Source organism: Nasonia vitripennis (assembly GCF_009193385.2).
Source record: "Nasonia vitripennis strain AsymCx chromosome 2 unlocalized genomic scaffold, Nvit_psr_1.1 chr2_random0002, whole genome shotgun sequence".
In the NCBI taxonomy this organism is placed as follows: Eukaryota; Metazoa; Arthropoda; class Insecta; order Hymenoptera; family Pteromalidae; genus Nasonia; species Nasonia vitripennis.
Window position 1 is genome coordinate 3700605 of NW_022279608.1, and position 571878 is coordinate 4272482.

The 571878-nt window shown below is 38.0% G+C and overlaps 3 protein-coding genes and 2 long non-coding RNA genes across 10 annotated transcripts; 3 read left to right on the top strand and 2 right to left on the bottom strand.

Annotated features, from left to right (window-relative positions):
* Positions 1-4919: 4919 nt before the first annotated feature.
* On the bottom strand, positions 4920-9409 carry LOC116416245. Of its 2 annotated transcripts, none has more exons than XR_004226742.1 (9): positions 9143-9409; positions 8830-8973; positions 7342-7398; positions 7105-7251; positions 6789-6975; positions 6557-6697; positions 5984-6410; positions 5428-5899; positions 4920-5322 (listed from the first exon to the last, which is right to left on the bottom strand). It is a non-coding gene; the product is annotated as an uncharacterized LOC116416245 (long non-coding RNA). The 2 variants fall into 2 exon arrangements; XR_004226741.1 differs by having other exon boundaries at positions 6557-6649; positions 6724-6975.
* A 27419-nt stretch (positions 9410-36828) lies between these two features.
* On the top strand, positions 36829-40315 carry LOC116416230. The gene is made up of 3 exons (XM_031923911.1): positions 36829-37233; positions 38805-39948; positions 40159-40315. Exons 1-2 carry the CDS (start codon positions 36907-36909, stop codon positions 39030-39032), a joined length of 555 nt encoding a protein of 184 aa, XP_031779771.1. The 5' UTR covers positions 36829-36906; the 3' UTR covers positions 39033-39948; positions 40159-40315.
* An 8259-nt stretch (positions 40316-48574) lies between these two features.
* Positions 48575-484269, top strand: LOC103315959 (kinesin-like protein Klp10A). Of its 4 annotated transcripts, none has more exons than XM_031923908.2 (11): positions 48575-49136; positions 95738-95832; positions 126951-127055; positions 150207-150237; positions 199974-200349; positions 290597-291170; positions 302523-302772; positions 358700-358854; positions 403495-403701; positions 449024-449198; positions 484058-484269. In XM_031923908.2, exons 1-11 carry the CDS (start codon positions 49079-49081, stop codon positions 484207-484209), a joined length of 2178 nt encoding a protein of 725 aa, XP_031779768.1. In that variant the 5' UTR covers positions 48575-49078; the 3' UTR covers positions 484210-484269. The 4 variants fall into 4 exon arrangements, with proteins under 4 accessions (XP_031779768.1, XP_031779769.1, XP_032457371.1 ...); XM_032601479.1 differs by lacking the exon at positions 48575-49136 and adding an exon at positions 80744-81127 and having other exon boundaries at positions 484058-484268; XM_031923909.2 differs by lacking the exon at positions 126951-127055 and having other exon boundaries at positions 484058-484268.
* LOC116416231 lies at positions 418146-420309 on the bottom strand. The gene is made up of 4 exons (XR_004226739.1): positions 419825-420309; positions 419025-419414; positions 418524-418806; positions 418146-418434 (listed from the first exon to the last, which is right to left on the bottom strand). It is a non-coding gene; the product is annotated as an uncharacterized LOC116416231 (long non-coding RNA).
* An 18305-nt stretch (positions 484270-502574) lies between the features above and the next one.
* Positions 502575-505375, top strand: LOC116416249. 2 transcript variants are annotated; one of them, XM_031923944.1, is made up of 2 exons: positions 502575-504339; positions 504414-504838. In XM_031923944.1, the coding sequence occupies exon 1, from the start codon at positions 503735-503737 to the stop codon at positions 504329-504331; it is 597 nt and encodes a 198-aa protein (XP_031779804.1). In that variant the 5' UTR covers positions 502575-503734; the 3' UTR covers positions 504332-504339; positions 504414-504838. The 2 variants fall into 2 exon arrangements, with proteins under 2 accessions (XP_031779804.1, XP_032457365.1); XM_032601474.1 differs by having other exon boundaries at positions 502577-504339; positions 504414-505375.
* Positions 505376-571878: the final 66503 nt, after the last annotated feature.

Here is a 571878-nt window from a genome sequence, read left to right on the forward strand (position 1 = left end):
AGGCTATATGAAAAAACAAATCAATTATTTTGTCATCTATTGATCTATTATCAATAAGGTATTATAGAATATTATACTGTTTTAATCAAATTTTCGTTTTAATGAAGTTTTTTTGCTATTTTGATTTAATAAATATCCAATGTCATTGTTATCCACATCCATCAGTATGATTCTCTTAAAATGATGATTACAATTATTAGTTGTTTTATCAGCTAAACTTATTATTTTATTACCTATATTATTTTTTAAATTGATTTTTAGCAATTACTTTTTCTTTATGTTAGCTTCTAAAAGAATTAATGATTGCTGTTTATAGTTAATAATAATATAATATTATAATATTAATTATACCAAAATATAATTTAAATTCCCGTAAATTTTATTACGTGAGTAACGTTTCTTATAATTAAAATTTGAGCAATTGATTCAAAATAAATTTTATTTTTATGATATTTTAATATTTGAAAAAATGATAAATTTAATGTATCATACATTCTAATCAAATGCTCTCGCATACTAATATTAAATTGAACATTGCAATGGGCAAATATTAAATACAATAGCGACTGCAAATGCTATAGCAAAAACACCGCAATCATAATAATCAGCCTGATACTGTAATTGTTCAAAAGATATGCGAAAATTATCTTTATTTAGAAACAGCCTATCAATCAAAATTTTATGATTATTATCAAGACATTTTTTGTTAATACTATCAAAAATTCGTATTACGTAGTTTTGTACCACAAACAAATCCAGTGTCTGTTTGTACTTGAACAAGAAAAAAGTATTTGAATATATATTATTTGTCTACCAATAGGTAGAATATTAGACAATTGAAAATTAACTGCAGATTGCATATCAAAAATCGAGTAAAATTTTAAAATGGTGTTGAATTCAAGTATATGGTTATCATTTAATTGACTTACAGAATCAAAATAATTTCTAATTTCTTTTAAAATAAGTACATCCATACTATCATAAATGTATCATAAATTGTCGTACAACAGCAAATAATCTATTTTTCATTTTCATTTTCACCAGGTATTCGTGCACTAATTTATTGGTTTAAGTGATTTGCAGCATGAATTTTTGTACCTCTTTTTTAAACAAATGTCACATCGACAGTGACGAATTGCTGTAGACACTATAAAATTTTAATAAATAACAAAATCACGTCAATGTTCTCGCCAGTAATAAATAACTATATGCATAGATAACTTTTTTAATAATATAAAAATTTTATGTTGCTTACTAGATAATAATGAGACATCATATTTTTCTATTTGTTTGCTAAAATTTTAGCGTTTTTATTTTCATGATAATCAGCGATTAAATAATCAATTTAACTTGGCGGCAAAAATTAAAAAAAATTAAAGCATGAATGGCAAAAATTAAAAAACTGAAACTATGAAATTAAACAATTTCTAAAACGAAAATGTTGAATTGAAATATTAGGAAATATAAAATAAGAAGAGTTTAGAGTCTTTTTGTTTTAAATTTAGAATTAAAAATTGACTGTCATAGTTGTTTAATATTTTCAGTTTAAAAATTTTACCTTCTATTATAAATTAATCCGTAATTTTCGTGCTTCAAATCTTTATTATTTAAAATTTTTAATTTCACCCCTATTAGGAATTGACATTAGGAAAAAAGATCTTAACAAAACTTGAATTTTATTACTATTGCAATGTATAATATTTTAACCAAGCGACCTTAGGAGTGAGGTGAATCGCACTAGTTAATATAAGGAGTAATGGGTAAGATCCTTTTCGAACTAACTATTTAATCGTCTGTAAATAATTTTCAAAACTGATAACACTAAAAGAATCTAAAGGACCGAAACGCAAAACGTCTTCTGCAAGATGAAGAAGATTATGCACATTAAAAATAATGTGAGTTTCACCGAAATGCTGTTTCATTTCATTTACATACCACACTCCCACATCTTAACCTTGACCATTGTTCCTTTGTGTCCCCGTTCCATTTTTTAACTCCCCAATATTCCTCCTCTCCTAGCTTTTCCTTACATTCCTTGTAATTCCTACAGAAATTTGACTTTTCTATTTTACTCCAGTTCCTCTGTATTTCCATAAAATATTTATATTTATATTTAAATTTCCATTATCCTTCTTTACTCCCCTTAATATAATTTCTACCGGTAAATGGTCAGACTCTATTCTCTCTCTAACTATCACTTCTTCTATTACACTACCTTTCTCGTTTTCTCTTTCTACCACCAGGTCAAGCACTGAGTAACTTGTCCCTCCTATGAACGTTTGTTTCCCCTCCCAATCCCCCTTTATACAACCATTTTTTATTACGCATCCTACTTCTTCATAGAAGTTTACAAGCTTCTTCCCCTCCGCATTAACAACTTCATCGCTTGAGTTTCTACTTCTTTCTTTTTCCCCTTCTTTTCCTATCTGCCAGTCTCCTATTCTCGCATTAAAATCTCCTGTTATAATGATCTGTTCTCCTTTCTCTAACATTCCTTCTGTTATCTCTTTCAACTCTTTCAGAGCCGCATCTATTTCTCTATTTATGTACACTACTATCACATTTAGTTTTCGCTCTTCTTCTAAATCGATTCCTCTTATAATTATTCCATACACCCAATCCTCCATGCTATCCGTTTTTATATTACTCTTAACTCCTGCTGACACTCCCCCCATTCCTCTCCCTTTCTTGTTCAGTCTTATAGCTGCTTTGGCTTTCCACTTGTAGATTTTCCCTAATCTATTAATCCAATCCCTCTCTCTATTTTTTTCTAGCCACGTTTCTTGCAACGCTACTATTGTCTCAAATTTCTCTAGGTACTCTTTGGCCTCCCTCGCCTTACTAATTCCCACTACATTCCATGACACTATTTGTATCCCCTCCTCCTTCTCTCCCTTATTTCCGAAATTTCCGAAACCCCCCTTCCCCTGCTTCTTCTATCCTACCCTTCTTCTCGCTCCATTCATACCAACACCCATTTACTTTTATTTTCTGATATCCTACCGGCGTTTCTAGCCCTCTTCCCCTTTCCTCTTCTGCAATAATTTTTAGCCAATTTTGTATCTCCTTTTCTCTTTCCGTTAGGTCATCTTCTATCCACACATTCATCCCTTTTAACATGCCCCTCTTTCACATCACTTCTATTTTATTTTCCATAGACTCAAACTCTACTACTAATCCACCCCCTATCGCTCTCACTTTCTTTATATAAATAGCCTCATCTAGTTTTTCTTTTATAATTCCCTTAATTTCCTCTTTTATTCTAGCCCCTACCGTTCTTACTCCCCTAATAAATATATTTTTCTTTCTGTTTTTTCTCTCTGCCATTTCCCATTCTAATTCTCCTTCCCCTAACTTCTCTGGCATAACCTTCAAATAATCCCTTTTTATATTTCCTAGACCTCCTCCCTTATTATTATTATTATTATTCTCTTCCTCGCTGTTTTCAATATTTAACTTGCCCTCTTCCTTTTCGCCTGCTCCGTCCTCGCGCACCGACTCTTTTTCCTCATTATTATTATTGTTATTTTCGACATTCTGTTCTTTTCCCAATGTGTCCCTCCCTTTTTCTAACAATTCTTCTATCACTAATTCAAGCTCGTTCATTCTGTTTTTATCCACTATTCTTTCTTTTTTGTTGCTTTGAATCGATCAATGTGATCTAAAGTTCGCGTTTTTCTAACAAAATCAGAAGGAACTCTTTAAAAGCAACATATGCATTATTCAATGTTTGAAGCCTACGTTTTGCATCTGCACCACTTGTACCATAAAAGCTTATCAACAATTTAATATGTTTTTTTCCTACTCCCTCATCTAGTAAGTGCATTGGGTCGAGAGGAACTTGTTTTGTTAAACTTATTATTCCTTCTAAAGGAGAAAGTAAATTTTCATATTGAGGGGGCACATTTTTTCTAAAATTTTCATCTGTTCTCCTATCAGAATCATTTTCTAAAAAAACGCTCCTATGCTGTACAGTTTTTCCAACTTGTTCGCATTTTCCACATCGACTGTTGTGAGGAGGAAAACACATAACATAGTTGCGAGCAACAGTATCAGCAGCAACACATTTTAAAAGAACTTTATACACTTTGTTATTGTACTCAAATCCGTCATCAGATAATTGTATATATTCTAAAATTGTAGTTTCTAAAAACAATTTTACATTTGGTGGTTTTCCTTCTCCATGAAAAATCCCTGCTACAAAAGGATCACATGATCCTCCGGGATAATTAGCAAATTTAAACATAATTGGCCACACTTGACTCGATGAACTTTTAGAAAGGGGCAGTCCAGCAATGTTAAGTACAAGAGAAATCACTTTGGGGATCTTACTTTGGTCAAGCGTTCTAAATTGCTCTAATAAACCCTTTAGTAACCCATAGTGTGCATAGCTACCGGTACCCATACTAGAAAAAACATGTGTCTTTGGAGTACCTTTTAATGTTCTCGCATCTAGAGGTAATTCATGATGGCCAGACTTTTTTAAACCATGCAGGAGTCTAGTTAAAGCTCTATCTCTAATATTAAATGAAACTGACCAATTCCGTAAAAAATCTTTCAAATTAAACGATTCAAATTGATAACTTTCAGACGACTTAATAGACAACTTTTCTGGGAAACATTTACAGTGGAGGCTAAAATTAACCCGAATATCTAATTGATAACTTGTCGACAACTTTTGGATGACTTTGCAGCTAACTTCAAAGAGATAAAATTCGGAGATCTCTGAAGGTCGCCAGTGTTTATTGGGTTTTGTATAAAATAGTTTCATGAAATTAGAACATTATATTGAATTAAAGTTATATCTTTCTAAATATTGAATTAATAATTTTTAAAGATATAACTGTAATTCTATCTACTGTTGCAATTTCATGAAACTTTTTATACAATAATTGACATGATAAAAGTATACAATTATATAAATTGAACAATTGGTTTTATTTAGTACGTTTGTAATTAATCTTTACCAAACGGAACGCCTTACAAAAATAATACATTTTATAAAAAATAAAAAAATAATAATACAAACTTAATGAAAGTAACATTGGCCCACTGTTATCACAGAGGATCTCGGAATACATTGCATCAGGCAAATTCGGCTAGTGACTTTACGACAGCATAGACATTGCGCCCACGTTTTTTCACACGCGATGACTATTATAGTACGGCTTTACTTATTCATTCAGTAACTCCCTTTCTCGACGCTCGATTTCAGCTTGTCTCCTGGCTTGCTGTTCCTTAGCTCTCTTACGGTCCCCTGTTTTTGTAGCCATTTTTGTACACGTTCTTGAACAGCAACGTCGAATTTCTTTTTAATAAATTCTAAAAGCAAAGAAGTATAATTAATTTGTATTAATAGAAATAAAGAAAGAAAAATCAATTAAAATTATTTCTTCCATTAAAACAAAACGATAAAATATAATTAACTTATTGGCTATGAGTTTTGGAAAATTATAATGACTTATTTTGCTCTTGTTGGTTTTTAGGATTAACCAAGTACAATTTTCTGCCAAATCATCCGTCATTATATCTGCCAGAATGGTAGGGACTAACTTCTTGTAATCGTTTCCATCATATGAACTAATTTTCTGTTCCTAAAACATAAAATGTGTATTATAAATTGACATGTATGCATGTACAAAAAATGCTGTACAAAAATTAATTATTTGCATTGCAAATTGGGATCTCATTTGCCGATGGACTGGATCAGCCGAATGCTGATCAAATTCTAATAAAGAATGCCTGTCGTTGATTGGCAACATTTGCAATGTATCAAAAATTGGTTCCTCCACTACATTATTAGCACGTGGACGTCGGTCGACTCGAAGCAAATCGTCAAGTTTCATTTGCATTTCTTCGTAACCCTGTAGCATATACAGGAAAAGCGTACGGCAAGAAGCTACACATAAATATTGAATAATCATAAATATAAATTCAAATTCAATATAAAATTTTAAGAATCAAACGCTGTAATTATACGTACAACAACATATGTCTTCACGATGCTGCAGCTGTTCCAGTTGTAATAATTTATCCGCATTGTTTCCAATAGCCCTCCGTCTTCGATCATGATGCATTTCCCGTCTATGAATGTCATTAGCTTCTACAGTAGCTTGCTGTCTATCTTAGACCTGTACAATTTCTTCTTGTACTTGCACATCTTGCTTTCATCTGCCTTCTTGGCGGCCTTCTTCGTCTTCTCCAGATTTCTCGCCATCTTCGCCAGCTTCGTCGTCTTCGCCGTCTTCACTATATTCGCCGTCTTCTCCGTCTCCCTCTTCTACATTTTGCTCTGCAATTTCTTTTTGCTCGTATGAGTTATCAACCATAGGGACATCTTTATTTTTTTACTAAAATTGATTCTTCATTGTCCTTCAATGCACGGGGTGGTGAAAATACAATATCGGTATCTGCAAAACATCAAAGTGAATTAAATCATGCAAGACAGATAAGCACATCGTTACTCCCTACGAAGACTAGCACAACAGGGTGTCACGATATAATGAGAATTAGATTGTTATAAAATGTTGGTCTAAAAACAGTATTTATTTCTTACCCATTAGATCAGTAGATGAATGAAGAAGTTGTGGTGAAATCGCTGTTAGTTCTAATGACGCGACTTCTGTATCAGGTACAGTACTGCTTTAATCTACAAATTCATGAAAAATTGGCAAGCCGTTGATATTGAAAGGTTTATCTGAAATAGATTAAATATAGGGTTACAAATTATATTTTTTGCAGATGGAAGTAAACCGTTGGCAAGTGTTTCAGTTGATTTTGAATTTAACTGTTGTTGTCCAGGAAAAGAACGGTGTACTGGGTTGACATTTGCAGATAGTAAACCGTTGGCAAGTGTTTCAGTTGATTTTGGATTTAACTGTTGTTGTCGAGAAAAAGAACGGTTCGCTGGGCTGACATTTGCAGATAGAAGTAGTCCATTGGTTTCTAATTTATTTTCCAAACTATTTTTCAATGCTGTAACAATATTTGATTATTAGATATATATATTTTAAATAGTACTAAGTAATTAAAATAAGTAAGGATTAGAATGGTAAATAATAGTATTAACATGATAATAAAAACGAAAATAGATTGATGACTTACGATATCCCAATATTTTTTGCATTCGGCGACCAGATTGTTTTTCAAATAATTAAAATTTTTTCGATGCCTCATGTACACCCTGCAGGTTTTCTTTTTGAATCAATTTGAGAAGTCCGTTGTCATAGAGATCATCGCCTTCTTTTGTCACTGTTGAGGAAAGAATAAACAAAAGTACAATCCATATTCTTTGTCTCAGAAACTAAAAGAATTATAATTTTAAAGGATTAAAATTACAACCTTTCCGTTTGAGAATCGCTGGTTTATTTATTTATTTTTTTTTTTTGGAGCTGACATCTGAAAGATAATTTAAAGTGCAGATAAATATGACAATATGTATAAAATAATATTCAATTTTTTGTCATAATTTGACTATAGTTAGTCAAGTTTGAAACGATAACTAAAGTCTCAAAATTTTCAAGATAATGATGACTAAAGTATGTGCAAGTAATTTAAATAGTTAAATTTTTTATGATTAGGTTACAACAAATTAAACTTTTATATTCTTAATAAGAACAATACTTCCATCCCTAAGATAACAACAATTATTCGGTGTTGAATTCGTCAAAACAAGATTGGAGAATTGTATGCTCTTATGTGGTCGCGAATATCCAAGAGGCAACTTTTGGGCAATACTATTCTTCAAAGCTGAGAAACCTTCAGGAATTAAACATTTTACGGTACAAAGATGAGACCTTTCATTAATCCTATTCATAATTTTAGGTAAAACATTTTTCTAACTAATCTTTTAATAATCTGTAAATGATTTTCAAACTCTATGACGATAAATTTATCCAATGGTCCAAATCTCAATACGTCATCAGGAAGGTGAATTAAATTATGCACGTTGTATATTATATGATGTTCACCGTATACATTTTTCATAAAATCTACATAATAAATCAACAAATCTTTTGCATATGCATTATTTGTAATACATTGATCAGGATCATATAATATACGCAGTGCACAATTCAAAATATTAAAATGAAGCATCAGTTCATTTGGTACATAATTTTGAAATACAACTGGTCCAGTATAAAAAATTACTGTACGGAGTTCAGTAGCTTTGAATCTCTTTAATTCGTTGAAACTTCGTGATTTCGAATGTTACAACCCAATTTGCTAAAAAATCCCTGAAATTAAACTCTTCTTCTAAATTATCATTATTTATATTAAAATTTGATTCTTCGTTGACATAAGCTTCATAATCACTATCAAGATCATCTTCTGAACTATTAGAGTCATAAGAACACAAGGAAACGCTACTGAAATCATCAAAGTCTCCAAGATCTCTACTACTGTCTAAACGAAATGAAGAACTATGAGCCTCGGTATCTTCCAAATCATTATCTAAAACTTCTCTATCAGACTCAATATCATTGCCTCCCTTCTCTATCGACAAATGATTTGGAAACTCAACATTAACATTAGATGGAGTATCACTTATATCTGATTGACGACTACAATTCTTTGAGGCTGCTATATCAGAAGTATGATTTACACTAATAATACTATTATTATTGCTTATCAACTGTTGTAAATCAATTTCCAAAACTTTAGAGAGACGTCTTTTCTTTTGTCTATCTGACAATTCAAACAACGGTTTCCTATTTGACATTATGTCTAATCTAATCCTTATTTACTATATAATAAAAACCTAATATATATAATAATAATCCCTAATCTTATTAAGTGTCTAATATAAATATATTGCATTAGATTCACCTTTGTTCACATAAAAAGAAGAGAGCGAATACCCTTGAGCTGCGCCTGCTGACCCACTCTGCTACTCAATATACTGCTACTGATGATCCGATTCACTGCCAATATTGTTTAAAACGTAATTACAGCTACAGCAATCGATGTTAACTGAAACATGTATAAAAAAAAAACAATTAATTATTTTGACTGTAGTTAGAGATTTGAGTCTGTAGACAGAGTTGAGGTTAGAATAGGATGCTACATGTACTGTTAGAAAAATAATTGACTTATGCATATTACACTTTATTACAATAATATTTGGAGCACTATTACTTACCCAGAAAGTTAAAAATATAATTAAACAATCGAGTTTACTGCAAAATCGTTGTACAAAGTCAGTGCTCCAAAGCCTAACCGACACACTTGAGCAAAGGAAAAACTTCTAAATTAGCGCCTCGCAAAGAGCTCTTATAGTCTTCATTCTAAGATTTCTTGGAAAAATATACTACTCTTAGAACAGTTATAAAAAGTTGTCGCGAAGAAAACTAGGAGAAATCTCACAAGCTCACAAATAAACAGATCGATAAGGCGCTCCGTCTGGAGCTCTGTCTGGCGCTCTGAAAGTTATCTTTTTTTACCTTGACTTTAGTCCAAGAATACATCCATTGGAAAGCGGCGAAAAGACGTCTATAGGACAACTTAAAGATCACTTATATGCGCGCTTTCGAGTAATCTTTATGAGCTCATATAAACGATAAATTTAAGATGCCGAAAACTTTTTTTCGATAAGAGCCCTAAAATAAATTGCAAAAAGTGTTCTTAAAGTGATCTGTAATGGAGTTGATTTTGGACAAAAATATTTGTCTTTGAAAAAAACGACCAATTGATGGCTTTCAGAAATTCTTAAAGTAGTCGAACAAAAAATAAGTTCTAAGATTTTTAAACACTTTGTTAACTATCTTAAAGCTATCAATCAGCTTTTGGAAAATCTTAAAGCAGTCTTCCGAAAGACAGGTAATAAGATATTACAAATTCCATAGAGTTATCTAAAAGATATCTATTTGACGTCTTTTAGAAATTCTTAAAAAGCTCTTAAGAAAGATAAGTTTTAAGGTGTCCAAAAGTCTGCCAGTGTTTATTGGGTTTATTAGCCCAATAAACAATAATTAGTCAAAAAGTGCACTTTTAGATGACTTTTCTCGGATAAAAGTTAACTTTCAAGATATCCGAAAAGAGACCAAAAGGTGGCCGAAAAGTCTTCAAATGTCCATCTGTAAAGAGCTCTATAAGTCAACCAAAAGAGCACTTTAAAAGTGAAAAGCAGCATTAGTACCGCTTATGGAAGACGTCTATAAGAGCGCTTTAAGATAACTTAAAAGACATCTTTATGCTGTCATTTTTAGGTTAAGGTTCTTTTTATGGGTTTCCAAAATCTTGCGATAAATCAAATAAACCGCATAAAAAGAAACATCATTAAACACAGTTTTATGTATAGAATACTCAAACCTTTATTTAATGACGTTTCCTTTTATGCGGTTTATTCGATTTATCACATTTATTTAATGAAATAAATAAATATGATAAGAAAAAATTGGTGCAATCGATAATTTATTTATAAAAAAATAATTATAAACATATTTAACTCTGAGATATAACTCTGACTATTATGATAATTATATATAAATCAGAGATCAAATGATAAAAATTTATATCATTAATTTGAAACTGAACTCAAGCATAAATCGTATCACTGTCTTAACTTATCATTCGTATCATCGAATCACTGGTAACGTATTATTGTTAATCTTCAAATCATATCACTACAATATCTAATATGTAACGATGTAATATTAATTCAAGAATGAGATCATTTAATATAAGTCGTGTATCACAGTGTGATATAACTAACGCATAACATTATTAGTCTTTAATCTAATCAAGCTCATCTCTATTCCTTTCAGCTTTTCTTTGGTCTGCTCGGATTCGGTCTCCAGATTTTTGAAGCCAGAGCTTCATCCTTTTTTTCACCTCCTCTTCAGTGCAATTGTACTTGGCTGAAAAAATACCTTAAAAACAAAATTTATTTCGAATCATTATTATTTTCAACGCAATTAAAAAAAATGTGTACAATGTATAATACAAAATATATTTGAAATAAATACTTACTTGCTATAATTGCAGGAAAATTTTTGAATTGGTACTTTGCCTTCTGACTTGATCATCCACACCAGTTTAGTCCCTAATTGATTTGTAAGAATCTTAGGTAAGATCATGACAACGGCCTTTTTCATGTCGGACTCACCACAATTAGAAATTTTAGTTCTCTAAAACAATTTTGGTTGTTTATGATATAATATTAAAAAAAAAATCATTTGAAATCATAAAAATTGTCTTATCACGTCTGACTAAATTTTGATCAAATTCTTTTAATAACTCGATGTTATCTATAGGCAACATATCAAGCTTATCATAAGTAGGAACTGGATTTTCGATTCTTCGTTGATTCATGTTGACATTGCCGTTTTCGAAATATAACAATACATTGTCGACTTTTCGTATAAGCTGTAGTAAGATAATCCTGCATGAATCTGAAAAATGTTGAGAATTATCGTATAAAATTAACATGAACAGTACAATAATAACGCAAAGCAAAAATATCGATAGCTTACTGCAGCAAGTATCGCCATGAGCTTCTCTTTCTCTCTCTAAAAGTTGATTGAAGTTGTTATTATTATTATTGTTCTGCATTACTGGCTCGATTTCTTCGTTTCTTGCATTAATCCGTCCTAAATCCTCTTCCTCGTTTTCTGATTGTTCAGAATTAGATGCAGTGGTAGATCCACTATAGGAATTTTCATCAAAAGATTATCTTGGTAAATCCAAAATCGATTCTTCCTCATCATTGTCAGTTACATATAAAAGTTGGCTTAGAGGTACCATAGTATTTAAATTACTTGAGATAGCAGGAATCTGTTGCATTAATCCTGTTTGTTGCGCTACCAAACTTGCATCATTTGATGCTACTTCTGTAAAAGAAAATAATGTATTACTCATCTATAAATAAAAATAAAAATACAAAGCTAACTGTAGGAGAAAACGAATAATGAAAAGAAATTATAATCTAACCAATCACTGCTGGATGAGATGTTTTAGGTACATTCTGTCCACTAGTAAGAGTTGATGTGCAGATCTGATGTGCAGATTTATTAGCCGCTGGTTTTGACGTCTCAGCTACATATTGTCCAGTAGTAATTGTTGCTGGGCAAACTTGAAGTGCAGGTTTATTAGCTGCTGGTTTTGAAGTCTCAGCTACATATTGTAGACTAGAAACTGTTGCTTGGCGAACTTGATGTGCAGATACATCAGCTGCTTGTTTTGACATCTCAGCTACATATTGTCCCCTATATGCTGTAAATACAGATTGAATCATTGATGTAAGAAAGAGAGACAATAATTAATAAAATAAATAAAAATGTTACTCACTAGAATATGAATTAGGTGGCTGTTTGCCACTTGTAGAACTTGCGAAGCAAGCATTTTTTTAATGGTTTTAAAATAAGAGGAATGGTGCGGCTACATGCTGAATTCCTTGATAGTTTGTTTGCAGCGTTTTGGCAGTTTTCCTTTGGTGCATCTACAAAATAAATAAAAGAATAATATTTATTACAATATATGTGGTTTACTTAACATCAGTATAATTGTAAATAAACATACTGTTCGATACGTTATTAATACGTTATTACTTTTTGGGCCACAGAAAGAAAAAAGCTTACTTCCATCGAAGTGAACTCCAGTGGAAATTTTTTTCCCTGATTTGTCTACAACAAAACTCTCAGTTGTGCTTTCTTTGGGGTTCGGCTCGTTTTCCATGCGTCTCTTGCGTCCACGTTTTTTTGGTTTTTCCTGTGATGACATCCTGTCCTTAATCCTGAAATTAGTAATTAAAATTAAGTGTAGCAAAAAGTTTAAAAAATTTTTTAATGAGACAAAATCGATTTTCAATAGTTTGCATAAAATTTTGTTGTTATTAATTGTTACTATGAATTAGTGGGAAAATGTAATAAGATTCCCCCGAAAAGATTCTAAAAGCTTTTTTTTTTAATACAATTGATAGGCCATGTCTGTAAATCGGGAGATAAATGATTTGTTTTACAGATATTTAATAATGTAGAGTCAATGGGGTAATTTTCTATCGAAGTTAAATTTTCATATATTTAAAGCCAAGAATTACTGATAAGTTATTATTGAAATAGCAAATATGTTTAATGATAACAATGCTGTCATCCTTCAAATAGCAACAGTTATTAGGTTTTGTAATAGTTAAAGTAAAATTATGAAATTCAATTTTCTTATGTGGTCTACTGTATTCGTCAGGAATTTGAGTTACTATACTGTCTTTCAAAGCAAAGCATTCATACGGTATGGCTTGTTTTTGTTTTACATTTAAGACCTGCTACTTTTCATTTAGTCTATTTATGATTTGAGCTAAAGGATAAGATCCTTTTCGGACTAATTGTTTAATAGTTTGTAAGTAGTTTTCAAAAGAGATGACACTAAACAAATCCAAAGGTCCAAAACGCAAAACGTCATCAGTAAGGTGTACTAGATTGTGTACATTAAAAATAATTTGAATTTTTCCAAAATTTTCTTTCATAAGATCAACATAAACAGTGAGTAATTCTTTGGCTAGGGAGTTATTTCTTATGCATTGACTTGGATCATATAATATACGCAAAGCACAGTTCAGTAAATTGAAGTGATACATTAACTCATTGGGAATCCGGTTTTGAAATAAAACTGGCATTGTATATAAGACAGCTAATCGAAGCTCAGTTGCTTTGAATCGATCAATGTGATCTAAAGTTCGCGTTTTTCTAACAAAATCAGAAGGAACTCTTTAAAAGCAACATATGCATTATTCAATGTTTGAAGCCTACGTTTTGCATCTGCACCACTTGTACCATAAAAGCTTATCAACAATTTAATATGTTTTTTTCCTACTCCTTCATCTAACAAGTGCATTGGGTCTAGAGGAACCCGTCTAGTCAAACTTATGATACCTTCTAAAGGAGAAAGCAAATTAACATATTGAGGAGGAACATCTTTCCTAAAATTTTCATCGCACCTTAAGTTAAATTCATGATTTAAAAAAACTCTACGATGCTGTATAGTTTCTCCAATTTGATCACATTTTCCACATCGACTGTTATGAGGAGGAAAACACAGCACATAGTTCCGAGAAACCGTATCAGCAGCAAATAATTTTATAAAAACCTTGTATACTTTGTTGTTATACTCAAATCCTACGTCTGACAATTGAATGTACTCTAATATCGTAGGTTCCAAAAACAGATTCACATTTGATGGCTTTCCATCACCATGAAAAATGCCTACTACAAAGGGAGCACACGATCCTTCAGGATAATTTGCAATTTTAAAGAGGATTGGCCATACCTGACTTGACGAGCTTTTTGATAACGGTAATTGCTCTAATAACCCTCTTAATAAGCCATAATGAGCATAGTTACCTGAACCCATTTTAGAAAACACGTTTGTTTTTGGAGTACCTTTTAAAGTTCTTGCATCAGCAGGTAAGTCATTATGACCAGATCTCTTTAAAGCATGCAGAAGTTTTGTCAATGCTTGATCCCTAATATTATAAGAAATGGCCCAATCACGTAAAAAGTTTTTTAGATTAAATGGCTCGTCATTAATAGCACTGTTTACATTCATGTCTATTACTTCAATCAGTTGATCTACATTTTCGACAGAAATTAAATTATTTTCAAGACTATCTGACTCATCATTGCTATTAGAACTATAAACATCATTATTAATCACACTACTAGTCCCGTAATTCTCCTGTGGATATTGAACAACGATATCAACACCTGCATTTTCCAAACTAGATTCCCTTTCCTCTACTAAATTAGACGCTAAACTCACACTATCTGATTCATTTGTGATTAAATTATCTTTTAGGTTAGAAGAAACGCTAAACTGATTTGACACATCATCAGCATATTCATTTAAACTACTTGCATAAACGTCGTTAAGACGCCTAAGCTTCTGCTTTTTGCAAAGATTCGCATAGAGTTTTCTTTTAGACATTGTATAAAAAATCAAAATATAATTAACCTGATAATATAGTTGAAGAGTTGTGAAGTTATTGTAAAGCAAATCTGTCGAGAGAAGTCACATTATATGACAGTCGTAGGCTACTGGTTACAGTGGAAACTTCCTGATACAGTGGAAAATTCCCTAGTTAATTCTAAAACGAATAAAAAAATGTATGATACATAATATCCACAGCAGACATTTCACCTTATATTATAAGTATTCATTATTTACAATCTTCATTTGCATACATAAAAGTATCAAATATGTATGTTTTAACAAAATGCATAATAAAAGTTCATTAATCTATTTATGAAAAGTAGAATTATTATACTTACTCAATTATAAAATCCGTAAAAGCTCCGATACAAGCAGTAAAAAAACCCTGTTTTACTTGGTGTAGATCTGATCTTGGGAAACTCGCAGGAAACAATGGCAGTTCCGCGCGAAAAATCTGTGTGATTGTCTATACCAAGACATCTTAAGGAGCACTTTTTTCTTCATCAATTAATATACATTTTTCAAGCGCACTAGCTGAACACTTTTTGACCTCATTGCAACAAGATTACAAAGTCATCTTCCTCAGGCGGTCTTAAAGATTTCGCTTTCTAGTACTGCTGCAGTGACGTTATTAAAGTCATCTATTTGCCAGCTTTAGGAGGACTGAGCAGACATCTTTGAAAATGCCAAGTTATATTTTGAAAGTCAACTCTCATAGGAGCTCTTTAAGTCGTCATTTTTAGAGAGTGAATTCAGCGCTCTATTAAAGTTATCAAATTGACTACTTTTAGAGCGCTTGATAGACAATTTTTTATAGATGAGTTTACAGAGATGACTAAAATCAACCGAGACATCAAATCGATAACTTTGCGACAACTTTCAGACCACTTTGTAGATAACCTCAGGAAGATAGAATACAGAGATCTCTGAAAGCTGACCAGTGTTTATTGGGAGGCTTAAAACTGGATCAATTACATATTATGGCGCGTTTTTCAAAGTTACAACTATGTCAGATTTATCTATTTATTAGTTTATACTATATTTAATTGTAATATAAAAATTTGACTTAGTAACATTGAAATTTTTAATTTGAATTGAATGTAATTATAAGATCATTTTAAATTTATAAGTTAAAAAATGTTAAATGAACATTATATTAATGTATTATTATAAGTCATGCTTCGTGGAGTGCGTGGTAGCATGGCCAGGTAAATTGAGTACGTTATTATAATAATGATAATATTTATCATTTTATTATAATGGTTTAATGTTGTAACTATTGGATAAATATAAGTGTATTTATATTTTATTTGAAATATATCGTGTTTTAAAATATTATTTATTGTTTCATATTATTAAATATAATTATTTTTAATTAAAATAATATATTTTATACTTGAGACTAAAAAAATTATTAGAATTTTCACTTGTTCTGTTCTTTTAGATTGTTAAACAAAATAAATATAATTACTTAATATTAATTGAATGTATGTTTTAAATATAAGTTCTAATGAATTATTATTGACTTTATATATTGATCAAATTTTATTTTTAACTAATTCTAATATCTTATTTATTATACTACCCTAGTGGAAAAAAATTTTGTGCCAAACTGTGCCAAAACCGTGCCAAAAGTGTGCCAATATATGTCAAAATTGTGGCATAACTGTATCAAAACATGAACATTTTGGACATTTGACACACTTATGGCACAGTTTGGCACAGTTTGTCATACTGAAAATTAATAAAATTTGTGCAAATTTTATCACAGTGTCCGGTACAGTTTGTACAGTTTGTACAGGTCGGCATAATATTGGCACAGATTAACACAATATTGGAATAGTTTGGCACAGTTTTGACATAGTTTGGCACAGAATTTTTTTTTTCACTAGGGAAGTTGTTAAGAATTATTAAAATTCATAAAATTCACATAAGGAGGGCCTAAATAGGTGTTGCCATCCGGATGATAACAACAAAACTCTGGTTGTGAGCTCCAACATTTTTATTTTCCAATAATTTTATTTAAACAAAATTTTATATCGAATAATTAAATGTGTTGATTTGTACCAAACTGTGCCAAACTGTGCCGAAATCATGCTAAACTGTGCCAAACTGTACCTATGTCATGCCAAACTGTGCCAATATCGTGCCAAACTGGCCCAATATCGAGGAAAACTGTACCAATATCATGCCAAACTGTGCCATAATGCACGAAAATTGAGTAAATAATTGTAGTAAAACTGATTATGTCAAACTGATTATGCCAAACTGGGCCAAAACTGTGCCACAGCTGTGCCAAAACTTTGCTAAACTGTGCCATAAGTGTGTTAAATATCCAAAATGTTCACGTTTTGGCACAGATTGGCATATTTTTGATTTCCACTGGTGTAGGATTAGATCCGCTTGCTTTGCGCTTGATAACTTAGATTTTATCTGGTAATAATTTAATAATTTGTTAATCATTTTTTTTTAATACTTAGAAAAAAATTTAATTTATTATTCTTTAAAATCATATTTATAAAAAAATGTATATCTTCCACTCTTTGAAAATTTACAACATTATAAAATATATTGCAAAGAGTTTAAGTATAAAGTTTAAAATATACATAATCAATCAAAGTGATAACGCTAAATGTAAAACGTACTTTATTATTCGCCATCACTACGTCGACGATATATTGGGTAGAATAACCACATGGAATCCACATAAATCCATATGGAATCCACATGAATCCATATAGATTATCCATATGGAAAATCCACCTGGATATCCAGGTATATATTTTCAACAGGGATGACAGTTGAAACTCTTCGTATGATTTATTATGCTTTCTTTCATAGCATAATAAGTTATGGAATCATAGCTTGCGGAGGCGTATATAGAAATAACTTAGATTAAATACTAAAATAGTAAATAAAAACAATTTTATAGTTCAAGACAATCCACTAAATATTGAACTATTCTGTTTTGAAGCATTGAGACTACACTGTGATGACCTTAAAACACAATTTCTTACATCGGATAGCGTAACTAGGAACAAAAGTATTATTTCTCCACACCTGTACCGGAGGTACCACATTGAAATTACTATGGCTTTTTTAAAACTATTCTTATCGCTAATTCTTTTCTTGTTCTTGGGTATAATAGTATATTAGGTGCCTAGTGAGGAAAAAACTTGGACAGTCCATATCTCGTGTTTGCCAATTTACACGAGATATGGACTGTCCAAGTTTTTTCCTCACTAGGCACCTAATATACTATTATACCCAAGAACAAGAAAAGAATTAGCGATAAGAATAGTTTTAAAAAAGCCATAGTAATTTCAATGCTATACCAAATAATCTAAAAACTGTAAATATAGAGAAATATGTACAAATGAAAATGATTAAAGACTAGATAAAACTCAACTGTTAGTAGTTAGTTGAGGTGCTGTATATATAATATACATTATCAAAGTCACTGTTAACTCAAAGTGATCTCAACAATATATTATAGTTACATTGTTTTTTTTTATTTGTTGAAATTGATACAAATCAGTAACTTGTTTTTTAGTTTGTAAGAATTTAAATATGTATTCATTCTTATATTTTGTACATCCCAGTCCTGCGATCAGGTAAATGTGTTTACCTTAGCGGGGATTTCGGGTATTGATTGTAAGATTAATTACTCTGTAAATTTTACTGGTCTAATAAATAAAAAAAAATAAAATTATTAATAACATAACATAACATTTATTGAATCCTATGTGAGTCTTTTTGATTTTGGAGAAGACCGCTTTCATTGTTGTTGAATGAATAAGACCTTCCGATTGGAATTTGATCTAAAATAAAACTTAGTCTGTTAAATTTTGTTTGTAAATCTCGAATAAATAGTAAGACAATATCCACAATATGCATAAAAATATTTATTCTAAAGTAATTCATAATTCTGTATTTCATAATTATATTTTTCATACTGTGACGTGGTCAATCTCAGGGAAATTTGAAAGTCTCCCGCGTGGCCCGAAGGCGCGCACAACTAATTTTTATACGTTTTCTTTGCGTTTCTCGGAGGAGGTTCCGCCGAATACTCTTTCCCTCGCTCGGGTTTGCAAGGTGGTAATTGGAAATTACTATACTCAATTTCTCTTTTTACAGCACTTTATTCTCTCATCCGTCCTCCGATCTGATACAAAAATCTCTAATCATTCACTCTCTCTTTCCCGCATACACTCTCTTGCGCTCTCCTCTGTTACCGCGTGTCGCGTCGCGATCTCCAAACAAAGGCGCGCGCTCTCGCGAGCCACGTCATCGCGGCCGATGCCGAATTTCCTCGACGAAGCGGTTCGTGCACGTCGTTATCCTCGCGTCCGCGATCACGCTTCTCTCTCTCTCTCTCTCACTCTCTCTCTCTCTCTCTCTCTCTCTCTCTCATTTCGTTCTCTCTCTTTATTACTCTCACTCTCACAAGCACACTCTCAAACGCTCGCCCTCGCGCTCTTCTCACGATCACGACCGCGAATCTCCTAACTCGTGTCTGAGTACACCTAATTATTTTTGTCTCGATGCTTGGTCCGACGTTGGCAGCTCGGGATGGCGACTTCCTGACGATGACGTTGGCGCAGCTTCCTCTCTCGATCTCTCTTGCGGATAAAGTGGCCCAGGGAAATCCAGGTCGTCCTCTTAATCTGGCCGCTCGGCTTCTTCTCTACGTCCCAACGAAACTCTACACCCCACAATAAAATCTCTCAAAAAGGCTCTAACTCAAAAATCTCTCCAACTTGTGTGTTCGGCTCGGGTGTCACACAAAAAGTGCGCAAACGGGAGAAAACCGCGCTCTTCACCGCTCGCTCCCGCTACTCCCACCCCTCAGTTCTCCTCGCGCGTGGTCCCATTGGCCGAAACCCGACGCGTATCAGCCTCGCACAGCTCAGCTTCCCCGCTCCTCGTTGCCCCGACGCGACGGCGCGAAGCTCGACTCGGCGCCAATCGTCGCAGCCGCTCCGGATTTTGCGATGAAAATCTAGGGCGGCAATACAGTTTCCAGTTGAGCTGCGAGTACCGGGAATCTGGTGTAGCCTCGCAGTGACAACAAGGGCCCGGCGTGTAGCGAAGCGTCGCGCAGGCCGGCGTCACGGCAGCGTGGCGACCTTCTTCCGAGAAGACCGCCAGCTCAACGCCACCGGCTTCAGAGAAGAGTCCCGAGGAGCCGCGTCGAGGGGACGGCTGATCAGCCAATCCGCGTCTCGACCGCTGAGGAGTCCGTGCGGACTGATAAGCCAATCGGAGGCCTTCTTCCGCGTGACGTAGGGAGAGGCAGAGTGAATATTGAAAGAGTCTTTTACTGGATCTCGAGGGGCTCGCACGTATCTCGAGCTAAAGAAAAGAAGAGTAGCTGCTGTCAACTCAAGCAGGTTTATTCCCGGAGAGAGAAAGCAACGAGGAAGCCTCGAGGAATCGAAGCTGCTGAGAGCTGCCCTGGTCATCGGTGCGACGTCGGCAGGAGCCACGTTGCCACCTCAACCCAGACACCGAGAGTCGTCCCCGTTGGCCGAGACGCCGATGCCCGGACGAGCCATCGAGAGGAAGAGGAGAGAAGCCGAGAGAGAGAGAGAGAGAGAGAGAGAGAGAGAGAGAGAGAGAGAGCCACGACAGAGGACCTGCTGACCCGGACCCGAGCGCCGAGAGCAGCGGATCCCAGGCGGCCTTCTTCGCGACGCGTTCGAGGAACGGGAAGCGCAGGATTCGTCCCAGTCCCGCTGAGGTATAGTCTTAAGTTGGTTGTGAGTGTGTGCGTGAGAGAAAAAGTGCGAGAGCGTTGTGTGCGTGTAGATGGTGTGCTCTGACGTGGTGCGGCACGTCGGAGAAGAGTGTTAGTGTAAGATCGAGTGAGAGAGCGAGAGCGAAAATTCTGATCTGGGTTTGTATATGCTAATCTGTATGAATAATATTGAAGAGGGGTAAGACGTTTCTTTTTACGATAGTTAGTGTTTAAATTATCAATTTCACCTCTTTTTAATTTTATAGCATCACGATTTGTATGATAGTAACTTTTATCGGAATTATTTTATAATTAGCCCAATAATTTAAATTGTTATAGTGTTGTATAACACAATGTTTGTCTATGGGACCAAAAAAAATCAATTTAATTTATTTCCATTATAAGTACTAGATTCACGACCGTAATATATAGGATTTATAAAGTTTGTATACTAGAAACTGAAATACGAACAGAATATAGACGAACAATTGCTATGATTTCCACTTCACTGCCGTACGTACCATTGACATATGCATTTTATAAGTAATTCTGTCAGTAATTTTTAAATGGTACGATTCGTCGCCTACGATAAATGGCTCAAAATATTCCCAATTCTCATAAACAAGATTTACAATTTTGGCTCTATTTTTCATATGATTTTCTTCCGTGTTAAACAAAAAATACGAAGGATATTTTTCTATTTCACGTATTAAAAATACTTAACGTTCAATGTTGAGTATGGTTCTCTCTCTCTCTCTCTCTCTCTCTCTCTCTCTCTCTCTCTCTCTCTCTCTCTCTCTCTCTCTCTCTCTCTCTCTCTCTCCTCAATACCAGCTTATCTACTAGCCTATTTTGACTTCCACGTCGCACTCAGGCCTGTCAGGGGCGAGGTGACTCCACTGGACATCCCGTCCTTCAAGACGGAGACGCTGAGGAATTCATTTTTCATCAGCGCCTCCTACCTCTGGAACAGCCTTCCATCTCAACTTCGCGACACACTATCCATATCACACTTCAAACAAGCAGCTAAAAATTATTTCTTTAATTTGGAAAACACATAAACATCGCACAAACATACATACATTCTCTTTCATCTCATGTCATCTCTCAACATCACACACACCTTATACTATATACCCTTACACAAATTTTATTTATTCCTTTATCATAATACACTATATTTGTTATATGTACAACAAAATGTACAAAAATAAAGAGCAATTAATCTAATCTAATCTAATCTCCCCTACTGAAAAAAATCAGATGACAATCAACTGATAATCAGCTGATAATCAGCTGATAATCAGCTGACAATCAGCTGATTATCAGGTGATTTCGGTTCAGTATTTTTAATAAAGCTGATAGTTATAAATATGCGTTTATGTGAGATAAAATGTTGATGATAAGCAGGTGATAATCAGGTGATAATCATTCAAAATTTGTAACCTTTAATATATTTATTATAAGTTGTTTAAAATAAGTAAAATTTATAAATTTCAAATAATGAGGGCCAGTAATGGTGTTACCATGTATGTTTTTCAATAATTTAATTTAAACAAATTTTTTTTAATTGTTAAAAAATAAAAATATTGGAGCTCACAGCCAGAGTTTTCGTGTTATCATCCTGATGGTAAAACTGTATTGGCCCTCATTATGTAAATTTTATCTTTTATAAACGCATATTATCATATTATATATATCAGCTCAAACAAGAATATTAAGTTAATATCACCTGATAATTAGCTGACGTTTTAACACGATTATCAGCAGCGATTGTCATCTGCTTTTTTTCAGTAGGGTATTTGATAAAGATAATTTTTCTTATCATGAACGTAAGATTTTGTATGAAATCTTATGTAAGAACTTACGTAGGTTTGTGGTTAAAAATCGATGATAAGATGTATACGATCTTGGATAAGATCTTATGTACTATTTTCGCGCGATTTTTTTCAGTCGGGCGATCTATAGCATCATGTATACCTTTGCGTTTAGTTCTTAAGTTGAATTGTTACTTAGCAATTGAGTTTTTGTACTTAGTTCATTTGAAATTTTGTAATTTACTCAGGGGGGGGGGGAGTGTGTAGGGAATGCTCCCCCATCTCCGACCTCCAAGTGGTGGGGGTTCGGACATCTTGAAACAAGAAAGCAGTTAGTCTACCGGTGATGCGTTTAGGATTCGGTATAATTGCGAATAGGTTAAATTATAAAGTGTATGTAAATTAAATAAATAATTAACCTAATAAACAACAAGTATTCCAAAAGCGCACTTAAAGATAACTTTCTCTAGGTAAACAGATGCTTTCAAGAAATTCTGAAAAGAATCGTTTAAGATGGCTTATAGGTTGCGGAGTGTCTAGCTGAAAGGTATCTTTAGGGAGTCCCCTGCTAATATCCGAAGATCAAAAACGATTTCAAAAACCGTAATCGTTTTTGATGGTCGTTTGTGTAACGTAATTTTGGCTGTATTAGGTATTAGAATGTATTGTATCAGTTCAGCATACAAATATATTATAAACTATTATTACAATAACGATTAAAATGGTATAAAAAACGATTAATATATTATCATAAAATGTTTTAAAAATCCGTTATATATATATATATATATATATATATATATATATATATATATATATATATAAATCGTTTTTTATCGTTTTTGATGCTAATTACTGCATTTATAAATCTGATCGCTTTTAATCTCTTATAATCATATTTAATATTCATGTATCATTCTTCTTTTTTTTATATTTAGGACTTTTTCATTATATTTTACGGAACGCTTTATAAATACACACTCGTACTGCCTAATCTTACACACACTTTTACATTAATGCATGTATTACACGCATTTTATAATGAATTATTTATGTATCACAGATTCTTACCACCTGCGAGTAATAAAATCCGGACGCCACCTGGCGAGGAGTCATTCTTAATCGTTTCTTAGTATTCAATCGTTTTGCATAATCGCAATAGATCTTTATTTTTGGTATAAAATTTCATCGTATTTAAACTTTTTCAATCTGTTGCAATGCTCTTTATATTGTCTGAAATTCGCTGGATCATGATGTAGTGTTATCGTTTTTAATCTAGATTAATTTAATGGTACTTAACATATAATATTAGTAGAAGATTTTAATACTTTTTAATTGTTTATTGTTCAATACAATAAAAATGTTGTGGAAATGATAAATGTGAAAAACTTTGAGTAATTGTGTTGGAATGTAAAATAATATGGAAATTAAAAATTTTACACTTTAATTTGGAGCATCACTAACATGAAACCCGTCATAATTTTTACAAATTTTCATGATTTTTCAAAATGCTTTACATTTTTACAAATTAATATTGGCTCAGGAGCATTAACTCAGAAAAGCGTTCTTTTTATAGTAATATTTGTGCACAGTATTTCATGTTTTCTCACAATCGGGCATATAATATCTTTGCTCCATACGACGACTAGCACGTTTCGCGTCTTTGCCGCAAAGACTAGCACGTTTTGCGTCCTTGCCGCGAAGACTAGCACATTTCACGAGAACAATAGTGGTTCCAGGGCTTTATGCTTAAACAATAGATGATATTTAAGAACTCCAAAGTAGTACATAGTAATATTCACATGCAAAGAGTCAGCTAGTACAAAAATTATAAATTATCATAAGTATTTCTCATACTACAAAGAGCAATAATATGAGCCGTAAAACCTGCTATTTCGCGGCAAAAAGTGAAAAGTGCTAGTCTTCGCGGCGAATAACCAAATGTACTAGTCTTCGGTGCGAGATCTGAAATGTACTACTCTTCGTAGGAAGCAATGATGTATTATCTCACATTTACAAAATATTATTAAATTTAAAGACTAAGATGTACAGTTTGAATGCACTCAAATTTTTGAGAGTGGAGCACTGCAACTTCTATCTATGAGCTCCAGATCGCCAATCATTGAGTCTAGTAAGAACGCTCCGTTTTTGGCATTTAAGTATAAGAATGCTTTCAAATGGTGTTGGTGTTTCGGGTCAGCCATGCTGGGTCACAGGGAGTGCGCCATGCAGTATGAGAGAAGGAGAATCGAGCCGTAACCTCACTGGTTATAGCGCCATCCGACAGAAGCTTCCGTATTTTTCTGTTACCGACTGCCGCAATTCGCTGGGATAATAGTTTTGCATGTGCGGCTATTGCTAGGGATGTTAGAAACGATTAATATTAATAAATAATTGAATGTAAATTATAAATAGACAAATTATAAAGATTGTGTATGATGGCTATTTTATAAAGTGCATGGCTGTTAAAAAAACGACAAGGGGTTGTAGGTTTCATCAGTAAGAACTATATATTTTGTTTTGTAATGTCTATTCCAGGCTTACATTTAAATTATAATATTATTTAACAATTAAAAAAAAACTACTCAGTTGACAAGTCACTTTTTTGACGGTAATTTTTTTGTTCCTGATTTTCTTGTATTGGAATGAGTAATTTTATTATTATTATTGCGTTTATTCTTGGCTTTTTTTTATTTAATTCGCTCATCGTGATTTTTAAGCACAATTTCGTCTCCCTTCCGTTTTATTGATACGTTGACTAGCTTGGATAATTTACTATTCTTTTTTGATTTTTCTTTTTTAATATTGTCATTTTTGTTTGCTTGTTTCGTTATAAAAAACATGCGCGGGGTTAAAAAGAGGGAAACTATTTTATGAGTGAAACTCATTTGATGTTCTTCGCATGCAAGCAAGGGAATCAGTTGTCCTGGTTAAGTCTCGCTGTCTTCAATAATTCAAAATTACATTCACTAACGAGATAGTTGCGAATTTCGAAAGCACCTTTTAACGAAACTTTTAAGCCGTAGCACGTTTGTTCGGTAATGAATTCAAAATTATTTTTTTTATCGTTGGCTTCTGCTTCCCATTCTTTTAAATATTACAGGAAACTTTCCATGCTCTGTAAAATTGAAATGATGATATCAATGTCTATATGCCTGTATACGTTCGTGTCTATGTATGTATGTACAAAGCGTGTGTGACAATTATGGAAGTTCTACGTAAAACTTGTAAGCTAGCGAACTTACGAGCCGATGCTGCCAAAACTATCACAGGCGTGCGTATATACATAAAACACAAATTGTAAAGCTCACTATAGTCGTCAGCAGCATCGGTTCGTAAGCTCGCAAGCTTTTTACGAATTGGAGCTGGTTCTCATACTCAGAGATTACGATAAAAAATCGTACTATTTGAGCTCGCGCGCGTTCACGTCTTACGAGCGTATGATACAAAAATTAATACATATGAGCGATATAAAAAGCACATACCTTCCACATGGCGTTTCCGGACTTTAATGCATTTGCTGGTGTTCTACAATTCATCGCTGTAATCAAAGATATTACTCTACTGCAGAACTTTATAGTTCTGTCGCAATCACGTTAATTCGGATGTTCATCTCTTAAGATAGTCATTGCCTTAGCAACACCAAAAAAACTAAAAAAAGAATAAGATAGTTAAGAACTGTGAGTGGTTACAAACAATGCAAATTTTGTTTTATCACCTGAAAATCTAACTGTGGTTTGATGTGCTGTTCGGTTAACTTATAATTAATTGACATGCTATATGCTGATGGATCTTTAATATCGAGTAGAGCATACCAATGATTCAGTGACACGAATCCATATGGTGTCTACGAACATCCACAATAGAAGTCATAAATATACCTAGTCAGATATTAATATTATTGCATTTACACATTCATTTTTTATTTTTATTTATACTATACCCAAATGCAATCATATCTTTAATATTTCGAAAAAGCGTTTCGTAAACATTTAAGGTAGTTCTCAACCTACTGGGCTAGTCAAAATCGGCGTACTTTTTATTTTTTGTTTGTTCTCGAAATATACAATGTTAAATGAGCTGTATAGATAAACCAACAACAAATAACAATTATTCAAGTAAATTAAACACACATGTTTGCCCTGATTAACATTAAAAAGTTTCATGTAGATGCTGATTTGATGCATTTTTTGAGGTTAAATGTGCGTTTTCTGCTTTCAATGATTAGTATTTATGAGATAAAGGTATCCAATCATGTATTTCAAGTACTCTCAATCTTTATTAAATATTTATATTGTACTACAAGTTTCTTTCAACAAAATCTTACCGTTAAATGTTTAACAGTGCATAAATGATTACAACGAAATCTCGATTTCCCATAAGAGCCCGTGTTAAACCGCAGAAAATAAAAACATTAATATCTCGGCTTGTAGGTACCCTAGCCTCTTGAAAATTTACATGAGTTACTTTTAGCTGTATATGAACCGGTATGTAAATTTTCAGAATTTTCTGAGCGTTATTTATTTTACTTGAGAACTCCCTTAGTTAAATCCGGGAAATCCGAAAAAAAACCACAATCGTCGATTTGGATCTACAATGTGCTCGACACTAACGTTATTTTCGTTCACTCCAAACTTCTCCTACATATTCCTGTTCCACGATGCGCCGTCGTTTGCGATGCCGTCTACTCTCAATCCGGCTCTTTCAGCAAGAATGATTGCCTCCGTCATTATTTGATGTAGCACTGTGCCATTTGCGCTCCCTTTACTCAGGAAACATCCTAAGAGTTGCACCCATTTACCCTTGAAAGGTTGAAACATCACAACTAGAGCATGATCACCTTTAACATATTTTTGGTGCTCCGGTGTATATTTCCCAAGATCCGTAAAACCTTCAACTTTCAGGTTTTGACGATTAAATGCAACTGTTTTTAATAGCTTCATTTCATCGACAAGAAGTAAACCTATAAAAAAATTAAATGTGGATTAAGTAAATAAGTCAATCGACATATAATTCGGAAAAACTTCAATCATAGCTTACCGTGAACATCTTTCATACTGGATTTTTTGGCTTTTAGTAATTTAAATGTGCTTCTGTTAAATCCATAAGCTCCTTTAATATGTTTTAGATAGCGGTTTAACGTTTCGCAACTTGGCAAACATAATATGTTGTGTGTTCGAAGATGATTATATGTTTTACGACTCTTTATTCGAAGAAGAAGACATTCATAAATCCACTGTGTAGTGTATCTTATACCTCTTTGGTCTTCTATTTTCGATGCATTAAAACAAGCCCTGACAGCTAACTACTGATTTTCAAGCAGTTCCGCGTAAGCTCGTTCAAGACCTTCGACATTGGCCTTAGCACATTGCGTTTTAGCTTCTTTTAATTCTCTCTTCAAACGTTCCACCTGCAATATACGTACATACATTTATATATTTATACCGTGCGATGTTGCTTTATTATTTTATGACACGCCGTGACCTAAACCTTGATTTACTGCTCGCTCTCGTGCAAAAGTCGACTCGCTAAATCACGGTTTACGCACGTTGTTTCATAAAATATAGTAATATATTATATTGTTTAAAAGGCACAAATTACCTTTTGTTTCAATCTAGCCGCTTTTCGCTCTATATTTTTCACTCGAACTACAAACATTTTTCTCTTTTCTCGAGCTTCTCATAACTTCTGAATGTTGTCTTTTCTTTTTTTCAATCGTAATAGCATTGCTCTGCATTCAGGAAATCTCGCTGCTTTGGGACCTGGGGAACATTTGGAGTCGGTTGTAAAGCTTTTAGTTAATACAAATCCACGACAATTAGGTAACCTGTAAAAAACAAATAAATAATTCCGATTATTATAATTTTAATTAGATAGATCGAAGATCAATGTATCATTTATACTTGTTGGTTTCATCAATTTTCTGACAAGGAAGCACACATTTCGCTACGTACGAAACAATTATAAAAATATCGTCAACCGACTCAATGTTTTTTATGGTACATCTACCAAGATTTCCTCGACGTAAATCTGAAAAACATTTATCGTGAATTCCAATTATTATTATATTAACATGGTTTCTTTTTATACAGTGACTTAGAATATTCTTACATCCACACTCATGTTTGAGAAAATCGCAATATGTTTAGCAATGCTTGAGTAATTTTCTTTCCATTCGGCAAACACAATGCATTTTACTCCAGTACAAATAACTTGTGGAATCCAATTATCAGGTAATGTGACTGACTGAGCTTTGTGCATTAACGAATTACAGATTTCTACAAAATGAGTTTCTCGCAAAGAAATTATTGTCTATTCTGTCTCTCCATTTTCAGCATTCGCCAATGACTGGCTTTCTCGTGAAGGAACTGTTGCACATTGGATCTCTTCAATCTTACGACCATTCCGTGATGTACCTTTATCAGTTTCGAGTTGGTGAGCTTTCCTCTTACAGCTTACGAGCGAATTGACATCAGAGATACTTCGCCTTGCTTTTAACATCTTTCTATTCGTCTCATCGATACTCCGTACATTTTCTGACAAATACTCGCAAGGTGCTTTAAAATACATTTAATAACAGTAATATACTCATATCGTACTGGACTTATAAGTTATAACAGTGATCAAAATTATTTCGAAAAAACGAAGATTAAAGAAACGCGCGATTGTCAAGACAAAGCAGTCTGCGAAGCGAGAATCGAAATAGGATTTTCATGTCGTTCAATAAGTTGATTGGCGTATGCTTGATCTTTTTATAAATGTTGTATATATCTGACTATAAATACCGATTTGTTGTTGTGAATTACGCTGTACGTGATTTGCAACCTCCTCAAGTTGTAGCTTGTCAGGAAAAATGCAAGGCACAGCTCCTTTTCTCAGTGGCGCTCTTTTTCTCTAGAGAGTTTGTTTTGTGCTATCCGGAGAGATTTGCACGAATTTCTTAACGACATCTTCATTATTAAAGTGTTTTTCGCAAATGAGATATTCTCTTTCAGTTTCTCGCCTCCAGGAATCGCACCTTTCCATGAATCCAATACGCTCTGTTAAAAAATACCCTGTTGAAAAAAAAATATATATATATATCTGGATATCCAGGTGGATTTTCCATATGGATAATCTATATGGATTCATGTGGATTCCATATGGATTTATGTATATTCCATGTGGATATTCGATATGGATATCCACATGGACATCCATCTAGTTGTTTCAAAAGTCAAGACAGTTAAAAATTTTGTATGCCTAAATTTTGTAATTGTAGGGTGACTTGCGTAACAACAATCTCGACCGCCCTGTGTGCGCACAGTAGTGGCCAGGATAGTGTAACGGGATTTTGAGGGTATCCCTCGGATTTATGAAGTCGTGTGCGCACGGCTCCACAAATCTTCGTCGCTCGTCTCGTTCCTCTCTTTATCCTGTGTGCGCACAGAGGTAAAGCGAGTCGTGAGATGTCGGCGTAAGGCTGGCTTTGTTGGTTAGGATTTTTACGGTGGCACCGGGTATCGTCACGTGTGCTCACGAAACGACTTCGTCGGCGCAGATCTATCTCTCGCTGTTCCCTGTAGTAACGTGTGCGCACGATGCTACCTGGAGTGGAGCTCGAGCAGAACTGTCTGCCGTGTTGCGCTGTCCGCCTTATAAAGGCGCGCGGTGCGGATACGTCGTTGCTAAGCTGTTCGTCGGCTGTCGCGCTTCGCGCTCGTGCGGACTCGCCTTGTGAATGTTGCGCGCGCGCGCCCATTTCGCGTCGTGTGTATTCGGTCGTTGCGCATGTTTATGTTTATCACGGCCGTCCTCATGTATATTTATATGTGCGAGACTCGTGTCTCGTCACATCTCCCCCTACTTACGGAGCGCGAAATTACGCGTAGCAAAAATTTCGCGCTCTAAACAAAACAAACTTCGCATTTTTTTTTTTTTTTTACAACTATAATTTAGACTCACATCGATAGTTCTGGCCTCGCCCACATGTCTCACTTCTCCGGTTGACGGTACCAGGCGAAGCAGGCGCTTGACGCCATTGTATCGCACGACGTATTTTTTTACGCCGATTGGTACAAAGACGTCATGCCCAGACGGCAGTCTCACTGTGCGACGCGGGAGGCCGGCGGTAGAGTCACGTAGTGGTGGTGGTGGTTGTGGGGGCGTGGCGACTGGTGGTGTTGTAGGTGGCGGCGGATGGCGTTTCGTCGACGGTGGTGGTGATGTTAAGTCCACCGTCGCTATAACTTTGCCTTGTCGCGGGCCCCTACGGCTCTTCCGTGTCGTCGTGCGTCGCGTCAAACCCTTCGGTATCGGCGTCTTCGCTGCAGGTACTTGTTTCAGGTGCAGCAGGGGAGGCAGTACTATGTTGCTGACTATCCGTGGCTTTGCTCTTGTTGGCCGCGGATTGTCCCCCGCTGACACCTGCACTGGCTCCGGTGCCGGTGTTGATTGTAGACGCGGCGGTATCGGAGATGGAATATAGTCCGGCGCTGATACGGGCTCGCCCGGACTATACTCCAATGTATTTGCCGGGAGATCGGCCTCCAGGAGTGCCAGAATCTCGTCTAATGTTTCGATATCGTAGCTATCCATTGTACTACTGTTGCGCCCTTTTTGGTCTCTATTTATAATCTAGCTACTGTGTTTGTACTATTATAGTCTTTCGGATACTGCTGCTGGAATGGCTGGCGAAACGGAGCTCGACTGTTGATTCTGCTGTTAATGCTTCCGCCCCATGCTCTAAACAATACTCCGCGGCTTCTGAGCTTAGGGTGGAAATCCGGGCTCCGGTGTCGATGACGGCGATAAACTCTTGACCGTATACCGATATCTCCACTGACATCGGTGTTGCTCTCACGAGGGCGCTTCTTACTAGCTGGTTGTCCATCCTTCTCGGCGTTGGGCTGACGACTGATCGGGGTTTCTCGTTGTTGGCGCTTTTATAGCTCCTGTTCCGCGTCGGTGAAGGGCTTGAGGACTTTCACGTGTATATGCCGCACGTAGCGCCCTCTGTCGTCCTGTAGATCAAATATAACCGGCGACATCTGCCTCTTGACCGTAAGTGGCTTTGAGTATTTTGGGGCTAGCTTGGCATTTCGTGCGTCGGCCTTGCTCGACAAAGTTACCAACTTTCTGACTACCTTGTCACCGATACTCGGCTTCCATTCCCGTCGCCGAAGGTTATAATGCTTCTGTTGCTTTTCGAATTGACGGGCCATTTGCACCTTTGCTAATTCAATGGCGTCCTTTATGTGCTGAATTCTATTGGATAACGGTGTAGTATGCTGCGATCCCACTTTCTGGTGAAAACTACCTGGCGTTCTAAACTGTCTTCCCGTGTTTAAGTATGCCGGAGTGTAGCCGGTGGCTGTACTGCTTGCGGTATTGTAGGCAAATTCTAGTTCGTGTAAATTTTCATCCCATTTCTTCTGGTGTTTGCCTACATATTGGGCGATCATTGTTTTAACCACCCTGTTGGCCCGTTCTACCGGGTTGCATTGCGGACTGTACGGTGGGGTTTTCCGGTGATTTACCCCATTTTCTTTCAGAAATTGTTCAAATTCCCTGCTGACAAATTGCCGACCATTGTCGCTGACTAGCGTGCTTTCTTAAGTGCTACTAGCTCCACCCACTTGGTAAATCTGTCCTGCATTACTAGTAGCCATATGTTTCCCTTGTTGGATCGTGGCTGAGGTCCGACAAGATCGATCGAGACCATCTCCCAAGGGTGCTCGATGTTGGTTGCGTGCATGGTGCCCGCTTTTGTCTGCTGCTGAGCTTTGTAAGCTTGGCAATTTATGCAGCTATGTACATACTTAGCTCCTTCTTGAAGCATACCTGGCCAGTAGTATCTCCGGACCAGCCGCTGTAGTATTTTGGCCACTCCGAGATGCCCTGCGGTTAGATCGTCATGGCATTCTTTTAACACTTCGATTCTCTTTTCGGTGGGTATGCAGATGTTCCAGTCTTCGGTCGTGTCAGTGTCGTTAAAATCCAACGTATGTAGGATATGGCGGTGCAGTGCTCCATTTTTGATGCAGTATTCTGGATAACTTTTTGGATCCTGTCGGACGGCAGTCAATTTCTTTGTGTAGCATGTGCAGTTCGTTTTAATATCGATGTTGCATACAGCTACTGGATAGAGCATCTGCGACAGTGTTATCACTGCCTCTCCGGTATTTGACCTCATAATCCCACTGTGCTAATTCTATCGCCCATCTGGCTAACCTGCCGGACGGGTTGTCAATCTTTTCAAGCCACTTAAGAGACTGGTGATCTGTCAGGACGACAAAATGATAGCCCTCGAGATATTCTCGGAACTTCCAAATTCCCCATTTTATTGCGAGACACTCCTTTTCTGTTGCTGAATAGTTCCGTTCAGCCTGGTTTAACGATCGGCTGGCATAGGCAATCACCCGTTCTTTTCCTTCCTCTTCCTGAGTTAGGACTGCCCCCAACTCCTCTTTGCTGGCATCGGTTTCTAATACAAATGTCTTGGCGAAATCTGGGCATGCTAGGACCGGGGCTTGCACTAGGTCTTCCTTGAGCTTTTTGAACGCTTCTTGTTGGTCCGGACCCCACTCCCATTTTATTTTCTTCTTTAGTAGCTTGTTGAGGGGGGCCGTTTTCTTTGCTACCAGCGGAATGAACCTTCTGTACCATGATATTAACCCTGAAAACCGGCGTAATTCTTTGAGGTTCGTTGGTGGTTGAAGATCGGTGATTGCCCTCACCTTCTCTGGGTCTGTGTGTAGTCCTTCCTCATCGACGACATGACCTAGGTACTTCAGCTGTTTTCTGCAAAAGTGACTTTTCTCCCAATTCGGCTTCAGCTTGGCATCTCGTAATCGGCGGAGAGTTTCGCTAATCAGCTGTAAGTGCTGTTCAAAGTCCTCTGTAACAATAACTATGTCGTCGAGGTAACAGAACACATTTGGTTCTAAATCTGGTGTGATGACTGCGTTCATTAGCCGCATGAATGCTGCTGGTGCTGAGTGTAAACCGAATGGAACCACCTTGAATTGCATTAGACCTCTTCCGGGGACAGTGAAAGCGGTGTACTTCTTGCTTTCTTCTGACAGCGGGATTTGCCAGTATCCATTTTTCAGGTCGATCGTGGTTAGGTACTTCGCCCCCCGGAGTTTGTTTAGCGTCGCGTGAACTTGCGGTAGCGGGTGCGTATCTTTGATGCTGATTTTGTTGATGCCCTGGAAGTTGATGCAAAAGCGCCTCTTTCCATCCTTTTTCTTGGCAAGAACTATATTAGAGCTCCAAGCGCTGTCGGATGGCTCAATCACGTCTTCTTGTAACATCTCCTCGACCGCCTCGTCGATTATCTGTTGCATGGCGGGGTTGCGTGGCCAGTAGCGTTGCCTGATTGGATTTGTTCCGGTTACTTTTATGATGTATTCGATGAGCGGTGTGGGGCCCTGGATACTTCCGAAGAGTTCTTTCTCATATTGGATGAGTTCGTCCACTCGTGCCTGTTGATCTTGCGAGATTTCCTGAATGCCGACGCTGCTGATAGAGAGTACCGAGGCATTGGACCGGTTGGGTTGTAATTCCTTTCCGGCTATGATTACGCGGATGTTCAGTTTGCGTAACGCATCCATCCCCAATAGCATTTCATGACGTAGCCCTTCCATGACAATAAACTTGCTCCTGAAGGTGGCGCCGAGGGTCGTCGCTTTACCTTCCACGTAGTCTGTCAGTTCGATGGTTGAGCCGTCGGCCAGCGTGGCGATTGTGTCTTGCTTCCCATGCTGCCACCCATTGTTTCGTCCTATCATGGCGGTTTCTGGTGTCTCGAACGAACTCACTGCTCCTGGGTCGACTAATGCCCGCACCATTTCACGATTGATTTGTACGTTTACGAGGTATCGGCAGTCCTGGGGCGGTCTCCCCCTATTGCTGAGCCGCCCCTTGGTGCGTTTCCCGAACGATCCGGGAACCCGTGGCAATCTCTTGTGAGAACGCCGTCCTTTCCACATACGGAGCAGAACTTCCGAGCTATGTTCTTGCAGTCGGCGCGGGAATGGCCGCGTTGTTTACACCGCCAACAGCATTCGGCTCGGTTGTAATAATCGGTGGTGGGCTCGTGGAAGCGCAATTGATGGCGGTTTTTCGTTCTTGCTCGTGGAATTTGGCGACGATATCTTCGTATTCTTCTATGCGTTGTATGAGCTGAGGTACGTCGGTTATCTCCTCCCGACGCACCCGTAATTGTAACTCGGGTTTTATATTGTAATATATATTATCGAGTTGCTCTATCACCTTATACCCTCCCCTTCTTCTCATCAGGGTGGTCAATGCGTTGCAGTAAGCCCTTATATTCTCGTTCGGTTTCTGAATTCGTTCGGCGACCTGTCTGGTTAGATTCCGCCGCTCACCGCTCGATAAATAAAAATTTCTCAGCCTGCTTTCGAGCTCCTCCCAGGTTCGATAGTCGCTGGCGTAGTTGCGTCGCCATTGCCGGGCTTCCCCACGCAGCAGCTCCGATGCACCTTGCAGCAGCTGTTCACTGGTGAATCCATATGATGCCTGTAGTTCCCGGACACGTTCTAGGAAAGAGTAGACGTCTCTTCCCTCAAAATGACAGTTCCACTTGCGTATTTGGTCGAGAACTTTATTTTCTCCAGGTGATATTTCTGGTGGATCTCTGGTCGGGGTGGATGAGCGTCCGGCGTTGCGGGTTTCTTCAAGTATTCGTTGGATCAGTTCATAGCGTTCGAGCTCTAGGTCTTGCTTTAGGTCAGTTTCTTCGTCATACCCATTTGGATCATCTGTTTTCCCGATGAAATCTTGCGGGTTCTTTCGGGCATATCGCACTAGTCGCTGGCGAAGCTCTACCACGGTACCCTCATGGTTGAGGTTTCTCCCCTGCAGCTCGGCGATAAGCTGCTCCTTGTTGAGGCGGTAAATCCAGCTGACCCTCATCGTGAAAAAAAATTTCTGGCTTTACTTCGATGCGAATTCTCGTGTACAATTTATCGAAAGAAGAAAAAGAAAAATTTTTTTTTTCAGGCGAAATATTCTTACTCAGGTCCCTGTCCGAGCGCCATGTAACGGTTCAACTTTGCCCAGGATTTGGACAGTCAGTCGGTTCCAGGATCTGGATTGGGGAAAGGGGCAATAAAAGAGTCTGTTCTTATGTTTTTAATGTTAACAAAATATATTTCCTTAAGTAGATAATAGTAATTGGGTATCAGTTGTTAAATCCCGTCTGAAACAGAAATCAATTATGCGCTTGGTTAAGAATATTTCGCCTTTACAAATGGAATTGTTTAAACTAGCGCTGTTAACTATTTACGAAAAATATCTACGCGACTTCGCTACAACAATGCGTCAGTGGTTACGGCTACGGTGTTTCGGTACGGTGACGGTATGGCGGATCGGTGATGGGTTTGAAGGTTAGGATTTCATTCGGTACGGTGGAGTCGTGTGCGCACAGCTACACCAATCCGGGTGACTTGCGTAACAACAATCTCGACCGCCCTGTGGGCGCACAGTAGCGGCCAGGATAGTGTAACGGGATTTTGAGGTTATCCCTCGGATTTATGAAGTCGTGTGCGCACGGCTCCACAAATCTTCGTCGCTCGTCTCGTTCCTCTCTTTATCCTGTGTGCGCACAGAGGTAAAGCGAGTCGTGAGATGTCGGCGTAAGGATAGCTTTGTTGGTTAGGATTTTTACGGTGGCACCGGGTATCGTCACGTGTGCTCACGTAGACGAGGCTCGATATCGCTCGGGTGTTCCGGGTTGCCTCGTGTGCTCACGACGGCAATTCGTAGTTTCGGGGTTCGGAGATACGGGTTTCGGTTCGTCTACCAAGTCGTCACGTGCGCTCACGAGACGACTTCGTCGGCGCAGATCTATCTCTCGCTGTTCCCTGTAGTAACGTGTGCGCACGATGCTACCTGGAGTGGAGCTCGAGTAGAACTGTCTGCCGTGTTGCGCTGTCCGCCTTATAAAGGCGCGCGGTGCGGATACGTCTGAGCGTGTACGCCGCTCGCTCCGCCTGGCGCGTCGTTGCTAAGCTGTTCGTCGGCTGTCGCGCTTCGCGCTCGTGCGGACTCGCCTTGCGGTTATTGCGCGTGCGCGCTCGCTTCGCTTCGTGCGGACTCGCCTTGTGAATGTTGCGTGCGCGCGCCCATTTCGCGTCGTGTGTATTCGCTCATTGCGCATGTTTATGTTTATCACGGCCGTCCTCATGTATATTTATATGTGCGAGACTCGTGTCTCGTCGCAAAAGAAAGAAAGAAAGAAAAGATTGAAAGAATAGAATTATAAAGAAAATAATAAAGAAAATAGATACTTGATAAAAAGATAAACATTGTATACTAATTCTATTGTTGAACCAACAGGTGCAGACAATGAGGAGTTCCGCAACGTCATTCTGAGAGAATGGGAAGCCTCTGAAGAATTGGAATCTCCAGGCAACCCTTATGTTGGGGATTCCATTACTCTCTTTAGAAAATCTGCTTGGCGAGACTGTCTCTACACCTATTCAAGGGAAAGATCCTGGTCTGAGACGAGTAACCGAACTTGAAGACATGAATATTAATTTGTGTCCTTTTATAACAGAGAAGGAAAATTCATCCGAAAGACAACAATCTGAAGACGGCGAGTTATCTGACGAAACGTCGGAAGCTGGAGTCCCAAACATCTTCGGCGTCGTCGCTGAAACGCACGATGTTTCTAGAGGTAAACACAATACCTTGGGCTTCTTTGATGGTCAGAGTTGTCTTTCGTCAACGTTCAACAGTGATAAGGTAAGAAAGAACGTTATAAATAAAGATAGAATGAGATCAAACGATGATAATAGAATAGAAAGTGAAATTAAGACAAAGAGATCTCCCAATGTAAATCTAACTACTGGTTTGATCAATGAGTTAGTAGAAAGTAAAATCAAATTAATGATGAATGAAGAAGAATCAAGTACAAGGGTAGACTTGTTATTCGAGGTTTTAAGGACAGAAACAACTATGACTTGAGAGAAACATATGCTCCGGTGTCCAGAATATCGTTGATCAGAGCATTCTTTTCTATTGCAAACAAATACAAGTATGTCATTAGACAAATTGATGTCGAAACAGCGTTCCTCTACGGTGAACTATCTGAGGATATATATCTAGAAATCCCAGAAGGAGTTCAAGTAAACGATGACATTAGAAAACAATTCGTTTGGAAATTGAATAAGTCCTTGTATGGTTTAAAGATTAGTCCGAAAAAATGGAACGACAAATTTTCTAATGTAATGAACAGTTTAGGTTTTACTTCTCATGACCAAGATCCTTGTTTGTACACCTATAGAAGGAATACAGATTTTGTAATTGCGATCCTATACGTAGATGATATATTATTAGCTGGACGTAGTGATAGTTTACTGAATAAATTCAGCAAAGGCCTGAGTTTAGAATTTAAAATCAAGGACTTGGTATGTCCTAAGGAATTTCTGAATATAAATGTAAGCAGAGACTATGATAAGAATATTATAACATTGAGTCAGACTAAGTTTATCGATAAAATGCTGAAAAGGTTCGGATTCGATACATGTAAGCCAAGGAATACTCCTATGATACAGAGCGATGTAGCGAACTGTGCTAGGAAAGAGAGGGAGGAAAACGAGTATGTGGAAGAAAGATTTCCAAATCGACTGTACAGAGAGGCCGTTGGATCTATTTTGTATCTGGCAGGTACAACGAGACCTGATATATCTTATGCAGTAAATGTACTTAGTAGACATCAAGTCAATCCAACCACGAACGAGTGGAATATGGTAAAAACAGTTTTTCAATATCTAATTGGAACACGAAATCAAGGTTTGATATTTATGAATGCTTCTGAGAAGATGATTTCATATGCGGACGCGAGTCTATCTGACTGCAAGAACTCATTGACCACTAGTGGATACACGATTCAGCTGTTTGGTAATACTGTGGCATGGAAAACGCACAAGCAAGAAAGTGTTGCTCTGTCAACTTGTCAGGCAGAATATGTAGCTATGAGCGAGGCTTGTCAAGAGGCAATGTCCTTACACAATTCTGTATCAATCATGCTGGAAAAGAAATTGTATCGTATCACTTTGCGATGTGATAATACTGCTGCTATATCATGTGCTAAAATTAATGGCGGAAATAGGCTTAGACACATGGTAGAACGACGTGAACATTATATTAAAGAATGTGTAAACAGAGGCTATATTACAGTAGAATGGCTTAAATCCCGAGAGCAGCTTGCCGATATCTTTACTAAAGCTCTAGCAGAGCCCTTACATAGGAACTTATTTTATAAAATAACTAATATGATTCCTGATAATTAATGATTTATTTGTTTTGTTTAGAGTATTCCGATGAGGATAAGATCGAGGAAGAAAACGAAGAAGAGTCCTGGGACTAACGAGACAAAAGTGAGAGGGAGTGTTGGAATAAAGCAACACTTTCGCTCTCTAGTCAGGCCCGCAAGCCTTTGTGCATGCGCGCCGACTGCGCTCGCTTGGAGAGAGACTCTCGACGCTCCTCCGGCTAGAGTAACGTCAACCCTCACAGAGAGCGCACGTTCGGTCACGTAGAGTTAATATCGATATTATTTAATAAAGCCTTGGTACTTAAAAGATTATTCAAGTGTTCAGTGTACTTAATCCGTCCACCTCACTACTAGGTCTTATCGATTTCTGTAGGTGCCCCACGTTAGGTGGCAGCACCTCCCGACTGCAGAGAGAGAGAGAGAGAGAGAGAGAGAGAGAGAGAGAGAGAGAGCAGCCATGCTGCGAGCGAGGGCCGACGCCGAGCAGAGTTCCGCAGACCACGGTACAAGTCGGTTGAGCTGGAGAGAGAGAGGAGAGAATAAAGTGACTGTTCAAGAGAAGAGTGTTCCATCTCTGGCCTAGCCTAGACGTCCTCTTCCCACATTGGTGACCCCGACGCAGGCTTCTCGACGATGAGTAGACGAGCGCCGACGAGAAGAAGAAGAAACGCACATCTCGGCAAGTCTCTCCAGCCGCGGAGTCTTTGTCTCGCACGTCGCAGACAAAGACATTTTGTGATTGCGTCATTCTTCACGCACATCGCACACTCCCGTGTGCACGCTGGCACGCCGGTGCACACGCGGAGCATTATCGACAACCAAGTCGATCTCCTCGACACACGTCTTTTCGTGTCGAGAGCGGCAGCAACAAGTCCTAGCGACGCGCCGTCATTTTGAGCTATACGCGCGCAGGCACGCCGGCGCGTATAGTCTCCCCGCAACTATACGTTGCACAACGTGGAAGCCCTCGCCGATGGACTAAATCTTCTGCGCGAAGCCACCGTCACCGGCGCCTTCTCAGCGTCAAGGCCGTGACCTTTGGCGCTCTCCAACAAAGGATTTGCGTGAAGCCATCGACACCGGCGCCTTTTGTCCACCCAACCAACACCTCCTCATCGGCAGCAGTAGTGGCAGAATTGTAGCGTCGTGTGGGGCGAGACGTGCGAAATTCTCACACTCAGGTAATTTAGTGCGCGCGAGCGAAATTTCACCGCAAAGTCGCCATCTTGGTTACGAAGCGGCTCTGTTTCCGAGAACTGTGTGTGCGAATTGCAACAGTTCGTCGAAGTGTCACGCATACGTTGCGTCAACGAATAGATTCAGTAAATCTATATATATATATTTTTTTTTTTAGAGTGCGTAATTAACACAAGCGTGTGTTCTTCTTTTAGTTTCATAAGGCTTAGGGCACGTCAGGCCTCTCACGTGCAGACACGTTGCTTCCTTCTCCCGGACGTTGGTTCACGCAGAAGGAACAACAATCATCTCTAGTTGAGAGAGTCCTCTTACACACGCCGCAAGGTCAACTCAGCGCCGCGGCATATACAGGTTACAAACTTTAATTCCATAATTTTACGTTTCCTATCTAGGAACTTTGTGATTTCAATCATTTTCCTCTTTTATCAAATAAACAAACGACGATAATAAATAAATTCAAGCAAGAGGCTCCCTCGCAAACAGACGCTGTTGCTTCCTCCTCCCGGACGTTGGTTTACGCAGGAGGGACAACACGTCTTTTTCGAGAGCCACGTCGTTTGGCAACGCAGCGTAGCGTTAGCCTTTGCATTTGCACCTAGCAATAAGTTAATTTAGTTGGCGGTTGAACAAGTCTTTGCCTTGCTAATGTATGTACCTGCGAGTACACTTTAGTCTGTTAATAATTTTTTACGGCTTGTTTCAACGTAGAGTTAGGCTGGTCGTTGCACCCCACCGTTTATGAGCGATAACGAGTCTAGCTTACAATTAAGGTCGGGCAAGCTAGTCCCCAAGACTTTCCTTCCTATTTCGCGTAATTCAAGGTCACTCAGAAGACCCGGGAAAATGTCGTTATTCCACTCTCCAGTCAAGACAACGAATACAAGTACCAGCAACGAGAGCACTCAGGATGCCACCACGAGCGACAGCCAACCAAGTATCTCTCCATCGCTCACCACCCACGTTAATTCGGGTTCATTACCGAGCACTTCGTCAAACACGATTTTTGACTACGTAGAGGTAACGAATATGGCAACCGGCTTTGGCCTGCAACCTAACGGTACGGCAAACGCCTTTCAAGATGGCTTTCGCCAGCCACCTGGCACCATAGCGGGAGGCTTTGACTTCAGTGGAGTGAGCCAGCGATCAAATTTTCCAACTTCAACTTCGTACTTCTGGCCCTCAAGCACTACTAGCACCATTACCAACTACACTGGTGCCACCAACAAAAACAGGCCCTCAGACGGCCAGCGACGAGCGCCTAATGCCGACCAAATCCTGGAATCGATCGACCAGAAGATTGACAGCAAGATGGATGAATTTAAAAGGTGCATGGAGGAATGCTTCGCCTCGTGGTAGCAGAAGCAACCCACGGATCACGTCATTGAAAACAAGGCTGTAATGACAACGACCTTGACATTCGCAAGCTCGTCACTGACAACGACAACAACTGCTAGCACTACCTGCTATAGTTTTTCCAGCTGAACGCCCAACGTCTTCGGCAACATTCCCTCAACTGGTCACACCTTTCAGTCTGACCTGCCTTTTGCTTCACATAGCAATTCAGGAGCAGACTTCCAACAACGAAATCAGTTTCAAGGAAACTCCATGCTTGGACAGCCACACTGCCTTCCAACGGCACCAAGCATCTACAATTCTGGAACTTCCACAAACATGATCCTCAAGGATGGTTCAAGCAATTGGAAGATCTGTTCTTGACTCACAACGTCCATGACGACGAAGCCAAATTCAACCTCGTCGGCACACGCTTGAGTCAAGACATTCATCACGAGCTCCAGTACAAGATGAACACTCTTGTTAGAGGCTGCAAATATGAGGAACTAAAAAAAATTCTCACGGATAAATATGCTGAGACTCCGGAGCAACAATTAGACAGGCTTTTCAAAGGTCTGGAAATTGATTGTAAGCGACCATCAGACTTCCTCGCTGTACTGCTCAGCCTAGCGCAGGACCGAGTGCCCAGAGATACAGTAATTTCGCTCTGGAAAAGCCGTCTTCCAGCACAAATACGACTAATGGTTTGGAACTACAAAGAAGAAGCAGAACTTGTCAAAAGCGCAGATATGGCCTTCGACATCTTTCAACAGTCACACAACATCAGTGCTTTGAAGGACAATAACCAGCCTGCCGCCTACCCGGTCGACAAGTTCGAACAACTATTAGCTGCACTTCAGAAAACAATCAATTCTGAACAGCAAGGTCGTTCTAGGTCAAACAAGCGTCACAACAGGTCTCGTACTAATTCAAAGAATAGACGCGATTCGACCTCGGGCAGATCAAAATCCAAGCCGCGCTATTCCAACAACACAAACTTTTGCACCTTCCATTGGAAATTTGGCAAGGAAGCGCGTAATTGTCAGCTGCCGTGTGCTTGGAAACGTGGCCCCGGTCAGGAATACAAGATAAGGCAGCCAAAAGAAACGGACAAACAGGAAAACTAAAGAATCCTGCTGTCGAGGAGACTGACAGCCGGTCTAACCTCACCGCACGTCTCCACGTGAGAGACAATCTCTCAAATGAAGTCTTCCTGATAGACACCGGCGCGGACATTTCCGTAGTCCCCAAGCCAGACAATTGGCAAGGTAAGCCAGCTAACCTCAAGCTCTATGCGGTCAATGGCTCCACTATCAACATTTATGGCGTCAAACGTCGCGAGTTGGACGTTGGCCTACCATACAAAATCGCTTGGAACTTCACCATAGCGGATGTTCCGCATTCAATCATAGGAGCCGATCTCCTGAAGCATTACCATCTTCTGCCAGATCTCAAGCTCAAGAGACTGGTAGATGGAAATCAGTTTACGCACGCTCCCGCTTTCGTCAAGTCAGTGCAGCCAGTGCAAATTTCCAAACCATAAATACGCACACATCGTGAACAAATATCCCCAATTCTTTGGCCCTGACCAGTTCAGAACGGTCAAGAAAAGGGGAGTTTTTCACCACATTGTCACCAAGGGCCAGCCAGTCTCGCAGCGAGCCCGTCCTCTCGCTCCAGCGAAGCTCAAGGCAGTGAAGAAGGAATTTCGGAAATGGTGCGAGCTGGGCATCTGCCGGCCTTCCAACAGTGCATGGGCCAGTCCACTTCACATGGCGCCGAAGAAAAACAACCAATGGCGTCCTTGCGGCGACTTTCGCAAATTAAATCTAATCACAGTCCCGGATCGTTACCCGATTCCGCACATGCATGATTGCATGACCTTCTGCCACGGCAAGAAGATTTTCTCGGCCCTAGACCTACGCCAAGCCTACCATCAAATCCCGGTAGCACCAGAAGATGTGCCCAAGACGGCAATAATTACACCTTTTGGACTTTATGAATTCCTAGTTATGACTTTTGGCTTTCGAAATGCCTCACAAACCTTCCAGCGTTATATTCACTCGGCGTTGGGAGACCTAGACTTTGTCTTCGTCTACTTAGACGACATTCTTATCGCTTCCACGTCTGAAGAAGAGCACCAGAAGCACTTAGATATAGTGCTCAATCGCCTCAACGAGTACGAGCTGCAGGTAAACCTGGAGAAATGCAGTCTCGGGGTTTCTGGACTCGTTTTCCTGGGTCACCTCATCACGCCTAACGGTTTCAAACCTAACCCAGAGAAAGTGAAGGCGATTCAAGAATTTCCATTACCACGGACCATCGAAGAATTAAGAAGATTCTTAGGTCTTGTGAACAGCTATAGGCGTTTACTCGCGCACGCTGCCGAGACACAACGCCCTCTTAATGAATTCTTGAAAGGTACCAAGAAGAAAGACAAACGCCCAGTTCCCTGGACTCCGGAAGCTGAGGATGCTTTCCGCAAATGCAAAGAGGATCTCATCAACTTAGCTTTTACAGCTTTTCCCAGTGAAAACGCTGAACTGCGCCTCATCACAGATGCTTCCGATACCGCAATGGGAGCAGCCCTCGAGCAACGCTCGGATGATGCCTGGCAACCCTTGGCATTCTTCTCGCAGAAGTTCTCTCCTGCGCAAATGAAATACGCCACTTATGACAGGGAACTAACGGCAATTTATGAAGCAATTCGTTAATTCCATCACTACCTTGAAGGAGCAGAATTTAAAATTCATACGGATCACAAGCCTTTGATCTACGCTCTTCAGCAGAGCCACGACAAAATGCCAGCAATTCGCTCACGCAGATTGTCATATATCGCCCAGTATAACACGGAGATTCTGTATCTCCCAGGGGAGGAGAATGACGTTGCTGACGCACTGTCAAGAATCAACGCTTTCACATCTCCTGCATTTTTCAACTGGAGCGATCCTGAACTCTTGGCTGATCCACAAATCAGGGAAGTCCTCGCTAACATCAACGCTTTCAAGCTGCCAACACTGTTCGACGCCAAACAACTCAGCGAGGAACAGGGAAAGGACGAAGAGCTAAAAGAAATTCTGCAAACGCCGGACCACCCCTTAAAGCTGCGCAAACTCACGTGGGGATCCGCGCACGCAGCATTTTACTGCGACATCTACGAGGACGTCATTCGTCCATACCTTCCCAAGAAATTGAGAAAGGAAGTTTTTAACAACTTTCACTCACCCTCGCATCCTGGAGTCAAAGTCACAACCCGACTCATCCACCAGCAGTATGTGTGGCCGAACATGAGTCGCGACATCGCCTCTTGGTGCAAAGCGTGCACAGCATGTCAGCAATCTAAAGTGACCAAACACAATAAGTTTTTGCCCAGGCATTTCATTGCTCCAGATGCTAGATTCGATCACGTCCATTTGGATCTCGTAGGCCCCTTCGCCCACAGCAACGGCTACACGCATCTCCTCACCATCATCGATCGCTACACGAGATGGCCAGAGGCAATACCAATTACAGATACCACTGCGGCTACGGTAGCTCGTGCTTTTCATGACAACTGGATCTGTCGTTACGGTTCACCCACGATGATCACTTCAGATCAGGGTGCCCAGTTCGAATCCAAATTGTTTTCAGAATTATTATCGATCCTAGGAATCAACAGGATCAGAACCTCGTCGTATCATCCTGATTCCAACGGCATGGTGGAGCGTCTCCACCGAGACATCAACTCAGCTCTCATGTGCCACGGAGACAACCAAAACTGGGTTCGTTTACTGCCCACAGTCATGCTTGGACTACGCACGCGCATCCGTTTAGACACCGATGCTAGTCCAGCTGATTTAGTTTTCGGCAAGTCAATGAGGATTCCCGGTGATTTCTCTCCCTTCACCAACGAAGAGCCGAACGTTCGTGTCTTCTACAACGAATTTCGCGATTACATGAGACAACTGAGACCAGTTCCAGTTAATCACAAGACAGCTACCAAACCATTCACACATCAAGGTTTAGATACCTGTACACACGTCTGGTTACAGGAAAAACCTATTAAACCTGCATTGACGCGGCCCTATACTGGCCCTCACAAAATAATTTCGCGCAATCTAGCGAACCACACCTTTAACATAGATAAGGATGGCACTGTCAAAACAGTCAACATTGAACGGGTGAAGCCCGCGTTCATCCTGCAAGATGATCTCGACGGCACTAAGGAAAATACCACTCCTGAACCGATCAGGATTCCTTCACCGACGGATATTAACCGCGTTCAACCAGCAGACGACACACGTCCAGCACCCCTCACCACTGATCCGATGGATCACCCTATTCCTTCCCCACAACCTCATACACCCAAACGTACGAAGTTCGTGCCGAACATTTTAAAAAGGAATAGGCATTCGGACTCGATTCTGTTACAAAACGAGACTTCTAAGAAACGAATCTCTTTCGCTCGTAAACCTCAAGTCAGAACGTTCGTTTCAGAAACTCAACCAAAGAACAATTTAGATTTAGTATACATTGTTAACACGTTACGAGAAATTTTCTCACGTTAGTCAAGCTCATTTGCGCTGGGGTGTAGCGACTAAGTCCTCTCACGCTCCTTACTTATTTAATTTATCTAATAATCATTATTTAAACGTCTAGTCATGAACAAGGTTAGAGAAGCTCGAACACAGCTGCAGGCATACAGAAATGCCTCTTCCGATGAGCAGCTGCGTGCGGATTGCTTTCGAGTTGATTTAGAGCTCGAGCAATTCGAAGTCTTCCTTCAGCAAGCCCTCGAGCATCGCGAAACACGAGCACTCACCACCAGATACGCGAGTTCGTCAAATTTTCCGGTCATCCAAGATGCTCAAGTTCCTCAATTGTTCGTTAACAACAAACCTGTATTGCGACTTTTCCTGCGTGACATCCTGTATCGCGTTACTAGGAAAAAGCTCTACGAATGCTTGTCAGCACAAGGGTGCACCGATTTTTCCATAGATAGTCTTAAGAATACAAGAAAGGGCTCCGTCGCGGTCATTTCTTGCAAGTTGCTGTCATCCTCATGCGCTATTCAGATCAAATCTGGTAAAAAAGAACTGACTTTCACAGATCCTAGAGGCAGAGTCTCATACATCAAAACGAGACCCGATCAATTCACTCAGCAAGAACCTTTACCGAGCACTCAGCCCGCATTCAACAAATTAACGCTTCTTCCCACTCCTCTTGTAGACATTTTACAATGTGGAGATGTGATCAAACGCTTAGCTCACTATCTTACTTACAATAATTTCCTAAATCTTTACACAGCTTGCCATGATGACCCCCAATTTCATGGCACAGCACTTCCATTCGACTCTTGTTACGATCGGTACTCTCACCCCAGTGGTCTGAATAGAATGCTTGAGGATGTCAATAACTTCAAATTCACTAGTATTTCATTCAATACTTCAGTCAATATAATAGCAATTCCGTTTATTAACAAATTGTTATGGCGCTGCGTCAGCCACAGGCCCATTCCCGACAAGTATCTTCGTCTGCGCGAAATGGACCTATCAGCTGTCACTGTCTCTAAGAAAACTTTCGACTTACTCTCGGACAGTTTTGCAATAAACAAACTCACGTTGGGCAGCACTCCAGGTGGGTGCGACGAATTTCTAACAATAACCAACTTAGAATCACTGAACTTTGTAAATAACAAAAATTTATCGCTTAAGTTTTTAACCAGAAAAAAATGCAGTTCTCTGCGTTCTCTATCGTTTAACAATTGCCAAGAAGTGCCTATCGAACGTCTGTTCGACTTCGTAAAAAACAATACACACCTTGCAGAATTAAATTTCTCAGATTCTCAAGGTAGAAAGAGACACACAGTCGATCTTATTATGTCAATTTTCTCACCGTCCAATGTCACTGAAGCATTTAACTTGAATTATTCAGCTTGTAAAGTATTCCGTACTGAGATCATTCCTCGAGTAGTATTCTTGCGTACGAATGCTCTCAGGACACTCAATCTCGAAAACAACGACTATTTCAAAGGTTTTGTTACAGACATCATAGACAATGCGCCAAACCTAGTCGAGTTGAACTTATTAGGATTGGACTTCAATTATCCGTTACTTCTTTCAAATTTACCTCAATTACGGTCGATCCGGATAAATTACAACTACCATATTGTAAATGCACTCATCAGTGCTGGTCCTAAACAAACCTTTGAAGTACTCATAAACAATACGTGGGGAAAGAAAAGAACTCGAGTAATCAACCTAGCTAACTTAGCTGGAGTGATTCACGCCTGCGAACAAATAGATTTTAAGTTTGTTAACTGTCGAATCAACGTTCCGACGCACGTTCGCCAAGATCTCGCTACACACGGCGTTAGTCTACGAGCGTTAGACAATACTGTCTCTTTACTAAAGACTTTGTAAATACCTTAAGTTCATATTAATAAGTTCATACCGCGAGTTGTTATCATTAGAATTTACACAATCGTTATATTGTAATCTCAGATTCTAATATCTTTAGTTTTAATCATAACTTCTGTAAACGCTCTCCAGCTACTGACACTTCGCAATCACAAAAAAATGTTGTAATCTCTCTCCGTCATAATTTCATCGATCAAAATAATAAAAATACTTTTCAGTTTTTTTTTCCTTTTCGGGGGGGAGTACTGTAGGTGCCCCACGTTAGGTGGCAGCACCTCCCGACTGCAGAGAGAGAGAGAGAGAGAGAGAGAGAGAGCAGCCATGCTGCGAGCGAGCGCCGACGCCGAGCAGAGTTCCGCAGACCACGGTACAAGTCGGTTGAGCTGGAGAGAGAGAGAGAGGAGAGAATAAAGTGACTGTTCAAGAGAAGAGTGTTCCATCTCTGGCCTAGCCTAGACGTCCTCTTCCCACATTTCTATGGACTTTTTTAGCAGGGTATTTTAAATAGTCAGTCCCAAATCAGTACATATTTTTAATACGTATTACCAGGCAAATTACATGTTTTTAGTACGTACTAAAGATATATACAAAAAATATGTATTTATTTTTAACAGGGATGCGGTAATCCCTTTTGTTTCTTTGCGGATTTTTAAAAATATTTCTCTTCCTATCACGTATTATAATGTGATACCTTATTAAGCAATAAATAAATAAAAAAAAATTTCTAAATGAATTATGAAGGTGGCGATTTCACCTTGTCTAATTGCTAACTTCAGATTATGTAAAAGTTTCTAGTTACGTTGCGGAGTTTGTTGTTGATCGAATTCCATTATTCCATAATTCTAAAGCTCATCAACCACGAACCCTGCACGAACCACTTAGCGGCAGGCAGCAGCACTAGCATCATAACACCAGCACTCAGCGGTCTTAATTGTGTCGTATATTATTGTTTTTCATTTAGCATAGGTCGTTATAGCTTTTGAATGATATATTGACATGATTATAAATCTTATATTGTAGAACATCTACATAATGCAGTTTCCTTGAAGATATTTTATGTTCAGCTGTTTTTCTATATCTTCAGTATGAATGTAAATAAACAATTTCAAATGATCCAACATTTTTTCAGATTTAAAACATTAAATTTATTACAAAAATTATAGTTTTTTCCATTACTGTCTTGTATGAATGTGAAGTTAAAATCATTTCGTGCTACATATACATATATGTATGTATACATAAACATACATAAATTTATTGTGACTACAATTTTTTTTCATGTGAAGATACAAAAATTTTATAACCAATACACTGATTCTTAATGTTTCACTTTTCATTGAAATTAGAATATATTTGAGTTAAAATTAGATTTTCCATCTTAAAAATGGATTCTGTACATAAAATTGAAGCTGGTGCTAGTGTCAATATAAAAAGAACCGATGGTAAGTTTATTAAAATGCAGTTGTGCAGTTTATTTGTTCAATTTAAAAATGATTTTTCTTATTGATTAATTTGTCAACTTTAAAAACTATATCTATTTAGTTTGATAAATTTTGGCTTAGATTAATTGTCATTAAATTTATTAAATATACAGAAATTGTAAAACTAAGTGAAATTTAACATACAAGTTTTTATATAATTTTATACAAAATTTCACATTGTTTTCAATTTTATTGATTTTATTTATTTATTTACTGACCAGAAAAAAAATTTACAAAGTATAGTTCATACTTGGCCTGGTTTACAATAGTGAAAAATAAAACAATAATAGAAAAATCTTACAATTAACTTAATAATAAAAAATAATCATAAAAAAATCTTAAAATTAACTTGATAATCTTTTGAGAATGTTTGTCAAGATTTAACACTTTGAGTTTATTTGAAAGCACATTAGAAGTTGTAATAGCTTTTATGTAGCTATTTTTATTGCCAATTTTTTAATTTGTTTTTGGTATAATAATACTTCCATTTATAGTAACACTATCTGATGATAAATATTTCTCTTTGAGATAATTGTAATGTAGTTTCAGAGCTTCGGAAGTTAACAGTTATTCTATGTTTAATGTGTTTTCATGCATAACTTGATTTTGGTTAATCTTATATGCTTCTTCCCAAGCTATTATACCATGGCTTATAATACTTACTATGAAAGGAAGCATAATAAATCATTTTGAGCGTCTCTGTAGGCATGGATTTAGCAATTTTATAAAAAATATATACTAGGTATTTTGTTTTAGCAATTATATGCTGCATGTGGTTATCCCACTTTAGATTGCTGTCAAAAACTATTCCTAAATATTACAATTTTCTACCCTAGTTATGTTTTTATCAAGAATCTTAACATTTATTTCAGCTAGAACGCTTCCAATACTTGTATATAATGCTGCCAAATGTCATGCAAACAGTTTTATCAACATTTAATGACAAATTGTTTACTGACTATTTTTGCATGACCTTATTTTAGAATCCATAATCCAATTCTTCCTACTAGTGTATCTTTTTGTTATTTTTATCCATAACTTGATCTTGTTTAAAAATGTATCTACAGCTAAGTTTGGATCAGTTATTGACATAATTTTATGCCAGTTCCTAGATTTAGCAGTATTTATTAATTTTGTGTAATTCAAGATAACACAAGGTTTTTCATTTACTGTATTTAATTCATTTATGACACATCGTGGCATAAACCTCGATTTAAGTCATGCTCATGCAAAAATGCACTTGCTAAATCTCGGTTTATGCACCTTGTTTCATAAAATATTGTACGATACTAGGGCGGGAGGGTAAAGGGATTTCACCATCGTGGGAACATAGCACCCGCACTACTTTACCGCACTAGCATCATAATATACTATTATAGCAATGATAATCGGATAATGGTCAGATATATCAAGTTTAAGCTTATATGAAGTTGTGTTTGGGTTATTAGATTTTATATAAAAATTGTCGATACATGAAGCTTTAGCTCTCCTAATAAGATGCTTAGTAGTACCAATAAAACCAGGAATATATATCCATTACTAAAAAAATTGCATATAAAATCTTGGCTATTTGTTCCGTGCGTATTTTAATATTAACGCTGCCTGCAGGGTAAAGTTGGAAAAGTTGGTATGCAAGAATACATATCACTTAATGAGAGATTTGCAAAATTAAATATTTAAATAATCATTGGCAGCTTAAGCGGTAAGTATAGTATATTTCGATACAAGTGCGCAAAGTAAGCGCAATTCTTGCACGGTTTACAAGTTTGTCTCTCGAGCAAAGCGAGCCTTAAAATTTACTTAGATTGAGATTTGAACCCAGAACCTTGGCGTAAAAATCCATTGATCTACCATTTGAGCTATTTGCTTTCTTTGACAGTTAATGTATCAAAACTATTCACATATAGAATATTCGTTCGTCTCTATCGGTCTTCCCAAGGCAGGTTGTGTGGTGAGAAAGGAGAGAAAGAACTTTAAGACATTTTCTCTTTTCTTTATCCTTCTTGTCTTTGCCTTTTATGATGATGTTTTTCATTTAGCAAATTACACAACACAGACACAAAAATAGAAGAAACAATTTTTAAGAAAAAATTACAAGACACTAAAGATTTTATTAAAAATAACAAAAACATCATGTTCACTTTAGCCAACGAAGGAAATGTGACCGTAGCGATGCTAAGATCCGATTACATAAAAAAAAACTACAATTGTCAGATAGAAATACATACACCAAAATAGCGATAAATCCATTATTAAAAATCCAGAACAAAGTTAAAAAATTCATGAACAATTGGAACTAACGGCTTTTTCGGGAAAAAATACAGTAAATTCAAATTCACACAAACAGACACCACCTTGCCAAAATGTTATGGACTACCTAAAATTCACAAAAAAGATATCACTTTACGACCTATTATCTCTACAATCGGCTCACCTATGTATTGTTTATCGAAAAGCCTTCTTAAAATATTACGAAATAGCATCAAAAAACCTGACTCATACGTAGAAAACAGCTATGATTTCACAGAAAAAATTATAAATGTTGTAGTCCCACCGAACCACCGCTTAATCAGCCTCGATGTAAAATCACTTTATACCAACATTGACAAATCATTAGTCAAGAAGAGCATCGAAAAAAGATATATACAAATTGTACAAAAATCTGAAATACCTCTCAATGAAATCTTGTTGGCTTGTGAATTACTTATGGAGAATACGTTCTTTCAATTCAATGGCAAATTTTACAAACAGCTATTTGGCACACCAATGGACTCTCATTGTCATGGATGATCTCGAAACGGATTGCCTATCTAAACTATCGTTCAAACCAACATTCTTTTATCGATATGTCGACGACATTATTACATGTGTGCCGAATGACAAAGTCGACGAAATTTTAAAAACATTCAATTCTTACAACAATAGATTACAATTTATTCACGAGACTAAGATCCATAACTCCATAAGTTTTATAGATGTTCTATTGATTAAAGACAATGATAAAATAGTAACTGATTGGTACACCAAACCGACCTTCTCTGGCAGATTTTTAAATTACACATCACAACATCCTATGTCTCAAAAAATTGCCATGGTGTACAATCTTGTCGATAGAGCGATAAAATTATCCAACAAGAAATTTCACGATAAGAACATTCAAAACGTCAAAAAATTACTGCATAAAAATCATTATCCACCCGCCTTCGTTAACAAATATATACGAAAAAGAATGTTAACATCGAACACATTGTCAAGGCAACAGATAAGCAGTAATGAAAAACGCAATATTGTAAGCCTACCCTATATTCAAGGTTTTTACGAGCAGACCAGTCATACATTCAAGACTCAACATTGAAACTGTACCGAAAATAAATAGCCAAATGAAAAACATCATCATAAAAGGCAAAGACAAGAAAGATAAAGATCTAGAAAACAACGTTGTCTATAAACTTGAATGTAATGATTGCTCTGCCACGTATGTAGGCCAAACAAAAAGGAATGTGTGTATACGTATAAATGAACACAAAAAATCGAAAAATACTGTAATCTCCGATCACGTCAACAATCTGAATCACACTTTCAATTTTGAAAAATACCACATTAAAGACTGAGAGATCAATTTAAATAAAAGACTAGTTTCCGAAATGCTACATATACACCTACAAGAATACGGTATTAATAAGAAGGAAGACACACAAAATTTAAATACAGTATACACACACCTTATACACCAGCTGAAAACAAAACATACATAAGCCAGGCTCTAACGTCAATAGCGGAAGAAATTGTCAACACGACCGCTGATCGATTCTCTTCTCACTGATCCGCGCCAATTTCGACTTGCGCGAATTAGAATCGAGCAGCAAGTCGAGTCTGAGAGAGAAACACTGTTTACCTACTTTCCCCCCGCCGCACGGTGGGGAAGTGCCTTCTCGACAAAATTTTATACCGATCTTCTCCATAATTGTAAGTTTTATCTCACACTGTACATACATAATTATACACCAACAAGTTTTTAATAAATACAAATTTTTCACATCAGTCTCCTTTTTTTCGTTGAGAAGAAAAGAGAAAATGTTTTAAGGTTTTTTTCTCTCCTTTCTCACCACACAACCTGCCTCGGGAAGACCGATAGAGACAAATCAATATTCTTGGTCACCACTGAGGGACAAAATCAGATAGAGAAAAACCATTTTCTCTGAAAATATTGTTCTCCAAGATCACCGCCGGCCGCTCTGCCGGACCAGAAAACTTTGTGATGACCTTGATCCTTTGTTGGAATAGCCCCCCCCCCCTCCATTCCATTTTGAGCCTGGTACCCCAGGGTAAGTCTAGAGTAGCTATCTTGTTGGCCATACACTCCTTTGCCTCTGGATTGCTGGCTACGAGGATTAAAGCCCCCTCCTTACAGTAGGAGGCGTCGAATTTTGGCCATGTATCTGGTGGCTGGAGGTCCAACTCCTGTCTGACCGCACGCCGGAACTCCTGGAGCAATTCCAGGGTGATCAAACTATCGGGGTAGTCCTCCAGCACCAACACGATAGTGAGCGGGTTTGCTCTTTGGGTGTCCGTAAGAACGCCCCCTCCAGCTTGCCCCCTCACCTGTTTAGACCCGCCGTTGGGGTTTGCTCCCTCGGAATTTACGATTACAAAGTCCATATCGTCGGTCCCTACGAAGAGTAGTACGGTTCAGATTTGCTACGAAGACTAGTAAAAAAAAACAAATAGTTATTTTGGTTAAAACTAATAGAATTGCAAAATTTGTAAAGTTGCCAAACAAATTTTTAAAAATTTCGAAATCTAAAAAGTTATTATTCGATTTAATATTAATTTATTTCTTATAATTAAAGTTTTCAATAAAAATTTTTTTAATTCTGAAATTATTCAAAAATATTTTGGCAACTTTAAAAATATTGTAGTTTTATTAATTTTAACCAAAAAAACTATATGTTTATTGCCAAACTAATGGATTTTTTTCATGTGAGAAAGATCTGAAATGTACTAGTCTTCGCGGCAAATCTGAACCGTACTAGTCTTCATTGCAAATCTGAATGTAGTTGAAGTTCGCAACGTTTCTAGCAACGAAAAATTTTTTTCTAGTTGGTCACTTTTTAATAATGGGTAATGATTATTTTGCTTAAAAAATGGCTAAATCTCAGTTTTGGCGATGATCCCTGATGAGGAACTCGATTTAGAGGGCGCTGCCGAAGTCCGATCCCCAAAACGAGAAATTTCAAACTTTCTTGTCTAAGTGCTCGGCTGAAATACGTATTATCCCTTTTTTTAAGACGGATTATTGTTACTGGTAGTATAACAAATAATTACAGAAAGTTTGGTTAAAATCGAAGGTGAGAAACCTTATCTAGAGGGCGCTCGAAGAGGTGAAAATCGCGGATTTCGAACTTTGTCGACTAAGTGCTCAGGTTAGAAACCTATTATCCCTTTTTTTAAGACGGATTATTGTTATTGGTAGTATAACAAATAATTACAGCAAGTTTGGTTAAAATCGAAGGTGAGGAACCTTATCTAGAGGGCGCTCTAAGAGGTAAAAATCGCGGATTTCGAACTTTGTCGACTAAGTGCTCGGGTTAGAAACCTATTATCCCTTTTTTTAAGACGGATTATTGTTGCTGGAAGTACAACAAATAAATACCGTAAGTTTGGTTAAAATCGAAGGTGAGGAAGCTTATCTAGAGGGCGCTCGAAGAGGTGAAAATCGCGGATTTCGAACTTTGTCGACTAAGTGCTCGGCTTACACACCTATTATCCCTCTTTTTTAGACGGATTATTGTTACTGGTAGTATAACAAATAATTACAGCAAGTTTGGTTAAAATCGAAGGTTAGAAACCTTATCTAGAGGGCGCTCGAAGAGGTGACAATTGCGGATTTCGAACTTTGTCGACTAAGTGCTCTGCTTACACACCTATTATATCTTTTTTTTAGACAGATTGTTGTTACTGGTAGTATAACAAATAATTACAGCAAGTTTGGTTAAAATCGAAGTTGAGAAACCTTATCTAGAGGGCGCTCTAAGAGGTGAAAATCGCGGATTTCGAACTTTGTCGACTAAGTGCTCGGCTTACACACCTATTATATCTTTTTTTTTAGACAGATTGTTATTACTGGTAGTATAACAAATAATTACAGCAAGTTTGGTTAAAATCGAAGGTGAGAAACCTTATCTAGAGGGCGCTCGAAAAGATGAAAATCGCGGATTTTGTAATTTGTCGACTAAGTGCTCTGCTTACACACCTATTATCCCTCTTTTTTAGACGGATTATTGTTATTGGTAGTATAACAAATAATTCCAGCAAGTTTGGTTAAAATCGAAGGTGAGAAACCTTATCTAGAGGGCGCTCGAAGAGGTGACAATTGCGGATTTCGAACTTTGTCGACTAAGTGCTCGGCTTACACACCTATTATCCCTCTTTTTTAGACGGATTATTGTTATTGGTAGTATAACAAATAATTACAGCAAGTTTGGTTAAAAGCGAAGGTTAGAAACCTTATCTAGAGGGCGCTCGAAGAGGTGACAATTGCGGATTTCGAACTTTGTCGACTAAGTGCTCTGCTTACACACCTATTATATCTTTTTTTTAGACAGATTGTTGTTACTGGTAGTACAACAAATAATTACAACGAGTTTGGTTAAAATCGAAGGTTAGAAACCTTATCTAGAGGGCGCTCGAAGAGGTGACAATTGCGGATTTCGAACTTTGTCGACTAAGTGCTCGGCTTACACACCTATTATATCTTTTTTTTTAGACAGATTGTTATTACTGGTAGTATAACAAATAATTACAACGAGTTTGGTTAAAATCGAAGGTTAGAAACCTTATCTAGAGGGCGCTCGAAGAGGTGACAATTGCGGATTTCGAACTTTGTCGACTAAGTGCTCGGCTTACACACCTATTATATCTTTTTTTTTAGACAGATTGTTATTACTGGTAGTATAACAAATAATTACAGCAAGTTTGGTTAAAAGCGAAGGTTAGAAACCTTATCTAGAGGGCGCTCGAAGAGGTGACAATTGCGGATTTCGAACTTTGTCGACTAAGTGCTCTGCTTACACACCTATTATATCTTTTTTTCAGACAGATTGTTGTTACTGGTAGTATAACAAATAATTACAGCAAGTTTGGTTAAAATCGAAGGTGAGAAACCTTTTCTAGAGGGCGCTCTAAGAGGTGAAAATCGCGGATTTCGAACTTTGTCGACTAAGTGCTCGGCTTACACACCTATTATATCTTTTTTTTTAGACAGATTGTTATTACTGGTAGTATAACAAATAATTGCAGCTAGTTTGGTTAAAATCGAAGGTGAGAAACCTTATCTAGAGGGCGCTCTAAGAGGTGAAAATCGCGGATTTCGAACTTTGTCGACTAAGTGTTCCGGTTAGAAACCTATTATCCCTTTTTTTAAGACGGATTATTGTTGCTGGTAGTACAACAAATAATTACAGCAAGTTTGGTTAAAATCGAAGGTGAGAAACCTTATCTAGAGGGCGGTCGAAGAGGTGACAATTGCGGATTTCGAACTTTGTCGACTAAGTGCTCGGCTTACACACCTATTATCCCTCTTTTTTAGACGGATTATTGTTACTGGTAGTATAACAAATAATTACAGCAAGTTTGGTTAAAATCGAAGGTGAGAAACCTTATCTAGAGGGCGCTCTATGAGGTGAAAATCGCGGATTTCGAACTTTGTCGACTAAGTGCTCGGCTTACACACCTATTATATCTTTTTTTTTAGACAGATTGTTATTACTGGTAGTATAACAAATAATTACAGCAAGTTTGGTTAAAATCGAAGGTGAGAAACCTTATCTAGAGGGCGCTCTAAGAGGTGAAAATCGCGAATTTCGAACTTTGTCGACTAATTGTTCCGGTTAGAAACCTATTATCCCTCTTTTTTAGACGGATTATTGTTGCTGGTAGTACAACAGATAATTACAGCAAGTTTGGTTAAAATCGAAGGTGAGGAATCTTATCTAGAGGGCGCTCGAAGAGGTGAAAATCACGGATTTCGAACTTTGTCGACTAAGTGCTCGGGTTAGAAACCTATTATCCCTTTTTTTAAGACGGATTATTGTTGCTGGAAGTACAACAAATAATTACAGCAAGTTTGGTTAAAATCGAAGGTGAGGAATCTTATCTAGAGGGCGCTCGAAGAGGTGAAAATCGCGGATTACGAACTTTGTCGACTCATTGCTCGGCTTACACACCTATTATCCCTTTTTATTAGACAGATTATTGTTACTGGTAGTAAAACAAATAATTACAGCAAGTTTGATTAAAATTGAAGGTGAGGAACCTTATCTAGAGGGCGCTCGAAGAGGTGACAATCGCGAATTTCGAACTTTGTCGACTAAGTGCTCGGCTTACACACCTATAATATCTTTTTTTAAGACGGATTATTGTTGCTGGTAGTACAACAAATAATTACAGCAAGTTTGGTTAAAATCGAAGGTGAGGAACCTTATCTAGAGGGCGCTCTAAGAGGTGAAAATCGCGGATTTCGAACTTTGTCGACTAAGTGCTCGGCTTACACACCTATTATCCCTTTTTTTTAGACGGATTATTGTTGCTGGTAGTACAACAAATAATTACAGCAAGTTTGGTTAAAATCGAAGGTGAGGAACCTTATCTAGAGCGCGCTCGAAGAGGTGACAATTGCGGATTTCGAACTTTGTCGCCTAAGTGCTCGGCTTACACACCTATTATATCTTTTTTTTTAGACGGATTATTGTTACTGGTAGTATAACAAATAATTACAGCAAGTTTGGTTAAAATCGAAGGTGAGAAACCTTATCTAGAGGGCGCTCTAAGAGGTGAAAATCGCGGATTTCGAACTTTGTCGACTAAGTGTTCCGGTTAGAAACCTATTATCCCTTTTTTTAAGACGGATTATTGTTGCTGGTAGTACAACAAATAATTACAGCAAGTTTGGTCAAATTCGAAGCTGAGGAACCTTATCTAGAGGGCGCTCGAAGAGGTGACAATTGAGGAGTTCGAACTTTGTCGACTAAGTGCTCGGCTTACACACGTATTATATATTATTTTAGACAGATTATTGTTACTGGTAGTATAACAAATAATTACAGCAAGTTTAGTTAAAATCGAAGGTGAGAAACCTTATCTAGAGGGCGCTCTAAGAGGTGAAAATCGCGGATTTCGAACTTTGTCGACTAAGTGTTCCGGTTAGAAACCTATTATCCCTTTTTTTAAGACGGATTATTGTTGCTGGTAGTACAACAAATAATTACAACGAGTTTGGTTAAAATCGAAGGTGAGAAACCTTATCTAGAGGGCGCTCGAAAAGATGAAAATCGCGGATTTCGTAATTTGTCGACTAAGTGCTCTGCTTACACACCTATTATCCCTCTTTTTTAGGCGGATTATTGTTATTGGTAGTATAACAAATAATTCCAGCAAGTTTGGTTAAAATCGAAGGTGAGAAACCTTATCTACAGGGCGCTCGAAGAGGTGACAATTGCGGATTTCGAACTTTGTCGACTAAGTGCTCGGCTTACACACCTATTATCCCTCTATTTTAGACGGATTATTGTTATTGGTAGTATAACAAATAATTACAGCAAGTTTGGTTAAAAACGAAGGTTAGAAACCTTATCTAGAGGGCACTCGAAGAGGTGACAATTGCGGATTTCGAACTTTGTCGACTAAGTGCTCGGCTTACACACCTATTATCCCTCTATATTAGACGGATTATTGTTATTGGTAGTATAACAAATAATTACAGCAAGTTTGGTTAAATGCGAAGGTTAGAAACCTTATCTAGAGGGCGCTCTAAGAGGTGAAAATCGCGAATTTCGAACTTTGTCGACTAATTGTTCCGGTTAGAAACCTATTATCCCTCTTTTTTAGACGGATTATTGTTGCTGGTAGTACAACAGATAATTACAGCAAGTTTGGTTAAAATCGAAGGTGAGGAATCTTATCTAGAGGGCGCTCGAAGAGGTGAAAATCACGGATTTCGAACTTTGTCGACTAAGTGCTCGGGTTAGAAACCTATTATCCCTTCTTTTAAGACGGATTATTGTTGCTGGAAGTACAACAAATAATTACAGTAAGTTTGGTTAAAATCGAAGGTGAGGAACCTTATCTAGAGGTCGCCCGAAGAGGTGACAATTGCGGATTTCGAACTTTGTCGACTAAGTGCTCGGCTTACACACCTATTATCCCTCTTTTTTAGACGGATTATTGTTATTGGTAGTATAACAAATAATTACAGCAAGTTTGGTTAAAAGCGAAGGTTAGAAACCTTATCTAGAGGGCGCTCGAAGAGGTGACAATTGCGGATTTCGAACTTTGTCGACTAAGTGCTCTGCTTACACACCTATTATATCTTTTTTTTAGACAGATTGTTGTTACTGGTAGTACAACAAATAATTACAACGAGTTTGGTTAAAATCGAAGGTTAGAAACCTTATCTAGAGGGCGCTCGAAGAGGTGACAATTGCGGATTTCGAACTTTGTCGACTAAGTGCTCGGCTTACACACCTATTATCCCTCTTTTTTAGACGGATTATTGTTATTGGTAGTATAACAAATAATTACAGCAAGTTTGGTTAAAAGCGAAGGTTAGAAACCTTATCTAGAGGGCGCTCGAAGAGGTGACAATTGCGGATTTCGAACTTTGTCGACTAAGTGCTCTGCTTACACACCTATTATATCTTTTTTTTAGACAGATTGTTGTTACTGGTAGTACAACAAATAATTACAACGAGTTTGGTTAAAATCGAAGGTTAGAAACCTTATCTAGAGGGCGCTCGAAGAGGTGACAATTGCGGATTTCGAACTTTGTCGACTAAGTGCTCGGCTTACACACCTATTATATCTTTTTTTTTAGACAGATTGTTATTACTGGTAGTATAACAAATAATTACAACGAGTTTGGTTAAAATCGAAGGTTAGAAACCTTATCTAGAGGGCGCTCGAAGAGGTGACAATTGCGGATTTCGAACTTTGTCGACTAAGTGCTCGGCTTACACACCTATTATATCTTTTTTTTTAGACAGATTGTTATTACTGGTAGTATAACAAATAATTACAGCAAGTTTGGTTAAAAGCGAAGGTTAGAAACCTTATCTAGAGGGCGCTCGAAGAGGTGACAATTGCGGATTTCGAACTTTGTCGACTAAGTGCTCTGCTTACACACCTATTATATCTTTTTTTCAGACAGATTGTTGTTACTGGTAGTATAACAAATAATTACAGCAAGTTTGGTTAAAATCGAAGGTGAGAAACCTTTTCTAGAGGGCGCTCTAAGAGGTGACAATTGCGGATTTCGAACTTTGTCGACTAAGTGCTCGGCTTACACACCTATTATCCCTCTTTTTTAGACGGATTATTGTTACTGGTAGTATAACAAATAATTACAGCAAGTTTGGTTAAAATCGAAGGTGAGAAACCTTATCTAGAGGGCGCTCTATGAGGTGAAAATCGCGGATTTCGAACTTTGTCGACTAAGTGCTCGGCTTACACACCTATTATATCTTTTTTTTTAGACAGATTGTTATTACTGGTAGTATAACAAATAATTACAGCAAGTTTGGTTAAAATCGAAGGTGAGAAACCTTATCTAGAGGGCGCTCTAAGAGGTGAAAATCGCGAATTTCGAACTTTGTCGACTAATTGTTCCGGTTAGAAACCTATTATCCCTCTTTTTTAGACGGATTATTGTTGCTGGTAGTACAACAGATAATTACAGCAAGTTTGGTTAAAATCGAAGGTGAGGAATCTTATCTAGAGGGCGCTCGAAGAGGTGAAAATCACGGATTTCGAACTTTGTCGACTAAGTGCTCGGGTTAGAAACCTATTATCCCTTTTTTTAAGACGGATTATTGTTGCTGGAAGTACAACAAATAATTACAGCAAGTTTGGTTAAAATCGAAGGTGAGGAATCTTATCTAGAGGGCGCTCGAAGAGGTGAAAATCGCGGATTACGAACTTTGTCGACTCATTGCTCGGCTTACACACCTATTATCCCTTTTTATTAGACAGATTATTGTTACTGGTAGTAAAACAAATAATTACAGCAAGTTTGATTAAAATTGAAGGTGAGGAACCTTATCTAGAGGGCGCTCGAAGAGGTGACAATCGCGAATTTCGAACTTTGTCGACTAAGTGCTCGGCTTACACACCTATTATATCTTTTTTTAAGACGGATTATTGTTGCTGGTAGTACAACAAATAATTACAGCAAGTTTGGTTAAAATCGAAGGTGAGAAACCTTATCTAGAGGGCGCTCTAAGAGGTGAAAATCGCGGATTTCGAACTTTGTCGACTAAGTGCTCGGCTTACACACCTATTATCCCTTTTTTTTAGACGGATTATTGTTGCTGGTAGTACAACAAATAATTACAGCAAGTTTGGTTAAAATCGAAGGTGAGGAACCTTATCTAGAGCGCGCTCGAAGAGGTGACAATTGCGGATTTCGAACTTTGTCGCCTAAGTGCTCGGCTTACACACCTATTATATCTTTTTTTTTAGACGGATTATTGTTACTGGTAGTATAACAAATAATTACAGCAAGTTTGGTTAAAATCGAAGGTGAGAAACCTTATCTAGAGGGCGCTCTAAGAGGTGAAAATCGCGGATTTCGAACTTTGTCGACTAAGTGTTCCGGTTAGAAACCTATTATCCCTTTTTTTAAGACGGATTATTGTTGCTGGTAGTACAACAAATAATTACAGCAAGTTTGGTCAAATTCGAAGCTGAGGAACCTTATCTAGAGGGCGCTCGAAGAGGTGACAATTGAGGAGTTCGAACTTTGTCGACTAAGTGCTCGGCTTACACACGTATTATATATTATTTTAGACAGATTATTGTTACTGGTAGTATAACAAATAATTACAGCAAGTTTGGTTAAAATCGAAGGTGAGAAACCTTATCTAGAGGGCGCTCTAAGAGGTGAAAATCGCGGATTTCGAACTTTGTCGACTAAGTGTTCCGGTTAGAAACCTATTATCCCTTTTTTTAAGACGGATTATTGTTGCTGGTAGTACAACAAATAATTACAACGAGTTTGGTTAAAATCGAAGGTGAGAAACCTTATCTAGAGGGCGCTCGAAAAGATGAAAATCGCGGATTTCGTAATTTGTCGACTAAGTGCTCTGCTTACACACCTATTATCCCTCTTTTTTAGGCGGATTATTGTTATTGGTAGTATAACAAATAATTCCAGCAAGTTTGGTTAAAATCGAAGGTGAGAAACCTTATCTACAGGGCGCTCGAAGAGGTGACAATTGCGGATTTCGAACTTTGTCGACTAAGTGCTCGGCTTACACACCTATTATCCCTCTATTTTAGACGGATTATTGTTATTGGTAGTATAACAAATAATTACAGCAAGTTTGGTTAAAAACGAAGGTTAGAAACCTTATCTAGAGGTCGCCCGAAGAGGTGACAATTGCGGATTTCGAACTTTGTCGACTAAGTGCTCGGCTTACACACCTATTATCCCTCTATATTAGACGGATTATTGTTATTGGTAGTATAACAAATAATTACAGCAAGTTTGGTTAAATGCGAAGGTTAGAAACCTTATCTAGAGGGCGCTCTAAGAGGTGAAAATCGCGAATTTCGAACTTTGTCGACTAATTGTTCCGGTTAGAAACCTATTATCCCTCTTTTTTAGACGGATTATTGTTGCTGGTAGTACAACAGATAATTACAGCAAGTTTGGTTAAAATCGAAGGTGAGGAATCTTATCTAGAGGGCGCTCGAAGAGGTGAAAATCACGGATTTCGAACTTTGTCGACTAAGTGCTCGGGTTAGAAACCTATTATCCCTTCTTTTAAGACGGATTATTGTTGCTGGAAGTACAACAAATAATTACAGTAAGTTTGGTTAAAATCGAAGGTGAGGAACCTTATCTAGAGGTCGCCCGAAGAGGTGACAATTGCGGATTTCGAACTTTGTCGACTAAGTGCTCGGCTTACACACCTATTATCCCTCTTTTTTAGACGGATTATTGTTATTGGTAGTATAACAAATAATTACAGCAAGTTTGGTTAAAAGCGAAGGTTAGAAACCTTATCTAGAGGGCGCTCGAAGAGGTGACAATTGCGGATTTCGAACTTTGTCGACTAAGTGCTCTGCTTACACACCTATTATATCTTTTTTTTAGACAGATTGTTGTTACTGGTAGTACAACAAATAATTACAACGAGTTTGGTTAAAATCGAAGGTTAGAAACCTTATCTAGAGGGCGCTCGAAGAGGTGACAATTGCGGATTTCGAACTTTGTCGACTAAGTGCTCGGCTTACACACCTATTATATCTTTTTTTTTAGACAGATTGTTATTACTGGTAGTATAACAAATAATTACAACGAGTTTGGTTAAAATCGAAGGTTAGAAACCTTATCTAGAGGGCGCTCGAAGAGGTGAAAATCGCGGATTTCGTACTTTGTCGACTAAGTGCTCGGGTTAGAAACCCATAATCCCTTTTTTTTTAGACGGATTATTGTTACTGGTAGTATAACAAATAATTACAGCAAGTTTGGTTAAAATCGAAGGTGAGAAACCTTATCTAGAGGGCGCTCGAAGAGGTGAAAATCGCGGATTTCGAACTTTGTCGACTAAGTGCTCGGCTTACACACCTATTATCCCTCTTTTTTAGACGGATTATTGTTACTGGTAGTATAACAAATAATTACAGCAAGTTTGGTTAAAATCGAAGGTTAGAAACCTTATCTAGAGGGCGCTCGAAGAGGTGACAATTGCGGATTTCGAACTTTGTCGACTAAGTGCTCGGCTTACACACCTATTATATCTTTTTTTTTAGACAGATTGTTGTTACTGGTAGTATAACAAATAATTACAGCATGTTTGATTAAAATCGAAGGTGAGCAACCTTATCTAGAGGGCGTTCGAAGAGGTGAAAATCGCGGATTTCGAACTTTGTCGACTAAGTGCTCGGGTTAGAAACCTATTATCCCTCTTTTTTAGACGGATTATTGTTGCTGGTAGTACATCAAATAATTACAGCAAGTTTGGTTAAAATCGAAGGTGAGGAATCTTATCTAGAGGGCGCTCGAAGAGGTGAAAATCGCGGATTACGAACTTTGTCGACTCAGTGCTCGGCTTACACACCTATTATCCCTTTTTATTAGACAGATTATTGTTACTGGTAGTACAACAAATAATTACAGCAAGTTTGTTTAAAATTGAAGGTGAGGAACCTTATCTAGAGGGCGCTCGAAGAGGTGACAATCGCGAATTTCGAACTTTGTCGACTAAGTGCTCGGCTTACACACCTATTATATCTTTTTTTAAGACGGATCATTGTTGCTGGTAGTACAACAAATAATTACAGCAAGTTTGGTTAAAATCGAAGGTGAGGAACCTTATCTAGAGCGCGCTCGAAGAGGTGACAATTGCGGATTTCGAACTTTGTCGACTAAGTGCTCGGCTTACACACCTATTATATCTTTTTTTTTAGACGGATTATTGTTACTGGTAGTATAACAAATAATTACAGCAAGTTTGGTCATGATCGAAGGTGAGGAACCTTATCTAGAGGGCGCTTTTTTCCAATATTTCTTAAACTTTCATTCCAGCGTTTCAAAGTGTTGAAATGTTTTTAGAACCGTTTCATGTTAGGGCTACATTAAAACATTCACTAAACATATTTATTATATATTTTATCATTATTATTGCCAATAAGATATTATGTTTGCAGTATACTTAATACTATCATAATTTGGTAATAGTTTGATACTTGCTAATGAGAATTTTTATTGTAAAAAATATCAAAATATTTAATTATATTTTAATTTTAAATATTATGACATATAATAAAGTTAGTTTACTTTACTTCATTTTTTTTTCAAGAGATTATCATTTTTGTTAAAAAAACGAATACAAATTAACAGATAATTTCATAGCACCTGCACGTTCGATCTCGCTTCGTTTGCGGTAAACATATTTTTCTAATCAGAATTTTTATAATAAAAAATATAAAAATATTCCTAGTTATGTTACCTATTGTAGGGATTGCTTAACTATTATATTTAAAATATGTTTCGGATAAAACGCGTTTATCAAACTATGATAATATTTTGATACTTCGTTGTTATGTATGTTTATTTGGATATATAAGTTACAAAACCTTCTTATCGACACAACTCCATCTGCTGTCCAATGCAACCAACAAAGATTCTAAACTTTAAAAATTATTCTAAGTTTATAATTTTTTAATGATATTAATTGAGTTGTACTTGCTATTACTGTGTAAACGTTGCAGACGCTACTCTTGTCATTGATATATTTTCTGACGGTAAAGTTTTAGTAAAATATGTATCACACGTTGTTTTACCTAGAATTCTTTTAAAATATGTAAATCAAAGTTTAGATTATTATTAAATTTTGATTTCAAGTATATTTAAAATAATATTATTTTGTATACTGTTGTAGTCCAGAATCTTTCTCTATAGTTTAGTTTTGTTTCAAATTCTACAAAATTTATTAGCTGGTACTTTCCACATGGTATTTTTAATGACAGAAAAATTAGTTTGAAGCAGACACAATTAATTTAAGCTGATATAGCTTTTGTATACTTGTCCATGATTAATTGAAGCATCTAAAATATTTATAATGTCTGAGTCTACTGCAAAGCATTATTTTCCAACAGTTCATGTTGACAGATTTATTAATCCACCATCTTGTAGAAAGTCGTACTCTTCTGTAAATTTTAATTTATCGAATAACTCTCTAAATGAGCCGAGTGAGGAAGAAAATGAAAGACCACAAAATAAGAGAATTCGTCTGTCGAGAGAAGCTCAACTAGAACAAATGTTGGATGTCTGAAAAGTAAGTTATCTTCTTTACTTCCAAATGATCCATTGATAGTTTCTATTTTGACAATAGCACCTGAATGCTGGACATTACGCGATATTGAATCAGAGTTTAATGTCGCTTTAAGAATTGCAAAAAAGGCGAGAGATTTGAAAGATGAATTCGGTATCTTAGCGATTCCTGATCCGAAAAAAGGGAAAAGTTTACCTGAAATTACAATTAATGAGGTAAACAAATTTTATGAATCTGATATTAATAGTCGAGTTATGCCGAATAAGAAAGATGTAGTTAAAATTAACGAAAATGGTGAAACTCAGTATGTTCCAAAAAGATTGCTACTATGTGATATTAAAGTATTGTATCGAACTTTTAAAGAAAAATGTCCACAATTTCCTATCAGCTTTAGTAAATTAGCCGAACTACGTCCAAAATGGTGTGTTTTGGCTGGTGAAAGAGGCACGCATAGCGTGTGTGTATGTGTAATACACCAAAATTCAAGGCCATGCTTGAAGCATCCAAATTGATGATTCTCACGAAGGGATCTGGTGATCCAATTAATGGTTATATCGATTGTTTTTCGTTCATCTTATGCAGAAATCAGAATCCTGCTTGTTTTTTAGGAAGTTGTCAAAAATGTGGTAAATTTTTAAGATTTGAAGAACATGTATCTTCTGTATTATACGAAAATAAGATTGAAGAATTAATTTTTAGTGTCTAGCAGTCAACAAATAAATATACTTTAAAAAGAGAATGTCTTTCGTTGGATGATTTTACGTCTGAATTGTCTTTGAGTTTAAAAAAACTTATACCGCATCATTTCATCGCAAAAAATCAATCTAAATATATAAAAGATCAGAAGAACAATTTACAAGAGAACGAAGGGCTTCTGGAGATGGATCATTCTGAAAATTTTGCTTACGTCGTTCAGGATGCTGCTCAGCAATTTCATTTTAACAATGATCAGTGTACAATAAATGTTGCAGTACTATATTATAGAGAAAATAATGAAACAAGGCATTGTAGTTTTATAGCACTTTCTGAATATTCTACTCATGATACGGCCGCAGTTTATATTTTACAAGAAAAGATTATTTCTGAAATAAAGAAAAGATTCCCAAAAATGAATAAGATTATATACGTCACAGATGGTGCAAAGCAGCACTATGAAAATAGATATCTAATGATGAACTTGGTTTATCATGAGTCAGATTTCCAAATAATGGCGGATTGGCATTTCCATGCTACTGCTCATGGAAAGGGTTCATGTATCGATAAAAAATACCGTCGGATTCTTGTTCAGCAGCTTAAAATACATGAAAATAGTCGTTGCTTAGAATTTTTCTCAGCCCCTGTGATTTCTGACAGCTTGATCATTTCGTAAAGTAGTAATTTTTTAAGGTTAGGGAACGCGTAGCTCCGTCTGGGAACTAAATTTTAAAAAACGCCCCTCGCTAATTGAAAGTACATTAAAAATTTTTAGATCAAAAGGAATTTTGGGCAGAGCTTTGTTATGTTTGACGTGGAACGTCCCATATATATACAGACATGGATGAATAAAGATTATTTTAAAATTGGTTCAGATGAAAGGGATGCTGCGATTAAATATTTGTGCAGATATGCTGTTTTTTGCCATTTATTTGTGAATATGAGATGACGAATGCTTTATGTATTCATGCATATCATAAGATGTAATCAGTAAATTTGGTCCAGATAAAAGGGATGCTGCGATTAAATATTTGTGCAGATATAATTTTTTTTAAAGTTATTTATTTGTGAATATGAAATGTCGATTTATGTATTCATACATATCACAAAATGTTAACTGCAGATTCGATTTACATAAAAGGGATGCTACAAATAATGACTCGAGCAGATATAATCGTTTTTTTTTAAGTTTTGTGTTCGTGGCATATAATGACGAATGAAGTATTCATTCATATCACAAGATAAAATCCGCAGTTTTGGTTGAGATCAAAGGCATGCTGAAAATGGTTATTTGTGCAGATTACCTATTTTTAATTCTATGTGTTTGTGAATATGAAATGATGCACATGCGTATCACAAGATGAAATCTGCAATTTTGGTCGGGATAAATGAAGACGATAAATGGATATTCGAAGACGGTGTCTAGGTGTACGGGGTGGCAGTTCTTTTTTATCTGTTATTTCGTCGCGGAAAATATCAAACTCGTCTAACCTTTTACTTTTTTTATAGTTAATCTTCTTTTTTATGTTTACAAGAATTAACTACCATCGAGTGTACATCTAATATTCAACAGTATATTTAATAATGACACGTCAAATAATTAAGGGGATGTCGGCGCAAAAGCTTTGCAAATCCACCACGAAGTATTTTGTATTTTCAAACTTCTAGAAAGACAGAAAGTCCGATCGAATTTTTCTTTCGGTAGAACGTTTCATTAAACTTAAGGTAGTTTATTAAAAAAATTAATATTCTTATAGATTGCTGCAATTTTGTAAATATATCCTATTAAGTGCCCTCTATAACGTGGTAAAATTGTTTTGAGGATATTTGATGCTCTAAACACTTTCTATCAATATTTTGATATACAAAACTAAAAATTCTAGAGTTTTCACACTTGATAACACCCCTAGTGAAAATGTAATAAAGTGTAATAAAATATAAGAAAATGTAACAAATCGTACTGTGACGAGACACGAGTCTCGCACATATAGAGCGAAAGTTAAACCGTTACAGTACCATTTTGTACGTTTTTGTTGGATGTCGGACCTTTTTTACGTTTTATTACAGTTTGCTACATTTTATTACATTTTGTTACATTTTATCATAATTTATTACAAATCCATCGATTCAGGATTTCATGTGGAAATCTTCTTTGAAACGACAAATGTAACAATACGTAAAAAAGTATAACAAAATGTAAAAAATTGTCTGTCGCGTAATATTATATAAGGAAATGGCGACTTTTTTATTTTCTTACTTCTGCTTACATCCTTTTACTTTTTCCTACAATTTTTTATGCATTGTTACATTTTATTATAAAATTAATAATTAAAAAAATATATTGACTATATTGGGCGGTAAAATAACATATGTAATAAAATGTAAAAAAAAAAGTTAACAAATCTGAAAATGTAAGAAACTATACAAAAACGTATGAGAAAATGGTCTGAAATCCAACAAAAATGTATACTTTCTAACATTTTCTTACATTTTTTTATGTTTTATTACAATTTATTACAATTCATTACATTTTTTTTCCACTCGGGACTGCATAATATTTAAAAAACTTAATTTTGTAATTCAACCTCGATTTGAGCACCACTGGGCCAATTGAACTACCTTAACACTAGGGTGATACAGACTCGGTTTTTCATTAGCAAACTTTATTCAAAAAGTTTAATGTAATAGAAAATCAGTGTTTTTTGGGACGACATCCCATTTAATATCATCACAATTAATTTGTAAATTGCGAGCGAAGCGAGCGTTTTTTGCTAGTTATATTAATTATAGAACATTACTCAACCCTATTAAAAAATCTCACCTGAGATCTCACAAGAGATTTTTAAATAGAGAAATATAAATCATATACTGATCTGCTGAGTTATCTTCACCAATGGTTCAGTACTAAACTCTAAATTATATGTTGATTAGCTGCGTTATCTCTACTATTAGTAGATTACTAAAATATAAATTAGTAGATAAGCTAGGCCGGTTCTGGACCACGTACCTACTGTCGGTAAGGTAGATATCTAATCCAAGTTACCGACCGAGCAGCTGACCCAACTTATCGACCGAGTAGTCCGAGTTATCGACCGGGTTGTGACCCAAGCTACTGACCCCGGGGAATCCCCGAGGGGGTATAACTCAAGTTATCCATAGGACCCAAGACTGGGAATCCCAAAGGTGAAAATTAATTCAATACAAAAAAATTGAAAAAAAAAAATTTTATTTAACTTTTTTATAAATTGTTTTTTAATGATATTCTCAGAATCTCTTGTATCCTTCTCGTTCAGGTAGAGAGCGTGTTTTGCTGGAGTACTTCTCAGTCAGCTTACTTTTCTTCTAATCTGCTTCTTGTTGGTTCTGAGAAGTATCCGTCTTCATATACAAATCATCGGTGTAAAAAAAAGGACTGAAATAAAGAATTTTTTTTAACTTATAATAAGATAGTGTTATTTGTAATCCTAAATTTTTTAGAGATCGTGAGAGCCCTCACCTTTGCTCTCACCTAAGGTACTTCCAGTTCAATGTCACTAATGAGTCTCTTACCACGAGTGGTGAGAGGCGCACGCGCGTATACCTGTCCGTTTGTCTTTTTTTTTATTTTTACAAAACAATACATAACAGTTTATTTTGAACTTTTTTTTTAGTGGCATTGAGTGGTCTGTCTTTATCTATCACGAGAAATCCATACTTGTCATATGTCCAACACTTGGAGCACAGTTCATTGAATTGCGTATATATCATATCAGTATTCACGTGATCGTTGTAGATGTGTCTCAAATTCACATCGTCTTATCTGAATGCTGCCAACAAATTGTTGTTGTCTCTCACGAGATGTTTGGGAATATGCGCGTAAGACTGACAGAGATAGAAACAATCGACTTGCTTGTGTCTACCCATGCAGAAGAACTCTCTCACATTGTCCTGCTTCTCGCAGGCTATGTCATCGAATACGATGATGGAGTTGGGTAATGCGTTGTCGGGGGATATCACTTCGTCATGCTCTTTGAAAGCAAAATACTGCACTTCATCTATGGATTACAAGAGTTCTCTGAGCAGACGATATTTCGGCTGATCGAGTGATTTGGAATAGATGTAGATGTTTTCGAATCTCAGTCCGTTGGGATGTGTAATGAGTGACAGTAGACTGTTAGTTTTGTCGCAGTTGGATGGTCCACAGAATACAGCTCGTACGTTACTCGGAAGTAGTTCACCATGTCGCTTCTTAGGTCCAACATCCTGATGCGCTATATCGTCAAAATTCAATACCGGTAGCTTGACAGTTGGTTCCTTGAAATCCATGTTTGCAGCGGACTGTCTCGATCACGATTGTGCCTCAGCCTATAAATAGACCGCTTTTATAGTCGCGTCCTCAGTCGTGAGGCAACCTCTGAAGCGTAATGATCGTAAAGAAGCGACGACAACGAGGACGTGGCTTACTGAACAAACTCATCAACAATTTACCAGTGAAGCTTCATCTGCCTGGATACCAGTACTGTGGACCCGGCACCAAATTGAAAAAACCCCTTGCCCGAGGTGATCCGGGTATCAATCCTCTGGACGCAGCGTGCAAGGAGCACGATATTGCCTATTCGCAGAATCGTTGAGGCTAGGAACGCAGCAGACAGAGTTCTAGCTGACAAAGCCTGGCGAATAGTTCTAACCAAAGTATGGGGTTCAAGCGCAAAAAGAAGAACCCACCTGCCTCGTTGAACAAGGTGATCTGTGTCAAGAACTTTGACACCTTCGACTGCGGTCACCTCTGAATTTTTTGTGCAACGAGCTAGATAGGGGGAAGCTTATATAAAGACCAGCGAGAGTAGATTCACCTCATTATGAGTTCATCCATGGAGCAGTCATCACTGACTCTGACTCTGTCAGGCTACTCCTCCGTACTCGAAGCTGAGTATTTTCCACCTATCGAGCTCTCACCGAAAGAGACGTACGTTCTCGGTTTAGTTGAACTTCTCACCTTCAATACTATACCCAAAATCGATACATGTAAGAACAAGTTCTACGTGGGCGAAGAGGAAGTTACTGTAGCGACGGGTAGCTACGAGATCGAAGACATAGAGAAAGCTCTTCACGAGTTACTAGCTCCAAAAGGTATATCGATCAGTCTCAAACCAAATAACAATACGTTACGCAGTGACGTGAAGTGCAGTCACGCCATTGATTTCCGTCCAGCTGACTCCATAGCTTCGCTACTGGGCTTCAAAAGACGCATCCTCGAGGCAAACGTCACTCACAGCTCTGATCTACCTGTGCGTATCCTCAAAGTCAATGGCATACGCGTCGAGTGCAACATCACATCGGGTGCCTATATAAACAGTCAAAGAGTCCACACGATGCACGAGTTCTTCCCAGCAGTAATCTACTTGTGATTGGTCCAGTGAAAAGTGAGTGGTTGGAGCGCTTTAAATTCCGAGTTCAAGATATCGAAAAATTAGGCTTTCGCTGTGTGGACCAGCCAAAGTTAGTGACGATCTGCACCAATCACAACGGGGCGTAGAAAGCCACATGCGCACTCCACAACGTTAAGATGATGAAAAAATTCTACCTGGACAACGTTTACATGGATTGGACACCTATAAATAAATGCCTCCCCACACATTAGTTATTGGAACAAAATAACAAGTTTATAATTCTAAACTTTAACAGTTACATTTTATTCAAGCTTTAATAACTCTCTTTTAGAAGTATTTTTCCTTATTCAACGCTTTCAGATCACTTGGGAGCGCATTAATAATAGTGATTGCTTTTATGTAGCTATTTTTATTACTAATTCTTTTGTTTGTTTTAGGTATAACTAGCAAGATCAATGCGCGCTCTGCTTTATATTACACATTTTTATAGGTTAGAAATGAACTATCACGCGCGTTCCGCTATCTATCTCGTAATCATATTCGCCAATCAATGACCAATCAGAGAACGAATAGAATGATAATTCCTTTTTTTTTAGAGTAGGATAATACTTTTGTTTCTAGTAACACTATCTGATGCTAAACATTTGTTTTTAAGATAATGGTAATGTGATTTCAGAGATTCTAGGGAAAAAAGTTGTCCTATATTTAATGGATTTTCATTCACTAGGAAATTATTTTTATCGACAATTCTTAAAATTTTGTTCTGAAGTTTTTGTAATCTGTTTCAACAATTAACATAGGCTCCACCCGAAGCGATGATACTATAGCTCATAACGCTATGAAAGAATGCGTAATAGATCATTCTGAGTGTCTCTGTAGGCATGTATTTAGAAACTTTATAAAAAATATATACTAGGTATTTAGTTTTCTCAATTATATATTGAATGTGGCTGTTCCACTTTAGATCGCTGTCAAAGACAATTCCTAAATATTTAATATTTTCTACTCTAGTTGCATTTTTATCAAGAATTTTGACATTTATTTGAGCTGGTATACTTCCAATACTACTTCCAAATGTCATGCAAACATGCAATGTTTTTCCTACATTTAATGACAACTTATTTACAGTCAGCCACTCAGCTATCACAAATAAAAACGTGTTCATGCTAACTTGGGTTTCTAACCAATCATTACCAGAGGCTATGATAGCAGTATCATCTGCATACGAAATTATGGACTCAGGAGAGACCTCCTTTATTATATCGTTAATGTACAGAATGAAAAGCAGCGGTTCCAAGATCGTTCCTTGAGGGACACCAGTGGTAACTACTAAACTATCACTCTTAGTACCATCTATTTTGACTACTTGGTGTCTGTTACTTAGATAGCTGGAAATGAGATCCAACGCTTGACCCCTGATTCCAATACGATATAATTTTGCAAGTAGTACACTGTGATCTACAGTATCAAACGCTTTTGCCAAGTCTAGGAAAATTATTATCGCAGGCTTACTCTTATCAACATTTTTATACAGTACGTTAGTTATATAATTCAGAGCATCTTTTGTACCAATCCCTCTCATGAAACCAAAGTGTTGCTTTGAGATTATATTGCACTGTTCAACAAAATCATATATTCTATTGTAGATAATTCGCTCAAAAATTTTTGCAACATTGGATATGAAAGAGATAGGTCGATAGTTCGTGATTTTATTTTTTTCGCCTGATTTATAGACCGGCACTACTTCGTCCCTTTTTAGGGCATCCGGCCATATCGCTTTTTCAATACACTTGTTGAAAGTATGGGTCAGAGGACCTACTATATGGTTACATAGCAGTTTCAAAGTCTTTGCATTTATCTTATCAACTCCCCCATTTTTCAGTTTCAGTGTATTGATTAAGCTTATTATTTCTGCATTACTTATGCGGTGAATTTAGTCATAAGATCATAATGGGTGATCTGAATTCGGACCTATTGTCTGACTCGGACAACGCTACTACTATCAAGCGTCTGTCCGAAGAGTTATCTCTTCAGATCATCCGGCATGGTCCCACGCATCATACCTCATCGTCTCATACATGGATTGACCTTATCATCACCGACGATAACGACACTATTCTGGAATCTAAGAATGAGTGGCTGTCTAGTTTCGGCAAGCATTGTGTCATAGATGTCTCGCTAGACTCACGCCACTCCCGTGAGTGACACCTTCTCTTACCGAAATTACAAGTGCATAGACACTTCTAGTCTTGTCGACCTCTTGTCTTGTTGTAACTGGATAGCCATGAATTCCATCGAAACCGATCTGGAGGGCGCCTTATGCGTTCTTAATAACAATCTAAAATTAGCAATTGATGAATTGGCACCTTTGAAAACGGTTTGCCCACGTAGGAAATATGCTCCTTGATCTGGACCAGAGCTGAGGATCCTCATGGATAAACGCAATGCTACACTCAGGCGCTATGAGCGCACGGGGAGAGCGGAGCTTTTCGATGAGGTTCTTCGACTCACCAATGAGGTCGACATGCGTTCTGCTCAAAAGCGTGAATCCTTCCTTCGCCAACAACTAACGGACGCTCTTGATGATAACAGAAATATATGGAAGGTAATGCGTCATCTCGGCCTCTGGCCTGGGCGTAAGGAGGAGTTTTTTGGTTTCACGCCGGGGTAGCTAAATGAGCACGTCGCGGGAGTATCGGTGTCACCCATCGAAAATATAGACAATGCAATGGACACTATCTTACTTGCAAGCGAGGAGGGCTTTACTTTTAGCCCTGTTAGTATGAGCGACGTCGTCCTTGCTATATCACATTTTTCCTCGCAAGCGAGGGGTGTCGATGGTATTCCGTGCGGCGTGGTCGTCAAGGCCCTCCCAATTATTGGCGAATTTATTCTTAATCTATTTAACTGCTCCTTCGTGCTAAGAAAGACCAGCGCTCCTTCAAATGTTAAGGACTTTTGTCCAATTGCACTGCTCTGCTTCCTCTCGAAGGTACTCGAGAAGATTGCGCACACCCAGATCACGGAGTATCTTAAAATCATATACTCGACCCCTTCCAGGCCGGTTTCAGAAAACACCACTGTACAGAGACTGCGTTATTAAAAGTGATCGACGACGTACGCATGGCTATTGACAAAAAGAAGGTGACGATTATGTTGCTGTTTGACTTCAGCAAGGGCTTTGACGCCATCTTACCTTCTAAGTTACTATCTAAACTACGACAGTTGGGGTTCTCTAGGGCAGCTCTCATGTGGATTAAATCATATTTACAGGGGCGATCTCAGATGGTAATTTCGAATAAAAACGGAACCTCAGAGTGGCTTGAAACCAATCTGGGAGTTCCACAGGGTTCTGTGCTGGGACCCCTGCTGTTCAGTCTCTACGTCAATGAGCTTCAAACAATACATCTTTTTTACGCGGACGACCTCCAGATTTATCTACACACCAACAAAGATAATTTTCTGGACGGCGTGGCTCGACTAGCAGAAGCGGCACGGCTGGTTTCTGGCTGGGCGGGGGGATCCGGTCTGCGACTCAACTCCGGCAAAACTAAGTCCATATCTTTCGGTTCCATGAAAAACGTTAATGATATTAAATCATGGAACTTGCCTGGGGTTCCGTTGACGGGCGGAGTGGTCGGTCACGTTCAGTGATACGGTCGTGAGTCTTGGCGTTGTATTGGATAGCAAACTTACTTGGAAACCGCAGGTGGATGCTATCACGAAAAAAGTCAACAAAGCCCTGTATATCCTGCGATTTATCAGGGGCTGCACCACTGAGACTCTCTGCAGAAGGCGTGTTGAGACACTGATACATCCGCACATCGACTACTGTACGGTAACCATCCTGGACGCGCCAAATGAACAGAGAATACGGTTACAGAGACTGGGCAATTCATGTGTGAGATTCATCTTCGGGGTTAGAAGGGATGAACACATCAGTCCCTACCGGAGGCGTCTTGAATGGCTTCGCACCGATTCCAGAACACTCTACTTTGAGGCCATTCTACTCTACAAACTAATTCGGATTGGTGAACCCTCGTATCTGGTCTCATTTTTCAGCAAACACAAGCCGAGACCCTCCGGTAGGGGGGTTCCTCCGGAGCTGAGCATCCCTACCGTGAGCACTGAAACCGGAGCTAGGGCCTTCCAGGTCCAGGGAGCTCGGTTCTGGAACTCTCTCCCTTCTACTCTGCGGAGCCTACCTTCACTCGCCTCCTTCAAGAGGGCACTGCGGCGGCACTTGCTGGCCGCCGAATTGTGGCAACTCTGGGCCCTCTGGTGCTGCTTATTTTTGTTTTTGTTTTTGTTTTTTATTCTCGTCAGACTCGGTCTTTGGCCGTAACCTAGTTTAGTATTACAGCAATGACGTAGCCAAAAATCTTGTGCAATATTTTTCTTTTTTGTAACGGAGGTGTTATTACTCTTTTAGGCTTTTAAATATTTTAATTGAACTGTGATATTAAATTGATATACTTGTGATAACTACCTGGCTACTGTGATAAGGCATTGTGATATCTGCGTGCATTTTTCTGTGTTTTTTATTTATTAGTGTATTCTATGTGTATTTGTTATATTATGTAATAATTGTATGTATCTTACCATTTTGCCGTGAAGGCGAATAACGCCCTCTCTCTCTCTCTCTCTCTCTCTCTCTTAATTGATGAGCAGGATCGCCTGCTCTCACACTGGAAGACAGACACTCCTTTCATAAACGGACATGACCTTATCACGGCCACTCTCGACGTACGGATTCCACGCCATGTACCTAAAATATACTCTTACAGACACTACAAGGGAATCTGTGCTGAGAGGCTAAGGGACTTTCTTGGTGCATGTGGCTGGTCATCGCTCGCTACTTCATCACTTGACGAATGCGTTGCCATCCTAAACGCTAACTTAACTAACGCCATTAACCACCTCGCTCCATTAAGTACTGTGACTCATGGACCGAAACGTCACCCGTGGTTCACCACGGCTCTTCGTGACCTCTTGAAAGAACGAAACTGACTCTACACAGGGTTTCGCAGATCACGTCTCCCTCTAGACCTATATTTCTATAGATTAGCGAGGGATGATACTCATAGACAGGTCGAGGATGCCAGGCTGAATTATTACCACTCACGCCTGCCAACCCTGACTGATGTCGGCGAGATCTGGAGAGAGCTTGAGAAGCTTGGAATCACCACTCCCAAAGAGAACATCTCGTTTCTCCATTGAAGACCTCAACATGCATTTCAGTGGAATTTCCAACGATCCGCTCGCTCCTGCTGTTGAGGACTATCTGCGTGCCCTAGAGAGTATGGATACCCCAGATCACTTTAATTTCAGGGAGATAACGGAATCGGACGTCCTGGCTGCAGTAACGCACTTTGACACTTAGGCTAGAGACAGCGATGGCATCCCACAGGTTGTCATTCACAAGGCATTGCCAGTACTCGCTCCTCTACTCCGTCATATTTTCAACCTGTCATTGAGTTAGTCATGCTTCCCTTCTGACTAGAAGATGTCACTAGTGCGTCCGCTGAACAAAGTCAGCTCACCAACAGCTCTAACTGACTATCGTCTGATCTCCCTCCTCTGTTTTCTGTCCAAGCTGGAGTGGCTAGTGCATAGGCAGATTTAGAGTATCTTGAGTCAAGACTCTTCATTGACGATTTTTAGACGGGTTTCCGCACTGGACACAGTACACAGTCTGGCTTAATAAAGCTGACTGATGATGTCAGGCTTGGAATATACAAAAAGAAGGTCACACTTCTTCTTCTTTTTGATTTTAGCAAGGCGTTTGACACTGTGTGTCACGCCAAGCTCCTTAGAAAGCTAACCTCTTTCGGCTTTTCTAAGCAGGTCATCCGATGGATTGCATCTTATCTCACGGGCAGACAGCAGGCCGTCATTGGTGACGACAATCAACTATCCTCATACCTTCCGCTCAATACGGGAATCTCTCAAGGATCCCTACTGGGCCCTCTACTTTTTGTACTGTACGTCAATGACATAAGCCTCTGTCTGAACGTGGATATTGCACATCTGATCTATGCGGATGACCTGCAAATCTACACCCAGTGCCACCTCGAGGAGCTTGACTCCTGTTCCGACAGAATAAGAGCTAATGCCGAGAGGATAAGGTGCTGGCTGAGCAAAACAATCTAAAACTCAATGTCCTCAAAACTAAGGCGATCGTCCTGGGCTCGCCCTACTATATCAATGCTCTACCTACAATGGCTAACATCAATATAGGGAGAGCCCGGGTCGATTTTGAATCTTCTGTGCGCAGCCTGGGGGTCGTGCTTGACTCCAAACTAACCTGGAAAGAGCACGTAACACAAGTTTGTAAGCGTGCTCACTCTCTTATGTATAGGCTATACTTTTTTTAGCAAACCAAGCACTTATCTCTCATACAGTCTCATACATCACCATCATTAAACAAAACTACAAACACACATACACACACACCCACCTTCAAGCACACCTACACACATATCCTCAATCCAATTAAACTTTAAATTATGTATTTGTATATACAAGTACTGTACAACACATTGTACAGCAAATAAATAATCTAATCCAATCTCTCACTCTGGTGAGTACTGTTGACAGCTCTGCTGATTAGGCTTTCTTTTTCTGCCGCTTCTTGCCTCCGGGCTCCTTACTGTTATAGATAATTGCATGCTCCATTTTGCAACCTTCACGGAGATATATAAACCACCGGAAGCTGCAATTTTTCTCTGTCACCTTTTCTATTTTAAACTTTCTGCACGGCTGCTAACCTGCAAATCTGCTTGGCATGGTTTTTTACTTGCACGGCGTCTCTTTCTCTTCACAATCAACATCGTGGCGACATCTGCTGCATCGTGGGAGAACCATTAAGGCGATGTCACACCGTTCGAGGTCGGTACTTTCACGTTCTCTCTACTAACACCCCATCTAGCCGTTAGAGTCATAACAACTATTCTTTCACTCCGTCGATATCTTATCATCCTTCCACAAATATCTTATCGACTGTTAGTAAGTTATCGACGAAAAATGAGTGCAAACGGCGAGAAGAACGTGAAAGTACTTTTTCAACAAAGCAACAGCTGCACGGAAAATAGTTCGCAGGCTCCGTGGCACTGTTAACAGCGTCGAGAGAGCTATGTTGTACAGTCCCCTCCCCACTGCTGCGCATCGCGCGCCCGTCTGTGCGCAGCTTCCCCTCTTCTACGCTACAGCCTGACTGACACTGTGACGCACGTGTTTTTCTGTGCGACGTTTGCGAAGTCGGGTGAGCTTGATCAGTAGGCCAGTCAAATTAGGTGTTTTCGCTGCAAAAATTCCTCAAAGCGATTGTGCCGTCACCAGCAACAGGCATAACGGTCCGGTCGATATAGTAGCGACCCAGGGTCTCTGCTGGACCGCATTGGCGCTATCGTTGCGGGTAATACTCTTCCTGTCAGCACCGGGGAGCCACCTCTAGCTCCGGGCGCTGACAGGTGAATTTAGGAGCACCAGGCGTACATGCTAGCAGAAGACGCCGTATAATATTGTTGATTCTCTAATGCATTTATCTTTAATGCATCCGAGAATCAACTACTCAATAATTTGTGTTGTAAGCGCGTGTCGGGGTTCTAACGACACGTCGCAATTTCTAAATTTTCACCACTAATACATACTTGTAATTCGTTATTATATTCTTCATCATTGTAATTATTTTCGATACTGATTATGTAATTCATTCAATCTCAATACATTCAATAATAAAACACTTTCTATGTTTTTAAAGCTCTTGGTTCTGTTTAGATTTTTGGTAATTTTTGGTGACTTAAAGCGACATTTGTATTTATTGTATAATTCTAACGAATTAATAGGTCTTTGAAATACAAGAATGTATATGCAAATAATTCAGAAATGGATTTTGGAAACTTGAATACTGCAGCTTTTGCCAAACCTTTATTCAATTCTTCATCAGTACTAATAATACCTCTTGATAAGCTAGCATTTTCATATTTATCTAAAATAATTCCATCCACAGTACGGATATCTGCAAATGATTGTGCACCACGTACATGTAATAATGAAAGTCGTAGGAAAAGTCCGATGGAAAGATGTTGTTATTTAAATTCTATCACTTTAGATAAATACCAGAGATATATTATTTTAACATATTGAAACAAATCACCATATAAAATTTTATCTATCTAAGTATGATTGTTTTCAAATGAAAGCAAATACAAAATTTCCAAACAAGTAACCGTATCATTTAAAATTTTGTTTGCACTTTTATTCGAAAACTATTATATTCAAAGAGCTAAAATGTTGCATTTTGATTTGTTTCAATATGTTTTAAACTATTTATTTAGTTAGCTTGATCTTGAGAGTTACAATTTTGATTTTGATATTTTGGCTTTAGCATCAAAATCTTTAAAGCATATAAATATCCAAATCAAAATTATAACTTTTAAAATAAAGACAACTTAATATAACCCTACTGAAAAAATTCATCTCGTAATATCACGCAATTTTTTTAACCAAATTATCATGTGATTATCATGGGATAATTACGCGATTATCACGTGATATACAATAAATATTAATAAATATTATTTAAAATACTGAAAACAATATTCATAGGTAAAAAATGATCATTTAACAATAAATAAAGAGAAAATAAAAAAAAACTTTCTTAGATCGGGATTTGAACCCAGAACTTTGGCGTGACAGCCCATTGCTCTATCAACTAAGCTGTTTGCTTTCTTTGACGCCTAACGCTGTAACGAGCGCTGAGATTTCGAATCTCGCGCGATAAGGACTAGACTCTAGTAGACGACTTCAGTGGCGCCGCTGACAAGGGATTTTTCTTGCGAGGAGCGGGAGCGCTCTCAGACTGGATTTCGCTTTGACCGTGGATACATCCACGCAACAATCCGTGAGCCAATAACTGCACCCGGCGCACAAGTGTGTTTATCAAGCTTCGAGTGCCTGAAGGGACGCCTCCAGAATCACCGCAGCCCGCACCTATTTCTGGAAGCCGTCATCGGTTGGGAGGACGAGTAGGCAGCGTTCGGCCAGCGACCGAGTAAGTACGATTCTTTTCGATACCCGGGGCAAAGCCGTTGAAGGCCGAGATTCGTTGCCACTGAATCATCGGCCCAGCTTCGCCTGTAAAACCGCGCTCTTTCCTCTCGCATTCGCGCGCGCTCGAGCGTCATTGTTGTAACCTTTTGTATCACGACTATACTTTGACAATAAATATACGTCATTTTTTTTCAATTACATGCGAGTTTTCATTCTTTGTCTGATTCCCGATTATTTTGATTGACTGTTTACCCACGGATACACGGAGGAAAGCGTCGTGCTCCCGGCGCACCACGCATTTGCATCGAGCATCGGTAGGCCAAAGCACTGGTGATAGTGCTGCACGCAGCGGCTAACGTCTACTTACTATCACCCAAAGAACCTTCTCGAGGTGACGTGCGGCATCTTCACAGCCGCACGAATTGTCTGTCGAATGCCTCTTACAGCGCGTAAAAGCAATTGATATATGCAGATAATTGTTGTCTTTGAACTTTTTTAGCAATTTTCTATTCCGAATAAAAATAATTTAACTATTTATTTTATTTTTGTTTATTTATATACGTTTCAAATAGAATATTACTGAAAAAGTTCAATGATAAAAATAAATATCTGCATACAGAAATTTTTTTTATGGGTTATGCGTTAAAGAAAGCAAACAGTTCAGTTGACAGAGCAATAGATTGTCACGCTGAAGTTCTGAGTTTAAATCTCGATAAGAGAATTTCTTTTTTGCTTCTTATTTTTGGTTGATCATCTATTTTTTATTTATAAATGCTGTTTTTAGCCTTTCTATTAATTTTTAACGACATTTATTATAAATCATGCGATAATCGCTTGATTATAACGCGATCATAACATGATTATCATACAATTATCACGTGATTATCTCGTGTTTTTTTCAGTAAGGATAGTTCAAACATGCCGAAACAAATCTCCATGGTAAATTTTAATCCTCTAAATGCATAAGTTTATAATTGTATTGCTTTCTCCAAGAGAAAGCTTTGTGATGGTGAAAATTTCGATATCAAAGATTTTGATAAGTTTCGATGTTTTCGAGGTTCCTGAGTCAGGAAAAGTGGTTTTTGGAAAAATGTATGTCTTTATGTATGCAAGTATATATGTTCGTGTATGATGAACCGATTTTTTTTTTTACATGGCATTTGGAACTCGAAAGTTCATCGCCTCATCTACGCAAGCCTTCCACGCTGCCATATCTTGTGTCAACCCCACCCAAGATGCACATCTCCGATCGACACCCACCCGTCCTATTTCTACTAGATCCGCTTTTACGTTGTCCTCCCATCTACGTCTAGGTCTACCTAGAGGTCGCGTTACCATCGGCCTGCCCTTCATGACACGCGCTGCCGTACGGTCGTCTCCCATTCTCGCTACGTGCCCTGCCCATCCCAATCTGCGCGATTTTATTATTCTGTTAATATTTGGTGACGCGTACAGATTGTGTAACTCATCATTGTGTAGTCTCCTCCATTCCCCGGTTTCCTCATCTTTCTTCGGCCCGTATATTTTTCGCAAGACTTTATTTTCATATACCCTAAAACGGTTGTCCGCCTGCTTAGTGAGAGCCCACGTTTCGCACCCGTACAGAACCACCGGCAGTATTATTGTCCTGTATATTCTTATTTTAACGTTTTTAGACAACAGCCTCGACTTAAGTAAATTACTCACGGCGTAGAAGCAAGCATTACCCGAATGGAGTCTCTTATTTATTTCGACATTAATCTCGTTTCTATCATTTATGGTCGTACCCAGATACCTGAATTCGCTAACCTTTTCAAAAGTAAAATTCCCAACTCTGAGATCTTCCTCCCCTCTGCAGATGCCTAGCTTATCCACAATCATGTACTTTGTTTTTGATTCACTCACTTCTAACCCTGTATACTCCACCGCTTTTATGAGGATTTCCGCGTTTCTTGCTACCGTTTCCCTACAATCCCCCAGTATATCCAAATCATCTGCGTAGCCTAGTATCTGCGTTGTTCCATTAAGCGTTGCGCCCATCTGGCTAACCTGCATTTTTCTAACGGCATACTCTAACGTTAAGTTGAACAGCATCCCCTTGTTTTAAACCATCGCGTATCATGAAGGGTTCTGATACATTACCGCCTACTCGGACCTTTCCCGTGCTTCCGTTCAGACAAATTTGAATTAATCTCACGAGTTTTTTCGGTACACCGAGAAGTACTAGAATTTGATACATTTTGCTTCGCTTAATAGAGTCGTACGCTTTTTTAAAATCTATAAATAGTTGGTGTATGGTTTCGCAAAATTCCCACTTTTTCTCTAACAACTGTCTTATGGTAAACATTTGATCGCTCGTCGATCTGTTGCGCCGAAATCCGCACTGATAATCTCCTACTATATCTTCCGCGAATGGAGTGAGTCTTGCTTGTATTACATTTGACAGAACTTTGTAGCACGTTGCTAAAAGTGAAATACCCCTATAGTTATTGCAGTTTGTCTTATCCCCCTTTTTAAAAATCGGTATAATGATAGATTCCTTCCAATTTTCGGGTATTGTTTCATTTTTCCAGATGGCACATACTAGTTTATAGATTTTGAAAGTGAGCTCGACGCCCCCATATTTGAGTAACTCAGCTGGTATAGAGTCATTTCCCGCGGCTTTATTGTTTTTTAGTTTTTTAATCGCGGCCTCTACTTCTTGGTAGCTCGGTTCCTCCACGTGGGGTTCAGCAGTGTGAATTTCGTCCCCTAATTCTTCGCTATTTTCGTGCACGTTTAATAATTTATCGAAATAATTTTTCCACAGCGACAGTAATTCGTTGTCATTTGTTACGAGGTCCCCGTTTTCGTCCTTCATCAATTGCGCTCTACTCCTAAAACCCTTTCTGATGGCGTTAATCCCTCTGTACATTTCGCGGGGGTTATTTTCCTTACTGTTAGTTTCTATTCTCCTAGTAAGATTCTTTTGATACTCACGCTTCTTATTTCTGTAGATCGCGCTCGTCCGCTTCCTTACGTTAGAATACTCTTCTACGGTCCTATCGCTTCTATTTTGTAAGCTATCTAATTTAGCCTTTTTGCGCCTTTCAAACCAGAGTTCGCACTCTTCGTCAAACCATGGTTTGCTCTTTGGCTTTTTCTTTTTACCCAGTACTTTGTTCGCGGCCTCTTACCGTTTTTTCGATGTCCCCCCATAAGCTATTCGGTTTGTCATTCCCCTCCGGCGATGTGTTTGCTTCTTCAAGTGCCTGAAACCCGTTATTAATTTCTATCTGGTACCTAATTCGCTCTGTTCTATCTTGTAGTTTCTCAATATCGAAGCTTTCTACCTTGTTTGCTCGCTTACTATTTTGATTCGCTACTAGTCTAGCTCTTAATTTGGCTACTACTAGGAAGTGGTCCGAGTCGCTATCTGCCCCTCTGTAAGCCCTTACGTCAAGAACATTAGTATGACGCCTTTTTTCAATGAGGAAATGATCAATTTGGTTCTGTGTGGCCCCGTCCGGCGATGTCCACGTTGCCTTGTGTATGTTCTTGTGCTTAAAACACGTAGTTTTGATTATAAGATCTTTTGCCGCCGCGAAATTTATGACCCTAATACCGTTATCATTGCTGGCTTCGTGCAGGCTTTTCTTACCTATAGTAGGCCTAAACATTTCCTCCCTACCTATTTTAGCATTGAAATCGCCTAATACTATTCTTGTGTCGTAAGACGCGAACTGGTCAATTACCTGCTCTAAAGTTTCGTAATAGAGATCCTTAGCTTCTTCTTCTTTGTCCTCTGTAGGACAGTGTACATTAATAAATACATATCTATACCATTTCCCTTCGATAATGATGTGCGAGAGCCTATCATTGACGGATTTGAAACTTTTAACCGAATGTATGATGCTTTTGCTTACGAGAAATCCGGTGCCTAGAGATCCCCCACTCCCGGCCCCATACAGGTACGTGAAGTTACCCGATGCTAGTACTCCGCCATCTGGCCACCGCGATTCCTGTATTGCTACCAAATCTAGATTGTACCTATCAGCTTCCTTTACGAGTTCTTTAAACGCACCTGCTCTGTATAGACTGCGAACATTCCAAGTTCCGACCCTTAAGTCCCTTTTGGTTCGGATTTGATTTTTTTGAGCCATGATGTTATGTTAAACCCGCGCGCTTCGGATCCTGTTCCGATCGCAGGTGAGTCCACCGTTCTAGAGGTGATAACCCCCATACCTCTCTAGAACTAAGTATGAGAGCTTTCCGACTTTGACGAGGACAGTGTCAATTCGTCGTCAGACACACTACGGTTTCATTCTCGCATCCTAACGCCCCCCTGCAAGGCAGCGCGCCTTCGCTGGCATCGTTACCGCGTAAGACCAGGTGACGAATCATTCTACACATCCCCTTTGGGGGCAGTTGTCATCGCTCCCGCATCCTCCTTGGCAGCAGGATTTTTGCCCATTTTTGTAATGTGTGAGGAAAGAGATAGATTGAGAGATAAGAGATAATGTGAAGTGTTTTTGTTGTTGTGGTGCTTGCGTAGCGTTTCTAGATGAATGCGTTCGACAGTGTGGGCTCATCACACCCACGCCTGTTCCTATCGGCTGTCCGCGGCTGCTTATTCAATTTATTCGCAGCTAACCTCTTTCTCAGGGGCTGTTCCTCTATCCGCAACCTAAGGACGCGCTGTGTAGTGGTGATAGGCACCCACCCGTCCGATCTGGACGACAACGCCCAAGACCCGCTTAGGGTAGCGGCATTGTAACAGCATTTACGAAATACAGTTTCATTTTATCACAATTATTATCAGAATATTTCTAAGTGTGTATCCTACGTTTTAAGTGAAATCAATACATATTTTAAGTGTATCTAGACGATATATTACCAGTACAGTTATTTGTCGCTGAAAATACCTATCCACGCTAATCTATTATATTTAATATTGAAGCAGTATACTCCTAAAGGTAACCCATTTGATTATTATATAATATAACGATTTTTTCATACACCTGTATAGGTGTCTGACCAAGAATCCGCTACCCTTACCTCCTTCTCCCGCCACGCTCAATCGAGTCACTAGTGCAAGCCGCACGGTACTACGTGACCTTAGAAGGCGGTCGTGGGGGTCAAGCCGATTCGCGAGCGCTGATTGGCTGGGACGTGGCGGAGAGAGCGCGCGTCGCCGCGGCGGCCGACGCGGTGCGACACTTCTTGCTTGACTGTTACCCGAGACGCACGTATTGAGTGAAGTCGTGAGTGTCGGGATAGCGCGTACGCGTGTGCAAGGAGTCGAGAGAGAGAGAGAGAGAGAGAGAGAGAGAGAGAGAGAGAGAGAGAGAGAGAGAGAGAGAGAGAGAGAGAGAGAGAGAGAGAGAGAGAGAGAGAGAGAGAGAGAGAGAGAGAGAGAGAGAGAGAGAGAGAGAGAGAGAGAGAGAGAGAGAGAGAGATTAGATTAGATTAGATTAGATTTATTTGACGTACAATATGTTGTACGATAAATTGTATACAGCAGCAATAGTAGTACAGCAAAAGTGTGTATTGTGAAAGTATGATAATGTGAAGATGGGTCAAGCGAGAGTGTGTGAGTGTGTGCGTTTGCGTGAGTGTGTACAGGCGTGTGTGTGTGTGCGTTTGAGTGAATGTGTACAAGCGAATTCAAGTGTTTGTGTTTTCAAGCTCAAGAAAGTGCTCTTTAGCTAGTCTCTTGAAACCTGAGACAGATGTAGTGTTACGAATGTGAGATGGCAGGTTGTTCCATAGGTATGAGGCGCTGATATGAAACGAGTTCCTCAGCGTCTCCATCGCGAATGTCGAAATATCCAGAGATATCACCTCCCCCCTAACAGGCCGAAATGTCACGCGGAAGTCAAAGTATGCCAGTACGTATGATGGTACGGCTGTGTTAAACATTTTTCTTAGGAAACAAACAGTGAAATACTTCCTGCGTCCGGCAGTGGTTAGCCACTGCAACTCCCGCCTGTATGGGGCAATGTGCTCATCTCTTCTTACACCATAGATGTACCGAATTCCTGTATTCACGAGCCTCTGAAGTTTTAGGTCGAGTTCCTGCGTCAGGTCACAGTATACGAGGGAACAGTAGTCTATAAGAGGAAACAGGAGGGCCTGCACTAAGTGCTTGCGCAACCTGAGATTGGTGCTTTTCCTGAAAAAGTAAAGCCTGTACATTAGTGTGTGAGCACGCTTACACACTTGTGTAATATGCTCCCTCCACGTAAGCTTAGAGTCGAGCACCAATCCCAGATTACGCACGGAAGATTCAAAGCTGACCTGGGCACCCCCTATGTTAATGAAAGTGTTAGCTGTTGAGGGTAATGCGTTTATGTAGTAGGGAGAGCCCAGGACAATTGCTTTAGTTTTAGCAACATTAAGTTTTAGCTTATTCTGTTCAGCCCAACCAGTAATCCTCTCAGCATTGGCACTCATCTTGTTTGATAAAGAATTGAGCTCTTCGAGGTGGCATTGACTGTAAATTTGCAAGTCATCCGCGTAGATGAGATGGAAAACATCGGTATCAAGGCAGAAACCGATGTCATTGATGTACAATGCAAACAGCAGTGGACCCAGAACGGACCCCTGCGGAACGCCGATGTTGAGACGCCGAGGAGAAGAACGTTCGTTATTGTCACCAACGACGGCCTGCTCTCTACCAGAGAGGTAGGAGGCAAACCAGCGGATGACTTGCTTTGAGAAGCCGAAGGTGGATAGCTTTCTCAGGAGCCTGACGTGACACACAGTGTCAAACGCCTTGCTAAAGTCAAAGAGAAGGAGTAGTGTTACTTTCTTTTTGTTTATCCCAGCTCTGGCATCACCAGTTAGCTTAATTAGGCCAGACTGAGTGCTGTGACCAGTGCGGAAGCCTGTTTGAAGGTTATCTAGTAATAGCCTTGATTCAAGGTATTCTGAGACTGGCCTATGCACTAGCCACTCCAGAGCCTTGGAGAGAAAGCAGAGAAGTGAAATCGGACGATAATCAGTCAGGGCTGTTGGTGAGCTGACTTTGTTGAGTGCGCGCACAAGTGACATTTTCCAGGCAGATGGGAAGCAGGGTTCGCTAAGGGACAGGTTGAAAATATGACTTAGTAAGGGAGCAAGAACCGGCAAAGCTTTTGAGATGACAACCTGTGGGATGCCGTCGCTTCCCCTGGCCTGAGTGTCAAAGTGCGATACCGCAGCCAACACGTCCGATTCCGTTATAGGTTTGAATTCGAAATATTCCGGGAGGTCAAGACTTTCCAGGGTAACAAGATAATCCTCAACAGCAGGAGCCAGCGGATCATTTGAGATCGCGCTGAAATGCGTGTTGAGTTCATCTGTGGTGAATCTAGATGGTAAGGGGGCCTTGGTGGCAGAAATTCCAAGTTTCTCCAGCTCTTTCCAGATCTCAGCAATATCAGTCAAGGTGGACAGGCGTGAATAGTAATAATTCAGCCTGGCCTCCTCGACTTGTTTGTGAGCATAGTCTCTAGCTAATCTGTAAACGCGTCGATCTGATTCGAGCCTGGAGTCCCTGAAACGCCTGTAAAGTCTATTACTCTTGGATACAAGGCCACGAAGAGCCGCAGTGTACCACGGGTGACGTTGTCGTCCTGGAGTCACAGTCCGCAATGGAGCGAGGTGGTTGATGGCGTTAGTGAGGTTAGCGTTGAGTAAAGATATGCAGTCGTCAAGTGATGAGGTGGTGAGAGATGACCAGTCACAGTCGCTAAGAAAGTCTCTCAGCTTCTCAGGGCTGATTCCTTTAAAGTTTCTGTATGAGTATGTATTTGGTACGTAGCGTGGAATCTGTACGTCGAGAGTGGCCGTGATAAGGTCGTGTCCGTTGATGAAAGGTGCGTCTGTCTTCCAGTATGACTGCAGGCGATCCTGCTCGTCGATTAGGCACAGATCAAGCCAGGTGTCAGAACCCTGTTTATGGTGTGTGGCACCATAGGGAACGGACGAAAGGGAGTTCTCATCAATGAAGGCCCTGAGGAAATTGGCATCTTCAGATGAGGATAGTTGGTCAGAGTTAAAGTCCCCCATTATAACCTTCGTGGAGTAGTTGTGCATGTGAGTTGTTAGTTCGTTAATAAAGTTAGAGCCTTGGAAAAAAGGAGCATGAGGTGGACGATACACAACCCCCACGAAGATGGGAGAAACTCCCTTGGCCGATATCTCACAAAAGAGGTATTCAGGCTTGCCTGGCTTGCCGGAAATAACACTAACCGTCAGAGATTTGTGTATATAGAGGGCCACACCTCCACCGTTTCTGCTTCTGTCTCGTCTGTAGAGCAGGTAATCATCCAGCGAAGGGATGGATGTCACCTTCTCGCTTAGCCAGGTCTCAGTAACAGCTATTACGTGGAATAAAGAGCGAGTGGATAAAAAGAGCCTGATCATCTCAATGTGACCCGTGAGAGAGTTCGCATTAAAATGACAGACCCTTAGACCTTCAGACAGAGACACCTCAGAACCCGATGAAGACACGGCGGATGAGCTTGATGGCGGACGTGGTGGGATGAAATGTATGTGTGGCAGCTTCATTGTGGAGTGATGTTTACGGCGAGCGGGATCCGAGCTAAAAAATTATCCAGCTCGGCGTCGGTGGTAATGACGGTGGCACGCTCGTTGTCATCGTTGCAGCGGACGAACAGTCTCCCGTCCCTGACGAACGTTCGGCAGCCCTGCCTCCTCTTGGCTTCCAGCCTAGCCCGTGAACGCAGCTTGTGGACGTCGGTGGGGAGTAGCTCATTGATGTTTATGAGCCCTTGGTGGTCAGGGCTCAGAGCTTTGGCTTCCTCCATCACGGTTGCGTCCAGCTCGTTGGTGTGGAGCTTGCGTTTACGAGCTTTGGCAACGACGATTGCTCGTGCTAGTGCACTCGACGAGAGGGTGACGGCCAGTGGTGGCAATCTGCCGTCAGAGAGATTAGATTAGATTAGATTAGATTAGATTTATTTGACGTACAGTATGTTGTACGATAAAAAGTATACAGCAGCAATAGTAGTACAGTAAAAATGTGTATTGTGAAAGTATGATAGTGTGAAGATGGGTCAAGCGAGAGTGTGTGAGTGTGTGCGTTTGCGTGAGTGTGTACAGGCGTGTGTGTGTGCGCATGAGTGAATGTGTACAAGCGAATTCAAGTGTTTGTGTTTTCAAGCTCAAGAAAGTGCTCTTTAGCTAGTCTCTTGAAACCTGAGACAGATGTAGTGTTACGAATGTGAGATGGCAGGTTGTTCCATAGGTATGAGGCGCTGATATGAAACGAGTTCCTCAGCGTCTCCGTCGCGAATGTCGGAATATCCAGAGGTATCACCTCCCCCCTAACAGGCCGAAGTGTGACGCGGAAGTCAAAGTATGCCAGTACGTATGATGGTACGGCTGTGTTAAACATTTTTCTTAGGAAACAAACAGTGAAATACTTCCTGCGTCCGGCAGTGGTTAGCCACTGCAACTCCCGCCTGTATGGGGAAATGTGCTCATCTCTTCTTACACCATAGATGTACCGAATTCCTGTATTCACGAGCCTCTGAAGTTTTAGGTCGAGTTCCTGCGTCAGGTCACAGTATACGAGGGAACAGTAGTCTATAAGAGGAAACAGGAGGGCCTGCACTAAGTGCTTGCGCAACCTGAGATTGGTGCTTTTCCTGAAAAAGTAAAGCCTGAAGACTCAGAGAGACAGAGAGAGAGAGAGAGAGAGAGAGAGAGAGAGAGAGAGAGAGAGAGAGAGAGAGAGAGAGAGAGAGAGAGAACAGGTGTGAGAGAGCGTTGTGGAGAGTAAGGCGAGGCGAGAAGAAGACGTCCAATCCGAATCCTGACGAAGCCAAGGCGACGAGGATCGTGGGGAGACGATCTAGCGTCGTCAAGCCAGTCCGGACTGAGAAGGCTAGGGAGAAGAGGTGCAGAAGAAGAAGACGAGGCGAGGAAGAAGACGGCCAGAGCCGGAAGCAGCCGGAGAACAGCGACATTCACCCGAATTGTAAGTCGAAACTTACTCAGGCTGAGCCCTGACCTTTGTCCGGTGTGCCGCTGCGGTAAGTCGAGTGTGAGTGAGAGAGAGAGAGTGTGTGAGCAGCATAGCCGAGAAGAAGTAATTCGAGAGAGAGAGAGAGAGAGAGAGAGAGAGAGAGAGAGGGAGAGAGAGAGAGAGAGAGAGAGAGAGAGAGAGAGAGAGAGAGAGAGAGAAAAAGAGAAGGAGCGCAAGCGGGCCAAGACGACCGAGCGGCGTGAGGAGGCAGCGAGACTCAAAAGAGTGTAAGTGCGAGCGTGCGTGTGTGTGTGTGTGTGTGAGCGGCAAGGTCGAGTCGGCTGTGAAGCCAACGGCCGAAGTGTGGAAGTCGAAGTCGAGTAAATAAAGATTTGACTAGAATCGAACGAGTTATTGTGATTTCCTTCCCCTTAAACACCGGTGTTAAACCCGAACAGCGGAATCCCCGCGGAACTCCCTCCGAGATCCCCCTTAATAAAATAATAGTGTCGAGGCTTCGGGGCGAGGTTGAGACGCGAATTTTCACCCCTAGATTGGCCACGTCACACGAACTGCTGCAGGCACTAGAACATCTGCTGTATGATGTCACACGGATGTCGTCGATGTACGCGTAGCAAAAATCTAGGCCACATAGCATCTCGCCGACGAAGCGTTAGAACGTCTACGCGGCGTTGCGCAATCAGAAACTAATGAACGAGAATTCGATTAGTCCGAATGGCTTTATGATGGTGGTCTTAGCGATGTCTTCCTCGGTGACCAAGATTTGGTTGTACAGGGTGTTTCATTTTAATCCGACCACGACAAAAAACCATGGAAAAACTAATTTTAACGAAAAATGACCTTAACAAAAGTTGAAGGGGGTAAAGGGGGCCATCAAATGACACCAACACCTTTGACCTTGAACTCGATTTTCAAGGTCATTTGGGGGTCATTGTATTTTTTTAACGGGAACCCCTATTTTTGTCCTCGGAATACGGAGCAGCGGAAAAAATTACGTCGGAAATGGCATTTCAAGTTTGCCTTAGTGACCTTGAGAAGGTCAATTCAAGGTCAAATAAGAAGCATCAGCCTAAGATTGTTTTCCTTTCAATTTTTTCGTCGAATTATCATTTTGTTATTGTAATAAACATTAAGAGAATAATTGACTTAAAATGTGATTATGCTTTGCTGACTTACCCAGAAGCCGCAGAGGTTCGCAACCTGATCCCTAATGCTTGTAGAGACGCAGATGATATGGAAATTGAGGTTAATGCAGACAGAAATAAGATCGCTGTTTGCGTAACGCAAAGTAATGTGCACTTGGACCGCCTTGGCAGCAGAATCGAAGAATTGATGGACTATGTCAAGGACAGGAACAATTTGCTTAACCAAATTAAAGATCTTGCACCAATTTTTAGAGCAAGATATCGGAATCTCTGCATGGCAGATGATAAACGAATACTCAAGGAAAAAATTCGAGAAAATAAACGACAATGTCTTAAAAAGTTACAGCACGAGGTTGAGCAGTATCTTTGGGGGGCGACCATACCAAGTAGTAATGAAGAACATGAAGGGAGGTTATATTCCCCCTCCTAAAAGCCCGTGATTGCTGGACCGTATTGTGACTACGCTGTTTCCTCTTCAACTGGCAGTAACAGCTATCCCCGAAGCGGAGACAAATGACGAAATCATTCGAACAATCACCACAGAAGAATTACTGGCTATATGCAAAAGAGTTGGGAATAGCAAGGCTTCAGGCCTGGATGGCATACCCGATATTGCATTGAAACAAGCTATACAGGTACGCCCCGATATCTTTGTGTGCCTGTACAATTTATGTCTCGAAGAAGGGACGTTTCCTTATAACTAGAAGAAGCAACGCCTGGTACTACTACCAAAAGGATGTAACGTTTCTACTTTTCCCGGTGTTGGGCAATCAGTCGGATCCAGGATTTCGTTAGGGAAAAAGGTTAAGTACAGACTCTGTTTGTATGATTTAACAAAAACAAATATGCATTCGGTGTCTAAATTAACAATGTGAGTGAGTGATGTTAAAGCCCACCTGTAACAGAAATCATATATCGCGATTGTTAGGAAGATTTTGTCTGTACAATTTAAGTAATTTCAATCAGCGCGGTTACAATATTTTCGATGTTACTATAAAGCTACGGTGCGATTACAATTATGCGGATGCGGCATCGGTGATTCAGTACGGTATCTTGTTTACGGGGCGGTGACGGGGATTTGAGGTTAGGTTTGTGTTTGGTTGCGATGGAATCGTGTGCGCACGGCTACGTCGATCCTAATGCGCCGTGTGATTACGATTTCGGTCGCCCTCTGTACGCACAGTGGCAGTCGAATCGATATCACGGTGTTTTGAGGTTAGCCTCGGACTTGCAGAGACGTGTGCGCACGATTTTGCGGATCCTTGTCGCTGGCCTGTCGTTCTGATTTCCTGGATATCTCGTGTGCTCACGACGATAATCAGGAGGATTGGGGTACGGAAAAGACCCGCAACCGTGTACGTGTACGTTATTGTGCGTATATGTCGGGTGGGTGTGTTCGCGGTGCCCAGTGTGCTTTGCTCCCGCCGCCTGGCGCGTTACGACTAAATTGCTTGTCAGGCTGCCGCGGCCGGCGCTCATGCGGACTCGCCTTCCGATCGTTGCGCGCACGCGTTCACTTCGTGTCGTGCGGACTCGCCTTTATGTCGCGCAGCTTACTTCGCGCCGAGCCTGTTGTGGCCGCCCTTGCGTATGTTGAAGACATGAAGAAGCTGCCTCATACAGACAACCCTGCATGCTGGACACCCCGGGCAAAATTTTAGAGCGCATAATCGGCGTTAGAATAGACCAAGTCATTACAAAGCCGTGTCGGAGGGCCACATATACACGCGTGTGTGTGTGTGTTTTTATGTGGCGTAGGCAGAGCAGAGGGAGAGCAGTAGGATCCCCACAGGTACTATCGTTGAACAATACTTTTGTGGGGCTGGTTAACTAGCCTATTTGGCTTCTCTTTTGAAGTTTGACATTTCCATCCATTTCCCATCCACCAAGTTGATCAGGGGTTCAGAATCATACTCGTCTTCTTCATTCTGCATCGTCCAGCCATCTGCTTCCTGCAGCATCGTTTGGTCGTTTACTTCAAGCAGCATCGATCAGCCATCCTCTGAACATACTCAACACCGACACCTACGTTTCTCTGCATGGAATGAGGCAGTCTGGGCTCAACTAAGTTACCTACGTTCCTCAGCATCGGTCTAAGGAGCACTTAGAGGTATTCTACCCGAGCTCCTTTAATCTTTTTCATTGCCATTTTATACGATCGACCCCAAGCGTCGTGTTTGACCTCGTCCCGTAATTCCCTAAAGCATTGTCGCTTGTTTTTGCGTTTTTATTTTTAGGTTTCTTTAAGCGTCCTTCATTTCTTTTTCGCAGGTATCTACTGTTTTCCAGCCTCTTCCAGTTTTATAGTACTTTTTCCTCGCCTGTTGTTCCCGTCGTCTAGTCCTGTGGCACTCCCTACGTGCACTTTCAACCACGTTGTCCCACCAGTATACTAGTGGTCGTCTACAGTTGTGCACTCTCCTTTGCATAGCCGCGTCACAGGCTTGGGTTATATTCTCTATCACCTGTTTAGCCTTGCTGTTTGCCGATCCTAGCAGTTGCATTTCTTTCAATGCAAACAAACATCTCTTTATCATTATCCTTCGTTTTTCAACTCCTTTGGTCCTTGTATTCGCGCTTATTCTCTGCTCTAATTTTTTCACCCCCTTATTATGGCCCAGTGATTGCTATTTGTGTAGTGTTCACTCACGATCCACGTGTCAATTGTGCTAAGTAGACAGCTACTAACAAAGGTCAGGTCTACAATAGATCCTGTGTGTCCTTTTATGAAGGTGTAAGTGCTACCCTGGTTAACCAACACTAAATCTAGGAGACCAAATGCTTCCAAGAGTACCTGTCCTCTTTCGTTAGTCCTTTGACTGCCCCATTCTATGGCCTATGTGTCAAAATCGCCTGCGATAATTACTGGAATTCTTCTGGCAGAATCCTGCACGAGTCGATCTAGCTTTTGCTTAAAACTGTTTGATCGGTACATTAGGCGAGGCATAGAAGCTGTGTACGTGTATACCTGCTATTTATGCGCGGACAAAACCTCTATTACGAGTTTTCACTTTTTCCTGGACTAGCGTTCTCACATGCCCAGATCGCCGCTCTGCCAGTGTTGTCCATTTCCAATGATGGCTCATCCAAGCCTCTGTACTGCTCACATATAATGCCTATGTCTACCTCTGTCTCACAGACGTACTAAATAAGTAAGTCCTGTGCTGTCTCACAGTGATTTAGATTCAGCTGCAGTATCTTCATTGCCTTTGTCTCTTTAACTTTTTCACTGCAGTTCTGTAGACTGGGCATTGTAGCTACCAGCTGCATGGACGAGTTTCCCTTCTGCGCCTCTTTCCTGACAGAGTACGCAGTCCGGTTGTCCATTCAGTCCTTACTATTACTTTGCTACAAAACAGTAACTCAGTAAATTTTATGAATTAATTTATTAAGAAATCATTATTATTTGAAACAGATTGATCATTCCTCTTAGGACATTTAAACACATGCATTTGTATAAAAGATATCTTAGATTTTATATATTAACAATAATGTTCTATTATTTTAGGACGTGTACACTCAGCTATTGTATCAGGAGTTAATTGGGATCAACACAGCGTAACCGTAGAATGGTTCGAAAAGGGAGAGACGAAAGGAAAAGAGGTATTTTCAATATCAATTTTAATTTATCAACCATATAAAAAAGTACAGAGTATTTTTAAGAAAATACCCATACCTGTAAAGGCGAACAGTGTTACCTGTGTGCAGCTGATATTACAATATATATGGGGCATTCCACGTCAACTGAGATAGAGCTGTACCCAAAAATCCTTCTGACTTGAAAATTTTTTAAAAATCATAAAATTTGGCCTTTTTTATCTACTTTCGATTACCGAGTGGCACGTTTTTGAATTTTGATCCTAGGAAGAGCAGCACGTTCCTTAATCTCAAAGAAAATACTGTATTGCGATTGAAATGCTTATAACTTTTCACAGGAGCGGTCATTTTCAACCAGCCAGGGCTTAAATTAAAGCTCTTTTATTCTACTTTTAATTTAAATTGAGTGCCTGTTTGTTAGTTAGCGATATATATATATATATATATATATATATATATATATATTCTTATCAATTAAGACTGTTTCTTTTCCTTCTTGATTCCTATATATATATATATATATATATATATATATATATATATATATATCTAACCAACAAACAGGGACTTAGTATAAACTTTTCAAATGAAAGTGGAATAAAAGAGCTTTAATTTAAGCACTTATTGGTTAAAAATGACCGCCTGGGTCGACAGTTATGAGGATTTTAAAAAAGCCAAAACGGCACAGGCTTTTCTTTTACCCAGTTATTTGAGATTAGTTGTAGGTTTGTTCATAAGTGAAAATGCTCATAACTTTTGACCTAGGTAGTCATTTCTAACTATCCAGGGCATCAATTAAAGCTCTTTTATTCTACTTTCGTTTAAAAAGTGTATACTAAGTCCCTGTTTGTTGGTTAGCTATATATATGAGAATCAAGAAGGGGAAGCAACAGTCAGAATTGATAGATAACTAACAAACAGAGACTCAATATAAAATTTTAAATTAAAAGTAAAATAAGAGAGCTTTAATTTAAACCCTGGCTGGTTAAAAATGACTGCTTCTGTGAAAAGTTATGAGCATTTCAATGGTAATACAGTATTTTCTTTCAGGTTAGGAGAAGTACAGCTCTTTCTAGAGTCGAAATTTAAAAGAGTGCTACACGGTAATCGAAAGTAGATAAAAAACGCTAACTTTTATGATTTCTGTAAAATTTACAGGTCAGAAGGATTTTTGGGTACAACTCTGTCTCAGTTGTCGCAGAATGCCCCATACAGTAAATATAATATAATATAATAATATAAAGATACTTAAAAACTAAAAAAGAAATATACATAATCTTGGATCAGCTTATACAATATTCAACAAAAAAACAGAAAGTGGCAGTAATTAACAGTTTAATCTAATCCGATTTTTAATTAGATTTAATACTGACCGTCTACTTATATCTATTACCTTAAGATTATTTGGAAGCGCATTGTAAGTCAGTATAGCTTTGTTAAAGCTATTTTTATCACTAATTCTTTTTTCGTTTTTGGGTATGATTAAACTCTTATTTCTCGTGACACTCTTAAAAGCTAGAAATTGCGTTTTAAGATAAAAAAGTGATGTTTAAGGCTTTAAAAGCAAAAAGTTGTTTAAGGTTTAAATGGTTCTCATGTACTTTGAAACTATTCTTATTAATAATGTTTAAAATTTTCTTTTAAATATTTTGCACTAGATCTCGATTGCTCTTATACGCAACACCACATGCTAAGATTCTATAGCTGATAATACTACAAAAAAAACATAGTATATCATTTTTAAAGTTTTCGTAGACATAATGTTAGCAAGCTTATAAAAATCATATACCAGGTACTTCGTTTTTTTTTTTTTTTTAATATGTGTAGTATATGTTTGTCCCACTTTAAGTTATAATCTATGACAATTCCTAAATATTCGTAATGCTCTACTCTAGATATTAATCTTTCTTGAATTTCAATTTTAATTTGTGTCAGTACACTATTGCAATAACTACCTAATCCACATTTAGTTATAATTTATTCACTGCCAGAAAGCTATTAAAATTTTCTAAATATCAAAAATTTTCATTAAAAATTTCTAAATACTTATATAAATAAACCAAATTTTTTTACTATTCTTAGACATGGTTACCTTTATTTTGATGGTTTTAAACCTATATACCTCTATAATACCTACGTATAGTAGAGAGTCCATAACTCACTGTCCGTAAGATTCCAAAGGAACGAATGGCCCAAATAAGCTTAAACTTCAGGATATTGTTTAAAAGTACATTAGTTATGGTATGAATGAAGGTAATTATGTGTTGTGCCCCCTTAATCACTGACAAGTATCTATTCATATTATTTTTTGCTTCAGACCAAGTAACGCCCGTGGCTATAATAGCGGTATCATCTGCGTAAGACAAGATGGAGTCCAAAAGGATCTCTTTCAAAACGTCGTTTATATACAGTACAAGAAGCAGTGGACCCAGGATAGTACCCTGAGGGACACCAGTATTTATCAACAAATTAACACTTTCGCTATCTTCAATTTTAACTGTTTGATATCTCATGTCGAGGTAACTTGCAAGTAAATCCAGAGTCTGTCCCCTTATTTCTATACAATAAAGCTATTTAAGTAATAATTAGTGGTCGACAGTATCAAAAGCCTTTGCCAAATTGTTCACGCCACATGCTCGATTGCGCTCATAGCAGAAAGTATCATACGCGAATTCACTCTCCCGCCCCTCTTGGTGTGCGAAGACGCTCATGTGATCACCGATGCTCGGACCTCGCGACAGTTTTCCAGTCAGAACTGATTAAGCTATGGCAGACTACGGTACGAATTGTCTCCGAGCTAGAGTAATCGTCTCTAAGCCAATTTATTTCGGATCAACACATTTTTCCACAATCGGCGATCTACGAATATTCAGAATTCAAGAATTGTTAAATAGTTTCAGTGTCAACATTAGTGATAATATATAACGCGTTCAAAGGTTAATTCAGAGTTTTTCTTTTCCCGACAATTCCTTACGCACTCACGACGCCTACTATCCACTGCAGCTGTTCTAGGAAGCGAACCCAGTCGCACCTACAGACATTATTATATAAAACTTTGGTAATATAGTTAAACGCATCCTTGGTACTAACATTCTTCCTGAATCTAAAGTGATGTTTCGATATAATATTATACTTATGAACAAATTCATATAATCTGTTAAAGATGATTCTTTCAAAGATCTTTGCAATATTTGATATGAGTGAGATCGGCCTGTAATTGTTGATGTTATGTTTCTCACCTGCTTTATACACCGGGACGATTTGAGCCTTTTTTAGTGCGTCTGGCCAAATCGCTTTTTTAATACAGAGGTTAAAGATATGCGTCAGAGGAACCACAATATGAATACTAATAACCTTCAAGGTTTGGCTTTTTTTTGTCAACTCCTCCGCTTTTTAGCTTCATATTGTGTATTATATCTTTAACCTCACTGTTATTTGTTGGCTTAAGAAATATTGAATTTGCATTAATATCAGACAATTTAATTTCAGTATTTTTAGGTTCACAATACCATCACTTTAATTACGGCCAATATCGCAGAAGAATTTGTTCATTATTTTAACAATCTTTACTTTGTCGTTGTAGTCACTTAGTGTTTCGTCGTATTTAAATTTGACATCTTTAATAACTTTATTTAAAATTTTTAAATAATGTTTGTATTCGTAATTAAGCTGTTCATTGTTTATATCCGGTTGCCATAACTTATATAAAAGCTCCTTTGTTTTGCATGATTTGATAATAGCTTTCGTAATCCAGCTTTTTCTACCATTGGGTTCGCGTTTATTTTGCTTTAATTTTGATAATTCAACATATTGAATGATTTCAGACAGTATCGTGTCAGTTGCCAAATTAAGATTCTGCATCAGTGTAATATTATTCCAGTTTCTGGATTGAGCAATCATATTTTTTCTTGTATTTCAGTAACTAACTACTTTAGTAGAAGGTTTTCCATTTTTATTAGTTTGTATTTTTCCTCAATGTCGATATCAAGTTCGTCTTGGGCTGTAACTGATACTTCACTTAAGGGGACAGAACACCTTTAAATCCTGAAAAAAAGAATATGATCAAAAATGACAAAATTAAAGTAAATCATTTGAAATTTCTTTTAGTGATATTTAGTATAAATACCTTTAACTTTACCGTGATAAAACTTTAATTATCCCTGCTGGCCCATTGTGGTACTCGGTACAATGTTTTGTGAATTTTTCCACTGTCTGTAGGAATTCAAGTGTACAAATGGTTCTTTTGGGCTAAATTTCCAGGCGGATACTTTGTACACCTGTAGTTTTAGTATGAATGCAGGGATTTTGATTTGAATGCTTAGAAATAGTTGGCGATGAAAATACTGATTTTTTTCGTTGATTATGCCACCTTTTTGGGTATAAAACATTTTCTAAACATTCAAATCACAATTTTCAACTAGACAATTATAATGATATGCAGCATCACAAATGATAAATATCACAGTATTTAATACTTTCCGGTTATGACAAGTAAATTACTGACGCACTTGTCAGGGGGCAACCGCTCTCCCGCAATGTCGGAACTCGTTATTTAAAAAGTACTTACAACTATACTAAATAAAATAATAAAACATTATATCAGTCTAACGAGGAAGTGTTAGACTGATATCCTAACCTCAAAATCGAGTCGACAGATGCTCGTTTTTCGGAAAAATACGGTTTTGGAATGCCGCAAAGTCGAAACATATTTTTTTTTAATCCCTCAAACACTATATTTTGTGTATTTTTTACCGCTGAATCCGAATTCACCACCAAAATTGACTAAATTAATCAAGCTCAATCAAGATGTGTGTGTATGTGTGGATAATATAAAAGGTTCAACGCTAATATCAAAAAGTGGTTAGTAAATAAATAATATACACATATATACCATTAGATATATTTTGATCCTGATATTTGTTATAAATATCACAAGGTGAGCATCTTTTTGGCGACAAAGAAATTTACAAATTTTACCTTTTAATTCGGTTTTTGTAATAATTAATTACTAGCAAAAAATGCTCGCTTCGCTCGCTATTTACAAATTAATTGTGATGATATTTAATTATTTGACGTGTCATTATTAAATATACTATTAAATATTAGATGTACCCACGATAGTAGTTAATTCTTGTGGAACATTTTTGAAATGCTCCAATCAGATTGCTAGATTGATAAATTCTAACCAATCAAACGCATAAGAATTAATTACCGTCAAGTATAAATGAATATATTTAATACAGCCAACATTCTATAAAAGTAGTTATAGCTACAAGTACACAGGACCGGCTTTAAAATTATAGAATATAATAGAAATAAATTTTTAAAAAATCTAACAATAAAATAAAATTAATTAAACGTTTTTTTTATTCACACTAGGGGGTACTCCCCTACTCGCCCCGTTCGCTAACCCCCATGTTCGTTGCAAATTGGTGTGCCAGTGTCTTCAAGGATAACGCGTCTTTTTTATAATAAAAAAAAATTTACTGGTTCAGAAATTTAAAAAGTAAAGCGAAGGTAAAAGAGAAAAGCAAGTTATGCTATAAAACTTTTAGTTTTTATTTGGCTTACTTTAATAACAGAAAAACATTACAATTTTCATGCCATGCAAATCAATTCAAGTTACTACAAAGTCTTCACAAAAAAATTCTTGTATTTTTTGCAAACAGTTCGTACTAATGGTAATTTTGTGAAACCAAGCAAAAAACAAACGCAATTGCTCTGGTAACATAATTGTACATGCCTTATCAAATATATAAAAAATTTCTTCATTTTCTATAATCCCATGGCTATTGCTGTTTCAGTAAAAGTTGAATACGTTTTATTTTCAAAGTTCTTTAAATCATCAAATTAGGTTACCCCTTTAACTCTGTGTAATATTAATTTTAAGTGAAATAATTCTTATTCGTTAGGAATCACACAGATTAATCTTCCTAAAGTATTAGTAGTACATTATACAACAAGGGGCGAAAATGGGCTTTTCCAAGCGAGGATGATTCAGGATGACTCATCCGAGTCTGGAAAAGCACATTCGCCCCTCGTTGTTCACCGTGCTTTTTATAACAAGTATATAAGGAAGGCCATTTTTGTCGCCTATGAAATAGATCGAGAATAGAGTTTTTCGAGTCGTCCACTACGGTGTGCGTGTATAGATGCATATATCTATATATAAATCAAAATTTTGAAAATTTATTAAAATTTAAAGAATTTTGAAAAATTATTAAAATTTAAATAATTTTGAAAATTTATTAAAATTTAAAGAATTTTAAAAATTTTTGAAAATTTTGAAAATTTTGGAAATTGTTTCAAAAGTTTTTAACGATTTAAAGCTTTAGTAAGGAGATGGAAAAAAATTAATCGAATTCCGATTCTCAAATTATTTTAGGCTTGTTCTACCTTATAGGGAGCGAAAATGGATTAATTTATACATGTATTATGACCAGGGACTCTTGCTCTACATTTTGTCTGACGCTCGGAAAACCCTATTTTCGGTCCAATTTATAGGCGCCGAAAATGGACTTTTTTATGCACGTGTTATAAAATAGTACATTATGATACGTGTGACTTAAATGGTTCTTTTTTACACGGCGCAGTTAGCACCCGAGCGTAGCGAGTACATAAAAAAGCTGATATTTCTTAAAAGTGTTTTTAAATTAATCTAAGTAGTGTTTGTAGTGTTTTTGGGGTTATAGCTTATAGCTTATAACCCTAAAAAGAAAAAAAAAGAGAAGTGATAGTGTAAATGCAGAGCAGTGAAGTTATTTAAAAAAGTGTGAATTTTAGTGATTTTAAAAAATATGTGTTAATCGAGATGCCAAGGGAAGGTTTGCGAGTACCCATCCTGACAAGAAGTACTCTCGAGGAAGAGGCAAGAAGAGGCCAAGAAGGTTTCAAGGAGCAACATGCGAGGATGAACCTGCCAACAAGACAAGACCTTCAAGTTCAGCAAGAAATATACAAACTCCAGCAGCGGAAAGAACCTCTGTGGTCAGGAATAGATTGATTGATATTAACATTCTATTTTCTGATCTCGAGGAACTTTTGATTTGCAAACAATGCCATGGTCAAGTTAAACTTAACGAATCTGAAGTTCAAGGATTAGGATTCAAGATTGAACTAGTATGCATTGAGTGTGGTCAGCTGGCAGCTATCGACTTATGCACAAAAGTTGGCGTCTAGAACCATGCTTGGGAGAACAACAGAAGAGCAGTGGTTACTTTTCGTGCTCTTGGACTTGGGCACGCTGGTCTATCAACATTTTGTAGGTTGATGAACTGCTTGAAACCCATGGCTCAGCCTGCATATGATACAATCAACGAACAATTTAGTGAAGTGTGTGAGAAAGTTGCCAAGGACTCTATGAAAACTGCAGTGATAGAAGAAAAAGACGCTACAGAGACTGGGGCACCCGGATCAAACATTTGGAGGTTAGACTAGTAATTTTCTATCCGTTTCAACTTGAAGGTTCAACACAGTAACCAAAAGAAAAGATAGGTATAAAATGTTATCATTATCAAGGATAAAAAAACCCTTTCATCACATTTTTATAAAAATCCATGAAATGCCTTTTTTGGTTGCAGGTAATAAAAGCCGTATAGAACCCAGAGGTATTAGTGAATATACCTCATAATTGCTGAGAGTCAAGGTCTATGTGTGTGGAATATAGAAAACTTGGTCTTAAAGAATTTGGTAAGCACTAATTTAAGTTACACTTTCAACAATAATCATAAACTTTAAAGTTGATTTTCTCTAAATGTTGTTTTTACTGATTTCAGCTCACTGTCTGTAGGATTCCAAGTGAACGTATGGTTCTTTTGGGCTCAAACTCAAGGAGGATACTTTGTACATCTGCAGTTCTGGTATGAAGGCAGGGATTTTGATTCGAATGTTTAGGAAATGTTTTATGCACAAAAAGGGGCCAGAATAAGAAAAAAATAGTTTTTTTTATCGCCAAATCATTTTTAAACATTCAAATTAAAATCCCTGCATTCATACCAAAACTACAAGTGTACAAATTATCCTCCTTGAGTTTGAGCCCCAAAAAACCATTCATTTACTTGGAATCCGACGGACAGTGAAAAAGAAAAGAAAAATTCTTGAACCAGTTCATTCAAGTGCCACAATGGGCCAGCAGGAATAATGAAGGTTTTAGGATGATAAAATTAAAGGTATTTACGCTAAATATATCTATAAAAAATTTTAAATGATTTACTTAAAATCTATGAATTTTTCTCAGAGTTTTTTTCAGGGTTTAAAGGTGTTGTGTCATCTTAAAATTGTCTCGTAATTGAGAGAATGTATATCAATGTTGTGTTCATCAAAAATTGGTAATTTTTGAATACGCCATGCAGCTTCCATTCACCCTACGTATCTACAATCCATGTATTCTGTTATAGATAGATATATAGATTAGCCTTTATTTTGCACAAGTCAAAAATACATATGTATCACATATTGTCATTAATTTATCACAGATTCGTATTACGCATTATGTACATTTTTTCTTCTTATTTACTACTCTATCACGTCACTTAAATTGTTATTTCATCGTATATTGCTTTATTTTCATCATTTTTACTCACTTGACTAAAAGCACAATCATGTCCTTTGTGTAAATATTTGTATAAATATTTGAAGCTCATAATAGATGCACAATATTTAACATTTATATCGCGGTTATATTTTCTAACAAGAGTTAAATTATAGGGATCAACTATTCTATTATCAACCTTACCAGGTTTACCATAAAGCCTTTTGTTGTAGACATAGTTTTTATTTTCATTTTTACGACGACGATATCTAGAAAAACCACTCTTTTCAAAGTGGGTTGCATCATAAAAAGCTTTTGGAAATTTTGTTGAACAAGTTTTTTTAACTACATCATAACATAGTGTTTTTTTTTAATGAGCTGGTCCATGTAATATATATTTAAATACAAATTCTTGTAATTCCACATCATTCACATCAGGAATTTCAGCTGAAATATGTTCATCAATCTTATCAGGATTTGTTAATTTTGACTAATGTTCCAATACTAACAATAAATGTGCGTGCAAAAGACCTCTTCTTTAAAATTCAATTACGTATACATAAGCAATGATTTTTTTAAAAATTGTTCCACTAAGAATATCAGCTAGGATTGCTCGAAATTTACTATAAAATAATCTAACAGTAATTGTTGCAATATCATTGCATGAAGTTCCTAAATTTTTCAGTACTGTTTTCAACTCAGGCCATTTTGGATTAGTTGTTATCATAACAAATATATTCAGTGGCTGCCTGTTTTTTGCATTTAGCCATTGAATCAAGAAAACTTTGGTGCATGTATTTAGGACTTCCTATATAAGTTGATGGCAAAACAAACAAGTTACCTAATCTTTCGTTATTTTCAAAATTTTTATTATTTTTAAGGGGCTTTCGGAGGAGCAGCCGAACGGTGCTGCCGCAACGTCCAAGTAGCACTGCGGTCAGGTGGCAAAATCCCAATTGAACAACAAATACAACAGAACCGCGTACTTGAGAAAAAAATCGCTCTTTACCGCCCTTCCTTTTATCTTTAAGTAATAGTAACTTGTGCAAAACATCGCATTAAGTAAATCTTTTCGACGTAGTATGTACGTCGAAAAGATTCCGTGCTCACTCACTAATCTACAGGCTTTACTTTTTCAGAAAGAGTATCAATTTCAGGTTGCGCAAGCACTTAGCAACTTCGTTACATCTACGGTGTAAGGAGAGATGAGCGCATCTCCCCGTACAGGCGGGAGCTGCAGTGGCTAACCACTGCAGGACGCAGGAGGCATTTCACTGCTTGTTTCTTACGAAAGATGTTTAACACAGCCGTACCATCATATTTACTGGCATACTTCGACTTCCGCGTGACACTCCGGCCTGTTAGGGGGGAGGTGACACCTCTGGATATTCGTACCTTCGCGACGGAGACGCTGAGGAACTCGTTTCATATCAGCGCCTCATACCTATGGAACAACCTACCATCACACATTCGTAATACTGCTTCTATCTCAGGTTTCAAGAAACTAGCTAAAGAGCACTTCTTCGAACTCGTAAACACATGAACATCATGTTCACATTCACGCACACGCACACACTCACACACTCTCGCTTAACTCATTCTCACCTTATAATCACACTACACATCTACCATAACAGACATCTTTTACTATTATTATGCCTGTACTCTTACTACTCCTGCTGTACATAATTGATCGTACAACACATTGTACGTAAAAAAAACCAATTAATCTAATCTAATCTAATCTCTCTCTCTCTCTCTCTCTCTCTCTCTCTCTCTCTCTCTCTCTCGACGATCTCTCTTCTCTGTCGACTCACACTCTCGCCTCTCTCTCTCTCTCTCTCTCTCTCTCTCTCTCTCTCTCTCTCTCTCTCTCTTACTCTCTTTACTCGAGGCTCCTGGTGGACGTCCGTCGGTGCTCCCGTCGTCGCCTCCTGGACACCTCCCGGACCTGGTGGCAGCTGGCTTCTTCGGCTCTTCTACGCCGATGTTGCTGGCTCGCTTCCTTCCTCTTGTGCTGATCAGAATGGTTGCTGGCTCGTCCGGGCGTTGGCATTTCCTAGTGCCAACGCGTTGCACTTGAAACACACTCTCACTCTCGCGCACTCTCGCACACTCGGGAGACTCTCTTAATTCTCCTCTAATCGTCGACCTGGTGTCGACGAAAAAAGGAGAACACGTAACTCTCGCAAACGTCGACGTGCTCTGTCGACAGTCGAGAGAGAACTGGCGGATTTTCCGCTCGTTCTTGCGCTCACTCTCCTCTCGCACTCGTCGGGCCCGCGCTTCTTGCTTGCGCCTGATTGGCTTTCAGTCCGCGCGGATAACGTGCCACGCATCGGCGCCTGCTGATTGGCTTGCGACATGCGGAGGGCCAATCAGCGCGTGCGCCGACGAGGCTCGCTCTCGCGCCAACGATGCTCACTCTCGCGCCGACGTTAACAGTTAGCTAGCACGTTCTTCGAACTCAAGGACAGGCTGGCACCGACAACAACAAGCCGACTTGCTTGTTTCTTCCGCGCACTCAGGGCTTGGCCGCATCGACCAAGATTCTTGGTATCGACGTGGCTGCGACGTTTGCAACGTCGCAACGAGCTCAGATGCGCGTATTAACATTGACGGTATTGGATTCGCAAATTGATGGGGTATGGAAGACAGGCATTGTGTTTAGATAAAATAATGAATTATTTAATGATTACAGGAATATCAGAGAACATACCTTGTAACAATGAGATTTGTATCTTAAATAATAAAAATTCGGCAAATCTTTTTGAGCAATTAATCTGTAAATTTCTTTTGTTCTAAAATGAAAGCATGTAAATGATCATCAAAAGTAACTTCGCGGTACACTTGAATGTGGAAATAGACTTGTCCTTCAAAATTTATAATTTCTGCAATTTTTCCTATTTTATACATCGATTACGATAAATGTGTTCGAAGTATACAGTGTGCCGTATATAGTAACGTTATTGTGATATGTATGCTTTTTTGAGGCTTGTAATCTCTCACAATTAGTAGATCGTTTTATTATATCTGTTGGCGATAATGAACCCAAAGAAATTTTATTCGCTGGTTTTATATCGAGCATCATTTTGCACAGTGCAAAAGCTTGTTTATTTGCAATCGTTAATAATAAATTGTTGTTAGAGCAAGTACCTTGAGCGTTCAATCGTATTTTTCTACGATATGTTTCCAAGCGCATCCCCCAAAAATTGACACATGGTCAATTGAAAAGTAACACTTTCGTATAATGATTTAACAAGTGCAATTTGTAAGGGAATTCAGATTAAAATTTTTTAAAATATTTATTATGTTTATCCACGATTTCAATCAAATCATTTATTAAAGATTCGGTGATTCGCGGAGATGTAAGAATATCAATGATTCCACGTAACTAGTGCTCGTCATTTTTTTCGATTAGGTCACCAATTATAACACCCAAATATCTTGCTAAACAGAGAGTTTCTATTGCAGACATTTTCAAGTCTTGCTTGTATTTTAATCGATCATGTTTTATAACTGGTGGTTTATTAGACATTTCTAAATGTCCGAAATCAAAGCTTCTAATCCTAGCATTTAACAGTGGTAATAAAAAATAGTTTTTCTCGAATATGAATGCATATAAAATCATGCTCAAGTTGAACATACACAGACCTTCTATCACATCATGCATTAAATCTAATGTAATGTTTTCACAGATATGAAAATTATTAACCTTATTAAACGCGCAAGGCTCTTCAATAGCTTTATTGCTAAGCGTATACTCTTTACATTGGTCGTATTTATCTTTCGTCCGAAAATCCGATTTGTTTTCAATAGTTCGAGTAGCTATCGCTTTTTTATTGGCTTCGCATACACGACAGCAAAAATCCGTTTTAAAGGACGTAACGAAACCGTAAATCTCGTTAAAGGCTCCTCACCACCTTAAATTAAAAAAAAATGAGATATTGATTTTTTGTGTAAAAGTACCTTAAATTGTTTAAATGATCAACTAAACAATTATATTAACTCAGGAATACTGTAAAAATTATCAAACAATGTTTATAAATACCATATGTTAGGTACAATAGGTCTTCGAAGGCCAAAAATCACAATTTTCATTATTTCAGCTACCGCAGACTTACTTTAGTTTTGGGCTTCAAAGGGCTTTTTTCTTATTGAATCTACTTCAAACACATATGTTTATGGAATGAGTGTGGGAATTTAAAAAAGTTTTCTACAAGTTAAGCATAATTTTTGTCATTTTCTAAATATTTAAACTAATTTTTTTATCAAACTGTAGACAACTTTTTTAAATTAAAATTTTTTTTAAATTTAAATAAGGCCAAGATTATGCCAGAGGATAAGTAATAACTGAAACTTGATTTTATAGGCGCCCACTCACGGTTATAAGAATACCAGTTTCCTGCAGGAAATTGGGTTCTTTTATTAAATTGCTAAAACAAAAATGAGTAAATCCAATAACTTCTAATGCGATAAAATGCTATAGTATTTCGCTAAAATACGCGGATGAACGTAAAGCAATGTGTAGGTGAAAACATTCTTCAACTGCCTTAATTGGATCAGGATAGTATAAATCTTCATTTTGGAAAATATTGTATATGTATAGAGTAAACTTAGAGAAAGTGCAAAGATGTTTACTCAAAGATAGGTTTATTTTGAATGACAGTTATTATTTACAATCAATAATATGAAGTTGCATGAAAAACAATAGAACTTAAAAAGAACGTTAATTGAAATATACTACATGGTAGCGCCACGAAGGCGAGTTTGAGAATTATTTACTTCTATATTGGTAACCGAGATTTTACTTTTAAGAAAAACTATACTTTCCATAATTGTTTCTAAGTGATTTTTATATATCATCACATTCGTGTGCTAATCAGTGATTTTTAATATAAGTTGTCAAAAAAACGCTGTCATTTATATAATATAAACAATATTGTATATGATTTGCTCAAATTATTATCTTTTTCTCCAATGTGAAAGGACGGTGTAGTTAGCTGCACATAAAAAATGATAGGGAATTGCTTTTCCACCTTTTTTTACATATCCTCACATTCTTCATATAATAATATATTAAGATGTTTAGAATTAAAAGGTTGCCGGTGCATACTCTGCGTTCCGGAGTAGTTACAGTAACTAGCTTGCCAAGGTAGCAGATGACAAAGTTCAGGTTGTTTTTGGTGTCTAGGTGTAAAAATCATTTAAGAACAGTGTCTAGGTGTACAGGGTGGCCGATGATGACGTCTAGGTGGTGCGTTCCATGGTTTTTGGTGTCTAGGTGTAATAATCATTTGAACGCGGTGTCCAGGTGTACAGGGTGGCTGATGACGAGGTCTAGGTGGAGCACTTCGTGGTTTTTGGTGTCTGACTGTAAAAATCATTCGAGGAAGGTGTCTAGGTGTACAGGGTGGCCGATGACGAGGTCTAGGTAGTTCGCCCTGTCGTTTTTGGTGTCTAGGTGTAAAAATATTTCGAGGGTGGTGTATCAGAACAATCAGTGATTTCATGTTAGTGATAAAAATGTTACAAAAAACCATGGTCAAAAGGTGCTAAAGATGCTTATATTTTATTTTTAGGAGAAATATGAAATGCTTAAGAAAAATTACTAAAAAGGACTGAAATCTCTAAAAATTAACTTTTAAAAAAGTAAAAGGTTAGGCGAGTTTGATATGTTCCTCAACGAAACAACAGATAAAAAAGAATTGATATCAATCAACCAAAATCCAGTTTATTATATTTAATCATAATGAAGCAACAACATTTTTTTTGGTCAATAAAGGGTTTATTTAACTCAAAGTTAAATTATATACTGATCAATTAGGAACAACTCTCAAGCTACTTACTCTGTAACTTGCCATGACCGTTTCATTGTACTTATAGTGTTTTTATGGCGTTCTAATACATAAAAAGAAAATTTTAGTTGTTCACCAATAAACGAAATCAAATATAATGAACTTGACTTTAGTTAATTGATATCTGTTCTTTTTTATATGTTATTTCGTTGCGGAACATATCAAACTCGCCTAACCTTTTACTTTTTTAAAAGTTAATTTTTTTAGAGATTGCACTATACATCAAATCAAGACAATTTTTATATTATATAGTACTGATCAAAGAAAAAAATCCTCTAAATTTAAACATGATTACTTCTGTTAATTCTAGTGGTAAATACGGATTCAGCGGTAAAAATACACAAAATATAGTGTTTAAAAACCCTACCAGGAGACTTGCACGCTGGGAGTTTAAGTTACAGGGACACAAGTACACGATCGAGCATCGGAAGGGCACAGACCACCATGTGCCAAATGCCCTTTCTTGGATGTATGAAGAGCCAGAACTTAAAATAGCGGCGATAAGCTAGGATCCACCGTTGCAAGACCAGTATTATAATGCTAAGTTTAAAGAGGTCATTGACAATCTTACAAATTTTCCGGATTGGATAATTGTGTGTGTGGGGGGGGGGGGGGCTAAATCACCTCCCAGTACTTTATGGGCTGGTTTCTAATATTTTCTATCTGCTAGCAAACCCGCGGAACGGTCGCTCTGTCCTTTTCCGACACATTGATTCTAACCTTCCTGCAGGTAGCGCGCGGGTGCGCAATATTTGAATTTAAGTTAATGTCACTACATTTTGATCGGAGCTATACATGAAAAGCGAGATTAAAAATTATCTCCAAAAAATGCAAAATTCTAATCAATGTGCTGTAACACCCCGTGTAAGCTCCGCAATCTACGTATAAAATATCCAAAAAAACTAAAAATCATTCGAATATAATTTTAGGAAATACTCGGGTATTTTCAAGCGTATCTATTTCATACTTATTGTAAAAATCAAAACAAATTTACTTATTCATTTTGATAATAAGAATATGTGCACAATTTACGCAATATTCACATTCATAAGAATATATTGAATATATTTATTTTGATCATTAAAACATAAAACACAATCTTAATATTGTGATAATACCCCACTACCTGGTATCCTGAATCTCATACATTGTCGTATAAATTAACTTGAAATCATCAATTCAACTTACTCTACTCGATCTGTCGCCAAAATTATGACGTTGATCAGAAAACGTGCACTGTTTTTCTTCAACAAATACAACTAATTGCACCCAAGACCAAGGAGAGTGGTTCCCGTTTTAGCGCACAAATTTATTTACTGAAATATATACACAATGTATTATATATGTATATACAATGGTAAAAAAATAAGGTAAAAGCACCAGTAGTGGGACAAAACAAAATTCGGGACGTATAGTGGGACACGGGTGAAAGATTAACGTTCATTTCAAAGTACAGCCATGAATCTTTAGAGGAAGAAATTTTATTTATTTTTTAGCGTATCATCTATTCGAATAAACCTTCCAGTGCACAAAATTTAGAGCCAAAATTAATTACGACGCTTTTATGAAAAATGTATTTCGAGGGTGACGGCAGACGATCCCAAATCAGGCAGATTTCACTGATTCAGGAGGATGAAATTTTGCGTGCAAAAAGTGAGGTTACGCGTTTCTGATTACCACTTTTTGGAATTTTTAATTTATCGACTCAAATTGACTCTAAAAGTAATTAGATCGATTAGTATTGCCAAATAAAACGAAAAATGGAGCTTTTATGTGTTTGTTTATAAAAAAGTAAGGAATAATAACTCCTAATAGTTGTCCTAGTACTGGGTCCCAGTGCCTGTCCCGCTACTACGGCCAACTCGAAAATCGTGTCCCGCTACTGCAGTCATCGCCTCTTTTATTAAAATTATTATTTATCAGCATAGAAAAGGCTTAAAAGGCTAACTTTTTTTCATTCGATAGGACATTTCCCTGGCTGCACGATAGTACTATGATTTTTTTTTTTTCAATTTTGAGACTGAATCTCATAATTTACATTTATTCCGAAGGGGTATATTAAAAATGTCCCGGTACTGGTGCTTTTACCTTAGTACTTTTCAAATTTACAATAAAAATTTTGAACTGATTGAATTTATAAAACTAAAAGTTAAAATTACAAGTCGGAAAAATGGTAAAACTTTAGTTTTAGTATTTGCTCATAACTTAGTGGAAACATTTTTTTTTTTTGATCGACGGCTTTCAGAAGCATGTTCTCCGGAAAATAACCTATCAAAAAACGTAACAAAAAATAGATTTTTTCAAAGTTTAAAAGTGTTGCGTCCTCTTAATTGTTTTTGGCTATTTTTCACACACACACACACACACGTGTGTGTGTGTGCGCATTTGTGTGTGAGTGCGTGTGTGTGATTTTTTTTCTTGTATGTGGCCTAGGCAGAGCAAGCTCTGTATAAGTGGCCCTCCGACACCGGATCCCCACAGGTACTATCGTTGAACAATACTTCCGTAGGGCCCGTTAATTAACCTTTATATAGGGTCGTCGAGACAACCCCATCTCCAATGTCAGCCGTGTGTCGGATTCACACCGACTAAACCTATCCCTCTTACGGCCAGGTGCACCCAGCCGTAAAAAGGAACGCCCTCTTTGCCTTTATCGTGCCTCGGTAAAGCTCCCTAGCTTCATCTTCTATGCCCCTGAACCCCGCGGTACCACCGTCAAGCAATGCTTCCCAGGGGGAGGGGCGAAAGGCTTTTGCCCGCTTCAGGTTGATTTCGTCGTCATCAGTATAGTCATCCTTAATTTTCTGCGTAGCATATACACACGTACATACTCAGCCTCTTCGCCTTCTTCTGTCTTTTTCGTCCCTTCTGACTTTCTTGAGAATGTCTGCTGCATAATTGCTGACTGCGCACCATCCATCCTCTGAAGTCAGCATGGCCGACATAATCGACTCCGGAGTCACTCTGGTTCGAAGATAACTCTTAAGTTTTTCTAGCTCCTAATAATATCTTGAGCACTCGCAAAAGACGTGCTCGACATCCTCTGTTGCATCCGAACATATTGGGCAGTTCGGACGGTTGTCTAGTTTGAACCAATGCAGGAAACATCCGTGCCCGGTCGAAAACTGCGTGAGTTGGTAGTTAACTTCCCCATGCCTTCTTCCAATCCAGTCTTCTATCCTTGGTATAAAGCGAAAAATCCATCGCCCCTTGACACTAACGTCCCATCTTGTTTGCCATTCAGCCATCGTCTTCTTTCTTGCAGCATCCCAGATCTCTTTTTGGCTTTTGTCAATCGATCGTCTCCTATTTTCGAATACGTCCTTTCTTTCCAACGCTAAAAGGTCAATGGGTGGTATGCCTGCTATAATGCATACCTAATTTTTTTTTAATTTTATGCAGTGTTATTAAGTGTGAAAACGAGAATTTTTAATTGTGTGTATCAAAATATCGATAGAAAGTGTTTAGAGCATCAAATATCCTCAAAACTTGCACACGCACACACATATATATATATGTGTATATATATATATATATATATATATATATATATATATATATATATATATATATATATATATATATATATATATATATATATATAATATATATATATATATATATATATATATATATATATATATATATATATATATATATATATATATATATATATAATATATATATATATATATATATATATATATATATATATATATATATATATATATATATATATATATATATATATATATACTGATAGCATAGAATTAAAACTTTCGATTGCTCCAACTTTTCAAAAAGCACCGCTTGTTCTATCAAATTTTTATTCTCTTGATTTGGATTATCATTTTACATCATGACTTAGTTTTTGAAAAAGATGTAGTATTTATTTTCTTCATAATTAAACAAAATATACACTAAATTTAGACTAGCCTATGCTTTTCATGTTAAAATACACAATTTCAAGACCCGATATCTAAAAAAATCACACCGCTTGTGAGGTAAAAATTTTTACCACGTTATAGAGGACACTTAATAGGATATATTTACAAAATTGCAGCAATCTGTAAGAATATTAATTTTTTGAGTGAACTACCTTAAGTTTAATGAATCATTCTACCGAAAGAAAATTTTCATCAGACTTTTTGTTTTTCTAAAAGTTTGAAAATACAAAATACTCCGTAGTGGATTTGCGAAGCTTTTGCGCCGACATCCCCTTAATTATTTGACGTGTCATTATTAAATATACTGTTAAATATTAGATGTACACTTGATGGTAGTTAATTCTTGTGGAACGTTTTTGAAATGCTCCAATAAGATTGCCAGATTTATAAATTCTAACCAATTAAAACTTTGGAAACGTTTCATAAGAATTAATTACCGTCGAGTGTAAATGAATATATTCAATACAACCAACATTCTATAAAAGTAGTTATAGCTACTAATACACAGGACCGACTTTAAAGTTATAGAATGAAATAGAAATAAATTTTGAATATTAAAAAATGTTTTCAAACTCTTTGTAATTATTTGATGACAGTATTAATTATATTAACAATATCTAACAAAAAAAAAATAATATCAATTTATAAAATAATTTAAATTGTGAGATTATAACATTCATAACATTTATATTATGTACTATAATTTAATACATAATACAATATTTACTTTTATAATAAATGATAACGATATCTTCAATCCCTAACGAAAAAGAAAAATAAAAACAATTGAAAAAAAAACGTTATGAACTGCAGATGATAGCAGAAAAATGTCGGAATTGAGACACAGATAACAGTAATCTTCTGACGTCTTCAGTTTTATGTATTTTGCTAGATACTTCAGTTAAATTTCTTTTCTTTCAGGTGTAAAATTTTACAATTTAGAAAATAATTTAAAAAATTAATGCAACAGACAATAACTATTAATAAGTGAAGACAACAGTTTTTTTATAGTTCAAAGCAGTTTTCTTCATTTTATAATTGCTGTCTTCTACGTTCACTAGTTTGTTCCCAATCAAAACAGCTATCTTCGGATTTCTACACAATTTTCTTAACTTTTTTAATAACACACCTTTAATCACATAAAAAAGAAAATTAACTTTTAAGAAAGTTAAAGGTTAGGCGAGTTTGATATAATCCGCAACGAAATAACAGATAAAAAAGAACTGAGATCAATGAACCAAAGTCAAGTTTATTATATTTAATCATATGAAGAAACAACATTTTTTTTTGGTCAACAAAGGGCTTAGTTGACTTAAAGTTAAATTATATACTAATCAATTTCTTCTGAATTCTTAAGATACTTACTACGTAACTTGAAATGACCATTTCATTGTACTTATGGTGTTTTTATGACGTTATAATAAAATACGTAAAGAGAAAATTTTAGTTGTTCACCAATAAACAAAATGAAACGGTCATGGCAGGTTACGTAGTAAGTATCTTGAGAGTTTTGAAGTGAATACTTCTATAGGCTTGCCGGGTACATATTTTACTGGGGAATGAATCGGCGGCGCGACAGACGGATCGGCACGAAAGCAGCGGCAGCTCTTTCCCCCCACTACGCACTCTTCGCCGCGCATGGTAGCATGCTCGCACAGCTCAGCTCTTCCCTTACATATCAGATGCACTTATTTACACACGCTGCAAGCGGCTATCGGATTTTCTCGGATTTTGGACGCGCTAATATAGCGGTACCTTTTTATGGTACTTGAATTTTTTCGCGTCAACTAGACGACGTGACTTTTTTAATATGCACTCTTTAAATCTCGGATTACGCACGTTGTGTTATATCGTCAATATCGTACAAATCTATTATTCTTATTATATTTCCTTTATTCGTGTTATATTTTGCCTATCCTAAATTTACTAGTTGATCGATGGTTACTTCACCTACGATTTTTTAACTCTCTGTCAAAGTTGCGATTAGGTTGGAAAAATAAGAAAATGGCGTTGATTTACGCATCAAAATTACTAAATAAAAGAATTATAAAAATTTATCAAAAAAGTCTCAATTAAATGTATTCTTGTAGATTAGTACTTTGCAATCAACGAAGACGCATTTGAATTTGCGTCGAAGACGAATTCATTTCAGTTCTGCCGCGAAGATTTTCAACTCTTGCGTCGAAGACTATAAAGTACCCCATTAAAGCCCATGCTAAGACTGGTTGATATAGCGACAAACAAACTGTGCTATCCTTTGCATAAGTGAAAAATAAAATATACGTATTTTTTCTTATGTCATTTGCAATTGTTTATAACAAATTATTTAAACAAATTACAAAAAAATTCATAATTTTCAAAATCTGAATGCGGAAATCGATTCTGAGGGTAAAATTGAGACGAAAACCCATATAACACTTTTCTGTCAGATGCCAATTAGTTATTGTAATGTAGGAAGAAACATTCGGCCTCCTGAGAGTGTTTAAAAAAATCGTATAGAATGAAGCTAATTATTGTATTTATCCATCAATATTCACATGAATTATTGTAAATATGTTCGGTGGGATTGAATTATTGTTCATTGCCGTGTCCTACTTTATGACTTTTGCAAACAGGTATAGAACATTTCTCACAATACCATTCCGTTCTTGTCCGACATGTTGAAATTCCACATTTCCTAAGACTTCCATGTTTCATCACGTGTTCTTGGGATGAAGGTTCACTCTGTTTCTGTCGTTTGGGGGGACGTTTGGAAGATAACTTGTCAATATAATATTCACAAACATCTTGAACAATATCTTTGGAACCTTTTTTTTCGTCTGGATGTAACTTATTGTAAATCACTGTAGCGTTTGCTAAGGATGCTTGGATGAGTCGTAATACAAGGCACCATGTCCATTTCTTACTTCGAATTGTAGGCATCAAAGGATTACAGTGTTGATCATGTAGATCGACGCCACCTATGTGTTGATTATACATAGAGAAACAATGAGGAAAAAGAATAGATTTTTTCGATGATTCCTGCCATCTCTGCATTTCAACTTTTGGTTCATTCCCATATTTCGAAGAGAGAATCGATACTGGCTTTGAGTCCATAACTGTAATATAATTCAATTTTGAATTCACTTCATGCATTGAAATAGTGTATCCTCTTTCAGCTTTTTTTGTCATTTCGACTTTCACTTTCACACGATTATGCCGAACAGTTCCTGTCGCCGATAAACCATTTTTTTTCAAATGTATCATAAGATCTGGGTTCGTGAAAAAATTGCCAAAATAAATATATTTTTTCAGTTCTTCTCTTTGTGTTTTTTCTAATAAAGTCGAAAGTAACTTTATCACCACTCTAGACCCTAAACCAACGGCAACTAAAGGATTTCGTTCATCGATTCCTGATTTACCAGTGTAAATATCAAGATCATATATATACCCATCAGAAGAACAGAGTGCCCATTCTTTTATTCCAAATCTGATGGGTTTATTCCTTATACATTGCTTGATACCAAACCTACCAAAGTATTTTAAAGTGAAATATCATTCAAAGCATCATTTTTCCAACTGTACTTATGATTCGGTTCCAACAATTTTTGAGTACTTGTGTATGTACTTTTAACATGTTCGTAAGAACCTGATGGTAATTCATTTGATAATGTATCTTCATTTGGATCACCGTCCGAATCTCCATCTGAACTTTCATATTCATTAGGAATGAATGCTACAGCAATATGTTGACCTTCATCACTATCAGAATCTTCAACTAAATCTGGTAGATCTCTAATTCTCCGTCTCGGCATTATCAGTGACGTTACCAATGTAGAACAAAATAAAATCTAAAAGTTTTCCGAAATTATTATTTCAAAGAATAGATCCAATGTATGAATGTTTTCAACCGTTAGCCCGCCACTCAAACGTGATCTCTAACACGGAAGGATTTGCGAAATGAAATAAACTTATCCAATTAAAGTATAAGATCTCAAAATTTATCAGTAAAAAATATTGATATGATTCCACATACCATGCAAGAGAATGAAAACACTTATTTGTCGATAGTTTATTTCTACATAAAGATAACAAATTGAACTCTGACAAAAAAGTGTTATATAGGTTTTCGACTCGATTTTACCTCCAGAATCGATTCCCGCAATCAGATTTTGAAAATTATGAATTTTTTTGTAATTTGTTTAAATAATTTGTTATAAACAATTGCAAATGACATAAGAAAAAATACGTATATTTTATTTTTCACTTATGCAAAGGATAGCACAGTTTGTTTGTCGCTATCTCAACCAGTCTTAGCATGGGCTTTAATGGGGTACATTTGCAGTCCCTCTGCGAAGACTAGTACATTTCTCACTTTGTATACGTTTGATTCTCTGGCAACGAAACTGTTCAAAATTTTCCAAAATTCTACACCATCTATTTAAGTATTCACTTCTATTGATTGTTCTCGAGACAGCCACATTTTTCTAATTGATCAGTATATAACTTAACTTAACTTAAGTTAAGTAAGCTCTTTATTGATCAAAAAAATGTTGTTACTTCACTATGATTAAATATAATAAACTGGAGTTTATCTGTTATTTTGTTGCGGAATATATCAAACTTGCCTAACCTTTTACTTTTTTAAAAGTAAATTTTTTGAGATTTTAGTCCATATTAGTAAATTTTTTTAGATATTTCATATTTCTCCTAAAAATAAACTATAAGCATCTTTAGCACCTTTTGACCATGGTTTTATTGTAACATTTTTATCACTATCATGAAATCACTGATTGTTCTGATACACTACCTTTGAATGATTTCTACACATAGACACCAAAACGAAGTGCGAACTACCTAGACCTCGTCATTGGCCACCCTGTTCACCAAGACGCCGTCCACGTATGGTGTATGAACCTAGAAATAAAAAACAACGGAGCGCACCACCTAGACTTTTCCATCGTCTACCCTGTACACCTGGACGCCGTTCCCGTATGATTCATTTACCTAGACACCAAATACCACGAAGCGCACAACCTAGACCTCGTCATCGGTCACACTCTACACCTAGACACCGCTCTCGAATTATTTCTACACCTAGATACAAAAAACCACGAAGCGCACCACCTAGACCTCGTCATCGGCCACCCTGTATACCGAGACACCGCCCTCGAATGATGTATTTACCTAGACATGAAACATTACGGAGCGCACCACCTAGACCTCGTCATCGGCCACCCCGTACACCTAGACACTGTTTTCGAGTATCCATTTATCGTCTCGATTTATCTCGTCCAAAATTGCACCAATTGGTTTCATCTTCTGATTTGCATGTGCGTCATTTCATATTCACAAACATATAGAATCAAAAAAAGATCATACCTGCACAAATAACTATTTGCAGTCTCCTTTTGATCTCGACCAAAACTGCCGATTTTATCTTGTGATATGAATGAATATTTACAGCATTCGTCATTATATGTCACGAACACTAAACTAAACTTTAAAAAAACGATTATATCTGCACGAGTAATTATTTGTAGCATTTCTTTTTATGTAAATCGAATCTGCAGACAACATTTTGTGATATGCATGAATACATAAATCGTCATTTCACATTCACAAACAAATAACTTGAATAAAAATTATATCTGCACAAATATTTAATCGCAGCATCTCTTTTATCTAAACCAGATTTACTGATTACGTCTTATGATATGCACGAATACATAAAGCATTCGTCATCTTATATTCACAAATAGATGGCTAAAAAAAAAACAGCATATCTGCACAAATATTTAATCGCAGCATCCTTTTTATCTGGACCAATTTTAAAATAATCTTTATTCATTCATATATATGTCATAATATATGTCAAAAATATAAAAAAAAATTAATTAATTGCGTCTATTTTTTCTTAATTATTTTTACAGCTTCCAATCTACCTGGACCAAATCTTGAAAATGTTTTTTCGTAGAAATGTATATTTCTATCATATGTACCTGTCTATACCAATTAATAGTTGTTTCTTTATAAAATACATAAAGTTTTGTGGAATAAATGCAAAAAAAATCCGGACGGACGGACGGACATTTTTTAAGTTCTCTCACTGCTAAAAACTAATTGAAATTTTATATTTTTTTTCAGTAACTTGAATGATTCAAGTTCAAAGAACATTTCTACCGTAAAATAGATCTAATTTTTTCTATTTACGATTTTTGGAGGATTATTATTTACAAAATTGATGGGAACACAAAAAGGATTTTTATGAATCTGATATTAACAGTCGAGTTATGCCGAATAAGAAAGATGTAGTTAAAATTAACGAAAATGGTGAAACTCAGTATGTTCCAAAAAAATTGCTACTATGTGATATTAAAGTATTGTATCGAACTTTTAAAGAAGAATGTCCACAATTTCCTATCAGCTTTAGTAAATTCGCCGAACCACGTCCTAAATGGTGTGTTTTGGCTGGTGAAAGAGGCACGCATAGCGTGTGTGTATGTGTAATACACCAAAGTTCAAGGCCATGCTTGAAGCATCCAAATTGATGATTCTCACGAAGGAATCTGGTGGTCCAATAAATTGTTATATCGATTGATTTTCGTTCATCTTATGCAGAAATCAGAATCCTGACTGATTTTTAGGAAGTTGTCAAAAATGTGGTAATTTTTTAAGATTTGAAGAACATGTATCTTCTGTATTATACGAAAATAAGATTGAAGAATTAATTTTTAGTCTCTGGCAGTCAACAAATAAATGTACTTTAAAAAGAGAATGTCTTTCGGTGGATGATTTTACGTCTGAATTGTCTATGAGTTTAAAAAAAACTTATACCACATCATTTCATCGCAAAAAATCAATCTAAATATATAAAAGATCAGAAGAACAATTTACAAGAGAACGAAGGGCTTCTGGAGATGGATTATTCTGAAAATTTTGCTTACGTCGTTCAGGATGCTGCTCAGCAATTCCATTTTAACAATGATCAGTGTACAACAAATGTTGCAGTACTATATTACTGAGAAGATAATGAAACAAGGCATTGTAGTTTTATATAGCACTTTCTGAATGTACTACTCATGATACGGCCGCAGTTAATATTTTACACGAAAAGATTATTTCTGAAATAAAGAAAAGATTCCCAAAAATGAATACGATTATATACGTCACAGATGGTGCAAAGCAGTACTATAAAAATAGATATCAAATGATGAACTTGGTTAATCATGAGTCAGATTTCCAAATAATGGCGGATTGGCATTTTCATGCTACTGCTCATAGAAAGGGTTCATGTGACGGAGTAGGAGCCGTGTTAAAAAGAGAAGCTACTCGTACCAGCTTGCAGGCCAAAGCTACGGAAGCGATTTTAAATTCAAAACAACTTTATGACACATTGCACTGGGCGAGACAAAAGTTCCAAACAATAACATTCTTTCACTATTCCTAAAAGGTTACGAAAAAACTTCAAGATCACTGAAGAAAAGATTCTCGGCTGCACCGTCTGTTACAAAAATTTCAGAAGGACATGCGTTTTTAGTTTCTCCCGACAAAAAATTACTGTGTTTAGATACTCTAATGCACCAAGTCCATTATCAATAGTACAATATTAATAATTGAATTTAAAATATGTTCAACAAAATAATACAAATATACAAAAATAAAAGTAATAATTAAAAAACTTAAAAAAATAAAAAAAGAAAGTAATGCGGGCTTTGTAATGAAGACAGTCTCAACCCTGTAAAGCGCAGAAAGCTTTCATAGGAATCAATAAAAAAATTGCACAGTATAAACCATATTATCAGTAATCAGTTACATTATTTAAGTGCACTGAAGTAAAAGTAAAAAAATAAAATTTAGCTTCGTGATCAAACTCAGCAGACCAAAATTCATAAAAATAGCCTTCGTCAATGATTCTCCTCTAGTTGTAAATGTCTTAACCGCGTAAAATAGTACATTACGATACGTGTGACTTAAATGGTTCTTCCTCGCTACGCTCGGGTGCTAACTGCGCCGTGTGAAACTGAACTATTTAAGTCAAGAGTATCGTATAAAATTTTATAGCACAAACTGCTAAAATCCGCAAGTCTCGCCTATTCGTGACTAAAGTAGTCCTTATTTGCACCGTGAGGTTAGCGCACGAGCGTAGCGAGTGATAGGCGTGACTTATTAGCGGATTTTAGCTACAGTGTGCTATAAAAGACATTTTGGATGTTTTTTTGAGATTAGGGACGAGCGCTTAAGGTATCGGTAAAAATGACGTCCGGTTTCGTGTTCAGCAGCATATAATACATAAAAATACTCTGTCAATAATTTTCCTCCCGTCGATCACAGGATAAACCTCTCAACTGCGTGAAAAAGCAATTTTGGGGGGTGTTTTTTGAGGTTAGGGACGAACGCTTGAGATATCGGTAAAAAATACCGTCGGATTCTTGTTCAGCAGCTCAAAATACATGAAAATAGTCGTTGCTTAGAATTTTTTGAGCCCCTGTGTTTTCTGACAGCTTAATTATTTCGTAAAGTAGTATTTTTTTAAGGTTAGGGAACGCGTAGCTCCGTCTGGGAACAAAATTTTAAAAAACGCCGGTCACTATTTGAAAGTACATAAAAAATGCTAAATTTTCCATATTTTAAAAATTTTTTAGATATATATATATATATATATATATATATATATACATATATGTATGTATATACCTATATTATATATCCGTTTTGAGCCGAGGTAAGAATCAGCACCTTCTCGCCCCCCCCCCCCCTCAGCCCCTCCTCAGCCCCCCTCAAAATAACGTTAAAATGTTTCAAAAAAAGTGTTATTTTTTCTTTAATTTTATGAAACTGTTGTAATGTAATGTGAATACATTACAATTATATGTGAAGGAATGGCTCTCACGCTCAAAATGAGAACTTTGTCATTCACTTTAGATGCATGAGTACGGGTCTTTCTCATGCACGAGGAAGATAAATTTTGTCCATCAAACAGAAAAATACAAAAACTGTATAGAATTATGGATGGAGTAAAAACATTTTGATATTAAAACAATATTTAATGTTGTGGAAGCTGCGTGCCAAAGAATTAGCAGCGTATTTTTTTTTAATTATTTATTGTTTATAGATATAAAAGAAAAACATCGCTAGAAGCGAAACGCTTTAAAAAACAAGTAAAATGTATTCGAAAACATTTAAAAAGCATAAATATACTCTATATTAAAACAATATTTTATTTATAAATTGAGTTTGACCTATAAATTAAGTTGGAGGAAGCTACGTGCCGATGAATTGGCAGCGATTTTTAATTTCGAAAAATTTTCACTATAGGGAACTATGTAATACCCCACACCAGCTCCAATATACATTAATTTAATTTTAAAAACTAAAGTCTTTCGGCATTATTCTAACAAATACACACGTTTTTTTCGCTCCTCCACTTTTCCCGCCGATACTCCGGGCCACAGCTGAGCAGCTAGCAGCAGCACAACAACAGCAGCGCCGCTAGCCACCGGCAACAAGAGCTACGGCGGAGCAAGTGTGTATATATCGCGAGGCGAGCGTCGCGGCGTGCAAATTTATATGAATGTGCAAGAGTAGGAGCGATGGCGCACCGGCGCACAGTGGGAGAAAATGGACAAAATTCGAGCCACGCGTCATTTTAATCTTAGAGCCATGATTTTTAAGAAACCACCCCTACCAAACCACAAGTAGTCTAACTCATCTATCCCAGGGAACAGCGAGTTAAATCGCTTTATTTTTTCTTAAAATAATTAAACCATACACCATGAGCCAGCTAACAACCTAAATACCTCCCCCTAACCCGCTTAACCCCTAGAAACCACCACTACCAAACCACAAGCAGGCTAACTAGCCTAACCCTGGGAATAGCGATTTAAATCGCTTTATTTTTTCTCAAAATAATTAAGCCACACACCAGAAGCCAGCTAATCACCTAAATACCTACCCCCTAACCTGCTTAACCCCTAGAAATCACCCCTACCAAACCACAAGAAATAAAACATGGGTTTAAAAAAAATCTTTATTCATGTCGATTTTTCACATTGAAATCATTTAAGATTTAATGTTTAGAGCAAAGAAATCGTGTCCTCGAGACTTAAACTTCAGTGTCACAGTTTAAATTTTGAAAAGAAAGGTAAAAGTACATAAAATGGCGGCTAACACGGGCAAATCGTGAAAAACTTTCAGAATTTTGTACTTGAGAATGATAGACTTTAGAAAAAATTTTACTGAAGAAAAATTTCTTAGATTAAATAAATAATACGTTGAAATTCTATCAGAATTTTTTGAAAATTTCTCTAATTTATTATATTATAGTATAATTTAATATAATTAAATCTATTGATCATACGAGTGTTTGATCGTTAAATGTTTATTTTTGAATTTATTAGATTATAGTATAATACATACAAATATTGATCATACGATTTTTCGATGGCTAAATGGCAACTTTGACGTGGTAAAGGGGCTTAAATCTGTTTCAACGCAGATCACTAATAGCAGTTCATTCAACAATTACAGCTAACAAATAATGTGACAAATTTACTTGTAATAATGTCTTGAATTACGTGGTTATACGATTCTGCGTGTTTCCGGTCTGGCCTGTGGAGTGGGTTTTTATTATTTTTAGAAAAAATAAAGCGTTTTAACTTTCTGTTCCCAGTGTTATGTTAGTTAGCCTGCTTGTGGTTTGGTAGAGGTGGTTTCTAGGGGTAGGGGGTGAGTGGTTAGGTGGTTAGCTGGCTTATGGTGTGTGACTTTATTATTTTAAGAAAAAATTAAGCGATTTAACTCGCTGTTCCCAGGGTTAGGCTAGTTAGCCTGCTTGTGATTTGGTAGGGATGGTTTCTAGGGATTAAGCGGGTTAGGGGTAGGTATTTAGGTTATTAGCTGGCTTATGGTGTGTGGCTTAATTTTTATAAGAAAAAATAAAGCGATTTAACTCGCTGTTCCCTGGGATAGATGAGTTAGGCTGCTTGTGGTTTGGTAGGGGTGGCTTCTAGGGGTCGCATGGGTTTAGGGGAAGGTGATACAATAATTTCCGCACCTGTAGCTTAAACTTGATGCTTTTTTAAAGAGTTTAAAAAAAATCATGACTACGATTAAAAATGATGCGTGGCTCGAATTTTGTCCATTTTCTCCCACTGTGCGGCGGCGTGGCGCGCGCATCACTGTACGCATGTATGAATTGATTTTGTAAATAGGTGTGTATGTAAGTGTACATGTATGACTGTGATAGTTTCTAAGGCTGCTTGATTTCCGCTCTCTCCCGAGCCTTCATAGGGCTATACGCGGCCTATGGCCAGTCACTAGCTTTAGCGCAACTAAAGCGCCTAGTCTCTACTCAAAAGCACGTCTTGTGTAGATATGAATTTTACACACACACACACACTAACTGCTCGAAGTTGTCAACCGGACGATGCTGCAGGTAGCAGACGGCTGGACGATGCAGAATAAAGAAGACGATTTTGATCCTAAACCCCTAATCACCTTGTTGAATGGGGGATGTATGGAAATGTCAAACGTTAAAGAAGAAGCCAAAAAAGGCTAGTTAAAAGCCTTACGGAAGTATTTAAAGGTGTTGTTTCCCCTTAAATGTTAGCATAACAGAGTATATAACGTATGGTAGCTATTGTGATAGCGTTCTCGGAACTTTAGATAGGTAATAATACAGTAAAAAGAAAAGAAAGCTATAAATATATAGGTGTAATATTTGACTGTCATATCAAATGGGACAATCACATGAATTATATAATTTTTATTTTTGCAAAAATCAGAAGTAGAATGGACGGAAAAACATTGATGATGATATACTATGCATTCTTCTAAAGTTTAGTAAACTATGGTATAATTTAATGCAAAGAATACAAAATAAATTACTGAAAATTGTAAACGAAAATCAGTTCTAAATACAATGTACAAACTGGAATAAAATTATATCAATGCAGGATCCTAATTTAGTAACTGGTAATATGATATCTGAAATTTAACATTGTATTGAGTTATCCAAAACAAAACCAAGAAAATATAAACAAAGCGGCAGAAAAAGTTGGATCACGAATGTTATTGTAAAATCATGCAAAACCAAAGAATATTTATATAAATTATGGCAAATGGATGTTAATAATGAAAAACTTAAATATGAATATAAAACGTACACTGAAACTTTAGACAAGGTCATTAAAGATGTTAAAATTAGATATGATAAAAGCCTAATTAAAAAAACTAACAATCCTAAAAAGCTATGGAAATCATAAACAAAAGAATAGGTAAAAAAATCCAATAATATTGCCATAAATTATATAAAGATCAATGATAACAAAATTACAGACAAAATAGAAATAGCTGAAAATATGAACAAATTTTTCTATTTATCTTGAGAGAGATGTCTCGTGAGGCAATTATGGCATACGCTGACGATACGGCAATAGTAGCGACAGGGAAAAATTGGGAAGATGCCCAAAATAATATGAACAAGTATTTAGGAGTAATATCTAATTGATATCTAACACTCAATAAATTATCATTAAATATAGATAAAACAGTCTGTATGACTTTCGGCAGCTATGTTGATAGTGTGCAAGCACAAACAAATATTAAAATAAGAGACAAAGCTGTTTCCCGAGTTAAAAGAGTTAAATATTTAGGGATTGTCATAGATTACAATTTAAAATGAAACAGACACATCCAATACTTTACAATTAAAATTTTACATCTAGCTGTGATATTTAACTGTTATAACTTTGCAATTAGTATTCTTGAGAATGTGGGTATTTAAACATTCGCATTTTAACTTTTTAGGTGGAGATAGATGCTATCCTTGCATTAAATCCAGAGTTAATCCTTAAAAATACACCACCGGCATCTGAGACGAGTAATCAAATACTAGCTTCAACAAAGCCAAGAGTACGTACACATTTTATATATTTATTTAATATACTATGACGAGGAACGTTGTTAACTCGTCACAACCTCTCCAGCATACAATAATCCCAATATAAAAAAATCATGACCGGATGAAGTGAAGCCAATATGATTGGCTCATGTAGTGTGCATGCGTTAAAAGTATCGTTAGAAGTTTTTGATTTGTTTTTGATTTCTAAAATTGATTCTAATATTAAAAATGTAATATAATACAATAATACATATCAAATTATAATATGTGTATTTATAATATTCTATATTGTAAATATTATTATTGTTACAAAAATAAACATGATGTGAACGTTGTCACAAACTGAGTTGAGACATAACCTTAAAATTTTAAAAGGAAGTTGGCAACGAAACCGCGGCAATTCTGAAATGTATATGAGTGCGAAATGAATCATATATTGTAAAGTTTGATATATTTTCGTGATAGAAAACAAATATTAAAAATATCAATCAAGCATTTATATTTCATTTAATAAGTTAATGAGTCAATAATCTACTACAGCGCACTGCGCCAAGTCTAGTTATGTTATATTAATGTACAATAGTTACATGTTACAGGTAAGCAGCGGCAGAGCAGCGAGATAGAGCACACTTAGACGGTGTGTGTGTGGGGGGGGGGGGGGGGGAGAGCTTCGCTCGCGAGACTTTGTACACACGCGACAGATCCGTTCTAGATAGTCTACCGGATAGACGCTTGTTTTCGTTGCTAGACCGTGTTAATTACCTCGATTCGTTTGAATTACAACCGTGTGTGCTGTTCCCGAGATTACGGCTCAACTGAGAGGGTCATCGTGCGTCTTCGCCTTGAGCCTGTCTATCGTGCGACTACGCTACCTCGCCTTCGCAGGAGACGTCCTGGGGCTCGAGCTGGTTCCCGAGAGCGAGTGGAATCTTCTATTTGTAAGTGTCAGCTCTCTACTTCTCTCTCTCTCTCTCTCTCTCTCTCTCTCTCTCTCTCTCTCTCTCTCTCTCTCTCTCTCTCTCTCTTTCTCTCACTAGCTCTTCCGATCCCTGACCACGCCGTTCGTCTGCGTCTCGCACACCCGCGTGTCTGCTCGTGCACCAAATACTTTGATTTATGACAATATAAATTCGCTTTATACTATCTAAGCCTTGTGTTCGGTGTCGGTTATTTCCGCGAACCCGCTTCCTGTTTCCTCCTAGACAAAGTTCCCTGCCGCCTCCGTGGGCACGCGTATCGGTTCACGATACACGTGCATAGAAACTGCAGCTAGTCATTACACGACCTTGGCCGGTCCACTACGAGCTTCAAAACAACACAAGAAAACGAGGCCTTGTCGCGATTATTGCAAAGTGATCATCCCGACAGCAGTTGCATTGCACGCAGCTAACGTCTGCGCGACTATCTAAATTAAAATTAATTCAATCTTAAGGGGACAAATACACCGTAAATTGTAAAGAAAATCAAACATTCAAATTTATGTTATTATTCTTTTTAAATTGTTTAAAAAAAGGATTTAATGATGAAACGTAAAAAGTTGTTTAAATTATTGAAATAATGACAAATACTTTGTTAATCTGAGGACAACTTTTTTATATTTTAATTATTTACAAATATCCTCATTTATAATCGAATTAAATGTGTTTCAAGCGGGTCTACTAGTATAAAAGTGTTCTTTGATGCCTAAAACCTAATTTGTCATATTAAGTGTGAGCAGCACCCCCGGTGGATTTGTAGGCAAAGCTTCCTTGATCCCCCAAGAGACTGTTTGAATAATAGACAAAATTATTTATTCCATTATTTACTTTTTTTATAATAAGTAATGATTACAAAATGAAACTTTTATAAGGGTCAAGTGCCCAATTGTGATATGAGAAAAAAGTGAATCTAAAGCTGTAACCTAACCCAAAGCAGTTACCAGAAAATATTTATCTGCAATGATCACTATAAAAAAGTTATTATTTAACAAGTCAGTTACATTATCAGTGTAATTTTTAATATATCATTGTACATTAGTACACTTTTCATAAACTGAATTTTCTCATAAAAGTAACAGTATAAATGTGCACATCGAGTTACATAAAATAATAAGATTTCCAGTAATAATTTTAACATGCTAGATTAGACTTAACCCTAAAATGATTTGATGAATAAAAAGGATAGGTGTTTAAAAATACAAGACGAATGTACATTTAACTGAATTGTTCTATAATTCCATAGTTTGACTTTTCATGCAATTTTTTTTAATGGTGGTATACTATTAGAATTATAATCATGTTTTCTACAACGTAAGCCCAGTGATACATCAAGATGCTTTTGCACTTCTTCTGTCAGTTTATCACATGCTTATTCGATGGCATTCGCTGCAAACTTTGTTAAAAATCTATTCGTAGCTGGTCGATATTAGTTAAGTTCATAAATAAAGGATGTTCCGTTTTGAAAAAAATTTTTAAAGATTGCTCTAATCCGTTGTATTATAATTTTTAATTAAAAAAAAAATCGATGAGCATAATTCGTTTTAGGGCTAAAAGTGTGAAGAAGACATGATGTTTTTAGCATATTTAATTATAATCTTTGCAGTTTCGGAAATAACATTAGTGGTAGCTACTCACTTTCAGCCACTAAGTCGCCGAAAGCGTAGACAGCGTATATATGAGTGTATGTGCAGTGTGTGTATATGTTGCACGAACGCCCCACTCTAACGACTTAAGGGGGCACAACACTTTTAAATCCTGAAAAAAAGAATCATAAGTACAAATGACAAAATTAAAGTAAATTATTTAAAATTTTTTTATATGATATTTAGTATAAATACCTTTAACTTTACCGCGCTGAAACCTTGAATACTGAATATCACTGAAACAAATTTCAAATGATTTACTTTAATTTCGCATTATTACTCGTAATTCTTTTTTTCAGGTTTTAAAGGTGTTGTGTCCCCTTAAGGCAAGTTAGTGAACGTGTCAACCACTGTCAGCATATAATATTTGCGCGTGTGTGTGCGATTGTGTGTACGTTTTCTTTTTTTTTTTATGTGGCGTAGGCAGAGCAAGCTCTGCACAAGTGGCCCTCCGAAACCAGATCTCCACAGGTACTATTGTTGAATAATACTTCCGTGTGGCCCGTTAACTAGCCTAGTTGGCTTCTCCTTTGAAGTTTGACATTTCCATACATCCCCCATCCACTGAGATTATTAGAGGTTCAGGATCAAACTCGTCTTCTTCATTCTGCATCGTCCAGCCGTCTGCTTCCTGCATACTGAAAAAAATAAAATGTTAATGTCACTTGACTCATAAAGCAATATTAGCCGGAGTAGTATCCGGTAGTGACAAACGAACTTTCCAGTAGCCTGTTCTGTACCTTCCCCCAGTAATAGCGACATTGGTCGGTACAGTAGGTATTTACCCACGCAAAATAAATAAATACCTCAAGTGTGCGTCCATCTAGTGCGCTACATAGTTTTTGCTGTCTAGGCGTGAGAATCGCTTGTAGCTGGTGTCTAGATGTTCGGGGTCGCCGATAACGGACTCTAGGAAGTGCGCTTTGTAGATTTTTGTAAAAGGCTCACTTGTAGACGTCATTTCATAGCTTTATAGATTGGTAGAAAGGGCGCATCGTTTCCAAAAAGAAAAACAGATTCCTAACTTCAAAATAAACAAATTCTACCTACTGTTCGAGTTTTATGTATCGGGTGAGAATTTCGTCCGTTACTATCAAAAAACCTCCCTTTACGAGATATCGACGAAAAATGTATTTCTAGATGCGGACCCTGAACCCCGTCATCGGCTACACTAAAGACCTAGACATCATCTATTTGCGATTCGTAATCTTACTTTTTACCAAACATTTTTACTCCTTGTCGTATTTTCACCTAGAATGGCATACAAAATTCATGTCGTACCGGGTTTCTTGCGAGATCAGTTCGCCGGAATCTACCAATATTGGAAAATTTTAACCTGTTTCTACTCGGAAACCCGGCAATGATTTTACCAGGGATGCTGTATTTTCAAATTTATTTTCCTAAAAATACGGAGCGCATATTCTAAATCTCCAAACTCGTAAAGAAAAAAAGTGATTGCTGTCTGATGCCCGGATATATCGACTGAATATATGTCCGATTGGCATTACCGGACTGACTCAGGTACGAGCTACTGAACGCGCAAAGTACAGCCAACAAGAACACTCTCTACTGGAATACTCCGGTAATGACTAACGATTTCTTTTTATAGTCTCTCGAATTTGATAGAGACTTGTGGATCAAAACAATTAATGTGAAAATAATAACACGCTCTTTAAATTTGAGATGAAAAGGTATACTATGTATACCGTCAAACTATTGATGTTTATTGAACAGAAAATAGTGTAATTACAAATGTGGACTATGGAAAATTGAAGAGTATTAGAGCACCGACGCGTTAACAAACGATATTGATTAACGGTCGACACTGTGAGGCGAGTCCTCACAGCGCTTCGGCAATACGAAAACTAAACAACACAAATCAGCGAAAGCGGCAGAAGACACTCGCGAAACAGGCGGAGAGAGACAGAGTAGGAGCGAGCGAGCGCGTGTTGCCATGGCAACCTCATTGGTGCCGTGTGGGCTAGTGAAAACCGTCGAATTTGAAATTAAGATGACAAGCTTCTCGAACCTTCTCGCTCTCTCTCTCCGCATATCAAACTAATTTTCGAACATACCGCCCCTCTTGCTGCCTCGCAGCAATAAAGAGACAGGCAATAACAATGAATTAAATTTAAAGATAGGAAAGCCTACTTCGAAAGAAACTAATCCCTACCATGACTCTACCGATCGAACTGTTCTCACTAAAATTTCTTTGGAATCAATTAACGAACAGTCGATCAACAACAAGTTTACAATGCTTTAAGTTTAACAACATTACAATAAAATTTGATACAAGGTTAAATTCGCCTATATTCTTGAAAAATCTAATGCAAATTTTCTAGCAAAGCTAATACTAATGAATAAAATAAAAACTTGACTCTAATGAATCTACATTTAAACATTCGACTAGGATGCTATCTATTCACGAGCTAAGTGAGTTTACAGTGTAGGTGTTGTGTGTAAAATCTCTTCGGTTGATGACATCTGGGCAAATCTTCATTCTTGACTAGACTCTGGTTGAAGGCAGGAAGCAGCTCTCTGCGCACTCTCGTCCATGGGCAGAAAGATGATCTTCACGACAGGTCGCTGGAACTCGGAAGTAGCGGTACGGATGGTTACAACTCGAACAAGACCATCTTTCCCTGGATGTACCGCTGTAATTCGACCCAGTGGCCACTTGGACGGAGGACAGAGGTCATCCTTCAGAAGCACCAAGTCGCCGACGACCAACTGTCGTCCAGGAGTCAGCCATTTGTTTCTCTACTGTAAATGATGCAATACCTCCAGTCGCCATCGCTCCCAGAAATGGTTTCTCATAATCGATAGATGCTTCCACCTGCAAGTGCGAGATTTTAGATTTACATCGACAAAGAGTTCTGGTAATACATTCAGTGGAGCGTTAACGAGAAAGTGACCAGGCGTAAGGGCCACAGAATCGGTGGGCTCAGAGCTCAATGGGCAGAGCGGCCGAGAGTTTAAGCAAGCTTCGATCTGAGCAGCAATTGTAGACATCTCCTCGAATGTTACCGGCGTGTCCCCAATGACACGTTTGAAGTGATGCTTAAAACTCCTCACTGCCGACTCCCATAATCCTCCGAAATGAGGAGCTCTAGGAGGTATGAACGACCATACTATACCGTCCTTCGCCAATGCAGCTGCCACTTCTTGTGAGACTGACGAAGCCCGTTGGAATAACTTGTCAATGTCTGTGGCAGCGCCCTTGAAGTTGGTGCCGTTATCACTGAATACCATCTTACAAAGTCCACGCCGAGCGGTGAATCTGCGAAACGCTGCTAGAAACGCAGCAGTGGACAAATCTAACACAATTTCAATATGAACGGCTCGAACAACCATACATACAAAGATTGCTATATATCCCTTTGTAGACTTGGCACCTCTGCCTTTGGAGAACAATATTGGAAACGGTCCAGCATAGTCCAGACCGGTGTATGCGAAAACCCGCTGAGGAGTGACTCGATATGATGGAAGCGGTGCCGTTTGCTGCTGTACACTCTCAGCAGCGTATCGAATACATCTATGGCAGTTTCGATAGACTCCCTGTACAACTCTTAACCCACGTGAAATCCAATACGTCCTGTTGAGGGAACTGAGCATCAGCTGAACGCCTCCATGAAGAGTCTGACGATGTACCTCCTCAATCAACCTCTTGACTATGATACTGGACGCTGGCAGAATAATCGAGTGCTTCTCATCGTACTGCAGAAACGAATGCTGTAATCGGCCTCCAACTCGGAGCAAACCCTGTGGACATATAAATGATACAAGTCGCAGCAAGTGACTGAGAGATGACAACCGTTGTTTACTTCACACCGCAATTCCTCCTCGTAGTGCTGACTTTGCACATAACGAATCAGACCGACTCGAGCAGCCTCCATCTCCTCAGCAGTAAAATGACCAATGCAGCGACTCCCTCTGGGCTTGACCGCATTCGAACGCCATCTGTAAGCACAAGCCAAAATCCGCAACATCTTTGGAAAACTCGAAAACTTCTCCAAATAAGACAGCGATTGTGATTCCTGATTCTCGTCAACCTTCTTGTCAACAGCAACCTGTGTATTTACTACATCTAGCAAAACATCCACGGGCAATCTATCAATTACCTTCCTCTAATCATTCCTGATCCACGCAGGTCCCTCCCACCACAGGGAAGACTGCTGAAGCTGCTCCGACGAAAACCCTCGAGTTGCGCAATCGGCTGGATTGTCTTCGGACTTAACATGACGCCATTGCACCCCAGACAGAGTAGTGATCACCTCATTCACTCTGTTTGCCACGAAAGTCTGCCATCTCGATGCGTGGCCCTTCAACCAATCTAAAACTACCTTGGAGTCTGTCCAGCAGTGCACTGAAACAGGCTTCAATAAAAGTCCATCTAAAAGGTGCTTCAACAATCTAACTAACAACACCGAGCCACACAGCTCCAATCTAGGCAGACTTTCAGTTTTAATAGGAGCAACTTTCGTTTTGGACATAATCAACGCCGATCTTTGCCCTGGAATTACCATATACGCTGCAGCAACGAAAGCTCTCTGCGATGCGTCAGAAAATCCATGCAACTCCCATGATGTTTGCGAGGAAGAGCCAAACCAACAAGGAATTCGCAATTGAGCCAAGTCAGGAAGATCAGACCTCAACATCTGCCACTGCTCTAGAAGTTCCCCCGTGAGAAGAGAATCCCAATCAACACCGTTAATCCACAAATCTTATAACATGAGTTTGGCCCTGACTAATACAGGTGATAGCCAACCAAGTATATCAAACAACTTCGAAATCTCCGATAGAATCGATCTCTTTGACACAATTTTCGGAGCAACTGGAACCTTAACCTCGAAACAAAACGAGTCGCCTGAAGGCGTCCATTTTAGGCCCAATACAGAAATAGCCTCATCCCATTTGACAGCGAACTCTTTCTGCTTTTCTGCTCTGATATCTTCGAGAATAGCCGAACAGTTTGACGCCCATTTACCCAACTCCATACCTGCTGATGACAGAAGCTTGATCAGCTGATTCCGAATCTCAATGACCTCAGACTCATTGTCAGCGCCTACAAACGCATTATCTACATACATGTTGTGTCTGAGCACCTGCGCTGCCAAGGGAAACTCTGAACTTCCCTCACTCGCCAACTGAAGAAGAGATCTAATTGAGAGGTATGGAGCGGAGCGCGTACCATACGTAACAGTCAACAACCTATAATCCTCAATAGGCTTCGAAACATCAAAACGCCAGACTATTCTTTGCCAATCAACGTCATCTGGGTGAATGAGGATCTGCCTAAACTCCTTGACGATATCAGCCGTAAATACAATCTTCGAAAATTTCCACATCGAGATAATAATCGTGACATCCGACTGTAATTTGCGACCAGTCAAGAGAACGTCGTACAGCGATATTTTTCCAAAAGAGCCATTAAAAACGATACGAAATTTGCCTTGCGGCCCCACCTCAGCCGAGTAAACTGGGTGATGAGTAAAATAGAACGTATTGTCCTTTGGATGCGAACTATTTACAGGCTCCATATGACCTAAAGTCAGATACTCCTCCATGAATTTCCTATAGGCACTATCTACCCTAGAATCCTGCGCTCGACGCTTCTCTGAGCGGAGCAAACATGCCACAGCAATCTGCCTCGTGTGTGCAAAAGAAACCTCTGACAACTTCTCAGACAACAGCAAGCGAACGATAAATCTGCCTTTGGAATCCCGATAAACAGTATCTGCGAAATAATCTTCGCAATACTGATCCTCCTCGGACAAAACTTTAGAGGTGGAAATCTCCTCCATTTCCCAAAACCTCTCTAATAACGTCGAAATTGATGGCTCTACTTCCACATGACAGGCCTGAGCAGTCTGAGCTCTATCAGACTCAGGAGCAGAAGACGCTCTACCCGTCAAAATCCACCCAAATACGGTCTCCTGTGCAACAGGAGTATCAGCTTCTCCAAATCTGAGCCCCGGCCGAATAATAGCAGCATACACGTCTGCGCTGATCACGCAGGTATACGCCTTGAACGAGCAAAATCTGGATCGGCAAGTTGCAATCCCTTGATGTGATCCCAATTGGACACCTCGACTTCCTCTCGTGGCAGTAATCCCGTAACCTCTTTCAACACCAACGCCGAAAACTCCAAACAAAAATATGAGTTCAATCTGGATTTAAGTTGGAGAAAAACCTCACCCTTCGACACCGCAGAGGAACCTGCACCAACACCAACTATTGACACAGAAACAGGCTTGACTTTTGCAGACAGACACTGCACTACTCTTTGAGTGACAAACGAAACTTCTGCGCACGGATCAATCAAGCATCTGGCATACATCCAATTACCATTAACGGATTGAAGTAAGACCCTGGCTGTGGCCATCAACCGGGTCCTACCCAACACTATTGTACTTGCTGAAACATCCAGCATACTTGATTTGCCAGGCGCACTAGATGAACCATTCTGACCTGTCGACTGTATAGATTCCGCAGCGTCTCCTCCCTGACGTCGATCTATGTGAAGCTTCGTGTGATGTTTGCCATTACAATTGAAACAACGACTCTGCGAGGGACAATCAGCCAAAAAATGACCTGATATCAAACAATTGAGGCACAATCTCTGCCTTTTGCAATATACAAAGCGAGCAGAACTGGACATACCATTGAATTTTGGACAGGCTTGAAACTGATGAGGACCCCTACATAAACTACATTTTTCAGCGGAACCGCGATTACTCGTACTCGTCGAGGTGCTAGCAGCGTTAGCTGAAACTGACTCACGGCGAGACGAACGATTAAAAGTATTTCCTTTCTGACTAGCTTGTTTGCCGGTAGGCGACTCCGCACCAACATCTGCATCCTGATCAAGCGAAGATGCACGAGTTTCAAGAAATGTTGTAAGCGCTGCAAATGTCGAAAAATCTGTCACCGACTCTTGCGAAATACGCCACCCTTCGCACGTCTCCCTATCCAATTTGCGCTCGACCATGTGACTAAGCCAACTGTCCCAATGTTCGTACAGACAGCCTACGTCCTTGAAAGTTTTAAGCGCGGCTTCCGCCTTATCTAGTAACTCGATCAACTCTCCCGATGATTTCCGCTTAACCGGTTTCATATCGATCAACAATTCCATGTATGTATGCATGCGTCTCTTAGGGTTATCGTACCTGCGCATCAACTTTTGCCTAGCCAACTCAAAACTAGCAGGCCTTGTTTCTCACCAACGACGAAAATTGCTCCTTAAAAGTCTCCCATTCTTCGGCTTTCCCGGAAAATTTAGGGATATGGCACTTTGGCATACTCGCAAATTCCGACGAGCCCTGAAAGGGCGATGCGGGTCCGACCTGACTATTCTGCGCGCCTGCAATTACCGGTGGATTCGCGGCGACTTCTAACTCCTCGATAGTCTGTAACAAATCCGCTTTAGCCTCAAAAAAACCCGTCTCAACCTCAAGATACTCATCTTTTTCAAAATACGCTCGCCTTTGAAAGCCGCCTTGTTCGCCTGCAAAATCAGGTCTCTCCGAGAATACTCAGATCAATATGCATTTAACAAACTCAATCGCGTGCGCATATGTGGCAGGGTTCGAGCAGTTGCCGCTAATTTTGCAGTATTGCGCTTAAAGTTGAGTATAAACTCGTACGTTTTTGCTTGGCTGATTCACCAGCCGAATCTGCCATTATTGCAAAATAAAAAAAAAACTAACGAGAGCGAGAGAGAGGGAGAGAGAGAGAGAGAGAAACTAGAGCAAACACCGTACTGTCGCTGCCTCAACGTGGCTTGACGACGCCAAGTGAGCGAAAGCGAGACAGAGCTTGAGCGAAAGAGCGAGAGAGAGAGAAAAAACCAAACCTCTGCACTGTCTGCGCCGTCGACTCCCGTGCTGATTTCCCGGACTGCGCGCGTCGTCCGAAGTTGGCGGGAGCTAACCGTCACTGAAGCCGGTATGCGGGAAAAACGTTCTCCAAGATGGCCGTCTTCTTCTGTTTTCCACTTGATGTGCCCCAAACGGCGATCTCGTGGCTTCTCTCCAAGTCCAATGCTAAACCGGTGACCTCTAGCCTCTAATCTTCTAAAATAATCTAAAACAATCTAAACCACTAAACAAAAAAAAACTTCTAAGCGTCTAAACATCTAAAAACTACACGACAACAACAAGCAGTTAGCCCAAGCGGCAAACTGCGAGAGCGAACTCCAGGAAGTATCTGGATGCTCTGACCGTTGCGATTTTGAATAGTCGAACGGCTGCTGAAGTAACTCTAACACTGCTTGCACAACGCAAGGACACTTCTTTCCACACACAATCTCACGATTCTTCACCACAATGCTGCACGCTCTGCTACTAATTTTTATAGTCTCTCAAATTTGATAGAGACTTGTGGATCAAAACAATTAATGTGAAAATAATAACACGCTCTTTAAATTTGAGATGAAAAGGTATACTATGTATACCGTCAAACTATTGATGTTTATTGAAAAGAAAAGAGTGTAATTACAAATGTATTGACTATGGAAAAGTGAAGAGTATTAGAAGAGTGTTAGAGCACCGACGCGTTAACAAACGATATTGTTTAACGGTCGACACTGTGAGGCGAGTCCTCACAGCGCTTCGGCAATACGAAAACTAAACAACACAAATCAGCGAAAGCGGCAGAAGACCGCTCGCGAAACAGGCGGAGAGAGACAGAGTAGGAGCGAGCGAGCGCGCGTTGCTATGGCAAACTCATTGGTGCCGTGCGGGCTAGCGAAAACCGTCGAATTTACAATTAAGATGACAAGTTTCTCGAACCTTCTCGCTCTCTCTCTCTCCGCATATCAAACTAATTTTCGAATAATTTCTCTTTTCTTTCAGTGCAGCATCATTCGGTCGTCTACTTCAAGGGCATCGGACGGTCCTCCTCTGGACGGATTTAACCCAGATACTTACGTCCCTCAGTATCGGTCTGAGGAACACTCAGAGGTACTCAACCGTAGCTCCTACGTTCCTCTGCATCTGTCCAAGGAGCGTTTTGTATCTACAACTTAGTGGCCTTCGTCTAGAAACAGTTCTAGTACTCAGCTGTTTAGCCTTGTCCTTTCCTTCTATTCTCTTCTACTGGGCAATTTAAGTTGCCCTCTATCTTGAAGCAGTGTAGGTAGGCTTGAAAGCACCTATGTCTGCTTAAAAACTGCGTAAGGTAGTAAGTTACTTCCCGGTGTCGTCTTTTGATTTAGTCACAGGCGGTATACCTTAGATAACGCACATTGCATCTTCAGATACTGTTCGGTAGGTAGAAGCGACCCGCAATGCACTTCTCCTGAAAACTATTGACAGCTTTCGTGCGTAAGACTCCACTAACATAGCGTCCACCCATGTTAAGGCATCGTATAACATAATCGATGTAATTACACTGGCTAGGAGTAACCTTCGACCCAGCGTTGGGCCACACACATTTGGCATTAGTGGCGATAGTGCAGCACCGACTTTTGCTGGTCCATGGTAATTCCCAGGTACTTAATGTCCGTCCACTGTCAGCGTTATTGTCTCCATTTTCTTCCTACTAGATATAAAAATAGCCTCCGTTTTATGGCTAGCAAGCTCAAGTCCAGTCTGTTTTAGCCAATCGTGGATTATAAATACTGCATTGTTAGCTATTCCCGTCACCTCTTCGTTTTGCGTCGCTACTACTACTACTACAATGTCATTTGCAAATCCTACAACCGTTGTCCCTTCGGGTATCTGTAACCTAAGTACTCTATCGTACATGATGTTCCACAATAATGGGCTAAGCACTGACCCTCGTGAGATCCCTCCGGTTACTTTATAGGTTTTTGTGCCGTTCTCTGTGTACAAAAGGGTTCTGTCTTCTAGGTAGTCAGACAATCCTTATATATGCGGGTACCTCTATTTTCTGTAGTGCCTCTTGTATCTTGTCCCAGCTGACTGAGTTACATGTATTTTTAACATCCAGTGTAACAATAGCACAGTACTTCTTGGCTTTTCCTTTCCATCTCTCCCCTTCTATTGCAGTTAGGGCGTCGAGAGTAGAGCGTCCATATTGATAATTACTAGTCCACCTGGTTGTTTAATGACATAGTTCATTCTAACGCTGATTATGCGCTCTAAAATCTTGCCCGGGATGTTCAGCATGCAGAGTATTCTGTATGAAGCAGCTTTTTTGGGTTGTTGTCCTTTTGGTAGTAGTACCAGGCGTTCTTTCTTCCAGTTCTTAGTACTTATACCAGTATACTGGCGGTCGTCTGTTATCAGGAGCCCTCCTCGGCATCGTAGCGTCGCAGGCTCGGGTAATATTTCCTATAACCTGCTTGACCTTATAATTCGCAGATCCAAACAGTTATATTTCTTCTAGAGCCAGCAAAAATGTCTCCTTATCATAATTCTTTGTTTTCCAACCGACTCTTTTCGTAGTTGCACTTTTGTTGGATAACTAAGCCAATCAGGTATCTGCTAACAAACGTGAGATCTTTAATAGACCCAGCATTTTCACTTTGAAATGTGTAAGAACATCCCTGGTTAACTAAGACCAAGTCAAGGAGGGCGAATGCTTCTAATAGCCCTTGTTCTCTTTTGTTTGTCCTTCGGCTGCCCCACTGTACTACCCAGGCGTTGAAATCGCCTGCTATAAGTACTGGTTTTTTTCCTACAGCATCGTGTACTAGCCGGTCCAACAGTTGTCTGAATTGCTTTATTGGCGCGTTAGGAAAAGCATAGCAGCTGTAAATGTGTACGCCTGCTACCCTAGCGCGTACAAATCCTTGATTACGTCTTGTCATTTTTCCTGGAAAGCGGCGTCTCCAAATGCCCATATCGCCGCTTTACCAGTACTGTCCATACCCCACGACGGTTCGTCCAGGTCTCTGTATTGTTCAGAGACGATGGCTATGTCGATTTCTGTCTCGCGGACAATTTGGCTCAGTAGGTCCTGTGCAATAGCGCAGTGGTTTATATTAAACTGCACTTTTTTCATTTCCTTCGTCTGTCAGTGGCTTCTACTGCAGCTTGTTAAGCAGGGCATGCGTAGCTACCAGCTGCGTGATCGCTCTTTCCTTCCGTGCCTTAGGTCCATCCTTGCTGGTCCTATTCTGGTTTGTAACGCCAGGAACACTTTTTTCCTCTTTGCTTGCCTTTTTCTCCTTTTTCTTTGACTTTCTTGTAATGACTTACTGCCACGCTACCTTTTGAGGTAGATTATTAAGGGGTCTAGCCTGGGTTAAATTCCAACAATAAACAATAAAACATTCGTCCAATAAAATTTTTTTCTTTTCACGTAAATTAAAAAACAAAATATATTTTCGGAAAATATTCACACTATACACTATTTCTACTAAGAAATATCATATATATATACTATACAAAATCACTGACCCAAATTCATAACATTTTACTATATAAATAAGTGTTTTTAGTCACTTGGCATGGCTTTGTGTGACTAAAAACACTTATTCACATAGTAAAATGTCATGAATTTTAGTCAGGAATAGTATATATTGTAATTATTTTTAGTTTTTCAATTTACGTAAAAAGAAAAAAAAATTTTTAGACGAATATTTTGTTGGTTTTTTGCAGGCATTAACCTAGACTGGACCCCTTAACGGCGGGATTGGGCTCTGTGGCTTGACTCGCTTAGGGAAGAAATGTTATTAACTCTATACGTGTTTGATTTATTTTTGGGGTTTCTTCCCTGTTTTGTCTGCGGAGCATATGTTATTTCTGCTCTACCCTTCGGCCGGTTGAGGACACCTCAACACGCCGATAAGCATTCCCCTATCCGCCAGCCAGAGGTCGCGCTACATACGGGATATCGGCATCCCCGCTCAGTGTGTGTGGATGTGTGTGTGTGCGCGCGCGCGTGTGTGTGTGCGTATAATAGAGGATGTTAAGTAAGTGGAAAAATATAGGAGAGGCTTCACGGCACACGGATATGTTAAGATCTTTAATATAATAGGGGATTGTTTTTGAAAACACAGTATGGCTCATTTACTTTCTATATTTAAGAAAGTTTTTTACAAATGTAGTTTTTCCAGAACCGGAAGGTCCGCAGCACAGAGCTTTAAATGCTTGTTTCCACTTTCTGTGCATTTAAAACAATGATGATTATAAGATTTGTATCCTTATAATAGACTCTTGGCTATACCAGCATAATTTGAAAGCTTATGATCGCGGGGTGAAAGCTTATAAGCGTTTTATTTTAAGCTCATGATCGTGTGTTAAAAGCAATATAAATAAACAAATTTTTTAAATAAATACTCACATAGTTTTATTAAGTATTTTTTATTTTCATTCATAATCATTATTATTATAAATGTATATTTATTTACATACAATATTTATACATTGATATAATTATTTATCATTATAACCAAAAGGTTAAGAAATCGTGTCACTTTTAACCTAGTGCTTTCCATACACAGGTTTACACGAATTAATCTCTTTACGTGTAATAACATCATGGAAGTCTGTACGTCGAATACTATCAAATTCAATCGATAATGGATTTTTTTTCTGTTAGATACGATCGTATCCATTTACGATTTATTAATTTTCTCGTACGATAGTTGAGGGTTATACCTTTTACCTTGCTTCCGTCAGGTTTTTTTAACATTGTACGCATAAAATTTAGGTCCTCCTGAAACAAAGTCTTGTATACGCATGAATCAGTATCGTAATAGAGTACTCGCTTTTCTAATTTTTTAAAATAAGTATATAATTTAAGATGTGCTTGTTCTGTAGTATATGCAGCTATTAAAACATTAATTATATCACCTAGATCATAAGAATCATCGCTATAAGCTCATGAAACGTAAATACTAGAATCTTTTACTGGTAATAATCTAACTACATTGATTTCAGGACTAGTCATCAATTGCATAAAGCGTGATTGAGTCTTTACAACCTCAGTTTTTGTGAGATTTCCTCGTTGAGCGAATTTACCTCAGAAGCTATTTAACATTAATTAAGCTACAGACCGCAAGCCGGGATTACTTTCAATTCTTTTTATATTCTAATTATATGTTTTCTGATTTATGATATTTGGCTATGTACTCCTCGATTCTTTACTCTTACAATCTACGGGCCATCCGCTAGCTTTTGTTTAAGTTTTAAAAAAGTATCTATAAAACTGGTAAACAGCCCTCCTGTATTTGATTCAGGATTATATTCTGTAATTGTGTATTGCCAAATTTTATAAATTTCTAAGATTTTATAGCTTTTCTCCACGGCTTTCTGCAATGCATCGGATATCCAAGTTCCTTCAAACGATCGCCCTTCAGGCGTCCAATGTATACACATAGTATTTAGACTGTTTATACAGCAAGATCTATACAGCGGAAATAGCAAGCGTCCATACATTTTAACAGGTAGCACTGGATGATATAATTTTTTTTTGGAGGTAAAACTACATTTAATGACACCGTTCACCAGTGAGATATCGTTATCGTGACTTGTTATTTCGACACATTCTCGCCCTATGTAAATTTTAGGATGATCTACTGAAAATTTACCATACTTGCATACATAGAGAATAACGAAACTATCAAAATCATAACTTGATTTCCACGTTTTTTATAAGCCACCTAGTATATATCAAGTCTGCTATCGTCTTCAAGATTATGTATTGCTAATTCATAATAATGAGGTCTATTTTTGGTAGTGAATGTCTCATAAAAACACCACGTGAATAGAGAATTCAAAAAATTTCAACATATTTTAACAAATCTACACCAGTAAGAGCTCTTTTTGGCAAATTTATTTCAAAGTTTTGTTTTCTGCTGTTTTTTTCTGTTCATATGACATTTCTTTTTTACAATTTTATTTACGATTTTTGCTTGAATTTTATCCAAATATTGACCTTTGTGAGATTTAAGAAAATGACTAACCTTTTTTAGATGGTTTTAGATAAAGATCTTTACCTTATAATAGCCTTGACCCAGCAAAAAACGGAATTAGAAATGGAAGAAACCCTCCAGTTATTTGGTATTGGTAACACACGTGGAACATGAACATTCGTCATTTCACCGGATTTTTTACAGTTTCACGTGCTTTCTTCAAAGCATTACGAATCGTAACAGATGAATATTCGCCCCCTGGAGCTAATGATTTGGTAGTTGTTTTGACTACATGAGCTAGTGTAATAGAAGCTAATTCATTTTTTCCCCTACTCTCTCTTATTTCCATGCGAAATTTAGATTTTATTTTTGTTGTATTTGTTATAAGCATCAGTCTTTTCACGTAACTTGCATTCTTTGCAAAAACTCGGTGCCAGGCGTGTCTTATTAGCTAAAAAATGTTCAGCCGCATTTCTAGCTTCAACACTCTTGATTTTTCGAATAATCAATGTCATGCTGTTTACAGGCTGTATCAAGTTGACTGATTCCAAGATCACCTCGAGCAAGGCGCTTCTTCAATTTTGTACCAGGACGGCAGTACTGATATTCCGATAAATGTAGTTCAAAAGATAGCTTATTAATTTACTTGTTTACTAATTCCCGTTCTTTGCGTTTTTCTGTCTTTTTTTTTTCTCGTTCTCGTCGTCGTCATCGATGTTATTATTGTTGTTGTTGTTATTTTTTATTACTACTACGACTACTAGTATTACTATGAAGAATCACATTGAATACATCGTCTTTGACTATTTTTTCATACTAATTTTTAAACTATAAATTCAGGTTATTTATAGCATTTTGTTGATTTAAAATTGTTGTCATAATATCATAATATACAGAAGAAACATAAAACATAAATAAGCTATTTGTTAAACGCTTTGAATATTATGAGCTTTCAATTTGTTTATATTTTGTTTTCTAATTATTAACTTTTTTTGTAACACTACAATAAATATAGGTATATGTATTATATATAGAACTAAATGCTTTGAGGCACCGTATCAAAGAAATTCACCTTAGTTTCGCCTATAGGCACAAAAAACGCGGAAATCAATACATGCGTTACAAAAACTATTGTGTGTACCGAGGACGTAAAGTAGGCTTTTTGAACTCATGTGGATATTGCTGATTCTTAATTTCAAAAACAAACCATTTTGCAGGATTGCTATCTCTATAACTGCAATAAAATCATAGCGAATCATTTCAACTTCTATTTTGCTAGATGTTGTAACCCAGTAAAATTTAAACATTTTTCATATTTTGTGCTAGTTACATCTAATATAACTAGGGTGCAGTACTCCTTTTATCCTCCTTTCCATTTTTTCTTCTTTATAGCTGTTTGCGCAGTGTCAATCACTAGGCGAACTGCGTCCAGGCTTAAACGATTCTTCATAATGCCATATTATTATCTCGATAAAACAGTCCATTTTGATGGAGATTATGCGTTCCAGGATCTTACCCGAGATATACAACCTGCAAAGCGGTCTGTATAATGTGTGCTCCTGGGGTGGCTTATTTCCTCTTGGCAGGAGCATGAGTCGCTGTTTCTTCCAGTTTGTGGGAAACATTCCCTCTTCTAGACATAAATTGTAATCAGCTAATAATGTGCTGGTAATCGTGCCAAAACGTCAGCTGATTATCAGATGATATCAGTTCTTAAGCTAATAGTTACAAATATGTGTTTATATGAGATAAAATGCTAATGATAATCAGGTGATAATCATCAAAAATTTTTAACCTTTAGTATATTTTTCGAGTTGTTTTAAATTAATAAAATTTATAAAGTTCACATAATGAGGGCCAATACCGTTTTACCATTTAGATAATAACACCAAAACACTGGCTGTGATCTGCAAAATTTTTATTTATTATTATTTAAAATTTTTATTTAAATCAAATTATTAAAAAATAAAAATTCTACAGCTCACAGCCAGTGTTTTGGCGTTATCATCTGGATGGTAAAAACGTATTGGCCGAATTATTATTATTAAACGAAATCGTACTGATTAATTTTTTTTATTTATTAAATAACAATATTAAAATTAACAATTAAATTTATAGTTTTGACAGTTTTTTTATATTACATATACATAGCATTCAATTTACACTTATATTACTTATACATTAAATTTACACTTATTTATAAATATGAAATATAAAATAAATATAATTTTTCACACAACCCAGGAGGTACTGCCATATGCGCGTTGCTTTTTGATTTATATAAATTATCCTATTTATTAATATTTAATTTTTGTATTTTATTGCAAACAGGTAAACGACATGGTAAACTGTTTACAATATTTAAAAAAATATATTTACAAATGGAAGTATTTATAAACGTGGAAGCGTCGTCAATAGCCATACTTTACCACGTAAGGAGCTCAGCCTTCCTCCACGTTCCTACATACTCACCTCCAATCTTAAACGTAAAAAGTCTCAATAACGTACATGTTTTTTTAACAATATTCTAATAACCAAAGCTTTATTACTTTCATAAAACTTTAATGCTTAGAATATTGATAAAAAATAGCACAGTAAACGAGCATTTTTGCGCAGAGTCCACCACGGAAGGCGAGAAAGACTCTTAATGATCTCCTGCTAAAATTCGTCGACAGAAAAAATGTAGACAATAACAGCAAGAGATAAAAAAGAGTCTTTCACCCTGGTGTAAATTCGACTGAAGAACATTGTATAAGTTCATTGGTCTAAACTATAAATAATACTAAATGCAAAAAAAAAGTAATTTATTAATTTTACAAAAATAACTTATAGAATGTTGTTCAATCCAAATTACATTAAATAGTTATACAAATACTACTTCCAAATATAATTTATTATCGCATCATGCCATACGATAATCTAAAACAAATGAAAAATGTATGTATATAACTATTTAATAATTTTAAACTAACTAGGAGCGAAGACTTACAAAGTTTTTCTTACCTTCATTATTAAGACCTAATTAGACAACTAACAAAGGTCATGTGTACAACAGATCCTGTGTCTCCTCTTCTAAAGGTGTAAGTGCTACCCTGGTTAACTAACACCAGATCTGGAAAAGCAAATGCTTCCAAGAGCACCCGTTCTCTCTAGTTAATCTTTTGACTGACCGATTGTATGGCCCATGCGTTATAATCGCCTGTGACAATTAGTGGCTCTCTTCCAGCAGCATTCTGCAAAAACGGAAACAAAAAAATTGTCCGATCGATGCATTAGGCGAGGCATGGCAGCTGTATACGTGTATACCTGCTACCTCTGCGCAAACAAAGTATTTCTCACAAGTCCTCATTTTTTCCTGAAGAGCAACGCTCTTACATGTTATATTACATTATAAAATAAACATGTAAGTGTCGAAATGGTGAAGTCATTTATCTATTAATCAAAAGGTCTAGACTTCGAGCCCAGGTCTTATCGATCTTTTTTTTTACCATTATTTATTTCAACTCTACAAGATTTGGTCCAGATGACAGGGATGCTGCAAATAGTTTTTTGAGCCGCTATGCTCTTTATTATAAAGCTATGTGTTTGTGAATATGAAATGAAGAATGCTGTATGTATTTAGGCATATCACAAGATGTAATCTGCAGATTAGTTGCTACAGGACTGCATTATTTGAATTATCCATTATCACCTTCTAATTGCCGCATCGACCCTCACACTATCCCTGAAATACGATAAAGTCAGAAAGAGGTCGTGAGAAATTATAAACTATGGCGCTTTTAGTTGCTAATTAGGTACTGCAATATAGCACTGTTAATAATATTTGACTAACAACCCTTTGTTTTCAAGCATCCTTGATCTCTTCCACAGACTATGACAATATCAGAATGTTCTGGTAGGTTGAAAGAAAATGCCGATATTTAGTTGCTTCCCAGAATCGTAGTAAATACTATCTAACAATCATCCTGTAACCTCAGATCATCCCCTTCTGCTCACTTGAATATTAGAGATGGTTAGAATACACACATAGGTGTACAATTTAATCACAGTATATTTTGTTGTTAATTACTTGATCGCGAATTTTATATTTAAAAATATTCTTTAATTATTCTTTCACTTATGATCGATCTCTACTTCTCTCTGTACGATAGAAAACAGCCAGTATACGCACGTTGGTATATATAATCGCAGGATATTTTTTTGCGTATTAGTTACTTGCAGATGTCATACTTAAGAATAGGAAACCTCTATCGGTTGACCTCAGATAAATGTAAAATGTTTTAAACCATGACACATGCAAGCGACTAATAAGTAACAAAATATCTTGCGATTCTATACACCTACAGAATTATTTTGTCCATTTTCAATTTTTAAGTAAGTAGAAGGGAATGATCTGAGGTTACGAGATTATTATAAGATAGTTTACGTCCATTTTGGAGACCAACTTAATATCTCGCAATTTTTTTTCACCCACTAGAACTTTCTGATATTGTCATATTCTGGGGGTAGTAACAGGGATGTTCAGGACGTAATGGTTGCTAGTGGAATATTATAAACAGTGCTATATTGCAGCGACTAATTAGCAAATAAAAGTGCCATAGTTTATATTTTCTCATGACCTCTTTCTGACTTTATCGTATTTTGGTGATAGTATGAGGGTTAATGCGGCAGTTAGGGGATGATAGGGGATAATTTAAATAATAAAGTCCTGTAGCAACTAATTAGCGACTAAATATGCCGTTTGCAGAGCTTCAATATCTTAACGAGAACTAAAGATATAGTATCGTGGTCTGCTAGGTTAAGACTTAATCTAGCAGATCGCTCGTTCCTTTTGCAGATATCGAGCAACTAAATCGGGAATAGTGTAACCAATTAGCAACTAATTAGAAACTAAATACCCAGTAGTTTAGATGTGTGTGTCGTAACTATGATCTTTTAGTTTAATATACGCGGTAGAATAGAAATAAGCGCAGAGGAGGTGTAGCCCTGTTTTTCAGAAATAGTTACAAAGCGAATATACTGTACTCGACATAGTCAGAGGTCGAGGAAAACCCAGGCATCCCGGAGAATCTGATAAGTAGCGTACAACAGGACAAAAAGCCACCAATCTTTGTTGCGGTAATCTATTGTCCAGCAGGTGTCCTATTCTCTGACAATTCCGCCCAACTAGCGCCCAACTTACAAAAATACTTGGTGGATCATGATTAAAAGCTAGTAATGTGTGACCTAAATGCTTACATGTTATCGTCCTTGCAAGACGAGGATTTTGTTAGAGATCTGGCCTGCGAATTAAATCTAAAATTAGCAGATGAGCCTACCCTGCAAAATTTCAAACGCTTAAATGTATCTAAAAATACAACACAATATGTTGTGAGACCAAGAACTTTCTTCTCGAGTTCAGAAAATCGATCTATTTATAATCCTAATTTTTTTATAATAAACATTCTAATTAATTGGTGTACATATTATTTTCAGAAAATTTTTCGCTGAAAAAAAAAATATTTGTAGTAATATTTGGAACATACAACAAAGAAGTAGCTTAAAGTATATTCAAAAATTATGATTGATACGTGTTGGTTTTACACAAAACTTATAAAAATCAACAGCTTTTTTAAATCAGTTCTTAATATCTACGTACTCTGATGAAGGTTTCTTTGAGAAATCATATTGCTAATTTAGTTAGCAGCGTTTTTTATTGAGTATATTAAATAAAACAAAAATTCTCTTTAAACATTACAATATTTATAAGTTTTTACTGTTCAAGGATGTTCTATGCCTTCAGCCGGCGGGGAGAGGAACGGGGCGTCCCCCCGCACAGCGCGCTGGCTTCCCTCTCACCGCGCACCTCCTCGCGCAGCCTACAAGCTTAGCGTTTTATTTACGTTACACTTGATTTCTTAAAGATTCGTGCGACAACGCAAACTGAAATTTCGCGTAGATCTTCTTAAGATTATGCCGAGTATGAACTTGAATATTATGGAAATATGTTCGGTAACGAATATCGGGAAAAAATGGATCGTTTCGTATACACTAGACAAATACATCTACAAAGTTTCAGTTCATTCTCTTAACTTTTGTGTAACCATTGAACATCCTTAAAACGTCAAAAAAGTTTTACCCAAAATCATATTTTAATTATTCAAGGCTTAAATCATAGCTGCATTTCCGTACTTCATATGCAATCAAATAATCATTAGTTTTTTTTTAAATCCATTTTGCGTTAATTATAAAAATAAATAAATAAAATAAAACTTTCTGGCAAAAAATATGTATTCTAAATTTTCTTAGGAATCTTATCACAAAGGTTTAGTAAGTGTATCTTGAAAGAAATTGTCTTCTGAAGACCCAAAGAATTTTTTGTGTTTACAATCAGTATGTACAAATCGCGCTTTAGATAACTTCCGATGATAAAAATAAAATGCTTTTCCGAACGGCCTTCCTGTATAAGAACAAAATGCATTCACATATTTTGTATTTAAACGAGATATCACTTACTGATACAAAAATTTTATCGATAAGAAGTCAAGAGCTAACAAGTTAGTAGAAGATTTTTTCAGATTAAAGAATAAACAATAACAATTTTTTAATATTCTAACAAATATGTTACAATACAATTTTTGAAATTTTAGAACTATGTTTTAAATTTATACAGCTAGTAATTAATACAATATTTGTTTAATTCATTTAATATATTTTTTTTTTCATTTTTTTCAGCCTTTGGTGAAACCTTCAATTCCCTGCAAATGTAAGTGCTAATCCTTTATTTTTCTTGTTACAATTTCGTCCATTACTACTTTACAAAAGAAGCTATGTAATAATAAAAATATGTTTTGCTGAAGCCTTACGAAAAATGTGTTTTTATATCCAAGGAAAAAAGTCTGTTTTTTTGAAACAAAAGAAAAAAGCCAGGCTCGACGTTTAAAAGAAAAATACGTGGTCCTTTTTGGTACTATTATACTACAAAGGAATGAGTATTTATTTAAAAACATGCTTTGATATCGAAATTATTCGTACATTATGCATCAAGACCGTAAAGTACGCTTTTGAAGACCGTAGAGTCTGCAGTTGTAAATATACATTGGCTTTTTTGAGGCCCTCTCCGTCTAATCTTAAATTTGGCTAAATATTTCGCCAATCAGAAGCTTTGACCTTGACATTCTTCTTACGGAGTTTGAATTTTGGAGCAGTCTAACAAAGCAGGATTTCATTACTGACTGATACTATTGGTACGGTACTGTGCTCTACTATCTAATTTATTAGGACCTTTACGACCTGCACTGTGACTCGGTCCTTATATCCCATGTGGTGTAGGTTGCATAGGATGATGACAGATTTTGAATTCAGATACAGCGTGTAAACCCACCGGTAATTTATACGTGCCATAACACCGCCATCGCTATCCCGTTGTTGTGAGGTCTCGTATATTTGAGTCATTCTACGAGAAATTGGATACTTGACTGTCGAAAAATCGAGCTCTTTCAATTTTGAGGGCAAAAGCACTAGACCAGGTTTTTACACGCATTTGGACCTACAATATGTAAAAAACAATTTAAATTGCTTTTGATAGGGGCGATCATTTTCGACATTTTTTTTTAAATTCAATATCTCGGGCTCCACTGTCCATTAATGACAGAAAAATAATGTTCGATTGGCCAGGTAATAAATTACCCAAAGCGCAGTAAAGGCTATATTTGGTAATTAGTAGTTGGCCCGTAACTTTTTGTTGGCATATGGTATGAAGGTGGCACCCATGTTTTTTACATATTGTATGTCCAAACGAATGTGAAAAAGCTTGGTCTGCTGCTACGTTAATTTGGAGACAAGCACCATCCCTAGGCTGCATCACAGTGTCAAATGCCTTGCTAAAGTTAAATAGGAGAAGAAGTGTTGCCTTCTTCTTGTTTATAATAAGCCAGACATCATCAGTCAGCTTTATTAAGCCAGACTGAGTTCTGTGACCAGTACGGAAGTCTGTCTGTAAGTCGCCAAAAAAGAGCCTCGACTCAAGGTAGTAAGAGAGCTGCCTGTGTACCAGCCATCCCAGCGTCTTGGATAAGAAACATAAGAGTGAGATCGGACGGTAGTCAGTAAGAGTTTTTGGAGAACTGACTTTGATGAGTGCGGGCACAAGCGACCTTTTCCAGTCCGAGCGAAAGCGTGACTTGCTCAAGGACAGGATAAAAACACAACATGGTAGAGGAGCGAGCACTGGCATAGTTTTAGAAATGACAACCTGTGGGATGCCATCGCTTTCCCTGGCCTGGGAGTTAAAGTGTAAAGACCGTACTAGATAGTAGGATGGGCTATGCGAGTCTTACGAATAATTATTTATTTGCGAGAATTAGCCTTCGACTCGAGAGCCTGTTCTGTTACTAAAGTTACACGCGAACTGTGGAATTGAGGATGTCCCGCGCTGCTAGTCTGCGCGGACGCGTAATTGCGTGCGTACGGTATTCTGTCCTAGACTGCGTTTGGCGGACGTGTGAGTCTCCGCTGTACTTACGGTCGTTGCAGGCAAGTCACTTGTGACACTTCTGTGTCCTGCGAACTCCGCGTTATGTCCGCTTAACTCGCCTCGTGTGTGAATGCTGATGGTTCGTCCACAAGTAAAGTACTCTTACCTGCACGTCATGACTGCGAAGCTGATTTGAATTTATTTGTTCTGATTGAGGTTTAGGTATTATCATCAATTTGGTACACAAGGGTTTTATTTATATTGATTGTTATGTTTTTATTGGCCCAGATCACTTCACAGACGTTCAGTTTACAGAGTTGACGGAGTTTCGATATATTTAGCTTAAGATGTTGTCGTTTTACAGTAGTATTTAGTAAGTTTAGTCTTATTTATTTATTAATTGTAATGTACCTATGATTTATCTTAACAACTTACTATTATTATAATCCTGCGAACTTTAGATGGTTCTAATCACCCTTTGTGGCAGATGCTGACTGTACGATCTACACGCGTTCACGTAGCAATTTAAAATGAGGATGGTCAACTGCTCTTGCTAACGCCGAAGATTCCACTCGGGGTCCTTAGTTTGTACTTCTCTCTGTGGCACTGATCTGTATTCAAAGGGCTTTCCGGTTTATACTATGCCAAGGGACGGATTAAGCACGCTCCCAAGGTGTTGGTCGGATTTAGTACGCTCCAAACACTAACACTAGCAAACACCGCCGTTTCACCTTAGAATCAGTTGTAGCCGCCAGTGAGTAAGTCTCTACGTAAAAAGGCACTGCGTGGATCGGCTCCGGGGTTTTTAAAGCCTCAGTACCGATTCACGCAGTTATGAAATTTAGATGAAGAAGATCGCGGTAGTCCAATCAGCATTTGCCACAAAGGATCGACGCGTACGTCTCGCAGTAGTCGTTCACGCGCAAGGAGTGTTGACACAGAGGTCAGAGCACTCGCTCCAATTTTCGGCGCTTTACATGTTTTGCAATCCAGTTGCTTCGTCACGATCGCTTGTACATTGTTTGTGTATGTGTATGGTTGCAGTCACACAGGTGTCATTTGTATAACAAAATTATGAAATTAGATAATGATCAACTAAAACTTCTAGATAGAAATAACAAATCAATTTTTATATACCGAGTTTAATTGCATCCTTGATGTGCTTGATCTGGTAGCCAGCAGTGTGGTAACTTGTTAGCCTACATTCTGATGTAGGCTGCCAGGCGTCCTGAATTATCAACTTGGTTGCACTGCGGACTGTACAGAAAGGTATTTCGGTGATTGACTTCATTATCCTTCGGGAATTCCTCGAAGTCTTTACTAACAAATGGTCGGCCATAATCGCTTTCAAGAGTATTTCGGCAACCGTGGCAGAGAAAAACTTGTACCTTTATATGCCAGATTATAACTTTGCTATCGGCCTTCCTTGGAGCTGCTAATTCGACCCACTTAGTAAACCTATCCTGCATTACCAGTAGCTATATATTATCTTTTGCGGAGCGTAGTTGCGGTCCAACCAGATCGATTGAGATTATTTCCCATGGCTGTTCGACGTTCAGGTTTGTAAAAGCCTGTATTTCAGTGATCGCTCTCACTTTTTCTGGGTCTCTGTGTAGATCTTTCTTGTCGACCACATGGCCTAGGTATTTTAATAGTTTTCGACAAAAATGATTTTTTTTTTGTAACAAGCACGATTTTCGCGTTTTTCGGACCTATTAAGCGGGACTAAAGTAACTTTCTTCGGACTGGCGGACAAAAATAAATTTTAGCGGGCGTTTTTAGGCACTTGCCCCGTATAAAGAGTTTCGAAGAAACTTCTTATATCTAGAGTGAACGCCTATTCGATTTGACCAAAAAGTTGTTTTTTTTTCCAATTCTTTCTGTGCCATTTTTTACAAAAAGGATATTTCATAAAAGTAGTCTAGCTATTTTGTAGAGAATTAAATTTTGAACAAATTCACCGTATTTAAAAATTTTGAATACCCAATTAAAAAAAGTTTTGGCGATGATCCAAGTGACACAATTTATTTCTATAAGCAAACATGATTTAAATAATTTATAACTAAGCTTTGAATTTTTGGTCAATGGTGGACATTAAGGAACAATTTTCTCCTATGGTGACTTACTTTATTTTGATATTTGCTACCTCTGATTTTTTTAGGAATGCTCTAAGAAATTCATAAACTTTGCCACAGGCATTAAATATGATTTTTAATCATTTTAGCACAAATTTATGGATATCATCATTTTTAGCCAAAGATACAGGGTCTCTGACATTCTGGGACCCATACGGAACTTTTGCACTATAAAAAGATATATATATGCTTTAAGGGTATTTTTATTAAAAAGGTGAGAAAATTTTACAAAAAATAGTATATTTATGTTTATAGTGAAAAATGTTTCCCTGAGGAGCTATGAATTAATTAATTTGTGCTAAAAACCGAAAAATTGCCAAAATTGACATCTTTGGCTCCCTGCCATTTTGGTAAAAAGTAATTTAAAAATCTAAAAAAATTCAGGTACATTGGAAACTGTTTTTAGAACATAAATCCTCCGTTTCTATATACATACATATAGCTCTTTATTCCCGACTCGCCGGGAATAAAATACTAACTTTATGCTGGGTGTGTGTTATAAAATTCTATTTTTTATAATATTGGATCTGATCTATTTTTTATAATAATGAACTGACAACACAAAAAAAAAAATGTTACCAATTGATATTATTAATTTTAATTATTTTGCTGAAGGAGCAATTTTCTTAACAACTATGGTACGTACCAGAACAAGGGGTATAAAAGAAGTTTATCGTACATAAGCGGGTTGGTGGGAAGAAATTCGCAAAATTCGCAAGGGAGGGACTTTAACGACGTGCAACGACACCGCTCTAAGAAGAAGCAAAAGTTTTAAGAAAAATGGTTTTGACATTTTAGCTCTTTACTTGAGAACCGCTCGACGAAATCGTTTAAAATTTTAGCAGCAGACAGCTTTTTTATGATAAATCACCAAATAAAATTTTAAAGCATTTGACTACATTGTTTTAGAGATATAGGGAATCAAAAAATTTCAAAAAAAAATTGAAACCTTGATATCTTAAGAACCAAAGAGGTTTAAAAGCTGTGCAATCAACTTAGCTAAAACACATGAAATATCTGCTTTTTTCCAAGATCTCAAGTGCAATAAGAACTTTTTACGTCTGTAATCGAGGCACAAAAAAACTCATTTTTTTCAGTTTTCGATTTATTACTGAAAAAATAAGTTGTCAAATCACTTCAAATTATAGTGGGATATAGTTTGACACGCGACTCATCGGTATGATTTTTTTCGTAAGGTTATGATGTTTAGATTCAGAAATTTAAATTAAAAAAAATCACCTTCATTTTATCAAATACATTATTAGCTGAATTGTTTGCAACAATGAGAAGATTGAAAAAAAACGCAAAATAGTGTTTTTCGAAAATCAAATAAATGGCCTTAAAAAAAAAGTAGTTTAGAAAATGAAAAATAACTATTTTTGCCGTATCTAGAATCCAAAAATATATATGCATGCCAAATTTTATTGACATTGACGGAGTAGTTGACCAGAAATATTACGGTATACACACACACAACAGTTGCAGGCGATCTTCTGAGAGAGGTTAAACGCACAAAAGAAGTCAAAACCTCGGACTTTCAAGAAGCAGTTCAAACAGTACTAGTGGAAGGCGCCACAAAAAGCACTCCAGGAACAAGAAACCATTGAACTAAGAGATCTGGACATGCTTACCTCGAAAGAGGAGGTACTAGAAGCACTACAAAAGGAAATTGGCGAGGAGAACATTATAGAAGTCTCTACGATAAGATCTCTGCGAAAGACGTATAGTGACACGCAGATTGCAGTGATACGGGTACCAGCTCAGATAGTGGCTAAGATCAATAAGCTACAGAAGATCAGAATACGATGGGTTAACTGTAGAATCCGGGTAGCTAACCACAAAAACGAACTGCTTAGGTGTTATAAATGTCAAGGTTTTGGCCATATCAGTAGAAAGTACACAGTAACTAAAGACAGAAGTAAGCTTTGCTTCAAATGTGGAAAAGATGGGCACAAAGCAATGGAGTGTAAGAACAAACCCAACTTTGTACTCTGCAAAGGAGGCACAGGGGGGAAGAGTGACCACGCAGCCGGTAGCTATGCATGTCCAGTTTACCGAGCTGCAGTAGAAGCCACTGACAGACAAAGAAAATGAAAATAGTGCAGTTGAATATGAATCACTGCGCGACTGCACAGGAGCTACTGAGCCAGTATGTCCGCGAGACAGGAATTGACATAGCCATCTGCTAACAATACAGAGACCTGGACAAACCATCGTGGGATATGGACAGTACTGGTTAAGCGGCGATATGGGCATGCGGAGACGCCACTTTCCAGAAAAAAACGACAAGACGTAATAAAAAATTCGTACGCGCTAAGGTCGCAGGCGTACACATTCACAGCTGATATGCTCCATCCAACACGTCTATAGAACAATTTAGACAACTGTTGGGCCGAATAGTACAGGATGCTGTAGGAAAAAAAACAGTACTTATAGTATGCGATTTTAACGCCTGGGCAGTAGAGTAAGGCAGCCAAAGGACGAACGAAAGAGGAGAAGCGCTATTGGAAGCATTCGACCTCCTTGACTTGATCTTAGTTAACCAGGGATGTTCATTACACAAACAGTTACCACCAAGCCATAATAATAAATAACAAAAAGAGTCGGCTGGAAAACGAAGGATTATGATAAGGAGACATTCCTGCTGGCTCTAGAAGAAATACAGCTGTATGTATCGGCGAAGTATTACCCGAGCCTGCGACGTAACGATGCTAAGGAGAACTCCCAACAATAGACGACGGCCAGTATACTGGTGGGATAAAGAAATCGACGCGGCCCGCAAAGAGTGTCATCGAACCAGAAGACGGGAACAGCGAAATAGGAAGAAATACTACAAGACTGGTCGTGGTAAAGAAATAGTAGACGTTTTGAATAAAGAAATGAAGAATGCTAAACGGATACTCAAGAGAAAAATCAAAGAGAATAAATGACAGTGCCTGAAAGAGTTACTGGATGAGGTTGAGCTGGATCCCTGAGGTTGATCTTACCAAGTGGTAATGAAGAAGATAACGGGAGGGTATATTCCCCCACCTAAAAGCCCGGAATTGCTGGATCTTATTGTGCGACGTTGTACGTCGCAGCCGAGCAAATCGCGCGTTGCTGTTTGCGCGGCAACCTCACTCGATGCAAGGAAGAAAAGGCGATCGGTTCCAGCGAGGCCCGCGTTTTCTCGGACGCGAGCTACGTCCCGGGAATTCGTGGAATTCGCTGGCCGACGTACCCAAGGGGGGAGCTCGCCGGTTCGAGCTGGCGCGAAACGAGCAGCCAATTAGCACGTCTCGCGCCTCGCGCAGCCAATCAGGCTACGTTATCAGCCGGGCCCGACGGACGACGGCGAGACGCCGAGCGCGCGCGGCAGAGCGGCTCGGCAGTTCCTTTCCGAGCCTTGTCGATAACACTTCGAGAGCGCGCGAGAGGGAATCACGAAAAGAGTGAGAGTGAGAGATAGAGAGCAGCAGCGCCACGACCTGGACCATCGCCCCGAGGAAGAGATCCCTCCCCGGAGACGACTATCCAGCCGTTCAGCCAGAGGAAGGAAGCCGGAACGGGAGCCAGGCCTTCATTCCCCTGTCTGCAGAGAGAGAGAGAGAGAGAGAGAGAGAGAGAGAGAGAGAGAGAGAGAGAGAGAGAGAGAGAGAGAGAGAGAGAGAGAGAGAGAGAGAGAGAGAGAGAGAGAGAGAGAGAGAGAGAGAGAGAGAGAGGAAGAGCGAGAGAGAAAGAGTACGGGAAGCCAGCACCTCCTGGGCTAGCGAGGCTTCCACTGAGGGACGAGAGACTGGTGTTCGTCTCTCCTACACCAGGTAAGAATTCTTGGGTTGCTCGGGATACTCTCGGTGCGAGCCATTAGGCCGCCGAGAGAAGCGAGAGAGAGAGAGAGAAAGTCGCGAGTGTGTACGAGAAAGAGTGAGCGAGACGAGAGAGCGGTGTACGGTGCGGGCGTACACCTCGACGTCGTCTACGCGGGGCATCGGGCCAGTGTACACGAGAGCGGGAAAAGAAGAGAACAGCGTAGCGTAGAAGGATCGCGGGAGAGTGTGTGTGTGCGAGAGCGAGAGAGAGAGAGAAGCATCGGGGCGTCCGAGAAATCCTCGCTGCTCGGTAGCAGCAGGTCGGGCTTGCTGCCAACGCGCGGCAAAGTCGGTGCGCGCGAGCATCGAGAAGAGCGGGAGAGAGTAGAGAAGGGAGAGAGTAGAGAAGGGAGGGGAAAACAGATAGCTACGCCGGCGTCGGTTCAGGCATCGCCAGGCCGGGACCGCTGGCGCGAGCTGTTAGTGAGCGCGCCGATACGTGTGTGCGTGCTCGAGAGTAGAGAGGGGGGGCCTCGTTGGTTCGGCCGACAACGCTGCCGTGAGCGCGCGCTGTGCTCGCGAGTATCCGTGCGGGAGAGAGAGAGAGAGAGCGAGAGAGAGCGAGCGCGCCGGCCGTATCGCTACTCGAGCGGGTCGCGCCGAGCCGAAATTCGGGTGTGTGAGAGAGAGAGCGCAGACGGGTCAGACTGCGCGACGTCAGAGGCGAGAGACTCGAGGCGTGCGCGTGTATATGAGAGTAGAGGTGTGACGGCGAGCCCTGCGTGGCTATTGTGTGTGGGCGGCTACGGCCACCACGTTGTAAGGAAGGGCTGGGATAAATATACGTGCAATACAAGTTAATAAATTGTGTGATTACTTTCTCCTTCTTTCCTCCACGTTCTCCCAAACGTCGGCGATTACATTAAATCCCGAGATTAACGAAAAATCTTGGCGCGTACGAGGCGTCAAGTGTTGCGCACCTGTGTTGGGAGGCACAGCGTCGCAATTGTGACCACGCTGCTTTCTCTTTAACTGGAAGTAACAGCTATTCCTGAAGCGGAGGCGACATCGCTAGAACTGTAATAGAAAAAAAGAGATGAAAAGGAGGAGCCAAGTACTGTTTTATTCTTACACTGAATGTTGAAAATGTGTTTAAGTCAGCCAGCAGAGGCAAGATACACGAGGCACTACGAACAAAAGTTGTACCCGCATATATAAGATGGATTATGTCTGACTACCTGAAAGACAGAACCCTTTTGTATGACACAGAGAGCGACACGAAAACCTATTAAGTAACCGGAGGGGTCCCACAAGGGTCAGTGCTTGGCCCATTATTGTGGAACATCATGTACGATGGAGTACTTAGGCTAGAGCTACCCGAAGGGGCAACGGTTATAGCGTTTGCAGATGACATTACAGTAGTGGTAGTAGTAAAGCAAAAGAAGGAGGTGACAGAAATCGCTAACGAGGCAGTAGGTATAATCCACGATTGGCTAAAGCAGACTGGACTTGAGCTTGCTAGCCATAAAACGGAGGCTATTCTTATATCCAGTAGAAAGAAAATAGAGACAATAACGCTGTCAGTGGACACGAAATAAACTCTTAGCCGACCATTAAGTACCTGGGAATCACCATAGACGCCAGACTAACGTTTAAGCAGCATCTTGAGAGGGCGAGAAATAAGGCAGCAAAAGTCGGTGCTGCACTATCGCGACTAATGCTAAATGTAGGTGGGCCAACGCAGGGTCGAAGATTACTCCTAGCCAGTGTAACTACATCAATTATGTTATACGGTGCCCCAATATAGGTGGACGCTATGTTTGTGAAGTCCTGTGCACGAAAGCTGTCAACAGTTTATAGGAGAAGTGCATTGCGTGTCGCTTCTGCCTACCGATCAGTATCAGAAGATGCAGTGTGCGTTATTTGAAGTATGCCGCCTATTGACCTTCTAGCAACAGAACGAAAGAATATATACGAAGAAAATCGGCATGGTGACAATACTTAAAAGGAAGTTTGGAAATCCGCAAAGGAACAAACTCTAGCTGAGTGGCAAAGACGATAGGACTCCAGTGGAAATGGGCGATGGACGCACCGCCGTATACCATGTATTGTTGGCTGGACCAATAGACGATATTGGGATGTGAATTACTACCTTACGCAGTTTTTGAGTGGACTTCGGTGCTTCCGAACCTATCTACAAACAACTGTTTGCGATACGAAATGGAACGAGAGAAACTCAAGCGGTACCTTCAGGCTAGGGTGACCCCTGAGTCAATGATGACAGCTATGCTAGCGTCAAAAGATTGCTGGTGCGCAGTAAACAACTACGTAAGGACTATTATCAAGAAGGTTAGAAATGAAGAGAATAGAAGGGAAGGACATGGCGAAACAGCTGAGTAAAACTGTTGCTAGACGAATGCCACTAGGTAATAGATACAAAACGCTCTTCGGACTGATGCAGAGGAACGTAGGTCATAGAGTTGAGCTCTCACTTCCCTGCCCGATATAGAGGAACGTTGGGGCTTGGGTTGAGTATCTTTAAGTGCTCCTAAGATCGATGTTAAGGAACGTAGGTAACTCCTCACACACCAAAAAGTATTTTCTAGAAGTTTTGACAAAACTCTAAATTTTACTATTACAAGGCTTCCTCTAGGAGGAAGCAAAATTTTTGATCTTCGATTTGACAGAGAAATATATATATATATATATATATATATATATATATATATATATATACATATATATTAAATATACTATATTCTACATGTTCTCCATGTATATGCATCTTTAGACATACTTTTGTAGACTAATAATAGTAGAAACTGACATTTCTTCACTACACCTAGACTAAATTTTTCAAAAAATAAACTTTTTATACTTGCTTTCATTAAATACTTGTACAATGACTATATATATATATATATATATATATATTTATATTTTATTACCTCTGCATAACCTGGAATATTAACATAATATGAATTGTTTTCACTCTTACTACATTTAACACTGGCACTGTAACTGTATATTATTGTACTCGTCGCCATGTATATTTACGTATACTTTTTATAGCACTGCCTGATCTAAGTCTGCATTTATGCCACGCCTATATGTGATCTAAGTAGTCCTTTATTGCACCGTGCTTTATCGTCCTTGCTACGCTCGGATGCTAACCTCACGGTGTAGTACAGGACTGCTTATGTCAGGGATAGTTGTGACATTGCGGACTTAGTGCAGGCAGATGTTACTGCATTCTACTTTCACCTCATAATGCTGAATCTTACTATTGTACAACATAATGTACGCAAATAAAAACTATCTAATCTAATCTAATCTAATCTCTCTCTCATACACTCTCTCATACACTCTCTCGCGGTCACCTCCGATCCCGCGTGCGCGTCGCAATCTCTGAACAAAGGCGCGCTCTCGCGCGTTCCACGCTGTCGCGGCCGAAGCCGAATTGCCTCGACGCCTAGACTGACGCTGGCAGCTCGACTCGGGATGGCAACTTCCTGGAGATGACCTTGGCACAGCTTCCTCTCTCGTTCCCTCGGTTGAAGTGGCCTTGGAAGTCCAGGTCGTCCTCTCGATCTGGCTGGTCGCTTCGTCTTCTTCTAGACGTCCTCACGATAACCCTCGAACTCTAAACCCCACAATAAATCTCACGGAATCTAACTCAAATTTCTCCGGCGCGTGTGTTCCGCTCGGGCGTCACACAAAAAAGTCCGTGAACGGGAGAAAACCGCGCTCTTCACCGCTCGCTCCCGCTTCTCCCACCTGTCGATTCTCCTCGCGCGCGGTCCCATCGGCCGAAAACTGACGCGTATTAGCCTTGCACGGCTCATCTTCCCCACTCCTCGTTGCCCCGACGGCCCGAAGCTCGGCTCGGCTCGGCGATTGGCACACATGCTCTCCTCTCACACTCTCTCTCTCTCTCTCTCTCTCTCTCTCTCTCTCTGGTGAGTCGCTTTGACAGCTTTTCATTTTGCTCCTACTTTCGCACTACTTTTCTGCCGCTTCTTGCCTTCGGGCCCTCTTTTGTTGTAGATTGTTGCACGCTCTTTTTTGCAACCTTTACGACGACATATAAATCGCTGAAGGTTGCAATTTATTTTCAACATCTTTTCTGCACAAACTTTCTGCACGGCTTCTAACCTCAAAATCTACTCGGCTCGGCTTGGCTTGGTTTCCCGCTCGCACGGCGTCTCTCTCCGCTCCTAATCAACATCGAGGAGACATCTACCGCATCGAGGGAGAACTTCTAAGGCGTCTGCACATTGTTTGAGGTCGGTGCTTTCTCGCTCTTTACACTAACGCTCCATCTAGCCGTAAGAGTTTTAACAACGACTCTACCACTCCGTCGATAACTCAACATCACATCACGAATTTCTGCTTTACCGACTGCCAGTAAGTTATCGACGAAAATGAGTGAAAACGGCGAAAAGAGAGGGGAAGTGCCTTTTCGGCAATGCGGCAGCTGTAAGCAGCCTATTCAGCACAAGGAGCCGAAAAGGTGTGCTTTTTGCAAGCTCCATTACCACGTCAAATGTCTGAACACCATCAACATCAAGACAGTCGTGGTAAACGATAGGCAGTTTATAGCCTGTCCTCCCTGTGCGGACGCCAAGGGTGCCAAAGCGGGGCCCAGGTCAACATCGGCGGCGGGGATGACTGCGACAACAGCGGCTAAGACCACCCCAAAACAACCGGGGATGAAGAAGACAAGATCGGCACCACCATCAGCCAGCACTTCACGAAGTACTTCACCAACTCGCCCACCACCAACCATCGAAGCTACATTGAAGGACATTCGTGAAGCTCTCGATGACATCCGCAATGCTCATGCGGAAGCCATCCAGACACAAAACATCGTGTCGGAGAGGATCTCGAGAATTGAGCAACGTCTTAGCCCGCTGGAGAAGCGCCTACAGGCCCTCGATGAGCTGCCTGCACTCAAGACTCGCATACTTAATGCTGAGTCCACCATCACCGAGTTGCAGGCGCAAGTCCAAGATCTCTCGTCGAGGAGCTCTGCATTGCAGCAGGTCAACAACAACAACAGCAACAACAGCAGCAGCACTGCGGAAATTAGCAGCCTCCGCAGTGAGCTGGCTGAGGTCAAACGACGGCAGGAGCAGACCTCAAATAGTGTTGTTGTTATCACGGGCTTGCACTACACCCGTGAGACCTCGCTGCATCTTCTCGCGTTTGCAGTCATAAACGCACTTGACCCTACGGTCCTGCGGAGAGATATCGCATCCGTCAGGGTCATGGGTAGGCTCGATGCACCCCGGAACACCGCCAGGAGTGACGGCAGATTGCCACCACTGGCCGTCACCCTCTCGTCGAGTGCACTAGCACGAGCTATAGTCGTTGCCAAAGCTCGTAAACGCAAGCTCCACACCAACGAGCTGGACGCAACCGTGATGGAGGAGGCCAAAGCTCTGAGCCCTGACCACCAAGGGCTCATAAACATCAATGAGCTACTCCCCACCGACGTCCACAAGCTGCGTTCACGGGCTAGGTTGGAAGCCAAGAGGAGGCAGGGCTGCCGAACGTTCGTCAGGGACGGGAGACTGTTCGTCCGCTGCAACGATGACAACGAGCGTGCCACCGTCATTACCACCGACGCCGAGCTGGATAATTTTTTAGCTCGGATCCCGCTCGCCGTAAACATCACTCCACAATGAAGCTGCCACGCTTACATTTCATCCCACCACGTCCGCCATCAAGCTCATCCGCCGTCTCTTCATCGGGTTCTGAGGTATCTCTGTCTGAAGGTCTAAGGGTCTGTCATTTTAATGCGAACTCTCTCACGGGTCACATTGAGATGATCAGGCTCTTTTTATCCACTCGCTCTTTATTCCACATAATAGCTGTTACTGAGACCTGGCTAAGCGAGAAGGTGACATCCATCCCCTCGCTGGATGATTACCTGCTCTACAGACGAGACAGAAACAGAAACGGTGGAGGTGTGGCCCTCTATATACACAAATCTCTGACGGTTAGTGTTATTTCAACATCCGACGGTGAATGGTCCGGCAAGCCAGGCAAGCCTGAATACCTCTTTTGTGAGATATCGGCCAAGGGAGTTTCTCCCATCTTCGTGGGGGTTGTGTATCGTCCACCCCATGCTCCTTTTTTCCAAGGCTCTAACTTTATTAACGAACTAACAACTCACATGCACAACTACTCCACGAAGGTTATAATGGGGGACTTTAACTCTGACCAACTATCCTCATCTGAAGATGCCAATTTCATCAGGGCCTTCATTGATGAGAACTCCCTTTCGTCCGTTCCCTATGGTGCCACACACCATAAACAGGGTTCTGACACCTGGCTTGATCTGTGCCTAATCGACGAGCAGGATCGCCTGCAGTCATACTGGAAGACAGACGCACCTTTCATCAACGGACACGACCTTATCACGGCCACTCTCGACGTACAGATTCCACGCTACGTACCAAATACTTACTCATACAGAAACTTTAAAGGAATCAGCGCTGAGAAGCTGAGAGACTTTCTTAGCGACTGTGACTGGTCATCTCTCACCACCTCATCACTTGACGACTGCATATCTTTACTCAACGCTAACCTCACTAACGCCATCAACCACCTCGCTCCATTGCGGACTGTGACTCCAGGACGACAACGTCACCCGTGGTACACTGCGGCTCTTCGTGGCCTTGTATACGAGAGCAATAGACTTTACAGGCGTTTCAGGGACTCCAGGCTCGAATCAGATCGACGCGTTTACAGACTAGCTAGAGACTATGCTCACAAACAAGTCGAGGAGGCCAGGCTGAATTATTACTATTCACGCCTGTCCACCTTGACTGATATTGCTGAGATCTGGAAAGAGCTGGAGAAACTTGGAATTTCTGCCACCAAGGCCCCCTTACCATCTAGATACACCACAGATGAACTCAACACGCATTTCAGCGCGATCTCAAATGATCCGCTGGCTCCTGCTGTTGAGGATTATCTTGCTACCCTGGAAAGTCTTGACCTCCCGGAACATTTCGAATTCAAACCTATAACGGAATCGGACGTGTTGGCTGCGGTATCGCACTTTGACACTCAGGCCAGGGGGAGCGACGGCATCCCACAGGTTGTCATCTCAAAAGCTTTGCCGGTTCTTGCTCCCTTACTAAGTCATATTTTCAACCTGTCCCTTAGCGAACCCTGCTTCCCATCTGCCTGGAAAATGTCACTTGTGCGCGCACTCAACAAAGTCAGCTCACCAACAGCCCTGACTGATTACCGTCCGATTTCACTTCTCTGCTTTCTCTCCAAGGCTCTGGAGTGGCTAGTGCATAGGCAAGTCTCAGAATACCTTGAATCAAGGCTATTACTAGATAATCTTCAAACAGGCTTCCGCACTGGTCACAGCACTCAGTCTGGCCTAATTAAGCTAACTGATGATGCCAGAGCTGGGATAAACAAAAAGAAAGTAACACTACTCCTTCTTTTTGACTTTAGCAAGGCGTTTGACACTGTGTGTCACGTCAGGCTCCTGAGAAAGCTATCCACCTTCTGCTTCTCAAAGCAAGTCATCCGCTGGTTTGCCTCCTACCTCTCTGGTAGAGAGCAGGCCGTCGTTGGTGACAATAACGAACGTTCTTCTCCTCGGCGTCTTAACATCGGCGTTCCGCAGGGGTCCGTTCTGGGTCCACTGCTGTTCGCATTGTACATCAATGACATCGGTTTCTGCCTTGATACCGATGTTTTCCATCTCATCTACGCGGATGACTTGCAAATTTACAGTCAATGCCACCTCGAAGAGCTCAATTCTTTATCAAACAAGATGAGTGCCAATGCTGAGAGGATTACTGGTTGGGCTGAACAGAATAAGCTAAAACTTAATGTTGCTAAAACTAAAGCAATTGTCCTGGGCTCTCCCTACTACATAAACGCATTACCCTCAACAGCTAACACTTTCATTAACATAGGGGGTGCCCAGGTCAGCTTTGAATCTTCCGTGCGTAATCTGGGATTGGTGCTCGACTCTAAGCTCACGTGGAGGGAGCATATTACACAAGTGTGTAAGCGTGCTCACACACTAATGTACAGGCTTTACTTTTTCAGGAAAAGCACCAATCTCAGGTTGCGCAAGCACTTAGTGCAGGCCCTCCTGTTTCCTCTTATAGACTACTGTTCCCTCGTATACTGTGACCTGACGCAGGAACTCGACCTAAAACTTCAGAGGCTCGTGAATACAGGAATTCGGTACATCTATGGTGTAAGAAGAGATGAGCACATTTCCCCATACAGGCGGGAGTTGCAGTGGCTAACCACTGCCGGACGCAGGAAGTATTTCACTGTTTGTTTCCTAAGAAAAATGTTTAACACAGCCGTACCATCATAAGTACTGGCATACTTTGACTTCCGCGTCACACTTCGGCCTGTTAGGGGGGAGGTGATTGAAGAAATTGCAAAATAATTTCAACATCAAAAAAAGAAGTTATTTCGCGAAGTCTTTGTTTGCCTTGAGAGCAGACAAGACCGAATTAAGTTTTTAGCTATATTGAGATTCGAATGATTTTATTATTACTGATTTTACGATTTTTGAGGGAAGTTAAATAAAATAACACTTTTTATGGGAAAAAGTCCGCAGACATAAAAAACCCAATTTATTAAGAAGAACACAAGAAAAAAAAACGTTGATTAAGAATACAAAACTGCGAGTGAAGTCGACACAAAGAAAAACGCCGTTGAGCGCGCACGCAACACGCGGTACACGCAAATCACACATTCACATGCACACACGATTGTTCAATTTTATTGTTGCTGTCACAGTTTGACAAAAGAAAAGAAAACCGAACGTGGGTCGGTTGATGAACGCAACACGCGACTCGTGGGGTCCCGTATATACGTCGCTAGGCCACAACAAAGGCAAACCGCTCGTGGGTCGGTTATGAATAAAATGCAATTTAATTGAATATTAAACTCGCGATATTAGTTTGAACTTTATAATCGTAATCGCGTAAAGCAAAGTCAACAACGAGGAAGACTTTCGCTCGTTGGAATGGCTGTCGACTGACTGACTGGCATGCACCCGCACGGGAAGATGTCAAAAAACGTGGCGCGAATGCGCGCGCAAGAACGAAGCGCCCGGCAGGTGCTGCCACCACCTCGTGAGCCGTGTTGCGACGCAACATACTCCCGGGGAAGATTGCAGAATCGGAGTTATAATTTTACGAGATGACGCAAATAGAGTTCAAAAAAGATACAAGCAACGCTTAATTAATCGCAACATGAAGTTTATAACTAATTATATCGACGAACAATAACATATTTACAAACGTTAAACTTACATTTTAACGCTAATCTTGATTTTACTTGACAAGGAACAGACTAGACAAGTAAAAGATCAGTTTCCTTTGGAGTGACTGATCTGTTGATCACAGATGATTATCCTAATGAACAATATTTACAAGAGATAGCTTAAACCTATGAAGATAAAATACTACTTAATAACTAGAGGGAACCTCAACCATCTTGAAACCTAATACCCGAATTTTCCGTATTAAGCATCGCGTCGCAAAAGCCAAGCTTCGCGCTTGACTCCTGAGCTTCTGGCAGTAGAAATTCCGGATCTACTTCTCGCGGGCCAGGTATATAAGGTGCTACACAGAATACGACGTGGCTCAACTCGTTTATGGCAAGCCAAATCGCGCACATCTGTGGCAAAAATCGGCATTACAAAACGACGATAATGGTGAGGTTCCGATGCGGTCGCTAACGGTCATAATAATTTGCTAATCTAAGTCGTGGGAAGAATACACAAACGGGTGATGTTACGCTTGTAGATGCCGGTTGAAGTCTTGACAGAAGCTACTCGAGCGATGCCGTCACTCCCAGGATGTACCTCGACGATCACACCCAGTGGCCATCTTGAACAATAGGTGATATCGTCCATTAGAATCACCACCGATCCAACGATGAGTTCCGCAGTAGAGTCATGCCATTTTTGGCGGGTTTGCAATTCATGCAGGTACTCCTTATGCCATTTATTCCAGAAGTCCTGGCGCATTTTGGTAAGGAATTTGTACGTCGAGAGTCGATTGCCTGGAACTGAAAAGACAGATTTTTCTGGTAAGACATTGAATGGACGTCCTACTAATAGATGAGCAGGAGTAATGGACACAGGATCGTTGGGGTCAGTAGAAAGCGAACAGAGAGGACGAGAATTGAGGATTGCCTCAATTTGGATGAGAAGAGTGTTAATCTGTTCGTAAGTGAGTTTCTGATCCTTGAGAACACGCTTAAGATGGTGTTTGAAGCTTTTGACAGCTGCTTCCCAAATACCTCCGAAATGAGGAGACAGAGGTGGATTGAAATGCCACTCTATCCGTTTGGCAATGGCATAAGTGCCTATTGTCTTTCGAAATTCTGGAGTTTCAAAAAGATCATAAACTTCACGAAGTTCGTTACTAGCCCCAACGAAATTAGTGCCATTGTCCGAATAAACATGTTCGGGGACTCCTCTGCGGCTGATGAACCGATCAAAGGCAGCCATGAAACCTTCAGAGGAAAGATCGGTCGCCAGTTCGATATGTACGGCCTTACAAGCTAGACACACAAAAACGCAGCCATAGGTTTTGATGAACGACCTATTTCGATCCTTTTTTTCTTTGATTAAGATTGGACCAAAGAAATCTACTCCTACATGGGAGAAAGCTGGCGATTCATTTATTCGAGTCTTGGGTAGATCGGCCATTTGAGCATGAACGATTGTTGGCCGTTGACGAATACACTCCACACAATGTCTAACAACATTCCGCACTTGGTTTTTTCCATTGAGAATCCAATACTTCGATCTGATGGAAGAAAGAGTGGATTGAATTCCAGCGTGGAGATTGACACGATGAACCTGGCGGATAATCATATCTGTAACCGGATGTTTACTAGGAAGTAAAACTGGATGTTTTTGATTGTATGGAAGATCCGACAATTTCAAACGACCCCCTACCCGAAGTAACTTGTCGTCTTTGATAAAAGGATGTAAACTGCCTAACCAAGTTTTGAGATTGGGAAATTTTTTCAATTGACGAATTTCAATTGAAAAATTTTCGGATTGAACCATGAATATGATTTGATCTTCTGAATTTAATAATTCAGAGACCTCCAATGGTCGGATCAACTGGAGAATCTTGGAAATCCTATCCTTCGATTCGGAGATCTCTGGGAACAACCGTTCTGGTTTCTTTTGAGATCTGATTCGTTTCCAACGCAGAATAAAAGCAACAACCCTCACAAATCGTTCAAAACTCGAGAAACGCAAATAGATTTCGCTGTATGCAGGCTTGGTAAGAAAACAACCAGCCCTTTTGAGACCTAGAGTTACCGATGAGCAAGGAGTGGATGATTCAGGCCATTCTCCTTCGGGAAGACGTAACCAATCAGGACCAGAATTCCACAAAGAATTAGCTAGAAATTCAGATGGTAATTGGCCTCTGGAAAGTGAGTCAGCTGGATTGTCTTCAGACTTAACATGTCGCCAATGCACGATGTCTGGTAACGATTGGATGTACGATACCCGATTAGCCTCGAAAGTTTGCAATACGTGAGGAGATTTCTTTAACCAAAAGAGAACGATGGTTGAATCGGACCAAAGGTAGATCTGATCAATGGAAAAATGGAGTTGAGATTTAGACTCAGAAAGGAGCTTTCGAAGAACTACAGCCGCGCTGAGTTCTAGCTTAGGAATGGTAAGTCCCTTCAGAGAAGCCACTCTAGATTTACTGCAAAGCAATCGAATAGAGACATGTCCAAGAGCGTCAGATGATTTGACAAATAGACATGCTCCGTATCCAGAAATACAAGCATCGCAAAATCCATGAAGCTCGCTCCTAATGGGATTTGCAATCAAAATCGTGCGAGGAATTGAGAATTCCGTAAGAAGAGGCAACTGAATAGAAAACGAATGCCATTTGGTATAGACATCCTGAGAAAGAGATTCATCCCAATTTACCTTAGATTTCCAACAGTCTTGCATCAACACCTTAGCATACAAGATAATTGGTCCTAACAATCCAAGAGGATCAAAGATCTTGGATATCTCTGATAGGAGCCTTCGCTTGGTCACAGTAGTCTCGTTATCCATTTTTACAACTGTATATTTTAATTGGTCATTCTCGGAATCCCAAATGATTCCCAGCGTTTTCTGGATTGGAGTCTCTTTGACCATGTGATCCAACTCGAAAACTCCTGAATCTATTTTGTCCAAAATAGATCGATGGTTCGATGCCCATTTTCGAATCAGAAAACCGCCTCGACGCAGCAACGCAATCATTTCGTCACGAATGGCTAGAATCTCCTCGAACGAATCCGCTCCGGATACAAAGTCGTCGACGTAAAAGTCGCGAATAAGCAATTTGCTAGCTCGAGGAAAATCCTTCGCTTCATCGTGAGCGAGTTGATGAATTGTGCGTATTGCTAAGAAAGGAGCAGCAGCCATGCCAAAAGTGACGGTATTTAATGCCCAAGTTCTCAATTTTCCTGTTTTTGGATCAGGCCAAAGTACCTTTTGGAATTTTCGATCTTCTGGATGGACAAGAATTTGACGGTACATCTTTTCGATGTCCGCTGTTACAACGAATAGATGGCTACGAAAACGTAAAACTTGCTCGAAGATGGTGTTTTGAATAGTGGGACCCACAAGGAGAATATCATTAAGCGAAATGCCTGTCGAAGTTTTAGAGGAAGCATCGAAAACAACCCTATACTGCGTGGTTTCGCTGGACTCCTTGACCACAACGTGATGAGGCAGATAACAGCCGTCTTCGGTGTCGTCATTAGGAGTCATATGACCTAAAGTGATGTATTCTTCCATAACTTTGTAATAGTCAGCCTTTAACTTAGGACCTTTCTCGAACCTTCGTTCAAGAGAATAATAACGACGAAGGGCCTGTGATCGAGAACTACCTAACTCAAACTTGTTGTCCTTAAAGGGTAAGCGAACCGTGTATCGACCGGAGACAGGGTCACGAGTGGTGTGAGCGACGTAATGCTCTTCGCAAGCTATTTCTTCCCGAGATCTTACGGGTTCATTAGGAAATTCTTCGATTTGCCAAAAACGTTCGAGAAGTTTGTCCACTTTAACGATGTTACATGAAGCTTGTTTTGAAGAAGTAAGCGGGTCTACACCTCCAGCTACTAACCATCCTAACCTAGTTTTTTGTAGGATGATCTCCGATCGAGTTTCCTCGTTACGCAATTTAATCTGTCCTACCGCAAAGGTGGACAAAGTGGTTTTAGAAGCAAGGAGCAGATCGATGGGTTTAGGCAAATGAAACTGAGGATCGGCGAGTTGAATATGTTTCGGGATGTCAAAACGATCGCGAGGAAAAGCTTCGTTAGGCACGGCTTCTGCGATATTCGGAACTAGCAAAAGGTGTAAATTAGCTTGAAATTTGTTATAACTCGATTGCAAAGTAGTTGAAATTTGACTCTTTGAAACAATGCACAGTTGGTCAACTGCTCCTATGTTAACGAGGCAAGAATGTTCTATTAAATTTAATTTTTTAGCAAATTTTTCTGAAACTAGATTTACGTTGGAACAGGTATCAAGCAGAGCACGTGCCACGATAAAATTTCCTCGAAAATCTTGAATCTTGACAACAGCAGTTGTCATCAATTGAGAGTCCATGGGAAAAGCAACAGAAGTATATGTGTATCCATGGAGTCATGATTGAGGATTCGAAGAATTAGGAACCTCTTTAGTTGAAGATTCAGAAGTCTTTGACGCCTCTGGCGCCTTCGACGACTGCGATCCAGAACCCTTATCATTGTGGAGTTTTGTGTGATGAGCCTTCGAACACTTCTTGCAACGGTGTTCACTCTTGCATGGAAAAGGATGTTTTCCGAGACAATTGCGGCACACCTTATTGCTGTTTACGAATTTCCATCGTTCTGAAACGGACAGCTTCTCAAAATCAACACATCTGAATAAATTGTGTTCGCCCTTGCATTTTGGACAAGTGATTTGAGAAGCTTGAGAAGTTGAAGACACTCCAGAAGTGACCAGAGAACGAGCGTTCTGTTTCGGGTTCTTAGAATGCGATTGCGGAACGGCTTCCCCAGAACGTTTTCTGTTATTGGGAGCAGTCGAAGAAGTGCCATGCAGAGATTGCAGTTTGAACACTGTATTGTCAATAAACTTGAGAAGATCGTCCAACTTAGGGAAAGCATTGGGTTCTAGTCTATCTTGCCATCTACTAGAAACTGCAGGAGGTAGACACCTCTCTATTATCCTAACAACTAAATCTTCGCTAGGCGCTCTTCCCAAGCGCTCAAGAATATTGAGACGTTGGCGAACGTTGTCCACCAGAGATGACAAATCCTCATCGCACGCCTTCTGCAAGCGAGGAAGATCTAACAGAGCATCTAAATGTTGATTAGCGACGATACGCTTTTGATCGTAAAAACTGAGAAGACTGGTCCAAGCCTTCTGATAATCGGCTTCACACGGATCGTAATGGGACACCTTTGCTAAAGCCGCTCCTGTGAGCAGAGAAAACAACTGACCGGCCTTCACGGCATCCGATATGTCCGTACGAGTATGGACGAGCGTGGTGAATTTGCTCTTGAAATGGGACCAAGTTTCACGATCACCGTCAAACATAGGCAGTGATACCTGAGGAATTTTGGGAAGAGCCTGATGCTCCGCGAGAACGATTGTACTCGCATTCAGAGTGGAATTCGCAATTGGGATTGGCGGATCAACACTCCGTTGAAGTTTCTCAACAGCAGCGCCAACCTCAAAATAACGATCAGAGAGATCGGGAAACGAACCTATCGAAGGATTGTCGGGATCTAACTGGGAAAGTTCATCATTGTACTTCATGTACTCCTTGTGTAATGAAGACAAAATATCCAACCTTAACTTCGCATTGGTTGCCTCTGGGTTGGCACCCTTGACATAAGTTTCGACTCTCGCTATTTGAGATTCGAGTGACTTATATTTTTGTTGAATGTATGCAACACGCTTGCTTTGGTCAGCAGTGAGAGACATTGTTGAAAAATATGAATGTAACCAAAAAAGGAAAATAAACTTTTAAATAACGTAAAAAGCTAGTTATACGAAAAAATTGCTTGGCCTTTAGATTACACAAAATGATTTTAATTTACTGAAGTTACTCTAGTCCAAGCAAAGGAATAAATTCAAGAACTTGATTAATTATTATAAAAAATTTAAATTATAACGAAGTGAAAGGATGATACAAGGCAATAAAAAATAAAAAAAAAAACTTTATAAAATTCAATTAAATTGACCAAGAAAAGATAACTAATTGCGAATCGTTATTTTCGAATAACGAAGCAACGCAATGTCCTAATAAATTTCCGAAACCGTGGAGAAAACGATTCCGGAAAACAAAATATAATAATCGGATAACTATTCGAAAAAACGCTTGCGGAAAACTCAAACGAATGCAAGTATATGATTAATAGAGGCGAGAGAATTGAAACAAAAACTTATCTTAATCACAATCCTGGACATCCTTCACGACGAGATGGCCAGCTGGGTGGAGAGGTGACCTGGTCGTGGAGTGACGACGGCAAGACAATGATGATGTTGATAGAGTTGGATGACGTCACGCTCGACGAAACTTTCGGCCCTTTATGACGCGAGAGTTTTTCGCAGAATCGCCACCGATACACCGGTTGCCACGCGCACAACGGGTCGGCACTTGTTTGTGTGACGTCACTCGCGAACGATAGTGAGGAAAGACCTCACAGGAGGCACCATGAAGAAATTGCAAAATAATTTCAACATCAAAAAAAGAAGTTATTTCGCGAAGTCTTTGTTTGCCTTGAGAGCAGACAAGACCGAATTAAGTTTTTAGCTATATTGAGATTCGAATGATTTTATTATTACTGATTTTACGATTTTCACTGATTTTAATATTTTTGAGGGAAGTTAAATAAAATAACACTTTTTATGGGAAAAAGTCCGCAGACATAAAAAACCCAATTTATTAAGAAGAACACAAGAAAAAAAACGTTGATTAAGAATACAAAACTGCGAGTGAAGTCGACACAAAGAAAAACGCCGTTGAGCGCGCACGCAACACGCGGTACACGCAAATCACACATTCACATGCACACACGATTGTTCAATTTTATTGTTGCTGTCACAGTTTGACAAAAGAAAAGAAAACCGAACGTGGGTCGGTTGATGAACGCAACACGCGACTCGTGGGGTCCCGTATATACGTCGCTAGGCCACAACAAAGGCAAACCGCTCGTGGGTCGGTTATGAATAAAATGCGATTTAATTGAATATTAAACTCGCGATATTAGTTTGAACTTTATAATCGTAATCGCGTAAAGCAAAGTCAACAACGAGGAAGACTTTCGCTCGTTGGAATGGCTGTCGACTGACTGACTGGCATGCACCCGCACGGGAAGATGTCAAAAAACGTGGCGCGAATGCGCGCGCAAGAACGAAGCGCCCGGCAGGTGCTGCCACCACCTCGTGAGCCGTGTTGCGACGCAACAGTGATACCTCTGGATATTCCGACATTCGCGATGGAGACGCTGAGGAACTCGTTTCATATCAGCGCCTCATACCTATGGAACAACCTGCCATCTCACATTCGTAACACTACATCTGTCTCAGGTTTCAAGAGACTAGCTAAAGAGCACTTTCTTGAGCTTGAAAACACAAACACTTGAATTCGCTTGTACACATTCACTCATGCGCACACACACACGCCTGTACACACTCACGCAAACGCACACACTCACACACTCTCGCTTGACCCATCTTCACACTATCATACTTTCACAATACACATTTTTACTGTACTACTATTGCTGCTGTATACATTTTATCGTACAACATACTGTACGTCAAATAAATCTAATCTAATCTAATCTCTCTCTCTCTCTCAGGCGCACTCATACTATCCCTGTCTCCGCACTGGCGCAGCAGTGCCACTCTCTACACTTTTCTCTGTTTCTCTTCTCTCTTCCTCGGCGCCGTCCTTCCTCCGCTCCGGTGACAGTTCATATTCACGTGCACTACGCGCACTCGCAACGTACCTCGGAAAAAAAGCACAAAAGTTAGAAGAGCCCTAGCAACTTAGCTGTCGCCAGTGGTTCTTCGCGTTCGGCTAACTTGCCTTCACGCGACCTGCAAAAGGCACCGTCGCAGTTGAATCTGCCTTAGCACTACCGCTGTTTTTACCTGGCAGTAAGCATAAGTATAAAAATTGAATATTTAAAAGGTGATTCATTGTTTTGGCACGAAAATTGGTTTACAAGTCCTCAGAGTACAGTTTATCGAATTTGTAAATTTTCATGATCCTAAAGCAGAAGGTTTGCTTAACTCTGACGAGCTTACGGCAACATCGGGTTTTAAGGGCAATGCAGGTTCTTTCAGATAAGGCAAGAGACTTTACAGGTATGTCACATTATACTCTGAGGGTTTGTAAACCGATATTCATGGCTGAACAGTTCATTGCTTTATAATTATTTAAATTTTGTGCTTCAGCATAAGTTTACAAATTTTGAGGTTAAGAGGTTAGGCTGTACATATTGCAATACTTATACTCAAACCTTTCGTAAAACTTTTACAAATTCCACGAAACCAATAGGTTCGATATGAATTTGTCACTCATTGTAATATGATATGCTAAAAAACATAAACATATAAGTAAAACCTCTCGTGTTCGACGCCGCTGATATAGCGCGGGGAGGAGCCAAGCTTGGACTACTGCAAACTCCGGTAGAATCTGCCTGAGTCCACCGCTAAATCAGCTGTGGTCGTCCAAGGTTAATACCACAGAAAAATGTACGGCTATTCTAACTCTACATTTCTCTCAGTGTAGCTAACCGTCAACGTCGGCGCGAGAGTGAGCATCGTTGGCGCGAAAGCAAGCCTCGTCGGTACGCGCGCTGATTAGTCCTCCGCCTGTCGCGAGCCAATCAGCCGGCGCCGATGCGTGGCTCGTTATCCGCGCGGACTGAGAGACAATCGGGCACGACGGAGAGAGAGTGAGCGCGAGAACGAGCGGGAAATCCGCCAGTTCTCTCCCGACTGTCGACGGAGCACGTCGACGTTTGCTAGAATTTCGTGTCCTCCTCTGTTTGTCGACCCGAGGCCGACAATTAGAGGAGATTGGTAGAGTCTCTCGAGTATCGAGAGTGTGAGTGAGTTACAGGTGCAGCGCGTTGGCACTAGGAAGTGCCAACAATGCCTGGACGAGCCAGCGACCATCCCTATCAGCACAAGAGGACGAAAGCGAGCCAGCCCGCCATCATTGTCGTGAGGACCAGAGCAGCCAGCAACATCGGCGTGGGAGAGCCGAGGAAGCCTGCCGCCACCAGGTCCACGAGGAGTCAGGGAGGCGTCGACGGGAGGACCGGCAGCCGTCCACCAAGATCATTGAGGAGAGAAAATAGAGAGATAGATAGATAGATAGATAGATAGGTCTTTATTTGCTAAAAGCAAAAAATAATACAAATTAGATCACAAAGACTGTCGCATACAGTCTAACAAAAAGAGATAATAAAATATGTAAAAATACCGTCACATAAAATCACATAAAATCACATTTCGTCATATTTAATTATCACATTAAACTTTTCTAATATTACGCTGTACATTTAAGGTTTGGTCATAGACCTATCTGTATTGCATGTTTGAAATCTAAAATACGTAATACTGAAAGAGTTTTTACGGCCTACGGGTCGAGTCTGACTAGATTAAAAACTAGATTAGGATTAAGAATGCAGCGCCAGAGGGCTCAGAATCGTCACGATGCAGTGGCCAGCAGGTGCCGCCGTAGTGCCCCCTTGAAGGAGGCGAGAGATGGCAGGTTTCGCAGAGTAGAAGGGAGAGAGTTCCGGCTGGTTTCTGGCTGCTCTCCGCCCAACCAGAAACCAGCCGTGCCGCTTCTGCCAGTCAAGCCACGCCGTCCAGGAAATGATCTTTGTTGGTGTGTAGATAGATCTGGAGGTCATCCGCATAAAAAGATGTTTAATTGTGTTGCCGTCAAGTATATTTTGCAGGTCGTTGACATAGAGGCTAAACAGCAAGGGTCCCAGGACAGAACTCTGTGGAACTCCCAGATTGGTTTCAAGCCACTCTGAAGTTTCGTTGTTATTTGAAATTACCATCAGAGATCGTCCCTGTAAATATGATTTAATCCATAGGACAGCCGTCCTAGAGAACCCCAGCTGTCTCAGCTTATATAGTAATTTGGAAGGTGAGATGGTGTCAAAGGCCTGGCTGAAGTCAAACAGCAACATAAGCGTCACCTTCTTTTTGTCAATTGCCATGCGTACGTCGTCGGTCAATTTTAATAACGCTGTTTGTGTACTGTGGTGTTTTCGGAAACCGGCCTGGAAGGGGTCGATTATATTATTTGTATTGAGATACTCCGTGATCTGGGTGTGCCAGCCATGTCTCCGCAAAACCAAAGATGTCAAACGAGGGGCGCCCTGCCCAAAAATTACGGACGATCTCAATGCGAGCCCTGACCGAGTTCACATTGAGAGCCCACCCTCAAGCCACTCCCAGTACCCGGCGCATTGTTAGGGGGCCCCGCGAGTCACATAGATGGCGCGGATGATGATGATGACGATGATGACGACTGTATGGAAGGTGATGCAGATGATACAGTCGTCAATGATGTAATCGATGCTGGCAAAGTTGCAGCCGATTTGCTTGTCAGGTCCGACTCAGGTCTGTTACTTGAAGTAGCGTCAGAGTTTTTGTCCTTTTCAGTGACAGTCATGCGTGTGTTTTGTCGTCAAAGTTGTTTCGAGCCGGCCTGACACGCCGTGAGAATAGCCTGAAAATCGGCAGCAGATGCAAACACGTGCGCGCGTTCGCCCCCCCCCCTCCGCCTAGCCAGCAACCTGCCACCCGCATGCCAGACATATTTGAACCCGCATGCCAGACATATTTATTAACACAAATCGACTAGGGACGCGAGGTCCGTTATAGTTGTAGCCGAGACATTACATGCATAAACAGAAAGAAGGCCGAAACAGGCTTACGCAGAGCCCTTACAAATCTGGCATATAGTGTATAAATAGTACAAAATAATTTAAACACTAAAATATCAACATATAAAATAGATACCGCGATACTTACGGACATGTACAACAAATAAAACGTAGAATTTGCAAAGCACAAAAACATGCTCGAACGTGAGTCGTGACGAGAAAAAATAAAATATAAATATATACACTCGGTGAGCAAGCGATTAACAGACTAACAAATACATAAATATATATACGAAAACATGAGCGTGATCAGAGAAAAAGACGCAAGGCTCGTTGCATACGAGACACAGGTCATTGAAGACGAGGGTCAGTCGCTGCGATAATTTCGCTAAGACTACATTTAAAAGCCGATGCTGGATATTGCTCTTTATAAAGTTCGAGTATTTCAACAGGAAACTCGTTCCAGAGTTGAACCGCACCTACACGGAACGAGTTAGCGTAATACTTAGTTCGGTAAGATTTTACAACAAGGTCAAGCTCGCTGACCCTTTTCGACCCTGGTCTATCAGTGTTGCGGAAAACTAGATGATTGCACAGATAAGAAGGAGTATCTGACCTGAGCACGGCAGCAAGAAGACCTAGAGTTAATGCTTTCAGTCGGCATTTGTAAGAGGCGATGTAGTACTTCTTGTATGTCGGCGAAATATGTTGGAACCGGTTGAATCCTTCTACAAATCGCAGAGCAGCGTTTTTGCATCTATCAAGCTTCGTAGCGAGCTCGTCCGTTAGACCGAGAAACAGCGAGGGGCAGAATTCCAAGTATGGTAAAACGAGGGCTTTAACAAGCATAAGTTTAGTATGTCGCGGAAGAAAGTACGCACTCCTTCTAAGCCGAGCAAGGGCAGCAAAGCATTTTTTTGCAATGGAGTTACACTGGTCCCTCATAGACAGACAACTATCAAAAGTGAAACCCAGCTACTTGACCACCTGGGTACGATCGGAGAGGAACGAACGCACCCATTTGCATGCCATGTCTGAGAAGCCGAAAGAGCGCAGCTTCTCAGCAAGAAGTTGGATGTTTACCAGGTAGAATGCCTGGGTCTGATCGATCGATACAAGAAGGGTAATTTCGCCATCATTAATAGCGTGGCGAATGTCATCGCTGATGGAAATAAGTGCGGTGTGAACACTGTGTCCGAAATCCCGATTGAAAGGGGTTCAGCAAGTTCTTCCTGGCAATGTAATCATTAATCTGGTTGAGCACTACACTTTCGAAAACCTTTGAGACAGGCGAGGTGATGCTTACTTTAGGTATTGGCCTGACCGTAGCTCTCTTTCAAGTATCCCGGAAACAACCCGATTGAAGGGAAGCATCGAAAATGTTTGCCAAGATTGGTAGAATTGCATCAGAACAGTCCTTGAGCATTCTCAACTGCATACCATCCGGGCCAACAGCGTTTGAACTAGCTGTACTGAGGGCTTTTAAAATTTCATCAACAGTGACATGTTTGAAAAAGAGGTACTCGTCAGGAGACTCTGACGGTGGGCCGAAGGTCATGTAGGGGCTCAGGCGAATTATTGCCCACGAAGAACCTATTTAGTTCGTCAACCGATACCGGGAGCTGATTATCTTCTCTTTCTTTGCCACGTAAGCCTAGCTCGCTTAAAATTTCTCAGAGCTCTCTGCCGTTACGACTATCACTGATTCTCTTATTATAATAATTAATAGAGGCTGCGCGAAATTCAGACTACACTCGGTTTCGGAGTTGTACGTAAAGGTCCTTGTTGGGTCGACACTTGCTTACCTTAAATCTATGCCAGGCCTTGTTACGCTCATTTCGAAGTGCATTTAATGCGGGTGTTAACCAGGGCGAGGGCTGGTTCCTGGGAGTGAATGTACGCAAAGGGGCGTGTTTGTTATAGAGGTTGAGAATAGTCGCGGTTAGAAGACAGACTCGCTCGTTGAGGTCCTGATGAGAGGTGATTGTAGCCCAGTCAACCTCTCGAAGATCCTGCCAAAGGGCGTTAATATTAAAATTCTTGTAATTGCGACGCGTTAGAGTTTTCGGTCTAAGGTCGCAGTTAATAGCTATCGGTAGTGAGACGAACAATGCATCGTGTGCAGAAATCCATGGCTGTTGGAGTTGCCAGTGCGCATAGCCGTAGCAAGTGATAGGGACGCAGATATAATCTATAGTCGGTTGCGAGTGATCGAGGTGGTGAGTTGGCCCAAACGGCGCTGGGGTGAGCCCCAGAGTGGTCAACGACTGCGCGAGAAAGTTATGATTTGTGGCACAAGAATGCCACTCAATATTTAGATCACCCATTAAAATAAGGTGATCGAACGGCGTATTACAATTAAGGATAGCTTTCTCGATACAGCTCCAATATCCCGCCTTAGGGGGTTATAGACAAGGACACAAAGCAGTTTGAAACGTTTAATAGATATATGCGCTAAGACGAACTCAGTTTTTTTAATATATATTTCTGGACGTGCTGAGGAACCAACAATTTTACATTTAGCTGCGTTGTGCACATATAGAGCAATTCCACCGCAAGCCTTTCCGAGCCTGTCATGCCTGAAGAACGCATAGCCCGGAATTTGTTCTCGCGCCGAAGAGTCCCGAGGTTTCAGAAAGGATTCACTAATACCAAAAACCAACGGCTGGGTCTGCTGGATTTAGGCTTGAATGTCGTGGCGGTAAGCAGGAAGAGAGTGCGCGTTTATATGGCCAAAAACTAAATTGCTTATTCCAGGTGAAGAGGATTTATCCGCCATAATTAATACAATTTGCTTTACGCTCTATTTTAGTACGAAGGCTCGCGCATTTGGCCTTATCAAACGCTGAGTGAGAATCGCTAAGATTACTAAGCTTACAGTTAGCGCAGCAAAGTTTCTTCCTATTTTTACACTTAGTTGTTTGGTGCACTTCAGCGCAATTGCCGCAAGTAGGATCATTAATGCAATCGGATGCCTTATGGCCGAATTGCTGGCAGTTAAAGCACTGCAAGATGGAGATGTGATCGGCGAAGCGGCATCGTTGCCAGCTAATGCTCAGTTTATCGATCTTAAAGTGACTTTCACGACACGAGGGATCCCTTTGGACAATGCAAGACCTAAACCTTTTCTGACCCGCCGGGTAAATGTACACAACCTTAAAGCTGTTAGGCAAAAGCTTTGGCAGATTCTGACTTACGAGAAAATGAACGATTTCATTTGCCTCATACTCTACTGGAATGCCATGGATTATTACACGTAGATCCAATTTTGTGTCACGAGTTGCCACAAGACCCACAGGCTTAAGTGCCGGACAGTTCAAAAGAGGCTTAACAGAATCGCCGTCAATTATAAGAGATGGTGTTTCACGAGACAACGTAACGCGTTTGACCTTTAACTGCAGCGCAACAGGATCTACAGCCTTAAACAGAGCGGCCTTTGTCGCTTGTGAATCCGGAAACTTATCTTTCTCTCCCTCGCCTGGAGCAACCAACACCCGCTTTTTACGAACAATTGTAATAGGTTTGCCTTGGTCGAGCAAAATTTTACTCGCTGCAGAAGTGTAGCTACGAAAAGCGCGAACAACGTTAGCATATGAGTCAGTCGGAGCATACGACCGTACGGCATTGAGAGACTGTTTAACGGACTCATATCCTGTCCAAGTTTGTACAAAAAAGAATTATACATCATTAAATAGGCTTCGAAAAAGCCATTAATAGCCGTGCGCAAATTATCTTTTGCTTCGCCTTTCGCGTTACCTACAGACACGAGCAGCTGATCACAAAGAAATCCCATCGTACTGGTCTGCTTCATGACGTCCTCGGCAGTAACGAGCAGCGGTGCGGGATCGGCGTCAAGCTCCGCTTCGTCTCGGGAACGCTTATTAGTGGCGCCAGCCATCGCTGGGCCAGCGAGGTGCGCTGATATAGTGGGAAACTGATCCAAGAGATGCAGCTGATTGACAAAGTCCGGAAAAACGAAGATGATCCATCAAGAAACAGAATTTGAGGTTAGGAAAACTCCCACTCACAAACCCAAGAAATGCGTTGACGAGAGCTCAATCCGATGCAAGCCATTATCTCAAAAGGTAATGGCAAAAAAGCGCTTGCCGAAGCTGCAAAAAAATTCCCGTAGGCACCACAAGGCAGAAACAAGATTAAAAACAAGTGAGATCGAAAATCCAAGCTGTTGTAGAACGTACCAGGGAGAGAGAGAGAGAGAGAGAGAGAGAGAGAGAGAGAGAGAGAGAGAGAGAGAGACTCAGCTAGGGTTTGTTCCTTCGCGAATTTCCAAACTTCCTTTTGAGTATTGTTACCACGCCGGCTTTCTTCGTATATATTCTTTTGTTCTGTTGCTAGGTCAATAGGCGGCATACTTGAAATAATGCACACTGCATCTTCTGATACTGCTCGGTAGGCAGACGTGACCCGCTATGCACTCCTATAAATTGTTGACAGCTTCCGTGCGTAGGACTCCACCAAGATGGCGTCCTTCCATATTGGGGCACCGTACAACATAATTAATATGGTTACACTGTACACGTACATTTTGCATTAGCTGTGATAGTGAAGCACTGACTTTTGCTGCCTTATTACTGACCCTTTCGAGATGCTGTTTTAACGTTAGTCTGGCGTCCATGGTGATTATCAGGTACTCAATGTTTAACTGGGAGTCTACTTCGTGTCTGTCCACTGTCAGTGTTATTGTCTCCATTTTTTTTCTACTAGATATAAAGATAGCGTCCGTTTTATGGCTAGCAAGCTCAAGTCCTGTCTGCTTTAGCCAACTTTTGGTAGTACGACCAGATGTTGCTTCTTTCAGTTCTTAGGAAACGTCCCTTCTTCGAGACATGAATTGTCCAGGTCCACAAAGACATCGAGGCGTACCGGAATAGCTTGTTTTAATGCAATATTGGGTATGATATTCAAGCCTAGAGCCTTGTTCCTAACCCTTTTGCATGAGGCCAGCAGTTTTTATGTGTTGATTGTTGGAATGATTTTGTCAACTGCCTATGCTTCAGGGATAGCTGTTACATTTAGTTGACAGGGAAACAGCGTAGTCACAATACGGTATAGTAATTCCGGGCTTTTAGGAGAGGGAATACAACCTTCTTTTATGTCCTTCATTACTAATTAGTATGGTCGCCCCTAAGGATCCAGCTCAACCTTGTCCTGTAACTTTTTAAGGCACCGTTGTTTATTTTCTTGGATTTTTTTTGAGTATCCATTGAGCATCTTTTATTTCTTTGTTTCGTCCTTCGCTGATCAATGCTGCTTCGTCGTCGGGAGGATGCTTCACTGCTGGCAGGGACGGCTTCCTGAATGCAGCGAAGCCGCTCGGTGATGAGCGTGCTGGACGACGGCGATCGGCTACTGGCGATGGCTGCATGATCCGGAGCGGTGAGCTCGTCGGCAATCGTCGGTGTCGTCGTTAGCGAATCGTTAGCCCAGCGATGTGCTGGACTGCGCGGCGTCTGTCGCTGCTAGCGAGGCGTGTGGCTGCTCGCTGTGTCGTGCGAGACACGAAGAGGCGCGAGATTGGGGCGCGCGCGCAGCATGATGCAGCTCAGCGCGGTGAAGCGTGAGAGTGGGGCTCGCGCGACATGCCGTAGCCTCGGCGCGAGGCGGCACGATGCTGGAACGGCTGAAAATGGCCAGTGTCAGCGTGAAGCGACAGCGTATGTTGGCGATGCTGGCGTCCGTGGCTGCAAGGCTGCTGATGATGCTGCGTTTGGTGCTGTTGAGCCTCGAGGAGCCTGTCCGTGATGACGGTGGACGTGGCATCGGTGCGCTGGCGATGTTGTTGCCGATGATGTTCGTTGCTAAAACGTAAGCTACGAAATTACAGCCTGTCTACTCGCACACATACACTCGTCGACGTGTCGATGTGGCGTAACTGAATCCTAAAATTTTGTTAAAAAGAAACAAGACTTTCTCACGCGAAAGTAACACAAACTTTCGTTAATTCCGATCAACAAAACACAAACCGAATCAACGTGAGAAAAACGTTAGAGAAACTCGTCTTACTCTTGAGGCGCGCACACTCTGCACTTAAATGCTCAAACCCTCTGCACTTTAGTGCTACAGGCATATACACACTCACTCAACTTACTTTCGCGAAAACCCGAGAAAAATAAAATTTTTCGACGCAAAAGTTGCAAAGTTCCCCGTGAGTCGTGGTCGAATCCGTACACGAGTACGATTCTTGCGCGTGTTGTATCGCGGTTGTCGCGTCTTACTCACACACACACGCTCGCCTGCGCAGCTGTGCGCTCTTTTATCTTAATCTTCATTTTCGAGTCTTTGGCGCAAGTTCGGATCCTGGACTCGCGTTCGATTCTTGGTCTCGCGTTCGATTCCTGGACTCGCGTTCGTGCTCAGTTTCTTCGCACGGTTTTTATGCATACTCACTGGTACGATGCTGCCATTAAAAAGAAAAAAATCGCACGTATACTGGAATTTTACCAAAAAATCAACGCAACTCATCCTAACTAAAGCGCATCGAACAAATTCATCCGTCAAAAAAAAAAAAAAAAAATCCAAATCGGAGAGCACTTGACAAACTGGTGTCAGCTCCAACTGCCGCCACTCCGATTCGTCAACTTTAATTTTTTGTGATAGTGTCAGCTAGGGCCTACCCTTCGGCCTGGAGATATGCACTGCTGGCTTTTCACAAAAATTCCAATATACTTGCGTGTGTTTAAACTCTCGGTTCAAGTATACAAGCGCGCGTATAATATACTTTTGGTTCGAGTATAGCATACGCCGTCGAACTCGCACAGCTCGACTGCGACGTAAACACAGAGTTGCGCTTGTTTACGTCGTTTGCCTTGGCCTTCTCATATCTATACGATCTACCGCGGTTGTGTACTGTGTACACGCTATAGCGACGCTATCGAAATCTAACTGTTCTCTCTCGCGAATATTATATGGCGTTCCCGCGCGCGTTTTCTTCTACGATTTTTCGCGCGTTCGTCACCGAATCCACACGTTTTTAGCTTGAAAACTAGTCATCAAAATAGTTTAAAATTTGTACAGCAAATAGATAAAATTGTTTTTTATTGTCATACATTTTTTTAAAACGTTTAACGATTTAATTTTAGATATATTGAATTTTTTTTTTAAAATCACCTTTTTTATTATAAAAATTGAACGAAACTGTCCATGAAGTAACTGAGCCAATAAGGCTGCAGCTAACAAAGGTCAGGTGGACAATAGACCCTGCGTCTCCTCTTCTAAATGTGTAGGTGCATCCTTGGTTAACTAGGACCAAATCCAGGAGAGCGATTGCTTCTAGGAGTATTCGACCTCTGTAATTAGTCCTTATGCTGCCCCACTCTACAGCCCACGCATTGAAGTCGCCTGCAATCAGTACTATTTTCCTCCCTACTGCGTCTTGTATGAGCCGATCTAGCAGTTGTTCGAACTGCTCGATTGGAGCGTTAGGTGAAACGTAGCAGCTGTAAACAGTAACACCTGCTACCTTTGCGCATATAAATCCTTCTTCACGGGTCTTCATTTTTCCTCAGAAAGCAACGTTTCCACATGCCCAGCGATCTTTACGGACGTCTCCTCTACTACTTCTTTCTCTTTTGAAAACTCTCTAGTCAGGGCTTCTAGAATATCCTGTTGAGATGTAAGCATGTCAAGGTCTTTTATTTCAAAGACCACTTAATGCTGAAACCTCTTGATTGTGGCTTCTTCTGCCAGCACCGCTTTAACCGCTTCTTAAAGTTCCTGCGTTTTCACGTCTTTGGTGCGTCGTTGCTACAAAAGAAGATCTCCTGCCACCGTTTTGCGTATCTTATTTACGCTGTTACCAAGCACTGTCAGATTGGGGTCCGCTTTTATTTTCCTCAAAACATCAGCGTACGAATTCCCCTCAGCAGCTTTTATAACAAGTGCATCAGGCCTTGTGGGTCTCTCTCGGTGTTTTCTAGTGTCATTTTTGTTCTTGGCACCAGTGCCTTCATGTATCTCCTTTTTCTCTTCTTTTCTATCTTTTTCTCCTTTCTAGTGATAACTTCTTGCCAGGGTGGGTCTGCCTTTTCTCCCGAAGACACCTGTGATTGGCTTTTCGATGTGACTACCACAGGGGCTACCTCTTTATCTTTCTTCGTTTTTTAGCGTAGTTTTCTTGTCACTCTTCTACCTGGCTTAGTTACATTACCTTACGCTTATTTAGCGTTTTTGTCGTCACCGCGTTTGATACATCTATCGGCTGTGATGCCTTGTCCTCCTTCTGGATATGCTGCTGGTTCGGTAACATTTCCGCTTTACTAAGCATCAATCCAAAGCTCTCCTTCCCCTTTTCCAGCGCCACTTGTTCTCTTTCAAGCCGCTTAACCTGTGACATAATCGCCGATAGATCGCTTTTAACAGACTTATGAATGTTGGATGCGTTTGACACAACATTATCCATAGAGTCCAGCCTGTCTCGGATCTTCTCCCATATGCTTTCTCGTTCTCGCTCAGCATCCCGGATTTTATTACAGATCTCGAGAGCTCCTATTTCTGCTTTCTCTCCTTGCTCGGTTAAATTATCCATTCTCGATAATAGTCTTCATCCTGGTATGTGTCCGACCACCCTCGATCCCCCCGTCTATGGAGGCAGCTGACATGGTCCCAACACATGACTGTAAGCGGTGCCAGACTGGAAGCATCATACCAGGGTATAGCACGCGATACTGCCCTAGCCCACCTCTGCTCTCTCAAACCTCCCACCCCGAACAAAGTGCTTGGCTCTCTGGAGAGTTTCTGGCAGACATCAAGCAGCATCACGCACTTACCTTAGCCGATTGACCGGTACTGGCTATGTGACCGGCCTCCCGTCTTGCCGTCAGCGGGAGCCAAAGGTGGTTCAGGTCACTGTAGCTCGCGACCTCAGATGGCCTCCCCACTCAGAATCTCCTTTTGGCAGCTTACGGATCGCACCGCACGGCAAACGCGGCGGCCTTATTTGGTCCACGGAGCATATTTTATTTTTGCTCTACCCTCTGAGGTATATACCACAGCGAGCTCTCCCCCATCCGCCACCCGTGGGACGCGCCACATACGGGTGTCAGGCTTTCCCGCGTGGATCTATCTATCTATCTATCTATTTTTTTTTTATGTGGAGTAGGCAGAGCAAGCTCTGCACGAGTGGCCCTCCGACACCGGATCCCTACAGGTACTATCGTCAAACAAAACTTTCGTGGGGCCCGTTAATTAGCTTAGTTGGCTTCTTCTTTAGGGTTTGACATTTCCATACATCCCCCATCCACCAAAGTGATTAGGGGTGCAGGGTCAAACTCGTCTTCTTCTTTCTGTATCGTCCAGTCGTCTGCTTCTTGCAGCATCGTCCGGTCGTATACTTCTTGTAGCATCGTTCGGTCATCCTCTGGACAGACTCAACCCCGACACCTACGTTCCTCTGCATCGGGTGAGGGAGTCTGGGCTCCAACTCAGTTATCTACGTTTCTCAGCATCGGTCTGAAGAGCACTTACAGGTACTCAACCCTAGCTCCTACGTTCCTCTGCATCGGGTAGGGGAGTGAGAGCTTGACTCTAGGACCTACGTTCCTCTGCATCAGTCCAAGGAGCGTTTCGTAGCTACTACTTAGTGGCTTTCGTTTAGCAACAGTTTTACTCAGCTGTTTCGCCTTGTCTTTCCCTTCTATTTTCTTCATCATTTCTAACTGCGCACGTTTACTGCGCACCAACCATCCTTCGACGTCAGCATAGCTGTCATCATTGACGAAGGTGTCACCCTACTCTGAAGGTAACACTCGAGCTCTTCTGTTCTGTTCCTTCTGTTCCGAGCTCTTCTTCTGTTTCCTTTCGTATCGCGAACAGTCACAGAAGACATGCTCCGCATCTTCATTTGCTTCCAAACATGCTGGGCAATTTGGGTTGTCCTTTATTTTGAAGCGCGTAGGTAGGCTCGAAAACATCCATGTCCGCTTAAAAACTGCGTAAGGTAGTAATTCACTTCCCCGTGTCGTCTTTTGGTACAGTCAATAATACGTGGTATGAGGCTGTGGGTCCATCGCCCCTTTCCACTGGAGTCCCATCGTCTTTGCCACTCATCTAGAGTTTGTTCCTTAGCGGATTTCTAAACTTCCTTTTGAGTATCGTCACTACACCGGTTTTCTTCGTATATATTCTTTCGTTCTGTTGCTAGAAGGTCAATAGGCGGCATACTTAAAATAACGCACACTGCATCTTCTGATACTGTTCGGTAGGCAGAAGCGACCCGCAATGCACTTCTCCTATAAACTGTTGACAGCTTACGTGCGTAGGACTTCACTAACATAGCGTCCGCCCATATTGGGGCACCGTATAACATAATTGATGTAGTTACACTGGCTAGGAGTAATCTTCGACCCTGCGTTGGTCCACCTACATTTGGTATTAGTCGCGATAGTGCAGCACTGACTTTTGCTGCCTTATTGCTCGCCCTCTCGAGATGCTGCTTAAACTTTAGTCTGGCGTCCATCGTAATTCCCAGGTATTTAATGGTCGGCTGAGAGTCTATTTAGTGGCCATCCACTGTCAGTGTTATTGTCTCCATTTTTTTTTTCTACTAGATATGTTTTTTCTACTAGATAGCCTCCGTTTTATGGCTAGCAAGCTCAAGTCCAGCTTTCTTTAGCCAATCGTGAATTATATCTACTGCCTCGTTAGCGATTTCCGTCACTTCTTCCTTTTGCTTTGCTACTATCACTACCGCAATGCCGTCTGCAAATCCTACAACCGTAGCCCCTTCAGGTAGCCTGAGTACTCCATCGTACATGATGTTCCACAATGATGGGCCAAGCACTGACCCTTGTGGGACCCCTCCGGTTACTTTATAGGTTTTTGTGCCGTTCACTGTGTCATACAAAAGGGTTCTTTCAGGTAGTCAGACATAATCCTTCTTATATATGCGGGTACCTCTTTTTCCCGTAGTGCCTCGTGTATCTTGCTCCAGCTGGCTGAGTTAAACGCATTTTTAACATCCAGTGTAACCATAGCATAGTACTTCTTGGCTCCTCCTTTCCATCTCTTGCCTTCTATTGCAGTTCTAGCGGTGTCGACTACTAAGCTTACGGCGTCAAGTGTGGAGCGTTTTTTCCTGAAGCCAAGCTTGATTCTTCGATGAATTGATCCATTCTAACGTCGATTATGCGCTCTAGAATCTTGTCTGGAGTGTCCAGCATGCAAAGTGGTCTGCATGAGACAGCTTCTCCAGGTCGTTTATCTCCTTTTGGGAGTAGGACCAGGCGTTACTTTTTCCCGTTTATAGGAAATGTCCCTTCTTCGAGACATGTATTGTACAGGTCCACAAAGACATCGGGGCGTGCCTGGATAGCATGTTTCAATGCAATATTGGGGATGCTGTCCAGGCCTGGAGCCTTGTTGTTCCCAACCCTTTTGCATGCAGTCAGTAGTTCCTCTGTGGCAATTGGTGGAACGCTTTCGTCATTTGTGTCTGCTCCCGTGGTAGCTGTTACTTCCAGTTGAGTGGGAAACAGCGTAGTTACGATACGGTCCAGTAGTTCCGGGCTTTCAGGAGAGAGAATACAACCTTCTTTTATGTCCTTCATTACTAATTAGTATGGTCGCCCCTAAGGATCCAGCTCAACCTTGTCCTGTAACTTTTTAAGGCACCGTTGTTTATTTTCTTGGATTTTTTCTTAAGTATCCATTGAGTATCTTTTATTTCTTTGTTTCGTCCTTCGCGGAGCAATGCTGCTTCGTCGTCGGGAGTACGCTTTACTGCTGGCAGGGACGGCTTCCTGAATGCAGCGAAGCCGCTCGGTGATGAGCGTGCTGGACGACGGCGAACTAAAGCCTCCCTTTATCTTCTTCATTACTACTTGGTATGGCCGCCCCCAGGGATCCAGCTCAACCTCATCCTGTAATTATTTAAGGTACTGTCGTTTATTTTCTCGGATTTTTCTCTTGAGTATCCGTTTAGCATCCTTCATTTCTTTGTTTCGGGCGTCTACTACTTCTTTACCTCGACCAGTCTTGTAGTATTTCTTCCGGGCTCGCTGTACCTGTCTTTTGGGACACTCGCTGCGAGCAGCGTCAATTTCTTTATCCCACCAGTATACTGGCGGTCGTCTATTATTTGGAGCCCTCCTGGGCATCGTTGCGTCGCAGGCACGGGTAAGGTTTCCTATCACCTGTTCGATCTTATCATTCGCATTCTCGTCTAACTGTATATCTTCCAGAGCCAGCAGAAATGTCTCCTTGTCGTAATCCTTCGTTTTCCAACCGACTCTTACCGTCCTTGTACTCTCGCTGGGTCTCCGTTTTGGTTTTCCGATCTCCATTATTATCGCTTGGTGGTCGCTATTTGTGTGATGATCGCTCACCGTCCACGATCTAACCAAGCTAATCAAGTTGCTGCTAACAAATGTGAGGTCTATGATGGACCCTGCGTTTCCTCTTTCCATCCGTGGGCTTTATAATAAGGGCATCCGACCGCGTTGGTCTTGTCCGTGGTCGCTTACTCTTTCTAGTGACTTTTTGGCTTACGTCCTCAGTGTCACCTTTGCAGTCTGTGATTTCCTTCTTTTTTCTTGCCTTCCTCGTTTCCACCTTTTGCCAATGTATTCTCGGCGACCTTTGAAGGTGAGATGTACTGGGACTCGCTGTAGCCGTCCTCTCGAGATGCTTGTGCATCTTCGCCTCTTCTTTCTTCTTCTTAGACAACCTATCCCGTGAAGGCGATCGCTGCTTTCTCTTCCTTAACGACTTTTTCGCTCCTACCGGGTTTTGTGGAGCGTTCAGCAGCATCAGCTCAAAAGTTGACCTTGATCGCCGATTCTCTGAGGCTGGCGAGCCGCTTCCAGAACTTATTTACGGTGATCTGCTGAGATGTTTCGGCTTCCATGGCCACCTGGCTTAGTCCTTCTTTATGGCCAGCGGCGGCCATCCCCCCTGCATTTAGCAGGCTTACCAGACTGTTGTTGTTGTCTGTTTTTTGGGTTGGTAACCCAGTTTCGTTGACACTTTTCGGGGTATCCGAAGTCCCCGAGTTATTTCTCGTAGGTGTACGTATCATCATTTACTCTTTATTCCTTCCTTTCTTCTCTCTCACCTACTTTCCACTCGGCTTTCTCCCCAAAAAGCCTAGCTTCACAGACGTGTATTCTGGCCTTATGCCACAGCGCAAGTCGTCCTCAAATATATCCGGAGGAGGGTAGTGAGGCCCCTCACCCGGTACCGCCATGGTCATCAGGATTTTCGCCGGTTGATAGGGCAGCCAGTGCATGTCGGCTAGACCGCGCCGGGCCCCTGTACTTACCGGCAGCCTGGGAGTGTCAGAACCCAGTTTATCTCACTTCCTCCTACTTCAAACGTCGAAGTTAAGTCGCACTGCGGCAACCGGCGAGCGTCTGCTCAGCGATGTTTTTAAGATCCAACCTCGTTTCTTGCAGTGAGTCTTAACGGACCTTCGTTAGGCTTTGGTATGTAGCACTATGTGTTCACAGCGAGCACCCTCTATCAGCCACCTGAGGACGCGCCACATGGAAGTACAGCCTCCCCCTCGTGGATCTATCTATCTATCTATCTATCTATCTATCTATGTATCTCTCTCTCTCTCTCTCTCTCTCTCTCTCTCTCTCTCTCTCTCTCTCTCTCTCTCTCTCTCTCTCTCACGTGAGTACAACAGTCTGCTTTGCTCTGCTTACTTTTCTAAGATCTATTACTGCCGCACGCTGCCTTCGGGCCTATTGTTTTGTAGTTTGTTGCATGCGCCTTTCTGCAACCTTCATCGTGAGACAATAATCACTGGAGGCTGCAACTTCTTTCAACGCTAATTTCTTGCTCCAACATCACCTTGCCTTGCTGCACGGCGTCTATTTATCCTCAAAGCGATCCACGTGGAGCCACCTTTCGGGTACACGGAACACCAGCAGCAGCATCATCAATCACAGGTCGGTCAATTCTCACCTCTCTCGATTAGCACCCCATCTGGCTTTTGAGAGTATTAAGTCTCTAGCTTACCTATCGGTCGATATTATCAGTCGATAACCTACCACCTGCTACTACTTTACAACACGCTCTACATTATCGACTGCCAGTAAGTTATCGACGGAGACTTCATAATAACATCAAAAATGAGTGGAATTGGAATTGGTGTGAAGAATGCCGAGTCGCTCCTCGCGTGTGCTCAATGTAATAAAGCTGCCAAGGGGAAAATGAAGATCTGCGAGCTGTGTAATCGGCAGTTCCACTCCATTTGTGTCAACATCAGGTCTATAATGGTTAGTGCAACGCTCGCTTGCGCAGTCTGTGCGGAGGAGTATGCCACCGTCATACCAAAAACCACGCAGACGAGAGCTCAAACAGCAGCAGCGGCAGCAGCAGCAGCGGCAGCAGCAGCAAATAGGTCAGCCAGGGGCCTGCCTGGAACGGGCGCGCACAAAAAGAACATCTCGGCACCTCCTTCTCTTGCGGGCTCCAGAATCCAGTCGCCTGCATGAACACAGGTTTCGTTCATCGAAACGTCCCTTAAGGACATATTCGCGGCGCTGGATGACATTAGGAAGATCCAGAATGAGGCCCTTCAGGCACAAAAGACCATGTCTGAAAGGGTCTCAAGAATCGAGAGTAGGCTTGCCCCTCTTGAAAGCCGCCTCAAAGCCCTTGACGGCTTGCCTGCGCTCAAGACCCGACTAACCAATGTCGAGTCCTCCATCTCCGAGCTGCAGGCTCAATATCAAGAGCTGTCGTCAAGGAGCCCCGCAGAGCAGCACAACATCAGCAGTGCTCCTACCTCCGAGGAGATCAACAACCTCCACAGTGAACTGGCTGAGGTTAAGAGGAAGCAGGAGCGCTCTGCGAATAATGTGGTGGTGATCTCCGGCCTAGCCTACACCCAGGAGACGTCACTGCATCTCCTGGCCTTTACCGTCTTGGCTGCACTGGACCCCACGGTCCTAAGGCGGGATGTTGCAACCGTCAGAACCATGGGGAGACTCGACGCTAACACCATCAACGCCCAAGGTGACAGCAGATTTCCACGAGCTGTCACTCTCTCCTCCAGTGCGCTGGCCCGCTCCATCATAGTGGCCAAAGCCAGGAAGCGTAAACTTCATACCAGCGAACTCGATGATGCACTACTGGAGGAAGCGAAAGCTCTCTACCCAGATCACCAGGGACTTGTCAACATTAACGAGCTGCTTCCTCCAGACATCCATAAGTTGCGCATCAAGACCAGGCTTGAGGCGAAGAGGAGAAAAGGTTGCCGTTCCTTCGTGAGGGATGGGAGGATTTACATCCGTTCTGGCGAGGACAGTGAGCGGGCCACTATCATCTCCACCGATGCTGATCTTGAGGCTTTTTTGGCCCGAACGCCGCCAACAGCCAGCATGGACATCACACATTAAGACACACACCTATCATCCCGCCAAAACCACCATCTAAATCATTGATCTCATCGACTGCCTCCAAGGTGTCTCTGTCTGAGGGTCTTAGGGTCTATCATTTTAATGCGAACTCCCTTACGGGTCACATTGAGATGATCAGGTTCTTCTTGTCCACTCGTCCCCCCTTTCACGTAGTGGCTGTAACTGAGACCTGGCTGAGTGACAAGATACTATCCATCCCTTCACTGGATGATTACACTTTGTACAGACGGGACAGAAACAGGAACGTTGGAGGTGTGGCCCTCTACATTCATCATTCACTGACTGCTAGCGTTATCTCGTTATCTGACGGCGAATGGTCGGGCAAGCCGGGTAAGCAAGAGTATCTTTTTTGTGAAATCACATCTAAGGGAATATCGCCCATCTTCGTGAGAGTTGTGTATCGCCCTCCTCACTCACCCTTTATCCAGGGATCTAACTTCATCGAACAACTAACAATGCATATGCACAACTACTCCACGAAGGTCATCATAGGAGATTTCAATGCTGATCAGCTTTCCTCATCTGAAGACGCAAATTTCATCAGGGCTTTCATTGATGAGAACTCCCTTATTTCTGTACCATATGGTGCAACCCATCACAGACAGGACTCTGACACCTGGCTTGACCTATGCTTGATTGATGAGCAGGATCGCCTGCTCTCACACTGGAAGACTGACACTCCTTTCATCAACGGACATGACCTGATTACGGCCACACTCGACGTACAGATTCCACGCCACGTACCTACTACATACTCTTACAGAAACTACAAAGGAATCTGTGCTGAGAAGCTAAGGGACTTCCTTAGCGCATGTGACTGGTCATCCTTCGCCACGCCATCACTTGACGAATGCATCACCACTCTTAACACCAACATCTGGAACGCCATAAATCATCTCGCTCCATTAAAGACTGTGACACCTGGACGTAAACGTCACCCGTGGTTTACCGCGGCTCTTCGTGACCTTTTAACTGAAAGCAACAGACTCTACAGACGTTTTCGCAGAAGTCGTTTACCGTGGGACCTATACTTTTATAGAATCGCGCGGGACGACGAATTGAATTACTACTATTCATACGCCTGTCCTCCTTGACCGACGTTGCAGAGATCTGGAAAGAGCTTGGGAATCTTGCTACTCTTACTACTTCTAAAACTGGAGAGAGCTTGGGAATCTTTCTACTCTTACTACTTCTAAAACTCTTTCACCTGCTCGGTTCTCTCCGGATGCTCTCAAGGAACACTTTAGCTCCATCTCAAATGACCCTCAAGCTCCATCTGTTGAGGAGTATCTGCGAACCCTGGAGAGTCTGGACCTCCCCGAACACTTCATCTTCAGGGAAATCACAGAATCGGACGTGTCGGCTGCAGTAACACACATTAACACCAAGGTCAGAGGAAGTGATGGCATCCCACAGGTTGTAGTTTCTAAAGCACTGCCAATACTCGCTCCCTTACTCTGTCAAATTTTCAACCTGTCTGAGCGAGGCACGCTTTCCCTCCGCCTGGAAATCATCGCTCGTAAGAGCACTAAATAAAGTCAACTCTCCAACAGCTGTAACTGACTACCGTCCGATCTCTCTACTCTGTTTCCTGTCCAAGGCGCTGGAGTGGCTGGTGCACAAGCAAATTTCTGAATATCTTGAAACAAGGCTTTACCTTGACAACTTCCAAACTGGCTTTCGCACTGGCCACAGCACGCAGTCTGGCTTGAGTAAGCTGACTGATGATGTTAGGCTTGGGATGGACAGGAAGAAAGTCACTCTGCTACTTCTATTTGACTTCAGCAAGGCGTTTGATACAGTGTGTCACGTCAGGCTGCTCGGAAAGCTATCCTCTTTCGGCTTCTCCAAGCAGGTCATCCGCTGGCTTGCATCTTACCTTTCCGGACGAGAACAGGCCGTCATTGGTGACAACAACGAACTCTCAACATTCCTATCACTAAACACCGGTGTCCCACGGGGGTCAGTTTTGGGCCCCTTGTTGTTCACGTTGTACATCAATGACATTGGCTTCTGCCTTGATTCAGATGTATCCCATCTAATCTACGCGGATGACTTGCAAATCTACTGCCAATGCCCCCTTGAGGAGCTCGACTCCTGTTCTGTCAGGATGAGTGCTAACGCCGAGAGGATAATGGGCTGGGCAGCACTAAATAGGCTTAGGCTGAATGTCAGTAAGACTAAGGCAATCGTCCTGGGTTCCCCCTACTCTACCAATGCTCTTCCCTCTACTACCAACACCTATATAAATATAGGGGGAGCCCAGGTCGACTACGAATCATCTGTACGCAATATGGGGTTGGTGCTCGATTCCAAACTATCATGGAAAGAGCACGTCACACAAATTTGCAAACGTGCTCACTCATTAATGTATCGTCTCTACTTTTTTCGGAAGAGCACTAACTTCAGATTGCACCAACATTTAGTGCAAGCACTCCTGTTTCCCATCATCGACTACTGTTCACTGGCTTACTGTGACCTGACGCAAGAACTCGACCTGAAGCTTTAGAGGCTTGTCAACACGGGGATCCGTTATATCTACGGTGTAAGGAGGGACGAGCACATCTCCCCTTATAGGCGTGAGTTGCAATGTCTTATCACCGCCGGACGTAGGAAATACGTTATGGCATGTTTTCTTAGAAAAATCTTTAACACCACAGTACCCTCTTACTTATTAAGCTATTTTGATTTCCACGTCGCGCTCAGGCCTGTGAGGGGTGAGGTGACCCCCCTGGACATTCGGCCCTTCAAGACGGAGACGCTGAAGAACTCATTTTTCATCAGCGCTTCCTACCTCTGGAACTGCCTTCCATCTCACCTACGTAACACCCTGTCCATATCACACTTTAAACAGGCGGCTAAAAATCACTTCTTCAATTTGGAAAATACACAAACATGACGCAAACATTTCATCTCATTAACACACTTTTATCTCATCTCACTTAATTCTATTACTCACTTTCACACTTACACCCTGACACAACAATCATTATCTTTATTTCACCAAACTACTATAATGTATATGTACAACATAATGTACAAAAATAAAACCAATCTAAATCTAAAATCTAAATCTCTCTCGCTCTCCCGCTGTTACTCTTTCTCTTACTCGTTCTCTTCTCGAAGATCTTGGTGAACTGTCAGTGGTCCAATTGGCGCCACGCGGACTCCTCCTAGACCTGGTGGCAGCTGGCTTTCTTGGCTCTCCCACGTCGATTTTGCTGGCAGCTCTAGTCCTCTCGATGATGATGGCAGACTGGCGGGCGTCCTACCTTGGCAGGTCGGGATGTGAAATCTGTTGGTATCTATTTAAAATATAATAACCTAATTTTTCATCTTTAAAAAGATTTATCAATGGATCAATGTCTAAAGCAATAGTAGCTTGTTGTCTATCTGATTTATAATAGATCCAGATTTCAAGCAAAATATGCTTTGTAAAAGATGTGAAATCTCCCAAAAAGAACTTTTTTCGAAAGTAAAAACCTTCTCAAGAAATAGTAGTAAAAAGTGTGAATATAAAAATGTCAAGTAAATGTTTGTTTTTTTGCTATACGCATTTAGATATTTTTTGGGAAAGCTGATTCAATTTAATTTTATCTTAGCGCGTATAACAAAAAAAAAAAACATTTACTTGATATTTTTATATTCATACATTTTACTACTATTTCATGCTAATGTTTTTACTTTTGAAAAAAGTTTTTTTAGGGAGTTGTATTTGTTTTTATTTTTTTATGAATGAATATAATTGTAAAATGTATACAGGGTGAGTCATTTTAATCTTTAATCTCAATTATCTCGTTGGCAAAGCATGCCAGCGAAAAAAGTATCGGATAAAAGTTTTAGGATTTTTCCCTGGCTGTTTGATGATGACCTTGACAATGTCATTCAGCGTGACCTTCAAGGTCATTTGAAGGTCAAGCCGATTTTTTCAAATAGAAACCCCTACTTTTGGCACCAGAAATGGAAAGAGCGGGAAATTTTACGTTCGAACATGTGATTTTGGAAACAAATCATCTTTTGTGCGGAAATTACCTTTGACATCAGCCGAACCCAGGATGCACCATCGAGGAGGTTGTCAAAAGGATTTAGCATCCCATTTTTTGTTTTATTTTTTTATTTGTTTTTTTTATTTGTTTTTTTTTTTTTGTTTTTTCCCTTTTTGTTATTTTTTTGGTATTTTTATGGAATGTTAACTGGAGTTAACCATTGATTAATTGTTCGAAATTACCGCCGTTTTGTTGGATGCAAAGATCAAGGCGAGCTCTGAATTGTCTTATGGTTCTAAGTAGAACATCTCGAGGGATTGCTGCACAAGCTGTACGAATGCGTTCGATCATATTATCTCGCGTTGTTGGCCGTTGAGCATAAACAACATTCTTAAGATATCCCCATAAGTAAAAATCGGGAGGGGTTAAATCAGGTGAACGAGGGGGCCAGGCAACTGGGCCACCTCGCCCAATCCACCTGCCATTGTAGCGGGTGTTTAAATAATCACGAACAATGCGTGCATAATGTGGTGGTGCTCCATCTAATTGGATCCACATTCTTAGCCTTGTGGCTAGGTCTACATTTTCTAGTAATTCAGGTAAGATGTCTCGAAGTAATCTCAAAAAGTTTACCCCATTCACGTTCTCTTCAAAGAAATAAGGACCAATCTAATAGCCATTGATGATTCCACACCAGACCATAACACTCCAGCGGTGTTGATTGTCTATGGGCCTGAACAAATGAGGATTTTCATCTGACCAATAATGGCAATTATGTCTATTTCTCCAGTGTTTCTGAATGTTGATTCATCTGAAAAAAGAACGTGCCTGAAAAAGTATTGATCTTGTTGAATCATTCGTATTGCCCATCGACAAAAACGTACTCGCAAAATCATATCATTTGGAGTTAACTGTTGTGTTAATGTTATGTGATAAGGATGATATCTTCTCGCTCTCAATATTCGGGATGCTGTTGATTGAGGTATACCTATTTCTCTTTCTATTTGTCGAGTACTAATGTGAGGATCAAGATGAATAATCGCTAGAATGGTAAAAACACGAGAATCGTTTTCGTCGTATTCATGATGACGGCGTTGACGAACAAAAGCTCCATTTCGAGCTATCTCAATAGGAGACACCCAAGTAATGTTACTATTCAAACCTTAACTCAGAAAGACAATTCAGAGCTCGACTTGATCTTTGCATCCAACAAAATGGCGGTAATTTCGAACAATTAATCAATGGTTAACTCCAGTTAACATTCCATAAAAATATCAAAAAAATAACAAAAAGGGAAAAAACAAAAAAAAAACAAATAAAAAAAATAAAACAAAAAATGGGATGCTAAATTCTTTTGACAACCTCCTCGATGGTGCATCCTGGGTTCGGCTGATGTCAAAGGTAATTTCCGCACAAAAGATGATTTGTTTCCAAAATCACATGTTCGAACGTAAAATTTCCCGCTCTTTCCATTTCTGGTGCCAAAAGTAGGGGTTTCTATTTGAAAAAATCGACTTGACCTTCAAATGACCTTGAAGGTCACGCTCAATGACATTGTCAAGGTCATCATCAGACAGCCAGGGAAAAATCCTAAAACTTTTATCCGAAACTTTTTTCGCTGGCTTGCTTTGCCAACGAGATAATTGAGATTAAAGATTAAAATGACTCACCCTGTATATACTTCTACTTACTTGCCGTGTTATCCAACGCTGCCTATCCAGTAATCCTTTACATTGATTTTTAATTAATAGATACTTTTTAATTTTAACATACACGCACGCACATACACTGATGTACTGTTAATACTCACGAACCCAACATGTAAGGTTAGATTTTACAGTTTAGTCGCGGCTCAGCTGTAGCATGCCTGTCTCGTAGACCGAGAAATACAGGTTCAAGCCCGAGTCTAGCTACGTTTTTTTACCCAAAATAATCTCTTAAATTCAAGATACTTTAGGTAGCATCGAGTTAAGGAGAGGGGGGCTCGTTCCGCAATGGAAGGGTAATTATGCGTTCGTGGATCGTCGGGGTGCTAACACCTTCAGAAGTAAGTTGCTCCATCGTTATCCAAAGTGCCTTAATAAGCCTTATGTTCTTTAGATAGAAAAGAGGGGGAGTAAAGGACTATCTCCAAAGTGTCTTTAAAACTCAGAGGCACTTTCGATAGAAAAAGGGTAAGTAGGGGGCTCTCTACAAAGTATAAATGGCACCATGAAGAGTAAACAGTTTCGATTTTGACCTCCTATTGGCTCGCATGGGGGGTAAAGGTCAGTTTTGTTTACATTCTCTATGAAGCCATTATACTACTGTAGTGCACACGATTAAACTAAAAATGCAATATTACATTATAAGTATATAGATTCTAAGTTTCTATATTAATTAAAAAGATTCAATAGATTCAGAAGCAAAAACACGTTGAGACTTTAAAAATATCAGTTGGAATAACAAATTGAATTAACTTTTCGGCAAAAACTCAACAAACAAAAACTTGCAAAAGACCTCGAAGCTTTAATATCACTGTTACAAAAGAAGTAAAAAACAATATTATTTGTTAGATATATGTAAGAACTCGGTAATCGTGGTGTTTAAGTAGACATGAATGACATATTATTATAGTTAAAATGATATCCAATTTAATTGAAATGTAAGTGTTGATACTAATAGCTTAAGAAAGAACTCTGCGCGATATTATCTTAAGTTATACAGTAACTTTTAAATTATTATATTCTTTTTTAACTAAAGTATATCATTTATAAATATTTTCAGCTTCTTTAAATAAACATATACCTCGACAAGTGAATCGTCCTACGAATATAATGCCATCAACATTAAATGGCACCAACGATTCGGTACTTAATCTCACAGGACGGCGAGAAGTCGAAAACATCCCTCCTACGCCTACAACTCCAGCATTTCCAGTGCCTAATCCAATTTTAAATAAACAAAAGCAGCATACAGCTCCAGTTCAACAAGTACAAGATAATGGAAGGAGTCGTCGTTCAAACGTTGTCAAAGAAGTCGAAAGGTTAAAAAAGAATAGAGAAGAAAGAAGACAAAGACAAGCAGAATTAAAAGAAGAAAAAGAAGCACTCATGAATATGGATCCAGGAAATCCAAACTGGGAATTTCTAGCAATGATCCGGTTAGTATTATACATTAATATAAAGTCTTATTAATTTAGTATGTACGCTTTTGCTTTTCTTGGCGAAAATATTGACGTGATTATGTGATGTATTAAAATGATGTATTCCTTCATGTAATTTTTATATGTGATTTGTGACGTCAGTTTTTATGCATTGGTTTCGAACGTTTCATCACGTAATTTTATGATTGATAAAAATTGGAATATTTCAGCTTCATGAAACTTGTTTTGAATATTAAATTTGTTAAAATGAGTTGCCATGCAGATGGTAGTGCGAAAAACGAGGGCTTACGACTAATAAATATTATTTTTTTATATTCTTTAATTTAGTAAAAGTATTAGAAATAATTAATTTCTGAGGCATTATCCTCCACTTTTCGCATTACCATCCGCATGGAAGCATCTATATGGCCACTCATTCCAACATATTCAAAGTATTTTAGAGGTCCATTATTTACAACTAAATATTCATGTGATTAATTTACATACTAAAATCACATAAAAAAGATTCATGAAGTTAAAGTGTTTCAATTTTTTAAATAAGTCATAAAATTACGTAATGAAGCGTTCGAAATCAATACGTAGTAAAGCGAGAGAGAGAGAGAGAGAGAGAGAGAGAGAGAGAGAGAGAGAGAGAGAGAGAGAGAGAGAGAGAGAGAGTAGAAATACAAAAATAGATATTATAAATTCAGTCATTCAGTCAGTATAGTATAACAACTTCGCAATACGGTCTGTGATTGACACGGAGGATATGCAAACTCCTCCTACAGATGATATGAGCGCATTTTACATTGGATTTCGATTCATACTTGCTTAAAGCTATTTATTTTCTCGGGCTCAAAGGCGACTATGTTTAGCGAGTTTAGCAATATGGCTGCTTGATTCTTAAATGATTGTCTAAGCGCTTCTGTCCTTGGGGCAGAGTAGACTAGTGCCTTGGGGGGGGGGGGGGGGATTACGCTCGGATCGTCTCGCTAGTACGTCGACGTCTAGTCGCGAAAAATTGTTTGCAAGATAATTCGGGTTATCGAGGGCTATTACTGAGTAGGCAAGGGACTTTAGTAGGTATTCTCGTCTACGTACTACTGACAGCCATCGCAGCGCAAGCCGATGGGGTGTTACGTGCGCCACATAAGGGATATATCTGCAGACAAAATGTACGCAAGCATTTTGCGCACGCTGAAGCTCTAGATTTTGTGTAGCATCGAGATCATGGTAAACTGCACAGGCGTAGTCGAACCTGGGGAAAACAAGGCTTTCAATGAGGGTTTGTCTCAGGTCTCTAAAAAGCGAGTGCCTGTAAAATTTGAGTCCGTAGAGTGAGCGTGCTTTTTTCCAGGCTGAAGGAAATGCTGTGTTAATCAGACGGGTGTGGCATAGGTCAGCGAGGGGTCTGGTGAGCTCTGGCAGAGTTAATTTTAGCATTGCAGCTGTACTATTGTCCACGCTGGATGATTTCGAGGGGGCATCAAGGCCAGCTTCCTGTACTTCTGCTTCTGTTACTGGCAGGAAGTTGAAGATGCTGCGCGAGGCATGCTTCAAGGGCTGGTCGCGAACATGCTGGAAATCATCCTCTGTTAGGGGTGGGGAGCGATTCACCATGGCTGCGTAATGCACATTGAGCCCGTCGGCACTGAAATATCAAGCGGTGAGAGTAACCCACGGTTTTCTCTTGGAGGTTAGTGAGACAGCTCGGAGAGGTGCCCCTGAGTCACATGCGCTAGTTCCTTCACCCCATGAGTTCCTTCGCACTACTCTGCAGTACCTTGTATTTCTGGCACTCCTCGCACTCTTGCACAAAACGGTCTCTCTCTCTCTCTCTCTCTCTCTCACTCTCTCACTCGTCCTTTGTCTCTCACTCGCGAGAGACGCGGCCCAATTCCTCAGCGCCGTACGGCTCTGGGTTTCGACGCCACGGACTCCCAGTTCGATGGGCCGGCGTAGGCCTTCTCGGTTGCACTTTCTATCTCTTTCCGCGGCGTACGCCCCGCACTGCGTATGGCAAGCGTTCTCGATGCCGCGTTCTAGCCTACTCCTCACTGGCGTTCCTCTTTCCCACAACCACTTACCGGGTCGTCGCCGCTGGTGGAATACCTCCCCTACTCCTCAGGCCGCAGCAAAGCCGCGCTCTGATTGGCAGCCCGGGCCGCGCTATCTCTCCCTGATTGGCTAAGCCTCTCTCTCGCGACGTCGCTTGTCTCGCCGCTTCGTGGAACGGTGCCGCGAGCTCACCAGGCCCGGGAATTCTCTGGACGCGCGACGGCTCTGACAACAAAGCCGCATGGCTCGTCGCCGACCGTTCGCGCGCCATTTTCCATGCAGGGATTTTTTGGCGCAGTTACGACGCACCACGTCGCAACGTCACCCGTGGTTCACCGCGGCTCTTTGTTACCTTTTAACTGAAAGGAACAGACTCTACAGGTGTTTTCGCAGAAGTCGTTTACCTTGGGATCTATACGTCTATAGAATCGCAAGGACGACGCTCATAAACAGGTTGTGGAAGTCAGGCTGAATTACTACTATTCACGCCTGTCTACCTTGACCGGCGTTGCAGAGATCTGTAAAGAGCTTGAAAATCTTGATATTACTACCTCTAAATCTCCTTCACCTTAGCAAGGCGTTTGATACTGTGTGTCACGTCATTGGTGACAACAACAAACTCTCAACTTTTCTACCATTAAACACCGGTGTTCCACAGAGGTCAGTTTTAGGCCCCTTGTTGTTCGCGTTGTACATCAATGATATTGGCTTTTGCCTAGATTCAGATGTGTCCCATCTAATCTACGCGGATGACCTGCAGATCTACAGCCAATGCCACCTCGAGGAGCTTGATTCCTGCTCTGTCAGGATGAGTGCTAACGCCGAGAGGATAATGGGCTGAGCTGCATCAAATAGTCTTAAACTTAATGTCCTTAAGACTAAGGCAATCGTCCTGGGCCCCCCCTACTATATAAATTCTCTACCTACTACTGCTAACACCTATATAAATATAGGGGGAGCCCGGGTCGACTACGAATCATCGGTGCGCAATCTGGGTTTGGTGCTAGACTCCAAACTCACGTGGAAAGAGTACGTTACACAAATTTGTAAACGTGCTCACTCTTCAATGTCCCGTCTATATTTTTTTAGGAAGAGCACTAACCTCAGGTTGCGCCAACACTTAGAGCAAACACTCCTATTTCCCATCATCGATACTGTTCACTGGCTCACTGTGACCTGACACAGAAACTTGACTTGAGGCTGCAGAGGCTTGTGAACACGGGGATCCGTTATTATATCTACGGTTTAAGGAGGGACGAGCACATCTCACCTTATAGGCGTGAGTTGCATTGGCTTACCACCGCCGGACGTAGGAAATACTTCATGGCCTGTTTTTTAAGGAAAATGTTCAATACCTCCGTACCTATCTACCTATTGGCCTATTTTGATTTCTACGTCGCGCTCAGGCCTGTAAGGGGTGAGGTGACCCCCCTGGACATCCCGTCCTTCAAGACGGAGACGCTGAGGAACTCATTTTTCATCAGTGCTTCCTGCCTCTGGAATAGCCTACCATCTCACTTTCGCAACACACTATCCATATCATACTTTAAACAAACAGCTAAATCATACTTCTTTAAATTGGAAAACACGCAAACATGATACAAACATACACACCCATCCATCTCATTTCACCTCATTCCATTTACTCTTCACACTATCACTTCTTACACAACAATTCTTTATTTTATCTGTATTTATTATATTTAAATATGTACAACATAATGTACAACAATAAAAACATATAAATCTCTCTCTCTCTCTCTCTCTCTGTCTCTCTCTCTCTCTCTCTCTCTCTCTCTCTCTCTCTCTCTCTACACTCTTCACACTCACTTCTCCTACACCACCTCTGCGAAAATCCCGCGCGCGATCCCCTCGTTCACACTCGATGATGTTCCACGACGCATCCCCGCAATCTCCGCAATGCACACACGAACACTTGTGAACACGTCTTCTCTCGTCGACGGCTCGAGAGTCTGTGGCGGGCCGTGCGCCGCGACTCACGCGCTCGGACCCGCTCGATTTATCTCCCAACTAATCACCGCGCTTCTCCCTATCCGCGACGGAACCGACGAGCCTCGCGAGTCTGCTGCGAGTCTGAAAACAGACTATTTCGCAGCCGACTTTTCTATCTCTTTAAGTTCCTCGTTTCGCGTTCTCTCGATTGGCCCCGCTGTTGCCGCGCACGTCTCCATGCTCTTTCTCTCACTCACACTCACGTACATCATACGCTTTCTTTGTCGCAGCAGAGATACGAATTTGCGCCCGCGATCACGCATTCCTGGAAAACTCTCCCCTCGACTTCTTTCTTGGAAATGGCCGCGGATCCTCGTAGTTCTGCTGTTCTCTCGAAACTCTTGTCCTCTTCCCTCGATGCTCTCCATTTCTCCGACACTCATGAAAACAAACAAAATTCACTCGCGTTAATAATTGCGAAACGTAATTATTATTCGTTCAGAAAAGGCGGCCTTGCGACGGACAACGTACCGTCGCAAGCTTATCTGGCTAGCCATACCAATGGCTGCAAGAATACGCTCGACAGCTTGACGAAGGTCGCAATCTAGGGATGTTGGTACCCCGGAGACAGCAATCTCTGCTATGTCCTCCAGCGCAGCTCTGTTGTCCGCTTCCTAGACGTGGGCTGATAGATCTCTACGCAGCTCTACAATCTCCTTGGATGTTTCAGTAGCATCGCGCTCAACCCTGACTCGCGTGAATTAGAATCGAACAGCTGAGAGAGAAACACTGTTCACCTACGTTCCCCCCGCCGCGCGGCGGGGAAGCGCCTTCTTGACAAAACTTTGTACCGATCTTCTCCATAACTGTAAGTTCTATTCTTCATACTATACATATATTGTTATACAAGTTTTTTAATAAAATTTGTTCACATCAGTCTCCTGATGAGGGCGGCATTGTCCGTCGAAACGTTGAGAAGAAAAGAGAAAATGACTTCAAGTTTTTTCTCAACTTTTTCACCACACAACCTACCTCGGGAAGACCGATAGAGACGAACCAATATTCTAAATCCATTAAACACGGTGTAATAATGGGCTTCTTAGCTTACGGATAAGCGTGACTTAAGTGCGGGGTTGGATCACGCAGTGCTATAAAATATATAAGTATATGGACATTAATTGTCTTAATAAAATTAATAACATACCTTGATTTTAAAAAATTGACGCAAAAGAAGATTGTTAAGAACTAGTATCAAAAGTTAACAGACAGAGCAAATTAAGATTTACGTCAACTTGCGGTGCGTAGTTGCACGGGTTGTGAGATCTTATTAAAACATGTATATATAAATATATATGTATTCATAAACAATTATGTCAGCATAATTTTGTAATGATTGCTTTGGCGAAAAGGGACTTATGCCGATGAAGAAATCTCTTTCCTATATATGTAGCTGTACTACATAAATACGGATACACACCCACACGCACACGCACACACACACATATATATATATATATATATATATATATATGTGTGTGTGTGTGCGTGTGTGTGTGTGTGCATGTATCCGTATCTATAACGATTTATTTAATGATTTGATTATAGACATTTTCGGACATAAAATTAATCCAAATGATTTATCGTTGAAAAATAAAGTGATTTGAAAACCATTAAATTCTTATATATTAAAAAATAATTAAAATATAGTTTGAAAAAATTGATGTTAAGAGTTTTGTATTTTATAGTAATGATAGAATTGAAAGTGAAAATGATGGCAATTTGATAAACTCAATACTAACTAAATTTTTAAATTCGTTGACACGACAATTAGTTAGTTGTTTAAGATATTTAGATTTCAATGGTGGCTTTTATAATGGAACAAGAATGAATATTAAGGATATAAAAAAACTTATATTAGCTGGACAAATCATTTCTAATAAAAATTCTGGTAAAATCGTCTTAATGCCACGACTTGACCTAAAACCATCGTTAGATAAGTTTTGCTATGACTGTGAACAGATTTGAATGACATCTTTTAACAAAGTTGGAATATATTTGCGCACTACAGTATTCAGTCATGGTCAATTATATGTATTATAGCCACTTGTAACAAAAAAAAATAAGAATAAACAATTACCTAGGAAAAAATGGATAACTAAAGCAATATTATTATCGTGTAAAAATAAAGAAAATCTATATAATATATGGAAAAAAATCCCACAAATATAACTCTAATGCATGAATATAAAAATTATGAAAACATTTTGAATAAAACAATAAAAGATGCTAAATACAAATTCGAAAACAATGAGATAAGAAAAAGTGGCGATAATCCAAGACAGCTATGGAGCATCATAAACAGTAAAATGGGCAAAAGCAACAAACTAATGAAATCGCCTGACTGTATAGTGGTAAATAACCAAAAATAGTAAACAAGACAAATATAGCGAATGAAATGAATGATTATTTTAGTAAAGTTGGAATAAACTTAAGTAACTAAATAAATAATAAGTGCGATTATCAAATAAGATTGCCAGCAAGGAATAGCGAATCCATACAGTAATAAGCGAAATGAAGAAAAAAACTGGTAGGGTAGACAACATCAATGCAAGTATAATCAAGTGCATTGCTATGTTTCTGGCAAAACCCTTGAAACATATTATTAACATAAGTATATAGCAATCGATTTGGCCGAATGCTCTAAAACGAGCTGATATAGTACCATTTCACAAGTCTGGAGATAGTACATATATTGCAAACTATCGCTCAATATCACTTATTTCTGATATATCTAATATATTTGAAAAAATTATATACAACAGACTTTACAATTTTATAATGAAGCATAATATTATATCAAAGAGACAGTTTGGTTTCGTCAGAGCAGAGGAGCAACATATGCGCTTGATTGTCTTGCGGATATTATATACAAAAGTCTAGACAAAGGTAAACCAATAATAACGACATTTCTAGATCTAGCCAAAGCTTTTGATACTATTGATCACAGAATATTATGAGATAAGCTGAAAAAATATGGAATAAGAGGATGTGCCTTAAAACTCTTAACTAGCTATCTATCAGGTAGGAAACAATACATTCAGATAAATAATTTCAAAAGTGAATACAAAGATATTTTATAGGTGTTCCCAGGCAGAGTAGTGATCACCTCACTCACTCTGTTTGCCACGAAAGTCTGCCATCTCGGTGGGTCGCCATTCAACCAATCTAAAACTACCTTGGAGTCTGTCCAGTAGTGCACTAATACAGGCTTCAATAAAAGTCCACCTAAAAGGTGCTTCAACAATCTAACTAACAACACCGAGCCACACAACTCCAATCGAGGCAAACTCTCCGTTTTAATAGGGGCTACTTTAGTCTTGGACTTAATCAACGCCGATCTCTGCCCTGGTATTACCATATAAGCTGCAGCGACGAATGCTCTCTGAGATGCGTCAGAAAACGCATGCAACTCCCATGATGTTTGCGAGGAAGAGCCAAACCAACGAGAAATTCGCAATTGAGCCAAGTCAGGAAGATCAGACCTCAACGCTTGCCACTGATCTAGAAGTTCTCCTGTGAGAGATGAGTCCCAGTCGATACCATTAATCCACAAATCCTGGATCATGAGTTTGGCCCTGACTAATACAGGTCACAGCCAACCAAGTGTATCAAACAACCTCGAAATCTCTGACAGAATCGATCTCTTTGACACAACCTTTGGCGATATTGGAATCTTAACCTCGAAACGAAACGAATCGCGAAATCGTGTCCATTTTAGGCCCAAAGAAGAAACTGCCTCATCCCATTCGACAGCGAACTCTTTCTGCTTTTACGCCTGGATATCCTCCACGATAGCCGAACTGTTTGACACCCATTTACCCAACTCCATACCTGCTGATGACAGAAGCTTGCTCAGCTGATTCCGAATCTCAATGGCCTCAGACTCATTGTCAGCGCCTACAAACGCATCATCTACATACATATTATGTCTGAGCACCTGCGCTGCTAAGGGAAACTCTACACTTCCCTCACTCGCTAGCTGAAGAAGAGTTCGAATTGAGAGGTATGGAGCGGAGCGCGTACCATACGTAACCGTCAATAACCTATAATCTTCGATAGGCTTCGAAACGTCAGTTCGCCAGACTATTCTTTGCCAATCAACGTCATCTGGGCGAATGATGATCTGCCTAAACTCCTGGACGATATCAGCCGTAAATACAATCTTCGAAAATCTCCACATCGAAATAATAATCGTGACATCCGACTGCAATTTGCGACCCGTTAAAAGAACGTCGTTCAGCGATATTTTCCCAAAAGAGCCATTAAAAACGACACGAAATTTGCCTTCCGGCCCCACCTCAGCCGAGTAAACTGGGTGATGAGTAAAATAGAACGTATTGTCCTTTCTATGCGAACTATTTACAGGCTCCATATGACCTAAAGTCAGATACTCCTCCATGAATTTCCTATAGGCACTATCTACCCTATAATCCTGCGATCGATGCTTCTCTGAGCGGAGCAAACATGCCACAACAATCTGCCTCGTGTGTGCAAAAGAAACCTCTGACAACTTCTCAGAGAATGGCAAGCGAACGACAAATCTGCCCTTGGAATCCCTATAAACAGTATCTGCGGAATAATCTCCGCAATACTGATCCTCCTCGGACAAAACTTTAGAGGTGGAAATCTCCTCCATTTCCCAAAACCTCTCTTCGTCGAAATTAATGGCTCTACTTCCACATGACAGGCCTGAGCGCTCTGAGCTCTATCAGACTCAGGAGCAGAAGACGCTCTACCCGTCAAAGTCCACCCAAAAACGGTCTCCTGAACAACAGGAGTATCAGTTACACCATCCCTGAGCCCCGGCCGAATTATAGCAGCGTACACCTCTGTGTTGAGCACGCAGTCTATCCGCCTTGAGCAAGCAGAATTTGGATCAGCAAGCTGCAAGCCCCTGATGTGATCCCAATTGGACACTACGACCTCCTCTCGCGGCAAAAATCCCGTTACCTCTCTCAACACCAACGCCGAAAACTCCAAACAAAATTCTGTGTTCAACCTGGACCTTAATTGAAGAATAACTTCACCCTTTGACACCGCAAATGGACCTGCACCGACACCAACCACAGACACAGAAACAGGCTTAATTTTTGCGGACAAACATTGCACAACTCTTTGTGTGACAAAAGAGACCTCTGCACACGGATCAATCAACAATCTAGCGTACATCGAATTACCATCTAAGGATTGAAGTAAGACCTTGGCTGTGGTCATCAACCGGGTCCTACCCACGGCTGTTGTACTTGCTGATACCTCATGCATACTTGACTTGCCAGGCGCGCTAGAAGAGCCCTTCTGACCTGTTGAATTTGAAGAATCCGCAGCCTCTCCTCCTTGTCGTCTATCCGAGTGAATCTTCGTGTGGTGTCTGCCCTTACAATTGGCGCAACGATTCTGAGAGGTGCAATCAGCTAAAAAATGTCCAGATCTCAAACAATTGAGACACAATCTCTCCTTTTTACAATGTTCAAAACGAGCGGAAGTCGACATACCATTGAACCTTGGACACGCTTGAGGCTGATGAGGACCCCTACATAAGCTGCATTTTACAGCGGCATTGCGATTGCCTTTAGCAAACGACGTGCTAGTTGCGTTGGCTGAGACTGACTCACGCCGAGACGAACGATTCGAACCATTACCCTTCTGACTAGATTGTTTGGTAGGCGACTCCACATCACCATCGCATCCTGATCAAGCGAGGACGAACGAGTTTCGAGAAAATGTGTGAGACCTGAAAATGTCGAAAAACCTACCACCGACTCTTGCGAAATACGTCACCCTTCTCGCGTCTCATTATCCAACTTGCGCTCGACCATATGGATAAGCCAACTGTCCCAATATTCGCACGGGCAACCTACATCCTTGAAGGTTTTAAGCGCGGCTTCCGCCTTATCCAGTAACTCGATCAACTCTCCCGAAGATTTCCGCTTAACCGGTTTCATATCTATCAGCAATTCCATATACGTATGCATGCGTATCCTAGGGTTATCGTACCTGCGCATCAATTTTTGCCAAGCCAACCAAGTAAAAAATACGAAAACTACTAGAAAAAAGAGTATATCATTGCCAAAAATTAATAAATCTGTGAAAATTTTCAATTTAGTCTCTAACGATTTCAAAGAGTTAACAGTTAGAAAAGTAACTATACATAATAAATTAAAGGATTTCATAAGAAATCTAACAGTATGAGATAAATTAGAGAAGTTAGAATAAAGACCACTAGTTTAACTTCTGTTATAAGTACAAGAAAGATCAGTATGAAAAGATTAATTTTAGTTTTTAAGTTATCTGTATAATTATTGTGCCATACCTATGTACAGACAACTTGTTTGCCTCTATTGAAAGCCTTTAAAAGGCTTATGTATATGGTCATAAATAAATAAATAGTATAGGATACATCACATTTATTCGACGATAAATAATAAGTTGCTTCAATAAGTAAATAATTTTAAATAATTTTAATAATTAATAAATTAAAACATAACAATAGCAACAACTAATTTTATTTTTTGGTAGCGCTAATATAACATCTACAATAGATAATATATTATTAAAATTAATAAATCAAAATATCAATAACTAAAATAATTACAATTTAATTTTGATACAAATATGTGCCTTGCGACGTTACAAACGTCGCAGCCGCGTCGATACAAGGAATTTTGTTCGATGCGGCCAAGCCCTGAGTGCGCGGAAGAAACAAGCGAGTCGGCGCGCACTGATTGGTCCTCCATATGTCGCGAGCCAATCAGCGGGCGCCGATGCGTAGCTCGTTATCCGCGCGGACTGAGAGCCAATCGGGCGCCAGCAAGAAACGCGGGCCCGACGGGTGCGAGAGGAGAGTGAGCACGAGAACAAGCGTGAAATCCGCCAGTTCTCTCCTGACTGTCGACGGAGCACGTCGACGTTTCTTAAGAGTTCCGTGTCCTCCTCTGTTTGTCGACCCGAGGTCGACGATTATAGGAGATTGGGAGTCTTCCGAGTGTGCGAGAGTATGAGTGAGTTACAGCCGAAGCAGCCAGCCGCCACCAGGTCTAGGAGGAGTCCAGGAGGCGACCATGGGAACACCGATGGACGTCTACCAGGAGCCTTGAGAGAAGAGAGCGAGTAAGAAAGTGAGAGAGAGAGAGAGAGAGAGATGGCAGAAAGAGAGGAGGGAGGAAGCGGTTATTTGTATATGTAGGAATAAAAAAAATGGCCATAACTTAGCAAAACAATAAATATTGTATATTTAAATTTTATACTGCGATAACTCAACTAAACCATTATTATTTATAATTAGGCTATCTATGTGTATACTTAGAACTAATGATGGCAATTACTAACAAGGAAAGGTACCCAACCCGAACTCACCGATTTTGATGATTTTCATATATGTTGTAGAACATAAAAAAAATAAGAGACACGTATTTTTTTTTATCGGCTAATTTTCACTTTTAAGGGGTAAAAACCTCCCCTAAAGTTAACCCCCAAAAAGCGTTTTTTTTAAATATCTCGGCTTAAAATTAATATTTTTCAATGAAACAAATTGGAGGTTATTTCTTACAAAAAGAGCAAGTATTTCATGGTGATTTGAAGAGTAAGGGTAGCATCCCCTATTTTTTAGGGGTTGAAAACATATATTTTTTGGCATAATTTTATAATAAAAATGTTTAAACCGACTAAAAAAAATTGGAAAAAATGTTTAAACATCCTTAATAACAAAATTTAGTTGACGTCTTTCGGTGTTTTCATAAATATTACCCCTAAGGGGGTAAACCACCCCTAACACAAAATAACTGTAAATATGTAATTCAATACATAATATTTCGTAGAAAGTTTGTATATAGAGGTTTTCGAGGTCGCTGATTACAAATCTGTTATCAGATTTTGAAAATTCAAAATGGCGGATCCAATATGGCGGACGGAAATATCGAAAAAAAATTTTATATAATAAAAAAGTTTTAAACGACTAAAAAATTTGGAAAAAATTTGTAAACATCTATAATAAACAAATTAAGTTTTTCGGTTTTTTCATAGATACTTTCCCTTAGGGGGGTAAACCACCCCTAACACAAAATAACTATAAGTATACTTCAATCCATAATATTTTGTAGAAGGTTTGTATATAGAGGTTTTCGAGGTCGCTGATTACAAATCTGTTATCAGATTTTGAAAATTCAAAATGGCGGATCCAATATGGCGGACGGAAATATCGAAAAAAAATTTTATATAATAAAAAAGTTTTAAACGACTAAAAAATTTGGAAAAAATTTGTAAACATCTATAATAAACGAATTAAGTTTTTCGGTTTTTTCATAGATACTTCCCCTTAGGGGGGTAAACCACCCCTAACACAAAATAACTATAAGTATACTTCAATCCATAATATTTTGTAGAAGGTTTGTATATAGAGGTTTTCGAGGTCGCTGATTACAAATCTGTTATCAGATTTTGAAAATTCAAAATGGCGGATCCAGTATGGTGGACGGAAATATCGAAAAAAAATTTTAACTTTCAAAAAAACTTGTTTACAAATGTGTGATCTTTGTAGCCTGTACATGTGAACTAAAGAGCCTTAAACCCTAAACCCCTAAAGAACAAATAGGCTAAATGGTTGTGCATTTTAACCAAACGACTCCAAACCCCTAACCTCCAGACAAGCCGAAGGCCTATGCTTTACCGTAGACACGAGTATAGACATATTACCGATATTTTATTCTATCATTTTGTATGTAACAAATAACGTCTCGTTTTATGTTTCAATCAAAGATTATTTATTTTTCTGCTTTTATAAATTAGCATAATTTCAAAAGTAATTTCATAAATTATAAAGTATTTCATAAATTGCATAATTATATAATTTTATAAATTCAAAAAGTCCACACTTTTTTGCAAATGAAAAAACATAGGTTAATAAAATTAGTTTATCAAACTCTTTTGCGTTTTGTAATAAAATTTAATGTTGTCAAACTTGGGAGTTTTTCATTGTTACAATTATTTCGTAAGCCGAAAGTTTTTTAGATGAATTCTGGAAGTAATGATTATTGTATCTATAGTAAAATATTTACAGTCTGGAATTCCATAATAATACTATTTGCTACGATTTAATGAATTTATCAAAAAATCTAAATTTAATAATAAATATTATTCTAATTATTATTATTATTTTTCATTATCTTTGCTATTATCAGTATTACTGTTATTATTGCTCTTGCAATTATGCTTATTCTTCTTCTTATTATTATTATTATATTACTATGATAATTTTTGTTATTGGTAAAAATACATAAAAGAATATTAATACTCGAACTTCATTTGCAATTAAAGAACACGTTGTTATTGAAAGGGAATTTAATATGCATTCATTAGTTTAATGAATGTTATCGTACATTCAATGATAATTCCACAGATAAATGTCTTTCACTCATAAAACTTGTTGACAATATGTGCGAATCAGTATGTTTTTTTTTTAGATTGTTTTCATCGAGTGTTTACCTCAGCTGCCTGTGTTATTTTTTAGGCAGTGAGTGAGTTTTGTGGGTATTCTAGTTCAATGCTGGAAAGTACGAATAGTACGTCTTTTTGTTTGTCAGTGGTATCATACAGTTGTAGAAAATTTTCTTTAGTGATTTTATATAGATTTACATTATTCAATTTCAAAGTGAATAAAAGTTGAATAAAACCAAAAATAGAGTTTTCCGAACATCACAAAGTGGAACGAGAATTCTTCTCCAATGCATAAATTAATGATTTGATTCAATTTACATTCACTCGTTTTATTCTGGTAGAAATGTAGCAGTCGTGCCTTACATGCAAAAACACAGCTTGTATAAATTTTACCGCTTATTTTCATTTTAGATTGAAAAATGAAAATTAATCCGTTAAACGTTCTAAACTTATTATTATCATACTTTCAAGCGTTAAACATACCAGATAGTGTCACGAATTATCACGAAACAGAGTTGGCCGAAAAAATAAAAGAAATTTTAATAGATGCAACACATGATTTCAACGATGTAGAAATGATTACTGATGACACTTTGGATTTTCAAGAAGAGTATAAAGACCATAATGTGGAAATAATTGAAGATGAAGTGCAACATCATTTTCCTGATCCGGATATAGCACCAACAAATCAATGTACAGCAGATAATGAAGAACTAGATTTTGAATACAAAAAAAGAGCTGTAGAATTTTGGAGAAGTAGCAAAACGAAGCAAAATTTAAGTCTCAAAACAGTGCAAAACAGATTCAAAAAAGTATCATCTATTAGTCAGCTACGTCGTTGGGCTCATTCAATTAATAAAGGTGGCACGTATAGAGAAAAAGTAGCACAAATTTGTCAGTATACCCTGGATAATTTTCAAGCAGCTCTCGACAGTCGTTCAATTATCCATGATGAAGATATAATTCGATGGGCCTTACAAGCTAAAAAAGAAATTGGTTTTGATGATATTAGATTCAAAGCTTCTAAACATTGGTTACTCAAATTTAAGCAAGCACACCGAATAGTTTCTAGGAAAATAAATAAGTTCATAACAAGAAAAACACTAGAAAGTAGTGCAGAACTTACGGCTAAAGCTGAAGCATTTATCGATGACGTTAAATCGTGTATACCAAGGATTGGACTCGAAAATTTGTATAATACAGATCAGAGCGGATTTCAGCTAGAAATGCATTCTGGAAGAACATTAGCAGTAGAAGGAGAAAAGCAAGTGCAATGTCTGGTACAGTCAATTTCAGCAACAACGCATAGTTATACTATACAGCCACTAATATCAGCTACTGGACAACTGTTGTCACCGCTATTTCTTGTTTTAAAGGAACCAAGTGGCAAGTTTGGCCCTATTGTAGAACAAAACATATTTAGACCAGAAAACGTGTACGTGGAAGCATCCAAATCTGGAAAATTAACAACAAGTAAGGGAACTAATAACTATTTTTACATTGTAATATCGTTGATCAGTTAATTAGTAAGTCGTTTAATTGCAGATCACTTCAAAATCTGGTTGGAAAAAATATTTTATCCCTATGTAGGCCATCACTCAATACTATTACTTCATTCTTGGAGTGGTCATTGTGACAAAGTTATAGAAGAAACAATGCCACAAAATAAAATTATTAACATAAAAAAATTCCAACTGGAACCACAGGAAAAATACAACCACTTGATGTCTATGGATTCCGTATTTGGAAAAACTTTGTCCGAACATTTTCTGATAATGTAATGTTAATGGATCATGATATGAATTTACATGTGAGAAATAATATAATTAAACTTCAATCATTGGTTCACAACCAACTGTCTTCACCGAGATATATAGATTTGTTTAAATATTCCTGGTATAAAAGCGGTTACGTCAATGAAAAACCAGATAAATTTGATAATCCTATAGATTTCAGTTTTGGAAAGTCTTGTGCAACACATTGTGAAATAGAAGGGTGCACAAACATTGCAATTGTACGATGTGGTTGGTGCAAAAAAGCATTGTGCTTTAAACACTTTTATGAGGACTACCATTATTGTAAAAACATCGTAAAATAATATATTTTATGCTCAATACAAAAAATGCACTATGGCAAAAGATAAAAGATTGTAGATTATTATTATACTCTAATATTATAAACAAAAATACATTATAAGTTGAATTTACAATAAAGGAATTTCAATAACATTCTGATAACAATTTCTACGGAAATTATAAAACTGCTTCACACACAGAATTTTCTTGTTTACAAATTTAGGAATTTGAGGTGGTTTGGTTAAAAAGCACAACCATTTAGCCTATTTGTTCTTTAGGGGTTTAGGGTTTAAGGCTCTTTAGTTCACATGTACAGGCTACAAAGATCACACATTTGTAAATAAGTTTTTTTGAAAGTTAAAATTTTTTTTCGATATTTCCGTCCACCATACTGGATCCGCCATTTTGAATTTTCAAAATCTGATAACAGATTTGTAATCAGCGACCTCGAAAACCTCTATATACAAACCTTCTACAAAATATTATGGATTGAAGTATACTTATAGTTATTTTGTGTTAGGGGTGGTTTACCCCCCTAAGGGGAAGTATCTATGAAAAAACCGAAAAACTTAATTCGTTTATTATAGATGTTTACAAATTTTTTCCAAATTTTTTAGTCGTTTAAAACTTTTTTATTATATAAAATTTTTTTTCGATATTTCCGTCCGCCATATTGGATCCGCCATTTTGAATTTTCAAAATCTGATAACAGATTTGTAATCAGCGACCTCGAAAACCTCTATATACAAACCTTCTACAAAATATTATGGATTGAAGTATACTTATAGTTATTTTGTGTTAGGGGTGGTTTACCCCCCTAAGGGGAAGTATCTATGAAAAAACCGAAAAACTTAATTTGTTTATTATAGATGTTTACAAATTTTTTCCAAATTTTTTAGTCGTTTAAAACTTTTTTATTATATAAAATTTTTTTTCGATATTTCCGTCCGCCATATTGGATCCGCCATTTTGAATTTTCAAAATCTGATAACAGATTTGTAATCAGCGACCTCGAAAACCTCTATATACAAACTTTCTACGAAATATTATGTATTGAATTACATATTTACAGTTATTTTGTGTTAGGGGTGGTTTACCCCCTTAGGGGTAATATTTATGAAAACACCGAAAGACGTCAACTAAATTTTGTTATTAAGGATGTTTAAACATTTTTTCCAATTTTTTTTAGTCGGTTTAAACATTTTTATTATAAAATTATGCCAAAAAATATATGTTTTCAACCCCTAAAAAATAGGGGATGCTACTCTTACTCTTCAAATCACCATGAAATACTTGCTCTTTTTGTAAGAAATAACCTCCAATTTGTTTCATTGAAAAATATTAATTTTAAGCCGAGATATTTAAAAAACACGCTTTTTGGGGGTTAACTTTAGGGGAGGTTTTTACCCCTTAAAAGTGAAAATTAGCCGATAAAAAAAAATACGTGTCTCTTATTTTTTTATGTTCTACAACATATATGAAAATCATCAATATCGGTGAGTTCGGGTTGGGTACCTTTCCTTGTAAGTCAAAAAATGACCAGTATATATAAGAATTTATTTATTCAATTATTTTTTATTTTTATTATTTTTCATCAAAATATTTGTAGACTGGCGATAACTGGACCAGTTAATCGTGTTTATTATTATAATATTTTAAATATTGATTATAATTATATTTTTATATTTATTGTATTACAAAGTATGAATAAATCGAATATAATTTATCATACAAAGAATTAAATCAATCTGAATTCAAATCATATTTTTGAATTAGTGTTCGATTTTCTTTGTTTCTTTTTATCTTTGAATAAATCCTTATCTTGCTCGCAAATAGACTACTTACTTAAAAATAACTTTAAGTTATTTCTCGATGTTTCTTGACAAAGCAAAATATAATTGACCATGACTGAATGCTGTAGTGCGCAAATATATTCCAACTTTGTCAAAAGATTGTCATTCAGATCTGTTCACAGTCATAGCAAAACTTATCTAACGATGGTTTTAGGTCAAGTCGTGGCATTAAGACGATTTTACCAGAATTTTTATTAGAAATGATTTGTCCAGCTAATATAAGTTTTTTTATATCCTTAATATTCATTCTTGTTCCATTATAAAAGCCACCATTGAAATCTAAATATCTTAAACAACTAACTAATTGTCGTGTCAACGAATTTAAAAATTTAATTAGTATTGAGTCTATCAAATTGCCATCATTTTCACTTTCAATTCTATCATTACTATAAAATACAAAACTCTTAACATCAATTTTTTCAAACTATATTTTAATTATTTTTTGATATATAAGAATTTAATGGTTTTCAAATCACTTTATTTTTCAACGATAAATCATTTGGATTAATTTTATGTCCGAAAATTTCTATAATCAAATCATTAAATAAATCGTTATAGATACGGATACATAATTGTTGTAACTGACATAATTGTTTATGAATACATATATATTTATATATACATGTTTTAATAAGATCTCACAAGCCGTGCAACTACGCACCGCAAGTTGACGTAAATCTTAGTTTGCTCTGTCTGTTAACTTTTGATACTAGTTCTTAACAATCTTCTTTTTCGTCAATTTTTTAAAATCAAGGTATGTTATTAATTTTATTAAGACAATTAATGTCCATATACTTATATATTTTATAGCACTGCGTGATCCAACCCTGCACTTAAGTCACGCTTATCCGTAAGCTAAGAAGCCCATTATTACACCGTGTTTAATGGATATAGAATATTGGTTCGTCTCTATCGGTCTTCCCGAGGTAGGTTGTGTGGTGAAAAAGTTGAGAAAGAACTTTAAGTCATTTTCTCTTTTCTTCTCAACGTTTCGACGGACAATGCCGCCCTCATCAGGAGACTGATGTGAACAAATTTTATTAAAAAACTTGTTGTATAACAATATATGTACAGTATGAAGAATAGAACTTACAGTTATGGAGAAGATCGGTACAAAGTTTTGTCGAGAAGGCGCTTCCCCGCCGCGCGGGGGGGGGGTACGTAGGTGAACAGTGTTTCTCTCTCAGCTGTTCGATTCTAATTCACACGAGTCAAGATTTTCGTCGTGTTTATACAGCGCGGAGCAGTGAGAAGAGAGTCGAGCAGCCGTGTCGACAATTTCTTCCGCTATTGACGTCAGAGCCTGGCTTATGTTCGTTTTTTTTCAGCTGGTGTATAAGGTGTGTGTGTATACAAAATTTAAATACAGTACTTTTGCACTATAAAAAGGTATCTCCATGAATTTTTTGGTGGTCGTAGTCCGGATCGAACTCTTACTTTCACCAATATTAAGGTTTAAATGGCTTATAACATAGGTATTATATATATATATCTTCCTATATTATATAGTCATTTTGGCAAGACTCCCCCCACCACCCCCCACTACCCCCCCCCACCCACCCCCTCCACCACCCCCCCACCTTGGCCCCCCCCACCAAAACACGTAAAATTCTTTCATTTTTCTGTTATTTTCGAAAATCTCAAAAACCACCCCCCACCGCCCCCCCCCCATCGCCCCCCCATCGCCCCCCCCCCCCCCCCCATCGCCCCCCACCAAATAACATGACTGCTCTCTGCGTTATCGGGCTTGAGACCGTCATACTTTCACAACGCTATTGCGTAGTAAAATAAGGCCGCATTAACAGTCCAATTAAATACAAATTTATAACATATTATGATTAAATAGATTTAAATTGGATAATATTAAATAGAATTAAGGTTTAGGTTAAGGTAAGAAGTATCAGTTCCAAGAGAACCAGATATTGAAGATCTCTAATTTTATTTAAGTTATAAGATTAAAGTTAATTATTAATAACGTGTAAATAAGTTAGGGAATAATTGAGTTCAAAGAACTCAAAGAACCATCAGAAAGTATAATCATTATAGATGATTCACTGATTGAATAAACAACAAAATGGACAAGATAAGCGAGATCAAAGACCTCGATGAATTTTCAGGTAATATGAGTAGTCAGACAGAACTAGAGAGACAGAATAAAGAGACAGTTTTCCAAATAATTTAATTTTCAGGATCACCTCACGTCTCCCAATGGCGCGCAACTCGAAAAGTCTATCATTTTATAGATGCCTTTTGCGGCACAAAGATTTAAACATTAAGAACATTAAAAAAAATTAAAATTAATTTAAAAAAATATATATATATAAATTCAAATGATGAATTTCAAGCGTCAGAAAACTTCAAAAACTAGCTAAAACTATTTTAAATGCCATTAATAGTAGAAGTTCAATGTTAAACAATACTTTTACTTCCAGTAACAGGTTTTCTTATACAATAAGATCGATCATTTTCAACCATCCAGAACATAATTATCAGTTCATGAAAATAAAATTTTGAAGATAAAATCACACAGAAACTACAATAGGGGGTTGGCGAGCGAAGCGAGCAGGGGGGCGGAGCCCCACTAGTATATATATATATATATATATATATATATATATATATATATATATATATATATATATATATATATATATATATATATATATATATATATATATATATATATATATATATATATATATATATATATATATTATATATATATATATATATATATATATATATATATATATATATATATATATATATATATATATATATATATATATATACACACACACCCACACACACACACACAACACGCACACACACACATGACTTTAAGGGTATTTTTATTAAAAGGTAAGAAAATTTTACAAAAAAATGTATTCATGTCTATAGTGAAAAATGCTTCCCTGAGGAGCTATGAATTAATTAATTTGTGCTGAAAACCCTGCCTGAGCGAGTAGATTTTTCCCCTGCAAATTTTGGGCTCACGCTGATACGGAACAGAGCAGCTAAGAGAGAGGGTGAGAGAGAGAGAAAGACACCTTCTTCTAATCCCCAGCCTTCTTGGCGCGGAAATGCGGTTTTTTTGAAATTTATGTGTTGACGAAAACTCCGTAACTGTAAATTATGACTACATCATTATATTTATTTTGTAAATAATATATATTTATTGTACGAAATAAACGATACTTTGACAGTTTCCTTATAAAAGCGGCATTGTTTCACCAAAACGTCGAAGGATAAAGGAAAAATACTGTAATTTTTTTCTACATTTTTACCTTCATCTTGCCTCGGGAAAATCGATAAACGCTCTCCAACGTTTATTGTACACTCATCGAGGGGTATGGTCAAATAAAAAATAATAATTTAGCCTGGCTTCCTCGATCTGTTTTGAGCATCGTCGCTAGCTAGTCTATAAATACAAAGATTCGAGTAGAGCTGAACATCCCTGAAACGCATGGAAAGTCTATCTTTCTCCGATACGAGGTCACGAAGAGAAGTGCTGAACCACGGGTGACGCTTTCGTCTTAGTGTAACGGTCCGTAATGGGGCGAGATGATTAAGGGCTTTCGTCAGGATAGCGTTAAGCGTTGTGATGCATTCGTCAAATGATGACGTAGAGAGAGATGAATAGTCACATGCGCTAAGATTGTCCCTTAACTTTTCGGCACTGATTCCTTTAGTTTCTGTATGAATGTGTATTAGAATGGAATCTGTACAACGAGAGTAAAAGAAAGTAATTACAGAAATTTATAAACATTGTATTTATTTTAAAATCAGAAATATGTATAAAAAATTAGATTTTAAATAGTGTTTCTCAAATTATGCATACTAAAAACTACTTGTTAAATAATACAAAATACTAATAATCAGTTGTTATGAAAAAAAATTTTAGTTGTTCACCTACGAATAAAATGAAACAGGCATGGCAAGTTACTTGGTAAGTATCTTGAGAGTTGTTAGTAATTGATGAATCTATTTTAAGTTTAAACTGGCAATCATGCAACTCAGCGCGTAATTAAACACAATGATTTTTTGATGCTTTATTATGAATAAAAAGTATGTTTATAAACTTGCCTTTGTTTGATTTATCTCAGTTGTTTTTTAATCTATAATTTTGTTGTAAACAAAGTTATGTCCATATGTTACATTATGGTATTGACATGCATAATGTAACATGTTTTTAAAGCTAGGAGGAAGGGAACATAAGAATAATTAGTTGAAATGTAGCGGGAATAAAAGGTGTAGATGAGAGGACCTTTGGATATATAAAAGGGTTTGATGTAATCTGTCTGCAGGAAACGTGGCTGGAAGATAAAGAAGGAAAATACTGGGATAAGAAACTAGGAGGTTATGAAGTTAGAGTCAGAAATGCGAAGAAAGGGGGAGAAAGAGGTAGAGTGAAAGGGGGAATAGTGATGGCGGTAAAACAGCGAACATAAACAGAGAGAGTAGAGTGGATGGAAGAAAGGACAAACGAATTTATAAGAGCGAGAATATTAGGGAAAAGACATATATGGTGGATAGGTACCACATACATGAGAGAGGAAAAACAAGAAAACATTAAAGAGATAGAGGGGATGACGAAAAACGCCAGGGGCGAGAAATTGATTTGGTGTGGAGATATGAATACAAGAACGGGTCAGGAAGGAGGCGGACTCGACGAAGAAGGTAACGAAGAGAACAGGGAATCGAAAGATGAAAAGAAAAACAGAGAAGAGGAAGAACTTCTAGAAAAAACAAGAGAGATGGGGCTCAGTATATTAAATGGTAATACCGAAGGAGACGAAACGGGAGAATACACATACATAGGAGGAGCAGGATGCTCAGTGATAGATTATGTGATAACAAATGAGGAAGGAAAAAGAGGGGTAAAATCAACATCGTTTATAGGCTAGAATCGGACCACAACGCAATAGAGATAGAGTTGGGAAAATTACCCGGGAAAAAAGAAGAAGAGAAAGATAGAATCGTAGAAAGAGCAATATGGAATGAAAAAGCCATAGGTCAGTTCAGAGAAGAATTAGACAAAGGCAAGAAAGAAACAGAATGGTTGGAATTGAAAAGAAAATTGGAAAACGCCGTCAGAAAGAGAAAGGTAGGCGGTAAGAAAAGAAAGAAAAACAGCTGGTGGGATGAAGAATGCAGACTTAAGAAAGCAGAGGTAAAGAAGTTGGGTAAAGCGATTAAGTTGGGAAAGGGAAGGAAAGAGTATATCAAAGCAAAAAGAGAGTGGGGAGTATTAGTAGAAAGAAAAAAGGAGGTAGAAATGAAGAAAAGAATAAAAGAGGCAGGAGATGATAAAACCGGGAGAAAATTCTGGGAGGTGGTAAAAAGCAGGAGAAGAAAAAAGAGGACAAGATGCAGCAGCAAAATACAGAAAGAAGAGTGGCTAACTCACTTTAAAGGGCAACTAGGAAAAGAGACAGAGGACGAGTAGGGAGCAAGTTCACAAGGAGAAGATGAAGAAGGAGATGGAGAGGAGAACGAAGAAAGAATATCCGAAGACGAGGTGAGGAAGGCAATCGGCAAGGTGAAAAAGGGTAAAGCACCAGGAGCAGATGGACTACAAAATAAGGTATGGATACACAGAGAAGAACAGGTAATAGGGGAGATAACCAATATACTAAATACAATATGGAAAGGGGGAAAAATACCAGATGAATGGAAAACAGGAGTAATTACGCCGCTTTTCAAGAAAGGGAAGAAAGAGGAGGCAATGAACTACAGAGGGATAACACTTATGGACACGTGTTATAAACTATATGCGGAAATAATAAGAGAAAAGCTGGAAAACGAATTAGAGAGAAGGGAATTACTGGACGATACACAAATGGGTTTCAGGAAAGGAAGAGGGACAGCAGATGCTATTTTTATTCTGAGCAAGGCAATAGGAAAGGAATTAGAGAAGAAAGGAGGTAAGGTATATGCGTTTTTCGCAGATATGGGAGCAGTCTTCGACATAGTAAATAGGAGAGAGATCTGGGAAATGATGAGAAAGCTAGGAATAGGTGGCAGAATAAGGAAGAGGGTAAAGGAATTGTAGAAAGGGACCAAGAGCGAAATCAGAATAGGAGAGGAAAAGATAGGAGGTTTCGAGATACATAAAGGAGTGAGACAAGGGTGCCTATTAAGCCCGACGCTATTTAACGTAGCAATGACGGACACAAAGAAGGAACTAAGCAAAATACAGGAAGGGGGGATAGTATTAGAAAAAAAGAAATTCTGGTCGATCTCATATGCGGATAATGTAGTGATGGTGGCGAACAACGCGACAGGGCTAAAGCAGATGCTAACGAAATTCAAAAGGATAATAGAGAGGAAAGGTCTAGAACTAAACACAGAAAAGTCGAAGATAATGGTATTCAAAAATGGGGGAAGGAGAAAAAAGGAGGAAAGCTTTTTATCGGAAGAGAAGGAAATAGAGGTAGTGAAAAACTTTGATTACTTAGGATATATATTAAAAGAAAACGGGAAGGAAGAGGCACAAATTAAGAAATTGAAGGAAAAGGCAAGCACGGTAATGAGTTCGATGTGGGGACTAGGGGAAGAATTATTCAGAGACAACTGGGAACTAAGAATGAGGCTATTTGATACAATGGTGAAAAGTGTAATGGAATACGGGGCTGTGGTGTGGGGATGGAAGGGGAAAGATGAACTGGAGAAGATACACAGAAGATATTTGAAATGGATAATGAAATTGGACAGCACGACGCCGGAGCACGTACTACACCTAGAGACTAAGAGATGCAAGCTAGAAACAAGGACAAGGAGAAGAGCAATAAAATACGAGGCGAAATTGAGTAAGGCAAAAGAAGGTTCGCTTTGGAGAGAAAGCTGGAGACTACTAGAAAAAGAAGAGGACAATAAGAGAGGAAAAAGAAAAAAGCGAGGGGAGAAGAGGAGCTAAACAAAAGAGGATGTGCACTATCTGAATACCACAGAAAAATGAGAGCAGGAGAGCAGATTTGGTTGGAGCTGGGAAAGCAAAATGAATGCGTCCAGACAAGCGAGAGATATAAAAGAATTAATAAAAACAGAGGGAGAGACACCAGAATATCTGAGGAGAATAGGTAACATAGGGAAAAAGGGGCTAGCGATAACGGCAAGATTTAGAATGGGAAATGAAGCAAGAGGTTACAAATACTGGCTGAAAGAGGACGAAATAATATGCAGGTTATGTAAAGAAGAGGACGAAACTTATGGGCACGTATTCTCGAGATGTAAAAAATCAGGTAACAGGCAGGACAACTGGAAAAATATTTTAAATGGGGAAAGAAAAAATCTGGCGAAGCTATATAGAATAATATAACTAAGAAAAGAAAAGGAGAAAACTGAAGAAATATAAAAGAAAATCTGATGCAAAGAGAGAAAAGAACAAACGAAAGAACACAAAGCGCAATCGAATAGTAATGGTAGCAATAGAGAAGAGGAGAAGATAAAACAAATAGGGAAAAACTGAAAGAACCAGACATAGTAACCAAATAGAACGCAGGGACATTTAGTGAGCAGGGGGATACGAACAGAACGGGAGGAACAGTGGAAAATTCAAAAGCACCAGGCTCGGACTAGAATACGGCACAGGCGGAGATAGGAACGTGGACGGGGAAGGAGAAACAGAGCAACAAAGAAAAGAAAACACATGGTGAGCCACAGATAGAAAAGAGAGCAAAGATAAGACAAGTAGAAAAAGGAGAAGATAAAAAAGTGAAAAGGAGAAGATGGATGGAGACAAGAAGAAAGACAGAGAGATGAAGGAATTGAGAGAGGAGGTGGAAGGTTGAAAAATTAAGGCGAGGTTCGAGAGAGAGAGAGAGAGAGAGAGAGAGAGAGAGAGAGAGAGAGAGAGAGAGAGCGAGAGAGAGAGAGAGAGAGAGGGAGAGAGAGAGAGAGAGAGAGAGAGAGAAGCCCAGGAGAAGAAAATGCAGGATGTGGAGATTTTAAAGGGCAAGATGAGAAACTTGCAGAAGGAGATAGATGAGATGCGGGACGGCCGTGAAGGTAAGAAAAGTAGAGTGGAGGCGATAAAGAAAAGGCGGGTGGTGAGAAGAGTGATACGAGGGTATAAGAAAGGAGAAGACATAATTCTGAGAGGGAGTAGGGCTGACGCGGCCAGTTACAGTCATAGGAGAGGCGACAGCAAGTGCAAAGTATGGGAAAGAGGTTTAATAATACACCTAAACAATTGGACGGAAGAAGATTCTATAAAATACTGGTTAGACGATATCATGGAAGGAGTAGAGTGGGAAATGGAAGGCACAAGATCGGGAGACACAAAGAAAATCATTTTTAAGAGGAAAGAGGACATGGAAGCGATATGGGAGAGGAGAGCGGAAATCAAAGAAGGAGGCAAAATACGGCTGGAACAGTGGCTATCAGTGGATGAAAGAAGGGCCAGAGCATTAATTATGAGAGAGAAAAGGAGAAGAGAAGAGGATGAAGATGAGGAAGGCGAGGTAACGCACGAAAAAGAGTGGGTAGACGAAATTGAAGGAGAAATGTACAAGTGGGACGATAAGAAGGATAGAATAGTTAAGAAAGGAAAATGGATAGAAAGAAGAGATGCGGGACGATACAAGATCTGGAGGTCAGGAGAGTCAGATGAGGAAGACGAAGAGTAGCAGATGAGGGTGGAGAGAAAGAAAAGAAAAAGAAGAGAAGAGAAAGAAGAGAGAAGAAAGATTGACTAATGTTATCAACATACACACAAAGGCAGGGTAGGGGAAAAGCACTCACAAACAAACACAAACACTCACACACACATACGCCTACAGTCTTGTACACACGCATACACATACACGCACACGCAGACACGAAAGCGGAAGCAGCAGGAGAAATCAAACACACTCACACACATTCAAACAGGAACATTACCTACAGAGACACACATGACACATTAGGATAGGATAGAGTAGGAGCATAGCAATATGTAAATAAATGAAAGTACAAAGATTGTAAACACGAAAAGTGAAACAAACAATCAAGATTATTATTATTACTATTACTTATATTTTGTTATTTAAATAATTTGTTAAATATATAAATAATAATGTACAAGCGCTACCAACGGCAATGAAATTGGTTGCTAATATTTTATTTGTTTGATGCTTACTATATAAAATTTTTATAATCAAATACTTATATTTTGTTATTTAAATAATTTGTTGATTACATAAATGATAATATACAAGCGCTACCAATGGCAATGAAATTGGTTGCTCCTATTTTTATTTATTTGATGCTTATTGTTTAATTGTTAGGCAGAACATACCTATACATTGTAACGAGGAACAACGTCCCTCGCCACGCCGGTAATCGAGGCAGGATAGAGAGTAACGAAATGGGAGCGGCGTTATAATGTAACGGGGTGTAAATCGGATAGACGAATAATGCGCTAAACGAATGGATCGCGCTCCCTCAATGCGGTGGAGGACTTCTCTACGCCCACGAAACACCTCCATTGCATGCAGCTGTCTCAGCTGCTTTTGTTTTGCTGGGTCTACGGAATTGGAAGTAAACAAGCGAGTTTTAGAAATGACGAAAAAGCACGTAAAATAATAAGACTAGGTTATATTTTAATAGCGCGTCAAAACTGTGAATTTACAAATATAAAAATAATAATAATATGCAAGTTGCCAACAACTTTGCGACTCGCCGCGACGTTACAATAATCGCGCTCGCACGGGTATATCTCCGTGAAGGTCGCGTGCCCCCGGATTACCCTCGCGCGGGTGATACACACTTTCATGCACACAATCACATTCACTGCGCATCACATAAACCTTCTCGATCTCGTTGTTGACGCTCTTGATCCCGGACAGACTGCAGAACTCGAACATTGCCGGACCACTCAGCAGGGAGATCAGGATACCCGGATTCCGCGTCGCTCTCACACACAGGATATAATTCGCTGGACACAGCACAGCACACCGGGTTATCGAACGATTTCCTAGATCACAAGCAAAGTCGCGTGTTTACTTTCCGAAGGCCGAGAGCTATCTGAGCGCGCACCTGAAGGATTAGCCTGCGCGCTCGCTCTCTCTATCTCTCTCGCACTTATTCCCGAATTCGCACGTGTTTTTCTTCGCGCGCGCGAGTCTATCCTGTTTCGTCGCGGGGCAGCGGTACTCACCGCTACGAGTTAGCCGCGGTGCTCAACTCCTTACAACATAACCATATTAAAAATTTTAATGTATCGAAAAATCAAATTTATCTAATATTTCGTCGTTTATTGTTAAAACATCAATATTAGTCGGTGCTAATATTACTTTTTGATATAATGCTTTATCATTGGAATCAATCTTACTTCCGAAAATTTCATATATTAAATTTCCTCTAGATAACATATCATTGGATATTAAAGTTACGTGGTTTTGTTTTTCAAATTTAAGTGTGCAATTTTGTTCGCTTACGTTTAATAACCAAGATTTAAACGATTGATCATTATTTGTGACTCTAATATTATTAATTAATTTCATAATTTTAAATTTATTCCATATTGAACTTTTTTGAACACATTATTCTAGAATTTGAGCTTGACTTCCACGTCGTACAACAGGTAATATTTGACGAAAATCTCCTGATAATACGACTACTATTCCTCTAAAAGGTTTTACTGAATTATGCAAATCTTTAAATAATTGATCAATAGCATCAAACGCAGATTTTAATACTTTAATTGTTTTTAGAAATTTTCCATAATCTGAATTAGGACCAACATTACTATTGTACTTATAGTGTTTGTATGACGTTCTAATACATAAAAAGAAAATTTTAGTTGTCCACCAATAAACAAAATGAAACAGGCATGGCAAGTAAATAGTAATTATTTTGAGAGTTGTTTTCTATCGGTAATTTCGTTGCGGAATATATCAAACTCGCCTAACCTTTTACTTTTTTAAAAGTTAATTTTTTTTAGAGATTTCAATCCTCCTTTTTAGTAAATTTTTTTGAGTATTTCATATTCGTCGTCGTAAAAATAAAATACAAGCATCCTTAGCACCTTTCGACCACAGCTATTTTGTAACATTTTTATCACTAACATGAAATCACTAATTGTTCTGATATACACCACTCTCGAATTATTTCTACACCTAGACACCAAAAACTACGGGGCGAACTACCTAGACGTTGTCATCAGCCACCCTGTACACCTAGACACCGCTCTTGAATGATTTTTAACACCTATACACCAAAAACCACGGAGCGCTCTAGACCTAGTCATCGGCCACCCTGTACACCTAGACACTGTCCTTGAATGTTTTTTATACCTAGACACCAAAAACCACGGAGCACACCACCTAGACATCGTCATCGGCCACCTTTTACACCTAGACACCACGTTCAAATGATTTTTACACCTAGACACCAAAAACCACGGGTCGAACTACCTAGACGTCGTCATCGGCCACCCTGTACATCTAGACACCTTGCTCGAATGATTTTTACAGCTAGACACGAAAAACCACCGGCGACACCTAGACCTCGTCACCGGCAAATTTGTACACCTAGACACCGTCTTTGAATGATTTTTACACACAGAGACCAAAAACCACGAGGCGCTCCACCTAGACCTCATCATCGGCCTCCCTATACACCTAGATACTGACCTTGAATGATTTTTATGCCTGTAATATAAACTTTTAATATAATAGGACGCCGCAGTAATATTTTTTTGTATGTAACCCCGCAGTGATATGAGGAATGTGAGGATATGTAACAAAATGTAAAAAGGTGGAAAAGCAATTTCCTATGCGCAGCTAACTTCACCATCCCTTTACACTGGAGAAAATGATAATGATTTGAGCAAATCATATAAAAGATTGTTTATATTACATAAATGACAGCGGTTTTTTTTTTTGGCAACTTCTATTAAAAATCACTGATTAGCACACGAATGTGATAATATATAAAAATCACTTAGAAACAATTATGAAAAGTATCGTTTTTGGTAAAAGTAAAATCTCGGATCCCAATATAGAAGTAAATAGTTTCGCGGGCGCCAAAGTTTCGTCTGCTTCTCAAATTTGCCTTCATGGCGCTACCGCGCTACTTGATGTTGTATGAACTGTTTTACCTCCATGTAACAAATTTACGGCCATACCAGTCCAAGCTACAGATATAACTTAAATTTGATGATAATTAAGATATGAAATTAATATATTGTGTAAATAACTTTTTTTCTGATCCTTTGGGCCCATCCACAAAAATTAATTTTTAAGTTTTTTCATTAGAATGTATTGCTTTTATAACCTTGTTAAAAATATCACCTTGTCTCTTATTAAGTGAGTGAATAACGTTCGAATCATATGAAGGTGCTAATGGAGTAGTTTCGCAATCATTAGAGTAATCGAAAATTTGAATAGTTTCGTTAGTTAAAGGTAAATGATAATCACGTAACGTTATATTGTATTAATTAAGTATAAGAATAATTAAGTATTTTAGGATAAGAGCTTATTTTAATTTTTGTAGATCTACTGTGGATGCGAATCGCCTACATAACGGGCACTCCAACTTTTCCTTTACTCATTTATTAATACAATCGAAGCAAAATATGTGAGTTCATTTAAGTATTGCTGGATTTTGTAGCGCATCTTGACATATAGCACATTTTTCCATAACCTATAGAAGAAAATCTCGATTATTCTTGGTCGTTGAGCAAGAAATCAATAATAAATTCTTTATCATCGCTATCACTTGCCAGAAACTCGTTGTCATCTGGACTGGAGCATCTGGATCAGGAACATTTGACTGTCTCGTTCATTGTTGCTGAATTTGTTGTTCCGGGGTTCCCCAAGGCTTTCATAAACTGTTCAGAGATTATTTTTGGCAAATTTTCTAAAATGGCTTCATTATTTTCTCTTAGTTTTTCTTGCATAAGAACATTTTGTTCCTCGAATGAACTTTTTAGCAAATTTGCTAATCTATCAACAAATCTGTCCAAAGAGCCTTCTAAAGTATTAAAAAATTTGCTCGATTTCACAGCTGAAAAAAGAACATTTATTAGTATAGCTAAATAATATTTAGCATCCTGACAAAATGTAATAAAATTACTCTCACCACTTGATGTAGTCGTAGCTGCACTCGAACCTGTACTCGAAGCTATTGAGGGAGTGGCTGGAGGAAAAAATTGCTAGACACGGATGGCTTTGGTGTTTCCAAATTACAGCCTCCACCTGTTGGCCCTCCTGTTGATGTCGATGGCTGATCAAGCTTGATTCTTTTTGATGATGATACAATGGCTCGAGGAAATTGAATCATTGCTTGGTTTTTTGTTGGGGTACTGGGAGAGAGCTCATCTTCATATCCAACTACTTTTAAAACTCTAACATGGAGTTCCGACAGTGGGGCTAATCGTGATCCTTCAGATAGGAACATTAAATTTTGTCTGGACGCATTGACCAGATCAGCCCAAGTCTGTAAAAATTCACAAAAAGTACATATATCAATATATTTAACATGTGGTTTCAAACAAAATAATAATTTAAAGAATAATAATCAAACATACCCTTTACCGCCCTTTTGTGGGCTTGCAGGTGCCTCTGGGGGTGCTGTTTAATATTTAGACTAATACTTTCCACAAAGTATCTGCGTTGATGTCAGTGCCCATAGCCAATTTTTGATGTCTTTCCATATAGTCAATTAATTTCTCCATTTGTGTGTTGTTAGGCTTTGAAAGAGCCTTTCCTTTTTCCTTCCTGCATAAAAAAATAAAAACATATTCATGTTAAAAAATTAAAAAACTACATACAAGTAATATACGACTAAATTTTCAGTATCTGATGGACACGTGCTACAGAGGTTGGAAAGACGGGAAATGCTACTTTGCGGTCGCTGGCACGTAAATTAAAATTTTTATTTTTTGTCTACTGTCGGCACAGTGACAATAACAATAAACTTACTTGGTTAAGTCTACCATGATGTCAGTAGCGCGTGCAGTTAAATAAAAAAAGAAAGTTCAAAAACACGACCTTTCACCGCAAGTGGCAACTGCAAAGTGACAGTTGTGTACGCGAATCAAACACGTATGCAGAACTTCCTCCCGCCAAATATATATATTTATGTTTTTTTATTAGAATAAGGTTTATTTGATAAAAATGATATAATATATAATAAACTTATCCATTTTTACATAATTATTGTAAACTTATTATGTAATGAATTATTATTTGTCAATTAAGCATTATTAATTATTCAAATAGCGCAATTTCCAGTTGACAAAATGTCGGGCAAAAGGCTCATTTTCATTATCAACGAAGAATAACTTTTATATTAATAAATGGAATACTTATAGCTACAAATGTTAACCAAATTATAATTTAATACATGAAATTATTATTATTACGATTTTATTGTTAGCTTTGCGTTCCATTTATTTTTATAAAATTGAGTATTTGAAATAAAAATGCGCCTTTATTCGCATTTAAATTAGGAAGTTTATTATTACCAGGAAGGATTACAATGAAAGAGGAAGGATTATTACAATAATGTAAGAATGGATTCTTAGTAAATATTGTCACGGGGCAACTGGGCTTTAGCACGACAGCCGCGAAGATGCTGCCGCGTCAACGAGGGGGATTACTCACTCTTTTTATCTCCGCACGGCTATCCCTCGATGATGCTGAAGTCTGCGACGGACGTTAGCCGTCGGTGCAATGCTGACCCCGTACTATGCAGCCGGGTTGCCTCGGTGTACAACTGCGCGGCGTGCGAAGCTTTCTTCGCATATAGAGTCTCCGGTCAGGCGCGCGCTCTGTAGCCGCGCCGCGATGTAACAGGCTTTACTCTACCGGGTTCGACGGAAGGACGCAACGGGAATACAGAATAAATACTCATCCATTCGTGTACAATTGAAAGATGGCTATATTCTTCAAGATGTTGGTACAATAGATCGCGCGTCGCGAGAGGACGAGTTCGCACTCGTGGCTCGTACTGGAGACGAGCCGATGACTCGGTGGCAGCGAGCCTCGGCTTTGGCGTCTGCAGCCGACTCGATAATATATAAATCGCGCAATAGCTAAGGTGACGAACTTATAGTTTCGACGCGCGCGTTGAATGCTCGGTCGCCGCGTATCTGTTGCTGCCGACCGGGAAAAGTCCTAGGTGGCGGGGAGGCGTCCCTCCTGGCTGAGCGATGCTGTGCTGGGGTATCTCGGGTGCTCGAGATGATGATGGCTCGGGTATGCTTTTCCAGCGGATCTCGGGTTGTTGCTGCTCTCTCTCTCTCTCTCTCTCTCTCTCTCTCTCTCTCTCTCTCTCTCTCTCTCTCTCTCTCGTCTCGTGCTCGTAGATAATCGCGGGTGATGTACCGGTCAAAGGTCTCACACATCTTGGTTGTACTCTCGCCTTTGCCTATATGTCTCACGCGCTGAGGGCAACGTCGCCCTCACGCATGAAATGGTCGCGCGACGCGACGAGCGCGCGAAATACGAATTCGCGTTCGCTCGTTACAATATGTGCACGCATAGTTACTTTTATACATGTATATTTGAATGTTGTACTAATATGGAATTAATGTTATTTTTAGAAAGAAATTTTACATTTAGCGTTATCACTTAGTCTGATTGATTATGTATATTTTAAACGTTATACTTAAACTCTATGAAATATGTTTTATAATGTTGTAAATTTTCAAATAGTGGAAGATATAAATTTTTTTATAAATACGATTCTAAAGAATAATGGATTTAATTTTTTTCTAATTATTAAAAAAAAATGATTTAATTATTACTAGATAAAATCTAAGTTTTGAAGCGCAAAGCACGCTGATCTAATCCTAGTATAATAAATAAGAGATTAGAATTAGTTTGTATTAAAAATAAAATTTGATCAATATATAAACTTAATAATAATTCATTGGAACTTATATCTTAAAACATACATTTAATCAATATTTAGTAATTATATTTATTTCGTTTAATAATCTTAAAAAACAAGTGAAAATTCTATTAATTTTTTAGTCTCAAGTATAAAAAATATAATTTTAATTAAAAATAATTATATTTAATAATGTAAAACAATTAATAATATTTTAAAACACGATATATTTAAAATAAAATATAATAATAATAATATTTATCATTTTATTATAATTGTTTAATGTTGTAACTATTGAATAAATATAAGTATATTTATATTTTATTTTAATATTTTAATAACGTACTCAATTTACCCGGCCATGCTACCACGCACTCCGCGAAGTATGACTTAAATGAATCATTCTACCAAAAGAAAATGTCAATACAGCTTTTAGTTTTTTTTTGGCATTTGAAATACTAAATATCCCGTGGCGGGTTTGCGAAGCTATATATACATATATATATATATATATATATATATCCCACCTTCCCTTAACCCATTAAAGCCCATGCTAAGACTGGTTGAGATAGCGACAAACAAACTGTGCTATCCTTTGCATAGCTGAAAAATAAAATATACGTATTTTTTCTTATGTCATTTGCAATTGTTTATAACAAATTATTTAAACAAATTACAAAAAATTTATAATTTTCAAAATCTGAATGCGGAAATCGATTCTGGGGGTAAAATTGAGACGAAAACCCATATAACACTTTTCTGTCAGAGGCCAATTAGTTATTGTAATGTAGGAAGAAACATTCGGCCTCCTGAGAGTGTTTCAAAAAATCGTATAGAATGAAGCTACTGATTCCACATACCATGCAAGAGAATGAAAACACTTATTTGTCAATAGTTTATTTCTACATAAAGATAACAAATTGAACTCTGACAAAAAAGTGTTATATAGGTTTTCGTCTCGATTTTACCTCCAGAATCGATTCCCGCATTCAGATTTTGAAAATTATAAATTTTTTGTAATTTGTTTAAATAATTTGTTATAAACAATTGCAAATGACATAAGAAAAAATACGTATATTTTATTTTTCACTTATGCAAAGGATAGCACAGTTTGTTTGTCGCTATCTCAACCAGTCTTAGCATGGGCTTTAATGGGTTAAGGCAAAAGTGGCACACCTCGAGGATATATTCGGAAGCTTCAAAATTTACTAACTGTGTCTTCCACGTTTTCTCCCCCTTTTATAATTTTTGCTACCTTATGCTTGAACGTTTGTATAAAATTTTCCGCAGCTCCATTCGTAGCTGGATGATACGGAGGTGAAAAGGTATACTCAATGTTATTTGCCTTGAGAAAGTTGCAAAATTCTGCGCTTCTAAACTGTAGACCTCCGTCTGTTACGCAATGAATAGGAATTCCAAATCTTGTGAATAATAGTTTAAATTCTTTTATGACCCTTTTCGCATTCGTATTTTTTTTTACAATTTATTATTTCTGGCCATTTACTGTGCACGTCGATTACAATTAAATGCATATCACCTTCGAATTTCGCATAATCACAGTGTATGCGGCCCCATACTTTACTTGGAAATGGCCACGTCGTTAGCGGTGTTTTATTAGGCGCTTTTCTATCTATTAAACACGTTTTACATGTATTTGCGATTTCTGCTATTGCTGACCCGGCCAATACACATAAGAACGCGCGAACATTTTCATTTATACAACTCCGCAGTTCGTTGCATGTAATTCGTTCAATATTGCGTGTCGCATTTTTTCTGGGATGCGTGCGCGAATCCCCCAGAAGAGGCAGTCTTTTTCTACGCTTAATTCGAATCTAATCTTATAGAATATTTTTTGTTCCTCTGTGAGTTCGTTGTAATTTGGCCAGTCGCCTGTTACATAACGTATCACCTTGCTAAGGACTTTATCTTTCTTGCATTCTGCCGCAAGCATTTTACTATTGAAAGCAATCGTTTGCTCTTCGAAAAAATAAATTGACGGAATTTTACTGTACACGTATGAAATATCCATATCGTCCTCTATTGGCAGTCGCGACAATGCATCCGCGTTCGCATTCTTCTCAGATTTCACATGTTCTATTTTATAGATAGATAGATAGATAGATTAGCCTTTATTTTGCACAAGTCAAAAATACATATGTATCACATATTGTCATTAATTTATCACAGATTCGTATTACGCATTATGTACATTTTTTCTTCTTATTTACTACTCTATCACGTCACTTAAATAAAAACCTTTGATCATAGATGTTAAAATACATTAATAATATAAATAAATTAATAGAATAAATATTTGGACGGTACAATATCTAACGGAGTCACGAAACAGTCGCAGAATCAGTGTTCTGATCGACAGTACACTCAATCTCGCGTACGTATATGCGCCTCCGCATCACAGCCTTAAAAGATTTAAGCGACGGGAGATCTCTCACGTCGCGCGGGAGAGAATTCCAGAGGCGCGCGCCCTGGGCTTTAAAGGAATATAGCCCCGCATCGGTACGCGCGCTAGGTACCACTAGTTCTTGCGGATCCCTAGCTGAGGTTCTAGACTGGTTCCTATCAAAAAGAGCAGCAAGATACGGCGGCTGTCCCATTACAATTGCTTTATAAAGCATCACCGCCGCGAATAACTCCCTTCTTGCCTTCACTGGAACCCAGCTTATCTTCCTCCTATAGGGGGAGATGTGCTCGTCCCTTCTAGCACCACATATGTATCTCACACATGAGTTCTGCAATCGTTGAAGTCGTGTGCTTTGTTGACCTGATACGTCAAGGTAGACAAGAGAGCAGTAATCCAAGTGCGGGGTGGCAAGAGCGCCCGCCAGCTGCTTACGCAGTTCCTCGGTGGTGCAGGATCTAAAGGATCTAAGTCCATAAAGGACTCTATTAACCTTTCGGCTAATCGCATCCACCTGCGGTTTCCATGTCATCTTCGAATCCATTACAACACCAAGGTTGGTTACAGTGTCGGCAAAGGGTACGAAGACGCCATCCTCGATCTGAATGCCAGGCAGCTTTAGACTTTGCACCTTGTTAATATTACTGTCCGACCCAAAAATAATAGCTTTAGTCTTCCCGACATTGAGGCGAAGCGCGTTCTCGGACGCCCATACCGCCACTGCACACGCCACAGCCGACAGACGGTCCACACCCCCGCTCAAGTCGTCCCTCGCCACCTGCGTATAGGTTTGAAGGTCATCAGCATATAGCAAATGCTCGACACTATCCGATAATTCGCCCTTAGAGCCCTTAAAAGAAGCCAAAGTGTCTCTGAGATCGTTGATGTAAAGACTAAAGAGAAGAGGACCCAGGGCCGAGCCCTGTGGAACGCCAAGATTGGTAGTGAGCCAATCAGAATTGCCAACTGTTTTCGTAACCACTTGATGGTTACGCCCTGTAATGTATGACTTGATCCACAGAACTACAGACCTAGAGAAACCCACTCCTATTAGCTTTCGAAGAAGTTTAGAGGGTGAGATCGCCTTACTGAAATCAAACATCAGGAGGATAGTAAGCAGTTGTTTTTTAATATTAATACCCGCCCTAATGTCCTCTGACAGACTCAGTAGTGCTGTTTGCGTGCTGTGATAACGCCGAAAACCAGTCTGACGTGTATCAAGAAGCTTCTCCGACTCTAAGTACTCGGATATCTGGTCGTGAACAATCTTCTCTAGAACCTTGGCAAGAAAACATAACAGAGCGATCGGACGAAAGTCTGAAGCGGCTGATGGAATTGCCGTTTTCTTGAGGGGCACTAGACAGGCCTTTTTCCAGGCTCCAGGGAAGACGCCACTAGACAGAAAGGAGTTAAAAATAGATGCAAGGTGGTGGCCCAGGACCGGAAGGGATTTAGCAATGACATCCTGAGGAATGCCATCCTCTCCTTTTGCCTGTGATGAGAAATGCGCAACGGCCAGGACCACGTCCGAAAAAGTGATTTCACGGAAAGTGAAACCAGCTTCACTGGCCGTCACCACAATCTCATCCAAGTTCACCTCGCTCTCTGATTCTGATACGGAGACCCCGGCAAAGTGGGCATTGAGCTCGCCTGGGGAGAAACCGTGCAGTTCCTCCTTAGTCGTGGACAATAATCCAAGATTACGAAGCTCAATCCAGATATTTTTGTTGTTGTTCAGGGCCTCCGAAATTCTGGCCGGAATAAAAGCCTCTCGCGCCTCGATTGTGCGCTGTTCTGCTTGAGCCGCAAGAGACTGGAATTCCGACCAGAACCTCGAGTCATGGGTCCTTTTGAATCTTCGTTCGACCGCATCACGCTCATCATAAAGGTCTTGAAGTTCTGCGTTGACCCACGGTGAAGATTTTTTATTTTTGGGTTTAAATTTTTTTAAAGGGGCTAGTTTTTCAATGACAGTCATGATGTTGCCACTAAGCGCTTCTAATTTACTGTCTGTGGTCATGCCCGGGCATCTGATGGTCGACCAATCGCAGGTTTCGAGAAGGGAAAGAAGCTCCTCGCACCTGATGGATTTAAAATCTCTATAAAAGAATGGAGTTAGAGTAGGAGATTCCGACTTTGGAGTCCGAAACGTAAAATCAATGATGTTATGCCTACTCGGAAAGGTCGCCATCATGTTGTTCGCATTCAGCACTACTTCATTGTCGTCAGCATAGATTACGTCAATCCATGTATGAGACTCCCCGACGTGGTGCGTCGCGCCATGTTCAACTAATTTGAGATTCAACTCACAGGCCAAATCCCTGACAAAATTCGCATCCTGAGACGTCGACAACATATTTGTGTTCAGGTCCCCCATGACTATACGATGATTATAGTCATCCGCATATAGTTTTAATTTATCCACCAGGTCAGAGTTGGTCATGAAAGAAATACCTGGTGGTCTGTATATAACGGCGACAAAAATGGGGGGCATGCGGCCCTTTTGAATTCTACACATAAGGTACTCTGGAATCCCGGGCTTTCTACCATCCGTCGTTGTTGGAGATGAGCACAGTATGGTCGCTTTGTAACTATTGTGGATGTATAGTGCCACACCTCCTCCCTGGGTATTCCTGTCCTGCCGAAGGACAGAGTAGCCCTTAACCTGAGCAAATACATCGTCGACGCTTGGCCCGAAACGCGACTCAGCCACGCCAAAGAGATGGTAGAAGGGACGAGCAGTCGCCAGGAATTGACGAAACATCTCCATGTGCCTGTTCAGCGAGGTAGCGTTGACAAAACCCGCCCTCAACCCATCACACTCTGCTCCTCTCACCTTCACTCTGCCTAGTCAGTTTTTCGTACTGTCTTTATCTAGCGATCCTGAGCATGACGCAGTCTCAGTGATCGCGTTACCGTTATGTACCGCTGTCGCATTATTTACAATATTGTCGTTTCCCGTCATACAAGAATATGATGCAGCGATAGCTTGCAAGTCAGCTGCCGTTTGAAAATGATGTGACATCTCCCCGTCCCGCATTTTTGCCAAGAAACGACCGCCTCTATGCCAGACGTACTTGAAACCATACCGCTAGCTACACTTTTAAGACTTTTAAACTACAAAAACGATTCTTTACTTAATAACTCATTTATAAAGATTTTACTTTGAACCAGGCTATTACTCGTTTCCTGGGATAAGTGCGAGACGTTGATATGGCGCGTGTTTAAGCCGGTTATCTTTTGTTTTGCTCGCATAATATTTTTTACGATCAAGTGGCTCGATAGACGGACAACCCATGGCGATGCCATGCCCGCGCCACCACTCGCGTCAACAGATTCACAATCCCTGAGCGAGACGAAGACTCGAGACGCCTCCGCGATACATATATCCGCGCTGCTACTGTCTCCGTCATTATCATATTTGTTATTACTATTACTAAGACTAAGACTAAGATTACGACTAAGGTTACGACTAGTACAAGAACCGCCATCATCAGCATTTATGCGAGTCTCTACTCTATGCATCACTCGCATAGCGTCATCAAGACTCTCCCGAAGGGCTTTATTTTCTTGAGAGAGCAGAAGGCGATCATTTTGCAGGTCTTCCAGCTTAGACACCTGCTTTTCAATTGTCTCCTCGAGTGATGAAACCCTCCCCACCAGCCTGTCAATCATCTCCAGTGCTGCTGGGGCAGGATCTGATCTCTGGCTGATGGGATCAAGCCTCCTCACAAGCAGAGTTTTGAGATCATCAACTGATCTCTCAATGAGCTCGAACTGGTTACTAAAGAGAGTAAGCATGAATGATGGCAGTGTGCAATAGCGAAGCGCACCCATATCCACCGGAGAGTTGATCTGGGCGCGCTTCCCATCAATGGCTTTACTAGTAGAGACGGCCGGCGTCGAGGCAGAAAATTCTTCCCTCAGGGAAACATTGTTGTTTGTGTTATTCGTAATCGAGATGTCAGTCTTGTTCACATTAGAATTATTAGCATTTTCGCCAGTATTATTTACATCAGTAATATTTACATCAGTCTTTTTATTTTTAATGTTATAATCTCCTTTATCTTTATCCTTTTCTAATTCTAGTCTAGGCGCAGATTTTCTTTGCGTTTTTATCGTGATGTCTTTCTTTTTAATTTTACAAGCTTGACATATATAGTTGCCTTTGTCCGTGACATGCCAAGTCATGCAAACATTGTGAAATGTTGCAGAACAGATTTTGCAGTGACGAATTATAGCGCCTGCGCGTGTGACATTCCTACACTTTTCACACGAGGTGCGAGGCATTTTTAATAAATATTTACAATAGTAAATAAATAAATAAGTGTCAGAGAGTAAAACAAAATAGGCAACAGAGTTTCGTCAATAAATAAATAAATAAATAAATAATTATATAAATGAATGGTGACTAGAGATAACTAGGTACTGGTTATGAATGAACAATTGAATTTCCCGTTCTACAAAAATTCAAATTCAAATCTGGCGCGTAGAGAGCTACCAGATTGCACATGCGCGTGGGCCGAGTCAGTGCTGCCAACTGTTGCTCGAGTAATATGAGTTGCGATAGTGTTGAAATCTTGCGGCAGAATATCGATCCTCGATCGCGGCGATGATTTCGCACTTATTGAGCGAGATATATATATATATATATATATATATATATGTGTGTGTGTGTGTGTGTGTGTGTGTGTGTGTGTATATATATATGCAGATCTGACCTCAGAAGATGCAGCGAAAATACGCAAGACGCGCATAGAAGCAAGATGTTGCTACGCTGAGAACGCCGCTGGCCAGAAATCCCCTCAGAGCGACGAGAGTAGATCGCTGCAGTTGTCCCAGACTCGGTGACAGAGGCGGCAGAAATTGTAGGTTATGTCGTCGACAGTTAGCGGAAAATTCCCTCCAGGCTCATAAAAAGCACAGAGATTGTGATTTTTTAGCGAGAGCATAAGAGCCGTTTGGGGGGTCCTTTCCGCTGTAAGAAAACACTCCGAGGAGTGAAGAAAATATTAGGAAAAGTACAAAGATAGCAGAGCAACTCACTACTGCTTCTTGACTTACCAATAGCAGACGACACTCCCTTTTATAACGGTATCCGGAGAGGTAATATGCATATCTTTGCAGTCTATTATCCGCTGTTTGCGGTATCCCTTTTCTAGGTCCTAGTATCAATTCTAATGGTTTATTATCCGTACGTAACGTAATTTCTTTGCCGAATATAAATTGATAAAATCGTTTAAACCCGAAAACTATTGCCATCGCTTCTTTATCAATAATTGCACGTTTTAATTCCGTCTTGGGTATTTTCTTTGACGCGTATGCGATTGGTCTTTCTGATCCATCTTTATAACGATGAGATAAAATCGCGGATAATCCGTAATCTGATGCGTCACACGCGAGTAGTATTTCTTCGTTTGGATCGTAATGAGCTAAAAAATTCGGACTTATCAGTTCGTTTTTTACCCATTTAAATGCGCTTTTGCATTCATCGTCCCATTTTTCTTTTTCTTTATTTAATAAATCGTAAAGCGGCTTTAGCTTTACCGATCTATTTTTCAAAAATCTGGCATACAAATTTATAAGCCCTAATAACGACGCAAGTTCCTTTTCGCTTGTTGGTTGCGGTGCGTTTACCATTGTGTTGATTTTTGATTTTGATTTATGCAGTCCGTCTTTGTCTATTACAAATCCCAATACATCAATACGCTGTTTCATAAAATTGCATTTCTTTAGATTTAACCGTAAGTTACAATCTTGTAATCTTTGACATACTTTTTTTAGATTTTCTAAATGCTCTTCCTCAGTCTTTCCTGATACATATATATTGTCTAAATACGCAATAACGCCGTCAATCCCGCTCAAGCACTCGTCCATTTTACGCTGTATGTCAGCCGGTGCTGATGAGATTCCTTCTAGTATTCTTGTGTATCTAAACAAGCCCTTATGCGTAATTATCGTTAACAGTACCGCACTTTCGTCGCGTCGTAAAGGCCACGCGCCGAACTGTGTAAGCCAATCTCGACCCATTAGCGCTGGTCCTGTTCCCGGTAAGACAAAGCATTTCAATGTTTTCGTCATATTATTGAATGTGATCTTTAAGTCCGTTATTTCGCCTAGTGGTATCAATGCGTGTCCTCCGTACGCTCTTAAGTCTTTTTTTATTTCCGTGATTTTACTTTTACTAAAATGTTTATCATACATTTTTTGGAAATTACAGTTGCAAATGTACCCGTGTCAATTTCAAAATCGAGATTTTTTCCATTTACTTTTAGTTCTACATAAGCTATTATTGCTTGTGTGATTAAATATCTCTTTCGTATAATTGTTATGACTTTTTTGTTTGATCGAAAAAAAATCTGTTTCATGATCTGTCATTTCATCGCTATCTCCGTCAGCGGGCAATTTTTTTATTTCGTTTGAACTTTGTTCTACCTTTTTACCGCTTTTACACACTCTTGCTAAATGCCCTTTTCTATTGCATTTACTACATACATAATCCCGAAAACGACATTCGTTACTCGGATGATTTACCCTTCCGCAGCAATTACAAACCGCTCTTGATGATTCCGTGGAATGTCGACTCGGCTGCTGCTGTTTATTGTTGTTGTCGCTGGCCGCCTTGCTCTGCATACCTCTGCCTCGCTGGCCTCTGCGTTGCCATCCTCTCTGCTCGTCTCCTTGTATAGCGTGTATCTCGTTTCTAACGCTTTTATTTTCTAGCGTAATATTTGAATTAGTTGCATTTTTCACTGCCGCTTCTCGCGCTATCGCTATTTCTTGCGCTTTTTGTAATGTCAATATTTTTTCTTCAAATAGTTTTATTCTTATATCTTTATCACTCACTCCACACACTAATTGGTCTCTAATTGCATTGTCTAATTCTGTAAAGTTGCAATGAGTTGCCAATTTTTTTAGTCTCGCTATGAAGTCCATAATTGATTCGTGAGATTCTTGTTTCGATGTGTGGAAGGTGCATCGCTCCATGAGTTCCGATGGCTTCGGTTTTAAATGTTCCGATAACTCCTTTGTCAAATCTTCGTACTTGCTATCTATGATTTTTGTTGGTGCGATTAGCTGCTTGAGGAGTGCATGTGGCTCTGGCCCTAATTTTGTCACTAGAGTGGCCACTTTTACTTTGTTATCTGGTATGTTCTTGGCAATAAACAGGCAGTCAAGCTTTTCTTCAAAGAGTTCCCAGTCATCGTTTTGTTGAAATTTAAATTTAGGATCGGCCATGTTCTTTGTCCGACTCCGATTCTAACTCTGAATTTTCCGGCGTCTTGTGCTCTTGGTTTTCTTTTTTAATTGATTCTCTCAATTGTTCTCTTAAATTTTCATAGATATCTGTTTGTTCGAAGGTTTCTCCTCTCTTCTCTAACTCTTCGATGATTCCTTCTTTTTTTAGATTTTGAATCCACGCTGTACATTTCTGTTTTCCACTCATTAGTGAATTTTCCTGTGTGCGTGATCACGTCCCGGAGCTTGGCTCTACACGCGTGTCTTGACGTTACTGTATGATCGCACTCGCGCACATAGGTTCTGAAAATCCTCGTCGCCAAGTTGTCATGTCTGGGGAGCAGGATGGCTTCTGGGATAGATTACATGCAGCTGTAGTTTAATCTAAGTTTATTGTTAATACAAAGGAAACGCTGAACTGTTACGGCATTGCCGGAGCGCTTGTGTGCTGGCCTGGGGTCTGCACGAACTCACTATACATATGAGCGCTGACCGAGTAGCCCGTGCCCTACTCGCCATTTCGCATACATTCACCTATTCATGTAAATATTAGCCTAGGTGAATACATCACATAAAAGAAACGTAAGTTTATTTACGAATTTAATTTTGTCATGAGCTCAGAATTATGATTTCATCCTCAATCTATTTTATAGGGATATTATGAAAGAAGAAGAGTGGGCAGAAGAAAACCAGAACACAAGTGATGATGAAAGTAATATGACTTATGATAATTCTGATGAAGAATCTATAATGTAATTATTATGAAATAATAGAAGGTTATCATATTAATTGGAAATGGAATACTTACATTACAGAGTTATTATTTCGTTGCTAATTGTTACTATATAACGTGTAAATACTGTAGCGTTAACATGTAATGTAATAGTCTAGGTTACATAATTATATATATATATATATATATATATATATAATATATATAATATATATATATATATATATATATATATATATATATATATATATATATATATATATATTATATATATATATATATATATATATATATATATATATATATATATATATATAATATATATATAATATATATATATATATATATAATATATATATATATATATATATATATATATATATATTATATATATATATATACAGGGTGTCCCATTTTAATTTACCACCACCTAAAACAGGTTAATAATTTGCTCTGAGAAAAAAATGTTTCAAATAAAATTTGTTGGGTTCGAAGGGGGGCATCTTTTGGCTATTTTAGCTGCGACCTTGAACATGACCTTCAAGGTCATTTGAAAGTCAAGACCAAATTTTCATATGAAATGTGCATATTTTTATGGCGGATTCGGATTCTACTAAAAAAGAGAAACACTTTTTGTCTGAATCATTTTTTTAAAAATCCCCAAATTTTTGTTGTAAATGGCTTTAAAAAAGTTGAAAAAATCACTAATATCTCTTATTGCCCACCCTTTAAAAGAAGTTAAAAATTTGCTCTGAGAAAAAAATGTTTCAAATAAAATTTGTTGGGTTAGAAGGGGGGCATCTTTTGGCTATTCCAGCTGTGACCTTGAACATGACCTTCAAGGTCATTTGAATAAGATTTATCACAGATTCGGGTTCTACCAAAAAAGTAACACTTTTTGTCTTAACCATTTTTTGATCATCAATAGGTAGCTCTCCCTTTAACTGAAAAGAGAATTTGTCCTAGAAATAAGCTGTTTTAGATGAATGTTATTAGCTTCAAACAAAGACAGAGGTATCCTTTTGATCACTTAAGGCAAGACCTTCACGTCCAGCCACTTAAGGCAAGACCCCGTCCAACCACTTAAGGCAAGACCCTATCCAGCCACTTAAGGCAAGACCTTCACGTCCAACCACTTAAGGCAAGACCTTCACGTCCAGCCACTTGAGGCAAGACCCCTTCGTTCAGCTAGTCACGGAAATTTCAACGCCTCAAGTGCTCTATCAATTGCCCATTTTGTTGAATGCACATTTGTATTCTCTGCCGAAAACTTCTTTGGACTTCTATTAATGTTTGTGGGGTGAACGCCTGGAATGCTGCAACAATTCCCTCCATCATATTTTGTGCCGTCGTCGGGGCTTCCGCGTAAACTCTCTGCTTCACGGCCCCCCACAGAAAGAAGTCCAATGGGGTCAAATCTGGCGATCGCGCAGGGAATTCACAGATTGGACTACCAATTCCAATCCAACTATTTGGGTATGTCGCGTTCAGAAATCTCCTGACAAGTAGTCTACGATGAGCGGGAGCACCATCTTGCTGGAACCACATGTCTCGCCTTATTTCTAGCGGAATGTTTTCTAGAAGAGGTGGAATTTGGTTCTCGAGAATATCTAAATAAAGCTCGCCGTTTAAATTACGGTCATAAAAAATTGGACCCACAACGTATTCCCCAAATATGCCCGCCCAAACATTAATTGACCACCGTCTTTGTGTACGGTGATCTCGCTGCCAATGTGGATTTTCTTCTGCATAATAATGCGCGTTATGAAGATTAACTCCTCCCATATTGTCGAACTTTGCCTCGTCTGTAAAGAGAGTCCGATCAAAGAAAAATGGATCTATGCGCATTCGTGTTTCCGCCCATTGACAGAATCTAAGTCGCCTGGCAGGATCACCAGGCTCAATGGCATGTGTAAGGTGCAAGTGATATGGATGAAATCTAAAATGACGCAATAAACGGGAAACTGTTGATCTGGGTACTCCATGCATTCGCTGAATTTGTCGCGTCGAAATATGAGGATCCTCGGCAATTACAGCACGAACCCCAAGTGCAATATGCTCTCTTGGGCCCGTCCGTCGCCTCTTCCTTCTTAAGTTACCTCCTTGAGCTCTTATCGTTAGAAGTTTAATATTCCTCCTAGTAGGATGACGAGCGTCCGGATACCTTTCAGCGTACAGCCTCGCTGCAGCCTTGTAATTGTCGTGACATTCTCCCAGAATCTTGATCATGTTGACTATCTCTACTGGCGTGTAGTCAGCCATTATCTGTTGTAGGTAGATTTTTTAGGGAATATTTAATCTTACTAGAAATAATTTATTATAAGTATTTTTCTGCTCTGAAATTCAGAAAGTCAATGAAAACCTAATGATGAGAAGCTTTGAGGAGCTGTAAGAATTTACAAGCTTTACCAATAGAACGATAACGAAGCAAAAAAATGTCTTTTAGCGAGAAATAAAGCATTTACGAGAAAAATATTTCTTAAAAAGATGCGTACTTTATCAGAGAATCTGAATATGATTTAAAATATGTACAATTTTCATTAAAAAAACTAAGCTTGATTTTGATTCTCAGTTGAAAACATGCCCCTTACTGCTCAAACTTGCCCCAGATGATGTCAAACTTGTCCCAGTTGTGACCGTAAACTTGCCCCAGATGATGTCAAATTTTCCGCAGATGACGTAAAACTTGCCCCAGAGAATGTCAAACATACCCCGAAGATTGCAAACTTGCCCCAGAGAATGTCAAACACACCCCGAAGATTGCAAACTTCCCCCATGTGATAAAAAATGAATCAGATTAGCGTTCTAATGAACTTTGGTTCTGTTAATAATTTTTTTGGTAATTTCATTTCTTTGAAAAAGAGAGTATTTTCCATTAAAGTGATGGTTCTTTCTTAAAATGAATTTAAGGTTCGAGGTCAAGGTCATAGCCAAGCTTCAATTGCCGGAATAAAAATCGAGGATTACCGTTAAATAAATTGACTGACCTTCGAATGACCTTGTTGGTTAAGGACAAGTTCATGGCTAAGGTCATACTTGGACTTAAATTTGTAAAATTGTGTACGTTTCTAATTCCTCGGATAAAATGTAAAATTTTTAACTTCTTTTAAAGGGTGGGGCAATAAGAGATATCTAGTGATTTTTTCAACTTTTTTAAAGCCGTTTACAACAAAAATTTGGGATTTTTTCAAAAAATGATTCGGACAAAAAGTGTTTCTCTTTTTTAGTAGAATCCGAATCCGCCATAAAAATATGCACATTTCATATGAAAATTTGGTCTTGACTTTCAAATGACCTTGAAGGTCATGTTCAAGGTCACAGCTAAAATAGCCAAAAGATGTCCCCCTTCGAACCCAACAAATTTTATTTGAAACATTTTTTTCTCAGAGCAAATTATTAACCAGTTCTAGGGGGTGGTAAATTAAAATGGGACACCCTGTATATATATATATATATATATATATATATATATATATATATATATATATATATATATATATATATATATATATATATATGGGTGTGTGTGTGTATATATATATATAACAATTTATGTACGTTATATGTGGTGAGAATAATAATATTTTATTTTATCAACAATTTTATGTGTGTTAACATTGAAATCTTTCATGCTACAGAATGAAACTTCTTAGATTTAAAATTCCTGTATACTTTAAAATAACATGTTTTTTTGTTTATATAGTTTCGTATTATTAGAATATAATATTCGAAGCTAATCAAATTAGAGGTCCGTGATTTATGATAATTTTAAGTCCCGGATTCACGTTTCTTAGTACAATAGGTCGAAATAGATGAATTTTTAGGTTACGTAGGTAAAAAAATCATTCATTAATTAAAAAAATAGTATATGATTGTCTAAAAAATTCCCAATTATTTTAAAATGCATTTTTATGGCATATTAATGCATTAATAAGTATCTAAAATATCGTTTTCTTAAATTTCGTACTTTTCATAGGTGCCCCGGCTCGACATTATAAGAAAACAATATTCTGATATTTTTCCCTATATCTGAGAAGTACAACCTTCATTAAAAAAAAAATTAGGTCCCTAGCACTTTCCTGAGAGGCGCAATTTGATTTTGACAATACTTTTCCTGAAATCGCCCATAATGCGCCGAGTGAGAGGTTTCACAAGGGCGCGACGGAAAAAGCGACTCGGCCCTTGCGAGAGTGGTGAAGCTGCGAGGCGCCGGAGACGGTGAAGATGGCCGTGTAGTGCGAGGCTAGCTGCGCCGCTGGTGTTGTTGCTGCTGTTGCTGGCTGACGCGGCGTCCGGCGTCCGTGCGTTGGTGCTCGCTGATATTGTTGGCTCCGCTGCTCGCTGGTCTCGCGACCGATGTTGCGGTGTTTTTTGGGTCTCACCGGCTGTAGACGAGCCGGTGAGAATCGTCCTCTGCGGCTGTGCGTGGGCCGCAGTGTGATGTGTCGGCGCGGGCTGAAAATGGCCGACGCGCGACGTGAAATCGTCAGAATAATAAAAGCGTCGTCACGCGGCTGTAAAGGGGCCGTCGCGAGACGTGATGTCCGAGATGATAAAAGCGTCATCGTACGGCTGTAAAGGGCCGCGAGAAAAGACGTGGTTTTGTCGGTGTAAAAACCGAGAGAGCTGGAGAAAAGCTCGAAATGAGCGAAGGCTGCTGGCCGCCGGGAGCGAAAGCCGAGGCGAGCTATGAAGAGAGCGAGCTCGCGGTCGAGGCTTCGCGAAATGGCGCGGCGTCGAAAATGGCGCCACGCGCTGACTCGCGAATTGCGAATATTAAAAGTCGGGGTCACCACTTTAGAGAGTTAAGGATGACTAGGTCTGTTCGACCCGGCGGCCAGGCCGTAACTGATTCACGAAAGTGACAAAGCTTCTAAGCTCCCCTCGCACTCGCCACGTCGTGGTGCTCCGCTAGGCGGCGCTTCGGGCCGCTTGTGGTGGTAGGAGGGGACCGCCACATATTTAGCGTGATTTCTCACGAAAGAAATAACATTAAAAATTACGTCAAACATCACTCATAAAATTGAAGTATTTGTTCTAATTAGAATAAATTATTTTGTTTATACTAAATAATTATGAAAAATATATTTGTTGATACTAATCCAAATAAATTGACAGCAAAAAAAAATCTTTACCTTAATCTAGGATTGAACCCTGATCCTCAACAATCCATTGTCTTACTCCTAATAATAACTAGTGCGATTCACCGCACGTCAAACGTTCAAACGTCGCTCGATTAAAATACATATTGCAATAGTAATAAAATTCAAGTTTTGTTAAGATCTTTTTTCCTTATGTCAGTTCCTAATAGAGGTGAAAGTAAACATTTTAAATAATAAAGTAAAATTTAAAACTGAAAATATTAAAAAATCGTGACAGTCAAAAACATAAATTTTTAATTCTAAACTCTTGTTATTTTATATTTCCTAATATTTCAATTCAACATTTTCGTTTTAGAAATCGTTTGATTTCAGTTTTTTAATTTTTGCCATTCATGCTTTAGTTTTTTCAAATTTTAATTTTTCTAAATTGTTGCCGCTAAGTTAAATTGATTATTTAATCACTGATTATCATGAAAATAAAGACGCTATAATTTTAGTAAACAAATAGAAAAATATGATATCTCATTATTATCTAGTAATCAACATAAAATTTTTATATTATCAAAAAAGTTATTCATGCATATAGTTATTTATCACTGGTGAGAACATTGGCATGGTTTTGTTATGTATTAAAATTTTATAGTTGTCTACGTCAGTTCGTTACTGCCGATGTGACATTTGTTTAAAAAGGCAGTGAAAAAATTAATGCTGCAAATCACTTAGACCAATTAATTAGTGTAGGAATACCCGATGAAAATGAAGATGAAAAATAGATTATTTGCTGTTGTACGACAATTTATGGTACATTTATGATACTATGGATGTACTTTTTTTTAAAGGAATTGGAAATTATTCTAATTCTAAAAGTCAATTAAATGATAACCATATACTTGAATTCAACACCATTTTCAAATTTTACTCGATTTTTGATAAGCAATCTGCAGTTAATTTTTAATTGTCTAATATTCAACCTACTGATAGACCTAAAGAATATATTTAAATATTTTTTTCTGGTTCAAGTACAAACAGATACTGGATTTGTTTGTGGTACAAAGACAATGTGATACGAATTTTTGATAGCATTAACAAAAAATGTCTAGATGATGATCATAAAATTTGTATTGATAGGCTGAATAAAGATAATTTACGCATATCTTTCGAACAAGTACAGTATCAGACTAATTATTATGATTGCGGTGTTTTTGCTATAGCAGTTGCAGTCGCTATTGTATTTAATATTTGCCCATGCAATGTTCAAATTAATATTAGTAAAATGCGAGAGCATTTAAATAGAATGTATGATACATTAAATTTATCTTTTTTTCAAATATCAAAAGATTATAAATATAAAATTTATTTTAAAACAATTGCTTAAATTTCAATTATAAGAAACGTTACTTGCGCAATAAAATTTGCTGAATTTAAATTATATTTTGATATAATTAATATTATATTATTAATTATAAACAGCAATCATTAACTCTTTTAGAAGCCAACACAAAGAAATAGTAAATGTTAAAAATCAATCAAAAAATAATATAGATAATAAACAATAAGTTTAGCTGTTAAAACATCTAATAATTGTAATCATCATTTGGAAAGAAGCATACTGATCATGTGGATAACAATGACATTGTATATTTATCAAATCAAAATAGCAAAAAAACTTCATCAAAACAAAAATTTGATTAAAACAGTATAATATTTTATAATACCTTATTGATAATAGATCAATAGATGGGATATCAAGGGGCGCGGTAGCGCCTCGATGGCAAGTATAAGTTTTATACACCGTGCCGTCGGGAGGGCGCCGCGACCTATTATACTTTAAATTTGCTAAATAACCTATTTACGTTTTAAGAATTCTGTATAAATTTTATTCGATCTCCTGTTGATGTTTATTTATGAGTATATACTATTTCAAAGATTTTCATAAGATCTTTTTAATTACCATATTATTTTGTTAAAGAAATTGTTCGTTTGTAAAATAATTAAGTTTGAAAATAAAATTTGCGAAAAAAAATGAATTTCTCACCTCTCCGATTCTCTTTGTTTTTTCTTTCAGTCAGTCATAGCTATAGATATACTACGATTCTTTAATTATTACAAAGGCTACTTGATAGATATTACAAATATAATAGAATTTAAATCATATGTCCTGTTGACTCGTCTGTTGTATTATTGACGTAAAGAAGCTTGATTGTTGTACACCCAACGGTAATAATTTTGGATGTAAAAACGGCCGTGCCATATTTTATCAGGTTAGGTTAATTTATCAGCTAATGCGAGTAAACACTCTGCGCGGAGCGTGAGTGCTCGAGTTTTTTTCTTATATTACGGCTTGCAGCCGTTTCTTTATCGCTGCAAGGGTCGAATATACATATGCTATGCAGTTGCATGCAATTTTTGGATCCCATGCTTAGTAGCCGACACTGACACAAAACCGCCTATTGTTCCAAATTATACTTATTCTAGGAAGATAATCATTAAGTGCAAGCACAGCTGAGCTGATCAAGCAGCAGAACAGTCAATATGCCAGTCAGAATTCAGCAAATATAGATAGGGAAGTCTTAATTATATACTAATTCAGAAGCCAGCTACCTTTCTGTGTTTTTATAATTGTCCCCTGGATTTTTTAACTTGATTTGGTTCTCTTTATAGCGCTTATTGAAAATAACTTGGTTTACCTCCAAGCAAATACTTTCTCTGTTTGTTATTAACAATAATAACGAAAATTTCATTTTTTTTTTTTTTAATATCTCAAAAACTACTGCACCTACAAAAAAATCATCATAATTTCTCCTCTAAAAAGTTATGCATTCCTTAAAGAAATTGTCTAATGTTTATAGATTACAGAAGTTTTTCTGTATTTTTATCAATATTCGCTAATGAATGTAGTAAAATCAGTTTTAAAAATGTGAAGTGTTAAAAATCAGCACACTGACAAAAAGCATTACTACAAGAAGAATCAATCTTACTATAACTTAAAGGTAAAAATCTGCTTTGTGTTTCATGATTCTCTCACATCTAATCTGAATGTGCTAAAACTGTAATCCAAATCATCTTGTGCAAAACAATGAGCAGAATCATAAATACAAAAAAATGAAGTGAATTCCTCCTAAGTATATAAAAGAATCATTAAAACACAAAGCGGATTTTCATAAAATACACAGATAAATAGATCAATAAATAATTGATTTGTTTTTTCATATAGCCCATACTTATTATTTAAATTTAACTGTCACATTAACATTGAAGTGTATTTAACGGTATTCTGTGTTAAATATTTAAATGTACATTTTTTTTAAATTAATTATATTGATGTAATTTTTAGTATTAGATACATTTAGAATTGTGCATAATTTAAAATATTTTGATATTTCAACACTAAAATATGTATATATATGTTACAGTTTATGAATAATACTTTTCAAACTTACTTTACAAGATTACTTTAGAAAATATGCATCATTCCGGTTTTTTTTATCATTAGGGAGTAGTTTTTTCTTCACTCTGCAGTCAATTCGATGGATGTGTCTGTATAAGTATTTTCAAAATTTTCGAAATTTTTGAGTTTTTCAATATACTATTATTTTACTTTGAAAAATCGAATTTTCCATTCCTTTCATATGCATGGTAAGTGGCCTATTCGTGCACTTATCATAAAAAGTACGGTGTGCAACAAGGGGGGAGTGGCTTTTTAGAGTCGGGTGATGTTTTGAGCACTCGTTTCTGTCTCGGGCGCTTACGGCGCCCTTGACTCCCACTCGTGCTCATAATATCACCCTCGCTAGGAAAAGCCAATTTTCCCCCTCCTAGTTGCACAATATACTATTAATATTATGTAGATTATTTGATGTGTCATTATTAAATATACTATTAAATATTAGATGTACACTCGATGGTAGTTAATTCTTGTGAAACGTTTTTGAAATGCTTCAATCGAATTCCGGATTGGTCATCCACCGATAGAACATGATATTGTTATATATTCAAGGCATGATAAACCGATTAGTATACTTTTAATAAGTAAACACACTGACCAAACGACATATCCACTTATATATCTAAATGGTGGTTATGGATGAATACCTAATATGAAGTGTAAATTTGGTAAAAATAACATTTCTAATTTGCAGTTTTATAGTTATAGACTTAGTGTAAGAAATAGATTTAATCCGTATCTTAATTTAGGCAAGGTATCTGAACAGGCAATAATAGATGCGTTTGTTAAAGTAGAAAGCTTCAGATTATATTTTATAAGAAAAAATCAAAATATTTTACGAAGCGATTGCTATAAAGGTATGATAGATTATTTGCACAAAAAAAGGCTGCTAATTCATTGGCACGTAGCTTCCTCTAACTAAATTTATAGGTCCAATAAATAAAATATTGTTAAGAGGAAGCAAAAATTTTGAGAAAAATTGGTCTTTACATTTTAGCTCTTAATTCGAGAACTGCTTGACGAAGTCGTTTAAATTTTTAGTAGCAGGTGGCTTTTTTATGGTGAATCACCAAATAAAATTTTGAAGCAATGAACTTAGCCAAAACACATAAAATATCTACTTTTTTCCAAAATCTCAAGTGCAATAAGGCCATCGATATAAATTTTTTGTGAGGTTATGATGTTTAATTTCAAAGATATGAATTAAAAAGAAATAATCACCTTTTTTATTTTATCTGTCAAACAAAGCAGTCGATCCTGAGGACTAAACAAGGAAAAGTAGATAATTTTATTCTCTTTCAAATGCATTATAGCTGAATTGTTTGTAACAATGGGATGATTGAAAAAACGCAAAATAGTGTTTTTCAAAAGTCAAAAAATGACTAAAAAAATTGTTGAGAAAATAAATAACTGTTATTCCCAAATTTAGAATCCAAAAATAGATATGCATGTCAAATTTTATTGATATTAACGGAGTAGTTCCAGAAATATTACGGTATACATACACACACAAATACACACACACACGCATCCATAGGATATTTTCTAAAAACACTTAATTTGATTTGAACCAACACACCAAAAAGTATTTTTTAGAAGTTTTGACGGAACTCAGAATTTTACTATTACAAAGCTTCCCCTAGGAGGAAGTAAAAAAGATTCTAAAAATATAAAAATCTGGAAAATGTTCATTTTACTGTTACTGCATGAATTTATTTATAAACTGAAAATATGATCATCTTGAAAATTTAAACGTCGAAATTCAATCTCTCAAAGGAAAAAATGCATTGCGTGTGCATGTCAGTGTGGATTCAGCGAAATGCTCAATAAGCAATTCGTGACGTTGTGAGCGAGCGCTACTTTTAATGTATACATTTTCAGTAACTTTATGTTCTTAAACACTAGTAAACGCACGCGCGCTTTGCGCGCCTTTAATCTATGTAAATATTTATTTATAATTAATATCTGAAATAACTCAAAATTTGTAATTTTCATTTTGAATAGAAATAATTGTATAATTTTAATGATATAAATTATAAAAAATTTTAAATTAATTATAAGTATAACTCTTTATATACATTATTTTTAATTGTTACACCTTGTATTTTGTTTCCAAGATAGATTTTAAGAGAATCCCAAGACCGAACTCTAGACATTGCTACATATAACTGGCCGTGATTAAAGATGTCTGTTCGCAAATCAATAATAATATTATTAAATGTTTGGCCTTGCGATTTATTAATAGTCATTGAAAAGTCAATTTAATTGGAAATTGTCTCCTTTTAAATTATATATTTATAAAAACAATACAATCAGCGTTATCACCAGTTAAAATTTTATATTTGACAAATCAAGTATTCTGAATCTTGTACCGTTGCACAAACTTTCATTGATACTTATATTTCTAATAAGCATCACAATACAATTTTTTCTTGAACGCAATTGATATAGAGGCAGACTAACTGGATTTAAGGAATTTAAGTATTCTGGTAAAAGTATTTCGTATAATTCGCCGTTATTGCAATTATCAGTACTATCGATACCAGTATATAGGCGTTCACTTGTTGTATCTAATAGATTTGTAATTCGTTTATTGATTTCATCAACATCAATATTTTGAGCTGATAATATAGCACAGTTACTTATACTTTCGAATAGTTTTTTTTCAAATAATTTACCGAATAAATGGTAAGCTATATCAGTATTTCCATAAGAATGCAGTGTTCAGGAACATTAATGTTTTCATTGACTTTATTTAATGTTCTGTCACCTACTTCTAATAAAAGTTTTGCAAAATTTATTTCATTAGGCAGTACTCTAAAATTTGTGGTAAGTGTAAATTTTCAAAATATTCCCAGAATTCGTTATATTTAATGCTAAGATTTAGGGTTTCACTTCAAGTTCCTTTATTTTTTATTGGCAGTAGTTGTCGAAAATCTCCTCTCAGTACAAAAACTTTACCTCCGAATGGCAAATTATAATTCATAAGATATTGCAATGTTCGATTTGCTATTTCTAAAGCATATCTTAGAGCCATTGGAGCTTTATCCCAAATAAATACATCAGCTTCTTGAAGTAATTGACCATCTTTAGATTGCGCCTTAATACTTGATGAAGAATCATGATACATTGGAACTGGCAAGCCAAACGTTTTGTGTACAGTCTTTCCACGCGGAAGTAATGTTGCAGCAATTCCAGTAAATGCCATCGAATACACTTTGATTTCTTTTAAGGATAATATATTGTACAATGTAGTATAGATAAAAGTCTTTCCAGACCCACCTGGGACATCTACGTATATACAATTATTTCTGACATGATTATTAATATCAGCTGCATAAAGAACTGTATCAAAAATTTCCTTCTGTTCATTATTTAATTTTACATATCGCTATTGACCAAGTTGTGCCATTTCAGGCAAAGTTGCGTTATCAGTGTTATCATCTGGTGCATGTTGTTCCACTCTGTTCCATAGTAGGAAAACCAGCTAAAGCTCTACCTTCTAAATTTAGTAAGGTATCAATATGAACATAAGCTTTATGATAACTTAATGTTATTTTATTTGTACATCAAAAATCTTCAGACATTGCATCTTTGAATTTGTCTCATAATTCTTCAGGATGAACAGGTTGACAATGAATAAAAATACGAATGAGCAATCGACGAAGTTGTACAGGCATCATCCATACGGTTGCTTCTTCCATAGCTCTAATCCATTCTGCATCGTCTTCAATGAGTCCTAAAGCTAGACATGTCGCTATAAATGTAGGTTGTATAATACCATTTACATTTTTTAAATCATCAAAACTTGTAGCACCTTTTACATGCAATAATAATAGTCTTAAATGAAAGAGTTCTATTTGCGTTGGACTAATTGAATACATGCGACCATATATGCGTCTAGGTGTAGAGTAGACTATAGTATATATATATATATATATATATATATATATATATATATATATATATATATATATATATATATATATATATATATACTATAGTCTACTCTACACCTAGACTAAATTTTTGTAATAATAAACTGATTCACACTTTTTGTATTAATCTTAAATCTGAACTTAACTTAGTAAACATTAACTCTTACGTAAACCAAACACTTGAACTCATAGTATAATGATTGCGCGTTGCAGATTGCGCACCGATGATTCGTAGTCGACCCGGGCTCCCCCTATAATTATATAGGTGTTAGCAGTAGTAGATAGAGCATTTATATAGTAGGGGGCGCCCAGGACGATTGCCTTAGTCTTAAGGACATTAAGTTTAAGACTATTTGATGCAGCCCAGCCCATTTTCCTCTCGGCGTTAGCACTCATCCTGACAGAGCAGGAATCAAGCTCCTCGAGGTGGCATTGGCTGTAGATCTGCAGGTCATCCGCGTAGATTAGATGGGACACATCTGAATCTAGGCAAAAGCCAATATCATTGATGTACAACGCGAACAACAGGGAGCCTAAAACTGACCCCTGTGGAACACCGGTGTTAAATGGTAGAAAAGTTGAGAGCTCGTTGTTGTCACCAATGACGGCCTGTTCTCTTCCCGTGAGGTAAGGTGCAAGCCAGCAGATAACCTGCTTGGAAAAGCCGAAAGAGGATAGCTTTCCGAGTAGCTTGACGTAGTATCAAACGCCTTGCTAAAATCAAATAGAAGTAGCAGAGTGACCTTCTTCCTGTCTATCCCAAGCCTGACATCATCAGTCAGCTTAATTAAGCCAGACTGCGTACTGTGGCCAGTGCGAAAGCCAGTTTGGAAATTGTCAAGGTTAAGTCTTGTTTCAAGATATTCAGAGATTTGCTTGTGCACCAGCCACTCTAGCGCCTTGTACAGGAAACAGAGTAGAGAGATCGGACGGTAGTCAGTTACAGCTGTTGGAGAGTTAACTTTGTTTAGTGCTCTTACGATCGATGATTTCCAGACTGAAGGAAAGCGTGCCTCGCTCAGAGACAGGTTAAAAATTTGACAAAGTAAAGGAGCGAGTATTGGCAGTGCTTTGGAGATTACAACCTTTGAGATGCCATCGCTTCCCTTGGCCTGGGTGTTAAAGTGTGATACTGCAGCCGACACATCCGACTCCGTGATAGCCCTGAAGATGAAGTGTTCAGGGAGGTTCAGACTCTCCAGGGTTCGCAGATACTCCTCAACAGATGGAGCTTGAGGGTCGTTTGAGATGGAGCTAAAGTGTTTGTTGAGAGCATCTGAAGAGAACCGAGCAGGTGAAGGAAATTTAGAGGTAGTAATACCAAGATTTTCAAGCTCTTTCCAGATCTCTGCAACGTCGGTCAAGGTAGACAAGCGTGAATAGTAGTAATTCAGCCTGGCTTCCTCAACCTGTTTATGAGCGTTGTCCCTTGCAATTCTATAGAAGTATAGATCCCAAGGTAAACGACTTCTGCGAAAGCGCCTGTAGAGTCTGTTCCTTTCAGTTAAAAGGTCACGAAGAGCCGCGGTAAACCACGAGTGACGTTTACGTCCAGGTGTCACAGTCTTTAATGGGGCAAGATGATTTATGGCGTTCGTGTTGTGAGCGTTAAGAATGGCAATGCATTCGTCAAGTGATGGCGTGGTGAAGGATGACCAGTCACATGCGCTAAGGAAGTCCCTTAGCTTCTCAGCACAGATTCCTTTGTAGTTTCTGTAAGAGTATGTAGCAGGTACGTGGCGTGGAATCTGTACGTCGAGTGTAGCCGTGATAAGGTCATGTCCGTTGATGAAAGGAGTGTCTGTCTTCCAGTATGAGAGCAGGCGAAGTGAGGGACTTCTCATCGATGAAGGCCCTGATGAAATTGGCGTCTTCAGATGAAGAAAGCTGATCGGCATTAAAGTCATCCATGATGACCTTCGTGGAGTAGTTGTGCATAAGTGTTGTTAGTTGTTCAATGAAATTAGATCCCTGGATAAAGCGTGAGTGAGGAGGGCGATACACAACCCCCACGAAGATGGGCGATACTCCCTTAGCTGTGATTTCACAAAAAAGATACTCCAGCTTACCTGGCTTGCCTGACCATTCGCCGTCAGATGACGAGATAACGCTGGCCGTCAATGAAAGATGAATGTAGAGGGCCACACCTCCACCGTTCCTGTTTGTGTCCCGTCTGTGCAAAGTGTAACCATCCAGTGTAGGGATGGATGATATCTTGTCACTTAGCCAGGTCTCAGTTACAGCTGAAAAAATAGAGAGAGGGAGAGAGAGAGAGAGAGAGTGAGAGAGAGAGAGAGAGAGAGAGAGAGAGAGAGAATAGCGATCAAGCGGGTACTTACATTCGCCCTCGTGCAGGTTCGCAAGGATGCATCGTGGCTAGACTGGAGTGGCGTAAAGCGGATGACCGGCAGCAACGAAGATGCCTCGTGGCCTTGAGTGTGTGGCTGGGCGCAGCGGGAAGACGAGCGGCAATCACTGCACAGCTCGTGACCGACACGCGGAGTTGACTCGCACTAGGAGTGGTACTACCCGGCGACACATCAAGAACAGGCTTCCGTTGCAGTTACAATCTTCCGGTATTCGCGCACGCAAAGTACAAGGTTTAGCGGTTTTATAAAAGCTCAACTATTCAGTTCGTCGGTTGGTAGCTAAGTTGCGTAGCGCGGAACGCGGCAGCATGGGCGGCGTGGACTTTCTCCCACTCTCTCTCGCACTCACTCTTGGCGACACACTCACACACACGCGGCTCTATCTGTGTGTGTTCGCTAGCTGGGCTTTCTGCTCTCTCACTTACCTTGCAGCTGAAATAATGTATGAAACAATACATGGATATATTTATATATTTATATATTTATAATGTATTGAGGGAGAGAGACATAACGAGTTTACGGTAGTCAACTCGTTATAATATAAATATAAATTTAATATTTATTACTTAAAATCTTGAATTCTTGAACTTTTTATTATACTCTTGCGTCTACTAAACACTTATATATGTATATATATGTATAACATACATATACAACTACTGCATAGAAACACAAAGTCTAAAATGATAAAACTTTAATCTTGCTTGCATTGAACGTAACACTATGCCTCATAATTATAAAAAATACAAATGTAAATCATTAACTCAATAATATATGATTACTGCATCACAGAATCGACTTCTCAAACAAATATTGAACAAGGTACTTTTATTAAATTATAATTTATGCATTGTATACATTGATTAAATTATAAATAGATTATACGTAGCGGATTATAACAATTATTGCATCCAAAATTAATGATAATAATAATAATTAGAATAAAAATAATATTATAATCATAATTTTAACCGTAAACAAATTTTTACACAATTTTTATTTTATTGAAATATCAATGACATTAAAATTTGCAATAAAATGCAACAAAATCATTTATATACAAGATAAATGATAATTTCAATAAATTAAAAATAATATACTTTACTAGTCAAGAGGCTGATAGAAAAATTCATTGAAGAACCTGCAACAATAAAATAAATTTCACAAAGTAAATACTTAATAGAAAAAGTTTTAAACAATAATTTTTGTTATTAGTTTAGTTTTTAGTTTTTACCGTAATATTTCTGGAACTACTCCGTCAATATCATTAAAATTTGACGTGCATGTATATTTTTGGATTCTGAATTCGGGAAAAACATTTATTTTTTATTTTTCTAACTATTTTTTTTATTGCCAATTTTTGATTTTGGAAAAACACTATTTTGCGTTTTTTCAATCATTCCATCGTTACAAACAATTCAGCTAATATGCATTTGAAAGAGAATAAAATTACCTACTTTTCCCCGTTTGGTCCTCGGGATCGACCGCTTTGTTCGGCAGATAAAATGAAAAAGGTATTTTTTTTTAATTCATATCTCTGAAGCTAAACATCATAACCTCACGAAAAAATCATGTCGATGTATCACGTGTCAAACTATACCCCATTAAAATTTCAAGTTATTTGACTATTTATTTTTTCAGTAAAAAATCGAAAACTGGAAAAATGAGTTTTTTTTTTTGTGCCTTGATTACGGAAGTAAAAAGGTTTTATTGCACTTGAGATTTTGGGAAAAAGTAGATATTTTCTGTGTCTTGGCTAAGTTCATTGCGCAGCATTCAAACCCCTATGGTTCTTAAGATATCAAAGTTTCAATTTTTTTTTGAAAATTTTTTGATTCCTTATATCTCTAAAACAATGCAGTCAAATGCTTCAAAATGTTATTTGCTGATTCACCATAAAAAAGCTATTTGCTGCTAAAATTTTAAACGATTTCGTGGAGCGGTTCTCAAGTAAAGAGGTAAAATGTAAAAACTGATTTTACTCAAAACTTTTTCTTCCTCTTATAGGAGTGTCGTTGCACGCCGTTAAAGTCCCTCCCTATGAATTGTCCCTATGCAACATGTTTTGAGAGTAGAAGTATACGGCACATTATATATTTGATTTTTTATAGTAAAATTATACGTAAGTTTTTTTAGATTACAATCTTATTCTCTTAATTCGATAACTTTATTTTTATAGATTTATCCTTTCATCAATCTTTTCTTTTTCGCGATTTTGAGAGATTTTGATCGGATTTTACTGATTATTATATATCTTTTGCTATAAGAAAATTGCTCCTACAGCAAAATAATTAAGCTTTGAAATATTTAAAATAGCATTCACATACTGTATTTTAAAACAATATTTTATTTATTGGAAGAATAAATTTCGTTGGAGGAAGCCATGTGCCAATGAATTGGCAGCGGTTTTTTATTCTTAATTATTTTCTTCCTTCCTTTTTTCGAAATATACATATTGTTGATTTTTGTCGTGAATAGCTAATCTTTTTATAACATGCGAAATTTCGTGTAAACAATATTCTAATAATCTGTGCATAGCATCCGGAGGAGTTAAAAATGTTGTATGAAGATATTGATTGATTTCATCATATTTAAATTCGTCTTTTTCCATACTAGAAGTTTGATTTAGATTGTTATTATCTTCTTCAAAATTAATATCTGCTATACAAATTTCAAGAAAAGAACAATTATGACCTTTATAACAATATTTTATTATTAAATACATTATTATTTAATAAATGATTAGTTAATACATTGGACAGTTGGACATACTTCTTTATTAATATTAAAGTTAAACTTTAATAATAAAAGAGGATTATAAGGTACAACAAATCAATTATCGGCTGTTTTTTAAAAATTTCTTATTAAATTATCTACTTTTTCAGGAGTATCAAATTTATAATTTTTGTCTGAGTATAATATAATATGCATATTAGGTAGACCGTGTTTTTGAAATTTGATAACGTAAGTATAGGCAATACAATACTTTAGCTACAATATCTGGTCAATCAATTAAATTTTAATAAATGTGTAAATTTTTTGTAATTTCTATATAATTCAACATGTCATCGTCAAAAATAGAGCAGGTTTTCCATAACGATTAATCTCTGACATGGAATCAATATAATTTTAATATTAATGCCTAGGACTTTCAGTGAAATTTGATGCTAAAATAAACATTTTCTGATTTTTATATATTTAGCATCTTCTTTTTTGTGCAAATAATTCATCACACCTTTACAGCAATCGCTTCGTAAACTATTTTGATTTTTTCTCATAAAATATAATCTGGAGCTTTCTATTTTAACAAACGCATCTATTATTGCCTCTTAGGATACCTTGCTTAAATTAAGATATGGATCAAATCCATTTCTTACACTAAGTCTATAATTATAAAACTGCATATTAGAAATATTATTTTTACAAAATTTACATTTTTTAAAAGACATATATCTATAACTACCATTTGGATATATGAGTGGATATGTCATTGGATTCAATTACCTTGGCATTTTTTTTATTTTTTAGTTTGGCCTTGCAAATTTTGGGCCTTGAAAATTTTATAGTTTTTTCATATTTTATTATTGGATCTTACAAGGTTTTGGTCGTAAAAATTTGGGCGTTAGAAATTCATAGTTCTTTCATATTTTTTATTTCATATTTAAATTTTTGGTCGTATGATAATGTGTTCTTAACAGACTCTCTATATTTCTTAATTTTATTAGAATTAAAGTAACCTTTTTGTTTTTTTTATCTCATTTAAACCTCTTTTACAGCGTGTTTACTTGTGTAACAATATCGACTTAAGGATAACGAATTAAGACCCGTCTCACAGATCGTCGAAGCGAACTGCGCCCCTCCACTGAAACCCATAAAGTAGTCAAAGTAACAACAAGTTTGTAGCACAAGTGTTTATATATATATTGGTAATGTTTTGAAATAAATATAAGAATAATATAGCAATAATTTACTTGCACTGCACGATCATCAGCATGACCGCTGATATATTTTGACAAATGTTATTGTGTCCAATCAATATGCCTGATATTTGACAACATTAAAAGTTATTTCTTTTTAAAACAATCATTTTGAGGGACGTCCAGCGCGCGCTCTGCGGCGTGGCTCAGCAGTTCTCGACTGAATCCCGTTGGTGCAAGACGTCAGCGAAAGAGAGAGAGAAGCACGCGCGTAAGAGTTCTAGTGAACACGAGTGAGAAAGAGAGAGTGAGAAGCAACAGCAGCAAGACGATCTGGACAGCCGCCCTAAGGAAGAAGTCCATCCTCGAAGACAGCCATCCAGTCATCCGCAACTGCAGCCTAGTAAGGTCTTCTCTTGTCCAGCCGCCCTCCTTCGTCGAGCTAGCACGCGAGAAAGAAAACCAGCCCGAGAGGAAAGCTGCCAGTTTGGACAACCGGGAGAAAGAGCAAGAGTAAGAGAGAGAGAGAGAGAGAGAGAGAGAGAGAGAGAGAGAGAGAGAGAGAGAGAGAGAGAGAGAGAGAGAGAGAGAGAGAGAGAGAGAGAGAGAGAGAGAGAGAGAGAGAGAGAGAGAGAGAGAGAGAGAGAGAGAGAGAGAGATTAGATTAATTGGTTTTATTTTGCGTATAATGTGTTGTCCGATCAATTATGTACAGCAAGAGTAGTAAGAGTACAGGCATAATAATAGTATAAGATGTCTGTTGTAGTAGATGTGTAGTGTGATGATAAGGTGAGAGTGAGTTAAGCGAGAGTGTGTGAGTGTGTGCGTGTGCGTGAGTGTGAACATGATGTTCATGTGTTTTCGAGTTCGAAGAAGCGAAGTTCGAAGTGCTCTTTAGCTAGTTTCTTGAAACCTGAGATAGAAGCAGTATTACGAATGTGTGATGGTAGGTTGTTCCATAGGTATGAGGTGCTGATATGAAACGAGTTCCTCAGCGTCTCCGTCGCGAAGGTAGGAATATCCAGAGGTGTCACCTCCCCCCTAACAGGCCGGAGTGTTACGCGGAATTCGAAGTATGCCAGTATATATGATGGTACGGCTGTGTTAAACATCTTTCGTAAGAAACAAGCATTGAAATACTTCCCGCGTCCTGCAGTGGTTAGCCACTGCAGCTCCCGCCTGTACGGGGAGATGCGCTCATCTCTCCTTATACCGTAGATGTAACGAATTCCTGTATTCACGAGCCTCTGTAGTTTTAAGTCGAGTTCCTGCGTCAGGTCACAGTATACAAGAGAGCAATAGTCAATAAGGGGAAACAGGAGCGCTTGCACTAACAAGGAAAGGTACCCAACCCGAACTCACCGATTTTGATGATTTTCATATATGTTGTAGAACATAAAAAAATAAGAGACACGTATTTTTTTTTATCGGCTAATTTTCACTTTTAAGGGGTAAAAACCTCCCCTAAAGTTAACCCCTAAAAAGCGTTTTTTTTAAATATCTCGGCTTAAAATTAATATTTTTCAATGAAACAAATTGGAGGTTATTTCTTACAAAAAGAGCAAGTATTTCATGGTGATTTGAAGAGTAAGCGTAGCATCCCCTATTTTTTAGGGGTTGAAAACATATATTTTTTGGCATAATTTTATAATAAAAATGTTTAAACCGACTAAAAAAAATTGGAAAAAATGTTTAAACATCCTTAATAACAAAATTTAGTTGACGTCTTTCGGTGTTTTCATAAATATTACCCCTAAGGGGGTAAACCACCCCTAACACAAAATAACTGTAAATATGTAATTCAATACATAATATTTCGTAGAAAGTTTGTATATAGAGGTTTTCGAGGTCGCTGATTACAAATCTGTTATCAGATTTTGAAAATTCAAAATGGCGGATCCAATATGGCGGACGGAAATATCGAAAAAAAATTTTATATAATAAAAAAGTTTTAAACGACTAAAAAATTTGGAAAAAATTTGTAAACATCTATAATAAACAAATTAAGTTTTTCGGTTTTTTCATAGATACTTCCCCTTAGGGGGGTAAACCACCCCTAACACAAAATAGCTATAAGTATACTTCAATCCATAATATTTTGTAGAAGGTTTGTATATAGGGGTTTTCGAGATCGCTCTTTACAAATCTGATATCAGATTTTAAAAATACAAAATGGCAAAACCAATGTGGTGGACGAAAATGTCGAAAAAAAATTTTAACTTTCAAAAAAACTTGTTTACAAATGTGTGATCTTTGTAGCCTGTACATGTGAACTAAAGAGCCTTAAACCCTAAACCCCTAAAGAACAAATAGGCTAAATGGTTGTGCTTTTTAACCAAACCACCTCAAATTCCTAAATTTGTAAACAAGAAAATTCTGTGTGTGAAGCAGTTTTATAATTTCCGTAGAAATTGTTATCAGAATGTTATTGAAATTCATTTATTGTACATTCAACTTATAATGTATTTTTGTTTATAATATTAGAGTTTAATAATAATCTACAATCTTTTATCTTTTGCCATAGTGCATTTTTTGTATTGAGCATAAAATATATTATTTTACGATGTTTTTACAATAATGGTAGTCCTCATAAAAGTGTTTAAAGCACAATGCTTTTTTGCACCAACCACATCGTACAATTGCAATGTTTGTGCACCCTTCTATTTCACAATGTGTTGCACAAGACTTTCCAAAACTGAAATCTATAGGATTATCAAATTTATCTGGTTTTTCATTGACGTAACCGCTTTTATACCAGGAATATTTAAACAAATCTATATATCTCGGTGAAGACAGTTGGTTGTGAACCAATGATTGAAGTTTAATTATATTATTTCTCACATGTAAATTCATATCATGATCCATTAACATTACATTATCAGAAAATGTTCGGACAAAGTTTTTCCAAATACGGAATCCATAGACATCAAGTGGTTGTATTTTTCCTGTGGTTCCAGTTGGAATTTTTTTATGTTAATAATTTTATTTTGTGGCATTGTTTCTTCTATAACTTTGTCACAATGACCACTCCAAGAATCAAGTAATAGTATTGAGTGATGGCCTACATAGGGATAAAATATTTTTTCCAACCAGATTTTGAAGTGATCTGCAATTAAACGACTTACTAATTAACTGATCAACGATATTACAATGTAAAAATTGTTATTAGTTCCCTTACTTGTTGTTAATTTTCCAGATTTGGATGCTTCTACGTACACGTTTTCTGGTCTAAATATATTTTGTTCTACAATAGGGCCAAACTTGCCACTTGGTTCCTTTAAAACAAGAAATAGCGGTGACAACAGTTGTCCAGTAGCTGATATTAGTGGCTGTATAGTATAACTATGCGTTGTTGCTGAAATTGACTGTACCAGACATTGCACTTGCTTTTCTCCTTCTACTGCTAATGTTCTTCCAGAATGCATTTCTAGCTGAAATCCGCTCTGATCTGTATTATACAAATTTTCGAGTCCAATCCTTGGTATACACGATTTAACGTCATCGATAAATGCTTCAGCTTTAGCCGTAAGTTCTGCACTACTTTCTAGTGTTTTTCTTGTTATGAACTTATATATTTTCCTAGAAACTATTCGGTGTGCTTGCTTAAATTTGAGTAACCAATGTTTAGAAGCTTTGAATCTAATATCATCAAAACCAATTTCTTTTTTAGCTTGTAAGGCCCATCGAATTATATCTTCATCATGGATAATTGAACCACTGTCGAGAGCTGCTTGAAAATTATCCAGGGTATACTGACAAATTTGTGCTACTTTTTCTCTATACGTGCCACCTTTATTAATTGAATGAGCCCAACGACGTAGCTGACTAATAGATGATACTTTTTTGAATCTGTTTTGCACTGTTTTGAGACTTAAATTTTGCTTCGTTTTGCTACTTCTCCAAAATTCTACAGCTCTTTTTTTGTATTCAAAATCTAGTTCTTCATTATCTGCTGTACATTGATTTGTTGGTGCTATATCCGGATCAGGAAAATGATGTTGCACTTCATCTTCAATTATTTCCACATTATGGTCTTTATACTCTTCTTGAAAATCCAAAGAGTCATCAGTAATCATTTCTACATCGTTGAAATCATGTGTTGCATCTATTAAAATTTCTTTTATTTTTTCGGCCAACTCTGTTTCGTGATAATTCGTGACACTATCTGGTATGTTTAACGCTTGAAAGTATGCTAATAATAAGTTTAGAACGTTTAACGGATTAATTTTCATTTTTCAATCTAAAATGAAAACAAGCGGTAAAATTTATACAAGCTGTGTTTTTGCATGTAAGGCACGACTGCTACATTTCTACCAGAATAAAACGAGTGAATGTAAATTGAATCAAATCATTAATTTATGCATTGGAGAAGAATTCTCGTTCAACTTTGTGATGTTTGGAAAACTCTATTTTTGGTTTTATTCAACTTTTATTCACTTTGAAATTGAATAATGTAAATCTATATAAAATCACTAAAGAAAATTTTCTACAACTGTATGATACCACTGACAAACAAAAAGACGTACTATTCGTACTTTCCAGCATTGAACTAGAATACCCACAAAACTCACTCACTGCCTAAAAAATAACACAGGCAGCTGAGGTAAACACTCGATGAAAACAATCTAAAAAAAGAACATACTGATTCGCACATATTGTCAACAAGTTTTATGAGTGAAAGACATTTATCTGTGGAATTATCATTGAATGTACGATAACATTCATTAAACTAATGAATGCATATTAAATTCCCTTTCAATAACAACGTGTTCTTTAATTGCAAATGAAGTTCGAGTATTAATATTCTTTTATGTATTTTTACCAATAACAAAAATTATCATAGCAATATAATAATAATAATAAGAAGAAGAAGAATAAGCATAATTGCAAGAGCAATAATAACAGTAATACTGATAATAGCAAAGATAATGAAAAATAATAATAATAATTAGAATAATATTTATTATTAAATTTAGATTTTTTGATAAATTCATTAAATCGTAGCAAATAGTATTATTATGGAATTCCAGACTGTAAATATTTTACTGTAGATACAATAATCATTACTTCGAGAATTCATCTAAAAAACTTTCGGCTTACGAAATAATTGTAACAATGAAAAACTCCCAAGTTTGACAACATTAAATTTTATTACAAAACGCAAAAGAGTTTGATAAACTAATTTTATTAACCTATGTTTTTTCATTTGCAAAAAAGTGTGGACTTTTTGAATTTATAAAGTTATATAATTATGCAATTTATGAAATACTTGATAATTTATGAAATTACTTTTGAAATTATGCTAATTTATAAAAGCAGAAAAATAAATAATCTTTGATTGAAACATAAAACGAGACGTTATTTGTTACATACAAAATGATAGAATAAAATATCGGTAATATGTCTATACTCGTGTCTACGGTAAAGCATAGGCCTTCGGCTTGTCTGGAGGTTAGGGGTTTGGAGTCGTTTGGTTAAAATGCACAACCATTTAGCCTATTTGTTCTTTAGGGGTTTAGGGTTTAAGGCTCTTTAGTTCACATGTACAGGCTACAAAGATCACACATTTGTAAACAAGTTTTTTTGAAAGTTAAAATTTTTGTTCGATATTTCCGTCCACCATATTGGATCCGCCATTTTGAATTTTCAAAATCTGATAACAGATTTGTAATCAGCGACCTCGAAAACCTCTATATACAAACCTTCTACAAAATATTATGGATTGAAGTATACTTATAGTTATTTTGTGTTAGGGGTGGTTTACCCCCCTAAGGGGAATTATCTATGAAAAAACCGAAAAACTTAATTTGTTTATTATAGATGTTTACAAATTTTTTCCAAATTTTTTAGTCGTTTAAAACTTTTTTATTATATAAAATTTTTTTTCGATATTTCCGTCCGCCATATTGGATCCGCCATTTTGAATTTTCAAAATCTGATAACAGATTTGTAATCAGCGACCTCGAAAACCTCTATATACAAACTTTCTACGAAATATTATGTATTGAATTACATATTTACAGTTATTTTGTGTTAGGGGTGGTTTACCCCCTTAGGGGTAATATTTATGAAAACACCGAAAGACGTCAACTAAATTTTGTTATTAAGGATGTTTAAACATTTTTTCCAATTTTTTTTAGTCGGTTTAAACATTTTTATTATAAAATTATGCCAAAAAATATATGTTTTCAACCCCTAAAAAATAGGGGATGCTACCCTTACTCTTCAAATCACCATGAAATACTTGCTCTTTTTGTAAGAAATAACCTCCAATTTGTTTCATTGAAAAATATTAATTTTAAGCCGAGATATTTAAAAAAAACGCTTTTTGGGGGTTAACTTTAGGGGAGGTTTTTACCCCTTAAAAGTGAAAATTAGCCGATAAAAAAAAATACGTGTCTCTTATTTTTTTATGTTCTACAACATATATGAAAATCATCAAAATCGGTGAGTTCGGGTTGGGTACCTTTCCTTATAAGTGCTTGCGCAACCTGAGATTGGTACTCTTTCTGAAAAAGTAAAGCCTGTACATTAGTGAGTGAGCACGCCAATCCCAGATTACGCACGGAAGATTCAAAGCTGACCTGGACACCCCCAATGATAATATAGGTGTTAGCTGTTGAGGGTAAGGCGTTTATGTAGTAGGGAGAGCCCAGGACAATTGCTTTGGTTTTAGCAACATTAAGTTTTAGCTTGTTCTGTGCAGCCCAGCCCATTATCCTCTCGGCATTAGCACTCATCTTGTTTGATAAAGAATCGAGCTCCTCAAGGTGGCATTGACTGTAAATTTGCAAGTCGTGCGCATAGATGAGATGGGAAACATCGATATCAAGGCAGAAACCGATGTCGTTGATATACAATGCGAACAGCAAGGGACCCAGAACGGATCCCTGCGGGACGCCGAGGAGAAGAACGCTCATTATTGTCACCAACGACGGCCTGCTCTCTCCCAGAGAGGTAGGAGGCAAACCAGCGAATGACTTGCTTTGAGAAGCCGAAAGTGGATAGCTTTCTCAGGAGCCTGACGTGACACACAGTGTCAAACGCCTGGCTAAAGTCGAAGAGAAGGAGTAGTGTTACTTTCTTTTTGTTTAACCCGATCCTGGCATCATCAGTTAGCTTAATTAGGCCAGACTGAGTGCTGTGACCAATGCGGAAGCCTGTTTGAAGGTTGTCTAGCAATAGCCTTGATTCAAGTTATTCTGAGACTTGCTTGTGCACCAGCCACTCCAGGGCCTTGGAGAGAAAGCAGAGAAGTAAAATCGGACGGTAGTCAGTCAGGGCTGTTGGTGAACTGATTTTGTTGAGTGCGCGCACAAGTGACAATTTCTAGGCAGATGGGAAGCAGGGTACGCTCAGAAACAGGTTGAAAATGTGACTTAGTAAAGGAGCGAGAACCGGCAATGCTTTTGAGATGACAACCTGTGGGATGCCGTCACTTCCCCTGGCCTGGGTGTCAAAGTGCGATACCGCAGCCAACACGTCCGATTCCGTTATAGGGCTGAACTCGAAATGTTCCGGGAGGTCAAGACTTTCCAGGGTGAGAAGATAATCCTCAACAGCAGGAGCCAACGGATCGTTGGAGATCGCGCTGAAATGCCTATTGAGTTCATCTGTTGTAAATCGAGATGGTAAGGGGGCCTTGGTGGCAGAAATTCCAAGTTTCTCCAGCTCTTTCCAGATCTCGGCAATGTCGGTCAAGGTAGACAGGCGTGAATAGTAATAATTCAGCCAGGCTTCCTCGACTTGTTTATGGGCATAGTCTCTAGCTAATCTGTAAATGCGGAGATCTTGATCGAGCCTAGAGTCCCTGAAACGCCTGTAAAGTCTATCCCTCTCGGATACAAGGTCACGAAGAGCCGCAGTGTACCACGGGTGACGTTGTCGTCTTGGTGTTACAGTCCGCAATGGGGCGAAATGGTTAATGGCGTTAGTAAGATTAGTATTAAGTAAGGATATGCATTCGTCGAGTGATGAAGTGTTGAGAGATGACCAGTCACATTCGCTAAGAAAGTCCCTTAGCTTCTCGGCGCTGATTCCTTTAAGGTTTCTGTAGGTGTAAGTGTTAGGTACGTAGCGTGGAATCTGTACGTCGAGTGTGGCCGTGATCAGGTCATGTCCGTTGATGAAAGGAGTGTCAGTCATCCAGTGTGAGAGCAGGCGATCCTGCTCATCAATCAAGCATAGGTCAAGCCAGGTGTCAGAGTCCTGTCTGTGATGGGTTGCACCATATGGTACAGAAATAAGGGAGTTCTGATCAATGAAAGCCCTGATGAAATTTGCGTCTTCAGATGAGGAAAGCTGATCAGCATTGAAATCTCCCATGATGACCTACGTGGAGTAGTTGTGCATATGCATTGTTAGTTGTTCGATGAAGTTAGATCCCTGGATAAAGGGTGAGTGAGGAGGGCGATACACAACTCCCACGAAGATGGGCGATATTCCCTTAGATGTGATTTCACAAAAAAGATACTCTGGCTTACCCGGCTTGCCCGACAAGCCTACTCTCGATTCTTGAGACCCTTTCAGACATGGTATTTTGTGCCTGAAGGGCCTCATTCTGGATCTTCCTAATGTCATCCAGCGCCGTGAATATGTCCTTAAGGAACGTTTCGATGAACGAAACCTGTGTTCTTGCAGGCGACTGGGTTCTGGAGCCCGCAAGAGAAGGAGGTGCCGAGTTGTTCTTTTTGTGAACGCCCGTTCCAGGCGTGCCCTTGGCTGACCTATTTACTGCTGCTGCCGCTGCTGCTGTTTGAGCTCTCGTCTGCGTGGTTTTTGGTGTGACGGTGGCATATTCCTCCGCACAGACTGCGCAAGCGAGCGTTACAGTATCACTAACCATTATAGATCTGATGTTGATACAAATGGAGTGGAACTGCCGATTACACAGCTCGCAGATCTTCATTTTCCCTTTGGCAGCTTTATTACATTGAGTACACGTGAGGAGCGACTCTGCATTCTTCACACCAATTCCTCTCATTTTTTATGTTATTATTAAGTCTCTGTCGACAACTTACTGGCAGTCGATAATGTAGAGCGTGTTGTAAAGTAGTAGTAGGTGGTAGGTTATCGACTGATAATATCGACTGATAGGTAGGCTAGAGACTTAATACTCTCGAAAGCCAGATGGGGTACCAATCGAGAGAGGTGAGAATTTACCGACCTGTGATTGATGATGTTGCTGGTGGTGTTCCGTGTACCCGACAGGTGGCTCCACGTGGATCGCTCCATCGAAAAGCCGTGCGAATTTGCAGGTTAGGTTACAGCAGGTGATGTTGGAGAAAGAAATTAGCGTTGAAAGAAGTTGCAGTCTCCAGTGATTATTGTCTCACGATGAAGGTTGCAGAAAGGCGCATGCAACAAACTACTAAACAATAGGCCCGAAGGCAGCGTGCGGCAGTAATAGATCTTAGAAAAGTAAGCAGAGCAAAGCAGACTGTCGTACTCACGTGAGAGAGAGAGAGAGAGAGAGAGAGAGAGAGAGAGAGAGAGCCAGCCGTCAGCGGACTGCACCTGGGCCTGTGGCCCGCCGTCTGCTGCACGAGCGTGGCTCGTATTTGAGCGTCGCAGCGTAAGCCCTGCGTGGCTAAACTGTGCGCAGGAGGCACTACAGCCACCGTGTTGTAGGGAAGGGCTGGGCGAAATACATGTGCAATAAAACTTAACCATTGTGTGTGATCATTTTCCCCTCTCCCTAGCGTTCTCCCAAACGTGATGATCACAGTCAAATCCTACGTTTAGAAAAATCCTAGTGCATGCGAGGCTCTAGGTGTTGCGCACCTGTGTTGAGAGGCACAGCGTCGCATTGAATATATTTTGTTATTGAAAAGAAATAACTTATTATTATTATTGAAATGACTTTCCACTACCTGGTATCTCGGACCTCTCATACTATAAGAATACATCAATATATAAAATCATATCTTTATTTGTGATCTGCTGTCAACATTCAGACAGATCAGAAAATGATCATTACTCTTTTCTTTATTACTCTTTTTTTATTACTATTAATATTTATTATAACTCTTCTTAAAAACTAAAATCTTCTACGCGCACAAAACTAAGAAGAGTCGTGACCGTTTCAAGAGAACGGGCGTAAGTAAGAGAGAGAGAGAGAGAGAGAGAGAGAGAGAGAGAGAGAGAGAAAGAGAGAGAGAGATGGGCTGTTCGCTGACACTAATGCCGACGTAATAGCTGTAACTGAAACCTGGCTTGACGATAAGATGATATTCATCCTTTCTCTGGATATTTATACATTATACAGACGTTACAGAAACAGAAACTGTGAAGGTGTGGCCCTTTACATTCATCACTCATAGATTACTAGGGTAATATCGTCCTCTGACGGCGTCTGGTTGGGCAAACCGGAGTATCTCTTCTGTGAGATATCTGCAAAGAGAATGTCTCCCATTACTGTGGGTGTTGTGTATGGTCCTCCACACTCTCCTTTTATCCGAGGGAGCTTATCCATGAAACAGCCATCCACGCACATGATCAACTACTACACGGTGGTCATCGTAGGAGATTCTAACTGAACTGACCAACTTTCCTTGTCTGAAGATTCCAAATTCATTAAGGCATTCATCGAGAAAAACTCTTTTCTGTCGGTTCCTTATAGCTCGACACACCATAAATAGGACTCTGACACCTGGCTTGACCTCTTTCTAATAGATGAGTAAGAATCGCCTGCGATCGCGTTAGAAAACTGATATCCCCCCACAATGCATCCAGAACATACTCTTACAGAAATGACAAAGGGATCTGTGCTGAGTAGCTGAGGAACTTTCTGAGCACATGTGACTGGTCATCTTTCGCTGCCTCATCACTTAAAGGTTGCATTCCCATTCTAAACGCTAATCTTACGAACGTCATAAATTATCTCACTCCATTACGTACCGTGACCCCATGGACTAAAGCGTCACCCTTGATTCACCACGGCTCTTTGTGATCTTGCGACTGAACGGAACAGACTATACAGGTGGTTCCGCAGAACTCGTCTACCCTGAGATCTATATTTTTATAGACTTGCTAGAACAATGCTTATAGACAGTTTGAGGAGGCTAGGCTGAATTATTATAATTCACGACTGTCAACCCTTGAAGATGTCGGTGAGATCTGGAGAGAGCTAGAGAATCTCGGAAATACCACCAAAAGAGAAAACATCCTATCTTGCTTCTCCTTGGAGGATATAAACATCTATTTCAGTGGAATTTCCAACCATCCGCAGGTTCCTCCTGTTGACCATTTTCTGCGGACCCTTAAAAGTTTTGAATACTTCAAACATTGCAATTTTAGGGAGATAACGGAATCGGAGGTGTCGGATGCAGTATCTCACTTCGACTCCCAGGCCAAGGGCAGTGATGGCATCCTACCGGTTGTCATTACCAAAGCATTGCCAGTACTCTATTCCTTACTTTGTCGCATCTTTTAACCTCTCTTCGAACGAGTCACGCTTCACGAGTCCTTTCAGCCTGAAAAAAGTTGCTTGTGCGTGCAGTTAACAAAGTCAGCTCTACAACATCTTTGACGGATTACTGTACGATTTCCCTTCTCTGTTTCTTGTCCAAGGCGCTGAAGTGGCTGGTGCACAGACAGCTCTCTAGATATTTCGAGTCAAGACTTCTGCTCGATGATCTGCAGACTGGTTTTCACACCGGCCACAGCACTCAGTCGGGCTTAATTAAGTTAACTGATGGTGCCAGGCTTAGCATTAACCAAAAGAAGGTTACTTTTCTTTTTTCTCTTTGACTCCAGCGAAGCGTTCGATACAGTATATCATGCCAAGCTCCTAAGGAAGCTATCTTTCTTCGGCTTTTTTAAGCTAGTTATCCGCTGGCTTCCTCTTACCTTACGTGCGACGTTGTAAACGTTGCAGCCGCGTCGATACGAGAAATCTCGATCGATGCGACAAAGCCCCAACTTGAGACGGTGGCCCCACCTGGTAGGTAAGAAAACAGGAACGGATAACTTGCCGATATCGGCAAGTTACCGACCATGTGGCGCTAGCGTCGACTCTGTAATGATCTACCTGAGCGCAGGTAGATGGCGTGCATGTATAAAGCATTGGAGAGAGGGATAGCCCCGGGCATATAAAGAGCTCCGCTGCGCTGACGGAGTCATTCGCACTCTGATGCATCAACCAGGCCGATAGAATGAACTGCTGATCTCATCTACCGAGCAATCGTCCGGATACTTAGTATGCAACGAGCACAGCGCTCTCGAAAGGTTATCTGGGGGATTATCCCTCTCTCCAAATAGAATATCAGTTTGCAATCTTCTGTACATTATGCACAAATACATATATTATTCTCTTTTCTAATTAAAGTCTTTTCAACCTTATTTCATCCACTTCCCACCCCTTTGTCGTACTCTTTCATGGATATGATGTGCGGATTGCGAACGAATCAGGCGCCAGTTAGAAGCGCGGGCCCGACGGGCTCGAGGAAAGAGTGAGCACGAGAATGAGCGGGAAATGCGCCAGTTCTCTTCCGACTGTCAACGGAGCTTGTCGACGTGCGAAAGAGATAACGTGTTCTCCTTTGTTTGAATGTGCGCGATTGTGTCGCGTGTGTTACAGGTTCGGTGTTGGCTCTTGAAAGTGCCGACGCCTAGAATGAACCAGCGGACCATCCTGATATACGACAATCCGCCGAAGAAAGAAGCCGGCAAGTTGAACTAATGAAACATGTAAAATTTTTGACGTGGATACTCGATATATTATGTAAAAATAGACAAGTGTAAAAGTTTTTACTTATGTCTTTCATATAGTTGTTCGATGATGAACTCTACAGTTTTGTCGGCCAAATTTGCAGATAGGTATTTCTATGAGAATATGAACTACAATACTTGAGATATAGACAACTCGGTATATTGTTTTGACATGTTGAAAGAAATAACCATGTGAAATTTCAGCTCTCTAGGTATGATATTTTTTAATTGAGAGCAAAACCAAATTCTCAATGATTATATGATTACCTGTTTTACAATTTTCTTTTTGCTCTCATTTAAAAACTATTATACCTAGAGGACTGAACTTTTGCATTTTAATTTGTATTTGTATGTTGAAACAATATATTGAGTTAAATTCATTCTAGCTGATATGAATTTAATTTTCATGTATAGACCTATCTGTATATTTTAAGGCCAAAACCATAGGGTTAAAGATCGAAAGCCGAACTAAGACAGTTAAGTAAGAATTGACATGGCAGTTTGTTTTTAAATAATTTAACAAGTCTCTACGCGGAAAAACAGACATTGAACTTCAATATCGTCGATTTAGTATGGTAATGACAGATTTGAACGTTGACAGTAACTAGCTCACGTACTGATGAGATGAAAATATCTGTGCAATTCACTTTTCAGACCTCATTATTGGTAACTCTGGGGATATTGATGATACTTTTTTATAATTAACACTTAATTAACAATAATTGAGTCAGTGTATCTTATATTATTTTTAACATTGACTGAAAATGTGAGAACTGTGTGTGGTGTATCTACTATTCTGCTGTATAGCATAGCAGATAACATATCGATGCCTGAGAGAAACAACCCTGTATTCTTCGAGTCGCTTCATATATACATAATATAAATTTATCACTGATACACCTTTGAATAATATTATAACAAATATAATAAGCTACGATTCCAAATAGTTACCAAAAAATAGCCTTTATTGCGCTCCGGGTAATTTATTACCTGGTCGAACAAGCATTATTCTTTCCGGCAACACTGAACAGCATAGCCCGAGATCTTGAATTAAAAAAAAATTGTCAAAAATGACCGTCCCTTTAAAAAATGCGAGCTATTTAAAATAGGATGAAATTCTTCAAAAATGACGAGAAATGAGAATTTTTAATTTTTCGTCGGATTTTCTCAATTTAGACGATTGTTACTTTATTTTAAATTGTTCGTAGTCGTCGTACCCTATTTTAAATTGTCTTTGAAGAATTTCATCCTATATCAAATAGCTCGCATTTTTTATAGGGACGGTAATTGTCATTGTGGCTTATTATATTTGTTATAATATTATTCAAAGGTGTATCAGTGATACATGTATATTATGTATCCTCGCGAATTAAAAGTAGGTCGCACATCCAAATCCTACAAACCATAAAAAAAGCAAAAAAGCAAGGTTATGTTATGTATCCGCAACACTTGCAGACGACTTCTAGCAGATCTGGCTTTTAGAATTCATGTCATTATAGATGGGATTATTACCGATATGTTGAGACTGGAATCTACCCAGTTCATACAAATCTTGCATATTTCTGGAAATATTATCGTCAACATCTCTACCAGGGATTCTTTATTTAATTAACCGAACCGATATCCTTAAACTTATATTTAGGACTCCGAATTTTTTCAGAGTTTTCCACCGCGTGAATTGCGAGAAATTGTGATTTATGAAATGCTGCAGGCTTGTCACTACAAAATTTAAGAAAAGAAATACTCGGCCCAGATTCGTTGGTCTCGGATCGGATCCCAAGATTCGTCGTGCTCGAAGCGGCTTGCAAGATTCGTCGTATTCGAAGCGGCTTGCCAGATTCGTCGTACTCGAAGCGGCTTGTCAGATTCGTCGTACTCGAAGCGACTCCCAGAATACGCGGTTGTAAGGAAGCCATGTAGGTAATAGTAATTTTTAGAGTTTGTGTAAACACATTTAGAAAGTGTGTTTTTATTCAAGTCGAAAAGGAGTGTTTTTGTAATATGTCCGTACGGACAGATGTATGTGTGTGACAATGTGTGCGTGTTCGTTTGTAGACGCCTATATCTCAGCTTTTACTCATCAGTGGATTTTAATCCACCAAGTCTTATTTTCTGTGTTTTTACTGTAGCATAATGGAAAAATAGTTCGTTTTGCTTTCTCAAAAAGAATGCTTCGTAACAGTGCAAATTATCGAATCAAAGATTTTGATAAATTTTGATATTTTTGAGGTTCCTGAGTCGGAAAAATACGTTTTAAGAAAATGTACGTATCTGTTTACTAATTTTTGTCCTCATTAAAACTCTAGAACGAATTGATATAATAAGCTAAAATTTTGCATGCTATTTGCTATGTCTCAACTTAAAACTGATTAAATTTTGGACTTAAATGACTGACTTGTTTTGATTTTTTATAATTAACTTTTTGCTAATTCAGTTAGCAACGGTTTTTACATTTTGTTAACGCGTTTACGTGTATAAAAATACATTTTTTATTTTACAGATATGAGTTTTTTCTAATAAAGTTATTAAAAAAGTTGATTGAAGTAAATTATCTGATATATTCCGTCTGATAATAATCGCGCGATTAATCGTGTTAATTTATCTAACTTTTTACGACGCGATTAGTCGCACGATTGCGCGATGCATCAAAATAAATTTTTTAATAAAATAAAATTGTTTTAAATGCAAAATTTTCAAGCGGGGTGGCCAGTATAAGTGTTATCATCTAGATTTAAACACCTAAATTGGCCACCCCGCTTAATAATTTCGTATTTCAAACAATTTTATTTTACTAAATAATTTATTTTAGATGAATCGTGCGATTCGTCACGCAATTAATCGTGCGACTAATCGCGTCAAAAAAAGTTCGATAAATCAACGTGATTAATCCCGCGGTTAATCGCGCAAATAATCGCACGACTAATTGCACGATTTTTTTCAGTAGGGGGAGAATTCGTATTATTGTTTATTTTGGGAAAAAATCGTTTATTTTAGGTTTATACGTAAAAATTTTAGGACAATAGGACAGTAAAACAAAGTTTCTCAAATTGACAGGCTCAATAAATATAGCATTAAATATCACAAAATATTTTTTTAACACTCCTTGCGCGATACGCGGTTTTTCGGGCTCGTATTCTGTACGCGAAACACAATTTTTTATCTAGTGCGTAAAATAAATAATATGCACGAGACATTTCGTTGCTATATATTGAAGTGTTGTTTTAATACTGTCCTCAATTAATCTTTTCTTAAAATATATTAGAAATATTTTGGTTATACATTTTGATTAAGTTAGAATGAAATATATCGATAAAATATTACGAAACATTTTTATAATCTTTTTAAGTTAACTTTTACTTAGTCTTGCATATTACAACTTTTTTTTACATACTCCTTAAAAATTTAAACCGATAATCTAAATTTTTTTAAATATACTGACCCCTTCAAAAGAAAATGATCTTGGCTCTATCGGTCTTCCTGAGGCAATTTGTACGTAAGGAAGAAAAGAAAAAAACAGTTTTTCTTTATTCTTTCTTCGATGTTTCGGTGGACAATGCCACCCTCATCAGGAAACTGTTTATTTCATATTAATATTATGTACATTAAATCACGGTATTAAAAACAATAGTGAGTAATTAAGAATACACTTACAGAGTTAGTGGTCGATCGTCGGTATTTACATCTATATCTCCTCTCCAAAGAGAGGAGATAGAGATGTAACTCTCTTAGCTGTTCAGTCCCGAATTTCATGACTACCGATACCAAAATGTGTAAAACCACTTATTAGCCATAATATCATATTTATTTTCTACATAACTTCTAGTAGAAGGTTAGTCCCATTCTAAAACTTTACAGCTACTTTTTTACTATAAAAAGGTATCTTTTTACTCTATTGAGGTTGTCGAAGTCCGGATCAAACATTCAGATTTTTATATTTTAAGGTTTTAAATGCTAATAAGGTAGCCTTAACATACATATGGGGCTTTAAAAGTATTTTTATTAAAAAATTCAGAAAATTTCACAAAATAAATATCTGGATAGTTTTAGTTAAAAATGCATTCCTTGTAAGCTACAAATCATTGAAAATAGGCAAAAAATGCAAAAATTGCAAAAATTGCTTAAAACCTTAACTTTGACCAGCTAGAACTCGAAGCCAAATAAAGGAATCGAGCTGAAAATTTTTTTAGGAGTTAGGTACAACATAGAGAACACACATACGCGACGTTACGCTTGGTAAGTCTAGCAGCATCATCAAGTCGCTTTGCTTATTTAACATTATTTTAATGTGTTTTCTCACTCAAATGAGTGATTTTTCACAGCGGGAAGGATCCTCTATCTGGCTCGCACGCTAGCGCTGGAAAACCACGACTTTTTCGTGCGTTTTAATGAGCCTAGAGGAGTTCTTTTCGCAAGCTGGAGACAACATAACCTCATCTGTCAACCACTATACAATTGCTGCTGGCGAACATCTTCATAGCTGTTTCATCATGAGGACATAGCATCGGCTCTCAACATCGCTAAAGAGGAAAAGAAAAATCTGGTTTTTAGGAACATCAGCCCAAATTCAACCGAATGGAGGGAATGGAGGTCTTCTACAGAGATTTTTAGAGGTTAGATACAAATAGCTCTATCTTTCTCTAAAGAGCGCGAGATCAGTCGTCACCGTTGCTGCGCGTCTGATTCCAATATTCGCCATTAGGGTGCAACACCAGTGACACTGGATAAACGTTGGCACCTCTGACTGATTAGCCATGGCGTTTTTGGCGTGTTATTCAAAAATCTGCTAGAGCGGGAGTTTTAAAATTTTTTTTTCTTTTTATCAAAAATTTTGATAACTTTTCTGAGCCAAAATTAGTACAATTCCTCACATGCCAAGATGGCGCCGGGACGGAACAAGCTTCCGGACAGGTGTCGCAGTAATTTTGCATGTTGTAAGCATAAATAGCAACAACAGCAGTGTGCGTTATTTGCGATGAGGCTTATCACCATATAAATTCGTTGGCAATAATCTCATAGTTTGCTCCGAACATAGCTATCAAAACGTAACCTCAAAAATTGATGAGGAAGTTTTAAGCGAATCTGCCTCACTTTTAATAGCGCAGATTAAGCTAAAAAATCTGAAGATGTGAGAAATGACCTGTTTGCTGAAACTAGTGACAAAACTCAAGACTTACAAGAGTCTGAATCCATCAAAGAAAATGATATTGAACTTTTAAGAATTGAAAATATGCTGTTGAAAAGGTTACTTCTTAAAGAAAAATTGGAAAATATCAAGAGTGGGACTGACGTTAAGTTATGCACGTACTCAGATACTATTAAGTACTCAAAGCAACTCAGAAAATAGTTTTTAAAATATCTGTCAAGAAAAGCAATAACAGCAACATCGATGTCATGAAGCGGTAATTGAATGTCTCACGGCCGAAAAAAACATTCAAACAAAAAACATATACGTTAACAAAAATGATGAAGTTATTATAAGCTGCCTTAATGATAACAGTGCTGAATTAACGGAGACAGTACTGAGAGAAAAACTAGATGACGAATGTAACATAACAAAGAATGAATTAAATAATCCGAAGATCAAAATAGTAGGTATCGACAATTATATGAACATGCAAACCAAAGAAATTGAGAAGGATATTAATGAAAGAAATTTCAGTAACTTTGAAAAGAATGGAGAAGTCCAGCATATTTACAAGAACAAGCACAACAACTTAGGCACTGTTTTGATGGAAGTCCCAGCTGAGATCTACAAGCACATAAGAGAAAATAGCAACAAAATTTTCGTGGGTATCAACATTGTAAAGTCTACGACTTAGTAAACATCTGCCCATGCTTCAAGTGCGGGAGATTCGGACACAATGCTCAGAAATGCAGAAATGATACCTTGTGTTTAAAATGTTCTGAAACCCATAAAACGAGTGATTGTGATAAGGACAGTGCAAAGTGCATAAACTGTTACTATAGTAATACGAGATATAAATCAAAGCTAAACACAAAACATTTCACCTATGACTCCAGCCAGTGCAGTATCTTGAAAAAAAAATTGAAAGATATATCAACTCCGTCGATTATCCCATCAAACCCATCTTACCGGCAACTGAATCAATCTATCGCAACATGGAACAGGCTCGAAGTACCTGTAGATGTTAATAATGCTACGGATAAGAAAATTCAGCAACATTAAAATAATACTACACGCAATAAATCAAAAAAAGAACCTCAGCATAACTCAAGACCACATATAAGACGTGATCAACAAGTACTATCAAGCCAACCGAAGCTGCATTCCACTGCATCAATACCAGTCAACAAAAGCGATAAAAACAATATCAAAAAATAGGTAATATGGATACTTTTGATAATTTAGATAAGTTTTAAAATGAATCAATGCAAAAAGAAAGGACATGGAGTAATATTGAAAATTTTAATAAAGTTATAAACAACAAAAAGGATACTATCCTGCATGTAAATATTCGAAGTATAAATGCAAATTTTAATAAACTAAAAATTTTAATAGAGAGTTGAGCTATCAAACCAGCGATTGTGGTATGTTCCGAAGTTTTTGAGCAAGTTAATTATAATTTATACCAACTGAATGGCTCAGATTATGATTATATAATTTACTATAACGACAGTAGGATAAATAGGAATGATGGCGTCATTGTATTTGTCAATAACAATCTAGTCCAACATACCGAAGTTATTGAAGCAGGTAGAATTAAAATAATAAATACCAGGATAACCTTAAATGATAAAAGTAGGCTTGAAATATCGGCTATCTACAGATCGCATGTGATACCAAAGACTGAGTTTATACTAGACCTTAATAAGTACTTAACTAAAAAGAGAAATGTAAAAAATCACTTAGTGATAGGTGATTTTAATATTGACTTGCTATACTGTAATCACTATAGTCAAGATTTCTTGTGCAATTTTCTTGATAAGTGATATATTCCTGGTTTTGCAGGTATTACAAAGTTGCCTATTGGGTAGATCATGTATTGACAATATTTTCATTAAGTCTCATAACATTAACACAGCCACACATAAGATTAGGCATAATATAACGGACCATTACCCGATCATAATTGCTGTAAATAAACTGAAGGAAGTAACTACAAAACCATATGTTTTCTTAAATGACAATAAATTAACAAATTATGCAATTACTAGAAACTGGAATGAAATTATTTTGATGGATGATGCAAAAAAAATACTGATAAATTTCAAATAGCGCAAAATATGAATAATTTCTTTTGTGATATAGGTAGAAATCTAAGTGCTAATATCGTTAAACCAGTAAGTACTGGACTTAAGGTGCTTGTTTTGAATCATATCTTTATTTTGTTAAAGCCAACAAGTACAGCAGAAATAATAAGTATAATCAATGCACTGAAATTGAAAAATGGTGGAGTTGATAAAATAAATGCAAAGACCTTGAAACTGCTATGTAAACACATTGGACATCTTTTTGTGCAATTAGTTTTGACCTTGAACTCAAATTTCAAGGTCATTTGAAGGTAAAAAATTTTTTTTTTTAGTAGGAACCCCTATTTTTGATAGCAGATTCGGAAATAACAGGAAATTTTACGTCCGAAACGGTATTTCAAAATTTTTTTCATGACCTTCACAAGGTCATTTCAAGGTCAAATGTTAAGAAATACTGTAATTGCTATTTAATCGCATTTTCTGATAGAATAATCGTAGTTAATGTACTTTTATGATGAATATTCAAACCCAATGTGACAATGACCATGAAAATATTTACCTTGAAAACAAAATAATCCCCTAATTTCAGCGCTACCCAGGAACAACGACGTGGACGTATTAGGATTATGTTCCCTTTGGGGTGCTTTTTTAACGTGAGTCCCCTTGCCTCTCACTGGGGTGCTTGTTTACTGTGAGTCTCCTTGCCTCTCACTAGGATGCTTGTTTAACATTCGTTAACAAATTTTTAGTGGTCAAAAGTAAATTTTGAAGTAAACATGATAATTTTAAATATCTGAGTGAATAATCTCCACTATCACGATTACCACATAAGATTAGTTCATGAGCTGAGTCCACGCCATTTTCTAATGCGTATTAACTTTTGCCAGTGGGCTTTAGGAGTTTTACAAAATGATCCAGATTTTTTCAGATTTGTTATGTTTTCTGACGAGGCTATATTTCGCAGTGATGGTCAATTAAATAGGCACAATAGTCACTACTGGTCACCTGTAAATCCCCACTGGTACAGGGCTATTGACCATAAAAACCGATGGAGTTTAACGGTGTGGTGTGGGATCATTAATGGTTACCTGATTGGGCCATATTTTTTCGGTCAAAATGTTAACCAGAATAGCTATTTGGCATTGCTCAGAGATCGACTGCCAGAGCTTGTAGAGGATGTTGACTTTTGGACGTTTCGGACGTAAAATTTCCTGTTCTTTCCGAATCTGCTATCAAAAATAGGGGTTCCTATTTAAAAAAAAAATTTGACCTTCAAATGACCTTGAAATTTGAGTTCAAGGTCAAAACTAATTGCACAAAAAGATGTCCCCGTTGATCCTGGACAACTTTCATCAGAATAATTTTTCTGTTCATGGCTTAATTTAGGAGTTATTAGACTGGTTTGATTAAAATGGCCCACTCTGTATATATATATATATATATATATATATATATATATATATATATCCGCAATTTCGAATAATATTCATTATTGCCAAATTACTATATTAGAAAATGCATATATTTCAACGTATGTTGTATAACCATACTTATGTAATTATAATAATTCTGATAGTACATATCAAGATCTAACAGAATTTGTATCTATATATATATATATATATATATATATATATATATATATATATATACACACATATATATATATATATATATATATATATATATATATATAGACACATATATATATATATATATATATAGACACACACACACACACACACACACACAAATTCTGTTAGATCTTGATATGTACTATCAGAATTATTATAATTACATAAGTATGGTTATACAACATACGTTGAAATATATGCATTTTCTAATATAGTAATTTGGCAATAATGAATATTATTCGAAATTGCGGACAATGCTATCTATTTTACGTAAGTATGTGTATAAATATGCACACACACACACACATACCCGTGTAGCGACTCAGTCGCGACGCGCCAGGCGGCGGAAGCGGCGCACGCGAAGCGCTGTGAACACACCTATACACATACGCGCCGTGCGGCGCAACGGGCAGTTCTACTCGAGCTCCACTCTAGGCAGTACCTTGAGCACACGATACTGCAGGGAAAGCAAGAGATAGACCCACGCCGACGAAATCGTCTCCTGAGCTCACGTGACGACAAGTTAGCGACACTGAAACCCGAAACTCCGGATAGCCGATACTCAGCGTCGCCGAAACTCTTTTAGCCTACGTCCCGATGCATTGCTGCTACCTCTGCCATTGTGAGCACACAGGGTTGCGGAAGTAACAATATTTTCACCAACGATTTACCAGGTCGTGCGCTCACGTCCTGGTTAATTGGAGGTTAACATCAAACCTCCGGAACCATCTTTACGCTGACATCTCACGACTCCCTTTGTCACTGTGTGCACATAGGGCAAAGGGAAAAGCGAGACGAGCGACAAGGATCCGTACAGCCGTGCGCTCACGACTCTACGAGTCCGAGGAATAACCTCAAAACACCGTAAAAACCGTTCCGACTGCAACTGAGCGCACACAGGGCGATCGAAACGCATTTGGATCGACGTAGCCGTACGCACACGACTGCGCAGTACCCGAATGAAATCCTAACCTCAAACTCTGTCACCTTTCCGTAATACCCATACCGACCCGATACACCGATACTGCAACCGTAGAATCATTATTGTACCGTAATTGTGTAGCCTTGCTAGTATATTGTTAACCGCGCTTGTTTAAACAATTCTTATTGTAACGGCGAAATATCCTTAACAATTCGCATACTTGATTTCTGTTTCAGACGGGATTTAACATCTGAACCCTCTAACTATTGTTTGTTACGAAATATACAGTACTATTATTAGTAAACTATACAAACAGACTCATTATTATCCCTTTTCCCTATCCGAATCCTGGATCCGACTGATTACCCAACATCCAGGGGAAAGTCCTATCGTTACAGAGAAAATAAAAATAAAAAAGATAGTTAAAGGGTCACGGTAACCGGAAATCAAAAAGGACAGAGCCAACTACCAAGGCCTCATGCGGATTCGCCTTTCGGTTGGTGGGCGCGCGCGCTTATTTTGCGTCATGCGGACTCCCCTTTTGCTTGTTGCGCGCGCGCGCGCTCGCCTCGCGTGTACAGTCTATTGCGGCCGTGCTCACGTTTGTTTATGTGCGAGACTCGTGTCTTGTCACTTCTCTCTTCTTTTTCTTCTTTTTCGTTTCTACCTCCTCCCATGGTTGTTCCATGAGATGAGTGGCAGAATTGCTCTGAGGACTTCCCAGGTCAACTACGATCGGTCAACCCGCAGACTTGGGGTAGTCGGTGTCTCCTTTCTTGCCATTCCTGGTCGATTGCACTGTTGCAAACCGACATCCGCCGAGCAGAGAGCTCTAAAGCAGGCTCTTGAATTGATTAGTTCATCACGGTGATCCAGTCGTGCGTTTCTGCGTTCACAACAGGTACTTCCTTCTTCGTTACAGTTAAACTCTTCTACTGCCCTATTACTATGTTTCAATCAGAGTCCAAGTGAAAAACCTATATATTCGGCTTATAAGTTTGCCCCCCGGGGGCTTCGCCACCCCAAATTCCATGGAGCCAGCGTCGATCACCGGGACTTACACCGGTTTGTAACTTGCAGCGGGACTTGACTTTGTCGCCTTACCCGCTTGGGGTAGTGTGATTGCAAACTCACTATCCATATTTGGATTATTTTCGGGGTTCCTTCCTCTAGCCTGTTTGGTCTTTAGAGCATATTGTACTTTTGCTCTATCCTCCGACACGTTAAAGAGACCTCTACGTGACGATGAGCATACTGCTATCCAGGGAACGTGCCACATATTGAGTATCAGCATCCCCGCGCGCAGGAATGTGTGTGTGTGCATATTTATACACATACTTACGTAAAATAGATAACATTGTCCGCTATTTTGAATAATATTCATTATTGCCAGTTTTACTATATTAGAAAATGCGTGTATTTCAACGTATGTTCTATAACCATATAATTATAATAATTCTGATAGATAATACATACATATATATATATATATATATAGATTCTGTTAGAATATATGTGTGTTTTTTTTCATGTGGCGTAGGCAGAGCAAGCTCTGCACAAGTGGCCCTCCGACACCCGATCCCCACAGGTACTATCATTGAAGAATACTTCTGTGGGGCCCGTTTACTAGCCTTTTTTTTTGGCTTCTCCTTTGAAGTTTGACATTTCCGTACATCCCCCGTCCACTAAGGTGATTAGGGGTTCAGGATCAAACTCGTCTTCTTCATTCTGCATCGTCCTGCCGTCTTGTTCCTTCTGCATCGTTTAGCCGTCTGCTTTCTGCCGCATCGTCTGGTCGTCTACTTCAAGCAGCATCGACCAGCCGTCCCCTAACAGACTCAACCCCGACACCTACGTTCCTCTGCATCGGGTGAGGGAATCTGGGCTCGACTCAGCTACCTATGTTCCTCAGCATCGGTCTGAGGAGCACTTAGAGGTACTTAACCCTAGCTCCTACGTTCCTCTGCATTGGGCAGGGGAGTGAGAGCTTAACTTTGTGACCTACGTTCCTCTGCATCAGTCCGAGGAGCGTTTTGTAACTATTACCTAGTGGCCTTCGTCTAGCAACAGTTTTACTTAGCTGTTTCGCCTTGTCCTTCCCTTCTATTCTCTTCATCATTTCTAATCTTCTTGAGAATGGTTCTTACGTAGTTGTTTACTGCGCACTAGCCATCCTTCGACGCTAGCATAGCTGTCATCATTGACTCAGGGGTCAGCCTAGTCTGAAAGTAACGCTTGAGTTCTTCTCGTTCCATTTTATATCGCAAACAGTTACAGAAGACATGCTCCGCATCTTCGTTTGCTTCTAAACATACTAAGCAATTTGGATTATCCTCTATTTTGAAGCGGTGTAGGTAGGTTCGGAAGCACCCATGTCCGCTCAAAAACTGCGTAAGGTAGTAATTCATTTTCCCGTGTCGTGGTATGAGGCGGTGCGTCCGTCGCCCTTTGCTACTGGAGTCCCATCGTTTTCGCCACTCAGCTAGGGTTTGTTCCTTTGCGGATTTTCAAACTTTCTTTTGAGTATTGTTACTACGTCGGCTTTCTTCGTATATATTCTTTCGTTCTGTTGCTAGTAGGTCAATAGGCGGCATACTTGAGATAACGCGCACTACATCTTCTGATACTGTTCGGTAGGCAGAAGCAACCCGCAATGTACTTTTTCTATAAACTGTTCACAGCTTTTGTGCATAGGACTTCACCAACATAGCGTCCACCCATATTGGGGCAACGTATAATATAATTGATGTAGTTACACTGGCCAGGAGTAACCTTCGACCCTGTGTTGGCCCACCTACGTTTGGCATTAGAGTCTATTTCGTGTCTGTCTACTGACAGCGTTATTCCTGCAACTGTTCTGCGTATTTTATTTACGCTATTCCCCAGTGTGTTAAGTGACGGAACCGCTTTCATTTTTGACAAAATGTCTGCATATCTCTTTCCTTCTGCAGTTTTGATGATTATAGCATCTGGTCTAGGAGGTCTTGCATGCCTCGGTCCATCATTGCTAGTCCTATTCTGGTTTGTAACGCCAGGGACACCTTTATCCTCTTTGCTTGCCCTTTTCTCCTTTTCCTTTGACTTTCTACCTCCACTAATAACTGAATATTATATATGCTCATTACGTGACAATACATAGATAAAGTGTTTAAGATTATGGACCAAAAATAGTAGCCGATCATGGAAACTTTCAATTTTTTCAACTTCATGTAACATTTTTGAGTGATTCTCGTATGTTATTTAATGATATAAATTTTTAGTTTTAAATGCATTTTTGATTTGAGAATATGTCATTAAATATGCCGGACATATGACGGACATATGACCGACAGCAAAATCCTGTGGTTCAAATGACGGACATACAAAATAAGAGAATATGCCATGTCCGACAATAAATAAATAGGCGTACATTCACTAAATAGTGACGAAATGTCCGACATGTTGATTTGGAACATGTGACAATAAACAAAAGCTGAAAAAATTTAAATATAATTTATTGCAAAGTTTTTATATAGACATTAACATCGCAAATTTGAATTTTTATTAATAAATAAATTAATAAATAAATTCCTTTTTTACCATATTGTGCAAAAATGTCTGTTACGAGATTTTTGGATATATGTCCAATAGCACAATATCGTGGGACAATGTCTGTCATATTTTTTTTGCATATAACCATATATCCAATTTTTTTAAAAATTTAATGATAAATTCAGTACAAAATTTTTATTAAAAAATTATTCAAAATATAAATGCGATTCCACGTGCTAGCATGCTTACGGAATTCTTGGAAGGACCGACATGCATGTGTTGTTATTTTTCGTTGGACATGTGACCGACTTGTGACGGACATTTTACTGACATTTTTCTTACTTTGATCACGCTACAAGACTCGGTGCTACCATGCGGATAGTAGTGCGGAGAATAGGGGTTCATGACTTATAATATTGTTTTTTTATTCTTTAATTTAGTTAAAGTTTTAATAACGATTAATTGTTGAGACATTAGCCTTCATTTTCCGCACTACTATCCGCAAAGTAGTACCTATATGGCCACTCATTTTAACAAATTTAAACTATTTAAGAGTATTATTGCTTAGAACTAAAAATAGATAACATTTATGTGATTAAATGGCATACTAAAATCACGTAAAAAAGTTTCATTAATCAATTTTTTAATAAGTCATAACATTACGTGATAAAACGTTCAAAATCATTTCATAAGAAACTGACGTCCCAAATCACATATAAAAATTACATGAAGAATTACGTAATTTCAATACATCACGAAATCACATCAACATTTTTACCAGCGTAGTTTCTCACGATTTCACGAACACGATAAACTGGTGATCGCTGGTTGTGTAGTTATCAAACAACCAAAGGCAAATTCATATAGCAGTGATGACAATAGAATCGTTATACTAGCTTGCTCCTTTTTTGCCCTGATACTGTCCGCTGACAAGTACTATGTCCGCATTTTTTTATAGGCTGATCTAGGCAATTTGATCTTTATTTTTCAGAAATTTGCTTTAATCAGTTTTTTCAATCCCGTGATTTCTATTCATAGCTTCTTATAAATTCCTGCAATCACCTGATCCAGCATTGTGTTTGATCGCGTTTCTGGATGCTTCCGCCCTGGCACAGAGGAAGCACTTAGCTTCGGCTATGAAATCAGCGGTTTTGCGCTATCTTCCCTTGGACCAGTAGCAATTTGTACTGTGGTCTGGGCCTCTGCCATTCGCGTTTAGATTTCCGCAACCCAGGCACCTATAGCACCAAACGACAAAGCGCGTCGCACCCTGCAGTAGACCGAGCCTATCTTAATACAGGCCGGTCAGCCTGACGTTATCGATTCCTTTCTGGTTTTCCCTGGCCACCTTAATGTCCACCTCGCCTTCCTGCGTTGTGCCACAATAGTATTCCTGATCTCCAGCTTAGCTTTGGGAACCAGTATGCACAAGCTTGCCGCTGTTCTTACCGCGCTTTTCAGCCCTTCGGCAGGTCAATTCTTGCCTTCATTGATGCCTCTCAGTGCGATGACAACGTCCCTGGTTCCGGTGCTGCGAATGTCCTTGATATCCGCATTCTGGTTGTCTTGTTTGACCCGCACTTTGATCTCTTTTATGGCCACGGTCGTCCGTTCTTTATTCGTAATTTTTGTGTTGCCCTTCTCTTTCGAGATGATTTTCTTTCTTCTTTTCTTTTTACAATCATAAAATTATATCAATAATAATAATAACAGCAATAATTATGGTGATGATGATAATGATGATGATGATGATAATGATAATAATGATAATAATGATAATAATAATAATGATATATAATAATAATAATACATAAAATATCACTTCCAACTACCTTTACAGAGACTATCAAAATAGTATCGAGTTTCGACCTTTGCGAGAAATAGATACAGTCGAAGACCATCAAATAACAGTCTGTGTTCGAAAGCGTCCATTAAATAAAAAAGAAATTGTTCGAAAAGAAGTTGACGTTATAAGTGTACCTAGAAAAGATCAAATAGTAGTACATGAACCTAAGGCAAAAGTTGATCTAACAAAATATTTAGAAAACCAATTATTTAGATTTGACTATGCTTTTGATGAATCGTGTACTAATGAAATCGTATATAAGTATACGGCAAAACCTCTTGTAGCTACTATTTTTGATGGTGGTATGGCAACGTGTTTTGCATACGGGCAAACTGGAAGTGGAAAAACACATACGATGGGAGGCGATTTTAATGGTAAAACGCAAGATTGTAAAAAAGGAATTTATGCTATGGTAGCAAAAGACGTATTTAAGTGCCTAAAAATGACAAAGTATCGTCCATTGAATTTAGTAATATCCGCTAGTTTTTTTGAAATATATTCTGGAAAAGTATTTGATCTTTTAGCAGACAAGGAGAAATTGCGCGTGCTAGAAGATGGTAAACAGCAGGTAAGACTATAAATTTCAAAATTTTCAATCTTATATTATCGATAAAATTAAACCTTTCTATTTATTTTAGTAAGAAATACGTACTCCGTTATTATAATATTTACTGCTTAGCAATAATCTATTTAATATAACAAAAAAAAATTGGCACGAGTAACAAACTCATAAGTTTTCAAATCGTCGTTAAATATTAGTAATAAAATGTTAATAAAATAAAAATCATTTTTATTTAAAAGTTATAGTACATTACAGAACTAGGGGCGGAAGTTGGCTTTTTTAAGCAAGATTGATGATTGAGCACGAGTGGAAGTCGAGGGCGCTGTAGGCGTAGAGAGTACACCATTGTATGCTCTTAGAGTATAGATATGCGCAGTATGCTGCAGGAAATCGTCGCTAACCAAAAGATGGCTCGATGTGTACCATTTAAGAGTCTTATCACGAGTATCAAATTTACATAATACAACACTCTCTTTGAAATTTATTATCGTGATCATTACTTTTTCTTTTTAATATTTATAATACATTAATTTTGCATTTTGTTAATTTAGTTGCAAGTCAACTTTTATGATTTTTAATACATCATTTTCACAACTTTTATTAACATAATGATACTGCACTTTATTGTGCTTTGAGTTTGGAGTAGAGTTTCCGAATTTACCGATCGCGATTGCGCTAGAATCGTCTTCGTACATAGATGTCGGTTTAATGAAATTAATATCTAAAGATTGGCTTAACAAATTTCAAATAAATAATATTTCCGAGACGATTTTAGATAGAGCGACATCTATTTTCACTGCGGCCGATAAACACCAATTGACTAATTTTGCCCAAATCTTCTATTCCAAACTTTGCTTCCTCCTATTGGAAGCTTTGTAATAGTAAAATTTTCAGTTTTGCTAAAACTTTATAGAAATGCATTTGGAGGTGTTTAGAGTTCGAATTATGCGTTTTTAGAAAATGTCCGTGCGGATAGCTGTGTGTGAACAAATCCTTCCTCGCTGGTCAACGTTTTCCTGAAATGCCACGTTCCTACATGCCCAGATCTCTGCTCTGCCAGTGTCGTCTGTTTCCGACGATGTCTGATCCAGAGCCCTGTATGGTTCACATATAATGGCTACGTCGACCTCCGTCTCATGAACGTACTGGTTAAGTAAATCCTATGCTGTCTCACAGTGATTCAAGTTCAACTGCACTATCTTCATTATCTTCGTTTCTTTAACTTCTCTACTGCCGCTCGGTATACTGGGCATGTGTAGCTACCAGCAGCATGGTCACTTTTCTCTGTTGCTCCTCTTTCTTAGCAGAGAACGCAGCTCGGTTTATTTTTACAATCTCTTGCATTATGTCCTTCGACTCCACATTTGTAACAGTGGTTACTTCGATCCTGTGTTACTGTGCAGTTTTTGCCGATATGTCCAAATCCTAGACATTTATAGCAGCGAAGTGGACGTGCATATCGCTTTATCTCTCGTATTCTGCATACTACCTAGTCTATCCTGATTTTCTGCTTTTTGATCATCTGCTAAGACATTTTTGCTGGCATTCGAATGACCGCCGTCTGCGTATCGCCATATGCCTTGCGCACAGACTTTACTGTCGTTTTCTCCACAGCATTTGAGCTGCTATCTTGAAACTTCCTCCGTAGCGCTTCCACGATGTCCTCCTTAGTGGTTAGAACATCAAGATCCTATACTTCAAAGACATCTACATCTTGTCTACCTACCTCTCCGTCGGGAGTGGACTGTAAAGCTTGACCCGCTTGGTGCAGTGTTTTAATTAACTCGCTGTCCATGATTGATTTATATTTGGGGTTTCTTCCCCTATTCTGTATCCTAGGAAGGAGCCCTTTAACAAGGTGCTATCATCCGGGCCAGATGAGCCTTGGTTATTTTAACGAGGTTGCTACTCCTTACCCTCCTCCTTCCCCAACTCTTGTGTGGTGGGGCCCCGGGCTTGGGACCGGCGTAGCGGAGTTTTTTTGTGTGTGTGTGCGTGCGTATACCGTTATGATTCTGGAACCACGGAACTAATCGTAATACAATTTTACATGCATATATGTTTTCTGATTCTGAATTCAGGAACATTTTTTCTTTAATCATTCTGACCATTTCATGATCATATTAATAGCCATTTTTCGATTTTTGAAAAAAATATTTTTGCTTTTTTTATGATATTATTTATACAATATATTCGACAATAGCGTATCTAAAAAAGCATTTACTGTTCCGTTCAATTGTTATAATAAAGCGTTTTGAAGAAGTTTATAACAATAAACAACGATAATATCTATTTGCTGTTACAATTTTAAGCCATTTTGGCGACTAGTTTTTGAGCTAAAAATCAGAAACCAAAAAAAAATGGTTTTTCGATGTCGTACGATTACGGGAGTAAAAAGACTTAAATTAAGTTAAAATTTTGAGAAAATATAGATCTTTTACCTACTTCGGCTAAGTTCTTTTTGCAGCTTATGAAACCGATTAGTTTAAAAGGTATAAGGATTCAAATTCGTTGTCTCACACCTCCTGTATAACTGAAAATTACTATTTTTGTTAAACCTTATAACTTGCTAACTAGAGTTCAGAATGTTTTGAGAAAATTCATGATTTATGAGGTTATGAGGGCCCAATGGTATTTAAAATATTGAGGTTTAAATTAACCTTTTTTGATATTGTGATGGGTGCTGCTTTAGTAAAATAATTAATATTGAAAGTATTTTAAAAATCATTAATTTACTGAATATTTTAACAATATTTAATCTATTTTAATTATAAAACCGCTGCCAATTCTTTGGCACGTAGTTTTCTCCAACAAAATGTATAGTCCAAATAGATAAAATATTGTTCAAATATACAGTATATTAATGATTTTTAAAATACTTTTAATCTTAATTATTTTACTGAAGGAGCACCCGTCAGAATATCAAATCATATAATTTTCATGAAAAAATTTAAACCTTAATATTTGAAATATCATAGGGTTTTCATAACTCGTAAAATCATGAATTTTCTTAAAACATTTTAACTTTAGTTAGCGAGTTATAAGGTTCAACAAAAATAGTAATTTTCAGTTATACAGGGTATACAGGGTGAGAGACAAAGAATTTGAATCCTAATATCATTATACTAAACGGTTTTATGAGCTGCAAAAGAACCTAGTTAAGGTGATCAAAATATCGATAATTTCCCAAAATTTCAACTTCATTAATGGGTCCAGCCTGCCCCCCCAGACCTAAAGACATTTCTGAAAAATATTAATTAAATGTTGTTAGCAACAAGTACAGTGTGAAAAATATTAATTAAATTTATTAGCTACGTATACAACGTATCAATAATAATATTTCATTAATATTTTTCCGTCCCCACGGACATTTTCTAAAAATACATGATCCCAACTCTAAATACCTCCAAATGCGTTTCTACGAAGTTTTAACGAAAGTGAAAATTTTACTAATACAAAGCTTCCTGTAGAAAGAAGCAATTTGTCGGAGAAAGCTATGTACCAAAGAATTGGCGTCGGTTTCCTAATTAGACTAGCTTTTCTTGGTTTTATTTTGATTTTACCTTTGCAACAAATTAGAAAATCATCTAAAAATACTAGTCTTTACATATGGAAGCGGTTCTCTGTCAAATCAATCATAAAAATTTTTTGTGTTTAAACGTTTAATATATTTTCTACATAATGCTTCTAATTCTCTTTTCAATAATTTTGTGAGTTACAGGTGCTAAAGTTGAAATCTTAAGTAATTTTTAAATGTTTCGACTATTTTCAATTATTTCTAAAGCCTTAGGGGAGCAGTTTTAACAAAAAACATAGATACTTTTTACTAAAAACTTTTTACTAAAACTAATTTTAGAGTCATGTATATCTGTGTGTGTGTTTTTTTTTAAGTGGCGTAGGCAGATTGAGCTCTGCACAACTGGCCCTCCGACACAGGATCTCCACATCTTTATTTTCGGGATTTTTTTCCCTAGCTTAGCGTGTGTGCGTGCGTGTGTGTGTTTGTGTGAGTTATAACTTACTTATCTGCCATATAAACCTTAAAATGTGGAAAAAAAGAATAATGTTTGCTCTCGGGCTTCTCGAGGCAAGTTGTGTTTGAGAAAGGAGTAAAAAAAACTGCGATAGTTTTTCTATTTTCTTCCTCCGACGTTTCGGTGGTCAATGCTACCTTCATCAAGAAACTGTTTATTTATATTAATATTATGTACATGAGATCTCATTTGATATTTAACAACAACGAATAGCCAATAAAAAACTTACTTAATGGAAAACCTACATTCCTTTCAAAATAATAGATTATATCAATGAAATCATATGAGTAATGTATAACTACTTGCTACATATACCAAAATAGGCATTTGAAAAATTGCCCTGACTTACCTTAATTTGATATTTTTTTGTATACTTTTATATATTTCGTCACAGGGCAACTGGATTTTAGCGCGATAGCCGCGAAGATGCTGTCGCGGTTAACGGTTTTTGCGGAATTTTTTTGCGGAAAGTGGTAACACTGAACTAATACAAAAAATTGGGGCATAGATCTTGACCCGTACTTAAGGGGAAACAACACCTTTAAACTTCGAAAACATCGATTTTTTTTTTGCTTATTTTGACAGAAAATTTTCCGTAGAACACACCCCTGAAACCCGTTTATCAGAAAAAAAAATTCCCGCAAAGTTGTAAACAAAATTTTTACCATTTTTTCGTAAAATTGTTTATTTTTCATTTTATGTTTAATACGACTTTTAATTTTAATTCTTAGTTTTATAAATTTTTATCGTAAATGCGAAAAATACTAGTTTTTTACCGTAGTTTATGCGTATATAATACTTGACGTATGTATTACTAAATAAATTTTAGCGTATTTAATTGATTTTTTTGCGTTTTTTGAGATAATTTGTCATTCCGCATCTTATATAAGGCTCCGATCAAAACGCAGGGACATTTATTTGAACTCAAATATTGCGCACCTGCGCGCCACCTGTAGAACGGTTAGAATCAATGTGTCGGAGAAGAATAGAGCGACTGTTCTGTTCCGCTAGCAGACAGCAAATATTTCAAAACACAGCTGGTATAATCATGGCATGTGTTTTTTTACACTGAGTAAACGCAGCTGATGTCTAATTACATAAAAACAGATGATATTTTTTGCATGCCAACAAGTCAAGACTTTCAAGTTAAGCAAGAAAGATGCAAACTCCAGCAGCGGAAAGAACCTCTGAGGTCAGGAATAGAATGATTGATATCATCATTCTATTTTCTGCGCTCGAAGAACTTTGATTTGCAACCAATACTATGGCAAAGTTCTACTTGGCGAGTCCGAAGCTCAAGAATTAGGATTCAAGATTAAAATAGTGTATATTGAGTGTGGTCAGATGGCAGCTGCTCATGCAGAAAAGTTAGAATCAAGAACCATGCTTGGGAAAACAACAGAAGATCAGAGGTTACATTTCGTGCTCTTGGACTTGGACACGCTGGTCTATCAACATTATGTGAGTGTATGGACTGCTTAAAACCCATGGCTCAGTCTGCATTTGATGCAATTGACGAACAATTTAGTGAAGTGTATGAAAAAGTGGCCAAGAACTCCATGAAGACTGCAGTGATAGAAGAAAAAGCTGCTACAGAGACTGGAGCAACCGGATTAATATTTCTGGAGATAATTTGGCTGAAGTATTCTACTCTGTAACATTTGAAGGTTAGGCTGGTAATTTTTTACAGTTTCAATTTGAAGATTTAACACAGTGACCAAAAAAAAAAGATAAGTATAAAGTGTTATCATTAAAAAGAATAAAATAACCTTTTTTTTTACATTTCTATGAAAATTCATGAAATGCCTATTTTTGTTTGCAGGTTTTACTTATAATTCTTTTTTTCAGGGTTTAAAGGTGTTGTGTCCCCGTAACAAAAGTTAGTAATTTTTATTATGACAACTCTCACTGTTAATCTGTAATAAATCTATCTGTAATGAATTCATTGAACAATAAAAATTTTCAAAATACCCTGTAATTTAATAATACTTATAATCACATAAATTTTTCTAGAACACCTTTACCAAAAATTCAGATTTTTTTCGAAATGTTCTAAAAAAATACGTGTAAACTTTTTGAAAAAGATTATTCAAAATGCCTTGCGCAAGAAACTTTTTAAAATCAATTAACTACGTTACGAGGAAAATGCATTCAAAGTTTTACTGCTGTATCCATTCTAATTTAAAATGTGTTATGACATGCTGTGGCGTAAACCTTGATTTACTGCACGGTCGTGCATAAATGCACTCGCTTAATCGCGGTTTACACACGCTGTGTCATAAAAACTTTAAGTTTTTACATCTAGTCGGTCTCGCAATATTTATAAAACTATATGCAATTAAAATATAAAATGAAAAAAATTTCGAGTTTTTGACAAAAAATCAATGGAGTTCCCCCTTAATTACTAATTGTCCTAAATTACTTAAAGATGTAGCTAACGTTGACTTTAAATAGTCAGAATTAGCTTCTTAAGGTTTTCATGAATGAAAATAAATACATAATTTTTACATTTTGGTACGTATTATGTACTTTAGTGTGTAATAATTTAGGATTTTTTATTTAAATGTATTAAATATTACTGTTTCTATTATTTATTGTCATTGCTTAAAGTACTATGTAGATTACTTAAAGTAATATGCAGATAATAACACTTAAAACAGGTTATATGTTGACTGTTGAGGTTAACTGTAATATTTCTTTTTAAGTTTATATTATCTTGAAAGTAAAATAACAGATAACATAGCCATTTAACTTAGTTTAGGCGTTAGTGGTTGCACGATACTTTTGATAGAGGGCAATGGTTTAAATTCTTTATCTGAAATCATTATTTATTTTAAACTAACTTTTTATAAGTCTTAAATAAATTATATCTCCTGTACCAAAATTAAATTAAGTAAGTAAGTAATCAGTATTTCAAAGAAGTTCAGTTATTTCGATCAGCGGCGTACCAGATGAACCTCCTTAAGACATTTAAAGTAACAAGTTTGTAATGCTTCTACTGAGCCCTCAAACATATTTTTTGGTCCGGGACGTCGTGGTATTTGAATCTCAACTATTTGTGAAATTTCTTTAAGTCCAATGGATTTATTCGGAATTGTTTCGAAGTATTTTGACCTTTACTGACGTATAGTAGTCAAGGATAATACACCTGAATAAGAGCTTATATTTTTATTTTATAGTTTTATGAGATTTCCTTATACAGAAGTAATACTGTTCGAAATACTCCTCTTAACCAAGACCTTTTCTAAAGACGTATTGCCTTGAAGATGCCCAATTTTGAAAATATTTGAAAAAATGTGTATAGTTGACCTTAAGAGGACTTGATGCATCTGATGCCGTACTATACGAAAGCTGAAAATGAAAATACAAAAATATTTTTCTATGTTATATAGTTATTTTGGCAATACTTTTGGCTCTCCACCAAATAACATAAAATTTGTTTATTTTTACGATATTTTTCAAAATCTCGAAAACCCCCTATCATCCCACCATAGCCCCCCCCCCCCACCATTATAACGTAAAAATCGTTCATTTTTATGTGATTTTTTAAAATCTCAAAGCTCCTTTTACCACTTTTCCACTAGTCTTCCACCACCTGGTCAGGACGTCCATTGTGGATGATTTTCCAAATTTCGAGATTTTTCAGGTTTCCGTTCGTATATAAATTACGCACATAAATACTTTAAGAAATACTTTTAATTAAAGTAGAAAGGTTAGACAAATTTGATGTATTGTGTATTATAATGCATGTCTATAATTTTGTTTACAATAAAACTACAAATTAGAACATCACTAAAAGCGAAACGCTTTGCTTTTCACATAAGGCACTCGCTAATACTTAAAGGTTCGCTTATAAACATACATACACGCACACACGTGGGTACACACATAAGCAAACACACACACACACACACCCGAATCAAGCCACAGAGCCTAGTCCCGCCGCCGAATTCGATGAGTTAAAAGCCCCGGTGGCCGGCGCTGACCCCATGGAGATTGAGGGAGGGGGGTCAAACTCACTTAGATGCCGCAGAGGTTAGTCACCTGACCCCTGCTGCACGTATTGACGCAGGTGATACAGAATTGGAGGTGGATGCAGACAGCGATAAAAGAGCTGTTTGCTGTTAAGGACAGGCACAATGTGTACAAACAAATTAAGGATCATACCCGAAGCATAAGGGCAAGCTATAGGAGTCTCTGCACGGCAGATGATAACTTACAGCAATGCCAACGCCCGGGAACTCAGAAGAAGGAAACCCAGATTACCCCGAGTCTTAGATCTCGGAAGGCGGGTACAACGAAGAAAGTGCCAACTACTCTGCAGGATAGAAATAGAAGGAATAAAGAAGAGGACAATCAACCTAAAAAGGCAGCGTGGCAGAAAGTCGTCACAAGAAAGTAAAAGAAAAAGGAGAAAAAGGCAAGCAAATAAGATAAAAGTGTCCCTGTCGTTACGAACCAGAATATGACCAGTAAGGACGAACCGAAGTGAACAAGACCCCTCAGACCGAATGCTCTAATCATCAAGGCTGCAAAAGAAAAGAGCTATGCAGACCTTTCGTCAAAAATGCGTAAAGAAAATACGCAGAACAGTTGCAGGAGATCTTCTGAAAACCTCGGACTTCCGAAAAGCAGTTAAAGCGGTACTAGTGGAAGGCGCCAAAATAAAAGCACTTCAGGAAGAAGAAACCATTAAAGTATGAGATCTGGACATGCTTACCTTAGAAGAGGAGGTACTAGAAGCTTATAGAAGGAAATTCGCGAAGAGAACATCATAGAAGTCTCTACGATAAGATCTCTGCGAAAGACGTATGGTGACATGCAGATTTCAGTGATACGTGTACCAGCTCAGATAGCGGCTAAGATCACTAAGCTACAGAAGATCAGAATAGGATGGGTCAACTGTAGGATCCAGGTAGCTAACCGCAAAAATGAGTCGTTTAGGTGTTATAAAAGTCTAGGTTTTGGCCATATCAGTAGAAACTGCACAGTAACTAAAGACAGAAGTTAGCTTTGATTTAAATGTGGAAAAGATGGGCACAAAACAAAGGAGTGTAAGAATCAACTGTGTACTCTGCAAAGGAGGCACAGGTAGGAAAAGTGACAACGCAGCTGGTAGCTATGCATGCCCAGTTTACCGAGCTGCAGTAGAAGCCACTGACAGACGAAGAAAATGAAAATAGTGCAGTTGAATATGAATCACTGCGCGACTGCACAGGACCTTCTGAGGCAGTATGTCCGTGAGACAAAAATCGACATAGCCATCTTCTGTGAACAATAGAGAGACCTGGACAAACCATTGTGGGATATGGACAGTACTGGTAAAGCGGCGATATATGCATGCGAAAATTTCAATATTTTTTAAATTTTCAAAATACTATTCTTTTTTGAAAAGTCCTCGAATTTCCCATTCCTTTCATATGAATGATAAGTGGCCTGTTCGTGCACTTATCATAAAAAGTACGGTGTGCAACAAGGGGGAAGTTTAAATTAATTAAAAAATTAAAAAATTGTATTTCCTATAAAAATCTTTAGAATGTTAAAATTTAAAAAAAAATTTTGGCAACTCAATTAATCTTGCCATTTTATTAGTTTTGCCTTAATAATATTTTTTTTATTTCAAAAATAACGAATCTTTTCTTATAAAAAGAATCTGAATTGTGCTAGTCTTCGCGGTAAATCTGAAATGTGCTACTTTTCGCTGAAAAATTCGTTGGAATACTCTTTGTTGGAAGCGACGATGTGACAACGAAGTTTTTTTTTCATGTTTTATTATCGGTATGACATGTTGGTTTTTTATTAGTTTAAATTGCTTTGTTCTAAGACTAGTAATTAGTGTACAATTTTGTAATTTCTAGATGCCCTGAAGAGGAAAGATTTAATTTTTTGAAACATCGGCACCATATAGTAATTAATAAAAATTGCCCGTAGATATCATTCAATGTCGTAAATTAAACAAAAAAAAAAAGTATACAACTTTATGATATGCATGAAAAGGTCCTTTATATCCTATTTCTTTCCCATGCATTAAAATCCTCTGCCAACTTAATTGACAGTATGCTTTCTACAAGAGAGGTTATGATTAAAAAAATCGTTAACAAAAATTTGTAAAATGCGTAAAAAAACAACTTTACGCACAATTGTATATTTCGATACAAATGCAAAAAAAGTTGATTCTACATGAGCGTGACGTTTCTAAGCCGAGTGAGCAATCGTGACAATCACACGAGTGTGAAATCCATTTTCACACTCGTGTGATTGTCACGCGAAGCGTGCGTAAAATCGACTTTTACGCACACTGTATTGAAAAATAATACACTGTGCAACTGAAGGAGAGGGGAGGAAATCGGCACTTTATAGTGATGTGACTGAAACTAAGAATGCACAAAACATTTTTTTAAATCTCATATCTTTACAATTTTGACCAGCTCCAAACAGCTAATAAAAAGTTCTATTTGGTTAACAAATAACATCAAAGTATATATTGTAACGGGGTTTATGGGAACTAAATTACACAAAAGTAAAGCGACGAGGATGATTTGACCCAACATTTCCGAGATCTCAAAGCACGTGCTCTACCACTGAGCCAACGACGCACTCATGTACACTTGGTGGAAGGTATTTTTGCGGAATGTTTTTGAAATGACGCAACCTAATTGATTCGTTTTTGTAAATCAAGAGCTCTGATTGGAGCAATTCGAAAAACTATGGATAGTTCATAGTTCTGCAAAACTAACAATAATTAACGAAAACAATTGTTTTTCAATTTTTAATGTTTAAAAGAAATTTAGAATAATCTGGTCAGTTCTTTGTGAGAATTTACTTGATGAACCTGTACAGTTCATCAAAAAGTACTAACACGTTCGGGAGTTATAATAAAGAAATCTATCAAAATCTTTGATATCTAAATTTTCACCATCACAAAGCTTTCTCTTGGAGAAAGCAGAAGGGTCTTTTTATGCCCTTATCAATAAAAGTACGATGTGTAACAAGGAGGGGGGGGGGGGGTGTGGCTTTTTCAGGCTCAGATCAGATCTTTTGAATATCTTAATCTAATTGATTTAAAATAATTTTATCCATCAAACGAAAAAGTACAAAAACTTAATAGAATACTATATGAAGTAAAAGCAATTCTGATATCAAAGCAATACATAATGTTGAAGGAAGCTGCGTGCCAAAGAATTGGCAACGGTTTTTTAAACAGCATTTCAATTGAGGGACACTTTTCTGAAAGTTTAACGACTGGTACCTTTGCCTCATTTTCTTTTATAAAAATGTATTATTTATCAAAAATTAATAATATTTTTTATGTATTGAATAATAGGTACAAATTGTCGGATTAACTGAAAAAGTTGTGGAAAATTGTGAGGAAGTGTTAAAGCTGATACAGCATGGTAATACTGTGCGAACAAGTGGCCAGACAAGTGCTAACACAAATTCATCTAGATCACACGCAGTATTTCAAATAATTGCTCGCACTCCTGGTACACATAAAATTCATGGAAAGTTCTCACTGATAGATCTGGCAGGAAATGAACGTGGTGCTGATACTTCGTCTGCAAACAGACAAACACGTGAGTATTTTATAAATAATTGAGAATAGTCATAGTTATAGTAGTTGTATAGGAGGTGATTGGCGGCCTTTGCACGGGTAGTGCTGGTCGATCACTTACGTGAATATCATTGAGCTGTACTTTCTGAACATATAACATTAAACCTTACAGCTTCTTGTCAGAGGCTGTGGTAACTAGACATATTGATGTCAAGTTAGCAGCCCTTAATGTCTCCATCTATTTAAAGAATACTCCCCGCACCCTCTGCCTTAAACCTACTAAAGCAGGACATCTACTCAGAAGGTGTGAGGTTGTCGCCTCTCGTTCTTTGCACCACTTGCAGTTGACGGAGTCTACAAGTTCAATATTGGGAGGTGGTACCTCACCTTTCAGTGCCTGGTTTACGGCTACGGCTGCCCTTAGTCCATTTCTGCTTAGTCCTCGAATATTCATGAGCCATTTTCCGTTCAATTATGGGTTGAACCAACCCTTTATAGCCCTGTTTATTTCACAGGTAGGTACGGCAGCTGTCCGCTTTTTTGTTGCCCACCACGCCGGAGTGCCCTGACACCCACAACAGTCTTACAACGTTGCGATTTGCCAAGGATTCCAGCGTCTGTCTACAACTTAGATTCTTTTTTGAAGTAACTCTGACGCTGTCTAGCGCCACTAAAGCCACTCTGCCGTCAGAATGAAATGTTACTGTTGTGTTCTATGCCTCTTTCCAGTAGGCAGGTTTCTGCCTCGCCTGTAGAAGCAGCGCTCGTACACAGCATGATATTGACCTTCTTAAGGTTCACCCCCAGTTTCATTGTTTTGTGTCAGTTCTTGACTAGCCCCAATGCATACTGCATTACGCCTTCTAAAGCGTTCTCATAATCTCCTCTTATCAAGATGACGATGTTGTCTGCATATGCCTGCTTATTTATTCCCTCCTCGTTCAGGACGAGGATCAAGCTGCCAACCACAAGGCACCATACTGTTGTTGACAGCATTTCTCAATGTGGGCAGCCCTTTATAATTCTGCTTTTGTTTGAGACCAACCTCCAGTTGGCAACTATCATCCTGAAGTTTAGCATACAGTGACGGTTGCTGGGATTGCGTGCTCTTCTGTTCTCGCCTTGATCGCTTAGCCGGTTGTATGATTGAAAGCCCCCTCGACGTCAAGGAAAGCCACCAACATCAGACACCTGCCCTTAGTGCTCTTCTGTACCAAGCCGACTGTATTCACAAGCACTGTGTCTATCGACTTTCGGGTGTGGTATGCATTCTGCTTGCTGTGCAGTGGAGCTTCGACCAGTGATGTTTTGCAACGTTGCACATGCTTTCAAGTAGCAAGCATGTGCCCTGCGCACACACATGCATGATCACACAGCCATACATACGAACACACATCGACATGGCAGTTGAAGCGACAAGAGCCGCTCACTACGTATTGAGAACAGGAGAAATTAGAGTAGTCGCGAGTGGAAGACAGAGAAAAGATGACGTGCCTTGAAAGAGCGCGCAGAGAGAACGAAATGGCAAGAGAATTGAGCACAAGTGAGCCAAAAAGAAGGTGTTACAGGGTAGGTACACCGAGAGATCAAATGATGCTCTCTTTGTCAGCCAACCTTCAACAATAAGGAGGACTAACTGGAGTAAGTTCTACGTTAGATATTTGGTTGCCCTAAAAAGGGCAGATTGGAATCGTGGTAGTCGGAGTGCGTGAAGGATAAGCGCTGCTTGTCAGAAGCGTAGCTGTAAAAAGCTTACGTTAAAGGAGACGGGGCGGGGGGGGGGGGCGTTATTAAACGTTGCGTAGCCAGGACTTCCTATTGTTCGCGTTTGAGAGCAACTGAGAGAACTTAAAGCCCCTTAGTACGACTTCCTAGGACGAAGTCAACCAGGTAGTCGGTTCGGAGGACCTGCGAGGTCATTGGCCGTCGCGCACTAGGCCTGCTGGCTCGCAAGCCTCGATCGTTTCGACGCAGTGCGAGTAGTGTCGGGTCCGAGAGCCGAAAGCTCTGCCGGTCGACCGTATTGCCGACTGCGCGAGACGAACTGGCGAGTGCTAAGGAGGAGTCAGAGTTATGAAGCGCGATACTATTGAGGGTCAGCTTCCCCGTGACCATGTCCTGGCTACGCTTATCTACATCTATGGAGGTAGGAAGCACCGGTTGCAGAAACTACTGGTTGCAGGAAACACCAGTTGCAGCCAGAGCGCATAACCAGCAAGTATGTCAAGGTGTAACATCGAGAGGACAAGTAGAGCACCGGTAAGCAGCTACGAAGAGGAGCTCATCAGAGAAGTGCACGAGGCCAATGGTGCAGCGACGACATAACAAAGCAAAGTAAGTCCCTACTGGAATACGTTAGCGGAGACTGCGCCTGCCTAACTTCCTGGGGCAGAACCGTTATTAAAAATGTGCACGCTATATCCAGTCCTGGCTCTTTATCGTTTTTTAAAAACAAAGTTGCGGCAACAATTTCGCCCCCTGTGCAAAGAGGTATCTTGTATGCCTGTACTTTCGTTGCTACTGTCTGGGATCTGATGGGGTGTGCAGAAAATGTTTTATACACAAAAAGGTGGCATAATAAGCAGAGAAAAAAGAAAAAATGTAGTATTTTCATCGCCAAACACGTTCACTTGGAATCCTTCAAGCAGTAAAAAAAATTTACAACACGTTGCACCGACTGCCACGCTGGGTAAGAAGGGTAATTCATGTTTTAGCACGGCAAATTTGAGGGTTTTATTGACAAGCATCACTAAAAAAAATATTGAATTATTTACTTTAATTTTGTAATTTTTCCTCGTTAATCTTGTTTTCACGGTTTAAAAGTGTTATGTCTCCTTAAGAGAAACTGTTGAGTACCGCACAAGATAGTCTGACTCTACGGAGAATGAGTATGCAGAGTATAGACGTAAACCATGCACACTACATTCGCTTTCGCAAGGTCTCGCCTTACGAAATCGTCGCGTACCAAGAGGCGGCGCGACCTGTACCATTTTGTATTTTAATGAAGATTATAACATTCACTTTATCTTAAACAATTATTATTATCATAATTATTACTATAATTGTTATTATTATTATTTCTATTATTATTGATCATGCATAATAATTAATTTCATTGAGTCCATACTAAATCCATACTGCCTTTTGATGCATGTTTCAATAATTGATGTACGATTTCACCGATTTATAACAGATAAAATTTCACGAAAATCCTGCAATAAAAATATTATTATTCTGCCAAAAGATTATGTAGAATCCTGCAATATAAAAAGATAAAAATTATACTTAAATTGAAGACAAATTTTTAAAATCAAATTTTTTTTCCAAAATCCCAGACTCAAAGCATGAATATATATGTATCTAAAATAGATCTATTTAAAAAAGAGCTCTTTGAAGCCACAATCTGAAGTATGCGGTGAGTGCGATGATGAAGTTTTTGAATTTTGGCCTCCGAAGACATATCGTACCTGTAGGAACTCTTCTTTCGCTGACTAGCTCTACGACCATGTTTTTAACCTTGTACATCCCGACACCTCTGCACTCTTTTTCTGACTGCATATCTCCTTCGTCTTCATGGGACTTCTTAAGAACCTCGAAATCTACTTAATCCACTCGCTGTGGATTGCAAACTTAGCCGCTTTCTAAAAGCCTCACATGCACTACGCAGAATTGCCACGTCTATGCAACACTCGTCGATGATCGCCTTGCCAGAATCAAATATTGCGTTCGTTTTACACATCTCACTTTGTCACATTAAGAACTGCTCGCTTCAATCGTCGACATAGTGCCGGGCAAAAATTAGTATGCACTAGGTAAGTTACAGTGGTAGTTAGCGTTTCCTACCCTGTTAAGAAGCTGAAGAAAACAGCATTTTTTCATAGTCTCATCTATACAAAATGTAGCAGACTATCCAACTAGCTTTATTTGAAAAAAGCTGAGACCATTTATAAACTCAGTGCGTCCCTACCAGATGTACACTATTTTCTTGTCATTTAGTATGATGTTGCGACGGTGTGCCTCCCAACACAGGTGCGCAACACCTAGAGCCTCGCATGCACTAGGATTTTTCTAAACGTAGGATTTGATCGCGATCATCATGTTTGGGAGAACGCTAGGGAGAGGGGAAAATGATCACACACAATGGTTAAGTTTTATTGCACATGTATTTCGCCCAGCCCTTCCCTACAACACGGTGGCTGTAGTGCCTCCCGCGCACAGTTTAGCCACGCAGGGCTTACGCTGGGACGCTCAAACACGAGCCACGCTCGTGCAGCAGACGGCGGGCCACAGACCCAGGTCCAGTCCGGTGACGGCTGACTCTCTCTCTCTCTCTCTCTCCCTCACTCTCTCTCTCTCTCTCTCTCTCTCTCTCTCTCTCTCTCTCTCTCTCTCGCGTGCGCTGGCCAGACGCCTCGCGCAGAAGACGTATTGGTGTGCGCCCGCACTGCACACCAACACCCTGGTCTCTCGAGTTCTCCCTCTCTAGTGTGCCCGCACCACACTCGTCTCACTCTCGGATCTCTCTCTCTCTCTCTCTCTCTCTCTCTCTCTCTCTCTCTCTCTCTCTCTCTCTCTCTCTCTCTCTCTCTCTCTCTCTCTCTCTCTCTCTCTCTCTATCTCTCTCTCTCTATCTCTATCTCTATCTCTTTCTCTCTCTCTATCTCTCTCTCTCTATCTCTATCTCTCTCTCTCTCTCTCTCTCTCTCTCTCTCTCTCTCTCTATCTCTATCTCTCTCTCTCTCTCTCTCTCTCTCTCTCTCTCTCTCTCTCTCTCTAATACTTTCTTACTCGCTCTCTCCCTGGTGGACGTCCGTCGGTGCTCCCGCCGGCGCCTCCCTGACTCTCGTGGACCTGGTGACGGCTAGCTTCCTCGGCTCTCCCACGCCAAGGCTGCTGGTTGCTCTGGTCCTCCGGACAATGATGGCGGACTGGCTAGCTTCCTTCCTCTCGTGCGGATGGTTGCTGGCTCGTCCGGGCGTCGGCACTTGCTCGTGCCAACGCGCTGCACCTATGACTCTCTCACACTCTCGCACACTCGCACAACCTCGGGAGACTCTCCCAATTCTCCTCGTAACAGAGGAGGCCACGTATCTCTCTCGCACGTCCACGTACTCCGTCGACAGTCGTGAGAGAACTCTCCGATTTCCCGCTCGTTCTCGCGCTCACTCTCCACTCGCGCTCGTCGGGCCCGCGCATCTTCCTCGCGCCTGATTGGCTGGCAGTCCGCGCGGATAGCGAGTCGCACATCGGCGCCCGCTGATTGGCTCGCGACATGCGGAGGACCAATCAGCGCGCGCGCCGTCGAGGCTCACTCTCGTGCCAACGATGCTGACTCTCGCGCTAACGTGGACGGTTAGCCGGGCCGTTCCTCGAACTCGAGGTCAGGCTGGCACCGACAACAACAATCCAACTCGCTTGTTTCTTCCGCGCACTCAGAGCTTGGTCGCATCGAACGAGATTTCTCGTATCGACGCGGCTGCGACGTTAGCAACGTCGCAATGTTTAGTGCGCAATTTGTTTTACGTTCGGCAAGCTGATGTAAAACAGATTGCGCTTCGTATCCTCGTGCGTTGTGTATGGTGTATATCATATTTTCGAAGTCAGCAAAAGTATAACAGAAAAAGTAAAATTTAAATAACAGACATCGAACTTAAAATCTTTTGTTACTATTTAAAGTAAAAATTCTCATCAATCTACTGATATAAAAAATAAATTCACAATTATTTCCTGTATATAAGAATGCACAATAACAAACCAAAAAAATTATGGGGTAGAGTTAGTAGTTATACATTGCAACAACACTTATGAGAAATCATACACGACATTTATTGTTTCATTTCTACTCAGGCAAAGGCATGTATTATATTATATTAAAATATACTCACTGTCATGATTTTTTTTCGGAATTTTGATTATGTTTAGTATGTTGTTTAATTTTTGTATTCTTTGATTGTGTACCTTTGTGTGAAGATGCATCTTTGTTATTAATGGCACGTTTATTAAATTCAAGTTCTAAAACAAATTATAGATTATATAAATGTTATTTAACATATATATTGAGTCGGCAGGCCCAGCCCGGGGGATAAGAGAACAGCAACAGATAACTTGCCTGGCGTAGGCAAGTTACCGACCGAGTGGTGCTAGTAGCTACATGTAAATAGTCTACCTAAGCGCTGGTAGATGGCGTGCGCGCGGATAACACAGGAGAGAGGGAGTATCCCGGGTATATAAGGAGCCCCGGAGCCAGCAGCGAGCACTCATGATCTGGCTCTCAACTGAGCAATGTGCGAATGGTAGTACTCGCTGCTTGCTCCGGACTCCACCATACCCAGTAGTCTATGAGCCCCAGGCTCTCGAAGAGTATGCGTGCAGTCCACTCCCTCTCCTTGTAGACTGAGATCCAGCATCGCTTATAATTGAATATTGAATGATTAAATAAATAAATGAAAGACATTTAAAACATATAAACTATTTCAACCCTTATCTAGCATTACCCACTCCCATCCCCCCATCAGTTGTGTCACCGGTGTAGGATGGTAGTACCCTGCATTTAGGTGGCGCATCTGGTTCTAGACTCATGGTGAGATGGTAGTACCTCACACATCAGTCTAATAGCTGCGTGGTTTACCTAAGTGTGCGGGATATGCGTAGTGGGAATACCCTACTCATCTCCCTCTACACACGAGCAGCTCTCCTCTGGTGGCTCGGCCATTACAGAGGATAGGGATGTCTTTTGTCCACTCAGCAGATATTACCGGGTGGATCAAAGACTGCTGTCAATCTTCGAATGTGCTTCTATCCCGCTTTACTAACCTCGGGTCTCGAATCCTTCGCGTTTGCGTATTAACCCTTCGTGGGCCATTTCAATATCATTTATAAGCACATATACACACATAGCACACAAGTGCAAACGCTCAAACACAATCACAATGAAATGTACAATGTAATTGATATTTAAAAAATATTTATCTAAAAAGATAAAAATATAATAATTGTGTTGTCAAAAAATAACATTTTTTTATAAATGTATATACAATTTTTTTTTCATTTTTGACATATATGTGCATACTGATATTGTTTGTGTACAACACTATGATAGTGTTTTTTACTCCAGTAAACTTGTTTTATTTTGCAGTTGAAGGGTAAGTAATATTTCAATCATGATTATGTATTAACTATCTGAATAAATTATCAAATAAATTTAATTACCTTCAGTAAACGACGTTGATGCTCTAGTTTTTGTAGTTGAATCAATAAAACATTTTTTATCATTTCTGAAGGAGCCGTTGTAGTAGTGTGTACTTATTTGCTAAAATAAATTTATTAATGCATTGAAATATCTATAAGTAAGCATGATTAAGAGTAGTAATAATTTAAGAAGAAGATAATAACAATAAGAATCAAACTTTAAGTACGGAAGAAGACGAATAGAAATATGATGAAATGAATTAATATTTTAATACAAGATATTTAGGTCCTCCTGAAGCATATTTAATACATAATTTTATAATGGTCTTTAATTGAAGGAGGCAAAACAATCGATTGAACTGTAATAATATAATATTTTTCAAGTACGACTTGAATATATATTAGAATTTGAGAGATTAAAAGAAGTAAATTAGAGTCATCTTTCATGAAATTCTCATTAAATGAGAATTTGAGATTACAAAATAAAGAATATGAATTGAATAATTGGCTTCTTGATGTAGGAGAAAATAAAAATGCAACAAGATTTGAATTAGAAAATAATGTTAAAAGAATCTCACATGAATTGATCTGTAATAATGATCTGACCACAGAAATTCTTGGTCATAAAATTGATACAAATGATTCATCTTTAAGAAATAAAGTAATTTTATCACCTTTAAATTCCAATATATTGAAAATTGATGAAAATATAGTTATAAAAATTGATGGAAAAAGCTTTGTCTTTTATAGTGATGATAAAATTAAAAGTGAAAATGATGACAATCTTATAAACTCAATACCAACTAAATTTCTGAATTCGTTGTCACCAAATGGTTTACCACCACATAAATTAATCTTGAAAAAAGGGGCAATAGTTAGTTGTTTAAGAATATTTAGATATCGATGGCGATCTTTGTAATAGAACATTGTTATTAAAAATATTAAAAATTATTTATTAGTTGGATAAATCATAAATGGTAAGTATTCTGGTAAAATCGTCTTACTGCCAGAAATCGATCTAAGCCCATCATTAAATGAAATACCGTTTCGTATGATAACAGGACAATTTACGATAAGATTAAGTTTTGCTATGACTTTAAATAAAACTAAAGGTTAATCTTTTGACAAAGTTGGAATCTATTTATGAACTCCAGTATTCAGTCGTGGTCAATTATATGTTGCTTTATGAAGAGCGACATCAAGAAATAACTTTAAATTATTTCTATGTAAAAGGTTTATTAATAAACACAATGACGATTTATTAGACGATATAAAAAAGAACAAAATTAGATATTGTAACGAGCAACAACGTCCCTCGCCACGCCGGTAATCGAGGCAGGGTAGAGAGTGACGAAATAGGGCGGCGTTGGCTCAAGCGGTAGCACGCGCGCCTAGAGATCTCGGGAGCGCCGGATCGATTCTTGGTCCCGGCGTCTCCTTTTGTGATTTTCTCCACTCACGTCAAGTCTCACCCCGTTACAATATTAATACAAAATATATACAAAAAACATAGAATATTTAGACATTTTTTCAAAACAATTAAAAACTTCAAAAATAAAAAGAATTAAATAAATTTTATAGCATATAAAAACATATTCATATTGTTTAATATATATATTTCATTATTTTAAAACGTGGTTCACATTAAAATTTAGTGAACAAAACAGATAATTTATCATCAGTATTATTTATCAGTAAAACTATCGTTTTTTAGTCAATTGTTTATTTAAAATACGGTACATGGAATAATGAATCAATTAATAAGTATAATAAAAAAATTAAAACAAGGGTGTTCTTAATAGAACATCTATATCTAATAATTACGACAGTCTTAACCCTGTCATACGCAGAGAGCAAGTTTTATTTATGCTACAATCTAAAATTTATCATGAATTATTATAGTTTGAAATAAAATATATACTTTCGGTCCAAAAAGACCCTCACGATGACGGGATGTCAGCTACAAATGAGTACATCAGATATTGATCGAAATTACCGTCAAATATCTGTCACATCTCGTAGACGATGCCCGGGTGCCAGGATTACTCCCTGAACGACGGGACGTCGTCTACAAGGAGGAACATCTCATATAAATCAAATATACCGAAAAAAATCATAACTTCTTGTAGACGATGTCTAGGTGCCAGGATTACTCCCTGAACGACAAGATATCGTCTACTAGAAGGAACATCGCATATACATCAAATATACCGAAAAAAATCATAACTTCTTGTAGACGATGTCTAGGTGCCAGGATTACTCCCTGAACGACAAGATATCGTCTACTAGAAGGAACATCGTATATACATCAAATACACCGAAAAAAAAATCATAACTTCTTGTAGACGATATCCAGGTGCCAGTTTGCTCTCCTGACCTACAAGACATTATACACGAGAAAAAGTATCGCATATAAATCAAATTTGCCGATAAAAAATCATTCTTTTTTTTTAGATGATGTCCAGGCGCCAGGATAACTTCTTGATCGACGAGATATCGTCTACAAGAAAGAGCATTAGATATAACCCTAAATATACCAAAATACTTGTACATATATCATATCGTTTGAATAGTCCTTATATTGATTATCCTCACCATCATTTGATCTGGACCACATTCGGAAATTTTCATTTAGCATTTTTATACATCTTAACTTGTACTATTAGTCTATAAAAAAAATTACGATTTTTTTTTTAAATAAGAGATAAGTATGTTTGTACGTACGTACTTTACTTTGCTACCTACGTACTTACGCGCGTGCGTACGCTACTTTGATAATGTTTATTGTTAATGTTTGCAAAAACGAATTATTTAATAATTTCATTTTCTGAGATGAATTTAGGCGTTTATATGCAAAGATTACAATCGATGTTGAAAAATTAATTTTTGCAGAATATTTTTACGAAATATAGGGATGTTTACAGTAAACATCGTTTTCCAAAATAAAGAATTTTAATATTATGTAGATCAAGTGGCGCAGTAGCGCCGCGAAGGCGAGTTTGAGAAGCAGACGATCCGTAGCGCCCGTAAGACTATTTACTTCTATATTGGTGTTCGGATTTTTTATGATACAGAAAAAAAAGCTTATTGTTACTGTTCGTGAGTTTTTTTTGTCTTATCAGTATGTTTTCTGAGCTAAACTATGGTTTCCAATGAAAATATTTGTTTAAAAGATGTTTCGTTTAATAATAAACGAGTTTATATATCACGAATGCTCAAAACAGTATCTCTCTATCTTCTTTTTTCTCCAGTGTGGTAGGACCGTGAAGTTGGATTTCTAGCCTAAAAGCGGTAGGACTGTGAAGTTGGCCGCACAAGCTATTATGTGTAATACAGTTGGGTATCGCTTTCCCACAGATTTTTATAAGTAAAACAGTTGTGTATCGCTTTCTCACAGATTTCTATAAGTTGCGCAGAGTAAATATGTTTACATTGTCTGCTTAAATTTAAGGTTATCTTTTTGAACAGCTGCTGCACTGTCGCTGCACAAACTTTCTGAGTGTTCGGAATCACTGATGACGGGGAAGTGGATTTCGTGACTTTTTGTGCATACATGCGAATATCGTTTCGCGGTAGTCGATCACGCTCGGTGTCTAGGTGCCAAGGGTCTTCGATGACGAGGCTGTCGATATACATTGCGCTCTGTAGAATTTTGTATCCACGTGTCAATATCGGCCATGCATGCGGTCTAGGGTGACCGACAACAGAGTCAGTGCGCAAAGTGTTTAAAGTGCAAAAATGTTCAAATCAGTTATGTTTACTGTTATAGAGGCATTTCAGAGACTGCGTTGCAATTAATTGTAACTTTGTGAGTGATTATTTTCCTTTTTCCTTAGCGTTCCTTCAAACGTGGCAATCGTGCCAAATTCTACAGTTAAATAAGTATGTGAATTTCTCTCCATATTGTGAAAAATTAATCGGAAAAAATCAAAGGTGGGGGAACAAATTAAATTGCTTTCCAACAATAAAAAACTCTCCAATATTACATGAAAACTGGTGACGTTTCGTTCCTGGTGGGGACCCCTTCAAGCCATAATTATTATGAAATTAATATCACAGTAAGCGACACGGTTAAAGAAAAATCCTAGTGCATGCGAGTCGCTAGATGTTGCGCACCTGTGTTGGGAGGCACAGCGTCGCATTAATTAAACCTCGCCTGGTTGTCTGGGGCGAATTCACGCTCCAAGAGTCTAGATGTGATTTAATGTAATACACAGATACGTACCCTTCATCTATGTGGCAATCTCAATCAACATAATTTGACCAAACATATTAGTCAATTAGTCAAGATGGAGTCATCGAGCGCGGGCTCGGTGACTTCACAGTCAGCAATTTTCTATAAATGTCATCCTAAAGAGGAAGTAAAAACGGTTATTTGTATAATATGTGAGGAAGCTTTTCATATTAGTGATTTTGCTAAAATAGATGGGGCAGTAAAAATCAGTGGAGTTCTAGGATTACGTCCGGAACATACCCAAGTAGACCTAACCTCGAAATTGAATACAAATGTGCTGAGTAATGAAGCCAAAATAATCATTGCTCAGATTAAATTGAGAAAAAGTGATAAAATAAGTGTGTCAGAAGCTGAAAGTGAGGATGATGATGAGAATAGTGTATCAATAGACAGTAATTTGAAGCGTGAAAATGCACTATTAAAAGAACTAAATAAAGAACTGAAAGAAAAAAATAAGTTATTGAGAGAATTACTTGATAAGCAGAAAAGTGAAATAAATACCTCAAAAAACAAAACATATGCTCAAGTAATTTCGAGTGCCATGACTAACAACAAGCCAAAACGAATCCCAAAAATTATAGTTAAAAACAAAGATACTAAAGAATATCCTATTGGCAAAATAAATGATGCTGTTGCACACTATCTCATTAAAGATAAGAGCATACAAGCAAAAAAACTAATTAAGAAAAAGAGTGAAATAATAGTAGATTGTTTAACAGAAGAAAGTGCAAACAAAGCATATAATGTTTTGAAGAAAAAGCTTGATGAAAGTTCTGATGTTACAAAAGAAACAATAGAGAATCCCAAAGTTAAAGTATTTGGAATAGATAATTTTGAAACTTTAGACAATAAAAAAATTAAAGATGACATGTTTAAATGCGAATTACGAAAAATTAGAATCATTTATTGAAAGCTTGGTAGTAAAACCAATTATTATAATATGTACTGAAACATGGATCTTACAACATCCTCAATACTATCAATTACAAGGCTATAAAAGCTATTACAATAACAGTAAAATAAATAAGGCTGATGGAGTCATGTTATATATAAAAAAGAATATACTGGAAAAAACTAAAATAGAAGTAATTGATAGATTGAGTATTGTAAGTTCTGATACCTTTCTAGAGTCAGGTGATGCAATCAGGATCTCTGCTATGTACAGGTGCCACGATGTATCGAAATCTGAGTTTACTAATTCAGTAAGAAAATTCCTGGCTAAACAGGTTAATATAAAAAATCAATGTATATTTGGAGATTTTAATATTGATATAAGGGAAACTAATCATGACAAAATTGGTTTAGTTGAAAAGACAATCGCTCAAGAATTTCTGAATAATCTTTTTGAAAATGAATATACTCCATTTTTTAGAGGAATCACAAGACCATCTCAGAACAGTGAGAACGGTATGTGTATAGACAATTGTTTCGCAAAAGTAAGAAATATTGAGTTGGAGTCTTTTAAGTTAAACATACCGTTTAATGATCATTATCCACTCTTCATAAGTATTAATAAATTCAAAATACAAAATGATTACAATCAATCAGCCTGCATTAACTATGGCAAGTTAATAAATATTGCAAAAAGAGTTGAGTGGGACTCATTGTCACAAATAAATGATCCTAACCAAGCTATAAATGAATTAATAAGTATGATCCAAAGCTGTGTTGAAAAAGCAACTGATAGAAAATATTCTAATAAAAACAAAAAAGATTCAGTTCCTAAGAAAAAATGGATTACGAAAGCAATATTAATATCCTGTAAAACTAAAGAGTTGTTATATAATATATGGAAAAAGAATCCAACAAATATGAAACTGAAAATGGATTATAAAAATTATGAAAAAATTTTGAGTAAGGTAATTAAAGATGCTAAGTATAAATACGAAAATAATGCCATTAGAAAATGCAGTGGTAATTCAAAGCAGCTTTGGAGCATAATAAATGATAAGTTAGGAAAAAAGAAGCAAGGAGGATCACTTGATAGTATAATAGTTAATGATCAGAAAATTGATGACAATACTACTATTGCGAACACTATGAATGAATATTATTGTAATGTAGGATTAAATTTAAGCAATCAAATTAAAAAAAATTGACTTAGAACAATTGAAACTGCCAGTTCGAAACAACTACTCAATTTTTATTAATCCAACTACTAATATGTATGAAATTCAAAATATAATTATTGCAATGAAAAGAAGGCTGGTGGAGTAGATAATATTAGTGCAATAACTATCAAATCTTTATCGAAACATATATCAAAACCGTTAGAGTATATATTTAATCTATGCATACAGAAATCAATCTGACCTAATGCACTGAAAAAAGCAGATATTGTACCTATATATAAATCGGGAGACAATAGTTGTATTAGCAACTATAGACCAATATCGCTAATTTCTAACATTGCCAAAATACTTGAAAAAATCATATACAATAGACTTTATAATTTTATCATGAAGCACAAAATAATATCTGATAGACAATTCGGCTTTCTAAGACAGAGAGGAACAAAGGATGCTCTCAATTGTCTATCAAATATTATATATAGAAACCTAGATAAAAGCAAACCGATTATAACTGCGTTCTTAGATCTGGCTAAAGCCTTCGATACGGTAGATCACAGTATACTGCTGGACAAATTAGAAAGATACGGTGTAAGAGGAGAAGCATGAAAATTACTCAGCAGCTATCTATCTGATAGGAAACAATGTGTAAAGATAAGTAACGGCAATAGTGAGTACAAAAGAATCATGATAGGGGTTCCACAAGGAACAATACTTGGCCCTCTATTCTTCATATTATACGTGAATGACCTACTAATAGATATGCAAAATGAAACAATATTATCTTACGCTGATGACACAGTTATCATCTCATGTGATAACTCGTGGACAGCTGCGCAAGAAAAATTAAATGAATCTCTTCGTAAGGTGGCAATATGGCTAAACCTAAATAAATTATCGCTCAATGTAAATAAAACCGTATATATTGCATATGGCAATTACTGTGATAGTGTGCCTAGCACCTTAAACATCAGAATTGGTGATAATGTAATAAATAGAGTAGACAGTTGTAAATATTTAGGTTTAATAATAGACTATAACATGAAGTGGGATAAATACATAAATAATATTATAAAAACAACAAGATATTTGATCTTTATTTTTGCGAAGCTAAAGAAATTTATGGATAGTAAAACGCTAATGTTACTATATTATGCCTTCTTTATAAGTATTACAAACTATGGCATCATTGCATGGGGTGGGGCTTATAACAATTACTTAAATTTAATTCAAGGAATACAAAAGAAAATACTTCGAATTATAAATAAAAACTGTTATATAGCAGAGAACCAACCTCTGAGTATAAGGCAAATGTTCGAACTAGAGTGTATAGTATACAATTATAATGAATTAAGAGACATATACATAAGAAGTACAAATAAGACACGAAACAAGAATCTACCATTGCCTAAAATTGATAAAACAGTAAGCAAGAAAAGCAGTTATTTCGTGGCTGTGAGTGTATTTAACACGCTACCGAATGATCTCAAAGACTTAGCAATAAGTAAAATCTCTATGAAAAGAAAATTAAAGAGGTTTATAGAAAAGAATTAACTTTTGGGTGTTATATTTTTTTTTAAATATTTTAATATTGTTAACTTGCTATGAAAAGGAAAAAGAGCATGATAGCGTTAAATGCGTTAGCTTGGCTCTATATGGTAGTTTTAAGTATATTAGTATTAGTGATTATGCCATCCCTATGTACAGGCAACTGTGTTTGCCTCTATATGATGCCTTTTAAAGGGCATATGTATATGGTGTTGAAATAAATAAATAAAATAAATATTGGATCTTATAACAAATTTTTAACTCTTCTCAATACAGACTATTGGCCTTTCTTTAGCTTTATCTGCGGCATAATAGATACTATTTTAATATGGCAGAAGCCACAGGGAGAACCCACAACAGACACTCTATAGCTATACTGGAGGAAATTCAGAAATTACAAGACGAACATAACCCAGACAATGCGGGGAAAAAGCTAGAATGGAAAAATAATACTAGATAACAAACAAAGCACACTCGAAGAACGACTAGAATAATTAAAAACCAACTAGGAATTAGATTCTCTGAGAGAGCCACAATTACAAACGAATTTTTTTAACAGAAGTAAAGAACACAAGCAGTTTGACGCCATCGAGTGCATAGACTCTTGCCTTAAGGGAATATTTAGTATTTCAAATGCCAAAATAAAACTAACCGTATTGACATTTTCTTTCAGTAGAATGATTCACTTATCTCAAACCTATGGTGCTCTGCTCATTATATTAATGAAATTTCAAATTAAAAAAAGTTAATAAGTAAAATTGGTGTTTGAGGTTAGCGCTGTAATCGCATAAACACCCACTCGTATTTCACAACTCTTACAAAAACCAAAAGTCCGATTGGTATTTTTTTTTTTGGTAGAATGATTCACTAAACTCAACACTATGGCGATCTGGTCTTGGTTTTTCATTGCAAGCTTTATTCAAAAAGTTAAAAATATGGAACAGAAAAACAGTGATTTCAGCTCCCGCATCCTTTTAACGATAGAAAACCGCTGCCAAATCTTTAGCACGTAGCTTCCTTCAGCATTATGTATTGCTTAATATCAGAATTGTTTTTACTTCATATATAATTCTATCTAAGTTTTTTTTTTGTTTGATGGATAAAATTATTTCGAATCAATTACATACATATAATTAAATCGCTCTCTCTCTCTCTCTCTCTCTCTCTCTCTCTCTCTCTCTCTCTCTCTCTCTCTCTCTCTCTCTCTCTCTCTCTCTCTCTCTCTCTCTCTCTCTCTCTCTCTCTCTCTCTCTCCCTAACTTTCTTTCGCATAGCTCGCATAGCTAATTGAATGTAGGTGCACGTGCTGTCATGAAGATAGCCCAAAATACTCTTAGGTACCCTTGGGTATCTTCGGTATATCCTCGAGTATCTTCAGTATACCATCGGGTACTTCCGGTATACCCCTGGTATACCTTTGTTATACCTCCGGTATACCCCCGGTATATGCTCGGTATATTCGAGGTTCATACCTTCGATGGCTTCAAGTACCGGATGGCAGCCGTATACGCACCGCACCGCCGGCGTTGCTGCCGCCGCTTGAGAATACTGACGCAAGATGGCAGTATGTCTGAGGTAGCCGTAAACGCAAATTGCCATGTACCCGCACGTTGAAGTTAAAATTACTTAACCCAACCGCCACTGTGAGGACGCTAGAGATATAAGCAATGCAGTTTTCAATTATGCAAAGTATACTGGGTGAGAAACAAAATTTTGAAGCTTAATATCTTTGAAACTAACTGGTATTATAAACAACCCAAAGAAAGGGATCAAGATGCTATATAATACTAACTAAATCCAAAATTTTAAATTGGTTATTGCCTTTCTACACCAGTTATCGCGTCACGTGCGACGTGGTGCGTCGCAGCCGCGCCGAAAAATCTCTTTTCGGCACGGCAGATCCCCTGCATGGAAAATAGCGCGCGAACGGTCGGCGACAAGCCATGCGGCTTTGTTGTCAGAGCCGGCGCGCGTCTCAAGAATTTCCGGGCCTGGTGAGCTCGCGGCACCGTTCCACGAAGCAGCGAGATGAGCAACGTCGCGAGAGAGAGGCTTAGCCAATCAGGGAAAGATAGCGCGGCCCGGGCCGCCAATCAGAGTGCGGCTTCTCTGCGGCCTGAGGAGAAGGGGAGGTAGCGAGCGCGACTGGCGCGCGCCGGACCGGCAGTATTTCGTGAGCCCTCGTTAAGAATTGAGTAACGCAGAGGTTCGCGAGCGCGAGAGAAGTGTGAGAGTAGTACAGAGAGTTTGGAGAAGTCTTACGGTTTTCCGAGGTGCGTCTCGGCGACCAGGGGAGCAGTGAAGAAGACGGGACGGGAGGACTGCCACGGTCCAGTCACAGGTGATCGAAGGGGATAGGGAAGGCGCTGAAGAAGACGGGACCGGAAGGGCGCCAACGGGCGAGCCAACGGCCTACCTTGGCCTAGAGCAGAGGAGAGAGATCGGCCGCGGGAAGCCAGCCTGCTGTGAGGCACGCGAGGTTTCCGAGCGTCGCGGAGGAGAGATTCACCAGCGACGGCGACCCGGTAAGTGGTTTTGAGAAAAAGGAACTCGAGTGAGGAGTGGGTTAGAACGCGGCATCGAGTACGCTTGAGTGAGAGAGATAGAGAGAAAGAGGGCGGGGCGACGACCGAGAAGGCCTACGCAGGTCCGTCGAACTGGGAGTCCGTAGCGTCGAAACCCAGAGCCGTACGGCGCTGAGGAATTGGTCTGCGTCTCTCGCGAGTGAGGGACAAAGAAAGAGCGCGCGCGCGAGAGAGAGAGAGAGAGAGAGACCGGCATCGGGGCAACCAGCACGATGTGCGAGGTTGGCCACGCCGGACGCCTCAGACAAAGAAACGCCGCGGCGTAGTGAGAACCGAGCGGGAGAAGCGGCACGTGCGCTCGAGCTCGAAAACAAAGGAGAGAGAGGAGTGGGGGGAAGGGAGCGGGTCTCCGCCGGTGCGGTCCGACTAGGCCGAGCGCTGGGTCGACTGCCCGCGAGACGTGAGTAGTGAAGCGCAGTTTAGGTGCGAGAGCACCGGGACGGCGCGAGGGAAAGTATCGCTTACGCCCTGCGTGGCTAAATCGCGTGGGAGGCAGAAGCCACCGCGTTGTAGGGAGGGGTTGGGTGAAATATAGCGGATTTATTAAAGAGAATAAAGAGATTATTTATTTCCTATCCTTTCTCGCCACGTGCTCCCAAACGTACGGCGACTACGGCGAATCCGTCGCTTAAACAAAACAAATTCTGGCGCATCGGAGTGTAAGGAGTTGCGCACCTGTGCTGGGAGGTACAGCGTCGCACACGTAAAAAAACGATTCATAGTATACAGTGTGAGAAAAAAAAAATGTTGAAGCTTAATATCTTTGAAACTAACTGGTTTCGTAAACAACCCAAACATAAGGATCGAAGTGCTATATAATGCAAACTAAATCCAAAATTTGAATTTGATTAATGCCTGACTGCAGTTACTGCGTCACGTAGAAAAACGACTTTTTTCAGTTATTGATGTTTTTCTCAGGACCTGCCCTATGAAATGACCTAAAATTAATGTGAAGTATAGTCCTAATAATTTTCAATAATCAGGATTTTGTTAGAAAGATTCAAAATTTAGTTTTCGAGTTAAAACAATTTTAAAAATTAGCGCTTTATGGTGTTTAAGAAAAAAACGACGAACGATAATATAAATTTTCTGCGGTAAAAAGATCGGTAATAGAATTCTCTTTCAGTTACATACTAAGCAATTTACTTTCATCAACTTTTCAATAACTTCATTAAAAAAAACTGAAATCTCAAAACTAAAAAATGGATATAAAAAAAAGACGGGTTTAGTAAATGTAAAAACGGACTGTTATCTCGCTATGTACTAGTAAAAACAAAAAAAAAAAATAAGACGGTGGATTAAAATCCACTGAGTAGAAGCTGAGCTAGAGAAGATAGCTACGCCGAAATTCAAAGGTCTGGCAAGCGAAAGACCTATAAAATGCCTGTCAGAACTAGAGAATTATATTAAGTTGATTAAACCAGAAGACAAGGAATTAAAATAATAGTAATTTCTCAAGCCTTGGAAGGCGACGCGCACAACCGGTGATATCTGCTCCAAGCAGAGGTGTATAGTTTCGAGAAGTTTTCGACGCGCTTCAGGGAACGTTGCTGGAACAATCAAATCCAGAGAACGAATGGCCGAAAAGTAGAATTTAGACAATACAGCCCTGGGCCGTGAAGCCGTGTCAGCTATGCCACTTATATGTTCGGTCTATTAAATCTAGAAAAGCACGAGTTCGTGAAAAAGATCGCGGAGCACTTCGACCGAGACATACGGCGGGCAGTAACCGGGCACGAGATAAAATCAGTAAACAAATTTCTCGAAATACTTGCTGATTATGATAACGACGATACAAATCAAAACCTAACCAACGCGCAAAGTAATCAGAACGCATCAAATAAACAAAATAATCAAAGTCAGAAACAACCCCCCCCCCCCTCCGCGGGTAGTAACAAGTCAAAGAACGGTCAGTTTAACAAGCCAACAGGCAACAATCGCGGTCAGAAAAAGACGTGGACGGGGCACAATATGAACGTTGGATCGTCAAAAAAATTAAAACGCTTTTTGATGATAACATAATTTTAAAATATGCGGATCCAAAAAAGCCGTATATACTGAGGACAGATGTGTCAGACTTCGCGCTTGCGCGGTCCTCTCCTGATTAAATGATGAGAGAGAGAAAGAAGTAGAATGTTTTGTGAGCAAAATAATCAAGGGTAGCGAGTGATCATACTTCACTACAGAAAAATAAATGCTCGCCCTTGTGTGGTCGCTCAACAAGCTCGATACATACTTGAGGGGGGTAATCGAAATTAAAGTCCGTACAGATCATGAGGCTCTAACATTCCTCAGAACTTGCAAGTTCAACTAACAGCGATTACAAAGATGGAACCTCGCGATCCAGGACTTTAATTTAAATCCAACACATATTCCGAGGAAACAAAACGCAGTAGCGGAGTGAGTACCTCAGCCGCATGAACAAAAGTGAAAAAAGTAAGGCAGAAAACCAATCTGAAATCATAATTTCCGCTATCTTCCAGCAGAAAATAAGCCGCAAACTCATAAATATATATAAAAACACATTTCATTTTTTTACTAGATCGATTCACCTTACTCCTAACGTCGCTCGGTTAAAATATATATTGCAATAGTGATAAGATTCAAGTTTTGTTAAGATCTTTTTTTCTAACGTCAATTCCTAACAGGAGGGAAGTAAAAATTTTAAATAATTAAGATTTAAAACACGAAAATGGCGCATTGATTTATAATGAAAGGTAAAACTTTGAAACTGAAAATATTAAAAAACTATGACAGTCAAAAAAAAAATTTAATTTAAAACAGAAATACTCTAAACTCTTGTTATTTTATATTTCCAGATATTTGAATTCAGAATTTTCGTTTTAGAAATTGTTTGATTTCATTTGCCATTCATGCTTTAATTTTTTCGAATTTCAATTTTTATAAATTTTTGCCGCCAAGTTAAATATATTATTCAATCACTGATTATCATGAATATGAAGACGCTCAAATTTAAGTAAACAAATAGAAAAATATGATGTATCATTATTATCTAGTAAGCAACGTGAAATTTTTATATTATCAAACTCGCTTCGCGCGAGCGTCAGGCAATCAATTGAAGCTTTTGGGCCAGATAGGGCGTGTCACACCGAAATTGTTATCCAATTATATGTACCAAAAATCGTTTCTAGGGTTGTTGTTTATATATAAGCATTTTGAAAAAATATTTGTCACAATAATAAGTTATGTTTTCAAAATATATCTTTTACATTTAAGGTTTTTATGTAAAATGTATAGCCTATATGATAAATACTGGTTTATTGCTTGTTAACTCGAATTAAAAGAATTTTCACGCTTAAGTGTTAATAGGAAAAAGTTGTATTTCTTCGAGATCTACAACTTTTATTCTTAACTTTTTTTCGTTGAATCCATAGGATTCGAGTTAGAGTCAAAAAACTGTTTTTAGCGATTTTTGGATGTGACCGCATTCTGCGTATACATGCAGGATCAAGCCCAAAATTTGGCAACTTACTCTTACGAGGGGAGTTCGCACACAAATTTTCAGTCCAATTGATAAAAGTCTCTCAGAGATAATCGTGTAACCCCAAAATTTTTATTCAAAAAACACGCAAAAATCGAACAAATTCTGCCCGCATTTTATAAAAACCTAGACGATCGGGATGAAAAAAAACCAGTTTTTAGGTTTTTGCGATATCAAATCTCACACATTTTTTGATGACAAAACTATAAGGCACTTGTCGCGGTCGTGCCAAAAAAGTTATCAATGCATGTAGTTATTCATCCATCAGAACATTGAAGTGATTTTGTTATGTATTAAAATTTTATAGTTTTCTACGTCAATTCGTCACTGTCAATGTGACATTCATTTAAAAAAGAGGTGACAAAAATTTATGCTGACATTCACTTAAACCAATTAATTAGTGCAGAAATACCTGATGAAAATGAAATTAAAAAATAAATTATTTGCTGTTGTACGACAATTTATGATACATTTATGATACTGTAGATGTACTTATTTTTAAAGAAATTGGAAATTATTTTTAATTCTGAAAGTCAATTAAATGATAACCATATACTTGAATTCAAAAACATTCTACAATTTTACTCAATTTTTGATATGCAATCTACAGTTAATTTTCAGAGGTTGCCTAATATTCAACCTATTGATAGACATAAAGAATATATTCAAATACTTTTTTCTTGTTCAAGTATGAACAAACATTGAATTTGTTTCTGTCACAAAAACAATGTAATACGAATTTTCGATAGTATTAATAAAAAATGTCTTGATTATGATCATAAAATTTTTATTGATAGGCTGTTTTCAAATAAAGATAATTTACGCATATCTTTTGAACAAGTACAGTATCAGACTAATTATTATGATTGCGGTATTTTTGTTACAGCCTTTGCAGTCCTTATTGTATTTAATATTTGCGTATGCAATGTTCAATTTAATATTAGTAAAATGTGCGTACAATTGATTAGAATGTATGATACTTTAACTTTATAATTTTTTTTCAATATCAAAAGATTATAAAAATAAAATTCATTTTGAAACAATTGCTGAAATTCTAATTATAAAATACGTTACTCACGCAATAACAATTGCTGAATTTAAATTAAATTTTGATACAATGAATGTTGAGGAACTTGAGGTGTTATATACAGCAATCATTAATTAACTCTTTTAGAAGCCAGCACAAAAAAAGTGCTAAAAATCAATCCAAAAATAATATAGATAATAAAAAAATTAATTTAGCTGATGTAACAACTAATAATTGTATTCATTCCCTGGTAGAAATTGGCCGAATCAAATAGTGAAAAATCTAAGAACTTGGTTGTTTTCTTTGTCAGTTCTTGTTACAGGATGTAACGCTGTTCATCCTAGTTCTTTGACTGCTCTTAGATCAAGCTGTTTTTGAAAAGTAACTGCCGAAGATAGTTGGACAAATGACAACGTCTGCGTAGCTCATTTAGCTAAGGCGCGCGGCTATGCTTGTGCAGGGCTCAGGCTGAAGTCCCCGGTCGTTCAAAAATTTTCGGATGATTTTTCGCATGTAAATCATTATTCTATATACTTTAAAAAAAAAAACTCGAATACAAGCCTGCTAGTAATGATCTTCTAATTCTAACCTTAAATCGCCATTAACCACGTGCACCTGTGTCATGTTATTAGACCAAATATCTTCGGAAGTAAATAGTTGAGAATACTTGATCTAAAAACTGCCAAAGAACTAGGATAAAAAGCGTTAGTCATAGTCATATTGGGCGGAGGTGAATTGCGGCGGCCCGTGCACGGGGACGTACCGGTCGAGCACTCAGGTGAAGCCCATAGTGATTTGCCTCTTGTACTATAAGAAATTACTTTATAAACCTTTGTTTATAACTTCGGCAACTCGGCAAATTGATGCCAAGCTTTTTAACCTTAGCTCCTATAACCTTAACATGGGAACCCCCCACACTCTTTGTCTTGTCCCTGCAGCTCCCGGAGTCCCTTAGTCTCAGGTTCCACAGCTGGTATGTGTCCTCCAATGTCCCGTCAGCCAGCCAACGGCCCGCCTCAACCTATTCCTGCTTAGGCCCCTAATGGTCCGCAGCCACTCCTCAGGTGCCAACATGTGTGATGTGCGTTTGCGTCACAATCCATTATAAGCTTGGTGCCTTCGGCTTCGAATTCTCTAATTAATGCGATTATTTCCTTTGGTGGGCACGCATTCTCATAAGGAAAGTATGCTGCGGCAATCATAATGACTTTTCGCTCACCTTTGGTACCCTTGTAGCCTACCCTAGCCGTACATAGATCCCTTGAGCAGTACTTAGCCACCATTTCTACCTGAAGCCCCTTAGCAATAAGGCACGTTCTAGTCGAGACGGGACTGCCGCTGATCAGTCTACCTATTCCGTTTAAGCCTGCAATTTAACTGTTGTGAATCTAAGGTTCTTGGATTAGTCAAATACCTGTACGCACCCCCGCCATACGTCTAGCTAGAGCGGCCGAGGCGCTCTTGCAATGGTGCAGATTGATCTGCGTAAACTCTGTGGTGGTATCCGGTACAGATCCGGCCCCATTCATATTTTTTACGCTGTTGCGTTGCCCCCGATTAGCTATCTTGTTCGAGAGCACCGCTACCCGCATCTACCTCTATGTTTACCTTATTAAGGCCGGGATCGACCTCCATAACCGTCTGTCCCGGCTCTTCCTCTGTCTTTTCCTTAAACGGGACGACAAGGCGCTCTTTCGGGACTTGGCCGGAACGATGGCCACCTTAAAGTCAGTAGCCACCGCTCGGCTGTAGCTCTCTTTCACTTTGATTTGTGTGTTTTACGGGTGTGTTAGTGTGCGTGGACCAAGCCCCGCCCCCCCATCCCTGACCAGTACGCCCCCCAGAAGCCACCCATCGCGGAGAAACTAACCCGGATCCAACATGGCCCTATCCGGTCACCAACCGACACTGTTAGGTCAGGCGGGATTTTTCGTCGGCTGATAGGGCAGCCAGGCCATGCTGGTTAGGCTAACCCGGGCCCCTGTACTATATGATGGCCTAGGAGCACCAGACAACCTAGTTTTCCTAGGGTACCCTCAGATCGACGCAGTCAGCTCTCCCTGAGTGACCTTGGTGGACATACGTGCTCGGGGGCAGCTTTGGGATCGGCAGTGTGTGAGTGTTGAGGTGTAACATGTATGTTCATGAGTTTTGTTTCCCAACCGGCACTACCGCCTTCGCCTGGTTGGGGACTTGCTCCTAGCCTCTAGTCAGTCCGCCAGGCAGTTTTCGCTCTCCTCCCTCTGAGACGAGGAGAGTTAAGTGAGTCCCGCCCCCAGGCCGTTGAGAGTCCGAAGCAAGGAAGAGCCATTTTTACGGGGATCCACATACATTTGAGAGCCCGTTTCACAGGGAATCAGACACAGCCAAAACATTCTCTCTCTCTCTCTCTCTCTCTCTCTCTCTCTCTCTCTCTCTCTCTCTCTCTCTCTCTCTCTCTCTCTCTCTCTCTCTCTCTCTCTCTCTCTGGAATTCATTTTTCATCAGCGCCTCCTACCTCTGGAACAGCCTTCCATCTCAACTTCGCGACACACTATCCATATCACACTTCAAACAAGCAGCTAAAAATTATTTCTTTAATTTGGAAAACACATAAACATCGCACAAACATACATACATTCTCTTTCATCTCATGTCATCTCTCAACATCACACACACCTTATACTATATACCCTTACACAAATTTTATTTATTCCTTTATCATACTACACTATATTTGTTATATGTACAACAAAATGTACAAAAATAAAGAGCAATTAATCTAATCTAATCTAATCTCTCTCTCTCTCTCTCTCACCGAGTCCGGGTCCGAGATCCGCCGCACAATCGACCAGAGAAGCCCCCTCACCGGCCGGTCGGGCACATGGCAAGGTGGCAATCCTTTGAGGGGGATAAAAAGCATTACATTTTGTAACAAAAACTTACAAAGAAAACTACTAAGTTCTTAGATTGACAAACTCAGAACTTACAAATAACTTGGATTCCGTTTCTACCAGGGTCATTCTAAAAGACTCATACGCATGGATGTAGATAACAATGGCATTGTATATTTATCAAATTAAAATAGCAAAAAAATCTTCATTAAAAAGAAAATTCGAATAAAACGGTATAATATTTAATAATACCTTATTGATAATAGATTAATAGATCAGATATCAAGTGGCACGGTAGCGCCACTAAGGCGAGTTTGAAGAGCCTGCGGCGACCACGACACTATTTACTTCTATATTGGGTTTTCAAATTTTCAATTCAATAAATACAAATATTTGCATTATTGTATCTAAATTTTTTTAATGTACAATCATATTTGTATGCTTAACTATGATTTCCAATCGATATATTGACAAGAAAGCAGCTTTTTTACAATAAACAAGCATGTCTCAACAAAAATGCTAAAATCCGTTCGGGATTCTTCAGCCCAACATCTTCAGACCATGAAGATGGCCGCACACGGCTAGTGTTAAGTCCGTGAATCTAGCCGCACATTTTATTGCTTTCCCACATACTTATACAGACCAGCGGGATTACTAATATGATCACTCATATACCGACCAGCGGGACTACGGGTGTGATTTAATTTTTTTTTTTTATTTAATATCAAGTGGCGCGATAGCGGTAGCCAGGGTAGCCGATGACGACGACTGGGTGGAGTGTACCGTGATTTTTTTGTGTCTAGGTGTAAAAATCATTTGAGGACGGTGTCTAGGTGTACAGGGTGGCCGATGACGAGGTCGAGGCATTTCGCAACGTGGTTTTTGGTGTCTAGGTGAATAAATCATATGAGGACGGCGTCTAGGTGTACAGGTTGGCCGATGCCGAAGTTTAGGTGGTGCGCTTCGTAGTTTTTGATGTCTTAGTGTAATAATAATATTCGTGGACAGCGAAAATTTACACCTATCCAACTTTTTTTAACATACATTATCAATCATAGCCATCATACTAAAATTTTGCGACAGAACAATCAGTGTTTTCATGTTAATGATAAAAATGTTACAAAAAAACCATGGTCGAAAGGTGCTAAAGATGCTTGTATTTTATTTTTAGGACCAATATGAAATACGCAAAAAAATTTACTAAGAAGGATTGAAATCTCTAAAAAAAATTAACTTTTAAAAAAGTAAAGCGTTAGGCGAGTTTGATATATTCCGTAACGAAATAACAGATAAAAAAGAAGTGAAATCAATCAAACAAAGTCAAGTTTATTATATTTAATCATAATAAAGCAAAAAAATTGTTTTGTTTAATTAAGAGCTTACTTAAAGTTAAGTTATATGTTGATCCATTAGAAACAACTCTCGAGATACTTACTGCGTAACTTGTCATGCCCCTTTTATTGTACTTATGGTGTTAGTATTACGTTCTATTTGGGAGTGCCATATTGGATTGATTTGTGAGAAGGAGTGTGTAGAGTGGTGTGAGAAATAAGGGAGTGTAGGGAACGAAGTAAAGGGGAAGGAAGGAAGTAAAAGGCGGGAGCAGGTAGAGAAATGGATCAAAAGAGCAAGGGATAGAATATTCTAGGAGAAGTAAGTCAGAGTAAAGGGATAGAAGGGTGGAAAAGTAAGCGTCAGAGAATAGAGGTTAGGAAATAGAGTGAGAAGAATAGAGATGGGAGGAAAGGAACGATGGAACTGACGAACACGGAGGTACAAGAAATAATTCATGGAACGGAATAGGAGAGCGGAATAGGAGAACAGGGATGCAGAACGCCGTAACCAAGTATAGTGAAATCGATAGAAGAGGAGGAAAATTCAAAAAGTGCGGGTACACTGAGAGCAGGAAAAAGAGGAGGAGGTAGAATAAGGAATACTCCGGAACAGAGAAAACTAGAGGACAGTCTGAAGTCGAAAGAAGATACAGGGTTAAAAAGAAAGGATAGGAGCCCAGAGGATTTTTTTGAGAAAAATAAGAAAAAAAGAGCAGAGGGAACAGGAGCAAACGTAGAGGTAAGGGCCGCGTTTGCGAAAGGAGGGAACGTGAAAAGCTCACCTCAAAAAAAAAAGAGAAAATGAGAGGAGATATAGCCAGGACTCTGAAAAATACAATAGACATCATCTTACAAAAGGTAGAGGAGATGAACACAAAAATGGATAAGGAGAAGAAAAAAGAGAAGAGAGGGAGAAAATGATAGAGGGAAAAATAAAGGAAGAAGTAGAAGAAAGGAAAAGCAACAGAAAAAAATTGGAAGGAGGCGTGGGAAAGGGAGGCAGAAGACTGGGAAACATGTGAAAAAGAATGAGAGGTTGAAATTCGAGAAGGAAAGAAAAGAGAGGAAAGAGGAAATCCAAGAGATTTTAGGGAAGATTGAAAAAATTGAAAGAAGGTATGGTATAACAAAAGTAGGGAAACACAAGCAGAGGAGAACGAGGAAAACGGAACGGGAGTCGAGAAGGGAAGCGGTAGAAAACAGATGGAAGAACTAGAATGGATGATTGAAGGAGAACAATATATTGATATTAGGTTGGAAGGAAGAACAGTGGGATAAGAAGACGGTAGAGATAAAGATAACGTTAAGGAGGACGTGGACACAGAATGGGAGAATCCGCAGAATGCAGAAACTGGGAAGAAAAAGGATTAATTATGAGAGGAAAGGCAAGTTTACAAGGGTCAGACATATTCATAGACTATGATTTAACATGGGAAGAGAGACGAAATAAAGAGAAACTAAAAGAATACGCGGCAAGGGAAAGGAGAGAGGGAAAAGAGGTTAAGATAGGGTACAACAAATTATGGATTGATGGGGTAGAATACATATGGGAGAAAAGGGAACAGAAGTTTTTCTGGAAAAGAAAAAGGTCAGGAGAGGGAGAGAAAAAGAGAGCAGAAGGGCTTAAGGATAACTAGTTGAAATGTGGCGGGAATAAAGGGAGCGGATAATAGTACCTGAGGTTATCTAAGAGGGTTTGATGTAATCTGTCTACAGAAAGCATGGCTGGAAGATAAAGAAGGAAATTTCTGGGAAAATAAATTAGGAGGTTATGAAGTTAGGACTAGAAACGCAAAGAAAGGGGGAGAAAGAGGGAAAGTGAAAGTGAAAGAGGGAATGGTGATAGCGGTAAGATTAGGAGAGAAAACGGAGAGAATAGAGTGGATAAAAGAAAAGACAAATAAATGTATAGGAGCAAGAATAAAAAGAAGGGGAGATACATGGTGGAAAGGTACGGCATACATGAGAGAGAAGAAGCAAGAAAACTTTAAGGAGATACAAGGGATGACGGAGAACGCCAGAGGTGAGAAGTTGATATGGTTCGGAGACATGAACGCGAGAACGGGATATGAAAGAGGAGGAATAGACGAAGAAGGAAATGAAGAGAAGAGAGAGTCGAAAGGTAAAAAGAAAAACAGAGAAGGGGAAGGACTACTTGAAAAAATAAGAGAGACGGGCGTAAGTATAATGAATGGAAATACTGAAGGGGGCGAAACAGGAGAATACACGTACATAGGAGGGACAGGATGCTCAGTGATAGATTATGTAATTGCCAACGAGGAAGAAAAAAAGAGGGGTGAGTAAAATAAATATTAATTACAGGCTACAATCAGATCATAATGCAGTGGAGAAAGAGGCGGGTAAAACGGACTGTGTAAACGAAGAAGAAGAGGAAAAGAATACAGAAAGGGCAATAAGTCAATTCCGAGAAGAACCGAATAAAGGGGAAGAGAAAACAGAATGGACAGACTTGAAAAAAATACACGAAAAAAGCAATCAGAAAAAAAGTGAAGCGACAGGAAAAAAAAAGAAAAACCCATGGTGAGATGAGGAATGCAAAATCAAGAAAGCAGAGGTGAGGAAGCTAGGCAAGTCGATTAAGAAAGGAGCAGGAAGGAAATAATACGTCAAAGCGAAAAGAGAATGAGGAATCTTAGTAGAGAAGAAAAAGGAAGCGGAAATGGAAAAGATAATAAAAAAGCGGGAGAAGACGCAACAGAGATACAATTCTGGGAAGTGGTAAAAAGTAGGAAAAAAAGAGGAGAACAAGATGCAGCAGTATGATAAAGAATGAGGAATGGCTAACACACTTCAAAGAGCAACTGGGAGAAGAGGTAGAGAAGGAGGTGGGAGCAGGTATCTAAGGGAAGGAGGAGGAAAAAGAGAGCTCGGGAGAAAAAGAAAACATTACCGAAAACGAGGTGAGGAAGGCAATAAGAAAAATGAAGAGAGGAAAAGAGCCAGGAGCGGACGGGTTACAAAATAAGGTATGGATACACGGGGAGGAACAGGTAAAAGAAGAAATAACTAAAATATTAAATTGCATATGGAAAGGGGGGAAAAGTACCAGAAGAGTGGAAAACGGGAAAAATAACACCGCTTTTCAAGAAAGGGAAGAAGGAGGAAGCAAAGAACTACAGGGGGATAACTCTCATGGACACGGGGTATAAATTATACGCAGAAATAATAAGGGAAAAGATGGAAAGGGAGTTAGAGGGAAAAAAGTTGCTTGACGATACACAAATGAGTTTCAGAAAGGGGAGAGGTACCGCGGACGCAATTTATATTCTGAGTAAAGCAATAGAAACTGAACTGAATATGAGAGCGGTGTTTGACAAGGTGAACAGAAGAGAGGTGTGGGAAATGATAGACAAACTAGGGCTAGGAGTCAGAATAAAGAATAGAGTCAAAGAATTATACAGAGAGACAAGGAGTGAAATCACGATAGGGGAGGAAAAGATAGGTGGGTTCGAGTTATACGAAGGGGTCAAGCAAGGGTGCCCGCTAAGACCGACACTTCAATGTAGCAATGGCAGACTAAGAGCGAACACTTCTCTGCCGCTGCCTCAACGTGGCCTAACAACGCCAAGTAAGCGAGAGCGAGACAGTGCAAGCGAGAGAAAGAGCGAGAATGAAATTCAAACCTCGTTTACGCCGGTGCCGTCGACTCCCGTGATGACTTTGCGTACTGGTCGTGTCGTCCGAAGTTGGCGGGAATGCGGTACCAATATGGCCGTCTTCTTCTTAATTCCCCTCGTTGTGCCCCAATTGGCGTCCCTCGAAGTTCAAATCTTGATCGATGACGTCTAGCCTCTAAACCTCTAACCTCTAATCCTCTAAACTTCTAATACGTCTAACCTCTAAACAAATAAGTACTTCTAATCGTCTGAACGTCTAAATTGTTACAACAACAACAGGCAGCTAGGTCCCATACGGCCAACTGCGCGAGCGAATTCCAGGAAGATTCTGGACGCTCTCCGACCGTTGCGACTTCGAATAGTCGAACGGCTGCCGAAGTGCTGTAACACACCTTCACTTTGCAAACAAAACTTTTCCGTACACAAAACACTTATTGCCACGCTCTGCTACCAATATTTATAGTCTCTCAAAATGATGTTAGAGACTTGTGGATCTCGAAGGACTAGTTGGCAATAAACAAAAACACTCTCAACCGTTAACTTGAATTAATATTCCGTAAGAAAAGGCTTTGATATTTATTGTAAGATAGAGTGTATTTACAAGTGTTTAAACTACGGAAAATAAATGAAGGCTACAGTATTAAAGTACCGACGCGTGAACAACGTTATTGTCACAGTGTTTCGGCAATACGTACTAAACTACACAAATCAGCGAAAGCGGCAGAAGACCGCTCGCGAAACAGGCGGAGAGAGACAGAGTAGAAGCGAGCGAGCGCGCGTTGCCATGGCAACCCATTAGTGCCGTGCGGGCTAGCGAAAACTGTCGAATTTGAAATTAATATGACAAGCTTCTCGAACCTTCTCGCTCTCTCTCCGCATATCAAACTAATTTTCGAACAAGGTACAAGTTCGAAACAAGGACGAGGAAAAAAGCAATAAAATATGAGGTAAAACTAAGCAAGGGAAATAAAGGTACCCTGTGGAGGAAATGCTAGAGAACACTAGAAAAAGAAGAGGAAAAAGAAAGGGGAAGGGGAAGGAGGCGCAGTACTAGAGAAGAGGAACTGAACAAAAGAGGTTGGGCTCTAGCAGAATATCACAGAAGACTGATAGCAGGGGAGCAGGTGTGGGCAGAGTTAAAAAGAGTAGAGAAAGACATTCAGTGGCAGAAATAGGAAAGTAAAATTAAAGATTTCAGGCAACCGAGAGACGTAAAAGGGCTAATAAAACCTCAGGGCGAGACTCCAGCATATTTGAGAAGGATAGAAAAAACAGGGATAAAAGGGCTGGCTATAACAGCAAGATTCAGAATGGGAAACGGAGCAAGAGGCTACAAATATTGGATTGAAGAAGAAGAAAGATTATACAGGAAGAACCTGGCGATGCTATACAGAGTAATATGAGTAAGGGAGGAAAAGGTGCGACGCTGTGCCTCCCAACACTGGTGCGCAACACCTAGAGCCTCGCATGCACTAGGATTTTTCTAAACGTAGGATTTGACCGCGATCATCACGTTTGGGAGAACGCTAGGGAGAGGGGAAAATGATCACACACAATGGTTAAGTTTTATTGCACATGTATTTCGCCCAGCCCTTCCCTACAACACGGTGGCTGTAGTGCCTCCCGCGCACAGTTTAGCCACGCAGGGCTTACGCTGGGACGCTCAAACACGAGCCACACTCGTGCAGCAGACGGCGGGCCATAGGCCCAGGTCCAGTCCGCTGACGGCTGTCTCTCTCCCTCACTCTCTCTGTCTCTCTCTCTCTCTCTCTCTCTCTCTCTCTCTCTCTCTCTCTCTGTCTGTCTCTGTCTGTCTCTCTCTCTCTCTCTCTCTCTCTCTCTCTCTCTCTCTCTCTCTCTCTCTCTCTCTCTCTCTCTCTCTCGCGTCTGCACGTTAGCCCCCAAGCCGTAACCTGTAGTGTCATGTGGTACGTGCTCGTGGCCTCGCTCGCACACGTACGCGCTAGACTCGGCTCTCGCCGGTCGCCGCGCGGCCAGTGTGATCTCTCTCTCTCTCGCGCGCGCGCGCGCGCGCGGGCTATGCCTCCCGCTTGTGGCAAGCCCGACCTGCTGCAGCCGCGCAGCTATAGGGTTTTCTCTCGCGCTGTCTCTATCTCACGCACACGCGTCTCCTCGCACTGCTCTCTCTCTCTCTCTCTCTCTCTCTCTCTCGCGTGCGCTGGCCAGACGCCTTGCGCAGAAGACTCTCTCTCTCTCTCTCTCTATTTCTTTCTCTCTCTCTCTCTCTCTCTCTCTCTCTCTCTCTCTCTCTCTAATACTTTCTTACTCGCTCTCTCCCTGGTGGACGTCCGTCGGTGCTCCCGCCGGCGCCTCCCTGACTCTCGTGGACCTGGTGACGGCTAGCTTCCTCGGCTCTCCCACGCCAAGGCTGCTGGTTGCTCTGGTCCTCCGGACGATGATGGCGGACTGGCTAGCTTCCTCGGCTCTCCCACGCCAAGGCTGCTGGTTGCTCTGGTCCTCCGGACGATGATGGCGGACTGGCTAGCTTCCTTCCTCTCGTGCGGATGGTTGCTGGCTCGTCCGGGCGTCGGCACTTGCTCGTGCCAACGCGCTGCACCTATGACTCTCTCACACTCTCGCACACTCGCACAACTTCGGGAGACTCTCCCAATTCTCCTCGTAACAGAGGAGGCCACGTATCTCTCTCGCACGTCGTCGTACTCCGTCGACAGTTGTGAGAGAACTCCCCGATTTCCCGCTCGTTCTCGCGCTCACTCTCCACTCGCGCTCGTCGGGCCCGCGCATCTTTCTCGCGCCTGATTGGCTGGCAGTCCGCGCGGATAGCGAGTCGCACATCGGCGCCCACTGATTGGCTCGCGACATGCGGAGGACCAATCAGCGCGCGCGCCGTCGAGGCTCACTCTCGCGCCAACGATGCTCACTCTCGCGCTAACGTGGACGGTTAGCCGGCCCGTTCCTCGAACTCGAGGTCAGGCTGGCACCGACAATAACAATCCAACTCGCTTGTTTCTTCCGCGCACTCAGAGCTTGGCCGCATCGAACGAGATTCCTCGTATCGACGCGGCTGCGACGTTTGCAACGTCGCAAAGGATAAAGAAGAAGAAATTCAAAAGAAAAAAATAGCTGAATAGTGGAAGAACAATCAAAAGGAAAAAAACAACCAAGGAGAGAAAGAAAGAAACCGGACGAAGGAACGAGACAAGTACAGGGACTTTTCGAAAGCAGGGTAGACGAGTGGAACAGTCGAGAAATCAAAAGTCACAAGGGCAGGACAAGAAAATGATATATGTGGAAAGAGGAACGTGGACAAGTAAAAGGGAAGCGAAACCGAGCAGATAATAAAAACACGTGGAGAGGCACAGAAGAAAAGAGGGTAGTTAAGATAAAAACAAGTATTGAAAGGAGAAGATAAATAGAAAAGGGGAAGATGTAGGGAGAAAAGAGAGTTGAGAGTACTAAAAAAGTGGTAGAAGGATGGAAGATAAAAACAAGATTTGAGAGAGAAAGAAAAGAAGCTCTAGAAAAGAAGATGTAGGAAGTGAGAGAGGACATGGAGTTGATGAAATGGAAAATAAAAAAACATGTAGAAAGAGATGGATGAGATAAGAGAAGGGTTTGCAGGAAAGAAGAATAGAGTGGAGACAATAAAGAAAAGGCAGAAGATAAGAAGAGGAAGACGAATAATGGAAAGAGAAGAAGGGAGAGTTTTGGGAGAGAAGAGGGCTGATCCTGCAGGAAGTAGGAACTTGATTTTATTGTTACAAATATTTCTACCGTAATCGAGATATCGTAAATATATTATATCTCTTACAAAAATTAACTTAATTATCCACTGACTTTGAAAAATTATGATGGAGTGCATGATTTATGTTATAATTTTTTGCAAGAGACATAATATATTTAATTTTTGCACAAATTTATAAATATCTTCGTTTTTAGCCAAAGATACAGGGTCTCTGCCATTCTGGGACCCAAACAGGAACTTTTAACTTTTTGGTGAAATCTTACTTTCACCAATATTATGGTTTAAATGGCTTTATATATAATATATTATATATTTATATATATAATATACCTATCTTATATTATATATATATATATATATATATATATATATATATATATATATATAAAACTTTAAGGGTATTTAAATTCAAAAGATGAGAAAATTTTACAAAAAAAAAAGTATTTGCGAGGAAAAACACGTGCGAATTCGGGAATAAGAGCGAGCGCCGTAGAGCACCCCCAGGCGAACCCAGTAGAGATGGTAAACCGCACCATTAATGACATGGTGCGCGCGCTGATCGAGGAGAACCATAATACATGGGACGAGCGACTGAGCGACATCACATTCGGGTATAATATAATACCGTACCTCATTCCTTGACGGGCGTGAGTCCAGCCATATTGATGTATGGGACTCAGCAGGAAACCTTCTGCAGCAAGGCGCGAGCAGGACGCCGCCGCAGAAGAAAAGTTCCAGCGACGCGCGATCGATGCATGGCATGATTGCATGTGGGATTTATCCCAGCTGCGCGAGCAAGCGTCGCAGAGAACGCAGAACGCGCAAGATCGCCAGAAGCGTTACTATGACGCCAAGCGTAAACCGGCGTCATACAAAGTCGGAGACTTAGTGATGAGGCGAAATCACGTGTAGTCTTCTGGAGCGGAGCATCTCTCCGCGAAGTTAGCGCCACCATACATTGGGCCGTATAAAATAGTAGAAATACACGGCACCAATACTTATCGACTTGTCGATGAGATGGGCGAGCAAATAGATCTTGCACCAGCCGCGCAGCCGAAGCCCTTCTATTCGTCAGCGACGGACGAAGAGTCGCAGAAGAGCGAAGAAGATGGCGACGCTCAACCTCCGAGGGATGCGAGCGCAGACGCGGGTGCTAGCGAAGTACTAGCGCAAAGCGAGCGAGAATTTGTCTGCGAACAGAGTGATATTGCGTCCGAAGCGAGCGAAGTCGCCGACCGTCCGAAGCGAGCGAAAAAGACGAGCGTGGTCGTTATAAACCCTACGACCAAGAAGAGAGGCCAGCCAAGGAAAAAGGTGTACACGGCTAGACGTGTGAGACCTACGCCAGAGACTCCTAGAGTGGAGGTCAACACCGAGATGAGGAGGCGTGGTCGTCCCAAGGGTTTGCGCAACTGCGGGCATGTTACGACACCTACTAACCCGTCAACGTCACCGCGTAAAATGCGCGCAAATAAAGTCCAGCAACGGTAGTCACCGTAATAATGTGCTTTTTTTATCGCCCCAGCATCCCCAGATTCCTGGTCGCGGACGCGATGTAAGAAGCTTCGGTTCATCGCGGACGGAATGGATAGAATCGCCATCTGGTCGTTCGATCGATTCTAGGGGGGGTTGCAACCGCTGCGCCGCGACGTAACAGGGTAGATTCGCACGCGCGAGGAAAAACAAGTGCGAATTCGGGAATAAGCGCGCGGGCTAATCCTTGAGGTGCGCGCTTAGATAGCTCTCGGCCTTCAAAAGATCAACACGCGACTTCGTTCGTACAATTCGTAAACTTTGGCGATTCCGAGTGTTGTGTTGTGTCAAGTAATTTGAAGTGTGTGAGTGCGACGTGGAATACGGAGATCCTGATCCTCCTGCCTAGCGGTCCAACGCAGTGGTCAAGTCTCGCAGCCTGTCCGGGATCAGGAGCGTCGTCGACGAGAGAGAGAAGGTTTGTGTGACGCGCAGTGCATGGGAGAGAGTATATGTGCGAGTGTGATCCGGCGAGCGCGACCTTCACCACGATACACGTGTGCGAGCGTTATTATTCTGGCGTCGCGGCGAGTCACAAAGTTGTTGGCGACTCGCATATTATTATTTTATGATCGTAAATTTACGTTTATTTCGCGACTAGCAAATATAACCCTAGTTTTATTATTTTACGTGATTTGTTGTCATTTCTAAACCTCGCTCGTGTACTTCCGATTCCTGTTCCTTCCTGCGAATACCGCCGCCTGCGCGGGCGTTATCTATTAGTGCTTATATAACGCAATTGAGTAGCCGAGCACGCGCCAGGCGGCGCGTAGACCTAGCAAAACAGAAGCAACAGAGACAGCTGCATGCAACGGAGGTGTTTCGTTAGGGCGTAGAGGAGTCCTCCGCCGCATCGAGGGAACGCGATCCAGTCGTTTACCGCATCATTCGTTGATCGAATTTACACGCCGTTACTATATATATATATATATATATATATATATCAATGAGTCATTGAAGAATCAGTTAGTTCGTATTGCTCACTTTTAGTTCCCAAGAAGAAGAAGGATGGAAAAATTCGTTTTTGTATCAACTTCCAAAAAATTAATGCAATTACGGTTAAAGATTCGCACCCTTTACCAAGAGTTGATGATACTCTTGCAGGATATTCGTGGTTTTGTACATTGGACTTAAAGAGTGGATACTGGCAAATCAAGATTCGGGAAGAGGATATGAAAATCACGGCTTTCTGAATTGGAAAAGGTTTATGGCAATTTAAGGTTATGCCATTCGGATTATGCAATGCACCGGCGACTTTTCAACGTTTGATGGAAAAGTTACTCAGAGATTATCTCTCAAAATTCTGTTTAGTTTATTTAGATGATGTCATGGTATTAGGAAAGACATTTAATGGGATGATCCAATTTAAAAAAGGTATTTCCTTCTCTTTCTACTGAATTTATTTTAGATACTGATGCTTCTGATCATGGAATTGGGTCGGTTCTTTCTCAGAAGCAAGATGGAATCGGACGTGTCATAGGTTACTATAGTAGAGTCCTTTCTAAACCGGAGAGAAATTATTGCGTCACTCGGCGTGAACTCCTCGCTATTATAGAATCGTTAAAACATTTTCATCATTACCTTATCATTTAACCTAAACCTTAATCATTAGGATAATCATTAGGTAAACCTTTCATCATTAGGACTGATCATTCCTCTTTGACTTGGTTATTATCGTTTAAAGAACTAGATGGACAATTAGCTCGTTGGTTAGGGAAATTTGATCATTATGACTATAAAATTGTTCACAGGAAAGGTAATTTACATGGAAATGCTGATGGACTTTCAAGACGCCCTTGTGAAGATTTTTATGTAAATATTGTTCCAGAGTAGAAGAAAAATTCAATGAAGAGACTATTTGCCGTATTATTTTTTAAGAAAATACATCGGAGGATTGGAAGAAGAGTCAAGCAGAAGATGAGGCAAATTCTTTTATTTGTCAAACGAAGGAATTACAGAAAAAACAGCATGGCAAGAAATTTCTTCGATGGATGAATTCACTAAAATTATTGTTCACAATGGGATTCGTTAGTGTAGATTAATGGAATTTTGTATAGAGAATGGGTTTCAACAAATTTAGAGCATATAATTCGTCAATTGGTTGTTCCTATAGATAAAATCAAAGATATTTTAGAAGAAGCACATGATTCACCATCTGGAGGACATTTCGGAGTAAACAAAACTTTATATAAAATTAGAAAAAGATTTTATTGCGCTACTTGCAAGAGAAATGTAGAAAATTGGTGTAAATCCTGTGAAGTTTGTATTGCAAAGAAAGGTCCCCCAGATAAAGGCCATGGTGTGATGAAGATTTACAATTCAGGAGTTCCATTCGAACGACTTAAAATGGATATTTTAGGTCCCTTTCCACTTTCTTCTTTAGGCAATAAATACCTCTTAGTTATGACAGACTGTTTCTCGGAGTGGGTTGAAGCTTTTCCTCTCTTTAGTATGAGAACAAAAACCATTGCTGAGATTTTCGTTGATCAGATTGTCTGTAGGTATGGGGTACCTTTAGAAGTAAATACTGATCAAGGAACAAATTTCGATTCGAAATTGATTAAAAATTTGTCTGAGTTGTTAGGAATTAAAAAGACAAGAACATCACCATTACACCCACAATCAAACGGACAAGTAGAAAGACAACACCAAACACTACTTCACTATCTCACAAAATACATACACGACAATCAGAAAGACTGGGATCGTTGGGTTTCACTATTTCTGTTAGCTTACAGGTCCTCCAAACATGCGACGACAGGAGCTACTCCAGCTGAGATGTACATCCGTTTTGATCTGAGGCTTCCTTTGGACTTAATTCGAGGATGTCTACCACAGGAGGTCGAAATTAAAGGAGACGGAGACTACGTACACAGCCTTCGGAGGAAACTCAGCGAGATCCATAAAATATATGTTGCTCATATATATTTAAAATAGGAGATATTTTATTTCTTTATTATTAATTTATGTATATCCACTTTTACTATTATATTCAAGTATACTTAAGGTATCTGTGTGCTGTGAATTTATTCATATCTTTTCTCAATAACTGACACATTTTATTAGTTTATTATTAATTTAATATTTCATGATATACGATATTTTTCGTATCTTATTCGAATCATCATTATTTTACTTTTATCTTCGAAACTTAAATTTTTTAAAGGTAAAATTGTTTAATTTTCAGGCACGACCGCGACACGGAAGTGCCTTATAGTTTTGTCATCAAAAAATGTATGAGATGCGATATCTCACGCAATTTTTTACCAATCGGGCTAAAATTTTGGAAGTAGTCTGCTCTCGCACAAACATAAGAATTAATTTTTTTTGTATCAAGATCGTATGCGTTTTTTTAAAATGCGGGCACATTTTGTTTAATTTTTGCGTGTTTTTTGAATAAAAATTCTGGTGTTACACGATTATCTCTGAGAGACTTCTATCAATCGGGCTCAAAATTTGTGTGCGAACTCCCCTCATAATAGTAAGGTGCCAAATTTATTTTGGGCTTGATCCTGCATGTATACGCAGAATGCGGTCACATCCAAAATCGCTAAAAACGGTTTTTTGGCTCTAACTCGAATTAAATGCATTCTACAAAAAAAGTTAAATATAAAAGTTGTAGATCTCGAGGAAATACAACTTTTTCCTATTGACACTTAAGCGTGAAAATGCTTTTAATTTGAGTTAACAGGCCAAAACCGATTTTTTTATTGCAATAGACCAGTATTTATTATAAAACTTTGAGGCTATACATTTTACATAAAAACCTTAAATGTAAAAGTTGTAGATTTTTTGACTTAACACAACTTATAACTATGACAAACATTTTTTCAAAACGCTTATACATAAACAACAACCCTAGAAACGATTTTTGGTACATATAATTGAATAGCGATTTTGGTGTCACGCGCCCTATCTGGCCCAAAAGCTTTGATTAATTGCCGGACGTTCGCTCGAAGCCCGAGCATCAGGCAATATCGAGGCGAGCGCACAGCGCGAGCGTCAGCGGTCGCGCCTTACACGCAAAACGCGAAGCATTTTGCGCGCTAGTTTTTTAACGTTACCCTGGATAATGCTACTTATAATTGACCATGACTGAACACTAGATTTAGTAAATGGCACTAACTTTGTTAAATGTTTGGCCTTGTGATTTGTTGAGTGTCATTACATATTCTAATCGTACTGGAAACTGTCGTCTTGCCATTTCAAAAAGAATTTCTTCTTTTAAAGAAGTCAAATCAATCCGTGGTTGTATGGGACAAGAGTACATCAAGGTTCAAAATAAACTATGAAATCTTTATTATTTAGAAATTAAGCTTGATTGAAATTTTTTAACGAACAGGTCCTGGTGTGACCTTCTCTCACAAGTTGTCGCCGAGAACTGACGCTCTACTCATTAAACGCCGCTGAAAATTCAGGCATGCTCAAACAAAAGTGCTTTCCCGAGGACTACCGAAGGGACTTAAAGCAGTACGCGCGCTCCTCTATATCTGTAGCTATACGCACGCAGTTATGTGCCCGCGCGAACACCTCCCACCACTTGACTCTCTGGCCTGGCATTTACAGATCGGCCCTTTAGCCACTCTGCACTGAAAGTGACCTTTAAAATCCGTGGAGTAAACTTCCTACTGAGGTCGTGGCAGTCTAGGAATGATTATAAAACCACACCTAACCGTATTGGCCTGAAGCCACGAATCGCCTTGTAGATTCGCGCATATGAGAGCTAAATAGCGGAGAAACGTTTGTTAAAACTACTAATAGGTAGAATATATTATTAATAAAAAACAAATACGTCGCACTTGCTCTTATCCCTAGAAGCCCTCGGTTACGTCCGGAATAGTAGTATTAAAACAAGGGAACGTCGACCGGGAAAACAACCTTCTCGAGGTGAAATGCGGCATCTTCGCAGCCGCACGGAAATCTATTGAATCGCCCAGTTACAACATGTAATAATAATCTTTAAAAAATCAACTCTCCTTCTGATCCTTCCTTAAAGAATACGAACTGTTCATTTTTCAAATGTACAGCTAATCGGTAAATCACGTGTGATAAAACGCACATTGCATATTATAGAAGACGATACATTGCTTCTAAAGGGCTTGCATATCTTGTATTTATATTATGTTTTATTTCATGGTAGTTCAGATTTTCTTCTTCACATTCGTTTTTATTATTACCTTGACTCATTTTTATAAATGCACAATCATGCCCCTTATAACAATATTTAAATCAATATTTGACACATTGAATAGTTGAACATACTCCAATATTAATATGACAATTAAATTTCAACAATAAATACGGATTGTATGGGACTACAAATTGATTATCAGCTATATTGTTTTTATTGGAACGAATTTGTTTTCCATTGTTACTTTGTCGATTAAGGGGATATCCAGTATGGGGATATTAAAAGTAGTATGCTCAATAAACTATTTTGGAAAGTTGTTGGTACATTTTATCAACATTATCTGCATTGTTCAGTTTATGATATTTATGAAAAAATGCCAACAAGTGCATATGTGGTAAACCTCTATTCTGAAACTTAATTATATAAGTATATGCAATACATTTTCCAAAAATGTTTTTTGTTAAGAATTTTATTTGATAATTGAATCATTTTTCCATTAAAAACTTTTGCTACTATATCAGGTCTATCAATAGCTCATTCATTCTCAAATTTTGTTTAATTTCCTTCCATTTTGGGTTACATGTCATAGTAATAAATAGATCTAGTTTACCATACTTTTGTCATTGAATCTAAAAAGTTTTGTTGTAACGATCATGGACTTCCTGAAAATATTGAAGGTAATGTAACCATTTTTCCATAACACCTTTGTATAAATCTGTCCTTAATTGGTATTGATTTTTATTTGAAATATTAATTGTGAACCTTCAACTTTTACCCAAGCATCAACAATGTATTGTTAAGTTAATTTTTCTAAATTTAAGTAAGGATCAAAATCGTTTCTAATGCTGAATTTATGACAATAAAATTGTAGCATTAAAATATTGTTTTTGTTATTTTTATTTTATCATTTTGGGCATCCATTCAAAACCTCCATTAAGATACATAAGTGGATATGACATAGGATCTACATGTTTCATAATGCACGGTATATTATTAGGTGCTCTATGTTTTGAATATATACATATATCTCGATCTTCTGGTGGTTGACCATTTTCACCTACAAATACCACAGCTTGCGACGTGGTGCGTCGCAGCCGCGCCGAAAAATCTGTTTTCGGTACGGCAGATTCCCTGCATGGAAAATGGCGCGCGAACGGTCGGCGACGAGCCATGCGGGTTTGTTGTCAGAGCCGTCGCGCGTCCCGAGAATTCCCGGGCCTGGTGAGCTCGCGGCACCGTTCCACGAAGCGTCGAGACGAGCGACGTCGCGAGAGAGAGAGGCTCAGCCAATCAGGGAGAGATAGCGAGGCCCGGGTCGCCAATCAGAGCGCGGCTTCGCTGCGGCCTGAGGAGTAGCGGAGGTAGCGAGCGCGACTGGCGCGCGCCGGACCGGCAGTATCTCGTGAGCCCTTGTTAAGGATTGAGCAACGCAGAGGTTCGCGAGCGCGAGAAACAAGCGTGAGAATAGTGTCGAGAGCTTGGGGAAGCCTTACGGCTTTCCCGAGGTACATCCCGGCGACCAGGGTGAGCAGTGAGGAAGCGCTGGCAGGAGGACCGCCACGGCCCAGTCACCGGCGATCGAAGGGGATAAAGAAGGCGCTGAAGAAGACGGGACGGGAAGGACGCCAACGGCCTACCTTCCGCGGGAGAGCACGGGAGAGAGATCGGTCGCGGGAAGCCAGCTTGCCGTGAGACACGCGAGGTTTCCGAGCTTCGCGGAGGAGAGATTCCACCAACGGTGATGACCCGGTAAATGGTTGTGGGAAAGCGGAACGCGAGTGAGGAGTAGGCTAGAACGCGGCATCGAGAACGCTTGCGTGAGAGAGATAGAGAGAAGGAGACGAGTGTGTGCGCGTGCAGTGTGGGTACTCGAGGAGTTCGCCATACGCAGTGCGGGGTGTACGCCGCGGAAAGAGATAGAAAATGCAACCGAGAAGGCCTACGCCGGTCAATCGAACTGGGGGTCCATGGCGTCGAAACCCAGAGCCGTACGGCGCTGAAGAATTGATTGTTAATGTTGAATATTGTGCATCTATTCTGTATAAATATTTATACAAATATTTATATAAAGGACATGATCGTGCTTTTATTAAAGTGAGTAAAAAAGGTGAAGATAAAGCAATATACGATGAAATAACAAAATACATGGAATGTAGATACGTAGGGCCAATGGAAGCTGCAAGGCGTATTGAAAAATTACCAATTTGTGCTCGTTCTTATAGTGTAGTTAAATTAGCAATTCATTTACAGAATTAACAAAATAGTACATTGACAGCAACAAGGGGAGAAAATAAGCTATGTCAAGCGTGGGTGAGGTGTTTAGTACGAGTCGGTATAGAGGGCGCTGAAGGCGCCCGAGACCTAGACAAGTGCTAAAAACCTCACCCGAGTCTGACATAGCTTTTATTCCCGTGTTACACACCGTGTTTTTTCCAACAAGGGCATGAAAGGGACTTTTTTATGCTTGAAAGTTATATGAGATTGTGCATTTCAAGTCGTGCACAAAAAATTTTGAAAGTTCGAGAAATTTGAAAAAATTAAAAAATTTCAGCAATTAGAAAAAAATGAAGAATTGGAAAAAATTGAAAATTTAAAAATTTGAGAAAGGCTATAGCCGGGTTACTATGGTGAAATGGCCCCCTTGGAAAATGTATATATGTTATATACCATTCGATGAGGGATAAAAAAAAACTCCCATAGCCAAATTTTTAGCTCTCTGCCTAGTGCGCATGCGCAGTAACGTCGATAAACGTGTTTTTTTGATTTTATTTTTTTCTGAAGTCCCTATAGGATAAAAATTTTTTTAAAAATTCACATTGGTGTATTTTTATGTCATGAATAACTGCAATTTTTTTGGGATTACATAACCTCAAATATTGGATCTAAAAAAATTATTAAAGTTTTCAATCGATATTTTGACCCCCTTGTTTTTGAGGTGCAACTTTTTAAGTAGACTTTTTTTGTGTACTTTTTCCCGTTCTTTACGATGGCACTAACGTTTTTCCTTAAAAATGGTGGCACAACTCGATTTGAGCCAAAAACTGATTTTTTTTGCCATTTTTTCACGTTTTTAGCTGGTTATGTTACAATTTAGTTACTAAAGTGACTCCTTTTGAGTAGTTTTGCATATCTTCCCATGAAAACATAATCAAATGAAATATTTTGTTCGCTCCAAGCCGTATTTTTTATATTATCTTACGTTTTCAATGATGGTCTTATCAGAATTTGAGGTAATAAAGGGTTTCTCTCTATATATAAAAAGAATATCGCCGCTGTCAGTGTCTGCTTTTCTCTTTAACCTAAAAATGCCCTCATTTGAGTGATTTAACGCCGAAAAAGGCCATTTTTGGTACCATGTAACCCAAAACTAACCTAAAAATGTCATAATGCAAGGGTTTTCACGCAAAAAAGCCTGTTTTTAGCTAAACATAGCCTTGAAATCGATCGTTTGAGGGTACTTTTGGCGTCTTGTGGTCTTAAAAAGGCCATATTTGGCTTATCTGCCTCTACTTAATTGATTATTCAAAATCTATTGACAGTAATAATTATCAGGTAAAAAGGAATTGAAGTTAAGTATGTTCAATTCGTACAAAGTATAATTTATTATCTTCATAGGCTATTTAAAATAAATTATGGAACGTATACAAGTAGCTTTTTAAAAATAACGAATGTTCACAATAGAAAAAATGATTCACTCATCATTGTCACTATCTTCATCAATACACACTTCAATTTGATCATTAAGAAACATTTTAGACAGAATTTCAGCTGGTCGTATGATTTTTGATAAATATCTTCCATGTGAAAGATAATAGATTATGGCAGCAATATGCGCACAACATCCTATAGTACGGTTACCGTTAGCACAATCACAACAGTGTCTTAAGATGCTAGAATAACCAATACCATTTGGTTTATACTCAACGAAACATTTGTATTGTTTTCTGTTAATATGCCTGGATTGAACTTCAAGTTTGAGAATATTGTTAGTCTCTTTTGAATATCCAATCTTCAAATTATTATCTGCGTCAAGCATTTCCGCTAAGTAAGATATTGTCTGTTTAAGCTGATATGTTCCTGTAAACAGAATTTTCAAATCTTTTATTGTTAATTCAGGAAAGTCTGGTAAATCATCCGAAGTTATTATTTTAAATGGTAGTTTCCGACGACTCCATCTTTTGTCTGCTACTAAAACTGCTAATGTATTTTCAACATTTTTTCTAGATTGCATAGCACTAAATATTTCATCTTGCATGTCTTCATCAGAATCTAGGCGTTTGCCAAACAAGTTATTTAAGTAGCAAGAAATTTTACAATAAGATCCAGTATTTTTCACCATTTTATTATCAAGTTTGTGATCTAATAACCTATATTTTTTCTTTTGAACTCCGTGCACTGCTTCAACAACCCATCGCAGTTTTGTCGTGAATCTTGTTTCATTTGATTCTTGCGTAGAAAGTTGAGATTTTGAACCTTTGAGTGCAAGCATCAAAACAATATAACCCATATTTTCTAATTTTTGTTTAATGTCCCTGAAACCTCTATCCAGTATAAAAATGTCCCCTTGGCGAAGAAGTTTCTGTAAACTATTCTGCTTCTCTTCCAATATTTCAATCAGTATTGTAGCATCATTTTTATTTGCAAGATATGGACCTAACTGGTCAACAACATAACCATTAGTAGTACATATAGTAAATGGTTTAGTCAGAGGAACTTTTTTTTGGCCTGAATAAGATTTTCTTTGGTACTCGTTATTAGAGCTTTTTTCATGCCTTATATAAGTACCATCAGCAATCAAAATAAGTTGTTTACCAGGATGTAATTTCTTTGCCATATTAGAAGTTTGATTTTCAATCAATTCATTTCTGTCTACATTTTCTAATCCAAAGTGTTTTGGTAGTAAATCTTTTTCGAAAGATAATAATACTGATTGACAAAAACGAGATACTTGTTGTTCGCTTTCAATGTCAAATATTAATTTTATTTAGTTAATCTTCATAAAATCTTTTTTTAATTAAATGTGTGCAACAGCATCTATTGCCATGTGGAATAAAAACATTCATTTTACTATAAACTTGAATTCGGGCCTCTAAAGGAACTAATATATTATTAGTCTGTTTTTGGTACCCACAAACAAAGCAATATTTATGTGTCGCAATCGTCCTTTGAATAAGTAATTCCGTGGTTGCTCGTACTTTTTGTTCCTTTATTGTGTATACAGATGATTGTGTACTTTCCTGAGATGATGAAGTGACAGTTAGCTGAGAAAATGATTCAGAAACATTTGAATCTTGAGACGAAGCAGTTGCTGGAACATTAACCTTTTTAGGTTTAGAGCTTGATATGTATTTGGCTAATCGCTTTCTACATGAATCACAAATTACATCATGGATGTAAATATCTTTATTTGATAATTGTTTAGCATATTCGATTTCAACTTCAGATTCGATTTCCTTTTCTCGACCAATTGATTTTCTAATATAAATATTACACATGGCACATCTTCGATCATCGCGTTTCCTGATGTTATCTGACTCTTCATTACTATTAGATGCCATATTTATTTAACCATTAGACAAGAAGATCACTTCTGAAATAATAAAATATAAATATTTTACAATACATTTAAAAATGCTGTTAGTTAGTTTTTAAAAATCTAAAAAAATTGTTTGCCTTTTTTTAAATTAAAAACTAGAATGAATAATAAATATTACAAAAATATTATAATCTAAGTTCTTGTATAATCCAGTTTTCTCAGTAGCTTTACATGAAAAGTAAAAAAATAATATTGCCTAGTAAAAGTGAAATAAGTTGTATTTCATTTATAAGTTTTTTAAGCAAATAATTTTTTTTTGTCATAAAAACTGTATTGAAGTGCTTGCACCTAGTGATTTTATAAAATCAACAAACCTATGAAATTATTATATTCAATTTGTTTTTTTGTAAAAATATGTTCTTGTATCTAGACATGAATAATAGTGTATTTTAAAATAAATAAATAATGTTGTTTTTAATGATGTTTCATATACGTATGTGTTTAAAGCATAGGTTAGCTTGTGTTTACTTTATTCATTTTACATTTTTTTAGCTTAAAAGTTAATTGACAATTAATAAGTTCGCATCCTATTAGTTCTATTTTTCATTTTTATTATTTCTCATGTATTGTTTTTATGTAAAACCAAATATTTTTTCTCATCTCATAATAATTAACTATAGTAAAAATCACATCATATATAGTCATATGCAGATATTTATGTGCATTTTTTATTAATTTGACAGTATTTTATACATAAACAAATTAATTATTGTTCAAGACTTTCTATATTTTATCAATTTAATCATACTTGTATAATTAATATACCGCATTACATCAAAACATGCAACTCTTGATTTTATGCAAGAATTTAATAACGTACACAACATGTTTTTCTTATTTAGCGTATAAAAAGGTCTAATAATTATCTGTTATTATTATTACATTATTATATTATATTATATTATTATATTATTATATCATATTATTATATTATTATATCATATTATTATATTACTATATTATCTGTCATTATTTTTGATACAATTACTCTTAATACTACAGAATTTATAATAAAAATTTTATTTTTCTACCCATTAATAAGTCTTACTCTGCATATACCGGTAAAATACAAGTGTATTTATTATAAATACATGGGAGATTTTTTATTTATCAGTAGGTTGGTTACAGTATTTTTTTCAAAACTCAAAGTGTCGGCATAAAAATAACATTTTAGATATTAATAATAGGTTTTGATTTTAAAGAAGTTATTTAACAAAATATTAATTTATTGTGTAATATGTATTAGAAATACATATAACCCTAATATCAAAGCATATAATCTGTGATGTCAAAACTTTTGAAAAACTTTGTTAAATCTTCATTTTTTTAAAAGATATGTAAAATATATAGTACTCACTTTAAATATACAAGATTGTTAGTTTTGAAGTAAACAGCAGAAAGATTTAAAGTAGCCGCGTCAGCCTTCGGTTCCAACTAACTCCAATGTATTTGAAAATAAATACTTAACTACTTTATTATTTTTTCTAGTATTGCTATCAATTATCAGTCAAAAGCCGAAATAGTAAAAAGAAAAATCGAAACAATTTTTATTTGCTAGATTTTAATTTACTTTAAAAGTTATAAACTTATACTAACAGCGTTTTCACCATTCACTTGTATTAGTATATTATGGAGAAAGTACAATTGAGTCCGTCGTCCCGTACCGACCTCGGGACATACCGTCTGAAATAAGCTGTTTTTACGGGATTGGCTAATTCTGTACCGTCGATTGGGTTATCGAACAGAATTAGCCAATAATATAAAAGTGACTTATTTCAGACGGTATGTCCCGGGGTCGGTACGGGACGGGACGGGACGTATTGTACTTTCTCCCTTATATAGACAATTGTAAGAAAAAAAACTTAGTTTTGAAAAAAACAATGTTGGCCATTGGTTTGCGCATCGTTTAATTAATTAAGAAATCAAAATACTTTATTTGTTTATGCTCCTGATAATTCTTAATTTTATGATTGACCATTCACTACGCAGATCGTCTGCATTGCAGCCGCCGCGTCAACCGCGCGGCCAAGCATAACCTTTTATTATAAATAAAAATAAACAATAAACAAAAAAGTGCGACAGAGACAATACTTTCGACCAATCACAGAACGTTTAAAAAGAACATAACATTAGCCATCAGTTTTATAATAAGGTGATATCACAATTCTGATAAGACCATCATTGAAAACGTAAGATAATATAAAAAATACGGCTTGGAGCGAACAAAATATTTCATTTGATTATGTTTTCATGGGAAGATATGCAAAACTACTCAAAAGGAGTCACTTTAGTAACTAAATTGTAACATAACCAGCTAAAAACGTGAAAAAATGGCAAAAAAAATCAGTTTTTGGCTCAAATCGAGTTGTGCCACCATTTTTAAGGAAAAAACGTTAGTGCCATCGTAAAGAACGGGAAAAAGTACACAAAAAAAGTCTACTTAAAAAGTTGCACCTCAAAAACAAGGGGGTCAAAATATCGATTGAAAACTTTAATAATTTTTTTAGATCCAATATTTGAGGTTATGTAATCCCAAAAAAATTGCAGTTATTCATGACATAAAAATACACCAATGTGAATTTTTAAAAAAATTTTTATCCTATAGGGACTTCAGAAAAAAATAAAATCAAAAAAACACGTTTATCGACGTTACTGCGCATGCGCACTAGGCAGAGAGCTAAAAATTTGGCTATGGGAGTTTTTTTTTATCCCCCATCGAATGGTATATAACATATATACATTTTCCAAGGGGGCCATTTCACCATAGTAACCCGGCTATAGCCTTTAGAAATATTTAAAAAATTTGAGATATTTGAAAAACGGGTATTAACCGAGAGGAGAGAATAATTTTCTCCCCGCTACTCCTCAAGCGGGGAAATAAGTATTTTTCATAACACGTGCATCGAAAACGCGCTTTTCGCCAACGAAAAAGTGAATCGAAAGTCGAGTTTTTTAAACCTGGGCGAAAGGCCTTTTTAGTGTTTTTGTGTGTATATGTATATATAAGCATACCCAAACACACATATATACATATATCTTGAGGCGAGTGTGTTTTTTACCGAGGGGCGAAAGTAAATTACTAAGCGAGTAAGGGGGGGGGGCGGTGGTATTCCCCTAGTATTATTTAAAAAGTGTTAACTTTCGTCAGTATTTCCTGAATATAATTCTTTTAAACGTTGAGGACAAGTGATATTGTCAGATAATACGTTACCTCTATTGCAACAATTAGAAAACTTTTAACATAATATTTCAAATTTGAAATGTTTGGCATTACAGAATTCACATATTAGTTTTGACTGTTTTTTTTTTTTTTTTTTTTTTTTACGAGGGCAATGACGCCTATTTTTTGTTCCGTTTGTGATATTTTTTTTATTGTAACATGTACTTTGTTCTCTGTTGCTGCCCTCTTGCATACCTTCCTTTTTTCCTTCTGCTCATCACAGCACCGTCTAAAAAATTTTTTATTGAGGGACATTGAAACAGCAGGCTCCACCTGGGAGATAGGAGAGCAGGAACAGATAATTTGCCGGCGAAGGCAAGTTACCGACTGTAACGAGGTAGATTTTACGTTAATTAATTAATAATGACTCACGTCCGACCGTATTTATACGAAGGAAAAAGGGGCGCCAGGTCGGACTACTTTACCTTCTCAACCGCTTTGCCGCGGCTACTAGAGCACTCTTGTACTCTGAGGAGATTCGGTCGTGGGAAAAATAAGGAAAAATAAGTACAAATCCCTCGTTTTGATAACACTTTACGACTTTTAATGAAATAACTCCGGCGGTAATCTCGACTGTCAATATTATTCGGGAACGTAACTCAATGGCAATAATTAAGCACTACTCGCTAAGCTTGCTTTTCTCATAACACTCTCATAATTCCGGTAATGTTAATCTCGGCTGATCAGCTAACTACAACGGGCAGAAACTCCGACTTTCACGACTTCCGACTTTATTTCTTAAGTAGACAAAATATCACAAGGATTGTGGTAATTTAGTACAAAGTACTACCTTCCGGCTTGCAGGCTGAACCACACTTTCTTTCGTCCTTCTCTCTCGTACTCACAACGCAAAAACTAAACTTATATCACGACCTTTCAAATTACTACGAAAATCCCGGAGGACTGCTTGTTGGGCTACTGCGGAAATACAAGTCTCTATCATACCGCATACAACTCTACCTTTTTGTGAGCCCCAAAGCTAGCGTGCTTTTTGGGCTGAGTCCGCAATCCAAGTGCGCGAGTCTTCTCGCCGACTCGCGACGTGAAGCCTCGCATAGTTTCTCGCACATGCGCACTACATAGTCAATGGCTCAGTGCTATTATTTTGACATTTTACATACACTTTCTCGTGCGATCGTTGAGTTTTCACTCTATAGCATACCAACTCTCATGCCATAAGTTACAATAATTAATTCGTTAAGTTACATTGGTGAATATTCTTTCCACACACTCTCAATGCTTCACACATACAAGTAACAGTATAGTATGTGCTGCCTCGGCCTGGCGCGAGGTTTTCCCCCTCCCGGCGGCGACTACGGCTGGTATCTCTCTCTCTCTCTCTCCCGTGCGGGCTTACGGCTACTCGGCTGTTTCTCGGCTCTTTTCTATCTAAAATGCATACCAATAATTATGAGTATCAACTCATGGGCAGTTCGGATAGAGAGCAACATGGGGAAAAGAGAGAGAGGACTTTTCTACACAGACGGTTACCCCGTCGCACGACTGAGTGGCGGTAGTAGTCATAATGTAAATAGTCTACCTAAGCGCTAGTAGATTACTTGCGAGCATATAGCACAGGAGACAGACAGCTCCGGTCTCCTCCATACCCAGTAGTCTATGAGCTCCAGGCTCTCAAAAAGTATGTGTGCAGTCTACTTTCTCCTCCTATAGCTTCAGAGATCCAGCATCGTATGTGAATACAAATTAAGAGAAAAAACGATTATCATTCATGAATATAATATGGCTATAGCTTAACCCATTTATTGAATATTATCATCCACTCTTTCTGCTCTTAGGTGGATCTATCTGGTGTATATCCCCTACTTAGCTCCTGCATCACACGAGCAATTCTCCTTTAGTGGCTCTTCCACTTTAGATGATAGGAAAGGCTTATGTATACTTAACTGACATATGCTGAGTAGATCTTGTTGATAAGCGTGGATAAATTGAGAATACTGAGGTTGATATTAATGAATAATACTGCGACGTTGCAAACGTCGCAGCCGCGTCGATACGAGGAATCTCGTTCGATGCGGCCAAGCTCTGAGTGCGCGGAAGAAACAAGCGAGTTGGATTGTTGTTGTCAGTGCCAGCCTGACCTCGAGTTCGAGGAACGGGCCGGCTAACCGTCCACGTTAGCGCAAGAGTGAGCATCGTTGGTGCGAGAGTGAGCCTCGACGGCGCGCGCGCTGATTGGTCCTCCGCATGTCGCGCGCCAATCAGTGGGCGCCGATGTGCGACTCGCTATCCGCGCGGACTGCCAGCCAATCAGGCGCGAGGAAGATGCGCGGGCCCGACGAGCGCGAGTGGAGAGTGAGCGCGAGAACGAGCGGGAACTCGGGGAGTTCTCTCACGACTGTCGACGGAGTACGTCGACGTGCGAGAGAGATACGTGGCCTCCTCTGTTACGAGGAGAATCGGGAGAGTCTCCCGAGGTTGTGCGAGTGTGAGAGAGTCATAGGTGCAGCGCGTTGGCACGAGCAAGTGTCGACGGAGTACGTCGACGTGCGAGAGAGATACGTGGCCTCCTCTGTTACGAGGAGAATCGGGAGAGTCTCCCGAGGTTGTGCGAGTGTGCGAGAGTGTGAGAGAGTCATAGGTGCAGCGCGTTGGCACGAGCAAGTGCCGACACCCGGACGAGCCAGCAACCATCCGCACGAGAGGAAGGAAGCTAGCCAGTCCGCCATCATTGTCCGGAGGACCAGAGCAACCAGCAGCCTTGGCGTGGGAGAGCCGAGGAAGCTAGCCGTCACCAGGTCCACGAGAGTCAGGGAGGCGCCGGCGGGAGCACCGACGGACGTCCACCAGGGAGAGAGCGAGTAAGAAAGTATTAGAGAGAGAGAGAGAGAGAGAGAGAGAGAGAGAGAAAGAGAGAGAGAGAGAAAGAGATAGAGAGAGAGAGATCCGAGAGTGAGACGAGTGTGGTGCGGGCACACTAGAGAGAGAGAGAGAGAGAGAGAACTCGAGAGACCAGGGTGTTGATGTGCAGTGCGGGCGCACCCCAAGACGTCTTCTGCGCGAGGCGTCTGGCCAGCGCACGCGAGAGAGAGAGAGAGAGAGAGAGAGAGAGAGAGAGAGAGAGAGAGAGAGAGAGAGAGAACAGTGCGAGGAGACGCGTGTGCGTGAGATAGAGACAGCGCAAGAGAAAACCCTATAGCTGCGCGGCTGCAGCAGGTCGGGCTTGCCACAAGCGGGAGGCATAGCCCGCGCGCGAGAGAGAAAGAGAGAGAGAGAGAGAGAGAGAGAGAGAGAGAGAGAGAGAGTCAGCCGTCAGCGGACTGGACCTGGGCCTGTGGCCCGCCGTCTGCTGCACGAGCGTGGCTCGTGTTTAAGCGTCCCAGTGTAAGCCCTGCGTGGCTAAACTGTGCGCGGGAGGCACTACAGCCACCGTATTGTAGGGAAGGGCTGGGCGAAATACATGTGCAATAAAACTTAACCATTGTGTGTGATCATTTTCCCCTCTCCCTAGCGTTCTCCCAAACGTGATGATCGCGGTCAAATCCTACGTTTAGAAAAATCCTAGTGCATGCGAGGCTCTAGGTGTTGCGCACCTGTGTTGGGAGGCACAGCGTCGCAATACTAAGTTTGTTGATGCATGGCAACAGCCATAGTCGGCAGTATGTCCGCTCTACTCGGAGTCTAACAGGCAAGAGAGAGAGAATAGAGTATACAGCATCGTCAGTGTTTAGAGTATAGTCGTGAGGCATGCGCGGTACGCTTGCTCTCGCGTGAGCTCGTACGTACGAAATCATTGACAGCCAATAGATGGCGCGACGAGTACCGTTTTGGTATATTAATCAAGATTATAATACTTAGTATATTACAACAGATCTAAGTCAATCATCTTTCTTCGAGTGTGTTTGCCTCCTAATTACTAACCTTGGGTCGCGTACTAACCCTTCGCGGACCGTTTCAAGCATTTGATTATTTTTTATAGTTATTTTGGTATACCTTGCATGAAAAGCGTAAAGATATGAATAATTAGTTACTTAATTTCATACATAATCTGCATGCCCATAACAAAATAATAAGACAGTTTCCATAGCTTATCAGTTAATCTTATATAGTATTAGTGCAAGGATTGCGTGTAATTGTCACTACATTATGATTTATATACTCGAATCAGAATAATTCTAAAAATAAATAATTTGCCTGCGTATAATAGTATACAAATAAAATTTAAACTGAAGTCCTGTATAAGCGAAAGTAGCTTAGATAGTAGGATGGACGACTGCTACGCTGATGATCCAGGTTCAAGACCAGGGAAAAATTTTGATATATTTTTTTGTTTAATATTCTTTAGATTTTCAGTAAATAAACGTTTAATAACAATAATTTCTGTTAATTACGTTAAATACAGAAATTTGATGAGTGATTTATCGAGTGATTTATCTAGTGATAAATAGCGCCAAACGTGATATATCGCTGGATAAATTACTTGAAAAATCACTCGCAATATCACTTGATAAATCTTGTGATAAATCCGGATAGCAGGGCAGCTCTCATGGCTCTAGACAGTATCAGTATTACCTCAAAAGAGGTACTAAGGTGCAGACAGGCGCTGGAATCACTGACGGAACACAACGCAGTTAGACTGGTGTGGGTACTGGGACACTCCGGAGTGGTGGGTAACAAAAAGGCGGACAGGTTAGCGGGTAGGGGCGTGGACGGCATTCGAGCAAGAAGGTGCGCAGTTGCAGTCCCAACCTGCAAGGTTAATAGAGCAATTAAAGACTGGCTCAACTCGCACCTGAGCGACAAATAGACCAATGCCAATGGGCAAAGACAGGCTAGGGCTCTGATGGGCAGCAGCCTACCTACCGGACCATTAGGGGTCTAAGCAGGAATAGGTTGAGGCTGGCCGTTGGCTGGCTGACGGGACATTGGAGGATAGGATACCACCTGTGGAACCTGAGACTGAAGGACTCCGGGAGCTGCAGGTGGTGCAAGCATGAAACAGAGACCACCTCCCACCTGCTGTGTGAATGCACCAGTTTTCGCAGGGACAAGACAGGGTATGGGGGGTTCCCATGTTGGGGTTAGAGGAGCTAAGGTTAAAAAGCTTGACATCAATTTACCGAGTTGCCGAAGCTATAAACAAGGGTTTATAAAGTAATTCCTTATGGTATAGGAGGCACAGCATAATGGGCTTCTCCTGAGTGATTGACCGGCACGTCCCCGTGCAGGGGCTGCCGCAGTTCACCTCCGTACAGTATGACTATGACTATGACTAATATACCATTTAGGAAAAGAAACTTTGTTAATGCAGATTATATAATTATTAATAAATCTATATACAATACACATGGTAGTAACTATTCTAAGTTTTTACCTAGGCTCGTTGATCCGGAGCTTGTTCGAAGAGTTGTCGTGGGGTTGACGAATAATACTAACGCTAATCCGGAAACTCTGTCTCCTTAGTTCTTAAAACGTTGTTGGAGTCGACTAGAAACTCTTATATTACATTAATTAAACAGCTTGCTCGTTTAGGGTCATTTTCCAGAGCCTTGGCGTTTCTCGCATGTTTTACTTATATTCAAAAAAGGCGACAGACATGATGTACGTAATCATCGGCCTATATCAGTATTAAGCACTTTGTTAAAGCTCTTTAATGCCATTGTGACTAACGTCTTGAGTGATTTTCTGCTGGCCGGCTTAGCCAAAGAGCAGCATGGTTTTTTAACTGGTCGTTCCATACTTACCAACTTATTAATCTTCAACGATTATCTGTCGGTAGCATTGGAGTCTTCAAATCTGGTGGACGCTATCTACACCAATTTCTTCAAGGCTTTTGATACTATGAGACACAACCTGCTACTCTCTAAACTCTCTCGCATGGGAGTGCAAGATTGTATGCTATGCTGGCTGGCATAATATCTCACTGAACGCTGCTTTCTGGTTAGGGTTAGTGACAGTTTGTCTGATCCTATCTATGTTAATTCTAAATCTTAAATTCGTGAAAATTCTTATGTATGTGGATGGAAACCTTTTGAAGTGCTTCATCATCTCTATCAGTAGATGTCGGAGTTCGTTGTTGATTATGCCATGGAAGGGGACGCTGTGCAGAGAATTTCCGTAATTCATGATGTTAATGTGTGGTTCAATTCCAGCCTTTCTTTTGAACGCCACATTGATCATCTCTGTTCAAAGACGTCAAGCCTAATCGGATTTTTAAAGCGTGCTACTGCTAATTTCTGGGATATTGACTTAATAATTTACTTGTATAATTCTCTCGTTTAACCTCACATTATATAAAGTTCGCAAATTTAGGCCCCGTATAAACCGTGTCAAAGAGAGAGGCTGGAATTGATCCAGCATTAGTGTCTGCATTATGCAGCGTTGAAATTATTGCGCCTAATGCATTACTATAATCATGATACCGGAAATTGGAGTTGGACCTAAACAATTGCTTTTGTGTTTTTCGTTTTATGTTTTATGTTTTAATGGCTATTTATAGCATAAAGAAAGAAGGAAGAAAGTCTTGGGTCTCGTTTAAACTAGATACCTGACTAGATACCTGATATAGATAGGTACAAAAAAAATTAGTGAACAGAAATTATGTCACTTAAATCTTATTATAAGCCTTATTGCAGAGCTAATTTATAGCCTTATCCATGGAGCAAACACTAAATCAAATCCTTTAAAAATGTAAAACAAAAACTTTTATAATACAATATTAACAGTTTATATATATCATATAAAAAGCTATTTATTACTTTTAAAACTTATTTCATAAAATTATAGGTATGGAAGGCGCTGAAATCAATAAATCTCTTTTAGCACTTAAAGAATGCATAAGAGCTCTTGGTCGAAAAGGCACGCATTTACCTTTTCGGGCAAGTAAATTGACACAAGTACTGAGGGACAGTTTTATTGGAGAAAAATCGAAGACTTGTATGGTAACTATAATCTATATAAATATTGTTTATGAAGTATTTTTTTCAAGTTCTTATTCGACATTTAACTGCTCTGACCCAAATAAATTCATTTTTCCAAATATAGGTGAAAGCCAGTAAATTTTAGTAAGTTACACAGGCACAAACACACACACATTAACACACATCTCGATCATCGACATACACACACATACATAAATCGTCCTCTATGTGTCAGAAGCAGTGAATAGTCCAGTGTAGATTTCGGAAGCCAGCAAGTTTACAAAATGCTTTTAAAAACCAGCTACTTCGTTAATCGTTTGAAAAATAAGAATCAATTTTAAGGCGCGAAAACCAAATATCTCGAACGCTAGCTTAAAAAGCAGTCGTTTCTGCGCACGAGTTGATAACCAGCCATTCAAGACGACTTATAAGTATTCAATTTTGCAGGATTTAATAGTGTTCTAGCTGGAATGGGTGCTAGCACGCATCGTTAGAGGTGGGGCTCTTTTACGTGCTTTTTTTTAACGTACGGTTTTATTGTTTTTGCAAAGTGATTCTAACTTAATTCAGGACGTGCATGACGAACAGTCCTGCAAAATCCTGAAAAAAAAATACAAAATATTCGTCCAAAACAAATTTTTCTTTTCACGTAAATTAAAAAACAAAAAATATATACTAAAAATATTTACAATATACACTGTTTCTACCAAAAAATATCATACATATATTATACAAAATTACTGACCAAAATTAATGACATTTTACTATATAAATAAGTGTTTTTAGTCACTTGCCACGGCTTCGTAAAAGATCTGGATCGTCTTTTTTACTCTACCCGGGCTTAAAATGTACCTTAAACATGCCCCCTCAGACCTAATGAAAGAAATTTCTGAAAAATAAAAAGATATACTGATATCATGGGATGAAAACTTTGAATTGTTGTATCTTAAAAAAAAGCCTCGTTTGCTTTATCCAACTTTTTTTCCATGATTTGTATTGCTATTTTACACCATAAGCTAGTTTTTTTTAAATATTCTAAGAAAACTCGCTTCGCAATTCAACTAAACATCCTCAAAATTTGGACTCGGTATAGACTTCCCATGTTAAAATACAAAATTTCAAGGTTCAATATCTCTAAAAATAATGTCGCTTAAGGGGTAAAAAATACCACGTCGTAGAGGACACTTAATTGAACATGTGACCAAAGTATGAGCGATATCCTTAAAAAATATATATTCCGGTGAACTACCTGAAAGGATAAAATTAAAATATATGGTTACAAAAATTTAAAACCACTGAAAAAATATTCGCAGTTTTCGTTTTTTTTAATGCTAATTTAATAGACATTAAGAATGAAACGATGATATTTAACATTTCTAATAGATGTTTAGATCAAAAAGTAAATGATTACTCAGAACGCGTTAAAGAAATAAGATAAATATTATTCATTATTCTTAATGAGTAAGCACAAATAAGAACAGAAATTTATTGGATGAATACATTTTTTCGTGAAAAAAATAGATTGTATCCGTGTTATAAAATTTCAGAAGCAAGATTTTTTGTGTGCTTATGTACACTCGTATTCAAATTTTATAATATCATTAGTGCTAATATACAAAATGAAAGTAATTATTTTCAATTGTATGATTTTGTTTATCAACGAATCACCTTATATCTCAACACTGATTACAAAAATAATAAAGTAGTTACTCTTATTAGTATTCTCATTATAAAATTCTAAAGTAACCTTATTATTTCTAGTTATATCACATTTTAATTTTGTTATCTTATACAACTGTAGAGCTACAAAATATTTGTTATTTTAATAACAACGAACAGATTAAATATTCATATATATATATATATATATATATATATATATATATATATATATATATATATATATATATATATATATATATATATATATATACATATATATATATATATATATATATAGATATACAGGGTGACCCAATTTAAACGGGCACCGCTCATAACTCGTCAGGGACAGCCACAATCGAAAAAATGGTAGAGACCAAAGTTGTAGGATATCGAAGGGGCAACCCGATGGTGACCTTGGATTTGACTTTGAACGCGTTTTTCAAGGTCATTTGAAGGTCAACTTTGGTTTTTTAAATAGGAACCCCATTCTTTTATTGCGGGAATGGAAAGAGCGGTAAATTTTACGTTCAGAATGGTATGTTCGGTTGCGGCACTGAAGGTCATCGCAAGGTCATGCAGCCAGAATGAAACCCCGCCTACGTAATTCCTCTAGCAACGCCAAATTAAAAAAATTGGTAGAGACCAAAGTTGTAGGATATCGAGGGGACAACCCGATGGTGACCTCGGATTTGACCTTGAACGCGTTTTTCAAGGTCATTTGAAGGTCAACTTTGGATTTTTAAATAGGAACCCCATTCTTTTATTGCGGGAATGGAAAGAGCGGTAAATTTTACGTTCAGAATGGTATGTTCGGTTGCGGCACTGAAGGTCATCTCAATGTCCTGCAGCCAGAATGAAACCCCGCCTACGTAATTCCTCTAGCAACGCCAAATTAAAAAAAAGTGGTAGAGACAAAAGTTGTTGTATAGGGGGGGGGGGGGGAGAATTGTGACCTCGAATTTGAGCCAGTCCTACAAGGTCATTTCAAGGTCAAATTATTTTTTTTTCAAACTTTACTTTTACTTTGTATCCGAGATGAAATCCCTTCTTAGATGTTCTCTGTCCAGCGGCCAAGACGCAAATGAGCCCTCGCTAGCGTCCAAACATAAGTCTCGCTATTCCCCGAATGATCCCTTCCGACGGTTAACTTGCGAATGACTCCTCTAGGTGGTCGCCACCTACCTACCCGAACTCCTGATGTGCGAAAAATAAAAATGGCTCCCGAAATAAGCCTTTTAAAATAAGTCCCGCGCTCAGTCTTGCCACCGCGACTCCGTCGAACCTTCCCCTACGACGCTTAACTCACGAATGATTTTCAAGCAGGCGCCCCGGCCCCGCGCCGTACCTGCCGCCCGAACTTTCGATTTGCAAAAATAAAAATAGCCTCCGAAAATTGTCGAAAGAGTCTCACACTCGGCCTTCCGCCAAAAATATTAACGAAAATTTTTATTAAAAAGCCAATCATCGATACAGAAAAAGATTAAGTAAAACATCGAAGTATTGTAGAAAAACGTCAAAGTTTGATAAAAACGTAAAAAAAATATTAAATGTTTTATTTTTAAAAAATCATAAATTGATAAACCGTAATGCCAAAATATGAATAGAATTTTACAATAAAAAGCCATCGATACAGAAAAAGAAAAAGTAAAACATCGAAGTATAAAGTAAAAAAGTTTTTATATTTATTTTACACACATTTATTATTTGAATCAGAAATAAATTGCATTATGTTTTTTTAAATAACGTTGTTGTTTTTCCATTTAATTTATTCATAAATTATTATTGTTTTAAGTATACATAGCTATACATACATACGTATGTTTGTATACATATGCTATACACACATACATGTAAACACGCATGTTGAAAATACATATGTATAAGCAGAATTATAAAGTTTGTAATACATACCATGTCGTCACACAGATTATACATACAATTACTGGCAACAGTTAATATAATTATTTAGTGATAATTCCACTGTATAAATATTTTAATTCTATTAGAAATATTTTTGCAGCAGAAATTGGTAGGTACTTAAATTTTTTGCACTTTTCTATTAGATAAGTAATAATAAACAACCAACAACACTAAAAAATGTATGTTCATTATTTAAACTTGTACAATATGTAAGCTGTAAAATATTGTATTTAACACGATAATAATTAATTAATAACATACATATTAATATAAAATATTGCATCTAAAGTTATGTTAATGTAAAAAAATTTTTATCTAACGTAACAGAATATTTATTATTGTTAACAAATGAAGATTGTACTTTTTACATCATTTCATTTAATATTAAAAATAATACGAATATACATTTTCTATTAAAATTTTTGTATTAATGTCTTGTATAAAAAAAGTTCTGCAATACGTAATGAAGGTATTTCTTGAAGAATCAATTTACTTAAAATTAAAAAATGTTTGATATAATTTCAAGTCATAGCGATTATTCTAGAAAATATTGTTTAAGAGCTAAATATTCCGATTAATTACCCATATTTTAAATGTATGTATAAGTTTGATTTCACTTCATAAAATTTAATAAGTTAAAATAAATCTTTTACTAAAATACAATTTTAACTATTTTATAAGTTATCTATTAAAATTTACTTTTAACACTTTTGGAATTACAAAATATTTATTTATTATCTATTTCATAAAAGCTTCCTAATCAATAAATTATTTTATAATAAAAAATTAATAATTACTATTTGCAATTAAATAATTGTTTAAGTAGTTTTTTATTTATTATTTTTTGCAGAAAACAGTCTAAGTTCTAGTAATGCAGTAGAATTTTTAAATTTACTTAGATATTTATCGACTTGAAATACTAATTTAATAATTGAAAATATGTGATTTGAGTCATTTTTTTTATTTTTGTAATATTTATAATCTAAGTAAATATGCCGGACTATAGTCGAAGCGAAATTGTTGATATTTTATTGATTTTGGGAGAGTGTCGAAGAAATTATAATGCAGCAGCACAATTATATCGGAGGCGTTTCCCAAACAGAAATCATCATCCATCTCGAAGTACGATCCAGAGAATTGAACAGCGAGAGAGGCGAGGACCTCAAAGATGGTACGCTAAATGATTAAAATCTTTTCTTCTATTTTAAATTTACTACTTCGTTTAAAGTGCAACATTTTACACGCTTTCAGGATCCGGAGTCGAAAAAGTGGGTGCTGTTTGAAAAAAAATAATTTGACCTTGAAATGACCTTGTAGGACTGGCTCAAATTCGAGGTCACAATTCTCCCCCCCCCCCCCCCTATCCTACAACTTTGGTCTCTACCAATTTTTTTAATTTGGCGTTGCTAGAGGAATTACGTAGGCGGGGTTTCATTCTGGCTGCATGACCTTGCGATGACCTTCAGTGCCGCAACCGAACATACCATTCTGAACGTAAAATTTACCGCTCTTTCCATTCCCGCAATAAAAGAATGGGGTTCCTATTTAAAAATCCAAAGTTGACCTTCAAATGACCTTGAAAAACGCGTTCAAGGTCAAATCCAAGGTCACCATCGGGTTGCCCCTTCGATATCCTACAACTTTGGTCTCTACCATTTTTTCGATTGTGGCTGTCCCTGACGAGTTATGAGCGGTGCCCGTTTAAATTGGGTCACCCTGTATATAGATATATATATAGATATAGATATAAATTCATATAATTAATTTTTCAATCACACGTTTTTTGATAGAGTTGAAAAAATTAAATAAACAATATGAACTCTTATAATCCAATTATTGTCAATATTAACAATAGCCAAATACCAAAATGGAAAAAAAAAATTCCAGATGGTAACTGCTTATTTAGAAGTTTTTCATTTGCATTATTTAATACTCAGGACCAACAAATTAGAAATACAATTGTCGATTATGTATTTAACAATTGGGAAGAAGTACAATATACTCTGGCAGCAACCGATATTTTTTATAGATACAAAAATAAATATGATTATCGTCAGAGAATGAGTAGATTTGGTACGATGGGAACAGATTTTGAAATAGGAATTTATTTGTGTTTGTGAGAATTTACAACAGAAATGTGTTTTTATATGAACTTGAAAATGACCAAATAAATTTAATATTTAGAATCAATAACAATGAAAACAGTGACATAGATACTGTACAATTACTATTTTCAGGAGATAGAACTGCAGGACACTTCAATTGTATAATAAATAATGTACCTATTAACACAACATCTTCAACTACAAATATTCGGCATACAAAACTTGAACAAATGATAGAAAAATCACAATTAATATCTGCAAATGAATTGAATATAAAATGCAAAAAAATTAAATCAAAAAATATCGTTGTTAAATCATTAAATGATGAAAAAGAACAAGCAAAAATTAAAGAAATAAATCTTACAAAAAATGATACAAATAACTGCTTTAATAAAAAAGGACAATCATAAGCTTGAAAAAAAAACAATTTTCCTATAACAACCAACCATATCACAACTATTGATTTAATAAGTATAACAGATGACATGAGTTATATAGATACAAAATAAAAAAAAGAAGTGAATTTCAACAGCTAAAAAAACTTCAACTAGATAAATGTTATGACAAAAAATTTAGAACTCAGAAAAAAGATACGCAAAATGATATATTACAGATAACAAATGATATTGATAACTTAAAAATAAATGAAAAAACATTCACGGGCAATAATTTTAATGATGTTAATATGAAAAATAAATTAGAACCTTGCGTATTGTTAACTAAAATAAATGATAACGTTTCTGCAATTACGATGAATAAGAAATTACTTTCGAATAAAAATACTCATTCAAAACATAACAATTTACTAAATAGCAATACTCGGAACACTTCAAAAATTAAGAATGTTTCCGAAACTTTAATGCCTTGTTTTATAGTATTACCTTAAATTGAAAAAGACGTTAATATAAAAACAAAATTTCGAAATAAAAAACAACAAAATGATGAAATAAATAGACGACATACTTTAAAACCATGTTCTGTAGTATTATCAAGAATCAATATGATTCCCCATAACAAAATTAAACGTAACATCAATAACAGAACAAAAACATGATCACACAAAAAGTATTAACAAAGAACATGTAATATCGACTGATTTAGAAGAACAAAACTATATTATAAATAACAAAACTAATAAATCACATCATGAAATTTTGAGCCTAAATTCAATTTTGAATGAGCAAACAAATTTAATTGATAATGCCGATAAAATGTCATCAAATCCAAAAACAATTGAAAACATGCCAGAATTTCTTAATTCAAAACAATATTTAATACAACCTAAAATTATAACAATCATGCAAACAAATTTCAATATAAAAATATAATTAAAGATGGAAAAATTGTATATAATATTAAAACTAATAAAAATTGCAACACGACAGAAAATTTAATAAAAATTAAAAATTGCTCAATCTCCTTAACACCTATAGAACTTCGTAAAAATTCCTTAGATATTAAATTGAAACTAAAAAGATTAAAGAATAAAAATAGAATGAGATTATTACGTCTTGACAACAAATTTAGAAATATCGAACGTTCAAAGGATGTAATAAGAAAAAAAGAATTAAGAAAAGATATTGATTTTAGAACCAAAGAAAAAGATCATGATAAAATAAGAAAAAATAAAAACTATACAAATCAAACAAAGAATATAAATTCCTTGGAAACCCAAGAAGAAATAATCAATACTGAATATATATCAATCAATAATAATAAAATAATTGATGATTTTTATAAATCCATAGCTGAAGGACCAACGCACATATGTTCAAGTTGTGGTGGACTTTTTTTTAATAGATCTGTAACTAAATTAAAGCTAGACGATGAAAACATATGTACTGATAAAATTAATATCTCTGAGATTTGTAAAATAAGATCAGAACAAAACAAAATACTTGTATGTTTAACTTGTAAAAGATACATAAAAAAAATATGATACCAAAACTAGCGTTAGTAAATGGTTTTGAATTTGACAAAATTGACGATACTTTATTAGATTTAACTACAATGGATGAACGATTTATCTCACCTCGACTGCCATTTCTACAAATTCGAACCTTAGGAGTAGATAAACAATACGACCTTAAAGGAAATTGCGTCAATGTTTCTGTTGATGTAAATTCGTTTATATCTAAATTACCACGAGATCCAGATAATATTCAATTAATACACATAAAACTATGTAGAAGAATCTTTAGTTGAAAAATTTATTGATCAATATATTACATGTGATTCTAAAAATTAACTAGTTAAAGATTTTATAAAACATCAAGGCCATAAACATGCAAAAAATTGTAAAAAAATTATTAATGATATACGCATATGCCGATATAACATGACTGGATATCCAATGAGAAAAACTACCATCCTAGAACCACTTGAAAATTCTCAAAATAATAATAATAAAAAACAATTACAAGAACAATATGTAAATATCAGAAAATACTTAGATGGTCTAAGTAAAAAGGTTACGCAATTCGATAACATGAGATTTGATGAATTTTTAAACAATTTGTCCATTTCAGAAGAGGAATACTTGAAAACTATACAATATCACATAAAACAACCAATACTTTTACTTAAACAAATGTTTGTGACATAAGTACTAATGCTTATAACCCTACAATATTAAAATTACATCAGGCAAATATGGATTTACAAAGCATATTAACTCCATATGGTTGTGTATCTTACGTTGCCAACTACATTAATAAATGTATAAATAAATCCCAGCGAGGTATGGCAAGCACACTAAAACAATGCGCTGATTTAATTACAAAAGGAGATATGACAACTAAGCAGCAATTACGTATAATAGCTAATTGTTTTATAAATAAAAGTGAAATTTCAGCACAAGAAGTAATCTATCATTTATTTTCCATGACATTATCAAATTGTACAAGAAATTCAATTTACGTAAATACATCTCCCGTAGAAGAATGTACAAAAGTCATACATCCTATCTAAAAGAATGGATAGCGCCATCTTGAAGGACAGTGAAGAGTCGTTTTGATTGACTGTTCGTTTTCGCAGGCGATCTGTGCAGATGTATGAATTCCTAACATCAAAAAGTATGTATTGAGAAAATATATGATACGATAAAAAAACGCGCGGAGCGCGTCTAAACTTGCTAGTTACATGAACTTCCTATTGCCAGTCCACGAGTACTAGCAATACCGTTAAAACTTTGAGAATGCATTCGCAGTACATTTACTTTTTGATTTGCAGAAACGTTGCAGAACAGAAGAAATCACTTTCGCAACTCACTCGATCCGTTAAACGCGTTTTGCGTATAAGGCTCGGCAGCTAACGCACGCGCTTCGCGTTCGCTATCTAATGCCTGTGTTGGTTATTTACTTAAAAACCGTTTTTAAGGATTTCTCCTTCGTTGAAGCGTTTAAAAAAACACTTGTCACGGTAAAAAATTGTGTTTTATAAATATCAATTAAACAAATTATTTAATTTGTGGGGATGAATTCATTCAACCCTCCTTGTAATTGACTACGAATGATAAATTCTACTAAATTTTTGAATACATCTACAACTTTTTCATTTATCATGTTTATGTAAAACATACAGCCGCAAAGTTTTACGGTAAATAATTGATTTTTTGGTGTAGAAAAACGGCTTTAGGCTTTTGACTCGAGTTAAAGCATTTTCATGATCTAATATTAACAGAAAAAAGTTGTATTTTTCCAATAACCACAACTTTCCCACTTAACTTTTTTTTGTATTAGAGAAAAAAACGTTTTTAGCAATTTTTGAACTGCATTTTGCGTGCATGTGCGGGATTAAGCTCGAAATAGATCCATAAGGTTTTAGTGATGAGGGGTGATTGAATTGATTGAAATCTCTTAGAGATAATGATGTAACGCCAAAATTTTTCAAACAAATTGTGCCCGCTTTAAAAAAAACAGAAGATCGGAATAAAAAAAATAATTCTAGTCTATGCAAGAAAAGCTCCTAAAATTTCAGCCCGATTGGTCAAAAATAGCCTGAGATATCGAGATATCGCATCTCACACTTTTTTCCACTTACAAAACTAGAAGGAACTTCCGTACCGCAGTCGTACCTAAAAACTAAATCCTCTATTATATTAAGGAGCATCATTGCAGTCAGTTTCCTTTGTTTACCAGTAGTTAAATTCAGACATTTTCCAGTCATTTTCCTTAGAAGTTAAAATAAGAGTTAAGCATACTCGTGTAAAATGTTGCAATCATGCTAACATTGAGTTTAGGGTAACAATTTTGTATCCGTCTCACAGATCGCTAAAGCGAACAGGCACCTCCATTGAAACAGCCAATATAAGGCGTAACAACAAATTTTATGAGTACAAATCAGAAACAGATAAATATCCGTAAATAATGCCTTAAAAACAATTTTTTAATGTTGTTCTTATTAAGATGAAGGTCCGTGTGCATAAAATGGAGGTCCGTATGCAGAAGATAAAGGTCCGTGTTTCTCTCATGTGAAGTCCCTCGCTCGGATGTTGATCCACCCAGTTTGGACTATGGGAGTCGACTGAACTATTGCGCCGCTCTCCGGGTTATTTAGACCAATTTTGACGCATGCGATCAAAGTTAAAAACGTTTTTTTGGCTATAACTCGAATTCTAAGCATTCTACAAAAAAACTTTAAATGGAAAAGTTATAGATATTTAAAAAATACAACTTTTTTCTGTTGACATCAAATCAAGAAAATGCTTTAAACCTGAGTTACCAGCACAAAATCAGATTTTTACAGCAATAACAACGCTTATTGGACTGTAACTTGAAATCTAAGCATTCTACAAATAAAAGTTATTTGGTAAATTTTTGAAAAATCTAACTTTTTTCGTTTGACACTTAAACGTAAAAAATGCTTTTCACTCAAGTTAACAGCATATGCGTTTCTGCTGCATGTTCCAACAGGCGTCTGTAGCTGTTGACTAGGCCTAAAAGCTGCGAAGCTCTTCAATGGTCTTCGGTGAAGGAAAATCTACAATCGCCTTGACTTTTTCTGGGTTTGGTTTAAAACCATTTGGAGTGATGAGATGACCCAGGAAGGTGAGTTCTGAGACGCCGAGACTGCATTTCTGGAGATTAAATTTGCAGATTGACTTGAAGATTGCAGATTGCTCGTACTCGTTGAGGCGATGTAGCACTATCTCAAGGTGTTTCTCATGTTCTTCCTATGATGTGGAGGCGATGAATATGTCATCGATGTAAACAAAGACGAAATCGAGGTCTCCGAGCACCGGGTTGATGTAGCGCTGGAATGTCTGCGAAGCATTGCGAAGGCCGAAAGTCATGACTGGAAACTCGAAAAATTCAAAAGGAGTTATGACTGCAGTCTTGGGAATGTCCTCAGGAGCCACAGGAAGGTAACGATCAGGTACCGTCACGAAGTTCATTTTTCGGTAGTCTCCGCAAAGGCGTATCATCTGGTCTTTTTTGGGCACCATGTGTAGGGCGCTTCGCTTGCCCAGTTACTGTCTGGAGGACGACAGATTCCCTGTTCGCACATCCTTCGAAATTCCTCTTTGGCTATTTTTAGCCTGGCGGGTGCGAGAGGACGTGCTTTTTCTGCGACTGGAGGTCCTGTTGTTACTACCTGGTGATAAATTCCATTTGTCATGGTTGATCTAAAATGATCAGGACCAAAGACTTTTGAAAATTTGTTCACGATGAGTGATTTTGTGATCGGGTGCCAAGAATGAGATTCGTGTTGCGCCCACTGATTTCACGAAAGCTGGAGCGTGAGAGAGTTAGTCACCATCTACCAACCTTTTAAGTTTGAGGTCTGGTAAAAGATGGTACTCTGATAGAAGATCGGCCCCTATGATCGAATGAGAGATGTCAGCAATAGTGAAGTTCCAATTGATTTTGTATGACAGGCCTAAATCTAGTTTTTGTTGAATCACCCCGAAAATGTCGATCAATGAACCGTTCACCGCGTAGAGTTTAATTTCTGCCGGTTTGCCTTTCCAGTGTTTGGGTTTTGGCATGACGGAGATGTCGGCTCCTGTGTCAATCAGAAAGATTTCGGCTGAGAGTTTGTCTTTCAAGTGGAGACGCGCTGTGTTAAGTTGCCGGTTGTCAGTCTCCATGACACCCGGATCTTCTAGTTTTCCAGGTTATCAGATTGACCAGGTTTTTTTATTTTGTAGGAGTGCCCGGGTTCACGCTTCCAATTGCAGGGCAAAATGCAGTTTTCCGCGTCTGCACCGTATTTCCAATGATACCAGCAGCGTGGAAATTTGTTGCTGTTTCGAGCCCTGGATGATGATCTATCGGGAGTCGCTGATCGTCCGTTTTCCGAGCTTGAACGGGATTTGTTGTTTTTCGGTGTTTCTATAGTGTGACTACCGTGTCTCTAGGTACTCGATTCTGTGCTAGTTTGATCATCTCCGCAAGGAAGTCTGAAGGTTTTTTTAGCTCTATTTCTATACCCTTGAAGAGTCGATCAAGCTGTTGTTCAGAAGTCTCCGCGTATCGTTCAGTGAGAATTTTCTTCAATGTCTCGTACTTTTGGCCTTTAACAAGAATGCTCAACTTGTACTAAAGATCGTAGTGAATGTCTTGACTAAGGTGTCTGCCGACAAAGTTGAATTTGACTTTGTCTGCGCCGATATTGTACTTATACAAACCAAGCTTGGGGGTCGTGTTTGTAGAATGGCCAGAATTGCACATTTTCAGTACTCGGGCAAACTGGTGGCAAACTGCTGACGTGAATCTGTGGTGCGTTGTTGAGAATTTTGCAACGAAGGTCGTGTGAGTGGAAAAGACCCTGCGCGTGTAGAGATGTTGGACAGAGTGAACTGATGATTTTCGGAACCAAAGAAAGATGGTCCAAAGTTGGTCGTGCTAGTATTGAGCGGTTGTTGTTGCTCTGTGTTTCCATTTGAATTTGCAGCTGCTCTTGAAGCTGGTTCTGTAGTTGGTATTGTTGTCTATTCTCTTGTCTAAGTTTAACGTTAGCAAGTCTTGGTCCTCGTCTGTGAGATGGGTGGAGCGTGTCGGCTGCTATACGCTTGGACGAAGGTTTTGGATTCCTGTGAAGCCTGTGGCACCCTCGCCTAGCCATTAGAAGCTTGACCATTTATTCAATGTGGAGCTTGTCCCCAATGTCCACTGCGATGTGGAGAAATTAGTGACCTGCGGCTGTTGGTTGTTCCCAGGAGGAAAAGTCCTGGCCATGGTGTCGATGCTGCTTGTAGGTGCTTACAAGGTGCTGGTTGAAGTGGTGGTTGTGGCAGGTGTTAGTATCGTCCAGCTTCCGGAGGTACCGAAAGTGAAAGTGTTGTTGTATGCCGTTCCCGAGGCGGAGTCGACCGTTGTCGAGAGTGTATCATTTTGACTTGTACGTGGCTGCCATCTGCGCTTGAGTTCGGTGTCTTGATTGGAGTGTGAATCATTTTTCTTGATTTTAGAATCTTTCTCTGTTTGGGGTTAGGATTACTAGTTCGTTTGGAAATCTCTTTACCCGATCTTAGCTTTAGATTATCGACAATCTCGCTCATGCGCAGTAAGGTGATATTTGGTCTGAAAATTGTTGCAACAAGACGTATAAGGTTATTATTAGTTTAAAAGGTACTTACATTAGCGAAACGAAGTCTTGTGCTACTCGCAAGTCCCTAAGCTATAGGTTGTGCCAAAGAACTCTTGAAGTCCAAATGAAACCTGTCAAGCTCAAGCGAAGCTTGAAACTTGCCAGGTTGAAAGTGTGAGATGACGAGCTCGAGCTCGAGCCGCTCGCGAAATAGTACGTCGAGTAAAGATGCGCGCTTCTTTGCTAGCCTGAGCCTCGATGCGAGCTCGAGCCTTGATGCGAGCTTGGGCCTCAATGCGAGCTCGAGCTTTGGTGCGAGCTCGAGCTTTTTGAGAGCTCGCTACGGCTGAGACTCAAGGTGTCTCAATCAGATCCCGACCGCCGTTTGCGAGGCTACAGAAGTAGAGTCAATTACAAATGTCGAGCGTTTCTGATGTAGAATACGCGAAGTCGGAAACGTGACGCTCGTGTGAGAATTCCACGAATTGTTCTTTCCCTATACGCTCGCGTGGTCTATTCCGGAAGACCAAGACGCCGAAACAAGAAGGCGGCGTGGCGGTTGGCACGTGCGCTTTTCCGAGTAAACGCTTGTTGGCAAGAACAAGCAACTGCTCGCTGTCGAAACACTCGCGATTTCACTGTTACCTAAAATTTTTCGTGGGTCGCCCGCACGACGCTTCGACGCATCCGTTGACTCTGCCGCTGAGGAGGTTCCGGATATGTGTCGAAAAGGCGCCGGTGTCGAAAGCTTCACGCAAAATCTTTGTGTTGATGCGCCGTCGACCGCTACGATGCTTAAAAAAGGCGCCGGTGTCGGTGGCTCCACGCAAAATCCAGAATCCACCGGCAAAGGCTTCCGCGTTGCGCAACAAAACGTTGCTCCTCAGAGGAGAAGACGCTCACGTCTTCTCGAGAGATAGACGTGGGACGTCAAAAGTGTTTCTCTTTGTGTGCGCCGGCGTGCCTGCAAGCACACAAAGGTAAGATGGCGCCGAGACGCGCTGAGAGGCGTCGTTTTTCCGCTGCTGGAGAGACTCGCTCTGTGATGTTCGCTGCTCCTGGTGATGCTCCAGTCGGGTCACCAATGTCGGGATGACGTGGTCGGGAGGCGGAGAGAAGGCAGGAGGATCTTGTTATACTCTTTATTGGTGAATCGGTCTCTCCAGACGTGTGTTCGTGTAAGCGTTCAGAGCGGAACCAAACGGCGGCGCTTGCTCGTGTTGCGGCGCTACTCTCTCGCGTCCTCGGTGGGACAGTACCGCCACCTATCGGTGGGGTACCTACATATATACCTTCATAGGATGTTATAGGTAACGAAGAGTTATGCGGACAAGAGTTTTCGTTTTGCACTGTAGCATTATGCCATTCCTTGCGCGGTACCTCTATTTTTTTTCTCTCCCGATACTCTCGTTGTGCTCTTTTTCTTTTTTCGACTTTTTCTTGTTTATGACGATCTTCTGTAAAAATTGAAATAAATAAATAAGAGATCTTTGCTTAATGTGCATATGAGAGAGAACTGGCCGTAATTTCACGATTATAGAAACTTATTCGATCCTATGTAGCTATAACCGATATACACATGTGTAACCCTCTATTCCTGGCCAGAGCGAAAGTAAACGACGAAAAATTCTGTTATGTTTGAGTTTAGGTTAATCTTACCTTCGACTGATTGTAACGAATGCTGTGTACAATCTTGCGATGTTTCACTTGGTCTTTCCATTATTGGTATGGTAACTAACACATTATTTAACTTTTAAAATTACAAAAACACAGTATGAATAATTTTGAAATGCGCATTTGAAGAGGACGTTATGATAATGCACGCAACCATTGAACCTTTGTATTAGCAGCTATAAAGTGCCTCGAGTAGCCGAATAGAACTGTCATCTGCTCTGTCTGCGCGCGCCGTCTTTGGCGTTTGCATAAGAAAGAAATACGAGAGAGTCCGAGAGTCGTCGTGATCGTGAGCGTGTGCTATACGTGTGCGTGCAAATATGCAAGAGAGAGAGAGAGAGAGAGAGAGAGAGAGAGAGAGAGAGAGAGAGAGAGAGAGAGAGAGTGGCGTCGTGCGCGCGCGCATGAAGGAGACGGAGAGCAGCCGAGCTACAAGCAAGCTGTAAGTGGTGGGATCCGCCCTCCGCTAGTCTTCCGTTTCCCCTCTAGCGCTCTTCCCTTCATCAGCTGTTCGAAATGCGTACAAATTATATTTTTTCAGATATCGCGTGCGTGAACGTCCTAAAAGATGTTATTCACATAAAAAAAGATTCAAACCCTTTGGTATATGATGAAATTACAAATCATTTAGACTATGAATACTTAAGCCCTATAAAAGCTCCATGGAGAATACATGAATTAGCTATATAAACTAAATAAAACAGATGATTATTTAGAAATCTTTTGTACGCTGATATACCACAAAACTATACTTTTTCTAAAAAGAAATGGAGAAGACGTAAAAATTATAGCAATACTCTAGGTAGATTAATTTGCGTCGTACCCAAAGAACAAAAATTATTTCATATGAAATTAATTTTACACCGAGTAAAGGGAGCTACTTCTTTTGATGATTTAAAAACTTCTAAGGGCAACTTTTATCCAACTTTTATAGATACTGCAATAGCTATGGGATTGCTGGGAATTAAAGAAATTTTTAATATATTTGACGAAGCATGTTATATTATCTTACTAATTCAATTACGTACATTTTTGCTTGGTTTTTAATTGCTAATAAATTAACATTGACAAAACAAATTTTGGAAAAAAATATTGTTTATTTTTGCGAAGACTTTAATAATAATGCTGAAATAAAGCATTGACATTTATAAATGATATTTTGATTTCTGAAAATTTTAGTTGCTCCGATTTTGGTTTGCCAGAACCTTAACTTAACCAAAATTTTTCCCAGACTGAACATAAATCAAACATTACCATCGAATTGCATATTTGGTAAATTTAATAGTTAATTAAAAATTGGGTATTGGCGAGCTAAGCGAAAAAGGGGAAAATGTATATCATGGGCCTCCCAAATAAGGGGAAGTTATAATGAGGGCAAGCCAAAATGAGGAGAAGTAAAAACAGTAAAAGTACTTCAAAATTTTTCATTATTAACCCAATAAAGAACGTTGGGTTAAAAAAAACGTGGAAAGATGCAGAATTTTAATCGAAATTGAGAAGGAGCTAATAACCCGAAATGAGGGGAAGCCAAAAATAGTAAAGTTACGTAAAAATCGTTCATTATTAATCCGATAACGAAAGTTGAGTTAAAAATAACGTTAAAAAAGGCAGAATTTTTACCCGATACTCCAAATTGAGGAGAAGCTGATTTTTGAAACGGCGGCGGCGGCCAAGATTTTTTATTTATATAGAGAGATACAGAATAAACAATTAGTTTTTGTCTTAAAAAAGTATATATAATAGATATTGATTCATGAAATTTATTGATAAAAAAGAAACTAAAAGACTAACATCTAAATTTTCTTGAGACTGTCTTGTGACGGGCAGAGTTTCTTCATTTCATATCCTACATTCTTATATGCATATAGTCCCAGTTGTATAGTCTGCTGCGCAGGTATAGTTACTGAACAGCTGATACATGTGCACAAATACAATTATTATTGGTAGTTAGTATATGTCGGTTTTTTTGCTCGTTGTTAATAAATTAACTAATGCCATCAAGTGCGGGCAGTAATTTCGCATTTGCGAGTGAATCAGCGAGTGATAAGTGTCTTTATATATTAGTTAAATTTTTTTAAAAAGTGCACCTTAGTAAAACTTAACATGCATGCGAATGTTACTGTACAAATGCTAATTAATTAATTTAAATAGTGTGTGTACTAATTGTTAGTATGATGGTTAAAAAGGCAAGGACGCTAGAGGAAGTTTTATCAGTGCTCATCCAGACAAACATCCCAATTTCCCAAAATAGTGCTTTTGGGAAAAAATAAGAAGAGGCCAAGAGTATTTTACGGAGCCAAAAGTAACGAGAATACTTGTTCTACGAAGAATAGAATCATTGATGTCAGCATTTTATATCCGAAACACCAAAAAGTTCTGTGTTGCAGTGTCTGTTACGACAATGCATATTTTAGTGAATCAAGCATACAAGGGCTTACTTGTAAAATTGATGTTGTGTATTAACAGTGTAGTAAATTAATTGCGATAAACTCCAGCGGAAAAGTAGGTCCAAAAGGTAATGCATATAAAGTGAACTAGAGATATCTTATCGCTATGCGTGCACTTGGCCATAAGCATGCTGGATTGTCTACTTTTTGTGGCATCACGGATCTTGATAAGATAGCAGCACAAAGTATTTTTGATGCTGTAATTAATCAAATGATTAAAGTTTGTAAGCAAGCAAGGCGCAGGATTCTATGATGGCTGCAGTTCAAGAGGAAAAAGAAGCTGCAGCAAGTTCTTAATTAGATGTTTCTGACAATCGCTTCTGGAGAAAGAAAGTCTTTTTATCTTTACAAAGCCTTGTTAGCATCATTGGGAATAAAACTGGAAAGGTTTTGGTTGTTGCCATTACAAACAGCTTCTGCAAAAAGTGTGAAAACTGGACAGGCAAAGAAGAAACAATTCCATATCAAGAGTAGTAATAATTGTAGTGCTAATCATCAAGACAGTGCAGGGAAAATGAAAGTGGACGGAATTGTTAAGATTAAAATTGTTAAGAAAAAAAAAACAAGAATTTCAAGCAATCTTTCATCACCTATTGTGTTGGAGTTTTCACACAGAATTCTAATAAAAGTTCCAAGAATTATGTGTGAAAGGTGGTTCCAAACAAGGTCAGATGCCTGTGCTCTAACTCAGCTAGCTCCGTGGTTAGATCACAGGCCTCTGGCTGTTAAGTTAGCAAGTTCGAGTCTCGTCGTCTACTTCTTTGCTTTTCGACTTTATCTCCTTTCTGTCGTTACAGGGGTTGGCAAGCAAAGTAAGCAGGGAGGAACCACCACTAGTACACACACACACACACACAAGCGCGCGCACGAACGTACGCACCCACGCACGTACGCACACACACGTAGAGACGCAGGTGATATGAAAATGGAGGTTGATGCAGACGGAAATAAGAGAGCTGTTTGCGTAACGCAAAGGAATGCGCATTTAGACAGACTTGGCAGCAGAATCAAGGAATTGATGGACTATGTCAAGGATCGGCACAATGTGCACAACCAAATTAAAGATCTTGCCTCTGCATAACAGATGATAACTTACAGCAATGCCAACGCCCAGGAACTCAGAAGAGGGAAACCCAGACAACCCCAAGTCTTAAATCTCGGAAGGCGGGTACAACAAAGGAAGCCTCAACTACTCAGCAGGATAAAAATACAAGAAAAAAAGAGAAGATAACCAAGCTAAAAAGACAGCGTGGCAGAAAGTCGTCACAAGAAAGTCAAAGAAAAAAGGCAAGCAAAGAGGATAAAAGTGTCCATAGCGTTACAAACTAGAATAGGACCAGTAAGAATGTACCTAAGCGCGCAAGACCTCCCAGACCGGATGCTTTAATTATCAAAGCTGCAGAAGGAAAGAGCTATGCAGACATTTTGTCAAAAATAAAAGCGGCTCCGTCACTTAACGAGCTGGAAAAAGGGTAAATAATCTACGCAGAACAGTAGCAGGAGCTCATCTAGTGGAGCATAAACGCACAAAAAAAAATCAAAACCTCGGACTTTCAAAAAGCAGTTAAAGCGGTACTAGTGTAATGCACCACAATCAAAGCACTCCAGCCAAAGAAAACCATTAAAGAAAGAGATCTGGACATGTTTACCTCAGGAAAGAAGGTACTAGAAGCACTACAGAAGGAAATTGGCAAAGAGAACATCATAAAAAACTCTACGGTAAGATCTCTGCGAAAGACGGACGGTGACACGCTGATTGCAGTGATACGGGTACCAGCCCAGATAGCGGCTAAGATCACTAAACTACAGATGATCAGAATAGGATGGGTTAACTGTAGGATCCGGGTAGCTAACCGCAAAAACGAGCCGCTTAGGTGTTATAAATGCCTAGGTTTTGACCATATCGGCAGAAACTGCACAGTAACTCAAGATTAAAGTAAGCTTTGCTCTAAATGTGGAAAAGATGGGCACAAAGCAAGGAAGTGTGAGAACCAACCCAACTGTGTACTCTATAAAGGAGGCACAGGTGGGAAGAGTTACCAAGCAGCTGGAAGCTATGCATGCCCAGTTTACCGAGCTGCAGTAAAAGCCACTGACAGACAGGAAAAAATAAAATAGTGCAGTTGAATATAAATCACTGCGCGACTGCACAGAACCTACATAGCAAGTATGTCCGTGAGACAAAGATCAACATAGCCATCGTCTGTGAACAATACAGAGACCTAGACAAACCATCGTGGAGTATGGACAGTACTAGTAATGCAGCGATATGGGCATGCGGAGACGCCACTTTCTAGGAAAAAATAGACAAGAAGTAATGAAGGATTCGTACGCGCTAAGATCGCAGGCGTACACATTTACAGCTGCTATGCTTCTACTAACGCGCCGATAGAACAATTCAGACAACTGATAGACCAGCTAGTACAAGATGCTGTAAGAAGAAAACCGGTACTGATAGCGAACGATTTCAACGCCTGGGAAGTAGAGTGGGGCAGCGAAAGGACGAACGGAAGAGGACGAGCGCTATTGGAAGCATTCGCCCTCCTTAACTTAGTCTTAGTTAACCAGAGATGTTCTTACACATTTAAAAGAGGAGACGCAAAGTCCATTATAGATCTCACGTTTGTTAGCAGCTGCCTAATTAGATCGTAGAGGGTAAGCGATCATTACACAAATAGTGACTACCAAGCGATAATAAAAAGTCAGGTAGACTAGCAGAATATCAATACGGCTTTAGGAAAAAACAGTTTACTCTTGACGCAGTGAGCTTAGTTTTCGACATCGCTAGAACTGTAATAGAAAAAAAAAAATGAAAAGGAGGAGCCAAGTACTGTTTTATTCTTACACTGAATGTTGAAAATGTGTTTAACTCAGCCAGCAGAGGCAAGATACACGAGGCACTACGAACAAAAGTTGTACCCGCATATATGAAAAGGATTATGTCTGACTACCTGAAAGACAGAACCTATTTGTATGACACAGAGATCGGCACGAAAACCTATCAAGTAACCGGAGGGATCCTACAAGGATCAGTGCTTGGCCCATTATTGTAGAACACTATGTATGATGAAGTACTTAGGCTAGAGCTACCCGAAGGGGCAACGGTTGTAGGATTTGCAGATGGCATTGCAGTAGTGGTAGTAGCAAAGCAAAAGGAAGAAGTGACGGAAATCGCTAACGGAGCAGCAGGTATAATCCACGATTGGCTAAAGCAGACTGGACTTGAGCTTGCTAGCCATAAAACGGAGGCTATCCTTATATCCAGTAAGAAGAAAATAGAGACAATATCACTGGCAGTGGACGGACACGAAATAGATTCTCAGCCGACCATTAAGTACTTGAGAATCACCATGGACGCCAGATTAACGTTTAAGAAGCATCTCGAGAGGGTGAGAAATAAGACAGCAAAAGTCGGTGCTGCACTATCGCGACTAATGCCAAATGTGGGTAAACTAATTCAGGGTCGATGGTTACTCCTAGCCAGTGTAACTACATCAATTATATTATACAGTGCTCCAATATGAGCTGACGCTATGTTGATGAATTCCTGCGCAGGAAAGCTGTCAACAGTTTATATGAGAAGTGTATTGCGCATGGTTTCTGCTTACCAAACAGTATCAGAAGATGCAGTGTGCGTTATCTCAGGTATGCCGCCGATTGACCTTCTAGCAACAGAATAAAGGAATATATACGAAGAAAGCCGGCGTAGTGACAATACTAAAAAGGAAGTTTGAAAACCCGCCAAGGAACAAACCCTAGTTGAGTGGCAAAGACGATGGGACTCCAGTGGAAAGGGGCGATGGACGCACCGCCTTATACCACGTAATGTTGGCTGGACCAATAGACGACACGGGGAAGTAAATTATTACCTTACGCAGTTTTTGAGCGGACATGGGTGCTTTCGAGCCTACCTACACCGCTTTAAAATAGAGGATAATCCAAATTACCCAGTATGTTTAGAAGCAAACGAAGATGCGGAGCATGTCTTCTGTGACTGTTCGCGATACGAAATGGAACGAGAAGAACTCTAGTGTTATCTTCAAACTAGGCTGACCCCTGAGTCAATGATGACAGCTATGCTAGCGTCGAAGGATGGCTAGTGCGCAGTAAACAACTACTTAAGGACCATTTTCAAGAAGGTTAGAAATCACGATGAGAATAGAAGAGAAAGACAAGGCGAAACAGCTGAGTAAAACTGTTGCTAGACGAAGACCACTAGGTAGTAGATACAAAACGCTTCTCGGACTGATGGAGAGGAACGTAGGCCACTGAGTTGAGCTCTCACTTCCCTGCCCGATGCAGAGAAACGTAGAAGCTACGGTTAAGTACCTCTAAGTGCTCCTCAGACCCATGCTGATAAACGTACATAACTAAGTTGAGTCCAGACTTCCTCACTAGATGCAGAGGAGCGTAGGTGTCGAGGTTGAGTCTGTCTAGAGAATGAATGGTCAGTCCTGCTCGAAGTAAACTACCGGACGATACTGCAGCAAGCAGACGGATGGACGATGCAGAATGAAGAAGACGGCAGAACGATACAGAATGAAGAAGACGAGTTTGATCCACAACCCCTTATCACCTTGGTGGATGGAAGATTTATGGAAATGCCAAACTCCGAAGAAGAAGCCAAATTGGCTAGTTAAGAGGCTCCACGGAAGTATTGTTCAACGATAGTACCTGTGGGGATTCGGTGTCGAAGGGCCACTTGTACAGAGCTTGCTCCAACTACTATATATATATATATATATATATATATATACAAAAATATTTCAGCAACTGGGTTGCAACAAAAAATAAATACAATTAAGAAAATTAAATTATTTCACGCTTGCAAAAATGAAATAGGTACGACATAAATAAGTGGGTGTTATAAATATAATATATATACCACAGTGTTGAGAGATGATACGTCTTACATATGATTACATTTCCACCGTTTAAACATAGACCTATCTATTTGCACAGTTCGTAAAGCAGAGTTCGTATCACAGACAAAAATAAAGAAAAATACATCCAGAATGCTAAGTCAAACTAGACTAGAAATAATCTTTAAGTTAAAAAGCAACCCCGGTGGAGTCGTAAAATAAATGTTGAATTTTGGTGCTGTCGAGTACGTCCTGTAGGTTCTTGACACACTGACTGAACATCAGGGGTCCTAGAACAGCACCCAAGTTTTTAACCAATCTGAGTTTCCATTTTTATTTGAAATTACCATTTGAGTGTGTCCTTGTTAATATGATTTTATGATATTGACAATTTCTCATTTTATGAGAGAGAGAGGCGTTATACATACACAAGGAAAGCGGAGATTAGAGGATGGAGTGTTGGAGCGGAGAAAGAGAGAGAGAGATTAGATTAGATTAGATTAGATTTATTTGCTGTACAATACTTGTATATATCGATACATAATTTAAAGTTTAATTGGATTGAGGATATGTGTGTAGGTGTGCTTGAAGGCGTGTGTGTGTGTGTGTTTGTAGTTTTGTTTAATGATGGTGATGTATGAGACTGTATGAGACTGTATGAGAGGTAAGTGCTTGGTTTGCTATGAGGATGATTACGAATTACGAATTTTCAAGGCTAAAAAAGTATTTTTTAGCCTCGCTTTTGAAATGATTGATGCACTGAGCGACTTTTGGAGCACCCCATACTCCTGAAGTGCATAGGGAACTCTGAACTGGTGTAGCACGGGCTACTCTTGCCGTCGGAGCATGGCATACTCCGATCGGAGTATGCCATGCTCCGAATCAGTGTCCCAGAAGCGCCACGAGTCGGTGTAACTCACGAACCTTACCTCAAGAGCATCTGTGATACTGTTGAAGCGTTCGATAAGCATGTCGATTCTCGGGCGGCTGATGCACGTGGAGAAATTTGTTGGAGTTTACTTTAAATGTTTTATAGTCATTAGTGTATATGAACCAGATATTCAATTTGGAAAAATAATTAAAATTGAAAAACTTTCATTGACTGATCAAAGTAGAGATCAAATTGAATCACTGGTACAATTCACTGTTCTTATTTACGAAGAGGTTTACTTCGATGACCACTTTATGGTCTACGTCATTGCTAGTACCGAAAAAATTGTAACGCTTAAATATAGTAACATACCGAGTATGCCAACTGTCGCTGCCTTAGAAAAAGGAGAACATTATTGGATTATACCACGTTATATTATAATTATAATATTTTGTATATTCAACTTTTATAAGCAAAATAAATATTTTTATACAGTATTTATTTATATCGTGATTTTATCGAGTTTTGACTAATTATGTTAATAATTCCCGTAAATCTCTAGTAGACGACGTTCATATACCGTCCACCCTGGGCACCAGGTACCTCGGAGACCGTTGCCGTCGCGATATTTGTGTTCAGCGACCCCAAAAACCCCCGAGTAACGAGTTTCGACTCACTGTGTTACGATTTCCCGTAAAACTCTCGTAGACGACATTCATATTCTCTACCCTGGGCGTCAGGTACCTCAAAGGCCGTTGCCGTGGCTATATTTGTGTTCAGCGACCTCCAAAACCCCCGAGTAACGAGTTTCGACTCACTGTGTTACAATTTTCCGTAAAACTATAGGAGACGACATTCATATACCGTCCACCCTGGGCACCAGGTACCTCGGAGACCGTTTCCGTCGCGATATTCGTGTTCAGCTACCCCAAAAACCCCCGAGAAGCAAAACTGGACTCATTTCCATCAATATTTACCGAGTTGTCAATTTTTTATTTAGTGTCTCTTACAAATGCATTATTAAAATGCATATTGTTCTGCATACTGTTGCAATAATGCATTTTCAAAAAAGTAATTAATCACACTAGGGCACAAAATTTGTAGACGCTCTCACGAATCGAATGCAAAAGACCGCATTGAGATCCGACTTACTACTCAAAAAATCGATAGTCCATTGCTTTATTTCTTCGACTACTTTGTTACAACATTCGAACATTGTTTAAAAAAGTAAGTACAAAAATAAACTATATAATTATAGTAATACAATAAAACATGTAATGCTAATGATCACTATCATCCTAAAAAGTACGCGCTGTAGTGATGTACGCGCGCTTCCGCACTATCTTCCAAGTTTGCTCCAACAATCGGAGTACCCCATACTCCGATCACTCAGAGCATGCAGTGCTCGCGTTATACGAGTAGGGGAAGTTCCGTTTCGGGACACCGCATGCGCTGGACCCATGGCGCTTCGGGCGCTCCTACACAAGTGTATGAGATGCGCGGAAAGTCGCTCAGTGTGGGTATGATGTCTCGTAATCGTGAGGGTAATGAATTCCAAAGGTATGCGGCGATTATGTGAAATGAATTCCTCAGCGCCTCTGACGAGAAAGGAGGTATGTCTAGCGGTATCGCTTCACCCCTCACAGGACGGAGTGCGACGTGGATGTCAAAGTAGGCAATTAAATAAGATGGTTTAGTATTGTTAAAGAGCTTTCTCAAGAAGCAGGCCGCAAAGTACTTCCTACGTCCGGCAGTGGTGAGCCATTGCAGCTCGCGCCTGTAAGGCGTGATGTGCTCGTCCCTCTTAAGCCCATAGATGTAACGTATACCTGTGTTAACCAGTCTTAGTAGTTTAATGTCGAGTTCTTGTGTCAAGTTGCAGTAAACCAGTGAGCAGTAGTCTATGATCGGGAACAGTAGGGCCTGGACGAGATGTTTGCGCAGACCGAGGTTCGTGCTTTTCCTGAAAAAGTATAGCCTATACATAAGAGAGTGAGCACGCTTACACATTTGTGTTACGTGCTCTTTCCAGTTTAGTTTGGAGTCAAGCACGACTCCCAGGCTGCGCACAGAAGATTCAAAATCGACCCGGGCTCCCCCTATATTGATGTAAGTGTTAGCCATTGTAGGTAGAGCATTGATATAGTAGGGCGAGCCCAGGACGATCGCCTTAGTTTTGAGGACATTGAGTTTTAGATTGTTATGCTCAGTCCAGCACCTTATCCTCTCGGCATTAGCTCTCATTCTGTCGGAACAGGAGTCAAGCTCCTCAAGGTGGCACTGGGTGTAGATCTGCAGGTCATCCGCATAGATCAGATGTGCAATATCCACGTCCAGACAGAGGCTTATGTCATTGACGTACAGTGCAAAAAGTAGAGGGCCCAGTACGGATCCTTGTGGAACTCCCGTATTGAGCGGAAGGTATGAGGATAGTTGATTGTCGTCACCAATGACGGCCTGCCGTCTGCCCGTGAGATAAGATGCAATCCATCGTATGACCTGCTTAGAAAAGCCGAAAGAGGTTAGCTTTCTAAGGAGCTTGGCGTGACACACAGTGTCAAACGCCTTGCTAAAATCAGAAAGAAGAAGAAGTGTGACCTTCTTTTTGTCTATTCCAAGCCTGACATCATCAGTCAGCTTTATTAAGCCGGACTGTGTGCTGTGACCGATACGAAAACCTGTCTGTAGGTCATCAAGGAAGAGCCTAGTTTCCAGGTAATCAGAAAGCTGCCTATGTACCAGCCACTCCAGCGCCTTGCATAGAAAACATAAGAGTGAGATCGGACGATAGTCAGTAGTGGATTTTGGAGAACTGACTTTGTTGAGTGCACGCACCAGTGACCTTTTCCAGTCCGAGGGGAAGCATGACTCGCTCAAAGACAGGTTGAAGATACAACATAATATGGGCGCGAGTACTGTCATGGCCTTGGAGACAACAACCTGTGGGATGCCATCAGTTCCCCTGGCCTGAGAGGTGAAATGCTGAACTGCGGCCAACACGTCCGATTCCGTAATCTCACTGAAGCTGAAGTGGACAGGATATTCCAGACTATCAAGTGATTGCAGTTGTTCGTCGACAGAAGGGGCGAGTGGATCATTGGATATCCCGCTGAAGTATCTGTTAAGATCATCTGTTGAGAAGCGAGATGGAGTGGTTTCCTTGGAGGTGGTAATTCCAAGTTTCTCGAGTTCTCTCCAGATTTCCCCTACGTCTGTTATGGTTGATAGTCGTGAGTGATAGTAGTTCAGTTTGGCTTTCTCGACCTGCTTATGTGCGTTATTTACTGCTTGTGTATAAAGAAGTTGATCTCGAGGATGACGTGTCCTGCGAAATATCATGTATAGTCTGTCCCGCTCAGTCACAAGGTCTCGAAGAGCCGAGGTGAACCACGGGTGTCGTGTGGGTCCTGGCGTTACAGTCCGTAATGATTTTACTGTCATCAAGGATAGTACTTGTTTTTACCTCCGTAGATGCGTAATATGCTATTATAGAAATTTAAATAAAAAAGGTTTTCATAATAAATAATAACACGTGTTTCATGATATTTTATACAAAAATTATCATTTATTTTTAATTCAAATTATAAAGGAATCAAACTTTTGTAAATAACAATATAAATTGTTGAGCAATTCGCTTTAAACTTATTTCTTATCCTTTGTCAAGTCTATACAATAAATATATCAATATTAATGTAATTTAATAATAATGTATAAGGTTTTTAAAGCTCTTAAACTTTATAATAAACTTTTTTCATTGCGGCTGGGAATACAATAAATTTACAAATACTATTATGAGCTAAGGTATCCATATTTCTTTTTATTTAATAACATAACTATTCATAATTACATTTTTAAAACGTTTCATCATCAATTTTATTAAAAGGAAATAAAATAATTCAATTATTCTTTCTTTTCCGCCTGTAGTCGAGTCCATTTTCATAATTGGCGCGCGATGTGACCGTCATGACTGTCACGGGTCGCGTTCCGTCTATCGTCCACCACGAAACATGTGATCGACAAAGATCCACACCAACAAGTTATGTCTTCCATAACCAAAAAGTTATAGTCCACATATAAGCTAGAGGATACGTAAAAAAAGGAGTACTTTTAAAAAAAAAGGAGTGATAAGAAAGTAACAGGATTACAAAATTCAGGAAGATTGAAGAAAGAGAAGGTTTAGTCAGAAAAAAGGTAAAAGGAAGTAGAGTTAAAACATTTTGAAAATTTAGTTTAGGCGTTGTGCAAAATATTGTATATTCAGTATACATAGTGAGTGTAAGTGCAAAAAGTTCGTTCAAAAAAGTATGAAATGTAATATAAGGATTTTTAATAAATTTAGGCTAGGCGTAGTGTAGAATATAATATATTCAATATATATAGTGAATTTGAGCGCAAAAAGTTCGTTTAAAAAAATATGAACTGTAATATAAGGTTTTTTAAGAAATATAGGCTAGCCGTAGTGTAGAATATAGTATATTCAATATATATAGTGAATTTGAGCGCAAAAAGTTCGTTTAGAAAAGTATGAACTGTAATATAAGGCTTTTTAATAAATTTAGGCTAGCCGTAGTGTAGAATATAGTATATTCAATATATATAGTGAATTTGAGCGCAAAAAGTTCGTTTAGAAAAGTATGAACTGTAATATAAGGCTTTTTAATAAATTTAGGCTAGGCGTAATGTAGAATATAGTATATTCAATATATATAGTGAGTTTAAGCGCAAAAAGTTCGTTTAGAAAAGTATGAAGTGTAATATAAGGTCACTTCGTATAAAAATTAATAATAGTGTATATATATATATATATATATATATATATATATATATATATATATATATATATATATATATATATACATGGTGATGAGTATGATAATATACAGTTACAGTGCAAGTGTTTATTATAGTTAGAGTGAAAACAATTCATATTTCCTTAAGATTTAAGGTTATACAGAGGGATAAAGTATCAAATATACGTATATATAGATATACATATGCTCAATGATGGCTTAGAATATAGTATATTGAACATGTATAGTCATTGTACAAGTATTTCATAGAAGCAAGTGTGAAAAGTTTAGTTTTTCAAGAATTTAGTATGGGTATAGTGAAGAAATGTCAGTTTCTATCTTTATTGTTCTACAAAAGTATGTCTAAAAAGATTGAAATTGTGAATTTGTTCAGAATTTAATTTTCTACAAAATAGACATAATACTTTTATGAAAAAACCTTTTTGTAAAAAATGACTGAAAGAATTGAAAACAAAATCATATTTTTGGTCAAATCTAATAGGCGTTCGCCCTGGGTATAAGACGTTTCTTCGAAACTCTTTATACGGGGCGAGTACCTAAAATGCAAAAATATCTTTTCAAAAATCGAAAAATGGCTATAATGCGGCGGTCATACTGGTCAGAATTATAAAAAAAAAATGTTCCCGTATTCGGAATCAGAAAACATGTATGCATATTAAATTTTATTACGATAGGTCGCGTGGTTCTAGAATCATAACGGTATACGTACATACACACACGCATCCATCCGGACGGACATTTTCTAAAAATGCATTATTCGAACTCTTAACACCTCTAAATGCGTTTCTACGGAGTTTTAGCGAAACTGAAAATTTGACTATTACAAAGCTTCCTCTGGGAGGAAGCAAAATTTCTATTTTTGAGCCAAAAAAGATGTACTACAGTTAGCTGCATTTCAAGATGCTTTTGCAATTGGCAATCCATCGGGTGCTGCTAAAATTAAATTTAAACTGATAGAAATATTATTAAAATGCATATTGTTCTGAAATATACTTTATTTTGATAAATTTATCATTATTTGTGCAATTTAAAGTTCATATAAAATTAATACTTCTTTGCAAAGGAAAAGATCCCTACATAAAGAAGTCATGACCGGATGTTGTGAAACCAAGATAGACGTTTTGTAATTGGCTCATGTAGTGCGCATGCGTCTAAGTCAGGAAGTCTAAACGTCTCTTAGGTTAGAGCGCGCGAAGCGCGCTGTTTAAGCTCTAGTACATCACAATTTGCATGGGAAGAGATTATAAAATATTTTATGGATGATATTAAAGTTTTCGCGTTTAAAGGAATCACGCTTGATGTACCAATCAAAATAATGTTTTACGGTAGTACTGTGGTAATGGTAGGTAATAATCTAGGAAGTCACAAATAGGTGGTTTTACGCAAAGTTTTCTGACGGATGAAAAATTTTGCCGCTATTGCGACATAACTAAAGAAGTATTTTAAACTAATTCATTTTAAAACAAATAATTAAAAAGCATAGATACTTTTAAACAAAACGCTAGGCAAGCCGCGAGAAATTTGTAGTCTTGCATGTGCACCGGCATTATCTAACAATCAAATAGCTTGTTTACATGATAAAATGAATAACTACTATACAGTTGAGAATAAAGTATTTTTCAAACATAAAACTGAGACAAAAACATCATTCTATTATGCATTATCCGGAACTGATACAAATACTTGGCCCTCTAAAATATTTGTGGACTCCCAGGTTTTAGAATAAGCACAAATATTTCAAAAATGTTTCACAGCCAATTGTCAAAAATAATAAATTGTTACAAAGTTTAGGTAAAAATGATTTTCGATTAGTTGATATCAAGAATGTTTTCAAATATAATTCAGTCAGTTGCAATGCAAAAATTGTGTTATCTACTGAAACATAAGTAAAACTGCAGTTCCATAAAACATATTTGTTCCAATATTACTCATCTTACTATAAATTATCGTAATATTATGCCAATGACATGACAATTTGCATTGGTTGGAGTGAATACAGAGTCTTATAAGTTTGTAAAATGCAAGTAATTATAGTCGACAGAAGTTTTGATATTTATTTCGTTAGGGATACTAACGAAGTCCTATATTCACCAGAATTTGGTATTTATGAAACTGCGAATTATAAAAACCGCATAAATTTACATAAGGATTATTTAGTTTTTTCTTTATCATCCTTGATTTCTCCTCATCTACTTTTAGAATCTAAAATCAAATCCATTATGATTTTTCTTAATAAATATGCACCTTTCGGGGATGAAATATAATATATCTGTGAGTATTAACAAAAATAAAATATAAAAAATTAACATTTTTATATAATTTTTTGCTATTGTAAATATATCTAACGTTTGCTTTAAATACTTTTTTTAAAACGGTTAAGTTAAAAAAACTATTCTTATAATTCATTTGCACGTCTTTTGAAAATATATTATATTATAATTCGTAAAAAAGTAGACAACATTTTTTTTAAGATACAAAAATTCAATTATGTTGCATACGAATTTACAATCGGCAATTAAACGAGACTAAAGTAGTTAGAGATTAAATTTTAAAAACAAGATGTAAAGGAAAGTGTTCTTGGAAAACTACTTACATTAGGTAATAGACTGTTTAAAACAAATGGCACATCGGTAGTTGTAGAGTCAAATGGTACGTCTATCGACGATAACGAGACATGGTTTGCTATTAGTCTGAAAGATGAGGTTTTTATAATTCTCGACGAAAGTTATCAATGAAAAGTCAAAGAGCTGAAAACAACTAGAACAGTATTAACGAGAATAAAGTTGATCCTATTCCAGCTAACAAATTTAAAACGTCTGATTCTGAAGTGGAAGAGGTTGGAAGTAAAAGTTGATGAAGAAAAAAATTACCTTAGTATAATAATTTTAAAGCCTTACACAGAGTTAAAAAATTTTAAGATACTATGAACTAAACTTACTGCAAATGAATTATAATTTACTGCAAAAATTAAAGAATGGATGTAATGAAAAATCAACTTAAAAATTCGTCTTGAATAAGATTGTTAACGAGTTAAGAGTGATTTACAGATACATTCCTATCGATGTATTTACGCATGTTGCAGAAGTATTGATAAAGAAATTTCCAGGCATTTCCGCAGATAAATAGGTAAGATAGAAAACTACAAGGTAAAGGAACTGCGACTGCAATTTCGAAAATGAAAAACCGAAATAATTATTTCAATAGGTCACAAATAGGTAACAATTATTTTAACAAAGATTTAAATATTCCATTTCAAAAACAAGGCTTCCTAAAATGTCTACAAGTGAGGTGTCTGAAATGGGCAGCAACCTTGGGAATACAAAGACGACGCCACTGAAGATTCGGTAGAACAATATAGACAGTTTATATTACAATTCCAGAAATTTCCACTTGGCAACAGAGATTTTCGAGATACCAGCTGAACTGTCCTCTAATTTGTCCCCATGACAGAGACTACTCTTGAACAATTTAAACTACATGACCTTGTTTGCTAAATATGTTCTATATGATGCTTCATTTCGGAATTTGAACTGGCTATATATATGAAAAGCTTGAAGAGGAAATAAATAAAGATGTTTCGATTCTGTTAGCGTATGGACAATTAAAACCATTGTAACAATACCGGTAAGTTTATGAAGACAAAACATTTATTATAATCAACGATCATAAATTTATAATTGATACATTTTCGCCAAATATAGATCTCGATGAGATACGTCTGTCAAAAGAGCATCCAACAATACTGATGATGGGTAATAATAATTTTTATTATCATTTTTGTTTAATATATATGTATCAATTATATCTTATATAATCTAAAATTTATTTGTTTTAACTCTTTTGTAAAATCTGTTGCGGAAAATAATATCGATCAGTAAAATTACAGAAAGCAAAAGGGAGTACTTTCTTTTATGGAATGTGAACGTGTCGAGAAATTTAACACATTTTTGGATAGAGTGCTAGTACTCTTTACATCTTATAACGTATTCAATTATCCATGGCCACAAGAAGTCTCCTGTTTTTTTAAATTGTCACAAATGCGCTACATGAAAATCTTCAATGAGAAAACAAGAGAAAAGTTGAAGACAGTGACTGAAAAGGTTAATAATTTTTCCGAAAATTGAACTAAATTAAACCAACAGAGGTACTTTTATTACGAAATAGTGCAATGTTTATATCTGAAGTGATTTGATCTCTTATTGCATTAGAAGTTGAACTCATTCATGCATGAAAAAACTGTTCCATAATAATTGCTTATAGTTAGTATACGAATATTCTTCGAAAACAACAGTGTGACGATATATGTACGATATTACTAACATACAAGTATTGTACAAAAGTAATGCAAAACTGTTAAACTTCTAAGCAGTAATTCAGATTTAATTACTTAGTTTCTTAGCAATTTATATACTTTGATTTGTGACAATGCATGTTTAAAAACAATAAATCTACCTAACAGCCATGTATATTGTGTAAAAATATTAATAAAAATCACCAATTCATGAATTATATTCTTTTAAATTTTTATAATTTTTAATGTTCGATTATTTAATTCATTTTTCATTTTTACCAAAATTTTGAAACAGTTAAAATTTACCGCACAATCGTAAACTTCCCGTCACGCTGACTCTCTTATTAGTTAAATCGCATTACGTTGAAACTCTAATTGTGTAAAATTATTACAGATAATAGTAAAATTATTATACCATCGCAAATTTACTGCTCTTGGCGTGGGTCGGATTGATTTATTACTCTCAATGCAGTAATTTTACCATAGTACATTACGATACTAGTGGCACAAGTCGTAGTTTACGGAACGTCGTGTATAAGCGTCTGAGCGTAGCGAGTGCGCATAACGCCGTGCTATGAAGAACGACTTATGATACGTGTATCGTACAATATATTATAGCACTGACTGGCATAAATCAGCTGTCACGTTTATCCGTGGCATGAGCAGTCCTTTTTCGTGCGGTTAGCGCCCGAACATAGCAAAAGCGATAAGTACGGTGCAATAAAGGAATACTTATGCCACGGATAGGCGTGACATTAATGCGGATTCATGCCACGCAATGCTATACAATTTTTTTTACAGTGTAATCCTTTTCATCCAGCAGACCACGATATCTGCAGTTGTAGTATGACTTATACACTGGAAAACAAAAGAAATCATATTAAAAGCTCACGACATCAAATAATTATTCAACTCACTGATATCACCTGATAGCAACAGTCATTCATCAATAGAGCAGTACTGCCAGAGTCTTGATGGAGCTTTTTTACAACTCAAAGAATTAATAGCCTAGACACCAATAAAACCAATATCGTTAATTATACTTTTGTGCATGCAGTAGAGTACGAACCCTACTAAAAAATCCTACGCCAAAATCTCATGTTTATTTGCAAGTCGAAATTATTTATTAATCAAAAACACAATAAATTAGCTTTTAATCAAAACACGCCTTATTGGTGCTACCATCCGAAACGCTGGGCAAAATCTACACAAATATATCCCTAGAGAACTCTCTCACCTAGAGAAGAATAGTACACTATGCAACAAGAAGCAAAAGTAGCAGATTTTTCCCACGGGTGGATTTACTGCCCGATCGAGTAGATTTTTCACAAGGTAGCGTTTACTGCCCAAGCGAAGTGAGGGCAGTAATCGCCCAAAGGAAAAATATACTCACGAGAGCAGTAATCAGTCGAGGAAAAATCTACTTTCGTTGTGTATTGCATTTAGTATTTTATTCCATTTTCGACCGAAATGCCACTATTTGAGCCTAAAAAGCGCAGTCAAAACTTTCAAATATTTTCAAAATTATCAAAATTTTTCGAAATTGAAAAAAATTTGTTTCTATTTTTTCCCCGCAAATTCCATTTGCGGAATGATCAATTTCCGCTCCCAATTTTAGGCATGAAAAAGAATCTATTTCATGCGCGTGTTGGAAAAATAATTTGATATCAAGTGGCGTGGTAGTGCCCCGATGGCAAGTATAAGTTTTATACACTGTGCCGTCAGGAGCGCGCCGCGACCTATTATACTTTGAATTTGCTAAATAACCTATTTACGTTTTGCGAATTCTGTATATATTTTATTTGATCTCCTGTTGATGTTTATGTATGAGTATCTAATTTCAAAGATTTTCATAAGATCTTTCTAATTACCATATTATTTTGTTAAGAAAATTGCTCGTTTATAAAATAATTAAGTTCGAAAATTGATTTTGCGAAAAAAATTAATTTTTCACCTCTGCGATTCTTTTTTTTTCTTTCAGTCAGTCATAGCTATAGATTTTTACGATTACGATACTTATACGAGCCTTTAATTATTATAAAGGCTACTTGACGCGATGTCTTATCAGGTTAGGTTAATTGAGTGCTCGAGTTTTTTTCTCATCTCACGGCTGGCAGCCGTTTCTTTATCGCTGCAAGGCTCGAATATGCATAAGCTATGCAGTTACATGCAATTTTTGAAGCCCATGCTTAGTAGCCGATACGTGCAAAACCAGCTGAGCTGATCGAGCAGCATAATAGTCAACTCCTAGCATCATGACCTAAAATTTTTCAACTGAATATTGTTGTAATCGAGCAGCTTGTTACAAATAATTTGGTTTTCCAGCTGTCAAATACTTTTTTTGTTCATTATTAAAAATAATAATGGTCAAAATGTGTTTTTTTAACAATAACTCAAAAACGACTGCTCTTATTACGAATAAAGTTATTAAAACTTGTTGAAGACAAAATGCATAAAGTATTATCTAAAGCATTTTAGTGCAGGTGTAGTAAATTTTGCAAAAATCAAACCTAAACTTTTAACTATGCTATGCTGTAATTCAGATTGAATTTGTTTTTAAACATTTCTTTATGAGTTTATTTGAAACTCATTAAAAGGTTATGAAATCAGTTAAAAAAAATGCCTTTTACAAGGTAAAATGTTGGCACGTTTAAGTTTTGTACTTATTGTCACTATTCTGTATCTTAGTATTATAATTATGATTTCTCTTTTAAAAAGTTATGCAATCCTTAAAGAAATTGTCTCATGTTTATAGCTTACAAAAGTTTGTCTGTATTTTTATCAATATACGCTAATGAATGTAGTGAAATCAGTTTTAAAAATGTCAAGTGTTCAAAATCAGCACACTGACAAAAATGATTACTTACTCCAAGAAGAATCAATCTCACTATAACTTCAAGGTGAAAATCTACTTGGTGTTTCATCATTCTCTCACATCTAATCTGAATTTTCTAAAACTAGTCCAAATCATTTTGTGCAAATAATGAGCAAAATCATAATCATAGCATTAAAAGATGAATTTTGGAAAGTACAACCATGTTATTTTTTCTATAAGATGAAAATCCGCTTTGTGTTTAAATAATTCTTCTATATACTTAGAAGGAATTTACTTGATTTTTTTATATTGTAGAAGGTATTTTTTTGATGCAAATATAGATAAGATATTGTTGTGAAATCTTATGTGACATATCGCAATAGGGATGCCAACAAAACTTGTTTCACAAATAATTTTTGATAGATTGAGACCACTGATCTTTTAGAAGACGATTTTGAAATAAGCAGCTTTAAAGTATATGAACACCACAAAAATCATATTTTTAGTTACATAGTCTATATTTACAATCAGAAAACTAGAAGTATATTAAGGGGCGGTCAAAGTCCCGTCCCCCTTCTGCATTTTGTAATTACAAAGTTTACATCTTTTTTTAGTAGAATGATTCAATAAACTTAACACTAGGCTGGTACAGGGGCGGTTTTTTTATCAAAAGGTTTATTAAATAAATTTTAGTCATTAAAAGGCAGTGTTTTTTACCTCCGACCGTCCTTTGATAATAATCACTGTTAAGGTACCAGTTAGCAATAAAAAATATCTATTTAGAAAATTTTAGTATATATATACACAGCATTTTAAATTAAAAGTTACATGTTAAAGACCCAATATTTTGAATATTATCATGTCAGATAGTATACAAATCCATCTCCAGGACCATATTCAAGTGGTTTAAGTATCCAAGAATATCAACTAATAACCCAAAAAGTCGAATCCAGCTTTAAGATCATCTCGAGGTAGTTCAATCACCCAGAGTTGCCAACCAGGACTGTCAGAAAGCCAAAATACATCTCCGTGGTCATTTATAGGTGGTTCAGGCAACTGGAAACACCTTTAGCACAGACAAAAAGTTATAATATAGCTCCAGGGTTATTTCCATGTAGTTACCAAGTCTCATTTTTATAGTTTTTGCTATAACATGTTAAGGAAAAGGTCCGTGTTTACATTTTTTCAACTCGTTTTTTTTTTTTTTTTTTTTTGTAGCGATTTTTAAGAGAATAAAATTACCCATCTTTTTATTGCGGAAAATTTATATTATGGTTCGTCGTTCTTTTATTATACGCAATAAACCTTTCTAAAAATTTATTTATGATGACGTTGGTTAGGAGGTTACGGTGACGCTGGGTGCCGTTCACGTGTGCTCACAAGACGATTTCGTCGGCGTGGGTCTATCTCCCGCTTTCCTTGTAGTAACGTGTGCTTACGATACTACCCGGAGTGGAGCCCCGTAAGAATTAGTAGATAGATAGATACACTACAGCAACACAATATACGATAAATTAAGCTGGCCAACAATCAGTAAACATTTATTTATTTAATTTGAAAACTAGCAAGAAACGGTCGCTTTGCTCGCGATACAAATTAATTATAAGGAAATTCAGTTATTTGACGTGTCATTATTAAATATACTAATAAATATTAGATGATAAATTTATAACGGGGTTCTTTATCCTGTGTATAAAGAGTCACTGATCTATCGAATAGCGAGAGGAGTAAAAGGAGCAGCTCGTTGCAGGTTTCTTGTAGGCTGTGTGGAGCCTGGCCCGTAGCGCAGTATGCTGTACGTGCTCGTCCTCGAGCAACGTGAGCCCGCGGAGGCGTCGTGAGAGATGATGCTACGTAGCTTAATCGCGGATGAAATGTATAATTGAGAGGGACGAACGCGGGGAATAGGTAGAGAGTCAGGTGCGAAATAACCAAGGGCAGGTTGAAATTCTAGTTAAATTTATATAAAACTAAGTAAAGAAAGATACAATCGCAACGTTAGGCAAGAGAGAGATGAAGCAGAGCCTAATGCGGACAGAGAGAGTAGCGATCAAGCGGGTACTTACATTCGCCTTCGTGCTGGCTCGCAAGGATGCCTCGTGGCTCGACCGGAAGGGCGCGATCAGACGACCGTGGCCCACGCTGGGCAGTCAGGAAGATGCCTCGTGGCCTTGTGTGTGTGGCTGGGTGCAGCGGGAGGACGAGCGGCGATAGCTGCTCAGCTCGTGACCGACGCGTGAAGATGACCTTCACTGGAAAATGCTCGTACCCGGCGACACACCAAGAGCGCGGTTCCGTTGCAGTTACAATCTTCCAGGACTAGCGCGTGCAATAGCACCGAGACCTTTAGAGTATACCAAGAGTTCGACTGTACGGTTCGGCGCTCAGAATCGAAGTCTCTTAGCGCTTCTCCCACTCTCCCTCGCGACACACTCATACACGCGCGCGGCTCTCTCTCTCTCTCTCTCTCTCTCTCTCTCTCTCTCTCTCTCTCTCTCTCTCTCTCTCTGTGTGTGTGTTCGCTAGCTGGGCTTTCTGCTCTCTCACATACCTTGTTGCTGAAATAACGTTTACGACATTACATATATATTTTTAGATATGTTTATATACAGTAATGAGGGAGAGAGACATAACGAGAGTACGCTAGTCAACTCGTTATAAATTCTAACCAATCAAAAGCAAGATTTCAAAAACTCTCCACGAGGATTAATTACCGTCGAGTATGAATAAATATATTCAATACAGTCAACAATTTATAAAAGTAGTTATGGCTACTAGTACACTCTAAAGTCTAAAGAACATAAACAGGCGCTGGAAAGAATAAATACTTCGATTACTTCTTTGAGAAAGTATAAATCATTACTTTTATACTTTTGACGAGTACAAAATAAATTAAAAGTACAGTTTATCCTTATGTAAAGAATAAAATTCCGTTCTGCCATTTTAAAAGAATAAGTCGCGCAGTTTAATCTTTTGTGAAGAATAAAATTTCGGCCCACCATTTTAAAAGAATAAATCGCACAATTTATTCCTTTTAAAGACTAAATCTTACACTTTAATCTTTTAAATTAAATTTTTCAAAAATCTAACAGCGGATATTGATTCTACGTCGAAAATTGCTAAAGGAATCACTTTTAGTTCCATGATAATACAAGTTGATAAGTAATAATAGCGTTATAAATATATAATGAAATGGACAATAATTGTTTCAACAAATTGCGAAATTCGGAATTTCGCCATATCCTTGCATAATTAGGGCTCGAACTAGAAGAACTAGACGAGACTAGACGAAGACTAGACGAACTAGCTCGAAACTAGGGTTCCGAAGTGCTCAGACTCATGGGTTGGCTATGCGCACCGGGGTCCATATGCTTGCGGCAGGTTCATTTTGTTGCGGCAGGTCATTTCATTATTTATTTACGACGCTATTATTACCTATCAAATTGGATTATCATGGAACTAATAGTCATCCCTTTAGTTATTTTCGACGTAGAATCGATTTCCGCTGTCAGATTTTTAAAAGAGTGAATTTTGCATAACTATGTTTATACAATAATTGTTTTAAAAATTGCACAATTTGGAATTTTGCCATATCTTTGCATAATTATGTTCTCTTTCGCATTGGTTCCAGGGTGCTCAGGCCCATGGGCATTAATAGGTTAATCGATTTGAGGGGTATTATTTTTTAATAAATAGTCAATCGATACTGATATTGTTTCCACAAATAGCTTTGAATATCCTCTAATTGATTATAATAATCAAACGAATCACAATGTTTGCACTGTCATTGAATTGTTATTTTATCAATATATATAAATCTGTTTAAATAGTAATTTATTAATAAAATATTAAATCTATCTTTATCTCCCCTAATCTATCTTTTGAGGATGAGCTTTTAATGTTAATTTAATCGATTCAAATAATCATAACAAAAATCATCCTTTTAATATCATTTATTTGTAATTTTGTCAGAAAAATTGAATATTTTTAAATAGTAATTTATAAGTATAATATTGAATCGACCCCGAAACTTTATTGAGGATTGGTTTTAATATATAAATATTTTTATTTACGGCTTAACTATAATAGCCACTTTATTCCCTGAAAAGCGGGACTAAATTAGCTTTTTATTCCCTCGTATATTTTATTCCCGCATTTGTGGAAATAAAGTACTTTAAAGTATTAAAGTATTAAAGTATTTTGTAATGACGTGTAAGTTCCACTTTTCAAGGGAACAAAGAGACTACACAGTTAAGTCGTGAATAAAGTTCTATATACAAGACGGGACTAACGTCGATTATTCCCTCGGGTGATTACTTCCCTTGCTTCGCTCGGGCAATAAACCCACCCGCGGGAATAATCTACGACTTTAGTCCCTTGTTGCATAATGTACTATTTATCTTCAGCCTTAAAGGCCCATAAATGGACTTGGTTTACAGGATTGGTTTTAATAGTACTTTAATTGATTCAAATAATGAAAATAATAATTATTTTTCTAACATGATTTATTTGTAAATTTATCAATAAATTTGTATCAAAAATCTATTTAATGCTAATCTAAATAAATTTACTGTAAAAAAAATGAAAACAAAAACTTTGCTCTAACCGAGGATTGAATTCCGGTCCTCAACTTCACAATATTAGCTTACTCTCTGCGCTAGTTTTATTTGTCCTAATAATGATGACTTAAAGATCATATCATCGGTCCCTACAATCTCATAACAACTTTTCAAATTTCGAAATTTAAAAAAAAATTGTTTGGCAACTTTAAAAATATTGCAATTCTATTACTTTTAACCAAAATAACTATTTGTTTTTCTTCAAAACAACTGGATTTGTTCATGTGGGCAAGATCCAAAATGTACTAGTCTTCGCGGCAAATTTGAACCGTATACTCTTCGTAGGGACCGACGATATATGAATCTTAGTAATATATCAATTACGTGAATATACTATCTGCTGCTATTTGATAAAATAAGGAATATTATTTTATTAACATAATAAAAAAGTTGATTCATCAAGTAAACGTAAGTTTATTTCGTGTTTTAACCCTCATACATTACAACAATTCTATACTATCTCTATACTAAATAGTATAATGCTAACATCAAATTCAGATCATAAATATTAATCTTAACTTTAAAAATATCTTAGATCTTTTCAATTTTTATCTTGAAGTATACGTGTAAACTGTAAAAAGTTATAAATCTAATGTATTTTTAGGTAAAAATAGTATAGAATTTTAAGACTTACAACAGCACAAATAGCTCAGGCAGTCAGATAATGGATCGTTGAGATCCGTGCAGCGTTGCAGAAATAGTAATTAGACCATTGGCAATTAAAAAATAAAAATGTAATTGTTAATTAAAAATGTTCTAATAGACGATTAAAATTTTTTCAATTATCGATTAAAATTTAGTCGTTAGTTAAAATTTTTCTAATTAACGATTAAAATTTAGTTATAATTTAGTTGAATTCAAATTTGATGTTGTTTTCAACTAACAATTAAAAGATATATTGGGCATTCAGCACCAACTGGCACAAAGCTTTACCCAAAAATGATTAGATTTACCCAAAAGACATTCATCATCTTGATGGTGCGATAATTGTGGATATCTTCGCAAATAATCCAAAATTATCAAGTCACACTCTCAATTTACTGGCCACCAATGACACTAATAAGATTGCAGAAGAAGCATATAAATTCAAAAATGCTCATAGTAATTTAATTACAAAGTGTCAAGAGATATGGAGCTGTCTACGATCCCCTCAAAAAAGTGAAAAATTAACGAAGTATCTTGAGAAACGTTTAAAAAAGCCCGTTGCGACGAGGTGGAATTCTTTGTATGATGCTCTTGGACAAATGTATAGTGTAGAAGACAAGTTAATGGAGTTTGAAACTCATGTGCTTCTTCAGATAAACTCCATCTTAATTGCGAATGATTTTCATTATTTGGAAGAATATTTAGATATTATGAAACCGTTAAGTTGTACTTTTTACAATCAAGGATCGTGGCGAAGTAGCAGCAATTGCAGCTTTTACTCATCCCATATTTAAGCTGACTTGGTTACACTGTTTAGATCAGTCATCACAAAATAGAGTGATAAAGCTTGTAAAAAAATTGTAGAGCCTAAAGCGACTGTGCCACCTCCATCACGTCCGAAACAAAAGACAATTTTTTTGATTTTGGAGAATTTACTAAAAGAGTTGGCCAAATTTTCTAAAGTAAAAAAAGTTTATCAAGTTCAATACCGCTTTGCCTTCGTCAGCAGCTGTCGAACGTTTATTTTCGTATGCGATATTGCTAAACATGTAAAAAATGAATAAATTAAGCGACATGGAATTTGAAAAAAGAGGCTAAAAATACAAGACTAACTTAGCAAAAAAATATTTGTAAATAAAATGTTCAATAATACTAGTTAACGCGTGTTTTATTAAATCAAGTTGCAATGAATTATGTTACAGCTTCGTCAGAAGCCAAAATTTGAAAAAGTGCCACTCGTTTGTATGCCTTTTAAAAAATTTATTGCTGCAAATGCTTTTTGGGTAAAGCTTTGTCTCAGTTCGTGCGAAATGTCCCAAGTATATTTTAATTGTTAGTTGAAAAAAAAATCAAATTTTAATCGCTAATTGAATAAAATTCAATTAACAATTAAATTTTAATCGTCAATTGAAAAAATTTGAATTAACGATTAAATTTTAATCGTCAATTGATATAATCAAGTGGCGCGGCAGCGCCACTAAGGCGAGTTTGAGAAGCAGACGAAGCCGCGGCGCCCGCGCTACTATTTACTTCTATGTTAGGGTTCGCATTTTTCATTGCAAAGAAAAAATGCGTTTCTTTGTTGTCTCTAATATATTATGACTTATATAATATTTTATTATGCCAAACTATGATTTTCAACAAAAATATTGATAAAAGCAGCTACCTTCGATATAATACACGATGTGTCATTAACAAAATGCTCAAATCAAATCAAAAAATCTTAGGACCGTTAAGTTAGCCGCAACAAGTGTTAGCACCGTGAAGTTGGCCGCACAGCTATATACAGGTGAATATTGCTTTCTCATCGGTTTTCTGTATGCTCGCTCACATGTAGTTTTTTGTGTATAGGTGTAGAAATCATTCGAGGGCCGTGTCTAGGTGTAGAGTGTGACCGATGACGAGGTCAAGGTGGTGCGCTTCGTAATTTTTTATGTCTAGGTAAATACATCATTCGAGGACGGTGTCTAGGTGTACGGAGTGGCTAATAACGAGGTCTAGGTGGTGCACTTCGTGGTTTTTTGTGTCTTAGTGTAAAAATAATTTAAGGGCGGTGTCTAGGTGTAGAGTGTGACCGATAACGAGGTCTAGGTGGTGCGCTCCGTGGTTTTTGGTGTTTAGGTATAAAAATCATTCAAGGGCGGTGTCTAGGTGTACAGAGTGGCCGATAACAAGGTCTAGGTTGTGCGCTTGGTGGTTTTTGGTGTCGAGGTAAATGAATCATACGGGAACGGCGTCTAGGTGTACAGGGTGGCCGATGACGAGTTCTAGGTAGTTTGCACTTGGTTTTGGTGTCAAGGTGTAGAAATCATTCGAGGGTAGTATATCAGAACAATCAGTGATTTCATGTTAGTAATAAAAATGTTACAATAAAACCATGGTCAAAAGGTGCTAAAGATACTTATATTTTATTTTTAGGAGAAATATGAAATACCAAAAAAAATTTACTAAAAAGGACTAAAATCTCTAAAAATTAACTTTTAAAAAAGTAAAAGGTTAGGCGAGTGTGATATATTCCGCAACGAAATAACAGATAAAATAGAAATGAGATCAATCAACCAAAGTCCAGTTTATTATATTTAATCATAATGAAGCAACAACAGTTTTTTTTGGTTAATAAAGGGCTCACTTAACTTGAGTTAAGTTATATACTGATCAATTAGAAAAATGTGGCTGTCTCGGAGACGTAAATACTTAAATAGATGGTGTGGAATTTTGAAAAATTTTAAATAGTTTCGTTGCCAGAAAATTAAACGTATACGAAATGTACTAGTCTTCGCAGCGCACTGCAAATGTACTTTATAGTCTTCGACGCAAAAGTCCAAATATATATATATATAATGAGATCTCAGGTGAGATCTCATGTAAGATCTCACGTGATATTTTGCAATAGGGTAGTACATTGAACTCAAACGAAGACGCATTTGAATTTGCGTCAAAGACTAATTCATTTCAGTTTTGCCGCGAAGACTATAGTATTTTTATATATATGTGTATATATATATATATATATATATATATATATATATATATATATATATATATAAATACTATAGTCTTCGCGGCAAAACTGAAATGAATTAGTCTTTGACGCAAATTCAAATGCGTCTTCGTTTGAGTTCAATGTACTACCCTATTGCAAAATATCACGTGAGATCTTACATGAGATCTCACCTGAGATCTCATGCCGAAATCTCATCTGTTATTTTGGTCCGGAAGCTGCCGGATCCTCTTATTTATTCAAAAATGAGTTTTTTAATATTGGTAGTCGCCTTAGAAGAAGTAATCATTGATCAACTAGTAAATTTAGGATTGGCAAAATATAATACAAATAAAGAAAATATAATAAGAATAATAGTATCGTACGATATTGTATGACACAACGTGCGTAATCCGAGATTTAGAGCGTGCATTTTTGTACAAGCGTGCGGTAAATCGAGATTTACGCCAGGGCGTGTCATACAGTAATAATGTTTACCGCAATAAATCAATAATGTTTACCTGCAAACGTTTTGCGCATCTTAAAAAAGTCACGTCGTCTAGTTGACGCACAAAAATTGAAGTACTATGAAAAGGTACCGCTATATTAGGGCGTTCGATATCCGAGGAAATCCGATAGCCACTTGCAGCGTGTGTAAATAAGTGTGGCTCATATGTAAGGGAAGAGCTAAGCTGTGCGAGCATGCTAACATCCGCGGCGAAGTGTGCGTAGTGGGGGGAAAGAGCTTCCGCTGCTTTTGTAAAGATCGGTCTATCGCGCCGTTGTGACGGTCGCCGTTTGCCGATTCACTCCCCAGTAAAATATGTACCCGTCGAGTCTATAGAAGTATTTACTTCGAAACTCTCAAGATACTTACTACGTAACTTGTCATGACCGTTTCATTTTGTTTATTGTTAGACAACTAAAATTTTCTCTTAACGTATTATAACGTCATAAATACACCATAAGTTACGTAGTAATTATCTTGAGAGTTCTTCCTAATTGATCACTATATAATTTAACTTTTAGTTAAGTAAGCCCTTTATTGACCAAAACAAATTTTATTGCTTTATTATGATTAAATATAATAAACTTGACTTTGGTTGATTGATCTCAGTTCTTTTGCATCTGTTATTTCGTTGCGGAATATATCAAACTCGCCTAACCTTTTACTATTATACTATTATATTATTTTTTTGTTATATTTGGTTAAGATAATTAATACTGTCATCGAATAATTACAAAGAGTTCAAAAACATTTTTTAATATTCAAAATTTATTTCTATTATATTCTATAATTTTAAAGCTGGTCCTGTGTACTAGTAGCTATAACTACTTTTTTTAAAATAACCAAAACAAAAATTATTTTATGTATAAAAATAATAGTAAGCAGAATTAAAAATAATATATTTTGTTTTTGCAGATTGCAATGATAAGTCCTGGAATGAGCTCATGTGAACATTCTCTAAACACGTTGCGCTATGCAGATAGAGTGAAAGAACTTGCTGTTACTGATCCTAGCGAAACTCGAAGTTCAACAGAAGAAAACGAAACTAACTTGCAGGTTAACGAAAATTCTAATAACAGTGCTTTATCTGATAGCGATTTAGCACAATTAATATCATTGAACGTAAGTATATAAAATTAAATAAATTGTATCTATCGATGTATCTTACAAAAAATTTCTATAATTTAATGTCATGACTTGAAAGAGAATAGATATTTAAGTTACCGATCCTGATCATTATTTTTTAAGCGATTACCTACCGTTTTATTAATCGAAGCATTCTTTTGTAACCTTCATCTCACGGCTATGACAGCGGTTAAATTAACTGCGATTCATAATGAATTTTTTTTGAGATTACAATAGTTGACGTTTACTGCAAGCAGGACAATTGATAGTGGTGACGAGTCAATGTAGTTGTTCTTGGAACGGTGCATTACAGTGAACATCAATTACCTGCACTGGCAAAAATTATTCTTGCCCCAAGAAGAATCTTACTGTAAATTTAAGATGAAAATCCGCTTTATGTTAAAATTATTCTTCAATTATTAAGGGGAATTCGCTTGACTTTTTTCATATTTATGATTTTACTCATTTCTTTAAACAAGGTTTTCATCTTGAAGCTATAGTGAGATTAATTATTTTTCGTGTTATAAGAAATAATTGTTTTAAGTGTGCTGATTTTTAACACTTGACATTTTAAAAACTAATTTCACTACCTTTATTAGCGTATATTGTAGAAATACAGAAACTCTTTAGACATTTTCTTCGTCCAATAAATTCAATAATCCATCTAATTATATCTTTACTTTCTGGAGGAGAAATCATAATTATAATACTAAGGTACAGATTAGCGAGGATAGACACAAAACTTATAGTTGCCAATATTTTACCTTGTAAAGGTTGTTTTCTTAACCGATATCATATCCTTTTAATGAGCTTTCTTAAAGTTCGGAAATAATAACTTCGACATAATTGATCTCAAGATGTGGTTGCTACTGCGACGTAGTAGTCTACTGTAGTGTGCTACAGTAGACTACTACTAAATATTGTTGTTGTATATTGACAACTGCATACAAGAAGGCCGTATCTCGGTGCAGTTTTAATAAAACGTCGAGAGTGCGCAACCAGTCTGCGAGGTAATACTTTTGAGCCAGGTGCAACCTAACCTTAAAATGTCAGATTTTTACTGAATATACTGCACTACGATTGGCTGTCTCTTTTCGCGCAAGATATTTACATTCAGGAATTTCTGACCTAAAAAAATTAAATTTGAGAAAACATGACAAGAACGCGCAAAGAGCGTCGGAAGTAAGCTAGTGCGACAGCAGTATCTAGTCGTCAGCGGTGGAGAGGGGAGCCGAGACTGCATCGTACATGCCTGCTGTAAAGATCAGGGCCAAGCGCCTCAAAATTTAATGTTTATAGGTACCCAGGTGAGCAGCGAGCTGCGTGAACGAGCGTTCGGCGGTGTAGCCAAGCCTACTTTCTCGCTTTCGGGTGCGCTCTCTCTCTCTCTCTCTCTCTCTAATGGGAGACTTCAACTCTGACCAGCTTTCTTCATCTGAAGATGCCAAGTTTATCAAGGCCTTCATTGATGAAAATTCCCTTTCTTCTGTCCCCTATGGTGCCACGCATCATAAACAGGGTTCGGATACCTGGCTTGACTTGTGTCTAATTGACGAGCAGGATCGCCTGCTGTCACACTGGAAGACAGACTCACCTTTCATCAATGGACACGACCTTATCACGGCCACTCTCGACGTACAGATTCCACGATACGTACCTAACACATACTCCTACAGAAACTTTAAGGGAATCAACGCCGAGAAGCTAAGGGACTTTCTTAGCGCATGTGACTGGTCATCCCTCACCGCTTCATCACTTGATGAATGCATCTCTACACTTAACGCTATCCTCACTAACGCCATTAATCATCTCGCCCCATTACGGACTGTAACACTGAGAAAACGAAGTCACCCGTGGTTCACCACGGCTCTTCGTGACCTTGTATCTGAGAGGGAGAGACTTTACAGGCGTTTCAGGGACTCCAGGCTTGATTCAGATCTCCGCTTATACAGACTAGCTAGAGACAATGCTCATAAACAGGTCGAGGAAGCCAGGCTGAATTATTACTATTCACGCCTGTCAACCTTGACTGATGTTGCCGAGATCTGAAGAGAGCTGGAGAAACTTGGAATTTCTGCAACTAAGGCCCCTTTGCCACCTCGCTTTAGCACAGATGAACTCAACAAGCATTTCAGCTCGATCTCCAATGATCCATTAGCTCCTGCTGTTGAGGAGTATCTTCTAACCCTGGAAAGTCTTGACCTCCCAGAACATTTCGAGTTTGGCACCATAACGGAATCGGACGTGTTGGCTGCAGTATCGCACTTCGACACCCAGGCCAGGGGAAGCGACGGCATCCCTCAGGTTGTTATCTCAAAAGTACTGCCAGTTCTCGTTCCTCTACTATGTCACATTTACAACCTGTCACTGAGCGAAACCCGTTTCCCATCTGCCTGGAAATTGTCACTTGTGCGTGCACTCAACAAAGTCAGTTCACCAACAGCCCTGACTGACTACCGTCCGATTTCACTTCTCTGCTTTCTCTCCAAGGCACTGGAGTGGCTGGTGCACAGGCAAGTCTCACAATACCTTGAATCAAGGCTCTTACTAGACAACTATCAAACAGGCACTGGCCACAGCACTCAGTCTGACCTAATTAAGCTAACTGATGATGTCAGGGTCGGGATAAACAAAAAGAAAGTGACACTCCTTCTACTCTTTGATTTTAGCAAGGCGTTTGACACTGTATGTCACGTCCGGCTCCTGAGGAAGCTATCCACCTTCGGCTTCTCTAAGCAGGTTATCCGCTGGTTTGACTCCTATCTCACTGAGAGAGAGCAAGCCGTCGTTGGTGACAATAGCGAGCGTTCCTCTTGGCAGTGTCTTAACATCGGCGTCCCGCAGGGCTCCGTCTTAGGTCCCCTGCTGTTTGCATTGTACATCAACGACATCGGTTTCTGTCTAGACTCCGATGTTTCCCATCTTATTTACGCGGATGACTTGCAAATTTACAGTCATTGCCACCTCGAGGAGCTCGATTCTTTATCAAACAAGATGAGTGCTAATGCCGAGAGGATAATGGGCTGGGCTGCGCAAAACAAGCTTAAACTTAATGTTACAAAAACCAAAGCAATTGTCCTGGGCTCCCCATACTACATAAATCTACTTCCCTCAACAGCTAACACATTCATTAATATCGGGGGTGCCCAGGTCAGCTTTGAATCCTCTGTGCGTAATATGTGACTGGTGCTTGACTCTAAACTCTCGTGGAAGGAGCACGTTACACAAGTGTGTAAACGTGCTCACTCGCTAATGTACAGGCTTTACTTTTGTATAAAGAGTACCAATCTCAGATTACGCAAACATCTCGTGCAAGCACTCCTATTTCCGATCATCGACTACTGTTCTCTTGTATACTGTGACTTGACGCAGGAACTCGACTTAAAACTACAGAGGCTCGAGAATACAGGAATCCGGTACATCTATGGTGTAAGGAGGGATGAGCACATCTTCCCTTACAGGCGGGAGCTGCAGTGGCTAACCATTGACGGACGCAGGAAGTATTTCGCAGTCTGCTTCCTTCGTAAAATGTTTAACTCGGTCGTACCATCATACGTACTGGCCTTTTTTGATTTCCGCGTCTCACTCCGGCTTGTGAGGGGCGAGGTGACACCTCTGGAAATACCTGCCTTCGTGACTGAGACGCTGAGGAACTCGTTTCATATCAGCGCCTCATACTTATGGAATAGCCTGCCATCACACATCAGAAACACCTCATCTACTGTCATCTTCCGAAAACTTGCTAAAGATCACTACTTTCAACTCGAAAACACATAACTCATACACACTCACGCACACGCACACACCTACTCATTCTCGCGCTATTCAGGTACACTTTTACACTATACACAATCTAAACACGCTTCAACTTACTGCATTCTACTTTCACCTCATAATACTGAATCTTACTATTGTACAACATAATGTACGCAAATAAAAACTATCTAATCTAATCTCTCTCTCTCTATTTGTCCGCTTGTCGGACCACTTGTCAAAGTTCTGCTGCCTTAAGGTCCGTGGTGCGCTGAAGTTTAAGTAGAGCTCTTTTGTCCCGGGCAAGATTTTTGATCTGCTTGTGCACATTATTCCAGTCTCTGGAAAAATTGATTAGTTCCTCAATTTTGTCGTCTAGACGATCCAGTCGTGCACTTCTGCGTTCCAAGCAGGTAGTTCTTTCTTTGTTGCAGTTGAACTCTTCTACTGTCTAATAAGACAGCTAACAGACTTAGCCACTGATGGAAACATAGCTATAAGTAATAACTTATAGCTATGTTTCCATCAGTGGCTAAGTGAAGAACCTCTGTATTCGGCTTGTGAGTTTGCCTCCCCCCCCCCCCCCCCCCCGAATTTCATGGAGCCAGCGTCGCCACCGAGGCTTGCACACGATCAGAACCCGTGGCGAGACTTGGCTTTGTCGCCTCACCCGCTTGGGGTAGTGTTATTGTGAACTTACTATCCATATTTGGTTCATTTTCGGGGTTCCTTCTTCTAGCCTGTTTAGTCCGCGGATTATATTTTATTTCTGCTCCATTCTCCGACACGTTGAGGAGACCTCTATGCGACGATGGACATTTCCCTATCCGCCACCTATAGGGACGCGCCACATAGGGGTTATCGGCATCCCCGCACGCGCGCGCGCGCGCGTGTGTCTGTGTGTGTATTGTGAATATGTTTTATAATGTTGCACATTTTCAGAGAGAGAAAGATATACATTTTTTTATAAATATAATTCTGAAGTGTATAGAATTAATTGTGATTCCATATCTCACGCAATTTTTGACCGATCGGGCTGTAATTTTAGGATGTGTCTCCTCGCGCACAGACTAAAAAACCTTTTTTTTATTCCGATGCTCTACGTTGTTTTTTAAATGCGGGCACGATTTGTTAGATTTTTACGTGTATTTTTGAATAAAAATTTTGGTGTTACACGATTATCTCTGAGAGACTTTAGTCAATCGGGCTAAAAATTTGTGTGAAACTCCCCTCACCACCAGAATCCTGTGGTTCTATTTTTAGCTTAATCCCGCACATATACGCAGAATGCGGTCACATTCAAAAATCGCCAAAAACGGTTTTTTGGCTCTAACTAGAATCTTGAGCATTCTATAAAAAATAGTTAAATAAAAAAGTTGTAGATTCTTGAAAAATACAATTTTTTTCTATCAACATGAAATCATGAAAACGCTTATAACTCAAATTAATAGTCCAAAATCGCTGTTCTACAGCATAAAAAATCAATTATTTATAAAAAAACTGTACGTTTTACATGAAAATGTTGAATGTAAAAGTTGTAGATATTTTAAAAACGCAACCTTTTATTGTGATAAAAATTTTTCGAAACATTTTATGAACGTTTTAAAATGCAATTTATTACATCGGACAGTGTCCGCAGAAACAAAAGTATTATTATACCCAAAAACAGGAAAAGTATTAATAATAAGCACGATTTTAAAAAAGCCATAGTAGTTTTCAATGCGCTACCAAATGATTTGAAAGCTATAAATATAGAAAAACACGTGCAAACGAAAATGATCAAAAACTGGATTAAAATTAACTGTTAGTAGTTTGATTGAGATGCTGTATATAGAATATACATTATCAAATAAGTATTGAAATTATATTATTCTACAAAGTGATTTCACAAGCATATAATAGCTGAACTGTTATATTGTTAAAAGTTTAAAACGAAAATGATATAAATTGTTTTTTAGTTTGTAAGATTTTAGTATATCTGTTACAATGCCGCTACCCTAAGCGGGTCTTGGGCGTTGTCGTCCAGATCGGACGGGTGGGTGCCTATCACCACTACACAGCGCGTCCTTAGGTTGCGGATAGAGGAACAGCCCCTGAGAAAGAGGTTAGCTGCGAATAAATTGAATAAGCAGCCGCGGACAGCCGATAGGAACAGGCGTGGGTGTGATGAGCACACACTGTCGAACGCATTCATCTAGAAACGCTACGCAAGCACCACAACAAAAACACTTCACATTATCTCTTATCTCTCAATCTATCTCTTTCCTCACACATTACAAAAATGGGCAAAAATCCTGCTGCCGAGTAGGATGCGGGAGCGATGACAACTGCCCCGAAAGGGGATGTGTAGAATGATTCGTCACCTGGTCTTACGCGGTAACGATGCCAGCGAAGGCGCGCTGCCTTGCAGGGGGGCGTTAGGATGCAAGAATGAAACCGTAGTGTGTCTGACGACGAATTGACACTGTCCTCGTCAAAGTCGGAAAGCTCTCATACTTAGTTCTAGAGAGGTATGGGGGTTATCACCTCTAGAACGGTGGACTCACCTGCGATCGGAACAGGATCCGAAGCGCGCGGGTTTAACATAACATCATGGCTCAAAAAAATCAAATCCGAACCAAAAGGGACTTAAGGGTCGGAACTTGGAATGTTCGCAGTCTATACAGAGCAGGTGCGTTTAAAGAACTCGTAAAGGAAGCTGATAGGTACAATCTAGATTTGGTAGCAATACAGGAATCGCGGTGGCCAGATGGCGAAGTACTAGCATCGGGTAACTTCACGTACCTGTATGGGGCCGGGAGTGGGGGATCTCTAGGCACCGGATTTCTCGTAAGCAAAAGCATCATACATTCGGTTTACAAGTTTCAAATCCGTCAATGATAGGCTCTCGTACATCATTATCGAAGGGGAATGGTATAGATATGTATTTATTAATGTACACTGTCCTACGGAGGACAAAGAAGAAGAAGCTAAGGATCTCTATTACGAAACTTTAGAGCAGGTAATCGACCAGTTCGCGTCTTACGACACAAGAATAGTATTAGGCGATTTCAATGCTAAAATAGGTAGGGAGGAAATGTTTAGGCCTACTATAGGTAAGGAAAGCCTGCACGAAGCCAGCAATGATAACGGTATTAGGGTCATAAATTTCGCGGCGGCAAAAGATCTTATAATAAAAACTACGTGTTTTAAGCACAAGAACATACACAAGGCAACGTGGACATCGCCGGACGGGGCCACACAGAACCAAATTGATCATTTCCTCATTGAAAAAAGGCGTCATACTAATGTTCTTGACGTAAGGGCTTACAGAGGGTCAGATAGCGACTCGGACCACTTCCTAGTAGTAGCCAAATTAAGAGCTAGACTAGTAGCGAATCAAAATAGTAAGCGAGCAAACAAGGTAGAAAGCTTCGATATTGAGAAACTACGAGATAGAACAGAGCGAATTAGGTACCAGATAGAAATTAATAACAGGTTTCAGGCACTTGAAGAAGCAAACACATCGCCGGAGGGGAATGACGAACCGAATAGCTTATGGGGGGACATCGAAAAAACGGTAAAAGAGGCCGCGAACAAAGTACTGGGTAAAAAGAAAAAGCCAAAGAGCAAACCATGGTTTGACGAAGAGTGCGAACTCTGGTTTGAAAGGCGCAAAAAGGCTAAATTAGATAGCTTACAAAATAGAAGCGATAGGACCGTAGAAGAGTATTCTAACGTAAGGAAGCAGACGAGCGCCATCTACAGAAATAAGAAGCGTGAGTATTAAAAGAATCTTACTAGGAGAATAGAAACTAACAGAAAGGAAAATAACCCCCGCGAAATGTACAGAGGGATTAACGCCATCAGAAAGGGTTTTAGGAGTAGAGCGCAATTGATGAAGGACGAAAACGGGGACCTCGTAACAAATGACAACGAATTACTGTCGCTGTGGAAAAATTATTTCGATAAATTATTAAACGTGCACGAAAATAGCGAAGAATTAGGGGACGAAATTGACACTGCTGAACCCCACGTGGAGGAACCGAGCTACCAAGAAGTAGAGGCCGCGATTAAAAAACTAAGAAACAATAAAGCCGCGGGAAATGACTCTATACCATCTGAGTTACTCAAATATGGGGGCGTCGAGCTCACTTTCAAAATCTATAAACTAGTATGTGCCATCTGGAAAAATGAAACAATACCCGAAAATTGGAAGGAATCTATCATTATACCGATTTTTAAAAAGGGGGATAAGACAGACTGCAATAACTATAGGGGTATTTCACTTTTAGCAACGTGCTACAAAGTTCTGTCAAACGTAAAACAAGCTAGACTCACTCCATTCGCGGAAGATATAGTAGGAGATTATCAGTGCGGATTTCGGCGCAACAGATCGACGAGCGATCAAATGTTTACCATAAGACAGTTGTTAGAGAAAAAGTGGGAATTTTGCGAAACCATACACCAACTATTTATAGATTTTAAAAAAGCGTACGACTCTATTAAGCGAAGCAAAATGTATCAAATTCTAGTACTTCTCGGTGTACCGAAAAAACTCGTGAGATTAATTCAAATATGTCTGAACGGAAGCACGGGAAAGGTCCGAGTAGGCGGTAATGTATCAGAACCCTTCATGATACGCGATGGTTTAAAACAAGGAGATGGGCTCTCTACGGTGCTGTTCAACTTAACGTTAGAGTATGCCGTTAGAAAAATGCAGGTTAGCCAGCTGGGCGCAACGCTTAATTGAACAACGCAGATACTAGGCTACGCAGATGATTTGGATATAATGGGGGATTGTAGGGAAACGATAGCAAGAAACGCGGAAATCCTCATAAAAGCGGTGGAGTATACAGGGTTAGAAGTGAGTGAATCAAAAACAAAGGACATGATTGTGGATAAGCTAGGCATCTGCAGAGGGGAGGAAGATCTCAGAGTTGGGAATTTTACTTTTGAAAAGGTTAGCGAATTCAGGTATCTGGGTACGACCATAAATGATAGAAACGAGATTAATGTCGAAATAAATAAGAGACTCCATTCGGGTAATGCTTGCTTCTACGCCGTGAGTAATTTACTTAAGTCGAGGCTGTTGTCTAAAAACGTTAAAATAAGAATATACAGGACAATAATACTGCCGGTGGTTCTGTACGGGTGCGAAACGTGGGCTCTCACTAAGCAGGCGGACAACCGTTTTAGGGTATTTGAAAATAAAGTCTTGCGAAAAATATACGGGCCGCAGGGTGGACCATTTTAATCTATTATGGGAAATATCTCAGATTTATGGTTGGATACATAAAAATGTTTTAGACAAAAGTTGTAGAGGTCAAAGGGGGTAAACTTTTGGTACCAACAACTTTGACCTTGAACTTGTTTTTGAAGGTCATTTCAAGGTCAAGATCATTTTTTTAAATAGGAAAACCTACTTTTGACTCCGGATTTAAAAAGTGCAGAAAATTTTACGTTCCAAATGATATTTTGAACACGGTCACGGAAGGTCAGATGAAGGTCAAATTTACGAAAATTGTTAAATAATGTGTGTTAGCTCGGAATAACGGTAGGAAACATCAAAATGCTTTTAAAAAACGTTGTCAAGGGTGGAGAGTTTCACTTTCTGGTTGCAATAACCTTGACCTTGAATTTCGTTCTCAAGGTTATGTCAAGGTTAAAGTGATTTTTCAAGCGAGAACCCCTGCTTTTGATCTCCGATTTGGTAAAAATAAGAGAATGCCCGTTGGAAATGCTAATCAAGGTCATGGTAAGGTCGTGTCAAAGCCAATTTACTGTGCACTTCAAAAATTAAAAATAAATATTAGAAGGTCAAAAGACATCAAAGACCTTGAACATCTGTCTAATTTTGAGGTAAAATTAGCCTAAAATATCAAAAAATTACATGAAATCCATTAATTTTTTTAAGACAAATCTTTCTCACTTGGTATTTTACATTTTTTAAAAGATAGAAAATCAGCCAAGTACCTATGACTTTCTCAAAGCTTTTTACTTCCTATTTTTAGTGTTACCCAAATAGTTTAATTTTTAGGGTACCTCTTTTTTTCGTAGTGCCTCGTGTATCTTGCCCCTGCTGGCTGAGTTAAACACATTTTCAACATCCAGTGTAACAATAGCACCGTACTTCTTGGCTTTTCCTTTCCATCTCTTTCCTTCTATTGCAGTTCTAGCGGTGTCGACTACTAAGCTTACGTCGTCAAGAGTGAAGCGTTTTTTCCTGAAGCTGTATTGATATTCTGCTAAGTCATCTGCTTCTTCAATGACGGTCCATTCTAACGCCGATTATGCGCTCTGAAATCTTGCCTTGGGTGTCCATCAAGCGAGCGAATGCGAGGGGAACGTGCGCGGTTTCACAGGCAAAGCCGGGCCGATGACTCGGTGGCGACGAATCTCGGCCTTCGGCGGTTCGTCCCGGATAACGGAAATATCGGGACACTTACTCACTCGTTGGTCGAACGCTTATTATCTCGTCCTCGCGACCGGTTACGGCTCCCCAGGAGTAAAGGTTGGCTTCTGTGGTTTTGCAGGCGTCCCTCTAGTCACTCGAAGCACGATGAAACACTCTTGTGCGCCGGGTACGGTTAATTGGCTCGCGGATTTCTGACGGTTTTCGAAGCGTAGATCTATATCTCGTCGCGCGATCTGCTGATGACGCTGAAAATGAATATGAGTATGATTTGGGTAAGGGTGCAAATGAGAGAAAACACGGGTTTCAGGGAAATTCGGGTATCTTTACTTCACCGCCGCTACACTCTCTTTTCCTTGCTTTACTTCTTGAAAGCAAACTTCCACGGGTACTCCTGCCTTATGACTCGTGTTCCACTTTTGCCGAGCAGTACGCGGAATTGCGCACTCCAGGGTGGCCGCAGATGAAACAGCTGCCTCCCGCTTTCGTTGCCGCTCGTCTCGGCGGCGGATGCCTTGGGCTATCCGGGTAGTACGGATGCCCGCTTGCTCTTCTCGGCGGTCGCGGATGCGCGCCGTCTAGACTTCAGCCTCGGGATGCGCGCTCTTACCGGCGCGAAGGCAGTACTCGTCGAACCGACCGAACGTTCTCCAGACCCTGGATTGTCTAGCGCAGCTTCTCCAGCTTCTCATCGACTGTCTTCCAGTCCAGGTTCGTCGATGATTCATCCGATGACGGTGTGATCACCGAACTCGTGAGGCTCTCTCTGCCCCGTGCATCCTTATCTGAGGACGACGTATCTGCTGCATCCGCGGGGTGGTCTTCTTCGCCTGGCGTCTCCTGCGCGCCGGTCACCTCAATAATGGTTTGGACCAACACGTCCAGCTCGTTGTCGCTGAGCTCCTCTTCTTCTCTGGCGCCTCCCAGGTGCACAGCGTCGGCGTATTCCCGCAGGTATCGCGGCTCGAGTCTAGCCGTCCAGGTGTCGGTGGTGCCTACGATACGCTGTCTACGGGCCTCGCCTGTTCGGGCGCGAAGCTCCGCGATGTCCCAATCTTGATCTTGATCCATTGGCCTTCTGATAATAGCTGTTTGAGGCAAGGGGGAAGGAAAGAAAATGCTACGATTTTGATGAAGTAAATTATACCAGGCGATTCTTAGCGCCTCACGGCCGCCCTGGTTTACGTTTTTTGGGCTCCGTGCCGCCGGTGGGCACATCGCTCGGCGCTGCATCTTTAGCATGTTAGCGCTATTTGCTCGCGCACCTCGCCTTATCGATAGTTGTCTGTGTGGGCGTCGGAGGGCTCCTACCTTTACTTGCTCGCTCTTGTTTGCCTGGGGCTCAGTTCACGGTGCCGTTACAAATCGGCCAGGCTTCTGTTCTAACGTGGTCTCTCCAAGCCGGTATCATTTCTTCGGCGGCTAGGTCTTTTATTTTTTCTTCGGCATTCTGGAGGCTGAACGTGTTTGTTCCGACCTGCGCGATAATGGTATACGGGCCGATGAAGGGTACTGCGAGCTTTGCCGCTCAGATTGCCACTCTTCTTGCTGCAGACGAGAGTGTATGGCATCGCTTCCACACCAACTCGCCGACCTGGAATTCTGCAGAGCGACGTCGCTTTTCAAAGTGCGCCGCCTAGCGATCTTGCGCTATTTGCGACAACTCTTTCGCCTAATCGTGTAGGGCCGGGAGCTTAGCGAACCGTTTTTGCCACTTGCTGATCCTCTCTCGTTCGATCGCCTGTCGGTCTTCCTTGTGTCTGAATGACGCAGGTGCGTTTAGCTACGGTTGCCGCGTGCACTGCCGTATTATACGAGAACGCAATTTCGTTCAATTGCTCGTCCCAGGTGCGATGGTTACCGTTCGGTCTACCCTTCCCACAGGGTTTGCCTGCGGATGGTACGGCGGAGTATAGGAATGTCTTATGCCTTGTGCCGTCAGATACTCGTCTCTCACTTTATTTTTGAACTCTGTGCCGTTGTCAGAGTGAAATACTTCCGGAGCTCCCAAACGTAGTATGACTCGTTCTTTGGGCGCTGCTAACACAGCTCTCCCGTTAGCTTTCCGGAGAGGCACGCACTCGATCCATTGAGTGAAAAGATCTTGGAAAATGATGGTGTACTCGTGCCCGATTTTTAAAAATTGCCGCTACCACGACGCCATCCCGTGGAAGCGTTGCAATTATTTTAAGTTTTTCGGGACTGGGTAGTCGATTATCAGTGCGATCTTGTCGGGATCTGGACTAAAGACGTTCCTGTTCACTAATATTCCACTTCATTCCCGCAGAACACGCTCTTCTACCGGTTCACGTTTAACCCCGCGTCTTTTATTCGTTTCAGCACACATTCAAGGACCCTCATGTGCTCCTCGAACGTTTCCGTGACAATTATCGCGTCTAAATACGCGAACGCATGTGATTGCAGTTCAGGCGTAATAATTTTATTCATGAGGGGCTGAAATGTGGCTTCGGTCTTGAATAATCCAAATGGGAGCCTCGTTAACTGAAATAATTCCAATTCAAGTACCGTAAATGCCGTATATTGTTTACTCTCTTCGCACAGTGGTATTTGGTGATACGCGCTACTGAGATCTATCGTAGATATGTAGCGCACCTGTTGTAATTTTTGCAGTATAGCATTCATCTGCGGCAACGGGTACGTGTCACAGCGCGTGACTGCGTTGATCTTCCTGAAATCGACGCAAAATCGATATTTCCCGTTACTTTTTCGCACCATCACCACTGGGCTTGAAAATGCACTATTCGATGGTTCAATTATTCCTGCTGTAAACATGGTTCTCACTTGCTTGTACATTTCTTCCTCTAGTTTCCTCGAGACCGGGAAGTATTTCTGCTTTATCGGTCTCGTTGACTGCATCTCTATCGTGTGTTCTATCCAGCTTGTGCAACCGATTTTTCCGGAGTCCGTGCCGATTATCTTGTCCAGAAGGGCATTAAGCGCCTCCCGCTGTTGCTCTTGTACATTCGCCAAGCCCATCGATGCCAATTTCGGTGTCCTCCTTTGATCGCCCCCAACTCTAGGTTGTAACATGGTGAAATTTCACCATGTGACAAAGTTCGGGAGAAGATAGGGCAGAGTGTCCCAAGGTCGAGTAAATGAGTCTGAGTGTATGTGGCTAATATCGTCTGTTTGTTTTGAGCAAAACGACGCCGGAGTAGGAGAGTTGTTCGAAAAAGAACTAAAGTATAACGGCCGTTGCCAGCTCCCGCAGAGGTCAAGGAGGGGCGGGAGAAGACGCCGGACCAAGTTGGCGCGGCAACAGAGGAGCCAAGGACTTGACAGGGCGCTCAAGTAACGGCACGCGCATCATAAGGCGTTGTACGCAGATAGAGGAGCCCTGGTGGAGTCTGACAGCGCTAGAGTCCGAAGCAGCTAGATCGGCGTTGCAGTATACCACAAAGAGTCGGGAACATAAACTGCTGCGTATCGCGCTCGAAATTTAATAATTGTACACTTGGGTAAAGGGCCCTGACATCAGTGACATTTTGTTGTTTCAGGTTCCGTAATTCAGAGTTGCTAAACTCTAATTTATCTGCGAGCGTATGGCTGTACGTTGTAAGGAACGCGAGAGTTTGAATTTCCCGGGCATCAGCTCTAAAAGTTTACGAGTAGAACCGCGCAGCGCATGCGCCGCTGCACAACGAACGAGAACGGTACGCGCGAGCCTGTAGGCAGCAAGCGAGATCGAGACAGAAGTCCCGCGTGGCGGCAGCCAATAGGCGGCGCAGGAGAGGCGGCGACGCACAGTGGGGCCAAATGGAAAAAAAAAATGGACAAAAATCTGCTTCACTTCTGGTTGCGACCAAAATAACTTCTACTGCGGTTGAAATGTACGTTTTTAAGTATATTTTATGAATATTTTTCCCACGCAGTGAATCCTATTGATTTGTAAAAGTTTTACGGACACTAAAAATCGTTAAAATTTCATCAATTTTACCTAATTTGCAGAAATATGAACTAAAACGCTCTTCGAGCGAGGTTGCAAACAAAATAATATTTACCGCGGTGAATATGTTTGTTTTTAAGTATATTTGATACATCTGTTTCTCCCACAGTGATTTCTATAGATTTGAAAAAATCGCACAGTGTAGGAAAACCCTTAGAATTTTTTTATTCCGTAATTTTCATTAATTATTGCATTTTATTTTTGTACATCGAAAAAGCTTTTAATTAGTGTATTCAAGCTGAATTAATAAATAAATAAATTCATATTTGAAAAGTTAAACAATTTAATAAATATTTGAATAATTAAACAAATAAATAGGTACATGAATGAATAAAAAATATTTTTAAAATGTACATTTCGCAAGTTACGATAAATAAAATTTTCGAAACAACAAATTATTAAATTTCACTGTCAGTGTCCTCGCCTTCACTTTCGCTAGAATCATAACTCATTTCCTCGTTTTCTTCACTAATCAATAATCTCTTCATATCTTCAGTTAATTTAGTTGATTTCTTTGCTGGTGATTGATTCAATAGGGACAAGTGTGGATTAGAATTAAAAAGTAATCGTTGAAAAGCAATCGTAATCGTTGAACATATCTTTGTTAGTTTCAACTCTGAAAATGATATGCAGTTGATAAATTAATGTTTTATAAAAAAACAACTACAAAGAAATGCTATCCATCTAGCTATCTATATAACACACCTTGACATTTTTCTTAAAAACCTATCTCTGAACCTTTTTACATTTTTGTGATTGCTTCTTGAGCTTCTTCTGAGAGCATACCAATAGGTAACAATAGTTCTCTTATTATTTTATAACCATGTAATAAAAGTACATGCATCGATCGAGTACCATCCATATAAATATACGTATCGTCTTGCTGTATCTTCAGTATAATCTTGAAACGCTGTAGTATTAATTGAGTATTCAGAAAAGACAACCGCAAGAATAACTTTAAATCTTTGCAGTAATTCTTCGTCAATACCTGAAGAAGGTAAATTCTTTAATATATTATCATATTGTGAAGATTAGTAATTGTAATTTGAATAGTAATAATTATATATATATATATATATATATATATATATATATAAACATATTTTTCACACACGTACGTCATTTAAAATACGCAACTAGTATACGAAACAGGCAAGCTCAGCTATATATTTAACTATATAGCTAGATAATACAAAATATCTATACCTGTAATTCTTGCAACAACATCAACACTGTTAAAGAATCTTGTAGCTGTTTTGCCATCATTAGTGTTTCCAGAGCCTTGTATTGGAGCACACACTAATATGCCAATCTCTTCATGAAGCCCATCTTGAATCTACTTTTTACGAGCAATAATGACATATTCTTTTTTCTTTGGAACCTTTATATAAACAATCCACACTCTACCATGCGATAGGAAATATGTAAAACAAGTTTCATAAATCGAATATGTGCACGGAGGACTGAAAATCCATGCTATAAGGTTGATTCCTTGGTTGGCTTATTAAGCAAACAATTAATATTATTTAGCTGAGATATAGTTGCATCGCAAACAAAACACTTTTGTGATGACGTATCGTGTAAAGCATTGCAAACCTAAAAATAATTTTTTTATTGATAAAGGACTAATAAAAATAGTTTGCATTTTAATAATAATGATTAATGAAATAATAGTGATGTACATCCTGGATATGAAAAAATATCGTTACCCACATAAGGATAGTCGAAATAGATATAAACAAATTTGACTACCTAAAGTGATGTTTTCTAGGTTCTTAACGGAAATTTTACAAGAGGAAGTTTACGAGAACTAGTCATTACTTATAATATCTAGGAGACATGGTTAACATTTTATATTACATATCTTAAATTTAACTGCAAAAAACAGCTTCAATGTAAGTTTCGAATCATCATAAATCGTATGGTAATGTAGTAATGCTAATAAAACTAAAAGAATTTTCCGCAAGTAATGTTCATAAATTAATAAAATTATGTTAGTAAATTACCTTTTCATCAATCATTGTCGGCATCATATTACATCCAATTCTATAGTCTCCAACTTCAATATCATTTAAATAGCCGATTTGTTCTTTTAAATCATCTTCTTGCATTTTACAAAGTTCGTCAGTTTCTTTTTGATACAAAATTTTTATAGGTCGACAGAATCTAGTAGATGATGGTCTCGAATTCGACTAATACATTTTACCATCGTTTCTATCAACTAATTGTAGCGGAACTATACAAGAACAAAACATGTAGTTAAGTACACTACTTTTTTCGTTCGATTTTTGTTTGTATCTATTCCTGTTCGTTTCATCAAACCCATATTTGACAAACAAAACTAATTTTTGCTTAGTATTGTCTTCACAAGGTGGCAACTTCAAAAAATTGCATAAGCTTTTGACTGTTTGTTCCATCAAATCTTGCAGCGAAACTTCACACCTCGTTTCATTGAGCTGCAAGTTCTGTGGGTATGCCTTTTTTTTGGTTTGACAATCTGTATTGAGAAATACGATTATCAATAAACCGTACTACGAATATTTTTACGTATGAGGGTCGGTGGTTTTGTTCTGAGTGAGGGGTAAAGCTCATAATTGCTTCGAAAATACTGGGGCGATGATCGAATATAATTGATTATTCGTGAATGCATTTGTTTGTTTATCGTTACTCATAATCAATGAATAAAATGAATGAATAGTATGAATAGAAAGAGAGAAACATGTGTTAAAACATGCCCAGAAAATGCGTGTTGCTAACTATACGATTTTACTGAATTTATCGTCTCCGAGCCTAAACTACCGATCACGTACTGAATCGTATTGAATCGTAAAGCAAGTGATAAATAAGCGTTTAAGCATTTGCATGCATCTTTTATAGTATCGCTAGGTGGTGTGAGTCCTACCCACGCAATTATCAGAATCGTGAAAGGGGGGTCGGAAGTCGGAAGAATGGGGCTTCGGGGTTAGTCCAGACAGTTGTCATTGTCGTATTTGACAACTCATGCTATATAAGTATAAAAAATCTAAAAAAAAAAATTAGTATGCTGCATTGATAGACTCAATTTTTAGTTTGAAATTAAATATAAAAATACAACATTTTTTAGTTAATATTCTGTAGATTGAACATATTCGAGATGAACTCAAGACAACACTGAGCCAGTTCTAGTAAATTTCCAAATTTTGCCGAAAAACTTTATAAAAAATAACAATAAGATAGTTTAATGAATTATAACAATAACAATGATTTATTAAAATAACAATAAGATTACTTCAATGATTTGTTGTTATTATTAATTATATGTTTATTTAAAACAATATTTCATGTCAAAGTGCTAATTCTTTCTTTGTATCGTATTAATTAATATCTTAATTCTACTTATAAATTTATTCATAAAGATTTAATGAGGCAAGATCTCGGCCAGAAAGCAAGATCTTGGGCGAATATATTTTATTATAATTAAAAAGCGTGAGATTCAAACCGAGATGAAATCTTATTATCGATGTTTCGGGCAGGATGAAGACAATTTTTTTTTTTTTGTAAAAAACAATAAAACATTTTTATTGTTGCTATCTTATAATGTGAGCTTATACATATATTAATTAATCATCTCTCAATAATAAGTAGTAGAAATCCGAATTAAGCGCTTGAAATATTTTTAAGTTTGACAGAATTTGAAAAGGCCTCGATAAATAGGCAGCTATTTTATCAAAAAAGTTTTCCGCCAATACTCGTGAAATCGTAGGGCCAGTGTTGGGATTTCAGCGCTGGCGTATTGGTCAGTCGTGCATAAGGTAGTTGAAGCAAATGGTTCGAATAAATAAAACAGTCGGATTTTTCAGATTATAGATTTTTATACCATTAGTTAGATTTGTGCTTATACGTCACAGGAATGAGTTTCGATTTTTCAATAAATATTTTACCATTCCCCGTGAAATATATGTTTGATGAAAACAATCGAAATGAGATTTTTTTGGGCATAAGACTCACTGTTCATAGTTCATCTTCCAGTTTTACATACTCTTTTAAAAACTGAAAAACTAATTGTTAATTAATGTCCACACATCCCAGTGGAAATAAAAAATGTTTATAAATGTACGAGAATGTGTAATTAAAATGTAATTTTTATTTTAAAAACAAAATAAATATTTTAAATAATATTTTGAACTTGAAGCCAGGATACCTCTCATAAGAAATACATGAAAAGTGTCATGACTGACATTCCAAATATTCAAAGTTAGTGTGCCTGGCGATTGTACATTGATTTTCACTTTTTTATATCCGCTAAAACATATTTAAAAGATGTAAGCGTAATATATAGAGTACATACGTGTTTGTAAGATGGATATAAATCACGTCCATGTCTTCGAGCTCTACTTCTTATCTCGTTATAGGAACTTTTTGTTAGATTACATGTTATCAACATTTCTTAAGCTTCCTTAGGTGTCATTTTTTTCATTGTTAAATTCTGAGAAATTTTGATAGTAGTCATTAGCTCAGTGGCAGATTCATGATCAAAACATTTATCTATTAACTTTGCCTAAAATAAATTCGGCATCTTACTATTACGAGGGAAGTTCGCACACAAATTTTTAGCTCGATTGATAGAAGTCTCTCACAGATAATCGTGTAACACCAAAATTTTTATTCAAAAACACGCAAAAATTGAACGAATTGTGCCCGCATTTAAAAAAAACGTAGACGATCGGAATAAAAAAAATTAGTTTCTAGGTTTGTGCGAGAGGAGACTCCTTCCAAAATTTTAGCCCGATCGGTCAAAAATTGCGTGAGATATCGCATCTCATACATTTTTCGATGACAAAACTATAAGACACTTCCGTGTCGCGGTCTTGCCTAAAAATAGTTTTCATTAATGTTTAACAAAATTTCCATATAATTATGCGTAAAATCATAATAGCATGTGAGTAATTAACGCAGACAAAAGAAAAAAAAGAATCTCGTAATCAACAATAAACAAGACTATTATTTATTATATATTTTTTTTAAGACTTGTGCAAGTTTCAGTTTTTCGCATCAAACTGCACCAAAAGGTGCAGTTTGATGCGAAAATGTATAAAACAATTCAATATTTTGTAAAGTGCAAAAATATTTTCTAACACTCACAATAATGTTTTTCTACGATAAAGTAAATAATTCCCTTTCTCCCGAGTTTTTTCTTCTGATTGGATGTATTGAAAAACAAAATCATTTTCTAGTCACTTTTCGTACTTAATGTTAAATGTTTCAAAGTTTCTTTTATTTTTTGGTAATAAATTAAGTTTTTTTCTTATAATTATTTAAAAAGCAGCTACTAAGTTTCCTATGTAATAAAGACTTAATTTCGTCAGTCACCTCCAAACCAAATTTTCTTAAAAGGTATACAATTATAGCCTCCTTTTGTTCGTCTATAGTTCCAATTATGTTGTCTTTCCAAAAAGACAAGATATATTTATTTTTCACTAAGTATTTAGACATTGTCAATAAAGTTGAAGCATCGCTAACACACTTTTCTCTAAGAAAGCTATAGACGAAGTCTGAGTTAAAGACAAATAATATAAACTTAGTAATTAGTTTGTACACGTATAGATCGCGGACTAGACACTTGCACTTTCAAATTAAGTGATCTTATTATTTGATTATCTGAAGTTTCATCAATTTAATTTTTAAATATTATATTTATAATGCATACGCATGCATATGGCGCACACATACATATAGAGTATAGTCTCTGTATAAATGCATATACATGCAAATGCATTATACATGTAATATTCAAAAATTAAAAATACATACACACGAAATTTGAGTATCATAAATGTATTCTCTATTTTATTACTTTTTGTCAAGTTTTAATAAATTATAGTGAAAAGCTGTATGCGAAAATAAATTACAATATTCAATATAATATTAAAAAATTTAAAATACACAAGAACATTAAGTATAATAAATGTATTTTCTATTTTATTTATTGTTTTCTAGTTTTAATGTATTAGTGAAAAGCAGTGGGGGAGGGTAGGGCTATTTATCTATATCTATAGGATTTAAGTACGGGGAAAGAGCTTCAATTAAAAAAAATATCGTTTAAAGTGGTTACTTAAGTAAAAAGTTGTCTAAGAATGTAAAATAAAAAAAATCAGGGAAAAATAGGGGGAAAGAAAATCACAAATAGGGGTAAACTTTTCATTTTTCGTTCATGATTTTTCGCTTTTTACACAACTTTTTACCTAAACAACCATTTTTAATTATTTTTTATAAATTACAGCTATTTCTTCACACTATAAACGTACACGGAGAGAACGAACTAGTAATAGAAGCATGGACGCAGTGCATATAAAAATCGCAAGCGGCTCATAGGATTTTCCGCTTCATGCGTGATCAGCATTGTCATATATATTTTACATGAGGTTTTTGTACAATGAGCGCTCAGACGTTTTTCGTATATCTCACTTGCCTGTCTATTTCGTTCAAAAAAAGCATGCGTTTAAGTTCAGGTATTATTTCTTAGTGCGTTCATGCAATATACCCAAGTTCGTTTTATCCGTGTAGGAAAATAGTTTTTCTTAAAAATAAAAATATCTGAAACAACATTATAAAATACGCGAATTACGAATTTACCCCAGCATGACTTTACGAATTGCCTCCTCCAGGCGAGTAAAAATCATACGACTGTTAGCATTTAACCTTAAAATAAATTTTTGGGGGCCTATCGGGCGTCAAAATTTTTATTTTGAAAAGTACTACGAAGATATCCTTATCCGCGGAACTGCAACGTATGCACACGATTTACGTACGAACTATTACGTAACCCCAAAGTTACAGAATGAGACTCAAAAATCACGAAGTTTCTGTTAAAAATTTAAATTGGCGTATTATTTAATGAAATATGGGTAGAAAAGTTCATTTTTACCTATGGTTTGAATACAGTATAGTGGCGCAAGGTAAATGCCACGCAAATAGGAAAAGGTTGTAAAATACGAAATTGCCCCTGTACCAATTGACCCCATCCTCCCCTATGCGATAATAAATAAAACTAATTTAATATGTTGGTACGGAAAGTATCTGGGGAATATATTCATATGTGCATATATAATAAATAGAAAAATTGATAACATTCTGGGCACTTTTTTCATATGAATAGAAATCACTGCGAGGGAAAAAGATTCATAAAATATACTTAAAAACGAACATTTTTACCGTGGTAGATATTATTTTGTTCGCAACCACGCTCGAAGCGCGTTTTAGTTCATATTTCTGCCGATTAGGTGAAATTGATGAAATTCTAAGGGTTTTCAGTGTCCGTGACACTTTTTCAAATTAATAAGAATCACTGCAGGGGAAAAAGATTCATAAAATATACTTAAAAACGAACATTTTCATCGCGGTAGATGTTATTTTGGTCCCAACCAGAAGTGAAGCAGATTTTTGTCCATTTTTTTCCATTTGGCCCCACTGTGCGACGGGCCTCAGCGGCGCGAACTGCTTGCTCGTTTGTCACTTTCCTGCCCCGGTGGATCCTGAACGGACGTGCGAACAGCAGCTCTTCAGAGAAAAGGCTTTCTTTGTTTCCTCATTTGTCGGTGCAATGTCTTCTGGAGTCGATCGCGCATGATAGCGTCGTCGAAGATACATTCCAGTGGGTGCAGGACGGCTGCTGTGCCGCACATCGTCTGTCGATATTGCTCGCAGACCGATCGTATAAATGTTCTGCGCATCGACACTCGCTTAGCCTTGATATCCACTGAATCCTAGTACAGTGACGGCTCGAAAACGTTTGGGCTGTATTCGCCTGTCAGACATCTGTGGACTCGTTCCACCTTGACACCCGTGTCTCTATCTCGATGCAGGTTTAAGTTAATTAGTGCGGTGTGCACTTTTTCTTCCCCTTAATCTACCAGCCATTTGCCGATATCTTTTTCTTTACCGTTAAGCATCTTATTGTCTTTCTCTTGCTGTTTAATTTTCTTTTTCTACTCTCTTAAAACTGTTGGAATATGTTCCCGAAGTGTCCCAAGGATCTCATGAATTATTTCAAAATTTTTTCATAAATATTCTTCGAATTACCGAGGGTCAAGTCGTAGGCGATCTAAGCATTTTTTGCATTTTTAAAAGGTCAAAGGTGAAAATATGAACTAAAACAGAACGGTTTTTGTAAAAATGGCTTAACATTTTTACAGGAAGTACACGGAAAGAAGTCTTCACGGCCATAGCCCGTGCCGCACGAAAAAACAACAGATTGCTAGAAAACACCGCTGGGTGGCGGTACGTACGCGCCTCTGACTGTGACTTGTCACTTGGATGAACGCTGCTCGCTAAGCACGGCTGTAGGCTGTGCCTATACCCGAGTTAAAGCGTGGACGTCATGGGTAGATGTACACGCCACCTCAAGACACGATAAATTTTGCGTTTAAAAGCGTTTTAATGACTTAATGAGCATCATAATACTTATTAACTAATATTGTATTATGATATACGTTAATATTTATAAATAAGAAGGTATATAGATGAAAGTGCATAATAAATAATAAATTATATTTTGTATAGAAGATAGCTTATATTTAAGATGTAGTACATATCATTTATATTTTACAAACTTTATTGTGAATGAGATAATAAAAACTTAATTAAGTAAAATTAGTCATTATCGAGCTCATTATAATACGTGCCTTGTGGAAATGAACGTAACATCGTCTTTTATAAATACTAAGCAAGGTGTTCTTGTTACTAACGAATCGTACACAATTAATTTCTCACTATCAGCATTCGCTTGAACGGTATGTGCAAATTAGTGTAAATTAAAACCCATAGTCTGAAAAGGCACATACTTAAAATAAATGTTATCATCTACGAAATACACAGCACTTATTTGTCCGAATTCAAGGCAATCGTCATTAATATCGGCTACGATCACAGTTTCGACCTTATAACTAACGTCGTTTATCGTAACACTATTTAAAGTATACTTAACTTTGGCTTTGGGAAAATAAGTATCAACTGAAATGTCTTTTTCGATCTTAGTGCCATACGTTATATACATATCTTCATATTGAGAAAATCGGAGATGCATTTGACTTAATTTATGTCTAAGAGCAATACTGAGTAAAAGGTTTTTACTAGAACACATGGTTTGTACAATAGCTTTCAATTCGCGATGCTTTGATTCAAAACGCATTACAGAAAGTTTGATTAAGGGACCATTTTTTAAAATTAATTTCATATAATGTAACACAATATGAAATTTGGCTTTCAATTCACCGAAATTTTTCAGATATAATTTGTGATGTTCTGTTATTAAAATCTCTAATTGTAAAATGCGTGATGTTGTCATTATTGGTGATGTAACGATATGTATAATTTCTCGTAGTTTAGTATATAATGTCCAGATTTCATTCTCATAAGGAACTTGATCTCCAACCAAAATACCAAAGTAACGTGTAAAAAATAGTGTTTCTGAGGAAGACATTCTCAACTTAAGATTCTTTTTTAAGTAATCAATACTTATTTCAGGTGGTACATTAGACGATTCAAAATCAACATTAATCGTGTTTAACTAATAATTTAAATAATCGATAGAAAAACATTTATCTTCAATCAATTTCAACACTATCTGAGACATTACGCAGCTACATATTCCCCCGAAAAAGTCATGCATCACATCCACAGTGGCGTTCTCGATTACATGAAAATCGTGTAACTGATTAAACACGCATTCACTTTTAATCCCAGTTTTAGTCGTATTAATATTTTTAACATCGTTTTTATACTTTTCTTTTTATACTTTCTTTTGTTAATATTTGTATGAGTTCCGAATTAGCATAACACATCCGACAAGACACTGTTGAATAAAATGATTCAACAAATCCGAAAATAGAATTCAGCCCGAGATTGTCGCCAACAATAAGAGCAGTAATAAAATATATATTGTATTTTTTACTGTCAATAACTATTTCAATTCCATTTTCTCGTAAATTGCGCAATTCTTCTATAAGTTTTTTTAAAAACAGCGGCATTGCCATATTTTTTCCTATGCATTGAAACATAAATATCAGAGATAAAAATGCCGTCTAACTTTGATTGAAAATTCGATGGCAAACAAGGTATCGTGCCATAAACGGTCCCTATTTCAGTTTTAGGAGCGTGGGAGCCTAAACCGTTGCGACTTTGAACATCATCGTCATACATTATAAGTGGTAGTACGATACCTTTATGAGGGAAAGTCGCAAGCAATTTTTTCCACAACTCCCCTTGAATAAAATTAATAATTAAATGTTTTTCCCTTTCTAAAAAATTGATATATGCTATCATTTAATTGAACAATCCGGGTAATTGGAGTAACCTAATTATAGAATCTTTGACAGATAAGTGAATCATTGATACAGTTTTTTCTTTCACAAATATTTTCCTACCATCACGCGAGAAGGCAATAGGTTCATTTTTGAATCGGATTACTTCGGGTTCAACATACATATTTAAATTTTTGTAAATGCGCAAACGTTTATCTCCTGTATTAAATTTTATAAAAGGATTTTTATGTTTCTTGAACGTTTTATGAATTTCATCATTGACTTCTTTATCAACTGCTTTAAATAAAAATGGATTATAGATATTCTGGACGAAATTTTCTATTATATGTATAATGTACTGCACGTCAGTTCTGTTAAAATTTAGATTTTTATATAATTCACAAGTTAGTTTTATAACTTCATTATCGAGATCCATCTTTATTATAAATAACAAGTAAAAAATGTTTATCAACTGCTCAAATTATATTATATTTAACTAACTATAATATTCTCAACGCTATGCAAATAAATTAATAATTCTTAGATAATCTTATTATCGAATCTTTTCTATATCTGTAGTAAACTCGTTTATTGGCCGAGTACCAACGTGACGTTTCACAGTTTCCACGACATAAATATACTTTTGCAAAAATCCCCAGATATGACTGCATACATGAGGATAACGTAATTTTAGGACAAAAAATAATTTAAATAAGAAATCTACTGATTCAATTACATTCGTCAGGTTGTATATTACGGCCAACGTTTCGTTATTATCTAGAATTACGTGACAGCACTGAGGAGATTTTAGAGGTCCACAAACAACTATGTAAGATTGTTCTGTTAATGCAGCATCTCTATATTTTTACTGCATTCGTGCAATGACACCGTCTAGATCGTCATGTTTCTAAGAAAATCAGATTCTTACACTTAGCATAAAAATAATACTCATTCAAAATTAAAGTTTCAATGCAAAAAATTACCTGAGTATGATGAATAAAAGATTCCGTTATATCTTTTTTAGTTATTTTCCAGTTCTTATATTTCGGAGGACAATAACACCGGCACACAAAATAAAAAAAGTTGTCTACGCGAGAAATCAGATCTATCTATCTTTATGTTTTTCGGGTCGCTGAATTCAAATATAAGGTCAGTTTGGCCCCATCTCGTCAGGTTCAAGGTCAGTTCAAGGTCAAACTGAGAAGAAATGATTAAAAGAAATAAAAATGCCATACATTTATGTTTTTTCGGTCGCTGAATCCGAATCCGGGGTCAGTTTTAACCGATCACGTCAGGTTCAAGGTCAGTTCGAGGTCAAATTGGGAAGTAACGGTTAAAAAAATTAAAATGCTATATATTCAGGTTTTTTTGGTCGCTGAATCCAAATCCGGAATCAGTTTGGCCCCATCACGTCAGGGTCAAGGTCAGTTCAAGGTCAAACTGAGAAGAAACAGTTTAGACCGATTAAAATGTCATATCAAAACTTGGTATTGAAGTAGCCAATGAAAATGTAAACTGGGTGCCACAAAAAGTTTGCACAAAAGTTCGCTGGGAAAGAGATAAAACAGAAAGAAACTTGAAATTTACAAAACCAATGATATGGTCTTCTCCAACGTGTCAAAATGACTGCTATTTTTGTATGACTAATACCAAAGGTTTTAACACGGCTACTAAATCTAAAATTGTATACGCAGACGTTTCTTCAGTAGTGAAACCTGTGAGAATAGAAGTCAGGGATAAAACTGTTAGTATCGAACCCATGGATGTGGACCGCTCAGGCGAAGTAGAAGAAATGCAAGTTGATGAGTCCTGTGACGAAGAAGGTTCTGAGGTTGAAGAAGAATCTGACGAAGAATCCTCAAACGAAGAATACCTGCCAGCTAGTACAAGAAAAGCTCCAGAAACCTTTAACCAAGAAGAGTTAAGTGATCTTATTCGAAATTTAGGATTACCTAAAGATGGAGGAGAATATCTAGCGTCAGTTCTTAAAACGAGAAATCTGTTAGCAAAAGGAACAACGGCCTCTTTTTATCGAGATAGAGAAAAAGAATTTAGGAATTTTTTTACGGACGATGAAGAGAATTCGTTGGTATATTGTATAGATGTTAAAGGTTTAGTCGATGCAATAAAACCGAATTCGTATAAAGACGAGGAATGGAGACTTTTTATTGATTCATCAAAACGAAGTCTGAAAGCTGTCCTGCTTCATAACGGAAACAGGTTTGCATCCATTCCCATAGCTCACTCGACTAAGCTGAAAGAGACTTATGAAAATTTAGAAATTGTATTGGAAAAAATAAAGTACTTGGAACATCAATGGAAAATTTGTGGTGATCTTAAAATTGCAACCATGATCTTAGGACAACAATCAGGTTTTACTAAAAATCCCTGCTTCTTGTGTTTATGGGATAGTAGAGACAGGGTAAATCACTACGTTAAGAAAGTATGGCCAACTAGAACACATTTTGAACCAGGATCGAGGAACATTATACGTACGCCATTGATTGACCCATCAAACTATCTGCTACCACCACTTCATAACAAACTTGGCCTCATGAAGCAGTTCGTCAAAGCTCTGGATAAAGATGGCGATTATTTCCAGTATTCGGGAGAAAAGTTTCCCGCAATAAGTGAAGCTAAATTAAAAGAAGGTATTTTTGATGGTCCTCAAATTCGTACTCTATTTGAAGACGAAACATTTATCACAAAAATAAACGACACAGAAAAAGCTGCATGGCAAAGTTTTAAAACTGTTCGTGAGAACTTTTTAGGAAATAAAAACAGTGAGAACTATCAGAAACTAGTTGAACAAATGTTGGAGAATTTAAAAAATTTGGGTTGCTTGATGAGTTATAAAATGTATTTCTTACATTCCCATCTTGATTACTTCCCTCTTAATCTAGGAGATGTCAGTGAAGAACAGGGAGAACGATTTCATCAAGATATAAGTATAATGGAGAATCGATACCAAGGAAGATGGAATGTCAACATGATGACAGATTTTTGCTGGACACTGAAGAGAGACATTAAAACAAATAACAAAAAGAGAAAAAGAAACCCATTGCATAGGTCATTTGAAGTAAAAAGAGTTCGTTACAAGAGAAAAAATGAGTAAAGAAAGACATCGAGAGTTACTAAGCTAGTGGAAAAAAAGCAAAATAAGAAAAAAATATAAACGAAAGCAACTTTTCTCTGTACACAAGGAAGATATTATGTGATTAAATAAGATTTTTTACAATTTTTCGGTATCTTTTTCCATTTTTGGAAAGTTTTGATATGACATTTTAATCGGTTTAAACTGTTTCTTCTCAGTTTGACCTTGAACTGACCTTGACCCTGACGTGATGGGGCCAAACTGATTCCGGATTTGGATTCATCGACCAACAAAACCTGAATATGTAGCATTTTAATTTTTTTAACCGTTACTTCCCAATTTGACCTCGAACTGAACTTAAACCTGACGTGATCGGTTAAAACTGACCCCGGATTCGGATTCAGCGACCGAAAAAACATAAATGTATGGCATTTTTATTTCTTTTAATCATTTCTTCTCAGTTTGACCTTGAACTGACCTTGAACTGACCTTGAACCTGACGAGATGGGGCCAAACTGATTTCGGATTTGGATTCAGCGACCAAAAAAACATAAATATATGGCATTTTAATTTTTTTAAACCTTTTCTTCTTAATTTGACCTCCAACTGACCTTGACCCTGACGTGATGGGGCCTAACTGACCTTATATTCGAATTCAGCGACCCGAAAAACATAAAGATAGATAGGTCTGATTTCTCGCGCAGACAACTTTTTTTATTTTGTGTGCCGGTGTAATTAATCAAAATTGGAATCAATAGAAATCCTAAAGCACTTATGTGATCTGCAATTTTGACAGTTAAATTTATGAATAAAATAATTTTTTTTTAACAGAATAAAGTATAAAAAGTTCAAGATTTTACCATCAGTATCTATTTGACCGTTTTTTTCGAAAATATCTTTGACATCAGAAATAATGATTTCGCTAGCACTTTCAGTTAGCCTATCGTCAGTAATCTCGTTAGCGATATTCAGATCATTAGTATTAGAATTCTCTGTACTTCCATTTACATTAGCGACTACGGCAGTTGACTGTCTAATAGTGCCTATAAAAGATACGTTTACTAATTAAATAATGATCTCTAAAATTATTAGTCATTTGTCAGAATTTATTGTTTATAGAAGTCCAAAAGATGCTAATATCTCATTCAGCAAAAAGTACATTTGCAATACTTACAAGTCTTACTGCTGACTTTTTAACACTTTAAAGTAGTCAATTATTTGTAATCCGCTTTTCTTTTCGTAAGAACTACTCCATCTGTGAGTATGACTCTCATTCCACACATTTAAGATAGTCTCTTCTATACCAGCATCTGAGTCATCAAGCTCTTCACTCAAAACTGTTAAATCAATTTCTTTTAAGCCTGTAAAATAAAAAAAATTGCATTTCAATGCAGACTGTTATTTAAAATGTTATTCAATCTGCACGAAATTTTTAAACGGGTATAGACGTCAATACTATAAGCTTTATAAAAATAAAATAGTCACTTAGCAAAACTGAATGAACTAACCTCGACTCTTATTTTCATTTTCGAACTTTTTGATTCTCTTTTAGTACCATCAGGAGTTTCGAATCCAGCGTCACGTATAAATTCTCTTAGCTTAGTATACTCGTTATACAAAATACCACCAGAATTGACTTTGTTGTATTGCTTGCTTTTTGTGTCATTCTTATCAAAATTTTCATTTTCAATTTGGTAAGAAGGTTCATAATATAAACAGTCTTTTTCAAGTTCAAACAATTCGACAATTGATGCAGATAGTTCTGAAAATCTTGTTCTGGTTACGCTAGAATAAAAGTTCGATTTCTAAATTTATTGGTGATTTTAGCGAACAATCTTACGTGTCATACAAGTCCTGTCATCATAATGTTATTATAAATAATAATCTTCAATTTAATATAATTTGTAACTATATATAACAAACAAATCAATCAATTTCACGTAAAGCAGCTATGACACAATCAAAAAGATAAAATAATAAAAAGTAACTTTTTACGTAATATTTGTTAAGTATTTAAAATGAAAAGAAATTTACATATTTTAAAAGGGAAAGTATATTATCTTACGAAAACGGATTTTCCGACGATAGACTTAGAGACATTTCATTATCCATAATTATTTCACTTAATTTCGTTCGAAAATGTGAAATATCTTTGTTCTTAGCATATCTATATAAAATCATTAATCCACTCAGTCTTTCTGTACTACTTAACAATTTAAACAAGGGCTTATTTTGTTGAACTACAAATAAAGGTAACAACATTAGAAAAACGCACAACAAAAATATATACGTATAATGGTATTTGATAAATCATAAGTGAATCCCTGGTAGGAATTTCACCATTTTCGTCGGTGAACGTGTTATGCGTGTATCAAATGGGGTTGTTTTACTCGAAATGAACCATTAATTTTTTTTGAATAAAAATGAAATAAACGAAGTGTGACGTTTTGACTTTTAAAATTGCCCATGAATTGCCCAATCAATGGTGAACATTTCTACCACGGATTATAAGAAAAAAGAATTACTTTGGCTATATGATTTTTTTACTTCTGCAAATAATCTGTCTTTGATAGAATCACTGTCAACATTATTCTCAACATTCGAAAAAGTTTCATTGTTAATTTTAGTTCTTGGTTTGCTTAATTACCTATTTCTTTTAAAGGACTACTTAATCGACTGACTTCACTTGGTTTTGGTTCTACAGATTCTACATCTATAACTTCACCAATAATTTGTACATTTTCTTCAGAACTAATGATTAATTATTAATGGTGTGCTTTCAATAAAACTAGTGTCGATTAACTGCCCCGAAGGTATTGCGGATATCATTGCACAAGAATTCTGTGAAAATATTGAAAGCGTCACCGATCTCTTAGACGTATCATTATATGAATCAATTTCTTCTCTAAATATTTCATATAAATGTTTAAAAATTCCCTTTGTTGTAACAAAGTTTGGAATTATTCTATCGATCTCCTCGTCTGTTAGTTGACAGAACTTTTCTTTATCTATTCGATGAACTGCATCAAATTTTAATTATGTTAGCTGAATTTACAATATTTTTGTAATGTAAATATATCTTAAAAATTTAAGGGGACACATACACCTTAAAAAAGCACGTACTTTTGGAAATGATAAATCATGCAAAATTACATTCTAACCTTAAATCATCAAAATATAACCTCAAAAGTATATAAACGTGCCTTCGTACACAATGAATGAAAAATGATGGGAAAGATGAAATACTAACCGCAAGTTTTACAAATTAAACTAATCATACCACTCAAATAATAAATGTGCTGTAATACTTACAACAGAAAAAAGACCCAAAATCTTGTAACTTCCACTCTGTTAACTTTGCCTTCACAAACGGATCCACAATCTCACTCAGGGTGTTAATATTCAGTATAGTTTTTGTACACTTTCTAACCTCACATCGAAGAAAAAAATCTGGCAGAAGATGCGCGCACGACCTTCGAGATGTGATAATCACCGCAAGAGTACGTGGACATTAAAGCGAAAAAATTGTGCTTTCCTTGCAATGGCGACAAGCGTGAGCGGCACGTCTAATGACTGTGGCTAGTCACCCCCTATGAGCATGCTTAGAGAGCATCGAGGATATACCTGACTGGCATGAACATAGGCGCCCACCGTCGCGCCGTCACGCGGTGAAAGAGAAGGCAGTCGCTTCCTTTGTTATCGCTCACGGCCTATAGCTCTGAAGACTTCCCTCCGTGTAGATATTATCTATTTTTTATTATCATAATTTTTTCAAAAGTCTTGACTATTAAGTTTAAGTAAAAAGCAAAAATAGTTTTTTAAAAATCGAAAAATAGACATCAAATGGCCATAAAATGGTCATACAATGGTTAGAATCTTGAAATAAAATGTACCCAAATTGAAAATCAGTAAACATATAAGCATGTCCAATTTTATTACAATCGGTCGTGTGATTCCAGAATTATGACGGTATACGCACACACACACAAATCCATACGGACATTTTCTCAAAACTCATGATTCAAAACACCTCCAAATGTGTTTCTACGAAGTTTTAGCGAAACTGAAAATTTTACTATTACAAAGCTTCCTCTAGGAGTGTGAGAGGCCTGTTTACGGAGCGATATCAATCCGCTTTCCGCGCGACTCCGTGTGCCAACGCGCACGAAGTATTAGACGCGAAGCTTGAATCTCGCCGTTCAACCCGGCGAGCACACCTATATAGTGCGTTATTTTTATTATGATTTTCTACGGTTTATATCTTCGGATGATAAGGATCTTTCATTCTACTGTAAAAAAATTTGTATTTCTTCTTTTTTTAAAATATTTTTGAAGTGAATACTTCTATAGGCTCGTCGGATACAAATTTTACTGGGGAGTGAATCGTCGAGCGACGACCGGCACGGCGGCGCGACAGATTGATCGTCACGAAATCAGCGGCAGCTCTCTCCCCACACCACGCACTCTGCGCCGCGCATGTTAGCATGCCCGCACAGCTCAGCTCTTCCCTTACATATCAGCCGCATTTATTTACACACGCTGTAAGCGGCTATCGGGTTTTCTCGGATTTCGGTCACGCTAATATAGCGGTACCTTTTCATGGTACTTCAATTTTTTGCATCAACTAGACGACGTGACTTTTTTAATATGCGCAAAACGTTTGCAGGTAAACATTATTGACTTATATCGAAGACTAGTACATTTCTCACTTCGTTTACGTTTGATTCACTGGCAACGGAACTATTCAAAATTTTCCAAAATTCCACACCATCTATTTAAGTATTCACTTCTATCGGCTGTCCCGGAGACAGTCACATTTTTTTTAGCAAAACATTTATTGGACAAATGTCCGAGGTCAACTAGGACATTAATTCTTTTATGAATATACATATTTTTATTATGTTCCTTAGTGGTATATATGTGCAAAAGTTTTTAATTCTTCATCCTACCGTAAACATTTTTACATTTTTTTTTAAACATTTATAATGTAAAATGTTGATTTCAAAAATGTCCGAGGACGCGTAAAACATATTCTTTTATAAATATATAAATTTTTATTATGTTCCTTTATGATATATATGTGCAAAAGTTTTTAATCCTTCATTCTATTGTACACAATTTTTACGTTTATTCTTATTTTAAACGTTTTTTCAGCAAAATATTAATCAAAAAATATCTGGGGTAACCTATCACATCGATTCTTTTATAAATATACAGATTTTTATTATGTTTCTTCGCAGTAAATATGTGCGAAAGTTTTTAATCCTTCATTCTACTGTAAACTTTTTTAAGCAAAACGTTGATTGGAAAAATGTCTGTCGTCTTTTTGCACATAAATTGTTTTAAAGATAGTTGAAAAAAGTAGAGAATTATATAGTTATATTATAGTATCTATATATGTATACATATAATATAATTTAACTAAATTAACATAATCTATTTTTATTTTCATAAATTATCGACGTTATACACATTGTAACGAGGTGCGAATTCGGGTAGATTCGCGCATCGTTGAAGCGCAACGTTGCGCAAACGCGAGGCAAGATTCAGGGCCTCGCGTATAAGTCGCGGTTCGTCGGACGGGCAGATAGTTTTCGGCCATAATAGCGAACCGTCAGCTCTCGTGTGTGAGACTGACCAAACCGAGCGACGACCGATAGCGTGCGAGAGAGTGAGAGGGTGTGTGTGTGTGTGTGTGATCCCAAGAAGAAGATGTCCCTACCAACTTCTGCTTCTATAGGGAAGGACAACCTAGCCTGTCTATCAGCGACTGAACGAGAGGAAGTCGGCTCCTGCGAGTAAGCCAACCACAACACCGGCGCAGAGTGTGTGTAAGTGTGTGGTGCGCGCCTACCGAGAACGGCGACAGCGAGTAAGTAAGTCTGAGCCCTTGAATCTGTATCACGTCAGCAGTAGCAGCGGCTACAGCTTTACGACTTGGTGCAGCGACATCGAGTAACGGGCTTTGCAAGATACTCTCCACGCCGAGTCGACATTGAGGTGACTTGGCGCACATTTATATATAAACAATATTGGCCGCATAATACATTAATAGCAGGGTCACCTCACTCCTAACGTCGCTCGGTTGATGTTAGGCATAAATGTTCATAGCTCCAAGGAAAATTTAAAGAAAATGATATTGTAATGATATACACAAAAAAATAAAAGGTTGCGCGAGTTTGATAATTATTCTGTGCATGATAATAACATAATGTGTAATAAATTACAAATGTAATATAATAGTATGTATGTATGTCAATTAAAATGGAATTACATATAAAAAATAAAGTGAGATTAATCAAAGTAAGTCGAATTTATAACAATATTTTTCCAAACATAATATTACACAAACTCAAAATTGTTATGTTCAATGATGGGCTCAGTTTAATATTTATGAAACAGGCATAGTAAGATACGTAGTAACTACACAAGAATAGTTTGTATCTGATCAATATCTATCTACACTATATTAAAATTTTATATTTGGTCAATTTTGTAAAAACCCCCCAAAACTTGTAAAAAGAAAAAAATTAGATCTATTTTACAGTAGAAATGTTCTTTGAACTTAAATCATTGAAGTTACCGAAAAAAATATCAAATTTCAATTAGTTTTTAGCAGTGAAAGAACTTAAAAAATGTCTGTCCGTCCGGATTTTTTTTTGCATTTATTCCACAAAACTTGATGTATTTTATAAACAAAAAACTATTGATTGGTAAAGACAGGTACATATGATAAATATATACATTTCTACCAAAAAACCTTTTCAAGATTTGGTCCAGGTAGGTTGGAAGCTGTGAAAACAATTAAAAAAAAATTATATTTGGTCTATTTTGTAAAAACTCTCGAAAACTCGTAAAAACAAACATATTAAATCTATTTTACGGTAGAAATGTTCTTCGAACGTAAATCATTTAGGTTACCGAGAAAAATGTCAAATGTATCAAATTTCAATTAGTTTTTAGCAATAAAAGAACTTAAAAAATGTATGTCTGTCCGTCCGTCCGGATTTTTTTTTGCATTTATTCCACAAAACTTGATGTATTTTATAAATAAAAAACTATTTAATGGTATACAGGTACATATGATAAAAATATATATTCCTACTAAAAAACATTTTCAAGATTTGGTCCAGGTAGATTGAAAGTATTGAATTTATATGTTTAAGCTTTAAGCAAAATAAATGAAATTCGGTTTAGCAGAAAAATAAGGATAGATATTTATTAATTATAACTCAAGTGAATACAATTAGGGAAACTAGAGACGACAACCAAGTAAGTGCAGTTGATCTTGCAAGGGCTGTCGCTCGACTGACTGTCCAGCATATGTCGCAGAAGCTGTCAGAGTTTTCGAAATCTATTAAGGATTATCCCTACCCTAAGCCCTTCAAACTTCGACAGCGTCGTCGTCGGGTCGGCCACCGCGTCGGCGGCAGGCCGATAGGTTTATAGCCCTGCGTAGGACGCAAACCCTCGGCGCGCAATAAAAGAGAAAGCAATAAACGCGCGGCCGGAAATTCGAAGTACATCATTTTTAACAGAAAGCTGTTAAAACAATTAAAAAAAATAGACGCAATTAATTATTTTTTTTTTATTTTTGACACATATTATGATATATATATATATATATATATATATCATAATATGTGTCATAATATATCATATATCATATATATGTAAGGCCACTGCTCAAGGAAATTCACTGGAGTGGAGTTTTGGGTTAGAAATCAACACTTGTATGATGTAGTATAAACAACTGTTTTTTAACAATATGTACAAATTAGTAAAGGCTAAAAATATTGCAGTAAACGTATACTTAAGACTAACCTGAATCTATACAATTGCCGATAGCAAACCTTTTAGTATATCAGTTTCAATAACCTCGCTTATAACGATCCTAACGGCTCGGAGTCTTATGACATACTGGCTCTCACTCACATGTCAACAAGTGACAAAGCCAAGCTTGGTAACCCACAAGCTTACACACACACACACACATATATATATACATACATAATATGGATGAATAAAGATTATTTAAAAATTGATCCAGATAAAAGGGATGTTGCGATTAAATATTTTTGCAGATATGCTGTTTTTTTTTTTAAAGCCATTTATTTGTGAGTATGAGATGACAAATGCTTTATGTATTCGTGCATATCATAAGATGTAATCAGTAAATTCGGTCCAGATAAAAGGGGTGCTGCGATTAAATATTTGTGCAGATATAATTTTTTTTTAAGTTATTTGTTTGTAAATATGAAATGACGATTTATGTATTTATGCATATCACAAAATGTTATCTGCAGATTCGATTTACATAAAAGGGATGCTGCAAATAATTACTCGTGCAGATATAATCGTTTTTTTAAAGTTTTGCGTTCGCGACATATAATGACAAATGCTGTAAGTGTTCATTCATATCACAAGATAAAATTCGCAGTTTTGGCCGAGATCAAAGAGATGCTGCAAATAGTTATTTGTGCAAGTATAATCTTTTTTTAATTCTATGTGTTTTTGAATATGAAATTACGCACATGCATATCACAAGATAAAATCTGCAATTTTGGTCGAGATAAATGGAGACGATAAATGGATATTCGAAGACGGTGTCTAGGTGTATGGGGTGGCCGATGACGAGGTCTAGGTGGTGCGCTCCGTAATTTTTTTATGTCTAGGTAAATACATCATTCGAGGACGGTGTCTCGGTGTACAGGGTGGCCGATGACGAGGTCTAGGTAGTTCGCACTTGGTTTTGGTGTCTAGGTGTAGAAATCGTTCGAGGGTAGTGTATCAGAACAATCAGTAATTTCATGTTAGTGATAAAAATGTTACAATAAAACCATGGTCAAAAGGTGCTAAAGATGCTTATATTTTATTTTTAGGAGAAATATGAAATACCTAAAATAATTTACTAAAAAGGACTAAAATCTCAAAAAATTAACTTTCAAAAAAGTAAAAGGTTAGGCGAGTTTTATATATTCCGCAACGAAATAACAGATAAAAAAGAACTGGGAATAATCAACCAAAGTCCAGTTTATTATATTTAATCATAATGAAGCAACAACATTTTTTTGGTCAATAAAGGGCTTACTCAACTTAAGTTAAGTTATATACTGATCAATTAGAAAGATGCAGCTGTTCGGGGACAGCCTATAGAAGTGAATACTTAAATAGATGGTGTGGAATTTTGAATAGTTTCGTTGCCAGAGAATCAAACGTATACGAAGTGAAAAATGTAATAGTCTTCGCAGCGGGACTGCAAGAGTTCAAAATATATATACTATAGTCATCGCGGCAAAACCGGAATGAATTAGTCTTTGACGCGAATTCAAATGCGTCTTCGTTGAGTGCAAAGTACTAATCTACAAGGATACATTTAATTGTGACTTTTTTGATAAATTTTATAATTTTTTGATTTAGTGATTTTGATGCATAAATCGGCGCCATTTTCTTATTTTTCCAACTTAATCGCAACTTTGACAGAGAGTAAAAAAATCTTAGGTGAAGTAATCATTGATCAACTAGTAAATTTAGGATAGGCAAAATATAATACGAATAAAGAAAATATAGAAAAACTTCTAGAAGAACAGAAAGTCCGATCGAATTTTTCTTTTGGTAGAACGATTCATTAAACTTAACACTACGGCGCTACAGATTCGGTTTTTCATTTGCAAGCTTTAGTTAAAAAATTGTGTGTAAAATTAGATTTTAAGGTTAGCGCTGCAATCGCATGAGTACGACGTAGTACGCGTAAACATCTGTTCGTATTTCCAAGATTTTAGGAAAACAAAAAATCCGATCGAAATTTTCTTTCATTAAACTTAAGGTAGTTCAATCAAATAATTAATATTCTTACAGATTGCTGCAATTTTGTGAATATATCCTATTAAGTGCCCTCTATAACGTGGTAAAATTTTCTACCCCCTATGCGGTATGATTTTTTAAGATATCGGGTCTTGAAGTTGTGTATTTTAACATGGAAAGCATAGGCTAAGTCTAAATTTGGTGTACATTTTGTTTAATTACGAAGAAAATAAATCTTACATCTTTTTGAAAAACTAGGTCATGATGTAAAATCATAATACAAATCAAGGAAATAAAAATTTGATAGGGCAGGCGGTGCTTTGTGAGAAGTTACAGCAATTGAAAGTTTCAATTCTATGCTATCAGTATATCTATATATGCGCGCAGTGTTTCTCACTTTTCTAATTTTTGAGGATATTTTATGCTCTAAACACTTTCCATATTTTGATATACAAAACTAAAAATTCTAGAGTTTTTACACGGAAAAAAGTGAGCCTGGGAGGACACCGGCACGCTTGTGCAGAATCAGGAAAGCTGAATTATGCCGATACAGCGCATACGCGCGCCATTAGGGCACACAATCGTGCCGAATGAGAGCGGTCTGAGCGAAGCCGATGCAGCACAGACCCGGTGCTGTTTTGGCACCAGTTCTTGCGCTGCGCGCTGCCTCGTTCACAGCGTGCTCTCTTCGAAGCATGCGCGCGCATAGTGTCACACAGGCATTTTTCCATTCGGTTCGGCGTGTAGTATCAGAGTTCTAGTTATGGCTTATTATATGTTTATTATAATTTTGTTCAAAGGTGTATCAGTGATACACCTTTAAATGAAATTATAACACATATAACAAGCCACAATTCCAAATAGTTACCAGAAAATAGCCTTTATTGCGCCTCGGGTAATTTATTATCTGGCCAAGCGAGCATTATTTTTCCGGCATTACTAAACAGCTTAGCACGAGATCTTGAATTTGAAAAAAAATTCTCGAAAATGGCCGCCCTTATCGAAAGATACGAGTATTTTGAAATAGGGTAAAAATCTTCAAAAATGCCGGCGAAACGAGAATTTTCAGTTTTTCGTCGGATTTTATCACTTTAGACGATCTAAAATAGGGTACGACAACTACAAGCAATTAAAAATAGGGTAAAAATCGTTGTACATATGCGAAAATCCGACGAAAAACTGAAAATTCTCGTTTCGCCGGCATTTTTGAAGATTTTTACCCTATTTGAAAATGCTCGTATCTTTCGATAAGGGCGGCCATTTTCGAGATTTTTTTTTTTCAATTTCAAGATCTCGGGCTAAGCTGTTTAGTAATGCCGGAAAAATAATGCTCGCTTGGCCAGGTAATAAATTATCCGAGGCGCAATGAAGGCTATTTTCTGGTAACTATTTGGAATTGTGGCTTGTTATAATTTTATTTAAAGGTGTATCACTGATACACCTTTGAACAAAATTATAATACCGAATGGAAAAATGCCTGTGTGACACTATGCGCGCGCATGCTTCGGAGAGAGCACGCTGTGAACGAGGCAGCGCGCAGCGCAAGAACTGGTGCCAAAACAGCACCGGGTCTGTGCTGCATCGGCTTCGCTCAGACCGCTCTTATTCGGCACGATTGTGTGCCCTAATGGCACGCGTATGCGCTGTATCGGCATAACTCAGCTTCCCTGATTCTGCACACGAGTGCCGGTATCCTCCCAAGCTCACTTTTTTCCCGTGTACACTTGATAACACTGCATAATATAAAAAAAAAATTAATTTTCTAATTCAACCTCGAATTAAGCACCACTGGACCAAGTGAACTACATTAATACTACGGCGCTATAGACTCGGTTTTTCATTAGCATACTTTATTCAAAAAGTTTTATGTAATAGAAAAACAGTGTTTTTTGGGACGACATCCCCTTAAATATCATCACTATTGTAAATCGCGAGCGAAGCGAGCGTCTTTTACTAGTATTATTTAAGTTTTTAGTTAGCAATTATTTGATGCAGAACTTAATTGATCCCAACAATTCTGTGTTTCTTATATTATGAATAAAATAATATTGTAATATTACTATAATATTGTATAACTTATATTATTCAATATACTATAATTTACTTTATTCGATTGATCATATTTTTTTTTAGATCTGTAATTTTGTTTCAATCGATATTATTATGTTACATACTATTATTGACATTCACTGTAATGTAGAATAAATTAAACTCGGCTAACCGTTTACTTTTGTTGAAAGGTAATATTTTTAAGACATTACATTTATTTTCAATTAAACTTATTAGAAGTATCTGATATATGGTCTAGAAATAAAATGTATGTTTTATAAACAGTTTTAATTACAAACAAAACACAGTTAATGGACTCAACATTGACAATTTTTGAATCATAATTGATTTTATGTGATCGAACTATGTAATAATAGTATATTACGATACGTGTGGCCTAGGTAGCCGATTATTGCACGGCGTGTATTAGCGCCTCAGCGCAGCGACTGTGATGAAACGCCGTGCACTCATGGGCTGCACGGTGCAATAATGGACTATTTAGGTCACGGATAGGCGTGACTTAAACGCGGATTTAAGCCACACTGTGCTATAAATGTAGTTCGATCAATGAAAAAAAAAAAAAATTACATTAATAGAAGTTTCTCATTAAGTTATTTTTTATATATTGCAACTGCAGAAAATTCTCAAATTTTCGGTTTGCGGGCTCCGCCTCAATCAGTTACGTCAGTGACGTAAGCTCGCTGCGCGTGATTAGATTGATACGCACTTTTATATTATTTGCACGAAAAAGATATGAGAGGCTTCACATGTTGCTAATATATATCTAAAAAACTAAACCATACATTGTAAATTACGATTAATAAACGAACGCATTTACCGATAAAATCATCGACTCTCACATGTAACATTTGTACAATAATATTCATATATTACAATAGCAGTCCGCGCATGCGTACAAATATTTTATAGGATAATATTTGTAGATTTTTATAGTCTGTGAGAATATGTGTGTGTATATATATATATATATATATATATATATATATATGCGTGGAGGTTGTTTCATTGATCAGTCTGCTTGAATCTTTCGATATAGTATGATCAGTAAATCATAAACATTTTGTACGATAACATTCCTGTAAGTTTATGTGTAATATTTTTCTAATATAGTATTTGACACAGAAAATCATGGTGTCAAAGCTGACTAAACTTTAGAAGGCAGTATAAGTTAAATACATATATTTATACATATTACTGATATTCACAAATGTAATCTGCGCATTCGTACCAATATGTATAAGTATCCGGGAAAGTAGTTTAGATTCCTCAGGCTGCCCTGAACTTTAGAAGTGGCCAGTTTGGAAAAATTAAAATAATTTTGTACGATAATATTCATATACATATCTGATATTTATCAATGAAGTTTTTGCATACGTTCTAATATATATAGATAGCCAGGGAAATTGTTTTGATTGCTCAGTCTGCTTTGGCCTTTAAAATTTGAAGATCTTGAAATTTTTATTTTGCTTTGGATTGTCATATTAGCTTTAGTCTTGTATATAGTTTTTCATTTGAACATTTTCTGCTACAAACTTTTGTTACTGTCGACTTTATGGGTTTCAGTGGAGAAGCGCTGTTTGCTTCGGCGATCGTTGAGACGGGTCTGAAATTGTTACCCTTAAGTCTATGTTGTTACACAGTTTATAGGAATTCAAAAAATTGAAATGAGATAAGAATTATACTAATAGATATAAATATGTCATTTATTGAGAAAATATATGAATGGCTTCACGGCACACAGGTATATTTAAATAACCCGAAATTATTAAGGCCCGAAAATTTTAAGGTTATAAATTTTAAGATCCAAAACTGTTGTGAGGAGACAATCAATGCGACTTATGCACTTTCCGTGTAAAGTGTGATGTTCGTGATTGTCCCTCGGATTCTTTGTACCCTTGTCTGATTACGGTCGCCACCTGCTTGTTGTGTACAAGCAAGAAAACTGTCACGTGTATGAGACTAATACGAGTGTACTTGACTCGATTACTGCTTCGACAGATATTTCTTGGCCAGGAATATTGGAGCACGTAATTGATTATAGACACTTGAATATTAGTTTTTATATGCACTTGATTTTATTTTATTAAAATAACAATATGTCGCGTTGTTGATGCGGAGCACAATAACGCTCTGCGTTATTGTGCTCCGCATCAACAACGCGAGATCGATTCGCGCTTTATAATAATACCGCAGGAGCTCTTGTTCGCTAGAGCTGTGAATTTGTAACTGACCATTTGAATTCCCCGCGCCGTTATATACCCTGTCGCTCGCGTCTATTCGGTTATTCCTCTTGGCCTTTACCGACCGAGTGGCTTGTCCGCTTTGTTTCGTGTTATTGCCACTTGATGGTTAGGATGTGGTGGCTAGCCCTTTGGTTGTCATTGCCTTTTGGATACTCTTACGTCGGGCCGTTTAGCTTCCTGTGGTGGTGCCTTTGGTGATCTCCTTACATTGTTAAGGCCCAAAAATATTTGTGACCCAAACATTTTAATGCCCAAATAATGTAAGGCCCAAAATTATATCCTAGATGTTAAGTTATTAGGAAAAGATGTGAAAGGCTTCACGGCACATGGGGACATTAAGCACTTTTATATAATAGTAGATTTTGTTATTTTGTTTTAATCGAGACTAGCTTTATTTTCCTGAGTGGTTCTCTCCCGTTTCCTACATCCTCATCGCGAATACCGCCGCCTCCGCGGACGTTGCAACAAACGGTTGCAACGCAAAACTGAGAATCCGGCTCTGCACAGGAGAGTGCGGAGAGATAGCACACGTCCGAACACGACGTTCGCGAAACAGTACTCGCAGCGAGCTGCGTTGCAACGCGGGTTAATCGCAGACATTGAGAGAGTTCTCCGTCGCACCGAGGGATTGTAATCTGGTCGAGTATTGCCGAGTTTTCCCTAGAAATCAAGCCTCGTTACAATATATAATGATTATATTAATCAATATTTAGTGGATTATTCTGAAAACGATGTTATGTCATTAGAATTCAATTTTAATATCAATAATTTTTTAAAAATTATGTTTTTTCTTTATTAAATTATTTAAAATAGCAGAAAAACTTAAAATAATAGTAAATATATTTTAATCCCGCAAACCATGAAACCACACCTCCACGCTACTGTATATTATTTCTTATAAAAGAAACTAATTAATTTGTCAATTACATCAATTTATATTAATTTATATTATTGCTTTCTTCCTAAGGAAGCCTTGTAATAGTAATTTTTGCAGTTTCTGTACAAAATATATATGTTTTGAGGCATTATAAGTCGAAAAATAGTATTTTCAGAAAATGTCCGTATGGATGTGTATGTGTGCGTGCGTGTGTTCGTTTATATCGCCTCTAGCTCAGATTCTACTTAGTGGATTTTAATCCACTAAGTCTTATTTTCTTTGTTTTTACTAGTACATAGCAGGATAACAGTCCGTTTTTACATTTTCTGGACCCATTTTTTTTATATCGATTTTTTAGTTTTGAGATTTCAGTTTTTTCTAATAAAGTTATTGGAAAAGTTATAAAAGTAAATTGCTTAATATGTACCTGAAATAGAATAAAATTATCTATCTTTTTACTGCGGAAAATTTATATTATCGTTCGTCGTTTTTTTATTACACACCATAAAGCGCAAATTTTTAAAATTGTTTTAACTCGAAAACTAAATTTCGAATCGTTCTAAAAAAATCATGATTATTGGAAGTTATTAGAACTATACTTCACTTTAATTTTAAGTCATTTCACGAGGCAGATGCTGAGAAAAACATTAACTGAAAAAAGTCGTTTTTCTACGTGACGCGGTAACTGGAGTAAAAAGGCATTAATCAATTTAAAATTTTGGATTTAGTTAGTATTATATAGCATCTTGATCCCTTTCTTTGGGTTGTTTATAATACCAGTTAGTTTCAAAGATATATGACATAATTGAAAACTGCATCGCTTGTATCTCTAGTGTCCTCACAGTGGCGGATGGGTTAAGTAATTTTAACTTCAACCTGCAGGTACATGGCAATTTGCGTTCGCGGCTACCTTAGATACCCGAAGGTACCTGAGAGTATTTTGGGCTATCTTCGTGACAGTGCGGCCAACGCTACAAATTCCCCTACATATGTGATAAATACTATATACTAGACGAATGCACGTGCACCTACATTCAATTAGCTATGCGAGCTAAGCGAAAGAAAGATAGGGAAAGAGAGAGAGAGAGAGAGAGAGAGAGAGAGAGAGAGAGAGAGAGAGAGAGAGAGAGAGATTTAATTATATGTAATTGATTCGAAATAATTTTATCTATCAAACAAAAAAAAACTTGATAGAATTATATATGAAGTAAAAACAATTCTGATATTAAGCAATATATAATGTTGAAGGAAGCTACGTGTCAAAGAATTGGCAGCGGTTTTTTATTAAATTTTGATACAAAAAAATAAAAATTTACATGTTACATATAAATAAATATTCTTATTGAATTTATCAATTAAAAAAAGATATTACTATTCATAAAAAATTATTATTCAAATTACATGATGTTTTATTAATATTAGAAAAAATCGATATTGCATAATATTTTTTTATGTTACAATTTATTTGTTTATGATTCAAATATAATTTTGTATTATATTATATGTTAAATGAAACATTATACTAACCATTATGTTAATCGCGAGCGTATCCCTTGAATCTCTATTATTTTACTGAAGAAGCAATTTTCTTAGCAAAAGACTATGGTAATCAGAAAAATCCGATTATAATGTTCAAAATAGGAAAAGGGTGACACTCAGAGGGGTTGGATGACAATTACAGTGGGTAGGCCTATTAAAACAAAGCTTATAAAAGAAATGTATTTAGATATCGGTGGGTGACTCACAACTAACCTGCAATCGCATCGACTAGCTGTAAAATGGGGTGCTGCTCCTGTCGATGACCCATCACAGTTTTAAATCATCTAATTTTTATAAAATAATTAAAACCGTAATATTTCATATACTATAGGGGCATAACCTCATAACCTCATAAAACTAAAATTTTAACCTAATTAAAGCCTGTTTATTCCCGTAATCGCACGACATAGGAAACCCATTTTTTGGTTCTCTATGTTTAGCTCAAAAACTAGTCGTTAAAATAGCTTGAAATTTCCACAGCTGATTGATATTATCGATTTTTATTGTCAGAAATTTTATCAAAATGTTAAATGTAATTCTGAAGATATTGATTCGTTTAAAAAATCTCCTTTTTTATCATAACAATTGAACGAAACAATCAATCTGGAAAATCTTGCGGGAAAAAGTAGGTAATTTAATATTAAAAAAAAAAAAATATATTTATAAATTTATTGTATATCATATCATTAAAAATAAGCCAGAAATATTTTTTTTTAATCTTAAAATGGCTATAAACCGGACATCAAATGGTCAGAATTATATAAAAAACCTGAATTTAGAATCAGAAAACATAAATGCATGTCAACTTTTATTATGATCGGTCGCCTGGTTCCAGAATTATGACGGTATACATACATACACATATTCATACACAGCCATCTGCATGGACATTTTCTAGAAACGTACGATTCGAACTCGAAACACCTCTAAATACGTTTAGCTCTATCAATCGAAAAATGCATAAAATCTCGCATTTTACACATTGTTTGTGCACGAAAATCTGCTTAAACTTGTCATACCGTCATGTACTAATCACTTTTCTCAAAAATATAAATCATAATATATATATATATATATATATATATATATATATGTGTGTGTGTGTGTGTGTGTGTGTGTCGTAACTTTTAATTTAATTTAATTTACTAAGAAACATACACACACAAATGTTATTTTTACAATACGTGCATCGAAAATATTATCTTTGCTTGAAAAATCCAAATTTCGTCCCTAACTGTGCTATATACTATTATTAAATTACACTACAAATTTCATCTATATTATTACTTATACTTCTACAGGAAGGAGAATTATCACAAGACTTATATACTTTCCACGAAGCTGTATCAGCATTGCAAATGCTAGAGGAAGAAGTTTTAGATATGCACAAATTAGTAATGGACGATACAACAAAATTTCTGAACGTTGCCCATGACATATTTAGTATAACGCATGAAGTAGATTATGATCAAGAAGGTAAATACTGATATGATTAAAAAATAATTTATTATGTACTCACATAACTAATATCTCGGGACGTCAAATGCGTCCTTCTGTATAAATTCCAACATTTCGAGAGATCAGCTGATCTTATATACAAATAATGGGGTTTAATTAGTACGTTTACGTCATTTTGAATCGTACCTTATAAGATTTTGATTTTCTGCGCTTAAATTCGATATTATTTGTCTCAGAAATTATTTTACAATAATAGACTGTGCAATGAGATATAGGCTTGGTTTATTCTTGTAAGGATAATGTTTTAACACGAGTGGAAGTTTCTCTCTGGCGATCTTAGCAGACACGTGTATTAGAATTACCAACCGAGTCTCAAAACGATACATTCTCCCTTATTATACAGCGTGTTTTTATAAGTTGTGCATAAAGAGGCCCTTTTTCATACAAGAAAACTGGTGTGACAAAACGAGTGTCACTATTGAATACATAAACATTTTTTCAAAAATATTCTGAATTTATGAAAATCTACAGAAATATTAAAACTGCTGCCAATTCATTGGCACGTAGCTTTCTCCAACTAAATTTATAGGTCTAATAAATAAAATGATGTTTTAATATACAGTATAATCTGCCTGCTAATGTATGAGGCGGTTTTTGATACATAATTTAATATATAAATTTTGGTTGGTTCATTATCTAAAATTTTGCAGACGCCTCTGTTTTTTATTATAGAATATAAACGCTGCTGTCAATTTTTTTCACAGAATATATCAGTATTACATGAATTCATAGGGAGGGATTTTAACGACGTGCAACGACACCCCTACAAGAGGAAGCAAAAGTTTTGAGAAAAATCGGTTTTTACATTTTAGCTTTTTACTTGAAAACCAATTGATGAAAACGTTTTAAATTTTAGCAGCAGATAGATTTTTTAATGGTTAATCGCAAAATAAAATTTTGAAGCGTTTGAATACATAGTTTTAGAGATATAAGGAATCAAAAAAATTTCAAAAAAAATTGATACCTTGATATTTTAAGAACCATAGAGGTTTGAAAGCTGCGCAATGAACTTAGATAAAACACATAAAATGTATACTTCTTCCCAAAATCTGAAGTGCAATCATAAAGCCTTCTTACGTCCGTAATCGAGGCACAAAAAAACTCATTTTTTTCAGTTTTCGATTTATCATTGAAAAAATAAGTAGTCAAATCACTTAAAATTTTAATGGGATATAGTTTGACATATGACCCACTGACATGATTTTTTTCGTGAGGTTATGATTTTTAGTTTCAGAGATGTGAATTTAAAAACAAAACCACCTTTTTCATTTTATCTGCCGAACAAAGCGGTCGATCCCGAAGACCAAACAAGAGAAAGTAGATAATTTTATTCACTTTCAAATGCATTTTAGCTGAATTGTATGTAACAATGGGATGATTGAAAAAAACGCAAAATAGTGATTTTCAAAAATTAAAAAATGACCTTAAAAAAATAATTAAGAAAATAATAAATAACTGTCTTTCCCGAATTTAGAATCTAAAAATAGATATGCATGTCAAATTTTATTGATATTGACGAAGTAGTTCCAGAAATATTACGGTATACATACACACACAAACACACACACACACACACACCAATTATGTTATACGGTGCCCTAATATGGGCGGACGTTATGTTGGTGAAGTCCTATGCACGAAAGCTGTCAACAGTTTATAGGAGAAGTGCATTGCGGGTCGCTTCTGCCTTCCGAAAAGTATCAGAAGATACAGTGTGCATTATTTCAAGTATGCCGCCTATTGATCTTCTAGCAACAGAACGAAAGAATATATACGAAGAAAACCGGCGTGGTGACAATATCCAAAAGGAAGTTTAAAAATCCGCAAAGGAACAAACCCTAGCTGAGTGGCAAATACGATGGGACTCCAGTGGAAAGGGGCGATGGATGCATCGCCTTATTTCACGTGTTGTTGGCTGGACCAATAGACGATACGGGGAATTGAATTACTACCTTACGCAGTTTTTGAGCAGACGGGTGCTTTCGAGCCTACCTACACCACTTTAAGATAGAGGATAATCCAAATTGCCCAGTATGTTTGGAAGCAAACGAAGATGCGGAGCATGTCTTCTGCAACTGTTCGCGATACGAAATGGAACGAGAAGAATTTGAGCGTTACCTTCAGACTAAGGTGACCCCTGAGTCAATGATGACAGCTACGCTAGCGTCGAAATGTGGCTGGTGTGCAGTAAACAACTACGTAAAGACCATTATCAAGAAGGTTAGAAAGGACGAATAAAATAGAAGGGAAGGACAAGGCGAAACAGCGGAGTAATACTGTTGCTAGACGAAGGCCATTAGGTAATGGATACAAAACGCTCTTCGGACTGATGCAGAGGAACGTAGGTCACAGAGTTGAGCTCTCACTTTCCTGCCCGATGCAGAGGAACGTAGGTAACTGAGTTGAGCCCAGATTCCCTCATCCGATGCAGAAGAACGTAGGTGTCGGGATTGAGTCTGTCCAGAGGATGGCCGGTTGATGCTGCTCGAAGTAGACGACCGAACGATGCGGCAGGAAGCAGACGACTAGACGATACAGGAAGAAGAAGACGTCATGACGATGCAGAATGATGAAGACGAGTTCGATCCTAAACCCCTAATCACCTTGGTGGATGGGGGATGTATGGGAATGTCAAACTTCAAAGGAGAATCCAAAAAATGCTAGTTAACGGGTCCTACGGAAGTATTGTTCAACGATAGTACCTGTAGGGATCCAGTGTCGGAGGGCCACTTGTGCAAAGCTTGCTCTGCCTACGCCACATAAAAAAAATACACACACACATCCATACGGACATTTACTCAAAACACTTGATTTGAACTTCTAACACACCAAAAAGTATTTTCTCAAAGTTTTGACGAAACTCAAAATGTTAATAGTACAAAGCTTCCTCTAGGAGGAAGCAAAATGTGTCTGCTAGTCTCCAGCTATAAGTTCATTTCATCCCCAAAACTACCCCTCCGTAGGGGTTGGTACCGGAAGTCGATCGAAAGTCGACCGGAAGTGAACCGGAAGTAGTCGAAAAATATACAAAAACATCCGAAAGTGACCGATAATAACCGACAATGAACCGGAAATTTACCAAAAATGAACAGGAAGTGACCAGAATGATGTATACAAATACTCATAAGGGGTGAATCGGAAATTAATCAATAAATGATTAATAAGAATTTTAAAAAGTTTGAAAAGTATTATTCATACACTGTGAATAATGTTAAAGCCTTTCTTATACATAAATATATACATATACTAGTGGGGCTTTGCCACTCTGCTCGCTTTGCTCACCTACCCCCCAATTCAGTTTCTGTGTGAATTTTTGAAAAATATAAATCAAAATGATGAATGGTTTGTAAAATTTTTTTCAAAATTAATAGTAGTAAAATATATTGATAGAGCATATCTTAAAATTTAAGAAAATGATTAAAATAATGATAATACATTTGATGAAATTTGAAGATTATCAAAAATCACATAAAAAAGAATTATATGTTATTTGGTGGGGAAGAGGGGACAGAGTAAGGGGGTAGCCGGGGGTGGGGTCTTGCCAAAATGATCATATAATATAGAAAAATACATATTTTAGTGTGAAATATCAAAATATTTAAAATTATGTACAATTCTAATTGTTTCTAATGCTAAAAATCACACCTATATAAATTATTTTCAAAAATGTACATTTAAATAAATATTTCACGCAGTATAGAGTTAAACATACTTTAACGTTGATGTGACAGTTAGATTTTAATAATAAGTATGGGCTATATGAAAAAACAAATCAATTATTTATTGATCTATTACACCGGCACACAAAATAAAAAAAGTTGTCTGCGCGAGAAATCAGACCTATCTATCTTTATGTTTTTCGGGTCGCTGAATTCGAATATAAGGTCAGTTAGGCCCCATCACGTCAGGGTCAAGGTCAGTTGGAGGTCAAATTAAGAAGAAAAGGTTTAAAAAAATTAAAATGCCATATATTTATGTTTTTTTGGTCGCTGAATCCAAATCCGGAATCAGTTTTACCCGATCACGTCAGGTTCAAGGTCAGTTGGAGGTCAAATTGGGAAGTAACGATTAAAAAAATTAAAATGCCATATATTTAAGTTTATTTGGTCGCTGAATCCAAATCCGGAATCAGTTTGGCCCCATCTCATCAGGTTCAAGGTCAGTTCAAGGTCAAACTGAGAAGAAATGGTTAAAAGAAATAAAAATGCCATACATTTATGTTTTTTTGGTCGCTGAATCTGAATCTGGGGTCAGTTTTACCCGATCACGTCAGGTTCAAGGACAGTTCAAGGTCAAATTGGGAAGTAACGGTTAAAAAAATTAAAATGCTATATATTCATGTTTTTTTGGTCGCTGAATCCAAATCCGGAATCAGTTTGGACCCATCACGTCAGGGTCAAGGTCAGTTCAAGGTCAAACTGAGAAGAAACAGTTTAAACCGATTAAAATGTCATATCAAAACTTTCCAAAATTGGAAAAAGATACCGAAAAATTGTAAAAAATCTTATTTCATCACATAATATCTTCCTTGTGTACAGAGAAAAGTTGCTTTCGTTTATATTTTTTTCTTATTTTGCTTTTTTTCCACTAGCTTAGTAACTCTCGATGTCTTTATTTACTCCTTTTTTCTCTTGTAACGAACTCTTTTTACTTCAAATGACCTATGCAATGGGTTTCTTTTTCTCTTTCGTCAGATTCTCTTCTTCTTCGTCAGATTCTTCTTCAACCTCAGAACCTTCTTCGTCACAGGACTCATCAACTTGCATTTCTTCTACTTCGCCTGAGCGGTCCACATCCATGGGTTCGATACTAACAGTTTTATCCCTGACTTCTATTCTCACAGGTTTCACTACTGAAGAAACGTATCTGTTTTATCTCTTTCCCAGCGTGTTACCATCGTATAACATCTACTGCAAACTTTTTGTGGCACCCAGTTTACATTTTGATGGGCTACTTCAATACCAAAGCATTCACTGTAAATCAACTTAAACATTTCAGATAACAAAACAAATTACAACTTTTATTACATCCATGTGAATACCAATTCTCTTTATCGTTTGTAAAAAAATTCCACAAGAGCGATACCTATTGCTTGTGCCTGTAACCAGGCACCTCCACGCGGTGACGGTGGGCAACAGAACCGTCTGGCTAAGTCCTGGGTAAACGGCTATCATGCCGTCATGGCAGGCACAAGTGTCTTACGATGCAGGGATTCGGAACCCCAGTATCGGCGTCTGGTCAGGGTGAGAAAGCGGGCCCGCAGGCGTCGTCATCAAGCGACCGCAGCTTTACAGTGGTGGGTGACTTGGCCTCTGTAGAGTATAATGCTACAAGAAATCATTCACATGAATGTAATAAAAGTTGTAATTTGTTTTGTTTTTGAGAATATGTATTAGAAAAAAACATGAGGTCATTATCTGAAAAGTTTAAGTTGATTTACAGTGAATGCTTTGGTATTGAAGTAGCCCATCAAAATGTAAACTGGGTGCCACAAAAAGTTTGCAGTAGATGTTATACGATGGTAACACGCTGGGAAAGAGATAAAACGGAAAGAACCTTGAAATTTACAAAACCAATGATATGGTCTTCTCCAACGTGTCAAAATGACTGCTATTTTTGTATGACTAATACCAAAGGTTTTAACACGGCTACTAAATCTAAAATTGTATACGCAGACGTTTCTTCAGTAGTGAAACCTGTGAGAATAGAAGTCAGGGATAAAACTGTTAGTATCGAACCCATGGATGTGGACCGCTCAGGCGAAGTAGAAGAAATGCAAGTTGATGAGTCCTGTGACGAAGAAGGTTCTGAGGTTGAAGAAGAATCTGACGAAGAATCCTCAAACGAAGAATACCTGCCAGCTAGTACAAGAAAAGCTCCAGAAACCTTTAACCAAGAAGAGTTAAGTGATCTTATTCGAAATTTAGGATTACCTAAAGATGGAGGAGAATATCTAGCGTCAGTTCTTAAAACGAGAAATCTGTTAGCAAAAGGAACAACGGCCTCTTTTTATCGAGATAGAGAAAAAGAATTTAAGAATTTTTTTACGGACGATGAAGAGAATTCGTTGGTATATTGTATAGATGTTAAAGGTTTAGTCGATGCAATAAAACCGAATTCGTATAAAGACGAGGAATGGAGACTTTTTATTGATTCGTCAAAACGAAGTCTGAAAGCTGTTCTGCTTCATAACGGAAACCGGTTTGCATCCATTCCCATAGCTCACTCGACTAAGCTGAAAGAGACTTATGAAAATTTAGAAATTGTATTGGAAACAATAAAGTACTTGGAACATCAATGGAAAATTTGTGGTGATCTTAAAATTGCAACCATGATCTTAGGACAACAATCAGGTTTTACTAAAAATCCCTACTTCTTGTGTTTATGGGATAGTAGAGACAGGGTAAATCACTACGTTAAGAAAGTATGGCCAACTAGAACACATTTTGAACCAGGATCGAGGAACATTATACGTACGCCATTGATTGACCCATCAAACTATCTGCTACCACCACTTCATATCAAACTTGGCCTCATGAAGCAGTTCGTCAAAGCTCTGGATAAAGATGGCGATTGTTTCCACTATTTGGGAGAAAAGTTTCCCGCAATAAGTGATGCTAAATTAAAAGAAGGTATTTTTGATGGTCCTCAAATTCGTACTCTATTTGAAGACGAAACATTTATCACAAAAATAAACGACACAGAAAATCAGCATGGCAAAGTTTTAAAACTGTTCGTGAGAACTTTTTAGGAAATAAAAAGAGTGAGAACTATCAGGAACTAGTTGAACAAATGTTGGAGAATTTAAAAAATTTGGGTTGCTTGATGAGTTATAAAATGCATTTCTTACATTCCCATCTTGATTACTTCCCTCTTAATCTAGGAGATGTCAGTGAAGAACAGGGAGAACGATTTCATCAAGATATAAGTGTAATGGAGAATCGATACCAAGGAAGATGGAATGTCAACATGATGGCAGATTTTTGTTGGACACTGAAGAGAGACATTAAAACAAATAACAAAAAGAGAAAAAGAAACCCATTGCATAGGTCATTTGAAGTAAAAAGAGTTCGTTACAAGAGAAAAAAGGAGTAAAGAAAGACATCGAGAGTTACTAAGCTAGTGGAAAAAAAGCAAAATAAGAAAAAAATATAAACGAAAGCAACTTTTCTCTGTACACAAGGAAGATATTATGTGATTAAATAAGATTTTTTACAATTTTTCGGTATCTTTTTCCAATTTTGGAAAGTTTTGATATGACATTTTAATCGGTTTAAACTGTTTCTTCTCAGTTTGACCTTGAACTGACCTTGACCCTGACGTGATGGGTCCAAACTGATTCCGGATTTGGATTCAGCGACCAAAAAAACATGAATATATAGCATTTTAATTTTTTTAACCGTTACTTCCCAATTTGACCTCGAACTGTCCTTGAACCTGACGTGATCGGGTAAAACTGACCCCAGATTCAGATTCAGCGACCAAAAAAACATAAATGTATGGCATTTTTATTTCTTTTAACCATTTCTTCTCAGTTTGACCTTGAACTGACCTTGAACCTGATGAGATGGGGCCAAACTGATTCCGGATTTGGATTCAGCGACCAAATAAACATAAATATATGGCATTTTAATTTTTTTAACCGTTACTTCCCAATTTGACCTCCAACTGACCTTGAACCTGACGAGATGGGGCCAAACTGATTCCGGATTTGGATTCAGCGACCAAAAAAACATAAATATATGGCATTTTAATTTTTTTAAACCTTTTCTTCTTAATTTGACCTCCAACTGACCTTGACCCTGACGTGATGGGTCTAACTGATCTTATATTCGAATTCATCGACCCGAAAAACATAAAGATAGATAGGTCTGATTTCTCGCGCAGACAACTTTTTTTATTTTGTGTGCCGGTGTTATCAATAAGGTATTATAAAATCATATGCTATTTTAGTTAAATTTTCGTGTTAATAAAGTTTTTTTTTGCTATTTTCATTTAATAAATTGTAACGGGGCTTGATTTCGGGGGAAAACTCGGTAATATTTAATCGGATCACACTCTCTCGGTGTGGCGGAGAACCCTCTCAACGCCCGTGATTTACCAGCGTTGCAACGCAGCTGGCTGCTAGAACAAGTCGGGAAAATAAACTAATCGCGATTAAAGTAAAATAAAATTATGATCTATTGTGCGGCCAATCTTGTTTCTATACAAGTACGCGCCAAGTCACATCAATGTCGACTCGGCGTGGAGAGCATCTTGCAAAGCGTACGCGCCAACGAGAAGGCCACTATTTGGTGCCGCTGCACCAAGTCGCAAAGCTGTAGTCGCTGGTACTGCTGACGCTATACAGAAAAATGGCTGCGACGGTACGATATCCGTCGCGAGGCCGCTCTTCCCCGGGTAAATAATAATTGCTTTTCGCAATTATTAATCGCGATTTTCTTTGTTTTTATGCGAGTGGAGAAGAGAAGGAACGTCAACATGAAGACAAGGAAATTCGAGGGAATCGCCGACAAGCGAGGAATAGTCGAGAGTTCGCAGAAGACTAGCGAGGGGAGAGAATTCCGGGAAAGAGTGTTGCGGGCGCGAAGTGTAGCTCTGCTGCGACAGAGCATCGAATTCTTGTCCTTGTATGTGAGAGAGAGAGAGAGTGAGTGAAGACGCGCGCGGCAACGGCGCGGCCAATCGGGCGGGCGAAGAGCGCGAGGTCCGCGAGAGAAGGGGCAAGCCCGCAGAAACAGCGCAATTTCAGACTCGCAGCGATCTGCGAGGATCGTCGGTCGATGTCGCGGCCCGAGGGGAGAGTGCGCTAATTGGTCGCGAGCGGAGAACGGGACTGAGCGCGCGAGTCGAGACGCGCGGCGCGGCATTCAGTAGCTAGCATCGAGTCGAGACGGACGCGTTTTCAAGTTGCTGTTTTTCCTTGTCCGCGTTTTCCGTGAGCCGAGGATTGATTCGAAGTGCGTCTAGCCGGGGTGTGAAGTGACTATTTCGAATTGCTATGCTTCGACGAACTTAGACGCGAGGCTTGAGGATCTCGCGTGGATCCTCGCTGAGCGGGTCTACCGAGAGCGGGAGAGTGCGGTGTGTGTTGCGTGGGGGTGTGTGGAGAGAGTTACGGGGAAAGAGCTAAGCAGAAAAAGTGGACGAGAGCCGCGAGTGTCAAGGGAAAGATCGTCACGTTGCTGAGGATTAGATTAGATTAGATTAGATTTATTTGACGTACAATATGTTGTACGATAAATTGTATACAGCAGCAATAGTAGTACAGCAAAAATGTGTATTGTGAAAGTATGATAATGTAAAGATGGGTCAAGCGTGAGTGTGTGTGCGTTTGAGTGAATGTGTACAAGCGAATTCAAGTGTTTGTGTTTTCGAGCTCAAGAAAGTGCTCTTTAGCTAGTCTCTTGAAACCTAAGACAGATGTAGTGTTACGAATGTGAGATGGTAGGTTGTTCCATAGGTATGAGGCGCTGATATGAAACGAGTTCCTCAGCGTCTCCGTCGCGAATGTCGGAATATCCAGAGGTATCACCTTCCCCCTAACAGGCCGAAGTGTCACGCGGAAGTCAAAGTATGCCAGTACGTATGATGGTACGGCTGTGTTAAACATTTTTCTTAGGAAACAAACAGTGAAATACTTCCTGCGTCCGGCAGTGGTTAGCCACTGCAACTCCCGCCTGTATGGGGAAATGTGCTCATCTCTTCTTACACCATAGATGTACCGAATTCCTGTATTCACGAGCCTCTGAAGTTTTAGGTCGAGTTCGGCGTCAGGTCACAGTATACGAGGGAACAGTAGTCTATAAGAGGAAACAGGAGGGCCTGCACTAAGTGCTTGCGCAACCTGAGATTGGTGCTTTTCCTGAAAAAGTAAAGCCTGTACATTAGTGTGTGAGCACGCTTACACACTTGTGTAATATGCTCCCTCCACGTAAGCTTAGAGTCGAGCACCAATCCCAGATTACGCACGGAAGATTCAAAGCTGACCTGGACACCCCCTATGTTAATGAAAGTGTTAGCTGTTGAGGGTAATGCGTTTATGTAGTAGGGAGAGCCCAGGACAATTGCTTTAGTTTTAGCAACATTAAGTTTTAGCTTATTCTGTGCAGCCCAACCAGTAATCCTCTCAGCATTGGCACTCATCTTGTTTGATAAAGAATCGAGCTCTTCGAGGTGGCATTGACTGTAAATTTCCAAGTCATCCGCGTAGATGAGATGGAAAACATCGGTATCAAGGCAGAAACCGATGTCATTGATGTACAATGCAAACAGCAGTGGACCCAGAACGGACCCCTGCGGAACGCCGATGTTGAGACGCCGAGGAGAAGAACGTTCGTTATTGTCACCAACGATGGCCTGCTCTCTACCAGAGAGGTAGGAGGCAAACCAGCGGATGACTTGCTTTGAGAAGCCGAAGGTGGATAGCTTTCTCAGGAGCCTGACGTGACACACAGTGTCAAACGCCTTGCTAAAGTCAAAGAGAAGGAGCAGTGTTACTTTCTTTTTGTTTATCCCAGCTCTGGCATCATCAGTTAGCTTAATTAGGCCACACTGAGTGCTGTGACCAGTGCGGAAGCCTGTTTGAAGGTTATCTAGTAATAGCCTTGATTCAAGGTATTCTGAGACTTGCCTATGCACTAGCCACTCCAGAGCCTTGGAGAGAAAGCAGAGAAGTGAAATCGGACGGTAATCAGTCAGGGCTGTTGGTGAGCTGACTTTGTTGAGTGCGCGCACAAGTGACATTTTCCAGGCAGATAGGAAGCAGGGTTCGCTAAGGGACAGGTTGAACATATGACTTAGTAAGGGAGCAAGAACCGGCAAAGCTTTTGAGATGACAACCTGTGGGATGCCGTCGCTCCCCCTGGCCTGAGTGTCAAAGTGCGATACCGCAGCCAACACGTCCGATTCCGTTATAGGTTTGAATTCGAAATGTTCCGGGAGGTCAAGACTTTCCAGGGTAACAAGATAATCCTCAACAGCAGGAGCCAGCGGATCATTTGAGATCGCGCTGAAATGCGTGTTGAGTTCATCTGTGGTGAATCTAGATGGTAAGGGGGCCTTGGTGGCAGAAATTCCAAGTTTCTCCAGCTCTTTCCAGATCTCAGCAATATCAGTCAAGGTGGACAGGCGTGAATAGTAATAATTCAGCCTGGCCTCCTCGACTTGTTTGTGAGCATAGTCTCTAGCTAATCTGTAAGCGCGTCGATCTGATTCGAGCCTGGAGTCCCTGAAACGCCTGTAAAGTCTATTGCTCTCGGATACAAGGCCACGAAGAGCCGCAGTGTACCACGGGTGACGTTAGTGAGGTTAGCGTTGAGTAAAGATATGCAGTCGTCAAGTGATGAGTTGGTGAGAGATGACCAGTCACAGTCGCTAAGAAAGTCTCTCAGCTTCTCAGCGCTGATTCCTTTAAAGTTTCTGTATGAGTATGTATTTGGTACGTAGCGTGGAATCTGTACGTCGAGAGTGGCCGTGATAAGGTCGTGTCCGTTGATGAAAGGTGCGTCTGTCTTCCAGTATGACTGCAGGCGATCCTGCTCGTCGATTAGGCACAGATCAAGCCAGGTGTCAGAACCCTGTTTATGGTGTGTGGCACCATAGGGAACGGACGAAAGGGAGTTCTCATCAATGAAGGCCCTGATGAAATTGGCATCTTCAGATGAGGATAGTTGGTCAGAGTTAAAGTCCCCCATTATAACCTTCGTGGAGTAGTTGTGCATGTGAGTTGTTAGTTCGTTAATAAAGTTAGAGCCTTGGAAAAAAGGAGCATGAGGTGGACGATACACAACCCCCACGAAGATGGGAGAAACTCCCTTGGCCGATATCTCACAAAAGAGGTATTCAGGCTTGCCTGGCTTGCCGGACCATTCACCGTCGGATGTTGAAATAACACTAACCGTCAGAGATTTGTGTATATAGAGGGCCACACTTCCACCGTTTCTGTTTCTGTCTCGTCTGTAGAGCAGGTAATCATCCAGCGAAGGGATGGATGTCACCTTCTCGCTTAGCCAGGTCTCAGTAACAGCTATTACGTGGAATAAAGAGCGAGTGGATAAAAAGAGCCTGATCATCTCAATCTGACCCGTGAGAGACTTCGCATTAAAATGACAGACCCTTAGACCTTCAGACAGAGATACCTTAGAACCCGATGAAGACACGGCGGATGAGCTTGATGGCGGACGTGGTGGGATGAAATGTATGTGTGGCAGCTTCATTGTGGAGTGATGTTTACGGCGAGCGGGATCCGAGCTAAAAAATTATCCAGCTCGGCGTCGGTGGTAATGACGGTGGCACGCTCGTTGTCATCGTTGCAGCGGACGAACAGTCTCCCGTCCCTGACGAACGTTCGGCAGCTCTGCCTCCTCTTGGCTTCCAGCATAGCCCGTGAACGCAGCTTGTGGACGTCGGTGGGGAGTAGCTCATTGATGTTTATGAGCCCTTGGTGGTCAGGGCTCAGAGCTTTGGCCTCCTCCATCACGGTTGCGTCTAGCTCGTTGGTGTGGAGCTTACGTTTACGAGCTTTGGCAACGACGATTGCTCGTGCTAGTGCATTCGACGAGAGGGTGACGGCCAGTGGTGGCAATCTGCCGTCACTCCTGGCGGTGTTCCGGGGTGCATCGAGCCTACCCATGACCCTGACGGATGCAATATCTCTCCGCAGGACCGTAGGGCCAAGTGCGTTTATGACTGCAAACGCGAGAAGATGCAGCGAAGTCTCACGGGTGTAGTGCAAGCCCGTGATAACAACAACACTATTTGAGGTCTGCTCCTGCCGTCGTTTGACCTCAGCCAGCTCACTGCGGAGGCTGCTAATTTCCGCAGCGCTGCTGCTGTTGTTGCTGTTGTTGTTGTTGTCCTGCTGCAATGCTGGGCTCCTCGATGAGAGATCTTGGACTTGCGCCTGCAACTCGGTGATGGTGGACTCAGCATTAAGTATGCGAGTCTTGAGTGCAGGCAGCTCATCGAGGGCCTTTAGGCGCTTCTCCAGCGGGCTAAGACGTTGCTCAATTCTCGAGATCCTCTCCGACACGATGTTTTGTGTCTGGATGGCTTCCGCATGAGCATTGCGGATGTCATCGAGAGCTTCACGAATGTCCTTCAATGCAGCTTCGATGGTTGGTGGTGAGCGAGTTGGTGAAGTACTTCGTGAAGTGCTGGCTGATGGTGGTGCCGATCTCGTCTTCTTCATCCCCGGTTGTTTTGGGGTGGTCTTAGCCGCTGTTGTCGCAGTCACCCCTGCCGCCGATGTTGACCTGGGTCTCTCCCTCGATGCGGTAGATGTCTCCTCGATGTTGATTAGGAGCGGAGAGAGACGCCGTGCGAGCGGGAAACCAAGCCAAGCCGAGCCGAGTAGATTTTGAGGTTAGAAGCCGTGCAGAAAGTTTGTGCAGAAAAGATGTTGAAAATAAATTGCAACCTTCAGCGATTTATATGTCGTCGTAAAGGTTGCAAAAAAGAGCGTGCAACAATCTACAACAAAAGAGGGCCCGAAGGCAAGAAGCGGCAGAAAAGCAGTGCGAAAGTAGGAGCAGAATGAAAAGCTGTCAAAGCGACTCACCAGAGAGAGAGAGAGAGAGAGAGAGTGAGTGCGAGAGTGATTGAGAGAATAGAGAAACGCGGGAAAGCGCGAGAAGAAGACAAGAACAAGTGAGAGAGAGAAAACGCGAATCGTTCACGAGAATTCAGGGAAAATCGCGAGCGTTGACAGGCGAGAAGCGTGTGGCGTCGATTCCGGGAAGCCGGATCCGCTTTGTGTTGGCGAGCGGACGCGAGAGGGGAGGCAGTGCGGGCGAGCGCGAGACGCGAGGCGACGGCCGTTCTCCGAGCGCGGAGAGGTACCGCGCGACGTTACCGACCTCGCTGAAGTCGAGCCGTTCGCGAGCAAGATTAAGAATGCAGCGCCAGAGGGCTCAGAGTTGTCACGATTCAGTGACCAGCAGGTGCCGCCGTAGTGCCCCCTTGAAGGAGGCGAGAGATGGCAGGTTTCGCAGAGTAGAAGGGAGAGAGTTCCAGAACCGAGCACCCTGGATCTGGAAGGCCCTAGCCCCGGTCTCAGTACTCACGGTAGGGATGCTCAGTTCCGGGGGAACTCCCCTGGAGGGTCTTTACTTGTGTTTATTAAACAATGAGGCCAGATACGAAGGTTCACCGATCCGGATTATTCTATATAATAGAATGGCCTCAAGGTAGAGCCTTCTGGAATCGGTGCAAAGCCATTCTAGACGGCTCCGGTAAGGACTGATCTAACCCCGAAGAAGAATCTCACACACGAATTGCTCAGTCTCTGTATCCGTATTCGTTCGTTAGACGCGTCCAGGATAGTCACAGCACAGTAGTCGATGTGCGGTTGTATAAGTGTCTCAACTAGCCTTCTGCGGAGAGTCTCAGTGGTGCAGCCCCTGATAAACCGCCGACTATACAGGGCTTTATTTACTTTTTTCGTGATAGCATCCACCTGCGGTTTCCAAGTAAGTTTGCTATCCAATACAACACCGAGACTGACGACCGTCTCACTGAATGGGACGATCACTCCGTCCGGCAACGGAACCACAGGCAAGTTCCATGATTTAATATCGTTAACGTTCTTCATGGACCCGAAAAATATAGACTTGGTTTTGCCGGAGTTAAGTCGCGGACCGGAGCTCTCCGCCCAGCCAGAAACCAGCCGTCCCGCTTCTGCCAGTCGAGCCACGCCGTCCAGGAAATTATCTTTATTGACGTGTAGATCTGGAGGTCATCCGCGTAAAAAAGATGTTTAATTGTGTTACCGTCGAGTATATTTTGCAGGTCGTTGACATAGAGGCTAAACAGCAAGGGTCCCAGGACAGAACCCTGTGGAACTCCCAGATTGGTTTCAAGCCACTCTGAAGTTCCGTTTTTATTCGAAATTACCATCTGAGATCGTCCCTCTAAATATGATTTAATCCACAAGAGAGCCGCCCTAGAGAACCCCAGCCGTCTCAGCTTATATAGTAATTTGGAAGGTGAGATGGTGTCAAAGGCCTTGCTGGAGTCAAACAGCAGCATAAGCGTCACCTTCTTTTTGTCAATTGCCATGCGTACGTCGTCGGTCAATTTTAATAACGCTGTCTGTGTACTGTGGTGTTTTCGGAAACCGGCCTGGAAGGGGTCGATTATATTGTTTTTATTGAGATACTCCGTGATCTGGGTGTGCGCGATCTTCTCGAGTACCTTTGAGAGGAAGCAGAGCAATGCAATTGGACGAAAGTCCTTAACATTGGAAGGAGCGCTGGTCTTTCTTAGGGCGATTAACTGTGCCTGCTTCCAGATACTCGGAAAGATCCCCTATGCGAAGGAGCAGTTAAATAGATTAAGAGTAAATTCGCCAATAATTGGGAGGGCCTTGACGACCACCCCGCATGGAATACCATCGACACCCCTCGCTTGCGAGGAAAAATGCGGTATAGCAAGGACAACGTTGCTCATACTAACAGGGCTAAAAGTAAAGCCCTCCTCGCTTGCAAGTAAAATAGTGCCCGTTGCATTGTCTATATTTTCGAGGGGTGACACCGATACTCCCGCGAAGTGCTCGTTCAGCTCCCCCGGCGTAAAACCAAAAAACTCCTCCTCCTTATGCCCAAGCAGGAGGCCGAGATGACGCATTACCTTCCAGATATTTCTATTTTCATCAAGGGCGTCTGATAGTTGTTGGCGAAGGAAGGACTCACGCTCTTGAGCAGAACGCATGTCGACCTCGTTGGTGAGTCTAAGGACCTCATCGAAAAGCTCCGCCCTCCCGGTGCGCTCATAGCGCCTGAGTATAGCATTGCGTTTATCGATGAGGAGTCTCGGCTCTTGTCCAGACCAAGGAGCATATTTCCTACGTGGGCAAACCGTTTTCAAAGGTGCCAATTCATCAATTGCTAATTTTAGATTGTTATTAAGAACGCATAAGGCGCCCTCCAAATCGGTTTCAATGGAATTCATGGCTGTCCAGTCACAACAAGACAAGAGGTTGATAAGACTAGTTGTGTCTATGCACTTGTAATCCCGGTAAGAGAAAGTGTCACTCGCGGGAGTGGGAGCGTAGATGTCTAGGGAGACATCTATGACACATTGCTTGCCGAAACTAGGCGGCCACTCATTCTTAGAGTCCAAGATCGTGTCTTTTTCGTCGGTCATGATGAGGTCCACGTGTGAGACGATGAGGTATGATGTGTGGGACCATACCGGATGATCTGAAGAGATAACTCTTCGGACAGACGCTTGATAGTAGCAGCGTCGTCTGAGTCAGATAGTAACTCCTAGTTCAGATCACCCATTATGGTCTTATGACTAAATTCGCCGCATAAGTCCCGCAATACATCAAAAACCTCTGAGTCCTTTTGCATCGGAATTTCCGGGGCCCTTAAATAACTCCGAGTAGTACCGGAGGTGAGTCGCCCCTTTGTACGCTACAAAAAAGGTACTCTGGGATTCCAGGTTTTCCTAGACCCATAGTATCAGATGAAGCAAGCTTTCTAATTTTCAATCCATTGCGCACAAACAAGGCGACGCTAATCCCCCGATGCTAACTAGGCTATCATCCACAATCGGACCCAGCCATGTCTCTATAAAACCAAAGACGTCAAACGAGGGGCGCTCTGCCAAAAAATTACGGACGATTTCAATGCGAGCCCTGAGCGAGTTCACATTGAGAAAGCCCGCCCTCAAGCCACTCCCAGTACCCGGCGCATTGTCAGGGGGTCTCGCGAGTCACATAGAGGGCGCGGATGATGATGATGACGATGATGACGACTGTATGGAAGTTCATGCAGATGATACAGTCGTCAATGATGGCATCGATGCTGGCAAAGTTGCAGCCGATTTGCTTGCCAGGTCCGACTCAGGTCTGTTACTTGAAGTAGCGTCAGAGTTTTCGTCCTTTTCAATGACAGTCATGCTTGTGTTTTGTCGTCGAGGTAGTTTCGAGCCGGCCCGACACGCCGTGAGAATAGCCTACAAATCGGCAGCAGATGCAAACACGTGCGCGCGCTCGCCCCCCCCCCCCCTCCTACGCCTAGCCAGGAACCTGCCACCCGCATGCCAGACATATTTGAAGCCCAGTCCCTGTGCAATGGGCCTCAAACTTTTAAACAACGCGAACTTTTCCTGGGACAGCATTTCACTTAAGTAGACTTTATGTCCGGTCAAGCAGGCAGCAGTCTCCGGGTCTAGAGCCCCGGGCTTGATGTCGTTTGTGGTCAGGTAGTTGTTATCTAGCGTGCTTTTCGCACGCATGATTTCCCTGACTAGGCCCGGGCTCGCAAGCTTGACGACGATTGATGGCAGCACACCTCGACGCGTCGCCGAATTTGCCGCGATCGTGTTATTACTCTGAGCCCTGTCTAGTCTACGCTGGTGCAGTACACGAGTACTGGCGACGTCGCTCTTCTGTAGGGCGGGAAGAACGGTGCTGAGCAGTGCAAAGGCAGCTGCGCCCGAGATTTTCTCGTGGATATTATCAATCTTCTGAATTAATCCGTGTATTATGACCTCGCACCCCTCAGCAACGCCCCCCCCCCCGACCCCGCGTCCCCGCCAGTAGGTGCCATCCGAGGAGAGGAGTATTTACGTTTTCCTGCTAGCTCAGTGGCTTCACGTTCAATAATACTAGGACTCGAAGCAAGCAACGGACCGCAGTCCGAAACCGGCAACGAGCCCGTGTCGAGGTCCTGGATAGCACGATGGAGCTTTTTAAGTATTTGTTTAGTTTGTTGCAACTCGTCCCTAAGAATAATATTTTCGTCCAGGAGAAGCTTGTTGGCGTCAAGCAGTCTATTAGACGCGCTGATGTTATCGGCTAGTTGGATCTCAAGAGCAGAGATACGGGTATTCATTTCCTCCGTACCGACTATGGCGCCCCCTTCTGCTAGTGCAGAGGAGACACCATGTGGTACCAAACCCCTACTCACGAGAGCCCTCAGGCCATCAAGCTGATCCTGGAGCATGTCAAACCGCTGAAAGAAAAGCTCCATCGTACTCACTGTAATTAAAAATTTGAGACACCCAGTAGGCTGGTGTCTCCCAATGGCGCATCCTTTGCTCTATTCTTCTGCAAAATTGCGGGGGTCCAGTGCAGATGAGTAATTAATCGACGCTGATGTGAGCCAAGAGGGCGCCTGTGTGTCGGTGACCCGCCCGACAGATGCGTTCGGGCACTGCTGACTATCCTTCAGCTGTTCCGGTGAGGCAGGCGCCTGGAAGTCAGTGACCCGCCCGGCAGACGTATTGCGGCTCGGCAGGCTGTTCCCACGCTGTTGCTGCTTCGTGGTGGAGCGGAGAGGGGAGACGATCGCCGCGGTACTGTTGCCGCGATCGCCTCACCGCGTTTTTGCACACGGCGTCGACGCCGCGCGCTGCGTCTGCTGGTGGGGCGAGACGCGAAGCGTCGCCGACTTAGCTCGAAGCACTGGCCCGGCGCGAACGCTCACCTGATGTTTTCCAGGAGGCGGGGAGGGCTTCCTCTGCGTAGTTTTGACACTCTGCTTGGCCGACTTGGTTGCAGGCGTCGCCACGGCAGGAGAGGATGTCTCTGGCGGTGGTGTCACTGGCGTCTCTGCTTTCCGACACTTTTTGTATACTGCGTTCATCTTTCTGCTTGAACAGCGAGTGTGGCACGGAAGACGGCAGGTCGGGCACGTACTTGTTGGCGGTGTAGAGTCGTTATTGCAGACGGAGCAAACCTCTGGTGCCATTGCGGTATCCACTTGAGTGATACTCAAATTTTGCACCAGTCTTGACGTCACCACGAAGGAGCAGGGATGCCAACGGCCAAGATGAAAAGTCCGTCAGAATCCCGCCGAATTTCTCCGCTGCGCTCCTAACCTCTCCGGGACACTACAGGTTTTGAACGGTCTCCCTGGCTCTTTTTAAGGAGCCATGCAGTAATGCTCCGGCGCGTGGAGCCTACGGGAGGCCAGATTTTCTGAAAATATCCAGACTCACACGGAGTCAGTCAGAAAACAGCCGAAAATCGGGCTCGAAGACGGAGCGATCAGACATGCGTGTGAGACTCACCTGAAGCAGACGAAGATTTAGATTTAATTTAGAATTAATTGTTTTTTTATTGTTGTACATTGTGTTGTACATATACAATTATGGTATATTATAAAAAGAATAAAAATTTTGTGTAAGGATGCTAGTGCGTGTGAAGAGTGTGAAATGGAATGACGTGAAATGAGATGAATGAGAATGTGTGTATGTTTGCGTGATGTTTATGTGTTTTCCAGATTGAAGAAGTAATTTTTAGCTGCTTGTTTAAAGTATGATATGGATAGCGTGTTGCGAAGATGAGATGGAAGGCTATTCCAGAGGTAGGAGGCGCTGATGAAAAATGAATCCTTCAGCGTCTCCATCTTGAAGGACGGGATGTCCAGTGGAGTCACCTCACCCCTCACAGACCTGAGCGCGACGTGGAAATCAAAATAGGCTAATAGATAAGTAGGTATTGAGGTGTTGAAAATTTTTCTTAGAAAACAGGCCATGAAGTATTTCCTACGTCCGGCGATGTTAAACCATTGCAGCTCACGCCTGTAAGGAGAGATGTGCTCGTCCCTCCTCACACCGTGAGAATGAAGAGAGTGAGAGAGAGAGCGAAGGATAGGGAGAGTGTAGTGTTGAGAGTGGAGTGCGCGGCGAAATCTTGTAAATTTTGGAGACCGAAATAAAGAGAAAGTTTTGATTGTAACTAAATTGACTCATTATTCCGACATTCCCGATTACCCCGATTCGGGTTGATCCAGCGGTCCCCCCTCTGAGATCCAGGCCGGGATCCGGAGGAATATAAATAATAGTGACGCGGATAAGGGGCCGTAAACAAAAGAGAAAATTTGTTTGCGGATTTTGCCACGTCACAAATGGCGCGCAACGTGGGGCAAGGTTAGATCGCGTTCGGAATTTTGTAGTTTGTAAATTTCGAGGCCGAGATTCGTGGAGAGAGAGAGAGAGAGAGAGAGAGAGAGAGAGAGAGAGAGAGAGAGAGAGAGAGAGAGAGAGAGAGAGAGAGAGAGAGAGAGAGAGAGAGAGAGAGAGAGAGAGAGAGAGAGAGAGAGAGAGAGAGAGATTAGATTAGATTAGATTTATTTGCTGTACAATGTGTTGTACAATGCTTGTATATATCGATACATAATTGAAAGTTTAATTGGATTGAGGATATGTGTGTAGGTGTGCTTGAAGGTGTGTGTGTAGGTGTGCTTGAAGGTGTGTGTGTGTGTGTGTGTGTGTTTGTAGTTTTGTTTAATGATGGTGATGTATGAGACTGTATGAGAGGTAAGTGCTTGGTTTGCTATGAGGATGATTACGAATTACGAATTTTCAAGACTAAAAAAGTATTTTTTAGCCTCGCTTTTGAAATGATTTATGGGTATGATGTCTCGTAATCGTGTGGGTAATGAATTCCAAAGGTATGCGGCGATTATGTGAAATGAATTCCTCAGCGCCTCTGACGAGAAAGGAGGTATGTCTAGTGGTATCGCTTCACCTCTCACAGGACGGAGTGCGACGTGGAAGTCAAAGTAGGCAATTAAATAAGATGGTTTAGCATTGTTAAAGAGCTTTCTCAAGAAGCAGGCCGCAAAGTACTTCCTACGTCCGGCAGTGGTGAGCCATTGCAGCTCGCGCCTGTAAGGCGTGATGTGCTCGTCCCTCTTAAGACCATAGATGTAACGTATACCTGTGTTAACCAGTCTTAGTAGTTTATTGTCGAGTTCTTGTGTCAAGTTGCAGTAAACCAGTGAGCAGTAGTCTATGATCGGGAACAGTAGGGCCTGGACGAGGTGTTTGCGCAGACCGAGGTTCGTGCTTTTCCTGAAAAAGTATAGCCTATACATAAGAGAGTGAGCACGCTTACACATTTGTGTTACGTGCTCTTTCCAGGTTAGTTTGGAGTCAAGCACGACCCCCAGGCTGCGCACAGAAGATTCAAAATCGATCCGGGCTCCCCCTATATTGATGTAAGTGTTAGCCATTGTAGGTAGAGCATTGATATAGTAGGGCGAGACCAGGACGATCGTCTTAGTTTTGAGGACATTGAGTTTTAGATTGTTATGCTAGCCCAGCACCTTATCCTCTCGGCATTAGCTCTCATTCTGTCGGAACAGGAGTCAAGCTCCTCGAGGTGGCACTGGGTGTAGATCTGCAGGTCATCCGCATAGATTAGATGTGCAATATCCACGTCCAGACAGAGGCTTATGTCATTGACGTATAGTGCAAAAAGTAGAGGGCCCAGTACGGATCCTTGTGGGACTCCCGTATTGAGCGGAAGGTATGAGGATAGTTGATTGTACCAATGACGGCCTGCCGTCTGCCCGTGCGATAAGATGCAATCCATCGGATGACCTGCTTAGAAAAGTCGAAAGAGGTTAGCTTTCTAAGGAGCTTAGCGTGACACACAGTGTCAAACGCCTTGCTAATATTAAATAGAAGAAGAAGTGTGACCTTCTTTTTGTCTATTCCAAGCCTGACATCATCAGTCAGCTTTATTAAGCCGGACTGTGTGCTATGACCGGTACGAAAACCTGTCTGTAGGTCATCAAGGAAGAGCCTAGTTTCCAGGTAATGAGAAAACTGCCTATGTACCAGCCACTCCAGCGCCTTGGATAGAAAACATAAGAGTGAGATCGGACGATAGTCAGTAGTGGATTTTGGAGAACTGACTTTGTGGAGTGCACGCACCAGTGACCTTCTCCAGTCCGAGGGGAAGCATGCCTCGCTCAAGGACAGGTTAAAGATACGACATAATATGAGCGCGAGTACTGGCATGGCCTTGGAGACAACAATCTGTGGGATGCCATCAGTTCCCCTGGCCTGAGAGGTGAAATGCTGAACTGCGGCCAACACGTTCGATTCCGTAATCTCACTGAAGCTGAAGTGGACAGGATATTCCAGACTATCAAGTGATTGCAGTTGTTCGTCGACAGAAGGGGCAAGTGGATCATTGGATATCCTGCTGAAGTATCTGTTAAGATCATCTGTTAAGAAGCGAGATGGAGTGGTTTCCTTGGAGGTGTTGATTCCAAGTTTCTCGAATTCTCTCCAGATTTCCCCTACGTCTGTTATGTTTGATAGTCGTGAGTGATAGTAGTTCAGTTTGGCTTCCTCGACCTGCTTATGTGCGTTATTTACTGCTTGTGTATAAAGAAGTTGATCTCGAGGATGACGTGTCCTGCGAAATATCATGTATAGTCTGTCCCGCTCAGTCACAAGGTCTCGAAGAGCCGAGGTGAACCAGGGGTGTCGTGTGGGTCCTGGCGTTACAGTCCGTAATGGGGCGAGCTGATTGATGGCGTTTGTTAGGTTGGTGTTGAGAGTGTTGATGCATGCGTCAAGGGATGATGTGTCGATTGTAGACCAGTCACATGTGTTGAGGTAGTTGTTTAGTTTTTCAGCACTGATGCCTTTGTAATTTCTATAGGAGTATGTTCTAGGTGCTTGTCGTGGAATTTGCACGTCGAGTGTAGCCGTAATGAGGTCATGTCCGTTTATGAATGGTGAGTCAGTCTTCCAGTATGAAATTAGGCAATCCTGTTCGTCGACCAGGCAGAGGTCGAGCCATGTGTCAGAGTTTTACTTGTGGTGCGTAGCACCATAGGGCACCGATTTGAGGAAGTTCTCTTCTATGAGGGCCTTGATGAACTTGGCATCTTCTGAGGAGGAGAGTTGATCTGCATTAAAATCTCCCATTATAACTTTCGTGGAGTAGTTGTGCATGTGACTATTGAGCTGTTCAATGAAATTGTTTCCTTGTAAGAAGGGCGCGTGTGGTGGCCGATACACAACCGCCACGAAAATAGGTGGGACTCCCTTCGCAGTGATCTCACAGAAGAGATACTCCGGGTAGCCTGGCTTTCCCGTCCAGATCCCGTCGGATGAAGATATTATTGTAGCAGTCAGCGTGTTGTGGATGTAGAGGGCCACTCCTCCACCGTTTCTGTTTCTGTCTCGTCTGTGTAGCGTATAGTTAGTCAGTGTGGGAATCGAGGTTATTTTATCATTGAGCCAGGTTTCTGTTACAGCTATTACGTGAAAAGTGGGACGAGTAGAGAGAGAGATAGAGAGAGAGAGAAAGAAAGAGAGTGAGTGAGAGAGAGAGAGAGAGAGAGAGAGAGAGAGAGAGAGAAAGAAAGAGAGTGAGTGAGAGAGAGAGTGATTGAGAGAATAGAGAAACGCGGGAAAGCGCGAGAAGAAGACAAGAACAAGTGCGAGAGAGAAAACGCGAATCGTTTACGAGAATTCAGGGAAAAATCGCGAACGTTGACAGGCGAGAAGCGCGCGGCGTCGATTTCGGGAAGCCGGGTCCGCTTTGTGTTGGCGAGCGGGCGCGAGAGGGGAAGCAGTACGGCCGAGCGCGAGACGCGAGGCGACGGCCGTTCTCAGAGCGCAGAGAGGTAGCGCGCGACTTTACCAAACTCGCCGAAGTCGAGCCGTTCGCGAGCGGGAGAGAGATTGTGCGTGTGTGTGTGTGTGAGAGAGAGAGAGAGAGAGAGAGAGAGAGAGAGAGAAGGATAGGGAGAGTGAAGTGTTGTTGCGCGAAAGATCTTAACAAAACTTGAAATTCATCACTATTGCAATATATATTTTAATCGAGCAACGTTAGGAGTGAGGAAAATTGCGCTAGTATACTATTATACTATATATTCATTTATTCATTTATTTACTTATTTATTTATTTTCAACTAAGCAAAGAAATTTACAGAGTGTATAGTAATAATACACCCCTATAATTTGCAGAGTTAAACAGTTACCTGGCAGCTAGCGTGGTATATCGAAGCAAAATAATAAATAAAATATAACCAGAAAAAAATACTTAACATTATAACTTAAAGCTAGTACTTTAAATTAAAGCGAAACATTTTCATCAAATACTAACAACATTTTGCATTATGTACATGTTTATATGAAACTTTTCAACATTGAAAATATTACCTTTTACATCCATATATAATCTTAAATTTTACTTTTAATCCATTTCTTAATCCTACTTTTTATTGAGGCTTTGTTTATGTTTAATTCCTTAAGTTCATTTGATTCTGAGTTATATGTTATAACAGCATTATCACAACTGTTTTCACGAACTCTCTTTTTTTTCTCTTTGGTACAATTATGGTTTTATTTCTATTAATATTTATAGACATTTGGATAGTTGCTCTAGATTTAACGGACTATCTTATTCGAGTTCGACTATCTTATTATTCGAGTTCGACTATCTTATTATTTGAGTATACTATCGTATACTCAAATAATTTTTATTGATAATTTTGATAATTTTTCTCTATAAATTTTTGAATAAATCACGGTTATTTCGATATGGTTTAGTCTGAGGAGCACCTTATACCAGGCTCTATGGCCTGTGTATGTGTGTGTGTACGTGTGTGCACTATCATTTGGATACTTCTGATATTGTTCCTTTATGGTATCTGCTTGTCCAGTGCTTCGTTTTATCCTCATGTGATTTTAAATTTGCGATGATTATTTGATATTTCGCTGGTCTATGCATTGATTACGGTAACTCGGCTCTTTCTTATTTTATTCGAGCGTTGCTTACTATAGTCGCTAGTATCCTCGGCGTTCTTTACTTAGCTCTGCTTCGTGCATGCATAGCCGTATGTCTGGATTCGATTTTACTTTAACTATTTTGCACTGTTGAGTTTTTGTTCGAAATTATTATAAGTTAAGTTTCCTATTACCGTGTGTTATAATCTTTAATGATTTTCTTTATTTCTTTTTGGATTTTGTCGTTTTTTTTTTGTTTATTTTTCCGCTCATGATGTCGTTTCTCGTTTCTATCTTATTTAATTAATTATTAAATATACTCAGATATTCTTAACGTCGAATTTTAACCACTAGTTTCTTCGACGATTTTTTTCTTGGAGTCTGCTAATCTTATCTTTTGCTACCTTATAATGAAAGAATAGTAATAATTCAGCCTGGCTTTCTCGACTTGTTTGTGAGCATTGTCTCTAGCTAGCCTATATATGAGGAGATCCGAATCGAGCCTGGAGTTCCTGAAACGCCTGTAAAGTCTGTCTCTCTCACAAGGAAAGGTACCCAACCCGAACTCACCGATTTTGATGATTTTCATATATGTTGTAGAACATAAAAAAATAAGAGACACGTATTTTTTTTTATCGGCTAATTTCCACTTTTAAGGGGTAAAAACCTCCCCTAAAGTTAACCCCCAAAAAGCGTTTTTTTTAAATATCTCGGCTTAAAATTAATATTTTTCAATGAAACAAATTGGAGGTTATTTCTTACAAAAAGAGCAAGTATTTCATGGTGATTTGAAGAGTAAGGGTAGCATCCCCTATTTTTTAGGGGTTGAAAACATATATTTTTTGGCATAATTTTATAATAAAAATGTTTAAACCGACTAAAAAAAATTGGAAAAAATGTTTAAACATCCTTAATAACAAAATTTAGTTGACGTCTTTCGGTGTTTTCATAAATATTATCCCTAAGGGGGTAAACCACCCCTAACACAAAATAACTGTAAATATGTAATTCAATACATAATATTTCGTAGAAAGTTTGTATATAGAGGTTTTCGAGGTCGCTGATTACAAATCTGTTATCAGATTTTGAAAATTCAAAATGGCGGATCCAATATGGCGGACGGAAATATTGAAAAAAAATTTTATATAATAAAAAAGTTTTAAACGACTAAAAAAATTAGAAAAAATTTGTAAACATCTATAATAAACAAATTAAGTTTTTCGGTTTTTTTATAGATACTTTCCCTTAGGGGGGTAAACCACCCCTAACACAAAATAACTATAAGTATACTTCAATCCATAATATTTTGTAGAAGGTTTGTATATAGGGGTTTTCGAGATCGCTCTTTACAAATCTGATATCAGATTTTAAAAATACAAAATGGCGAAACCAATGTGGTGGACGAAAATGTCGAAAAAAAATTTTAACTTTCAAAAAAACTTGTTTACAAATGTGTGATCTTTGTAGCCTGTACATGTGAACTAAAGAGCCTTAAACCCTAAACCCCTAAAGAACAAATAGGCTAAATGGTTGTGCTTTTTAACGAAACGACTCCAAACCCCTAACCTCCAGACAAGCCGAAGGCCTATGCTTTACCGTAGACACGAGTATAGACATATTACCGATATTTTATTCTATCATTTTGTATGTAACAAATAACGTCTCGTTTTATGTTTCAATCAAAGATTATTTATTTTTCTGCTTTTATAAATTAGCATAATTTCAAAAGTAATTTCATAAATTATAAAGTATTTCATAAATTGCATAATTATATAATTTTATAAATTCAAAAAGTCCACACTTTTTTGCAAATGAAAAAACATAGGTTAATAAAATTAGTTTATCAAACTCTTTTGCGTTTTGTAATAAAATTTAATGTTGTCAAACTTGGGAGTTTTTCATTGTTACAATTATTTCGTAAGCCGAAAGTTTTTTAGATGAATTCTCGAAGTAATGATTATTGTATCTACAGTAAAATATTTACAGTCTGGAATTCCATAATAATACTATTTGCTACGATTTAATGAATTTATCAAAAAATCTAAATTTAATAATAAATATTATTCTAATTATTATTATTATTTTTCATTATCTTTGCTATTATCAGTATTACTGTTATTATTGCTCTTGCAATTATGCTTATTCTTCTTCTTCTTATTATTATTATTATATTGCTATGATAATTTTTGTTATTGGTAAAAATACATAAAAGAATATTAATACTCGAACTTCATTTGCAATTAAAGAACACGTTGTTATTGAAAGGGAATTTAATATGCATTCATTAGTTTAATGAATGTTATCGTACATTCAATGATAATTCCACAGATAAATGTCTTTCACTCATAAAACTTGTTGACAATATGTGCGAATCAGTATGTTCTTTTTTTAGATTGTTTTCATCGAGTGTTTACCTCAGCTGCCTGTGTTATTTTTTAGGCAGTGAGTGAGTTTTGTGGGTATTCTAGTTCAATGCTGGAAAGTACGAATAGTACGTCTTTTTGTTTGTCAGTGGTATCATACAGTTGTAGAAAATTTTCTTTAGTGATTTTATATAGATTTACATTATTCAATTTCAAAGTGAATAAAAGTTGAATAAAACCAAAAATAGAGTTTTCCAAACATCACAAAGTTGAACGAGAATTCTTCTCCAATGCATAAATTAATGATTTGATTCAATTTACATTCACTCGTTTTATTCTGGTAGAAATGTAGCAGTCGTGCCTTACATGCAAAAACACAGCTTGTATAAATTTTACCGCTTGTTTTCATTTTAGATTGAAAAATGAAAATTAATCCGTTAAACGTTCTAAACTTATTATTAGCATACTTTCAAGCGTTAAACATACCAGATAGTGTCACGAATTATCACGAAACAGAGTTGGCCGAAAAAATAAAAGAAATTTTAATAGATGCAACACATGATTTCAACGATGTAGAAATGATTACTGATGACTCTTAGGATTTTCAAGAAGAGTATAAAGACCATAATGTGGAAATAATTGAAGATGAAGTGAAACATCATTTTCCTGATCCGGATATAGCACCAACAAATCAATGTACAGCAGATAATGAAGAACTAGATTTTGAATACAAAAAAAGAGCTGTAGAATTTTGGAGAAGTAGCAAAACGAAGCAAAATTTAAGTCTCAAAACAGTGCAAAACAGATTCAAAAAAGTATCATCTATTAGTCAGCTACGTCGTTGGGCTCATTCAATTAATAAAGGTGGCACGTATAGAGAAAAAGTAGCACAAATTTGTCAGTATACCCTGGATAATTTTCAAGCAGCTCTCGACAGCGGTTCAATTATCCATGATGAAGATATAATTCGATGGGCCTTACAAGCTAAAAAAGAAATTGGTTTTGATGATATTAGATTCAAAGCTTCTAAACATTGGTTACTCAAATTTAAGCAAGCACACCGAATAGTTTCTAGGAAAATAAATAAGTTCATAACAAGAAAAACACTAGAAAGTAGTGCAGAACTTACGGCTAAAGCTGAAGCATTTATCGATGACGTTAAATCGTGTATACCAAGGATTGGACTCGAAAATTTGTATAATACAGATCAGAGCGGATTTCAGCTAGAAATGCATTCTGGAAGAACATTAGCAGTAGAAGGAGAAAAGCAAGTGCAATGTCTGGTACAGTCAATTTCAGCAACAACGCATAGTTATACTATACAGCCACTAATATCAGCTACTGGACAACTGTTGTCACCGCTATTTCTTGTTTTAAAGGAACCAAGTGGCAAGTTTGGCCCTATTGTAGAACAAAACATATTTAGACAAAAATGATGGAGTTATGTATAAGAAAAAGTAAATTATGGTTATATTTAATGAAATCTAATATTATATTAAAGTACTTAAGGGGGCACACCACCTTTGAAATCAAAATCAAATTTTTCATTAAAAATGTTTAAATACTTATATAAATAACCCAAATTTTTTTTTACTCTTCTTAGACATAATTACCTTTATTCTGATGGTTTTAGACCTTCTATATACCTCTATAATACCTACGTATACTAAGGAGTAAGATTCCAAAGGAACGAATGGCCCAAATGAGCTCAAACTCTAGGATATTGTTTAAAAGTACTTTAGTTATGGTGTGAATGAGGGGATTTGGTTTAAATTTCATAGAACATTTTGTACGATAATATTCCTATAAGTTTATGTTTAATGCTTTTCTAATATAGTATTTGACGTAGAAAATCATAGTGTCAAAGCCGACTAAACTTTGGAAGGCAGTTTAAGTTATATATATATATATATATATATATATATATATATATATATATATATATATATATATATATGGGGCGTTTCACGTCAACCGGACCATCAGTACACCCAAAATTTGGGTTAACATAACAAGACGTTTGAGGTCTCAAAATGATCGTCTGATCAAGGGCTTTTGAAAAAGTTCTGGCCTTTTCAAAAATCCAATGTGGCGCATAAAATATGGAGCCTGAGACCCACGTTTTCATAGCACAATTCAACAAAAACAATAGTAAAAATGTTCTAATTTGTGAAATATCCCACCAAAAAGCATGTACAACTCATGATAGGACATATTATTGACAATGCTGACGGAATTCCAAAATCAAAAATGGCGGAATCTAAATCGTGGACATTATACCTCCACCAAACCCATTTTATCGCAACAAATGATTTTTGATCAGTTTAAAGTATCGATATGGGGGTTTTCAGGGTCACTGAATCTTATTTTAACCTCGACATTTCAAAATTCGAAATGGTGGATCCAAATGGCGGACATTATACCACCACCAAACCAATTTTACCGCAACAAATGAGTTTAGATCAGTTTAAAGTATCGATATGGGGGTTTTCGGGGTCATTGAATCTTAGCTTGACCTCAAAATTTCAAAATTTAAAATGGTGGATCCAAAATGGCGGACATTATACCGCCACTAAACCAATTTTACCGCAACAAATGATTTTAGATCAATTTAAAGTATCAATATGGGGGTTTGTGAGGTAAATGGTTTTAAATGTATTATCGGAATCAGTATTTGTGCACATGAATCTTATATTTTTCCGGTCTATTAGATTTAGAATTATCTGTCTGCGGTTTTTGCACTTACATTTTTCTATTGTTCTGTGTATATGTATATGCCTGCGTGGATGAAAAAAATATATAATTTAGCCAAATGAATCAATCTTTAATGACATTTTGTGCACTCTTATCAATTCTGGCTCCTCGTTAGTGGAGTTTTTACTGGTGATAAATGGCTTTCGCCGATATCATAAATTACTCTGTTCCTAGGTTCATTGGCATTTGAGTAATGCATGACTTTCAACGTTTCATTATTTTCTGGGATAAATCCATGCCCCATTTGTATGTTTGTGACAGGTGGACAGTTTTTAAATCTCTTTGTTAGGAATTGACGAGTTTGTTCGTGATCTTTTTTGGTGTATAAGACAAATTTTATATTGAATGATCGCCCATTAGCCCATGAATAAAGAGCTTTAACATCTAGAATTGCTTTATTTTTTGCAGCTTGTAAGCTCGCTCTGGTAGCTTCTCTCTTTACTATCGCTCCAACTCCATCGCAACTACCTTTTCCGTGTGCTGTTGCAAAACAGTGCCATTCAGCATCAACGCCAAAATCTCTCTTATGACTCATTAAACTACTCATTTGATAACGATTTTTAAAATGCTGTTTAGCACCATCAGTAGCATATATTACCTTTTTTACTGTGGGACAAACCTTGCGAATTTCAGGTATAAGCTTTTGCTGCATTATGTATACTGCAGTGGCATCATGAGTAGTACAGTCGGACATAGATACTGTACTGAAATGCTTTAGCTTACCTTCAGATTTATAATAAACAACAGCAGGAAAAATCGTACTTTGATCATTATTAAAATGAAATGCCTGTGCAGCATCTTGGGCTGTAAAACATAGTTCTCAGCAAAATCCAATTGAGCAAGAACCTCTTCTTCTGAAAGATTATTTTTCTTCCCAGAAATAAACTTTGATTGTTCCTTAGCGATGAAGTGATGAGGTATCAACTTTTCTAGGCTAGAACATAAAGTTTCAATAAATTCTTGCGATGTTAGGCATTGTTTTATCAAAGTGTATCTATCGGTTGATTGCCACGTGCTGAAGATGACTTGATCAATATTGTGCTCATCCATAATGTTCTCAACGTAATTAGAAAACTTTTGAATGTCCGGACAAAATTTGCATTCATTCAAATAACAACTTGGTTTGGGATCCTCACATAGAACGAAATTCAAACAATCTTTATAATTCTTCAGAATATTGTTTGAGATTTTTTCTATATTTACTGCGTCAATCATCGCCTTGAAATTTTGGTGTATCGTACATACACATACATTGTGTGTACCAGAGGATCCTGCAAAGACACAACATTTTGGTCTCAGTTCCGCAAACTTGGTAAGCCCAATCGGATGTTCAGGAAACTGTTCTTTAAATTGATTATGAAGGTTCTTAATATCAGTAAGTAATAATCTTTTCTGCTCTTTTATTTTTTCATATAAATAAATACTGACGGTATCTTTTTTATTTGGCATAATTCTGCTGTTAAGATCATTTTCGTAAAAATCTTTCTGAGTAGTTTCTGCAGGTAATGTTTTTCCACGTTTTGCAACAGGAGAAACCAAAACTCCATCTGATTCTCTTAACTGTTTTGCTTTACGAGCCATTCTGTGAGACACACCAAATTGGTTCATAATTTTACGTATTGCCCAGTGTTCGAGCAAAATAGTAAGAATACTGACACGTAATGGATCGTTCTCCGGCAGGGATTGGAATTTGTTTTTAAGTCCAGTTAAAATATCTGTAAGATCATCTTGCATAGGTGCATCCGTGTTTGAAACCGAAGGTGAGTAGTCTCTGATTCAAAATCAACACTCATACTGACGTTTGGAGATGACAAATCATGTAGTTTGTAAAAGGATTTTCTACATGTATCACAAATCAGTGAAGATGTTGGATAATCAGGATAGACATCTTGAAATTCTTTGGAGATCTTCCTAAGAGATTTGCTGTGTCCTGTATTAATATCAAATGGATTAACGCATCTATCGATACGATATTTTTTTCGCAGGAGAAGACATTGTTGTAGGATATGAGAAAGCACAACCAAAACAAAAAAAATGTTAGAAATAACAAAATTACGGCTAGTACAGTTGAACAAGGAGTTGCCGATAAAGTAAGACTTACTCAACAACTGCCTTAAAAAGGATGTTGAAGAAGAAGTCGCCAATGTATCTATTAATGTACCTATTAACTATCATAAAAAGGACTGTTGGAGAAAAAGTCGCCTATGAATAAAGCCGCTGATGGACTTGCTCACCAACTATCCTGAAAAAGACTGTTGGAGAAAAAGTCGCCGATGAAGAAAGCATTCCTTGAAGAAAATATTCCTTTCTATGGGTTGCTAAACGTGGGAAGGGGTTGGGGGTGTAGGTAAAAAAGAGGGATGAAATAAATCACTTGAAAGCAATAAATTCATTTGCCACAAAACAGTTTTATTTGCTGAAGTCTTTGCACAAGTTGTCATTGGACACGAGCCGTGTACTTGCAGTATTAGGCTGTTGGAAGAGGGGCGAGGTACAGTGCTGGACCCGGCCTCCTTATGTGCCCTCTGCGACGCTACTTCACTTGTGGGTAATGCGCGGCCGCCTAGCGGCGCGCCGCGGTACTAGCGCCGCGGTGATAAGCGCTGCAGCGTGCGTGGCGTGTTCGGTGGGTTGCGCGTTAGCAGGGGCTTTTCGCGAGAGAGCCTGCGGTTGGGTTATGACAAATATCCGCCAGTTTATATTGGCCATATTGAATTTTGAAATTTCGAGGTTAAAATAAGATTCAGCGGCCCCTTAAACTCCCATACCGATACTTTAAACTGATTTAAAATCGTTCATTGCGGTAAAATAGTTTTGGTGGTTGTATAATGTCCGCCATTTTGGATTTTAAAATTTCGAGATTAAAATAAGGTGCAGTGGCCCCAAAAACCCTCATATCGATACTTTAAAGTGATCTAAAATCATTTGTTGCGGTAAAATTGGTTTGGTGGTGGTATAATGTCCGCCATTTGGATCCACCATTTCGAATTTTGAAATGTCGAGGTTAAAATAAGATTCAGTGACCCTGAAAACCCCCATATCGATACTTTAAACTGATCAAAAATCATTTGTTGCGGTAAAATGGGTTTGGTGGAGGTATAATGTCCACCATTTTGATTCCGCCATTTTTGATTTTGGAATTCCGTCAGCATTGTCAATAATATGTCCTATCATGAGTTATACATGCTTTTTGGTGGGATATTTCACAAATTAGAACATTTTTACTATTGTTTTTGTTGAATGTGCTATGAAAACGTGGGTTTCAGGCTCCATATTTTATGCGCCACATTGGATTTTTGAAAAGGCCAGAACTTTTTCAAAAGCCCTTGACCAGACGATCATTTTGAGACCTCAAACGTCTTGTTAGGCTAACCCAAATTTTGTGTGCACTGATGGTCCGGTTGACGTGAAACGTCCCATATATATATATATGGGACGTTCCACGTCAAACGTAACAAAGCTCTACCCAAAATTCCTTTTGATCTAAAAATTTTTAAAAATATGGAAAATTTATATATCTGTAACCATGTCAAAAACTAAGTACAGACTAATACTTAAATGTACCTAGCAATTTTTGGTGAATTACAGGCAATTAAAAATAATTAAAATAAATACAATTAAATACAATTAAAAATAAAGTCAAATATTCCGGACCCAGGGTAACCCTAGTCAAGTATCAATCAAAACTACCATTAAATATAAACCACATATCGTAAAAGATGTCCAGGTGTCAGGATAATCACTAGGACTACGGGAGATCGTCTACGAAGAAGTACACCAGGTATGTGTACTATAAAAAAAGTACTATAAAAAAACCAGAAGCATGGACTTAGTTCCCAAAATACATTGTCGTATATCATACGTATGTAAATTAAATTACTTGTATATTTATTTTCATGATTATCTCCAGCATCATCTGATCTGGACCAAATCTAATAATTTATATTTAGCATTTTTGTACACTTCATTTTGTACTATAAGTGAGTAAAAAAAAAATTATACTTTTTTGTTGGGTATGTACGAGCAGATGTTCGCTTGCTAGAGAACGGCAGACCCAACACAAAGCTACGCAGCTCAACGCTCCCCTCTCTATGCCGCGAGAAGGCCAGCGCCGCCGTTGCTTTGCGGCGGCGGCGCTTACTTTGCCTTGTGCACTCGAGCGGTTAACACGCGTTTTAGCTTGTATGTTTGATTACTTTGTTATACTGATTACATTATCATACTTATCTTGAGGTATTATCAATAAATAGTGATTTATTGTGAAATCCTGTGTACACATTATTTCCACCCCAGCATGCAGGCTCCGATATGTTTCTTTGCTAATGTTTATCGTTATTATTTATAAAAACTGATCATTCAAAAATTTTATTTATGAGATTAATCTATATATTTTGTCGCTCTTATTCCTGTCTTAATGACTGGCTTTGCAAACAACCTCAACCCACTACAAATAATACAATGCTTATGCTTCAATTTATTTGATCAGATTTAGTAATTTTTTTAGTTTAAGAATCAACAAATAATAAGAAAGAGAGAATTGGTATACAATCATTCTTTACAACTAATTTCTAAAATGTTTTATTAAGATATTAGTACGTAATTATTGCACACATATTTTTAATACATGAAAGAAAAATTACCTTTTATGCATGGAAAATAAATGGAAAGTCGAGTGTTTCTTGGAGCAGGAAAAAAAATATTTTCCCCAACTCAGGCATGAAATGGACACGTTTGCATACCAGAAAGTAGCGTAGAAAATCGTGCATTTCGAATGTGGTTGAAAAAGTTCGAGTTAGAGCGAGGAGAAAAAAATTGCAAAGCTGCTCATTTTTCCTCGCTAAAGTGATTGAGAATCGAGATGTACACGAGCGCGAATATTTAAACTAAACAAAATTGAAAATATAACAATTTTTAACTACATTGTGCACGACTCGAAATGCACGATAACCTACGCTACTTTCATGCATAAAGGTCTTTTTATGCCCTCGTTGAGAAAAATGAGGTGTGGGACATGGGAAGAAAAGCTATTTCAGACTAAAAACTCAACAGACTTGCAAAATGTATTATTTCCTTCTACTGCTTGCCCTTTTCGAAAAACAGTACGGCGCGTAAAAAAGGAGATAGCTTTTTCAAACTCGGGTGATGATTTGTGCAATATACTATTATAATGCTTTCATGTAATTAATTTTGTTATTTTACTTTCAGATTACGCAAAAAAGTGGGAAGATGTGCTACTTAAACAGCGTAATATTCTGAATGAAGCTCTCAATCAAGTTACTAAATTCCGAGGTCAACTTTTGCAAGAAGAACAGATTAGTCAAAAAATGACTCGCACAAAAAATTTAAAATACAATTAGTTGTAAACAATTATAATATTTTTCCACATCATGTAATAAAAATGATTTCTTAAAATTTATTGAAAAATTATCTTTTAAAATAAAATTATAAATCATACAAATTTAAAGTTAATTCGTAAAAAATGTTGAAAATGAATAGGTTTGTAAATTGTTATAGACATATTTATCATTTAAAAGTTAAGACAATGTGATATAAATAATAAATAATGAAAAAAGTAATGTTTTAAAACATATCCATTGCCAATTTATCTTGTAAAATTTGGAATTAAATTACACCAGTTAAAACAAGTTTATACACGCGTTTCGTACTACTAGTTTATTTGTGTATGTGTGTGTGCAAAAATGCACATGTTTGTTAGCGTGTTTGTGTAAGCTGAGGTACTAAGGTGAAACTTCACTTATTTACTGTCGTTTTATAATGCTCCATAAATATTTAAATTTTGGGGCCTCAATTGTTGTAATAAGGTTTTATACCAATTTGGAGACTTGATTCATAAATATTTTTGCCTTTTTTAATGATATGATTTACACAATATATTTAATAATAGTGTATCTAAAGAAGCATAAAATTGCCTACTTTTTCCCGCAAGATTTTCCATATTGACCGTTCCGTTCAATTTTTATGATAAAAAAGGTGATATTAAAAAAAAATTTAATATCTCCAAAACTAAGCTGTCAAACTTTTTGAAAAAAATTATGACAATATCAAACAATAATACCTATTTGCTGTAAAAAATTTTAAACAATTTTGATGACTAGTTTTTGAGCTAAAAATCGAAAACTAAAAAATATGGGTTTTCTATGTCGTACAATTACGGGAGTAAAAAGGCTTTATTTAAGTTGAAATGTTAGAAAAATATCGATCTTTTGATCACCTCGGCTAGGTTCTTTTTGCAGCTTATAAAACCATTTAGTTAAAAAATATAAGGAATCAAATTCTTTGTTCTGCGTGTTAGCCAAATTTTTAATTATTGATATTTTTAACTAAAATTTTTCACTTTTCTTTGTTTTTTTTTAAGGCTTTCGATCTACCGTATGACATTTAGGATTTATCGTTGCTAAGCTGCATCATAACCTCAAATTAACGTTGTGTTTTATTCAATTTTTGCTTATTTTCGACATTAGTACAAAAATTTTAATTGTCAACATTTTTTAACAACAAGAGTAGAAGAGTTTGATTTAAAAAAATATACCAGTCCACGAAAAATTGGTTAAAATCGATCATAAATAAAAAAGTCGCAAGAGCTGAAAATGGCTATTTTGGCGAAAATCGCGTTTTTTGCTGTTTTCTAAAATCAAGATCTCATTTCTGTCTGGCTATTTTCTATAAAACCAACGTAAAAGGTTCACATTCTGTACGAATAATGGAGGTAGATAAGACGCTGATTGTGCATAGAAGTTTATCTACATGAATTTCGAGTATTCAAACTTCCCGTTTTCATTTTTTGCAAATTATGTTAAAAATTGTTAATAATTGTTTTTAAAAAAAAGTTAAAATTTGTTAAAAAATAATAAACAATGTTCAAAATTTTGAAAATCTTGAAAATTAAGACTGTAAAGTCTTAAATTTCTAATTTGTTTACCGTGTGCAGAAAAGGTTTATTCATTCGAAATTCATTCGCTAGTTGAAATAAACACAGCATATAACAATGATGTCTTTTTCTGACTCGGATTATGTGTTCAGCAATCGTGTCCGTTTTGGGCGCCTACGGCGCTCTGACCCTCTCACTTTCTAAATGTCAATGATTTAAATTTAAATAAAACACAATTAATGCTTTCGGATCTCCACTCGATAAATGTATTCGTCTACAGCTTTGGTGCACTGTATCTTCTTCTGATTGAGATACAGCTTAAATTGTACAAACAAATTTTTTACTAACCTTATTCATTTAAAGTTTCCAAATATACGTACCTAACTTATTTTCATTTGATTTTAAAACTAGCTACTTATTTTCTAATCTTTGTTGCGACGCTGTGCCTCCCAGTACAGGTGCGCAACACTTGACGCCTTGAACGTGCCAAAATTTTTCATTAATCGCGGGATTTAGCGTAATCGCCGACGTTTCGGAGAACGTGGGGAAAGAAGGAAGAAGTAATCACACAAGTTATTAAGTTATATTGCACGTATATTTAGCCCAGCCCTTCCTTACAACGTGGTGGCCGTAGCCGCCCACGTACAGTAGCCACGCAGGGCTCGCCGTCACACCTCTACTCTCATATACACGCGCGCGCATCGAAGCTCTCGCCTCTGACGTCGCGCAGTCTGACCCGTCTGCTCTCTCTCACACACCCGTATTTCGGCTCGGCGCAACCCGCTCGAGTAGCTACGCGGCCGGCGCGCTCTCTCTCTCCCTCTCTCTCTCTCTCTCTCACTCACACACTCTCCCGCGTTTCTTCCGCGCTGCGCTTCTCTCTCCCTTTCTCGCTCTCGCGCCCGCATCGCACACCGCTCTCTCGTCTCGCTTACTCTTTCTCGCACACACCCGCGGCTTTCTGTCTCTCTCTCTCTCTCTCTCTCTCTCTCTCTCTCTCTCTCTCTCTCTCTCTCTCTCTCTCTCTCTCTCTCTCTCTCTCTCTCTCTCTCTCTCTCTCTCTCTCTCTCTCTCTCTCTCTCTCTGCAGACTTGGGGATGAAGGCCTGGCTCTCGTTCCGGCTTCCTTCCTCTGGCTGAACGGCTGGACGGTCGTCTCCGGGGAGGGATCTCTTCCTCGGGGCGGTGGTCCAGGTCGTAGCGATGCTGCTCTCTCACTCTCTCACTCTCACTCTTTTCTCGCAATTCACTTTCGCGCGCTCTCGTCACGTCGAAGTGTCATCGACAGGGCTCGGAAAGGAACTGCCGAGCCGCTCTGCCGCGCGCGCGCTCGGCGTCTCGCCGTCGGCCGTCGGGCCCGGCTGATAACGTAGCCCGATTGGCCGCGCGAGGCGCCAGACGCGCTGATTGGCTGCTCGTCTCGCGCCAGCTCGAACCGGCGAGCTCCCTCCTTGGGTACGTCGGCCAGCGAATTCCACGAATTCCCGGGGCGTACCTCGCGTCCGAGAAAACGCGGGCCTCGCTGGAACCGATCGCCTTTTCTTCCTCGCATCGAGTGAGGTTGCCGCGCAAACAATAACGCGCGATTTGCTCGGCTGCGACGTACAACGTCGCATTGTCAGAAACTATGTTAAAGGGAATCTAAATAAGAAAATGCTCTTCATCTGTAAACATGTGTAGTTTTTTTAAGTAAGTGTTTTTATTAATTCATTAAATAATTTATTCTTTGGATTACAGAAATACACTTTGAAAGTCTTTTTTTGTATTGCAAACCGGCAGTTTTTTCTTGAATGCAATGTTGATAAAATGAAACCATTTCTATTTTCCTCTCCGCAAACTTTTGAAGATGCTTCTGTTACAACTTATACCATTCTTTCAACGGCTTGAGTGTGGCTTGAGAAGTCCAACTTTGATAAATTGTTTGATTCCTTCAAATAACTTGATGATATGTGTGATAATGCTGGCAGAGAAGTAATAATTTCGCTGTTCCAGTCTATCATATCGACGTAAGTTGATGCACTAAATTGAATAGAAGGTGGTCGAAAACGGCGTACAGTATTATTTGTTTGTCATTTTCTTGCATCAAGGATTATCTGAACTAATCTTACACGAACGATATAATCATCAAATAACATACTAAGAAGTATATTTTGCGGGTGAGCGAAATAAGCATTTCGCTCAATTTCTGGTTCAATTATATTAAGGTATTTTTGTGGCTAATATCTTGTATTTTGTATAAAAGTATAGACATTTTTGGCTCCATCTTTAATAGATGATTGAGTTTTAACCTGAAACCAAAATGGTATATAGACTTTCATTACGTAGGTAACTATGTCAATTAATTTAGAAGTTGGTGACTCAGTTGCCATGTACAGTCTTAACACTCGATTTGCAGTAGTTAACCACCGAGATAAATTAAGGGGCCCAAGATTTCGATTTGCAAGATCCTGTGAACAGACTCCTGACTTTATAGCGTTATAGCAATGATAGAGATACTGTTGGTTTTTACTTAGTATTTTGTAATTACTTATTGGCAAATTAATATTTACAAAAATTTTTTGAAATGAGACGATTGGTAGATTTTCACATTCTTTTAGCTTCTTACCTATTATACCAGTAAACATTTATGGACCTGTTGCCAAACCATCGATTTTTTCAAAAAGATGTCTAAATGGTAACTTATTAAAATGAAGTAAGCAGATGACCCACTGCAATGGACGGTTTAGCTTTTCTTCGAGAGAACGTATTGCACCACCATTAACACCAGTGTTAACTGGTGTACCATAGCACCAAATAACAGTAAAGTCAGCAAGTACACTAGGAGAATCTTTGAACAAATAATCATATAAAGTATTGCAAATAGTAATAGCGTTTCCAGAAGAAAGAGTGATGTGACCAAGGAAGTGGGAATCAGGTTCCAGTACTAATGAGTAGTGATCTTCCGTCACAACTTTTCGATAAAATTTGTTGCCTTTTTTTTCTTGATCAAGCGTTTTATCTCGTCGACCATCGAAGTAAACGCCCTATAACCGAGATTGCAACTGCCACTTTATATTGTGTTAAAACAGTCTTTTCAACTCTTTTTGTTTCTCGCATTATCTTAGATTTATCAATTGCTTGTGATATATCATTTTTTTCAACTATTTTGTAATCCATAAGTACTGATGTAGCTATTGCTGCCGTGGCTCTTGCTGAAACATTATATCTTTGTCTTGTTAATACAGTGTTTGTAAGATTTATTCTATTTTGAATTGTTCTAGATAGTTTCAGAAACGGCGATGTTTGCGTCCTAACACTACGGGCTGAATCATCAAAGCTATCCACATTATCACTTTCTTGAATATAACTTTCGTCAGATAAGATTCGTATTAATAGGAGATCGGGGTCTGCTTCTTTTCCTCACTTCTATGTTTAGAGAATTTTGATTAATTTGTAGACTATCAATACTCATGTGTCTTGCACTTCTTTGGTCAACTAAAAATAGCTGTACTTCGACAGGTACTTTCATATTTGAAGGACATGAAGACTTATCAATTGTTAAACATTTACAAGTAGATATATCAAAAAGTGTATTATGAGCATGATCTTTAAACTCAAGGACTTTCTTTTTCATGTATTCGCTACTGTTAGCTATTCTCATATTTGATTTCATAGCTATATACTTTTTATGATATGTTGTTAACATTTGTAATACGCGTTGATAAGTGACTGTTGGAATAGTTACCTTTTTATACAAATCTAGTAAATCATTTATAACTATTTTCAAAATCTTTAGAAAAGAAGGTTCTATATTGCAATTTGTTCCTTTTTTAATCTCAAGTCTGTGATTGTAATTGTAATTCATATTGTAACGGGTTTTCGGGAACTAAATTGCAAAAAAAGTAAATCGACGAGGGGGATTTGACCCGACGTCCCCAAGAACTCAAGGCGCGTGCACTACCACTAAGCCAACGACGCAAAACTCATTTACTCGTCTCGACTAGCTGTTATATGGGCTATTCCGCCTGTCACAATATGTATTTCAATGCATGTTATGGTACATTTTCCAAATTTTGAGGAAGGAAATAGTTTTTTACAATATTTTTTACACGTTTCTACGAAATGGTACACTTTTTGTTAGGATTTATCATAAATATTCAAATTTTACTACAATCTAAATACAAGTACAAAATAAAACAGTAAAAATAAAAAATAAAAGCTATGGATTTTTCTTCCAGGGTTTACATCGCTTATATACATTAATGAATGTTTCTTTAGTTTTTTTGGTTTACATTAAATGAAAATGAAGTATTAATTTTTAGTAACATTAAATATTGAAACAATCTACTGTAAGTATTCGTTTGTGATAAAGTTACTCTTGTTTTAATGATCTAAAATTGTACAACGTATATTTTTATTCTTTTGTCAAACTCAAGTGTGCAAGGAACTTTAGTAAGTAAGATGAATTTTACGGGTTTAAAATAAATTATTTGCTATATCTTATCTAATTTTTATCAAAAATAGCTCAAAATTTACGAAAGTATCACTTGTTTGAGATCAAATATGCGTACAAAATTTCAGAAATTGATATTATTAAATAAATGTTTTAAAATTTGCTCATACTCCACTTTAATATAATAGTATAAGCAAAAAGTTTAAAAACGCTTGTAATGCACCTGTTACAAAGAAATTTTTACATTTGTTCAAATATTGTCTAACTTTGATAAATTTAGTAAAACTATTATAATATTATAGATATTGGAACTCCTCTCCATATTATCAAATTATAGTAAAATAAGGCAAAAGTGGGCAAAAGTATTATAATATTATATTATATATTATATTTTATTACAACTGCAAAAATTCTGATATCATCATTTTAAAAATAATAAAAGTGAAAAATTTAGAAAAACTATAACAAAAATTAAGACACGATGAAAAAACGTAATGGTCATAAATACACTTAACATTTTTAACAAAAAAATTTTTAAATTTGTGCAATTATTGTTGAAAAATGATAAATTAAAAATTTAATAAACAGCAAGAACAACGTAAGCAAAAAATAATTTTACAAGACGTTTTTCTAATTTTTCTCAATGGTGTCTTGGACAAAAGCACATATGTGTGAAATAATGTACTACTTATATTTCAAACGATATGAAACAATATAAAATATAAAGAACGAATACTTTCAAAATAAAATAATGCTTTTAATATCTTTCAATATTTAATGTACTATAAGTTAAAAAATATACTACTATCTCGTTCACTTTAAAATTTTTAGCTTGAATAATATTTATAAACATTATATTTCTTTATTTATATTATGAAACTTACCTTCAAGAATGTATATTTGAATTCATACCAATTTATAACATAATTTATTTTAAAAGCATATTTTTTTCTTCTTTCAAGTTTTTACTTAAATTAAACAAAAATTGCAGGACTAAAATTATATGAAGTAAAATTTAAAGAAAAATGTTATAAATATAAGGGATACTGATCACGAACAATTTTAAACTTATAATATATTGAAACGCTCTGACTTAGTTTCGTCAAATTTGAAAATTTTATTTGTGGTCCGAGATGTCGTGGGTATTGAATTGAATTTTATTAATATTTGTCGAGATTTGATAATTCTTTAATATGTTGTAAATTTGTTTATAAATTTTTGAATTTGCGTAGAAACTACTCAAATTACGTATTGCATTTGAAAAAGAATTTATTTTTGAATTGATCAAAAATTATATTTTCTTCTCAAACAAACTTAATGTTGTTGAGAATATTCAATCTAATACAAAATTTTTTGCGGCGTGCAGACTTTCCCACTTCTTAAGTCCTTGAACGGGCAAGCGTATGCGCAGTAAACATTATATGCTATAAGAGTACATTTTCTTCTTCTTCTTCTTCTTCTTCTTCTTCTTCTTCTTCTTCTTCTTCTTCTTGTTTATAATGTAACGGACAGAAAGGAGACGGAGTCGAAAGGGAAAACAGTAGACGGCGGGACTCGAACTCGCGGACCCGAGATCCAGAGGCCTGTGCTCTAATCACGGAGTTAACGTCTACGATGCATTCGCAGCGGTGCATTGTAGTAGGGCTTGGCAGACTCTTATCGCTGACTCGTCTCACAAGCTCGCGTTTCCAGACATGTGCGTCTGTGACAATAATTAAATGGTTTATCCAACTGCCTGGACGGTAGAAATGACATAAGCCTAACCTTTAAACATTTTCAATATTGCGACCCCATCGTTTGAACCTCACCCCAGAATTGGGACCAGATACAGAGGGTGTCTGTTTGGATAGACATCCCCGTTCCTACTTCAAGATTTAATTGTAATCAAAATGTTCTTAAGTGAACCTGCTTTTTAAAATTAAGCTTAAAATGAAAGTGTTTCTCTTGAAAAGCGGAGAAATATCAATTTTAGTTACTCTTGATTGATAAAAAATGAGTGAGAAAGAAGACTTCAAAATAGCAATAAAGGTCGAAAAATATGAAAACGGGAAGTTTGAATACTCGAAATTCATGTAGATAAACTTCTATGCACAATCAGCGTCTTATCTACCACCATTATTCGTACAGAATGTAAACCTTTTACGTTGGTTTTATAGAAAATAGCCAGACAGAAATGAGATCTTGATTTTAGAAAACAGCAAAAAACGCGATTTTCGCCAAAATAGCCATTTTCAGCTCTTGCGACTTTTTTATTTATGATCGATTTTAACCATATTTCGTGGACTGGTATATTTTTTTAAATCAAACTCTTCTACTCTTGTTGTTAAAAAATGTTGACAATTAAAATTTTTGTACTAATGTCGAAAATAAGCAAAAATGGAATAAAACACAACGTTAATTTGAGGTTATGATGCAGCTTAGCAACGATAAATCCTAAATGTCATACGGTATTAAAGTTGTTTTCTTAACAGTTTAAATGTTCGATACACCCATTTATATATATATATATATATATATATATATATATATATATATATATATATATATATATATATACAGGGTGTCCCATTTTAATTTACCACCACCTAAAACAGGTTAATAATTTGCTCTGAGAAAAAAATGTTTCAAATAAAATTTGTTGGGTTCGAAGGGGGGCATCTTTTGGCTATTTTAGCTGCGACCTTGAACATAACCTTCAAGGTCATTTGAAAGTCAAGACCAAATTTTCATATGAAATGTGCATATTTTTATGGCGGATTCGGATTCTACTAAAAAAGAGAAACACTTTTTGTCTGAATCATTTTTTTAAAAATCCCCAAATTTTTGTTGTAAATGGCTTTAAAAAAGTTGAAAAAATCACTAATATCTCTTATTGCCCCACCCTTTAAAAGAAGTTAAAAATTTGCTCTGAGAAAAAAATGTTTCAAATAAAATTTGTTGGGTTAGAAGGGGGGCATCTTTTGTCTATTCCAGCTGTGACCTTGAACATGACCTTCAAGGTCATTTGAATAAGATTTATCACAGATTCGGGTTCTACCAAAAAAGTAACACTTTTTGTCTTAACCATTTTTTGATCATCAATAGGTAGCTCTCCCTTTAACTGAAAAGAGAATTTGTCCTAGAAATAAGCTGTTTTAGATGAATGTTACTAGCTTCAAACAAAGACAGAGGTATCCTTTTGATCACTTAAGGCAAGACCTTCACGTCCAGCCACTTAAGGCAAGACCCCGTCCAACCACTTAAGGCAAGACCCTATCCAGCCACTTAAGGCAAGACCTTCACGTCCAACCACTTAAGGCAAGACCTTCACGTCCAGCCACTTGAGGCAAGACCCCTTCGTTCAGCTAGTCACGGAAATTTCAACGCCTCAAGTGCTCTATCAATTGCCCATTTTGTTGAATGCACATTTGTATTCTCTGCCGAAAACTTCTTTGGACATCTATTAATGTTTGTGGGGTGAACGCCTGGAATGCTGCAACAATTCTCTCCATCATATTTTGTGCCGTCGTCGGGGCTTCCGCGTAAACTCTCTGCTTCACGGCCCCCCACAGAAAGAAGTCCAATGGGGTCAAATCTGGCGATCGCGCAGGGAATTCACAGATTGGACTACCAATTCCAATCCAACTATTTGGGTATGTCGCGTTCAGAAATCTCCTGACAAGTAGTCTACGATGAGCGGGAGCACCATCTTGCTGGAACCACATGTCTCGCCTTATTTCTAGCGGAATGTTTTCTAGAAGAGGTGGAATTTGGTTCTCGAGAATATCTAAATAAAGCTCGCCGTTTAAATTACGGTCATAAAAAATTGGACCCACAACGTATTCCCCAAATATGCCCGCCCAAACATTAATTGACCACCGTCTTTGTGTACGGTGATCTCGCTGCCAATGTGGATTTTCTTCTGCATAATAATGCGCGTTATGAAGATTAACTCCTCCCATATTGTCGAACTTTGCCTCGTCTGTAAAGAGAGTCCGATCAAAGAAAAATGGATCTATGCGCATTCGTGTTTCCGCCCATTGACAGAATCTAAGTCGCCTGGCAGGATCACCAGGCTCAATGGCATGTGTAAGGTGCAAGTGATATGGATGAAATCTAAAATGACGCAATAAACGGGAAACTGTTGATCTGGGTACTCCATGCATTCGCTGAATTTGTCGCGTCGAAATATGAGGATCCTCGGCAATTACAGCACGAACCCCAAGTGCAATATGCTCTCTTGGGCCCGTCCGTCGCCTCTTCCTTCTTAAGTTACCTCCTTGAGCTCTTATCGTTAGAAGTTTAATATTCCTCCTAGTAGGATGACGAGCGTCCGGATACCTTTCAGCGTACAGCCTCGCTGCAGCCTTGTAATTGTCGTGACATTCTCCCAGAATCTTGATCATGTTGACTATCTCTACTGGCGTGTAGTCAGCCTTTATCTGTTGTAGGTAGATTTTTTAGGGAATATTTAATCTTACTAGAAATAATTTATTATAAGTATTTTTCTGCTCTGAAATTCAGAAAGTCAATGAAAACCTAATGATGAGAAGCTTTGAGGAGCTGTAAGAATTTACAAGCTTTACCAATAGAACGATAACGAAGCAAAAAAATGTCTTTTAGCGAGAAATAAAGCATTTACGAGAAAAATATTTCTTAAAAAGATGCGTACTTTATCAGAGAATCTGAATATGATTTAAAATATGTACAATTTTCATTAAAAAAACTAAGCTTGATTTTGATTCTCAGTTGAAAACATGCCCCTTACTGCTCAAACTTGCCCCAGATGATGTCAAACTTGTCCCAGTTGTGACCGTAAACTTGCCCCAGATGATGTCAAATTTTCCGCAGATGACGTAAAACTTGCCCCAGAGAATGTCAAACATACCCCGAAGATTGCAAACTTGCCCCAGAGAATGTCAAACACACCCCGAAGATTGCAAACTTCCCCCATGTGATAAAAAATGAATCAGATTAGCGTTCTAATGAACTTTGGTTCTGTTAATAAATTTTTTGGTAATTTCATTTCTTTGAAAAAGAGAGTATTTTCCATTAAAGTGATGGTTCTTTCTTAAAATGAATTTAAGGTTCGAGGTCAAGGTCATAGCCAAGCTTCAATTGCCGGAATAAAAATCGAGGATTACCGTTAAATAAATTGACTGACCTTCGAATGACCTTGTTGGTTAAGGACAAGTTCATGGCTAAGGTCATACTTGGACTTAAATTTGTAAAATTGTGTACGTTTCTAATTCCTCGGATAAAATGTAAAATTTTTAACTTCTTTTAAAGGGTGGGGCAATAAGAGATATCTAGTGATTTTTTCAACTTTTTTAAAGCCGTTTACAACAAAAATTTGGGATTTTTTCAAAAAATGATTCGGACAAAAAGTGTTTCTCTTTTTTAGTAGAATCCGAATCCGCCATAAAAATATGCACATTTCATATGAAAATTTGGTCTTGACTTTCAAATGACCTTGAAGGTCATGTTCAAGGTCACAGCTAAAATAGCCGAAAGATGTCCCCCTTCGAACCCAACAAATTTTATTTGAAACATTTTCTTCTCAGAGCAAATTATTAACCAGTTCTAGGGGGTGGTAAATTAAAATGGGACACCCTGTATATATATCCAAATAATCATAACTGATATATTACATATTTCAGTAATAATTCTCAGCATCCATTTCAATTCCAATACAATTAAGGGGACAAAACACCTTCAAATCCTGAAAAAATGAATTATGAGTAAAAATGACAAAATTAAAGTGAATTATTTGAAATTTTTTGTGTGATGTTTAGTATAAATACCTTTAATTTTACCGTGCTAAAACCTTAATTATCTCTGCTGGCCCATTGTGGCACTGGATGCAATGTTTTGTGAATTTTTTTCACTGTTTGTAGGATTTCAAGTGAACGAATAGTTCTTTGAAATCGTTTTCTTAAGTTTATTAGATCTACGCCTGCCACATCCTCTTACTCCTCCTCTTCCAACACCCAAACCAAGCTTTGATTTTAACTTCATGGTATTTGCTATAGCGAAAGCTGCCGCTTTTTCTTTCAAACCAGCATCTCTAGATTTCACTCTCTGCCACGCCTTTTCTGCTAAAATCTGATCAGCTGCGTTTCTCTCTTGAATGTTATCAGGATTTTTTGAGTAGGCAATATCGTGTTCCTTACAAGCAGCGTCTAGAGGATTTATTCCTGAATCACCACGAGCTAAACGTTTAGCAAGTTTAGTACCTGGACCACAGTACTGATAACCAGGCACATGAAGTTCAATGGGTAATTTGTTAATCAATGTATTCACTAAACCTGTACCTTTTTTCTGATGCATGATGCTAGCTCTTAACAAGCTCATGCGAGACTGGCTGAGGATACTATAAATGCTCATATTTATAATATATCGAGTCAGTCGTGATATGAAATTTTAAGTAGCATGATTGATCTTAAGAAGCAGGCAGAAAAGTTGCCAATGGTTAATTTCGATCTTTTGACCCAGCAGCAGCAAAAAAAAACAACACAATCGTCATGGAAAATTGCTACCTAACAGTGTAAGAGCAGTATTTTGTGGTCCGTCTAATTGTGGTAAAACGAACGCACTCTTATCTCTAATCATTTATCCTAATGGTTTGAGATTTGAAATATTTACGTATACTCGAAATCTTTGAATCAGCCTAAATATAAATTTTTGGAACAACTTGTTGATCCTCTAGAAGGTATTAAATACTTATCGTTCGGTGAACACGATCTCGTCGTATCACCTGATGAAGCTCAACCCAACTCAATTTTTATCTTTGATGATATTGCCTGTGAGAAGCAGGATAATGTTAAAGCTTTTTACTGCATGGGCAGGCATAAAAGCGTGAATTGCTTTTACTTGTGTCAGTCGTATGCGTAAGTACCGAAACATTTAGTGCGTGACAACGTCAACTTGTTGGTAATTTTTCGACAAGATGATATGAACTTAAAACATGTTTATAACGATCATGTTAATACAGATATGACATATCAACGCTTCAAAGATATTTGTTCAATGTGTTGGAATAATAGCAATCATAGTTTTCTCGTTATAGACAAAGACCGTGATATCAATGATGGTCGCTACAGAAAAGACTTTGATCAGTTTGTAATAAATATACAGAATAGTGAATAAATTTTGCATTTGATTGTGAGACTCTAAACTATCAAGATGTCTGATTTTGATCAACAAACTGTAGTTCTACGTGAAGTTGAGAAAGCTCGTCGAGCTTTGAAACGAAAGTACGATTTAGTAAAGTCACATAAATTGGAGGTGGAAAAAAATTTGGAGGACTCGTTCAAACCGCTTGTGAAACCACTGGAAAAGCTAATCGATGTAAGTGAGCATATTAAACAAGAAAAAAGTTTATCGCCAGTGGTAGTTAAAAAAGAAAAACGAAAGAAGAGAAAATTAAAATTAGAGCGTATTGAAAATAATAAAAAGACTATGATGATGATGATGCTGATGATGATGCTGATGCTGCTGCTGCTGCTGCTGCTGCTGATGATGATGATGATGATGATGACGACGATGATTCTGGAGAATCAGCTTTTGAGTCAGCTTTGGGCGATTCAGATATTTCAGATCACGAAGAAACTGTTATTCAAAATAACGCTGCAAGTGTTTCAGATGTTTCAGATGTTTCGGATGATGAAAAAACGTTATGAGCGCTAATGTCGATGAAAACATTCGATTGTTGCTTAAGGGACAAACACGAGTCTTAGATACAGTATATGGAGTGCGAAAAATGCATGATAATAAACTAAAGTGTATGAAAAAGATCTCGGTCTTGTGGAATTGTTGTTTAATAAATATCCTGATGACACTTTAATCACTGACAATGATAAGAAGAATTATGCTAAGATTTTAAAAGACACAAATGCACACTAAAAATACTATAAATCGAAGGAAGATATTCGTGAAAATGCAAGTAAGAAATATACTGACTTTGTGAGTAAAATTCTCAAGGTTGGTAAAAGTGGTAAGGGGCTTATGTCATATAAGATCGCTAATAAAAATATCCATACTGAATACCGTTATTGGGATGATCCAAATGAACTTGTAGATCGTTTAAGATTACTTATAGCTGATACATGTGCTGGCAATAATAACCATGTCAATGAAATACAATCAATCATTGAGGAGCTTCGTGAAGCTGAAATTATTTTGTAACAACTCAGTATTGAAATGAGTATTGATGTGTTTGGACGTCAACTAGTCCTTGCAGGCACATCTCGAGGACCGCCTGGACTAGGATTCAAGCTGACTAGTAATGGAAATTTTGATTGGTGATGCTGTGGATCAAGATGATGCTGTAAATTTAAAGTCTGTAAAAAAGTTGATTGAACAAAGAGCTGATAAATTTGAAAAAGATTTACAGGAAGTGGAGAGTCTAGTAAATGATAAACTTATAAATACTGAGACAGAATTTTCTAGAATAAATAAAACGCTTAGAGATTTGCAAGAGAAATTACAAATCTTGGATTCTGAAATAAATAAACCTGTAAATCATAATGAAAGCAGGACTAGTGGAGGAACTTCATAAACCTGCTCGACGTAATTATCCACGTCGTTCAGCAAAAATATCTATGAAACTTGGCAAGTAGATCTTGTTGAAATGATTCCATATGCCAAGCAAAATAAAGGGTTTAAGTACCTGCACATAGTTATTGATGTATTCTCAAAGTATGCTTGGACTGTGCCAGTGAAACAAAAAACTGGAAAATGTGTAACACAAGCTATGAAATCAATACTATTGCAAAAAAGAGTACCCAAGAATTTGCAAACAGATCTTGGAAAAGAATTTTACAATAAAGATTTTGACAAACTAATGAAAAGTTATAAAATTCATCTATACTCTGCCTACAGTAATCTTAAGGCATCAATTTGTGAACGTTTTAATCGCACTCTAAAAAGCATGATGTGGAAGTTATTTAGTCTGCGTGGTAGCTACAAATGGTTGGATATCTTACAAGGTTTAATATTGCAGTATAATAATAGTCGACATCGGACAATAGGAATGAAGCCTACAGAAGTAGACAAAAGCAAAGTTAATCGTATTCTTAATCGAATTAATAGGAAAAAGTCAAACAGCCTAAATTTGTTTAAACGAGCTAAATTTAAAATTGGAGATAAAGTACGTGTAAGCCGAATCAAGGAGTTTTTCGATAAGGGCTATACACCCAATTGGTCAACTGAAGTCTTTACAATAACGCGAGTTTCACCTACGAAGCCCTATACTTATCATCTAAAAGATTATTAAGACAAACCAATAGCTGGAGGATTCTACGAGGAAGAACTTCTCAAGACTAAATATCCAGATGTCTATTTGATTGAGAAAGTTTTAAGAAAAAGTGGTGATAGAGTTTATGTAAGATGGTTAGGTTTTGACGATACTCACAACAGTTGGATTAATAAAAATGATATGTAAAAAAAGAAAACATTAATACATTATAATTGACGTAAAATTTATTTTTCATTTATTTACATTTCCTTCAATTTTTTTACAAGTACTGGCAATATAATTTCATTTATTTGTAAAATTCTTCTCCTAAAACGTTCTCGATCACGTGCAACCTACTCCCACTTGCCACATCGAGCTTCATGATGCGCAAATTTCCATTTATACATCAAGTGTATGGTTGGTTCTTACTTGAATCGTACACGCTTCTCTTTGCTGGAATCAGACGTTTCTAAATTGAATTTTACGTGAAATATGTGCGTATGTGTATAATTCGAACTTACCCATTTTGTAATATTTTATAGTGCCCCCAGGCAAGCGTATCAGTAGTATTATCTTGAAGAAATCTTTTATCATCGTAAGGACTGAGAGCAATCTTCCTCTGTCTAATGGTCTCCACCTTGTGAAGTTTGGATCTTATAGCGTACTGCTCTCGACTCTGAATGCGTGAATTTCGTAGACAGTCCAAATAGTCATTAAATTCAATGGTTTTCTTTGATACCCTTGATTTTTTTCATACTATCTTGATTATTAATTATCTTTCATAAGTCCTACGACATTTTTATTAACACATGGCATATTAAATACATTGTCTGCCGGATAATCTGATGTATCGAATTTATGAATATTCTTCTTAATATCTTCATAAAAATCATCACATTTAACAGCATATATAAAACTATCAGTATCTGTGTATAATAATTTACAATTATCTTTGTACATTTGCCGTATATAATTATAATGAAAATCATACATCAGTGTCTTGGAGAGATCTAAAACTACAAGCCCAACATAGATTGGCTTATTCATAAGTATATCAGTCTTATTTAACTGTATTGCAACTAGATTCTCATTAAATATGGAACTACTGTGAAAGTTTGGCTTCGAAATTTGAGCTTCGACACCATATCTTCCATCGTATTTACTCATTAGTTTGACTGTAACTCGTTTTCTAATATTTTCCATGGTCTTGCCAAATACAGCATTATTAATTAGTTTGAAAAAGTGTTTTTTCAAATTCATTTTTTGCTACTGCCCTCATACTAGTGTTCAAATCAATATATGATTTGAGCCAGGGAGACTGCTTAAATTTTAGAATTTTATGTATTTTAACGAGTCGAAGACCGTTTGAAAGAGCTTGTTGCAGAGCAATATAATGAATAACGTAATTTCTTTTAGGTTGAAGTGTAGCTAAAAGTTTTTCCTGCTTAGATCCCGGAGGTTTTGCATGTTCTGGACAGAATGGTAAATCATTATGATCATCGTGTATTTCAGGAGGATAATCTACTTCTAAGATATAACCATGAGAAGCGTCTGATGAGATGGAAAACAATTCAAAACTTTCACAATTTTCAAGCCACTGAAATTCATCATACGGAAGACACTGTGAAAGTCCAAATCCGTATAAATTATTTGCATCTAAATAAATCAAGTATTCATTTGCTTTATCTTTATCATACTTTTCAAGCATGTACTTATGATTAGCTGCTGCATACCGATTAGAGCACTGACTCAAACCACCTCGAATTCCTCGTTCTATAAAAAGTACCATGACAATGTCTGTTACAAGTTTTAATTGTACACCTGTATGTTTGAGCATAGCGTCCCCGGAAAGCCTGGAGTAGTGTAATAATGAGCAGGATCTAGATTATAAACATTCATGCTCTGATCTCGAAAATTTTCGAAAACGTCTGCTAACAGCAAAACATCAGTCTTCATATAAAGATCTGAGTACTCGCCAAGTGTTTGTATATTAAATTTACTCCATACATTTTGTGCATGCTCATAATCTCGATCAGATACCGATGAGTCATTGAGAATGCTGAAAAAGTCCTCTTTTTCAGGCAACTTACACTCTTCTAGTTTTTCCCATGAGCTTATATACTCATAGGGTAAAACACCTTTTCTTGTTAGCAAGTTTATTTGTGTCGTACTCAGATCACTAAATTCTTTATTAACAATTGAATAGTCTTGAAGATATGATGCTAATTTTTCAAGTGATGTAGGCATAAATCTAAATGAATCTAAAAATCTTAATTTTACTGTTTTCTACGTGCTTCGTAAATGAAATATATTTTTCTTTTGTCAGACGTAGTAAATTAATCTGTCATGGAAAATGGTTTGATACATCAGTAATAATAAAGTGTGCATTATAACCACTTAAATTATGAAACACAACTGCAACTATTTTTGAATCTTGATAGTTTAGATTGCAGGTAGCATGTGCAGGTCCTCGATATTTTCCAGTGAGATGACAGTGATCACGCACCTTTGCATCATCATTCATCAATTTTTTACAAATATGACACGTTTTTGAATCATAATAACCTATTAATTCAGTCTGAGATAGAACTGGCATAGGTAAAGGGTTCGCATATAAATCACTTATTTGTTTTTCTATGTTTCTTAACTGTTCAGCAAACCATTTTGACGCTTCAGGTCCTCTATAAAAGGCATATTTTGATAGTGAATCGTTGTAACTACATTACTATCTGAATAGAAACAAACACGCAACCAATCTTTGTATTGGTTACTACCTATACTATAAATTTCATGACTGTATTGGTTGCGTGTTTGTTTTTTCATCTTGACTTATTGGTTTTAACAAACATTCACAGTCTGCATAGATTATGAGAGGTAACTTTTCATTGTAGCGACGATTTTTAAACATTATCAAACTATTTTCTTTATTAGGCAGTCTAATTCTACATTTATTTAATATTTTGCAATGCTCTTCATACTTTATTAAGTCATCTTCTTTATAAAAAAATTTAAACATCTATCGCAAACATAGAGTTTCTTTTTTCTATTTGTCAAATTATTACTGATTAAACGTGACAGACTTTTAATGTATACATAATGTGATTGAGATAAAAACTCATCACTTTCATCAACATCACCACCATCTAAATTATCATTTGTGAGTAAAATAATATTGATATGATTACTCTTTTTACATGATGTTAAATAGAGAGGTGTAATATCTTTGTTATCTAGACCAAACACATTTATTGATATTGCATTATTTTGCTTTTCAAATCTTGAGATACTTTTCAATGATACTGGCAACTCAATACCTTTCATATTTAAAATGTTTTCATACTGAATATAACTATTCAATCTATTAGAATGATTCCCATGTTTTACTGGTTATAATGCAGATACAATTGCCCATATAAAGCATTTGTTATCATAATTTTTAACATTTATGCATGCTTTCCTTTTCTCTATGAATGCTGGTAATGGCATTTCTTTCAATGTGATAATAAATTAATCCCTGTAGAAAGACAACTAAAATAAATTTCATCAGCGCTATGACTTAAATAATATAATAGATGCAAGGGTGGGGATAATTTTTCATTTGCGTTTCATTATTTTTATGTGTGAAAAATGAGGGCTATCGATGAGAGTCAGTGCATCGAAAAATCATCTCTAGTCGCCCTGGGGACTATAGGAAACGTATTTAAAAGTACGGAGGAGGGGGGTAACGAAGAAAGCGAGAAAGAGAGTAGAAAATGGAGGCGCTTCGAACGAAAATTTGTCTGAGTGGGGACTATGGGAAACGTATTTAAAAGTACGATAGAGCGAGGAGCTGACCTCGTCCGAAAAAAACACAGCGAAGATGCAAGCTGCAGAGTATCTGTGTAGGGTCAAGCTGTATCGGTTGCAGCTCTCGCTCGCTGTAGAGAGTCAGTGTAGAGAAAACACAAGCCTGCAGGTGTCTGCGTGGGGACTATGGGAAACGTATTTAAAAGTACGGGGGAGAGGGTAGTGGAAAAATACCAGGATCTAGCTGTATCTGCTGTACCGCGCGCGATATACAAAATCGGTGCGCTTTGAACGAAAATACTGCGGGTAGCTGATGTCGTTCAAAGAAACATGAAAAGAGACGTTGCATGTCGCAAGCGTGAATGAATCGAGCTTGAGAAGCTTTTTTAGTGGAAGGGGTACAAATTTCTAGTATATTTAAGTAGTCCTCTGCTCTGTGTTTGTATACATTTCCGAGTGTACTCAAGCAGTATACTGTTTTCTACAATAGTTGAGAAAGCTGTAGAATTTGTAAGTATATTTTAAATATTTTATTATTTTATTTATAAATTTATTCTTAATGAGTAATATTTTCATAGATAACATGGATTTGATTGTTGATACCCAGGGCTTCAAGGGGCAAAACGGCGAATTCATAGTCAAGTTGGCCTACATTGATCCCAACGAGCCAGCAGCAGTAGCTCAACTAGCTACATTTCAACCACCTCACTCTTGGTACGACTTGTCGAGCGATGTCCAGTGTGCCAATCTGTGGCTCAAATATTCTTTTCACGGATTAAAGTGGAGCGACGGTGAACTGTCATACGACAAGCTAGCCGAAGTTTGCTCCAGCCTCCTCGATTTATCGCCGACAAGGAACGCTATTATTTGGGTGAAAGGTGCACAGAAAAAGGACTGGCTGCAGCTATATTTCCCGGACGTCCGTAATATAGAAGATCTCGGCTGTCCATCCTTAAAGACACCAGGATTTCGAACTCCGCTGGTGTGTTCACATCACCTGCCTGACTGGAAGGAGAATTGTGCAGTTCAAAACGTTTACGCAATAAACAAGTGGCTCCGTACAGTACGGCAAGATTTTATCTTCCCACTGCATGTCTTTGAGGATTATTATTGCTCATCTGATTCGGATACAACAACGACAACATTGGAAGAATAATTTATCATGTGAGTATAATATATTCTTATAATACATAAACAAATATAATAAGCTTATACATATTGTTTCATTATTTTTACAGAATGGAGTCGCTGAACGCTGTGGCAAAAGCTCCACCATTCCTGCCTACGAAAAAAATAAAGGATTTGGAGATCAACAAGAAGTACAAAATATCCAAACATAAGAAAGTTCAGACAAAATTTGGCGCGAAGATGGTGTTGGAGTTGGATGGAAGTTTCGACGTTTTCCTACCCACCAAAGTAAATGCCTTCCTCATCGAGAACAACACCGACGAGGAGAAGTTGAAGAATGAAATTGATACTAGAGATGTTTATCTAGTACATTATGGACACTACATTATTGAATTGATGTAATAATTTATCTCCACTGCGTATAGTATTAAGGATTTTTTTTCAATAATTATTGAGTGTTTATTTATGTTAAATTCTTTTTTGAAGGGGATTATCGCGACGCTTAGTAAGTTTTTTCTTCTTCTAATATTAAGGATTCTTATATAACATCTTACATAGAAAGTATTATCCAATTTATAAATCACAATTTAATTACTATTAGATTTATATAAGTTTATTATGTACTCTAACGGTTCTCTAATGATATTTCTAACGAATATTTGAATATATATATATAGGAGATCACTTTTAGCTTAAGACTATGTCAAGGAGTGCGGTAGCGCCGCGATAGCAAGTATAAGTTGTATACATTGTATCGTTAGGAGCGCCAAGATGGCAAGTATAAGTTTTATATACTGTGCTGTCGGGAGCGCACTGCGATCTCATATATACATTTATTTTGTATTATTATTATTATTTCCTAAATTCTATAATTTATACTAACTTTAAGGATTTTTGATATGATAGATATAATTACAAAAAATGGATTTACATAGAAACATTAACAACAATGGATCGATGGATGAGTGTTTATAGTCAAGAAAAATGGCACAGATTTATACTGTGTTTAGCTTTAGCTGTTTAGTTGCGTACTTATAATTGCATTGAAATGGTCACATCAACGTATAGGTTAAGTAACTATATATATATATATATATATATATATATATATATATATATATATATATATATATATATATATATATATATATATATATATATATATATATATATATATATATATATATATATATATATATATATATATATATATATATATATATAGGCATGGTATTTCACATTTCTTCTTAAGGGTTAACATGTTTAGATGCCAATATCACTATTGTATTTCTTCAAGAATTTTCATGTATTTATTAAAAAAATTGTTTAATACATATATTTTAGTTATAAGAATATATACTCATGTAATAAATAAAAATTTTGAGATGTGTTTTAGTTATAAGAGCTTTTATATATGTTTTAGCTATAATACAATATGTATACTAATAAAAAGTAAGGATTTTTATAAATAAAGCATAAAATATATCATGAATATTGGATTTATATTTGTACTATCACCAAATCCTAAAATCCTATTCCTTCATCAGTAGCATCAAAAACTGATGAAGTCTTTGTATATGCCCTGCCTAAATATTATTAGAAGTTTCATAAGCCCTCAGGATGGCTAGATGCTCATTGCTCAGAGACTCAGCCAGCGTCTAGATGTCAGCTCCTGAACAAATCAGCCATATTGGAATTTCAACCAATCATGTTTGATAAAACAGGTTAGGTCGGTAACGGAGGCGCCACTGTCGGCAACACTAATTTATCTCAACCTTTAATCCTGCAAATCCTATTCCAAATTATCCATCGCATCCCAGGTCGATAAAGTAAATTACCGATGCTCACTCTGAGCTATGGAGGGGGGTCGGTAACGGGGGCGCCACCGTCGACAACACTGGTTTATGGGGGGCGCCACCGCAGCACGGTCGATATGCAATCCTCTGTCGGTAAAACAGGGACCTACTGATATGAGTTACCATGCGTCGGTATTTGGTGGCCCAAAACCCGCTTGGCCCAGTAGCCGCGCAGCCCCTACTATTATCATGAATTTTTTCAAAATATTCTGAACTTTAGTTAGCGAGTGTCACGTACGCACACTAGCGTGCATATGTGTAGTGCAACATGGCAACAGCGAAGGGGCATCGCAAGCTCGGACAAACCGAGCTGATGACATCTTACACCCGCCTTCTCACTGCATACTGATGTGCAGTGGCGAGCTTAATTGACCGAGCATGGACAGCTCGCATCTTAGTTCCGCGAGACCCACTAAGGTAGACATACACCTCTCTCTCTCTCAATAAGTAGAATAAATCCAGACTTAACTGCACCCATTGTCTTTTTTTGCACCTTCCCTCAAGTTCCTGGGCTTGACCCTTGGACCTACGACCATGCTAATACCTTTTAAACTAATCGGTTTCATAAGCTTCAAAAATAAGTTAGCCGAGATAAGCAAAAGATCTATCTTTTCTCAAAATTGAAACTTAATTATAGTATATTGTGTACCAAGGGCGTAAAGTGGGCTTTTTTAGGCCGAGTGTGGAGTTTGCAGTACAAGTCAAGGCGAGTTAGCCGAAGCCGAAGGAGAGGGCGTTTACAAGCCACAAAAGAGTACTGCAACCACACGAGGCCAAAAAGCCCGCTTAGCCCTTGGTGCACACTATATTTTTTGTAACGCATGTACTGATTTTCGCGTTTCAAACTGCACTTGTTGAATTTCACGCGAGTTTAGAAGATTTGAGCATTTTCAATAAGCGGGCAAACAAATTTTTTTCCCAGCTTTTCTCCAGCCGGTAAATAAATGTTCACTTTAAGCCCCCTTTTTAGGTCAAATAAACGCAGAAATCGTGCATGTGTTACAAAAAAATCGTTTTACTCCCATAATCGTACGACATCGAAAACCCATTGTATAGGTTTTCGATTTTTAGGTCAAAAACTAGTCATCAAAATAAATTAAAATTTTTACAGCAAATAGATATTATCGCTTTTTAGTCATAATTTTTTTCAAAACGTTTAACAATCTAGTTTTGGAGATCTTACATTTTTTAAAATTATTTTTTTTATCATAACAATGGAACGGTCTGGTAAATCTTGTGGGAAAAAGTAGGCAATTTTATGCTCTTTTAGATACACATCGTTGAATATATTGTATGAATCATTTCATCAAAAAAAGCAAAAATACTTTTTCAAAAATCGAAAAATGGCTATAATATGGTCATAAAATGGGCAGAATCATAAAAAAAAATTTCCTGAATTCAAAATCAGAAAACATATATGCATGTCAAATTTTATTATGATTGGTCGCGTTGTTCCAGGATCATAACGGTATACGTACAGACACACGCACACACACCTGCACACACGCGCACACACACATCCATCCGCACGGACATATTCTAAAAAAAACGCATGATTTAATCTCTAAACATCTCTAAATGCGCTTCTACAAAGTTTTAGGGAAACTAAAAATTCTACTATTACAAAGCTTCCTCTAAGAGGTAGCAAAAGTCGAATTAAAGGTAGACAAGTCGTTTTTGAGATTCTCCGGTCATTAAAATCGTGACTCTTTTTTTATATCGACTTTTCTTTGATCCTTAGACATCGTTTAGAGGGAGGCACAATTTGTTTATCGGTAGATTCGATGTACACCTGGTGCTCATTCTCGTAGGCGATGTCTCGACCTAGAGGTCACCCTGACACTTGGTTATCATCTACAGGAAGGTATAATTTCTTTTTCGGTATATTCTACGTACATTTGGTGCTCAATCTCGTAGACGATGTCTCATCGACCTAGAGGTCACCTTGACACCTGAATATCGTGTATAGGGAGGTGTAATCTCTTTTTCGGTAGATTCGACGTACACCAGGTGCTCATTCGCGTGGACGCCGTCTTATCGACTAAGAGATTACCCTGACACCTGGACATCGTCTACGGGGAGGTACAATTTATTTTTCGGTAGATTCGATGTACACCTGGTGCTAATTCTTGTAGACAATTATTCATCAACTTAAGGGTAATTCTAGTTATTGGATATTGTATACGAAGAGTTTTGCCTTTTTTCGATGTATTATTGTAATGAAGCTTATTTCTTTGTTATTTTATTTTCATTAATATATTTATTATTTATCATTGCAAAATATTATTTACTCTTTGCGTTTAACAGGGTTGAGACTGTCATCTTTACATTTTATATTGAGTAGTATTTTGTCTAATCCAATAAGTATTTTTTTTTTGTTTAAAACACAAGGATAAAAGCTATATATAAAAATTACTACTTTGATATTTTGATAATTTTATGTTTTAACACATAAAACCGCTGCCAAGTCATTGGCACTTAGCTTCCTCCTATTCCGCTAGTGGAAAATAATTACATGTTTTCTAATAAATCTGTACGGATGTATGATATTCTTTTGACGATAAGTTAATCAGGTAGAGGGGTGGGGTGTCAGTTAAAGGGGTGAAACGAAAAATTTGATTATTATAACTTTTCCTCTAGGAGAAAGCTATATAGGAAAAATTATAACACTAATAGTAAAATTTGATATAATTTTATTAATAAAATTTATAACCTTTGATAAACAATTTTTTTAGTATAAGTTTCATGTTTTAATCAGCAAATTTTAATAACAAGTTTTAAACAAATATTAATTTAGAGATACATATCTGTGGTTGACAGGCAAAACGACTGCGTGCATCGCCGCGAAAGTATCGATGTCCTTATATCGAAAACTTTTGACTTATTTAGACTACGGTTCTTGCCCGCAAAATACGGCAAGACTGATTGCAAGGCCCACTATCTTTCTTATCATCCTTAATCACCATGATTTGTAAAAAGTTTCGCAGTGTAGTTATCAAGTTAAAACAGTTTAAAAAAAATTTTGTAAAAATTAAATCTTAAATATCTCAAAATCTAATAGAGCTAATAGGCAGCCTAGAGAAAGGGATAAAGACACCATGGAAATCTATCTAAATTCAATTTTTAATATGGTTCATGCCTTTTTCTTGAGTTATCGTGGTGTATCGTTTTTCAGTATTTTTTTTTTCTCACGAAATGATTAGTGAAATAACTTGATTATTAGTCACTAAGTAATTCTTATCATTCTTAATCACTATGATTATTTTCAAAAATTTCCATAAAGTATTTATCAAGTTACAACGTTTTCAAAAAAAAATTAAATCTCAAATATCTCAAAATCTAATGGAGCTAAGAAGCAGCCCAAAAAAGGGATCAAGGCACCAAGGAAAGCTATCTAAATTCAAATTTTTAATATGATTCAGTAATTAAGATTTTTCTCAAGAAATAATTCATGAAATAACTTGATATTTGTACACATAGTAGTTCTCATTATTCTTAAACACTATACTTTTTTTATTTTATATATAAGTTCTATAGAGTAGTTATCGAGATATAACGGTTTTGAAAAAATTTTACTTTTTGTCGTATAACAAAAGAATGACGATTGATAATCTGAATTCTTCCCGGTAAAAAGATAGGTCATTTTATTCTATTTTAGATACGTATTCAGTAATTTACTTTTATTAACTTTTTCAATAACTTTATTAGAAAAAACTGAAATCTCAAAACTAAAAAATCGCTATAAAAAAAACGCGTCTACAAAATGAAAAACGGACTTCTTTCCCATTATGCTATAGTAAAAACAGAAAGAATGAACCTTGGTGTGTTAAAATCCACAAAGTAGAGGTTGAGATACAGCAGTATACGAACGTCCACACACACAGGCGCGCGCGCATGGACATTTTCCAAAAACACTATATTTCGACTAAAAATACATCAAAACACATTTTTAACATGTTTCTAGACAAACTCAAAAAATCACTATTACAATGAAGCAAAAAATTGTCATCTTTGATTAGGCAAAGATTCTCCCATATATATATATATATATATATATATAGGATTTTTCATATATATATATATATATATATATATATATATATATATATGGGACGTTTCACGTCAACCGGACCATCAGTGCACCCAAAATTTGGGTTAACCTAACAAGACGTTTGAGGTCTCAAAATGATCGTCTGGTCAAGAGCTATTGAAAAAGTTCTGGCCTTTTCAAAAATCCAATGTGGCGCATAAAATATGGAGCCTGAAACCCACGTTTTCATAGCACATTCAAAAAAAAAACAATAGTAAAAATGTTCTAATTTGTCAAATATCCCACCAAAAAGCATGTACAACTCATGATAGGACATATTATTGACAATGCTGACGGAATTCCAAAATCAAAAATGGAGGAATCAAAATGGTGGACATTATACCTCCACCAAACCCATTTTACCACAACAAATAATTTTTCATCAGTTTAAAGTATCGATATGGGGGTTTTCAGGGTCACTGAATCTTATTTTAACCTCGACATTTCAAAATTCGAAATGGTGGATCCAAAATGGCGGACATTATACCACCACCAAAGCAATTTTACCGCAACAAATGATTTGAGATCACTTTAAAGTAGCGATATGAGGGTTTTTGGGGCCACTGCACCTCATTTTAACCTCGAAATTTTAAAATCCAAAATGTCCGATCCAAAATGGCGGACATTATACAACCACAAAAACTATTTTACAGCAATGAACGATTTTAAATCAGTTTAAAGTATCGGTATGGGAGTTTAAGGGGCCGCTGAATCTTATTTTAACCTCGAAAATTCAAAATTCAATATGGCCAATATAAACTGGCGGATATTTGTCATAACCCACCCGCAGGCTCTCTCGCGAAAAGCCCCTGCTAACGCGCAACCCGCCGAACACGCCACGCACGCTGCAGCGCTTATCACCGCGGCGCTAGTACCGCGGCGCGCCGCTCGGCAGCTGCGCATTACCCACAAGTGAAGTAGCGTCGCGGAGGGCACATAAGGAGACTGCAAACCTCGACGTACGCACGAACTCCTCACAAAACTTGAGGCACCATCGATTTTGATCAGAAATAGATGATGTCACCCAGGTTGTGCGGTCTCGAGTCGTAGTATCAAATTTTATTCCATCAAAACTTACAGGTGTTTACAAACCTATAAAATTAATACCAAATTTAATTTTATACGTTACTACCATTTTAATGTCGTACAATATACCCGCAGTTTATCAGACACCAGTTTTGAGGTTAGACTGCAAACCTCAACGTACGCACGAACTCCTCACAAACCTTGAGACACCATCGATTTTGATCAGAAATAGATGATGTCACCCAGGTTGTGAGGTCTCGAGTCGTAGTATCAAATGCTATTCCAACAAAACTTACAGGTAGTTTTAAAAACCTATAAAATTAATACCAGATTTAATTTTATACGTTACTACCATTTTAATGTCGTACAATTTACTCGCAGTTTATCAGACACCGGTTTTGAGGTTAGACTGCAAAACTCGACGTACGCAACAACTCCTCACATACCTTGAGACACCATCGATTTTGATCAGAAATAGATGATGTCACCCAGGTTGTGCGGTCTCGAGTCGTAGTATCAAATTTTATTCCATCAAAACTTACAGGTATTTACAAACCTATAAAAAAATTAATACCAAATTTAATTTATACGTTACTACCATTTTAATGTCATACAATATACTCGCAGTTTATCAGACACAAGTTTTGAGGTTCGACTGCAAACCTCAACGTACGCAACAACTCCTCACATACCTTGAGACACCATCGATTTTGATCAGAAATAGATGATGTCACCCAGGTTGTGAGGTCTCGAGTCGTAGTATCAAATGTTATTCCATCAAACTTACAGGTAGTTTTGAAGACCTATAAAATTAATACCAAATTTAATTTTATACGTTACTACCATTTTAATGTCGTACAATTTACTCGCAGTTTATCAGACACCAGTTTTGATCTTAGACTGCAAACCTCAACATACGCAACAACTCCTCACATACCTTGAGACACCATCGATTTTGATCAGAAATAGATGATGTCACCCAGGTTGTGCGGTCTCGAGTCGTAGTATCAAATTTTATTCCATCAAAACTTACAGGTGATTACAAACCTATAAAATTAATACCAAATTTAATTTTATACGTTACTACCATTTTAATGTCGTACAATTTACTCGCAGTTTAACAGACACCAGTTTTGATCTTAGACTGCAAACCTCAACATACGCAACAACTCCTCACATACCTTGAGACACCATCGATTTTGATCAGAAATAGATGATGTCACCCAGGTTGTGAGGTCTCGAGTCGTAGTATCAAATTTTATTCCATCAAAACTTAAAGGTGTTTACAAACCTATAAAATTAATACCAAATTTAATTTTATACGTTACTACCATTTTAATGTCGTACAATTTACTCGCAGTTTACCAGACTCCGGTTTTGAGATTAGACTGCAAACCTCGACGTACGCACGCACTCCTCACAAACCTTGAGACACCATCGATTTTGATCAGAAATAGATGATGTCACCTAGGTTGTGAGGTCTCGAGTCGTAGTATCAAATGCTATTCCAACAAAACTTACAGGTAGTTTTAAAAACCTATAAAATTAATACCAGATTTAATTTTATACGTTACTACCATTTAAATGTCGTACAATTTACTCGCAGTTTATCAGACACCGGTTTTGAGGTTAGACTGCAAACCTCGACGTACGCACGAACTCCTCACAAACGATGAGACACCATCGATTTTGATCAGAAATAGATGATGTCACCCAGGTTGTGCGGTCTCGAGTCGTAGTATCAAATTTTATTCCATCAAAACTTACAGGTATTTACAAACCTATAAAAAAATTAATACCAAATTTAATTTATACATTACTACCATTTTAATGTCGTACAATATACTCGCAGTTTATCAGACACAAGTTTTGAGGTTAGACTGCAAACCTCAACGTACGCAACAACTCCTCACATACCTTGAGACACCATCGATTTTGATCAGAAATAGATGATGTCACCCAGGTTGTGAGGTCTCGAGTCGTAGTATCAAATGCTATTCCAACAAAACTTACAGGTAGTTTTGAAGACCTATAAAATTAATACCAAATTGAATTTTATACGTTACTACCATTTTAATGTCGTACAATTTACTAGCAGTTTATCAGACACCAGTTTTGATCTTAGACTGCAAATCTCAACATACGCAACAACTCCTCACATACCTTGAGACACCATCGATTTTGATCAGAAATAGATGATGTCACCCAGGTTGTGCGGTCTCGAGTCGTAGTATCAAATATTATTCCACCAAAACTTACAGGTAGTTTTAAAAACCTATAAAATTAATACCAGATTTAATTTTATACGTTACTACCATTTTAATGTCGTACAATATACTCGCAGTTTATCAGACACCAGTTTTGAGGTTAGACTGCAAACCTCAACGTACGCAACAACTCCTCACATACCTTGAGACACCATCGATTTTGATCAGAAATAGATGATGTCACCCAGTTTGTGAGGTCTCGAGTCGTAGTATCAAATGCTATTCCAACAAAACTTACAGGTAGTTTTGAAGACCTATAAAATTAATACCAGATTTAATTTTATACGTTACTACCATTTTAATGTCGTACAATTTACTCGCAGTTTATCAGACCCCGCTTTTGAGGTTAGACTGCAAACCTCGACGTACGCACCAACTCCTCACAAACCTTGAGACACCATCGATTTTGATCAGAAATAGGTGATGTCACACAGGTTGTGCGGTCTCGAGTCGTAGTATCAAATTTTATTCCATCAAACTTATAGGTATTTACAAACCTATAAAATTAATACCAAATTTAATTTTATACGTTACTACCATTTTAATGCCGTACAATTTACTCGCAGTTTATCAGTCACCAGTTTTGAGGTTAGACTGCAAACCTCGACGTACGCACGAACTCCTCACAAACGTTGAGACACCATCGATTTTGATCAGAAATAGATGGTGTCACCCAGGTATTGAGGTCTCGAGTCGTAGTATCAAATGCTATTCCACCAAAACTTACAGGTAGTTTTAAAAACCTATAAAATTAATACCAGATTTAATTTTATACGTTACTACCATTTTAATGTCGTACAATTTAATCGCAGTTTATCAGACACCGGTTTTGAGGTTAGTCTGCAAACTTCAACGTACGCACGAACTCCTCACAAACGTTGAGACACCATCGATTTTGATCAGAAATAGGTGATGTCACACAGGTTGTGCGGTCTCGAGTCGTAGTATCAAATTTTATTCCATCAAAACTTACAGGTAGTTTTGAAGACCTATAAAATTAATACCAAATTTAATTTTATACGTTAATACCATTTTAATGTCGTACAATTTACTCGCAGTTTATCGGGCACGGTTTTGAGGTTAGACTGCAAACCTCGACATACGCACGAACTCCTCACAAACGTTGAGACACCATCGATTTTGATCAGAAATAGGTGATGTCACACAGGTTGTGCGGTCTCGAGTCGTAGTATCAAATTTTATTCCATCAAACTTATAGGTATTTACAAACCTATAAAATTAATACCAAATTTAATTTTATACGTTACTACCATTTTAATGTCGTACAATTTACTCGCAGTTTATCAGACCCCGCTTTTGAGGTTAGACTGCAAACCTCGACGTACGCACCAACACCTCACAAACCTTGAGACACCATCGATTTTGATCAGAAATAGATGATGTCACACAGGTTGTGCGGTCTCGAGTCGTAGTATCAAATTTTATTCCATCAAAACTTACAGGTAGTTTTAAAAACCTATAAAATTAATACCAGATTTAATTTTATACGTTACTACCATTTTAATGTCGTACAATTTACTCGCAGTTTATCAGTCACCAGTTTTGAGGTTAGACTGCAAACCTCGACGTACGCACGAACTCCTCACAAACGTTGAGACACCATCGATTTTGATCAGAAATAGATGGTGTCACCCAGGTATTGAGGTCTCGAGTCGTAGTATCAAATGCTATTCCACCAAAACTTACAGGTAGTTTTAAAAACCTATAAAATTAATACCAGATTTCATTTTATACGTTACTACCATTTTAATGTCGTACAATTTAATCGCAGTTTATCAGACACCGGTTTTGAGGTTAGTCTGCAAACTTCAACGTACGCACGAACTCCTCACAAACGTTGAGACACCATCGATTTTGATCAGAAATAGGTGATGTCACACAGGTTGTGCGGTCTCGAGTCGTAGTATCAAATTTTATTCCATCAAACTTATAGGTATTTACAAACCTATAAAATTAATACCAAATTTAATTTTATACGTTACTACCATTTTAATGCCGTACAATTTACTCGCAGTTTATCAGTCACCAGTTTTGAGGTTAGACTGCAAACCTCGACGTACGCACGAACTCCTCACAAACGTTGAGACACCATCGATTTTGATCAGAAATAGGTGATGTCACACAGGTTTGCGGTCTCGAGTCGTAGTATCAAATGTTATTCCATCAAAACTTACAGGTAGTTTTAAAAACCTATAAACTTAATACCAGATTTAATTTTATACGTTACTACCATTTTAATGTCGTACAATTTACTCGCAGTTTATCAGACCCCGCTTTTGAGGTTAGACTGCAAACCTCGACGTACGCACCAACTCCTCACAAACCTTGAGACACCATCGATTTTGATCAGAAATAGGTGATGTCACACAGGTTGTGCGGTCTCGAGTCGTAGTATCAAATTTTATTCCATCAAACTTATAGGTATTTACAAACCTATAAAATTAATACCAAATTTAATTTTATACGTTACTACCATTTTAATGCCGTACAATTTACTCGCAGTTTATCAGTCACCAGTTTTGAGGTTAGACTGCAAACCTCGACGTACGCACGAACTCCTCACAAACGTTGAGACACCATCGATTTTGATCAGAAATAGATGGTGTCACCCAGGTATTGAGGTCTCGAGTCGTAGTATCAAATGCTATTCCACCAAAACTTACAGGTAGTTTTAAAAACCTATAAAATTAATACCAGATTTAATTTTATACGTTACTACCATTTTAATGTCGTACAATTTAATCGCAGTTTATCAGACACCGGTTTTGAGGTTAGTCTGCAAACTTCAACGTACGCACGAACTCCTCACAAACGTTGAGACACCATCGATTTTGATCAGAAATAGGTGATGTCACACAGGTTGTGCGGTCTCGAGTCGTAGTATCAAATTTTATTCCATCAAAACTTACAGGTAGTTTTGAAGACCTATAAAATTAATACCAAATTTAATTTTATACGTTAATACCATTTTAATGTCGTACAATTTACTCGCAGTTTATCGGGCACGGTTTTGAGGTTAGACTGCAAACCTCGACATACGCACGAACTCCTCACAAACGTTGAGACACCATCGATTTTGATCAGAAATAGGTGATGTCACACAGGTTGTGCGGTCTCGAGTCGTAGTATCAAATTTTATTCCATCAAACTTATAGGTATTTACAAACCTATAAAATTAATACCAAATTTAATTTTATACGTTACTACCATTTTAATGTCGTACAATTTACTCGCAGTTTATCAGACCCCGCTTTTGAGGTTAGACTGCAAACCTCGACGTACGCACCAACACCTCACAAACCTTGAGACACCATCGATTTTGATCAGAAATAGATGATGTCACACAGGTTGTGCGGTCTCGAGTCGTAGTATCAAATTTTATTCCATCAAAACTTACAGGTAGTTTTAAAAACCTATAAAATTAATACCAGATTTAATTTTATACGTTACTACCATTTTAATGTCGTACAATTTACTCGCAGTTTATCAGTCACCAGTTTTGAGGTTAGACTGCAAACCTCGACGTACGCACGAACTCCTCACAAACGTTGAGACACCATCGATTTTGATCAGAAATAGATGGTGTCACCCAGGTATTGAGGTCTCGAGTCGTAGTATCAAATGCTATTCCACCAAAACTTACAGGTAGTTTTAAAAACCTATAAAATTAATACCAGATTTCATTTTATACGTTACTACCATTTTAATGTCGTACAATTTAATCGCAGTTTATCAGACACCGGTTTTGAGGTTAGTCTGCAAACTTCAACGTACGCACGAACTCCTCACAAACGTTGAGACACCATCGATTTTGATCAGAAATAGGTGATGTCACACAGGTTGTGCGGTCTCGAGTCGTAGTATCAAATTTTATTCCATCAAACTTATAGGTATTTACAAACCTATAAAATTAATACCAAATTTAATTTTATACGTTACTACTATTTTAATGTCGTACAATTTACTCGCAGTTTATCAGACCCCGCTTTTGAGGTTAGACTGCAGTATCAAATTTTATTCCATCAAAACTTACAGGTAGTTTTGAAGACCTATAAAATTAATACCAGATTTAATTTTATACGTTACTACCATTTAAATGTCGTACAATTTACTCGCAGTTTATCAGACACCGGTTTTGAGGTTAGACTGCAAACCTCGACGTACGCACGAACTCCTCACAAACGTTGAGACACCATCGATTTTGATCAGAAATAGGTGATGTCACACAGGTTTGCGGTCTCGAGTCGTAGTATCAAATGTTATTCCATCAAAACTTACAGGTAGTTTTAAAAACCTATAAAATTAATACCAGATTTAATTTTATACGTTACTACCATTTTAATGTCGTACAATTTACTCGCAGTTTATCAGACACCGGTTTTGAGGTTAGACTGCAAACCTCGACGTACGCACGAACTCCTCACAAACGTTGAGACACCATCGATTTTGATCAGAAATAGGTGATGTCACACAGGTTTGCGGTCTCGAGTCGTAGTATCAAATGTTATTCCATCAAAACTTACAGGTAGTTTTAAAAACCTATAAACTTAATACCAGATTTAATTTTATACGTTACTACCATTTTAATGTCGTACAATTTACTGGCAGTTTATCAGACCCCGCTTTTGAGGTTAGACTGCAAACCTCGACGTACGCACCAACTCCTCACAAACCTTGAGACACCATCGATTTTGATCAGAAATAGGTGATGTCACACAGGTTGTGCGGTCTCGAGTCGTAGTATCAAATGTTATTCCATCAAAACTTACAGGTAGTTTTAAAAACCTATAAAATTAATACCAGATTTAATTTTATACGTTACTACCATTTTAATGTCGTACAATTTACTGGCAGTTTATCAGACCCGTTTTGAGGTTAGACTGCAAACCTCGACGTACGCACCAACTCCTCACAAACCTTGAGACACCATCGATTTTGATCAGAAATAGGTGATGTCACACAGGTTGTGCGGTCTCGAGTCGTAGTATCAAATGTTATTCCATCAAAACTTACAGGTAGTTTTAAAAACCTATAAAATTAATACCAGATTTAATTTTATACGTTACTACCATTTAAATGTCGTACAATTTACTCGCAGTTTATCGGGCACGGTTTTGAGGTTAGACTGCAAACCTCGACATACGCACGAACTCCTCACAAACCTTTAGACACCATCGATTTTGATCAGAAATAGATGGTGTCACCCAGGTTGTGAGGTCTCGAGTCGTAGTATCAAATGTTATTCCACCAAAACTTACAGGTAGTTTTAAAAACCTATAAAATTAATACCAGATTTAATTTTATACGTTACTACCATTTAAATGTCGTACAATTTACTCGCAGTTTATCAGACACCGGTTTTGAGGTTAGACTGCAAACCTCGACGTACGCACGAACTCCTCACAAACGTTGAGACACCATCGATTTTGATCAGAAATAGGTGATGTCACACAGGTTGTGCGGTCTCGAGTCGTAGTATCAAATTTTATTCCATCAAAACTTACAGGTAGTTTTGAAGACCTATAAAATTAATACCAAATTTAATTTTATACGTTACTACCATTTTAATGTCGTACAATTTACTCGCAGTTTATCGGCACGGTTTTGAGGTTAGACTGCAAACCTCGACTACGCACGAACTCCTCACAAACGTTGAGACACCATCGATTTTGATCAGAAATAGGTGATGTCACACAGGTTGTGCGGTCTCGAGTCGTAGTATCAAATTTTATTCCATCAAACTTAAGGTATTTAAAACCTATAAAATTAATACCAAATTTAATTTTATACGTTACTACCATTTTAATGCCGTACAATTTACTCGCAGTTTATCAGACCCCGCTTTTGAGGTTAGTCTGCAAACCTCGACGTACGCACCAACTCCTCACAAACCTTGAGACACCATCGATTTTGATCAGAAATAGATGATGTCACACAGGTTGTGCGGTCTCGAGTCGTAGTATCAAATGTTATTCCATCAAACTAACAGGTAGTTTTGAAGACCTATAAAATTAATACCAAATTAAATTTATACGTTACTACCATTTTAATGTCGTACAATTTACTCGCAGTTTATCGGGCACGGTTTTGAGGTTAGACTGCAAACCTCGACATACGCACGAACTCCTCACAAACGTTGAGACACCATCGATTTTGATCAGAAATAGGTGATGTCACACAGGTTGTGCGGTCTCGAGTCGTAGTATCAAATTTTATTCCATCAAAACTTACAGGTAGTTTTGAAGACCTATAAAATTAATACCAAATTTAATTTTATACGTTAATACCATTTTAATGTCGTACAATTTACTCGCAGTTTATCGGGCACGGTTTTGAGGTTAGACTGCAAACCTCGACATACGCACGAACTCCTCACAAACGTTGAGACACCATCGATTTTGATCAGAAATAGGTGATGTCACACAGGTTGTGCGGTCTCGAGTCGTAGTATCAAATTTTATTCCATCAAACTTATAGGTATTTACAAACCTATAAAATTAATACCAAATTTAATTTTATACGTTACTACCATTTTAATGCCGTACAATTTACTCGCAGTTTATCAGTCACCAGTTTTGAGGTTAGACTGCAAACCTCGACGTACGCACGAACTCCTCACAAACGTTGAGACACCATCGATTTTGATCAGAAATAGGTGATGTCACACAGGTTGTGCGGTCTCGAGTCGTAGTATCAAATTTTATTCCATCAAAACTTACAGGTAGTTTTAAAAACCTATAAAATTAATACCAGATTTAATTTTATACGTTACTACCATTTTAATGTCGTACAATTTACTCGCAGTTTATCAGCACCGGTTTTGAGGTTAGACTGCAAACCTCGACGTACGCACGAACTCCTCACAAACGTTGAGACACCATCGATTTTGATCAGAAATAGGTGATGTCACACAGGTTGTGCGGTCTCGAGTCGTAGTATCAAATTTTATTCCATCAAACTTACAGGTATTTAAAACCTATAAAATTAATACCAAATTTAATTTTATACGTTACTACCATTTTAATGTCGTACAATTTACTCGCAGTTTATCAGCACCGTTTTGAGGTTAGACTGCAAACCTCGAGGTACGCACGAACTCCTCACAAACGTTGAGACACCATCGATTTTGATCAGAAATAGATGATGTCACACAGGTTGTGCGGTCTCGAGTCGTAGTATCAAATTTTATTCCACCAAAACTTACAGGTAGTTTTAAAAACCTATAAAATTAATACCAGATTTAATTTTATACGTTACTACCATTTAAATGTCGTACAATTTACTCGCAGTTTATCAGACACCGGTTTTGAGGTTAGACTGCAAACCTCGACGTACGCACGAACTCCTCACAAACGTTGAGACACCATCGATTTTGATCAGAAATAGATGATGTCACACAGGTTGTGCGGTCTCGAGTCGTAGTATCAAATTTTATTCCACCAAAACTTACAGGTAGTTTTAAAAACCTATAAAATTAATACCAGATTTAATTTTATACGTTACTACCATTTAATGTCGTACAATTTACTCGCAGTTTATCAGACACCGGTTTTGAGGTTAGACTGCAAACCTCGACGTACGCACGAACTCCTCACAAACGTTGAGACACCATCGATTTTGATCAGAAATAGGTGATGTCACACAGGTTTGCGGTCTCGAGTCGTAGTATCAAATGTTATTCCATCAAAACTTACAGGTAGTTTTAAAAACCTATAAACTTAATACCAGATTTAATTTTATACGTTACTACCATTTTAATGTCGTACAATTTACTCGCAGTTTATCGCACCGGTTTTGAGGTTAGACTGCAAACCTCGACGTACGCACGAACTCCTCACAAACGTTGAGACACCATCGATTTTGATCAGAAATAGGTGATGTCACACAGGTTGTGCGGTCTCGAGTCGTAGTATCAAATTTTATTCCATCAAACTTATAGGTATTTACAAACCTATAAAATTAATACCAAATTTAATTTTATACGTTACTACCATTTTAATGTCGTACAATTTACTCGCAGTTTATCAGTCACCAGTTTTGAGGTTAGACTGCAAACCTCGACGTACGCACGAACTCCTCACAAACGTTGAGACACCATCGATTTTGATCAGAAATAGATGATGTCACCCAGGTTTGAGGTCTCGAGTCGTAGTATCAAATTTATTCCATCAAAACTTACAGGTAGTTTTAAAACCTATAAAATTAATACCAGATTTAATTTTATACGTTACTACCATTTTAATGTCGTACAATTTACTCGCAGTTTATCAGACACCGTTTTGAGGTTAGACTGCAAACCTCGACGTACGCACGAACTCCTCACAAACGTTGAGACACCATCGATTTTGATCAGAAATAGGTGATGTCACACAGGTTGTGCGGTCTCGAGTCGTAGTATCAAATTTTATTCCATCAAAACTTACAGGTAGTTTTAAAACCTATAAAATTAATACCAATTTAATTTTATACGTTACTACCATTTTAATGTCGTACAATTTACTCGCAGTTTATCAGCACCGTTTTGAGGTTAGACTGCAAACCTCGACGTACGCACGAACTCCTCACAAACGTTGAGACACCATCGATTTTGATCAGAAATAGATGATGTCACACAGGTTGTGCGGTCTCGAGTCGTAGTATCAAATTTATTCCATCAAAACTTACAGGTAGTTTTAAAAACCTATAAAATTAATACCAGATTTAATTTTATACGTTACTACCATTTTAATGTCGTACAATTTACTCGCAGTTTATCAGTCACCAGTTTTGAGGTTAGACTGCAAACCTCGACGTACGCACGAACTCCTCACAAACGTTGAGACACCATCGATTTTGATCAGAAATAGGTGATGTCACACAGGTTGTGCGGTCTCGAGTCGTAGTATCAAATTTTATTCCATCAAACTTACAGGTAGTTTTAAAACCTATAAAATTAATACCAAATTTAATTTTATACGTTACTACCATTTTAATGTCGTACAATTTACTCGCAGTTTATCAGACACCGTTTTGAGGTTAGACTGCAAACCTCGACGTACGCACGAACTCCTCACAAACGTTGAGACACCATCGATTTTGATCAGAAATAGATGATGTCACACAGGTTGTGCGGTCTCGAGTCGTAGTATCAAATTTTATTCCATCAAAACTTACAGGTAGTTTTAAAACCTATAAAATTAATACCAAATTTAATTTTATACGTTACTACCATTTTAATGTCGTACAATTTACTCGCAGTTTATCAGCACCGTTTTGAGGTTAGACTGCAAACCTCGACGTACGCACGAACTCCTCACAAACGTTGAGACACCATCGATTTTGATCAGAAATAGATGATGTCACACAGGTTGTGAGGTCTCGAGTCGTAGTATCAAATTTATTCCATCAAAACTTACAGGTAGTTTTAAAACCTATAAAATTAATACCAATTTAATTTTATACGTTACTACCATTTTAATGTCGTACAATTTACTCGCAGTTTATCAGTCACCGTTTTGAGGTTAGACTGCAAACCTCGACGTACGCACGAACTCCTCACAAACGTTGAGACACCATCGATTTTGATCAGAAATAGATGATGTCACACAGGTTGTGCGGTCTCGAGTCGTAGTATCAAATTTTATTCCATCAAAACTTACAGGTAGTTTTAAAACCTATAAAATTAATACCAATTTAATTTTATACGTTACTACCATTTTAATGTCGTACAATTTACTCGCAGTTTATCAGACACCGGTTTTGAGGTTAGACTGCAAACCTCGACGTACGCACGAACTCCTCACAAACGTTGAGACACCATCGATTTTGATCAGAAATAGGTGATGTCACACAGGTTGTGCGGTCTCGAGTCGTAGTATCAAATTTTATTCCATCAAAACTTACAGGTAGTTTTAAAACCTATAAAATTAATACCAAATTTAATTTTATACGTTACTACCATTTTAATGTCGTACAATTTACTCGCAGTTTATCAGCACCGTTTTGAGGTTAGACTGCAAACCTCGACGTACGCACGAACTCCTCACAAACGTTGAGACACCATCGATTTTGATCAGAAATAGGTGATGTCACACAGGTTGTGCGGTCTCGAGTCGTAGTATCAAATTTTATTCCATCAAAACTTACAGGTAGTTTAAAACCTATAAAATTAATACCAAATTTAATTTTATACGTTAATACCATTTTAATGTCGTACAATTTACTCGCAGTTTATCGGGCACGGTTTTGAGGTTAGACTGCAAACCTCGACGTACGCACGAACTCCTCACAAACGTTGAGACACCATCGATTTTGATCAGAAATAGATGATGTCACACAGGTTGTGCGGTCTCGAGTCGTAGTATCAAATTTTATTCCATCAAAACTTACAGGTAGTTTTAAAAACCTATAAAATTAATACCAGATTTAATTTTATACGTTACTACCATTTTAATGTCGTACAATTTACTCGCAGTTTATCAGTCACCAGTTTTGAGGTTAGACTGCAAACCTCGACGTACGCACGAACTCCTCACAAACGTTGAGACACCATCGATTTTGATCAGAAATAGATGATGTCACCCAGGTTGTGAGGTCTCGAGTCGTAGTATCAAATGTTATTCCACCAAAACTTGCAGGTAGTTTTGAAGACCTATAAAATTAATACCAAATTTAATTTTATACGTTACTACCATTTTAATGTCGTACAATTTACTCGCAGTTTATCAGACACCGGTTTTGAGGTTAGACTGCAAACCTCGACGTACGCACGAACTCCTCACAAACGTTGAGACACCATCGATTTTGATCAGAAATAGGTGATGTCACACAGGTTGTGCGGTCTCGAGTCGTAGTATCAAATGCTATTCCATCAAAACTTACAGGTATTTAAAACCTATAAAATTAATACCAATTTAATTTTATACGTTACTACCATTTTAATGTCGTACAATTTACTCGCAGTTTATCAGCACGTTTTGAGGTTAGACTGCAAACTCGACTACGCACAACTCCTCACAAACTTGAGACACCATCGATTTTGATCAGAAATAGTGATGTCACCAGGTTTGGGTCTCGAGTCGTAGTATCAAATTTATTCCATCAAAACTTACAGGTAGTTTTAAAACCTATAAAATTAATACCAAATTTAATTTTATACGTTACTACCATTTTAATGTCGTACAATTTACTCGCAGTTTATCAGCACCGTTTTGAGGTTAGACTGCAAACCTCGACGTACGCACGAACTCCTCACAAACGTTGAGACACCATCGATTTTGATCAGAAATAGGTGATGTCACACAGGTTGTGCGGTCTCGAGTCGTAGTATCAAATTTATTCCATCAAAACTTACAGGTAGTTTTAAAACCTATAAAATTAATACCAAATTTAATTTTATACGTTACTACCATTTTAATGTCGTACAATTTACTCGCAGTTTATCAGACACCGGTTTTGAGGTTAGACTGCAAACCTCGACGTACGCACGAACTCCTCACAAACGTTGAGACACCATCGATTTTGATCAGAAATAGGTGATGTCACACAGGTTGTGCGGTCTCGAGTCGTAGTATCAAATTTTATTCCATCAAAACTTACAGGTAGTTTTAAAACCTATAAAATTAATACCAAATTTAATTTTATACGTTACTACCATTTTAATGTCGTACAATTTACTCGCAGTTTATCAGACACCGTTTTGAGGTTAGACTGCAAACCTCGACGTACGCACGAACTCCTCACAAACGTTGAGACACCATCGATTTTGATCAGAAATAGATGATGTCACACAGGTTGTGCGGTCTCGAGTCGTAGTATCAAATTTTATTCCATCAAAACTTACAGGTAGTTTTAAAACCTATAAAATTAATACCAGATTTAATTTTATACGTTACTACCATTTTAATGTCGTACAATTTACTCGCAGTTTATCAGACACCGTTTTGAGGTTAGACTGCAAACCTCGACGTACGCACGAACTCCTCACAAACGTTGAGACACCATCGATTTTGATCAGAAATAGGTGATGTCACACAGGTTGTGCGGTCTCGAGTCGTAGTATCAAATTTATTCCATCAAAACTTACAGGTAGTTTTAAAACCTATAAAATTAATACCAAATTTAATTTTATACGTTACTACCATTTTAATGTCGTACAATTTACTCGCAGTTTATCAGCACCGTTTTGAGGTTAGACTGCAAACCTCGACGTACGCACGAACTCCTCACAAACGTTGAGACACCATCGATTTTGATCAGAAATAGGTGATGTCACACAGGTTGTGCGGTCTCGAGTCGTAGTATCAAATTTATTCCATCAAAACTTACAGGTAGTTTAAAACCTATAAAATTAATACCAATTTAATTTTATACGTTACTACCATTTTAATGTCGTACAATTTACTCGCAGTTTATCAGCACCGTTTTGAGGTTAGACTGCAAACCTCGACGTACGCACGAACTCCTCACAAACGTTGAGACACCATCGATTTTGATCAGAAATAGGTGATGTCACACAGGTTGTGCGGTCTCGAGTCGTAGTATCAAATTTTATTCCATCAAAACTTACAGGTAGTTTTAAAACCTATAAAATTAATACCAATTTAATTTTATACGTTACTACCATTTTAATGTCGTACAATTTACTCGCAGTTTATCAGACACCGTTTTGAGGTTAGACTGCAAACCTCGACGTACGCACGAACTCCTCACAAACGTTGAGACACCATCGATTTTGATCAGAAATAGGTGATGTCACACAGGTTGTGCGGTCTCGAGTCGTAGTATCAAATTTTATTCCATCAAAACTTACAGGTAGTTTTAAAACCTATAAAATTAATACCAAATTTAATTTTATACGTTACTACCATTTTAATGTCGTACAATTTACTCGCAGTTTATCAGCACCGTTTTGAGGTTAGACTGCAAACCTCGACGTACGCACGAACTCCTCACAAACGTTGAGACACCATCGATTTTGATCAGAAATAGATGATGTCACACAGGTTGTGCGGTCTCGAGTCGTAGTATCAAATTTTATTCCATCAAAACTTACAGGTAGTTTTAAAACCTATAAAATTAATACCAGATTTAATTTTATACGTTACTACCATTTTAATGTCGTACAATTTACTCGCAGTTTATCAGCACCGTTTTGAGGTTAGACTGCAAACCTCGACGTACGCACGAACTCCTCACAAACGTTGAGACACCATCGATTTTGATCAGAAATAGATGATGTCACACAGGTTGTGCGGTCTCGAGTCGTAGTATCAAATTTATTCCATCAAAACTTACAGGTAGTTTTAAAACCTATAAAATTAATACCAAATTTAATTTTATACGTTACTACCATTTTAATGTCGTACAATTTACTCGCAGTTTATCAGACACCGTTTTGAGGTTAGACTGCAAACCTCGACGTACGCACGAACTCCTCACAAACGTTGAGACACCATCGATTTTGATCAGAAATAGGTGATGTCACACAGGTTGTGCGGTCTCGAGTCGTAGTATCAAATTTTATTCCATCAAAACTTACAGGTAGTTTTAAAACCTATAAAATTAATACCAAATTTAATTTTATACGTTACTACCATTTTAATGTCGTACAATTTACTCGCAGTTTATCAGCACCGTTTTGAGGTTAGACTGCAAACCTCGACGTACGCACGAACTCCTCACAAACGTTGAGACACCATCGATTTTGATCAGAAATAGGTGATGTCACACAGGTTGTGCGGTCTCGAGTCGTAGTATCAAATTTTATTCCATCAAAACTTACAGGTAGTTTTAAAACCTATAAAATTAATACCAAATTTAATTTTATACGTTACTACCATTTTAATGTCGTACAATTTACTCGCAGTTTATCAGACACCGTTTTGAGGTTAGACTGCAAACCTCGACGTACGCACGAACTCCTCACAAACGTTGAGACACCATCGATTTTGATCAGAAATAGGTGATGTCACACAGGTTGTGCGGTCTCGAGTCGTAGTATCAAATTTATTCCATCAAAACTTACAGGTAGTTTTAAAACCTATAAAATTAATACCAAATTTAATTTTATACGTTACTACCATTTTAATGTCGTACAATTTACTCGCAGTTTATCAGTCACCAGTTTTGAGGTTAGACTGCAAACCTCGACGTACGCACGAACTCCTCACAAACGTTGAGACACCATCGATTTTGATCAGAAATAGATGATGTCACACAGGTTGTGCGGTCTCGAGTCGTAGTATCAAATTTTATTCCATCAAAACTTACAGGTAGTTTTAAAACCTATAAAATTAATACCAGATTTAATTTTATACGTTACTACCATTTTAATGTCGTACAATTTACTCGCAGTTTATCAGACACCGGTTTTGAGGTTAGACTGCAAACCTCGACGTACGCACGAACTCCTCACAAACGTTGAGACACCATCGATTTTGATCAGAAATAGTGATGTCACACAGGTTGTGCGGTCTCGAGTCGTAGTATCAAATTTTATTCCATCAAAACTTACAGGTAGTTTTAAAACCTATAAAATTAATACCAGATTTAATTTTATACGTTACTACCATTTTAATGTCGTACAATTTACTCGCAGTTTATCAGACACCGTTTTGAGGTTAGACTGCAAACCTCGACGTACGCACGAACTCCTCACAAACGTTGAGACACCATCGATTTTGATCAGAAATAGGTGATGTCACACAGGTTGTGCGGTCTCGAGTCGTAGTATCAAATTTATTCCATCAAAACTTACAGGTAGTTTTAAAACCTATAAAATTAATACCAAATTTAATTTTATACGTTACTACCATTTTAATGTCGTACAATTTACTCGCAGTTTATCAGCACCGTTTTGAGGTTAGACTGCAAACCTCGACGTACGCACGAACTCCTCACAAACGTTGAGACACCATCGATTTTGATCAGAAATAGGTGATGTCACACAGGTTGTGCGGTCTCGAGTCGTAGTATCAAATTTTATTCCATCAAAACTTACAGGTAGTTTTAAAACCTATAAAATTAATACCAATTTAATTTTATACGTTACTACCATTTTAATGTCGTACAATTTACTCGCAGTTTATCAGACACCGGTTTTGAGGTTAGACTGCAAACCTCGACGTACGCACGAACTCCTCACAAACGTTGAGACACCATCGATTTTGATCAGAAATAGGTGATGTCACACAGGTTGTGCGGTCTCGAGTCGTAGTATCAAATTTTATTCCATCAAAACTTACAGGTAGTTTTAAAACCTATAAAATTAATACCAAATTTAATTTTATACGTTACTACCATTTTAATGTCGTACAATTTACTCGCAGTTTATCAGTCACCGTTTTGAGGTTAGACTGCAAACCTCGACGTACGCACGAACTCCTCACAAACGTTGAGACACCATCGATTTTGATCAGAAATAGGTGATGTCACACAGGTTGTGCGGTCTCGAGTCGTAGTATCAAATTTTATTCCATCAAAACTTACAGGTAGTTTTAAAACCTATAAAATTAATACCAATTTAATTTTATACGTTACTACCATTTTAATGTCGTACAATTTACTCGCAGTTTATCAGCACCGTTTTGAGGTTAGACTGCAAACCTCGACGTACGCACGAACTCCTCACAAACGTTGAGACACCATCGATTTTGATCAGAAATAGATGATGTCACACAGGTTGTGCGGTCTCGAGTCGTAGTATCAAATTTATTCCATCAAAACTTACAGGTAGTTTTAAAACCTATAAAATTAATACCAAATTTAATTTTATACGTTACTACCATTTTAATGTCGTACAATTTACTCGCAGTTTATCAGCACCGTTTTGAGGTTAGACTGCAAACCTCGACGTACGCACGAACTCCTCACAAACGTTGAGACACCATCGATTTTGATCAGAAATAGGTGATGTCACACAGGTTGTGCGGTCTCGAGTCGTAGTATCAAATTTTATTCCATCAAAACTTACAGGTAGTTTTAAAACCTATAAAATTAATACCAAATTTAATTTTATACGTTACTACCATTTTAATGTCGTACAATTTACTCGCAGTTTATCAGCACCGTTTTGAGGTTAGACTGCAAACCTCGACGTACGCACGAACTCCTCACAAACGTTGAGACACCATCGATTTTGATCAGAAATAGGTGATGTCACACAGGTTGTGCGGTCTCGAGTCGTAGTATCAAATTTTATTCCATCAAAACTTACAGGTAGTTTTAAAACCTATAAAATTAATACCAAATTTAATTTTATACGTTACTACCATTTTAATGTCGTACAATTTACTCGCAGTTTATCAGCACCGTTTTGAGGTTAGACTGCAAACCTCGACGTACGCACGAACTCCTCACAAACGTTGAGACACCATCGATTTTGATCAGAAATAGATGATGTCACACAGGTTGTGCGGTCTCGAGTCGTAGTATCAAATTTTATTCCATCAAAACTTACAGGTAGTTTTAAAACCTATAAAATTAATACCAGATTTAATTTTATACGTTACTACCATTTTAATGTCGTACAATTTACTCGCAGTTTATCAGTCACCGTTTTGAGGTTAGACTGCAAACCTCGACGTACGCACGAACTCCTCACAAACGTTGAGACACCATCGATTTTGATCAGAAATAGGTGATGTCACACAGGTTGTGCGGTCTCGAGTCGTAGTATCAAATTTATTCCATCAAAACTTACAGGTAGTTTTAAAACCTATAAAATTAATACCAGATTTAATTTTATACGTTACTACCATTTTAATGTCGTACAATTTACTCGCAGTTTATCAGCACCGTTTTGAGGTTAGACTGCAAACCTCGACGTACGCACGAACTCCTCACAAACGTTGAGACACCATCGATTTTGATCAGAAATAGGTGATGTCACACAGGTTGTGCGGTCTCGAGTCGTAGTATCAAATTTTATTCCATCAAAACTTACAGGTAGTTTTAAAACCTATAAAATTAATACCAAATTTAATTTTATACGTTACTACCATTTTAATGTCGTACAATTTACTCGCAGTTTATCAGCACCGGTTTTGAGGTTAGACTGCAAACCTCGACGTACGCACGAACTCCTCACAAACGTTGAGACACCATCGATTTTGATCAGAAATAGGTGATGTCACACAGGTTGTGCGGTCTCGAGTCGTAGTATCAAATTTTATTCCATCAAAACTTACAGGTAGTTTTAAAACCTATAAAATTAATACCAAATTTAATTTTATACGTTACTACCATTTAAATGTCGTACAATTTACTCGCAGTTTATCAGACACCGGTTTTGAGGTTAGACTGCAAACCTCGACGTACGCACGAACTCCTCACAAACGTTGAGACACCATCGATTTTGATCAGAAATAGATGATGTCACACAGGTTGTGCGGTCTCGAGTCGTAGTATCAAATTTTATTCCATCAAAACTTACAGGTAGTTTTAAAAACCTATAAAATTAATACCAGATTTAATTTTATACGTTACTACCATTTTAATGTCGTACAATTTACTCGCAGTTTATCAGTCACCAGTTTTGAGGTTAGACTGCAAACCTCGACGTACGCACGAACTCCTCACAAACGTTGAGACACCATCGATTTTGATCAGAAATAGATGATGTCACACAGGTTGTGCGGTCTCGAGTCGTAGTATCAAATTTATTCCATCAAAACTTACAGGTAGTTTTAAAAACCTATAAAATTAATACCAGATTTAATTTTATACGTTACTACCATTTTAATGTCGTACAATTTACTCGCAGTTTATCAGACACCGTTTTGAGGTTAGACTGCAAACCTCGACGTACGCACGAACTCCTCACAAACGTTGAGACACCATCGATTTTGATCAGAAATAGGTGATGTCACACAGGTTGTGCGGTCTCGAGTCGTAGTATCAAATTTATTCCATCAAAACTTACAGGTAGTTTTAAAACCTATAAAATTAATACCAATTTAATTTTATACGTTACTACCATTTTAATGTCGTACAATTTACTCGCAGTTTATCAGCACCGGTTTTGAGGTTAGACTGCAAACCTCGACGTACGCACGAACTCCTCACAAACGTTGAGACACCATCGATTTTGATCAGAAATAGGTGATGTCACACAGGTTGTGCGGTCTCGAGTCGTAGTATCAAATTTTATTCCATCAAAACTTACAGGTAGTTTTGAAAACCTATAAAATTAATACCAAATTTAATTTTATACGTTACTACCATTTTAATGCCGTACAATTTACTCGCAGTTTATCAGACACCGGTTTTGAGGTTAGACTGCAAACCTCGACGTACGCACGAACTCCTCACAAACGTTGAGACACCATCGATTTTGATCAGAAATAGATGATGTCACACAGGTTGTGCGGTCTCGAGTCGTAGTATCAAATGTTATTCCATCAAAACTTACAGGTAGTTTTAAAACCTATAAAATTAATACCAAATTTAATTTTATACGTTACTACCATTTTAATGTCGTACAATTTACTCGCAGTTTATCAGACACCGTTTTGAGGTTAGACTGCAAACCTCGACGTACGCACGAACTCCTCACAAACGTTGAGACACCATCGATTTTGATCAGAAATAGGTGATGTCACACAGGTTGTGCGGTCTCGAGTCGTAGTATCAAATTTATTCCATCAAAACTTACAGGTAGTTTTAAAACCTATAAAATTAATACCAATTTAATTTTATACGTTACTACCATTTTAATGTCGTACAATTTACTCGCAGTTTATCAGTCACCAGTTTTGAGGTTAGACTGCAAACCTCGACGTACGCACGAACTCCTCACAAACGTTGAGACACCATCGATTTTGATCAGAAATAGGTGATGTCACACAGGTTGTGCGGTCTCGAGTCGTAGTATCAAATTTTATTCCATCAAAACTTACAGGTAGTTTTAAAAACCTATAAAATTAATACCAAATTTAATTTTATACGTTACTACCATTTTAATGTCGTACAATTTACTCGCAGTTTATCAGACACCGGTTTTGAGGTTAGACTGCAAACCTCGACGTACGCACGAACTCCTCACAAACGTTGAGACACCATCGATTTTGATCAGAAATAGGTGATGTCACACAGGTTGTGCGGTCTCGAGTCGTAGTATCAAATTTTATTCCATCAAACTTACAGGTATTTAAAACCTATAAAATTAATACCAAATTTAATTTTATACGTTACTACCATTTTAATGTCGTACAATTTACTCGCAGTTTATCAGACACCGGTTTTGAGGTTAGACTGCAAACCTCGACGTACGCACGAACTCCTCACAAACGTTGAGACACCATCGATTTTGATCAGAAATAGTGATGTCACACAGGTTGTGCGGTCTCGAGTCGTAGTATCAAATTTATTCCATCAAAACTTACAGGTAGTTTTAAAACCTATAAAATTAATACCAATTTAATTTTATACGTTACTACCATTTTAATGTCGTACAATTTACTCGCAGTTTATCAGCACCAGTTTTGAGGTTAGACTGCAAACCTCGACGTACGCACGAACTCCTCACAAACGTTGAGACACCATCGATTTTGATCAGAAATAGGTGATGTCACACAGGTTGTGCGGTCTCGAGTCGTAGTATCAAATTTTATTCCATCAAAACTTACAGGTAGTTTTAAAACCTATAAAATTAATACCAATTTAATTTTATACGTTACTACCATTTTAATGTCGTACAATTTACTCGCAGTTTATCAGCACCGTTTTGAGGTTAGACTGCAAACCTCGACGTACGCACGAACTCCTCACAAACGTTGAGACACCATCGATTTTGATCAGAAATAGATGATGTCACACAGGTTGTGCGGTCTCGAGTCGTAGTATCAAATTTTATTCCATCAAAACTTACAGGTAGTTTTAAAACCTATAAAATTAATACCAATTTAATTTTATACGTTACTACCATTTTAATGTCGTACAATTTACTCGCAGTTTATCAGACACCGTTTTGAGGTTAGACTGCAAACCTCGACGTACGCACGAACTCCTCACAAACGTTGAGACACCATCGATTTTGATCAGAAATAGGTGATGTCACACAGGTTGTGCGGTCTCGAGTCGTAGTATCAAATTTTATTCCATCAAAACTTACAGGTAGTTTTAAAACCTATAAAATTAATACCAAATTTAATTTTATACGTTACTACCATTTTAATGTCGTACAATTTACTCGCAGTTTATCAGCACCGGTTTTGAGGTTAGACTGCAAACCTCGACGTACGCACGAACTCCTCACAAACGTTGAGACACCATCGATTTTGATCAGAAATAGGTGATGTCACACAGGTTGTGCGGTCTCGAGTCGTAGTATCAAATTTTATTCCATCAAAACTTACAGGTAGTTTTAAAACCTATAAAATTAATACCAAATTTAATTTTATACGTTACTACCATTTTAATGCCGTACAATTTACTCGCAGTTTATCAGACACCGGTTTTGAGGTTAGACTGCAAACCTCGACGTACGCACGAACTCCTCACAAACGTTGAGACACCATCGATTTTGATCAGAAATAGATGATGTCACCCAGGTTGTGAGGTCTCGAGTCGTAGTATCAAATTTATTCCATCAAAACTTACAGGTAGTTTTAAAACCTATAAAATTAATACCAATTTAATTTTATACGTTACTACCATTTTAATGTCGTACAATTTACTCGCAGTTTATCAGACACCGTTTTGAGGTTAGACTGCAAACCTCGACGTACGCACAACTCCTCACAAACGTTGAGACACCATCGATTTTGATCAGAAATAGGTGATGTCACACAGGTTGTGCGGTCTCGAGTCGTAGTATCAAATGTTATTCCATCAAAACTTGCAGGTAGTTTAAGACCTATAAAATTAATACCAAATTTAATTTTATACGTTACTACCATTTTAATGTCGTACAATTTACTCGCAGTTTATCAGTCACCAGTTTTGAGGTTAGACTGCAAACCTCGACGTACGCACGAACTCCTCACAAACGTTGAGACACCATCGATTTTGATCAGAAATAGGTGATGTCACACAGGTTGTGCGGTCTCGAGTCGTAGTATCAAATTTTATTCCATCAAAACTTACAGGTAGTTTTAAAAACCTATAAAATTAATACCAAATTTAATTTTATACGTTACTACCATTTTAATGTCGTACAATTTACTCGCAGTTTATCAGCACCGGTTTTGAGGTTAGACTGCAAACCTCGACGTACGCACGAACTCCTCACAAACGTTGAGACACCATCGATTTTGATCAGAAATAGGTGATGTCACACAGGTTGTGCGGTCTCGAGTCGTAGTATCAAATTTTATTCCATCAAACTTATAGGTATTTAAAACCTATAAAATTAATACCAAATTTAATTTTATACGTTACTACCATTTTAATGTCGTACAATTTACTCGCAGTTTATCAGACACCGTTTTGAGGTTAGACTGCAAACCTCGACGTACGCACGAACTCCTCACAAACGTTGAGACACCATCGATTTTGATCAGAAATAGATGATGTCACACAGGTTGTGCGGTCTCGAGTCGTAGTATCAAATTTTATTCCATCAAAACTTACAGGTAGTTTTAAAACCTATAAAATTAATACCAAATTTAATTTTATACGTTACTACCATTTTAATGTCGTACAATTTACTCGCAGTTTATCAGTCACCAGTTTTGAGGTTAGACTGCAAACCTCGACGTACGCACGAACTCCTCACAAACGTTGAGACACCATCGATTTTGATCAGAAATAGATGATGTCACACAGGTTGTGCGGTCTCGAGTCGTAGTATCAAATTTTATTCCATCAAAACTTACAGGTAGTTTTAAAACCTATAAAATTAATACCAGATTTAATTTTATACGTTACTACCATTTTAATGTCGTACAATTTACTCGCAGTTTATCAGACACCGTTTTGAGGTTAGACTGCAAACCTCGACGTACGCACGAACTCCTCACAAACGTTGAGACACCATCGATTTTGATCAGAAATAGTGATGTCACACAGGTTGTGCGGTCTCGAGTCGTAGTATCAAATTTATTCCATCAAAACTTACAGGTAGTTTTAAAACCTATAAAATTAATACCAATTTAATTTTATACGTTACTACCATTTTAATGTCGTACAATTTACTCGCAGTTTATCAGCACCGTTTTGAGGTTAGACTGCAAACCTCGACGTACGCACGAACTCCTCACAAACGTTGAGACACCATCGATTTTGATCAGAAATAGGTGATGTCACACAGGTTGTGCGGTCTCGAGTCGTAGTATCAAATTTTATTCCATCAAACTTACAGGTAGTTTTAAAACCTATAAAATTAATACCAAATTTAATTTTATACGTTACTACCATTTAAATGTCGTACAATTTACTCGCAGTTTATCAGACACCGGTTTTGAGATTAGACTGCAAACCTCGACGTACGCACGAACTCCTCACAAACGTTGAGACACCATCGATTTTGATCAGAAATAGGTGATGTCACACAGGTTGTGCGGTCTCGAGTCGTAGTATCAAATTTTATTCCATCAAAACTTACAGGTAGTTTTAAAACCTATAAAATTAATACCAAATTTAATTTTATACGTTACTACCATTTTAATGTCGTACAATTTACTCGCAGTTTATCAGCACCGTTTTGAGGTTAGACTGCAAACCTCGACGTACGCACGAACTCCTCACAAACGTTGAGACACCATCGATTTTGATCAGAAATAGATGATGTCACACAGGTTGTGCGGTCTCGAGTCGTAGTATCAAATTTATTCCATCAAAACTTACAGGTAGTTTTAAAACCTATAAAATTAATACCAGATTTAATTTTATACGTTACTACCATTTTAATGTCGTACAATTTACTCGCAGTTTATCAGTCACCAGTTTTGAGGTTAGACTGCAAACCTCGACGTACGCACGAACTCCTCACAAACGTTGAGACACCATCGATTTTGATCAGAAATAGGTGATGTCACACAGGTTGTGCGGTCTCGAGTCGTAGTATCAAATTTATTCCATCAAAACTTACAGGTAGTTTTAAAACCTATAAAATTAATACCAAATTTAATTTTATACGTTACTACCATTTTAATGTCGTACAATTTACTCGCAGTTTATCAGCACCGTTTTGAGGTTAGACTGCAAACCTCGACGTACGCACGAACTCCTCACAAACGTTGAGACACCATCGATTTTGATCAGAAATAGGTGATGTCACACAGGTTGTGCGGTCTCGAGTCGTAGTATCAAATTTTATTCCATCAAAACTTACAGGTAGTTTTAAAACCTATAAAATTAATACCAAATTTAATTTTATACGTTACTACCATTTTAATGTCGTACAATTTACTCGCAGTTTATCAGCACCGGTTTTGAGGTTAGACTGCAAACCTCGACGTACGCACGAACTCCTCACAAACGTTGAGACACCATCGATTTTGATCAGAAATAGGTGATGTCACACAGGTTGTGCGGTCTCGAGTCGTAGTATCAAATTTTATTCCATCAAAACTTACAGGTAGTTTAAAACCTATAAAATTAATACCAAATTTAATTTTATACGTTACTACCATTTTAATGTCGTACAATTTACTCGCAGTTTATCAGACACCGTTTTGAGGTTAGACTGCAAACCTCGACGTACGCACGAACTCCTCACAAACGTTGAGACACCATCGATTTTGATCAGAAATAGGTGATGTCACACAGGTTGTGCGGTCTCGAGTCGTAGTATCAAATTTTATTCCATCAAAACTTACAGGTAGTTTTGAAGACCTATAAAATTAATACCAAATTTAATTTTATACGTTACTACCATTTTAATGTCGTACAATTTACTCGCAGTTTATCAGTCACCAGTTTTGAGGTTAGACTGCAAACCTCGACGTACGCACGAACTCCTCACAAACGTTGAGACACCATCGATTTTGATCAGAAATAGATGATGTCACACAGGTTGTGCGGTCTCGAGTCGTAGTATCAAATTTTATTCCATCAAAACTTACAGGTAGTTTTAAAACCTATAAAATTAATACCAGATTTAATTTTATACGTTACTACCATTTTAATGTCGTACAATTTACTCGCAGTTTATCAGCACCGTTTTGAGGTTAGACTGCAAACCTCGACGTACGCACGAACTCCTCACAAACGTTGAGACACCATCGATTTTGATCAGAAATAGATGATGTCACACAGGTTGTGCGGTCTCGAGTCGTAGTATCAAATTTTATTCCATCAAAACTTACAGGTAGTTTTAAAACCTATAAAATTAATACCAGATTTAATTTTATACGTTACTACCATTTTAATGTCGTACAATTTACTCGCAGTTTATCAGCACCGTTTTGAGGTTAGACTGCAAACCTCGACGTACGCACGAACTCCTCACAAACGTTGAGACACCATCGATTTTGATCAGAAATAGGTGATGTCACACAGGTTGTGCGGTCTCGAGTCGTAGTATCAAATTTATTCCATCAAAACTTACAGGTAGTTTTAAAACCTATAAAATTAATACCAAATTTAATTTTATACGTTACTACCATTTTAATGTCGTACAATTTACTCGCAGTTTATCAGCACCGTTTTGAGGTTAGACTGCAAACCTCGACGTACGCACGAACTCCTCACAAACGTTGAGACACCATCGATTTTGATCAGAAATAGGTGATGTCACACAGGTTGTGCGGTCTCGAGTCGTAGTATCAAATTTTATTCCATCAAAACTTACAGGTAGTTTTAAAACCTATAAAATTAATACCAAATTTAATTTTATACGTTACTACCATTTTAATGTCGTACAATTTACTCGCAGTTTATCAGACACCGGTTTTGAGGTTAGACTGCAAACCTCGACGTACGCACGAACTCCTCACAAACGTTGAGACACCATCGATTTTGATCAGAAATAGATGATGTCACACAGGTTGTGCGGTCTCGAGTCGTAGTATCAAATTTTATTCCATCAAAACTTACAGGTAGTTTTAAAACCTATAAAATTAATACCAATTTAATTTTATACGTTACTACCATTTTAATGTCGTACAATTTACTCGCAGTTTATCAGTCACCGTTTTGAGGTTAGACTGCAAACCTCGACGTACGCACGAACTCCTCACAAACGTTGAGACACCATCGATTTTGATCAGAAATAGTGATGTCACACAGGTTGTGCGGTCTCGAGTCGTAGTATCAAATTTTATTCCATCAAAACTTACAGGTAGTTTTAAAACCTATAAAATTAATACCAAATTTAATTTTATACGTTACTACCATTTTAATGTCGTACAATTTACTCGCAGTTTATCAGCACCGTTTTGAGGTTAGACTGCAAACCTCGACGTACGCACGAACTCCTCACAAACGTTGAGACACCATCGATTTTGATCAGAAATAGGTGATGTCACACAGGTTGTGCGGTCTCGAGTCGTAGTATCAAATTTTATTCCATCAAAACTTACAGGTAGTTTTAAAACCTATAAAATTAATACCAATTTAATTTTATACGTTACTACCATTTTAATGTCGTACAATTTACTCGCAGTTTATCAGACACCGGTTTTGAGATTAGACTGCAAACCTCGACGTACGCACGAACTCCTCACAAACGTTGAGACACCATCGATTTTGATCAGAAATAGGTGATGTCACACAGGTTGTGCGGTCTCGAGTCGTAGTATCAAATTTTATTCCATCAAACTTATAGGTATTTAAAACCTATAAAATTAATACCAAATTTAATTTTATACGTTACTACCATTTTAATGTCGTACAATTTACTCGCAGTTTATCAGACACCGTTTTGAGGTTAGACTGCAAACCTCGACGTACGCACGAACTCCTCACAAACGTTGAGACACCATCGATTTTGATCAGAAATAGGTGATGTCACACAGGTTGTGCGGTCTCGAGTCGTAGTATCAAATTTTATTCCATCAAAACTTACAGGTAGTTTTAAAACCTATAAAATTAATACCAAATTTAATTTTATACGTTACTACCATTTTAATGTCGTACAATTTACTCGCAGTTTATCAGCACCAGTTTTGAGGTTAGACTGCAAACCTCGACGTACGCACGAACTCCTCACAAACGTTGAGACACCATCGATTTTGATCAGAAATAGATGATGTCACACAGGTTGTGCGGTCTCGAGTCGTAGTATCAAATTTATTCCATCAAAACTTACAGGTAGTTTTAAAACCTATAAAATTAATACCAATTTAATTTTATACGTTACTACCATTTTAATGTCGTACAATTTACTCGCAGTTTATCAGACACCGTTTTGAGGTTAGACTGCAAACCTCGACGTACGCACGAACTCCTCACAAACGTTGAGACACCATCGATTTTGATCAGAAATAGTGATGTCACACAGGTTGTGCGGTCTCGAGTCGTAGTATCAAATTTATTCCATCAAAACTTACAGGTAGTTTTAAAAACCTATAAAATTAATACCAATTTAATTTTATACGTTACTACCATTTTAATGTCGTACAATTTACTCGCAGTTTATCAGACACCGTTTTGAGGTTAGACTGCAAACCTCGACGTACGCACGAACTCCTCACAAACGTTGAGACACCATCGATTTTGATCAGAAATAGGTGATGTCACACAGGTTGTGCGGTCTCGAGTCGTAGTATCAAATTTATTCCATCAAAACTTACAGGTAGTTTTAAAACCTATAAAATTAATACCAAATTTAATTTTATACGTTACTACCATTTTAATGTCGTACAATTTACTCGCAGTTTATCAGCACCGTTTTGAGGTTAGACTGCAAACCTCGACGTACGCACGAACTCCTCACAAACGTTGAGACACCATCGATTTTGATCAGAAATAGGTGATGTCACACAGGTTGTGCGGTCTCGAGTCGTAGTATCAAATTTATTCCATCAAAACTTACAGGTAGTTTTAAAACCTATAAAATTAATACCAAATTTAATTTTATACGTTACTACCATTTTAATGTCGTACAATTTACTCGCAGTTTATCAGCACCGTTTTGAGGTTAGACTGCAAACCTCGACGTACGCACGAACTCCTCACAAACGTTGAGACACCATCGATTTTGATCAGAAATAGTGATGTCACACAGGTTGTGCGGTCTCGAGTCGTAGTATCAAATGTTATTCCATCAAAACTTACAGGTAGTTTTAAAAACCTATAAAATTAATACCAGATTTAATTTTATACGTTACTACCATTTTAATGTCGTACAATTTACTCGCAGTTTATCAGTCACCAGTTTTGAGGTTAGACTGCAAACCTCGACGTACGCACGAACTCCTCACAAACGTTGAGACACCATCGATTTTGATCAGAAATAGGTGATGTCACACAGGTTGTGCGGTCTCGAGTCGTAGTATCAAATTTTATTCCATCAAAACTTACAGGTAGTTTTGAAAACCTATAAAATTAATACCAAATTTAATTTTATACGTTACTACCATTTTAATGTCGTACAATTTACTCGCAGTTTATCAGTCACCGGTTTTGAGGTTAGACTGCAAACCTCGACGTACGCACGAACTCCTCACAAACGTTGAGACACCATCGATTTTGATCAGAAATAGGTGATGTCACACAGGTTGTGCGGTCTCGAGTCGTAGTATCAAATTTTATTCCATCAAACTTATAGGTATTTACAAACCTATAAAATTAATACCAAATTTAATTTTATACGTTACTACCATTTTAATGTCGTACAATTTACTCGCAGTTTATCAGACACCGGTTTTGAGGTTAGACTGCAAACCTCGACGTACGCACGAACTCCTCACAAACGTTGAGACACCATCGATTTTGATCAGAAATAGTGATGTCACACAGGTTGTGCGGTCTCGAGTCGTAGTATCAAATTTTATTCCATCAAAACTTACAGGTAGTTTTAAAACCTATAAAATTAATACCAATTTAATTTTATACGTTACTACCATTTTAATGTCGTACAATTTACTCGCAGTTTATCAGCACCGTTTTGAGGTTAGACTGCAAACCTCGACGTACGCACGAACTCCTCACAAACGTTGAGACACCATCGATTTTGATCAGAAATAGTGATGTCACACAGGTTGTGCGGTCTCGAGTCGTAGTATCAAATTTTATTCCATCAAAACTTACAGGTAGTTTTAAAACCTATAAAATTAATACCAGATTTAATTTTATACGTTACTACCATTTTAATGTCGTACAATTTACTCGCAGTTTATCAGACACCGTTTTGAGGTTAGACTGCAAACCTCGACGTACGCACGAACTCCTCACAAACGTTGAGACACCATCGATTTTGATCAGAAATAGGTGATGTCACACAGGTTGTGCGGTCTCGAGTCGTAGTATCAAATTTTATTCCATCAAACTTACAGGTATTTAAAACCTATAAAATTAATACCAAATTTAATTTTATACGTTACTACCATTTTAATGTCGTACAATTTACTCGCAGTTTATCAGCACCAGTTTTGAGGTTAGACTGCAAACCTCGACGTACGCACGAACTCCTCACAAACGTTGAGACACCATCGATTTTGATCAGAAATAGTGATGTCACACAGGTTGTGCGGTCTCGAGTCGTAGTATCAAATTTTATTCCATCAAAACTTACAGGTAGTTTTAAAACCTATAAAATTAATACCAATTTAATTTTATACGTTACTACCATTTTAATGTCGTACAATTTACTCGCAGTTTATCAGACACCGGTTTTGAGGTTAGACTGCAAACCTCGACGTACGCACGAACTCCTCACAAACGTTGAGACACCATCGATTTTGATCAGAAATAGGTGATGTCACACAGGTTGTGCGGTCTCGAGTCGTAGTATCAAATTTTATTCCATCAAACTTACAGGTAGTTTAAAACCTATAAAATTAATACCAAATTTAATTTTATACGTTACTACCATTTTAATGTCGTACAATTTACTCGCAGTTTATCAGACACCGGTTTTGAGGTTAGACTGCAAACCTCGACGTACGCACGAACTCCTCACAAACGTTGAGACACCATCGATTTTGATCAGAAATAGATGATGTCACACAGGTTGTGCGGTCTCGAGTCGTAGTATCAAATTTTATTCCACCAAAACTTACAGGTAGTTTTAAAACCTATAAAATTAATACCAAATTTAATTTTATACGTTACTACCATTTTAATGTCGTACAATTTACTCGCAGTTTATCAGACACCGTTTTGAGGTTAGACTGCAAACCTCGACGTACGCACGAACTCCTCACAAACGTTGAGACACCATCGATTTTGATCAGAAATAGGTGATGTCACACAGGTTGTGCGGTCTCGAGTCGTAGTATCAAATTTATTCCATCAAAACTTACAGGTAGTTTTAAAACCTATAAAATTAATACCAAATTTAATTTTATACGTTACTACCATTTTAATGTCGTACAATTTACTCGCAGTTTATCAGTCACCGTTTTGAGGTTAGACTGCAAACCTCGACATACGCACGAACTCCTCACAAACGTTGAGACACCATCGATTTTGATCAGAAATAGGTGATGTCACACAGGTTGTGCGGTCTCGAGTCGTAGTATCAAATTTTATTCCATCAAAACTTACAGGTAGTTTTAAAAACCTATAAAATTAATACCAAATTTAATTTTATACGTTACTACCATTTAATGTCGTACAATTTACTCGCAGTTTATCAGACACCGGTTTTGAGGTTAGACTGCAAACCTCGACGTACGCACGAACTCCTCACAAACGTTGAGACACCATCGATTTTGATCAGAAATAGGTGATGTCACACAGGTTGTGCGGTCTCGAGTCGTAGTATCAAATGTTATTCCATCAAAACTTACAGGTAGTTTAAAACCTATAAAATTAATACCAAATTTAATTTTATACGTTACTACCATTTTAATGTCGTACAATTTACTCGCAGTTTATCAGCACCAGTTTTGAGGTTAGACTGCAAACCTCGACGTACGCACGAACTCCTCACAAACGTTGAGACACCATCGATTTTGATCAGAAATAGGTGATGTCACACAGGTTGTGCGGTCTCGAGTCGTAGTATCAAATTTTATTCCATCAAAACTTACAGGTAGTTTTAAAACCTATAAAATTAATACCAATTTAATTTTATACGTTACTACCATTTTAATGTCGTACAATTTACTCGCAGTTTATCAGACACCGTTTTGAGGTTAGACTGCAAACCTCGACGTACGCACGAACTCCTCACAAACGTTGAGACACCATCGATTTTGATCAGAAATAGATGATGTCACACAGGTTGTGCGGTCTCGAGTCGTAGTATCAAATTTTATTCCATCAAAACTTACAGGTAGTTTTAAAAACCTATAAAATTAATACCAGATTTAATTTTATACGTTACTACCATTTAATGTCGTACAATTTACTCGCAGTTTATCAGACACCGGTTTTGAGGTTAGACTGCAAACCTCGACGTACGCACGAACTCCTCACAAACGTTGAGACACCATCGATTTTGATCAGAAATAGTGATGTCACACAGGTTGTGCGGTCTCGAGTCGTAGTATCAAATTTTATTCCATCAAAACTTACAGGTAGTTTAAAACCTATAAAATTAATACCAATTTAATTTTATACGTTACTACCATTTTAATGTCGTACAATTTACTCGCAGTTTATCAGACACCGTTTTGAGGTTAGACTGCAAACCTCGACGTACGCACGAACTCCTCACAAACGTTGAGACACCATCGATTTTGATCAGAAATAGGTGATGTCACACAGGTTGTGCGGTCTCGAGTCGTAGTATCAAATTTATTCCATCAAAACTTATAGGTATTTTAAAACCTATAAAATTAATACCAAATTTAATTTTATACGTTACTACCATTTTAATGTCGTACAATTTACTCGCAGTTTATCAGCACCGGTTTGAGGTTAGACTGCAAACCTCGACGTACGCACGAACTCCTCACAAACGTTGAGACACCATCGATTTTGATCAGAAATAGTGATGTCACACAGGTTTGCGGTCTCGAGTCGTAGTATCAAATTTTATTCCATCAAAACTTATAGGTATTTTACAAACCTATAAAATTAATACCAAATTTAATTTTATACGTTACTACCATTTTAATGTCGTACAATTTACTCGCAGTTTATCAGCACCAGTTTTGAGGTTAGACTGCAAACCTCGACGTACGCACGAACTCCTCACAAACGTTGAGACACCATCGATTTTGATCAGAATAGGATGTCACACAGGTTGTGCGGTCTCGAGTCGTAGTATCAAATTTTATTCCATCAAAACTTACAGGTAGTTTTAAAACCTATAAATTAATACCAAATTTAATTTTATACGTTACTACCATTTTAATGTCGTACAATTTACTCGCAGTTTATCCAGTCACCCAGTTTTTGAGGTTAGACTGCAAAACCTCGACGTACGCACGAACTCCTCACAAACGTTGAGACACCATCGATTTTGATCAGAAATAGGTGTCACACAGGTTGTGCGGTCTCGAGTCGTAGTATCAAATTTTATTCCATCAAAACTTACATATAGTTTACAAACCTATAAAATTAATACCAAATTTAATTTTATACGTTACTACCATTTTAATGTCGTACAATTTACTCGCAGTTTATCAGACACGTTTTGAGGTTAGACTGCAAACCTCGACGTACGCACGAACTCCTCACAAACGTTGAGACACCATCGATTTTGATCAGAAATAAGATGGTGTCACCCAGGTATTGAGGTCTCGAGTCGTAGTATCAAATGCTATTCCACCAAAACTTACAGGTAGTTTGAAAAAACCTATAAAATTAATACCAGATTTCATTTTATACGTTACTACCATTTTAATGTCGTACAATTTAATCGCAGTTTATCAGACACCGGTTTTGAGGTTAGTCCTGCAAACTTCAACGTACGCACGAACTCCTCACAAACGTTGAGACACCCATCGATTTTGATCAGAAATAGGTGATGTCACACAGGTTGTGCGGTCTCGAGTCGTAGTATCAAATTTTATTCCATCAAACTTACAAGGTAGTTTTGAAGACCTATAAAAATTAATACCAAATTTAATTTTATACGTTAATACCATTTTAATGTCGTACAATTTACTCGCAGTTTATCGGGCACGGTTTTGAGGTTAGACTGCAAACCTCGACATACGCACGAACTCCTCACAAACGTTGAGACACCATCGATTTTGATCAGAAATAGGTGATGTCACACAGGTTGTGCGGTCTCGAGTCGTAGTATCAAATTTTATTCCATCAAACTTATAGGTATTTACAAACCTATAAAATTAATACCAAATTTAATTTTATACGTTACTACTATTTTAATGTCGTACAATTTACTCGCAGTTTATCAGACCCCGCTTTTGAGGTTAGACTGCAAACCTCGACGTACGCACCAACACCTCACAAACCTTGAGACACCATCGATTTTGATCAGAAATAGATGGTGTCACCCAGGTATTGAGGTCTCGAGCCGTAGTATCAAATGCTATTCCACCAAAACTTACAGGTAGTTTTAAAAACCTATAAAATTAATACCAGATTTAATCTTATACGTTACTACCATTTTAATGTCGTACAATTTACTCGCAGTTTATCAGTCACCAGTTTTGAGGTTAGACTGCAAACCTCGACGTACGCACGAACTCCTCACAAACGTTGAGACACCATCGATTTTGATCAGAAATAGATGGTGTCACCCAGGTATTGAGGTCTCGAGTCGTAGTATCAAATGCTATTCCACCAAAACTTACAAGTAGTTTTAAAAACCTATAAAATTAATACCAAATTTAATTTATACGTTACTACCATTTTAATGTCGTACAATTTACTCGCAGTTTATCAGACACCGGTTTTGAGGTTAGACTGCAAACCTCGACGTACGCACGAACTCCTCACAAACGTTGAGACACCATCGATTTTGATCAGAAATAGGTGATGTCACACAGGTTTGCGGTCTCGAGTCGTAGTATCAAATGTTATTCCATCAAAACTTACAGGTAGTTTTAAAAACCTATAAACTTAATAACAGATTTAATTTTATACGTTACTACCATTTTAATGTCGTACAATTTACTCGCAGTTTATCGGGCACGGTTTTGAGGTTAGACTGCAAACCTCGACATACGCACGAACTCCTCACAAACGTTGAGACACCATCGATTTTGATCAGAAATAGGTGATGTCACACAGGTTGTGCGGTCTCGAGTCGTAGTATCAAATTTTATTCCATCAAAACTACAGGTAGTTTTAAAAACCTATAAACTTAATACCAGATTTAATTTTATACGTTACTACCATTTTAATGCCGTACAATTTACTCGCAGTTTATCAGTCACCAGTTTTGAGGTTAGACTGCAAACCTCGACGTACGCACGAACTCCTCACAAACGTTGAGACACCATCGATTTTGATCAGAAATAGATGGTGTCACCCAGGTATTGAGGTCTCGAGTCGTAGTATCAAATGCTATTCCACCAAAACTTACAGGTAGTTTTAAAAACCTATAAAATTAATACCAGATTTAATTTTATACGTTACTACCATTTTAATGTCGTACAATTTAATCGCAGTTTATCAGACACCGGTTTTGAGGTTAGTCTGCAAACTTCAACGTACGCACGAACTCCTCACAAACGTTGAGACACCATCGATTTTGATCAGAAATAGGTGATGTCACACAGGTTGTGCGGTCTCGAGTCGTAGTATCAAATTTTATTCCATCAAACTTATAGGTATTTACAAACCTATAAAATTAATACCAAATTTAATTTTATACGTTACTACCATTTTAATGCCGTACAATTTACTCGCAGTTTATCAGTCACCAGTTTTGAGGTTAGACTGCAAACCTCGACGTACGCACGAACTCCTCACAAACGTTGAGACACCATCGATTTTGATCAGAAATAGATGATGTCACACAGGTTGTGCGGTCTCGAGTCGTAGTATCAAATTTTATTCCACCAAAACTTACAGGTAGTTTTAAAAACCTATAAAATTAATACCAGATTTAATTTTATACGTTACTACCATTTAAATGTCGTACAATTTACTCGCAGTTTATCAGACACCGGTTTTGAGGTTAGACTGCAAACCTCGACGTACGCACGAACTCCTCACAAACGTTGAGACACCATCGATTTTGATCAGAAATAGGTGATGTCACACAGGTTGTGCGGTCTCGAGTCGTAGTATCAAATTTTATTCCATCAAAACTTACAGGTAGTTTTGAAGACCTATAAAATTAATACCAAATTTAATTTTATACGTTAATACCATTTTAATGTCGTACAATTTACTCGCAGTTTATCGGGCACGGTTTTGAGGTTAGACTGCAAACCTCGACGTACGCACGAACTCCTCACAAACGTTGAGACACCATCGATTTTGATCAGAAATAGGTGATGTCACACAGGTTGTGCGGTCTCGAGTCGTAGTATCAAATTTTATTCCATCAAAACTTACAGGTAGTTTTAAAAACCTATAAAATTAATACCAGATTTAATTTTATACGTTACTACCATTTTAATGTCGTACAATTTACTCGCAGTTTATCAGACCCCGCTTTTGAGGTTAGACTGCAAACCTCGACGTACGCACGAACTCCTCACAAACGTTGAGACACCATCGATTTTGATCAGAAATAGGTGATGTCACACAGGTTGTGCGGTCTCGAGTCGTAGTATCAAATTTTATTCCATCAAACTTATAGGTATTTACAAACCTATAAAATTAATACCAAATTTAATTTTATACGTTACTACCATTTTAATGCGTACAATTTACTCGCAGTTTATCAGCACCGTTTTGAGGTTAGACTGCAAACCTCGACGTACGCACGAACTCCTCACAAACGTTGAGACACCATCGATTTTGATCAGAAATAGATGATGTCACCCAGGTTTGAGGTCTCGAGTCGTAGTATCAAATGTATTCCACAAAACTTACAGGTAGTTTTAAAACCTATAAAATTAATACCAATTTAATTTTATACGTTACTACCATTTTAATGTCGTACAATTTACTCGCAGTTTATCAGACACCGGTTTTGAGGTTAGACTGCAAACCTCGACGTACGCACGAACTCCTCACAAACGTTGAGACACCATCGATTTTGATCAGAAATAGGTGATGTCACACAGGTTGTGCGGTCTCGAGTCGTAGTATCAAATTTATTCCATCAAAACTTACAGGTAGTTTTAAAACCTATAAAATTAATACCAATTTAATTTTATACGTTACTACCATTTAATGTCGTACAATTTACTCGCAGTTTATCAGCACCGTTTTGAGGTTAGACTGCAAACCTCGACGTACGCACGAACTCCTCACAAACGTTGAGACACCATCGATTTTGATCAGAAATAGGTGATGTCACACAGGTTGTGCGGTCTCGAGTCGTAGTATCAAATTTATTCCATCAAACTTACAGGTATTTACAAACCTATAAAATTAATACCAAATTTAATTTTATACGTTACTACCATTTTAATGTCGTACAATTTACTCGCAGTTTATCAGACACCGGTTTTGAGGTTAGACTGCAAACCTCGACGTACGCACGAACTCCTCACAAACGTTGAGACACCATCGATTTTGATCAGAAATAGATGATGTCACCCAGGTTGTGAGGTCTCGAGTCGTAGTATCAAATGTTATTCCATCAAAACTTACAGGTAGTTTTGAAGACCTATAAAATTAATACCAAATTTAATTTTATACGTTACTACCATTTTAATGTCGTACAATTTACTCGCAGTTTATCAGCACCGTTTTGAGGTTAGACTGCAAACCTCGACGTACGCACGAACTCCTCACAAACGTTGAGACACCATCGATTTTGATCAGAAATAGATGATGTCACACAGGTTGTGCGGTCTCGAGTCGTAGTATCAAATTTTATTCCATCAAAACTTACAGGTATTTAAAACCTATAAAATTAATACCAAATTTAATTTTATACGTTACTACCATTTAATGTCGTACAATTTACTCGCAGTTTATCAGACACCGTTTTGAGGTTAGACTGCAAACCTCGACGTACGCACGAACTCCTCACAAACGTTGAGACACCATCGATTTTGATCAGAAATAGATGATGTCACACAGGTTGTGCGGTCTCGAGTCGTAGTATCAAATTTATTCCATCAAAACTTACAGGTAGTTTTAAAACCTATAAAATTAATACCAAATTTAATTTTATACGTTACTACCATTTTAATGTCGTACAATTTACTCGCAGTTTATCAGACACCGGTTTTGAGGTTAGACTGCAAACCTCGACGTACGCACGAACTCCTCACAAACGTTGAGACACCATCGATTTTGATCAGAAATAGATGATGTCACCAGGTTGTGCGGTCTCGAGTCGTAGTATCAAATTTATTCCACAAAACTTACAGGTAGTTTAAAACCTATAAAATTAATACCAGATTTAATTTTATACGTTACTACCATTTAATGTCGTACAATTTACTCGCAGTTTATCAGACACCGTTTTGAGGTTAGACTGCAAACCTCGACGTACGCACGAACTCCTCACAAACGTTGAGACACCATCGATTTTGATCAGAAATAGTGATGTCACACAGGTTGTGCGGTCTCGAGTCGTAGTATCAAATTTTATTCCATCAAACTTACAGGTATTTAAAACCTATAAAATTAATACCAAATTTAATTTTATACGTTACTACCATTTTAATGTCGTACAATTTACTCGCAGTTTATCAGACACCGTTTTGAGGTTAGACTGCAAACCTCGACGTACGCACGAACTCCTCACAAACGTTGAGACACCATCGATTTTGATCAGAAATAGATGATGTCACCAGGTTGTGCGGTCTCGAGTCGTAGTATCAAATTTATTCCATCAAAACTTACAGGTAGTTTTAAAACCTATAAAATTAATACCAAATTTAATTTTATACGTTACTACCATTTTAATGTCGTACAATTTACTCGCAGTTTATCAGACACCGTTTTGAGGTTAGACTGCAAACCTCGACGTACGCACAACTCCTCACAAACTTGAGACACCATCGATTTTGATCAGAAATAGATGATGTCACACAGGTTGTGCGGTCTCGAGTCGTAGTATCAAATTTATTCCATCAAAACTTACAGGTAGTTTTAAAAACCTATAAAATTAATACCAGATTTAATTTTATACGTTACTACCATTTTAATGTCGTACAATTTACTCGCAGTTTATCAGACACCGTTTTGAGGTTAGACTGCAAACCTCGACGTACGCACGAACTCCTCACAAACGTTGAGACACCATCGATTTTGATCAGAAATAGATGATGTCACACAGGTTGTGCGGTCTCGAGTCGTAGTATCAAATTTTATTCCATCAAAACTTACAGGTAGTTTTAAAAACCTATAAAATTAATACCAGATTTAATTTTATACGTTACTACCATTTAAATGTCGTACAATTTACTCGCAGTTTATCAGACACCGGTTTTGAGGTTAGACTGCAAACCTCGACGTACGCACGAACTCCTCACAAACGTTGAGACACCATCGATTTTGATCAGAAATAGGTGATGTCACACAGGTTGTGCGGTCTCGAGTCGTAGTATCAAATTTTATTCCATCAAACTTATAGGTATTTACAAACCTATAAAATTAATACCAAATTTAATTTTATACGTTACTACCATTTTAATGCCGTACAATTTACTCGCAGTTTATCAGACACCGTTTTGAGGTTAGACTGCAAACCTCGACGTACGCACGAACTCCTCACAAACGTTGAGACACCATCGATTTTGATCAGAAATAGATGATGTCACACAGGTTGTGCGGTCTCGAGTCGTAGTATCAAATTTTATTCCATCAAAACTTACAGGTAGTTTTAAAACCTATAAAATTAATACCAATTTAATTTTATACGTTACTACCATTTTAATGTCGTACAATTTACTCGCAGTTTATCAGACACCGTTTTGAGGTTAGACTGCAAACCTCGACGTACGCACGAACTCCTCACAAACGTTGAGACACCATCGATTTTGATCAGAAATAGTGATGTCACACAGGTTGTGCGGTCTCGAGTCGTAGTATCAAATTTTATTCCATCAAAACTTACAGGTAGTTTTAAAACCTATAAAATTAATACCAATTTAATTTTATACGTTACTACCATTTAATGTCGTACAATTTACTCGCAGTTTATCAGCACCGGTTTTGAGGTTAGACTGCAAACCTCGACGTACGCACGAACTCCTCACAAACGTTGAGACACCATCGATTTTGATCAGAAATAGGTGATGTCACACAGGTTGTGCGGTCTCGAGTCGTAGTATCAAATTTTATTCCATCAAACTTATAGGTATTTACAAACCTATAAAATTAATACCAAATTTAATTTTATACGTTACTACCATTTAAATGTCGTACAATTTACTCGCAGTTTATCAGACACCGGTTTTGAGGTTAGACTGCAAACCTCGACGTACGCACGAACTCCTCACAAACGTTGAGACACCATCGATTTTGATCAGAAATAGTGATGTCACACAGGTTGTGCGGTCTCGAGTCGTAGTATCAAATTTTATTCCATCAAAACTTACAGGTAGTTTTAAAACCTATAAAATTAATACCAGATTTAATTTTATACGTTACTACCATTTTAATGTCGTACAATTTACTCGCAGTTTATCAGCACCGTTTTGAGGTTAGACTGCAAACCTCGACGTACGCACGAACTCCTCACAAACGTTGAGACACCATCGATTTTGATCAGAAATAGGTGATGTCACACAGGTTGTGCGGTCTCGAGTCGTAGTATCAAATTTATTCCATCAAAACTTACAGGTATTTAAAACCTATAAAATTAATACCAATTTAATTTTATACGTTACTACCATTTAATGTCGTACAATTTACTCGCAGTTTATCAGACACCGGTTTTGAGATTAGACTGCAAACCTCGACGTACGCACGAACTCCTCACAAACGTTGAGACACCATCGATTTTGATCAGAAATAGGTGATGTCACACAGGTTGTGCGGTCTCGAGTCGTAGTATCAAATTTTATTCCATCAAACTTATAGGTATTTACAAACCTATAAAATTAATACCAAATTTAATTTTATACGTTACTACCATTTTAATGCCGTACAATTTACTCGCAGTTTATCAGTCACCAGTTTTGAGGTTAGACTGCAAACCTCGACGTACGCACGAACTCCTCACAAACGTTGAGACACCATCGATTTTGATCAGAAATAGGTGATGTCACACAGGTTGTGCGGTCTCGAGTCGTAGTATCAAATTTTATTCCATCAAAACTTACAGGTAGTTTTGAAAACCTATAAAATTAATACCAAATTTAATTTTATACGTTACTACCATTTTAATGTCGTACAATTTACTCGCAGTTTATCAGACACCGGTTTTGAGGTTAGACTGCAAACCTCGACGTACGCACGAACTCCTCACAAACGTTGAGACACCATCGATTTTGATCAGAAATAGGTGATGTCACACAGGTTGTGCGGTCTCGAGTCGTAGTATCAAATTTTATTCCATCAAACTTATAGGTATTTACAAACCTATAAAATTAATACCAAATTTAATTTTATACGTTACTACCATTTTAATGTCGTACAATTTACTCGCAGTTTATCAGCACCGTTTTGAGGTTAGACTGCAAACCTCGACGTACGCACGAACTCCTCACAAACGTTGAGACACCATCGATTTTGATCAGAAATAGTGATGTCACACAGGTTGTGCGGTCTCGAGTCGTAGTATCAAATTTATTCCATCAAAACTTACAGGTAGTTTTAAGACCTATAAAATTAATACCAAATTTAATTTTATACGTTACTACCATTTTAATGTCGTACAATTTACTCGCAGTTTATCAGACACCGGTTTTGAGGTTAGACTGCAAACCTCGACGTACGCACGAACTCCTCACAAACGTTGAGACACCATCGATTTTGATCAGAAATAGGTGATGTCACACAGGTTGTGCGGTCTCGAGTCGTAGTATCAAATTTTATTCCATCAAAACTTACAGGTAGTTTTGAAGACCTATAAAATTAATACCAAATTTAATTTTATACGTTACTACCATTTTAATGTCGTACAATTTACTCGCAGTTTATCAGACACCGGTTTTGAGGTTAGACTGCAAACCTCGACGTACGCACGAACTCCTCACAAACGTTGAGACACCATCGATTTTGATCAGAAATAGGTGATGTCACACAGGTTGTGCGGTCTCGAGTCGTAGTATCAAATTTTATTCCATCAAACTTAAGGTATTTTAAAACCTATAAAATTAATACCAAATTTAATTTTATACGTTACTACCATTTTAATGTCGTACAATTTACTCGCAGTTTATCAGACACCGTTTTGAGGTTAGACTGCAAACCTCGACGTACGCACGAACTCCTCACAAACGTTGAGACACCATCGATTTTGATCAGAAATAGATGATGTCACACAGGTTGTGCGGTCTCGAGTCGTAGTATCAAATTTATTCCATCAAAACTTACAGGTAGTTTTAAAACCTATAAAATTAATACCAGATTTAATTTTATACGTTACTACCATTTTAATGTCGTACAATTTACTCGCAGTTTATCAGACACCGTTTTGAGGTTAGACTGCAAACCTCGACGTACGCACGAACTCCTCACAAACGTTGAGACACCATCGATTTTGATCAGAAATAGATGATGTCACACAGGTTGTGCGGTCTCGAGTCGTAGTATCAAATTTATTCCATCAAAACTTACAGGTAGTTTTAAAACCTATAAAATTAATACCAATTTAATTTTATACGTTACTACCATTTTAATGTCGTACAATTTACTCGCAGTTTATCAGACACCGGTTTTGAGGTTAGACTGCAAACCTCGACGTACGCACGAACTCCTCACAAACGTTGAGACACCATCGATTTTGATCAGAAATAGGTGATGTCACACAGGTTGTGCGGTCTCGAGTCGTAGTATCAAATTTTATTCCATCAAACTTACAGGTATTTAAAACCTATAAAATTAATACCAAATTTAATTTTATACGTTACTACCATTTTAATGTCGTACAATTTACTCGCAGTTTATCAGACCCCGTTTTGAGGTTAGACTGCAAACCTCGACGTACGCACAAACTACCTCACAAACGTTGAGACACCATCGGTATTTTGAAGACCTATAAATTAATACAATTAATTTTATACGTATACCATTTAATGGTACAATTACTCGCAGTTATCAGACAGTTTGAGGTTAGACTGCAAACTCGACGTACCACGAACTCCTCACAACGTTGAGACACCATCGATTTTGATCAGAAATAGTGATGTCACACAGGTTTGCGGTCTCGAGTCGTAGTATCAAATTTTATTCCATCAAAACTTACAGGTAGTTTTAAAAACCTATAAAATTAATACCAAATTTAATTTTATACGTTACTACCATTTAATGTCGTACAATTTACTCGCAGTTTATCAGACCCGGTTTTGAGGTTAGACTGCAAACCTCGACGTACGCACGAACTCCTCACAAACGTTGAGACACCATCGATTTTGATCAGAAATAGGTGATGTCACACAGGTTGTGCGGTCTCGAGTCGTAGTATCAAATTTATTCCATCAAAACTTACAGGTAGTTTTAAAAACCTATAAAATTAATACCAGATTTAATTTTATACGTTACTACCATTTAATGTCGTACAATTTACTCGCAGTTTATCAGACCCGTTTTGAGGTTAGACTGCAAACCTCGACGTACGCACAACTCCTCACAAACTTGAGACACCATCGATTTTGATCAGAAATAGGTGATGTCACACAGGTTGTGCGGTCTCGAGTCGTAGTATCAAATGTTATTCCATCAAAACTTACAGGTATTTAAAACCTATAAAATTAATACCAATTTAATTTTATACGTTACTACCATTTTAATGTCGTACAATTTACTCGCAGTTTATCAGCACCCGTTTTGAGGTTAGACTGCAAACCTCGACGTACGCACGAACTCCTCACAAACGTTGAGACACCATCGATTTTGATCAGAAATAGTGATGTCACACAGGTTGTGCGGTCTCGAGTCGTAGTATCAAATTTTATTCCATCAAAACTTACAGGTAGTTTTAAAACCTATAAAATTAATACCAATTTAATTTTATACGTTACTACCATTTTAATGTCGTACAATTTACTCGCAGTTTATCAGCACCGGTTTTGAGGTTAGACTGCAAACCTCGACGTACGCACGAACTCCTCACAAACGTTGAGACACCATCGATTTTGATCAGAAATAGGTGATGTCACACAGGTTGTGCGGTCTCGAGTCGTAGTATCAAATTTATTCCATCAAACTTACAGGTATTTTAAAACCTATAAAATTAATACCAAATTTAATTTTATACGTTACTACCATTTTAATGCCGTACAATTTACTCGCAGTTTATCAGACACCGGTTTTGAGGTTAGACTGCAAACCTCGACGTACGCACGAACTCCTCACAAACGTTGAGACACCATCGATTTTGATCAGAAATAGGTGATGTCACACAGGTTGTGCGGTCTCGAGTCGTAGTATCAAATTTATTCCATCAAAACTTACAGGTAGTTTAAAACCTATAAAATTAATACCAAATTTAATTTTATACGTTACTACCATTTTAATGTCGTACAATTTACTCGCAGTTTATCAGCACCGTTTTGAGGTTAGACTGCAAACCTCGACGTACGCACGAACTCCTCACAAACGTTGAGACACCATCGATTTTGATCAGAAATAGGTGATGTCACACAGGTTGTGCGGTCTCGAGTCGTAGTATCAAATTTTATTCCATCAAACTTAAGGTATTTTAAAACCTATAAAATTAATACCAATTTAATTTTATACGTTACTACCATTTAATGTCGTACAATTTACTCGCAGTTTATCAGACACCGTTTTGAGGTTAGACTGCAAACCTCGACGTACGCACGAACTCCTCACAAACGTTGAGACACCATCGATTTTGATCAGAAATAGATGATGTCACACAGGTTGTGCGGTCTCGAGTCGTAGTATCAAATTTATTCCATCAAAACTTACAGGTAGTTTTAAAACCTATAAAATTAATACCAATTTAATTTTATACGTTACTACCATTTTAATGTCGTACAATTTACTCGCAGTTTATCAGACACCGGTTTTGAGGTTAGACTGCAAACCTCGACGTACGCACGAACTCCTCACAAACGTTGAGACACCATCGATTTTGATCAGAAATAGGTGATGTCACACAGGTTGTGCGGTCTCGAGTCGTAGTATCAAATTTTATTCCATCAAAACTTACAGGTATTTAAAACCTATAAAATTAATACCAAATTTAATTTTATACGTTACTACCATTTTAATGTCGTACAATTTACTCGCAGTTTATCAGCACCGTTTTGAGGTTAGACTGCAAACCTCGACGTACGCACGAACTCCTCACAAACGTTGAGACACCATCGATTTTGATCAGAAATAGGTGATGTCACACAGGTTGTGCGGTCTCGAGTCGTAGTATCAAATTTTATTCCATCAAAACTTACAGGTAGTTTTAAAACCTATAAAATTAATACCAGATTTAATTTTATACGTTACTACCATTTTAATGTCGTACAATTTACTCGCAGTTTATCAGACACCGGTTTTGAGGTTAGACTGCAAACCTCGACGTACGCACGAACTCCTCACAAACGTTGAGACACCATCGATTTTGATCAGAAATAGGTGATGTCACACAGGTTGTGCGGTCTCGAGTCGTAGTATCAAATTTTATTCCATCAAAACTTACAGGTATTTTAAAAACCTATAAAATTAATACCAAATTTAATTTTATACGTTACTACCATTTTAATGTCGTACAATTTACTCGCAGTTTATCAGACACCGTTTTGAGGTTAGACTGCAAACCTCGACGTACGCACGAACTCCTCACAAACGTTGAGACACCATCGATTTTGATCAGAAATAGGTGATGTCACACAGGTTGTGCGGTCTCGAGTCGTAGTATCAAATTTATTCCATCAAAACTTACAGGTATTTAAAACCTATAAAATTAATACCAAATTTAATTTTATACGTTACTACCATTTTAATGTCGTACAATTTACTCGCAGTTTATCAGCACCAGTTTTGAGGTTAGACTGCAAACCTCGACGTACGCACGAACTCCTCACAAACGTTGAGACACCATCGATTTTGATCAGAAATAGATGATGTCACACAGGTTGTGCGGTCTCGAGTCGTAGTATCAAATTTATTCCACCAAAACTTACAGGTAGTTTTAAAAACCTATAAAATTAATACCAGATTTAATTTTATACGTTACTACCATTTAATGTCGTACAATTTACTCGCAGTTTATCAGACACCGTTTTGAGGTTAGACTGCAAACCTCGACGTACGCACGAACTCCTCACAAACGTTGAGACACCATCGATTTTGATCAGAAATAGGTGATGTCACACAGGTTGTGCGGTCTCGAGTCGTAGTATCAAATTTTATTCCATCAAACTTACAGGTAGTTTTAAAACCTATAAAATTAATACCAAATTTAATTTTATACGTTACTACCATTTTAATGTCGTACAATTTACTCGCAGTTTATCAGCACCGTTTTGAGGTTAGACTGCAAACCTCGACGTACGCACGAACTCCTCACAAACGTTGAGACACCATCGATTTTGATCAGAAATAGGTGATGTCACACAGGTTGTGCGGTCTCGAGTCGTAGTATCAAATTTTATTCCATCAAAACTTACAGGTAGTTTTAAAAACCTATAAAATTAATACCAATTTAATTTTATACGTTACTACCATTTTAATGTCGTACAATTTACTCGCAGTTTATCAGACACCGTTTTGAGGTTAGACTGCAAACCTCGACGTACGCACGAACTCCTCACAAACGTTGAGACACCATCGATTTTGATCAGAAATAGGTGATGTCACACAGGTTGTGCGGTCTCGAGTCGTAGTATCAAATTTATTCCATCAAACTTATAGGTATTTAAAACCTATAAAATTAATACCAAATTTAATTTTATACGTTACTACCATTTTAATGTCGTACAATTTACTCGCAGTTTATCAGCACCGTTTTGAGGTTAGACTGCAAACCTCGACGTACGCACGAACTCCTCACAAACGTTGAGACACCATCGATTTTGATCAGAAATAGATGATGTCACCAGGTTGTGAGGTCTCGAGTCGTAGTATCAAATTTATTCCATCAAAACTTACAGGTAGTTTAAAACCTATAAAATTAATACCAATTTAATTTTATACGTTACTACCATTTTAATGTCGTACAATTTACTCGCAGTTTATCAGACACCGTTTTGAGGTTAGACTGCAAACCTCGACGTACGCACGAACTCCTCACAAACGTTGAGACACCATCGATTTTGATCAGAAATAGTGATGTCACACAGGTTGTGCGGTCTCGAGTCGTAGTATCAAATTTATTCCATCAAAACTTACAGGTAGTTTTAAAACCTATAAAATTAATACCAAATTTAATTTTATACGTTACTACCATTTTAATGTCGTACAATTTACTCGCAGTTTATCAGCACCGTTTTGAGGTTAGACTGCAAACCTCGACGTACGCACGAACTCCTCACAAACGTTGAGACACCATCGATTTTGATCAGAAATAGGTGATGTCACACAGGTTGTGCGGTCTCGAGTCGTAGTATCAAATTTTATTCCATCAAACTTACAGGTAGTTTAAAACCTATAAAATTAATACCAATTTAATTTTATACGTTACTACCATTTAATGTCGTACAATTTACTCGCAGTTTATCAGCACCGTTTTGAGGTTAGACTGCAAACCTCGACGTACGCACGAACTCCTCACAAACGTTGAGACACCATCGATTTTGATCAGAAATAGATGATGTCACACAGGTTGTGCGGTCTCGAGTCGTAGTATCAAATTTATTCCATCAAAACTTACAGGTAGTTTTAAAACCTATAAAATTAATACCAATTTAATTTTATACGTTACTACCATTTAAATGTCGTACAATTTACTCGCAGTTTATCAGACACCGGTTTTGAGGTTAGACTGCAAACCTCGACGTACGCACGAACTCCTCACAAACGTTGAGACACCATCGATTTTGATCAGAAATAGATGATGTCACACAGGTTGTGCGGTCTCGAGTCGTAGTATCAAATTTTATTCCACCAAAACTTACAGGTAGTTTTAAAAACCTATAAAATTAATACCAATTTAATTTTATACGTTACTACCATTTTAATGTCGTACAATTTACTCGCAGTTTATCAGACACCGGTTTTGAGGTTAGACTGCAAACCTCGACGTACGCACGAACTCCTCACAAACGTTGAGACACCATCGATTTTGATCAGAAATAGGTGATGTCACACAGGTTGTGCGGTCTCGAGTCGTAGTATCAAATTTATTCCATCAAAACTTACAGGTAGTTTAAAACCTATAAAATTAATACCAATTTAATTTTATACGTTACTACCATTTTAATGTCGTACAATTTACTCGCAGTTATCAGACCGTTTTGAGGTTAGACTGCAAACCTGACTACGCACAACTCTCACAACTTGAGACACCATCGATTTGATCAGAAATAGTTGTCACCAGGTTGGGTCTCGAGTCGTAGTATCAAATTTATTCCACAAACTTACAGGTAGTTTAAAACCTATAAAATTAATACCAATTTAATTTTATACGTTACTACCATTTTAATGTCGTACAATTTACTCGCAGTTTATCAGACACCGGTTTTGAGGTTAGACTGCAAACCTCGACGTACGCACGAACTCCTCACAAACGTTGAGACACCATCGATTTTGATCAGAAATAGGTGATGTCACACAGGTTGTGCGGTCTCGAGTCGTAGTATCAAATTTATTCCATCAAAACTTACAGGTAGTTTTAAAACCTATAAAATTAATACCAATTTAATTTTATACGTTACTACCATTTAAATGTCGTACAATTTACTCGCAGTTTATCAGACACCGGTTTTGAGGTTAGACTGCAAACCTCGACGTACGCACGAACTCCTCACAAACGTTGAGACACCATCGATTTTGATCAGAAATAGGTGATGTCACACAGGTTGTGCGGTCTCGAGTCGTAGTATCAAATTTTATTCCATCAAACTTATAGGTATTTACAAACCTATAAAATTAATACCAAATTTAATTTTATACGTTACTACCATTTTAATGTCGTACAATTTACTCGCAGTTTATCAGCACCGTTTTGAGGTTAGACTGCAAACCTCGACGTACGCACGAACTCCTCACAAACGTTGAGACACCATCGATTTTGATCAGAAATAGATGATGTCACACAGGTTGTGCGGTCTCGAGTCGTAGTATCAAATTTATTCCATCAAAACTTACAGGTAGTTTTAAAACCTATAAAATTAATACCAGATTTAATTTTATACGTTACTACCATTTTAATGTCGTACAATTTAATCGCAGTTTATCAGACACCGGTTTTGAGGTTAGACTGCAAACCTCGACGTACGCACGAACTCCTCACAAACGTTGAGACACCATCGATTTTGATCAGAAATAGGTGATGTCACACAGGTTGTGCGGTCTCGAGTCGTAGTATCAAATGTTATTCCACCAAAACTTACAGGTAGTTTTAAAAACCTATAAAATTAATACCTGATTTAATTTTATACGTTACTACCATTTTAATGTCGTACAATTTACTCGCAGTTTATCAGCACCGTTTTGAGGTTAGACTGCAAACCTCGACGTACGCACGAACTCCTCACAAACGTTGAGACACCATCGATTTTGATCAGAAATAGATGATGTCACCAGGTTGTGCGGTCTCGAGTCGTAGTATCAAATTTTATTCCATCAAAACTTACAGGTAGTTTTAAAAACCTATAAAATTAATACCAATTTAATTTTATACGTTACTACCATTTTAATGTCGTACAATTTACTCGCAGTTTATCAGCACCGTTTTGAGGTTAGACTGCAAACCTCGACGTACGCACGAACTCCTCACAAACGTTGAGACACCATCGATTTTGATCAGAAATAGGTGATGTCACACAGGTTGTGCGGTCTCGAGTCGTAGTATCAAATTTTATTCCATCAAAACTTACAGGTAGTTTTAAAACCTATAAAATTAATACCAATTTAATTTTATACGTTACTACCATTTTAATGTCGTACAATTTACTCGCAGTTTATCAGCACCGTTTTGAGGTTAGACTGCAAACCTCGACGTACGCACGAACTCCTCACAAACGTTGAGACACCATCGATTTTGATCAGAAATAGGTGATGTCACACAGGTTGTGCGGTCTCGAGTCGTAGTATCAAATTTTATTCCATCAAAACTTACAGGTAGTTTTAAAACCTATAAAATTAATACCAAATTTAATTTTATACGTTACTACCATTTTAATGTCGTACAATTTACTCGCAGTTTATCAGACACCGTTTTGAGGTTAGACTGCAAACCTCGACGTACGCACGAACTCCTCACAAACGTTGAGACACCATCGATTTTGATCAGAAATAGTGATGTCACACAGGTTGTGCGGTCTCGAGTCGTAGTATCAAATTTTATTCCATCAAACTTACAGGTAGTTTTAAAACCTATAAAATTAATACCAAATTTAATTTTATACGTTACTACCATTTTAATGTCGTACAATTTACTCGCAGTTTATCAGCACCGTTTTGAGGTTAGACTGCAAACCTCGACGTACGCACGAACTCCTCACAAACGTTGAGACACCATCGATTTTGATCAGAAATAGGTGATGTCACACAGGTTGTGCGGTCTCGAGTCGTAGTATCAAATTTTATTCCATCAAAACTTACAGGTAGTTTTAAAACCTATAAAATTAATACCAATTTAATTTTATACGTTACTACCATTTTAATGTCGTACAATTTACTCGCAGTTTATCAGACACCGGTTTTGAGGTTAGACTGCAAACCTCGACGTACGCACGAACTCCTCACAAACGTTGAGACACCATCGATTTTGATCAGAAATAGGTGATGTCACACAGGTTGTGCGGTCTCGAGTCGTAGTATCAAATTTTATTCCATCAAAACTTACAGGTAGTTTTAAAACCTATAAAATTAATACCAAATTTAATTTTATACGTTACTACCATTTTAATGTCGTACAATTTACTCGCAGTTTATCAGCACCGTTTTGAGGTTAGACTGCAAACCTCGACGTACGCACGAACTCCTCACAAACGTTGAGACACCATCGATTTTGATCAGAAATAGGTGATGTCACACAGGTTGTGCGGTCTCGAGTCGTAGTATCAAATTTATTCCATCAAAACTTACAGGTAGTTTTAAAACCTATAAAATTAATACCAGATTTAATTTTATACGTTACTACCATTTAAATGTCGTACAATTTACTCGCAGTTTATCAGACACCGGTTTTGAGATTAGACTGCAAACCTCGACGTACGCACGAACTCCTCACAAACGTTGAGACACCATCGATTTTGATCAGAAATAGGTGATGTCACACAGGTTGTGCGGTCTCGAGTCGTAGTATCAAATTTTATTCCATCAAACTTACAGGTATTTAAAACCTATAAAATTAATACCAAATTTAATTTTATACGTTACTACCATTTTAATGTCGTACAATTTACTCGCAGTTTATCAGTCACCAGTTTTGAGGTTAGACTGCAAACCTCGACGTACGCACGAACTCCTCACAAACGTTGAGACACCATCGATTTTGATCAGAAATAGATGATGTCACACAGGTTGTGCGGTCTCGAGTCGTAGTATCAAATTTTATTCCATCAAAACTTACAGGTAGTTTTAAAAACCTATAAAATTAATACCAGATTTAATTTTATACGTTACTACCATTTTAATGTCGTACAATTTACTCGCAGTTTATCAGACACCGGTTTTGAGGTTAGACTGCAAACCTCGACGTACGCACGAACTCCTCACAAACGTTGAGACACCATCGATTTTGATCAGAAATAGGTGATGTCACACAGGTTGTGCGGTCTCGAGTCGTAGTATCAAATTTTATTCCATCAAAACTTACAGGTAGTTTTAAAACCTATAAAATTAATACCAAATTTAATTTTATACGTTACTACCATTTTAATGTCGTACAATTTACTCGCAGTTTATCAGCACCGGTTTTGAGGTTAGACTGCAAACCTCGACGTACGCACGAACTCCTCACAAACGTTGAGACACCATCGATTTTGATCAGAAATAGGTGATGTCACACAGGTTGTGCGGTCTCGAGTCGTAGTATCAAATTTTATTCCATCAAAACTTACAGGTATTTAAAACCTATAAAATTAATACCAAATTTAATTTTATACGTTACTACCATTTTAATGTCGTACAATTTACTCGCAGTTTATCAGACACCGGTTTTGAGGTTAGACTGCAAACCTCGACGTACGCACGAACTCCTCACAAACGTTGAGACACCATCGATTTTGATCAGAAATAGGTGATGTCACACAGGTTGTGCGGTCTCGAGTCGTAGTATCAAATTTTATTCCATCAAAACTTACAGGTAGTTTAAAACCTATAAAATTAATACCAAATTTAATTTTATACGTTACTACCATTTTAATGTCGTACAATTTACTCGCAGTTTATCAGCACCGGTTTTGAGGTTAGACTGCAAACCTCGACGTACGCACGAACTCCTCACAAACGTTGAGACACCATCGATTTTGATCAGAAATAGATGATGTCACACAGGTTGTGCGGTCTCGAGTCGTAGTATCAAATTTATTCCATCAAAACTTACAGGTAGTTTTAAAAACCTATAAAATTAATACCAGATTTAATTTTATACGTTACTACCATTTTAATGTCGTACAATTTACTCGCAGTTTATCAGACACCGGTTTTGAGGTTAGACTGCAAACCTCGACGTACGCACGAACTCCTCACAAACGTTGAGACACCATCGATTTTGATCAGAAATAGGTGATGTCACACAGGTTGTGCGGTCTCGAGTCGTAGTATCAAATTTTATTCCATCAAAACTTACAGGTAGTTTTAAAAACCTATAAAATTAATACCAAATTTAATTTTATACGTTACTACCATTTTAATGTCGTACAATTTACTCGCAGTTTATCAGCACCGTTTTGAGGTTAGACTGCAAACCTCGACGTACGCACGAACTCCTCACAAACGTTGAGACACCATCGATTTTGATCAGAAATAGATGATGTCACACAGGTTGTGCGGTCTCGAGTCGTAGTATCAAATTTTATTCCATCAAAACTTACAGGTAGTTTTAAAAACCTATAAAATTAATACCAATTTAATTTTATACGTTACTACCATTTTAATGTCGTACAATTTACTCGCAGTTTATCAGTCACCGGTTTTGAGGTTAGACTGCAAACCTCGACGTACGCACGAACTCCTCACAAACGTTGAGACACCATCGATTTTGATCAGAAATAGGTGATGTCACACAGGTTGTGCGGTCTCGAGTCGTAGTATCAAATTTTATTCCATCAAACTTATAGGTATTTACAAACCTATAAAATTAATACCAAATTTAATTTTATACGTTACTACCATTTTAATGTCGTACAATTTACTCGCAGTTTATCAGACACCGTTTTGAGGTTAGACTGCAAACCTCGACGTACGCACGAACTCCTCACAAACGTTGAGACACCATCGATTTTGATCAGAAATAGGTGATGTCACACAGGTTGTGCGGTCTCGAGTCGTAGTATCAAATTTTATTCCATCAAAACTTACAGGTAGTTTTAAAACCTATAAAATTAATACCAAATTTAATTTTATACGTTACTACCATTTTAATGTCGTACAATTTACTCGCAGTTTATCAGCACCGGTTTTGAGGTTAGACTGCAAACCTCGACGTACGCACGAACTCCTCACAAACGTTGAGACACCATCGATTTTGATCAGAAATAGGTGATGTCACACAGGTTGTGCGGTCTCGAGTCGTAGTATCAAATTTATTCCATCAAAACTTACAGGTAGTTTTAAAACCTATAAAATTAATACCAGATTTAATTTTATACGTTACTACCATTTTAATGTCGTACAATTTACTCGCAGTTTATCAGTCACCAGTTTTGAGGTTAGACTGCAAACCTCGACGTACGCACGAACTCCTCACAAACGTTGAGACACCATCGATTTTGATCAGAAATAGATGGTGTCACCCAGGTTTGAGGTCTCGAGTCGTAGTATCAAATGCTATTCCACCAAAACTTACAGGTAGTTTTAAAAACCTATAAAATTAATACCAGATTTAATTTTATACGTTACTACCATTTAAATGTCGTACAATTTACTCGCAGTTTATCAGACACCGGTTTTGAGGTTAGACTGCAAACCTCGACGTACGCACGAACTCCTCACAAACGTTGAGACACCATCGATTTTGATCAGAAATAGGTGATGTCACACAGGTTGTGCGGTCTCGAGTCGTAGTATCAAATTTTATTCCATCAAAACTTACAGGTAGTTTTGAAGACCTATAAAATTAATACCAAATTTAATTTTATACGTTAATACCATTTTAATGTCGTACAATTTACTCGCAGTTTATCAGCACCGGTTTTGAGGTTAGACTGCAAACCTCGACGTACGCACGAACTCCTCACAAACGTTGAGACACCATCGATTTTGATCAGAAATAGGTGATGTCACACAGGTTGTGCGGTCTCGAGTCGTAGTATCAAATTTTATTCCATCAAACTTACAGGTAGTTTTAAAACCTATAAAATTAATACCAAATTTAATTTTATACGTTACTACCATTTTAATGTCGTACAATTTACTCGCAGTTTATCAGACACCGTTTTGAGGTTAGACTGCAAACCTCGACGTACGCACGAACTCCTCACAAACGTTGAGACACCATCGATTTTGATCAGAAATAGATGATGTCACACAGGTTGTGCGGTCTCGAGTCGTAGTATCAAATTTTATTCCATCAAAACTTACAGGTAGTTTTAAAAACCTATAAAATTAATACCAGATTTAATTTTATACGTTACTACCATTTTAATGCCGTACAATTTACTCGCAGTTTATCAGTCACCAGTTTTGAGGTTAGACTGCAAACCTCGACGTACGCACGAACTCCTCACAAACGTTGAGACACCATCGATTTTGATCAGAAATAGATGATGTCACACAGGTTGTGCGGTCTCGAGTCGTAGTATCAAATTTTATTCCACCAAAACTTACAGGTAGTTTTAAAAACCTATAAAATTAATACCAGATTTAATTTTATACGTTACTACCATTTAAATGTCGTACAATTTACTCGCAGTTTATCAGACACCGGTTTTGAGGTTAGACTGCAAACCTCGACGTACGCACGAACTCCTCACAAACGTTGAGACACCATCGATTTTGATCAGAAATAGGTGATGTCACACAGGTTGTGCGGTCTCGAGTCGTAGTATCAAATTTTATTCCATCAAAACTTACAGGTAGTTTTGAAGACCTATAAAATTAATACCAAATTTAATTTTATACGTTACTACCATTTTAATGCCGTACAATTTACTCGCAGTTTATCAGCACCGTTTTGAGGTTAGACTGCAAACCTCGACGTACGCACGAACTCCTCACAAACGTTGAGACACCATCGATTTTGATCAGAAATAGGTGATGTCACACAGGTTGTGCGGTCTCGAGTCGTAGTATCAAATTTTATTCCATCAAACTTACAGGTATTTGAAAACCTATAAAATTAATACCAAATTTAATTTTATACGTTACTACCATTTTAATGCCGTACAATTTACTCGCAGTTTATCAGACACCGGTTTTGAGGTTAGACTGCAAACCTCGACGTACGCACGAACTCCTCACAAACGTTGAGACACCATCGATTTTGATCAGAAATAGATGATGTCACCCAGGTTGTGAGGTCTCGAGTCGTAGTATCAAATGTTATTCCATCAAAACTTACAGGTAGTTTTAAAAACCTATAAAATTAATACCAGATTTAATTTTATACGTTACTACCATTTTAATGTCGTACAATTTACTCGCAGTTTATCAGACCCCGCTTTTGAGGTTAGACTGCAAACCTCGACGTACGCACGAACTCCTCACAAACGTTGAGACACCATCGATTTTGATCAGAAATAGGTGATGTCACACAGGTTGTGCGGTCTCGAGTCGTAGTATCAAATTTTATTCCATCAAACTTACAGGTAGTTTTACAAACCTATAAAATTAATACCAAATTTAATTTTATACGTTACTACCATTTTAATGTCGTACAATTTACTCGCAGTTTATCAGTCACCGGTTTTGAGGTTAGACTGCAAACCTCGACGTACGCACGAACTCCTCACAAACGTTGAGACACCATCGATTTTGATCAGAAATAGTGATGTCACACAGGTTGTGCGGTCTCGAGTCGTAGTATCAAATTTTATTCCATCAAAACTTACAGGTAGTTTTAAAACCTATAAAATTAATACCAAATTTAATTTTATACGTTACTACCATTTTAATGTCGTACAATTTACTCGCAGTTTATCAGCACCGGTTTTGAGGTTAGACTGCAAACCTCGACGTACGCACGAACTCCTCACAAACGTTGAGACACCATCGATTTTGATCAGAAATAGGTGATGTCACACAGGTTGTGCGGTCTCGAGTCGTAGTATCAAATTTTATTCCATCAAAACTTACAGGTAGTTTTGAAAACCTATAAAATTAATACCAAATTTAATTTTATACGTTACTACCATTTTAATGTCGTACAATTTACTCGCAGTTTATCAGACACCGGTTTTGAGGTTAGACTGCAAACCTCGACGTACGCACGAACTCCTCACAAACGTTGAGACACCATCGATTTTGATCAGAAATAGGTGATGTCACACAGGTTGTGCGGTCTCGAGTCGTAGTATCAAATTTTATTCCATCAAACTTATAGGTATTTACAAACCTATAAAATTAATACCAAATTTAATTTTATACGTTACTACCATTTTAATGTCGTACAATTTACTCGCAGTTTATCAGACACCGGTTTTGAGGTTAGACTGCAAACCTCGACGTACGCACGAACTCCTCACAAACGTTGAGACACCATCGATTTTGATCAGAAATAGGTGATGTCACACAGGTTGTGCGGTCTCGAGTCGTAGTATCAAATTTTATTCCATCAAAACTTATAGGTATTTACAAACCTATAAAATTAATACCAAATTTAATTTTATACGTTACTACCATTTTAATGCCGTACAATTTACTCGCAGTTTATCAGTCACCAGTTTTGAGGTTAGACTGCAAACCTCGACGTACGCACGAACTCCTCACAAACGTTGAGACACCATCGATTTTGATCAGAAATAGATGATGTCACACAGGTTGTGCGGTCTCGAGTCGTAGTATCAAATTTTATTCCACCAAAACTTACAGGTAGTTTTAAAAACCTATAAAATTAATACCAGATTTAATTTTATACGTTACTACCATTTAAATGTCGTACAATTTACTCGCAGTTTATCAGACACCGGTTTTGAGGTTAGACTGCAAACCTCGACGTACGCACGAACTCCTCACAAACGTTGAGACACCATCGATTTTGATCAGAAATAGGTGATGTCACACAGGTTGTGCGGTCTCGAGTCGTAGTATCAAATTTTATTCCATCAAAACTTACAGGTAGTTTTGAAAACCTATAAAATTAATACCAAATTTAATTTTATACGTTACTACCATTTTAATGTCGTACAATTTACTCGCAGTTTATCAGACACCGGTTTTGAGGTTAGACTGCAAACCTCGACGTACGCACGAACTCCTCACAAACGTTGAGACACCATCGATTTTGATCAGAAATAGGTGATGTCACACAGGTTGTGCGGTCTCGAGTCGTAGTATCAAATTTATTCCATCAAAACTTACAGGTAGTTTTAAAACCTATAAAATTAATACCAAATTTAATTTTATACGTTACTACCATTTTAATGTCGTACAATTTACTCGCAGTTTATCAGCACCGTTTTGAGGTTAGACTGCAAACCTCGACGTACGCACGAACTCCTCACAAACGTTGAGACACCATCGATTTTGATCAGAAATAGATGATGTCACACAGGTTGTGCGGTCTCGAGTCGTAGTATCAAATTTATTCCATCAAAACTTACAGGTAGTTTTAAAACCTATAAAATTAATACCAATTTAATTTTATACGTTACTACCATTTAAATGTCGTACAATTTACTCGCAGTTTATCAGACACCGTTTTGAGGTTAGACTGCAAACCTCGACGTACGCACGAACTCCTCACAAACGTTGAGACACCATCGATTTTGATCAGAAATAGGTGATGTCACACAGGTTGTGCGTCTCGAGTCGTAGTATCAAATTTATTCCATCAAAACTTACAGGTAGTTTTAAAAACCTATAAAATTAATACCAAATTTAATTTTATACGTTACTACCATTTTAATGTCGTACAATTTACTCGCAGTTTATCAGACACCGGTTTTGAGGTTAGACTGCAAACCTCGACGTACGCACGAACTCCTCACAAACGTTGAGACACCATCGATTTTGATCAGAAATAGTGATGTCACACAGGTTGTGCGGTCTCGAGTCGTAGTATCAAATTTTATTCCATCCAAAACTTACAGGTAGTTTTAAAAACCTATAAAATTAATACCAATTTAATTTTATACGTTACTACCATTTAATGTCGTACAATTTACTCGCAGTTTATCAGACACCGTTTTGAGGTTAGACTGCAAACCTCGACGTACGCACGAACTCCTCACAAACGTTGAGACACCATCGATTTTGATCAGAAATAGATGATGTCACACAGGTTTGCGGTCTCGAGTCGTAGTATCAAATTTATTCCACCAAAACTTACAGGTAGTTTTAAAAACCTATAAAATTAATACCAGATTTAATTTTATACGTTACTACCATTTAAATGTCGTACAATTTACTCGCAGTTTATCAGACACCGGTTTTGAGGTTAGACTGCAAACCTCACAAACGTTGAGACACCATCGATTTTGATCAGAAATAGGTGATGTCACACAGGTTGTGCGGTCTCGAGTCGTAGTATCAAATTTTATTCCATCAAACTTATAGGTATTTAAAACCTATAAAATTAATACCAAATTAATTTTATACGTTACTACCATTTTAATGTCGTACAATTTACTCGCAGTTTATCAGACACCGGTTTTGAGGTTAGACTGCAAACTTCGACGTACGCACGAACTCCTCACAAACGTTGAGACACCATCGATTTTGATCAGAAATAGATGATGTCACACCAGGTTGTGCGGTCTCGAGTCGTAGTATCAAATTTATTCCATCAAAACTTACAGGTAGTTTAAAACCTATAAAATTAATACCAAATTTAATTTTATACCGTTACACCATTTTAATGCCGTACAATTTACTCGCAGTTTATCAGGCACAGTTTGAGGTTAGACTGCAAACCTCGACGTACGCACGAACTCCTCACAAACGTTGAGACACCATCGATTTTGATCAGAAATAGATGATGTCACACAGGTGTGCGGTCTCGAGTCGTAGTATCAAATTTATTCCATCAAAACTTACAGGTAGTTTTAAAAACCTATAAAATAATACCAGATTAATTTTATACGTTACTACCATTTAAATGTCGTACAATTTACTCGCAGTTTATCAGACACCGGTTTTGAGGTTAGACTGCAAACCTCGACGTACGCACGAACTCCTCACAAACGTTGAGACACCATCGATTTTGATCAGAAATAGTGATGTCACACCAGGTTGTGGTGTCTCGAGTCGTAGTATCAAATTTATTCCACAAAACTTACAGGTAGTTTTAAAAACCTATAAATTAATACCAATTTAATTTTATACGTTACTACCATTTAATGTCGTTACAATTTACTCGCAGTTTATCAGACACCGGTTTTGAGGTTAGCTGCAAACCTTCGACGTACGCACGAACTCCTCACAAACGTTGAGACACCATCGATTTTGATCAGAAATAGGTTGATGTCACACAGGTTGTGCGGTCTCGAGTCGTAGTATCAAATTTTATTCCATCAAAACTTACAGGTAGTTTTGAAACCTATAAAATTAATACCAAATTTAATTTTATACGTTACTACCATTTTAATGTCGTACAATTTACTCGCAGTTTATCAGACACGGTTTTGAGGTTAGACTGCAAACCTCGACGTACGCACGAACTCCTCACAAACGTTGAGACACCATCGATTTTGATCAGAAATAGGTGATGTCACACAGGTTG

Excerpts from the sequence above, each read along its gene's own strand:
- LOC116416230 (XM_031923911.1), top strand. The coding sequence starts at position 36,907 with ATGTTGGGGATTCCATTACTCTCTTTAGAAAATCTGCTTGGCGAGACT. Across the intron at positions 37,234-38,804 it reads CAACGTTCAACAGTGATAAG|AGTATTCCGATGAGGATAAG; the intron begins GTAAGAAAGAAC and ends TGTTTTGTTTAG.
- LOC103315959 (XM_031923908.2), top strand. The coding sequence starts at position 49,079 with ATGGATTCTGTACATAAAATTGAAGCTGGTGCTAGTGTCAATATAAAA. Across the intron at positions 127,056-150,206 it reads TAGCTTCAACAAAGCCAAGA|CCTTTGGTGAAACCTTCAAT; the intron begins GTACGTACACAT and ends CATTTTTTTCAG. Across the intron at positions 200,350-290,596 it reads GAATTTCTAGCAATGATCCG|AGACTATCAAAATAGTATCG; the intron begins GTTAGTATTATA and ends CTACCTTTACAG.
- LOC116416249 (XM_031923944.1), top strand. The coding sequence starts at position 503,735 with ATGAGTAATATTTTCATAGATAACATGGATTTGATTGTTGATACCCAG.